General features: G+C 37.4%; 2 protein-coding genes across 2 annotated transcripts; both read right to left on the bottom strand.

The window, feature by feature from the left end:
- Positions 1 to 53642: 53642 nt before the first annotated feature.
- On the bottom strand, positions 53643 to 99992 carry TPO (thyroid peroxidase). Its single transcript, XM_056343901.1, has 13 exons — positions 99899 to 99992; positions 97406 to 97487; positions 92286 to 92455; positions 87578 to 87710; positions 82588 to 82717; positions 79758 to 79964; positions 72927 to 73442; positions 65666 to 65924; positions 64977 to 65147; positions 63229 to 63466; positions 57794 to 58002; positions 57107 to 57277; positions 53643 to 53821 (listed from the first exon to the last, which is right to left on the bottom strand). Exons 1-13 carry the CDS (start codon positions 99990 to 99992, stop codon positions 53661 to 53663), a joined length of 2541 nt encoding a protein of 846 aa, XP_056199876.1. The 3' UTR covers positions 53643 to 53660.
- A 26389-nt stretch (positions 99993 to 126381) lies between these two features.
- On the bottom strand, positions 126382 to 394871 carry SNTG2 (syntrophin gamma 2). The gene is made up of 17 exons (XM_056343881.1): positions 394800 to 394871; positions 286786 to 286923; positions 268693 to 268749; positions 268545 to 268602; positions 252951 to 252994; positions 252798 to 252839; positions 232711 to 232798; positions 226729 to 226820; positions 210617 to 210744; positions 195135 to 195264; positions 187192 to 187230; positions 172465 to 172581; positions 163850 to 163921; positions 159069 to 159311; positions 142334 to 142426; positions 137822 to 137932; positions 126382 to 126513 (listed from the first exon to the last, which is right to left on the bottom strand). The coding sequence occupies exons 1-17, from the start codon at positions 394869 to 394871 to the stop codon at positions 126382 to 126384; spliced, it is 1656 nt and encodes a 551-aa protein (XP_056199856.1).
- Between the last annotated feature and the right edge of the window lie 181845 nt (positions 394872 to 576716).

Genomic DNA, 576716 nt, shown 5'->3' with positions numbered 1-576716 from the left:
TATGAAGGAAACTTTCTAAAACATGTGTGCCTCTGTGGGCAATATTCAATTGCATTTGTGCATAGGAGTCCAATTACAGATATCACGCAGGTATCATGGAAGATGATATATATGATGAAGCGAATGGGTGGAGTGAATAGAGAAATACACACTGAAACACATGGAAAATGTCACTGAGCAAATGCATAATGCTTTTTTGTGGCTCTTTTGTAGGCAAAATGCTATGTGAACAACTACGGGGGGTATATTATAGACCTGAGTGCATTGAAATCTCAGCTTGTTTTGAAGATCATCTGGTTTCCAACTACAGACATCAGATTGCATTAGTATGTTTCTGTAATTTTGTTCTATTGAAAACAGCAAAGAAATATCTCTCAGATCTCATGAAAACAGGCAGGAAAAATACAGTTTAGAAACTATCAATGGTTCGAATATAAAATGCACCACGGATTAATTGAATAATTTTCAGAAGATATTGCTTTGATTGGGATGAACCACAGGTAGTGTCTTTTCTTTCTAATAAAGAAGTAGATTAATTTCTTGAAATAAAAATATCACAGTGGATTTAGCTAAATACAACCAAAAAGACCAAACCTATAAAATACTTAGTGCTAATAGAAATGGCATAGTAAATCACAATGAGCACCTGAATTGAATGGAACTTTATGGCCTTTTCTAAAGGAAATTGAAAACAGTATAACTAGGGACACTACCAGAGCCAGAATTTGAGTGTTGGACCTCATGCCATTTTAAAAATTCAGTGACTGAAAAAAATTTCTGGTTTTGCAAGACATCAATCACAGAGATTGAAACTCTGTGTCTCCTGAAATTTGGGCTCATTAAAATACTTGTTAAACATGTTTTTAATCTCTGCGTTTAGTATCTTTTAATTGCTTATTATTTTTTTAGTGGAAAGAAAATTGATTCATGTTTAAGTCTGCTAAAACTTTTTCTAAGATTTTACTACAACAGTTATTTTCCATTTTTGTCTGAAACGGGCTTTCAGGAAATAAATTTCTTTAGAGGCAAGATAATCAAGCAAAATTTCACTCTTTTCAGGTACACACTGTAGCATACATTCTCATACATTTTATCTTTTTCACATTATTTGCAATCATGTAACCTTACATGATCAATAATTGCATTTGTGCAATATGTCATGAATGGACAGCTGTACTTGATAACTAAAAACAGTGTTTGTGATTGATGTTTGTGATTTGGATTAGATACACTGAGAGACTGTACATAGTAAAATATCGGTAAAAATTAAAGGGGTAACTTGAAAACATAATCAGTAAAGCAAATGCATTTTTTATGAGATATATGTCAAAGTTAAGATATGTTTTATACTACAGATCAACTTTTTAATAAGTCGTCCTCTTTAGAGATGTTAATTATAGTTTCCTCCCACTTGTCGAGGTTTGACAAGTTTCATTCCTGCTCTGCTATTAACAGCATGGGAAATGTGTTTATAGGCACTTTGTCAGGCCCTGTTAGAAGAGTCAGCAAAACCTACTCATTCATGTTTCTCATGAGCCTTTCCCTTCTCTTTCCCCCTCCTCTCCAACTGTCTCAAACAAAAAGCTGGCTCTGTATTTGCAGCGTACTGTGAACTGTTTCATTGCTGGTGATTAAAAACAAAGCAAGTCAAACCTTTGTGGGAATTTATGGAGTGGCAATAAATCCCGTACATGTCATCCACGTACTTTTCAAACCTCTTCATATACACTGGGATTTTTTTGTTCTGGGATAAAGAACATGGACTTTGATAAATACAACTACTTGAAAGAAGGAAAATGTCATGTACTGTGGCCAACTCCTCCCCGCCCCCAATCCTAACTTTATAACAGGAGATTAGGGGGTGGGAGGGTAGCTCACCAAAGCAACCTAACTCTGTAAAAGCTGGAGACTATAGATGACAAAAAGCTAATCTTTGCTATTGTCAGACATAACAATAAGCTAAGGAAAGGCCTGATTGAAAGGAACTAAGGCAGAGCGTAGTTACACAGAAGCGTACAGAAGTTAGAATTTAATCCATTGTGAATACAGAGTCAAGAGTACTTACACTATTGTATCACTGAAGTAAAATAGAATTGCATGAAGTCTACATCATTGTAACTGACAGCAATGTTTGGCCAAAGTCTGGCTTAATCAGAGCAGAAGGCAAAGGAACGATGTTTGCGGTCAGTGTTGTGCTCGTGATAACTTGGAGAAAATGTAAAACTCCCTTTATGCTTCAGGACTCTCCTTTGGCATTGCAGAGAGAACTAAAATTGACTCTGTGTCACCAGTTGAGGGCTTCCCCATTTGAAGAGAGTTATAACATGCACGCTTGGAGGACGACTTGGGCTTGGCAGGGAGGAGCGGGAGGGAGCTGACCCAGTCTGAGCTGTGCTCCAGCAGCCATCAGCTGGCACCTCCTCAGGGACCTCCTGCCAGCTCACATAGGCCAGGCCAAGGGGGCTGAGGGGTCATATGTGCTCTGGAGACTCGAAAAGGAAAAAGAAGCTCAGGCTTACTAGCTACTGATTATGTGTAACACTTGGTAAAACATTTAGTATTTATATATATATATATATATATAAAATATATATATTTAGTATCTTTTGCGTCTTTATCATATGTACTGTATGCACAATTCTGTAACACAATGAGTGTTGTAACTATAAGCAGCAGAGAAAGTGCTAGCTAAAAGCATCATCCTTTCTAATTTGAGAATTTTGATAGAAGGCTCAAGTCCTGAAGCTGAACACTTTTCATCAGAGAACATAGCTGAACTGGGAAGGCAAGCAGCAAATAGTCTTTGTTTCCGTCCTCCAAACCAGGCACCAAGGAATGAGAAAGGTGGACTTTGTGCTTTGGATGACATACTTGATTGTCCAGCACAGCAAAGGAACTTGGTGACATCCCATAGGATTAAAATTGCATTTTTCCAGGAACTGTCCTTTCCCTTCTTCCCTCTTTCATTCATTGTGTGTCTTCTCTGTTCCGAAAGCCATAAGGCAGAAGTCCTACTGATAGCAAAGCCATAATTTTTTAAAAAAATCTTAAATTGGTTTGGTTTGGTGTTTTTCTTTTGTTTTGTTTTGGTGGTGGTGTTGTGTTTTGTTTTGGTTTTTTTTTCTCTCTCCTTTCTTTTTTATTTTTTACTTTGGAATAAAGAAAAAGATTTTAATCTTTCCAAACAGCCCTTCTGGCCTGTGCACATTCATTCATCAGTTCCACAACACAGCTTTCACTCTGTTCTCATTTCCTTTTCAAGCCCCACTTGAACTCAGTGATTAATTGATAGCAGTAATAAGTTGCTATCATCTCCGCAATAGCCGTGAAAGGGAATTGAGATGGCTTGCCAACAGGCTTCAGCAGTGCTATTTTGGAAGGAGTGAAGTGCCAGAACGCTAACACTGAACAGCACAGATAGCCGCTGGGCGGAACCATTCCAATACATGCTATTTTTGATCATACCAGCACAAAATCAACTCTGGCTTTCACAGTTACTTGCTGCCACGGGAACTGTTGATGTTCAGAAATGAGGATCTGTGTGTCAATTTTAAGGGAGACTGCGCTTTACTGGATATCAACATGTCAGGCCACCTCTTTTCCTGAGGGGAAGCCTTTTTGCTGATGTCCCCACCACCATGATTGTGTCAAAGCCCCTCTGTCCTCCCTGCTCCTAGGTCAGGTGTTCCCCTCATGCATCCCGTTTCCAGATTTTTGCTCAGTCAGTCTGTTTTTTTCTCCCCAAGCCTTTTATCCACTCTAATTTCTTCCTACTGCAGCTCTCAGCTCCAATCTCCCCAGCCCTAGTGACACTTGCCGACTCCCACCATGCTCTCCTGTCCCAATCAGCCTTCCCTGATTATTTGTCCTAAAGGAGCTCTTCAGTCCTCTGCCCCACTGCCCCACTCACTTTCCTTTCCAGACACAGAACTGCCCTGCAAACACTCCCCACTTACAAACCTTACCCCATGCACTTCCTTTTGGCCTTTCCTTCCCTGTCCTTCCCCTCAGTCTTTTCCAAAAGTCTTTATGCTTTCTGAGCATCCTCTTCCCCCTTCCTTCGAAACTGACTTAGATGATGCCTCTAACTTTCCCGTATGCTTTTTTTCCCCTTATTTCTCCAGCACCAACTTCTCCTTCTACCTCATTTCCTATACTTGGCTCCTCACCATTAGCCCCTACAACACGGCTGCTCCAGGAACTCGAGTTGCCCATGACTAAGCTCTGCTTCTGCAGCTCACACAAAGTACTGTTTAGAAAACTTCCTTGTGTGTATTCCCATATTTGTTGCCAGTGAGAGCAGTGTCTGGAAGCTGCAGCTGGAGTAGAAACAGAGGGGTGGTGCTGGGGAGCTTAGGAGATTTGGAATGGCTTCAAACTTCCTTCAATGAAGCATAGGGAGGCAATTAATGGGGAACCTGGCACAGTGCCCATCTGCAGAGTCTGCCTGTGCTGTACAGCTGGCCTTACTCATTTGAACATTTTCTTTGGTTCAATTCACCACATGGCTTTACTTCACTAGGATTAGCCCTTCAGTTGTTGTAAACTTACGCAGCCTTATTGAAAGTAATGTAGAGAAGCTAGTTTACAGCAAATAAGGATACAGTCCCTTTTTTCGGGGACCTTTGAATACAACATGTCAAACCCCCAAGTTAGACATAATTTCAGCGTAAAACCTCAAAGTGCTCTGGGTGAATATGAAAAGGCTCATGAAGTTTAAGGAATCTTTAAATGGGCTTGATTTCAGCTCTGTAAATGCAATTATCTCATGTGGTTCCCAGTGTCGGGTTTCACTGCAAAAATTTTGCATTAATTTAATTAATCTCCACCTGGAAGAAAAGTACAGACTTAAGTATCTGTTCAACCTTATTCCGGGTCCTGCATTTTTAGCAATCTGAAATGCTCAGTCTCACAGACTTCTTAGACATTAAAGGACAGATCCTCAGTGGGAGCTTAGGTTAGAGCCAAAAAAGGATTTAGGGATCTTGAAAACAGGCAGTGTAGCATCTGTATTTTAAGCGCTTTTCCCTGAATGCAATCCAGAATTGAAAGTTACAGTCCTCAGAGCATAGGAAGGATTGTATAATTCAAAATGGTAGTACCAAACCTCTGTGCACTGAGAGAGGCTAGCCAACAGACCTTGCCAAAGATGGATTATAACAAAAATGTTTCTACTGCCTTGAGTTTAAGTGCAGAGTCAAGGCTCCAGGCAGGCATATTGACTAATTAAAATATGTTTTAGGGTTGCCTTAATTATCTAAGAGTAATTGAGACCTCTTTCTAAGTCATGTTAAGAAATGGATTCCCACGATGCTCAAGCACTGATTGTAGCTGGTTCTGTGCAACCTTCAGGCATTAGTGTGTTTAGCAATTTGGGCCAGATTTCAGTGATTACATGTTCTGTGTTTATGTTTGATTGGCAAAAGAAGTATAACACTTTTGAATGAAGACTATGGAAATGGATTATATAGGTAGAGTAAAATGCCAATCTTTTCTATAACTGTCTTGTTTATTAAAACACTAACCCGGGGAATGGAGTCATTTAGGGTTGGTTTGGCTTATTTACTGCCTCATCTAAAGGAGAAATGTAAGCCTCAAATTCTTTCCTTGTTGAAAAACAGCTCAGATTTGAGATTGACATAAAATAGGATGCATTGCCATTGCCTCAGTCAAGGTTGGCCGATGAAGGAAACAATGCAAGAAGTAACCAGAGTGGGGCAGCCTGGCTTGGTATCTTGGTCATTAGAAATCCTTGTGGAAGGAGAAGAATCCTGAGCTCCTGCAGGTGAATTCCTACACCATTAAATTCAACAGTGCATGTATGGAATAAAAGGTAAGTAATACTGTGTAGTTCTTGGTATGCAAGTCTTCACACTACTTATGGCCAAAAAGGTATCAAGAGAAAATCCTCAGGCAGCTGACAGAAACTGTGAAGCTGAGATTTGCATGTTGTCATCATCTTAATGTGGAAGTGCACTTGGCATGAGTACGTGGCAGGCAATGTGAGTAACTCACTTTCACGTATTATTAAAAAAAAAAAAAAAAAAAAGAAAGAAAAGAGAAATCATGAGATCCACAGATTCAGAGGCTAAAGAAATCGGTACAGACAGCAATCTATGCTCTTCCCAACACAGAAACAAAGGCCATAAAAAAACCTGAGTTAGCTATCATTTAGAATATTACTTTCCCTATTTGCTTTTTCTTCTCCTGTAAATATGATCACACATTAATTGTAGTAGAATGGAGCAATATTCAATGCTTTATCTTTAATTCCCTTTTTTTATAAGAAATTTCTTGTTCCTTCAATAAAGCATTTTTTTCCTCCCTGTGTATAAAATTAAATCTCTTTCCCAGACTGTTTATTCAAAAAATGAAAAAAAAAAATCTACAGAGAAAATGGTTTAAAAAGTAGTTATGTAGGGATTGCAAAGAGCTTCAGAAAAACATACGGTAAGTATGTTAATTATTTTCTTCTCTAACCTTTCCTTAATGTGGTTCAAGGGAAAAGCAAAACCAAACCAACTGCTAAAGATTTTAATATAAAGCATCATATTTAAAAAAAATAATAATCCATTTGCCTTTTCTTAGATTAAGGCAGAATCCTCAGTTTTGATGGGAGTGTCAGCTGCCTGCAGTCAAATTATTCCTGCATTTTTTGTTGATTTTCTACATTTCTATGCTTTTATCTAAAGTAATGATATTCAGAGCAGGTCATTACTTACACTAGATAATTTTATCCTAGGAATCAGTCCATTTCATAGCTTGAAGTAAAAATGTTTCCTCTGAGATGAGCTTAAATGTATTTCTCTCACATGATTGCAGACGCATCAGTAATGTTCCCAGACCACCAAGCTTCCTGAAGAAAGCACTCAGTGCCAAAGTCTGCTTCCATTTACTTGAATGTTAAATTCTGCTATTATATGTGCCAGTGGCCAAAGAACCAGGCTGTAAAAAAGTAATTAAGAACATCATTTCCCCAGTGTGAATTACACGTGTGTTTTTGAAGGCAGATTCTGGCTGTTCTACCATTGGCTTTCAAAAGTTTGTTTCCCAGGAGTTGCACTCATTCAATGTATATCAGGACTATTTCTGGCTGCGTCAAAGATTTTTAAAGGAATTTTAGTATACACAGTCTGATGCTGTTTGTTCCCATATTTTCAGTGAAGTGAAAATCTTAACATCTGATATCTTCTCTCATTTTAGATACTTCTCTGATTAAAGGAGAAATGTGATGCTTCAGAACAATCAAATATTTAAATAATTTTTTTAGCAGGTTTACTGTCCTTATATAGCAAGAAAAAAGGAGTGATCTAAAGCTGTCAATCTTTGCATCTATAAAACACCTTTCTCTTAGTAATGTCTTGCTTATAATAGTAATAGTCTTTGGAGTGATGGAACAAGCTCCACAGGGGTGTGGTAGAGTGTCCATCACTGGAGGTTTTCAAGATGGGATTGGTCAGGGTGCTAAATAATCTCAAGTCTTCCTTTCTCATGAAAGGTTGGACCAGATGATCTTTCAAGGTCCCTTCCAGCCTGAGGTGTTCTATGATTCTATGAGATTTGTGTCTTCAGACACCACTTCTGACCTAATGGTTATACTGCATAACACCAGCATACCGATCCAACCTATAAAGCACCAGTTGCAACACTTCGATGAGCACTGAGCAACTACAAAGGTGACCCTTTACTTCTCAAGTGTAAAGCTGTTCCCAATTAATGATGTTTCAGGTGTTTTGATGGAGATAATTTTTGGTGGATAAGGAACACCAGCCATGCTGTGATGCTCAGTTATTCAGTTCTCTCTCTTTTCAAAATAAATTTAAGATGGGACAAACTTACTGTCTTAATGACCACAGTGATATATGGAATTCTCTGTTCCATTTCTTGGTGTGGCTGGGAGAAGCAGTTTCAGTGCATTGCTGGCTTTTGTCCTTGCACTTCAAGAGCACTATAGCAGGTAGTGCTTCTTTGGTAAGGACACATAGCTAGGGGATCCAATTCTTAAACTTATTTCATGGTTAATCTATCTAGATATTTAGTGATAGTCTCTTTAGTGATGAACACGGGGTTTTAATCTACATAAAAGAAAGATCTGGCATTCCACAACCCGCTTTAACTACCCATCTCTGCCACACATCTAGGCATACAGGTCATCAGCTCAACTAAAGCTCCAGTGTGAACTGCTGAGCACACTCAGAAACATGTTAGTCGTCCATCTAACTGAGAAGATCCTACACCTCTAACCACATAAAGGTGATTCCTCTTTGTCCCAGTTCTTGGGTTCTTAAGATAAAACTACTGTCTAGGCAATTCTGAGTAAAGGTATCTACAAAAAGATGTTTTAATCCCACAAGTTGAAGAGGGTGCAGTCATTTCACCTTTTAACTAAGATGAAGGCAAGCATAAATTGTACTGCTCTTTGCATGAAATGGCATGACATTTTAGTCCTTTTGAAAATAAAACTGCTTCAGTTTGTTCTGAAGCAAAAATACTATATGACATAGTAATATCACCACCTTGTGGGGAAGAAATGTGTCCCAGCATGTACAAGCATTGTCATTATGAGTATCCCTGGAGCACCTGTGTTCAACACGGATATAAACCAATATATAGTCAATGTTGCTGAAATTAGAAATTAAACAATTATTCTAATAGAAGTTAATTTGTATTTTTTAAAAAAAGGTATTGCAATGGATGCATTTATCTTCTGATTTGGCTTAACACATCAGCTTGGTAAACTCTGCCCAGCTTGTGCAGTTAATTACAACCATTGTGATTTAATCCCTTGATTTATAAAGATATATTTCAAATTGATATATTTTAATGTGTTTATAAATGTGTTATAAAATAATGTATATTTACCTATAAAAATAATAGATTAATATATTTAAGTGCCACTTTGCACAGCGTTTCCAGCAATTCTGCTTTCTCCATCTCTCATTTTCATAGAAAACATTGAAATAAGGCTCTTCTGAGAAGCCGGACATCTGGCAGAGGCTGAAATACACCCAGCCTGCACTCAACCAACTGACAAACAAGACCATCCTTTCTCCTCCTTAAGTCCTCATTTTTTTGTTTTCTATATAACTTCCAAACTCTATCAAACATAAGGCAGCGTTTGTACAGACAACGATTTCATTCAGTACAGGCCTAACAGTCTGTCCTGTGTACTGAATGATGCAGTATCCTGTGGAAAAGATAGTATATGCTTATGTTATTAAAGGCTGTAGTATAAAAATAATACTTAAGATTTAGCACAAGAATTGGAAACTTAACTCTAGAATTTCCTAATACTTTTGGATTATTTTCAATCTTAATAACAGCCAAAGGAAAAGTTTTTGTGTTTATAAGCACAGATACTAATTTAAACAGAAAGGTTAAAACATATTCCCTTATCTATTACTATAACACCACTGAAGTACTTTAGGTCTTAAAAAAGTAAAAGAAAGTTTTCTTTATTGGGAAGTATGAAACACCTTCTGAAGTATATACCAGTGAAGACGTTTTGTACTGTTGAACAAGGAAATTCTGTTTTACTACCAGAAGTGATCTCCATCCCCACCCCCCACCCCCTTTGTTCAGTATCTTTGTAGCAATAAAGGAGTGCATGCATAGCAGAATACTATCAGGATAAAATACATTCAAAATACATTCTAGCAGAACTAAATTTGAGCTTTTAAAGAAGACATTATGACTTTAACTTTATGTAGGTGAATTTTTCTCTTGTCCTGCACTGGAACAAAACATGCAGAAGTCCTACACTTTTCAAAGATAAAAGAAAGCTTACGCTGCCCACTTGACACATTTAACTTGGATGCTTCAGGGTTTAAAAAGTGGTCTCCAGGCTTTCATTAACTGATTCAGGCAACCTAACCTGGTCCTAGGTTCCCTATCGGGCCATGGAGGTCTCCAGACTTTGATTTCAGAGCTCCTTGCTTAGGAACTCACCTCTCCATTACCTGAAAGTCCCCGATGGGTGAATGATTAGGTGACCAATTTAGGATTCATAGCAGGCACTTCTGACAGCTTAATATCCACACACTGGCTACTCTTTTGGGAGCAGGCACTTACTGCAGAAGGAGATAGGAGAAGGCGGCTTATTTCACACAATAATACAGCAGTTGCCAAGAAATCAGGAAAAGGCTCTAGATTTACACTAGCTTGAGGATGTTTGCACTACAATTTCTACTACTATGTAGCCAAAAAGCTGTCAGAAAAGTCAGGGCTAATTCTCTTTTGAGTTTTTTCTGTTGAACCTGGACCTTTTACAGCACAAACTGCAAACAAAGCAAGAAAATAAGCTAAAGCAAGCTTAGCCTCTATGAGAAGATTTTGCTGAGAAAGGTTTCTAGTTTTCCTGCTCATGGTGTTTTGTTTACTGCCAATGACTCTTAAATGCACAAGCATCCCCTGGTTGTGGTTCCTACAGATACATTTTCTCAAGGCAGTTTCCCGTTCAGGCAACAGATCCCCTCCCCTTCCCCGCCCCCCCCCCCCTTTTTTTTTTTTTTTTTTTTTTGTATTCCCCTGATGATGTAGATCTTCTGAGATCCTGAACAGGATCACCAAGTATTTTTTCCCATCTGATTTGTTTATTGTCTAACTTTCAAACATGGAGTTCTTTCAAAAAATACTATCAGCTTCAGATCCACAGTCAAGAAGAGCAATTTGTAAATCTGAACTCCAGAACATGTAATTAACATCTGCATATGGCACTACAAAGTTGCCCCGGCATGCAAATGTACAAAGAAACCATTTTAGTTTCTGCCTCATCTATGTTATGATTCAGAGCTGAGACAAAGACCTGAATAAAGCCCTGGGGAAAGCGAGATCTGTTAGGTGTGATCTTGGTGTACGACTTACCACACAGTATGCACAGAGTTCAGTAGACAGCAAAGCAACCACAGATGGTATCTATCATCTGAGAAGGGGCGGTAGTGCACCACTTGTGCAGAACAGACTAAGAGCTAGGGCACTCCCTTGGGAGAGGAGAATGGATGTCCTAAGTAGGGTGTTTATTCTCCAGATTATTTCTGGGGTTTTGTTTTAGTCTCAAAGTGAATACAATGAAGAATGTGTAATTGATCTGGGGAAAGCATGCACAAGTCCTTACTCATCAAACTGTCAAGATCACTAGGTGACAGTGTTACACTTTGTATTTGATCTCAGTCTGCTTTCATGGTTCTGACACTTATGGCTTCCTAAAAATTTTCAACAGAGCTGAAGGTGTGCTTATTCTATCAACCACTAAGGCATTCACAAAGGAAGTGGAGAATGTAGGTTTGAACATGCAGAGGAGAGAGGCCCATGCCTGTGTTAGTAAGGACAGGTGAGAACTTGATGGTCTGTATGGTTAACTTTTTTCCTGTATATGCCTATGGCCCAGCCTGTCCTGTACTTTTCCAAATAATTTGGGGTTCAAACCAGCTGTTTGCCTTGGTCAGTTGATGAACCCCCTGTCACATGCTTCGTTGCCCACATTCTTCCTCAATTGCTGCATCTAAATTTCAGCAACTGGTTCCCAAGTGTGGGATGCCAGTCTGCACCCTGTGTGAATAAAGTGGGCTAAAGAAACACACCTTCTATATGGAGCCAACACTTTGTTATTAGTCTAAAGTCGGCAATATTATTAAGCCAGCTACGCTGATACTAACATTTACATTCAGGCTATCAAATTGTTACAGCTCTTTCCCAATAGTGATGAAGTTAGCACAGATACATACATATTTTCTAGTATCTCACCCTTTCTTCCATTAAGCTCACCTTTCTGTATTTCCCAGGGTCCTAAAATCAATGGCACCCATCTGTTTTGGTGTTTAAGAACATTTGAGAGAATGGATTTGTCCAGACTCTGCCAATTTAGTGCTTGTGCGTTTAGCAGTATGCTACTTTAGATGCAGTGTTCCTCATGAGTGCTTTAATCAGCAGACTAGACTGCAGACTTGCTCACAGTAATCAAGCATTTATCACTAGGAGGGCACTAAGTGAAAGGCAGAAGTGATGAATCACAGAATTATTTAGATTGGAAGAGATTACCAAGACTCATACAATCCAACCTCCTTCTCCAAGCAACATTGCTTTCCAAGTTAGTTCTGGTTAATCATGGCCTTGTCCAGTCAATTTCTGAAAATCTCCAGTGATGGAGATACCACAAGATCTCTGGAAATCTGTGCTTAATCGCTTTTGTGGGGAGTTTTTAAATGTGAATAAAAATTGAAGTTTCCCTTGCTGCAACTTGTAACTGTTGCTTCTTGACCCTTTGTTGAGCACCTCTGAGAAGAGCCTGGCTCAGTCTTGCTTATAGTCTTGTATATCACATTATCTCTCTCCCCTTCTGGGACATCTGCAAAAAGAGATTTTTTAAGGTATCTCATTTCAGGAATATAAAAATTAAGTACCTAGTTTCAAATTCCCTTTCAAACTTTTTATTACTGCTTGCAACCAATCCACTAAATCTCTTAAAAAATCAAACAGATAAAATGATTGCAGTTGGGCAATGATACCCACCCCCACCCCACCCCCCCCCAAAAGCTAACAAGCCCAAGTAATTAAAAACTGGATGTGGGAATGGACTGTCCCAAACTGCCTGTGAGGCTCTTGCCTGCAGACCAGTGCTGCTGTGGAGGAAGATGACCAGCAGCCAGGTTAAACAGTAACCAGCTATTTGCCTGTGGATTTTTCAGTCATAAAAAGAGTCAGCTGGGATAGAAGTGTAAAAGACACCTTGAATCTTTTTTACCTGGGAGACCGAGATGTAGGAAAACCACATGAGGCAAAGCCTGGTGTGGCACTGCCAGGAGCTGCCCTGCAGCGTTGCAACCTTCTCGCTGGCTCCTGTGAGTCTCCTGTGCCCAGCCTGGGGAGGGGGAGGCACAGATAGGGACCTGTGCTTCAGGAACCCTGAAGGGAGTTTGCACCAGCCCCAGCCCCAGCAGGCTGTGGGGAGCTGCAGGGGCACATGCAGTGCTGGAGCACCCGCAATACCAGTGGGAGATGAAAATGTATAGTGTGCAAAGGGGGGAACCCCCAGATTCAGGACAGGGGGTGCACATGTAACCCTGCAGGGCCACAGAGAGGGCATGCATGTGCACGTCACTCTGTGTGTGTATGCACCTGCGTGCATGTGTGTTGGGGTAGGATTAGAACTTCTTGGCATTTTTTATAAAAGAGTGTTCAGAAATTCACAGGTACCTATTGACACTTTGTGTCTAGCATTGCAGTTTTTCTATTTTATTGTTGATAGTGATCTCAAATTGCTGCTTGCCAGTAATTTCTGTGTCATTAACAAATCAATAAACCACCTTGATTCTGATTTTATTCGGACCACAGGAACTGAGCAGTTTTCCTTGCACTACTCGTGTTAATACATGCCTTTCACCTCCTGCGGCCTGAGACCCAGTGAGAGTCCCAGCTGCTATTTCAGGATCAAGCTTCCTAGCACAGAGGTGCTGCTCTGACATCAGATTCCTCACCAGGAGAACATCTCACTAGAGCTGGACATTGCTTTACAAGAGTCTCAGTTTGAATGAATCACCATTTTCAAATGAATAAGTTCAGCCAAAGAACTCAATCTGCTTGACATTTTGTTTAGTTCTCAGACATCAACTGTAATGTCACTGCTTTTAAAAAGTAACTGGATATGTCTTTTTTAGCAAACCAGTATTATATGAAATATTTTAGGCTTTTTCTGTGTAAGTGGAATAAACCAGGCAATGAATTAGATCTTTTTACAAGACTATGCTTTTATGTATGTTCTGTGTGGCATCACTGAAGGCTCCCTCAGGATTTGTTCTCATTGCAGACCTCATGCTAATGTCACAAGCTCATCTCCCTCACTCTTTGTTACAGATATAGAATCAGAGGTGCAAGATATGGAAATTAATTGATATAAAAGATGTAGAGCTGAAAACAGTGGTTATGACCTGAGGGTTTTGTCAACTCTTTGTACTTATCAGGAGTTGCGCTGGATTTACACCTGTGCTACAAGCGAGCATGAAGTCCTGCATGATGACAGCAAGCAATAAAATGTCACCTCCGTGAAACATCACATTATGAATGGTAATTAAATACTAAATTTGCTTGAGTTTTCACATGCATACTTTATAAAACTTCTTCATATACCTCAATTTCAGTACTAACCCCTAGAGGATTTTTCTAACAGCAGTATAAATTAATTGAAAGATACCTCACTTTCTCAATAAAGTCATCCAGCTATCTAATAGACATTGAATAAAATTAATGAAATAACTTTTACAGCTTGTCTGACAGGTGCCTTTCAAACACTGCAGCACTGCTTTCCTCTGCTGTATGAACTTCAGTGCTTTTATCGTCTGAGGAGACAAATGTCTTACACAGAGTGGGCCAATGTCAGCATTGATCTGATTCTTAATCAATATTAATAACTGAAAATTTTTCTTTTCTAGTCCACATACGCCTTTTTATTTTTTCCACACTGTCATGACAGAGTTCTGTTAGTGTAACAGAACAGGGACAAAAAGTCCAAGTCTTTCCCCTGCAGGTGAGAGTTGCATTCCCTTCTGTCTGCTCTCCATGTCTCACCATTTTTCACTCCTATGCTTCTGGCTCAACTGCTATAAAATAAAAGAAATTAAGGCATTTCTTTGGAAAATCGGGCTGAGACCCTGAAAGGAGAGTTTCACACCCAGCTGTCCTGTGCTGACCACTTTGCTATATCCTTTAAAAGAGACCATCAGCTCAGGTTGCCAGTGGCTGTAAGCATTTTCAATTAAGTCAGTAAGGGAAGTAAGCACCTTAGTGTAATTTTACTTTATAGCTCTCCAAAAGCCTTCAAAGTTATAGCTCTTTCTCTGCTGACCACAGAAGGATGCAAGCATGTCCCTTCAGAAAAGTAGCTTGTGTTTCCCCACTGGTGCTGTGCCCATTATTCAGATACAATTTGCACCATAATTAGGTGCCTCATTTAGTCACATTGGTTCTGTGCTATGCTTTCTACCTTTGTATCATGAGTATATTTCATTAGCATCTCTCTTATGTGAAAATGAATGTGTGACCTTCCTGTCCACTGTGAATGAGGAGTCTGGTAATTTGCTAATGCAAATTAAAGCTTCAGGGCTGCTCTCTTGAACTGACAAGTCACAGCTTTCAAGATCCGTTCTTTTGTCCAGGACCATTGGAGTGGATTATATTGCAACTACCTCCTGGGAATTTGCAAGCAAAATCTTCTGGTAATGTTCTACACAATTCCTGCCCACAAAGGAATATTGAGGCCATGTGGCTGACAGCAAGAACTCCAAAGTTCTGCTTAAATTTCCTGCCCAGAAGTATGTGTGACTGTGCTATCTATAGCATATCAGTGAGTCAAACATGTCCAGGAAACATGAAACATACTCTATGTGTACAGCACAATTTTTTTAATCTACAGTAACTCCAACATGTCCAGACATTTTGATGTGTCATATGTTTGGTAGATCAGGATCATATCTGTAAGACTGGACATTTTGATCTGGTGATGACAATCTGAGCTTTTAGAGTGGGCATATTTGACCTACAGACATTATGGCCAGAGCTCCTGCTGTGCTGAGAGATATCTAGAAATCCTGGGCAAATATTTCACTCTGGCAAGATTTCCAGGAACAAAAAAGGACTCTCCTTGCAAAATTCAAATTCTTGTTGACTTGGTCAGACTGGATAACCCTACTCTCTACACTTCCAGTCATCTGCAGCTCATCTTAACCATATTCCTCCAAATCGTACCTCCTTTTTACATTGTTTGTTAATGAAATTAGGCTGGTATAAAAATATTCATTAAAGCAGTTGACCTATCTTGACATGACTTCCACTTCCTGTATTTTCTATCTATATTTTTGCAATTCTCATGAAATTGTTGATGCATGATGCTTCAGAAAGGATTAAAGGGATGTAACCTAATTAATACCACTCAGCATTTTTATATAACTGTTAGACCATCCCAGCTAAACCAAATTTTTATTGTAAGATTATGGATTTGACTTATGAAGGGTTTGATGGAATATGTTTAGACTACTGGAAGTCATTTGATGTACATTGCATAGTATTTCTCTCCATCAACAATCCTGGCAAACTGCAGAGGTCCCAGAAGACCAGAGGTTAGACAATGTAACACCCATTTACAAGAAGGGCAGGAAGGAGACCCTGAAAGAGAAGAGTTTCACACCCAGCTGTCCTGTGCTGACCACTTTGCTATATCCTTTAAAAGAGACCATCATGAGGCAGGAACGAGGATCCAGGGAACTACAGGATTGTCAGCCTGACCTCAGTGCCAGGGAAGGTTACGGAGCAGATCAACCTGAACGCCATCACACGGCACATGCAGGACAACCAGGGGATCAGGCCCAGCCAGCATGGGTTCATGAGAGGCAGGTCCTGCTTGACAAAACTGATCTCCTCCTACATCAAGATGACCCACCTAGTGGATGAGGGAAAGAATGTGGATGTTGTCTACCTGGACCTTAGAAAAGCCTTTGACACCATCTCCTCCAGCATTCTCTTGGGGAAACTGGCTGCTCATGGCTTGGACAGATGTACTCTGTCCCAGGTTAAAGCTGGCTGGAAGGCTGAGCCCAAAGAGTGGTGGTGAATGGAGCTGCATCCAGCTGGTGGCTAGTCAAAAGTGGTGATCTCCAGGGCTCAGTATTAGGGCCAGTTGTGCTTAATATAACAACAGTCTGGACAAGGGCATTGAGCACACCATCAGTAAATTTGCAGATGATGCCAAGCTGGGTGGGAGTGTTGATCTGCTTGCATGTAGGAAGGCTCTGCAGGGGAGTCTGGACAGGCTGAACCGATGGCATGAGGCCCATTGTATGAGGTTCAACAAGGAGAAGTGCCGGGCCCTGCACTTGGGTCACAACAACCCCAGGCAATGCTATAGGCTTGGGGAAGAGCGGCTGGAAAGTGCCTGGTGGGAAAGGGCCTGACGGTGCTGGTTGACAATTGGCTGAACATGAGCCAGCAGTGTGTCCAGGTGGCCAAGAAGGTCAACAGCATCCTGGCTCATATCAGAAACAGTGTGGCCAGCAGGACTAGGGAAGTGACTGTCCCCCTGTGCTCAGCACCAGTGAGGCCGCACCTCAAATCCTGTGTTCAGCTTTGGGTCCCTCACTTCAAGAGGGACTTGGAGGTGCCGGAGCGTGTCCAGAGAAGGGCAACAGGGCTGGTGAAGGGTCTGGAGCACAAGTCTGATGAGGAGCAGCTGAGGGAACTGGGGTTGTTTAGCCTGGAGGAGACTCAGCAGGGATTTTATCCCTCTCTACAACTACCTGACAGGAGGCTGTAGGCAGGTGGATATCAGTCTCTTCTCCCAGGTAAAAAGTGACAGGACAAGGGGAAATGGCCTCAGGCTGCACCAGGGGAGGTTTTGATTGGATATGAGGAAAAAGTTCTTCACAGAAAGGGTGGTCAAGCATTGGAAGAGGCTGCCTGTAGAGGAATTAAGGCAGTGGGTTGATTAGTATTGACAGTGTGTGTGTGTGTGTGTGTGTTTGTGTGTATGTGTGTGTGTCAGACAGAGGAGAAGCAGTGTGGTCTGATCTCTGGAGGAAGGTGATATAGCACAGACAGTAGAATCTGACCAATGGTAAAGCTTTGTTGCAGTCTACTAGTTTGATTGTTCTGCAACAGCTGCCCATGAGATAGTGGAATCACTATCCATGGAGGTATTTAAAAAATACGTAGATATTCTGCTTAGGGACATGGTTTATGGATGGACTTGGCAGTGCTACATTAATGGTTGGACTTGATGATCTCAAAGGACTTTTCCAACCTAAATGATTCTATGATTCCATTTTGATAGAAAGTTGAATGCTACAATTTCAAATCTACACTAAAATAATTTTCTTACAGATACTTGAAAGGTAAGTGTTAATAGTTAATCATTATTCAGTAGGTACATTTCAAGTGGGATTCTTCAAGAATATGTTATTGGTCTCTTACTATCCTGAGGAAAATTTTGGCAATATAAAACCCTGCTGGCATACCTGTATATAATGCAAAAAAATGCCAGAGTAAAAAATAACAATAAAGGAAATGAGTTTTCAAGAAAAAAACTTGTTTGGGCAGCCAACTGAGCTCATTTGAATGATATGTATTAATGCATCAAATCTGAGGCTATATTCTAGAGGCTAAGGATTTTACTTACACGTTGGGGAATATGTTCTGGTCATCACTGACTCAGAAAGAGAATTAGCCTGATCATGGTGGATAACAAACTGGACATGAACTTACAATGTACAGCAATATTAAGACAGCTGATATCAATCATTAATCTAAGCCTGGGAAGTAACTGAATCAAAGTCTGTAAGTACCTACACAGGAAAGCGATTTCTGAGAGTATATGGATCATTAATCTTGCAAGCAAAGGCATAAAAATGTCCAGTGACTGCCAGCTAAAACTAAACAATTTTGGAATAAAATAAGATATAAACACTGTAGAGGGAATGCAATATATTTACACATCTTGCAAAGTAAAAGTGAGCTCTCCTCTATCTGACCTCAAGTTTAGAAGTCAAACTAATCTTAGCAGTCTATCCAACACTGTTGCTCAGCAGAAGTTAGGGTCCATGCAGGAAACACTGAGCTGTTTTTGTGAAAATCCAGATTTATGAGAGGAAATATTATGCCAGTAATACTGAGATATGTCTTCAAATATACCAAAATAATACTTCATTATAAAGATGAGTTGTTATATGTTAGGATGAGGCAGTTAACCATAACTGTCTTGAAAGACAATGAGGAATACTGTTCTATTTGATTATATAGGTATATATAACTATACCTGAAACTACCTGAAGCGCATACCTTGATTTCATCATGGACCAATCTGACTAACAGCTTGTCCCACCATCTGGCTATAACGCCCCCTCCCAGTAACAGAAACTGGGGGAAGCATTGTGGCAGACTTTGAAGTCATTGTGGAAGCAGAGGACCTGAGGTGGGCTGTCTGTGTTGGAGCTGTGCTGGTGTCCGGAGGCCAGCGCTGAGCCCGCTGGGGCGAGTGCCACATGTCCCTAGCACTGCGTGCCGACTCACTTGACTGGTAACTCCACATGTGTCTGTGCATGTGTTTGTGTCCAGGCAAAGCTTTGTCTGACACAGCTCATGCCTTGCTTGGACCACTTAATAAACTGAGATTAGCCTGGTTTAGCCTGCTGATGCCTGTTGTTTCCTCCCATGAGAAAGCTCCGTTTTTAGCACAGAAGGTCGTTTATAGGGAAATGTACAGATGGCATCCCATAATACATAACAGAAGTAACATTAAAATGTTCATCATTAAAATGGGGTCACAAAACACGTCACACCTTTCCAAGTCCTTTCCACATGGTGTGAAACTGAGGGCACTGGTTAAGGGATGGAGTAGCAGCAACCGGCACTCAACACAGCAGAGCAGGGGCAGGTCACAGGCTTCCAACACAGCCAAGCCTGCCACGTGCTATCAGGGAACAGTAGAAATTCATGGCACTAGCCCGAAAATGAGGTAATACCCCCCTACATTTAGGGCACTGTAAGGCTAAAGCCATCTGCACAAGCCATGCTGGAGTATAATATTTGCAACAGTCTTTGAAAAATGAGCTGCTGCCACCGCGTTGCTGTGATTTTCAGTTGTTCTCTGGCCTGTGTTAAAGGAAGTACAGAGCGATCAGTCACCCCTATTTTCCTGGCTCATCAAAACATTCAGCAAAATTTAATTGCTGAAAAATAATTAAACACTGAAAGAAAAAAAAAAAAAGGCTGCCCTTCACTTGCTTTCCTACTTCAGCAAGTCTGTACCCCAAGTGGTAGGACAGCTGAGGTTGGTCTCTACAGTTGTGGTGTCATTGCCCTTTCCACATTGCTCACAGACTTGCTCCATTTCTCTTGCCTTAATCTCTTATCAGCAGTATCTGTGCTTATTTGTCTTTGAAACCTCATCTCCATCATATCAATCTGTCATTTTTGTCAACAGTGGAGAAGCCACCGAGGAAAAGGAAAACTTTAGGACACATGTACAGAGAATCAACATGTTTACATAAACATCTGAGAGAAAACAAACCAAATATGCCTTTCTACCCTGAAATAATCATTCACCACTGATTTCAAGTTCTTACAATTGATCATGTAACATCTGAACTAAGACTTCTGAAAAACTCAGGAGTGTTTTGCCTTATTTTTGTCTCTAAGTGCATGACTATGACTATAACTCAATTCTTTTGTACAACCATGAACACACATGCATACACTTAGACCCCTGCCCCAACCCCAAAATGCGCTTGGTTAGGGAAGTCTAAATCCTTTTCTTGGAAGGATATCTTCACATATTTATTTTTGCATGTTGGTCAGTGAAATGAACTTTTGATGATAAAAATAATCATTCATCTTTGAACTCAATTATGAAACCATTAGAAGGAGAAAATAAGGCATAACAGAATCAGGCAGGATGTTGCCAGCATTTCTTACCACACATCATCTCTGTGTTTTGAGAAGTGACCTATGCTATCCATACATTTTTCATCACCAAGGCCACTGGCAGCCTTCAAAAAAATTGATACTGTCCTTCTCAGGAACAGTTGTTTGTTTTTGTTGTTGACAATTTTGGCTTAAATCTAAAAAAAAAAAATAATATTTTTGTGTATGTCTTAATTTCATTTCCAAAGGACCACTGAATCATGAACTGGCTGTGTCCAAAACTGTCATGCTGATCTAACCTATGATATGGATACTAGTGAACACGTTCTGCTGGGGAAGGCTGGGAGGAGGTGATGAAAGCAGTAATTTCCTCAACTAAATACAGTACTTCACAACATAGTGAGAAGCACTATGAATGATGCCACAGCAGATCAGGTAGAAGAATATCGAAACAACAAAATGTGTCCATGGACTCTGTGCACTTACTAAACCAAAACAAGAATACAGCTTTGCCATATGCTGGAAGGTTGTGTTCGAAGTCTGAAACAATTGCCTTTTGGAATTACAAGAACATGTTAAAGGGTGTATATATTTATGGCTGGTAATATTTAATCGTTACAACAATGAATAGTGATGAAAAGGAGTTGCAAGCACCTGCATGACATGGGTAAGTCAATTTATTTTGCTGCAAATTACAAGTCATGATTCCAAACCCTCAGAAGTCAACGCACAAACTCTGGCTCATCACTCATCAAAGGAACTAGGCTGATTTTGTAGGATGAGTAGGTTGTTTATGTAGAATGAAGACCACAAGCCTATAGAGCAAGAATTGGCACTCGGGTATATTTTCCATGGCATGAAAGTATCTGGGCCAGGGCCAGCATCCAGAGGATATTGGAAGAAATCCCACAGCTATGACTTTTCAGCAACCAGTTTCCTCTGAGTTCCACATTCCATAACAGCCACTGGTCTCATGCCTCTCTGGAGATATGAGCCCAGACTTCCTATAGCTGATGGAGCAGAAAGAAAGGTGTATCACAATTAAACTCTGTATGATGATTTTTTTTCATTCAAAATTATGACATTATTTTAAAGGTAAAAAGCCCCAATATGCAGTCTGTTCCTAACAAAGAAATGATTCCGTTCAGGAAAACAGTATCTCAGAAAGGTCTTGAGGAGAAGTAATTCAACAGCAGCTTTACAGATACTACTGTTTCAAAAATAGCTGAAGTGATCCTGAGCTAAAATTTAATAGGAGAACAGTGAGTAGCAGAAGTGAAATTACTTGTATCTATAGTCAGCACATCCAGTGTTTTAAAAAACCTTGAAAAAATTGGAGATGTGCAAAGAGTCACAGGATTCAACTGAGGAGTAGAGAAAATACTTTGTGAAAGTTAAAAAATCCAGTTTAATTAAGTAAAAAAAAGTAGTCTGAAACATAATTTTTCTACAGAATCTTAATATTCCCATGAAGAGGAAACGTGCACCAGAGAAAGGCAACAAGAAGTAGCAAGTGAAACCTGAAGCCAGAAAACATGCATTCATACATACCAAGGCAGAGTACCATCAACAGCTGGAGCTGACTACCCACAAAGTGATGGGTACTTCCCTCCCACCGTTTCCAAATCATGACTAATTCCCAGACAGGGAGGAACAATCATGTTACAAATGAGGTATTAAATGGAATTAAAGCTAAAGTGACATCTCACCCCCATTTAGAGGCAGGGGAAGAACCTGAGGCACCATATGTAAGAAAGTGGCAGCAACCCTAAAGTGTAGAAACAGAAAGAGCATCACCATCCCCAGATTAGGACAGACAAGTGGCTTAATCCAGTTGCACACATAGTCCTTGCTGTTTTCTAATGTGATGTTCAGCTATGAAAAGATCAGAAACCTTGCTTAAATTTGGCTTAATTATTCCATTAATTAAGCGTAAATTATGGGATTTATTATAAATCATAGAATCTAATGCAAGGGTAACTGTAGAAAAATGAATGGTGTGTCAGGCTTGGAAAATCAGACCAGTCTAATGCTTTAATTGTCTCAAACATTATATCTTTAATTTAATAGGCTATGTCTAATAAAGTCTTACTCTCAGTCTACAAAAGGCCACCATTTCTTTAGATCTGGTAGAGATATAAAGATGCAATAGCACTCTGGGGAAGACTTTATGATTGAGAAAAGTATTGAAACTGACTCAGCACTTGTTAAAAAAAACCACAGAAAAAGTGAAATAAATGCCACATCTGGTCACTTGAAATTATAAATTACAGACAATTTGAATTTTTAGCTGTCTCTGCTGCCCTGCCCAGTTTACAGGAAGTGTTAGCTGGCTTCTCAGTTCATGAACCCTTGAGCTTTCTGCTGTGGTTATTGTGAAAAAGGAGCAAACTGTGGAGCAGCTGCTTTATCGTTTCAGATGTGTGTTACATTACACATACCTTCAGGAATTATTCCGCCTATGAATCCGCATTAGGCCACCGGTACTGCTCTTACAGCTTCTCATTAGCTCTGCCAATACTTTTCTGACACTCAGGAGGTAAAGTTATTAACTGTGAAGTCTGCTTGCAAGGAGCCATTATTCCAGCTTACAACGGAGTATTTCCATACATAGTTTGTCTCTTAAATTAAATTAGATTGTAATTCTATTTCCACCTGTTTCTTAGGGCAAACTCCTGTGCTGTCACAGGAGAAAGTATGAGGTGAATCACCTAAGACTATTCTAAATTGTCAGAAGAAAAATAATTTGCTAAAACTGTTCAGGAAAATTTGGTGCAGGTGTTTTACTGTGGGAGGCTAGGGAGAAGCGTACAAACTCCTGCCCTGGGATTTCCCATACCTCCTGCCCCTCCTTGTCCTACATTTTGCTTCACCTGCAACAATTCTTCCTTTGAGCAGTAGGATTAAAGGACTAATAAAAGTACAGAAAAAAACCCACAAACCACTTTATCTCAGGCTGTCCAGTGGCCAGTCTGATTTTTGCAAGTGCTAGGTTTTCTACCACTTAGATAGTAAGCAATAAAGTTTTTCAGGTTTAGAATGAATTTATTTTGTTCACCTAATACAATTTTAAAGTTTGGAACATTTGGGAGGGAAAAGTAGATTCTCTGGATCCCACAGTGCAAATTGGTATAAGGCAGTGATAAAAAAATTTCCAACATTTAGAGACATTTTTTGTTGTACTTTTTTAGAAAAATAAAAATAAAATAAAAGATTATAAGGAAAGGGGAATTAAAAATGTCTTATTAAACTACAGACAATGCCAGCAGTGTTTGCACATTTAGCAGAAATTCTAAATTTAACTGTATAGAACGAGGAATAATGATGTTGTATAAGTACAAGGACATGAGGGGAGGGACAATAACTATAGTCAACCAGACTGAAAGATATTTTGTATGATAGTGCCCTCTAGAGATAAGATAGTTCAAAAAACTTGGATGGTATGGAAGAAACACATGATTTTTTTTGTTCTCCTCAAAACAATAAGCAAGCAAAAGCATGAGGGGATTGTGTTCATATGAAGCTCCTCAGTTCCTTCAAATGAGAACTTGGGAGTCAAAGAACTTATATGTAGATGACCAGTGGACCAGGATCCAGGCACAGTGGGGCAGCCAATCCATCTAGCAACAAATACCTACCTGTTGTGACAAAGGGAGGAAGCGGGGAGACCTGGGCTTGAAAGATAACATGTGACGTAACTCAGGACATAAGTTGCAGATCTGTTTTATTTGTAACATCTGATATAATCTAAATACTTATGATTTTTTATATAATTAGAAGGAGTTATGACAGACTGCAGTATAATAAAAATTAAAAGTACAAAATCTAACCTATAAAATATAAATAAAGAACAAAAGACAAGAAAGCAAAGGTTATCATCCATTAATCATAAAATAAACAGTTTCAGTGTTGCAAACTGGAAATAACATATGAAATCCACAGACTTCTTATGAAGAAATTCAAGCCTACTCTGAGATTTAACGTCTGATAAAATGCAAGCTTTACCACACGATATTTCAGTCCTTACTGTAGATGGTGCTGTAGTATAAATTATGCATTGCACCCTGACCGCTGATTTTAACCTGTCTCCCTATGACTGACATGCAAGCTACTGTGTGTGCACAGGATTAATCCACAGATTATTGTGAGGGGTCATGTAAACATGTTGCAATTTATGTGTGGTTTATATGTGAGCATAGGATTGTTAAAAAAAATATTTTAAAAAATGTTGAATTAATTTTTGTAATACTAATATGCTGGTTGTTATTATTATGTAATACTAATAATGGACTATGCTAGGCCATAGCTAGGTTTAGAAAGGTCTCTGGAATATATTCACCGAGAAGGATAAGTGTCTCATTTGGTTTGGTTTGGTTGCTCTGCCTGGGGCATAGCAAGGTGAGACGATTTCACCCTCCTATTTTTTTTTCTGAGAGAAAATCCCAGGTATTTCCAGCCACCTTTGCTTTATACTGACTTCTTCCTTCATTGGGAATCTCTATGCAGGGTAAATACAGAGCAATGGTAAAAATCAAGTTCAATGCATGTGGCACAAGCAATTCTTATTCCAGAGAAGTTTCAAAGGACATCCAGTTATGATGCCCTGCTTCAATCCGAAAGATAAACAGCATTTGCAGAGGAGAAATGGGCATCTCACTGAGACAGCTGCACGCCTCAAGCTAGAGCCAGCTGCAGGTACAAGAGGGACCCCAGGCAAGGGGTTAGTGCAGAGGAGAGCAAAGCACTGTCCTGTCCCTGCCCATTCTGTGGCACCAGCCCCCTCCTCTCACAGGTGCTTGGGACTTTCATATTTTTTATTGCAGGCTGTCTGTGCTGCCTGTTTTGGAATTAAAACACTTTGCTTGTCTCTTTTCTTCTGGCAAATGCTGATTCTTGTAGTGCACTGTAGGAGAAAACCCAGCCTCCAGCTTCCTCCTCCTCTCCTTCGTCTCATTAGTAACTCCATCACAGTAAGCACCATCCTGGAAAGCTGCCTGTTAGCTAACTGCTGCTCCCTCTCCTGATGGCAGCAGAAGCCATGCTATTTATCTACAAAATGTGAGAGGCTCCCTGTGCCGCCAGTAGCAGCGATCTGGATGACTCCCGCAAGTGGACTGGGCCACAAGCCCTTTCATGAACCCCAGAGCTGGTTCTGCAGCTGCCACAGGTCACCCTGTCTCCCTGCAGAAGCTGCTCGCCCTCAGCAGCAAGCTTCTCCGGTTACCAGAGGTGACGCATCATCTTCCACAAATGCAGAATGAGCAGCATGAGATTTCTGTCAATCCACTGCTTAGCATTTCTGCTGAGAGTGCTAGGAAAGTCCCACTTTTCTGCCCTGTAGACAAATATTTATCAATGGACATGAAACAATTTTTTCTTGAAAATTAGTGGATCTGTGTCAACATACGGCAATATAGGGTAAGTCCACCAAACACAATAATTGTTGGGTAAAGGCAGCAATGAAAACTAAGCAAATAAATTAATTTGCCTTGGCAAAAGCAGGTGATATTGCTCAATGCTGCCAAAATTTAAATAAATGTAACTGAACATGGAATAGTCAAAGAGCACTCTTTGGATTTTTATTCAGGATTTTGTTCAGCATCAGAACACACTGATATAAACAGATGATAACTTGAGTTTTATGCGAGTCTTGCGTGCTCCTTTGATGCAAAATATAACATGTTTACTTCAGTGGAATGCTAGGACTGAGAAAAATTCAGAAAGTTCTGTTCTTATCCAGATACAGGTGCCTAAATCCAGACATCCTTTCTTTTCTTTCTTACAAGCTAACTAGTATTATAGCAGCGAAGGGAAGCTTTCAGCTCCCTGTCACACTCGGAGGCGTTGGGTGGCCTGCTGTCAGATGGAGCCTGCAGCTCCACCACCCAGACCTGGGCTGGGCAGATGCTTGTCTGATGCCAGACAAGTGCTTAACAGGCTACCTGCAGGGTGCATGGGGCAAGGAGCTCGCTAGCCTGGCCAGCAACAAGTGCACAGAGGGTGGGTCTTCAACCACACCCCAAAACCAATCTGGCTTTTCATTTCATACTGCTTCATACTCAAATTATCTCCAGTATAGTGAGATTTCAAGTTATCAGGCCAAGAACTTCTCTAAGTAATTTTCTTGTACACCTTTGACTAATCCTTTTGTTTTTAGAGAGGAGACCCAGTCTTGCTTAACTTCTCTTAGTGTCAGGTTTCCGGGAAAAAAAGGCTTTCACTGCACTGTAGTGTTTATAGCACAATATCTGCTAATTGTTTTATTGGAAGCAGCAGTTGTCCCTTGGGCCTCCCAGACTAGCCTGCAGTCCATTTTAGCAAGCTCTTCTGCATTATTGTATGCTCTATTCCTCCCCTTCTAGCCGCAGAGACACCACTAGTCCTGCTGTGCAACACAGACTGCATTCTAAGCCAAGGAAGAAATATGCCAAAAGGGGAAACGAGGGAAGAGATGCAGAGAAAGAGAAAACACTGTATAAGCAGCCTCACATTAAAATGAATTCTCTGTTAAAATACCATTTGAGTTTATCATCAGCTTATACCTGTTGTCCAGATATGTTTTTCCCCTACTTTTCTATGAATTGTCAGTCACAGCTCTTAAATTATTTGCTCAGGGATTTTTCTGGGTGATACTGGAAGAAGCAGAGCAGGGGCAGTTGCAGAAGAGTGTGTGCATCTTTGATCCCAACCCATTTTACCTTCATGGACACAGGGAACCAGAAACAGAGTCCAACCGTACTTCTGTGCACTGCTTTGAGAAAGATGCTCAGGCATGTGCCTCCTCTGGCTCTAATCTGTCACATGGGGACAGAAGAGGTTAAAAGCAGTGATACGATGGCCTAAAACCAGATAGTCTAAGTAGGAGTTTGGTAGTATGGCTGACAAGCAGTGAGAGGCTACCTCTGCTACAATGATGCCCTAAGCAAAAGCATCAAATAACAGCATGACCCCCAGGCTGAGTCACATGGCTGGGCAATGCGAGGGAATCTGGTCCGAAAAAGCTGCAGGGCCAAGAGAAGAGACTGGAGTAGCGAGCTTTGGTCAGCCGGTGAGCACTTTTCACTGAAGAGGGCAGGACTGGGTCTTGTCTTTGCTGCCCCTGGAGCTCTCTGCCTGCCAGGGGGACAGGCAGGCTGAGTGCCAAGAGGAGGGACAAACCGTGGGGGCGCCTGCCAAGCACTTTAACCAAGCCTCTAATTTAAAAGCTAAGAGGTCAGCTCGGTTTTCTGCCCTCTGCTTTTTGCTTTCTGAGCCTAGCTGCAGTCTCCTGCAGCCCCCTCCTTCCCTGCAGTGTTTTACAGGACAGAGCTGAGCAGCAAACGTAAAATGTGCCACTTCCAGTCAGACGCTGGAATAGCAGTGGGCTGCATCATCGTAAACTTCATTAAGATTCACATTTGGTAGCAGAAGTTGTCAGTTCTGGTATCTCCTGGAAGTTATTTCACAAAACTGTTTATCACTGATGAAGTGCTTGTGTCAATAAAAAAACCCAAACCATAATGGTAAAAATGAGCTAGGCGTAATCTATTCCTAATAAATAATTGATGTGCCTTTTTTGCTCCTAAGTTTACAGTCAGATTTCTGTTGTCTTAGATCTATGTACAATAGCAAACACATATCAAGGATAATAACATATTTTAAAAAAACCCAACAACCCAACCCCAAAAAAGCAGTACTTTGAGCGACCACTGAAAAGGAAACAAGACTCATCAATTTCTAAGGGAATTCTTTTTCCCAATTGTGTCACTGATGTGGTACCATTATTTTGCCAGTGGCTATGTCTGCTTTACTATAATTTTTTTCCCTGACACATGTTTACAGTAGCTTGAGCACTCCAATACTTTTCTAAAGGTTCAATATATTGATGTAAGCAACTGATTCAATTATATGCAGTTCATCTCAATGACCAAATTTAAATAAGGAAATAGCTCACACTATGGCTAAGCACTGAGATGATAGTTTTGAACACTGAATTATTGGTTCTTGATATTTTTAAGATCCCACTGAGTACTGTCTGCATTATTAAGTTTTAAATGCTTGTACACATCTGGTTGGTTGTTAAATTTCTTATTCCCCTTGGCCTTTCTATTCAGCCATTCCTCTTCTAAACGATTTTGTCTTCTAAAAGTGAATTTGAATTCCACTCATAACCTTGAATAAATGGAGATCCCTGGAGTATTCTATCTTTTGAACCATGGGCCAGATCTGTGGCTAAGGTAGGTCAAAGTAGTTGTGCTGTCCTCAATGCCAACACACTGTATTTGGGGATCTGATATTTTAATGGCCACCTGTTTAATGTAACTAATAAATCAAGTATAATGTAATTTCCAGCACACCAAATATAGTCCTGAGAAATGCAGTTATGTCATTTCTCCCATATGTTCAGATAAATTCACAGTGTTTTCATTAGCATGCTTTCCTACAACTGCATGAAAAAGCAAAGAATATTTTCTACTACAGGACACTTGAATACAAATTAGCATCATTACCATAAAAGAACTGTGCAGTATTTTTAGCAGATCATTAATTAAGACAAAAATTAATACATAAAGGATAGTTGATTTAAATAGTTCCTACCTCTGATAAGGTAACTTATCTACTTCATAATATAACATTAGTCTGTTCTCTATATTTTTAGCTGTAACAGAAGTATGAGTGTTGTAATTAAACTGGATGATATGAAGTTAGCTTAAGTATATCTGTCCAGAGCAGCGCTACAGTAGAATTTTAATGCAAAAGTGAAATTCTGTTGAATTTTCCCAGTTTGAATTTCCAGTCATTAATTTCATTGCTATTTATATCTTATTGCGAGATTTGTCATCTTAATGTGTATTTATATGACGTGTATTTTTATCTGAATTATATTTAAAACAGTAGTACTTGGTTTAATAGGGCTCCTATACTCATAGCTTACAATATGAAACAAAATACAAGTCTTTCCAAAAGGTTTGAAGGAAGAAAATGTCTGTGCTGGCTTCAGGGACTTTCTCTCAGTTCCACTTGACAGATGCAGTCATATTTTCGGGCAGAGCTCAGCAACAGAGCATCTCAATTGCATGCAGTAACATTTCCCCTAACAGCCTGTTCAGTTAGAGTGGCTCCCATGACGTGCAATGCCATCCATGTTATATTCACTTAGTTTTCAAATGTAACAGAACTTGCAATAGCATTTGCATTCATTTGCATTTCAGTGTTGTCATGAAAAATATTGGAACTAGTTATGAAAGAACAGATATATTTGGCCATTTACCATTTTATGACTAAGGAGCCCCAAGGAGGGGCTGAAGTGATTGACAGCTTCTGATAGTTACTTAAAAAAGATTAAGTTGCTTTGGTTTAGGCCAATTTATGCCAACTGCAGGCAATCAAAACTCCCATTAAATGATTAGGACCAGCAAAGAAGTTTACTTTACTCACATTTGCCTCAAAACCTACAACTCCCAGTTGTGTCTTTACACTTACCACAACCTGTTCTCAGCAAGAGGAGAGCTGCTCCTTGCTCTTCCAGTGCTCTCTGACAGTGCATTAAACATTGATTCTCATATCTACAACTCAAGCAGTAAAACATGTATCACTCTCTAGATGGGAGACTACCAGCTGGGTGAGAATCTGGCTGAGTTGTTGAGCCCATGCAGTAGCAGACAATGTGTTGTGCTCTACCTGAATGCCTGAAGCGGGTGAAGCACCTCAGGACACTGTCCTGGGACCTGCTCTGTATAAGATCTTTATTACTGAAGAGGAGGAGGAGGCAGAATAAACTCTCATGAAGTTTGTGGGAAGTGAGCTGAGCTTGAGGCAGCAGTGAGCCCTGGCACCAGCACCAGCCAACAGCATCCTAATGGGCTGTGCTAATAGGGAGGGGATCGTTCTTTACTCAGCACTTGTCAGACAGCTTCTGGTATGCTCTGTCCAGGAGGGACTCCAAGATAAACCAAAGTTCCGTGTAGGAAGTAAGTGAAGTAAGTTCAGTGAAGGGAATCAACAGGCTTAAGGGGCTGAAGCACTTGCCCTGATAGGAGAAGATGAGGGAGCTGGGCCTGTGCAGCCTGGAGCAGAGATGACCTTGGGGAAATCTGACAGCAGCCTTGCAACACCTGCATGGAAGTTATGGAGATGGAGCCAGGCTTTCTACTGAGGTGCGCAGCAGGAGGAAAAAAGATCAGGATGCAAAATTGGAACATGTTGCCTGGAGAGATTTCAAAACCCCTGTCCTCGCAGGTTTTACAGCCCTGCCTGGACAAAGCCCCCAGAAACCTGAACTTGGTGTAGACCCTGTTTTGAGAAGGTTGCAGAAGAGGCATTGTGAGTATCCTTCCAGCCTGAATGATTGTATGACATTGTGATGCTGCAGAGCTGAATTAATTATTACAGTGGTAGGTAAGATTTGCTTTGAAAATTAAGCAGAAATGCTCTATAGATGAACATGCCTGCGTCAACTTATTTCCAACAATGCTAGCAATCTTTTTTGCATGAATTACTTTGCTTCCTTTCCCACTTGATGTGCCCTTCATTTAAAGTCAAAGAATTTGCTTCTGCTTTTTATTCCAATATTGCTACAACTTGTGACAATATAAATTTCTTTTATAACGTCCTCCCTCCCCTCAGTCTTTCCCAGGTACTCCTCCTTCTTCTCCCCTCTCTTTTTTATCTTCAGCATTTTCAACTGCTGTGACATGATCGAGCTCATTCATAAAAACATCTGGCCTCTAAATCACTCTCTCTCTCTCTCATGGTTCAGTGCAGACTTTACGTGGCATGTGTTGGAAATCACTGGGAGCAGTTGAAAGCCTCCTCATTCTTTCTCTTTTTCAGCATGTCTCTAAAGCTTTCACAGTTCCTTACAGACCCTTTCACAACAGCAGTCCTAAATATCAGCTTTGTTTCTGTCTTAAGTACCTGTATGTTCTTACGCTCAGTATTTCTCCTTTGATGAAGGAACCGTTGTCTCTGTACCTTGCTAAGGAAAATGGTATAAAATGATGGTGGTGATTACTTTTCCTGACTAGTATTCATTAAGAAAATATAATTATTTATGTAAATATTTACAAATGTCTTCCATGCAGCTACCCCAGGATGTTGTCCAAATCGATGGCAATTGATTCCCAAGCTATCAGATTAGAAATTCACACAGCGTAGGCAGGATCAATGTAGACAAATTATAATGGAGCTCCACACACACCAATTAGTCTGCCAGCAGTCACAAACCGATGATTTCTCACTCAAGCTGACTTCGGTCAGAAAGTTTCATTTCCAGCTCTGGGCCCTACTCCAATGTTATGTGGCTATAAGCCAGGCCAGATTAAATCTGTGTGTCTGCTGATTAAATGTGTGCAGGGAGGGCCAAGGATGGTTCATGACAGAAACCTGTTTTATGTGTCATGGCAATGTAGACTAATTTCTGCCAAGGAAATGCTTTGTAAATATCCATGATAAACAATGTTGGCTTAATAAACAAGTATTAAAAACACCTTTGCACAACCAGTGTAAGACCTTTTTACAGTGTGTGCTCATGTGATGCAGAGAATTGAAAATTCTGTGACTACTTAAATGATCTTTTAGAAAACTATAATGGGTTGATTATGGAAAGGGTTATTAGATTTAGCATGCCAGCCTGTTTTATTTAATCAGGAGGATATCTCAGTCTCACTGAGACCAAGAGCAGAATTTCCAGTGGGTACAAAGCTTTTTAAACATTAAATTCACACTTTTGTTTTTCAAGAGACCAGGGATCTAACTACTGCAATGTTGATATTGTCAAAGCTAGAGAGGCTGGTAAGGAGTTAGGGATAGAAGGTAGTTGTGAATTTCATAAATGTGGATTTCACCATCAACAATGTATGTATGACACCCTGATTCATACACAAATGTGGGAGGAAGGGAAGGCGCTGCTCACGCAGGAAATAGAAAAAACAAGTGGAACCAATTCAGTCCAGGACAGGACTGCAATGTGAAGGCATGCTCCGGATCTTCTTGTTTCAGTCTTTAAGAAAACTTCATAATGCTGGATACGGTCTAACTCTTGGAAGCTAATTTCCTGTTTCTGGGGGATTTTCTTTTGTTAATTTCATATCCTTTCATCCCAAAGATCTGCAGCAGGGATGTACAAGGAAACCAGGCCAGAATAAGAAAAAGGAAGAGGTTTGTTACATAAAAAACCCCCTTAATTAAGACTGCAAATTCAAATAAGGATACCAGTTTGAAGACTGTCTGTGATACTTCAGTCTCTTGTGTTTGTGATTCACTTCCTTAGCTATATGCTTGCATATTATCTTCTTTTCCACAGAAACCAGCACAGCTAATTTTGTGAACAGCATAGATATGCTCCTTAATGTTTTCTTGTCTTGTTCAGTATGTGGCCCTATGCCATACTTACTGCACACTATTTAAATTCAGCTCTCAATCAGAATTATCCATTTCTTTGTGGATTTCATGCTAAGATCTACATCTCAGGAGTCAGGCTTAGAGTAATCTATCTCACAGTGGGTGTTGGAAACAGTGCTCAAAGAGCCAGCATTACACAGAGAATGTTACCTGATATGGGTGAATAATCCACATGGATGATTGTGAGAGAAGGATCTACTCCAAGCCTAGGCCTTATTTAATATAAACGTAGCCTGTATACAAAGCTGAAATGTTTTTTTATCCTGACCAGTCTTTTCCATAGCAGTCCTGGAGCTGCAACTGCTTGTTAGCTTTCTACAGGTTTGAGATGGTACTTGTTCTGTTGCAGGTAATAACACCTGAATTTTTAGCTTACCAAACCTGTTCTGTGACTGACTTGTGTGTTTGGGAAGAGTTAAGAATGTGGCTAAGTTTGGGTATATTTAAAAAAAAAATCCTCTTACAATATGCATTCTATGTAATTTTTATATCTGTGCCCCAAACTGTGGGTAGTTTCAAAAAACTATCAGCATTTCTTTATTTACATGGGAAAAGAAAAAAAATTTACCTTAGTTTCCCTTTTGAAAAAACCAACTCTCTTAGGTGAAAAATGTGAAACCCAAGACAAAGCCTACAGTGGCAATGCCTGGTTCATAATGGGGCAAGACAATTGGGAAGCATGAACCATGGTAATGTGGGGAAATCTCAGTAATGGGTGGTGGTACCAGACCTGCTTAGAGTTTAAACTAGGTAGCTCCATAGCCATGTTAACACAAGACCGTAGAATCATAGATAAGTTAATTGGAAGAGAGGTTTGGTGGCCATCTGGGCAAGCTTCCTACTCAAAGCAAAACTATTGCTGTCAGAAGAATAGGTCTGTCAGGGCATTGTTAGAGGAATTTTGAAGACCTTCAAGGATGAGATCCATGACCTACCTGGCTCACCTGTTCAAATGATGAGCTATTCATTCTCCTAGGAAAAAAGAGTTTCCCTAAATCCAATAAAATTGGATAAAAATCCAATAAAACCTTCCAAGATGCAGGTTGTACCCATCAGTCCTTGTTGTCTGGCAAGAGACTTTGGCTCCCTTGTCTTTGTAACTCTCCTTCAAAGAGTTGTGTCTTTGTTAGGAGATCACATCTTTACTCTCTCTTGGTCAAACTAAACAAGTTCTGTTCTCCCAGACCTCTCCTTGTAAGGCAAGGGCCCTTGTCCTCTTGGGAGACCTCAGTTGGATCTTCTCTAGCTTCTCCACACCCCTCTTGACACGGGGGCCCAAAACAAGGCACAGGACTTCAGATGCAGCTTCATCAGTGTCAAGTAAAGAGGAATAATAACTTTTCCAACATAGCCCACTATGTGGCTTGCAGTAATTGTGGTGAGGGTGCAGCATTTGTTCATCTCTCACTAGGCACCCACCGTACTCCCTAAGCTTATGGTCCTTCAGCAGGGCTGCTGGTCAGCTAGCTGTCCCACAGCCTGTGCCTACACAGGAGGTTATTGCACCCTTGGATGTAGGACTTCACACTCCTTGTTGAATGTCAGGAATTTTCTGTTGGTTTAGTCCTCAGATTTATTAAGGTCCTTCTGGGCCAAGCTCTGCCTTTTATTTTACCATTCCTAATTTGATATCTGCACATTTGCTGAAGGTGTACTTTGTGTGATCCCTGTTGCTGATAATGAACAATATCAGCTCTGGTATTGACTTTTGGCTTTTGTGGGTAATGTGAAGTAGCTGTCAATTTGTCAATCTTGTAGCAAACTCACCAAACAAGTAGAAGCTTACAGGCATATCTGTAACATACTATGCAGCTTTTGGTGGAAAAAAACCAAAGCTGGTTCCTATTTGATATATCCAGGAGCACTAGCCACCATCTCTATGTTCTGCTGTGTAGAAATACCAACTTATTTGGAATTAAACTGAGATTTTTTTGTGGTTCTGTGTTAAAAAAAGTAGACTATGGAACGTGTAACAGATTCTTCTTACTGCTAGAGACAAGAGTTCAAGACCAATTGAATTTTCTTTATTTTTTTTTTTTAATATTATAGTAAGAGTTTAATATTTTCTCTCCCTGTGGTGTAGGTTAATTTTTCATTTCAAAGTGATAAACGTATCTCATTATAAGTTCCCCATTATTTTATAATGCCTTACAGTAAATCTGTATTGCACCACAGTACATTGCTGTTCTGCCTTACAGTGCAGAAGCAGGGCATTGTTCAACAACCCCTTTGCAAATGCAGTGTGAATTTGAAGACAGAAATCACGGAAAAACTCTGAAGGCACAGTTTGGAAAATCTCAGTGCTACTACTTTAAATAGGCTTTTGATACCCATTGGCAGTGACAATATAGTTTGTCAATCTTTGTGACCAAATCCTTGCTGAATCTGTAGTCTAGGTAGCATTACAGGCTTTTATTTTTCTTCTTTTTTTTTTCCTTTTTTTTTTCTGCTTTGTGCTTTCTTTCATGTTTTAAACTAAATGTTATCCTTAGGAAAAATATTTTTTCCTTCCTTATCTTTTTTTCTAATTGCTGCATTCACAAGAGAAAACTAGATTTTTATGTATGCATTTACAGATTTGTTGACCATCTTCTACAGGTATTAAATACAAAACCATTTTAAGCTACTTTTTTTTATTTTCTCATGTCCTCTTTCAAATGAGAAATTAATGTGAGAAAAACACATATTCTATTGGTGCCTGAAAATTCAGAAAGAAGCTCAGGAAAGAGTAGTAGCAAAAGAAGACAAAATTTTATTAGAAGGCAGTAGGACCATGTTTAAAATTAGCTCACCCAACAGCAATAAAAATGAACTCTCTTTTCTGAAAATGCAGTCAAATTTATCATAAATGTAGAAAACCTCATAGACATTTTTATAGGTAGTTATGCACATGGGAAAGTTAAAAAGTCACCTTCAAACCTGCATAAAAAGATAGCTGGCATCAAGACACAGTGTGTTAACTATGAGTCATGTGCACATATCATTGCGCATATATATATCAGCAAAAATGACAATCTGAAAAATTGCTATACAGTTGTGTAAATGCAATTGTCTTGTTTTAATCTGCATTTCTTAGTATATACATCTATCTTGCCTATATTCCTAATTTGGTTTATGGACAAAGATTGCCAAACCCAAAATCTCTAAAGATTTTAAATGGCTAGCATGTAAAAGCAGTAATTTGGATGAATACAGAGCAAGGAACTATGTTTCAAGTGGGCATGCTAGCGGCTGAGAATGAAGCATTTATGTGAATGAAATGCAAGTAAATGAAATTGAGGGAGGATTTCATTTCATGGCATTTTTTATTTGGTTTGGCATTTTTCTATTTTCTCTTTACAGAAGATTACTCTGGAGCTAGATAAAGAATAGAACTGTTTACCTTTGTTTACAAAGACAATAAAAGGACATCTTGCACCTTCCAGATTAAATATTGTACTGCTCTTTAATTACTTCAGAACACTGGAAGAGCACATAGATTAAAATGTAATATACTTTAAATTATGATATTAATGGTGATATAGGAAACTATGTCTAAAAAGTGTAAAGTAAGATGATATTAACTATGGAAGCTCTTTGCTAAAAGATGTTCTAACGTGGCTGGATACTGAATGCTCTTAAAATAGTGATTGTTTTTCTGCATTTTTCCATTGTCTTCTAAGATGTTCTAAGACTTTTACAAGCACAGTAAATTATGATGGAATTAAAGACAAGGAAAAGAATAAATAAATTTTGCAGCTAAAGCTTTGCCTGAATTCCATGCACATGTAGAAAATGTTCTGCTGATTTGGATCCCAAGTATCTAATTTTAGAGAGCTGAGGCTGATGAATGGCTGCACTAACAAAATTGTTTTATGACTCACAGCTCAGAAAAGGATTTTCATATTTTACAGCCTCATCAGACAATGGTGATGCTCAGTGCTAAATGCTTTGGATGCCTTAGCCTTTGTGCTGCTGAGACCCTCCTGTTTGCAGGTGTACAGCCTGCCTTCCCCCAGCAGTGGGGGATGCCCATCACCCCAGCTACTTGGGCAGGGTCTCCCAGGGCCCTGGGACAGGATTTTCCCCTCCATGATTTCATGGTCTTGCTTTCAGGCTGTTCTTGTGGCCTTGTGCTGGCAAAGCTGGTAATGTGGCTGTGGTGGGTTCCAGAGGAAGCAGCTGTGGCAGACAGCAGAAACACTCAATCTTTGCCCCCTTTCCCTTGGCTGAAGCTTTGGGGGACATTAGAGATCCAATAATACACTTCCCTGTAGTGTAGCAGTCAGTAAGGATGCAGCCCCAGCCCCAGCCAGCATGTGCCAGTCAGAGATAAAAGCATCATAAGCAGGAACCACCAGCAGGAGTTTGAGCAGGTCCTGGTGAAACCTGTGTCCTTTCTGCAGGAAAGTGTTATGGGGGGAGCTGGAGGGGAGCCCTGGGGTGCTTGGTCACCTGGGGACCCCCACCACTTCTCTTTCCATTGGCCACTAAGGAAAGTTTTCCCTTTACTTTTCTCTCGTGTTGATTTTATTTTTTCCCAAGGTAACTTTCACTGTTAGCTTTGATATGTGCCTTGAACTATGAGCTCTGCTTGTAAATTTTTGTGCACTTATTTCAGCATCCACTGTGCAACAATGCCTCTTTCTGCAACTCACTAATATGTTCCTGTGCCCACTTATCTTTTCTTGCCTTGATTTTTACAAAATATTTTTTGCATCCCAAATCCATGTTCCTTGATTTATGCAGAGTATAGTTGCCACCTACCCTTCCGTATATGTGTTAAAAGCCACGTCATCACCTAAATCCTATCTAACACTGTCACTGTAATTTTTCTGCTTTTCATATCCCTCCAACTGACTTATGTTGCCAAAGAGCACGTGTACACACAGACAAACACACACAAATTATCTTTAACACTTTGCAGTCATTCTTCTTTTCAAAGTAATTTACTGCAAAACAATAAAAAATTAGAACTGGTAAACATAGCTTTCATTATTATTGACATTTAATTAGTTCATACAGGGTCAAATCAAAATTTCTTCTCAGTAGCTATTTAGGGGAAAAAAAAGAAAAAAGAAAAAAGAAGAGTTTAAATTCTGTTCACAAGTCTGTACCTACAGTGGCAAAGCGATTATTAAAAATAAAAAATATGGTGGCAATGTTATTTGTCTTCATGCAGTGTGAATTTAGGGCAGGGATCTAACATAATATTATCAGAGAATGCTGACAGGCCATTGTTAATTCATCATCTGTACAATTCTCCTGCAGCAGGCTGGCTATTAAACCTGCTGCTCATAGAAGTGGGTCAAACATGCAAATTATCTCAGTACAGGTGTTACATTGTTCCTCTCCTCCCGACTCACCTAATGGAGATACACTCTGTACTCCATACAGGGCCATCTAAAGATTTAATTCCATATTATCATCACTTTTTTTTTTTTTTTTTTAAAGGGAGGAGAATGCAATAAACCCTATCAGGCATAGCATGCTTATGGGAAAATGATAAAAGGATACTTCCAAAAGAGATGCCACATAAGCAATTAATTTAATTTATTAATCAGAATGAAAATCATACACACAATTAAGGCCTCCTTACACTGTTCACTGAGGTTCACTGGATATCAGCGCTCCATTGCACAACTGTAACAGTATCAAACCTGGTCCCCTGATTAGTGCAATCACCTGGGATATGCTGGATGTAGCTGTGAGTCCCTTTAAAGCCTTTTTTCCTCCAACCTGTAAGCTATTATGGGGTAAGGGTTTATTTGCAAAGGAAAAAGCATGTCCCACCCTTTTTTTTTTTTCAAGAAAACTCACATCAGGGATAGAATCTAGCTTTTGGATCTTGGGTGCAAAATGCATTTGCCTTCAGCCGGGAACTAAGGTTTCAGGGTTGCCTAGGCATACTTCATGGTCAGTATTTCTGAACTGCCTAATTTTAGACAGTTCTCTCTGTGTGTCATTGTGCGTGTGTATTTGGTGAGGGGAGCTGAATGTCGTTCTGATGCAACTCATTCACTATAAAGGAAACCTAGCTGCTCATTTGCTGTACTTGATCTAGCCCTTGGGCTCCTATGTACTTTTATAAACATTGTCTGAAGAAAATAAACCAAGTGTTTCTGTAAAAATGATCAATAGTAAATATATCTTCACTATGGGATAAGCACAGGAAATTCCAAAAGGTTGCATAAATTTCTGTTTTGTATGAAAGGCAAATTAGGAGATCAAATTTTATTGAACAAGTGATTTAACCATGAATGAGTTTTGCTAGAAATCAGTTCCAAAACAAAGGTGTGTTTTTTTGGTTTTTTTTTCTCTTTTGGACAGTACTTGAAGGAATGCTGCAGACAACATATTTGAGAGAAGGAGGGCAGACAGGTGAGAAAAAACCACTGGATTCAGGACAGGAAAGTAAAGAAGAAAGGTAAATCCAGGCTGTAGCTAGCATTAAGTTGCTGTTCCAGTCATCTTTCTGTTGTGCCTTATCAATACTACTAAATTTCTAGGTATGATTTAAGAAACTGGAGTTGCTGCAGTGACCAGAAAGCTGTTTGATATACAGATACATGTCTGATTTGTTTTGTTGCTTTCTTCATGGATATCAGAATAGCATCCTCATGAATATTAAGTGATTTCGCAAACAAGAATTGGGATGTGTGCAAAAATGTGGGAATACAATTCAGTCTGTGATGGATATGAGGAATAAAGTATAGATGTGATATTGCTGGAGGCAGGAGATCAGTTTGGGTGTCAAAAGCAGGGAAACAGAGCCAGATTTCCACATGTTCAACAGTCCCAGGTACGTAGGTGAACTGGATGGCATTGAAGGATTATATTTCACATGTTTAATAAACTTTCAGCTTCCTCATCACAAATTGTTATTAACAATGTAGATTTGTCGCAGGAATACTTTTCAAAGTATTAAGCCCATTGCTGCTCCTAAATTTCCAGTTTACTGAAAATCTAATTCCTCCCTACTGTTAAAACTGTAGAAGATGTATTTTTCCCTTTTCTAAAAAACCCAAAATATCTCATTCATAGCTCTTCTAGTGAAGAAAGACTACTGTAATTATGAACAGAACGACTTAAGAGTTCTACTACTAGTTCAGACTGTGCTAGCAGTCTCCAAAGTGTTTCCAGAGCCTGCAAAAGAATACTTTGTAGATATATAATTAATCATTGTTCATTATGCATTTTGTTAAATAAATTCCAGTCTTGCCTATTAGGTTTTTGTAGGGACAGGTTAATTAAATAACCAATTCTCTTAAATAGAATTTTCTACCTATTCAAGATGCAGCAGAAATTAACTTCAGCTGCAAACAGTTTTCACAGGAGGTGTCTCAGCTGTTAAATGTCATGCAGTCTGTATTTTAACAGCGAGAAAACTCAGGTTGAAAAGATAAATAGGTTTCCATAAAGTTAACCACAAAGTCCATATTTGTTCTGGAAAAAAACCCCACATTGATAGGGCTCTGGCATTTGCATGCATTTTGAAACTGCTTTTGCTTGAGATCTGCTTTTAAGCTGGGGCTCCTCTGCTTAAAAGCAGATCTCAATCCTCCTGAGCTCTGCTGCAGATGCTACCAGCAATGCCCATGGCAGACCATGTCCACTGTTGATGTGGAACATGAACCCTACCTGCAGGCCCATTGGCCAGCCCAGCCTTGTCCCATCCCTTCCCCAGGGTGGTGCCCAAAGCCCCAGGGCCCTGCCTTCTTGCCCTGGGAAGCCTCCATCCACCCACTGCAAACAGCCTCAAGGAGACTCCAGCCCACACCATGCCCTGGCATTGTTCATTAAGCTGAATACAGATATTTGTTTTTTCTATGTCTACATTTGCGATGCTGTGAGCTTATGGAGTATTAATTTCATCCTCATGTAGACCCTAAAGTAAGTCAGAAGAAGTGTGTTAGAATAGCTGTACCCCAAAAGAGCCCATTTTCCCCAGAAGCCCATAAAAGAAGCCTAACCTCAGCTGTAGGCAGAGATCTAAAATCAAGTGGTGTAAATCCCATTCTCCACGTTTATCTGGTTTGTGGAATAGCAGCATGTAGTAAAGTATATCACAGCTTGCAAAATCACACTGCCAGAATGCACCCCTGTGAATTAAGCAAACCGACAGATCAGATTCATGGAAAGGTAACTGTACAACCTGAGTATTTTAAATCTTAAAGGTTACATACATATACACATGTATATGTGGAAGTTTTGGTTCTAGTATTTTAATCCAAATTTGGAAGAAGAGTAGATGTCACACCATTTGTGAAAAACATGACAGCATCTTTTATGACTGATGAAAACCTCAGCTTCATGTGTCTCCTTTTTTGTTATTTATCTTAATCTGAATTTCTTATGATTTTGGGTTTATGTGGTGTACCTTCAACTGCAAGAAATCAAGGACCATGTGTGCTGCAGGAGGATTTGTAAAGTTTCTGTGGAGACAGGGGCATACCTTGTATGAGTCACTTAAATTTGTTCTTCCTGTTGTTGCCAGGCTTCTTTCGCTGAAGGTATACATAATCATTTGAGTTTGTTTAACATAAAGAGAATTGACACCAGAGTTTGCAGTAATCCAAGAACAAGTGTAAAAATACCACAAGAGAAAAACACAAGATCACTCTGTATAATATGCTCACTTGAATACTCCCATGACACTTAACTAAACACACAGGTACTCTTTATTTTAAAAGTGTAATAGATGCCAGATGGAAGCCAGATATCACCAGCCTCAGAGACAGGTCAAAGAGAACAGTGCTGCTTTAAATGGTAACAGCCCAAAGGCAGAATTTCTGTCCCATGGAAGAAAATGGCAGAATTTTACAGTGTGAGGACTTGTTGTCATTCCATGAGAAATAACTTCATTTAATGAGTTTATTTGAATAATATGTCAGAGGGATATAATGGGAAAATTCATTCAGAAACAGTCAAAAATAGGTCAGAGCTGATTATGAATAACATCATTCTAAACCATAACAATTATTTAAATTCCTTCTGGTAAAATCTTATGTAACTGTCATTGTCACTTTGTCATATTTCTTATATTTTAATTGAAATGAAGATATATATTTTAATTTATAGTATAGAAGTACGCATCAGCAATTATTCAGTTATAGCCAACAGGCTCTTTGTAGCCAGCAGCAGCTTGGCTATCTTACCATCAACTCTGCCTTAAAAGCTTCCACACTTTTGGGGTGGTCAGCAGTATACACAGCTGGTGGTCAGAGACCATTTGTGGCAGATCAGAATCCCCAACGTAAATTTTGACATGTTAAAAACCTAAGGATACCACTAGAGCTATTCTAGCTGGAAAATAACCTAAGGCCACTGAGAGCTTTCTCTTTTTCCTAAAATTAATAATGGAAGGCAGAAAAATCCTGCAAATTTGCTCACAGAATGGAAAATGGTAAAAAAAAAAAAAACAACCTTATGACTGCTGGTACTTTGTTTTTGTCAAAGAAGTTAGTGTTCTTTAAATACTTTCCAGCTGACACTTTGGTTACTTGCCATCTTAGTGAAAAATGTCAGAAATTCCCTGGAGCACCATGGAATACATAAACTTTGAACCATAGCTCTAAATCTCTCCATTCACACAAAGGATCATGGGGTTTTAATGACCCAAATGGGTCAGTACCTTTGATTTATAGCTCACTAATGGTTCAGCCCGTGCTTGTTTACGTTTGCTGTTATTTGGCTATACAGAGTGTGGTAATGTCTGCTATTCTTCATTGTAGGAGCTCAAAAAGGGAAGGAAATACAAGACTTTTATTTCAGTCACACCAGCAATTACTGAAGATGTGAAACTGAGCACTTGTAATGTGTAGTGCTCAACCAAACTGAACTGCAGATAAATGCTGGGAAAGAATAATAGGGAAAACTGCAGTTCATTTTGAGCATTGGCTGAAGTGTCTCTTGCCACCTTTACTGGGATGGATCCAATATTAACATTCCTTGTGTTCATCAAAAGATAATGCTCATCCTTTCCATTGTGGCCAAATCCCATTCAGCAATCAAAGCAGTGAAGTGATAAGTAACTATAATTAATATAATAACCCCAAGAAACCATGAGTGGAAATAAAGGATAAGCACTCTATTTTTATGATAAAAAGCAGAGAAAAAGCACGGAGGCCATGTATATCATAAGAAAGTAGGTGCATGAAACACCCAAAAGGAGGATGGGAAGGACATGAAAATCCTGTTGGAACGCTGGCTGCCTACCCCTTTTCAAGCACTGCACAGGCAGCTTGACAGCATCGCTCTGCAAAGACATGGTGTCTAAAATCATAGCTCTTACTCTGTGCCATGTGATAGATTGCAAACATCATGCTGGGAAAACAGTCAGCACGCACACCTTTGGCTTTTCACTGGCCTATAAGCATAAATTCGGCCCTGTGGTTTGGGCTTGTTTCCCTTGAAGTGCTTGCCTCTGAGTTAACCCTGGGTTAACAAGGTCTGCTTGGAGGTTGGCTGGCTATGCTGTATTCAGAGGCTTGGGATTCACATTTACATAGGCTCCAGCATGTAGGCTGACAGGTATTCCAGAAGCCCATCACAAAAAATCTGTTCTGCCGTGTCAAGTGCCACAGTATTTTTTTACCTTTTTCACTCTACCATGCTGTCTTTCTGATGCAAACAGAAGTATGATCAAGTACAAAGCAGCACGTGGTGATAAAGCAACAAAGTTTTCCTATAGGATTGAATTTGTGCCCCTGTGGTGATGGGTATGAAATGCATCTTCAGCTGCCATCTGTATCCTAGCAAAATTGGTTTGCTGTCCTGGGAGTGGGCAGACATCCATCAGCTTGGCAGATGTGTGTGCTTCCAGTGCCACACAGCACCACACAAAATAAAGGTGACCTTCCAGCCTAGGAAGTCTGATTGTCAGTTCATCTTGAATTTCAGTATTCAAAGGATGTAATCATGTGATTGACAGACTTCTGAGGAGAGGTACACCATGTTCATTTGCAGCTTGTGAGACAGGATGGGAAGAATAACAGTGAGAATGTTAATTCCTCATCAGCTTTCCACCAAAAGCCCTACAGAAGACTTAAAAAAATGATGACACTGCCAACTTAGCTTTGTTGTTGTCAATGCTCTTAACTTACTATAAATGTACAAAACTTTTCTTATGTATGTTGAAATGCCAAAAGCAATTGCCATGAATAGCCATAGAAATCAGAATATAGTTTCAGTATTTTTCCTTGAAACAGTCTAATAGAAGGGGACATATCAGAGAAGAATACAGTAGCTGCTATGCATTGTAAAAAACATCTCCTATTCTGCTTTAATTCAAGCACTTAATTTTGCTTTTACAAAATCTCAGTCATTAGTGGAATAAAACAGAGGTTTGAGTTTTGTACACAGTTAATTTGCAGTGCTGCAGTTTTTTGCTGCAATCTACTTTCTTTAACTTCCCCTGAATACAGCTCAGTATTTATCTCAGTTTCTCAGTTAAATATTTATAAGGACATGAATCCATCCACTGGAAAATAAAAAATTCATAATATCAAAAGATTATTTTTTAAGAATACCTGAATAGCACGGGGTCCACGGCTCCCATAGCAAAATTTTCTTAAATAAAAGCAGCGTTTTCCTTATAGTTTTGACAAGTGTCAAAAGTCATGTTTTTTGTCACCTCAAACCAGCTGTTCTTCTCACCCCTGCAGGGTGCAGTGCCGAGTACCGAGTGACTGCAGACTAAAGCACCTGCTGTGATGAGTCACTACTTACAGCGTTCTGCGTTTTGCAGCACAGCAAAGAAAGTTTGTCCAATATTATAATTCCAGCAAAGTTTAAAGAAGTGTCATTTTCAGGATTTATGTTCCTTAAACGTAGCACTAAAAGCACAAAGAAAGTAAGAACATTTATCCAAAGGTTACAATCTGACACTGTCATAAAATTCAGAACAAAAATTAAAGCCAATTAAAATTAGTTGAACGACCGTGAGGAATCCTGAGACTAGATTCTTTTGTGCTGGGGTAAGATGCATTTTAAAATATAGGTCTTTCTGATAATATTTACAGAGAACTACATACTGAAAACAGGAATTCACGTAGGCTAAAATGTATACTCAGTAGAACTATATTAAATACTAACATTTGCACCAAAATTAAATTCTCACATACTTTTATTTTCCCTCACTATAGAGATTGGCTTTGAAAAGCAGAGCTCATAGTTTCCAAGTTCCCATTGGAAAAATGCACAATAAATTCAAAAGTTCTGGTGAAGAGTAGTTAGACAATGTAGTCCGGACTTGTACAGATAACTGCTACTTCATGAGAGATGATGCAGTGTTACAAATGTTATTGCCATGGTTATTCCTCCTGAGCTGTGACTGGTACCCCCTGCTCATGATCCCTCGTATTATGGTTAGCATAAAGAATGCCATTTTATTGGAAAATGACTATTCTCTGTGACTGAGCTGACCATGTATCAGTCCCCCTTCCCTGCCTCATCAGGCCCTGTAGGTCCTGTGCACCAGGCAGATTTCTTCTCCCCCTCCCTATATACCTCCTGGGTGCCGGGCCAACTTCTTCCCTCCTTACCAGCCTTTAGGGTCCCAGGCCCCTGGCCAACCAGGCTGTGATGACCCCATCACAGAACAGGGATGTGTAACAGCACACAGAACACTGTCTATAAAGTTTGGCATTTACAACTCCTAAGTGGAACTTGGGCTGGAACTGCTGCTGGACAGCAAAACCTGTAAACCCCTGGTGTCAGGGATGCCTCCACCACTGCCTGTTTCCTCTGAGGACTGAGTGACTCATATTCTTGTACCTATTTTTGAATCTAGATTATGATTCTTACATTGATACAGCAAGCCAAGTATTAAGATTTGATCCGGTGTGCAGATTAGGAACCACAAAACCAAGTTGTGCTATAAAATTCTGTGCTATACTATTAATAATACTGTGCTACACCAATTCTGCTTATAAAAATCCTGTGGTACCCTGATCATAAAATTCTATGCTATGCTAATCATAATGGTCTGTAAAACAATAAGGGTATCACTGTAACTACAACTTAGTGCCATCACCACTCTGCCAAGGAAGTCCAAACAAATGTCTGTCCCTGTAGTGTCAAGTGACCTGATCTTATCTACAGACCTCAGTAACTTCATTCTTTTACATTGAAATGGGTCAGAAAGAAACTGGTAAAACATGGTCTGAGAGGGATACCGGAGGGGGATAATGGGTATCTAATCCATTGAATCCAAAATTTATATTCTGTTAGCATTTCTTAGGTAGAAGTGTAAAAAACAGCAATGAGTGGACAGAATCTAATTCAAAAATACATATCAAAAGAAACTTTCTCTTTCTTGAACTCAAAAACTTCACTGTATGTTTTCAATGCCATTTCAGTTTAATTCAGTACATTCAATGAAAATTGAAAATATGTTGAATGCTGTCTGCTGCATTCTACAATAAGCAAATATAAATCTTTAGAAAGTCTAATCATTGCACTCCAAAAAGAAGAAATACTTTAAAAGGTCAAAAGTTGAGAACTTTACCTCTGCTACTAATTGACTGTGCAGATAAAATAATCAAGGGTAGAAATTCTACACAGAAGAAATTAAATGTTTGCATATTTATCTAAAGAAGATAAAAAGTTGGTTAAATTTACTCATAACTGGTATAGTACTTTCCAACTCAGTATTGTACAAAAAAAAATAATTAAAAAAAAATCATGATGACCCCTAAAATGATGGATTCTAAAGAGTCTTTAGGAAGTAGCCCAGCATCTGTAACAGCTAAAAGTATGTCATATATACAGCAACACACAGTAACTATACTGCCTATACAATAATTTCAAATTTGAAAATAAAAGTTTATTGTGTTTCCTTAGAAAGGTCAAAAAAGCCTGAGTACTATGGAAGCAGATCACAATTGTCTCACTATTATTTTGTAATTCTTCCCATAATTTGTTATATCCACACCTTTTCCTTTATCTTCTGTCTAAACTGTAAGGTCTCTACAGAATTAATTGAATGAGAAACTAGTGCAGATCCTGCTTTAATTGGACAGGGGTCTCTTGTCGCCATCCCAGTGCAAATCAGTAGTAGATACAGAAATTATCTCCTCTGAATGAATAATTTTATAACAATTGAGATAACAGGTTCTGCCTTGGACACACACGGGTGGAAGAACAAGAAAAAAACTCAAAGCCCACGTAGACACTGATGCTCAGTAGTGCCCTCAGATTGGGCTAGTGACAAAATTTGCTGCCTCTTTAAATTACTTTTTGGCAAAAACAGCTATTGGGTTTGCATGCCCCATATCAGAGAGCATTCTTGCTGAAGGACCATGAGGTGTGGCCAGATTTCTGCTGCCTTTGCCCATTCCATCCATGTTTGTGGTAACATCAAACAAGGAAAGAAAAGAGAAATTCCAGCTTCAAGGCAAAGCTTACAGCAAGGTGGTTAAAGTTTATAGGAAGCCTAAACTCAAGTTTGCATGGAATGTGCAGAAATAAAAGCACACATTCCTGGTAGCAGGCTTTGGGAGTGTAATTTCAGGTGGGTTACAGTGCAGCCATAGTCTGTCACTTTAGAAGAAACTTTCTGCTGTGTCTGGTTTGCTTGGGCAAACAAAACCCACAACGGAGCCTGGACTCAAAGGAGCCTGGACTGCTAGTAGGGCAAGGAAGGCAGAGTGTTGTCACAGGTACATGAGCCCTTATTCAGGTTTTATTCAGTGCAGAAAGCGAACTTCTTATGGTTTCAGGACTTTACTCCTTACAATGAGGCTATATAGTGATGAAATACCATTTTAAAGCTGTTTGTCTGCTGGGTTTCATTATATACTGCTGTCCTAAGATATATATTTAGAGTGAGAAATGAGAGGCGAGAGCATGCACACCGATATACTACCACTTTTTTTGACAATGTGATCACAGATTTCAAATAGACTAGGTAAATAAGCATCAGCTGATTGAAAGTATCTGTGAGCATCTTTTCCAGAACAAACAATTTGCAATACATATTCACAAGAAACCGTAAAGTTCATACCCAGAACAACAGACGACAGGGTCTCACCATCACTTTTTTTTTTTTTCCATTTTAACCATATGAATCAAAATGTCTCATTTTTGTTCTGATTTACACAGAAATATTTTATGCGAAACAACATTGTTATTTCTTGGCAGCTAGATCTTATTTTAGTAGTAGACATGGAACTACCTCTTAATTTTCAGTTTGGTCTTTCAGAGACCTATTATTGGAGTATTACAGATAAACTTGAAATGTCACCTCTGGCTCTGCATCTTCTCTCATGTTATTTTGCCTTTGGGATTAACATTTAATGAGCAGCTCTTGTCTTCTGATCAATTCAATGGGAGCTAAATTGTTTGGGTTTTTTTCATTGATACCATACAAACTGGTTAAACTGGCTATGGAAATGATTCATGATCAGTTCTCAAGTTACAATATTAAAAAGCCATCAATCAAATTTAAGCATAATCTGAAGTAAAAATCACGTAAGAGTATAATCTCAAAGCTATAAAGTTGAAGGCACAAAAGGAGATGTATGAAGTAAAACCAGTAAGTACAGTATCATCAGTGGACTAGTTATTAACAACAGCTGAATAAAACTGAATGGGAGGAAACCCAAGTTTTTCCGGAGCAAGGTTTCCAGCATATTGAGACTAATGGGCGTCAGAAAAAAATGGAAAATTTACAAGTGAACTAACTTTACTTCCTAGTGAGTTTGACTTCATATCCTTAAAGAGTAAGAGAGGGACTAGATATGTATGAATATTTATGTTGAAAGAGACAGGTAATTGTTAGCACTGTGGGAAACAGCATGGTAAAATTAATCACTTTCTTTCCCAGTTTGAAACTGCATTTGCTGCAGTATGGTGTTGAAGGTAACATTAATCAGCTCACCAAGAATACAGAAACGACGATGAGACTTCTTCATGCTTACTTGTACTGATCTTCAATTTTAAACCTATTCACTTGTTCCTGTTAATTCCTTTGGACATTCCTTGTGACAACTTTAATGACAGGATTAAATCTTTACTCCATTTATCAGGTAAGCCCCCAATATTGTTCATTTTGTGCCCACAACATGGACAGGAAGAAGAAGGAGGGCCCTCACACAGTAGGCTTTTATCCCTTTAAAGCATAATGTATTCTCGTAGTGGCGCTCAGAGGCCCCATTAAAGTTTCAGAAATTTAACATACTGGATAGATTTTTCATGGATTTATCATGCGATTTAAAGTCCAAAGTGTATTACTTATTGAATTAGACAGAAGTTTCCCATCAGCACTTTAGATTACCCTCATCCATCAATCACATAAACACATGCTAGTTTACTGGTTGAAAGTATTTTTAATACAGCTTTTTCAAGTTTTTAATGTATATTTGTCATACTTTTTTTAAAAAAGGTACTAAATACAGCTAGATTCCTATTTAATTTGAGATCATATCAAAGAAAATAGGAGTTTATAAAAGTAAGCTTATTTCCATTGTCCTGAGGGTAAGAGCACATAATTATTTAATCATATGACACACTTCAATCTAAAAAGTTTCTGCCCATTGGCTAAGCCTTCATAAATGATTAGTTTTAGCCTACTTCATCTGGGAGGCAAAACATACACATTTTAATGTCTTCACTGTGGGTCAACATGACAGCCTTTTTCCTCATGATTGGAGTATGCATAGATGCAAAGCTAGGACTTTTCTGTTGATAATTTTTTTTCAATTATTTGTAACTTCTAAAAATTACACAAATGATGGGCCAAAGTAGTAAGGGCCAAGCAGCTTTGATTTGAGACGACTCAGTTAATTAACTTCCTGAATAAAGTTACCCTATACAAGTTTCCGTGTGAGTCAAAAACATTACCCAACCTTAGAAAAGAGACTTGAACCCACTGATGAATTCCATCAATAAAAGCAGGATTGAAGGTTATATAGATTTGCAATATTGAATAGTATTACTAGAGCTCTTCAAAATTTTAAGAGCACTTTAGTTTTGAAGATTGAAATGCTCATAATGATGTGAAGTGCTCTCATAATTCTAAATCATTCTATGCTGCAGATCCTCACATTCTTATTACTGCTAAATTTCAGCTGCTCTTTTATTATAATCAACATGTTGGTTTAGAAAAGTATTGCATTGCCTTTTTTACCAAGGCTCAAAACCTCATTCTAAATATACATTGAAATTAGCTGGGCCTTATGAATGATGTTCTTAAAAATGCAAAACAACAGACCAGCAAACCAAGACACCCAACAGCCTTGATAAAAACTTACTATATCAGCTGAAGTAAAACCACAGAAAAGTAGTTTTATTTAAGTTTGTTAGAACTTTTTTTTTTGTTTTAATATGGAAACTAAACAAACTAAACACAGTTGACTGTTGGTAACAGTCTCCTTTCACTTTTTAATACAAATATTTTTAGGAGCAAGTTACTGTCAAGTACCTAACTACTTCTTTCTCAATGGAAACAGTATGAGAAATTACATGAGTGAGACATGCACACAGCCATGTAAAAAACACAGTTTACAGAGAAACTATGTAGAACACTGCTAGATACCTATTTCTTTTCTCCATACCTAATCACAGAATCAAAGAATCGTTCATATTGGAAGGGACCTTTTGAGATCAACTAGCCAAACCTCCCTGTTTAAGCAGGATCAGCTACAGCAGGTTTCCCAGGACTGTATCCAGCCAAGTTTTTAATATCTCCAAGAATGAAGACTCCACAATCTCTCTGGGAAAACTGTTCCCATATTTGACCACCTTCACAGTAAAGAAGTATTTTTTGTTTTTCATGTTTTTTACTTTGTGCCTATTGGCTCTTTTCCTGTCAGTGGGCACTTCCAAGAAGAATCTGTCTGTCTCATCTTAATTTTCTTTCAGCAGGCATTTATACACAATGACAAGACCACACTGAGACTTCTTTTCTCCAGGCGGAGCAGTCGCAGCGCTCTGAAGGTCTCCTTATATGAAAGAAGCTCTAGTTCCTTCTTTGTTTTCATCATCCTTCACTGGACTCAGATCAGTAATTCCATATCTTTCTTGTACTAGAGAACCCAGAACTGGACAGAGCACTCCCGGTGATGCCTCACCAGTGCTGAGGGGAGGGGAAAGATCACCTTGATTGACCTGCTGGCCACGCTTTTCCTAATGCAGCCTAAGGAGCTTTTGGCTTTGTTAATCACAAGTGTGCATTGCTGGGTTATGTTCAACTGGGTGTCCACCAGGACCTACAGGTCCATTTCTGCCAAGCTGCTTTCCAGCTGGTCAGCCCCCAGCCTATACAAGCTTGGGTTGTTCCTCTTCAGGTGCAGGACTTTGCACTTGTCCTGGTTGAACTTTGTTAGGTGCCTGTCAGCCCATTTATGCAGCCTGCTGAGGTCCCTTTGGATGGAAACTCGGCTCTCTGGTGTATCAGACTTTGTTCCAGTTTTGCGTCATCTGCAAACTTTCTGAGAGTAAACTCTGCCCCATCTTCCAGATTGTTAACGAAGATGCTAAACAGGACTGAACCCACTATTGGCCCCCGGGGTACACTGCTAGCTTCCTGCTGTTATCTCACCAAAAGTGCAACATGCTGCCCCGTCACTTTCCCAATGTGTCCTTCCTAAAAAGCCTGTATCCATCCATTGCAGCAATCCAGCTGTGTGAGATATCTCACCATGTTTCTGTGATCCCAGCAAGGTCATAGCCTTGTAACTGTGCACAGACTTCTCATCATTCCTCCTGGTTGCTCCCGAGGAATGCATATCTGGGTTACAGTTCACATAATGATAACACTGAAATGGGCATAGCTTTAATTCTTCAGTACGTATGCCTTAGACACCACTTTTTTAGAAGGTTTCACCTTCAAACATTGCCTCTTACTGATGGTACTTGGCTAGGAGCTTCTAGTAAGAAGGTAAAGAGATAAGGAGGTAAAGAATAGCTGCAGCTGCATCCTTGAGTCTAAGAAAGGGGATGGTGTCTTTTAAAGATTTGTCAATATAAATTATAACTAGTATGTAATGACTGATACTCTGCAGTGGCTTAGTTGGCCAATTAATGTCACAATTTCAAATTGACCAGTCAGTTTAAACCACAGTCCTGGCAGAGATACGGTAAAATAAGTCTCATTATTTCTATTAAAGAATGCTAGGGAGACTCAGGTAATCACTTGCCAAATTTAGCCAGTCATTTGTCAGTGAACATTTTCTTCCATAGTTTTAAGCTGTAAGAGAAAGCAATGTATGTCACATTAGCAGAAATTCTTATGATTGATTCCAGAGATTCAACAAACCTAACCTTTAGCATAATGTGCAAGGATGGGCCCACGGAGATGACTAACTCCCCTAGCCCCTGGGGTCTAAAGGAAGACACTAACCTTGTTTGCTAGACACGCAGCAGTGGACTGGGTGGCTGTACCTGCACCCATTTTCTCGAGCTGTCAGAAAGCCAATGAAGCTCTGAAACGCACAATTGACTTGATTTGGGGTAACGATCACTTGGCAAGCAGCACTGACTGTAAGGACTTTCTGTTTCCTCCCTTGAAATATAAAATTTACCTTACATTTGGAGCTGTTTTACGTTCATGCCAGTGCAGTGTCCTCATATAATCTGTCTTTGTTGCACTCAACACCAGTGAGCTAATCTCTTTAAGCTAATCTGAAAGCAGGTTTTTGTCTCTGGATTTAGAGTGGTAAATAAATGTAACCATGGTTGAATGGGTAAAGGAATAAACTGTAAATAAAGATAAGAAACACCTACAAAAAAGGCAGGGGTTTTTTCCCTATTTTTTATGATGTTAAAATATGAAACTCTGAATGACTAGCACCATTCTTTTTTAGTTTTATCCCAGAAAGAGTTGACCCTGAGGATTTGCATTTGCATTTGCTACAGCAAGAGAGAGCTAGATCCTTCTGGCAGCATTCATTGTTGGGAAGGTACTTTCGCTGGTGTGTCTGCCCAGAGGGATGCCAAGTGCTGCTGAGTTAGAACAGTCTCCCGCTATCATCCTTCACTCCTGGGTGTTTGATGTTCTCACACGGCCTCTCTTAACATTTCATTTCAGGGATGAGATCTCACTTGAGGGACGTGCTTAAGTGGTCCAGAACCACAGCTGGAAAACTGACTGGATGCACATCATATCATTGAAAACATCCGTTTGTTTGCAAGAAGGTAATTCCTCCTCCCCCACCCACTACCTCCTCCGCAGAATTATTATCATTCTGTGTTTTCCTTGTGCAATTAATAATAAGGGACAGTGTGATCCCACCTGTCATAACCAAGGTATTTGCTGAAACGGGAAACAAGGAATGTGCCATCAGTGAGATTCAGTCTACTTAGGACTGTGTCATATACAGCACTCAATATGCAAGATTTGAGCACTCTAGACTTTCTGTGCTTCCTTTGGGCACTTTGGTAAAGTAGATATCCATCCACTTGAGTTTGGATTGCAGGTTTTCATGGAGCTTTTGACAGATCTAAGCACTATTTCCCCAGAGCAGGTATTGCTCTGCATCAGTGGGTGACTACACTTGTACTCCCCATCTAAAACTTAAAACACTACACAGCTTCCACACATGCTGAAAAGCTGAAAAAAACAAGAAAATGCATAATTTATGCTAGGTCACATAGATGGAACTTAGTTAAGATTCAGATGCTGAGTTTAGACACTAACTAGGTAAAACTCAGGTAGGTTTGATCCCCCCTGCACATGCATTGTCAGGAAATAGTGGCTTATATATGGTAGGAGTGGAAAATGAAAAGCTTACTTCTGTGTCTGTATTATTTATTCAATACCTTAATTTACTTTACAGAATCTGACTGTATCTTTATGCCCATGACTGCGTAGACATTTTTTTATGTCTGTTAACAGTTCTTTAATAAATGACAATTTTGTGATTTTTACAGCAGTGTAAAACAGAACAGAGAAAGTTTTAAAAGACAGTAGGTTTGCAGGCATTACCAATGCATGTTCTTCCATCTTCTGCCAGCTGGTAAGGGTCAGTATGGAGACATTTATAGCTGCCTTTAGTGTTAATGCATTTAGCAGAGGGAGAGCATGCTGGATTAATTTCATCTTCGCATTCATTGATGTCTGCAAAATGAATACACACGGATCAATAATCGTGACAAATTACAGAGGTATTACTGCCTTCTCATACACACCTTCTAGAAGTATTCATAAACGAAAGGTATTGTACACTTTCAGTGACACACAGATACTGCCCAAGATCCACATTGTTACTGTTTAAAGCACAGAACTGGATTGGTTTGTTTTTTTGTTTTTTGTTGTGGGTTGTTTTGTTTTTGGTTTTTTTTTGCTTTGTTTTGTTTTGATTTGGGGGGGGGGGGGATGTTGTTTGTTTGTAAGCTGGAAATGATGAAAAAAGAAAATTTCATTTTGGTAATCTACCAAAAGCTACAAATGCAATTAGCTGAATTTCAAAAATGCAAACTGTGAATCTGAGAGCTCTTCTTGCATGTGCTTATGTCTTAAGACTGAGTTCCTCTAGAAACTTTCTCCATACTGCGCTCTACAGAGATAGTGAAAATAATAATGCTGACAGTTCTATACGCTTCTAGGCATGATTTTGAGGAGTCAAGGATTCAGGTTAGCTTTGGTTATAAAATTTATAACAGTAATATGTGATATCACTGCAAAGATGGTTGTTTCTAGATGTTATATAAATTCTGTGAAATGACAGTATCCTGACAGAATGGTGAGCAGTTGAACAATTATCTATTGAAAAATGTACATAAAATACATTGTTCCTGAGGCCATTCAAGACCTTTCATATTCTGATCATGTGAGGAAATGGGAGACAGTGTGGAGTGCAGAAAAGAAAGAACTCAATGAGGGGAAGAATAGAGTCTTTTTCATATTTCTGCATCTTTCTTCTTTCTGTGCAATATTTACTTGCAGGTCTGGATTTAGTTGCCTAAAGATAGGTGCCCAGCACTGTTCTAGATAGTTTTCCATTGGTCCCGTGTAATATTTGCCAGCTTGTTCAATATCTCTGACCCATGGTCCTGCGAAGCACTGCGAGCCTGTATGTGGGCAGGCAGCTGAGCCTTCAGTGTCTTCTTTTTTTGGTTATATACCTTATTTTTGGTTTGCTACTTCAGGCTAAGCAGCTTTTTTGGATCAGTACTAGAAACTGACCGCGTAGGAATGATTTACTGACTTCATTTAGTATTGTCTCTCAGACCACTTAGGAAATACCATCTTTGGAAATAGGATCAAACCTGATCCTCTCTTAAATTTTAATACAAAGCAGTAGCTGTGTCCAAAGCTAGCCATCAACTGAGACAATCAACAATTAATAATGCAATGCAAGGAATAATCTTAAAATTCAGAACCTTAAGAAATGCTAACCTTCATAACACCTCTCTGAAGCAGGAAAATAATCTGTTATACAGGATGAAGATAAGTATTACTCCCATCAAGAGTACATTTTGGGTTAACTCCCACTGGCTTCGTCATCATCTGGGAAGGAAAACCTGCACAGGCTTTGCCTGCACTGTAATTCAAATGTGCTATTTCAGCTCTTGTAGATACATAGCCATGCTATCTGTTAACTAGCTAACTTTTCTTTCCATCACTAAATAGTGCATGTCAGATCTTTCCAGCCTACTCTACTATACCAAGAGCGCCATACTTTATTAAAGCACAGTAAACAGAGTTATCTATCAAGAGTAAGATAACACTTAATATAAAGGAAGGTAGAGTAGTCTAGCACTAAATGACTTCCTGAATCAATAGAAATGATTTCTGTCAAAGCCAAAGTTAGTAAGCAGGAATTAACAGCTCTCAGATTCCTATGCTTTTGCCAGCAGGCTGTTCTGTCTTTTCCAGAGCAGCATATAATTTTGAAACCATCTGCAGAAATGCTAAGCTCTATCCTCCTCATTATATTGCTTGACATTCCTAATTTGCTGAACATTTAAAAGAATGGGAACACATTGCAGAGACATGCATGGAACAAAGTGCTTTCTACTGTAAAACTCAAGTAGCATCTGTGTAAGTGGGTTTTGATGGTTTTCTTTTAATAAAGGCGTTGCTTATTTAATATATGCAGCAGCTTGTTTTCCTATAGCAGATATACAGTCTTTTGTTTACATTACTGAACATATTAAAAGAAACTAGGACAAGGAATGATTCATTCATATAAATTATTTATTCAGTTTGCTGCCAGAACATTAATCTATCGAAAAGATTTTATTGTAATTCATTTAACAGCTTTATTTCTTTATATGGTATTTATGTGGGTGGAATTCAATGGATAAATAGGATTTGAATAAAGGAAAGAGCTGCAAATTTCATTTGACTTTTTCCATACCAGGTATACAATTAGAATGAATAGTTTTCTATTCTGCTGTCACAGAAATACTGATAAGCAGACTTTATTGCAGATCAGCTGCAGCACTTGCATTCAAATTAATTTACCACCATCCATATTATAGTCCCAAATATGGCCTTTTCAGGTTTCATTTTCTCTCATGTTATAAAGCTGAGAAGTTTGAGTATGTGTGTGTGTGTATATATATATATATTTATATAAAAATATATACACACACCATTATAAACACACCCAGTTGAAATGTGAACAGCGAATTCATCCTTCATAACTGCAAAGAGTGAAGGTCTTGTAATGAAATACTTGCCACATTCTCTTTCTTCCTATCTATTCTATTCAACAGTAAAAATAAGGCAAAAGGAAGAGAGAAGATAAAAGAGCAATTAAAATTACAGAAAAATATTTCTCTGAAAATGTGCATTAAATATTGAAAGACAGAATCTCTTTGCTGATTTTCACCTGCTCTACTTTTCTACCTGAAGAAGGAATTACTTTGGGAAAATCTTTTCACAGATATTTGGAAGAGGGTGGTTGGAACTGAGGTGATAATTAATTTGATTAATTTCACTTACTCACTTCAGAATTTTTTTTCTTTGTCACTTAACTCATTAAGTTGATACATGAACTACTGGTGCCGAGCTCATTCTGTACCTAGAGCATTCATTGAAACAAGGCTAGAAAAATGAAAACTGTCTGTCTTGTTATGTTGAATTTAGGAGGGAGCAATGTATAATTCTGATTTGCTGCTTTTTTTTTCCTACTGGCTGTTAATAGACTCAATTTTTACTTAATTAAGTAATTTTTAGTGACATTTTCCTATAATCAACTTGATTGCTGAATCAGGATGGGTAGAGATTGAGATAGCAATTCTGGAGCAATGAGAGTTTCACGTTGCCATGTTATTGTACCTATAAACCCAGAAGGTTGACTACAAGAGAACATATGAGGGAGTTCACTTCTGATTACTGTGCTGGACTTTAGCTTCTAGAAAATTCAGAAACAACAACAACAAAAAAAGATACCTATACAAATAGGAGCCTCAAAGTTCCATCCTTTACTTGTGCAGGTTAATTTCTCTTCTCCTTGTAATTGGAATCCGTATTGACACAAGTAAATCACTGTAGATTTTCCAAATTCTGAACAGTAAACAAAATCACCATTTTCCACACTCTTTGGTGTTCCACATATTTCCTCTACAAATAAAAAGACTGTATTACAAGCTTTTAAAAACTTAAGAACTTACCTTCACAAATGGACATTATTCTCCCTTACTGCCATAAATTAACTTCAGTGAAATTACTCACGTTTTAAGGTGATCAAGAATTTAATTGTTCATTTTTGGACAAGATTTTGTATGGAATACCTCCAGATTGAATAATACTTGTAAAATTAGTGTTATCTTCTAACATTATGTTCTGCAGAGGACTTAATTAATATTTTCTAAGAATTCCTGCCCCAATTGCCATAAAGTCTGGATATCTCATAAACGTTTTATGTTACCAAAGTGAAGTTAGCAAAAACTACCTTTTTTTTTACAGAGGAAGTTGAGAAAAAAAGAGAGAAAGACCTAGATAGCATGTGTAAGTGGTGGAAATACTGAAGTTCTGCATCAGACCAGTAACCCAAGACCTGTCAGAACCAAGGTCAATCCTCGAACTGCTGATTACTCTCCCCTCCCATCAGAAAAAGACTGGTAACTACCAGATTACCTTCCTGATAAAATTCTTTCCAAGCCTCTAAATTCATCCCAGGTATATTGTCACAATGCTTAAAATCCTGTGGAAACTTTCCAAGTCGAAAGGCATCTGCTGGCACTTCAGAAATCCCTGTGTTATCACAAATTACGCGGGACAATGAGTGTTTTTTTAGTTCGTGTTTTTGAGCTTCTGTGAAAACGTTATCATCTTCCCACCAAAATCTGGAAAGAGTGATAGAAACATTTGGGAAAGTTCAAATTTGAAGTGCTGATTACTCTTACTTTCACAGTACCCTATGTAAAAAAAACCAAAACTAAGAATTACAGAAAAATGTAGGCGGATACAACAATACTAAAAGTAAACACCATGATCTGCAGACTTATATACCCAGCTTGAAAGCCCCAAAAAGGCTGTGTGTCTGATGTACTAGTCAACTCAGATGATGTGTTAAAGTCAGCTGGTTAAAACTATTCATTATTCACAATTGCAGAATTGCTTTTCATTGATGATACAGGGCCACAAAAAAAGTTAACAATCCTGAGAGGAAAACTTGGAACTAATATGTTTGAACTAGGTGCTTAATCCTATGCACACCAGTATTCACTGTGCACTCATAGACTGTTTTAAGTATAAATTACAGAGTTAAATCTGTAGCCATACCATAGCCGTAGCCAGATCAGGAGTAGCCATAATAGATTTCCCCATACCATAGATTTTTTAGTTCTGCTTGTCATTACTGAATGGTTGCTATGAAAACAGGTATTGTTGAATGCTCCTCTGTTTAATATGGACTTCTTAATTTGCTAAGAAAGCTTTTGATATGCAGATTAATTATAGCAGGAAATTGTAAGACTAATTATGCTTTTGACCATAAAAAAAAGGTAAGATAAGAGGACTGGCTGGAACAGACAGGAGCTGCTTCTTCCAGTTTGTCAGATCAGGAGTATGGTGCCTGAACAGAAGAACTAGCTGGTGCTATAAAGGTGTATCTGTTAAATGAAATTTGTTATACATAATATATATGTGTGCATGCACACATACATATGTGTTCAAAGATTAAAAGAAAGGGAAAGAAAATGCTGGAGAAAAAAAGATGAGGTAAATATATTGTACATAAAGACATGTCATGAAAGGCAAAAATATTTCTGGAGAGTTTGATAGCACATTTGCATTTGTGCATTAAACAGTGTTAAGCACTGCTAAACTGCTAAGACAGCTCCCTATGGTGCTCAGGCCAATGAGGATTTTTCCAAATGCTAGGAGGGATTTGTGGGAACATATCCTAAGACTATTAGCAGTAAAGTATGGATGTGATCACACTTACAAATTGACCTCAGTTTTAACACTTAGATGTCCATAGTACTGAAGGAACAAGGCTGAGGTTTTGAGAAAAGTCTGTGGAATTTGTGTTTAAACTTTTCTGATTGGAACAGCAACGTTGGCTGCAAACCCTGTGCAAACCTGGCATATGTGCAGCATCTTAGGGTTTTTGTGAGCTGCCTGCAACAGTACCATGCAAATGAGATGTCTGATAGTCCAGTGTGCATTCTTGGGACCAGGAGGGCTGCTAGTGTGCCCCAGGGAGGGGGTTTTCAGGGCAAATTAGACCCTGCTGCCAACAGGAGTGTACCAGTTAAGTAAGGTAAGTGCATGTGAAATTTTGGAAAATGGGCTTTATTTGTAAACAGATAGTTACCTACAGCAGGACAATTTGGGGAGAATTCTGTCCTGTTTTGCCTATACTGGAGGAGGAAGCAATCCACAGGACCAGGGACAGAGTGAATGTTTCACACCTCAGCAGCACTGTGACAAGAAATTTAGGAGAGATGGAGGGACTGGAGAGAGAAAAAAAGAAAGATGCCTTCCTCCTACCCCTCACCTGCATACTGTTCCCAAACTTCTCAGAGCATCCTGAATCCTCAATGACCATTCCCAGGCCCTTTCCCATAATCAAAGCCATCAAAGGTTTTGCTCCACTCATCCCTCCTACACCTATAATTTCCCCTTTCACATACATTAAAACCTATTTCACTTTCATCACAAAATTCAGTTTTATCTACACTGCTGAAAAGGCTTCAGCAGAAAATTAGTTGTTAATCTATCCAGCAGAGAGGTATTTACTCTAACAAAGGTTGCTCTAATTGATCTGTCTCAGGTGACCAAAATTTTACAGGTGAATTTTACAGTGTTAGAGTAAAAAAAAAAAGAAAGAAAAAAGGAAAATAAAAAGGTGCAAGCCCCCCCTATGTAAAGAATGACTAAGTCAGCTTCAGTATTTTTCCCAACTATTACAAATTCTGATATCACAAAAAGATTCAGAGTAGGAAGAGACAGAAAGTCAAGGCTGATGGAACAGAAACAATTTGTTTCAGGTGATTAGGCTGAGGTTAAGACAGTGCTTCAGTTAAGTACATTGAAAAAAAAGAAATCCCTTCATGCTTTGTCAGATGACTGACAACAGATTTTAAGACTATGAGCCTTAAAAGGCATGAGCCCACTTCTCAAGCCTGTCAAGGTCCCTCTGGATAGCATCCCCTCCCTCCAGCATGTCAACTGCACCACACAGCTTGGTATTGTCAGCAAACATGCTGAGGGTGTATTCGATCCCAGTGTCCATGTTGCTGACACAAATGTTGAAGAGCACTGGTCCCAGTACAGACCCCTGAAGAATACTACTTGTCAGTGGTCTCCACTTGGACATCGAGCTGTTGACTGCAACTCTTTGAGTGTGACCATCCAGACAATTCCTTAACCACTGAGTGGCCTGCCTATCAAATACATCTCTCCAGTTTAGAGACAATGACGTTGTGCTGGACAGTGTCAAATGCTTTGCACTCCAGGTAGATGAGGTCTGTGGCTCTTCCCTTACCCACCAACTCTGTAACCCCATCACAGAAGGCCACCAAATTGGTCAGGCACGATTTGCCCTTAGTGAAGCCTGTAGAGGAATGAAGCTGGGTTAATTAACATTGATAATATACAACTGTGGGTTGGCTTCAGGGTCGGCGGGTTGGCTGATATAGATAAGGTGCAGCTGTGGCTGGTTCTGGTAAGGGGTAGAGAGCAGCCAAGGAAGAGGTAGAGAGGAAGAAGCAGGAGAAGAGAGAACACATGCCCTGGATGAGGTGAGATGAGGAGAAGGCAGCAGAGGGACTGTATGAAGAATATGCTGGTATGTGATGGTAAAAGACCTTGTTGCAGCTTGATGGTTTTTGTGTTGTGACAGGAAGCCCTGTTGTCTGTCACCAACCACCTCCTTATTTTCCATGTGCCTTAGTATAGTTTCCAGGAGGATCTGCTCCATGATCCTGCCAGGCACAGAGATGAGATTGATCAGCCTGTAGTTCCCCAGGTCTTCCTTTTTATCCCTTGTTAAAAATGGGGGTTATGTTTCCCCTTTTCCACTCAATGGGAACTTCACCAGAGTGCTGGGACTTCTCAAACATGATGGACAGTGGCTTTAGCCACTTCATCCACCAGTTCCCTCATGACCTGTGGATGCATCTCCTCAGGTCCCATGGACTTGTTCAACTTCAGGCGTTCTTCATTCTCCCAGTCCATGCCTTTGCCTTCTGCAGCTTAGGCAGTGTGGCTGGAGCACTTGTTGGTGAAGACAGGCGAAAAAGTCATTGAGCACCTCAGCCTTTTCCATGTTCCAGGTGAACATGTGTCTGCCTCCTTCTGTAGAGGGCCCACATTTTCCTTAGTCTTTATATTATCATCGATGTACCTATAGAAGCTTTTCTTGTTGTGCTTGATTTCTCTAGCCAGAATTAATTCTATCAGGGCTGCAGTTTTCCTAACTTGATGCCTGGCTGCTTGGACAATTTCTCTTTATTTCTCCCAGGGTATCTGTCCTTTCTCCCACCCTCTACAGGCTTCTTTTTTTGTGTTTGAGTTTGTTCAGAAGCTCCTTGTTCATCCATGCAGGCCTTCTGGTGTTTTTGTAGTGCTAGCAGTGCAGATGGAAATTACACCCAACACTTTCTTTGACAAGGCACTGCAATGAATGTTAGACTTTTCCATTTACTTACTGTGTGACAACTATAACACATTGTTACATACCTAACATTTCTTTAGATAGTTCCTTTAGTATTAATGACAGAATACTGTTCCACATTTAAGTCAGCTGGCACAAGATTTGTGGCAGAAACTCCTGGAATTCTTCCATTACTAGGTCTCTCTTCTTCTCAATTTAGAGTTAACAAATTATGCTTAAGTTTGTTTAATAATAGTAGTATTATAAGACACTGAATAATAAGTAGTATTGTGAGGCACTGATGCATGGAAACAAGGCTGCAAGGACCTCAATAGATTTTCCTTCCCCAGAAAGGGTCAAGTATGCCTGTACAATTCGGAGGAGTTTCAACCACATTTTTAACACAGCTGAATGGAACGTTTGTTGTCTATACAGTTTATGCTAATAAGATACCACCTTTATGATTAGCATTGCTTTTTCCTGTAAGCTAATTAATTAACATTTTTTAAAGTTCAGATTTAAATTTTGCCTCAGATGCTTATTTACATAATGGTTTCTTTCCACAACAGTGACTTATGAGAGCAGCTTAAAGGTGAGCGTAAGGACCAGATGTACTTAAAACACCACTGCTAGCATGGTGTGAGCAGTTTAAAATTAGTCTTCTCATGAGATTTGAAGTTACTGCCACAAATACATGATGAAAATAAGAAAAAGGTTGGTTTTATAATTACTTCAGTAGCTGAAGCAAGGTATAAACTGCATCTTGCATCCCTTTGTGACCTGAAGCTGCATTTCTGCTGCCTTGCTGGTGTGGAGGGTTCTACTGGCACAAGATCCTGGTGACAGCTGTGCAGGGTTGGGTGATGGGACATCCTATGCTGTGTCCAATGAAGCAATTCTGGGAGCAGTCTGCAGTTCCAGTTCATCTAAGACCAGGTACATGGGTTTTTTTTATCAGCTCTAGGAAGCCTAAATTATAGTCCTTTGCCTATCCCTTCTGACTTTGCTGTGGTTGCCATGGAAAATGGTGAGGTTCTTCCAGTTCCTGAGCTCAGTCCAGCCCTCAGGGATGGGATAGCTAAAGCCTGCACAGTACTACATCCATCCACACAGAGATTAGCTGACCCTGCCACAATTAACTGCTGGTGGCACCTTGCATTTCCACCAGGAGTACAAAGTTGGACATCTCAGTACCACAGAAACAATACCCATGACATCTGGAATTCACGCTATATACAGACCAAAAAAGAATAAGAAAAAGCTCACCCAACAAAACTAAAAGAGGTAAGATAGAAACATGGAAGTGGCAGGGAAAATTATTCAACTTAAATTATGTTTAAAACATATTTGAGCCATATTCTTTTATGTCCTGGGAAGTATCCTCACATATCTCTAAAATATCCATTGCTTGTTTTTGTTTTTGTTTTTTTTTTTAACTCAAATGTTTTGACAGCATGAATAAACTCACCGGTCACCATCCCTTAGTGCTTTCATTTGCTTTCCAATTATACATGCAAACAGGGGACCAGTTCTAGCATCTGGAAGAAAGTCTTCTACCAGGCCACCAAGCCAAACATCAATATTGTTAGGATTATGGTACAGTTCCATTATTTTTTCAGTGATGTTATGGTTGGTGATTACTGTATTCAGCTCAGTGTGAGTTTCCAGTTTTGGTAAGCCACAGAATTCTCGCCAGTCATTATAACCTGTATATATTATGTTAAAAGAAAGATTAGACTTGACTGGAAAGCATGGTATATGAAATTAATAGATTTATAAGCACTACATTCTGACAACATTAATCATAGTCATAGACAGTTATGTCTCAGAATAGGCTTATTGGTTAAATTGATCAGGGAAATGATGTCAGGATCTGAAAATACAGGCTATGCAACTGCACATGATTTTCATGAAGGAAAACAAAAGTTTAAAATAATTCTCCCATATTTAAGCAATGAAAACATGATAATAGATAATAGTAGCATTCACTGTCTTGAGATTTCCAGACTGGGAACACAAGAGTTAGATGAAGAGTGGGCAAGAAGTAACCTGAATGAAGTCAGTAACTGAAGCACTTTACTAAGGAAAGTATCCTAGGGCACATGTCTAGCTCTCTGGAAAATAGATTTCTTTTACATCATTGGATTTAAACTCTCCTGCTCCCAAAAATCTTTAATTTCTGGTCTGGGAGATCAAACCTCCATTTCCACTCTTGGGTAGCTGAGAGCTTTAAAGTCCAGGACAGAGTCAGGCTTCATTTCTGCTGTCCAGAGCCAAGACTTGAGCATTCCTGGCTGCGGAGTCATGCAGGAGAAATGGAGAGAGTTGTCACCCAGAGACATAACGCTATGTGACAGTCAGTCGGGCCTGCCTCCATGGGTGAGGACACGGGGCTCAGAGTGCAGAAGGGCAGCCATGGTTGTTGCTAAGTCATGCAGACAAGTGGTCTGTTCAGGCAGGGGGTCAGGGCACAGTTTTAGAAACTAAAAATAAAGAGGCCCTGTCTGCTATGCTGAGGATTGCTTCCCCTGGTCTCAGAAGCTGTGGCATGTTTGGGAGAGGTATTTACACAGAACTGGGAACCTACTGTATTTTTTAACAGCTGATGCTATCAAATTGAACCAAGCTCAAGCAGTCTTCCCCTAAGCTGGTGCACCCATGGCCCCATGGGCTAATGCGCCTTGACTCAGTCTCACCCTAGGCTGACTAGAGTAAGAGATCTAGTGCAACAAGCAAGCACAAACATGTACTGTTTCTCAAAATTAGGTGTACACCTAATTAAGCCATCTACACCACTTCTGGAGACCTCTCAACACCTCCTACGGTCAGTAGAGCTGATGAGGTTGTCTAAGTTGACCTGATCCACAGGCTGGGGGCAGCCTGCCGGTGGCAAGTAGCTGCTGCAGGCAGAAACTCCACTTCTCTGAAGCTGGTTCCAGCAAGAATGAGCCTCAGGTACCTACACTGAGCACACCCAGATCCACTCGCTACTACTGTCCTTCTCGATGCCAGACTTCATGGACTATTTCAATTTCAAGTGCTGTGGAACATTTTGTTTCCATCAAAGTTAGAACTATTAGCAGTTTACATTTTAAAAGACTTAAGTTACTTTTCTGATCACCAAAGCTATTAATTAACAGTTTACAATTACAGCCCAAATATAAAAGGTTATTGTTAGTTACCAGTTGGAAGAAAATTCAAGGAAAATCAATAGACCTGGGAGTCCGTGATCACGGCCACGCTGTAAATTTAATGATGCTAAATCAAGTGAACCGTTATTGGACAACACAAACAGTTTTTCTGTTAACTCCTCATTCAGCAGTTGATCTTGCACCTGCAGTTTTGCTGAATGTGCTAGAAGACCCCTTAGTAAAGGATCCAAGCCTCCTTTAAACACAAAAATAATATGTTACAGCATATATAAACCATTATAACTTTCTTCACAATGTGAATGCATGTATGCTTCTATGTTTTTTAAATGTTGACCGCATAGGTTTTCTACATTCAAATGCATGCAAAAATCTCCTTCAGGTTAAAATAGAATAACAGCGCTATGAAAAGGCTCCACCTTCTTCTTTAGGTGTAAGAAAATATGCAACCTGATAATACATTCATCCACATTTAAAAAAAAAAAAAAGAAAAAGAAATATCTTCATCATCATTCAACAGTCATCAGTCTACTCTCAGTCTGCCAGAGTGGTTTAATCTAGAGAGTAGCTTTTGTCAGACTCGGACAACTATTTAATTCATAATAATTTTCTAGTTCATGTTAGCGTTCTGGAATTTGTTCAACAACTTAAATCAGTGATGCAATCAAATAAATGTTCCTGTTCCTAATTCAAAATAAGTAAGTGCAAAAAAAGTTGCAATATTCCAGAAAAAAGCCAGTTTAAGTAAAACCATACCTTCTTTAATGAGCCTCCAAGGACTAAAGAAAGCTTCATGCAAATGGAGATTTGGGAGTTCTGGATCATATAAATACTGTGCATTCAATCGCCTTACTATTGGTTGGATTGTTGCATGACCAAAACGAAAAGCAGCTGTTGAAAATACATTAGAAACTGTAGGATTGACTGTGGGATCATAACCTGTATAAAGGCCAATATACAGTTTAAAAGCATCTGGACCAATGATTTTGGGAATGTAATCTCTTAAAGTAATAATCTGAAAGAAAAGAAAAAGAAACATTTATCATTCTGTGTTTTTGTAGACAAATAGTAATGATTCCCAGGTGCTAAAATGCCTTTTTCTTCACTCATCCATGCCCAAGCATTTGGCATGACTAAAAGCAGTATTAGCCAGTAAAAAATATTGGACTTATTTTTGCAGTAAGGAGACAAATGGCTACAGAGAATCAGTGGCACAGCTCAGTGCAGTGCAACAGTCAGGCCCCTGTTAGCTCCTACCATAAATGCTAGACCAAAGCCTCCTGAGCAGAGATTACCAGTATTGCTCACTTACAATCCATGGATTAATCCAGCTCATGGGAGGTGTGCTAAGATTTAAAGCCTTGATTGTGATGGTGTAAATTATAATGCCCTTAAAAATGGCAATGAAAGCATGAATTACTATAGAATCTTTCAAGAATGGCTGTTGATATGAAGAAATTCTATTTTCAGACATATATTTGTGACACAAATTCTCTTTACTAAATATTTGACATGACCAGGCTTTAAAATACTGCTGCCCACAATCCCCTGGTAGACATTTTATGCTAAACTCAAGCCAATTTATAGACTCCTAAAAAACACACTTCAAAAATGAAAATGCTGATAAATAGCTTCTGTCAAATGCTTTTATAATGTAATAGCATTACAGCTGCACGAAAAAAGCGTATGAGTAATCATGACCAAAAAAAAGGGGGAAAATAAATAAAATGAAAGTGCATTATAGATTAAAGATGCTGAACTCAATAAAGTATAATGGGATGAATACAAAGCATAATGAACTCAGTAAAATACCTTATAGATTCAATATTTTGTGCAATAAAATATACAGACAAATGTACTATGAGCTTGATATAGTGCATATTGAAAAGCCAGTTGGCATCAAATGACCTTATGAAAAACCTGTCTTTATTTTAGGCACAGCACAGAGACAAGGAAACCTCTCCAGAATTTGCTCACTTTTCTCAAAAGGGAGAGGTAACAACCTCTTTGTGTTTTCAGGTTAGGTCATGCAGTGAATGAAATATTTGAAAGACAATAGATTAGATTTTTTTTTTTTTACAGCTTTTAAAATTTTTAAAATTTTTTAATGTAGCATATGAGGAAAATGAAATAATTGCTAGAAATTAACACTGACACTGTCATTGTGACGTTAACCTTTTGCTACATTCACAAAGGTTTTGCAAAGCAACAGTTCTTTCTAATTTTAGATTCAGAGGTAGTTTTTACAAGCAAAGACTTTAAATAGGACTAGGTTCGCCATGGACTCAAACATCCTGATATGGCCATAATTTTTTTGGCTCATTGTAAACGAAATCCCAAGCTAAGCTGCTCATAAAGGCCAAATTCCCTGAAGGAGCAGACAATTCAGATTTTTCATTTGCTACAGAGGCAAGTTCTTAATTTCTTGGTGTGGGAAGAGGAATTGCAGTTTCAAAACATGAAAATTAAAAGACTAAGGGTATAGAGGGGCCTTATGCCTGCCTTGAGCTAGGAGAGGCATCTCTGTGATGGAAACTTCCAATGGCTAAATAAGGTTCCATCACGTAGAGGTGTTTTTTAAACAATACTGACTAAGGTGATACTGCCAGAAAGAATCTGGAGTCTGACAAAGAACGACATCTAAAGCAGCATCCCGTATTTGCATGGTCTCTGAATGTATCTTGCCTGAATTTCTCTGTGTGAAGTCAAGGAGAAGCTTGATTCAAGTTCTCGTAACTGACACATACATGTGTTCTAAAGAAGGTGAAAACAGTTGAGAAACATCAACATTATTTTTGTTAAAATTCTTTTGCATGCACTCCTTTTCATATTTGACATAGATAAGCACAATATTTTATTTCAATAAAGTGTTCCTTCAACAACTGAGATTCTCCTATGGAAACAAAGGAACGTGCTTGTCCAAAAATATGTCAGTAAACTCAGAGCCACAAAGGGGCTATATGGAAAGGAATCACAAATAAGTACAATGAACTGCTATACCATTTACTACTTACTTTGAGTCTATTTATGAATAATAAGTTAACTTTCAGGTGTTTGCAGCAGCAAAAGGGACTTATGAGGATGTAAAGAGTCTGAACCTGGAAGGTACTGTGTGGTCTTAACTCCTTGTGACATTTATGAGATCAGTGGTAATTCAAGCTCCTCTTAGGATACATTCAGCACCTCACAGCATTGACTCCAAGCTCTATAGAAGCCTCATGAAGAAATTAGTTTTAATCAATAATGTTGATATTCCTACTGCCTCATGTCATGGCCGTCATTGTTTCAACAGTATAGTTCATGAAAAATTATGACAAATGGGCACTGTCTTTTAAACAGAAGCTCATATGCTCAATGTTTAAATGACTTTAGTAGTCTCTATCACCGAATAGTAACAGAGCAGTTAAGAGTATTTAGATGTTATTCATTTAGTCATATCAGAGAAAATAATATTGATTTCCTAGCAATTAAATCAATTGGTCAGTATCTAGACAGAGAATCTGATGAATAACAAGACTGTCAGAAAAGGCTTTGTACAGTTTTTACATCATATCAGGAATCACACATGTGTTGTTTGTAGAAAAGTAACTGAATCCTGACCTGAAAACACAATAATACTCCAAGTTAAACAGGCTGTTAGCATGAAAGGCATCCCTCTTATCCAGAAGGCAGAATTACAACAGGGGTTCCCAACTGTCCTTACGAACTTAGCGAGCATCCTGGCGAGGTTTGCCTCCAGACTGGGCCATGTCCAGCAAATGTCAGCCATATGTGAGGTATTTTGAAACAGGTCACATAATTTCAGATTATTTTTGAGAAATTTTTGTTCATGTTAAAATCTATTTCAAATTAGGTGCAAAAGATACAGGAATTCATATCACTTCTCATAAGGTTCAGCAGACTTTCCTTGCCAAAACCTCTCCAGTATTTTCCAAAGTAGTTGTGACTGGGGCACAATGGATGGAAAAGGAAAATGAAGAAAAAGGCTGGAAGGGAGAGTAAAAATGTGTGAGCTGTCATAAGTAAGGCCAAGAGTGCAACTTGCCTTTGGCACTGGCAAAGGAATAGTATCTCACTGAGTTAGTGAAGAGGCAACTAAATGAAGCTCCTGTACTTGGGAGAGATTGCAGAAATAATAGAGAACAACCAAACATCTTTAATTCATTAAAGTGCTATGCACAGTTGGTTTGAAGTTCTCACTGCAAATATTAAAGGATTTACAGCTGATGTAGAAGTCCTAAATTTTTATGTAAAGGATGATGGTATGTGAGTTCAATTTTTAATTAAAAATGAACACATCATTATGGTTCTGTTAATAGTCTGAACTATGCTCTTTATAAACATGAGTTATGACACTGTGCAACACATACTTTTTAATAATACCTATTATCTATTTCTTCTTTATAATTTCATAGTTTAAACTCTGAGAGGAGTTATCTAATCATCTAATTTCACAAACAAGTTTCATCCAAGTTGGCCATGTTGAACCAAATAACTGTAGTTAATGTATGTCAGCCTCAGAAGAAATCCACTTTCAACCCATGCCTTGGATCATGGCAGAGAGGTAGGGATGCAAGATGTTCAGAGAAGAAGATATGAAAGGAAGTGGAAAACCACCTATATACATGCTGAAAACTAAAGGCGGTTGTCAGCTACAATTGGGATCAACTGGTGGTATCACCATGAATTCAAAGATGATTCTCTGGTACTGTAATAAATCAAAGAGAATTTGATTCAGATTGATCTGCAAAACTCCCGCTTCACTCTGACTAGAGGCCATCACCCAGCTTTCACAACTTAAAATGGCACATCAGGGGAAACAGTCTCTGGAAGACACATCACGTGTGCGTGCAATTTCATTCTGCAAACCATGTATGTACAAAACAGTAATATGAAGATTGCAACAGTTTCATAATTGAGCATTTTTTCCTGTTTTGTCTACACTATTTGTTTAAAATTTTAGCTATTTTCTTTTGAATACCTTAAAAGGAGGAATTCCAATTTTCTTTATCCTGTTTTCTCATGTCAAAACAGTAATAAGCAAAAAAAAAAAAAAGCAAAAAAAAAAGTAATAAGCAAAACAAGCAGAGAGTTTCATTTCAGTTGATGTCTTTTTGCACAAAATACTAAGTAAATCAGGGCATGTATTTTTATCACTGATTACTGTAGTGTTAATACTTTATTGTTAAGCATGTGACACTCCCATAAAATACAAGGGGAGAGGTAACCACTGTCATGGCTTATATAACCTACTGTTCATCAGTGAAACATGTCTACAATATAACCAAAAAAATCTGGGTTTTCCAGGATATCAACAGGCAATTGCTATGTTGGATAACTTTGTCAAGTTTCTGTTCTTGAATGCTTGTCACTAGAGATACTTATGGTGCCAAAAAAGCATCCAGGAGGAGAACTATGCTCTAGAGGTATATTTTTTTCATTCTCCTTATTCTAGAAAGAAGGGAAGGCTTTTTGTTCAATTCCCTACAATTATACACCCACAGGCAAAAATTATGCAAGAAAGTATTAATTCCAAAAAGAGAGAATTTTAGCAATGTATAGCAACTGAAACAAAATTTTATAGTGGAAATCGCAAGGTAACTTCAACTAGAGCCGTCATTAATGTGCTGGTTAGCATACCACATTAATAGAGATACTCCAATTATCTCTCTTGAATTAATGTCTCTAAACCAGCTAGATATAACTCAAACGCATTTCTAATGAGCCATAAGCAAATCTCATTAGTCTGTGATACTGGCAGAGATAATGAGTATCCCAGATTCATGCAGTGTATTGCCTTGCACAAAGTGTTTTCTTTCAGGCCCCAGCATTAGAGATGTAAATCAGAAGTGTATGAACACACAGAGGCCTAATTTTGGATTTGCACTTTTCTTCTAACAAATATTAACAACCTTTCTGACTTGTCAATGTCATCATTTTAATGCAAACAGCACATTTACAGCAGAGGAGCCGATACAGTTAATGTAAACAAAGTATATAAATAAATAAAAAAAAAAAAAAGAAGCCAGACTTTGCAAAAGGACTTACTGAATACAGTTAAATAAAGTATGTTACTTTTCTGAAGTTATCTGGCTTTAAGTGCAAATAACAACAGGCCAGAGAACACAGGTGGTCTCTTAAAGGAAATGTTATGCATATTCTGCTGACTAAAATTGTGGCAGAAGAAAGAAAAAATGTTCTATCTGAATAGTGAAATTTTCCTCCCTCCTCCCCCAATTTAACTTCAAAAAAAGTCGTCTCTTGGCACTAAAAAAGTCTGCTTGTAAGAATCTGAAAGCATAGGAAAGTCCCCTAGCCTTCAGTTTCTTCTGGTCCTTGATATTGCTTACCCAGTATTATGGATTATAATGGACAGACTGAATAGCCGTGTCTCAGGTTGTCTGACTAAAGGTGAATCTCCACATATGCAAGTGCCTTTGTGAAGCTTCAAAGAGCAGTGTCAGCTAGAGCAACGTGAGTAACCAAAGCATTGAAAAGGGGCTCACAGGATCCTCCATTCCCCAAGGCCACCAGAGAGAGTGGCCAGACCCCAAGCCCAGGCGTGAAACCTGCCAAGAGCTAACGAAAGGAACTGTCTCCCTGACATCACACAAGCTAAAGGGGTGATTGCCTGCAGGGGTAGGAGCCATGGGGTGCAGGGAGGGGGTGATCTGAGGGGACTGTATAGGAACTTCATTCATGAGAATGTGTGAAACACTACAGGGTACTCAGGGAAAGGACTGAAGGTGGGAAAAAGGAGAGCTCAAGGTGGACTGGGGACAAACGAGCATGGGAAAACAGAGGGAAAAGGGGATAAAAGGGGTTGTTTGAGTGTGAAGAGTTCTCACTCAGCCCTGTGCTTGATCTCTGAAGTTTAAGCTATATTCTTCTGAAATCCTATTTCCAGTTACCCCTTTATGGATGTACTCTCTATTCTGAGTGTGTGTGTGTCATCACTAGTGAGTTTCCAGCCAGATCAGAGAAGATGAGCAGCATAAGAAATGTGAGGACCTGTAAAGAGAGTGAGTGGGATCCTGAGCCTCGGGCTTGTGGAGTCAGACCCGCTCTGGTGCCAGCCCCTGCGCAAGGCTGTCCAGAAGAGCTCCACATTGCCTGTGCATGTACTTCACTAATGGGCTTCCAGCTGAGCAGCCACCGAGAACACGGGCCAGGCTATGTGTGCCATTTGTGTTCATGTGAGTGCCAGCAAAGCTGCTGCTTTTGGTGTGTGGTGGTTGGTTTGGCCTGGGGTGGGTGTGTGTGTGTGTGTGTCTGCGTGTGTGTGTGTCTGGGTGTCCCCACACTGAATACCAGAACTGTGAGGAAAAAAGTACTTAAGGCCTGCATAGCTATTATAGGAGGAAAAGGGAAAAAAAAAAAAAAGAAAAAAAAAAAAAGAAAGAGAAAGGAAAATGCAGACTAGAAACAGGTTTTCATGTTCTCAGTCTAATACAAATACTCTTACAGACTCCTTCCCCCACTCCCTGACCCACCCCACCCCACCCTTCCCATATTTATTTTTCTTGCCAACACCTGTCAAGAATAGCCTTGAATTTTATGCATTAAATCTTCATTGAGAACTTCATAGGCATTTTTACACCGGGAAGTTAATTTATATTATACCTACAAGAAAGTATTTTGAACACTATGTAAATATAGAGACTAATTGTTTCCTTTACCAAAAAAAAAATCTACAAAGAAATGCATCTGAAAAGGCCCCTGCAATAGACTAAAAAAACACTGGAGAAGCCCATGGAAAGATGTACCAGAGTAGAAACTGCCATGAAAATCAAGAGCACTGAAGGGTCTGGACAAGATACGGACCAGGACATTGCATTCAGAAAAGTGGAAAATGGAACAAACTTCAAACATGTCAAATTTGAAGTGCAGAAACAGGTGGCAAAGAAAAGATAACATGATCTTAAAAGCCACTCAGAGAAGCATAATTGAAGTTTTGTGATCACTTCTGTTCTAAGATATTCACTGCAACGTGTAGATAAGCAAATAAGAAGCCAACCTGATGCAGAGCACCAACAATCTTTCGTGCTTCTTGGTAGACTGTCTCAGCGCTCCAGTGGCTGTTGATGCTTTTGAGGGCTCTGGCCAGACGATTGTGCTCTCTCAGCCACAGCGTGTGCATAGCTGCCAGAGACGTGACCTCGCTGGATCGGCTGTCCCCAGCCATAAAGCATTCAATCCTTTCACCTTCGCTTGTGTTCAAGTCTTGTGCACAAGGTGATGGGATCTGGTCTGTAAAAGGCAGGTATTCCCGATGGTTATCGTAATATTTAATATTTACTCTAAGAAGGCCTTCTTTGCTTGTTAAGTTCCTCAGTTTGTTTTCAACCGCAGGGGTACTGCCATAGACAGTAGAAGCATCAAGGAAAGAAGTCAAGCCATTGATTTGTTGTCTTGAATTTAGTGCTGTTAGATTTCCAAAAAGAATATCATGATCACCAGTGATGCACGCAGGAGATGAGCGGTAGAAGGGCAGGCAGTCCAACCCTGTAGATAATCTATCATTGGTGGTCACCTGCATTAAAAAAAATATGGGTATTTTCTGAAGTGAAGATAACAGTTGTGGATGTTGAATTAAGGCTTGTGTAAATATTTCCATCCTCTGTCTCCATTTTCAGTTGTTCATATCTCAACTACTGGAGCGACCTAACCTAAACCTGTAGAGATTGTTTTCCTTCAGATTTAAGCAAAGAGGTGATTCAACAATAGTTAAGCAAAACCAGAAATAAACCCCAAAACCTTTACTCTGTCATAAAAGCACGCTACAGATGTTAACTCTTTTTTCACAGACCTACACCTAAATTAGCCTGGCTTCACAATCAAAATTTATCATGAAATGTATCACAGTGAAGGCATGAACATCTGGTCAAATTATGTTCTACTGGAAACCAAATTAAATGGCAGGTTACACGTATACATAAAAAGGCAATGAAGAGTTTCAATGTCTGCAGCAGTATGCTGTAAAAACTTTGTTTCAATACTTAATTCTAATCCAGTTTCCTAATTAAAAAAAGTCATATTGTAATTATTCACTCTGCTTTCTGCCAGCCCCCCACAATACTTCCCCCAGATCACTGTACAGCAAGTGTCTTACAAGTATGAAGTTCTGACTATCTTTATAAAAAGCAAAGGCTTCTCACAACCTTTGCCAAATGAAAGACTTCCCAGTCCTTGATCAGTTTCATTTGCACACAGCTGAGAGACCAAGGTCAAATACTAACCCAGCATGTGTGTGCTAGTCAGCAAGGATATAGGCTGAACCAGCCTGGCATTTGGTCAGCTATTCCAAACATAGGTAATGGGCATGAGAGAGACATGTGGGAATCATCAAATGAGATCCTGGGATACAGGTAAGAGTATTAGGAGAGAATAAAGCCCAAACCAGACAGGTAGAACGTTTCTCACAGGAGAGCACTGAGAATAATTCCGGAATAACTTTGGATGTGGGGAGGGCAGCAGACTTGTTGAAGGAGGAAAAAAAGGAAGAGGAAGAAAGGTTTTATTTGCCTTTTAGGATATCCAAGGGAAAAGCTCAGACCATCAAGTCTATTTCAAAGAATGGAGTTCATCACTAAAACAAAAACTGTCTTCTTTAAAAATTATTAAAATCTCTCTGTGTTGTCTAATGCACATTTGGCTTTATGAACATTCTTTTTCTGAAAAGCACATTATTTCTGAATTTGAACAGTACTGCATTGTGCACCAACAATGAGACATAACAGTCTGTCGGTTCAAAGAGTTTAAAAAAGATTGACCTCAACTAGAAGTGTTATAACAATCATGGAGTATGAGTTTGAGGGAATATAAATCTAGGGTGTTCTTATCAATTGACCAACATGAAGTAGCTACAGATAACACTTACTAAAGCTGCTGAAATATCCCAGAAAAAAATAATCTTCAAACATCTCTCTAAGAGAAAATAAATGTTTTGTGTAGACACCTGAGCTAACCCTTCTTATTTGTGTTCTATCTGTTTGCCTTACATGTTTCAGAAGTCTGGCAGAAGACAGGGAACACTGCATATATTATACAAAATGATGAAATTTCTTCGTTCATCTATTAATATAGGATCAGTCTGTGAAGACAGAATAGTCATTAAGTCGGGGTTGAAAGAAACAAGGCAACTTCGGAATGGAATTCAAGAGCATCCTAAAAAAAATCGTTACCTCATTTATTATACCAAGTAAAATATTCTTACTTCTGATACCTAATGACAATAGGGATGGATACCAATGAAGCGTTTAGGTTAAGAAAGGGTATAATTTGTTTTTCAAGTTTAGTTTGGTAAAGAAATTCTACCAATATTTCTTCACTGCCTAAGTTTTAGCAAGTCAGAGTAGGTTATTTTTGAAGGAAATATGTAATTTCATTTTCTTTTTCTTTCTTTCACTGATTTCTGAAATCAGTAATTTCTCTGTCTGGTGTTTTCTCTTTAGTATTTGTCTCTATTATTAAGTGTTTTGCTATTTGTGTGGCTTCTTTTTCCCTTTAGCTGATAATGTAAGCAGGAAGCTCATCTCATGCTACAAATACCTGCACTTGACAGCCACAGCACTGTATGTGTTTGAGTGCCTCCTGCTTCTAGTTATCAGCAAAACCTGGAATAATTCAGGTATCACTGGGAAAAAAAAAATATATGAGACACCATTAGGTTGTTAAACAGCAAGGCTTACAACAAAACATATCAACAGTGAATGAAGTTCATACAGAATAATCTTTAGTTAACTGTCTCTGCAATTTCAATTCAAACCATTCTGTGCCCCTGTGGAGAAAAACAGCCATAATGAGCATTAAGGGACTGGTGGAACTGCATAATGCAGTCCTTTCCCTTTTCATGGGATAAGTAGTGTGCAGCCAGCAGCTGAATATGCAAATGAGAGGTTCCTTACACTATTCAAATGACATAAAAAATAATCTGAGAAGAAAAAAAAAAAAGACTCTTTTCTGCTGAAAGGCGTACAGAATCATATTTTTTTTTCCAAAACTAATGAATAATATTTATATGATTTTTTTCTCTGCCTTCCATAATTCTAGAGGGAAAAAACTCAGAACAAAACCCTGTCTGGCCACAGTAGTTTTCCCAGTATATCTGCACATTGATTTGAACTGTTATTATATATGCACAGTCAAACCTGTTTATGGTGAAATTCTTTTATGTGTAGGAAAATGAAAGGCACTGATTGTTTCAGTGTACCACAATGTCTAAACTGCTACTTCAGCTAAAGAGAAATCTTTCTTATTGTGAACCCCTTCTGTGGGAAATGACCTTGTAAAAGGATTTTTGCTGTAGACTTAAAAGAAAACCTAACTTATGGTCTACGAAAGTTTGCCAATATGGAGAACATGAATGCTTATTTGTGGACATGAATCTCAGAGGAGAGTCAATGACTCCATCTGACAGTGAGATGCTGCCTCTGAAGCACAGAAGAAAAAGGCAGGGGCTCACTTTTCTGGTTGTTGGGAGCACACTGACTGATCCATTTGTAGCTGAGACAGTAGCCCGTCATGTTACATGTCACCTTTTGCAAATCACCTCACTTTTCTCCAGCTCTGTTTCTTTGCCAACTTTTTTGTACCTGAACTAACCATCTGAAAGCTTTTCAGGATTGTATCTTACTATGTGTATGCACCGTGCCTAATTATTGTCAGCAATGTAGTTAATACTGAATAAAGTCAGTAGTTCTATGAAAGTCTTTCTAATGCCTCATTATGTCTCATCTCTAACCTGAAATAATCATCTGAGGAATGACAAGTTATCTCTGCAACCCTGTTTCATGTGTCAGGTCGCTGTAAAAGAAGTATAAACTAAAGCTGGTGATTTTTAGTTGGGTCTTTTTTTCCACATTATTTGATTCTGAAAAGATACAGAAAAAGAATGTTCAGGCTCTACAGGCTTAATGTGAGAATCACTGGGTGAAATTCTATAGCCTTGATGATGAAAATGTCCAGAAAAGAAAATTGTAACAGTTTCTGCTAACCTATGAATCATTGACCTACACTTGTGATTAATATTAATGCGCTACTGCAGTTTTCAATCCTTCATTGAATTGCACTGACTCAGAACATTTTCCAGACAGCTTCTTTAATCTGCACAGCCAGAAGCTTCCTCTCCCTGGTGAAACCCCCAGAGAGGCCATGTGTCTGTAAGTGCAGCTGTCCTTTACCGTGGGTGGATTCTCCCTTGGGTGCCACTGTTCTAGGAACACAGCAAGAGTGGAAACTGCAGCCTCTCTGTTTACCTTGTTGGATAATATGCTATTGATTTCACTGTCTTTGGAAACCAGCCACAGTTTCTTCATATACAAAATGAACATATAAAACTAACTGTGGCAGTTTTCCAAATATTTAATAGGTGAATAGCTTTAATTAAGATTTCAGGAAGAAGATCAGTTGTAGGGGGTAATAGCTTTTTGTCCCAGTGTTCAAGAAATAGTTCCTCTGGTCACACTAATAACTACAACTCCCCTCTTTTTTTTTTTTTTTTTTTTTTTTTTTTTTTTAAATATAGTGTCTATTCTTTGCCTTTGACAAAACCAGTCACAAAATACTAGATATATAATACAAACAAACAACCATCTTCATATCTGTCCCTCTAAGCTGTGAACAACAGAATAATAACAAAATGGAGCTGAAAAATTCATGGGACTGTGATCACATCATGAATCCACAAGCTGGGAAACTTACCTAATACTTACAGAGTTGTGTCTGAATATCTTTTTAAGTCCCCCAGCCTCGGCCATTCTGAGTATCAGGCACTAACTCCCAAAGGTGGCCATGGGTATGACTTGATCCCATTCCCCTGCTAGGCTACATTCAGTGCTAGATTTAGTACACGTACACATAAATTGCCTTCAAGAGCATTCCTTTGTGATGAATCTTTTCACAGCTCCAGGGTGGGATTTTTTAGAGCACTGAAAGATGCACTTGTGGGTCTATGCCATGGTAATCTGTGCAGCTTCATTCTCTCTGCACTGTAATGCTGCCACCACATGAATAATAGTCTTGGAGTCCTTTTTTGAAGATCCCTTAAATTACCTCTATTTTAAGCAGATGGGATTTCCGGGCTTGAACTAGGAAGGGTTCAGTTAGACCTCTATGGTCTCTGTGATCCACATTTGATTCAAATTATGGGCAACAGTATGAGTCTCTTCTCAATTTAAAAATCTATTTAGTAATAAAAAATGTGGGGGTTTTGCACTTAAGATCAATACTAATTGTGCTGTCATAAACACAAAACATGAACTTTTGAAAACGTTTTGGTTTATATCTACAGCAAACTACTTTTTAAAAATGGGAGTCAATACATAGCTACATTGTCTCATATGGCGGAGACACACTCCACGTCCTTCATCACATCATATGAAGCACTGCTGGTTAGGGACTGGACTTCCGCCCTGATGTCTCCTTTGGGAGGTAAGGCTTTGAGAATGGGAACATTTCTATGGCTATTCCTTAACAGCATAAACAGAATAAACAATTTCTTACCCCAGATGGAAATTTGAGGCACAGTAAACTAGGCATTTTTGTCAGAACTATGGAAGGCTCATTGTAACTGGGGTTGTTGTGGCTAAACCAAGTTAGTCAGTCGCCCAGTGTCCCGAGAGTATGATTCTTTATGAAATATGTGCTATTTCTGAGTACTCTCAAGCTATGCTTGCAAACTTTCAAAACCCCATATCTCCAAATATGAGAGAGACTAGATTTACTTGCCTGTGGTAAAATTGCAGGCAGTCATTAATTTTGTTTAGTCTTCCCTGTGTTGCAGATTCTCTCATCAAATGGAAGATGAGCCATCTTTCAGCACAGGACCTGATACAGTCCCATTTACAGTCAGCCAAATATTTTCCTTTCTGTTTAATGGAACTGTGATGAGGCAAAATGCAAAAGGACACTATGTCCTAGATATCAAATATGGTTTGTAAAGGGGAAAAGAGTATTTCTACGCAGATGGAACTTACTCCCTACATTGGCTTCAGTGCATAGTGAAGGTGGTCAGTAATCAAGCTCCAACCTTAAGGAAAGTAATTTAGGTTGCTCTGCATAGAGATGGGGGCAACAGTCCAAGGTCAGTAATGGCCATGGGGCTCCCCTGAAGCATGAGATGGACAGGCTGTGCTTTGAGAAACAAAAAATTGGTTTGACTTCGCTACTTAAGTTTTTGAGCAAAATAATGACTATACTTCTAAATTAACCAGACAAGAATATAGCATCCTATATTTCTACCAATTTATGCTTCTTTCTGCCCTCTAACAAGCTTTGAATCCGTGTTTTGCACCTACTCAAAGCAAAGAGGTGATGCAAGTTTCAGCAAATCCCTGAAGATCATTTTATACATACATTGAAAAGATAGCTCTCTTCAAAAGTTTGCATTAGCTGCTGGAAATATCTTTGCTTTCACTGAGTAGAGTTAAGATCCTTTCACTTTATCTGACTGGCAGTTTAAAAACAGAATTATTTATGACTACTTCCCTATTTTCCCCAATGGAACTCAAAACCTTGAAGCATAAGAACAATAACAAGGGACACACACACACACACACGTAAGGTTTCTCTGCAACTAAAATCTGAAAGGAAGAAAAATTTGGTATTTATACTAAGTACCTTAGCTGTAGTTTTGTTATCTTTACAAAATAATTTCAATATCTACAGGTTTCATGTAATAGTTGCATTAGTTTTCAATTTTTCTATCACTGTCTGCTCTGATATTTCTGGATTATCTGTCAATTTGCTTTATAATTATTTCAGTATAGGTGTATCACTGATGTGTTTTACTTTACTCACCTGTTTAGAACCTGGAATTTCTCTTGAAGAAGTTAATTTAGAATCTTACCTTTATTGGAAAACATGGATTTTGTTTTTCACATGTCATCTGGCACTCCATTCCATTTAGGAAGGTTGTTTTGCTTGTGCTCTGTGGTGTAAATGCAATGTCATGGTCTATGTACTGTCCCCACACCGTAATAATATCAGAATACAGGTTGTCTTCAGTAACAGCCTCATTAGATGCATGAATAATTTTTCTTGTCACTTCACGAACCTGGGAAAAGAGCTAATTTACCTTCAGTGCCAAGTAGTATTTACTTATCACAAAATGATAGAACACTAAAAAGTAAGTGGAACAGCGATAAAGCTCCCCCCTCCCCAACACCAGTTGTACAGTACTTGTAATGGTTTGTCTAAAAAAAACCCCAAAAAACCCCAATCTCTGACAGACTCTTATTTCTCTTCAGGAGCTGAGATACTGGTGCCACAAGCAGATTCAAAGATGTTTCAGCTGAGTTTTTCTATACATTTGCCAAATGAACAGTGTACCTTTGATCTGTTCCTTTCCAGAGCATTTTGAAAACCACACATTTCTTTTAGACTGTCTAAAAGTTTTATTTATATTTATGGTGTTTTATGTTCTTTTAACAGATGGATTCTGTTTGCTGGGCAACCTCAAATCACTGTGGATACACCGAGGCTCTGGGCTGCTCCATACATAAACAGAACAGCTTACGCGGCCCAGGAGACAAGATGAGTTGCAAACACATGGTAGCTGAAAACTGTGTCTCACTTTCTCAGGCAGGTAGAAGCCCAGACATATTTCTGAGGCACTTTGGTGAAAGCTGCATAGATATACAGATGCTCTGATGGGGAACGCATGGAGATATCTATGCTACATGTCCGGCCTATACTATATAACCAAGCAAAATCATCAAACTCAGCAGTCAGTGATTATTAGGTTATTGCTATTATTCAGATTCCTTGATCATGCTGCAAAATATTCCCTCACATACAGCAGCTGCCTTAGAAGTCAAGCAACTGAAAGGGCAGCACATTAAATAAAGTCACAGTCTGTAATAAATATAAGGGCTATATAATGAAGGGAAATGCAGTTAAACAGAACTGGTAAGGACCAGAGGCAACACAGGACTTTTTAGGAGCAACGGGCTTTATATTGAAATAGTCAAGACCAGAGATACATAGAGATCATCATGAATCCAAGCCTTGCTATAATATTTTAATAGCTTTGGTGACCACAAAGCACAAAATTTTTCTTGCAGTTGGCAAGATTTTCTTATCACTGTTAACTTGCACACCTACACTGTGTTTTAATATTAGTTTATAGTAACCCTCACACTTACCTCTCACCTTCACAGTATTTGCATGCTGCTTTTTAAAGGAAATAGTTGGAAAACGAAAAGTATAAAAAAAAAGATAATTATGTAAATGAGGAAAAAACATCTATGGAACTAGTTTTATCCTATCTTACTTCAAAATAAAGCAGAGGACCTTTCAGATGGTTAGATATGACCAGCTTTGGTGCAGTTACGTAGTTTTGTTTTATGTTTTGTTTGTGTTTTACTTCACAAGCATGTACTCTAATAAATCCAGAAAAAGGCAGTTTGTACCATCTACTGGAAATTTACCTGTGTAAATGTCAGGTTTTCATCTTTAAGCACTAAATTTTGCAGCTTACTAAGATGAGTTGCAGGTGACATTAACACAAAATTCTCTTCCTCATCCTTAATCAAACATACAGTGGTTAAAATAACAAGACTTTGAGTCCATTAAAAGTCAGGTTTCAAAGCAATGGTGACAAACCAGAAATAGTAAATCCAGCCCAAATCATTGCACACTGCACTGGGGAATTTTTCACCCAGTCCTCTATGCAAATATTTTTTCTTCAAACTTCCCTCTATAGCAGCTCTGCTATTTTTTAACTATATGAGCTGCTAAAATCCATAAATATGGCAATGCTTTCTTAGCTGAGTAACCTGGGCTAGCTAAAAAATGAAGTTATGATCTGACAGTAATACTTGTTCTGTTAAGGTATGCTAACCTAGGAGAAATGGTATACGTGCGTACACACATGCGCATGCTAGCATGACCATGTGCTTTATATTTATTTAGTTAACACCCAACCCTGTTTTACCCCTTCTCCTTCCCTGAACAAAGGCACCATTATTGAAACAAAGAATCATAAAACCACTGGAAAGTCTAGGCTGGAAGGAAACTCTGGAGACCACACGATGCAGCTTTCTATTGAGAGCAGGGGTCAGGTTATTCAGAGCCCATCAAGTCAGCTCTTGGGTATTTCCCATGAAGGATATTCCAGCAGTTGTCTAGGCAGCCTATTCCAACATGTAATTGCTCTCACAACAAATTGTTTTTCCTTGTATCAAACCAAAATTTCCCCTGGAGCAACTTATGACCGTTGCCTCTTGCCATGTCAGCGTGCATCATTGTGAAGACCTCTCTCTTCTCTCTAACAGCCTTTTCAGCATGAGGGGGCTTGATTAGATTCACCCTGCACCACGCTTCCTTAGGCGGAGCAGTCACCACCAGCAGTCTGCTGAGTGCCCTGCATCTGGAACAAGCCAGGCCAGGCACACAGCTGGCTTATGCCCTGCCTGCACTCCACCACGGTCCCTTTTGGCAAAGCTGCCCCCCAGGGTGGTCAGTGTCCCCCTGCACTGCTCCATAGGCTTACCCCAGCCCAGGTGCAGGGCACCTCTCACTATCTGGCTGGCTTAACTTGTGCTTTAAGAAAGCTAGTAGCTTCTTAACTGAGCTCAAGAGATTGCTATTTACTGATGCAAATGGAAGTCTGTGGTGGCAGGTACGGTTATAGCCAAATGTAAATGTTTCAAGAGATTTCGCAGCACACTTCTAACCAAGGGTAGCTGGACTCCATTGTATCTGATGCTGGGATCCCATCCTCGAGGCTGGCTGAATCCATCTTCATAGGCTGCTGGAAGCCACCTAGCCAAGGCGGTGTTGGATGCTCCCCATCTAGGATGTTCCCTGGGAAAAGAAAAAAAAAAGAAAACCCAAAAGAACAATAACAGCAAACCCCCAAAATTCTTGCACCTTAGAATATCTTATAAATATATTTTTTATATATTTTACAATATACTTACAATACCTTTATCTTCTGAAAAATAATCTAAACATAAAATAATACAAAATAATCATCAGTCACAGAGAAATATGCCACTGCAATAAAACATTCATGTAACAGTCCTTGAAAAGGCATCCAATACTGGTCTTCATGTATGCCAACATCAGTTTGACTTGAAAGGAAAATAAAGAAGGACTAAATTACTAATGAAATGTTACTATCTTAATTACGTGTATAATGTAAGTTGGTTACCTTTTGACATCTTCGAAATACTTGCCCCGACAGTGTTTTCCTTATAGTGACCACATTCCCCATAAGGTCAGGCATACACTTAACTGCCTTTGCTGGCATCTTTTAAAAGATGTTTGCTTAGAGCAATAGCTAGAAAATCAAGATTTAAGAAAACAGAAAGAAGTCCTAGAATAAAGGTGAAGAAAGCTTAAAAGGGAAATGGATACTACTCCTACAGAAGTAATCATTTAGCAAGATCCAAAGAGAAAGGACTGAGGGAAGGGGAATGATGGCGGTGTTGCTGAATTCAGCAGCAATGCTCCCTCTGGTTACATCTATACTAATTACTTGGGTGCAGCTTTGGGAGGGCCTGTGCACAAGCCCAAGCACCGGTATGCACTGAACTATGCTTTTAAGTTGCAAACACTAACTGCAGTGTGTTTTTGGCTCACACTGACTCACATTTCTCTGAACACCTGGCCGGGCACACCTTGGGATTAGTGCGTGCCAGTTTGTCATCCTGAAGCCAGCCTGCCTGAAAGATGGAAAGGCAGTGAAAAGGTTTAGATAAAAGTCTAAGAGGTGGCAAGAATCAAGTCATACTTCTTTTGAGGGCCAGTAAATGATTCCTGGTGATTTTTATTAGTATAGTTGGTGAGTCTTGGGCTTGACCCAATTAATTTTCCTTTTGCCATGAACATTTCTAGTGCATTTTTCGTAAGAGGACATTTTAGTTCTTCTTGTTTGGTTGGTTGGTTGTTTTTTTAACACGGCCTGTTCAACATATTTCATAATTGTTAAATATATACATTTTCGCAATGTACCCATTAACCATAATTGTAAAGTAAGCCAAAAAGAACAAGAAATATTCCCAGACAGTTAATAGAACTACATGGCGTTAAAACATACATTTATATGTCTATTGGGACGCTAAAGAGGGAACAATTATTTTATTAATACTTCATTGATCTCCAGCACACTGAAGTGGCTCAATTTGCCAAGCTATACGGTACAGTAATATACTTAATTATTCACAATAATTCACACTTGAAGGTTGAAGTATGCTTTAATAAAGCATTCAAATTAGTTACAGTTGATTTGCCTTTATTGAAATTGCATAAAATACTGCACATAGTGTAGTGCTATTTCACTCAATTAAAAATAATGAAATGTTAATTTAACTGCTTAACTAGTGATTTTTCTCCTGATTGCTTTTATATTTTAGCAGATTACTGGAATGCTACTTTAGTAAAACCCTTCTCGCATGTCTTTTTATTATTACATTAAGCATGTTAATGTCTTGGAATCTTGCTTGAGTTGAAAAGATTTTTATCCAGGGCAGCTGAAATAATGAGATTTTGGTACCATACAGTTTTATCGAGCAGTCAAATCTGATTACTATACATTCTGTTTAAGGGAAGTGCGACTTGTCATTTACTTGTGGAATACTGGAATTGCACGGTTTGGATTTTGTTTTGGCTCCCTTAGAAGGAATGTGGAGTTTTAAGATGCAGTTCACTGTGCAGATTTATGGCTTTTGATTGTTACTTGAATGTCCTGCCTAAGTTTTGAGTAGAAAGAATGAATGCCATATGGCAATTTGATAATTGGATTTTGTCATGTTTTACATGGCTCTGAGTTACCATGGACATAACTTCAGGCAAACATGGAAAACTTCTGTGAAAAATGAGCCTGCCACTGAACTGAACACTTAGCTTGTATTGAAGCGAAGCAGCTATCTTAAAAGAAACACCTCAATTCCTCCTAATAAGTCGTATAGTCTTATATGGATTCAGTCAGGACTGCTCATTCTTTCCACTAGGTGAGCCATATTCATATCTCTAACTCTGACAGTATTAGAGCTTCAGACTAAGCATTAGGTCCTTACCTGATGGAACAGTTAATGACACAGCAATGAAACAGAAATGCTGCAGATAAAATTCCTCCTAGCTTCCAAATATTAGGCATACAACATGTAATCTAGTCATCTAAGCATCTGTCCATCAAGCAAGAGACAGACAGTCCTGAGTGCCATCCTGTTATCTCATCCTATCTCTCACTATTGGGAACAGCCAAATTTGCAGCCTTGCAGTAGAGATCTAACTACTTTGGAGAGCTAAGATTAGGTGGGATTAATTGCACTGTGAGATGCCATTCCTTTAGTACCTGTAATTCCTTCACCTTTGAATCCCTTTCACGCACTAGGCACTAAGAACTACACAGATCAATGCTAGTTAGTTGGAAAAAAAAAAAAAAAAAAAAAAAAAAAAAAAAAAAAAAAGGAGGGCGGACTAGCTATTTGGATATACTTTGTCTCCCTTATTCTTAATTTTTGACTCATGTTGTACATTTATTTTGCTTATTACCCACACCTATGCCTTCAGGCAGAAAGAAAAGTAAACTCTGTTGATATCTGTTACTAGTAAATATGGATAATGACACTGCTGGGAATGTTTGATGTTATGTTGATATTGTCAATAGAAGGCCATGTTTGTACTATTCTGCTCTGCCTTTATTCTAGGGAGTTCACACTCAAACAAGTAACCTCAGTGCTGTGGAATAAATACTTTGTAATCTATCTGATATTTCCCAAGTATGTGAACTGATGAAGTAAAACATATGTAAAGAAATTCCATGTACACTTTTAAATAGATTTAAATAGATTTTTGTTGTAGGTAGGTAAACAATTAACTCCACTGTGAAATTTGTTTAATTTTCACCTGTGAAATGCAGCATCTACTGATCTACAGCACAGCTGCACATTCCAACTGGGTGACTAAAATTGCAAATACAACACAGATCCTGATATATTTTCTGCCTGGAAGTGGCAGCTGTAAAGCAAGGAAAAGTATAGACTGGTACTTTGTTTAACATTTGAAGTCTTTGAAGCTGGCTTATATTACAGAATATGCTGTTTACATTATAGTATAATGGGCTTTTAAAGCCGATATATTTCAGTAAAACTTGAGGTATTTCAAGGGTCTTACAGAGTTTTATACTAATTTAAGATCTGATTCGCTAGTTTCAAAGTCTTTGTGTTTTTGGTTTTTTGGTGTGTGGTTGGTGGGGTTTTTTTGGTTGTTGTTGCCTTGCACCTTTTAGAGATGCTTAGAGCAAAAAGTCTAAAATACCACCAAATACAAGTGATGAGTTTAAACAATGATTTGGTGCAAGCATACAACTATACAAAGTAGAACATAGTAATTACAGATTAATCAGACTCAATAGATTGTACTTACTCTATCCAGGTTTAGAAACCAGACTGAAATGCCTATACACATCCTAGTATTACCAAAGTCACTGAAGAGAAAAAGATGTTTTACCTTACCCACAGCAGAGTATGTTTCCCTCCGTCTCTGGAGAGAAAGACTACAGCAGCCATGCCTGCAAATTAAGAGCTTTAGCCATGTGCCTATGTTCAGCTGCGTGTACCTTGGCCAATGCATTCAAGCCCTGATGGAGTTGTCAGTGCAAATATTATACTAGCTGTTAGTTCAGATTCCAAGCAACTCTGCAAGTGCCTGCAGGAAATTATGGATACCCACACAGTTAGATTTATAACATCAATGCATATCAGGTTGTGTCCTTTCAACAAAGAGACTATCAGGCACATTCTTTGCAAATTACTTGTGATGTAGCAAAACAGATTCATCTCATAAAACCAGACTGATTGAATAATAAAACTGCAGATTTTTACTGCTGTTCATTCACCATGTTGCAGAATGCCTTAACCTATGCAACGCTAATGGCCTTTCATTTACAGCTCTGTAGCCCCTCACTTGTAATATTACAGTCTGCCTTTCAGTTTGTGACCTTATGCCTATGTATCCAAAGGCTGCCGAGTATAAATATCATTTACCCTTGTACTCAAAGCAACTCTCATTCTCAGTTTTACACCCTCATTGCATTGAAGGAGTCTGAAAATACAGTCACATCTGTTATGTTGGGTTTTGCAGGAAACAATTGCTGCATGTATTAGGTAACAAGCAGGTAACAGTAGTAAATAACAGTCATTCAGATAGCCAATAAGCATATATTTATATAAATAAATATATCACCCATAATTTTTAGATGCATGTTTGTTAAATGTTAAGGTTGTGGGAAAACACAAAAAATGAGAATTTACTTGATTTTGCTACTGCTTCTCGTGAAGTAACTATATTTTCCTGCTCAATATCATTTTATCCAATTCTGTCAAAAATTAATGTTGAGTTAGAATTTAGTCTTTTTAATTTATATAGAAAATAGCATCTACTGAATCAGTCCTCTCTAAGTTTAAAGTTCTTTATATAATCTGAGAAGCCTTCGTAGGGAGGGCATGTCTGCAAAAATTAGTGTACCAAAGCTTAGATGAAGAGATTCTTCCCGTGGGAGCTTTCAGAGGCACCTCATTTAGACACACGTTGATGACAAATTTAGCTGATTGAGGATACCCTCTGCCCCCAGTTTTTCTAAGAAAAAGTATACAGAGCTTCTTGAGTTTAAGAATAAGAAAGAAGGATTTTTAAGAGAACAATTCTAATCATACATACCTGTTATTGCAGGCACCAGTGATGAGTCGATATTTATTAGCTAAGCAATTGTTTGGGCATTTTGGTGGCAACGTGTAAGGTAGACATCCAGAAATATTAGCAATCATAGTGAGCCTATCAGCTGATAAGAGATCTGAAAGGAAGAACCCAAACAAGTAATTTGCTTTACTGCTATACAGGAGAAAAGACATTATTGTCAGCTACGACTACAGCATCTCCTCTCTTCCTGGGAAAGAGTGCTTAGTGAGAAGTGCTGCAGGAGGCAGTCTTAGGGACTTAGAGGAGATAGAGGGTTAAAGGGAACAGCTCATTTTATTATCTGATATGTAGAGAATGAGAAGGAAGTAGTCCAGCCATAGCTGAGAACTGAGGTCGACCTGCTCCTTTTTCTCCTTCTTTAACTTGCTCTCTGCTGCCTTCTTTGCCTGCATTGTAGTCACATTTCTTGGCCAGTCCCTGTGCTTACAACAAAGCTGTAAAAAATACCATTCAAGAATGGAATTACATAGCAAGGAGGAAAAATGTGGGACTGGAAAGATGCAGAAATTTAAAGACACTGCATCAGACTATATGATTAAGTACGGAATGGAGGAGGCTCAGAATTATGAGCTGGAATTTGGAAGCTAGGTAAAATCAGGGAGCTGTATACAAGTAGAACATGATATTAATATCTTTGTAATGTGATCCCAGATGGGTTTCCCAGTGAGCATTCTGCTGATGAGGGACAAACTCACATTCTTGTCTAAGCTCCAGAAAGCTGGCACCCTCTCTTACCCACACATGTATGTAAGCACATGTATGGCCGGTTGAAGGTAGAAGTAGCAATATCCTTCCCGAACTCAGAGAAGTCTTGCCATTCAAACTGAGTGTAACCATCACATACTGAAACAAAATGGTAAAGGCAGCATCTAACTCTTGCCTTTGTCTCCCCACTGGGTAGTGCAGGCCATGCAGTCCCACCATCTATCACTTCTGCCCATCCAACTCCGAACTAAGCTGCATTATTCCATTAAGCAAGTCAAAAAAAGTAAGCCAGAAAAACAAACCAAAAAAGGCACAAGAGCCAAATCAGCTCAAAAAACCCAAAATGTTCTGCTGAGCTGCTAGAACCTGTGCAAGGTAGGCGTGAGACCAGAGAAAAAACGGGCTGTTAGAGTGGCTATGTAACCTTGTCATTATATACTAGCTACTCATACCAAACCTGTGGATATGGCTGTATTTTCATGTTACTTCAGGTTCAAAGATATCCTCAGAGATCAGTTCCCTAGTTTCTGTGCTGCCTAGCTATTCATTGAGTCGTAGAATCATAGAATTATTTAGGTTGGAAAAGTCCTTTGAGATCACCAAGTCCAACCATTAACGTAGCACTGCCAAGTCCATCCATAAACCATGTCCCTAAGCAGAATATCTACACATTTTTTAAATACCTCCATGGATAGTGATTCCACCACCCCCTTGGGCAGCCTCTTCCAATGCTTGACCACCCTTTCTGTGAAGATGTTTTTCCTAATATCCAATCTAAACATACCCTGGTGCGACTTGAGGCTGTTTACTCTTGTCCTGTCCCTTGTTACCTTGGATAAGAGACCGATCCCCACCTGCCTACAGTGTCCTGTCAGGTAGTTGTAGAGAGCAATAATCCCCCCCCTCCCCCCCTTGAATCTCCTCCTCTCCAGGCTAAACAACCCCATTCCCTCAGCTGCTCCTCATCAGACTTGTGCTCCAGACCCTTCACCAGCCCTGTTGCCCTTCTCTGGACACGCTCCGGCACCTCCAAGTCCCTCTTGCAGTGAGGGGCCCAAAGCTGAACACAGGATTTGAGGTGCGGCCTCACTGGTGCTGAGCACAGGGGGACAGTCACTTCCCTAGTCCTGCTGGCCACACTGTTTCTGATATGAGAAGGTTGGCCTTCTTGGCCACCTGGACACACTGCTGGCTCATGTTCAGCCAATTGTCAACCAGCACCGTCAGGCCCTTTCCCACCAGGCACATTCCAGCTGCTCTTCCCCAAGCCTGTAATGTTGCCTGGGGTTGCTGTGACTCAGGTGCAGGACCTGGCACTTCTCCTGGTTGAACCTCATACAACTGGCCTCGGCCCATTGGTCCAGCCTGTCCAGATCCCTTAGTAGAGCCTTCCTGCCATCAAGCAGATTAACGCTCCACCCCAGCTCAGTATCATCTGCAGACTTACTGAGGGTGCTTTCTATCCCCTCATCCAGAGTGTTGATAAAAATTTTAAGGAGCACTGGCCCCAATACTGAGCCCTGGGGAACACCACGTGTGACCAGCCACCAGCTGGATGTAACTCCATTCACCACCACTCTTTGGACTCAGCCATCCAGCCAGCTTTTAACCTGGCATAGAGCACACCCGTCCGAGCCATGAGCAGCCAGTTTCTGCAGAAGAATCCTGGGGGAGATGGTATCAAAGGCTTTTCTAAGGTCCAGGTAGACAACAGCCACAGCCTTTCTCTCATCCACTAGGTGGGTCATCTTGCCGTAGAAGGAGATCAGTTTTGTCAAGCAGGACCTGCTTTTCATAAACCCATGCTGGCTGGGCCTGATCCCCTGGTTGTCCTGCATGTGCCATGTGATGGCAGTCAGGATGATCTGCTCCATAACCTTTCCTGGCACCGAGATCAGGCTGACAGGCCTGTAGTTCCCCAGATCCACCTTCCTGCCCTTCTTGTAGATGGGGTCACATTGGCTAACCTCCAGTCTTCTGGGATGTCCCTGGTTAGCCACGAATGTTGACAAATGATGGAGAGCAGCTTGGTGAGCTCCTCCACCAGCTCCCTCAGTACCCTTCGGTGGATCCCATCTGGCCCCATAGACTTGTGTGTGTCCAAGTGGAGCTGCAAGTCACTAACCGTTTCCTCCTGGACTGTGGGGACTGCATTCTGCTCCTCCTCATCCCCGTCTTCCAGCTCAGGGGGCTGAGTACCCAGAGGGAAGCCGGTCTTGCTATCAAAGACTGAAGCAAAGAAAGCATTGAGTACCTCAGCCTTTTCCTCATCCCTTGTGGCAATGTTCCCAGCCACATCCAATAAAGGATGTAGATTACCCTTGGCCCTCCTTTAGTTTCTAATGCATTTTAAAAAAATTTTTTTTATATATTTTTACAGCAGTGGCCAGCCTGACTTCTAGCTGGGCTTTGATCTCTCTAATCTTTGCCCTGCATAACCTTATGACATCCTTATAGCCATCCAGAGCTGCCTGCCCCTTCTTCCAAAGCTGGTAAACTGTCCTTTTTCCCCTGAGCTCCAGCCAAAGCTCTCTGTTCAGCCAGCTTGGTCTGCTTCCCCATCAGCTCATCTTTTGGCACGTGGGGACAGCCTGCTCCTGTGCCTTTAAGATTTTCTTCCTGAAGAATGCCAGGCCTGCGTGGACCCCTTGGCTCTTCAGGACTATATCCCAAGAGACTCTGTCACCCAGGGTCTTACTGGCACACCTTTCCCTTAAAGTCAAATTAGTTCTTTAATTCACATAAAACTCTTTGTCATGCCACATAGGCTGTATAACATCTATTCACCTTCTGTTAATGTTGTTTCAGTTTTGAAAATTAACAAGAGTTTTGTGCACTTTTTTTATGCTTTAGAAATTTGATTTCTTTGGAAACTACTCCACCTGAAAAATAATTGTATCTCTGTGTGTGAGTGTTTATGTATATATAAATATATGCATGCACACACACACATATAGATACAGATATACTTTTATTTCTAGAAATGTCCCATTAGTTTAGTAAGTGAGATGTTTTCGCAAGGACAAACAACCTGAAAACATAACTGTGGATCTTTATGTTTTTCTACAACACTCTAATGTTTCCATATCTTGAAAAATAATGTCACATTATAATACTAAGACAGAGAATACAAATTATAATTTTCCAGTTCATGCTGCTCTAATTGACAGAATTAAATTACAGGGAAAAATGTCAATGTTTCTGAATTCTGACAGAATTAAATTACAGGGAAAAAAGTCAATGTTTCTGAATTTTTGAGCCTTCCAGACACCAGACAGATATTTTGAAATTCATATCCAATTAATGGCAACAAGAATTTTGCTTTACTTAGACAATTATATACCATTGAACTTTCTGGACTATCTCTCTTTCTTTCTCCATTTAACATAAAAGAACATCTAAAAGAGAAACAAAGTGGAAATAAATGTGTAACAGCAATGCATTATAAAATTAGTTTTGGAAATAAAAAAGTATTTTCTTAAAAGAGGGATATTACTAAGGTCATCAATGTCCAGAGGAAGTGTATTTGAAAACGCCAGTGCAATAGAGCGACAGAAACTGTATCATTTTATCTATAGATTCTAGTCCCCAGAAGCACTAAACCCAAAGTGCTGGGGAAGATAAGTATTTCACTGTAAACAAGCTTGCAACACTGTCGATACGCAAGCTGATTTATTGGCAATACAAATATACAGTCATGAGTTCACAGGATGCCAATAGCATAGTGCTACTGTCCTCAACTGTAGGAACACAGCCCACACTCCAGCAAAGAAAAACGTAAAACAGTGAGTATGTGAGGTGCTTTTAAAAACAAAAGAGAGGGCATCCTGGCCACAGGGTGCAGACAAGATATGTACTCCTGCCAAAGGTAAAATAAAAGTGAAGCTAACCCAACTTTAATATAAAAGACAATATTCAAGATATCCAACAGGGTTCTTTGCCAATGTCAATATAGTATATTTACCAGTTGGATGCAATGAACGTTTGTGCTTCTGGCAAAGTTTTTGTTTTAGCACTTGAATTGACATTTCCATTCGTTCAGCTGCTTCGGAAATATCTTGGCTTTCTTGTTCAGGAAATTTTGAGAAAGCTAGCAGCAAGGTGGGAGTTGTTATTCCTTTTCCTTCGATATTTCTATAATTGAGATAAAACACAGAAGGGTTTTTTTTTTTAACATATAACCTTTCAGAACTTACTCATAGCTCTATTTGTGATGTTGGATATGTTCCTAGTTTAAGGTATATTTTGTCTGAAGGGCCTGCTGAGAAAGCAGAGAGGAAGACTACTTTTTGGCCTTGTTCTGCAAGGAAAATTTGGGAAAGAAAGGGAAGGTGCTTTTTCATGGGACATACACAACAGAGTTAAGCTTATGAGAAGCCTTTAGGATCAGATAGAAACTATTCAGATAGACAGAGCTGGCAGCAGAAAGTGTCTGGGAAGACCTTATGCAGGATAGTCACAATATGGGACTGTCACTATAGACACATCTAAGTGAGTAGGCTTTGCTTTCATGTAACATTTAATATCAAAGGCCATCTCAATCATTGCAGGTGGATTCACAAATGCCTTAGTACCTAGGAGTCATGTAACTGGCCCGCTGTCCTAGATGGTGTCCACATCCCTCTCAACTGTTCTGCAATTCACTGCAAGATGTATTTTTTTCACTTAGCAAGGGCTGTATCACCACTGTCCTTTTATTGGCAGAGCAGCCTTGGGAAAAGTGCATCAGGGAAGATCCAAGTCCTAAACTGACTCCTGCAACTTTGTAAAAATCACTCCAGCCTATTTCATTTCTAGACATGGTCATAGGTCACAGACATCCCCAAAGGCTGCTCTGAAGCACAGATTTATTTTGATATGCAATTTTCCTGAAAACATTGTGTTGTCTTATTCACTCAGGCTTGTTTAAAGCACAAGAAAAAATTAAAATGGAAACAACCGTTCTGATTTGGGTAAAACAAACAGTTAAATTTTGAGAAATTAGAAACATGCTTACATAAAAAGCATTAAGAAAATACAACTCCAAGGGCTTTTCTTGATGCCAGGTTTGTTCTTAGTTGACTGAAAAGAGCCTTAACCTGTTCTTTTGTTCTTTATACAGAAACTATTCCTTTCCTTTCAAAAGCTGAGCTCAAGAACACTTGGAACTATGAAAAATAGCTATTTTGCTCCTCAGCATCCTGTTTTTCAGTTTTCCATACACAATTAGGAAGTTGATGGGCAATCTGAAGTATTAAAAGTCCTAAACTGTGTCCCAGTTTAAAAGACAAGAAAGATGTTATAACTAAATGCAAGAAGTCAGGTTTAATATTTTAACATCACATGAGGATAATATCAGTCATGTATCATTTAAAAATACCCCAACTTATATGAACAGGCAAACATGTCTGTACAAATGATTAAATAAAGACATTTGCAAAAATTAGCTAGAAGCTAAGAACTGAAAGTAATCCACACTCCCAGAAAACCTCCAAAATTGAACCACCATAATCCTTAAGGAAAAGACATATTCCATTCTGAGGCATTTTCTGTCTTTTGTCTAATCTCACAGATACTGTAAGATTATCACAGCTGTTACTCCTCTGCCACATTTGCTGTTTGACCCACACCCTGCTCTTCACTCCATGCATGCATGCTAGTCCCTTCTAGTTCTTACACACACTCCTGAAGCTGAACAGTGTCAGTTACAAACTGTCTCAATATTTAGTAATACAGAAATAGCCCCATAAAGCTAATAGAATGACCTGTGATTGTATCATTATTAGGAACATGAAATCAGACATGAAGTGTCTTCCATACATGTTTAAGAATATATGGAAGTGACCTAGTGCAGACCATGGTATTTTGACGGAATGTTCTTTATGCTTGCCAGACTCTCAGTTACTGAATCTCATTACAGATCATAATTAGAAATATATGTATATAACACTCCCCAAACCCTTAAAGAAATTCTCCACAGCATAAGACACACTTTCTCTTTCAGCTTCAGATATTTTGAGTCTAATATTTCTTTCTGTATTAAATTAATATATTTATTGAATACCTTTTTTAGAGATTTCTAACCTGAGTTAATGTCATAGATATTTGTCACCATTCAGGAGATCTCTCAAAACAGTGACATTGTGCAGAACATAAAGTGATAGAGTTATAAAACTATGAAGAACACTATTTATTCTTTCCTGTAATGTGTATGTACATGGCCAGTCTGCTTTAAGACCAGATTGGCACTGACTAATAATCATGCTTAGTGAATTTCTGCAACTATAACTTTTATCTGGAACACTGGAAATTATTTTCCACTTCCCTTTGCATACAGATGATCCCATGACGGTCACTTCTGCAGATGGTCCTTTCAAGTTGGCATAGATAGGAGCCAACAGAAATAGTATCTTAAATTGTGGGGTTTGCAATTTAGATTCTTTAAAAACATGCAAAAAATGAGTTCAAATGTAGTATACACAAAATAAAAGTAATTTTACAAGAACGAAGATAATGAGAAATATCTTTAATCTGCTCTTAAGGCTTGAAGTATTTTCAGGGTTGTCATCTATACTTTTTAATCTAAGAACACTGTGCCTTCAGCTAAAATATATGTTAAAATATGCTTAGAAATGTCAATGTTTTCTGACTTTAAATAGATTGAGGAAATCTTTTGTGTTTGTATTAGAGTTGTACTTACCTTCAACATATTAGGGTAATTGGAAACCGGAGTCTAAAATTATATATCTAAAATGCTAAAACCAAATAATCTAGCACCATTTAACCCACCAACATAATTCACATCTCTCTTATACACAACTAGTTCCTCAGTCTTTTTGAGTTAATTACAAAGTTCTATCAGGAGAAATAATGACCATTTGCAGCTGTGTGCAGCACAGGCCTACGAGACTATCACTTTGCACAGCTTGCTCATTCTGGAGTTACCTTTAGTATCTTCCACACCTTAAAACCCATAAAAAGCAGAGACTCAGCAGAATATAAAAAGAATGGACAGCTGGAATCATGGCCCCTCCCAGTAGTTCTGAAACTCATTAGTTAAAGCTAGTACAAGTTTAATAATTTGTACTGGTTGTTATTATAACAAGATTTACTGTAACTAAAGTTAACTCCTGCAAGCCAGTATTACTTTCAAAATTTGTTTTATAGTGCACCTGGTAGTAAACTATCAATGTATTTGCACGTAGCACTGGATGACAGTCATAACCTCCCAGGTGACATATGGCTCTGAGTCTCCTATCCAAACTGCCTAGATTCCCATTGGCATTGTAACACAAATAATTCATTTTAATGATGATAATGCCATTGTGTTCCATCTATGCTATATTAATAATATTATGACTGAATATATTACAATAAAAACCATGAACATCTGCTCTTAAAGACTCGCAAACCCAGAAGCCAATTGGAATAACAGGTACTAGCAAACAGTCATGAGAAGCACTTTGTAAGGGGAGACATGAACAGCACACAGGACTGTACTGGGACCTATGTGACCTTAAAACGTGGGATGTCATTTCTACCACAACTAGTAAATTCTAACACAAATTTCTAAAGCACAAACAATAAGTCAAAAATTCAAGTAATGATATTAGACAGCTGAGGTGAAGAAATGTACTTCTCTATTTTAATGAAAATTCAAGGTCAGACTGAGGTCTCAGGAGAAATCCAGTTATTTTGACTCAGTTTGCAGTTCAAACACCTAGATCATGAATTCAGCAAACATCAGGTTGGACTATTGTGCATGAAACAGCTAAGAGTTTTCCTACTCTAGCCTGAAAAAGGAGCTGCCTTTTCAACTCAGAACTAGCTTTTCAGTCTCAAAGACAGCATTGACCTCATCCATATTGCACTGTAGTTTCCTTCAGTTACTTATAAGCCAAAATAAAATGAGTTTTCACAGTACTGTGACCTCCACAACTTCCAGAAGCTCAAATATGCAGTCACATACATTCTTTTCTTGTTTTTAACCTATGTGCTGACCAAAGCTTTCATTGAAGTATACAGTATTCTTAAACTTACAAAGGAAAGAAGCCTTAGTAACTTTAGACTGACATAAAAAGTATTCAACTAAACACATTCACTCCTCAATACAATGATCAGATTAGATGTCAGTTCAGTCCTCTGTATTTGCAAATGACCAGGACTAATATCTAAGAGGCAGGTGCAGAGTGCATTTACAAGCCTTTATTAAAACAAGAAGAGTTTTCTTAATGATATTTACAATTCTCACTGCCCCACTTAGCTGGGCCACAATAAATTGAAGTCTATAAAAGCGCACAGTAGAAATATCATTTTCACTTCTGGTAATGATAATTTGTAACTTGAAAGACCAAGTATTTCATGCTGGTTAACGTTAAAACAAGCGATAGTCTCATGAGACTGAAACTCTTAATGCAGGTGTCAGACACTTGTGGCTCTGATTCCACAAGACAGGAAAGCATGTGCCACAGCTGCGAGATTAATGCACATCTTTTGATGCCCTGCTGAAAGCGCGAGCCTTTGGCTGCTTACAGGATTAACCCCAGACTTATGCAAAAGACATAACCAGTTCTCAGAGTGCTGTTACTAGCAGTGTTCTGCCTATGAAAAATTCAAAGGTTAACAACAGTATCCATCAGATCAAGTACTTTAATTTTTTTAAGTTTTAAATCAGTGATTTAATTTTCAGCTGCTGCGGTTAAAAGAGGAAAGAAAGGGAAAAAGAAAAATAATGTTAAAAAATACATAATATCCATAAAATTACAATTTTTTGAGCCACATGTTAATGGAATGTGATGTGTTACTTAGATCAGAAAAATATTCTTAATTATTTTCATATTTCTTATTTTTATCACATTTTAAGAGAGCGAATTATGTGGCGATAATGCACAAGGTTACGTTGGTTCAGATGATCATAAACATGGTATTTAGGGGCATGGTTTAATGGTGTAATTGGCAGTTGTGGGTTAACAGCTGGACTTGATCTTAAAGGTCTTTCACAACCTAAATGATTCTATGATTCTGTTTTCTTGAAGAAACACTGATCTCAAACTTCTCTGTTATGAAAGCTTTTTGCTAATAGATCTGTCACTATTTTTTTTTTACCTTTTCAGTGTATAATGTGCAGCATAATCCACCAGACTAGAGCCCTTTTCAATAGCCTCAGTAATGCAGTTATCTTCAGTTTCTTCTCAACAGGGGAAAAAAAACCAAAAAGAAAGACAGACAAATATGTTATTCAACAAAATACTTGATAAAATAACTACATTTACAAAATATAGAGGTTAATAACACTATGTATAACTTCTCCCCATTAAAATGATCTCCATATTTTAGTGTTCCTGAAACTAATGATGTGGCTTCTCACCTTTCTGAAAGATAAGGAAGGGCTAGTAAATAAATTCTTCCCTAATTTATAAGGCTTGAAGAACTATATTTTCCTTCTATTTCTTCCAGTATAAATCCAGCTGTGCATGTTAAGTAGTACCAAATGTTAACAGGTCCAGCTGCAATGTGTTGTGTTCTGTGTATGCAATCACGCTCATACGTATTTTTCATTAAACTGTTCTTGGATTGATAGGACAAAGCAGTCTCCCTCACAGGTAATATGAGCTGGCCTGAGCCACGTGAAGAATTTATGCCCATATTCATGCATAATTAACAAACTCCAAGATCTTCTGGGATCTGACCAATGCATGAAAGCCCTATTCACATTTCTCCACCTATGTTTGATGGAAGGATAAATGTGAACCTAAGAATACTTCAGCTGTGCTATTTTGTGTAGTGCTATCATAGAACATATATTATTCTTCTTTTGTGTACATCTAGATTTATATTAAGTGAATCAGTCATATTTAAAGTCCAGTGGTCTAATTCCCATCTGTATTTTGTGTGATCATCCATTTTTTCTTAGAAAATGCATCATAAACAATAATAGATTGCTAGCAACCATTTATGTGCAATTGCTCATCATTTATGTAGAGTGTAATTTTAGGTGATATATTTTATCTGTGGTCCATGTTGTGCTATTTCTGTGATCTTTTTTTTTGAGTACAGCACTCAGCTCAAGGAAAAGTAATACGCGATGGGAAGTAATCTTTCCTGTCAAAATTCTACTCCACTTTACTAAAGATGTTCTCAGCATCTGAGTAGAACAGTAGTTATTTCTCTTTTTCACCTATGCATGATGAAATATTCAGAAGATTCATTTATGGTTATCATTCAGATTTCTGTTACATCTGAAAATTTTTTTGAGTCTATTAAAAAAAAAAGACTGATCTTCATAGGCCATATAACAGCTAATTATTTTAGAATTCTATATTGCATGATTTTTAATTACTTTTAGGAGTTTCACCTCCAAGAAATATATTATGCTCAAAGTATTGCTCATCATGTGGTATTGATTCAGCCTCTGATCTAAAAGATAAGATACACTTGCTATACTTGAATTCCATTGTCTCTGTTCCTTTTCTACTGAGAAGTATGATTTCAGTATCAATGCAGTATTTCAAAAAATGCATTAATAAACATTATTTGGTGTTGTTCCCATCAGACAAAAGAAAACTTACTATAAAAAAGAATCATCCATCTATTCCATTTATTACAGTCCATATATATTCATTTTGTATTAATTAACATACAACACAGCCTCATTTTAGACCATGTCTTTCCAAACAATTAATATGGAAGCTCCAAGCAGAGAATCCACTATGGAAAATAGATCTGATCTCCTGTTTCACAGTCATGGTCCAAAAACGATTTCCCATTGGAAGTAATGGCTTGGAGATTATTTTTTTGTTTAATTTATTTTGGATAAAATTTTCTTTTATTTGTGATTCTACACTAACTTCAGGTGAAAACCTTCCCAAGGAATCATATTACCATCCCTTATGAATCATATCTACAGCTACATAACTTAATAGAATGTAATGATTGAAATCCTGTTTCTTCATCATCTCTGCCCTACTTTAATGTAAAATTGGTCTCTGCCCAATTCTCTTAAAATTCAATCCAGTATCTGTTATATTTCTAGTCTGCTAGATCTAACTGATTTAGGTTGAACAGAAACAAAATAACTCTGGTGTTTTAAATGGCAAGATTACATTGTCTGAGTATAGGCATCACTGCAATCTCAGATGCTCTAAAATCTCCCTAGTATGCAAAGGTTGCCAGCAGAAAATGGTGCCACAGGAGATGTACACCCTTATGGGCCAGCAGCAGGATGCCGGGTGGGACATCCTATGGCAACTGACCAGCCCAGGATGACAAAATGTAGTGATTGGAAGTCTGGGAAAAAAATCCAGCAATCATGCTTGTAAACATGTCATCTGATATATGAATGTTGCTAAGAAAGTAAAATCACTCCTAGTCAAAGAATAGATAATTAAGATACATTACACACACAAAGTTTTCCTTTGTGAATTTATGGTGTTGCATTGAAAAAAAACCACATGGAATAATTCTCACAGAAGCCCGATAGTGGATTTTGCACATAAATAGAGATTAATCTAAACTGCCATTGCAGTGCCAGCGTATTTTCAGCTTAATACTAATTGTCGACAAAAAAATATAACATGTATTTTTTTTTCTGTTACTTACCAAAGAGGGTATCTTTGCCTATCTGAAGGAAAGAAAAGAAAACAGCTGTGAAGGCTATGGCTGCTGAAAATCTCAAAATAATGAGCACTTTCATCTACAAGAAAGAGGAGATAACTGTTGACAAAATATATACCTTCATCTTCTAATTATAAACCATACTATAAATAATTTCCCCCATATGGTAAATTTTATTTTAAAATTAGATCTGTAGCCACGTGTTTGGCTAAGTTTTTGAAGTTAAAAATAATAATTTTTAGAAATAACTCTAATCCATTCTCTCTCTTTTCCTTCCTTCCTTAGTATTTTTAAACCATTTTGAGAAACTTCTAGGACAAGGAAAGACATAATTTTATTTTATAACATAGTATGTTCTGACAATATTTACAACACTTTGCCTACATATTAGAAATTCAGCAATATTTTACCATTCATTTTGAACTTCTCTGTGCACTGACATGACTGATTGTAAATCAGTCATTGCACATAAGATAGTGAAACTGGCCAAAGTAATAATAACAGGGATCTGACCCTGTTATACTCCTGTCCATGTATAACTGTGGTGTGAAATCAGAACAATGAATATGCTGAGCTAGCCAATGTGAGCTAAATTCTCTATCTTCGTACACTGGTTTTCTGGTACTTCTTGCAGCACTGCAAATATATAAGCTACCCAAGAGGTAACATTTTTCACATGCATTATGTTGATTGGAGATAGAACGATGTAAAATATTTTTAGCTCTATATTCTATCAACATCAAAATTATTAGCTAATACATCAACTAAAAATTCAGGGAAGCAATACTGGCAATAGAAACTCAATGTGAAAACACCCCTTCTTTTCATATTCCACAAGTTAACATGATGAATTTCTTCTGAAAAATGACAAAAGAAAGTTTTATAATCTGACCTTTTTTCTGCTGAGATGATCCTCCACAGTTCTGTACTTTATCGATGGCAGTAACCGTTCTGAAATATGAAAGTGAAGTGATTTCCAGGGGCCCATCTTACCCTGTATCAGCTTTATGCACTGGTACTCACTCAAGCTTTAACAGTGCAAATGGTTTCAAAATCACTTTTGTCACAGTATGTTCCCACAAAGCAGAAACTGACGTTAATGCCTGACTTGTTTATTTTTGTCCTGCTAGGAACCAAGAGCTACCTGTGTAGTCAGTTCTGATAGCAGAGCTGTTTTCAGAGAAATATGAAGGACAAATGATTAGACAAAAAAAAAAAAAAAAAAAAAAAAAAATCGCCATGTTATGCACTAAACTCTGGGTACCCTTTTCACTAGTTCTCTTTATTAATATATTTTACGAATAAAGCAACTTTGTGTCCTATTTCTTGTGCTCTAGCACTGCTGCTTTACCAAAATGGCCATTTTAAAGTCAGAAGATAACCTCCAGATTGCCCACCGATTTCCTTACATCACTTTTTATTTTGTTCTCTTAGATAATGTATTTTATACTTCTGAGCCTATCTATTTTTATTTATTTACACTTTTCAACCCTATTGTTTCTCCTGACATCAGTATTTAGACCTAAAGAATCGAACTGGCTGGGTTTTTTCCACTTCCAATATAGGCAGGGAGGTCTAAATCAGTTGGAATCAGGATTGAGGATTGCCTCATTTCGTTTTTGCTGGTCTTGACAGGGAGATCACAAGGTGGAGCCAAAGATCAGTATTTTGATCTCTGCCATAGGTGATGTGTAAAGCAGGTGTTGGGTAGCAGGGAGCATCCTGGAGCTTGTGGCTGCGGTCTATGGTGGTGAAAGAAAACCTATCATCATGTGAACTGACCGGAGGAAAAACTCAAGGTTACTGCTACAGCAAACTTCAGTTCAGGAATATCATCCATGACCTGTTCACTGCAAAGGTGGGTGGACATGGGTGAAAAGTAAGCACAGGGTAAATGGAAACAGACCTCTCTTGGAAAAGTAGGTTTATGCTCCTTAGTTGGGTGCTTTAAGGATGCAGACAAGAAGTGAAACTTGCAATACCTCTTTAAGACCACTCCAGTTTATAAATCTTTTAAGGTTGTTTCCTTACCTAAGAAGATTGACTTCTTCCATGTCAGAGCAAAGCATCAAGAAAAGCATATCCATTCCAAACACCTAATAGAATAAGGAGCTTTCACCTGTATCCTTTCATATACTTTTCAAGTATCACAGGTTTCTTTTCTAAGAGTTGAGGGGCTTTCTTAAAGTGAAAAGCAGGTGTGATTTTCTTTATGGTTTCACAGTCAAAAATCAAAGCTTCCTCCTTTAATTCAAGAAGAGCTTTCCTACAGTAAGGTTTGTTTAAATAAACATCATTAACCTTTGCTCATTGGTTGAAGTTGAAGTATTTGTCAACAGTGGGCTTTAAGTGGTTACATGCAGTAAATTGATCTGTGATGAAAAATTTGGATGGCAGCATCTATTTTGTGCTTTTAATTTAAGAGTATAAATGTTTAGCTCCCCATTGAGTTGAGGGAGTCCCTCCCTCAAGCACAGTTTTAGTTAGAACATGTGAGAAATCTTAATTACACCGAACTGATACAAAGAGATGATGTTGTATTCCCATTCTTACTGGAGTTCATTCGTAGTCCTGCTACTGAAATCTGCTAGAAAAGAATTAAGAGGGCAAAGTTTAGTGGCTCAAGAACAACTTCAATTTTTTGCATCCAAGATTTATATATTGCCCTCATGTTGTCAGTGCAGACAATTTGGATTAATATGTTGCTGAATGTATCCCCCTTGTTCTGGCTTCTCATCTTAAGCCATTCTTTCTTCAGAAAGGGTGTCAGACCTTTCTGCCCAGCAATGAAACTTCACAGATCAATGACTGTCTAAACATGGAGTACAAGACAGGTATGAAACAGTTCTTATGCTAAACAGCAACCTTAAGAAAAGCTGCAGTGAACCTTAACAGTTAGTCATATTAATGCTACTATGCTTAAATTAACTCATTCAAATGATAATATTCCCCAGATTTGAATCTGCACATGAGGAATAGTAATGTATCTGTGTTCTTAAAAGTTAAAGACCTATAAAGTAAATCTTTGAGTTGTTGATTAAAAAGATAAATTCTGCTTAAGGAAATATCCAAAAGCAATAGAATTTCACATTATTCACACATCTGAATTTCTGCAGACCTACTATGATATTCAGAAAAAATATCTCATACTTAAAATATTATGTAATTGCAACTGATGTTTGATACAGAGAACAGACACATTTCTATAACCTCAGAACTTTTACATTTGCACTGTAACAGCCTGCAAGCCCTACCAGACTCCCGGAGACATCATCAGTTTTTAAAAGCACTGGATTAGAATGAGAGACCTCCAAGATAAATCTGTGCAGCTGTAGGAGCTGTTTTTGATAGCAGATTACACCATTTTGTAGTATTTAGTGGCAATCTTGGGCTCTAGCATAGCACGAAGGACACTTGGTTAATATGGATGTCTAATCTATAATAGAAAAATTAGTCTCTGATCTCTTCTGGCTATTAAAATTCCAAGACTACTCCTTTGCAAGAGAGCTAAAGAGCATATATAACTGCAAAATACTCCAACAGAAGCAATTTTGCTGAAGTTCCAGCTTACCATCATACAAACAACAGCAATTAGTCTTGTTCTAGTTACTTCAGAAAAATGTCACCAAGTCAAAAAATGCAAGAAAAAGGTGAAAGGAAAATAGTTTACTAGGAGAGATCAGTTTAGCTGGGTTTCATCAATACCACGACTGCTAGTCATTTTAAACACTTAGGTTTTTTTTCCTGGAATTAATTCCATTTTATTAGAAACATTTTTTGCTATTACTCTCTTTAATTAGGGAAGACCTTGCAGAGGTCTCTGAAGTCAGAAATGGGACGAAGAGGGTGAATAGGTAACAATCATTCTGTGTATTCCAGTATAGAACTAAGAGTCAGGTAGGTGGCAGGCTTCAAACAAACAAACAAACAAGCAAATAAACTAACAGCAATTATTTAGATAACACATAATAATACCACAAAACAACTTGTGTTAAGAAATTTTGGTAAAAAATTTCATATGAGTTCATAGAAATGTTATGACAATTTTGTGGAATAAAAATATATTGAGGCCTATGAAATAGAAGATTTGCATCAGGAATCCCCTGAATCACAAATTTACTATGGCTGGAATTTTTCTTGTCCTTTTTTGCCAGGCTTCTCTCGGCACTAACTGTTGCTTTTTGTGAAATGCAAAATATAAAGCTAAATGGAAGTTAGGAGTAATTTTTATGGTTTATGTGTAGACTTGTAGACTTGAAGCTTGCCTTAATTGGTATATGTAACTGTTAAATTAAAGGATAAATCACTTACATTGGTGGCTAAATATTTCTATAGCAATGGAATAGTTCAGATATTATTCTAGTCTTTTTACTGGATATTGGTGCATCCCATTCTGAAGAGCCTTATTCTCTCTCCACACTGTCCAAAAAGCTGGGGCTTCTCTAGGCTGGATGCCTTTCCCAAAATCAGGCATTACTGCTTTCAAGGTTGTGACAGGGAAGCCCCTCTGTGGGCACAAATGGTACAATGACTTGGAGAGCAGCGCTTGAATTCCTCCTCACACTTAAATGTTTTCTGCTGGTCTGCTTTAATGAATTGCCGGGTAGGTTGCATTTTCCCAAGTGTGGTATTGACTTTCCAAATTTATTATTTCATTTTAAATTTTTATTTTATTTTATTAATTCAAAGATAAAGGCAATGGTAGATATTAACACAGTAAGAAATCGTTTCAGAGGTGGAATTGTCAGTTTGGAGAAAGAGCTAATAAGGGGAAACAAACAGCCAGTGAAAAATTAGGCTTCTATTCATCAAATCAAGTAATAAAAGAATCTCTCAATGGCCACCAGCTCATTAGATGGATTGTTCACTAGACACATCTTACATTATAAACACATTTTGTTAATTGAAAAACACATTTTAAATCTAAGGAGATACTCTTGAACTGCTTTCATCCAAGTTCATATTCACTCAGGCAAATGAGTATGCTTCTGAATTAATCTCCAAATTTCCATTAGTCTGTCACAAATCAGGAAAGTAAATGATCTGAAGAAGTTAAATGAAACAGTTTTCATGAGCACTGATATTAAGTGGTCACACAGCACTACTCTCTGGGACATTTAGTGTTCAAGTGAGCCTTATGACTGACTAATACAAACATCTTGGCTATTTGACGTCATGTCAAGGTTCCACAAATCTTGAGCTGTTATTTTTAATGCCCTGATGAGTTTGTAGCATTCTGTAGCTAGATAAAGTATGCTTTAGAAAACTCTCAGACTGAAGGAAAAAGAGATGTTATAACTTTCTTATTTTTACATTGAAACATCCTGATGAAAAAGGCACATGAGAATTACTGAGCATGCAGCATTAAACAGTAACAAATGACAAGAATGAAACCCATCATATAGAAATTAGTATTAACAAGAATCAACACTTCATAAACGTCTAGGCAAAGATCACCAAGTACCTGAAGGACCAGGAAAGAAAGAGCGTGTGTGTGTGTATACATGGAATTACAACACACAAAAGAACTCATCTTTTGCTGAAATCTTCTTCATACAATCAAATATAAAGTGATGTCTTCAGAAATGAGTTGTGCAGACAATATACACGTGTTAAGAGAATCTTGAAAATCTGTGACTCGGAAGAAAAAAAAAGATAGAAAGAAATCATCACTGATTCTCAACAGACTTTTCAGGTTAATGCTCTGGCAAGAGAAAACAATGTGTGCCCCTGTGATTTAAAAGGATAATAATAACAATAATAATAACAACAATAATAATAGATATCGTGTCAATTTATGGAATCGATAGCACTACTACAAGTTCATCACATCCACTTCTGATGTCTGGAGACTGTGAGTAAGCTTTAACAATGTGAGGCTTAAAGCAAGAAAAATGCTTGGTTTGGTGAGAGTGCTGAGGATTGACACCTAATGCAGTTGAGTACACACACTTGGAAAAAAAACATAGGGAAGCTTTCAGTTCTTCAGGAAAAAAAGGTCTAAGATAATACAATACCTGTGGTCTATACTGGAGTTAAGCAACCTTGCCTACGAAATAAAACATAACATGCAACTAGCACAAAACCAATTAAACATTGAAAGATGTTACAAGGGTGTGTAATGAGGATGAAAAAGACGGAAAGCTTTCTGCATAGGCTCCTGGCCTTCTGGACATGCCTTAGTTCAGGGCTCTCACTGCAATTTCCTTGGGTATCTGTAACCAGTGCTGTAGCACCAGCTCTGTGCAAGAAGGAGCACACATCCAAGAACGGTCAGAAAGAATACCAGATTTCTGCCTCCCCCCATCTTCTCATCACTCCTCCCACAAACGTAGCTAACACCTCCGTGCTGCCCTTCCTGTCCTCCCCAGCCCACACTCCTGCCCTGCTTCCTGGCCTTGCTCTGCTGTGGGCACTGAGGAGCTCTGCCTGGGCAGTCCCCTGTTGATGACCACCTGGCTGGTTGATTTTTTAACCACCTCCTTAGTGCAGAGTATATAATTGTACGTAGGCAGTTAATTATGGGTAGTCTGTGTTGAGGTGTTGCCTGGCAGATCAGCTCATGTATATATTGCTGTAAACCACCTGGAAATTTTTTCATATTGCTATGGGTACCACAGTTAGAAAATATCCAAGTCTGTTTTTCCTACTAACGTACTCTTTATTTCTTCAGTTATACAGTTGATCCCTGATGTACAAGGTAGACCTTTCCTGGCTGACAGAAAGACAGATCTATCTACTAATCACATCACTGGTATTTGACAGCAGAATTGTTTGCCTTCTGAGAGAATCACGGTTCCCATCAAAAATAATGAAATCGGTATTAATGAGAAACATACACTTAGGAGAAATGTCCTTTGGTGGGAAGCAGCTTTTGTAGATGTTTTTTGGTAGCACACTGGCAACATGTGCTCCCAAAAGGAGCTCTAACCTTACTTTGTTGCATTGCTGAACATACACAAAATACATATTTATGTTACTGTAATATAAGTGCTGTAAGTCCATACCATGTCTTGTACTGTGTAATTTTACCTTAGGGATAATCTTAACTCAGATCCCCAATCTTTGCTGATATACTTTATTTTACTAGTATCGAAGTACTAAAAGAGTCTTCACTAGAGAAACAGTTTGATTAAAAAAGGGTGCTCATTGATCAGTTTTTCAAGTTGATTAAATGTGGCCAGCATGGAAGACAGAAACATTTCAAACTCTTCACTATGGGAAGGAATGGGCCCAATAACATGCCAAGGCTTTCCTGATGGACAGGCTCCTTTGTAGGACAAAATGAACTTCCTAGACCTCTATAACGGGAGAACATGGTTAATCAATTTTGTGTGGCTATTCATCCATAAATAAGGACACACTATATGACAGGACCAGTAGAAGCTCTGGGATATGACAAATGTAATGTGTTTGAAGAACCATGAATAAGAAATGACTCCTCTACCTTCAGAAATCATTAAGCAGTCTGAAGTCATGTGTATAACTCATACAGATGTGTTTATAATCATATATCATTTAAAACCAAATATTATTATGACACCAAGTAGCTTTTCTTAATATACATAAATCTGGGAATGATTTCCATATTCTCTTCCCCCTGAGGCACAGAGAAGTTCAGATCCTCAACTTGCTTTCAGTTGCTGCCTAAACTGCAATAGCACCTAAGTACCTGAATTTGCATTAATAAAAGTCATCACATTTGTGTGCCTGCACAATGGCATAACTGTCCAGCAGTGTAACACAGAGCCCAAACAGCCTGTGATATGGGGGAGGCAATGCTCATCCTCACAGTTTTCTTCTTCTCAAGTCTGTCTGTACAGATGAACCCAGTGGCCTACTGTCCCTTCTCAAGTATTTAGGCACAGGGGAGAGCTATTCACACACAGGGAAAAGCAGTGGGGAGGAAAGGAAGATGCTGATGAGTACAGATCTTGTATTAGAGATTTTTTCACCAAAGGAGTATGCCCTGAATGCTCTGAATTAACTGTCACCTCTTGAGATCTCAACAGAGACAAAGAAAAACAGCTTCATTTGCTGATGCAGTGAATACATCTGCCTTATCAGAAAGGTGACTTTTATGCAACCTTGCATAAAAGATTTAAATACTCCACTGCCATATCAACACTAGTTTAAGCAAAGTTGGTGGTGGCATAGGAAGCACGTCTTGGGTAATGTGATGTACTTTCACTGTCAGACAGAGATTAGCACAGGCTGGGAAAGGCAGATGCAAGCAGGTTAGAAGGAGGTAGGAGGTGCCAGAAAAAGCATGTGTATCCTTTAATGGGGGAACATGCAAAAAGTGGCAACAGTAATGGGCAGTAAAAGGCATAACTTTCCTGGAATTCTGCCTGTGCCAGTCACAGTAATTATATGGCAGGACAAAGCTGCCAGCAGCAATGTTTGTTTTCTGTGCAACAGCCAGGCTGTGGTATACATAATTAGCAAGCAGATGGCTATAGCCCCACAGGGACCATAGTTTGTGACAACTTTTGCACTCCACTGCTTGTGTCATAACATTCTTTTTAAAATAGTGCACGTGCCAAGTCTGGGTAATGGTTTAACAGATGCTTCATTTTGGTTTCAGGACAGTAGATGCAGAAAAGTTTTTCTGAGATCCAGAAAGGAGATGCTCTCAAAGCTACGGATGTTCTAGTACGTACAACCTCATACAGGCATACATATGATCCTTTAGCCCTAAATTCAGTGTGGGCGTTCAAGGAGGAGAAAGGTGCAGAAGACAGTGGGCTTGTCCCTTTGCATAAGAGCCCAGTACTTTATGGCTGACCCAATGTAGTGAACTGACTGGTTTGCTCTATTTTTGGACTGCAGAATTTGGATCTGAGATCTGTAGGCTAGACGTAGTTTTAGAAGATGCTGAAGGCTGAACAGGCATGGTCACAGGGTGCCTTAGTTACATGGGCCCTCTTACAGAAATGTAAAAGGTCCTCCATTAAAAGTATTATTAGTATTATCCTATGTCTACCAGTATTTTTTTGTATTTCAGAGCACCTCGTATTGACCGACTGAAATAGCTCTCAGGAATAAAAAGCTTGCTCAGAGAATGAAATAGGTAGGAATGAACTGGCAAAGTAGTTAGTCAAGAGGCTCTGGGTATGCTTAGATACAATACTTGTTCAAAAATAAAATTGTGGCCTCTCATTTAAATCTGCTTCATGTGTCAGTGTTAACATGACCTGTGTGGGTAAGCCATCACATTCAGCCAGCTCAGCTGTCTCCACACCCTTTACGGGCTGCTCTGACTCTTTTCCTCACTAGTTTCTTTTGAAAACTGCAATTACTTTCTCCTCTTTTCTTTCCAGCTGTATCTTACCTTGATCTTATTTATCTCCTAAAGTTTCACTTTTCCTCCATGTTCCCCACATTAGCCTAAGCTTTGAGGTATAAGGGTCTCACCCTTTCCTTAAAGTGCGTGCATCAATCTCTAAAGTGAGTTGTGATCTCTAAATCTCTAAAAGAGCACAAATTGCAACAAAATAGCTCTGAAAATAGATAAGATTTAAATACCCTGGGCAAGACATTAAAATACAAGGCACTCCCCTTCTGAGGTCCTTCCTTCCAGCCCTGATTTTCTCTAGCAATTTTTGGTAATTTTATGGTTCTAAGAAACTATCGACTCATCAGCATCACCTTACAACCCTGCTTTGATGCAGTGTTTTTTTTTGGATCCCGCTTCACCCCCCCACTGCAGCATGCTCAGTGTTAATGTCTCAAAGTGGGTGGCACCATGTGGATTCTCAGTCAAAGGTACAGGCATTTGCCACTTTTCCAGGCCAGGACACCTTCCCTCTATCCCTTCCCTCACATACCTTTACCTGTCTCACTGTCGTCATGCAGGTTCCCCTTGCTGATCCCACATTTCTATTTCCAGTTTTTCAACCCCTTCTCATGCCCCCACCTTCCCTGTGCTCTGCCTTTCTCCATCTCTCCCTCTCTGTTTTGCCTTTTAGGGTATTTTGTATCTAACGGGGAGGGTCTCACATGCTTTAAAAACCATAAACATGTAATACTTTATGTTAGTTAGACAAGTATCCTGTAAGTAAAATCTTTTGATTTTGTAGCTCTCCCTACCAGTCAGATTGGTGTAGGTCTGCAGGAAGGACCTAGGGTTGCTGGTTTGGGAACTACCTACTCTAAGAGCACAAGAAAAGACTGGTCTGCAAATCTGAGCTTGTTACAGCTTCTCAGGTAAGAAAACGTGGGGTCTTAGACCACTTACCTCTGTGCTGGGTAGGCAGTAAGTATTTCATGCAACGGGAGTTTCACAAATGGCAGAGATACTGACAAGTAGTCTTAAGCTCTTCTTGCTCTACTTTTGACACCATCAAGTTCCCCCTTCGGATGCACAAAAGCTGCACCTGAATCATTAAACAAGGCTGTGTATGAACAACCAAGTCCAGCTCTCAGAATAAAGAAAAGGAAGACGACCTTTCCCCTTCAGGTACTTAAAAAATAACCTACCATTTCTCTGTCAGGTGCCACGCTACCAGCCCTGAGTTCACAGGCTGCAGTGAAGGCTAAGTTGACCTAGTTTAATAAAAGTGACCTGTGAGGAAGAGCTCTCTTTTGTGGAAAAATTCAGGAAGTTAAAACTAACAGAAATCAGCATTTCAAACCATAAGAACAAAAGAAATTTTATTACTTTAAAATTAGCCACTGTCTAGAAGTTGGGGTTTTTCTGCAGTTGAAAAAGAGTATTTTTTTTCCTTATCAGCAGGAATTGTCTTCTTTTTTGAGCTACTTACTGCAGAGAATAATTTGGCTCTGTCATTCCAAGCATGAAGTAGAACAAACCTTCTGAAATAGTTAATATAATTTTGTGCAAAGCAATTATGTCCATTTCCACAAGAAGCACAATTTACTACCACAGGGAAGTGAAAAAGTCCAATATGTCATAGTAAAATGCACATAAATGAGACTGTAGTCACATCTCTGCATTTTTCCTCTTTGGAAAGGGGACCAGAGCTCAGGATTACACCTCCCCGCATGATTGCCCTGCCTGCTGGGTTACCAAAGCTTGCACCTTAATCTGTGCTTACTCTTTCTTTCCAGCACACCTGCCTCCTCCCCTTGATAGTAGCACAACCTCAGCAGGAGGCCAAAAAGCGCTGCCATTCACCCCAGCCTCTTGAGATGAAGAGGGCAGCTACAACAGAGCACCTAAAGGCTCTGGGCACACACTGAGGCACAGAGGAGTAGGTGATTAAAGAGCGTGCAGCCCCCCTGGCTGTCTGCCCTGCCCCTCCTGTCCTTCCTGCTGCTCAGAGGCTGGCATAGGAAACCAGACCTCTTCAGGGACTGCTGGAATTAAAATGCCAGACTGTGACCTACGGTGTAGGCACGTAGTCTCTGCAGCCTCTTCTCAGGGAGCAACCCTGAGCAGAGAGGGGAGACAGGAAACTATAGCATCTTAAACCCTAGCTGCTCTAAGAGTTCCCTTGAGAAAAGAATATTTCCCCCTTTGAATCCAGTGCTGTAATCACCAGGCAGTTAAATAATGGGGTCACTCTGCCTCTCCCCACCTGGAAGTACATATTTTAATAGAAACAGCAGCTGCTATGTCATTTAGTCATTTACCTTTTTTTAAAAAAAAAAAACTTTACCTTTTTAAAAACTGTTTTATTATTATTTTGCCATTTACCTTTTTCAGATTCTCCTCCCCACTCTACAAGTGGGGTGGGTGGAACGAGCGAGCAGCTGTGCAGTACTGATTTGCCAGCTGGGGTTAAACCTTGATAGAATTATGCCCAGCTCTGAAAGCTGTGAGCATTTAGCTGTTCCGCACCTTTCAGTTCAGGTATCAGCACTGATCTCTCACTGGAACAAATGCATATCATGGTCATTATGTCTCCCAATAAATCCCAACTGGCTGCATGCAAACCATGGGAAGTGGGAACACTTCCAATTCCTTATTCTAGATTATAGACAAAGACCAGACCCTGACTCTGTCTTGCCCTGTCTGAGGCTGAAAGCACATGTTATGTATCCCACTCTCCATACCTTGTTTTTCATGGCCAAAATTAATCTTCATGGCTGAAGGAAGCTGCTATAGCCAGGTCCCCTTGCTGGTTGACAACAAGAAGGACTGCAGGCTCCATCATGGATCACACCTAGCTTTTTCATAGCAACTAGATCAAGCCAACAACGATTTATTAAATGAGGGATGAAATGTGACTAAGTCCTTTACTGATCCAATTACAAAACTTTTATTTTCAAAAGAAACCCACCAAACCACAGATGATAAAATATAAACCTCAGATGACTGCTGCCAAATCTCTTATATTTATTTCATAAATGAGAAAAAAAACCACCAATGAGCAATAAATCATTTATTCAAAAACATCTATACAAAATAACACTCTTGGAGATAAACACTTTTACATTTTTAAAGTGCATCTCTTCATTGCTACAATATTTGGTTTACTAATTTACACTGTACATTTATAATTTATAAAAAAAATAATTGGTGAATTTTTTCCAGCTGGATGTTAGTGACTGTGACAGGGAGCACATATTCCATTATAGAAATCACTTTTGAAGTGTGTACATATACAAATTATTCATATCCAGATGTAGAGACAACACTGTGACAATAGCAAGAGTATCACTAGAAAGTGGAATTACAGTATACTGTATGATAATTGGTTCTCTTGTTATATAAAAGGTTATTTAAAAGTGCAAAGTATATACACTCTGCCTTTATATTACTTCCCAGTTTAATCTTTACTACTTATGAAAACCCCTTCTGACTTCCTGAACTGAACAAATGAAATTACAGTAATTTTACACTACATAAATCTACAATCATGCACATGTTGCAAGGCTGCATTTCCAACTAAAAAAAAAACCAAACAAAACCAAACAAAAGCAAAGCTACACACACAAAACATACTGCATTTCAGGTGCTTTTTTAAATTTGCCAACTGAAATACATACAATGTGTAACAAGATATATAATGAATAGCATTTAGATGTGAAACATTATGAGTATGAAAAATTACTGTTATATTTTCTAGTTTGTTAATTACAGAATTAATTGTAAGTATTTCCCTATACTACGATGATCACATTTACATCATCATTTTGTTGCACGATATTTTGGCCCCCGATACAACCTTCCACTAAAAGGGAAAGAAACCTGCAATACGCAAAAACTCATTAAAAAAAAAATAAAATCAACGAACATTTAATTGCCACATGGCCAAGATAAACAGCATTCAAACAGTTTCTATATGCCTGTATAGAATTCTGATATCTATTTAGCTTTTGCTCTATTATGAACTGCTGAAGTAATGCATTTTTAGGACAGAGCTAGTGGACTGTCAGGAAACATTTAATAAGATATAGCTACTGGTTGCAATAAAGTATACCAATTCAAATATTTTCCTTAAAAAAGAACTTCTGGGTTTATGTTGTGTAAAGCTTTAAAACTGAAAATATTGTGCTAATTACGTGCTGTAGCTCAATTTTTGATTTTTTTTTTTTTTCTGTGCCAGAGACTCCAATATACTTGATCGTTCAACATCTGTCAATTACTGAAGAAAAGATGATCTTTCTCTTTCAACAAAGAAAGATTTACAGGATGGAAATAAGAACAAATGGCAACTAGAAGGGAAAACCCGAGTGTTAATGTCACCACTGATGATCTAATCCTTGAACCCCTGTGTTCTTAGGGAACTCCACTGATGCCCACTGACTTTCAAAGGGGTGTCTGGAAGTGGTTTAAAACATTTCCTATAAAGTGTCTACTGGATATTCACATACCTTTTTCTTCTTTGGGTGAAAAAAAAGAAGACATTAAAAAAGATATCTGAAACATACATTTTATCCAATGAACAACAGTATGCAGCAATCGGCCTCATGCTGTATTGTGGGCTGCTGATCAGAATGTGAACTTACTCTAGACATCGGTATTGGTGACACTCATACACAGGGGAAAAACACTAATTTCATTACAAACCTCCATACTTCATGTCCATACTGTATTTTTACAAGTTTTCACCAAGAAGTGGCAATTGCCTTTTACTTTGCAAACAAGATTGCGTGAAGGAGGGGAGGAGAGGCAATGGCTGCATATTTCAAACTGATCATTTTGGGATGGAAATTCCCACAGCTTTAGCGCATGGCTCTTACTAATGTGTTTGACGTCCACAGTGGACAAATTTACTGTGGTATTTGAGACAGAAATTCCTGGAAATGTTGATCTAAAAAGCCGTATGTGGGTATGCTATTAATACAAATTTCAAGGACACATAACTACTTTCCTCAAATAAGGAGAAGTCAGTTTGCTTTCCCTTCTTTTTGCTTACACTTTCACAAAGAAGTATGTCTTGTCTCCATTTTTCTACAGCTAAGTGAAACCTGACCACATTCTGAGGACTTTAAATCCCCTTAATCTGAAATCATATATGATTTATGGAATGTTATCTCTACCACCCTAAGCCATTAGTCATATTTCTGTTGACACAGGACTAGTATTAGACTAAGATACTATGAAATATGCCAAAAATACTTACAATTTAACCTCCCCAATCTTACTGCATAACATTTCATTACTTTTCTTGGACTTTCCAGTGGCTCCAAAAATAAACACAGATTTGAGCATCTAACATCAGAAATTGTTATTCTTTTTTTAATAAATATGGCTTATATAACAAATACATCATCACATGCTGTATCACAAGTATTGTTTTCTTATAAAAAAATATGTAATCTTAAATGTTTGAAGTTAAATGGCAAGTCATTCCAGTACACTTGTCTCTTACTATGTACTTCAGATTTTTACCTATACAGTGAACAAGAGACAACTGCACAAATTTTAGGCAGCGAATTAACCCAAGATGTTTCACTCTAAGTCTTCTGCATGAGTAGGCACCATTTTCAAAGTGGAGAAACAGCAGTGGATGCTGTGATCAGTATGGTGATGAACAAGCTGAGCAAGCACAGCTACAATCATGGAACAATACAGAACCAAGATGATTAGGGAACACAAAGAGAAAGAGGAGAATCACACACCTTTCATTTTCAGTACTTCCTCACAACAAATTAGTTTCTGTCCTGATCTGCAGTATGGGAGTTTTTAATGAGAAGAGGGTATTTCTCCAGGCCTGGCTGGTCATCCTGAAAACTCTGCTGTTACTAAAATGGAAGAAGCTGGGAACACCTTTATAATCCTGGACTCATTTTCTGAAATGAAGCATGGTGGCAGGAAAACTGACAGACTGAGAATTCCCCACGTGCTGGATTCCAGAGCCTCAACTCTCTGCTGTCTGGACTTAGGCAGATCAATTGCTGGTTGGAAGGAATTGCCGGATGCACAACACTTGCAATGGGATGCACAGAAATCTACTTTGTTAATTCATCCCAGTAAGCACACTTCCAAATTAGACTTACAATTCATGTTAGAGTATCAGAAAACAATTGTTTGTGAAGGCAGATCATTCAACACAACAAAGGTATAAACAATCAAAAAAAGTACAAGAAAAACCATCAAATTAATGTATGCTTCCCTATCAGGATTCATCCTTCTTTTCCTTCTAACAGTTGAGAATCATACCTCTGTTTCGGAGATTTAAATACAATTCCTGCTTTCCCTCCTTTCTTATCTTGTGCTACCTCTCCAGCCATACTGTAATATGTTACTAATTCATGAATAACTTCAGAAATCAGACGCTATAGAAAAATACATCCAAGAAGGAGTCTCTCCTACAGAAGGTCTGTGCTTTAACGCTTCTTCTATTGTCAACAATATTTCTGCCCCTTGGCTACATGTTTGTGCTACATGAAGACACTGAATAGGTTATTGTATTGTGCCTTTCCTACATTAAATGATCTGTTAATCAAATCATTTTCTGCTTAGCTCAAACTCAGCTTTCCACTACTTACATTTGTGCAGGACAATTGAATTTGCCCTTTAAAGCTATTACAGTGACATGAAGTTTCCTATTCCTCACTGAATTTCACCAGAATGATATTTACTGAAAGTGATTCATTTTATGACAGAGAACAAGGGACCCAACAGTCTGCTGAACACGTTTCACTGCTGGGTGGTGAAAGGACTCTCTGTGTGTAGAGAACTGAGGCCACACTTGCTTGCTAGCACCTGGCTGATATAAACTGCTTGTAATCCTGTTTGACTACGGGAGGCTTGTGGGGTGTAGAAATGATTTAGGAATGCTGCACTACAGGAAGGGTAGGGTTTCCCCCCCCCCCTTAAAGACAGCTTTTCAGAATATTTGCCCTGTTTTGTTTCACTTCTAATTCAAGGAAGGAAAGCATTTTTTCTTCTGGGTCTCTACATAAAATTGTTCCTCACTCTTAGAAAAAAAATCTGAGACAAAATGCATATAAGAAATGGTGAATCTTTGCTTTCTGACTCAGCATAGGGCATATGTAGGATGTAGGGCCTCCAGGAGTAAGAGTGGTGATGGCTCTGGATAAGGCCGCAACTGTGTTAGGCATGCATTTATAGAAAGAAACATTAAGCAATGATGCAACTGAACAGGCAGGTGCTCTGAATGGCCTCTCACATTTGAAAATACTACAGCATTACAATTTAAAGTCTGACTTTCCTACTCTGTTTAAGCATGTTGCCATGAGTACAAAATAAATGGCTTAGTTTGATATGATTAGAAATTATTAGAATTTTAAAAAATAAAGATAGCTTTTAATAAAGTTTTCAAGTGCATCAAGTGTGCTTATTTTCTTCTTCTACTCAATAACGTAACGATTTCCCACTAAAATTATTTTGCAGAAATTTTTCTATATTCTCATTTTCATTTTAAGCCCACCACTGAAGTATGCATCTAGTGGGGCTAATCTATTTGACCTGAAACAGCGAAGGATAGATCACAGATAAATAACCAAACTATTACAGCTTAATGATTTCCACTCATCAGCAGAGGCACAGCAATCATCTATAGGCATACTCCCAAACGGCTGCAGATATTAAATGAAACATACTCAGGAAACAACTGCAAAGGTCTAGGAATTCAAAGTGAGTGCATGTAGTGAGTAGACAGTTGCATATCTAGCAGTTTTAATTATTAGGTCTGTTTTGGGGAATCTAAATGTAATGTAAATACATGTCATACTAGAACAGCTAGTTCTTTTTTCTCGCTGCACGATCTGTTCATAGCAAAGGGGGAGCTAGTTATGGATCTCCGTCTCCCGAGCTGTCTCTGAATGAACGCCTAAGGATATTTAAGAGCCTGGAGTCTGGCCTCTGACATTGTCACTAGCTAGAGTTCACAAAGGAACTACAATTTTATCCATACCTTACCCTGGTTCCTAGTTACGTATCCTTTTTGTAGGTGTTTTAAATACATCATTTGCTTGTTATTTGTTAGCTGGAGGCTGGTCTTTGTTGGGAAATCCTACAGGCAGTCTGCACACAGAATGCAAACAGTGCACAGAGACTGATGTGGGGTTATACTGTCAGATGCAAGAGTCCAGCTTTTAGAAATCTTGTATACGGTGCTTTAAAACGATGGGGACAAGAGGTCTGTCTACACAGGAGATTTTATAAGAGTAGAAGCAGTCTGGGAAACTCCTTCCTTAGTATTTGACACTGGTCCCTGGATTTTCTAGGTTATGTGACTTACCCAGACGCAAAACAGTAATTCTTATGTCCATATGGCTTGGATAACATCTTAATATAACAAATCCATGCCTGATACTGAGATACTCTCTCTTCCTTATGCTATAAAAATGTTCCAAGGGTGTTGTTGCAATATTTAATGGAACACCTGTTCCCTCAGTTTCAATTTTATTTGGAGTTCAGACATCTGCACACAGTTCTGGCAATTTCCAAACTCTGTGGTGTAGAATAGTGAAAACTGACCTGCCCTATGTAAATACTTAAAGGGTTAGTTTCTACAGTTTGAACTTCTAAAATTTTATTTTGGAGGGCATGTTTTCATGCCACAGAGATTTAATTTGTCCAATTTATCTTACAGAAAGTGTTGGGCGTGCTTTGAATGTCAAATTAAAAAAAAAAAAAAAGAAAAAAAAGAATTGTGGAAAAAGAAGAGTAGGATGGAGCATACTACTAAAAATTCCAAATCTTCATTTTTTTTTCTTTTCTTTTCTTTTTTTTTCTTGATAAAAAACAAAGGGAAGAAAAGTAAGAGAAACAAAACTAACAATGATGAAGCAAATTGTTGGAGAACAACTGCAGCTATTTTTTTTAGGCAGTTGAAATTTTTCAGACCAAGAGATGAGAATGTAACTATAAAAGAACAAATGTTGATTGATTTTTTTGAAAGAGCTATGACAAATGAACACAAAATACACTCTTTCAGAGAAATGACCTTGAAAAAACACGTGAAGTGGTATGATAAATCAAAGCGTTGTGTATATCACAGATAAGGATGCACCAACAAAATTGAAGCAGTTGATTAGCAAGCATTAGACAAAAATGGGACCTACTATTAGAATTTAACATACAGGCACTTTCAGCAAAAATACCTTTGCAAGTACTGTTGGAAAAGTTGTGCAGCTGTGGATAGTAGAGAAAATACTGTGCTTATTGAGAAGAAGATTGAAAATATATTTTGAAAAAAATAACACCTATACCTTGCCTACTTGTCTGTATTGTTATGAAACAAAATATCAGTCACATCAAACTAGGAGAACATTTTCTTTGAAGGCATGGGAACTAAGCAATTCTGAGTGTAAAGAACCACTTGGTGATGGTTGGCAAAGTTATTTAGATAGAGAATGAAAAAAAAATCCAAGGAAAACTACACGCCTCTTAGCTAGATTAAGTAAAATCATAAGAGAGCATGCCATATAAATGGATTTACAACTGATGAAAAGACATCTGTCGTTAAGGGATGTATACTAATTAGCAAGGGAAGAAACATACCAAACTGCTGTGCCTACTAGAATATACCAGACAAGAATGAAGTATGGTGCAAGTTTTTCCAAGAGGAAAATCAGTAAAAAAATCTTAATTATTAAAGCAGAGAAATCTTGTTTAGATCCTTTTCACATAAGCATTCAAAAACTATGGTTTTGGGGGTAATTTCCTAATTGCAATTGCAGATCTTTCTCTAAAGGATAAAAAACAGTGTCTGAGAAACTTAAAAGGAAATAAAAAAGATTGAGGGAGAAGAAATAGTTAATATGGGAACAAAAGGCATACTTGGCTTTATAGCATTAGGATGACAAAGACTGTAATGAAACAACATGTTTAAGAGTATTTTATGATCTTAGTAAAACTCTAAAAAATTAAAGTGCAAAACAAAGTAAGAAGCAAAATTACTCAGGGAACTTGAGAGCAGGACTGGGAAGAAGTTAACTCTGTGTAAGGTAAAATGACCATGCACTCAGAATTTGGTGCTGTCATAACAGCATTTTCACCTACCGTATGGAATGAGTTAATTGAAAGTCCTCGGTGCCTTGAACCAAATAAAGGTGAAGGGCAAATTAAATACCAGCTTGATTATGAACCTAATTCCTTTCCATTTAATCTGGCTATGAATAACCCAGTGATGGGGAGAAATAAATCTGTAATAATGTCAAAAACGCTGGTAAAAACATCATTAACTACCACAAAGAATTGAAGTCCAGAAATGTCTGACATTCAACCCTGCAGCTATTATTAGATGTATAATACTTAGTATTATACAAATGCTAAGTTTGCTACTTCTCTTTAACTGCATACATTTCCCCATTTGAGGTCTATGAAAGCACTAGCGTATCTTGAACACTAAGATGCAATATGTACCAGTAAGTGCTGGGACTTTTGTGGAAGCCACTGTGCTTTTAGTAGCAGGCAGGTGGGGAAAACTGCTACATTTACTCTGAAAATTCTTTATACTATTGAATATAGCTTGAGTACGAGACAAATGCAAATCATAGCACTTCTCCAAGTCTTGGTGTGAAATATTTAAGGAACAGGTTTTTTTCTGGTTTTACCCAACAATAAAATAATCTGACTAAATATACTGGCTCAGTAGAGGATTTCTACTTTAAAACACAGGGAAAGTTTTATCCCTAAACCCAATGAAATATTCATATTAACTCAGCTGGGGAATATTTCTCCAGCTTCTGTGCAAAAAGAAAACACTGAGCTGATTATGTACTCTGCTTATGGATGTTGTAGGACATTCACTTAGCTCAGTTCTGAATGTTAATTGAACAAAGTGCTTAAAGACACAGTAGAATGTCTCCAATATTTTTTTTTATGAGTAGCTTGATGCTCCAAGAGTCAGTGTATCCCCTGGGATATAGAACCAGTCTATGAATTAACACAATTTCTACTGCCTCACTTTAGAAATATTTTCTACTAAGCACTAGGCAGTAACTGCTAGCTGGAAAAAGAGGCTAAGGCTTTTTCTTCCACTCTGACTGTTTAAGGGGACGACAAGACTTCTGATTTACACTTCATTCACTTCAGGATTGTTTTATTTTATTCTCATAACCTCTCAACATTGCTCATGATTGCTACTTTTTATTGTATTGGTATACAAATTTGACACTAATGCTACCTATAGGAAACTGAGCAGTGAAAAAACCAATGTGATAGTATAGGAAAATCTAGGCTAGTTGACGGAGAAAGATGACTGCTTTCTCAGAACATGATTCAGTCCTCTGGTTTTAGGTATCTATTGCAGGACAGAGTAAAGCACTCCCTGGAACTGCCAGTCCTTTCCAACAATTATGGAGTTGAGACCAGCTGATTAATACAGACTGGACACCTCATTTCTACATTAAATCATTAATAAGCATTGAGAATGATATTTCAATCATAGTTGAGAATCTAGACGTGTAAAAGCCTGGCACCTAGTTAGCTTAGAAATATAACAGAAATAATGTTCCAAGAATAACTTGTAACCAGGAAAGAAAAATAAAGTTCTTCTTACATTTAACTTCCTTTCCCTGTTTGGTTGCCCGGCAATCCTACAGATCTATGCAGCTGAGACCTTTCTGCCACTCACAGCTCCTGATGTAGTGTAGACCTGCACAACAGATAGGGTTTTGCACTGGAGATTAAAAAAAAAAAAAAAAAAAAAAAGTCTGCAATACATCTGGACTAGAGGTCTGAATACCTACGTAACTGCAGCTCTTACAGGGCACCACGGCAGCATTTCCAAATAAAAGATTACAGGTTTCAATCCAAAGAGTTTGATTCCTTACTAAAAAGCCAGCAGCTTTTTCAGTAGGAATGAGTTCTTTTACTGACAATGTAGGCAGCCCTGCACCATGAGAATATGGGAATAGAAAAGAGTTTTTATTCCCCTGCGGATTATTTAAAATTGTATATTTTTCTGTCATTTTTCAGGTTAAGTCCCCTTTAAGTCACTGGGACTTAAAACACCAGTGGATTTTGGCTCATGTCCATGGAATTTAGTAACTTCAAATTTAATGAAAAGATTTTACTTGTGGAGTTTTTCTGGTTGAATGAGATTAAAATACATCTTCAATTTCATCTTGCATGCTACACAAATCCCTTTTGTACTTCCTAGTAAATTTTCTACAAGGTCTTTTACTTCACATAAGATAATCTCTCTACGTGCTTCAATAGAAAAGTACCTAAACGTTTCTGAAGCATAGGTTAAGAAACAGGAAACATGACCACATGATATATTTCAGATTATTTCCTTTGACATATTCTCATATTCAGCAGCCATAACTCAATGAATAGCAATTTAAAGGAAGAGAACTACACTGAAAGAAGAATTTCTCAATGAAATTCTAAGAGTCTTAGATTCTTTTAGCTTGCATGCCTAAGTAGAGGGGGTTTTTAAGATTGCATAGTCTATCTGTCTGTCCATCCCTCCCACTTCCATTTTTGCAGTGTTTTGATCCATTTCCCATGCACTGGAAAGAGGGACAGAAATCACCACTGACTTCAGCTCTCATGACAGCACAGAGGAACAGGTTTCCTTTCTGATATTCACTGTCTCTGCCCTCAAAAGCTTACTGCAGGACATGGGCAACCCGTGTTACGTGAAAAATCAATGACAGCAGTAAAGAAAAAGCAGAAAAATTGCATTGCCGTTACACCCCCACACCCACCACTTTGAACGCTGTGATAGAGGTGTTCCTGTATCACAATGCTTCTCTACCCACTCAGGTGGGTGGGGAGGTGTTACAAAATCCTGACAGTATTTTAGTAGAAGCATTTATGGGCATGTACTTAAAAAGAAATTCAAGCATTTTAAAACACTGCTTATGCCACTACAAAGATCAGACTCACATTAAAGGTTTTGTGGAAAAGGCATGCCTTGTCTGAAGTTACTTATGAATTAATGTATTTCAGATATAAGACAGGATTTTAGATTTATGGTTGTGAAGTTTGTCAGAGCTTATCACTCCCCCCACAAAAAATTCTTGTTTAAGCTTCAGGCCTACTGGCTCAAGGGTGGAAATCACTTTGAAATACTTTTTCAAAGATCCTAGTGTGAAAAGAATTAAGTCAGATTTCCAGAACTTGAGCTTTGGATCAGCACCCTCAATATTATCTTCTATGCTTTATGATTATAAGCAAAAATGAAATTAAATAATATAGGTCAGATACAGTAGGTGAGGCCCTGCCTTCACTGAAGTCAGTGAGACTCTGGCAACATCTAAATATGTAACTAAAATTATCAGGGGTTTCTATGTTTTCTGTCCCTGGGATTACCTGGCAGGGTCTGACCATGTCCCCCATGTTAAACGCTCTGGTGTTTTAAACAGGGTAGCACAACCAAGGCACTCACTGGGCATGGACCTGAGCTGACTCTAGCGTGACTGCACACAGGACTTTTTCTGCAGATTTTAATCACTGTAGACCAAAAATTAAGGAAATTATTTTTTTAAAAAATCAACAGTATCATTCAAGTCCAGTGCCCAAGTTCATGCCATACCACTCCTTAATTTGTGTCACTGATTAGCCTTGCTCTGATTTAAATAGATGGCACTACCCATCTGTCCAAAATCATGTTCATAAATGGTATTATTTTTAGCCTTTTAACCAAGTTTTAAGTTTAAATTAAAGACATAGGATAATTTCTATGTCAATATTATATCTGTTTCTATTCTGCTTCTAGTCATAAAGTGGTTGATTTTGTGATGGTAAACAATTTTCTAACTCTATGTTTGTATGCTTCTTTCCCCAGCCTGATGTTTATGGCTCTGCTGTAGCAAATGCCTCTCTCCTCCTACCCCTTCTTCAATACTGGTACCTCTTTGTCTCCCTAGAAAACACGAAGGACAACTATGCACAAATGAATAACGAAGTAGTAACACTAAAGCTTAATATATCACAAGTATGCAACAAAGCATATTAAAATTTGTTTCCTGTTTTGATTAGCAATTAAATAGTCTACATTCCTACTGCCCAGTCACCATAAAGCAACTATCCTCTGCCTAAGGGGTGACTGTGGAAGGTACCTACCTACCAGCAGATCTATTTACCGTTTGTGAATTCTACTGTTTTGAGGTCTTTGGTGAGCTGCAGTGGTGCAAATACTCAAGAACTTAGGGAAAAATATATGCATGTTATAAGAGACACACTCTAAAGGCAATGATAAAATAACAGGCTTTACTGACAATAAAAAAAATGTAACAAATGAACATAAGCAACCAAACAAATTGGAAGTGCAACATTTTCGCATAGGATGTGTGTGCAAAGATAATGACAAAGAAATGCAAGGTGCTACGGAAGTCCTATACAAACTATGTAACAGCTGAGTAATTAGCAGTCCATTAGCTTTTCACAGACTCTGGCAACTTCTTCAGAAGACTGGCCTTTAGTCCCTGCCTTGAGACTGTCACAGAATATGAAATGAAGGAAAGAGCAAGCGAGCTAACAAGGTTCTGCAGGTTTCTCATTAAACATATATTTTGAGTATTATTTCTAAAATACAGCCCTAAAATCCAGAGGGTGAATTTCTAAGAATTTTTTCTCTAATGTGCATTGAGATTGATTTGGATATATTGGATGAAAACCACTGTCTTGCAAAAATGGTAGAGAGTATAGTTCCCCAAAAGACTAAAAGTATTTAGAAATTCCATGGAACAAATAACAAAATTACTTATAAGCACCTTCATATAAAAAAACCTGAGTGTGTTTAATGAAAATGTATAATATCCAGCTGCTCTTGCAACAACAAAAGCTCATCTTGAAATGTAGAGCTTTTTGGTAGAAATTAAAGATTATTTAATAAACTAAGCTTAATATCTTTTAAGATTTACTTAAGGTATTTGGGGCCATATGCTGTGGTTTTAATCATATGATACTTAAAATATTAAGTCTAGAGGCTTGACCATAGTATCAGTTCAGTACTAGCTAGTAACTTTTCTACTGTTCCATATTAGTGTTGAATTTTGAATATGAGAAAATAGCAGACAAACAAAATCGAGAGAATTCCATCGTTATTCATCCTAGAGACACTGTCAGTTATAATTTTTCATGCTAATAACTGAGAATTGGTTGTAATAAAACTATTCTAATTTTGATGCTGTAATTTGTGAATGTTATAATACAGTAAATACAAAAAGATGAAAATAAAGTGGAAAGCTGAAAATTAAATGAAACATTTTGAATAAAGGCAAGTTTGAGAAAGATAATTTTTGATTGATTTTTTGGAAAAAGTGTAATATGATAGAGACTATTTTTGTTTAATATCATAATGGCTATAAATACTTATCTACAATTAATAAAAATATTTCTTACCTTTACTAAACTTATCTACAATCAATAAAAATATTTCTTACCTTTATTAAACATTGTTTCAACAGGAGTCAGCACTATGCCTCCTTGCAAACAACTTTAGAACCATAAACACCACTGGAATTGCAGAGTCCCTACTGCTTAAATGATTTTCTCTATGGATAACACTTAGCAACAGGTAATCCTTATAGTAGGATCAAATCGACTACTTTAGGCACTTTATTTATGCCTAATCTTTAGATGAACAGTTAAGCATCCATTTAAAGTAAGTGCCTGAGGTCTCATTACATTCTGCCAAGACAGCTAAGTACCTTAAGACCTGAGAAGAGCAGCTTCTCTGACTAAATTTAAGCACTGAAGTTAGGTAAAAACACTTCTCACCTGAGAGCTTTTAAAGGCAATTACCTCTTTTCCTTAAGATACAGTAACTTTAGGCTTTTACCTTAGCAGGATACTTTACTAGACCCCTAAAATTCAGGGAGGACTGATGAATTTGCTCCATAACCATTGTATCTATTTTGGATATTCTTCTTCCTTGATTTTGTAATTGTTTTATTTTCTTGAAAAAAAAAATAAAAAAAATGCCTGATGCTGCCTCAAAATTGCACTTGAAATCAACTGAGCCTTCTATTACAGAAACCTACAATATTTGGTATCACAGGAAGTATGCCCTAAGATTAAAATGTCTTCCTTTTATATAAATTTTTCAATACCAGGAAGTGTTATCTGTGCATATAAGATGATTTCAGAAGGAAAGTTAGGAATATTTCAAAAGTAGAGCCAATATTATTTCCTTAGCAAGGACAAAACACACGTTGCTTGTGTGTAAGTCAGGGTTAGAGCTATAGGGGAAAAAAAAAAAAGGTCGATGGCCCAGAAAAATCTGTTTTCTTGTGTTCACCATATACTGGGAGCATCCTCCTCCAAACAAAACAGTTATTAAAGAATCTGTTCTCAACCATACAGAGCATCACACCAAAGGACAGTGGCAAGGCAATCTATGAATGAATAAATGAATGATTCATGGAAGCTTTATGAACAGATAAGAAAACCCTATGGCAAGTTTTCTAAAACTGAGTGCCTATAGTTAGGCTTCTTAGCAGAGTCTAAAGCTCCTCAGTTGATCTACCACAGTATTTAAATAGATACTTAACATTACCTTGTGCATACACCGGGGCTACTTAATATGCTTAGAGTCAAGTGTGTGCTTAAGTCTTTTCCTTGATCTGAAATAGAGTACTTGGTGTTTTGCCAGAGCTAAACTCTCAGGCCTCAAAAGAACTGGACTGTGGAACTATAATTTTTCAAACATAGAAGCAAGATAAAAATTTGATTTCTATGGCAGTTGTCTTCAATAATTAATTCTTTTCTACAGTGAAGGCTGTAGAAATTGTCTGTGTGCCCAGCGCTTTTCAAAAGACACTTAGAGGCCCAATTTTAGACACACATTTTTCAAATGTTATTCCACCTTTCTGTTTAATAAGGGGGAGTATGGATGACCATGAGAGCAGAAATCAAAATGAATGACGACACAAATATTATTGAATGAATATTCACTTAGAATTTTAGATAAACGCTGAAGATGACAAACTGATTCAGTTTGACTTAGTATTTGTTAACTCAAAGATTCAAAATGTTTAACAGATTGTGAAAACTCTTATCATTACAGATAACACAACCATAGACTTCTTATAAAATCACGAAGTTGCAATACTGTACATGAGTTAACTACTTTCTTTAAGAAAATAATTTATTTTCCATAGTCACGACATATAATCTGGTATCAGTTACTGTACATATATTTTCTTGCAATACTCTGACTGTCTATGAAAACTGGATCCACAGATGCCACTTTTGCTGCTATAAAGGAGTGAATACAGTGTAAAACCGCCGTCAGATCCTGAAATTCAAGTTCCTGAAAGAGGAAGTAAGGGAAAAAAAAAAAAAAAAAAGAGAGAGAAGACAAATTATGAGCTCATATTCAGGTTTATAAACATTTTACATAAATACAGAACAGACTAGTCAGCAAACAACAATAAAATTTAAATGAAAATTTGAATCTTTACAGGGAACTGTAAGGTTAAAGGTGTTAAGAATAAAAGATGTATATCTATACCTCGTTCACTGGCCACGACACATGTCAATTTAATTTCACTCTGTGCTACTTTATTGCTTAGATTTTACTCAGCTCTGAAAATGAAAGTGTTCAACTTGCGAGAACATTCAAATATTGCAACATATTTTAAAGTATATGATAAATTAAGGATGTTTGGGGATGCTGCAGTGTCAGTCAACAGCTGGGTAGGGTGAGGAGGGCACATACTCTGGCAGTCTCTGGAGGAGAGTCAGAGAAGCAAGCTCGAAGGCCAGAGGCAGGGTGGATGCTAAGGTAAAGTCACATCACAACCCACATATAGAAATATGGCTGGGTATGAAACTAATATGCCCTAATTCACAAAAGGGCAGAGTTACTGAGTTATCAGATTCCCTTGGCTTTTTATAACATACTTCATCTTCTGTGCAGAAGTTAAATTTCTTTTTCTCATCTCCCCAGACAGAAATGCAGTGATATTCTGACACAATGAAAACAAATAAAATATAAGAAACATGTTAAATGTACGTGATACTACTATTTCTAAAGTCTGCAGCTGGTAAACAGATTGTGGGGATGTGGGACAGTGTTTGGTTTGAGGAGCAGATATTTCTTTCAATGTGTTGGCTACATAGTAGTTTATTGAGGCACACTGCATACACTTGCCTTTCAACAAAACACAAAGCACTGGACTACTACTTTTCCTATCTCAGTATTTTATGGTATCTTCTCAAAAAATTGCCTCAAACAGAGTATTTGGAATTCAAGATTACTGTTCTAGAAAAGCTCACCATCACACCATTTTGCTATAAAAGGCCATGTATTTACTAGGCAGGAGTGGGTTTTACTGCTAACTAATGTCTTAAATTATTTGCTAGTATTTGTGGGGCCCAACTTCGTGACCCTATATTGGGCATAACTGGGAATTATTTTTTTTTTTTTTGGTTGCTGCAGGGCCCCTGTGAGGAGCAGCCGGGGCTGCCTCAGGCCAGGAACAGCCGGTTCCAGCTGGTTCCAGCCTTCCCTGCAGGGCATGGCCGGGCCCAGCAGGCAAAACGGTGACAACTCTAGGAAAACATTTAAGAAAGGGCAGTAAGTTCCTCAAAAAGGCAACAAGGCCAGTGCAGTAGGAGGTGCTCCATGGCAGAGCCCCTAACACCCCTGACGGGACTGCAACCGATGGAGGAGTTGTGCTGTGGGAGAGGAAAGGAGTAAAGGAAGGAGCAGCCAAGGGAAAGAGAAACAAGGAGTGGCAGAAAGAAAAACATTACACCCTGACAATATTTGATAGCTTTACTTCATGACAATAAGATTCTACTCATTTTATTATTTTTTTAAAATTGAGTATGGTTTCTTTACAACCTCAGGCACCTATATTTTATTATCTCAGGGACTTTTTTTACCACTAAGCAAATTTATTATTCCCAGAAAAATGTAACTTTCTGTTACCATCTACTCTCTCCAGCACAAGGTGACAATAAGCAATATTACTGGACAATAAAAGTAAGAGAATGATATTCAACAAGCTCCCAATATATGGTCTTCCTGTGGTGTAACAGGCCTTACAAAAGCCTTTATCTTCTATAAAATATCCACAAAAACTAGAGGGAAAGACCTTCGCAGACACGGTAGCCTTGGAAGAGAGAAAGTTTTGGCAGCAAACTGTCCTCCTTATGGTGCTTACTCATTGCACACGGAGGCCTAAGGGAGCAATGCTTTCAGCCCCTGCGGCCTGCAAAGAATATGTAAGCAGAGATTTTTAGATGCATATAATAATTTGTCTTGGGTGTCAGACAAAAAAAAAATTAACTACTTCCAGAACCTGGAAACACAAGAAATTGTCAATTAAACAGCTTTGAGAATGTGTTAACATAAATGAAATAACTCTCGCCTCCCTTCAAATATTCTTCTCTGAAATTACTGACTGGTTTTCCTACAACTTTCCAAGCAAAAAACATCTGAATTCAGAAACAGAGCCTTTTTTTTTTTTTTATGCCAACAATTTTAAATAGATTATTACAACTCAATTATCTAATTACAATTGCAATAACAAATTACAAACTGACACTTCCAAGATTATAAAAAAGAAGAGCAAACACAAACCACTTCTATAAATAAAAACCAGGGGCATAAACCAATATAACTGATAAGCAGAATGTGCTGTTTATTGTCATTCATATCTAGTTAATTAAGGAGAAATTAAGGTAAGATTGAGGGAAGAGGCAAAACTCTCTCAACCTTCTCCTTTTGCATACTTTTCAGTCAACAGATTAAGGAATAATTATCCTAAAAGAAGAAAAATTGCTTCAGACCTTGTACCAAACTAAGCACTTAGTTAACTAGCATTTGGTTGCTGAAGTAATCATTGAGGTCTCAAAAAATAGATCTTGTTGTGAAAGTAAAATTAAGCATGAACGCTGGTTAAAATCCTTTGAGGAATTTAATACCATGTAATCATTTTTGGGGAGATAAAAGATCTGCTTTTTCTGTTTTTATTGATAGTTATGGAGCAAATATGAGAATACATTTCTTAAAATATGTTTTATTGACTGTAAATATTGTCATAAAATTAATATAAACACTTTCAGAAAAAAATAGTGCCATTATTTATTCTCATTGTCTAAGTTTTATAAAACTAAAATGAAGTACACTTTCATGATTATTAATGGAATACAACTCAATATGAAATAATACAGGCCTCAGTAGATAGTTCTCAGCTCAAGTAAAAGGTTTAAATCTGAATTACCACCACTAAAAATAATACATTCTGAAATATAAAATGACTCACATTAATCTTATATTTGCTTCAACACCAGCTGAAATCATCCAGCAATTTTACATCAGGTTCTGATATTCAATACACTCACCGAACGCAGCCAAACAGAGAGAAGAGCACAAGCTTTCTCTTTCTCTACTCTGCCTTTATGTGTGTCTAATCTATACAGGTTTATGAAGGTAAGCAGTGAGAGGTAAACTAACAGAGATTGTAGGCAAGATTTCAGACTGCTCTAAAAACGTTACGTGAAGATAAGAAAAGAACAAGGACAGGAATGTCTCATCACTGGGAGTCAGTCCTTCCCAATGCCCCTACTGCAGAGTCCTCTTTGTTTCTATCAGAGTAGGGATCAAGCTGCAGTAGTCCCTCCTGTGTATCTGAGAAAAGTTGTTTAATCTGTCGTGAATAACCTTTTGAATACTCATGATATGGTCGTATTTCTAGATAAGATAATCCACATACAGTTGAAAGAGGAGCAGTGTTGCTAAACCTATGTTTTATATGAAGACAACACTGTATTTTCTCCAGTTAATACTGCAGGTCCCTCAGTCTGGGTGATTATTTTCAAGAGTGGTGCTAGTTTTGAAAGTTGTTCCAGAGCTGGGTAGCCAAATAGATGGTGTGTAAGCACTCCTCATGCAGTCTACCAGCGGGTTCGCTTCTCTTGTCTCTCTCATGTCTTCACTATTTTTATGTTAGGTTATCTGTGGGGGTGAGCAATCATCTAAAAATCATAAAAGTGGACACTCTGGAGGTGTCCTCTTTCAGGGCTTGGTTAGATGTGGTCAGCTATGGTGGTATCAGAGAGGTGGGGTTCACCTGAGGCCTCGTGCACTGGGAGACCCCAGAAATGCATCTTATCACAGTAGTATTTGACCCGGGAGACCACAAATGGAGCTAAGGCTGTGGTGCTTTGTGTTTATAGGATGTTTGATGTCTGCACTTGTTGACTTCCTAATCCTGAAGCTGGCTAATCAAGTGCAGATGCTGAGGAACGGTCATGTATATCCGCAGCAGAAGGTTGGGGTACAAATTTGTGCAGGCACAGGTTACAGGTTACTTGGAGAGCTGGTGTTCTGATGGTGGATACAGCTTGCATCCAGAGTACAACAGGGAAGGGGAACAGGACTGGGGGTTAGTTTGGAAATATGGATTTGGTAAAAGATTGGGATGGCCTTCTGGCTTGGGGAAATGTAGATGCGGCATAGTCAGAGAACGTGGCCACAATATGTCTCTTAGCAAGAGACTATCTTGAATATGGTTTTAAAGGGCGGAAATTTGACCTTTTCAAGTTTAGAACGTAGTGTGAATTTTTTCCTAGAAAATAACACCAATGACACTTCTCTCAAACAAATGTATTGCTCTGATAATTATTATTTATTTTTTTTAAGTAACCTTTCCCTCCATACCCAGCCAGGCAGATGACTATTTTATTTGCTCTGTATCATCTAACACCACCCTTATGCTTGCTTGCTTGCCTTATCCGTGATTGCTGTTTTTTACTTTAATTAAGATTGTCAGTTTATTTTTTGTGTATTTAGAAGAATCTGTGCTTGTCATATTTCAATAACCAAAGCTATTTCAGTTTACTATATGCATTCTAATAAGTGGATTAGGTACAACAAAGGCACTAGAAGGAAGACAGCACGAGAAGAACCTAAAGACTGGATTAAAGCAGTTGGGAGGACAAGACTTCAAATTTGCCTGCTGGTATTGACAATAAGAAAAATATGCAATCGTATTGACCTTGATCACTATATGTGCAGAGTCAAATAGAAAAGAAAAAAAGTGGTTTTTCCCCCACCCACCTATGACAGTTGTATTTATTACATAACATAAAGAGCCTGACATGCCTGTTGCATCATTATCATGCACACAATTATATTCATTACTTCTGAGAGCTGGTGAATCAGTATTTGAACAAGGCATGAGCCTGTATCACATAAAAGGCAGATAATGCAGACACTGACAGGTAGTGTTATTGTGTCCTGTGCATTTCATGACTTCTTTAAGGACATCGGTAAGCCTCAGTGTCATTTGTTGACAAGAGCATGACTATTACTACTATATTCTTCAGTATATTATTTTAATCAGATTGAAAAGATAACCATATATTTTGTTAAAAAAGAACAGATAGAGATATCTAGGTTTTAGCTCCAGTCCACATGGAAGTCAAAATGGAAAAGGAAATTCTACATTCAGTTCTATGTCTCAGCAAGTATACCAGTGCTTGGGAGCCATATCGTGGTTGAGAAAAACAAATGTATTAGTATTTCACAACTTGTTAAGACTGTCATAAACACACAAAGATAAATTATCAGCTATGGTATGAAAGCTTCTTTAGCTACAAACTTTTACTTGGCCTCCTCTGTGACTGTTTGCACAAAGAGAAGAAGGATAAGCAAAAATGGTGCTCTTACCCTGCAAGCATAAGAACTATATCTATGATGCCAACATACAGTGCCAGATAACCAACTCTATCAATTGTACTTAAGTCTTTTAACAGTGTTCTACAGGGATCTGGAAGAGTCAGATGGCTTTTCACTTTTCTGCTTGACTGATTCCAAATGCCACTATTTACTGCTAAATCTGAAACAGTTTTAAATGTTGCACTGGCAGATGCAAACTTTGCTAATGCACAAGAAACTCATCCGAAAAATTGTTCTGGAGATGCTTGTCTAAGAGCAGCCAACTAAATTAATCCATTCCAGCAAATATTAAAATAAATTGCCAACAGCAATCAGATTGTCCAATACTGTCACACAGGCAAAATCTTACCTCTTATCTACCATCATCTTGCAAATGTTTTCCAGGACCCCAAGCTGTTCAGTAGTAAACTGCCAGACTTCAGCAACAAAAGACCCATGTTAAAAATACAGAAGGGCTTGAGTGCTAGATTATGGTTTATTGATGCTAGAGATTAATGTTTCTGTAAGAAGTGAGCTTTGCTTGCACTCTCCTTAATTTGCCATATCTCTCAACAGTACCAATATGGAATAAATACCCTCTCAGATGTATACAATAAATCAAAAGAAAGAAATACAGTTGCTGATCTGACCTTGATCACTCTCCTGAAGTTCTCCTGTTTTAAAGAGAATAGGATTTACTGCAAAACTGCTGCAGAATCTAATTGCAAAATCAGATCACATTGTACCACTGTACCACCCTGAAATTACAGAATAGTTTAGGCTTGAAGTCAGAGGAGAAAGCATAATGAACACAGTCAGATAAATATGCAGGGCTGTTAAGTTATACGCATAACAAACAAGAAGTTCATGAGACCAGCAACATTTAGTTGAGGCTTCAATATGTCTCACAATGGTCTAGTGACACTGATGTCTTGTCTTTCTTTCTTCAATGAAAAATTTAAGACCAGGTTAGTAAAAGAGCAATGCAGTGAAAAAAGATATATAAATTCTCTTTCTGTTACTAGGGTGAATTAATTGTTAAAATATAGCTCCATCTTCTCTTTACCACAGAGTATAAAAGGAATCAAAAAATAAGATGAGAAGAAAAGGGAAGTGCTCAATTAAAATATGCTTGCAAAAAAAGGTCTTACCTTCCAGGTAGCTACAGTTTAACTAAGGGACATAAAGCATTGATACAATCCTGATAGTGTTAATCCTTTTTTTTTTTTTTTTTTTTTTTTTAAGCAACCCTGGAAATTCAGGGTACATGTCATGTAGCTTAAGAATATCTACTATCATTAAGATTATTTGTAATTTCTCAGTACTGGATCCTGCGCTCAGATACATAAGCTATATACAACTTTGCCAAATGTAACCTGTTTCGGTTGATATTAACCATATGAGTTTTCTGCAACAGATTACTTTTCAAATGAAAATTTTAGCCAAATTGGTTTACTCACTCCTGAGACTCTGAAATTTGGCTGGAAGATGAGTTTTGCATCTGGGGGTTGCTTTTTACTATTCCTGTGAAATCTGCTCACATTTGTTCACTGGAAAATTTACTTGTAAAATTCATATTATATAAAGATACAATTTTCACTGACCATGCTCCAGCTTCAGACTTCTACCAGGCAGCAAATTAGAGAGGTGTGAATCTGAATCAGGCTTATTTGGATATGTTATATTTTTCCATTTTGCAAGCAAATGATGGAATCTACTTTCAGAGGGTTTTTTTCAATCACTGTTAACTTTTTTTACGGTAACTTAACATAGGTACTATTTACCAAAATTATTTATGAGAACATCATGTGGGACTATTTTTAAGCCTTAATAAAGTCAAGACAGATTACATGTGTTGTTTCCCTCCAGAGTAGACTGTCATAAAATAAAAATGAGGCAATGTTGATATAGTCTCTTCTCAAAAATTCACCTTGATATTTTCCTATCACTTTATTATTCTCTCTATAATTACAAATAATTTATGTAATAAACTTAATGTTTACTTATTAATCTTGTTATTTTTTTACTATCAAAGTTAGGCTGATTGGTCTGTAAGCCTCAAAGTCTCCCTTTGATCCCTATTCTTTTAAAAACAGAAAACCAAAGAAAACTGCTGTTTTCTTTCGTATTCTTACCCATCTATCTGTACTTCTCAAACATCACTTCCACTAGCTTCTGAAAACTGCAAAAGCTAAAATTTAAAAATATTTCGATGGCCTTCCTTCCATATTCTGGCTTGTGTTTACAACTCCTTGATCTTATTTGTAGTTGAGATGTAATTTGATTTTTTAATAACTGGAGCAAACAAACAAACATGTAACATATCCTTATTTGCTATTTGCTCAGTTTTCACAGTAAATGAATTATTACTTGCCTTCATCCCTCTCCTTCTAGTAAAGTATTCAGAAGCTTTTTTTTTTATTTTCCTGTCTTTTTTTTTTTTTTTTTTTTTTTTTTTTTAGTTTTCACCGTTAAGGAAAGACAAAAGCAAGCCTCTTTCTGTATATGAACTTTTTCTTCTTACGTGTAAGAGGTGCATAAGAGGTGCATGTGTAGTCAACATGTTCCATCTGGCTGAAGAGCACACAGGTTGAAGAGCTGCCCCCCCCCCCCCTCCCCCCAAGATACATGAAAAGGCATCTTAAGCTCAAAGAAATACAAACTGCTGATCCAAGGAAGAGTTGACCACAGCCCATACTAATTCCACATTAATGCCAAAATCCAGGAATCATAACCACTCTCCTCCCCCTTTCAAAATAGTCACAGAGCTACTCCTTCATACAGATCCATTTACATGCCATGTTGTAATTTCAGAATTTTTAAGTCTCTCCTAAAAAAAATCTGATTTCCTACAGAAGTGATCAAATCAAATATGTGTACATATGTGAAATTTTTGCCCTATTTGTCCAAGAGGAGGACACTTCAAAGGAGCTGAATCTCTAGAAGTGTGGCACAAGTTGTTGGCGGGGATTAGGAGGTCCTGTTACCACCCTTCAGGGAAGCTTAGGCAGGGAGAGCATCATCCTTTCCTGCCTTGATCAGCACCTAGGGCAGGGGTCCCTTGGCCACTCATTCATTACCCATGGGTTATCTAACCAGGTAATACACACATATCTACTAAGCAGCTGCAACAACTTTTACCCCATTGTCAGGCTCGATACAAATATGCTGGGACGTGGCAGTAATATGAGTGCATTGCAATGACTTTTGGGGGGTTTGGAGGAGTTGAAGTGGAGTTATTACTGAAAGGCAATGTAAGTTCAGGGAAGTACTGAAGTGGGAAACTATGAGGAGAAGCTGTAGGGAATATGAAGGACCTGAAGGAGAAAGAACTGACAGGTATTCAGGCCTTATTAGCTCCTTCAGAACAGAAAACTTTTAAAACGGAAAAATGTATTGTTCTTCACCTAAAACTGAAGTGCACAGGAAGAAGCACTTGGCCTAAAATTTACAGAAGAATAATAAAAAATCATCACTAGCTAGTAACCAGGATGCAAAAACAGAATTCCCAAATGTGATTTTTTTCCTCCAAGAATTTATAAGCATGTAAAATTAGACATAACCCAGAAAATCCTTTTGCAACCTTAACTCTACTGTTTATTGCCAAGTGAACATAAGTCACCTGTATCAAGCTTTATTTCACATGTAGTGGCTCATTTATTCAGGAAAAATGAGACTTCTGTTATTTGATGACATTTTCTGTTTCTCATTGTTGGCTGCATTTCACTATACAGCACCATCTGGCTCTGTGAAATCTCTTTCAGTACAATAAGCTGAGGCAGATACTGTACTATATTATGGGTATTAGTGTTGGTTATTTCCTGACTAGTTTTTAATTCTGAAGTCTAAGGAGTAATATGTAGGTGGTGGGTGTGCACCTGAATATATATACCACCTACCTGCAGCAGAGAGGCTGCACAGCTGTATCTCAGTTCCATTTAATGGGAAATCCTAGTAGATACACTGCACTGCGCAGAGGCAGTGGTAAAAGGTATAGCCACTGAAACTCTGATAAAATCTCAGCTACTCAGTATCAGCCTTTCCTGTGGCCTTCAATAAGATTTTCCTGGGCTCACATGTACACATATGTAAATTTAGGTACATACATACTTAGACTTCTGTATGAACAGATCATGTATCATCTTCCAGCTGGTAATTTCAAGGTACCTCAGAAATATTCATGAAAACTTTGTCAGTTACAAGGTGTTTTCATTAAAGTTGTGCAAAAGAATACTTTTCAATGTTTTAACAAATATGCCTCCTGGACAAAATTTGCTGTAAAATTATCATTAGGACTCATAGCATTATTTTACAGATAGTAAAATTTTCATAAAATGCTAAAATTTACAGTTTTTCTATCTGAAGAGTAAAAAAAAAGTAAAAGCAATTATAAACAATTGAAGTGAGCACAGAAATTAAAATAATTTTTAAAAAAATCAGATTGTTTACTACAACAGAGAGAAGAATGATACAGTATTAAAGCAATGGAATTCCACTGCAAGCAATGGAATTGGAGCCCTTGGCCATTCACACACATGGATTATCTGATGATTTAAAACACAGATTCAGATTATGTTTTTTTTTTTAACCAGTACAATCTTCCTGTCTGACCTGGAACATGTTACATGAGCTCTCTGCTACAGATGATCACGTATAAAATGATGAAAATAGTCCTTTTCTCTCTCCAAGGAGTACTGTGAGAAATGAAGTAGAAACAACCTGCTACTATAGTGAAGTTATTATAATATTGTACCTTTTGTAATAGTTATTATAATATCTTTTATGGTAGAGCCAACAGAGAACTCGGGTTAATGCTGAAATACTGAATAATTTACTAATATAGATGTACAAAGAAAGAGATATTGCATTTGTTCTAACTTCATGATAAAACCAGGGAGGTTAGAGATTTTCTACTTACAATTTTTTTAAAACTTTAGAAGGATAGGTAAAATATAACCTTTTTGCATGGTCACTACAGAAGAGTATCACTTTATAGGTGACTTTAACCTGTACAACTCCAGGTAAAAATATTTGAGAATTTTCACAGATATTCATATATTTTTCTGTTTTTTTCATTGGCTTTCGTACACCAAATCCCAATTGAACCTCACTCTTACTTTCCTCTTCTCTGTCATATCACATCAAACTTCTCCTCATTCTTTTTAAAACTGCATGATTGAAAAATTATCTTTTTATTTATTTATTCAGCATCAAACTTGGGATCACAGGGCAGAATCAGCACAGCCAAACCTCCAGATGATGACTCAAACTACAATCCTGAAGTAGAGACTGCTGAAGTTTAGTAGGGAATCTGAATTCAAAGTTTCACAATTTTATTTGATGATTTCTAGTGGGGAAAGAAGAGATACCAGTAATATCTCATCTCTAGTAGTGACTGTATGTCTCCACAGCTTAATTCCAGGTAATGCAGAGTACTGAGTGCTCTTAATTCACAGTAGAACCAATAGGTTTCACGAATTACTTGACCTTTTGCAAGAATATTCCCTTTTTTAAGCTAGCAAATGTTACACAATATTTTATCTTATCAGTGAATTTTAAGCACATATTTGCTTAAAATGTTAACTCTACTATATAGTAGCTTAAATATGTATTTAGCATTTAAATAGTTTTATTTTTCCTTTATTCATTTTAAAAGAAGTTTTTAGATATTCTATCTATTATAGCTTGACTAAACTTCACAGAAATCATCTTTCTGAAACAGTAAAACACCATCATAACACAACTCAGCAACAGCCTTGTACAAATACTGTAATAAATCTATAGATACTGTATCACTTCTGTTTATTGTGAAGCTTCTAAAGAACAGGAAAAAAACCCTAACTGTGAGGTTCACTATATGCATGTGCAGTAGTAAATGGAATTTTTGATGCCTTGATAGTAATTCCATGCCATTTTTTACTAACCTGAGAAAGAGAATGTTGCTTACCTTTGTGTCAATTTGTTTAGTGTCTAGATTCTGAAAAAGCAACTTTACTCTTGTTTTCCCATCATCTGAAGAACCTTTGAGCTGAGAGAATTTAAACCTCCACAGCACATTCTGAAGAAAAATAAATTTGGTTAAAGACTGTGTTACACACTCTTACCTAGAACTATAGATTGATGATCAATGTTTATGTATTGAGACAAAGCGTTAGAGCTGTAAACATTGTGCATGAAAGCAGGCTGGTTGCAGAACAAGTAAAATTAATAGCTCTGTAACATATGTGAAAGCAAAAGATGCAATATTAATATTATCTAATTAAAAATATTTCTAAATTCTCTGAAATGTAAAAGTTCCATTTGCCTGCATAATATAAAAAATGTGGCAAAATTTAATTCTAGAAATACCCATGAGGATATTTATATAGTTTCATTATGAACACAATTCTATACCATATCTCAACCTTTCATATTTCAGCTGGCTCATCTGTGTAATGTAGATAATAATGTCTTACACAGATGTTGCAAAGCTGAATTTACTGATGTGTTTAACGCAGTTTAAAATCCTCAGATTTTAGAATAGAAATGCAAAAATATTATCATAAAATCTAGTCTCGCAAACCACAAAAATATGTTCTACATTACATAGTCATTTGTAAAATGTGCAAGAAATCTAAGCTTCTTGGTCTTCTACAGGTTTAGACATGTCATCTTCTGTTGATAAATCCTAGATCAACAAGTATGTTTTAATAGTTATGGAGACACTTTTTAAAAACAAATTTTGGGAAATTATTTTGAAACCAATGCAATTTTCTGTACTTATTTGAATGTTTTTTATTGATTGCCTGAAAATGTGTAAGTTTAAAAAAAACACATGGTAACAACTTGCATCCAGACATCCCGCTGATGTTTCCTTGATGCCTATAATCTTAATGAAAATTCTACAGACAAGCTGAAATGTGATTCAGTCCCTGGACACTGCTGAGGAAAGACAGTTTAAATACTTTGAAGGCTATTTCAAAAACACACACAGAAAGAAGTTTGCTATGTTCCAATTTCCAATATACATCATTGCAAAATATTTTTTTCTTGTAGACCAGTGTTTCCAGTGGTCCTCAGAACCTTACTCATAGCTTGAAAGGGAATGGCCTATAAACAGAGAAGTGCTTACAGAAAGCACAAAAAGTCTGATTCCATCTCCTGGTTCCCTGCAGACAGAAATGTTATTGACTTAGACAAATATAACAGATGAAGAAAACCCCAACTATGCTACAGCACTGTGACAGTGCTTAAACAGCTTAAGTTCATGAAAAGATTTTAACTGTGTCCAGAGGGCCTAATTAGACCACCTGAAAAGTATTCAAAACTTAAATGAGTCTGGATTTAAATAGGACAGATGAATGTTTGCTATATAACTGCTAGAGTAGAGATGAAACAAGAACTTAGGAACAATTTAGCGATAATAGGCATTGCTGGAGTCATCACCTCTCTCAACAGTTGACACTAAGTGGAAAAGAAGTAGATGACTCTGGAAGCTGGAAGAAAATGCACACTTTGGGATCCCTTATCTTGGATGAGTGGCTGGAGGCACAGAATAAGGAAGATGAACCAAGCCAACAAGAAAAAAAGACTCTATGATCAGATATAAAGCAGCTGCAGGCCACAAGAGTATCTCTGTGATGGGACCAACCAAGTAAAAGCTGAATGAGTTAAGCCCATGATGACCCTGGAACAGAACACGTAGGAAATGAAGTAATTCTTTAAAATAAATTGAAGATCTCCCAAAACTGTTCTAGAGAAGAGTTTGCTAAAAGACACTTAAACTCCTTGTGTTGGGTTTCCATGGCAAGGTTTTGGTAGTTGGTGTGGAACAGCAGCCAGAGGGTTGAGAATATGTGAGAAAAACAGCCCTGCAGACACCCAGGTCAGTGCAGAAGGAGGGGCAGGAGGTGCTTCAGGTGCTGGAGCAGAGATTCCCCTGCAGGCCGTGGTGAAGACCATGGTGAGGCAGGCTGTGTCCCTGCAGCCATGGAGGTCAACAGTGGAGCAGATACCCACCTGCAGCCCATGGAGGACTCCATGCTAACGCAGGTGGATGTGCCCAAAGGGGGCTGTGACCCCATGGGGAGCCCATGCTGGAGCAGACTCCCAGCAGGACCTGTGGTCCCATGGAGACAGAGGAGCCCAGGCTGGAGCAGGTTTGCTGGCAGGGCTTGTGACCCTGCAGGGGACCCATGCTGGAGCAGCCTGTGCCTGAAGGACTAAACCCCATGGGAGAGACCCATGCTGGAGCAGTTTGTGAAGAACTGCAGCCTATGGGAAGGACTCACATTGGAGCAGTTCATGGAGGACTGTCTCCTGTGGGAGGGACCCCAGGCTGGGGCAGGGGCAGAGTGCGAGGACCCTTCCCCTGAGGGGGAAGGAGCAGCAGAGGCAGCCTGTGACGAACTGACTGCAGCCCCATTCCCCATCCCCCTGCGCGGCTGGGGGGAGGCGGCAGAGAAATCGGGAATGAAGTTGAGCCCAGGAAGAAGGGAGGGGTGGGGAGAAGGTGTTTTAAGATTTGGGGTTTATTTCTCATTACCCTACTCTGATTTGATTAGTAATAAATTAAACTAATTTTCCTGAGCTGAGTCATTTTTGCCTATGAAAGTAATTACTGAGTGATCTCCCTGTCCTCATCTTGACCCAGGAGCCTTTTGTTGTATTTTTCTCCCCTTGTTCAGCTGAGGAGGGGAGTGATAGAATGGCACTGGTGGGCACCTGGCATCCAGTCAGGGTCAACCCATCACACTCCCAAGCAGAAGTTCTTGCCCTTCTTATTTCATCATTCTTAATAAGAAGGCCCTTTTAATATAATTTTCCAGTCTGTAAAAAGGAACACTTTTTAAATGAATGCATGAGCTGGCTGCCCAAAATTTGACATCCAGGCTTAGATTTGTAGAGCAGGCAGGAGACTGGCCCTTAATAAGTCTGTATGAACACCTGCTGTGGTGTAAGAGCATTCTTTGCATCAACAGGTGACTTTAATTTGAAATTAATTATCTCAAAGAAAAAATGATTTTTTTCAGCAAAATTGTTCTGTCCCTAATGAACTTTTATTTATTTGACCATCTCAACAATCTGTTTATTCAGTGTTGGTAGGAAGTATTCTGAAAAAGCTGAGAAAGGGGCAGCAGTCAGCTCCAGGTGACAATTATGGGAAGTAAGATGAACTGCGTAAGCCACCCGTTACTGCTTCACTCAGGCTTGAGAATACAGAGGACATCTCTATCTCTCACACAGATGAACAATAAATGCACTTGAGCTCTCCAGAATTTTTAAGTTTAACAACAGAATTGATCTATCTGATGGTATTCTATTTCTCCTTAGGTAAGCAACAAAGGTCAATATAAACCGTGCTCATCATCAATACTGAAGGTAGACACTGTGGCTCAAAGTCCTATCAACAGAGAAGATTTTAAAAATGGGAATACACCCAATGAATCTCCACATTTAAAAGAAACATTTTCTATAGTCTAAACTAATGAGATTACTTCTTATAGTTAATTTGTGGCTAAACGCAATTAGCCTAGATTTTTCAAGTAACGATGATCTTGGCCATTATTTCTCTGCACAAAGATTTCAATAAACTTGTGTATTTTGGCCCCAAACCCCGAAAATGCTAACACAGACAAACTAGATCCTGTTTCAATATTTCAAAATGCAGTATGTTTCCTCTTAAGTCTGTCTGACTGAATTTCTTCAACATATATTAAAAAAAATCTTCCATTTTGGAGTTGAAGACCATATTTCAGAGAACAGACCTACTGTACAGCTCTATTAATGCAGAAACATATTTTATATGTATGTTTACTTCTACTGGAAAACAAATGTATATATCCATTTAGAATAATTTAAAGTATTGCTAAATTATATTTAAAATAGAAGAATTACAGACAGGGCATGGTAGTTTTATATATCATAAACCATCCCCTGTAGGCACTTTATATATAGCCACTGTTTTGCAAGAGAAGTGAATTTAATCTTACAGATTATGACTTTGAAATGAATTTGCCTTTGTTCTGTTTACTTTAGACATGGCCTAATTTTTTTATGATGGAAGAATAATTAATCCTATTTTATATCTGTAGTTTCAAAACAAATACAATCAGGTGACACTTCATTTTTTTCATGACTGGTAATCTTTTAAAAATCTTGAAGCTTCTTCATTATAAGAAAGCCAGTCCCTCTCCTAAATATAACTTTCCTTTGCTTTTATTACTTGAAAAGAAAATTACTTTTTTATATTTCTCCAGAATTTATCTTTACATGCTAAGACAGAAGTCTAACTGTCCCTTTCAACTCCCAAACTGACTATGTTTCAGTAGTGCTATATAAATAAAAAGTACAGTACATTTGAGGAAGAAATACACATCAACATAAAAAATTACCGTTACTGATCAACATAAAATATTATGGTTACTGATAACTTCAATAACAGTAAAATAAAACAGAGTTGTTTTCTTTTTCTGCTTACCTTTGTTTTACTGTCAAAACAGGTAAATCCCAGAGCAAAGTCAACTGTGAAACACAGGGTGTCCCCTTGCCAACTGCACATGTATGTTTTAGACTGGAAAAAAAAAAGTATGATTTTTGAAAGAACAATCACCATCATTTGTCATAGAAAACTGGTATTTTATGCAGTTTTTTGTGTGGGAAGACACTCAGCTGGCAACACAGATACTGCTTTATATTATTACATTTTTAAATTGTCAGGAACTTCTGACTGTAAGTCAGCATCAGATCTGTCAGCCTAGATATTAAACAGAGATCTACATTTGAAGTTGGTCTTCTACAAAATAAATACCATTTTCTTGGAAACCTTCCCTTACAAAATGCAACACAGAAAAAAAAAAAAAGCCAAATCTGAGTATTTGAAACATTTGGAAAACTGCTTAGACCTGACCTATTCATGACTTCTTGCAGAATTTCCAGCAAATGAGCAGGTAACAGTGCTTAAATGTTTAGTCACTGCAATCTAATTAAGATAAAGTCATCTACCTACTTGACCTCTCCATCTGATTTAAATTTTGTAGACAGTCTTCTTATTTTGCAACATTTTTTCATTTGTAAAATTGGGTGACATGCCCATGCAGCACTATGTTCATTAATGTAATTTAATAATAAGAACTAATAAATATCAACTGTTAGATAGCACTGATACTTGCTAGACAGTGCTATATATATACACAAATTTTTTGATCACTTTTTAGGTTAGAAAGAAAAAATCTGTTTTATTAACAAACCTAGAAGTTTTGTTTAAACTTCTGAATAAGGTTTACAGTAAAAAGTCAAGTAACATTCTTCTTTATATGTGCTTTAAGGCTAGCTAACTTGCGTATATGACAGATTCTGAAAGCATGTGAAAAATCTGCTGCTGCTGCTGCAATATGAAACAGCTTGGTGACATTCACCATTCACAGTTAAAGGCAAAAAGCCCATGGCCATCAGCATGAGTAGAGATGGGATCCTGTCTCCAGCCTTTCCTTGCCTCACCTTCCCAGCCACTTTTGAAATACCCTTCAGCCTTATGGAATCTTTGATTTTTATTTTTTTTTCTTCCAAGGGAGCATTATTTTGCTGTCATTTATTTTTCATAAAATGCAATGTTGCCTCATGCTTAGACATTTCTTTACATGAAATTTTGGTATGTAGAGAGTTTCTTTAAATTCCAAAAAATGGTTTTAACACAAGAATGGCCTAGAGGAGATTGAAAGCGTTAATAAACTGTCTTAATTTCAAAATAATCCCTTTGATTGTTTGGTTCAAGATTTTTAGTATAACCTCAAACTTCTGCATTTAGTAATGGTAGCAGTTTCCTCATTCCGCTATTAATAAAAATATTTAAGAGTTATAGTAAAAGAAGCATTTCTGAGTTACAGAAATGATTTTCAAAGGATTTTGAAAGGGCTGGGAATGATTTATTAATACAGATGAGTATTATAATCAGCTCAACAATGTCAGAGATATATATTATTTCTGAATATATTATTTTGCCCATTGGTGTTCAAAGATCATATTATTTGGCATTTAAAAAGATTTCCATGATGGATATTCAATTAAAATGACATTTAAATATCCCTACATTTTATTCAGTAATTATAAGGTGGCATTAAGCACCAGCCATAACATATTCTCCATTATTTTCCAATTAACAAGGTTATACTAGCTGAGCTCTGACTCAGCAAAGCAATTTTTAAAACTTATTAAATTAGATTCCCCCGATGGGTAAGCATCTAATTGCTCAGCCACAAATGGTGAATACTAAAATGAACTATGCACAAATAATTAGCCTGGAGTATTTTACAAATATTCAATATTTGCAAATAATGGAACTGGTTTAGAAACTATTTGCAAATACTAGAGGCAAACAGAATATGCTGCATTTTCACTGTGATAAACATTACAAATACATATGAAGGTTTACACTTACAAAATACACTAATAGTATCTTCTTTAAAACAGAATTAGTTTGGGTTTTGCCATATAAATTTAAAAGCCTGCCTATGGTATTTCCTCAATTACTTTGAACAGGTTCTCAGACAGGTCTGTGATAAGGACTCCCATTTTCACTCATTAACACTAGTACAGAGCACTGTATCTTTTCATTCTTGTCTTTGGAATAAGCGTCCCATACACTTGCAATTGTATTATCACCCTTGGAAGTTTAAGATAAAAAGTCCAGGCTTAGCTGTCTTTTAGTGAATTTTGAAGAAAATAAAATGGCAGTTCATATTACCCAGCCTGACAGCTCACAGTTTAAACAACAGAAAGGACTAGGTTGTTCAAAAAACCTTCCTTACCAATTGGAAATGAGATTTTTCTGGTCTTAGGTCTAATAATAGCTTATCACAAAATACTTGCGGATTGTAAGAGGTAGATGAGAATCTAGGCTGTCAACCTTAACATGCATTAAAATATTTTGCAATCATACAGATATACACTAATAGCCACATTAATTTACGTAGCTCATACATATATGAAAATTCAAAACATTAGCAAATGTGGTATAGTGACCATCTTTGGCTTGCACTGCTCCAGACAAGATGTAAAAGTCTTTCCAGCTCTAACCTCGTGATTCTGAACATTATGGGGACGTAGAGTGGGAGTTTAAGCCTGATGAGATTCTTTAGTCAAAGTATTAAGAGTTTAGCTGTTAAAAAGAGGGCCCCATGCCTGAACCACAACAGCTAAGAACATTGTAGTATACATCCTAGATCAATTATTTAATGTTTCCAAGCAATGGTATAATGATCTGTAGAAAAAATACTTGTAATAAAAGACAATGACAACAATGACAAAATCCTTATCTGTGTAATTGTTCAGGTATCAGTATCACAATGCATATACTTTTAACTCATGAAAATATCATTAAGTTGATAATATCTCTGTCCAAATAGCAGAATAACAGTGTATTTGACTCATTCACATAAGGAATTTCTTAGGTGTCCTGTCCCTAGTCAGATGGACGGCACTGGTCTGTCATTGGCACTGGTATCTGTCATGCCAGACCATGACAGGGCTTAATAGTTACAATGACTACACATATACACTCACTGTCTTTCCCACAGATATAGAGATTTCCCAGAAATAATTCAGCTTTTATCTATCTTCCTCATTTAGCAGACTGTCTCAGGATCCTGGTGTCCTGCCCTCCTGATGGCAGGTTCAGTTGGAGCTATTCTGCAGAATCAATGGATGTTCCAGCTGCAGAATTTGGACAGACTTACGGTGGCCAGTATGACACTATCATGCTAGCGTGGCACTGTAAATGTAGGCAGTATCAAGCAATACTTGTACCATTATGCACTAATTACCGCTATCTCACAAGCTGGCAATACCAGTTTTGAGCACTCCTGAGCACATGTACTCTGCCTATCTTGTCCATGCTACCACACTGTGTCCCTTTCACCAGCGCAGCTCTTGTGAAACTGAGCAAGCTTCTTTGCTCCAAAGGCAGAAGGGGAAAGCTGATAGCAGACCAAAGACTTTCTGTGGATAACTGGCTAGCTGAAAAGGGTCACATACACATAGTCCTGCTGGCTGGACAAAAATGCACATCGCTCTCAGCTTATCTGAAGTAAAGCAAAATACACTGTCCTTGGCTGTTCTTGTTACACAGTAACAGGAAGATCGCGGTGGGAAAAGAATGTTGCAGGTGGGAACAGGTAACTACAGAAGAGAAACTAGGGGCGGGCTTGGTATTTAGGCAACTAACCAATAATGAGCTTAACTTTTGTAATATGTATGAGCTAATTATAACAAGGCGTAAAAGGTGACCGTAAGGGACAATAAACGAAGTCTGCTGATCACTCATATTGAGTGACTGTGTCTTCCCTCCGTCGCGACAACTTTCCTTCCGGCAAATGAAATTTCTGCCTCTCCTCAGCAAATTGCTGATCAAAGCTGAACTCTTGCTTGGGCATGAACTGCAAGGGACTGAGTCCTGGAGGGGAGTAAGAATATATATTGTGAGGCTTGAGGAACTTGGTACTTTATTTTTGTTGTTGCTGTTATCCACATCAATTAATATCTTCCAAGACTACGCACGTATCTTGGAATGTGCAGAAGGTAATTAGCATTGAAGTTTTGGTTAATTACCTCTTAATGGAAAAAAACAGAAGGGCTTCTTTCATGCTTCGTGTCAGTACTCCAAAAAAAGACTGATGTAGTATTCTGTCTAACAATGAGAAGAGACTTTACATATATGCTAAATGACAGGCCAATTAATTTCATGCCAAGCTTTTATGATCATTAGTTACAATGACTCTTTCACTCACAGGGAGGGAATGTATTTGTGAACAGATCTGCCAACCTAACAAGAAGGGCTTTAAACTTGGTTCATGGGTGTGTAAGTAGCCAAGTCAAGAGATGAGTAAATGCTAAAACAGGAGAATCAATGCATGGGCAAAGACTACAACACGGACTTTCTTATTTCCACTGAGAGAGGAGGGCATAAATATGCCTCAAATATCTGTACAGTGAGAGACAGAGCCTGGGCAACAAACAGAAAGGGGGGCCACTTTACATGGAGTCACTGGCCTATTACTTGGTTGGAAGCACAAAAACTTTGGTGGATAATAAGCTCCATTGCGGCCCAGACACAGGCTGCTTAGGAAGCAAAGGCAAGGAGGAAAAAGAGCCGCCTCTTCTTGAGTTGCCTTCTATGTGTAGGTGTCCTAGGCCACACAGAGCCATAGCATGAAGCCAGAAGGAAGCAAGCATGCCCGCCAGATCAGGGGCCTTCTGGTTTCAGCAGAGACAGGTAGGTGTCCCGAGTAGGCTAAAGCCATAAGTAAGTTTGGTTGCTTCAGGGACTGTGCAGTCCAAATGCTTCTAAACATATCTGGACATGCAATACATTTTTGTGGTTACTGTGAGCTTATTAAAATACTTTAGCTGGAGGGCCTAAATTTGCTTAAGTTATGTCATAGGTTTCCAATGTAATATCTCTGGATTTGTTTCGCAGACATAAAATCTTTTAATGATACTCTGATGTGGGATTATATTCTGTCCAAGAAATAGGGGGTCCACTTGTTTATGTTTTCCAGTAAAATTATTTGAAATCATGATAACTAATAACGCCTGTCAGTTGAGGTGTTACATTCTGAAATCAACAAAGATTCATAGTAGAAAAATACCATTTTATATCATTTTTAAAGAATCAGGGTGGTCAGTCACTAACCTTTTAAGTCATTATTCCTTTTCCTAAGTTTTCCTTTATTTCCTTGGGAAATAAAGTTTCTAAGGAACAATTATGATTCAACGATGTTGCTCATGTAAGGGCAACACAGCAAAATGACACAGTGGATATTCCTTTTAATGGAGCTTACATTTATAACTCCAGTGCTGTTGTTCCTAATGCCTCATCAAGCTTACAGTTTCAAAAATTCAGCTGATGCCTGGCTACATTGTGGTTAATTATTGTCTTGCATGAAGAAAAATCTCACTTGCTTTAACTACAGCATTCATATGCAATACAGACATTCATTCTGGACTCAACTATGCTCTGTTGAGCAAGAATTCTAGTAGTTTTGATCAGCCAAAATACAGAAATAAATACCAGTCTTCTATTCTAAATGAATACAAATTTGGCACATACATGATTTTCCTTGTTTATTCTCCAAAAAGAAATTGGAAAGTAGACAATATCTTATACTTTACTGCTTAAACTACATTTCCCCTGCTACTATGTCACTGCTTCATAGATGTATACGTACATTTGCTCTAAGACAGGCTGTAAAGGTAAGTGGGAATACAGGCACTATTTCTCACTATACACGTCACAGAATTCAACACATTCTTTCTAAAAGTAAATGATTAAAATAACCAGACAGCAAAGCATTTTGACAAGAACCATATCCATATCCATACAGTATATACATTGCACACACTATTCTCATTATTAACTTAAAATATGTGCTATGCCTCTGTGTGGAAATACTATGCCATCAATATAATAAATGCTAAAATCTTAATAAAGCTTTGACTTTGCTTAGAGCAAGGGAGTATTTCTATTAAAATCAAATGAACATTATTTTATTAATATAATGAATATATTTCTGGAGTATTGTTTCCCAGCAACAAGTCATTCCTTTTACAAGTAAAATAACACAACTGATAAGAACAGTTTTATTTGTTCAGTAAAAGCAATGCCTACTTCGTATATTATAAACCAGCCATCAGTATCTGGTTCTGGTCTTTTTCCTTTTTTACAATTAACAACCAATGAATATAGACACAAGCCAAGAACAATAGTGCGTGCGTTTAGTATTTTTAACTTAGTGATGACCCCCAAATCCACTAAATTTAACAACAAAGCTCTTTTGAGCTATTCAAGATATGTCTGATGTTATTTAATGTAAAAAAAAAATAAATAAATTAAGCATAGCCATATACAGATCAAAATTAAGTGACTAAAAATCTCAAACAGAACAACTAGAAATACCCCAAACTGAGCACTTTTCCCTATTAAAGGAGTTGACTTTTCAACAAAGTCCATGATCGACTTAAGACAGTGAATGGTATACAGATGAGGGAGAGAGCAGGATTCTAATGGGCTACACGTAGATGAAGTGGTTATGTTTATCATTCTCTATTGAACTGCAGATTAACATTAAAAAAATGAATGTAATTGTAAGAGTTTTCCCTAAAAATCGATTACTGGTCAACTTCTCAATCATATTAACAGAAAACTCCAGGGCTGCCACTTTGAACTGATAAAGCTTAAATATTCAAATATCACTGAAACTTGTTTCTTCTTATTTCTGAGATCAAATCCCACCTCATATTATATTTAATATTTTAGTCTTTCTGTCGTTGTTGGCATCTGTTAAAAATGGGAGGAATTTTGTAGGACTTGTCAGAGGAACTTAAATGCCTGAAACAGAGAAGGACATAAATGACGTGATCTTTTATTATGCATTAGAAATAAGATAATGCACAACAGCATTTAAAATACAGTGACAGCAAGAAAAAAAATACAAACAGCAGACAGAGTTTGGAACACAGATCCTTGCATTAAAACTTTATACAGCAGCTTTTTACAAGATATTAAATCATACAGAGGTGACAGGAGTAAGGTTTCTTAATGCATTCAATGTATCTACCAAAACATAGGGTTTTATAAAAGCTTTAATATGGGACCGTCAAGGTCAAGAATGAACTTTTTCAACACTTGTAATACAAAAAAACTCCAAGTAAGATGTGGAGATGATGATAAGAACAAGCAGAATTGTTTTGGTTGTATAAGAAATATATCTCAGCCCACATACAGACAGTGTACTAGGAGGCATACAAAATTAAAGTCCTTAATTCTGAGGAGAGCCTGCAAAAATCTTCTTCAACAGTCTTTCTGTGTAGAATTACTTGTATTAAAAAGAAGTGCTTTTAAAACTCTTTGATATTCCAAAATAGTTGAATTAAAAATGCACATACCTTGGTTTTCTCATATTTAAAATTCTTATTGTTATTTTAGGATAAAATATTTTATATTATGTACCAACATTTTTTAAAGCACATTTTTCAGAAGCTATTTTTAAAGTACATTGAAAGCATTCTCATTCTGAATGCACCTTCATCTGAGAAAATGAAATGACAATGAAATCTGACATTCATCAGAACCATGAGGGATTTCAGAAATTTCATCCAGAACAGACTTCTGAAGCTCAGGTGTATTTCTGTTCCAGATAACTGTGCAAAAGGATCAGTGAAATAATTTCTGTGAGAGTGAGCAAATTAATACCTTAAAAAATGTGGCAGATCCACTCATTTGGCCATAACTTAAGAGAATTCACCATGTCACAATTAAAAGGTTACAGAACTGTGATAATTATGGTTAGATACAATTACACCCACTTCATTGAAACAAACCAGATCTGTTTAAAAAACTTGTACATTCCTTCAAGATCTGTGGTTGTTGCAAATAAAGGAATTGCACCTTAATGCCCTAAAATGACTCGGTTTACATACTTGACTGATTATTAGTATAAAAAAGCGCATTCTCTTGGAAAAGATGGTACTATAACGTGATGATTTGAAGACATAGTTGTTTTGTTTTAAACGTCGATGCACATCTGTGGTTCAGCATATATGTATGCAAGAGACACTCTGCCGCTAAATGTAAGATTTTCAAAGGACTCAAATAATGGCTCATTATACTGTCACTGAACTTCAAAGAAAGCTTCTATTGATTTCAGTAGAAGCAGTGCTAGCTCAGTGCTTAGTGCTTTAGAAAATAACACCTATGCTTAATATGTTCATGTTTTAAATGCTGTCTTTCTCAGGATACTGGTATGCTCGAAACTTTCGCCTTTAGGTCATCCATTACAATCTGAGCCACGCTCATACATAACATTCCTGTCACACAACAGCTGCTCTAACTGAAATAAATACCTATCCGATCTAATGTATTTGTAATTTGTAATGCTTGTGACATTATAGCAGCTAACTGCAAAAATGTTTTTCTTAGTAGAGCTCTCATTGGACAGACTGCCTTCTCAGAAAACTTCAGCGTAACTGGGATTAACCATTAAACCACTACCACAGAGAGACCAGGCTTGCTACATGCACATGCAGCCTGAAGCAAATGATCCTCTGCAGGGAACTGTGTTCCTATAGGAAGACTGATAGGTCAACTACCTCCTCCTCAACCATTTTAAGTTCAGCTGTTTTACTTGGCAAGACGAGCAGATAATGCAGTTACGGATGCCTACTCATGACCGTGGCATTCTCTCTGTAATATGAACCTACTGCTAATGTAAATGTGACAGAAGAAAGACTTGCTACCTCCTCTGCTGAACAGGCAGACTATGGCTTAAAATGGTTGTAGGAAAAGGTAGTGAGAGAAATGGAGGTAGGAGGACAAAATCGAAGGCCAGCAGCTTAGCAGTGGTCATCCTCTAGCAGTGAAAATTCAAAGTGCATTCTTTAGGTCAGGAACAGATCGTGCTTCCTCATCTCTGAGCAACAGCTTCGTGGTTTTGTAGCAATTTGTTTTTCCATAAATAAAAGCAAGATACTACAGTGACCTGAATGTTTAATAGTTTCCTACATGTAGATTGCCCCACGTGTATTTTCACATACCTGAAGCAGATTCTCAGCAGCAAGCATAGTAATCAGGATGGCACCATTCATCTCAGTGGAACTCCACTGGTTTACTGCAGCAAAGGCACTGACTTGGGTTTGATACAATTTGTTATTATATAATAAAGGTTTGGTTTTTGTTTTTGGTTTTTTTTTTTTTTTTTTTCTGTCTGGTGATCTATAAATTCTGGAATTTTGCAGTTGAAAAGGGATTTTAATTAGAAATATCAACAAGAGTTCAATTTGAGTACAAAATTCAGTTCTGAATTGATGCCTGAAGTGGGATTTTGTTTTTCTGTCTGGTTCTTATAAAGGAATTGTGGGTGGGGAATAATGGGGAACACCAAATTTTGAAACCATAAAATCAAGTATCAAAATTCTAAGGTATTACTCCCTAAATTTGAAATTCCATGATAGTAACTTCTTGACAGCTTTAATAGTTTCATCCTTATTCAAGTCTATAAGATCTTCTGGAAAATAAATAATAAAAAAAAACCTAGACTGATATGACCTAGTTGTTCTCTAAATCTTTGGATTTATACATAAATATAAATATATTAATATCTATAGTTAAGTCTTTGGATTTATCCTTTCAACATAAATAACTTGATATTTTAAGAATATATTACTATTTAGAAATATTGGTTTAGTATAATGAAAATCAACATTTTCTATTAATCATGTTAAAAATACAGAATACAGTAAACAAGATTTTGTTCAATACCCTTGTAAATTAGTACTTTCTCTTGCTTTTTTAAAAAAAATTATAGTAGGTGCACTGCTTGATTCTCACCTGCTTTCTGAATTGTTAATCAATTTTCAAATGTATTTACAATTAATCTCTATGGTTCTCAGCATCTTTGTTGGAGAATGGTGAGGTTTTTGCATCAATGTGAAAATGAATAAGAATCTAATAGCACTTCTAAGGATGACCAGTTAAATTGGAATTGTAATAAGCTTTCTATACACAATGAAAACAATCTAAAACTTGATTGTGTAATTAAACTGAGTGCTTCTGCTAGCAAATTGATAAGTATCATTTAATGACCCTATAAATCTAACCTAAACTAAATGCTATTTAATATCTCACCTGAATTTAAGGAGAATATCCCCTTTGCTTATTTGGTTGTTTCAGAAATTAGTTCTGAAATTAGCACATGGTGACATTTCCATTCTTAAAGGGACTCCTTATATAATTCTATTTCATGCTTGTTTCTTCATCATCACAGAATATAAAATTAAAAGAGAGTATTTCCAACTTTATTTAACATTTCTGCATTTTCAATATATTATTTGGAGCTCACAAGATTACACAGTGATCAACCAATTATCTTTTACCCATCCTCTCAGTTTACCATGAAGAATTAATAGATTCATAAGCTTGCAACGAAAATAAGTTCTTATTCAGACTGTCTAATTTCTCCTAGATTTTGGATTTTAGGTGGACTTCTTTTGCTCAGCCTTAAGAGGATGATTTAGACTATCGTTTCTCAAGCACCACTTAATTCCCAAAGATGCTTAGAAAAAATGAGTGTGTTTGTTTCGAGTGCAGTTACTGAGGCACCCAAAGTCTCCTGAGCATCTCAGAAATCAGGCAGTCATAAAAGCTAGGTTAGCTCTGACAGAACGATTAGTGGAAAGATATCTGGATCTGAACATCACAAACCCTTTACTTCAGTTTTCTCTAAATCCAAAATCTTCAATTGGAATTGTACCTTTCATGCTAAAAAGTAGTTTCAGATAGGGATAATTCCACACTCCCTTGCAACTGGGCCATCATGCAGTGGGAATGCAAGGAATACACATGACTGACCAGAGCACATCACTGTTCCATTTTTAGAAGCTTGTTATCACTCAACTTTAAGCATATATACAGGAATGTTGCTAAAATATCCATTGATGTTCAGTGGCAACAAAATTGTTTAGAATCCATTTGAACTTTTATGCAAAAGAATTCCTCCAACTGGCTCCTAATTTTGAAATCATTACTTTACTGTTATCTCCAGTGGATTAGAGAATGAAAGCCCAAATACATGAATAAATTTGGGTTCTTTGTGGATCTGCTCAAAATATGGGAGCTATTCATTCATTCAATTTGATGAAAATGCAGGTTTTTAAGATGTCAGTGCAGTTTCACGCGGTTCATTCTTTTTGATCTCTCATTGCTATAAGTGATTTTACACCTCATAAGGGCAAGTAGGTGATTTGAAATATTATTTTTCATGTTATATACCAATTATTGTTTTATATAATTGGTTATATACAGGTTAGGAAGTAGTATGTATGCATAAAGTCACTACTACACTGATATTTTATACAATATAGTCAAATGAATGCTTTTAAAGGGAAATTATGACAACATACTGCTTTCTTGGGAAGGTTACTGAAATCAGATGGAAGCAACCTATTCACTTCTGTATGTTTTCAGTTAGTTCTAGTGAATCCTTTCAGGGGATTTTTTACAGAAACACACATGTAAAATTAAGTAACAGTCCAGAAAGAACAGCAAGCAGTTGGAGGAATGAGGAGATTTCCTGAGCTGTGAAGGAGGGATGAGAGGGAAGCATTACATGGGCAAGTTTTATAAAGAAAACTTTAAAACCATAAATCTTTACTAGAAAAATGAAGTAAAAACCAAAAGCTGTCAAGAGTATGGATTCTGAAAGGATCTGTACAATAAACTATGTTTCACAGAAAGCAATTTCATCTTTCTCAATGAGAACACTATGTGTGGGTTAGAAATTATTTAAAACTGATGAACTGGTAAAATCTGTTGCAAGATATTACAAGGAAATCAACAAGATGAATAGAAGATATCAAACAGTAACCAGGACCAGACACTTCAGAGTCCATCAAACAAAAAGGGAAAGAGATACAAAGCTGAGGAAAGGATATTCTGTAAACTACTTCTTTAAAATAATTATGTTATTTTTGGTTTTGGGTTTTTTTATGTTATTGTTTTGTTTTAATCATCAATAAAATGGTTGTAGACTCCTCAGGCATTTCATATAGATCATCCCAAAGAACATACAGTGTATAGAGGGAAATGTTAAAGTCTGGAACAGGAAGATGGTGAACTAAGGATACTGCAAGGTATGCTATTCCCGTGTCTTCATCCTTTGTAAGTGTGGAACACTGCTTAAGCTCACAGATGAAAACAGAGATTGGCCACACAGACCAATATGGAAAAGGAATTAATTGTTGCTTACAAAACAACAACAAAAAATAATTCATTAACTACATCTGTTTTGACTATTGCTTTTTTTTTTCTTTTTGAAGGAGTTTTAATCATAGCATTTTAGCAGGACAATATTAGTGGAAAGAAAATTGAAATCTTCAAAGCTCCAGGTCTGCATGCACAATTATTCCCAGTAAATATTTTTGTGTTTATCCAGAAGAGACATAACCAGCAAGCAATTCTGTGCCACAATGAGCCAGTCTGGCTTACATGTTCAGAATCAAGAATCTCACTATAGAGAATTGTTTGGTTTTTAAAATACATAAAATTTAAGAATGCATACAAAAAGATAAAACATCCACAGAAGCAGACACATGTTAATGGAAAAAGAGAGGGAAAACATAGGATAATTGCATCTTACAATTAAGCTCATTATAAACTAGTTTTGGATTTCCACTAATGTTCACATGACATGCATTCAAGTGAAATATTATTACAACATTAATGATTATTTTTTAAAAATATGTGTATTCTTCACAGGAGAAATTTGTATAATTCCAGGAAAATGAATTTTACTGCTAACATTTCTTTTAGCACAATACATTCACGCACCTGTCCTCAACAAATATATATTTTTATTTCCAGGGTTTCTTTGTCTGTCAGGATTAGTCACTGAGTTACAGAACACAATGGAAGGAAATTCACTAAAGCACTCATTTTTAAGCACAGAAAATAACCATGCAGCAAAACTTCTTGATTATTCTGTTATGACTGAGTGGAGTCCAACATATGACCTATTTTAATTTTTGCAGTTACTCAAACTAAACAACTTTTAATTGTCCAAGAAAATGGTTTCATGAAACTAGGTTATTCAGCTGTATGAGAACTGGAAAGAGCTTGCAGCATCTCCATCACAGCTGGAAGCACAATGGGAAAACTTTTTTTTTTTTGTTTTGAAGTTGCTAGATAAATGAGAGCATGTAACCATGTCTCCTCACTATACACCAACTGCAGGTATTTTAGAGACACTGCAGTAGATTACTTTCCCACTGCATGTTGTTTTCAGTCTCCTGAGAGCTCTTCCATCTTGTGAAGCAGGTTCCTCTTCTCTGTCTTCTGCCTTCCATGTAACAAGTACAAAATTTGAAGATGCCAAAATAGTTAGTTCAACTTTTCTACAGCTGACAATGAAATGTGTTACCATTGTTTTTTCCTCTGTCTCCTGCCAAATACTATTCCAATATCCTCCTCTATTCTCCCGTTGAACAAGACTGAAGACCCCAAAGATCCAAATCATCTTATCAAGATGTTTCTGCATTAATTTAACAATCATATCCAACACTCAGATGAGTCAAGATAATTTGCTTTGGGAAGAATAGTTTGAGGAGAGGGAAGAATACTGAGAAAGCAACTTAAAACAGACAGGGTTGAAAAAACATGGAATAAAATCTCGTAGTACTGACAAGACTACCCAGAAGGGTCAAATAATCAGTAAGACATCTGGAAAAGGTGCTAACCTTTTATTTTTTAAGATTCTCTACACCTTAAAAAGCTTTTAAACAAAGAAAAAGAAAAATTACTTCATTTGAGCATGAATAATTGGTCTTACAACGTTTATGATGTTCCAGGTGAGGCAGAGAGTCTTGCTAGGATTTCTGTGAACTGACTGAACTTCTAGTTAAAATTGAGAGGCTTTCACTGCCTATCTTCCTCCATTGCAATGATGACTTTTATTACCAGCCTCATGCGAATACTTTTTAACAGCATTTTTTCTGCCATTCAAGCACCTTCCTGCCCTACTTCTATTGCATTTTTACTCCCCCATCTGCAACTACAGGATTTTTTTTTCTAGGAAGAAAATATAGGTATTTCTAGGACATGGATTTAACCTAAATTTGCTTGATATCATTGTTTGTAAACAGATTAATTTCATCCGGTCACTGAATTTCACAGTTTCTCGGCAGACTCCTTTTTCTAAGCAGTTGCAGCTTGAAATATGGCTTTAAAATAGCTCAAAGGGGAATGATACTGTGAGGGGGATATCCTCCTGCTTTATTGCGTTTTTTCTGTATCAAAAAAATCATGCAACATGGGCAGACAAAATTGAAAAGCATCTTTGAACATACCACTGCACATTAATAATTCTTTTCATAAACTGTATGGACAGAATCTTTGAAGAAATACACCTCTTCTTACGGTAACACCAAACACAAAGAACACATACAGGATAAGGTTAACAATCATCCTATCAAAGACAAAATGCGAATGACCGTCAACAGTAAACAGAACCACGCCACATTTCAACAAGAACGACTGAAATTACACATGCAAGCAAACAATTGCCATGAATCTTGCCCATTCATTTATGAATAAAAATAAATGTAAAACTTCAATTATGGTCTTTCTCCAAAAGGAAGAATTTCTATGGACAATCTACCCTATTGGTGACAATCTAATCTACCAGTTCTTTTTCTATGGCTTGAAATAATTATGTAATGTTAAGTTGCACCTCATTCATGCTGCTCTTGATATCATTCTGAAAAGAAGAGCATTCAAAGCAACATTTCTGTTTGGAAGGAAGAAAGAAAACAGTGGAGTGAAAAGAATTTTCACTGCTGGAGAGTGGCCACAGCACTTTGCATCCTAGTGACATAGTGGTTTACAACAAACTTGAATGTAAGCAACTGAGTGACAGAAAATTAAGATATGGGATCACACATAAGCAGACTAAAGCACTGTAATCAGGATTTTAATTGAATGCCTCTCCTGAAGGTTTCAGATAGTTTAAACCTCAGCTGGAAGAAATATTAATGGCTTTTGTGGGATATGGGTCTAAGAGGATTGTTGGATTAAAATGACAAAAGATCATTTCAAAAAGACTTGTTCCTTAATTTTAAGATTGTTACTATGTAAAAGAACAAGTTTTGAGGTTAACAATAAATACTTCAGAAACTGACTGGATACAGAACTAGCTAATCTCCACCCTCATTATACTTAATTTTAATTATATATTTTCTGCTTTTTATAGGAACAGCACATAGGACAATCAAATTGTTGGTCACACAGTTGTATCATAATTTCTTGCAGAAATTGTGAGAAAATACTTTACACACACTCAATATGTGTTATTAACATATTAATAACTCCCTCATACCCAGCATATTTTCAGGAAGATTTTTTTTTTTTTTTTTAAGAATTGCACTACTTCTCAAAAGTGCAGGAGCAACGGCATCACCATTGCAAAATCTTCTTTGTTACCTCATCAGTGCAAAGAGACAATTGGAAGGCTTCTAAGCAAGTGCCTGCAAACCTCGTTAGAATCCTACAGATCTGGAAACTTAGAAGAGCTGATCCAACACCTGTGCTAGGACTTCTGCTCCTTGCAAGGTGTGCTAATGCAATGTTGTGATTCAGTGCTCTCACTATTGCAAACATCTTTCAAAGGTCCCTGCAAATGCGAACATATCAGATCAATCTTGCATTTGTGCTAAACTGTGTAACTCTGTTTTTAATTGGAGGTCTATACTCTTAATCCATACTTTCCAGTACCACTGGTCTAGTTCACTTGGGAGTATGGATCCAGATGTTCAGCAAATAACTTGTTTATATAACCATATACAGGCGTTTGAAGTTGCAACTTAAATAAAAATAAATTTATCTTCTCTGTCGTCATACCGCAAAATATCTCCTTTAGAATAAAGTATCTGTTTCAGGACAAGCACAATCATTCTTTGGTCTCTACTGATTCTAATAGGAGCTTAGTCACCACAATGCTAAGACACCTACATTTACACAACTATACCAAGAATCTTGATCTTAAATTTCAAATGACCTAATGGGAAGTGCACCCTCAGATCTAAGGAAATAATTGACTTGAGAGAATTTTACTAGCCAGTAGAAAGTGATAATTTGCTGTTGAATTTTGAGAATTTAAGACTATCACAAACTTTCACTTTTACACTGTCTTCAGTCTCTTCCAGTGTTAACAAGTACAATCCCAACTTACAATTAACAATGTAAGAGCAAAATATTTCATCTTTGAAAACAGAACCATCCTGTAAAACATAACATATTTACCTTATATAAGTGGAACATAAACTTTCTGGAAGAAAATGTTCAAGGTGGAGTGAGTAATCTCCACAGAAATTTATCTTCCAGTGGTGAAATGTATTAATTTCCAGTTTTTTATAATCAAGGTTGACTTACACATTATTACTTTCAAGTTAATTTTCATAACATGCTCACAGACTGTTATTACATAGTTATTGACATACAAATATTGATGTGTTGATGAAGCTTTCAGACGCCTTCAGTGTATAAAAATGCACTCAGTTCCTTAGTCATGGAGCACATCAATCTGATGCAATTACTAAACACAGAAATTATCTAAAAATGTTATACTTATTTTACTGATGAAATTGCTCCAGGATTTAAATTATTTATTACTTACCCCTGTTCTCTGAACTTCCACGAAAATCGCTCTTTGAAATGATTTCTCCCACACTGCCAACTCACTGCCCAGCTCCACATTGAAATAATGACTCTTGCCGTGTCCAACCATAACACTGAAACAATACGGCCTCTGGTCTTCAAGATCGAAGTCCTGATGAATACCTAAATACAAGTTTGCTTGTAGGCAGCAATCATCAGCAAGCCAGAGCTGAAAGACATGTTTCAGTGTGTGATGCTTCATCTATCAAAAACAGTTAAAGCAACGTTGTATTCTGTAAGTTATGGGTACTTTGATACGTTATGTCATTATGTTAATAATTACCTTGAAGAAATGTTCTGAGAGTTAAAGAATAATTGCAAAGACAACTTCTCTCTTTGCTTCTTATTCACTTTAACCTGTATCACGTAATCCAGGCTACTTCTGCGCTTCCAAAACACTGTCATAGTTACCTAAGCAATACATACATAATTTAAAGAGTTTGTATCAATATATTGTTTACTGTGAAAAGGAAGGAAATCCCTGAATTGTTTGAGTACAATTCAAGAGCTGTGTACCAGCTTTACAGGAGAATATAACTACCCTGCTATGGTTAGGTTCCAATATGCTAACCACCAAGGAATGCAGAAAATTATCAAGCACTGAAGGGCTAAATCTGAAAATGACAGTGTGAGCTTTCAAATGTCCCCTAATAGCTGCCAGTGCTGCTAAGCAACTGCAATGGAAGTGAAGTGAGATGCTGCCATCACCTTCAAGATGAAGAGGAAGAAAATCTTCATATTGGTCTTTCAAAATAAAAAAAAAAATCCCTGTAACAGAATGTTTTGTAAATTAAAACAAATTCTTACAAGAAACTTACCTAATCTTTCAAGACTTCTTTGACTAGTATAAATACAGAGAAAAATAAAACTAAATAAAAAAGCTACTGCCTTTACATCTGGGTATGATGTGACTGAAATACAAAAATATGCATTTTTTATAAAATTCTATTTATCAGATAGGGCCCTTTCTTCATTTCTCTATAATAGCATGAGGCAGAAAATAGTGAAGAATTTGAAAAAAGAATGTTATTTCTTATTTTCTAGGCACTCACAAATAGAATTTTTTTTCCCTAGCACTCCAGGTTAGGTTTAGGAGACTTGACTCTAGTCAAGCAGATCTGAGGTAAAAGCAGTTATGTTTGACTGGACTTAGGTTCTTTGGAAAGGCTAGAATGCAACTTTGTAGGGGCACCAAAGTCCTAGAAACTTGTAGTCAGGATAAGATTTATAAAGATTTAGAATTTAGTTTTCCAGAACCTCTAATAGCCTATCATAGCCTCTTGAGGCTATAGTTGAAATTCCATGCACATGAAAACAGAAAAATAGCTGGAATCTGAACATCCAAATGTAATATAAAATATTATGATACATTAAAATAAATTCTTAAATGTTCAGAGTCTTGTGTCCCTACGATTCTAGATGTACAGGCAATCGCCCTCACAGTGCAGTAGTGAAGATTCACTTTTTAGTAATGAAAAGCAGAGGAAACAAATGCTCTGCTAGCACACCTTCCTCTGAGTACTGCTCTCCTATTCATAAACAGGATCAAAATACTCAGATGGGAACTGAAAACTTTGCTTGTGCTGGTGAATTACTGAATAAAGCTGGCAAATGTAACCTTACGCAATTTGATCGAGTCTAGTCTGTTAAGCTATGGATGTTTTGTGGGGCACCTCAGAAGCAGCACATAATGCCACCAGGGTACACAGCACTTTGCTGTCAAAAATGGCCCTTGCAGCTACCTGAGGAGAGAACAGTCTTAAGGAAGATCAAAGTTATTTTACAACACTCCTTTGGGCTGTTGAAAAGGAAGTTGAACAAAATTCCTGTATATAATCTGATGTTCAGCAGCTATGGAGTGACAGGTATTATATCTGTATCTGCTTCAAGACTCAATGCTGCACAACCTGGCCTGTAGACTACTTATTAATATTTCTTATTTTCTGTGTGAAAATGTACTGTTTGAAAATACCAGGCAATAAAAGAAAAGAAAATGTTTTTAAGACAGATTTTAAAAATGCAATTATTCTTGCCCCTGAAAAATACAGATTTCCAGTAACAGTTCCAGTAAATATGGAGTATAAGCCAAGATATAGGAAGAAACACATATGATAAAAGCAATTACATTTTCAATCATCTGGTTGTTACCACTAAATGTCCATGAATATGCAAGTGCATGATATATATATATATATATATATGAATTTTAATTCACATATTTGCATATGCAAGTGTGTATTTATATGTATGTATAAACACACACAAATTAAAATATAGCAAACATTTTTGTTTTCAAATGTAATTTCCATATTGGATTCTCATTTTCCATGTTTAACTCTTGTGTCATAATAAACACAGATGAGAAGCTTACAATTAGGTGAGTAACAAGTGCACCTCTCCTTAAAATCCATCTTTCATGAGAAGATACAATGCCACCTTCCACCAGAGCTCTGCACTAGCTCTAACCAGCTTCTGAAAGTCCTTTAGAATACTCCCCCTAAATGGCAGTTTTTAGAATAAACTCCGTCTTTCAGTCTGTGATGAAGAAACCTTAACCTCTTAAGATTTCTTCCTATCTTTTTGGATTTGCTGAGTTTGTGTCATTGTCATTTATACCAAGGAATCAACAGAAAAGAGGTTAAAGAGTTGAATTTGAGCTTTTGCACTTTAGATAATGTATTCATGAAGACTGGCAATTAAGCATGCATTTATTAAAATGTCAAGAACATTAAAGAGTTGAATCTTGGGTAGTTTATTTCCCACTTCTTTTTCTTAATGAAAAAGTATCACAGAATATGCTTTAAGGATACATTATCCTTGAAATTACCAGAACATTGGAGGAAGGACTGAATTTCAAATCAGTAGTAACATTTCAAGGGAAAAAAACCAAAACCAAAAGACAAAACACAGCAAAAACTTTTCAAAGGGCATAATGAGTATATATTTAATTGCTGCCTGACTTATTTTATCAGGAAAAAATATTACAAAAAAATTAAGGAACCAAATAATCTGGGACAGAACCTCTGCTCTTTGCTGCTGTCTCAGTGATGGGCAGGACCTGAAGTTTGCCATGTGCATCCATCTGGAGAAATGGTCACATTGAAATAATGCTATGCCTACAAGAATATGGCTGTGATCCTGCATCCTGCACTCCAGAGCTGAGCTCAAGCCCTGACTACAGGATTGTTATTATCTTCGCACGGCATTTGCCAAGACCTTTCCCTCTCCCCACTTTTGCCAGAGATGGGAACCTTCCCCGCCAGCTCAGTGTCAGCAGGCCTACAACAGAGAAAAAAACAGGCAGTGATGGGCTTCAAAACTGGCAGCTGACATGAGCAGAAGCTCTTTTAGAAGCCAGTTAATGGACTGACACTTCTGTTAAATACAGATGTTTTACTCATATTGGAGAGGTATTTTTTTAGATGTCTATCAAATTCAATGTGGTCCTTGCTCTGTCGTTTGTAACTTCATTATGTTTTCAGATTATCTTTTTTTTTTTTTTAATCACAGTCAACAAAATTGGTGTGGAAACATGCCCATGTTGTTGAAAGTCAGTGTGGGACAAGTAGTTTGAGTAGTCAGGAATGGAAACTCCCTGCCACCCCATTCTTTGAAGAATATGGTCATTTAGTGCAACAGATCATTTCCCTCTATGCCGAAAAGGGGAGTAAAGAGGAATGGAGTGTTGTCAGGTCTAAGATTATTTTTTTTCATTTTCACTTTTCCTTCTGTAAATTGTCCCGAATAACTGTGTTGTATCAGAAAAAAACATCCCACAACTAAACCAAAAAAACTTAAGCAGTTCTTTGGCACATGGTTAAATCAGGATCTGTAAAGGGAACTGAGGAACAACCTTCTCCACATTAGTACATGGTCAAAGGACAAACAGCAGAGAGAGGGGCTGATGAGAACTGAAGATGATCTGTAATTTTTCAGTGAAACAACACTTTATCTGAAAAGACTGATCACCCCCCCTGCTCCCAATAATATATTTGATTTTACTCTCTTAGGCTAGTAAGCTTTCATCTAGCCTTACCTCACCTGCAAAGTAGCTTTTGATTAGGTGGTAGAGAAATAAACTAATTTATCTGATGCAACTTATAAGAAAATATCTTCTGTAAGTCAATTATTTAAACAGACTGCCAAGGTTTTACCCAAAATCCTTGCTTGAGACAAGTTAAAAAGAAAAAATGACACTTTCTCTAGGTGGTGGGCAAAAACCATGAAGAATTCTATAGTACACAAATGCACCATATTGCCTTTTGTAAGGTAACACCTACTATAACATTTGCAAACTACACTTGACCTAAAAGGGACATAAATTTCTACTTCTATTTACTGAAAAGAAATAAAAGTATATTTATAGAGAACAGGAATTATAGCAAAAGCATTCTTTATTACATTCACTCAAAAATCTGACCCACGAAGAAAAAAGCAGTATTCAGCTTCATTATGCTTAGCTGTGTGTCTCACCTAGACTTCATACAACCAGCTTGAATACTGAAAATTTTCTTCAGTATGGAAGCATTTTCATAACTTGCTCGCTTAGAGCTTAATCCATTTTCCATGTATTTTTATACTTGCATAGCTAATGCACTAGCAATTACAAATAGTTTTTTTTACAACAGATGAATTATTTGAATGTTAGCTACTCCTAGTTAAGATTAACTTGAGCTTATTATTAACAGGAAAAGGCAAGCTTTCTTTACTACACAATATTATGATTGTTAGGAAACCTACCTTGTGAATTTTAAATAGAACCTCACAGAGGTTATAGATTTTTTCAGCTCGTACCCAGTCTAGTGTGCTTACCTATAATATCAAAAGAAATATTAAAAACACATTATTTATTCTAAAATCATGTACAGATGAAAAAAAAATTTAAGTTTCCACTCATCATTATCCTACTGGATGCTCTAAATATTGACATGTTTCTACATTTAATATCCATCATTAAGAAAAGACTGTGAAATAGCATTCAGTTTTACAGAAACAGCATCTACAGGAGTCTTACTATAACTAAAAACTATTAAATAATTTCATTGGTTTTTTCCCGTTATTACTACAGTATGATGGAAACCTCTTTGTAATATCTGTGGTGAGTTACATAAGCATATTTATTTTCCAATATGTTAACATAGACAACTTGTCTCAAACCCAGAGTAATTCAGCTTCATGTCTCCATTTTAAAAAAATCTTACAATGAACAGACCAAAATTTTTTCTTAAATTCAGGTTTGAGTTGGCATACAGTAATGCACCAATAACTTAAAATTTATACTAAAAAACGAAAGGGACCATGTGATTGCAATATTTGAAATTAAGAAGGGTGTCAACTGTGTGCTTAACAATGAATATGAAAAGACATTTTTGTTTCCTTTTGATTTCATCACTTAGTCCTGTGACATGACAGGCTGTTAAGGTTTGACAGTTAAAATGATGTTTGAAGTTTTCTCCTAAATTCTAGTTGATACAATGTGATAATCTGTTTTCTTTTAAAAACAGTACCTAGTCTATGTAGTTTAAGAAAAAAACAAAGAACCTATACATAGGAAAAATACAAGGGTAATATGCATCATTTTGCTTATATTTTAAAGCAAAATCTAGCTCTTGGTGAATGCACAGGGATGGCTGCATAGATATATGAAGAATTTGACTAAATTGTAAGTCTGAGGCTTTTAGCTCATGGAAATAAGTGTTTGGGTGTCTCTAATAGCAACATGGATACTTCAAAATAGCAGGGCAGATGCAGCTTTGCCCTGTTCTTGCCTCCCTCCCAAAAGGAAGAAAGGATAAAAATTAAATTAAATTATTTAGGTAAAGCAAAATATGGCTGCAAAACATCTGGCTTCTGTGGATGAAATGTAACTAGGAAAAAACTATGAAATTCAATAACAGATTATTTTTCTCTGTATTCACAGTAGCACATACTTCACCTATAATAAATAATGTTCCTGATGTTTTACATGAAGATCAACATGAGTTTTTTAAAATTTAAGTTTAATTTCCAGGTATTTATAAATTCTAAACCATTAAGAAAAATGGTAATAAAATGATGAAAATCCAAACCACTACAACACTTAGGAGCAGACTGATGTGACTTCTGGTTATTAAGTGTTATTTCAGAGAGCTGTTGTACGAGTCACGTGAACCTGGTGTTAGTGTCTTTCTAATCTTATATGCTTTTATGTCCACTCCAATTGAAATTAATGAACATTATTATCAAGTAGACCTCACAGCCACGTGTTTCAAAGCAGTGTGTTTCAGAATTTACCTGAATTCTTTCTTCTTTATGTGGAAAGCATCCCATTTAAGTCTATACATCAGAGGCATCTAATCTAACAACCTAATCTAATTCCTAATAATCTAATCTTAACTTCAACATATTGAGAAAGGAGAAAGAAAAAAAAAAGAACAAAAGACAGTGCTTTCTCCCAGTTGCTCTAACTTTAGATTAGATCTTGAACTTTGAGACGACTAAGTTTAGATGAGATAAATCACCTACTGCAAATGGGACTGAAGACTTCTAGAAGAGGAAGTTCTATCATCACGTCTTTTAAGGATATAAAGGGAGTCATATTCTAGGGTTCTCCATCTGACACTTTTTCTATTTTACCAGTGAAATGAAAAACATAATTTGAATGCAATGCATAAAGTAGAATATTTAAAAGCATGTTATATACCTCCTCATTCTGTTTTATTATGAGCATTTTCTCATAAACTCAAGATCAAAACATTACATACAGCTACCTTTAAAAGTATGTAATACTACTTTAAAGGAACTTTGTGAAATTTAAATCTAATGTTGGATGCTTTAGGAAATTAACTTTTAACCACTTTAGATATTCGACTTTTCCTGCTATCACTTCATAAAATGTAGCAATTTTTAGAGCCAAACATTTATAATTTTTAGATTTCTGTTACTCTTTTCCTTCTAGTAAGGTCCATTCAGTATATTATTTTTAGTTTTGCTTTTCAATTGTTGCTACAATGAAGAAATAACACAAGTTTAGAAAATTGAAACTGAAGAATTACAAAGCTGATTCATAAAGGAACATTATACATTCAAACATGCTCACATAAAGCAAGTACTGCACGTCTTTGCTCAATGTTATATACAGGGAAATATTTTTTACTTTGATCGCTGTTCTGAAAATAAAATAATTAAACAATACAGGTTTTGGCCCATTATTGTTGATCCTCAAAAGGGATCTTCATTTTGCCTTTCTGGCAAAATAAGGTTTACAGCCTAGAATGGTGGCAAGTTCATTACTTGGTCTTGAATTTCTTGAAGCGAAAGGTTCTTTTCAATCTCAGTTAAAAGCAGGAGAACCCTTCATTTCTGTTAGTGGCTAGACAAGATACAAAAGCATAAGCACCAACTTAACCTGCTGTTTATAAAACTGAACTTAGTGACATAGGTTATAACCTGAAAGCTGTTGAGACATAACTGAACTTTCATTTGCTCATATAATTTGTTTTGTTTCCTGAAGACTGGGGATTGATTCCTAAACTGCTGGGGTTCTTTGCTGCTATTAATGATGCTACCATGGACAACAGTGACACTTCTGTGCCATTAAATTCACTCTGAATACTTCAGCCTTCTCCCCATTATCCTGTGCTTCTCTTTCATCCTTTGACTCTCAGTAACCTCTTATGACTTTTTCAGCAGAGATAGCTAGTGACGATGGTAACTGTCAGCACCTATACAAGCCAAGATTTTCTTCTACTGTGTATGTCAGAGAAAGGTTACCATACTTAAAGTCAAGAGTGAAACAGTCTGACTATCATAGTGTGCAAGGTCATCAGGAGAACATGAATTATATGTTGATAATTATTTTAAGGAGAGGAAACAAACATAATACAAAGGGATACTGGAATCCAAAGAGACAGCTGAAATTAATTATAGTTTTCTTAGATCATAGCATGTCTACAATTAAAATGGTATCTCTACCATTTTATAATAAATGTATTTATTACCAACAGTACCTGAATGTTGTTATTATTATTATTGGAAGACCAACTCCTTAGCTAACTCAATGCATTATGTTATGTATTGAATACTTGGATTTGTAGATATTTGGTTATATTAACCCTTTCAGAAAGATTGTAAAATGAACACATTTGTAAATTCACAGAGAACACTGAGCTGATCACAGAGATAATAAAAATTAACAGAGAGAAAAACAGGAATCTGCAGTTACAATTTTAAGTCCATAATGAGAGACTGAAAGAAGTGTGTAGAGTTACCAAAGTGCCAAGTGTTGCAGAAGTGCTTTTTACTTCAGTGTGAGTTTCTGTAAGTTCCTCATGTTATAAGAACAGGCATTACATTGGATTTCTGGAAATAAGTAAACTAATAAAACATAGTTTTACTTAGACCAAGTGATCACAGCATCAGTTCAGGCTCATATTCCAAATATAATAAATTTCTGTGTTAATCATTGATTTTTCTTTAAAAAGTTATGATTTAAAATAAAGAGAAAACAGTTAAATTGATTTTGACACATACATGTAGTAAACAAACCAAAAAAGTTACTCCCTAGAAAAGAATTCTATTATAAAATAATTATAAAATAGGCATAAAAGAATTTCATGCCTATTCAGAGATCAGCATTAAAGGATTGACTAGACATGAGAAACAAATATAGGGTGCATGTAAAAGAGAATCACGCTTCAAAACTCACTGAAGTCAAAGGGAACATAACATACTCTGACTTTCTATGAACACTGAATCTGATTCTACAAATCTCCAGTGCCCCTCCAAATACTATAAAATTGAATACATATATAAAGAGTAAAGCTTAAGGAAAAGAAAGATCAAAGTATTTATGTTAATATATATATTATTATACTATTATATATTAATATAATATTAAATTATTATATAATAATATTAAATAAAAATTACTTATTATTGGAATACAGAGAATGTTGCACTATCTGACAATTAAGTAGAAGTATCCAACCCACCTAGAAGTACTAAAAAGCTCTAGGCAAAAGTTGAAATACTTTTACTTCAGGAGTAATTAATTTCACTTGTCTCTTCACTCTTCAGTGAAAAAAAATAAGCCAAGTATAACTTTAAAAAAGTATTAAAAGATACTAAAAAGTAAAAAAAAATAACATCAAGAAATCTTCTTGAGATGAACTATGATAGCAGTATAAGAAGCCTAAAGATGTTCAAACCAACTGAAACTCAATGGTATAAAAAGAGCAGTCGGATCCTAGCAAATATGTGAACAAAATAAATGAAGAACTGTGTGTAAAGTTGGAAAGTTCACCAAAAGCATTCATGGTCAAATATATGCCCTCCAACTCACTGTCATTTCTTTCCTAATATGTTACATTGACATTATGTATAATGTAAATTATAAATACAACTATCTAGAACTTACATAGCAGTACTCTAACACTCAAAGCAGTGCTCATGCTAATTATTTTACGCAAGCTTTCTTCTCTATAGAGTTTTTCAAAGGTGAAATTATTTCTGTTTCACATTATTCTTGTATTTATTCCTTTTCTTAAAACAGTGATTGCTTAGCTGCTTTCATGTAAACCACTTCAGTGTTATTTATTTAATCATGTTGAAAAAAGAGTTTTGTAATTAAGGGTCCATAAATAACATAACAGGTCCAAAGATGTGGCGACTTGAAGACTTGAATTTAAAAAACATACTGAACTATGAGGAAGACAGAAAATCAAACAGCACAATCCTCCCCTACATATAACCCATATTCCATACAAACAAAGCACTCAATTTCTCTGCAAATCTTTAATGACATAAAACCAGTTTCATTTTGAATGACTATTTTGAATATTGTCTCCCCAATTTCTCCTATGATATAGATCCAGAACCTTTTCAAGATCTGAATAGTGACAAAAATTTATCAGAGGCTTTTAGAATGTAATATACTGTTTGTATATTTATTAACACAAGAATAATTTCTATTTGTTCAATTGTGTTTTTTACATATGCAGTTTTCAGAAATGTGTCACAATTCTAATATAGCAATCTGCAAATGAAATCTAAATTCCTTAAATGCTATCAGATAAGCCACTTTAGGGATGCAGAAAGATCATTCTCTGCTAATCGCACTGTTCCTGATATTTACTTGTATGGTGAAGCTTCTACATTTTTGGAAACATCATCTGATATATTGTTGAAATGGAGTATAAATAGAATATTACTTGACATAGTGATGTATTTCATATTATAATAGCCACATTTTTTCCACATTTTTCTTTATTTTTGCCCACGGGTAACTATGTTTTCCATTCTTACAAAAGTTAGCAGCTGTATTTACATTCATATCATCTTTTCCACACAATTAAATAGAAAAAGAGTAGAAATTGTACCAGATCCTTTTACAAGCAGTTATAAAGTTATAGGTAAGGTCATTACAACTAAAGATAACTGTTTGACTTGTAGATCATCAAATCTGCGCACACTACATTGATATACACTACATTGATTCAGTATACAAACAGCAGTAACATTACAGAAACGTCTCTGAAATAAAATGTATTAAACTTATCTTCTAAAGATCAACCAAGTTAAAACATCTGTATTTTTGTGACTGGACAATCCATTTTTTAATGTTTCACTTAACACAGTAAATAAAAGTCAGTAGGAGTAATGGTAAGAGCCGTACTATTAAATATCTCTAAAAATAGCGAATCAGCTCTATGCATGGCTTTGTGTGGGGACTTGCTTTTCCAGCTACAGAACCGGGACATGTGACACAGAAGCAGTGTCCAGGCACAGTGTGGGTTGATAGCTCCCCAGGAGCCACAGGAGCTTGCCTCGGGTCTGGCAGGGCAGGGACATCCCATCGCCCTGTAGTGGGTTGACCTTGGTCAACAGCTAAGGACCTATACAGCCACTTGCTAACTCCCATCTCCCCACAGTGGGATACAGGAGAGAAAAGGAAGAGCAAAAGCAAGAAAACTTGTGGGTCAAGATAAAGACAGTTTCATAAGTGATGGAAGGAGGAAAAAAGAAGCAATGCAAAGGTGATTGCACCTGCCCGCCCCAAGCAGGTCAATGCCCAGCCAGTCTCCAAGCAATGGCTATTTTTGAAGACCAAATCCCCATTTTCTATTGCTGGGCATGATGTTTTATGGTATGTAATATCCCTTTTGGCCTATTTGGGTCAGCTGTCCTGGCCATGTCCCCTCCCAGCCTCTTGCTCACCCCTGGCCTACTCACTGGGTGGGCACTGTGAGAAACAGAAAGGCCGTGCAGGTGCTGCTCAGCATCAGCCAAACCCACTGGTGCGTTAGCACTGTTTTAGTCACAAATGAGAAATCCAGTGCCACATGGGATGCTACGAAGGAAGTTACCCTCATCTCAGCCAGGCTCAGTACATGTCCCAGCCAGGAGCAGGGCAGCCACAGGGACTGGGGGCAGCCCCAGTTCTGGGCACCAGGCACCTCCCTGGGGACAGGGATGGGCTGAGGCCGGGCCTGGAAGCAGGCCGACAGGTAGGCCTGGCTCGCTGGCACCTATGGCTGAGCAAAACATGGCTGTGGGCAGCTGGAGACCAGTCCTGCTGTGTGGCTGGGGCAGGGGCTGACACCCACACGGGGGCTGCAGTGGGGTCCTGCATTGTGGGAAGGGTGGGGGGAGCCCCAGGGAAGGGGTTCAGGGACAGTCAGGGCTGAGGGTGCCCTCAGGACTTTGATAACAGCTTCAAAGTGTTGCTTTAGATCCAGGTTAGAATTCTCCAGGGTGGTTGCTGGAAATTGCCAATTTCCTGTTTTTTTGGTGTTGTTCCCCGCCCCCAGCCCCCCTTCCCCGGTATAAAACATCTGTGGAACGATTAAATAGCAAGAAAACTAGTCAACAGGTTTTATAATTTACAGGCTTTGTCACATTTCCTGGTGTATCTGAGTACTTGGATTACATAACACATTGACCAAGGAGGTCGCCTTCATTCATTTTTTGAAAAGCCACTTTTTCTACAAAAAAATCGTGCAGAAACGCAATAGAGTGTAGTAGATACTGACAAGTAACATGGTGTGAATACTACCAAACATGCATCCTCACTTGTCTGTTCTCAGCAGAGTGCTGAACATGATAAATGAAGTAGTTTAGCCCTAATTAGTATCATGTAGATGGATAGTTTTAATTATATAAAAAATGTTTCCTCAAAGACAGGTCTGAAAGTGATAATTAAATTTTATAAAGGAAAAGCATTCATGTGGTGTGTTATTTATTTGTTTAATATTCTTGTATTGGTTTTGCATTTTAATTGGATTGTACTAATTGCTTCAAATTTTAGTTCCTTGACTTAACATATAGACAAATAATTTTTTAGAGAGGAAAAGAACTTTTCCCATATGTGTTGTCTCATTTTAAAAATAAAACTATTGGCCATTTAAAAATGCTTGAAGTTAATAGGAATCATTGGATCTAGAATTTCATTTTAGAGAGAGAGAAAATGTTACTGATTGCTTCTCATTGAGTTTCACAAATAAGTTTCTAAGAGTATGTTCTTCCCAAAGTACTGCACATGGTATGCATGTGAAGGATCAGATTTTCTTTGGATCATCTGAAGAAACAGGGAGACTGATCACCTTCTGGGCAAAACCAAAAGGAAGCTGTAGAATTGAAATTGCATTCTATTTACACATTTTATTCTTTTTTTTTTGGTTTGTTTAAAGCAAAGGCGCTCTGGAGAAAAAAGAAATGATAAAACAATACCATGTGGTAAGTATGGGTCACTTTTTAAGAGTTTAGAATTCTACAGCTCATTTATGTTTCATTCTTTTAAATTAACTTTATTAGGGTTATCTTAGAGAAGTATTAGGTAAGTCATCTATTGTGAAATATAATTCTTGTTACTAGCTATGAAAATTATCAAAGGAAGATAATTTCATTTGTTCAAACTCTACATTTAGCATTGGATACTCTGTAACATTTCATTCCTTTGCCTGTGTGCAAAATCAAGTATCTATTAGTAGTATGGATGGTGTATTTCATGACACACCTTGTCTTTAAGAAAACAGAGTAACTACAAACTCATTACATCTACAAAAATACCATAGAAAAAATAAGGTAGGAAATATTTGACCTAACCAAACAGAGAAAAAATCTGAACTACACACCTTTAAGAAGTAAAAGACTTACTCTCTGTTAGGAATTCTTGGTACTATCAGTACAGTAAGATTTTCAGAGGACCTTGAAAGAGTTTAAATATCTAAAGCTTATTAAACTTCAAAGCCAGCTATGGATTTAACTTCTTCTGAAATGTCAGCTGACAACCTCACTTGGTAAGGAAAAACAAATCCAGATGTAACAAACAGGTTTCTGTTTACAATGAAACAGTCAAAAAAATATTATTTTTTTACCGGTGGAGTGCTGAAAATGTAGAAGGATGAACCCTTCAGTGCCAGAAACTTGAACGTGTAGAGCTGAGATGAATCAGTTCCTTCAAGTTTCTCATTTACCCATCCCATATGTATGACCTGTAAAAGAAAATAATTGAAAATTAAAGCTCTATTTTTCAGTGTAGCATAAGATATAGCTGGACTGGTCAAGTCTTTCCACAAGGAAGAGTGGTAATATTAGAATTGGATGTATCATCCACTTCTTCTTGTTTAACTTCCCCCCTCCGGCTAATCTTGAAGTATATGGTATCAGGCCAGTGTGTCAGAAGTCCTTGAACAGACTTAAACTTGCATTACAGGTTGTGTGAGTCTTGTCTGAAATAATCACCATTTAAAAAAGCCACCTTTTTATGTCTCAGCAGAATCTCACTTGAGCCAGCAGAAAACCTGAGCCAGCAGTTTACAAAAAGCATGATCCTATGTTATCTACAGCACAGTCAAAACCTGGACATTCTGAAATTTCTTCTGATACATGTAACTCTAAAGAAAAACATCTGAACAAATCACTAGATTTATCTGAAATCAAATAACTTTCTATATGTTCATGTTTGCCACTGTTAACAAGTGTCTTTGTCATACTGGTTGTCTTTCAGAGTTTATATACATTTTTTTATATATACTTTATCTTATTACAATTTATTTCCTTATAGATTTAGAAGTTAAATTCAGTTCTTACACAACTTTGCTCTAACAGTATTACAATATGTGTCTTTATATTTCAGATAAATTAATTTTAAGAAAAATAAAACTCAGAAGTAAAACTGCATGCGTCCTTTTTGAACTAAATTCAAATTTATAAAGGAATAATGCCATAGCATAGTAGAATACCATTAATGTAGTTACCCACCAAAAATAACAAAAAACCCCCCACATTTTAGACATCATTTTGCATACATTAAGAGGAATATACTGCTGTTGCAACAGGTACTTTAATCTAGAGTGATCCACCAATCTGAATATATAGCTATCACTGATAAGCTTGCTCATTTTCAATTAAGGCTACACTTACGGAAAATATTGAGTTACACAGGGACAGAAATGTCATAGCACTTGTGAATATACTGAAGCCACAGAGCTTCACTGGATGTCATAGGAAACAGCATGGAGGCGGCATTCATTAAACTGAATGAAAACTTCAGTATTTGCTCTATTGATAGAATTGGGGAAAATGTGGTGATCTCAGTAATACTTTTCTACTGAAAGCCCAGTGTGCACACCTATTGTTACTAGCAACAGAGCACAATGGTGGAAATAATGGACAGGGAGTAGCTAATAGTACAGATGCATGATCATACTCACATAATAAAAATCTCACACATAGTTTTCTAATCTTTTTTATTTAATGTACCAATGATGTCTCTTACTACTCAATCTATTAAGAAATAAATAATAATATGTTGAGCTAGACAATCCTGCTCTGTGCTCTTCTACTGAGCTCCAACATTAACATTTCAAGAAGATCTAAGAAACAGCACAACAAATACAGTAATCCTTCCAGTTCTCAGTTTGCTACTCTGTAAATCCAACAACTTTCACCAAAACATTATTTCTATAGTAGTCTGCAAACGTGTAGAAACGGGACGTTCAGACACTTTATTACTTTAAGAAAATATACTACTACAACAAACTATATTACATATTGAGTTTATCAGTGTGGTATATAATATCAAATGATACATACAAAGAAAAATAATGTCCAAATCACAGGGCACAAACAATACCATATTCTCCTTTACGTTCATAAAGTCTTGTTTTCTGACTTGCATATGGACACCATTTATTAAAATTTAACAGTATTAAAATCCCTTCTTAAAAGGTAGTTTACTGATTAAATTGATAAACAGATAAGCAAAGGATATGGCTTTCTATTATGTTCTTTGTTCGTCATAATTATCATCACCATTTATTCTTACAGCACCAAATGATTTCGGAATTATCCACAATGTCAAATGGCATAACTAAGTCATAGATAAGGTCTGCAACTTGGCAAGGTTCATCAAACTTCATCTATTAAAGCAAACATGACATGTTCTGAGAAATATAGCCATATATCTTGTTGCAAACCAATGATGTTCATTTAATATACTAAAAGAAGGAAAACATGAAGTTCTTAGTTGAAACTTGGGGCAGGATGGTACTAGAAGACAGGAATTCTGCTTATCAAGATTGTATTTTCATTTCAAAACACACATGTAATTTCCTGTGATTGACAGAAAAACTTGATTTATCTCGCTGACAGAAACCACAGGTTGGCCTGTAAGCACTGGTCCTAAGTACCCACAGTAGTGCAGAAGACAATCACACTTCCTTTGAATAAGTCTAAACTTAGAAAAAGGGCGCTGAATTTCTCTCGCTGAAGTAAAATGAGATTCTTTTTTCTCAGTGAAAACGTGCTTTATGTTAAAGTTTTCCATCTGTAAAATGGGAAGGATTTCCTTTACTTATTTCATGGGATTTGTGTGAAGGCCCTATCGTTGTTCTACTCTTACCTATGGCTGCAAGATGTGATAGGAGCGCCAAATGTTGTAGCCTCAATTTAATGTAGCACTTAATCTGGATAATTTTTTTATGTTTTTATTAAAAAAAGTATCCAGAGTATGTTTTTAGCTACAAACAGTAGACTGCATTTTCTAACTGGCTGAAGACATATTTTTTTGGACATGTGTTCTAAGTGTTTGACTGAAATGGAACTGCATTATTACTATTTTTATTGCAGTCACACCATACTGCGACCAGTCTACCTGTGGTAGATCTGAACGAAGAGACCTGGTTTGAAGTATACCATTCTGCATACAACAAGCAGATTTTTATAATTATTAATAGCTACAATAATGTTAAGCTGTTCTGTATGTTGAAATCTCTTTCAACCTCAGTAAAAACAAACAAACAAACAAAAATAACATTCACTGGACTAGATTTTGGGGGAATGGTCTTTCTACTGACTGAATCATTAAAACATTGTAATATCACTCTTTATTTATATGGACTATGATAAGGTCACTTGTTCAATCCAAAGCCTACACAAAACCAAACAGCAATACTTCAGTTACATTTTGAATACATTACACTGAATATTACTCTGCTTGATTGAAATGATGAACAAAAACTCCAATTCCAGGAAACAAGAACTTCAATCAGGAAAAAACAAATAACAGATCATCAAAGCGAATATAAAGACTTAGAATCCTTACAAATATAAAGAGACCCTTTTTGTTTCTAGATTTGATTATAATTTCCAAGAGATATCAGAAGCTGATTAAAAGATTTTCAATTTTCATTTCCTTTAAAACCATTTGTGGAACAAGGAAACTATTATATACCTCACAGCAGAACTAAGAAAAAAATAGTCTGCTAATTAATACCTCACAAAATAAACATAAAAACTTATCTGGAAAAAACTAGGTAGTATATAATAGTTCAATGTAATAATAATAATAAAAAACCCCTGAACAACAAAAACCCAGCAAGTAATAACTTCCAAAACTCTTTATATCCCAAGATTATGGTTTGTGTGTTAGTACCATGAAAAATTTACCTATGTATTAAAGGTGCCAGTACAGAAAATGTTGAAGCATGTCCTGAACTTTTTTAAAGACACCTACAAAATAAATGCCTACATCAACTTGTTCCTTTTTTTTTTTTTTTAATGATGATGTGAAAAAATTCCACAATTAGCACATTTGTAGATTAATTTAAAATTTGGAGAGTATTTCTGCAGAATATTGGCAGAAGTTTCAGCACACACGCATCTAGGAAGAGAAATTTAGTACAGCTAGAAGACACACAAGTTTTATTTGTCCATTTGTTGCTAGAATTTTTGTATATTTAGGAGGAAAGCAAGGACTGAGTTGATTTAAATATGGATTGATTCACTAGATATGAAAGACTAAATGAGATACTTTTTTGGGGAAGAAGCAATAGTCAGGCTAGGTAGCTGAAGAAGGATTGCTACTGGAAGAAATGGTGAGCTCAGTGGGTACGGAGCTGTATTACCGTCATTTGCATGGGCTGCAGATAACAGGGTGGCAAGCTAAAAACCAAGTATTGATGAATATGAAAGGGAAAGGTGGAAAGACAAAGCAAAAGGCATTTAGGAAGAGAAAGAAATCAATTAGTAAAATCAAAAATAAACCAGAAGAAAATATGAAATTAAAAAATGAAAAGAACAAAAGGAAGAACACTATAGAAGTACATAAAGAGAGGAAAATCAATGAAAAAATATTTGAGAGGAAAGAACATAAAGAAAAGAGGATGCCAAATGTATACTTGCCTATAAAGACACAAAGTTCTTTAAAAAGTACAATAGAAGAATTTCCTTTATCACACAATTTTTAACTTGTGCATATATTGAAAAATAATAAAATTATGCATCTTATTAAAAAATCTAATGTATTCTTTACTTCTACACATCTTCTTTATTGACTAGTTTATTTTATGGTAATTTAGAACATAGAAATGGAGAAAGAATAATTATTAAATTCAACAAAGGCCGTACAGAAAAAAAGTTCCAAAACACTCAAGTGCTGGTATTCATAACAAGCTGTTTGTGGTTCTTAAGTAAGCTACTTAGATTCTCAGTACGTGGGTGGGTATATTAGTCCTGGGACAAAAACTCTTCTGTTATTTGGATTGAAACCTACCATTTGAAGTTCTAAGGGGTGCTTATAAAGCATAGTACTATAAACTATCCCATTCTCAGCATTGCTTTTGCCACTTTATTCCTATACTGCATAATCCATTTGAGACTGCTATTTGAAACTGTGTGGAAAATTACCCATACATCATCGATGTATTATTAAGTTTCTAACATGTTCTAATTTACTTTCCAAAAGCATTCATTATGAGGAAATAAAACAAGTCACTAACAAAATGTAATCCAATCATAGCAGATAAATGAAAGTTCTTATTTGCACTTAACTGTTTTCCTGTAGTAATAAAACATCTAGATGATGCAATGACTGGAAACTTAACGTGTGTTGCATTTAATAAAGTAATCAGTACATTATATATATAGTTCTTTTAATTTAATAGTTATAAAAAGTAAATGATGCAAATACACCAGAGGGAAATAAAGAAAGTAAATCAAATAGATATCTATGTATGACATGTCAGAACAGCTGGGTACACTTAATGTAATTAAAGTGGGATAAGAAACAATAACAGACATGACACCAGCTTAAACCACAAGTTAAAAAACAGCGCCATACCATGAAGCACAATGGAATAATACAAAATTAAGAAAGCAAAGCAAAGTACATCTTGAAGTAGCTTAAGTAATTCTTTTGCGGTCTTTTCCAAATCAAGTGGTAGACGGCATGTTTTGAAAAGTACCAATATTGGGCAGAGTGGGGGGGAAAGGAAGTGGGCCTTTCATGTACATAATGATTAAAAAAAAAAAAAAAGTGCTAGAAGTTTTATCATAAACTTATAGAAGCATAGAAACATTTGGGTTGGAAAAGACCTTTAAGAACATCAAGTCCAACCACTGAACCAGCACTGCCAAGACTATCACTAAACCATGTCCCTAAGCACCAAATCTATGTGTTTTTTAAACACCTCCAGGGATGGTGATTCCACCACCTCCCTGGGCAGCCTATTCCAATGCGTCACCACCCTTTCTGTGAAGAAATTTTTCCTCATATCCAATCTAAACCTCCCCTGGCGTAACTTGAGGCCATTTCCTCTTGTCCTGTCTCTGGTTACCGGGAAGAAGAGACCGACCCCCACCTGCCTACAGCCTCCTGTCGGGTAGTTGTAGAGAACAGTAAGATCCACTCCCTCCCCACCACCACCCCCCAAGCCTCCTTTTCTCCAGGCTAAACAACCCCAGTTCCCTCAGCGGCTCCTCATAGGACTTGTGCTCTAGACCCTTCCCCAGCCCCGTCGCCCTTCTCTGGACACGCTCCAGCACCTCAAAGTCCTTCCTGCAGTGAGGGGCCCAAAGCTGAACACAGGATTCAAGGTGTGGCCTCACCAGTGCACAGTACAGGGGGACAATTGCTGCTGGCCAGCTGGACAACTGTTAGATGTAGAAGTGTAGAGGAATGAAGCTGGGTTAATTAACATTGATAATATACAGCTACAGCTGTGGGCTTGCTTCAGGGGTGGTGGGTTGGCTGATGTGGATAATGTGCAGCTAAGGCTGGATCCTGCTAAGTAGTTAAATTGCTTTAAGGGGTACGGAAGAGGAACACTGGATGAAGAGAGACTTGGAAGAAGCAGAGGGAGGAGAGAGCGCATGCCCCAGATGTAGGAGAGACAAGAAGCAGGGTGGACTTGCCTGAAGAGGATGAAGAAACAGCACAGATAGTAGATGAACTTTTGAAACCTTGTGGGGGATTGGTGGCCATGCCAGGGCAAGGCACGTGAACTAAATGAAGTTAACCTGGTATGGGATGGTAAAAAGCCTTATTGCAGCCAGCTAGTTTTGATAGTGCTCAGACAGTTGGACAATCATTTGTTAGTCAATGACTCCAAAATTCAGTGGTTCTCTCTGTACAGTGTAGCAAAAAAAATGATTTACTGTATTTTCTAAATATTTTGGTCACATTTATGGTTCTACAATTTAAAAGCATTTTGATGTAGTTGTGAAGGCTCTGCTGCAATTTAGTTTACAATAAATAGTGTAAACTTATTAGGCGGTGTGGCTGGACTAGGAGAACATCAATTCATTGCGAGGCCTAATGTGGATATTAATGAAGTTTGGAAAGACAAATTTATCAACTGGAGACTGAAAAGTGAATGCAGTGTATTTTAAATGTATGAAATGCATACAGAGATTTGTATATATGTCTGAACTGTGTTTTCACGTATAGTGCAATATGACTGTTGCAGTAGTCTTTCAACTTCTGAACAAAGCAAGCATAACTTGTATATTTTAGTTCCCATTAACTCATCATGGATGTATTACAAACCAGTAGTCTACTCAGGACTATTCATTTTGAATCTTGCTGGTGCATCCAAGTATTATGTGATGAGAGATCTATGTAAATACCCTAATATTAAGGCATTACTTTCAAGGAAAGGTTTACATAAGTTACCATGGGTTTCATGCACATGTAAAAATCAGAACAAAATAAAGTCCAATGGAGAAGTGGTGCATAACTTATTTGGGAATGGGAAAAATATGGGAGGGAAAGGAATATAAGTTAAAACATATGAATGGGGTTTTTGGAGGTATCTGTTGATCATCCCTGTACCTGATTACCACAGACCAATGTAAAAATAAACCATAATAATAAATCATAACAATGAATCTCATGTTTTTCTTATTATCTCTATCTGACTGCTACAGACAGAGGTATCTGGGATGGTGTCCCCAGGTGCTAGCAAGGCAACAGATGGACCAAATCTTCCTAAAAGAATTTACCTTTCCCAGATACTTTTCAAGTAACAACTTCTGTAGCTGTTTTGCACAGCCTCTTACATATACTTAATTATTCTCGCCTATGTGCTGCACACTAATTGGCTTCCACTCTGTATTTCAGATCATTCTTCAATATGTCAATATCATTTTTATGTCTAATACTGTATTTTAAAGCTTTGTGTCTGCAAAACCAGTAGGCTTACTTTTGCTAATGCACTGTAAAGGAACTACTCAAGGGAACTGGATCCAGGACAGACCTCTTCAGGACTTCCACTCAATAAGTCAGCTTTGAAAGTGAACCATTTACACCTAGTATTGGATTATCCAAAAAAGTCTGCACAATCAAATCTGTATTATACTTGCTTAAAATATTGTAATGTCAAGAAATGTCATAGACCTTACTGGAATCAAGGTACACTGCAGCAACCACCTGTCACCCATCCACAAGAAGTTTTATACTATCACAGGAGAAAACCAGATTGGTAGATTGGTTGTAACTATTTATTATTGACAAATTCTTCAGGGTGATCACTCTTCTGTTATCTTGCAGCTGCATACAAATATTTTGTTTATTTATTTCAAATTTCTTTCTAGAGATTGAAGTCAAATTGACTAGTCTCTCCAACTTCTCTTTCTTTTTCCATAACAGCTTTGATGTTTGTCCTTTCCTAATCTTTTGATAGGACACCTGGCAGACACAAATTCTCTGAAATATCTTGATAATAGCTCTGAAATTACTTAAGACCGATTCTTCAAATATCACCAGGCATTAAAAGCATACATACCACCAAAACATCCCTTTGTATTGCAATCTGAGATTTCATTGGGTTTTGATAGTATTACTTGCAATAACTATCTTTTGCAGTCAACCTATTTAGTGAAGGCTGACCTATAATAAGCTGAGTAGCAGACTACCATTTTCATTTGTCTTGCTGTTAATGCACTTAGAGGGCAATGTTTTGTTACCCATCTAGCCCTAGCTGGTATCACATGCTATACTTTAACAGTCCTTGTCTCTAGATTTCATTTTTTGTATGGTTTCCTCTGGAAGTCAATGAAGAGGTCACTGTAAAAAATCAAAACAAACAAGGGAAGAGACATCCCAGGAAGTAGTGCAAATCAGTTTTACAGCATCACAAGAAAAAATAAACATAGTCAATTAATATCTGATCAACTTTTTTGTATTGTTACTGAGAAGAAACATATTTTTTTAGTGGAGGACAGGAAATTATCATATTAGTCTTAAAAACATAACACACACCCCACCCAGCAAACAATAAAAAAAACCCCTTGCAAGTAGTTTTTCTGTACACAGAGAGAATTTCCTGATTTGCAGTTTCATAAAAAATGTAGGGCAATCCAGCAATGTGTATCTTTTTGAAAACTGAGTCCCAAATCTGATAACACAATCAAGTGTTTTCAAGTCTCCAGAGCACTGTAATAAATTATATCAAGCAGAATAAAAAGTTACAATATTTGGAGAATGGTGGCTGTAAACATCCTCCACACTCAATAAAATAATGTAGAAACTGGCTCAATTCCCCTCTCTCTCCTTGTGGAGCACCAATATGTTCTAGAAGTATTCAGTGCATAGACTCCGTGTGCATGCTTCATCATCTACACAGGTTACATATAAACTTAGAGCCAGAGCTTCAATAGTGGTACTTATTTAATACCTTTCAAATTCATGTAATGCCTGCATATTTGTTAAAACCTTGTAGTCCTTGACAGGACTAACTAGCATGACACACCCTGGGATAACTAGAACTCTCCAAGTTATTCCCAAGGACAGTCTGGGATTTAAGCATTAGTGGGAGTCATTTCCAATAGGCAGTTCAAATGCTGACACCCCACTTTGGTGGGAGAAGAGAATTTAAAAGTGTAGAAGTCAACAAACAATCCCTGCTAGCTTCATGACCAGATACTGTTTACTTTAACAGTATAAATATATTCAGAATAACTACAGCTACTACTACCTTTCTTACTATCTCCTTCCAACTTTGGACCATAGACACAGGGCAAAGCACACACTCTTTGTTTGACATCTACTTTTGGCAAGCAGTCCCATAAATATAGCTAGTTTAGACCTGAGAATCATTATCTTTGTCCTTTCACTTTCTAATTTTCTTTAGTTATATGCCCACGGAATTCGTCCTGTTCTGGAGATTTAGTTTCCAGTAAAATCAGTCAGGGTCAGTATAAAAGACAAGAAAGAAAGCCACATTTAGCAAAGTAATCTTTTATGCTCTTGACCTGGAACCCCAGTTTCTTAATGACCTATGAAAGACAGAATCTGAAGGAAACCTATCCTGATCCAACCTCATTGTTTTATGAAAGATTAATTTGGACTCTGAAGTCAATGAAGAAAACTCATGGCAGGCAACACAACAATGAAACTCTAAGGACCTGTTTAATTCTTCAGCGATGTCCAGACTCAAAAGCAAAGATAAATTTGCAGCTATCAACAATTTTACTTCAAGGCAGCTCTTCATGTGACCTTCAATCTTTCAAGCTTATCCCTTCTCTAAATTTCAAATTGATTGCATTAACGAGAGCTATTCAGGTTTGTACAAACATCACGTAACTGACATTAATTGGATCCATTATCTAAGACAGATCAAGTTCTTTTCTGCTTTCAGTTATCATTGCCAAGTTTTATTTTATTTCTTTGTGAGATATATATTTAGAGAGATATATATATATATGAGATATTCACATTGTGGTTGCTTTTTAAAGCAAATTTTCACAAGTCATTAAAAAGTTTGTATTTTTCACATTTGTTCCCTTAATATTTTTATGTTTGCTGGTTTTATTTACTTGATCAACTCAAATCAATGATAAACTTTATTTTTTCCCACTTTTTGGCAGAGAACAATCCAATGTTTGTTGCTGTCAGTCCCATCTTAAATTTTCAGCTCCTGAAATTAAAGTCCTAATTTCATCTTCCCTTCTTTTAATACTTGGAATTGATAACGTGGCATAGATTTGTACTGCCTAACGTTAGGCACCTACTTTAGTTGATAAGCTAAGAGGCTATTCTTCATAGGACCTTAGTACAGTCAGGACAGAAAAAGAGGCTCCTATAAAGGATGATCTAAAGCGTTGGTATCACGTTCCACATTTCAGCAGCTCTCTGGAACACAATTTTCTGCACTGACTATCTAGGCAGTTTATGAAGACTAGCCCACTTATTTAGGAAATCAAATTAAGTAGTTAGAAGTAAGTTTTACGACTGTCCCCAATATAATTTTTAAATTGAGGAAGAATAGCTCTTCCTTTTTTCAACTAAACCCATCATGTGTGACCAAACTGATAAGAATAAACTTTGAATAGTTACTATAGTACTTGCAGGAGAGAGTTCAGAGAATCATAGAATGGTTTGCGTTGGAAGGGATCTTAAAGATAATCTAGTTCCAAGCCCCCTGACATGGGCAGGGACACCTTCCACTAGACCAGGTTGCTCAAAGCCCCATCCAGCCTGGCCTTGAACACTTCCAGGAAGGGAACAGGCACTTCTCTGGGCAACCTGTTCCAGTGTCTCACCACCCTCACAGTAAAGAATTTCTTCCTAATACGCAGTCTAAGTCCACCCTCTTTCAGTTTAAAGCCATTCCCCCTCGTCCTATCACTACATGTCCTTGTAAAAAGTCCCTGTCCAGCTTTCTTTTAGGCCCCCGTTAGGTACCGGAAGGCTGCTATAAGGTCCCCCCAGAGCCTTCTCATCTCCAGGCTGAACAGCCCCAACTCTCTCAGCCTGTCTTCATGGGAGAGGTGCTCCAGCCCATTGATCATCTTTGTGGCCCTGCTCTGGACTTGTTCCAATTGGTCCATGTCCTTCTTATCTTGGGGGTTTCAAGCTGAATGCAGTACTCCATGTGGGGTCGCACAAGAGTGGAGTAAAGAGGGAGAATCACCTTGCTTGACCTGCTGGTCACATTTCTTTTGATGCAGCCCAGGATAAAGTTGACTTTCTTGGCTGCAAGAACACACATTGCCAGGCCTTGCTGAGCTTCTCATCAACTAGCAGCCCCAAGTCCTTCTCCTCAGGGCTGTTCTCAATCCATTGTCAGCCCAGCCTGTATTGATACTGAGAGTTGCCCCAACACACATGCAGGACCCTGCCTTTGGCCTTGTTGAACTTCATGGGGTTTGCATGAGCCCACTTCTCAAGCCTCTCAAGGTCCCTTTGGATGGCATCTCTTCCCCCAGGCATGTTGACTGTACCATACAGCTTGGTGTCATCAGGAAACTTGCTGAGGGTGCACTCAATCCCAGTGGCCAGGTAGCCAACAGAGACATTAAGCAGTGCCACTCCCAATACCAACCGCTGAGGAACTGCTACACACCACTGGTCTCCACGTGGTCATCAAGTCATTGACTGCAATTCTTTGAGTGTGACCATCCAGACAATTCCTTAACCACTGAGTGGCCCGCCCATCAAATCCATCTCTCCAGTTTAGAGACAAGAATGCTGTGCTGGACAGCATCAAATGCTTTGCACAAGTCCAGGTAGACAAGGTCTGTTGCTCTTCCTTTACCCACTAACTCTGTAAACCCATCACAGAAGGCCACCAAATTGGTCAGGCACGATTTGCCCTTAGTGAAGCCCTGTTGTCTGTCACCAATCACCTCCCTTTTTGCCATGTGCCTCAGCATAGTTTCCAGGAGGATCTGCTCAACGATCCTGCCAGGCACAGAGATGAGATTGATCAGCCTGTAGTTCCCCAGGTCTTCCTTTTTTTCCCTTGTTAAAAATGGGGGTTATGTTTCCCCTTTTCCACTCAATGGGAACTTCACCAGAGTGCTGGGACTTCTCAAACATGATGGACAGTGGCTTTAGCCACTTCATCCACCGGTTCCCTTATGACCTGTGGATGCATCTCCTCAGGTCCCATGGATTTGTGCACCTTCAGGTTCCTTAAATGGTCTCAGACCTAATCTTCTCCTACCGCAGGAAGTTCTTCATTCTCCCAGTTCCTGCCTTTGCCTTCTGCAACTTGGGTGGTGTGGCTGGAGCACTTGCCATTGAAGACTGAAACAAAAAAGTCATTGAGCACCTCAGCCTTCTCCATGTCCTGGATGACCAGGTCTCCTGTGTCCTTCCAGAGTGGGTCACATTGTCCCCAGTCTTCATTTTATCACCAACATACCTATAGAAGCTTTTCTTGTTGCCCTTGATGCCCCTGGGCAGATTTCATCCTATCAGGACTTTAGCTGTCATAACCTGACCCCTGGATGCTTGGAAAATTTCTCTGTATTCCTCCCAGGCGACCTGTCCTTGCTTCCTCTCCCTGCGGGCTTCCTTTTTTTTTGTGTTTGAGTTTGTCCAGGAGCAATTAGTTCATCCATGCAGGCCTCCAGGTGTTTTTGCCTGACTTCCTCTTCGTTGTGACGCATTGCTCCTGAGCTTGGAGGGGATGATCCTTGAATATTAACCAGCTTTCTTTGGCTCCTCTTGCCTCCAGGGCCTTATCTCATGGTATTCTACTGAGAAGATCCCTGAAAAGGCCAAAGTCTGCTCTCCTGAAGTCTGGGGTAGTAAGTCAGCTGTTCACTCTCCTCTCTGCCCTAAGGATCTTGAACTCTACCATTTCATGTCCACTGCAGCGAAAGCTTCCCTTGAGCTTCACAGGCCGCACCTTGCTGGTGAGAACAAGGTCCAGCATAGCACCTCTCCTTATTGGCTTCTGTATTACTTGGAGAAAGAAGTTATCAACAACATATTTGAGGAAGCTCCTGGATTGCTTACGCCTTGCTGTGTAGTCCCTCCGACAGATATCGGGGCGGTTGAAATCTCTATGAGAGCCAGGGCTTGTGAATATGAGGTTCTCCTACCTGTCCATAGAGGGTCCTATCCATTTCATCTTCCTATTCAGGTGTCCTGTAGCAGACCCCCAGTACAATGTCACCTGTCCCTGCCTTCCCTTTAATCGTGACCCATAAGCTCTCATCCATCCCCAGGTGTAGCTCCATGCACTCCAGCTGGTCACTAACATAAAGGGCAACACCCCCTCCTCATCTCCCCTGCCTGTGCTTCCTAAAGAGCCTGTATTCTTCCATTCCAGTTAATTCAATAAAAAGATATCCAGATTCAATGCCTTCTTCCCTGGCATTCATAATCACTTGTTTTCAATATCAGTTTAATTAATAATTAAAAGTCAAAGCAAAAAAGGGTAATTAAACGCTCCCTTCTTATATAGAATAGGTAATTATTTAGGCTTTGAGGATAACTTCGTTTTCTGCTATACACAGAATTAGTCTGTAGTTGGTTTTGAGGCTTTTTCTTTTTCAAAATGCTGATCCAAATATAAAAAATGTTTCCTGTGTAAGAAATTATCAATGGTTAAATATTTTTAGTAACTTCTAGAAAAGACCATAGATGCCCAAGCACATTTTACAACTAAGATGATGAAATGGTGACATATGGATGAATATACAAGCTGTCAAACTAATAAATATTTATTTGATCCTAATATGAAGGTTTTTTTGACTTCTGTAATAAAATTCCACAATGGATTTCTGCAGTAAAATACTATAAAAGACAGTTTGCCGAATTTTCACTTTTATAATCTACAAATCCAGCATTTTTGGAAACAGCACGGATCGGGCTCTTTGTTCCTGAGTAATGATTCAATGCCAGATCGATGCAATGAAAGCACACAGAAGTGAAACTTAGTTTTATAATACAATTTCAAAGTACTTCCCAGAATTACAGAATAAGCCTGGAAAATGCTACTATTCTATTTTACAAAGTAAATGAAAAAAACTGTTTTCAATGCTAGAAGAAGAGTACTTCCCAATGCAGTAAATTCATCTGGGTCTTCAGGACATTTGGCTAGTTGGAGCAGAAGAAATATCTCATCAGGCTCCTGAGCCCCAGAAGTCCAAAACAGTTATGGCAAATGTAGTCTGCCCAGCATGACACATGTAAAACAGATTGGATTTGTAATAGACTCCCTGCCTATCTGTGCACTATATGTGATGTAAATACAGAGTTAACTTGTCAGAATCACTGCTGCAATATTACGCACAAACATACAGTATGCTTTCCAAGACCTGGCTGTGCGGTCCATTGCCCCACTCTCATTTATTTCATGGCTCCATCTAATCCACTTTTTAGGTCTACAGTGGAGGATTCTACTCATTACTGTGGATTACTAAGTATCTGCTGTATTAAAGGCCATTTTGGAATTTCTAACCCTAGAAAACTTGGGTTTAGAATTTTAAACCTGACTAAATTATGTATGTAAGTTCTACAAATTTTGCAACTTAATGCAACGACATGAATTAAAAAAAATTGGATAATATAAAGAAAGCCTTACCTGGTCTGAGGGAGAACAACATTTATTTGCCATTTTCATCTATGAAAGAGAGATGGAAGAATACACAGTTATTAATACGCTGAAGAGTTTCTGTGATGCAATCAGAATTGACTTCGTTATTGACTACTGTATTAATACTTCCAAATTATATTTATAAGAAATTAAATCATGCGGTGCTTAAATACTACATTTTCACTACTACACAAAATTTACAAAACCAAGGACTCAAAAGATGGGAAGGCTTTTATCAGAGTTTTTATTAAATCCTTCATAAAGATTTGCATTTATGAATTTGACTTTGTTACTCTGAGGGAAATATTATACTGTACTGTATAGACACCTCACTTAGGTCTCCGTTAAACAATTGCTTAAGCACATCTATAAATTAAGCTTGTGATTAAGTACTTGTGAAATTAAGGGCATAGAGTGCAAGATGTGTTTAAAGATGAAGGGAATATTGTTCACGTTTTCAATTTAGTTTGCTCTTCAAGATAAAGTTAGATATCTTTCTTTTTCCTCTCTGTTCACATAATGAAGAGTTTTGTTGACTATGGCTCTTCTTAGGCAGTCATAATTTTCATAGATGAGTGGTGGACAAACCTTGACAGATACTCAGTTCTTTAAAGTGAAACACTTCTTTGAAGCATAGCATTAGTATATGTAGTAATGGTATGGAATCTAGACAGAAAAATATTAGACTGGAAGACAGACTCTCCTATATGCAAGGCTATAAGCTGCAAACTGTCTTACAGTTTTTGAGTACTTCCAAAGGATCTTGTCATCAAGAAGCCTGTTTTGTAACAAAAGGTCTGTGATAGAAGAAGAAAAGCTATAGCTATGAACAGGAAAAACTACAATTGCCACAGGAAAAGAGCAGAAGAATCCCAGGGCTATTGCTTGTATCCTGGCCATACCAGATTTGTAAAATCAAATCTGTGGGTAATCTTTGGAAGCAGAGCATGTCTGCAGCCATGTAGCTCAGTAAAGACAGTGGTGCCATTGCCTGTTGTGGTGGGTTGACTCTGGTCAGCAGCTGAGCACTCCACACAGCTGCTCACTCCCTTCCCCCTCCCAGCAGGAAGGGTGAACAAATAGGAAGTGTAAAAGCAATAAAACTATGGGTCAGGATGAAGAGAGCTTAATAAGTGAAGGAAACAGGGAAAGAATAAGTCATACAAAGGCAATCACCTGCCTTCCACAAACGGACTGATGCCCCATCTCCTCTGTCGGCTACATCACTTTTATTGCTGAGCACAATGTTATATGGTATGGAATATCTCTTTGGACAATTTGGGTCAGCTGTCCCAGCAGCGTCCCTTCTCAATTCCTTGCCTGTACCTCACTGGGGATTGGGGTGAGGTGTGTCAGAGTAATAAGAAGTCAACACCTTGATGCTGTGCAAGATCTGTTCAGCAACAGTCAAAATGCTGGTTAATTATTAATGCTGTTTTAGCCATAGATACAAATCACAGCACCATATGGCTGCTATGAAGAAAGCTACCTCCATCCCAGCCTCACCCAGTGCACCTGTAGGAGGCCAAAAGGCCTCATTATGCTAATGACAAAGGCCTCAGGATGTGTCAGGGTTGGTGGTATATACTTATATAAAAGATATAGGTTTATGAAGTATATAAAGTATGTGTACATTCCCTCCCACACACCACACTCCCCCATACCCACCCACCCACATTCACCAAGTGATGGCAATGACAAGTCATTATTCTCCATAGAGTGAAAAACAAAATGACCCTAGGACAAAACACAATGTGGAGGAGTACAGGATGACAGCAGGAACCTTCACTGTATGGACACAGGATAATACCAAGGCTCACGGCTACAGGAGCTCACTAGTCAGTCCTAATGCACCATGGGCCGTCAGGGCTCCTTCTCCCCCATACGCTCATTTCTGAAGACCATTTGAATTGTATGGTCAAACAGTGCAGGTGTGCTGGTGGGTCAGACCGCTGGGAGTGACAGGCTCTGGGGACAAGCTAGCCAGACCTGCTGGGAGCCTGGGGCATCTTTTGAGGCCTGGCTGCCACCTTGGGTAGAGTGCAGGAGAGCCTGCCATCCCCTTGGAGGGGCCCCGCCATACTCCCTACTACAACCCTGTCACCCCAGAGGAGGAACAGGGACCACTGCATGTGCTGGCATCTACAGCACAGAACAGAGGAGGACTGATGATGATGGAGCTGCCATGCAGCTGCCAAGTAGGGGGGGGGGGGGGGGGGGGGGGGGCAGCAAGGTTCCTCGCAGCTCTCACACACAGCTCTGCCCAGAGCAGTCTGACCCCAGGCTGCGTGGCTGTGCTGTGCCAGGGGTGTCCTGGAGCGCTTTGGGAGGGGGAAGACATGGCAGAGCCTCTTGGTGCTCTCGGGGTCCTAACATTAACAAACCAGCAGGATCTCAAGAATCCCACTCTGTAGCTTGGATAAAACAAATTGGTGATATGCCCAGTGTTGCAGAAGGAAGTAGACCTCATCAGTTTGATTCGGTAATAGGCTTAATCCTGAGTGGTTGTGCAGGACATAACCGAGAGACACCTGGAATTCTTTAATGCCAATAACTATACAGAAGCCATGCTATACACACAGAAAATATCATTTCCTTGCAGGTGGCCAAAGACAGGCTGAAAAAAAAGATTGCTTTAGCATAAACCAGTACAAATAAACAGGGCTATCAAGGATCCTGTCTCCTTTCACTCTCCCTCTTGGTTCACTCAAACTATTTAAGTTCCCTATATGATATGAAAAAAAGTTATCCTACTTTTTATTTCATTTGCCTGGAAAAATGTGCATGAGACGGGCCATGCAGGTTTTCTGCAGAATGAGGGTAGAGTACTGTTAAGCACATTCTCATAACCAGTCCAGCTTCCCACTGGTAAGGAAAGAATACTTTGGACTACACAGCTATTCACTGCACAGCCGTAGCTCATTCCCTATTCAAAGCAGGGACAGCTGCAGCCCTGACATAACTATGAGGAGAGGAAAGATTTCCTTCTGCATCACATTATGTCCCTATGTCACAGGGCTGAGGACAGAGAAGTATGCACTCTCCACTTCACCTGGCACCACACATTCTCTACATGCCTCCACAGCTGATGCAGAGAGATAGGAATACAAATGGGATATGTTACACCTTTCTGGCAGCACATGAGCTTTCAGTACTGCAGTACAGTAATGGGAGTTGGAGACAGCAGGGGAACTAAACCTAAAAACCTGGATCTGCAGACTGCAGGCAACTTGGAAAAGGAACTATTAAAAAATTATAATTCCTATACTGTGTTCTAAATGAATACATACAGTGCAGGAATAGAATGGGGATGAAATGATTTAGAACCATATACCTAAATCTAAATACCTCCCTGGCTGGGATTTATCTCACTTAACTCTGACTTGCCAAAAAAGAAAGAGTTATACATCTAATTTACCTGTATTCTCTATCCTGACAGCAGAGAAAGATCTTGATATTTTTCTCCTGGCTATAAGAGGATCATGTAAAACCGCTTGTCCCTTTAAAATCTCAACAGTTTGAACTGTGGAACTTTCAAATGGAGATTTTTAACTTAAAAAAAAAAAAAAAAGCAGCAGCAGTAAAGAAATATTTTCATGTGTTTTCACTCTGGGAATAGAATTTTTGCATAATCATTGAGGCAGTCAAATTTGTATACTGCCTCCTACACACAAGGATTTTGTTTCCATCTACATGTAACCCACATTCTGCTGTGTAAAGAAAACAAAGTCTTCTCAATCTTCTTTTTTTTTTATATGCATGCCTCAAGCTCATATTTCCTAAGTCTCTCCCTATTCAAATAGAACTTTCACTCCACTGAGATACTGAGTATGACTTAGATATACATGTACGCAAAGTCATAAAAGGAAAGCTTTACACACTATGACATACACAATTAAAAAAGCTGTCAAAGGCATAAATATGATCCAGATTACTAACCCTGTTTTGAAGGCAAATGTTAAGTTTCTACCATCCACTACTGAAACTGCTGGAAGGATTTATATAAATTCATAAATAATGTTTAAAGTCGAACAACTTCATCTTAATGCGTTCTCTTATGAGCTACTCATTTGTAAATATTTTTTTATATATAACACCATTAGAATATAGTGGAGGGAAAAAAACCAACAAACACCTTGAGGAAGTTATAGATATAAGAAACAAGTGTCTTTAGGTGCTTCTACTGATTATGACTACATTAATGTTCAGTGTTATGTTTCAAATAAAATAATTAAGATGCATGAGAAAAGCTGCACGTATTTAATAGCTGGCTATCTGAATGGTGCAAAACAGAGAGAAATATATATTATTCCAAGAAACTCCGACCTAAAAAAAACATCTCCAGCACAGCATTGCAACTTCAGCCTACAAAGAACCCTCTAGCTGAACAAACAAAGAATAGGAGCAGTGAGAAGCACAGGCAGATCAACTTGTTTCTTGTGCTTATTGTTTCATAATGGAGTCTTCACTGCCAGTTTCTGTTCCCTTTCTCCCCTCAGTTTCTTCAACTGTACCTCCTTCTGCAAGAATAGAGGTGTATGAAGAAATAAATGTGAGGTGCTGATTAATCTCTGTTTATTTCTCACAAAGGTAAATGTGAAGAGCTTTGAGAACATTTTGAAGATTGGGAATAGAATCACAAAGGAAGATGATAGGGAAGTTTCACACTGGTAGAAAAGTATGTGAAAGACAAGAATATGAACCGTGGTGAATAATTTGGGGCTAGGGTCCTGAGAAGAAAAAGTAACCCATACTGCTTGTAAGACGGAATGCTACTAGTTTTTCAGAGCTAACCATACAAGGAGCATATCTGTAAGGAGGGCTGAAAAGATACCCTTACATTTTTCTCCATGTTGCAGTATTGTATTCCCCATGGTTCTCTGTCCTATAAGAACCAAATCTCTCCAGGCTAATACCGGAATCATTATATCTCATCTACCAAGTAACACTTCTGGATATGTTAACATCCACGGGTAGCATCCTTATGCAGTGAGGACTTCTCACATCTTCACTATTGAAAGATGACTCCCCCTTTACACTCGGTCCCCAGAGAGCTTGTCTTTGCATAGAAGTTAGATGTTTCAGTACTTCAAAAAACTAGCCTGACATTAGCACAAGTGTCACATTGTGTCAGAGGTATTTTTGTACTGCCTACATTAGGACTGTCTTCTGGCACCAGCAGGAGATCTGACAGAGCTGCCAGCTGCTGAACGAGACTGTATTAAGGTAAAATAGCAAAATAAAGTATATTAGGGTAAAGTGATACATGAAAGATAGGGTGCACTGTAAGAAAACAATTAATCTGTATCAGGAGCTCCTTAACCAACATTCTAAAATAAATTGTTCAAAATAGTATGCAAAGTTTTATGACAAAGGATGTATATAACAGTAGCACAAATAAGCACAGAAGAATGACTAAGGTGCAGGAAGAGTTGCTAAAGTCAAGAAACAAGTATCAGCACATACAAAATAAAAAAAAATATGCGGAAGTAAAAGGTGAACAATGGAAAGTATTGCTTAAATACTTAGTAACAGGTTGAGTAAGAATGTTAACATTCTTTATGCCAATGGTATCAGCAAGAAGGTCCACTGTGACCATACACCTAGCAATTAATTTATGTACAGAGATGATAGCATAGGACATAAAAATAGGAAGTGAATAGTTTAAATATTTGGAGAAGCAGTGGAATTTAGAATCAGTAAGGACTCATGAAAATAACCTATAAGTAGATAAGAGACTATCTGAAATAATCTCGGAATCAGTAGTGATTATCTTCAGGTACTTCTGGAGAATGGAGGAGACACTACAGAAATGGAGAAGTGCAGAAACAGGTATCTGAGGAATTACAGATCCATTCCCTAGCATCAATTTCATATGTATGATTAAAAAAGACTAATTTTGTGAAATGATACTATTAAGGTAATACAAAGCATTCAAAATGGATTTTCAGGAAGCCTAATCCAAAGGCCTTGCCCTAGGCACTGTGGGTGTCAAACAGTCTGTGTCCTCTGGCTGCCCAGAGGCAGGGAGCAATCTCCAGCCTTCCTTTTCTGACCATTTTAGTTGCAATCCAGCCTCACACTCCTAGTCTCGAAAAATGGTTTGCAGTAAAAGGGATTCTCACTATTACATCTCCTGTTCTGATGATCACTAATTAAAATAATTGGCCAGACCTTCCCAGTTGTAGCACAGGCTGAACACCTGACAAAACCTGTAAAGCATTAAGTCCAAGTAAAATGTATACTTACTTCTCATATGATCTGTATAGAGTTTACTCTGTATCTCACCAAGAACACAAAACATTAATTTATCATGGCTGTTGTTTCTCAGACCCTTCCCTCGAACAGCCACTTAGACAAACACCAGATGAACTACTTTGTTTACAGAATTCACTGTTGTGATAGATAACAGAGAAGAGCAATGCAAGTACTCAAGCGTATAACAAAATATTGTTGCAGACAGGTCACAACACAGTGAAGATACTATGTCAGGACACATGCTGCTGCAAATACTGTATTTGAAAAAAACAGACTAGAACCCTATGACTAATAAAACCTGCTTGCATTTATAGCCACTTTTTATTCTTATTCACCTATATCCCTGGAGTGGCTTTTATTGAGTGGATCTCTTTAGAAAGCAATAGATTTGGGCTTGGTAACTATGAACTGGAATTGCTCTAAAAATATTACCATACACTTCTTTTTCTATTCATGCAGAAGGAATTAGGAAATTACATGAATAATTTACATCACTTCCTCAGAATTATCAAATAGTAATACCCTGTAAATGATGTAAACCACTAGAGAATAGAGAATAATTATAAAGCATGCATCATAAGCAAAAAGTCTGATTTTTCCAGAGATTGCTTAAGCAACTGAGTATTTAAAAATAATTAACATAATAACATAATAAATGAACTATTCTGATCAAATGTGATTCCAAGTAACTTTTGAAGACCAGAAAAATAAATTCAATTTATAATCCGTTTTGACCAAAGATTTATATTTAAATCCAGTCCAAAATAATACACAATATAATCTGAAGAATTAAGCAACAATTAACCTAGAATACAAAGCATAAATCATAATTTATAAAAGAAGTTACAGCCTGAACACATCTAAAGAAAAAAAAGATTAGAAACCTGCACAGGCAATTCTTCAAGGGACAGCTCTGCTATTATGTTTTCATCATTGATTTCTATCATTTCAAAAGGACTGAAATATATTTTCAATATTGTACATTATCGAGCTCACTATATAACTCTATGATTCAGTTGTCCTTTCTTGGAATAATAATGTGCTGTCTAAGTAATAATTTTCTGTTTCTCCAGGGATTATTTAATACTTCTGTTTGCAATAGCAAATGCTACTTATGAATTTACAGGAATAACTTAAAACAGCATAAGCACTTTTATACACCTAGGGAGAATGAAGGAATATATGTACTTAAATATATCAACTCTTAGATAACTTAGAGAGGTAAAAATGCTGTGTTCCAATAAGCCTCTGTAAGTCACACTTTACTAACTACAACATTTCCACATGCCTACTTTAAAATCAACAAATACTAATCTCAAGCACATTTTAATTACAAATATGTAAAAAATAAATATATGGTCAAGTCTAAAGCTCTGTGAAATGACCAGAAAGGATAAATATTTTGTTTTAAAAAGTGTTTAAAAAAATAAATTCAATCTGATTTTCTACTACTTATTTTTTTTTTTTTATAACAACACTGCAAGTCTTGAAAAGTTCTTGATACTTTTGATTTACCAGACATTCTCTCCCTGCTCTTTCCTTTCTCCTTTTCCTCTCCGTACACATGCATTTTATATATTGTATCTTAAATGTGAACTGTTTTCTACCCTTGGAAAATTAGAAATAATTTTACAATATCAACGAAATATGAAAATATGCAGAAAGTAACATACATTTTGAAGTGTCAAATCACTGATGTTAGTTGATATTGCTCTCAGCCAGTCAGCACTCTCCTGGGCTGTATAAAACTGAAGTATCCCAGTACTAACTCCATCAAGTGCCAGCACTTCAAATGCATTAGATCTGCAGTAAGAAGAAATATATCCGTAAAGGAAGATACGTCAATATTCTGAAACTGCCCAATATTTCTCAGTGTTCAAGTGATTTTTACAGCTTTTGACATGTTTTGAGTCTTAATTTTACAAATCAAAAGAAAGGCAAAAAGGAGAATGATAATAATGGGCAGTACCAGGAGCAACACATACAATAAGTACTTTCTCTGTACCAGCATATATATGTGCTGATCATTTACTTCCATTGAGTATACATATTATGTTCATAATTACTGAACTTAAGGTAGTGTATTCAGAAAGTATGCATTAGACCTTCTTGAAAAAACAAATTTTTTATCTTTTAACCAAAATGACTGTTTTCTTTATTGCATTTTGGTTTCATTTACTAGGAATGTATTAAGTTGCAAAGAACTGCCTTCCCTAGCTTTAATTGCTTGGATTCCTGTACCTTTCTACATAATGTTCTAAGCAATGTTTCCTTTAAGTTATAACATTGAAATTTGAAAAACGTACTTAGAAATTTCTTTAAATATTTTTTTAATGTGGGGCCCTTTCTCAAAACAGCACTGACACACGCTAATGTGCAACTGCATTTTATTCATTTTTTATGTATCTTTTATATGTTCACAGCAGCATTATTCTGCAAATGCCAATGCTTTCCTTACTATCTGCAGTAAGTTAAGCACTGTGTATGCGCCTCTTAAATCCTCCACACTGGAATGCTGGTGTGATATGCTTTTTTAACTATGAGATGTTTCAATAGGAACAACAACAGCTCATTATGTAGTGGCGTGGAAGTACAATGGTCTAAACTTAAAACATGTGACATGCAATAGTTTCAGCAACTAAACTTCAGAAAGCTACATATATTACTCAACTGCACATGACTGTCACGAGAATTAGATTTTAGTCATATACTATTGTGAAAGACAATTATCTGAATGATTGTGCATATAGTTTGTATGTAATATGGAGAATATCACTGCCACCTCCTACATTCAATAATTAGATATTTATACTTATATGGTATATTGCTTTCTTTTCAGTACTAACCTAGAAGAAAGCAAAGTACTGAATCAAGAATACTGCTCCACAAAATTTCTGGGTTTTCCTGGGATTCTCTGATCTTAGGTAAAAGTCCTCTACTGCTTAATTTATGATATATGTCAACACAAGCATTCAAAATGACACAAAGTTGTTAATAGGCAGTTATTAATTCATGACTTACTGGAAAAGGTATTAACATTTCTCATTTGTAGGGAGTTTGATGGTGAACATGAATGCTAAACTCTATATACTTGCTAAAAAAGGTCATATAAACCACCCCTCACAATATTAAAAAGACAATGTATCCTAATAGATATATACACATTAACTCATATGCTTTACTTTTAAAAGAGTTGTAAAGCATTATACTTGCTGTTCACAAAAATAACATTCTTGGCCTGAAGACTTAAATATTTATCAGCTGATTCCCTTGTTTTCCTTTCATGATTGAATTATCATGGAACTAGTAAAACCTTGTGGCAATAGCACAATGCTGTGTCACTTTATTTCAGTAAATCTGTTTCACCTCTTCAGAAAGAAAGGTCAAAATAAATCCTTTTATTGTCTTCAAGTAAACTGAATGAAATAATCACCTCTGAAGCATACTGTTCCTTTTACCTCAGACTGACAAAGATCCCAACAGTGCTGTAATGGAATGACTTATGGCATGATCTCTTTGACATCCCACTGAGACAGTGAAGGTCTGTCATCCCCTATGCGTTGATACACAGCAGAGCATGGAAATAAACTTAATTTGGTGCCATGAAGAGAAACAATTCACAACACCTAACTTAGGTATCAAATTCGAATATCAAAGCTAGGATGCTAGAATCTTTACACAGACAGAAAGGACAATCCAGAGCATTTAACAGAGCCAAGAAACAGCACGTGCTTTCCACACCACAGGGTGCATAGATACTAAACTCAGCTTCAGTAGTAGATGCATAAAGGTATGCAGTGTGAAGGCCTTATCCGAGTGGTACAGAGTTATACACGAGGCTGATGAAACATCACAGAAGGGAAATCCTCAGCTAAAAGCTGATGCTACCAACACAGGAAATCAAGATTTAAAAATAATGTGGTTTATAACTATTAATTAATCTTTTATCATCTGAAACATGGTGCTGGCAATAGTGCAGTTTACGCTAAAATTCCTGTTGTCCTTTACCTTATTAAAATATGGCGATCAGTTATAAAAGACAGTTAACAAGAGTGAAACAAAAGCATCTAGAGATCGGAACGCTTCACAGACAGAATTATCTGCACAGAATCAAACCGGGTGTGAGGGATCCTCCAAGTCCAGCCTCTTTGCTAACTGGTTTAAAATACAAATCTCTTTTCCACAGGAAGACCAATACTGGACACAGTATTTTAGATGCAGGTATTTCAGATGTGGCCTCAGGAATGCAAAGTAGAGAATAACCACTTCCCCTGACCTGCTGACTACATTACTGCTAACACAGCCCCATATGCGGGGCTTCAGCACTGGAAGTGCATACAGCTGACATACTCAACGTGGTGTCCATCAAGATGCCCAAGCCTTTCCTGCAGAGCTGTTCCCTTGTCCCTGGAGACTGATTCCAGGGCACCCTTCCTTAGGAGCTCTGTCTGATTCAAGGCTTCTCATGTGCCAGAGGTCATCACAGTGCCTGGCACAGTGGACTGAGACCTTTGGGGAACCGCTGTCCCCACTGCGTTGACTCAGGGAGAAAGCCAGCTTCACCAGAAAGCAGCTCAGTGCATTAAATAAAGCAGGAAAAGAAAGAGCATGGGTGTTCAAAGTTTACAGATGTCAGCCACAAACTTTGTGTGATTAAGACAGTAATTTTGCTCTCAGCCTTACTCAACTTTACATTATTTCTTGCCTTCAGTAACAATCGTTCCCAGAACTCTACAGATCCTACAATATATTGCTATTGTTGCACGTATCACACTGTGGTCTGAAAAGCATAATATATAAAGCTACAAGTAAAAACAAGTATCCAAACTAAAAATAAAAGCTTAATAAAATGAATGCTGAAGCTTTTGTTTTGGTTTTAAACGAAACAATTAATGCAAGCACCAAGACAGCACTGGAATTCAGAAGAAAATAAATTCTAGAGGCTTAAATACCATGCCTTTCTCCATTTCCTCCAAACACAGAAAAGAAAAAAAAAATACAGAGGCACAACTAAGCACCTGTTGCTGTTAGCTGACAAGGACGAGTTTCCATTTAATACCAAATAGTAAATTTGAGAGGTCTCAAGATGCTATGAAGTTATCTTATCACCACAAAATAAGAATATGTTTTAGCTCTTTTTTTTTCTTTCTCTGAGGCTGCAAACTTATTTTAAAACACAGTTAGAGGAAATTCCCATCTCCTCTACTACTGCTTTTACTGTACTGACTGCTGCAACTAGAACCAGAAAAGAATGTTTGTTTTTCCTAAATTTGAGAAATTTGGGCCAAATTACACTCATATTTCTTATTATTTTCAGATTTTCACCCAATCTGTAACTTTGCTCTGTGCAAGCATTTCCACAAAGGAGCATGAGGCATTGTTTTCTGTACTCAGTCTCTTTCTATCTCACTTTCACATGGAAATGATGAATGGATCTGCATTGCTGGTGTCTTTGGGGTTTTGTTTATTGCATTAAATTCTTTTAATAAAATAAACACTGTCTTTATGAGAAAGACAGTAAGACTAACAGATGGGAATTGGTAGGTTTAAGTTCTCTTCCTGACATTGACACTTTTAAACAATTAAAATTAATTAATATTAATAGAGCATATTTTTGCCATACAAGCATTTAGCTACTATAGAAGTGTTAAATCCAAAGATTTTTCTAAGAGAAAATGTATTTTCAGTGACAGCTGAAATGGGAAAAGCTGAGATTTTACTTTATAGGAGCCTAAGAATTTCAGCAAAATATATTTTAAGATTTTCAGTATGTGTGGCATGTGAAACCATCTTTACATTAGGCTTATCTCAATGTTTTACTGTATTTCCTTAATAAAACCTTAGATTCTTGTCTGACAGTAGCTGTTTTACCTGAAGTTTACTACCATGCCGACAGACATATTTGCCTACCTTTGCATCTTTCCAGGTCCTAAATCAGTCTTCTTTCCTTCCTGTTCGCATCCTTTTTTGATGTCTGAGTTGACTTTTTATTGTTTTTCTTACAGCATTTTCCAGTGGCTTGTTTATAGTACTACATGGCCCTCTTGCTAGAATTTCTATTTAGCCTGAATTTTTGTGGACTGTGGGTGATCTGAATGGAAATTCCCAAAAGAGAATTATCTGAATTACTTAATCTCTTTGAAATTCTGTGTTAAAAATGGGATTTTGTATTCTAAATGACATATACCTCATATCTTAAAATATATTCAATTTGCTTGTATAATTGGACTGTTAACAGAAACTATGTTGCTTAAAAGATATTGAAGCATTAAACATAAACTTGGAATGCATTTTATATTTGGGGTTTTTTTGAACCTTTTTCTTCCAGTTTTGTAACTTTATTATTAAACTTGGAGTAATGAATTAAGATAACTGAAGTAACACAAACATGCTTCTACAGGTATTTCCTTAACTGATGCGAGTATAGAAGTAGCTGTATTCCATTAGATTTTTAATAACTTGTGCAGAAGAAAAGGATAGTGGGAGAGGGCACAGGTTTAGCATTCATGAGATTTCTTATCCTGTTTCCTGTGAAGTCATACAAATAGTAACACCAGCACTGAGGAGAAAGAACAAGCGAAATATCACCAGCTGAAAGAGAAAAGAGAGTAGGATACAGGTGTGAGGTATCTGGTTTTGCTGCAGACAGAAAAATCTGAGGACTTACATTCTCAGCATGCTTTATTGGTATGGAATAGGTGGAGGAGTCTTGCAGGGAAATAGGAGTAGCTTGAAAGACTGAAAGCTATACGCAGTATCAGTGTACTCCTGTCAAATCCTGAGTGCAGAATGTGTAGTAGGACTAGTCAGTGTGGTCAGCTGGAGAATGGAGTGTATATATACTTATCAAGTGTTTTATAATTCCAGCACAATTATTAGTGGTAATTCAAGAGATGGATTTCACCTCATTCAAGTATATGAAGATCTGTTGCCTAAGTATATGGATCACAGGCAGCAGACACAAGCTGGAACATGGCAAGCTAATTCGACATTAGATTTTTATTCTGGTTTTTTTCCCACTAAGGTGATCAAAAACTGGCACAGGATGCACAGCAAAGCTGTGGAATCTCCACCCTGGGAAGTGTTCAGGAATTGACAAGAGAGGGCCCTGAGCACCATGTTCTCATTAGACATACTCTGAGCAGTGAACTGGACTAGGTGACTTCCAGGATCCCTTCCAGCCTGAAATATTTGATGATTTCTATAAGTCATGCTAAACTCGTGAAACTTTTTTTTTTTTTTTTTTTTTTTTTTTTGTTATCATAAGCGAGTGCACAAGATAAGTGAACTGGATCATTCTATGGAGACCCTTATTCCTTTTCATTGACTCCAAGGTGAGTCCAGGGATTTCACACATTCATAGGTGAATGATTACTACTGTCAGGTGAGATGAATCTCATTCATTAAACTGCAGTCCTACAAAGATTTCAAGCACATGGGCGGTCCCACAGCATTTAGGTGAAATGTCATTTTGCCTCAAGTTATTGACATGAAGATGCCTTTTTTAGATTCAGAGCGCATCACATGTTAATTCTACTCAGAAAGAAAGTACAAGAAAATGTTAGTAAATATAAATTATCAAATCAAAAAAAGATTGGTTTCACCATCTTATTGAATGCATTGGCAAAATAATTATTATCAAAGCTAAACCCCCTTCAACTGTATTTTTAAAAAGTCTTAATGCAAGTGTTTACAATTTATTTTGATCACCAGGATAATAAACATTCAGGCCACTTTCTAATTGCTCCTTAAGCAAAATGGAAGTGTGTGGGAAAGGTTAAAATTTTAAATAATAAATCACTCAATTGTATTTCACAGTATTCATTGTAGGAAGACTGGATTTACCTTAATGATGTCTTCAGAGTTGATTTGATAATGTCAATGGCTTCAGTCTCCAATATAATACATAAGTGTCTCTGTGAATTTTTTTACATACTTGAGATGGCTAACAAAATCTGTATTTGGATAATAATTAACTGGACTGCCTGCAACTGCAATGCCAGCTGAGGTCCAGGTTTAAGCTCTGTAAGTCTTTTGGAATGAGGAGAGCATGTAGCTCATGACAACAAACCTGTGTCATGACTACAGAGATCATCAGTGACATTATGTCTAAATTACATGCAAAAGATTGCTTCTTCAGGATGTTCAATTCTCCACAGGATTTAAACATCCAATTTATACTTTCTATGAAATGCAGACACGTTTGTTAGGGAAAAATAGATGTCCATATGCTTGACTTACACTTAGTAATGTGCTGGATTTCTTTGAAATCTGAACACCTTCTGCTTTCAGAATTAAGAACAATATAGGCTGATCATGTAATTACTACTATTATTGATAACACCATGCAAATTGGTTTTTTCCCATAACTCTCCTCTGAAAATACGTATTTCTTGAACAAATAGGTATTTTGTAAAATAACAGCAATAAAGCTAAATAATGAGCATCACAAACTTCAACATATTCTGCTCACTGTAGAAGTTGGTTGGGTTTTTTTGGTGTCAAAGTTAGTGGGAAGCAAGCAGGTCTGCTGTGGAAACTCCAGGCTATTTATCTATCCTAAGGCATTTACTGAAGACATCTGGGGGTAGATTCCTTCTGAGCTAATCCTGGTGGATTAGAATTTAATATGTGGTCAGCAAGCAGAAGACAAAGTCAGTCTCAAATTCTCCAGAAACAAACAAAAAATAATAATTCTTTGAACTCAGTGGTAATATTAACAATTCCCCGAGAGTAATAATGTGTTTATCTTTTTTGGAGGACAGTATTTATTTTGCCTTTTCTTCTGCTTGCTGGCAATATGCCATGATGTAATCCACCATTCTGTCTTCTCAGGGATGCTATTTACCAGAAAAAACCAAGACTGAAGAGGTGTCACATGGATTTTCCAGAGCAACACATCATCTCTGGGGGAAAGCAGAAATGGTTCCTGAGTACACTCATCCTGAAAAGATTGGAAGTTCTTCATTTTTGCTTGTGCACTTAGTTGCAGTATAGATTTTAAAACTAGAAGCTAAATATCACAAGCGTGAAGATTCAAAAAACAAATCAGCTCACTCTCCTTATGTTGGCTTCATGCTACTGAACAGAATTAAAGGGATTTATTTAAGTATATGAATATATTGCCCTAGAGTGCAAAGAAACAGCAATTTCCTTAGTTTTCATGTCACTGATTTTTGATACATTTTTATACTGCATCCAAAAGTATGTCTAATGTCTGGCCAAAACATTTTACATCACTTCTTACACCGGGAACTGGTACTAAATCTCTAAGAAGCGATATTCAGTGCTGACCTTTTATTCTAACTGTGTGGCACTGCTCCTGTCTAGCTTTTTCTTCCTGCCTATACCTTGATTTTGTCTGATTTAGCAGCTTATTCTAGCCAAGGGTAAGTGACCAGAATTGTAGATAGATCTGCAGAATGGCTGGTCACTTATGAGCTACTTTTCTGTTTACAGTCTGTTGGGCAGATCTTATTCTGTTGCCTGCACATTCCTGATCCCTTGCAACTGATTTCCAGAACGTCCTGCTGCTTGAGCAGAATGTGACAAGTATACTGAAACACTTAATGATGCTTTTAAAGAAAAACACACATAGCAGTCTTCAGTCCTTAAAAAACTGTATATAGCACATTTTTTTAAAAAAAATCCACTGATTTCATGGCTTATTCTTTTTACACGTGACCTGAACAATGTAGTACAAAACCAATAAGTTGTCCTGTGCATCATATTCCTAAAGACATAACAAAGTGCTTGCTGGAGGGCTTCAAAGATGAAAAAATTCAGAACAGAAGTTACAGAATGGATTCCCATACAGGCAGATGCCAAGCTAGTTTTAGTACTTTCTAACTACAGTCAAAAAATCAACCCGCATGTAGAAATCAAAAAACATTGCCCACAGTGAAGTATATGTCTTTTATTTCAAGGCTATCAGGTCTAAATCCATTGAAAACAAATGTCACTTTCCAACTCTATGCATAATGGAAAAAAACCCCAACCCTAAAATTCCTTAAGTGCCAAAGGAAACCCCGGTTGTTAAATCCTAAAATACTACAGCTGAAAATAGGAACAGTGACAGTAAAATACCTTTTGAGAAAAGGCAAAACTTCTAATATAAAATTTTATGGTTTTATTTAAATAATCAGAATTGTACATAGGTTCTAGATGGGGCCTTAGTAGTTTAATGGTTTTAATGCTTCTGACTTCTGGAAAATGTTTCTCCTGCTATACTCTGAAATATCTGTTTCTCCTTTATAACTCTGCAGGGCAGTGCTTTTTCAGAGCTATTCGCTGTTTAACTACTGTACCCAATCTTTTCCTTCCTTTCCTGCCACGTAACAAAGGCTTCACCAGGCTCCTATGAAAACCTATTTCATAGGGTTTTTTTGTTGTAGTAACAATATCATCCCCCTGCATTTTGTACTATTATGTTGCATTCCATTTCCAATAGTTCTATCCTCTCATAAAGTATTGTGCTCCTTTTTCTGTACTGATGATGCTGATTCTGTGTCACCAATGACTTCAATTAGTGTACCATTTTCTGCATCATCAGTCAAATCGCCCTTGAGGCACACTATTAATAATAACCCTCCAAAACTGCACTTTCTTTTTCATCTTACCTTTTATCAGACATTAATCTCTCTGCCACTGTCTCTCACCCTATTGCTCTATATTAGTTTGATCGAGATATCTTTCAGGTACATACTTGTTCTTCTTACCCTGAAGTTCAATGTAACTGCAACTGTAAACAGTGAGCAAATACTCATTCAGGTTTTGTAACTCAGATTTTGTTTAATGCCTGTACCTTTCTCAAAATTGTTTATTTAATTTCTTACTTTCCAATTTATTTATCTAATTAAAGGCATTATGTTAAATCACTAAAATGTTAAAATGGAAAACAGAATCCTTCAGGAAGATTCTGTTAAGAAGCCAGTGAGCCAATTAAAAATAAATAAATATCCCAAACCCAAAACCACCCATGTAAAAAAACCTGGACAATACTCTGTAGTAATTGCAATGGCCAGAATACCAAGAAATAGAAAATAACACCTAAATCTAATTAAGTTGTTTTGTAATTGGGATCATAGCTACATGGGCTCATAGCTACTGGGCCTGAATTACTTCCACTCCACTCATTTCTTCAATCTAATTTCCATCTTCCAAAGAAGCAATTTTTTCCCCCCATCCCTAAACTCATAATGTTCAAGAGGTTATAGTGATTGTACATTCACTTAGTCAAAAGCTCCAGTCAATACAACAAATAAAAAGGATTATATAGTACTGCCACTGTCTGCTGAAAGGACTAAAAATACATGTCTATATTTTTTTTTTCCAAATACGGATCCAGACATTCCATAGGAGAGATGAAAGACTATAAATGAATGAACTATGTTCTTCATCGACTACTTATCTTTACTTTTCCATCTTAAAAACAAAACCACCCCAAACTATGCCATGAACTACAAATTCCTTTGGGTGAGGAAGATTTAACTGATCTTATCATTTCTCTGTTAAACTTCCATCACATTCAGTGACCAACTCTATTCTCAACACTCAAAAAATGTCTCCATTACCAGTTAGCAATTAAGAGTATTCACAGGAACAGTCCTCACTGTATAGATTACCTTACCTCTTACAGAGAAAAATTACATTGATGGACTGGTGAGAAGTTCAGAATGATAGAAGTAGCAGTGCTATATTACAAAAGCAAGTGAATAAAAGTTATTGAATTAATAAGTAATCAAAAAGACTGATCAGCACACTGCATAGAAATATTCTTTCAGAGTCCAATCATATCAACAGCATGAAATAAACTAATTAAAGGTGATTTCAGTAATTAATACAATATTTCTCTCCCAGTGAGAAGAGGCATGATATCTACTACATTTCTTATCTTTCCTTTAAAATATTCTGGGGAATTTTTTGGCCTGTAGGTAGTGGTGTTCCCCAAGAGTCAGTATTGCATCATCATGTTCAACTTATTCATCAACGACCTGGATGAAGGGACGGAGTGTCCCCTCAGCACGTTTGCTGGTGACACAGCACTGGGAGGAGTGGCTGAGACCCCAGCAGGCTGCGCTGCCATTCAGCGAGACCTGGGCAGGCTGGGGAGCTGGGCGGAGAGGGACCTCATGGAGTTCAGCAAAGGCAAGTGGAGGGTCCTGCCCCTGGGCAGGAATAACCCCCCGCACCACTACAGGCTGGGGCTGGCCTGCTGGGAGGCAGCTCTGCGGGGAAGGGCCTGGGAGCTCTGGTGGGCAGCAAGGTGCCCATGGGCCAGCAGTGTGCCCTGGTGGCCAAGGCCAGTGGGACCCTGGGGTGCATTAGGAGGATCATGGCCAGCAGGTGGAGGGAGGTGATCCTGCCCCTCTGCTCTGCTCTGGTGAGGCCACATCTGGGGTGCTGTGTCCAGTGCTGGGCTCCCCAGTTCTAGAGAGACTGGGAATTACTGGAGAGTGCCCAGCGGAGGGCTGCAAGGATGATGAGGGGACTGGAGCATCTCCTTTATGAGGGAAGGCTGAGAGAGCTGGGCCTGTTTAGTCTGGAGATGGAGAGCAGATCTTACCAATGCCTACAGATACCTTAAGAGCAGGTGTCAAGGGGCCGGGCTCTTTTCAGTGGTGCCCAGTGACAGGACAAGGCGTGACAGGCAGAAACTGCAACACAAGAAGTTCCATCTGAATATGAGGAAGAACTTCTTTCCTTTGAGGGTGCCAGAGCCCTGGAATAGGCTGCCAAGAGGGGCTGTGGAGTCTCCTTCTCTGGACACATTCAAAACCTGCCTGGACGTGATCCTGTGCAACCTGCTGTGGGTGAACCTACTTTAGCAGGGGGTTAGGCTAGATGGTCTCCAGAAGTGCCTTCCAACCCCGACCATTCTGTGATTCTGTAATTTCATTTTGTGATACAGACAAACATACTCCACAGTCCCATCTGCAGTATTTTCATTCACCCCTCTTTATGTATAATGAAGGAAAAAAATCTACCCCATACTCTCTTGTTTCATGTACGGTGCTGACAGAATCTGAAATATATGAAAATAGACTCTTGTGTCATTAAGTCACCAGTCTTCAGACTTTCTGGGAAAAATAAAAAGAAAATTCAAGTGAAAGGAAAAGTCAAGGGTAACTTCTTTCTCTTATAATGAAAAAAGAATAATAATCAAAGAGATACAGGTGTTCTTGGTCATCTCATGACACAAGAGCTAAAGGTTTGCCATTTTTTGCCAAAGTTACTAGAAAACTCAAATGAAGTACAGAGGAATTTAAACTGCATAGCTGGACCACAAAGGAAATAATATAGCCTAACTTGATTAGACTAGATTTGATCTAACCCACACTAAAAGTATACTACAGTCTGACAGACAACTCTAGCTGTGTAACATGCTCCTAATTGAAAAATGGTAAAAAATATTAAACAAGATGCTGACATTGTCATACTCTCTATTTATCCTTTTTAAATACAGCCAACAAAAACATGACCTTCAGTAACGTATAAGAATCTGTTTAGCCTTATGACAGACAATCTTTTTCTTGTTCCTAAGGTTATCTGAAAGTTGGAACTTATTTACAGTCCCAGAAAAAGACTGCTGAAAACATGAAACAATCTTGAACATGAAGGAGAAGGAAAGTGAATGAGGTCAGAGGGGCCATCCAGACTGGCTGACAGCAGCTTACCACATCAGAACAGCACGAGTAGTTGGACTTACGGATACTATATATAGAATATACAATACTATATATTAAAGAAATCACTCTGTGATTGATTTTAGTAACAGAAGTATGCTAAGTCTGCTGTAGCCAACTGCAAGAATTTCACAGGTGAAAAAAGCTGGTTTTCCGTCAGGGAAAAGAAGGATTGAAGAAAGCATAGTATGCATTACTTGTAAGTGGATCGACAGCAAAATAATACAGGCTTCAGCATCCTTTCACAAGCCATAAAATTTTGCATAGTTACAAGACAATGTCAAAAGCCAAAGGGATACAGATAATTTTGATGGAAAGAATGATATAGACCTCTCCAAATTTAATTCAGGTAGGAAGTAGAGGAAAAGACTTTTTATATAGCCCATCTAGCTGAAGAGAAGGCACACAGCTGTACATGTGGCACTACAGAAGATGCAATACTTCAATACTATACACTTAAAAAATAATCTGTCTGCTCTTGTGCCAGTGCACCTTCTCAGGGCCAATGGAGGTAACTTAAAGGATAAAATATAATGAAGCATTACAACAAAACAATGTTATGACGAACATAAGGCAGAAAAAAAGTTACAAGGATGACATACAGACTTATGGACTCATTTAATTCTGAAAAATCAGGCATGCTGTATAACAAGGTATGCAAATAGGCTCCAAGTAAATATTCTGAGAATGGCAAAATTAGCAAATTTGTCAGAAGAATCCATGATATATTTGGAGGAATTCTCATGAACATATTCAAATTACTTTAGACTGATGGCTGAAATGTGAAAGGGAGTGGAGATGGGTTGATACGGTTGAAAAGGAGGATTGTTATCTATACTGATGGTACCATTTATACTTGGAATTGCTTGTACGTTTTATTTCATGCAAAGCAGATGTGTGATTTCAGAGAGCAATTACTGAAGACAAATGTTGGAGTTTATGCTTATATGAACATGGGGAAATTTAAAGGAAAGGATACAAGTGGGATAGTAGTAAAAATATGTACATGTATTTCAGAAAAGGAGAGAATAGGATAAGAGCAGTCTGGTATCCCTCAGGCAAAAATAAACACCTTTAGCAAGAACATGGGAAACACCTCATCTGCGGTTAATCTCAAGGTGGCATTCCTCTAATGCTCATATAGATGTTCTTGTTGGTTTACTAAAATAAGCAAGGAGCATTTAGTAGAACTACAGTATCATGGGGTAGTGATAGGCTTTAATGGAATGCTTTCATCTTCCTTTAGAGTGATACAACAGAAAGGAGAAAAAAAAAAAAACCAAACAACAAAACACAAACCAACCAAAACCACCAGTAATAAAGGAGTGCTGTATATACTATATATATATATATGTGGGAATGCCATGCATCACAGGAGAATATATCTGTCTAATATTGAAAATGAAAGCACTAAGCTCCTCAATCCTTACAAGAAAAATAGATGTGTGATGGGTTGATTCTGGGCTGGCAGCTAAGCATCCACACTTCCACTCACTCCCCAACCCCTGTCCAGCAGAGAGAAGAAGAAAACTCATGGGTTGAAATAAAGATAGTTTAATAGGCAAAGGGAAGAGGTAGAAATCCAACACACCAACCCACAACAAAACAAGTGATGCAAAGGCAACCACTCACCTTCTCTTGTAAGTAGAATGATTCAGAGTCAGTCTCCAAGTAATGGATAGCCCCCCCCCAAACACTCTCTTCTCATTTTTTATTGCTGAGCATGATGTTACATGGCATGGAATATCCCTTTGGTCAGTTCAGGTCAGCGGCCCAGGTTATGCCCCCTCCTAACTTCTCACCCGCCCCTGGCCTACTCCTTGAGTAGAAGCAGAGTAGGAAAAAGGAAAGCCATGATGGTGTGTTATTAATATTGTCCTAGTCACAAACCAAAACACAGCACTATATGGGCTGCTATGAAGAAAATTAACTCCATCTCAGCCAGACCCAGTACAACATCAGAAGGTGGTTTACTTCAAAGAAGTCTCAAAATGCACATGCTACTGTTTTGGGAACTGGAATCCCTTTGGATTGCTCCATCTAATGTCTACAGTGCACAGAACAGGAGTGAAACTGCTTCAAACTATCACGGTGATAACTGAACTCAGAGGCCTAAATGTTCTATTTTCTTCCATTTTTAAATTTAAGAACATTGATGATAAGTTGCTGATGAGTTGATGACTAAATGTGCACACAGATTTGTTCACTTAATTCACAAGAGAACTTCTAAGCCTTGAATGGTTGGAGGCCTGTGATAGATTGGGAAGGGTTGGACCACATGAACTGGTCAGCTGAAGCAGGAAGGAAGTGGTGGAGGAAGTGATGAGAGACTAAATAAATGGAATTAAGAGTTCAAAGACTGTGGAAGAACCTAAAACCTTTCTGGACACCTGTGATGCTTTAACAAAGTCTGGGAGAGGAGTTGTTCAGTCATTTAGGAGACCGATTGTTGTAAGTTAAAGCAGCATAACTGTCCTACTAGAAAAAGAAAATGTTTTTCAGGTCATTTTCAGAAAACAGGTAATAAATCTGGTGTAGATCAAGAAAGGTATACACATGAATTTCTGGTACATCCTGGGAGCAGGTGACCTTTATAGTTGACTGTTCAAGAGAGATTCCAATTCTTTCATTAACAAGAATTAGAAGTAAATAAATATAGGGCAAAGAAAATGCAATAAAGAAAATGGAAAACACCAACAGTGAATGAAGTCCTGTTCTCATACATGTGGAGAACTGTGGACTACTTGGACCACAAGTACTGGAAAATTTGAGGCAGCTCTACCACATAGAATGGTTTGCAGAAGAAAGCTGATGCATGCTGTGATGTGTTAAACTTTTCTCAAGTACATTATTTATTGAAGCTTTATTAAACTTCACTTCTCCTTTCATCTTCCCTGAAGTACAGGAAAATCACCTCTGACATCCTATTCCACGGCTACTTTATAAACCATTACTTAGGTGTCTGAGATGGATAAAGATTTTACAATCAAAAATACAATATTTTGTACCACACGCTTTGCCAAAATCTCTTGTCAATATGAGTTTCTATATGACAATGATATGTAGCACAGTCATGATGATTGTACGCTATGTTATCATTTGTAAAGAAAAAGGAAAGTTAATTGACAACATTAGAATTTGGGAATACGTAACTATTCTATTAGGGATACGGAATGAAATGTAATACCTTAAAAATTAATTCAAGTAACACCAAGCTTAACTTCTGTTCTAGTTGCTGATACTAACCAAATTCCCAAGATACAAAAGATTACAGAAAGGAGCTATATTTATTGTCCTTTTTTACTTTATCTTTGGTAATCACCATGCATGCCATTGATCTCAAGAGAAGATGGACCGCATAGTTTTTAATAAGAAGACTTTCATATCTCCAGTCGAAGAATTCTTATAAAGTCCACAGAGTAATATTAGGTACAGCTAGCTAAAAGTCCTTCCCCTTTTAAATTACAAACCTTAATTTATCTGTTCCAGCTTTGTACCTCGAGATTCGAGCCATTGACAGAGGAACTGATAAGGTGTCTAGCCAGCGCTTCTCATATTTTGGTTCATTAGCTATGGGTGAAGAAGGTGATGATGGAGCCTGTGCAGAATAAATGAGAATCAGTAAGTACAGTTTATCAAACAACATAGAGAAAAAACCATGAATATGCATCTCTGGCTCTGCTTGTCTCAGAAATGAATAATCATAGCAATAAAACTATTCAAGAAACTCAAGTTTTAGTAAACAAATAAAAAGAAGCATTCATGTAGAAAGCTACCTATCTTGATATTAGGTTTGTGACTTAATTTCAGTATTAACATTACAAATATTTATATTTTTGTTAATATTTATAACTGACAACAGAAAGGAAATAATTTTCAGTCATAAATGTCCTGAATTTTATCTAAATGCATCATTAAATAATTTTTTGTTTATATTAATTTGATGTCTGTAACTCTTCTATATGCCTCAAACAATCAGAGAAAAAGACACAAATAATACACTAATATAAGGACTACATTAGAGAACAGTGGTTTCTTATTTGTGCATTGTGAATTTTATTCATAATGTTATTTAATAGTAGATTTAAAATTCTGATGTCAGTGTTATTCCTATCCATATTCGGACTGATTCATTTTGAAATTTGATCCTTGAAGTTTTCCTTCAAATGCTGCTACTAGAAGGGTAAGATTTTTGAAACAAGCTAAGCTGTAAAGGATGTCCAGATCCCAGAGTAGTGAAAAAAAAAAAATTTACAAGCTAATCATTTCATGTAACTATGGCATACAAAAGAAAATTACCTTAACATCAAATGTGTGCAAATGAAAATCAAGTTAGAGGAATTAGCCCCGATATATAGCAATTGACAAAAGGGTATACTTAAACCTAACCTAGAGCTTATACGCAGACTGTTCAGCCTGCTCATATAAGTAACATCTTACGTATTGCAACAAAAAAGCACATGAAGCGCATGAAAGCACCAAGAATGAAACATGCTAAGAAGAAAATATTTATGAAATTTTGAAAGTTGTCACAGAACCACTAGCACTAAAACATTCAAGAAACTGCAGAGAGGTGTACATCTTAGTAGATATACAATTGCAGAATATGCAGTTTGTTCCTTGTGAAACAATATCCAGAAGTTTACATCATTGTACCAGTGACCGGAAGTACAGAAGTATGCCCAAATTGTCAAAAAAAGATGGTAACTGGTTTTATTTGTAAATAACTTCAAAACAGTGGTTATAGGCAAAACTCAATTAAATTAGAAACAGATCAGAAAATGCTGGAAACTACTGTTCAGTATAGGAATTGAAATTTATGAGCATGATTATGAGCTTTAAAAATGCTTATTAAATAAACAATAGAATGAGCTAGGAGTTTCTTAAAGAATGCATAAAAATGATAAATTGAAAAGTTCTTATTGGTATTTATATCTCTGCACTACCATGACAGCTGAGCATTTCACTCTTCTCTAGCAATACTACTTACAGAGAGGCAGCTGAGGATTCACAAGCATAGATATTTAGGTCAAAGTCATACATTTGTGCTTGTCTCCAAACCAAAATTATTTGTCCCACATTGTACAGAGAACTTTGCGGTACATAACGGAGTTGAAAGTTGGTTATTTTTATACAAGCTGCAAATATGCACCAAGTAGTACTTGCAAAAGCAAATAAATCAGAATGACCCAACTTCAGCTCTGTATGCCCAGGTGTTTGTAAGCCATAATATTTACTCAAAATAAAGAGCATTCTGGGAATTGTTCTATTTCTTTTTCTTGCTCATAAGGATTTAGGATTAATATTCCCCCCGCCCCCCCCAAGCTCCTTCTTACAGTCAGCAAGGGCTGATCTTTCTATTTACTTGTTTAAATAAATCAAAATAGTGAGTTTCATATTCTAACAGGGCAACTGAGAGTTAGTGATTGAGAGACACTTTTCTAGTAAATGAAAAATTTGTAATGAAATTGCTAAGAGTTGGTAACACTAAAGAATCTTTTCAGACTGCAGTCTCTGTGGGGAAAGGAATTTCATTTAGAGTATTTTCAGTCCCTGGAACAATCCAGCTTTCATTTGATTGAGGTCTCCTGGTGTTGTTGCCATATGAATATTTCATAATGAAGTCCATAGACTAACTCTATTTCATAGAATTAGCCACAGAAGGCTAAGGTGTCTCCAAAGCTTAGTATGAATTTAATAGTATCATAGTGAAGAATCTGATGCATATTTCAGAATTCTGTGCAAATTAAAATAATTGACAGAACCATAGGCAATCTGGAGTTGAAAATTATCAACATAATCTAACCGTGCCTGTCTGCAAACTGAAATGTCTAAGAATAAAGCAGAAGGTAGCTTATTACAGTCAAACATAAATGCCTGAATATGATCACTGAATTTAAATAAAAGAATCAGAAAATAAAGGAATATAAAACTTCCTGCAGCACTTTTACCTATTGTTCCCATCTTCTAAACTTTCAAGATACAGAAAACATCCAGACCATTTAAATAAAAATGTATCTTCTTCTTGTGAACTATTAGCTGTACTTTTATCAGGCTGCTGAACAATATTCTGCAATATTCTAGGCAATTTAAGAGCATTTGACAGCAAAAAAATTGAGTGGGTCACTCTTGCAATTTGATGTTTCCATTTGGTCCCTTACACTTCATTAAATGCTTTAATAGGATACTAATGTAAAGAAAAAGATACCTTCATGTAAGTAAAGATCAGGATTTTAGAAAACCTACATCACAGCTATTCCTCAGATTCATGAATTGAAGGGGAAAAAATGGAATCTATTAACCCCAAAGTTCTGTTACTACAGTATAGAAATATTTCTACCAAAATGCTAAACTGTTTACAACTGATGTAAACTCCTGAAGAAAATGTGACTTCTCCAAACAGTATCAAAGTTTTGATATTTGAAAAACAGTAGAAACAGTAAATCCTGACACACACACACACATCAGTTCTGGACTACTTATATCTGCAAAAACCCTACTGCATTTGAATTTTAATGACCAAGAGCAGGGAAAGGATACAAAGGGGTCAAACTGGTCCAAGTTTCAAACGTCTGTTTCTTACTAAGCCATATTCTACTAGCCAGTTTATGCTAGAGCATAAGGTTGGATTGACCACTCTTTATCTTCTTAAAGGCAAAAGAGGGCATACATATGGCCGTAAGACCACTGTATAGAAACAAAATACTATTGTAGGACCAGCAGCTCGTGTTGTTCACTTTGCCTATAATCTATTAACACTTAATCTGAGACAGATCCTTTGACATATCCCCTTCAAAACACATGGATAAAAACAAACTGGGGAAGAAGCAAGTCAATAAAACTTTTGCAAACAGAAGTCATGCTTCACAAATCTTTTACAGCTGTCCAAAACTGTTAATTAATATGAGAAGCAATTACTAAGGTGTACTTGGGTTTCCAAACCCCTTTTGTCCCTCACAAAAGGTTCTTAACTAATTTGCTGTGAAAGAAGGCAAATGCTCACACGAATTAATAATTAGCTAAAATACAGCAAGCAAAACACAGCAGTTAAGAACCAGTTTTCCCTGTGGAGGGGCACTGTCAGTGGACTCCCACAGTTACACACGCTGCTCAGTATACTCATTAAAGATCTGGACAAGGTGCTGAACACCACACTGACCAAGTTTACTATGCACAAGTAATGAAGAACAACAAAAAGAAAACCAAACTGTAACCAGCTGCAGAAGAAGCTCATGATACTGAATGACTGAGAGACAAAAGGACTGCTAAAAATAGATAAATGCATAGTAACGCACATCAGGAAAGACAATATTAACTTCCTCCGTACTGTAATGCAACATGAACAGGCGACCAACACTCAAAACCAAGATCTTGCTGTTGTGGGAAAAGCAGAAGTTGGAAGGAAAGTAATCCTTTTTATGCAAATAACAATTAAGTCAACAAAGATTCATTAGTCTGGAAAAGAAGCAGCTGAGGGAATTTATGACAAAGGTATGTAAACCAGTAAGTAACAGACAAAGGGATTAGGCAACAGTGGTTCACTTGCCTTTTTCATATAAGAAGCAGGGATATTGATTAGGAGTAAAAGACAGCAGAATAAAAACAAAGAAAGAATGTATTTCTCTATGTAACAAACAGTGACTCAGGAAGCTGCTATGCCAGAAATCATTGGAGGTGCAGGAAATGTACCCTATAAATAACTGTACATATTTCCTCTGGTTTTGTATTCTCTTGAGGACATCTGCTGGGAACAGGTTATTTGGCTAGATGATCCTTTGGTCTGACAGGGTACTGAGCTGGCTGACCTTCAAGACTTCTGTCTACTAAACAGCTGCTGCTGCTGCTGGTGTTGAAAACTCTTCACGCTGTTTCACGAAAGCACTAAAAAATGTGGCTGTTTAGAGATCTCTGCAATCGTAGCTTTTATCCTCTGGTTCATTTCACACCTTTGGCTTTCTACTCAAACTGCCAGCAATGTTGCCAATTAATGCCAATTTGTTTGTAACACCTGTCCATTAAGAAATGGATTGAACACAAAAATCTCATTTTTGACACAACACTGAACAAGAATCTGGTTGTAATGACACATAATCACTACCCACCTGGGACAGCTGTGTACTATTGACCTAGAGGAGGGTCTGATTCGGTATCCCATTAGCAATCATTGACCTATGAAGGACAATGCAGACAAGTGCTTTGTTGCGTTTTTGAACAGCTATATAACTCATTATGGGGTAACCAGGAAGTCTCCCCAGAAGTAGAATGAGTCCAGAAAGTACTCCACTAACTGGGAGACCTAATCAGACATGTCTCTATAATTAAATTTCCACTAATAACATATGAAGGAAGGCAAAAGATCACAGCTGGCTGGGACTGTCAATTTTTCATCTTTTGGTGACAGAATTTGAAGAGCTTGGAAAACTGCTATTTTTCCTTACTTTTTTTTTTCAAAAAAAAACTGTCATAGATTCTAAATATCTGTAAGAAAAATGTCTTCAGAAGGAAGTGTTTCTGAATCCTTCCTGGTAATTTAATTTGCAATTTCTGTAAGGGCCGCACCTTGAAAGCAGCCACAGTGATATTGGAGGTTGACATACTGCTCTTTTGTTATACATAGGCTTCAGGCAGGTTGAAGCTGGGTTAATTCACTTTTGGAGTCAAAAATACTCAGGGCCGTATTACTCAGCATGATTAAGCTTGATTGCAAATATACCTTTAATCTCATATAACAAATACTATCTGGTTTTCAGAAAGGCAATTCTTGCAAAGTCTTCATAGTGGTTGCAGATGAAGGACTATATCTGGAGTGGCAACGTATCTATCACAAACGTTCTCGCACTACAATTAAGCAAAGAGGCAACAATAATTGGCACAGTTTATTTAGGAGACTAAATTAATTAGCAATAACAATTTCTTCCCTTCAAACAAGCTACTTTTATTCTCTGCTACCACGATTCCTTGTTTTTGTCACCAGCATTGAGAAATAAAGAGAAGACAGGAGAACTTCGTATGAATATCTCAGCTTTTACCTGTAAATGTAACCAGTGTAAACGATTTCACAAAAGACTTGTGTTCTTACTTGATCTTCTATCAAAAGTCCTTAATTTTTGCATTTGTTTGGCAAATTCCATGTCTGAGAGTTGCAAAAGACTGGTAAGATACAAACTTAACTTTCAATGAATTAATTTTCATTTATATCATAGGAGCAGAATCATTTATGTTGGAAAAGACCTTTGAGATCATCAGCACCAACCGCTAACCAAGTACTGCCAGGTCTATCACTAAACCATGTCCCTAAGCATTGCATCTACACATTTTTTTAAACACCTCTAGGGATGGTGATTCTACCACCTCCCTGGCAGCAAATATGAATTAATATATTTAATTGTTATTTTCATTACATTGAAAGGTAAAACAATCTAAAAGGAAATAAAAGGTTTGAAAATATGATACCCATCATGTTTTCCAGAAAGAGGATCTTGGGGAACTAAAGGCCTGTCAGTCTGACCTTGTGCCAGGGAACGTTATGGAGGAGACCATCTTGAGTTCATGTGGCATGTACAGGACAATCAGGGGATCAGGCCTAGCCAGCATGGGTTCATGAAAGGCAGGTCCTGCTTGACTGACATGATCTCCTTCTATGACAATCTGACCCACTTAGTGGCCGAGGGAAAGGCTTAGGATGTTGTCTACCTAGATTTTAGTAAAGCCTGTGACACTGCTTCCCAAAGCATTTTCCTACAGACACTGGCGCTCATGGCTTGGATGCATGTACTGTTTGCTGGGTAAAAACTGGCTGGACGGCTGAGACCAAAGAGTGGTGGTGAATGGAGTTACATCCAGTTGGAGGCCGGGTACAAGTAGTGTTCCCCAGGGCTCAGTATTGGGGCCAGTCCTCTCTAAAATTTTTATCAGTGATCTGGACGAGGGGATCAAGTGCACCCTCAGTTACTCTGAAGGTGACACCAAGCTGGGGGAGAGTGTTGATCTGCTTTATGGAAGGAAGGCTCTGAAGGGGGATCTGGACAGGCTGGAGTGATGGGCCGAGGCCAGTTGTATGAGGTTCAACAAGGCTCAATGCCAGGTCCTGCACTTGGGTCACAACAACCCCAGGCAATGCTGCAGGCTTGGGGAAGAGCGGCGGGAAAGTGCCTGGTGGGAAAGGACCTGGGGGTGCTGGTTGACATCCAGCTGAACATGAGCTCACATGTGCACAGGTGACCAAGAAGGCCAACAGCATCCTGGCTTGTATCTGAAACTGTGTGACCAGCAAGACTAGGGCAGTGTTTGGCCCCTGTACTCAGCCATAGTGAGGCTGCATCTCAAATCCTGTGTTCAGCTTTGGGTCCCTCACTGAAAGACAGACATAGATGCGCTGGAGTACATCCAGAGAAGGGCAATGACGTTGGTGAAAGGTCTAGAGAACAGGTCTTATGGGAAGCAGTTGTGGGAACTGGGATTGTTTAGCTTGGAGAAAAGGAGGCTCAGGGGAGACATTACCGCTTGCTACAACTACCTGAAAGAAGCTTGTAGAAGGTGGGTATCGGTCTCTTCTCACAAGTAAGAAGTGACAGAATCAGAGAAAATGGCCTCAAGTTACACCAGGGGAGGTTTAGATTGGACATAGGAAAAATTTCTTCCCTGAAAGGGTGGTCAAGCATTGGAACAGGCTACCCAGGGAAGTGATTGAGTCACCATCCCTGGAGGTATTTAAAAGATGGGTAGAGGTAGCACCTAGGGACATAGTTTAGTGGTGAACTTAGCAGTGTGATGTTAACATGAAGTTGGGCTCTGACAATCTTAAGGGTGTTTTTCAACCTAAATGATTCTATGATTCTATGATTCTACAAGTCTATGAAACAAGAATCAAGTGTGACACCCATTAGGAAAAAATACAATCTTTTACTGATCATTTGCAATTTTTCTTTTTTTTTTTTTTTTTTTTTTTTTTGCTTTAGAGGATTTATTAAAGTGTATCGTTAAAGTCTTGAGCTTGTTCGGTAAACTGGTATTTCTACCAAGCACATGTCTATATATGTAAGAGGAATAACTAATTCTAGATTACTGTCTTTATTGACACTGGGTCAAAAAGAGGTGATTATGATGATGCTGTTATTTATCTCTCGAGGTATTTTTTCTATGTCTGGTTTAGTGAACACCGATGAGAATTTCTGAGAAGAATATAAAGTATTTTTTTATAAAATATGTATGTGAAAATGCTAGCAACATTAATATATTTGATATCTATATACTGAAATATTTTCCTAGTAAAAAAACCTCTGAGATTGAAACGATAGAATCATACAGTATCTCAAGTTGGAAGGACCCATAAGGATCATCAAGTCCAAATCCCTGTTCCTTGCAGGACCTACCTGAAACTAAATCATATGACTAAGAACGTGATCCACATGGTCCTTAAACTTTGAAATGCTAAAACATGGCTTGGATAGCTTCATTTCCTTAAGCTATAACTGAAAACATTGGACAATAAAGTTTTAATGGAATTTGGTAAAAACTTTTAGATTAGTAAATATTAACTTTCTTGCATCTTTCTGGTGCAAACTGGAGTGCATCTTGTCAAAACCCCATTACTAAATATATTACAGCATACTCAAAAGAAAGCCCTCAGTATAATACATTTTTCAAAGTAGGCAGATTTGTCTTACAGTTATTCTGGAGGAAGACAGAGTTATGTAATTTCTTGCAACAGCACCAGCAACTATTCAACTCACAGTGGACAATGGATTGGATGAGCTCTATAGTTTTCAGTCAGGTCTGTGACTGAAATACATGTATATATTGTTTGTGCATACCTTATATATATATCTTTATATATATGTAGGAATAGTTTCAGTGGATCAATTAATTGATCTGATCAATGTATGGCTGAGCATTTGCTAACACTTATTTCAGGGGCAGACAGGAAACAGAAGCTATAGACTGGTTGGAGAAGAAAACCAGACCACTACATTTAGCAGTAAAAGACTCTTACATTAACTTACTTTAATCATTGAACACAATTAACAAGTGTTCAGCTGGGAGTAGAGACATGAGTGAAACTCTTGTGGTACCGAGCTAAAGAAACACATTATTGAGATCTCTACTGTAAATAGGAGTCAATTAGAGTGTTCGACTTGTCTCAGAACTCAGAGGGATTTAATGACAGTATCAAAACACCTTTGATTCAGCATCAATTCAGGAGAGGGTCCGTGTTTATTTATTTTTAATGGAATTCTTAGATGCAGGTGCATGATTCTCTGATGGCTTTAAAAAGACAGCAATTATCTGGTAAAGTATGCATCACCAAATCATTTAATAGATAAAGGCAATAAGGATACAGGAAACAAGCTCTTCCAGACAAAGTAACAATTTGGACAAGTAATTTGATGTCTTTAAAATTCAGTGAAAGCAGCAACTTTTAATTATACAGCTCTATTCTACATTATTTTAATTGACAAGAGGTTGTTTAATTAAATGGAGGAAGGTGAAAAACATGTGAAACAAGGATACTACCCCTCCCTTTCTATCACAGAAAAGAAACACTGTTTTAATTCTAATGCTGCATCACATGCATGCTTTGGAAATTTAATGACTGCCCTTGAAGACATTTAATGCTCTTTAATTAATAGATGGTTTTGCAGACACTGAGCATCTACCTATATGTGGTGTTTACATGGAGAGTCTGTATAGCAGTACATGTTAGGGACTTACAGTGCCATATTCATTGCAGTAACTATACATTTAAATCAATGGGATTACTATTCTACAAGTGAGGAAAAAATTATAAACCTTTCAGTTATGTAAGTTTCTCTAGAAGTGATTTACAATAGAAATATTAATGAATATTTCATTACAGCTGTGCTGCTAGGTGCTATTACATTATTATTTTTTTAATGAACCAATAAGGTACAAGCCTGAGTAAGATATTTTTAGAGAATACATATGGACTATTTGACAGAATCTGGCACCTCTTTCTTTAATTTCTTTCCCTCGGGCTAGTATGTAATTGGTTCCTGAGTCACCTCAACAACCTTGCCTGCAACATCTTTCCAGATATATTCTTCCTTTGGGGGTAGGGAACAGGGGCCAGAGTAGTTTATATTAAATCTCAGCACAGAAAGCAGGAACTAATTATGACTCCTCAAACTATAACAACAGTCAGAAATCAAAACCCAACATTAAAGGTACTTAAGAAAAAGAATAACAAAATACAACGTTGAGATCATTATTGTGTTACACTATAAATGCAAGTGTACCCAAATGTCAGCTGTTACAGACAGCTTTTGGCCGCCTTTCACAACCCAAAATGGGACATGCTGCCCTTGCTCAGAAAAATTAGCTCAAGGTTAGGGAAATTCTTTGAACTCCACACAGTCTGCACACTCCCAAAGACAAATCTGAGGCTTGCCTTGCTTATATCACTAAACTAGGAGCTCCATATACATCAATTTGTTGCAGAAACTTGACACTGGATGCAACTTAGTGAGAGAACTCGCCTCAGTTTTACTAACATTTTTCACTATAAGCCATTTATAGAATGTATGTGAATTGCTGGAGTTTATCTATGCTGACATCGAATCTAGAAACACGTCATCACTATATACCTGTTTCCATGCTGGTCATTACCAGAGCCTGGTATTTGGAACAGATACTGAATGCTAACTTGGGCCAACAGTAGATGGATCTTTCTAGTTAAAAAAAAAAAAAAAAAAAAAAAAAAAAAGCAGCTTGCTTTCACCTAACACTTTGCCTTCACATTTAGTCTTCAGCCTCTTGAATTGCTACCACATGCATTTCCCTCTTATCAATGCCTTGTGGTATTTCCTGCTAAAACACTTGAAAGATGGCTGTTCTTTCTGTTCACCATGTTGGCAACAGGTAAGAAATGGTTATAATTTCCTTTATTTATACAACAGAGTTTAAAATTTCTAACTTCTCTTTATAATCTAGCTCTGACCTGAAATGGTCTATTTTGCACCTTTGTAGTCATAGGCACGTGAACAGATACCAAGAGAAAAAAGAATATTCTGTCCACAAATCAAATGCAAGTTTAATTCCTCCACAGATCTCCTCCTGCACTTCTCAATATCATAGGCCAAACTGAAGAGCATCATTCATTAATAAATAACATCATTTCCCAAAAGTCCTTTTTCTACCCATGCAAATGAAAGGTACTCAATACACTCAGTGCAACCTACAGAGCAATACAACTCTCCCTAGAAGAAGATTCCTGGTGACTATTCAGATGAATTGCTCACTATAATCCATCAAGCAAAGGGACTCAAAATATTTTAATCACAAGTGTAATTAAAATAAAAGAGGAAATGCATAACAACAAAGAAAATGATCCAATTTCTGTCAGATGGGCTTTATCTCCTAAGCTATTATGTTTTTGCTGCTGCTGCAAACTCAGACGAACAAATTCATAAGAACTTAAGAAACAATGCATTCACATGAAAGAGCTGTGTACTGGAAAAATAGGTATAGTTAAAAAATATAAAAAATAACAGCAGGTTACTGTTTTCTATTTGGCTTCCCCTCCGCCTACACCCGTGTCACCTACGGCGCCTGCTACTGCTCCATCCACTGCCTTGGCACCCACCAGGACACGTGGTACAGGCAGGGCTGGGGAGGGAGGCACCCACTGGGACACCCCCTAGAGCAACTGGGGACCTCACTGGGACACCCAGTATGGGATGGGGGGATGCCCAGTACAGGGAATTGGGGGTGCACCTGGAGTGGGTGTGGGGGACACCCAGGGCAAGGATCGGGGCAGGGGGGCACCCACCGGGACACCTGGGTGTGTTCCATTGTAATCCTGCTGCATTGTTTTCTGAAAGACAAATAACAAGGCCATAATCGTTTATCTGACATTTCTTGGTCTTTGCCTTTTCCAGTTAAAACAGACTTGGATTTAGGCCAGCCCCACTTAAAAAAACTAAAGCCATCAAATTGAAACCATGTTCTTTGAAGGTGTGTGAATACCAGATCAGTTTTCAGTGTTTTAAGTGAATATTTTTTCAAATAGTATCAGATGTCATAAAGCAGCAAATATTGTTCAGTATTTATTTAGCAGCTAGTATAATTTGTATTTTCAATGCCATATTTCCTTTTACTAGTTTTTGGTGAGGCTCTCAGTTAAAAAAGTAGGTTCTAAACCCATATTTGACTTAAACTTTTCTGGGAAATTAAATAAGTATTTAATTTCTGTGCAGAAGAAATGACCAACCTGATCCATCAGATGTTAAAACCTAGGAGAAATAAGTCCACAGAAAGGATTAGCAGTGACAGTGGGGATCAATACAACTAAAAGATAAGACTTTTAAAGATACCTTTTATGCACTTCATTAACGTCATAGCGAAAGTCCCAATCAACTCTGTTCAGAAGTAGGAAAACACAGCACTTTTGAACAGCTAAATCTAAATTAAACAATTTCAATACTCAGTATCAGAAGCATTCCCTTAATAATTTGATAGTAGTGGAGTAGGAAGGTGGTATTTAATAGGCTTTTTCCAGCTTCTACTGCTATGATTTCTGAGGTGTAAACAGAAACAGAAAATTTGGATTATTTTTCCCTGTAGGTGGAAAGGCAACAGTCACTTCATAGTTTATTAAATGAGAAAAAGTAGCACACTTATTTGCAGTGTGTTTGTCTCACTTCATAAAAGTCCTGAGCACAGCAGCAGTCCACAATATTTAAATGTAGCTAGCATACATTAATCTATTTCAAGTTTCTCTTCAGCAAATAAACAGAAGGTACTGTGACAATTACTGTCATAAGAGTAACCAGCACTGTACCTCTGAGCTATTTTTTTGTATTTTTTACATTAATACATTTTATGGACATACATTAACAAATGATACACTGTGAATTGGAAGTTACATCGCTTTCCTATTCAGTGAGAAAATCATGGATGTTCAGATCAAGAATTGGCAGTCTATCAGTATCACATGCTAAACCATTCTAATACAAAAGTATTGATCTGAAATCCCAAAAGTTTCGTTCTTTAAAGTGAGCTACAGGATAATAAAAATGAAGAATAAATTAAAACTTAAGAATGATCAATAGTGTGTTTATACTACATTAGAAGACACTACAGGAACATTCAAAAAATAAAACGATTGAAGCTTTCAGATATAGGGCATCAGTTCAATCTCAATTCAATCATCTGGTCACACACTCCACTAAAGTATCCATCGTAAAAACCTTTACTCTCAGTAAGAGTGTGTCCACCTCCCTTTCTTGGATACTCTTCCCTTTTTGCCTTTACACATTTAGGATTGAATCATATGATTTTCTCACTCTGGAACCAGGACTGCCATAAACATTAAAAACTTAGCATCCTACTGGTCCCGCCAAGAGTGAGCACCTGTATTTTTTCTTTTTTAAAAACTGTACTTGGTGTTGAAGTTGAAAATGTATTTTTAAAGCAATTAAAAGAGACTTTAAAAAAGACTTTTTCATTTAACAGATGAAATAAAGCAACCCAGGAAAAATATTTTTAAGCAATTCAGAAAATGTTAAGTGCCTGTTTAGTTTCATTTAACCAACTAAACTAAAAATACACTATAAAAAATAAATCAGAATTCTTAAATTACATGAACACAGAAAATAACGACTTACTATGGTCTCACTTTACTAACTAGGACACCACATTTAGACAATTCAAGGAAGCTGGATTTTCAAACAAATGAAAACCTACTACATTCTCCCTTTGCATTGTAACTACCATATTCAGTGGTGTCTTAAACAGGAATTTGGTTTATTTCCAGTCTTTTGTTCTTTTCCTTCCCAAATTTCTCCAGAGAGCTAGGCTGGCCATCTGGGATATCTGGACATCTAGGTGAATATCTCTACAGTTTTTTCTCCATTGTTTTGTCATTAGATTCCTTCAGGTAAATAACCTGCAATCACTAGACTAGAGACCACCTCCTCTGAACATTCTATGTTCCCCTCTGAAATTTCACATTGTGTTTAACAAACCACTTATAAGATACAGATTAATGTATCTGCCACTACCAGGCTCTGTAACATCTGTCACAGTGCCCAAGCACAAAATAATTAGGTGTGAAGAGAGCACTTCAGCTCATTTCTCTGCGTTTCAGAGAACCCTTTTCAAGTGCTATCTTGCAAACTGCTCTGATATGATAGGGAGGATGTGTATAAATCTTGAAGATGATATCACATCACATATAACAGATGCTTCACAGCAGAGATGATGCAGATATAAAGATATGTCTAGCAGAGGCCAGCTAGCACCAGAACTGAAAATGGTATAATCATATTAGGCAGAAGCAGCTTGTTGTTAACATGGCTAAACTACTGTCTATAGAATACAAGCTAGCTCAAGTGTCTCAAACAGACATGCTGAATGACAGCTTGGTAAAACTGGCGTAATAGTAATTCCTTACCTTCCTGTCCTTCTTTTACATTGTGTGCTTTTTGAAGCAGAATTTCCACTCATAAATATAGGTGCATTGTCTAATATGGCATGGATCTGACTGTGGTAGGAAGATACATAGAACTGCAACACAAACTTACAAGATGCAATATTCAAAGTGAGTCAGATTTTCCTTACCAAGGTGACACTGAAAAACGGTTTTAAATAGCCTAGCCTCACAGGGCAGTATCATTATAGGAAATGCCAGTTCTGCTGTTTCTTTACTGTAAAAATGAATATATTTTTTAAAAGTACAAACACTCACTAGCTGGTAGTTGAAACACATTTATAACCACTTTTGAAGATCTGATCATGGCTCAGTTACACTCACAACTTACTTTAATAAAAGTTTGACCACATCCCTCCAGCAGACCATCTCAAAAGCCAGTCACTCCTGCTCAGAATACTTAGAACTTTGCTATTGCATTTCACCATAAGAATCTGGCAATTTTTCATTTTGCTTCCTATGAAGGGAGATCATGACTTTTTACTAGGCTAGATATAAGGTAAATAGTTTTGCTTTATTTCACTTCTAGGTCATAGTTTCTGGTGATACATAGGTCATGTGACTATATCAAGCTTCAGAAAAATCAAGTGCTGTATGAAAGAAAGCTAGTACTTTAGTATTCCCCTTTTTTCACTTTCTGTTTTTCCACATATATTTCAAAATTATGCACAGTCTTCTGCGTGCTACCTTGTCAACTAACTCTAAATTATTCTGTTACACGTCTACAAAACTCCAGCCACTTATTTATGTTTTTATAATGCATAGAATTCAAAGTGTGCAATTCCCACAGTACAATCATAATGATTACTGAAAGTAATTATGGCACACTCACTCTAGCACTTAGTAGTCGTTAATTTACTAAAACATGCTAATGCAATCACAGGCAATCATCTGACCATAGGCCTCTTATAATATAAGCTTTTTGCAGAAAAAGACTTTCTTTGTCTGCAGAGCACCTGGTAGACAGGCATTGCAAAATGCTGCACCCTGAGAACTGATCAAGGTTCTTTAGTAAGACAACACTACAAGGTAATTAAAGGTAATAATTATCTGACAATTAAAAAAAAATAAACATGAAGCCTTCTGTACCTGTGCTCTGTTTGGATCCCAAACATTAAGGTATAGGTATCAGCACAGAAAATCATATTTCTATATATTTATTTATCTTTTATGTATTTATATTATCATAAACATACATATTTTTATCACACAAAAGCAAGATTTAAGGGTTAGTTTAGAGAGACAGTGCTCAAAAAAGTGCAAAGCTTGGGAGAAGTACTGTAAGCAGCAGACACTGGCATCTCTGAGTAGGAAAGAAAAGGAAAAAGAGACAAGAGGAGAAGCTTTCATTCCATTCATTGGACACTTCTATAAAATTTAATACTCAACTGAAAGACTACAGGTGAAATTTATTAAAAGCTGAACAAGTTTTGAGCATGAAGGTCCATATCCTTGTATGGCTAGTATTTACATCATCAGTCTTCATTTTTAAAAGAGCAACACTCTCTCCTACTAAGATATCATATCTTTGGCTTTTGTGACTAGTATTTTTCCTGGGGAAAGGAATTCTACCACCACTACTGCAATTAATTCAATCATAGCTGTTCACCACAGAAGAAAGAACCGCTATCCTCTGGATTAAAGAGACTGACCTTTTTTTCCCCCCTAAGTCTGCCTTCCCATTTTATTTCTTTCTCTTTTTCTCCCTTTCTTTCCTATCACAAAAATTTGTTTCAATAATTCAACTTCATGTTGTTTTCTGAATTCCATGTAAATTTCAGCATCTCTAGCTGGACTAAATTCAATAGCACAACCCTACAAGTTATCAAAGAATGAAAAAAGTTCACATGAACTCATGCCTGAACAATGATTGAATCTTACTGTGCTCACTCCTACAAGCTTCCTAGTTGCCTCAGAGTAAGTAGTCCAGGGCCCCATGTTGACTACATTTTCAGTACAGAATTTTACAGTATATGCACTTAAAAATCTAATCAATCAAACAAAACAAGCAAGCAAGCAAACAACAACATAAAAATTAGGCTAGTCTTACAGTCCTACAGTAGCATTTTGAAGCTCAGAATAGGAAGACATCTTGCATAGCTTATACCAAGTTTTTATTATTCATTTGCTTACAGTGTTAGTTGAGTTTCCATTTAAATGTAAGCCACTGTCAAAGAGAGGTGATGAGGCTCCACTACTGTGATCACTGGATGGTCCAGGGGATCCTGGAAATCAGATGAAAAATAATTGCTTATGTTAAAAATACACATAATATATCAGGCAAAAATATATTCCAGCTGTAAAACACAGGAAGAATTTTTAATATAAATCACCAAACCAAGCCAGAAGTATTACTTGCATTTTAGAATGACAGTAATAAAATGTTTATATGCTATATTTCTTTCTAGAAAGAAAAAAGGTAGCTAGATGTCTTTTATAGAGGCTGTGCTCATGGGAACTACTTGTATGCTTAACTGTTTGCAGGACTGAGACTTTTTCACTGATACTGAGATATTGAAAACCAAGTAAGAAATTCAGTTACACAAATCCCATTAATCTAATAAATAAATTTCCTGTTGAGTCTTGAAAGTCTCACCTGAAGAGTGTAACCACAGACTGTATTTAGAAACAAAGCTAATAAACTCACAGGCAAGTACTAATTGTACACATGCATACACTTTATTAATAGATATATCTTTTACTTGAAATGCCATATACTTTCAAGAATGATGCACCTTCTCAAACTGGTAAGTTAAAAGCAGACAATCATCTTGAAGTGTTGATAATATGTTAATATGTTAAGATTACACAGTTACAACTTTCAAGATATTTCTTCCTTTAGCAGTTATGCATCATGATAGTGCTTTAGTAGTTCAAGTGACTCCAGGAAAGCTTAATACTTTTGTAACATACAATAATGGAAACAGCACAAAGTCACATCATTGTGGAATTTCTGCTTACAGGTAAAACTGCTTACTTACACGTTACGTTAACATATAGCACTGATAATATACAATTACTGTCAGACAACACTTGATTTTATCAATAAAGCACATAAAATCAATTTCACAGCATTATATTCATCATCACTGAAAACTCATTTTTCCATCTGAAGTTGTCACCTGAAATTGCCTGTAAATCACTTCACATTAATACGTCTGTCAAGTCTAACATCACAAGAGTCAAAAAGTCATTCTTAGTCATATATTTTTGTATCTATCTATTCCACATATCTAGAAGATTTAGAAAATGGAAATTAATTCAACAAAAGCTTATCTTCTCTGTAACAAATCTCTGTCAGTTTAGCGCTGAAGTCTCAGGATTATATCCTGAGTTCTGAAGTTTCAGCATGTTTTCATCTGGAGTCCTTTCTGTACAGTGTCAGATGATGTCAGCAGAAGGAACCATTACACTTTGCTTGTATGGGTCTAACCCAAGTGCCAAATTTAGTAGCTAGCTGCATTTTGTAGCTACTATATAGGTACAGTAGACCACAAAAAATCTATGTTGATACACATAGATGACCACAGCAATTTGCTGGAACAGAATATAATTTATTTATTTTTCTTTTCTAAAAATAAAAATACTGAAATAAAAACGTTGACATTAGATTCTCCACTGAATAGTCTGCCTGTGGGGGAATCCCACTGTCTTGGGCAGTAGACAACCATGACAGGTCCATGAGTCAATTGAATTCTTAAAGTGGAACTATCACACCTCTTCAGCAATTTCAGCATATCAAAACATTAAATTAGGTATTTTCAAATCTCTAATTCCAGGTTTTACCACAACATAAAATACTACATTAGAATATTTTTTTTCAGTAGAGAAAAACGTCTGTTGCATGGGAAAGCTAAGAATCAAAGGTTAAGGAACAAATTTCTCTCACCACACTGTGTCTGCAGATTTGCTTTTCAGTTCAGCAGCTTTCTTTGGTTTTCTGAGTCGCGACAAACTACAGAGCCTCCCTTAGGCTATATCACCTCCACCACTTGACTGCAAGCACATTCACAAGTCTTTTAGTCTGCTCCCTGCTTATTCTGCCTCACTCACTCATGGACTACTCCTTCATGGTCTTGGTAAGCATTTTAGAAGCTCCCAATGTATATGCTCAACTGCTTTCATGGAAGGTGCTGTGCTCTCATCTCTCCAAGGAGTGCTGTTTGCCTCTCCACATGGCAGCCCTAGAGCAATCAAGTAGTGTTCTTCCCTGTTCTTAGGACAAAACATAGTACACACACACAAGATATACATGATACAAAATAAACTAACACAAAGTAATCCTGTACTGTCAGCTACTGTAGCCCTTTCCCAAGAAGGTCAGACTCCAAATCGAGTGTTAGGTACCAGTCCAAACTCCGGAACATTAGTTTGAGAAAGACTATCAAAACAAAGTGTTTATGTAAAATAAAGCATCTGCTACAGGTGAGTCTTACTCCATGACCCCATGACCACAGTGCACTATCCTGATGGGTACTGATGCCAGAAAAAAGGTATTTGATATGTTGTGAGATTGCTAGCAATTATTATTGCCTAGATGTCCTCTTATCCCACCGAAATTGTAGTTAGACAGCAGCTTATGAGAAATGCAAACTACACTATGATAGACTTCATCTGTTTAATTTTCATTTTCAGCTGTGGCGTTTTTGTTCTTTTGAGAAGGCAGGGTCAAGAAGGATCCTGTGGGAGAGCAGAACATGCTTGCCTGATCTTTACCTGAGCAACAGCTGAGTATGCTCAGAAAAAAAACCAAACAAACAAGCAAAAAAAAATCCAAAACGGAGAGAGAGAGACAGAGAGAGATAGGTAGCAAGGATACAGGAATCTGCAGTTCACAAAAGAGACTGAGATGCCCCTGAAGGCAGGAGACAAAAGACAGGCAGAACTTCAAGGTGAGGGAAAGAAACTTTGTAAGAATCACAGGGGATACTGCAGAACTAGCACTAACTCAGGAAATCACCAGGCTAGGTGACCCTAAGCCTAAAGCATGAACTCACTTGAAGTGGTACAGGTAGGAGCTGTTTATAAACCTTTTTATATTCTTCTTGACAGAATCACTGAGATTTTTACATTTAAACAGTTAGGTATTCTAATACTTATTCTCATAAAGCCTGGATTTTATTTTTTGTTTTAAAAGCCTTATGCTTTCTAGATCTAGAAAACTATCTATTAAAGTTCTGGTCAACTCAGAGGTCCATCAACAGGTGGTTGTTTATTTCAGTCGGTGAATTAAACTAAATTTCTAAATAATAAACAACATCCCCCAAATGCAGGACAGCAGATTAATGTACAGGAAGTAGTAGGCAGACTTTATCCTTTACAACAATTTGTCTTATGATCAACATAGCTGAATGATAATGGAGATCTCTTGTATATAAATAAAATATCTTGTATTTAACTTGCTAATTAGGTCATAGACAGCCTCCAACAGACAAAAAGCTATTCCAGAACAACCACAAAACGAAATCAAAGGAAACACTCCTGGTGATTTTTAATTATGCTGTAAGCTTTGTACCATCAGAATATTCGGATAATCTGGTATAACTATCAAAAAAAAATTCTGAAGAGAGTCTGTTTTTTGTAAAATGTCCTGTAGAGTCTTCCCAGAAGCAGTGAATCTTATCTAAAAAGGTTCTACAAGCCCTGCTCGACTCTGCAATGGGCAATGGACTTAGCTCCAGAGAATCCTTAATGACAATATCCAAGAGCTGATGCCATAATTATTCTGTAACAGGCTAACAACTAACCCTCATAGCCACTAGTATCTTCCTGACCCAGCTCCAAAATCCAAAATTCCTTCCTTTGGTTTCCAGAAACACAAATCTATACTCTCTCTAGCTGACAGTGACCTTAGAGCAAACCACAGACAATGGGATAAGGAATCATCCCAGCCATGGAGCCAGACAACCCAATGAAGCAGACATTAATTGGGTAGCAAGTGGGCACCAATATTCCTAGGCCTGTGTGAACTACTTGTGAAGGCTGCCAGCTGTCTCACACAGAGTATAAACTGGGTGTAAGTGGCAAGGTTTTAGGGCACAGGGTGACTTCCAAGGCAGGAAATAGTCAGGGGCTGCCCATACCAGAAACAGCTGGCTCCATCTAGCTCCAATGGACCTGCTGCAGAGCACAGTGACGCCCCTCAGCCAAGCTGGGAAACTATTCAAAACAGGGCAAAATGCAGAACAGCAGAGAGAAGAGTGAGGAGAAAACTGTGAGGGGGGAAAAAAAATATATCAAAAGCCACACAAACCTCAAGGTCAGTGAAGAAGAGGAAGGAGGTGCCCCTGGCACCAGGGCAGAGATTCCCCTGCAGCCCATGGAAGACCATGTCACAGCACACACCCACACTGCAGTCCAGGGAGGACCCCATGCTGGAGCAGATGGATGAGCCCTGAAGGAAGATGCAGCCTGTGGGGGGGGACATGCTGGAGCAGATTTTTCCTGAAGAACTTCTGCCCATGGACAGGACTCATGCTAGAGCAGTTTGTAAAGGACTGCAGCTGGTGGGAAGGACCCACACCAATTCAGGGTAAAAGTGTGAGAAGGGAGGAGTGGCAGAGGGGACCGCTGTGTACTGACCCCAACCCCTCATTCTCCAGTCCCCTGCACCACTTGCAGGGGAGGCAGAGAAGTCAGGAATGAAGTCGAACCAGGGAAAAGGGGGGGGGGGGAAAGTGTTGTTTCAATATATTTTTCTTTGTTTCTCACTGCCTGAATCTATTTTAATAGGCAATACATTTAAGCTTCCCCAAGTCAAGTCTATTTATTTTGTCCGTGAGAGTAATTAATAAGTGATGTCCCTGTCTCTATCTTGACCCAGGTTACTTTTCACTCTATTTTCTCCCCATGTTCTGTTTGAGGAGGGGGAGTAAGGAGAGTGGCTGGGTGGGAGTTTGGCTCTCAGCTAGGGTTAAACAACCACAAGCACAAGTGTGTATGTGATGTCAATCAACAAGATAAAATTACTAGTAGGACTGCCATAACTACAAATGAGTATAGACAACAACACAGAAACTACTACTGAGACCCTGCTAATTTGCCAAAATCACATTTAAGCTTGGACACAGTTATCCAAAGCATTATAGACATTATTCTACAGTTGTCTGATGACCTCGCAGGAAGACAAAACCTGAAGTTTCCTTTTAAGGAACACTAACCAGACAAAGATCTCCATATGTAAACATAAGATTTCTTCAAATTTAGATTCCAGTTTGAAGTGGAAACAATAGGCAGTAAGAACTGAAATAAAGGTTTTAGCATGAAATGTATAATCCAGCTTAGTAGAGGCCTGTCAGTTTTGCTTTTAATAGGTGTAAGAATCTAGATGAAATGACAGACATTCTTCTAATGACAAGAGCTAGACCTCTGAGACCTATGATTCTGTTGAAATCAAGTGAAAACAAGTACAAAGTTGAGCACAACTTATATAAAACCCTGGAACGAGACAGATTTTAAATCTTTTTTTTTTAATTTGGAAAGATAATCATATCTAAAAAAAACTTGGTGCGAAGTTATTTGGTCTGATTAAGGTAGTTGATTTATTACGTACACTGTTCTACTTGCAACAATCGATTACAACTAAGTACTTGAATATTTGTATTTGCTAACCAGAAGAACCAAAACTTCACTCATCTATATTGTTCATAAACTACTATTGCTACTGTTAAAACTACTAAGTTGTCACATCATAATTCTGCTTTCTGACAAAAATGATCAAAATATCAAAGCAATGCATAAAATCTGCACAATTAATGTTATCCATTTGTTAGGTAAGTGTCCTGAACATACCTTTCTGTGTGAATATATGATTCAAAAGTTTTCAAATTCTATTTATTGTATTCAGGCAGATTCTGTAGAAAACCTTCCAGATATCACCCATGATTGTCTGTATTTTAATGAGTTTTTCAGTTTTATTTTGAATAAATTACACAGAAGCAGTCATGCAGTATGCATTAGATTCTTATATGTTAAGCAACAAAGCACACACACAATTTTCTATTTCTTCCTGTAAAACACTCAAGGATTGTATTCCTATTTCTGTCACTGTCATCTTATTATGAGAATACTGCAAAGTGGAAAACAAATTACTTCTGTCCATTAATTTCCTCTTACCTAATGGGAGCTTTAAAAACGATGGAGCTTCCCTGAGGTACTGAACAGTGATGGTAACTTCATCGCCAGCATTTCGCAGTAGGTGTACCTGTCAGTGTGACAAATAACAGCTACTTTAAACCGAAGAACCACCAGTCATGGAAAGCACATTATTTACAATGAAATCAACATCTCTGTTGATCTATAATAAACTCAGTATGAACATTGCTGACCGGGAATGAAGAATATCTTGAAGGTCAAGCCACACCAACAATGGATAAGAGTAGGCAAGACCTGAATAAATAATTTGGCGGGCAACCTGATTTCATATAGCAGCTGAACACAACTACAAACAAACTGATTTTATAAAAGTGCCATAGGGTAGTACGGAAATACGTGTTTGTAGATACAATACATTAACTGTGTGTGTATTTACATAAACAGGCATGTAAAGATATATTAATACATCATACATATCTGGATCTTAAGTATTTGGTTTGATTCATTTAGGTAATACATTAAGCACACTTCTCTGTTTCAAATACAGTCTTGATTTTTGGGACTGTCTTCATTATCTGTAAGCTTTTGCTAACCAGAAGGGAACACATACACACACATATATGTGTAGACACGTGTATTAAAACATCAGAATTTACCTAAAGGCATAGCACACTACTGAGTAAGGAGCTTTTTCAAACATAAAACTTCAAATAACATCTGTGAAGGAACTCAATTCCTATTACAAGGCAGAGGTATTCCCCAGTTTCATATCCATAACACAGGAAACAGGTATTGCATTTGGTTTGTCTGTGGCCCTGCATGCAGGGTTTGCAGCCCTCACCCCGTTTCTCAGAAATGGATGCTAAGGCTTGTGGCCTCTAGTCCGAGCACAACCAGAGCATGGATACATCAAGCAGAAACAACTAACTGCAACAACTAGCTCCTATAGATGGATTTACTGGTTTAATGTTGTACTTGGAGGAAGCTGGTGGCTGTGCTACTTCAGGCTACTATTTTAGCACAGTGCCACATTAGCCAACATCATGGGATGCAGGATTACCTCAAAAATTATAACTCTTCCTCTCACGCACCTGAAATAATGCTTACAACAGTGACTGATGTATTTGCCTACATGAAAACATCAAGCTTATGCCTCACAGAGATGTAAACCCAGAACAGGTGAAGAAATCAAGTAAGCAGACAGGCTAAAAATTTTAGGCTATAAAATTATTCTGGAAAAGAGTGATCAAGAGAACTGACCATAAATCCCCCAACACTTAACACCGAAAAAAAAAATTGTCTGAATGGGAACATGTTCTAATTTGGTTAATTAAGTGAGCAGACACGAACCACCCATATAAAGCACTGTTGCTCAAAGCTTACTGTTTGCTGTACCTGTAAAATCCATATGTCTAATAAAAACTTACAGTGTCTGCCTCCAACCTCCTCATCCATCTCTCAGTTCATCTGACTTCCATTGCTAACAACCTGCAGTAGCACTAGTGACCACAGATCAGTCCCTGGGAGGGAAGAGTAACATTTTGCACTCACTAAGTTAGGAAATCCAGCTCTGCAGGGGAGAAGCAAGAGCTCAATAATTTATTTTAGTGCCTGATTTGAAGAGTCTGAATTTCTAAATTATCTTTAATCATGAGTTCTAGATTATTTTTAACTGAAGTATTAAGTTCAGTCGTTTAAATTAAACCAGAATAGAATTTGAATATTTAAACAGAATCTTTGTTTTGTGGATTTAGACCAGCTACTTCACACAAAATGCTCAGATACCAATGAAACCTATGTCAACTCATGTAAACCTTTCCTTGAAAGTAATGTCTTAATATGTCCAGAGACGGGCAATGGGGCTGGTGAAGGGACCAGAGAACAAGTCTTACAAGGAGCGGCTGAGGGACCTGGGGTTGTTTAGCCTGGAGAAGAGGAGGCTCAGGGGGGATCTTGTCACTCTCTACAACTACCCGACAGGAGGCTGTAGGCAGGTGGGGGTCGGTCTCTTCTTCCCGGTAACCAGAGACAGGACAAGAGGAAATGGCCTCAAGTTACGCCAGGGGAGGTTTAGATTGGATATGAGGAAAAATTTCTTCACAGAAAGGGTGGTGACGCATTGGAATAGGCTGCCCAGGGAGGCGGTGGAATCACCATCCTTGGAGGTGATTAAAAAACACATAGATGCAGTGCTTAGGGACATGGTTTAGTGACGGACTTGGCAGTGCTGGGTTAATGGTTGGACCTGATGATCTCAAAGGTCTTTTTAAACCTAAATGATTCCATGATTCTATGATTAACAAAGCTTAATCAGAAATATTTTCCATGAGTTTATGTATGAAGTTAAAAAGAATTACTTTGTTCTCTTTTTTTATTTTAAAGAAAAAAAAAGTTATGAAATTACTTGTAAGCAGTTGAAACAGCAGATGTGCTTCACTTTGCAATCCTTGAAAAAATATCCACGCTCAGGCCAAGTACATATGCCTGAAAAAAATCCAACAAGTAAATATCCTGCAGGCAGCACAGCGACGGGTGCAGCATTCAAAGGGGTAACAAATGCCCTGATTTGAAATTAGGAGAGTGACACACGTTACCTGTATGTGTCTGGGCGCAGGTGCCCAGGCGCTGGCGGGGGCTGCAGGGCCCTGTGAGGAGCGGCCGGGGCTGCCCCGGGCCGGGCACAGCCGGTTCCCACCGGTTCCCGCCGGCTCCAGCCACCCTGAAGGGCATGGCCCAGGGGGGGAAGGGGAGGTAGAGGGGCTGGGAATAAAAGAGCAAAGCTGAGCCTGGGGAAAGGGGTGGGGGGAAGCTGTCGGTTCAGATTTTTGTCTCTGTTTCTCACTACCCAAATCTATTCTAACTGGCAATAAAATTAATTAATTTTCCCCAAGTCAAGCGTATCTTGCCCGTGATGGAAACTGGTAAGCGATCACCCTGTCCTTCTTGACCCACGAGCTTTTTCATCCTATTTTGTCTCCCTCTCCTGTGGAGGAGGGGGAGTGAGAGAGCAGCTGGGTGGGCATTTGGCTGCTGGCCAGGGCTGAACCACCGCCACAGGCTTGAAACAGTTTTAAAAAACAAACAAACAAATAAAAAAAACAAAGGAAGAAGTGCAGCAATGCTATCCACATAGTCTCAGTTCAGTGAATCCAGCCTGAGTGCAGCTATGCCAGAAAGGTAATATGGTAGGAAAAGAAAAGGACATCCAATTCATTCCCTTCCAAAGAAAAAATATCATAAAGTTAGTATCAGGGGAGTAGGAAAGCAGAGCTGGCAAAAAATAGATCCTGTCACTGAATGCTGCTCATCTTATGATACTATTTTACTTTTCATTGTGTGGTAAATATATGAGAAACGCTGACTTTAGCTTATAATAATTGTAGCAACATCAGTATTTTGTAAAATCCAATAGATATTTCCAAAAACGACTAATTGATAATACAGTCATAATACTGTACTGAAATATGTAATGGGAAGAAACATAAACCAAATAAAATTAATAAAATTAATAAAATTAATAAAATTAATACTGAGAACTCATTAACTTATTCAGAATGCAGTCCTCAGAAACATCACAAATGTGAACCATTTTAATTCTTCAATTTTGGAGTAACATGGAAAAAAAAATACTTCTTAATAAACATTTTGAAGAAAACTTTCAAATGCAGCATAACAATTGTGTTCCCTCTTTATTAAACAAAAAATGTTTGCACACAAGCATTTATATTTGTCAAGAGATGAGAGGAGACAGCATGACAGACATACTGCCTAACATATTTTTGGAAGATCTTAGCCAAATATTACGAAGATAAATCCAAAACCTGTATGGAACAAAACAAAACAGTAGACTAGAAACTGCTGCAGAGCATGAAATTTGGGTTTTATTTAAAATGATATTTTGAAAAGTAAAAAAATCTAATATTAATGCTTTGGTTTAAAATTACTAAGTAGTAATACCTTAAAAGACATGCAAACTGTATCATACTCTCCTGGAGCTACTTGGTATTCCTAGGTATTGTCTGAAGAGGTATTGAGTGTCTGAGAGGTCTGAAGTGTGTATTGAGCCACACACATACTAAGAAAAAAAAAATCAACCTCAGTGCTCACAAGAAGGTATTAACAGTACAGAAGGTCACTAAATAATGCACTGCTCTGTGGTGCTGAAACTTTTACACAAGTCCAGTAATGCCAAAAAGACAAATCCAGTAGCTTTGGAGTAACATTCACTGTTGCACTGTTGCCTTACTACAGTATTAATATTAAAGGAGAATTTGAAAAGTGAGGGGTTTGTTTGCTTGTTTGTTTGTTTTTAAACAGTTAATTAAATACATTTACTGCAGCTGTTTGTGTATGCACTGACTTGTGTGTTCATATCTATGAAGGAGAAAAGGTCATCAAGGGAAATACTTGCTTTTCAAGCTGGCTTTAATTTGTGGATTTTGCATATCTCTAAGTGCATTCATCAAGCCAGGGTTTATTACGCTTCTCTTTTTCACATGTATTTCTTAAGAACAGAACAGAGAGAATGTTAAAAATATAAATAGGAGCTTCTACATCTCAGTCAGCTAACTATAGTCCAGAGTCTGCAGAGAAAAATCTGAATTATATATTAAGAAAACAAAATTATCTTTGTTGCCTCATTTTTATTGTCAACATCCATTTTACTTAAATCCTATATACCTATAGGCACGCAACTCAATGCACAATTCATAGCTGATGTGCACCCTTTGTAAATTCTGGTGCCTTGTGTTTACCATGGCTTGTTCTAAACCTTCAAACATACCTGATATTCACACGGCTCAGAGATTTATACAGGGGTTTAACCGTTTGAATCAGGTTCTGTCTTACTGTAGATCAGAACTGTAACAGCAATTAAAATTCAAAAGGAGCATGTCTTTGATGAATGAATGCATCCATATGGCCCTTAGAGCAGAAGTCACATCATGTAACGCTGGCCATTTAAAAGATTCAGCTCTAAAGCAATTGTTAATATATTTTCTAAAAATCAGTAAAGATCTTAGGATAAAAAGGAATCAGCACCCACAGGTGTATATCTGTAAATAAGGAGACTCTAGATAATAACCTTACATTTAAACATCTGAAGTTAGATGAAACAAATCCTAACTCACATCTATAGACGAAAAATTAAGATTAAACACGTTACTCAAAGTCTGAAGCAAAAATTCTGAAATAAAAGGATGTGAATGTCCTGGTGAACGTCTGATCTTGAAGTACATGCATTTCACAGATAAAACACTTGAAATTCACATGAAGAGCAAGTCTTGGACTTAACAAGTACCTGGGTAGAAGATTATGTACAAGCCTGTAATGAAGCAGGTAAACAACCGAGAAGTCATAGTAAAATATTTGAAGAGAATTAGATCATAACATATAATAGTAAAAACCCCAATGAAATCTACAACACTAGAAGTTTTTAAAAATTCTTAAACCCTCAGAATTAAAAAGGAACAATAGTACTTAACACTTAAAATGCCTCCTAGACTAAAGCATGTTTGGAATTATTTTTGGAAACTTGGCAGTTTCAGCTCAACCCATTTGAGTATAATCTGATTATTATCTGATACTGTGGTTTTATGTCTATGAGTAGGCAAAGGAAATGCATGAAAAACAGAGACCTCACAGTACAAGTAGTCTTTAAAATAACGGTAAAAGTGAAGTGGCTTTAAAAAAAGTTTATAAAACCAAAATTGCATTGCAAACAGTATTGGAAAAGCATGAAGCAGAATTAAGTTACTTCAAAAAATAATGATTTCTTGACACTTGTCTCTTTTCCACTGGTCAATTATAAGTGGTTTCCAATAAACACTTCTGATTCTTATCTTCCTTAGCTTTGCAGTATGCAATGAGCAATAATACTCTCTCCTTAATGCTTAATTGGCTACTCCAAAACAAGCCTTTGTGTCTGAACAATTTATACCAATATGACAGGAAAATGACAGTCAATGCAGCTTATGGGAATTTTCACAGATTTAAACTAAACTGCAATTTGTCCTACTTCACTCAGCACTTTTATTTCTGCCTACAAATACAGTAAAAGATGTTTTAAATGACAAAGGACCCGTATTAATTTAAGTAAATTATGCTGCTCCTGAATGATATAATTACCAAGAATTATAGACAAAAAATGAAATTATTTAAAAGTTTTTTTAATTTTGTAAATTATTTTTTCTACTTGATTTCACACTTTAGTCCGTGATTCACTTCAAAACAATGCTTACACAAATATCTAGAATATGAAAGATGCTGATACATATTGTGCATTGGAAAATACATTTTGAGTCAAATCAGTTGTTTCCTGAAGCAATGGAAGTTTAAATTAATTCCCTTAAGGCTAACTATTACCTGAAACATGAAGACTCACCCCTGAGAAAGTTGCTTTGCAATCCTTCAAAAAATTCCAAGAATATCAGAGCATTACAGGGACTATATTATCTGGAAATCCAGGTCACTCTCAACTGTTATAAATGTGCTATAATTGAAAAGAGTTCAAAGCCACATAACTTGTAATTTTACAATAAGCAGCATGTTTTATTGCTCATCTACTGTTACACATCACTTGTAAAAAGAAAGAATTGTCTCAGGTATCAAAAAATTACTCAAGACAAGAAATGGCCGAATTACAAGAAAACAAACATAAGAGTTCTCAGATTGAAACTTGAAATCATTACTGACATACCTGGTATGTCAGCAACATTTACTATAGTCACCAAGTGCCACTTCCAGTTGAAATACACATACACATTATCTGACTGAGTGTGACCAGAAACGTGTATGTTCAAGTGAAATCAGAATCTACAGAAATGCAAACATTTCTATCCCAAATGCAGGCCTTTTCAAGCAAATTGGAGCAGTCTAACCCCACAGGCTCATATTCTTCAAATATATTTCAAAATCTTTCTATAGTTAAGTGGTTGTGTTTATACAAACTCGCAGATTGAGCTAAAAAGACTAAATGCAGGTTTTCATGTAGCCGTTAGTGTTCCAGTTTTCTTTGTTGGTTTTTGCTTTTATTCATAACATACCTGCAGAGTTCTCTCAAAAGGATTTTATCTGACTAGAAGTGTCTCTGAGGAGAGAGACATCTGTCAGAAAACTTGTGCCATCATCTACTGGCAACAGTATGAAATGATGATGAAAGCAATTTCAGTTGAGTGATGGGCAACATTTAATGAAGAATGTCTTGTGCCACTGAGTGCAAAAGCTAAACCTGAAGCTTTTAAAGTTATCAAACCCAGCAGATCATATGCTGCATTCTCTGATTTAGAAATCGTTGACAGTTTGGTACTGCTTCCTTTTCTTACAACAAACTTTTCCACAATCATCCTTTCGCGCTAAGTCTTCCTAGCCTAATAGGCATTTCACAGAAATCCAGAGTTAATATAGGACTAAACATAAGAAGCACCAGAAACTACTTTTGGTATCTACATGTTCACTGATGAAATACACGATAGAAGTTCTAGACCTATGGACTGATTAGCATGACAGACTACCCTTCACTTTGGATGAAGCATAGAATTTCTTTGTAATCATCCACATGTTCACCATTTCAGGCTTAAAAAACTTGGGCACCTAGAACATTAAAAAAAAAAATAATAATCCTCTTTTACACTGAAACCCTTACAGCATGTAGAAGAACATAACAGGATAACAGGAATACCTATGAACAAAATTTTGCAGTTTCATAGTAATATTACCCCTGTAAATCAGTCTTTAACGCTTTTCCTTCCACAACTCCCCAGGTGTATTGTCATAAAACAGCAAATCACCTGCAACAGTCAGCATACATCAGAAAGAAACTTGTGTTAGGCAAAGTCCCATATCCAAGTCTTCTGCATGCTATTTCAGGACCCCAGCCCATAATTCCTTGGAACTGTCTTACTGTACAGGCTAATATTTATTCAGCACAGGTCACCATAAAGTATATTCCTTTATTTGATACTAAACATTTCCATACTGGAAAAAATAATCCTAACTGATGAGGGGAACTCTTCCCCCAGAGTACTGATTACAGCTAGAGTCACAGTTGTTTAAATACAGGGCTGTACTTTTTTCTATTAGACTTTTTGCTAATACCACATTACACAAAAAATAACAGCAAAAAACCCCCTTTTTATTTCCTGATCCAGTTCTTTAATAGGTTTGATGCAATATACTTTATTTGCCCTCTGAAATGTATGAATACACTCCTGCTCTATGAGTGTTTTGTCTCTACAACAAGGAACAAGAGCAGGTGCCATTATCCAGCCTAAATGCAGTGGCTAAATAAATGTGCCTGAATAGTGACAGCTGTAATACCCATTCACATGTTTAGATCACACTCCCACTAAGTCAATGAATTTTTAAAAAGAAACAGTATTTATGTACAGCTTATACAGCAATCTCAAAGGAGTTAATCTTCCTTGTGAGCAGAAATAAAATAATTTTATTATTGAGTTAATTTTATGTGGATATAAGTCCTCTATATAACTTACATTTTCCTTTCCATTTCAGGAAATTTACAAAATGTAGAATAACTGAGTTTCACTTATGCAAACAGCGCAACAAACACATTTATTTAATTAATCTATTCGTTACCACAAGGGTGTACACTAACTCTTTATTAGCTTGCAGATTGATCCTCTTAATAAAATTGGGCTGGTGTACGTAGCACTCCATAACTCTTCACACCCTGATGACTCAGTATGGTCACAAAGTATTCGGCGCTCATGGCTTGGACAGGTGTACTCCACGCTGGGTTAAAGCTGGCTGGACAGCCCAAAGAGTGGCAGTAAACAGAGTTACATCCAGTTGGAGGCCGCGCACAAGTGGTGTTCCCCAGGGCTCAGTATTGGGGCCAGTCCTCTTTAAAGTTTTTATCAATGATCTGGACGAGGGGATCAAGTGCACCCTCAGTTACTCTGAAGGTGACACCAAGCTGGGGGAGAGTGTTGATCCACTTTAGGGAAGGAAGGCTCTGAAGGGGGATCTGGACAGGCCAGACCAATGGGCCAAGGCCAGTTGTATGAGGCTCAACAAGGAGAAGTGCCAGGTCCTGCCCTTGGGTCACAACAACCCCAGGCAATGCTGCAGGCTTGGGGAAGAGCGGCGGGAAAGTGCCTGGTGGGAAAGGACCTGGGGGTGCTGGTTGATGGCTGGCTGAACATGAGCCCACGTGTGCCCAGGTGGCCAAGAATGCCAACATCCTGGCTTGTATCAGAAACAGCATGGCCAGCATGCTGGCATTTTTTCGGCATTGATTTCGGCATTGAAAACGGCAGTGATTGTCCCCCTGTACTGGGCACTGGTGAGGCTGCACCTCGAATCCTGTGTTCAGCTTTGGGCCCCTCACTTCAACACAGACATAAAGGTGCTGGAGCGTGTCCAGAGGAGGGCAACAAAGCTGGTGAAGGGTCTAGAGAACAAGTCTTACAATGAGTCGTTGAGGGACCTGGGGTTGTTTAGCTTGGAGAAAAGGAGGCTCGGGGAGACCTTATCACTTCTCTACAACTGCCTGAAATGAAGTTATAGGCATGTGGTAGTAGGTCTCTTCTCCCAGGTAACTAGTGATAGGACAAGAGGAAATGGCCTCAAGTTACACCAGGGGAGGTTTAGATTGGATATGAGGAAAAATTTCTTCACTGGAAGGATGGTGATGCACTGGAACAGTCTGCGCAGGGAGATGGTTGAGTCACTACCCCTGGAGGTGGTTAAAAAACACATAGATGTGGTGCTTAGGGACATGGTTTAGTGGTGGACTTGGCAGTGCTGGGTTCACGGTTAGACTTGATGATCTCAAAGGTCTTTTCCAACTTAAACGATTCCATGATTCAATAAGTTATTGAATTAGATAAAAGAACAAAACATTGTCTGGATAGGAAGAGCAAGGTGGGGGAGGGAGAAACGAGAAGGAGAGGATAGCGCTTCAGAGAAACTAGCTGAACAACAGTGGAAACCCAGCAGAGTGACTGAAAATGAAGACATAAACTATTTTGTGCACAGTATGCAAGGATCAAAGGAAGCAAGAGTGGACAGGTCTTTCTAGTGATTTTCACGGGTAACAAGGGACATCATATAGCACTGTTCCTGAATCTATCAAGTCCTGTTTCAAAACCAGGTAATTTCTTTTCCTACCAGCACTTTCAAAGACCCTCCTGACTTATCCATGGATGGTTTACACCCTTTTGTTCTTTTTCCAGCATTCTCCTTTAGCTTAAACAGTTTGGCTCCCTACATGGTGTTCAGTTTTATAGAGGTGGGGAGATGGAAGAAAGGGCCCCTTTATTTATGACTAAAGACGTTAGTATAATTTGTTATAAATACTTTGTAGGTCTTTCAACGTTTATAAATGAAAAAAATATGAAATGAAAAGGGTAAAAAGAGACACAGGGTTTTTTTGGTGGGTTTTTTTTTTAATCTTAACTACTTTTAACCTTAGGAAGTACCGCTTAAAAACATAGATGTCCAGCTGCACTCTCTGTTGTGCTTTACCTAGAGAAATGGTGCATTTGGAATCCATAGTTAACAAAGATTTCAATTTTTCCTATAGCTCTTTAAGGCCAGGTAGCTGATTTCTTCCACCACTTTTAATTATAGTAATTCTTCATTTGTGCTCAAAGATTATGCACGTTGTAAACACTCATAATGCCAGAGTACTTGCTGCTTCTCTAACCCAGGGCATTAAGTGATTATGAAAAAGATGGGGGTAAAATATTACTAAAATATGAACTAGTTCATTGTGGATGCTGTCTTTAAAAAGATGCTTTTTTGAAAGAAAGTCGATTTCCACAAGTATGTTACAAAAATTGTGTAATATTTTTAAGTATATGTTTTACACAGGTACCACAATATGTTACTCCACTTTTTTAAAATCTGGTACTGAATTTTGCTATCCGTTACAAAAGCACAGTGAAGGTGCAAATCTAAAGGCCAAAAATGTGTTTTAAAGTATGTGGGTTTTATCAATTTGCATATAAAAGACACTGGAGACCAAAAGTATACTACAACTTCCTTCTTAATGAAGAATGCTGCCAGATGCATTCAATGATGAAATAAAAGCATTTCTTAGAGCATCTAGAAACAGTGTTGTACATCCCACAAAATTTTAAGGTTATACTATAATTTGCTCATTCTATGTAGCTTTATTTTTATGCAGTGCTGGCATGCAGAATACTTATGGCAAATTAGCACCTGGTGAAATTAAATTAAACTCAGATCTTTTTTATCTAAGCAAGGTGAAAACCACTTTTTATTTGTCTCACTGTCATGATAATGAACATGTTGTTCTATTACAACCAAATCCACAAGAAAATTCTATAGGGTAACTGAAAGAACAGGAAGACTACGAACCGCAGAGCTTCTCCCTGTACTCCAATGTCACAAATTAGTATTCTTGCTATTAATGTTTATTTCTTTCCCTCCTTCTGTTACCGCCCACCTACATAGCAGCAGCAAATTTTCTAAAACACATGGTCTTAACTAATGACAGCAACTACATTAAACTCGTTAATAAATGCTCTTCAATAAAAGAGTTCATTCACTTCTTTCACTTCCTCCTTCAGTTCTTTGATGCATGCAGCTGCACTAGGGCTATCTACTCAAGGTAACAGATATTTGCTGTCCACATAAAGCATTCTTTTAGGAATGACTGAGGCAATGACAAAGGAATTCTGAGAGAACCACCACAATGAAATTAAGAAACTAAAATCTTCAGAAGCTTGGGGGTTTTGGTTTTGTGGTTTTTTGTTGTTTTTTTTTTTTGGTGTGTGTGTGGTTTTGTTTGTTTTGTTTTGGGTTGGGGTTTTTTGTGTCTCTCTAGTCCTAAAAATATATTAGAACACTTTAACTAAACAGAAACTTATTGAATGTTCCAATGTTTCATGGTTAAAAAGTTTATTAATTAAAACATATTTATAGAAATGTTGCAGTTTCTTGTGCAGCTGTGTCTCAAAACTTCATTGTGTTTGAAAGTGATTTACAAATGTGTTCAAATCTACATGCCTGCTTTGGCTGATCCCAAATGTAGATCACCCAATAATGGGGAAAGCAAGTGGTAAGAGTCTGAGATCATTTCAGCAAGCTCCTTGTCAATAATATTTGGGTCTGATGTCATCTACCCATGTTGCTTCTGCTCATATGTTTGTGTGTATGTATTTACATAACTGAAGACAGCCTCAGCCTGGAGCACATAAGCCCCTTATGACTGTCAAGATATAACTCCCTTATTCCATGTCCCAAAATTAAAGCAATAACAGTAATGGCAATATATTGGGAAGACAATATGCCTAATCACAAACTAAATAAATCATATTTCATATATAGAATCTAGTCACAGAAAAGCTGATATGTAGAAACCTCTACATTTCTTTCCTAATAGCTCTCTTCCAATATCCAATGACAATGTAGGGCAGTGCTGGAAATCACCTAGAGTAAAAAAAGTACAATATGCTAAAGGTTTTGCCTTTGTTCTTTTCAAACACCTTTCCATTTTGAGGAAACAACTGTGAAACTAAGAAGAAAATTCAGAAAATGCTCAAACTATCTTCAAGACTAAAAGCATTTCACATAAAAATACTTTGAAAGCAATAAAGGGAGACCCACTGAGTATTCATAAGGATGGGTCCCCCTAAGCAGTTTCACAGCATAGCCCTGCCAAGTTGTTCTAGAGACATTTCCATCATTTTCGCCTTTCTCTCTCTTCAGCTCTCAGGAACAGAGAGGAACTGGAGAAGGGAAGTGGTAATGTAAAGGTTGTGAAAGTATGTACATTTAATTTATTTCCTCTACAAGTTTTCATTATTTAAGCTCTCTAAATATATATATATATATATATATAGGAGAGAAGGAAAACCACTTTAACTCTAGGTTAGTCAACTGCATATTTTAAGTTTTTACTTTTCTTTTAGATATTTATCTAATGGTTACTTGAGCGAGATCAGGGAAAGGAGCAGCTAAAGCCCTTTCAAGAAGTCCCTAGAACTGGAAGAGATTTTCCATGCTTTCCTACTGCTCTTCCTTTTCTCTTCTCTCTGCCATTTTCCTGAGACTTGTTTGTCACCTCTCTGGAAGCACAATGGCTGTTTTGTTTGATTATTCTATTTCATATTTCTTTAGGTTTCCCATGACAAAACATATGCCCTCACAGAAATGCACACACACTTCCTCTCTACGTGTTCAATATAATTTTTACAGAGATTGATTTCTTATTTCCACTCTACTGCATCTGAATTACTTGAACACATTGCAATTCCTGGAAGCAGAGTGTGATGTTGAGGTGATTTAAGACACTCCTGGTAAGTTTCTGTGCAACACCACGTACTTTTTTTTAACTTGCATTCATACAGTAAGATGTAATTCCAGTTAAACTTTGCAGTAATGTATATAGACTATTTCAGAAAGTGTGTACAATTTTATTGTCTCTTTTCTTCTTTTTGGTACCTTGATTTTTAAAGTGTGCTTTAGTAGCATCCACCTGTTCTCCTAGTGATGCTTTTGTTAGGGTGTGCGAGTAAGACAGCAAAGGGAAAGGGAATACAGAGGCAAAACTACCATTTATGGTATCGCTTTTAAACTCTCAACAGAAATAATGTACTAAAATGTATTGAAAAGTACCAAGAAAATGTGAGAGCTATGCAGCTGAAGAAAAGAAATCAAACAGTTCCATGATATTCAAAGGACTCGTACAATCTTCACATGATGTGAGAAAATCTGTTACTGGTTCTTCTGGATCAAGTAGAATTACCATTCTAATATTAGCAGAATACTTATTCTTTGTTCACAGAACAACAAAATTGAAGTACAAAGGACTAACTAATCAAGTGAACCATGCAGAGCATTGCCAAAAGTACTGGGAATATTTATCTTGGCAGCACTAGGACAGATCTCCAAGAAATGAAACACGCACAGTCTTTCTATGTAGAAAAATATTTGCCTTTTCCTTCATTTAACTGGTCAAATTCTCATTTTATACTTTTCATATTTAAATTACACTGTTCTTTTCAACTTCATAAGATTTTCTATGTGCATAAAAGAGCATGTTCAAACTGAAAATCTGCACACAAGAAAAACTGTAAAAGTTCAAGCAACAACCTGAAGTTAAGCATCAGCTTTGGGTCAGAAACGTGCCTATGTCTGTAAGGGTATCTATACATTTTAATGTAGCAACTGCCTGGGCAATCTAGTAAAACACTGACAATTTCTTTACATCTCTGACCTGTACTGCTGTTTATTTCTGGCAGGAATCTTAAGGTATTAAACCCTCTATGGATATTAAATGAAAACTTTATTTTTACTTTCTCCAAATGTCACAAGGTTGTTGCCTCAGTTATTACTGAATTATACATTCAAATGTTAACATGTAGTTAAACCTACAGAACATAATACTGCATTTTTATCATTGTAAATATGCATCTTAAATTGTTTAAATATTAATTATGTTAATAACAGCATAATTCAATAAAATCTACATATTAATGACTGAGATACTACTACACAGTAAAAATAGTAAATCACATGAATGTATTTTTGCCACTTCACAAGCATCTATCAATTTGACAAGTTATTTTATAAATTATTATTTAATTGATTTTATTAATTCATCACTATAACGTTTTTTACCTTCTAAAATTCTATATGATATACTTATTGTGCAGTTAAACACCACATACCTTTTTAGCTATGTATATTCCATCTTTTTTATTAGACCTTTTTCTTTCTGATATTATATAGATAAAATCCATAATCTGTGTTCCACCACTTGTAACTGAGTATCTCAAGGAAGATAAGCAATTTTCAGATTTATCCCTTGTATATCAATGAATCGGCCTACTGAAATGCAAGTTCATCACTCCCTGCCAGACATGACAATTAAATACTTTGCATGATGTTTAGCAACGTTAAGTGTAAAATGCAATCTAGTGTGACTTGAGACTACCCAAGCCTCATTGCTGAGTGTCTTTTGAACAGAATTGCTGGAATGCCTCTCAACCAATCTGACTTAGAAAATAGGGCACTCTTCACAGAGACAGGAGATGAAGGTATGATTTCCTAAAAGTTAGATGAGTCCTCCACCCTTAATCTTCAGCCTTCTGGACAAATAACCTTTATCACTACACTACTGTATTAACAGCTTAATACACTGTAACACTATCTTCTTCAGTGTGTTTCTAGGTGCCCAAACCTACTGCATTATATGTAAAACTCAAAGCTGATTGTTTATGTGGTCTCTGAACCCTAAATGGAACTTAGGGGTGGGAGTTCTTGTTTGGCATACCTTAAAAAACTTACATATGAAAGAAGCTTTTTTTTTTCAAGCAAACATTATTGCAGTTCTGGATCTGTGCCATACCAGAAGTCTAAACACATCCACTTTCAACAAACAAAAAGACATATGGATCCATGGACTTTCAAGTATGTAAGCTGAAGGCTTCATTTTTACAAATTAAATGGATCACTCAGACTTATTCCTTAGTTCAAAATAAATTTCACTTTAGATGTTTATGTGCAAGTGCATGCACTCTGGACTGCTGTAACCCAATAAAAATGAGATGAGAAATATTAACCTCCTGACAGGTAGCAGACCAGTGCATCATCATTGACATGTTCCATCTACAAGTAACAGCTACTGACTAACCACTGATTTCTACAAGCTAAAAGCTTACAGACATTAAATGAACCCTTCTTTTTGAAACGTTTTTTTTTTCCAATCGTAAACCCACCATATTCAAGAGATAATTTTTATTTTGGATGAGAAATCTCAACCATTATTTCATAAAAGTGCAGTGACATAATTTTAATAAAAACAAGAAATAAAACAACTTCCATTCTCTCAGGAACTTTGGTAATAGCCTACCTCATTTCATCTTATAGAATCAGCTCTTTCCTCTACCACCTGGCCCATTCATCTAACCCCACTCTGATTATGATAGCGGGTTGCGGTAGTAGAAATGTCTCTTTGCAGATGTGTCACCTAGGCCATTGAGATCTCACTTCCTTCACCCTATGGCCTACATTCGTTACAGGAAGTTTTGTTTAACGTTTCTATTGAGCTCCAGTGTACAGGGCAAAGAGCAACATTATGCATTTCTCTGTCATTCCTCACCAATGCTGCCATAGCTGTGTTACATGAACAGTTCTGGAGTGCTTCTAGGTACTGAAAAACAATCTTTAAGGAATGTAACAGCGTTTTGTGGGGAATAATGTTCAATAAATTTGTTTAGAGTCTGCATGTGCAGCAACAATATAAGCAGCAAGAAGTCAGTTCAACGCACAACAGACCTGACTCTGTGCTTTATGGAGACTGTGTAATTATTCTAGAGATTCAGCCTAGCCTGATGGTATTAATCAACACCAAGAAAGGGACTGCAAGATCATGCAGCTGCACTTTATCTTGACCTAGAAAGATCACCTCCAAGTAATAAAAGCAAGTTTAGTTCCTTTGCCCATGTATTTTCTACCTTGCTGATAAGACTGTCAAAGTCCATGTCAGTTATGGTTGCTACAGATGCTATTCTGAGATACGGTTGTCAGTGAATCGACTGGGAACTGCCAATAAATAGGCAACAGAGGGTAACATTTTTAATCTATACTGCCTTGCACTGCAGACCAGAAAATCACTGCAGATGGAGTGAATGTGAACTGGCTTTTCCCCATATAGTCAATCTGATAAATGAAATAAACGAGTTAAAAACTAACCACTATTCAATAAATTATTTTGTTCCAAGTTAGACCATATATTGTGGTAAACTGTATTTCAAACCCACATTAAATAACTGGAAGAGTAAAAGAGGGAAAAAACCCCAACACAACAACTGCTGCTTTTCTTTAAGTCAGTGAGAATGGCAAGGGCCCACTACATTTTCAAATGAAATCTAATAACATTTTCATAATTATAAGGCTAGGTAAGAATCCTTAGATTGCCTTGAAGCTGCTAAACTATAGGCCATTCATTACCAAATCATCATTTATCACTGCAGCAGAGGCAGCAGCCTGTGAAAGCTATACAGTATGGAATTGTTGGAAGAGATGTACAGAAGGATGGGACTGGGGTATCAGTGGTTCAGGTGAGAGTAGGCAGCACAAGGAACAGATGCTATGAAACATGTTATTGCTAGGAGTCATTTGGGTGCACCCACTCAAGAGCTGGTGATTTGTTTCAGTAGCTTCCAAAATTAACAGGTTCCAGCCATCTCCCATCCTCTGTGCTTTTCAATGGATTAGTCTGAGTGCTGGTGAGGAAGTGATTCTCTAACTGGGGTAGAGCATGAAGTGGAGGGGCAAGCGCAAGAAATTAATCTTAGGCCCACTGGAGAACATGTGATGATAAAAATATTTTGGAAATTTTGCCAGCAACTTCTGGCTTACCTCTTCTCTAAACTCTGATAGGTAATATAGAACAACAATTGATACATGCTTTTTTATTTGTGGTTTAGCTGCAAGCATCTAAGCACTGAAAATGCTACAGAACCAGCATTCTTTAGAAGAAGAAAGTAGTTCAGTATTATTTTTTTTTCCCCAAGATAATTCCTTGCCATCTTAATTCTATAAAGCAATGTAAAATACATTTTAATAATCTTCCTTTTAAGCAAATAAAAAACCTCACTGGAATACCTTGGTCTGTTCCTTGAACATTACCATGAAAATGAATGCACCAGTGATAGTTAGCATATTGTGCTAGAACTAGTCACCATAATTCCATTCTCCAGTCTCAAGATTCCTCTAAACAGAACATCACCAGATTCAAAAGCTATGCAGAAACTGTGACTGCAGTCCACAGGGTGCTGTACAATTCTGGGGCCTTTTCAGCGTGTCACAGCATTCCACACACCCCAGTTTTCCCATGAAAACCAAGACACAGAGGTGCATGCCTTAATCTCCTCCCAGCGTGAAGTTAAGATCTTTGTATGCTTTCTCTGTTCTTCTCTTTCTTGAATGTGGGTAGGGTCTTACAAGGTACAAGATCCCTTTATTATGGTTCTCTATTATCTATAGCTTTATAACCTCTGGCAGTACCAGCTAGGAATTAGGATGTGTCTAATATATGCACTCAGGCTAGAAGAGAGGAAGTGTATCTCATCCTATGGATACCATCAAAAAGAGCCAATGTTTAAGCACATTTCTTGCTTCCTAATAAAGACACTTCTAAAAAACCTGATAACTAGCATCTTAAAATGACTTACAGAATAAGATGAAATTTAAAAACGTGGAATGCCACTGTTTCTTGATTCCTCCCATTCTTTTTCCAGCATTTAGAAACAGTTTTAAGTGTAACATTGTATGCCATTATTATTACTATCTATACTTCTGTAACACTTGAGAATTCTTAATTGCCCTAGTGCAATGTACCACAGCCCACAACAGTAATGCATATCATACATAAACAGGGCACAACTGAAATTGTTACATCATTTCACCAAATAAAGTAACTGTGTCCCTTTATATATTTCACATCAGAAATGCCCATGTTCTCACACAACCTGTGATTTAACCTGGCGGGTAGTTAAACACCACACAGCCGCTCACTCCCCTGCTCCTGCTCCCAGTGGAATTGGGGAGAGAATTAGAAAAAAAGGAATAAAAAAGGTAAGATTAATGGGTTGAGATAAAGACCGTTTAATAGGACAGAAATGGAAGGGAAAATAAGAATGATAAAAAAGTTAGAATATACAAAACAAGCGACGCACAATGCAATTGCTCTCATCCATCAACTGATGCCCACTCAGTTCTTGAGCAAGCAGCTCCCAGACAGCTTTTCCCCTAGCTTATATACTGAGCATGACATCACACGATATGGAGTATCACTTTTGCCAGTTTGGGTTAGCTGTCCCAGCTATGTCTCCTCCTTGCTTCTCATGCTCCCCAGCCTACTTGCTGGTGGGTTGGTGTGAGAAGCTGAAAAGTCCTTGACTTAGCATAAGCACTGCTCAGCAATAACTAACACATCAGTGTGCTATCAACATGGTTCTCATCCTAAATCCAAACCACAGCACTGTACCAGCTACTAGGAAGAAAATTAACTCTATCCTAGCCAAAACTGGGAAACAAGTGCACTTTTAGAAATAGGTAGCAAAACATTAATTAGATTTTCTATTTTTCAGTGCATGCAGGGGTAAGATCTACAAAAGCCAAGTCCCTTTCAATTGCACTGAAGAGAATGTAAATCAAGAGCTTTTAAATACCTGACCAGGATCATGAAACTTCCCCCATATATTCTAATTTTTAAGGGGTGTTTTTACAGTAGGTTAAATCAGATTCTTTACTGAACTCACTCAATCCGTGTTTCTGCAATGCTAAGAAGATGAGAATTTTATTACCATTTAATTGTACTATCACAGCAGGTGAACCCTTTAGGAGCACCGGCAAACCCAGCGGATCAGGCTCTATACCAAAGGCATAATACATAAAGACTATATGTGTGGACACACAGCTATATATGTTATTTAGACATATATTATATATACATATATACTTCATTTATATATATATATATATAAAGACTATTCCATTTATTTGCAACTCTGAAAGACTAGTTGTGACCAACCAAAGGACATTTCAGTACCTATAGCAGCATCATAAAAAAGGTAAGCTATCTTTTTCATATTTTCACCATTCATTCATTCTTAAATAGTAAAGGCCTTTTTTATTTATTTGTATTCTATTGAGTTTTCATGGCAAGCAGCTCAGTGTACAGTTTACAGAGGAAAGAAAAGAAAATATCATGTTTTCATTGGTAAAACTGATACAGTTCCTATTCTGGGAAGAGCAGTTGCCTCTGCTGACAGCAAAGCTAACCTACCAGGATTTTGCATTTTTGCTTTAGTTTGTTCTTTGAAATACTTTATCTAAGGGATGTAAAAGTTATAATAAACAATGGTGGATACTCAGCTTTGGAACAGTACATCTGAAGAATAGTCACAGTAAGAGTGCAGAAGCTGTAACAAATCCTAACAGCCAAAATGAAGCTTTTAATAATCACATATATGACAAACCTGACTATAGCACTGTATCTTTATAGCAAAAAAAGAGTAAACTCATATAAAGCAAGGCTAGAGACAGAACAGTTTTAACACAGGATATTCTGTACACTATTAAAAAATCAAAGTGGAATGACTTACCACTTCTTCATGGGTAGCACTTTCTACATTTATACCATTAACCTAAAAACAGATACGATAGGGAGAAAATGATTTGCAATGCATAAGTTAGTTAATGAAATAAACATAAAGGCAAGTATGAAACAAATGGCTGTGGAAAAAGTGTTTACTGACCTGTATGATTGCATCTCCTATAAATAACATTCCTGTTTGGTCAGCTGTGGGATTACAGAAGGAGTACATTTTAGTTGATCTAGTATTGAAAAAAATTGCTATATTCTTTTCCAGAAATTAGTTTAGCATCCTGATGGTAACCTTCGTTTGAAACTGATTTCGTTGTGAAAATACCAACAGCATAGCAAACAGTATTCAATCTACAAAGGTAACAGATTCCTATCATTTTTAAACAAATTAAAAGTTACTTTCCATGCACAAATAACTTATTTAATAGGGAATACAAATGTCATTTCTCGCTAATGAAGGATTTCATTAAATTATGTGTGGAAGGTGTAATTCACACTTATCATTATTCTTCCACAAAAGAGAAATAGGCATTTCTGAAACTACTTAGCTGTTCACTTCCCCCTGAAAAAAATTGCGAGGACTACTATAATTAAAGATGTTGTCCCTAGAATGTAATACAACTTTTTAACATGAAGTTTTAGTTAGCTTTGTTCCTGAGAATAACAAAATATATTACTACAGTCTGTAATTTGCATGTTTCCTGCCTTACAGAGTTAAAGAGAATTATGTAGTAATTTTTCTATTTTTAGTAGAATATAAGAATATTTATTCTCTTGGAATGTATTACTTAATTGAAAGTAAGGCTCTGATCCTGCAAAGACTGATATGATTAAACAATGCAATAAGTTGTAACAATGGCAGTATTTTGAGAGATGGAAATAGAGGTGAAAAAGAAAGAAAAAACTGCACAGAGTATTCTCACCATTTCTGCAATACAGCTGTTGCCACTACAAATGTACCTTTGATACAAAATAGCTTTTTTCATATTAAATTTATATTTCTAATAGATTTTTCATAATTCTATTGGCAGATAAAATATAACAGCTCATTAGTCATACTTTTATCAGTTCTTAGGAAATATTTCACAATTTATTTTAAGTACAATGCTACAAGTTGCACTGAAAGTCTTTACACCACTTCTTATGCCACTTTAGTATTTAAAGATACATGCAGAATTTGTCATAGCCGGTACAGAAAAGAGAAGCTATGCACAGAAATGCAACTGAATAAAAGCAGTTCAAAAACATCACCAAGCATTGTGAAGTGGCCTATACTGGGTAGATACGTTGGTAGAGGTACTGAATATTAGCTTGGGCATCTCAATACTAAACTTCTTTTTAAGATCTTTACATATACCAATAGTGAAAAACATGTGAACCATTTTTAATTCAATGTTTATGTTAGGGCCACTGAGCTGCTTTAAGGAAATGGGAGCACACCTGAATTGGATAGAAGGAATAGGGTGTGTTTGAAATTTCAGTTGTGGGAAAGTATAAAAGAATATAGTCAAAGGGTGCATGCCTTGTCTACTGTTTGTGATTGACTCAGAACTGTATTAGCAAGTGATGAGGCACAACAGAGACAGATCAGTAATCAAAGAAGTTGGTGCTGAGGCTCCCTATGCTCACACTGTATGGGTTTCAGGGATTTTAATTCAGATCAGTTACACTGGTCTCCCAGTTGGATGCTTCCAGGTGATGTGAAGCTGCCCAAGGAAAGCTAGTGCACAAAACTTTCTGTTTTGCGGGCCCTTGAGCAGCCTGTCCTAAGGAACACCGGTTGTACACAGTGATGCACTCCTGCTGCCAGTAATAGCTACAAGAGGCCACAATACACAGAAGCGGATGTTCCTTGCAAGTAATACAATGGTCCCTACAACTTGAATCGATGCAGAGCCTGGACATCAGTTCAACTATGTATAATGCAGGGAAAGTGGTTTCTCAGCCTGCTTCAGGAGGACATCCCTGATACGCAAGTTCTGGGGAAGTATACTGACTCCGTGAGGGTTGCAGTAGGACTCACACTCCAACTCACTGCAGCCAGGCAGATGTGTTTATTTACACTTCAACAAGTACCAGTCAGTTCATCTTCAGGCCACAGATGTGATGAGGATGACACACGTGGGCAGCACGCTGTGTCATTTTCCTGAGGCCCTGTCTTGTTGGCTCTTCTGGGAGGCCAAAGCAGCTGTTGCCATTGGGAAGAACAATTGGAAACAACAATATTGAAAAAGAAGCACAATAAAAGCAAGAAGGGTGGAGATGCAAGAGATGGGCTTTGAAAGAATTTCTGTAAGACGTGAAAACAGGAAAATATAGCGCTAGTAAGAAATAAAAGCATATTGAGCCAGAAAATATTGGGGTGAAAGATGAGACCCTGATCAAAGAGCACGTCATGAAGATTTGCAGGCAGGTAAGTATCACTGTCCTCCTGGATGTTCAGCTATGCATGTCTCACTGCATAATGACACAAGCGCACAGTTGGGCAATCTTAAGTCTTCCAAGAAAACTGCTTGGTTCTAATAAAAGTTATAATAAAGTATCTAGACTAGTATCCATGCAAAACAGGAACGGCAAAATTCCAGCCACCGTTAAAATTCTTGAGATAGGGCTAGTTAACAGCTCAAGGCTTGAAGAGGAAAAGCACTGATGTGAAAAGGTATAAAATCTCAAGGAAGAAAAACAGGTAGCTGGAAGATGGTAGCTCAGCAGCACTGAAGACAAATCCCTTCCATGCAGCAATGGAGGCTGAATTTTTCCCACCTGACCATTGACTGCCGGATATGCAAAGACTCTTTGGTCATTTCACAGGTGTGATGAGTACTGCAATATCCCCAGCTACCTACTGTGTGTGTTAGCCCATAAATGTTATAGTTTAAGAGCACAAAGCAATTATATCCTGCTTGCAGAGTCTCTGCACACAATCAGAGCTGTCCAGGTAAGTAAATGAGAGAAGGAGCATTGTGTGGTCAATACCAAATGTTTTAAGAACTGAAACAAAGCACAGAAAATGGGTACAATCAGGGCATTTGCTCCAGAAGTGCATTACACTGCAAACTAACACAATAATGTAGACACCTCCACAGCTGCTGCCATCATGACCAGTGACAGTACTCTGGCAAACTAAGCTTGCAAGTCTGTGATGGTTTTAGCCAATTGTCTGTAATTTCAAATCAGTCATCATCTCTAATAAAAATATCTTCCACAAACCAAATTGTAGAGGACATGTCACTACGATGCAGAAGGTACAATACAGTTTACAACTATATTATTAATAAAGTGATAGGGAAAACTCTTTTGAAAGAGACAAAAAGGCAGTTTTGTGTCTCTAAGGCATATTTTAAATCTGAAGACATCTACTGATGTTTTCATTAAGTCATATGTTCTCTAAATGACAAAAATATTATCTCCAAGAAAAATGTTCCAGGCTATGCAGGACTTTTTCTCCCACTGGTAACATACCCATATACAGAGGTGTCTATGAAACGCTACTCTGTGATTATCAGTCACTATGTCTAAAATGAATCAGTATTAAAAATAAAACACTAAAGAGCGAGCTTCGGGATGTCAAGAAGCATATAAACTTATTCAGATAAGCAGTAAATATAACTCCTTTAGAACCCAGTAGGCCTCTTTAATCTTTACTCGCAGTAATATTTCAGTAGCAGTGAATTCAACATGCCCCCCCCAAAAAGACTGAAAAGAAAATAAGCAAAAATTAGTGATAAGCAGAAACGTACCAGATTGTAAAAAAGAATTAAATGTGTGCTACAACAATTACTCCTACATCGCCTCTACTCTGTATTTTAATTATTTTTAAAAAGGATTAATATTGATTAAATGCTGTATATTGATTAAATTCACAAGTGATACTGAAGTAGGAGGAAAGCATCAAAGAAACCCAAATGGGCTTATATTGAAGAAATTATATGAAAATAACCAGAAATAAATATCTTATTTTTGAGAATATTAGGCTTGAAAAACTTTCCCAAAAGCACCAGTAATTCTTTCTAGCTTTGCCTTGTATCCTTTTCCTATCCATTAGGGCTGAAGAAGGGCTGTATTAAATTTTACAAAATCTGCAAGATTGTGCATTAGTAAATTTACTGAACAGGTTTTCAGGAAATTCTTACTTGCTGCATAACTCTATGCAGATCTGATTCTGTAAATACTTTGATGCCCTTCTGTATTTCAAGATTGATCACCATATGTATTTTTACTCAATTTTTGTTGAATTCTGAATCACACAAAAAACATACCAGGTACTATGTCCTCTGACATTACTAGTGATGCACAAAACCATGCTGTTTAAAGCACACAACGAGCTGTACTGACTTAATGGACCTCTTCATTCATAAGCTTAACTTTGTATATATGCATAAATATTTCACTGCATAAAGAAAATCTAAAGGAAGAGTCAAGAAACTGGATTAAATAAAACAGACCGGAGAAACTGCTATGCAAAAAAACTTCTCAAAGTTATCCAGGTTGCATTTTTCCCTCCTCTCCCATGAACTGGATGTAACTACAGTCACGATCATAAAGATACACCCACTGCAATTATTTTTTTTTTTTTTTTTTAAGACAAGCAGTTTGACATTTTCAGTCAGTTTTAAAACACAAATATATTAACTCAAACATTGAAAACTACCTTGCTAGGGATTTTTTTAAAACTGAACATACTCTTTACAGGACTTGTTTAAACATCTGTCTTTGTTTAAATGAAAAAAAAACCTTTTTCATATTTGTATTTTTGACCATGGGGTTTCCTTATTTAGTTTCTTTCCTTTCTATATTTGTCCAGTTTATCATGTAAAGAAAAACTGTAAGTCACTCAATAATACAATGTGTTTCATCAAATACCCATGCCGTTATTCTAATGTGTCAGATTCCCCACGCTGAACTAAGTGGCGGATGGGGGAACTGGGACTTCTCTCTCCATTTTTTCTCAGTGCCTATGGAGCAAGTGTAAAGAGATCATTTCATGTCCCTGAAAGTACTGTATCTACCCGTCAAGAAGTCACTTCTAGATCTAAGCATATGTAAGCCTAAAGCACTGAAGCTCAACATTGTAAGAACCAATTCAATGTGAGAGATGCACATGATGAGAGGTGAGAAAGGTACTGGACGCAGGAGTATGCAAAGTCTGGATGTAGCTGGGAGCACAGGTTTGGAAAGATAATAATGGGCCTCATGTAAATTACTGAGTAGGATATTCAGCAGTGCTACAGACATTGCCATTGATCCTCAATACCCATGAATGCCTTAACAGCAGAAGCAATTCCTGCTGACTCACAGAAGATCCGTGAATAAAAATGCAACTCTGAAAATAGGTTATGGGACTGCTGAAACACTGAGGCCATCCTGCAGAACAGTATTTTAGCTGGCACTTTGCATAGCTGCATAGAATACAGCGTTGTATCTGCAAAGTTAACACAAGATAAAACTGGTTTGGCCTGGCAAGTCAAGACTTGTTTTCTCTTCAGCTTGGGCTACATGAAGAACAACATGAACTGTAATAATGCACAGGCACCACAAGCATAACCAAGAAAGCCTCCATCTTTCATCGAAGCATCTGAGCAAGAACCGATCACTGTACACAGTTCTCCTTACAGTTTGGCATATGGTAACATGTGCATGCAACTAATACCAAGAATTGTCTAGGACAATGTACATGCTAGCAGCTATAAATTGGTTCCAATTTTGTTCCTTAAAATAAATACTAACAGTCTTTTTCTGTTCTATCTGCTGCACCAGGTAGGGTCCTTTAGACAACACAGCACGGTGTTTCTTAGCGGGAAAGCTGGTGTGTGCATGATGTGGGGACAGAGACTGCAAAAACGCTGAAGTGATGGGCATTCACAAGAATATATACTTCCTACTTTAGTGTCGTATCTACTATTGTGCTGTAATTAATCATGTTTTTCTCTGTTCCATTATTGTTGTCTTTTTCCTTCTCTTCTACTTTATTTACCTGTATCCATTTACTTTTGTGATTTTCCATCTCTCAATTTTCAATGTGAGTGTCCTTTGTGGGCAGTTCTCTCACTCCATTCTCCACTCTAGTCTCAAAACGTCAGCAAATGCCTAATTATTTCTGGAATTATGACCACCTTCTGAGACATCTTTTTTTTTTTTTAAAAAAAAAATAGCTTAAACTGGAGAGTTCACAGTTATTAATAAAGCACATTGAAAAAAAGAAGACATCAAATGTTAAAACTTTTTTTTTTCCAAACAAAATGTTTTAATTATATAGAAATCAGAAAATACTGAACTGGAAAAAATATTAGAGTGCTGAATCTATTTTGAGTATATGTGTTTAATACTGGCTTTGCTCTTTCACTTTCTCCTTTTAAATGACCTCTGCAAAAAACAGGTTTTCAGAACACATTGCTCACTAGAATCTTCTACTGATAAGTCTTTTTCTGTTTATGGCTAATAGCATTGATTCCAAGTAGAAAGGCAAACGGCTGTAATAATAAATTTCGAATATTTTTCACTGCAGACTGCTAACAGGGTAAACTTAGCTTTATTACAAACAAATATTGCCTTGTATTTTATATATGCCAGAAAGTAAAATGAGGAGGATATGTAAGGGCAAGTAACAATCCCAAGAGCATACCCGTGGGCATTAAGGAACCTAAACCTTAAAAAACAAATCCTTTTATTCCCTACCATGACTTTTAGAAGGCAGATGATATTACAACTGTTTTCTGAGGCCAATTTCAAAATACCATTTTGTTACTATTGCCTAACAATTCAGAAAGCCTATGTTACAGCCAAAATTTGCCATTTTTTTACTGACCTAATATGGACAATGGCTGCACATATACTAAAATTTCTCTCACTAGAGTCTTGAAAAATCCTGTCCATGACACTATTTAACTAAAAGGGTTTTGAAAGAAAGTTTGAAAGTTCAGTTATATTCCTACTCGTGTAAGTCTTAGCAGTCACTAAATTAAAAATTATTAAAAGGCTTTTGGATGGTTTTCTGATTGCGAACAGGCTTGTGACACGAGGTGCATTGCCAGTTTATTACATGATCTGTAAAAGGCACCAGCATACACTGTGATTAAATAGACTTTAGACCTCTCGTAAATAGGCTTTAGGAAACAAGAGGACCGAAGTTCAGATGGTCTGCATTGCCTGCAGAAGTCCAGGTGTTTGTATATCTTGATGCAAGACTCTTAAGCCAAACTGAATGGCAATGTGATTTTTGTAGGTGCTTCCAAACAAGTAGCCTTACAGTATGAACACTCAGTGATGAAACCCTAGGCACACCAGGTTAGTTCTTTAATTAAAGAAAGAGGTTTAATGTAGCTCAGATTAGCTTGCAGGTGTTGCAGCACAGTGCCCACAGGAATGGTTATCATGATAAATTCTTACTAGAGAAAAATGCTTCCAGTTTTACATTCAGTTCATCATTTGGTTTTGCCTTTCTAGAAAAATATCAATTCTCAAAGTAAGGAAACAAAATTAGAACGTTAATGGTGTAAGTCCTTAAAATTTTGCCTTTTTAAGAGAAGCCATGACAATTAAGATGTGACTATAATAAAAGTAAAGCAGATTTTTTTTTAAATGTATCTTCAGGAAATTTGAAAGGGCTACATTAGTACTGTCATGTATTACCTGGGATACTTGCTTAACCACAGATAGTAAGTCCCTTGAGTTTGAAAAGGAAAGTAAAAATAGTCACACATATCACATGGACAGAATTCAGAAATAAGTAGCAATAGTTAAGAAGCAAAACCAATGGTTATAACTATAAATAAGTTATATTTTAGGGTTTTTTTAAGAAAGTTCTACTAGCCAAGCACAGCTAACACTCATTAAGAGTTAGTGAAAAGCTATTTACAATTGCAAAAATGTGATATTTCTAGGAATTGTTAGTAGCGTTAGAAGCTCTAGGTCCTCAGTAGTGTTAGAAGCTCTAGGTCCTCTGCATGTATAATCTAAACTTGATACTATTTTCTGAATTATTACAATATTTTTCAGTTAAAAATAGTCTTCATTTTAAAATTAATCACTATGTGAATAAATTGACAAAGGAATGTAGTACAATGTAAAGGCAGATTAATCTGATCACACAATTGCAATATTCAAAGGCATAAGGTTAGCTCTAAGACATATGATTAATATCACATGTAGAAGGCTTTCTGAGCTAAAGAATATAAAGTCATACAAGTTATGAATAGTTAACATTATATAAGGAAATTAATGATAATCTGGCATCGTCAATCTTTTCTTCCAAAATACATAACTAAGTTAATTAAATTTGATTATTGTATGCCAAAAAGTTTTAAATGCTGTAGAGGTGATACCTGGAAAACTAACTTGGAGACTAATGAGGGATGTCAAAAGTAGAAGAAATACATGCTTTAAAAGTGTTACAAGAAGAGAAGAGAAATAGTTGCTGAAAGAGCCTAAGTCGTCTTTCATTCTGAAACCAGTAAGGGAAAGACAAGAACAGTGAAAAGACAAGAAACAGAAATTTTCTGAAATTGCCAAAGGATGTTATTAAATTTCTCATATTATTTCATGTGATACTATCTCCGGTCAGATGGGTCATTATGTTTGCTCTTTCCGTGAAATATTCTGTGTGATTCTTCAGTGCTTCAGCCTCAAATAATCTGAGTTAGGTTTAATCTGTTTTTCATTTCTATCTTTCAATGCAATGGGAACCTTTGTTACAGTTAAAAGATGTTTTCTGTCTAGATGCTTGCTTCTTGTTTCTGTACCAAAGCACTGCAGAAAAAGCAAAAAGCTCCAAATCCAAAGTCCAAAAGACCATCCATCCTCAGAGGAACTTCAGGAAGTTCTCTCCTGAACATATTATATGAATGAATACATACTATAGAGTTCTCTAATTTCTTTGTAGAGAATAATTATCATTAACCTTTTTCTTCACCACTACTGGACTGCAGTGGTAACAAATTCAAATAGTAACTTTAAATGCTATTTCATTAGAATTCTGCATTTCATAAGGCGACTACATTGCTCAGAGGTAGGTGAATGGAAGGAAGAACAGAAACTGTACATGTCAGTAGCATCCTAAGGCCACATTTTATTCATCCAACTGCTACCTGGAACGCAACTAAAAACCAGATAATGTGTTTTTCATACCTCTCTCTAGTTTTGAGCATAAGAATGACAACTATAATATTACAGGTCCACTGAAATTACAAATAATGTTTTTTCAGATTTGTATATATTTTTGTTTCATAAACTGCTAAATGACCTTCCAAAGAGAATATTCATAAAACCTTACATAACTGTAACAGTTTCCAAAAACATTTTTTATTGACATAGCTGTTAAGCAAAACTAATTATCTTTTATTGAAAGCTGATCTTCACATTTATGAAGAAAAAGTATAATCTTTTAGTACAATTTTTATACACTTAACAGAAAAGCATTGTTCAGTATCAGAAACCTAATGCACACATTTCTAGACACACACACACACATATATATGGACACATACAAAGCCTACATAAGCATACATAAGTAAATGCCTAAATGGAGTCCTGGACAGCTAATACATGGCTTCTGATTTTTAGCCAAACCAAAGGAATGAAAACAAATTTCCAATTGAGCTACAAATGGGAATGCTTCTTTTTTTTCCTCTTTAAAAATGAGTCCTGTGTTCATCAAGCTCTTATATCCTATTAAAATACTTAACACAATTCCTAAAACAAACACAAATTTTAAGTGAAGCTTACAAATATTTCATCACAATTTTTTTTCTGTCCAGGAATTATTTATGAATACATGTAATGCATAAACCAATGTTTTCATAGTTACAATGAAATGCATTACCATCTTAAAAAAATTACTAGATCTGATTTTAATATATGCCTGTTCAGTTAAATAAACACTTAAAAATTAATTCTTTGCATCCTTCTACTCAAAGAATTCTTTAGATTTAAGTCAATAACGCAAGTCTCTTGCTTCAGCATTTAACCCTCAAAACAAATTCTAGTAGCATAAACTGTTCTAGAACCTCAACTCCAGAATTCATCTACCTATATGCTTCTCTCCAAATATACAATGACTGCTATTTGTATTATAGGACCTTAAGTACGTTACTAACTATTAAATTCAATAAAAATACTTCCCTAAATCGGGGATCAAGATACATTCCTTTTATTTGTTGACTAACATTTAGCAGTTCATCAAGTACCTTTATTAAAAGGTACTGCCTTTCATGGCCTGCCTAGTCTTGAGGAGGCAACAATAAAATAAGAAATTCAATACGCTAAGAATGTTCTATGCCTTCTGAAAATAAATCTAGAGCTGGAGGCCTAGGTCTGAGAGAGATCAGTGTGTAGATGCTATCTTCAGAGATCATTAGCTTTCCAGTAATAAAGAAAAATAACACTGGCAAAGATAATTAAAAATTGACAGAAAGTAAGTATAATCCTAATTGAAGAAATTTGTAAGTGATATTAGGATACACTGTATAAATACTCAATACCATCTAGCTCCAAATGTCTTATGTTCAAATAAGACCTTTCATACGTTCAGAGATGGTCTTGTGTTCAGCCTCGACATTCATTAGCATCAGGTATAATGCAAATTTGTGATCCATTCTGACTTCCTTATAAACACAAATACCTCCATTGGGCTTAACTTTAAAAACTAACTTATCATCAGTCTTGACCTTGCTGGCTCATGGAATGAATCTCCAAGGCTGATTAACACAAGAGTAGTACAGCTGTAGGGATGAAGAACATCAGCTACAAATACAACCATGCTGTGCAGCTTGACTGTAATCTCACATTGTGCCCACCAACTTTTTCAGACTAGGTTTGGTTACCCTAGTTGTACCACCCTTGTGGATGACTGGAGTCAACACAGAAAAAAAACCAAACCAAAACACAAACCACCTATGGGGGAAGTATCACATACGCTTCCACACTAAGCCATCTTTGCTTGCCATATAAGTGTAAGTGAAACTGTTAAAAGCCCTCATCAAACTGACACCATGTCCTCCAAACAGATGGTCCTGAATGCAGGCAGCCAGGATGTGATATTTGGACAGTCTGTGTTTGCAAAGCACTCTGTTTTAAGCCAAGAATGTTTCAGTGGCTGAATGTCCTGAGTTCGCTCCAATTTTGCCAGGGTATACAGCATCCCCAATCAGAAATGGGCTAAACATGTAAAATGAAAGGTTTTTCAGTACAGCAGAATGTGATTTATAAGCCACCTTTTATCACAGAAGGTGGGAAAATGCTTTCAAATTAAGGTTTTAATTAATTTTGTCTCTCAAGAGAGAACCATTTTTGAAACTGGCAAAATGCAAACTATCCCTATTCCACTGGGTTTTATTTAATTTTATTTAACTATTTTTATCACACCTCAGTGAGCTGAACCCACTGTTCTGTTTCATCTTTGCTGGTCATCTGACTCCACATGTTATATGAAATACGAGCAGAGCTCACAGCAGTAGCAAGATTATTACAGCAGGTCTCACGAAAATGGAAAGTTGCATCACGGTAAGAAAACGTGATTGCTAACTTGGTAATTGCAACACAGAATAGAAATTTGATTGCTTGATGTTCACACAATTAAAATTTCCAATACCATATGCAGTAAGTCACTCATATGTATCATGAGGTTCGATTTCAAAGTCCATTCCTTTTTACAGTCTTGACCCTTAAGATGCCAAAAGTTCATAAAGACTCTTTAGTAAATAAGAATGGGAACAACAGATAACAGAAAGACGTAAACACACAGAACCTTGTACACTTCAGCCATATATTGTGTTTAAGGATTCTTCGAAGTATATTTAATGGATCTAAGAAATTTTCTTATGGATTCACTGTACAACAATTAAGCCTAGCTGATCTGATTCCTTTCACAGCTCAGGATATTCATTTATACATCTCTGAGAATAGGACTTTTCATCTATTTGACTGTAAACTTACTGCAGTCTTTACCATAAATAAATTGTTATTATTAAGTTTAATGCATGTATTAAAATAATACACACATAGAAGCTATTAGCAAATCACCAACTATTGTAAAATGATTGTAAAACCATTGCAAAGTGGTAGAGTGCAATGTACTTTATCTTAAGCCAGTTTCAAAAGGAAAACACAAGGAAAGCAATACTGTATTAAAATACATATAACAAAAAAAACAACCAGAGAAAGCATGAATAACACTTAGAAAATCTTACTGAGAAGCTTCAACATCAGTAGTATCCTCACATAATCTTGGAGATTATTAGTAATGTTTCTAATATGGTGAATAGACTGGATTATTTGATATACATGTACAAGAAAAAAAAGCTTTGGAAGTGAAATAATTACCTATGTGATTAAAAGGACTCTGTAGCTAATTATATCACTTTTGAATTTATAAACGCATTTGCATTTACTTGTTCTCATTCTGTATGGCACAGGACTTTTGTCCCTCTGAAATTAACTTTAGCAAAAGCTTTGGTGGTATGAAACAAATGTAACCTTTGTTAGAACTGAAGGCTGAATCCACAGAAAAATGTTAAAGACCTAAATTCAGTGATGATTCACTGGCATTAGCAAAACTTGCTCTTGATACTGCTGAGGAGGGCATGTGCTCAGGAATAACTGAGGACATTCTTTACTGTGATTTGTAATACATTGGACATTAGTCTCCAGCACTGAATGACCACCTAATCTTGTCTTGTGGAAATGTAAAGTTATGCTCTTGAATTGAGTTTCTGTGTATATTTCAATGAACTTTTTCAGGAAAGTCTTATTGATTAGAGTGACCTAAGATAACTTAATTTGAAAGTTATAAATACAGCAATCACAGCTGAGAGGTCTCTATGCCAGTCAAAACTGTAAGAATAGCATTTATTACCACTGTTGCTAAAGAAGTGCTTGTACTAAATAATGAAATTAAACCCAATTGAAATGTTCACCGTACCTCAACAACTGAAGTGCAAATGCTTCAGCTGCCGCTTACATCAATACAAACAAAATCACCTATATTTGAAAAATTTAGAGTACAAAGACAGCTAACCAATTAGATTCTTTAGGAAGCGCAAAAGTTGTATAGATATAAAAAAGCAGCAACTACTTTATTCCATTATACTTTGAGCTTTGGAACTCTAAAATAGTACTGTATCCAAACAAAGTATGGTTGGAAATACAAATTTGCAGTGTTGTCATACAATAGGCATTAAATTGCACAAAAAGGATCAGAAATTATCAGACATTTGAGGAAATTAGTACTTTAGTCAGTAAGGAGAATTTTAGTCACATAAGTTCAGATATTTTATTTAAGGACCCAAAATAGTAAAATCCCTCATAACAAAATTCCTGGTAAGAAATCCAGGTAACTGAGGTATTTTCAAATGTTACTGCATGATAAAGCTTTTTTAAATTCAGTATATTTGCTTGAAGCAGCAACTAATCTCATTGCTCCACTCAAAGACAACTTTGAAGCTAGCCAATCAGTTTCATTGTTATTAGCACCTCGTATAACAAAAGTCCATTGATGATTTATTCACATTATGAACATACAGATGTTCAGTCCAGAATTTAGTTTGCGATAGACCTGCATGTCTCATCTCTCTGTGATATTTAACATTTCCTCTCATTATATCTACATTAATATTTTTCAAGATATCCTTTTATACATATATATAAGTATGCATACGCATATGTTCATATATATATATATGAGGAGAAAGAATGCACATATTTTTAGAACACTTGTTAATTTCCCTTAAATATTATTACCAGATTGTTTTGTCTAACATTAAAGCACTAGAATCTTAAACCAGAAATATCCCTTCAAGGTAATCTGTGAGTTAAATTTGGACATATTTGCTTCATTGCTATTAAATACCAATTAAATGCGATACTATCAAAGTAATGCTGTGAATAGCCTTTGTTACTATCTTTTTCCTATACTGAATAACAGCAACACTGAGAATTTTGAGGTTATATGCAAAGAGAAAGATATGCAGTATAAGAAGGTTCTGGATTTCCAGTTTTTTTTCTCAAAATCTTCTAATGCTTTTTAGAAATCTTTATTTTCCAGAATAAACAAACAAACAAAAAAATCCACAGTTTTCTGTTGCACAGACATTCAGTAGCCAGAATGGGAGTGCAGGAAGAAACATGCCACAAAAAAAAGCATTTATATCACATATTGCTGATCTTTAGCATCTGCAACGCTAAAGGAATCGCAGAATCACTCAGGCTGGAAGGGACCTCAGGAATTCACCTGACCCACCCCAACACATGCTGAAATTCTCTCCATCACACAAGTGCCCAACCGATACTATAGACTACTTTCTTCATACCTTGCCAGGTGTGTCACTGTCTTCATGACATGTACTGATTCAGCCAAGAACATTTCACATGGGTTCACTGTGATATAGCATTGCTTCTGCTTATAACCGTTACTCACTTTGGAGCTTCCTTGAGCAAAAGGTTACAAAATCTTAAAACAAATATCTTCTGAGGATAGATTTTCAAATTTGAGGTAAACAGCTGACCCCACAAAATTGTTCGTGCACTTGTTACTGTAAAAATAAATACAGTTGATTGAAAACTACCTACTATGTACAAAAATTTGCATATAAGTATTTTCTATGTAAACTCACTACTAACCTTGATTAAAAGTACTATGTCGTAAGAGGGCAGGAGGTAGCTCTCCTTGTTGGTAATAAATTTCCTGAACTACTTTACTTGACCTGAATGCTTATATTCATTATTATTATGTATTCATTTTCCTAGTATAGTTTACTATGCTGTGTATTCAAGAACCCTATTATTGTTCCATATACAATAACACAATTGACAATTCGTCACTGTGGAAACAATATCATAGAAAGAACCATCATGCTGAAATATATGTAAAGTACTGTACATAGGAAACTTGAAGCAGTCTTTCCAATGGGACACTGGCATAACCACCCCCTCAATATTCCCTAAGTATCAGCTCAGAATGGGTTACCAAGCTTGGGTATTACATTTCAAGCAAAGTAATGACCTCCTGAAGAAAATATAGAGGAGAAAAACAATCACAATCTGCAATCTAGTATGTGTCCCTTCGTTCACATTGCAAGGCACTGCCCACCCATGCGCAATGGCTCTACTTTTTCTTACCAAAGAACCCCCTTGTTTTCCAGAGCAGTTCTCCAACTTGGCAAGATCTATCCAAGATCTGACATGGTCCCCCCCAAAGGTTCCTTTTGCTAGATAAATATCAATGTAATGCTTAACTGGAAGAGACTATGCTGATTTAGATCTTGTGTTATCATCACCGTAATAAACACTACAAATCACTTTGCTTGCAACTGGGCACAGTTAATCATACCACATAGCAGTGAATTACTGTGTGTGGGGAAAAAAAAAATGTCTGATTTGTATTTTTTTATCCTCTAGGTTAAGTACATCAATAGATTCCCTATATCATAGCTTTTTTTTCACAAGTAACTTTAAATATGTTGTTTACAACACAGCTGTCTTACTGCAGCAAAAAATATGCTTCCTGAAAATATTAGTTACCAGTAAAATTTCATGTACAGGTCCTAAAGACCTGGAAAGATTACAGATTTTAAATTCAACCCAAAGGCACATGGATCATTTGGACATTTGTAGAAAGGCCTAGAGTTAATGTGGGGCTGAAAGAATGCACCATACATATGTTTTCATTCTCAGTTCAAAAAGCATTTAATTTTTTCTAAAAAAACCCCACACATACTACAGTACTATATAAGTAAATAACATAAATATAAGTTACCTGCTTGGTCTTTAAATATTTTTGATATGACGACAGGCACTTTGTGCTCAGCACCACCCTGTAAAAGATGCATATTAACCGTGAGATCTCAATTAAAACTGAAGTGAACTAGTCGTTCTGAAAATTAAAAGAGAGAATTTATCCATACCTTTATGCTTAAGCCCAAGCCGCCAACTGGTTGTCTACGAAGTGTAACAGTTCTGTGCTTTAAAAAATTGTAGAAAAAAATAAATTTAGGTGAAAACACAGTATCTGAATAAGCACCGAAGGTGTTTCTAAACTGCTTTTACTTTTAAAAAATTAATTCTCAAAGGTTGCCTAGAATCTCAGTGATCAAATTCAGTCCTGAAGCACCATTCAATGCTGCTTTATAGGCACTTATTTAATTCCTTACCATAGAGAGCAGAGCTTATGTGTCAGTTGTGCATTGTCATGTATGCATGCATTCTTTTAGTATGTTTTTCTATTGCTGAGATTGTATTCTTCCTAAAGTGAATTTTTTACATGTTTTCCCTTTGTTTTGATGTGAGAAAACTATAGGAAAATTTTTGAGAAGTGCACTGTCATAGCTATCATGTATGCACAATATTTATTCTCATTTTTCTATCACAAATACCAATGTTTTCTAATCCATATCTTCAGACCTATACCAATCTTTTGCAGCATATGTCAAAAGACTTTAGTGCTTCAAAAGGTTATTTTCTTGCATTTAATATTTAAATGCATAAAGAAGATAAATATTTATCAATATTTTTCTACAGCAACCTAACATTTGTTTAACAGTATGCTGAATTTGACATTTCATTAACGTGTAACTCTTGGTGCCTGACAACATAATAGCAGCACTTCATCTGTTGACAATAATTATATAGTTGAAGGGAACTATTTTGCAACATGCTGAACAGTACTGCATAGAATGCCATCTTTACAGGAATTCCTGATTTTTATTTTTTTTTTTTCTGTGCATCGGAAATTGTTTATGGGATTACTCCTGTATGTGCACTTCCTGATTAGGTAGTTTATGACTACACTGATTGAGATAAACATAATTTTTTATTTCAGTAGTCAAGCCCATAATCTTATATTATCAAGTTATTTTAAGCTTTTTTCCTAACACTCATCTTAGTAGACATATGTTCATATTGTCTCAGGGGACTGGGGAACAGAACACACAAATTTCAGTCTCATTTTAGGAGGGTAAAACCAATCCATATGGTAAAAAAAGTTAAGAATGCTCTCAAACATTTTAAAATTTTCTCTCTTCTGTTTCCATGCACATTATACTACGCTAGTCTGTGCAAAAAATGGAAAAATTATATAATGAAAATAGTACCTGATTTATGTGATTCAATTTTAGACAATATAATTCAGCTTTAATAAAATCTGTGCTAATTCAAATTGTTTCATAGGTTCTCTTCTTCATTTCGAACTGCATCAAAACTTTTGATCAACACTATCATATGCACTGATGAAGTTCAGATCCAATCTGAATTAGAATATGTCACTACCTTTAAGTTCAGTGACTCACTCCCGAGTCATTTCCTGACATATGTCCTGTCTGCTTATTTAACTCATGTTTCTCTCACCTATACATACACACTGTAAACAAATTATCCCAATACATCCCATCACATAGGATGATGGAATAAATGTTTTGACAGTTTAGATTACTTTAGCATTATTGGACAACAAATTCAAAAGCACTACATGGGTAACTTTAGCTGTGTTATAAAAGACAAGCAAGGTAATATTTATTGGCACCTTATACATTCAACTGCAATTAACATGTATTTTAATACAGTTTGCAAGTACATTTCAAATGATAATACTGATGACACAATTGAGTTTGTAGCCCTGTGAAGCAATCTATGTTATTGCAATAACCTTGATATTTATATTTTCATGGTTCCTATCAGTGCTTATTATAGAGCTTCAAATATTCCTATTGAAAGACACTCAGAGAAGATATTAAGTTTATACCTAAACATTTTCTACGTAACAGCTTTTTCTAATTAGAAGTACATTTAAAAAATGCAAAAAAACTTCCTTCTTTTAAAGATGTTCAAATTGCAAAGCAAAATGCCAAAAGCTGAACATTATCAAGTGTCATAATCAAGATCATTTATACAAATTTATTTCAACCCAGTGATTATACATCATATTCTTTGACTATAACTAGCAGCTATAGACGACCAAACATCACATTTCATTTTCTATAGATCCTGTAACCCCTCAACTCATCCCCTGCATATCTTCCAACACAAAAGACAACACAAAGCCAAGATTCAGTAGATGACAGCTACTACTAACATTTGACTTTGCAACTTTATTTTAAAGGAGGAAAATAAAATAACCTTTTGGGGTAATAAAACACAAATTCACATGGTTCACTAGGTTCCATTTAGTCCTTTATCTGGACCCTTAAATCCATAATATAGATGCTTAGCACTAGAGCCAAAAAAAAAAAAAAAAAAAAAAAAGAAAATTTGTGGTAAGATAGAGGTGAAAATTTGTGGGTAATTTAGAGGAGATTCAACATTAGATACCTGCTGAAAGCAAGACAGTACTGACTGAATTTGATTTCAGACTTTGTAGTGAAATGTGCTAAACCATAATTATTCTCTTTTATTTGATCTCTTCTTTCTGTTCCCCCTAACTTATCCTGTCGTGGTCCCTTCTCTTCTCGGGACCTTTGCAAGGTGGCACATTCCACTGGAATCCTGCTTAGCCCAAGAAGTGCTAGGCAGGTTTTCTTATCCTGTCGTGGTCCCTTCTCTTCTCGGGACCTTTGCAAGGTGGCACATTCCACTGGAATCCTGCTTAGCCCAAGAAGTGCTAGGCAGGTTTTGTCTGTATTTGTACCAAAAATGTAGGGAAAGACAAGAAGTAAGTCCTAGGTATGAAAATTAGGCAGAAAGAAAGGAAACTAGAGACCTGGAGTTCTAGCGTACGGTTCTCCAAAACTCCTCCAGTAGTCCATGTAAGGCTGGGGATACAGCCAAGGTTTTAATGCCTTCCTAAAGAGATGGCTCAAGGAAGATAGATTCTGGTTCATCAGAAACTGGGGGCATTTCTGAAACAAAGGGAGCCTGTACAGGAGGCACAGTCCTCATCTGAACTGTAAAGGAACCAAAGCTGCTGTACTTAAAATGCAGGAAGGCCACATGTAAAGCTTTAAACTGTTGGGATAGTTGACAGGTACAGAAGACAGAATAGTTATGGATGATGCTCCTATTATGGATATAAACAGAGATGTTCTGTATCCTGAAGTGAAGGACAGGTTAGGGAGGGAATAATAAAAATGGGAAATATAAAATAGTGTCAGGAACAAAACCAAAATTGCACTAAATATGAACTAAACAGAGGTATAAACACTCTGGAGAGGTGGAAAAAAACTAGTTCTGGGATGCAAACTATGTAAGAAAGGCAAAATAGATGAGATAAGCAGCAAGTAAATGCCTTGTGCTACAGAACTTAAGACTCAAAACTCGTAAGTCAACTACCTCAATAAGCAAAACTTATTTTTTTCCTAAACACAAGTGTCTTTACTAGTGACCATTCAACCAGGATGATAACAATGATTGAGATATGCAAAAGAGCCAACATGAATGAAAAATGTAACAGTCACAACAGACTTCACCTAACCTCCAGTAGATCAGACAGATACACATAAGGATATAATACAGTCAATAAAAAGCAGGTCTCTATCAGTCACTGCTTCATGGAGCTCACAAAAACAGACTCAGTACTTGCCCCGGTCTTGATTACAGCATGCAGGATCTAGTTAATTATTTTTTTTTTACAGCTGAATAGCTACCGGGTAATAGCAACTGCTATGTATTTTATGTTCAACATTTATGCAACTGCAATCCCAAGAAAAGAACTATGTAAAAGTGATGAAGCTTGTTGAAAGATAAAATAAAGGGGGCAGCTAAGAAAATGAAAACTTTATAGGCACTGTGAAGAGTACTTCGGAGTACCATACTGGAAGCAGAGCCAATGAATGCCATGTATTAGAAGTACTTAAATAAGAGGAAAAGAAAAACTACATGGCTAAAGAGGAGGTTAAGAGACGTTATTGCATGTAAAGAGTGATAGACACCATATTCATATGAAGACAAGAAAAAATAACATAAGCAAAAACTGAAAACCAAAATTATGTAGCAACAGAAAAGAATTCTAAAAACTGCCACAAAAAAAGAAAAATTAATAATAAATTTTCAAATCTGTGAGGAGCAACGAGGTCTGCCAGAGAAACGACAGGGTCAATTTATGATCAAGATGTAAAAGGCATACTCAGAGTAAATAAGGCTACTGAAGGGAGGATAATTGAACACTTTCCATTAGTATGAAAAAACCTAGAGATGTTCCTCCAACTTTCTTTGCAGCAGAAAAGATGTATGGATCTGTCTGAATCTGAAACCACTTCAGAAGCAAATTGACTAAATAACAGTAGCAATCACCAGGGTCAGATAGCATTCACCCTAGTCTTAAAGGAACACATGGATGAAACAAAACAGGAGCACTGGAAAGATGCTTCTAAATAAAGCCTTGATACATGAAAACTACAACATTTGAAATAAAATCCCATTTCTTCAGAAAAGAAGTTCCAGTTAAGTCTTAGGAAATGTAAGGCCTGCACTAAACAAAACAAAACTATAGGAGTAAAAAAAGAAAATCTATAGACGGCAACAGAAACTGTAACGAACAGAATTGGCAGATGCTTCGATGAGCTTGATCTGTCTTGGAAGAGCCAGTGTATTTTTTAAAAGAGAATTATGGAAATGTAGGAACTATGAGGTAAGAGACTTGCACAGATATATATTACTAAATAAAACTACCTGGAAACTAGATAAAAAACAAGGAGATGGATTAAATGAGCAGTTCCCTCTATGGAGGAAGGTCACTAGTGAAGTTCCACTGTTGTCTGTGTTGCAACCAGTATTAATCTAAAATACGCCTGAAGAATTAAAAAAAAAATATAAAGAGGGGATGAGCAATAAGATTACCTTTGCTGCTTACTGAGGTGGGAAACATAAGTGAACTGAAAATATTTACAGAACATCTTACAAAATATTAACCGGGAACAAAATAGCAGACAAAATACAATAGCAGATCAAAGCTAGCGAGAGATTATTTTTTCCCTACATACATTACTTATATAAGGAATTAGGACTGATTCTAAATCAGTCTTTTCTCTTAAGGAGTAAGACTTTGGGGTTAAAGTAGATGGTTCCATGATATCATCAGTGCAGTGTTCAGCAGTGGTCAAAAACACAAACCAAATTTTTGGAAGTCTTAGCAAAAGAACAGAGAAGAAGCAAAGAATATCATTATACCACTGTAGAAATCCAAACTTTACTCCATCTTGAAAACTGCATACCGTTTGGGTCCCTTTGTATCTGAAACTGCTAAAAAGGTTCAGAAGATGACAATAAGGATGATGGAAGCACAATACCACTCCTGTACAAGGAGTAACAGAATAGGCTGTACCTCTTCAGCCAGGAAAAGAGACAGACTGAGGATCAGGAGGCTCTTACAATAGTAAGTTGCACCGAGAACAATGAATAGGAACGAGTTTTTATAGCCTCTTCCATTACAAAAACTAGAAGGCATCAAATTATACAATTAGGAACTAGGATCAGAACAATCAAAACAGAGATGATTCTTTGACCAATGTATAGTATAGATTTTAGAGTCTGGTAAGAAAAAAAAATAAAATCTGGATGTTGAAAGTCTGCATGGGTTCAAGGGGATATTGGACTACTACAGCAGAAATAAATCTGTTAAGAGAAAACACAAAACTGCATTTTGCTCAGGAGGGCACTGAATAACTTGGGACAGGGAAAATGTTAACAGCACCATCGCATATTCTTGCACTGCTTGGCTTTTCTAGGGAAACATTAACAGCTACTGCTGGAAAAAGGACAGTGGGCTCAGTAGACTTTAGGTCTGACTCAGTTCTGAACTTCTTATATAATAACAAAATTTCATAACTACAAAATTTGGACAGAAAACCACGCTAGCTTTCCAAGCAACTACGAAAGAGAATTCTGCTCCAGAACTTCTTGCTAAAACTGAATCGCAATATTCTGGAAAAAAAAAAAAACACCTTTTTGTGACATTAATGATAATGTCATGCACATAAGTAGCTGAAACCCCAGTGCTTATGTCTCAGTCAAACATACAAACATCTTATTTCATTTTTTAGTTGCCTGCAGGCTAGATATAATTTTTCTTTGCAGACTAACTTATTTATGGTTTGGGGCTAGAGTGAGGCAGACCTCTGTATCACTCTTTAAAAAAACACATAAAAATAAAAATAGTTACAGTTGACTATGATAACTGTGTAATTTTATTTCATAACAGACAATGGGATTAGAAAGTGTTACTAATTATCTATCTGAACAGGAAAGCTGAAATAAATACATTTTCTGCTTTTTAAATAGCATTTTGTTTTGCTAACTATATTGTTTAGTAGTATTTACACTTTATTTAAACTCTTCATTCTGAAGGCTTCCAAAGTATTCAATGTGTATACTATAACAATCACTCATTCCAGTTGTGCTACAAAGCAGAAGTAATTATGTACACACACCACACACACACACACACCCCCAGCATACCACATAGCAAGCCTATTTAGTTTTGTTTTCTGTTTCTAGATTAGAGGAAGAGCAAGTGCCCTGCATGAAAGGTCAGGATACATTTGAGTACACAGAATGATAATTATTAAAACTGTAATTGGCCAGGATACCAACATGAAACATTCCTATCTTTCTGAGACCTATTATTGTTGCAAGTTGTCAAGGATTTTATTATCTGTTCCTCAATGCAATACTAGCTCTGTAATACCTACTGCTGTGTTTAAGAATTGGGGTAACAATTTCTCCATGACATTCTCTGGTGTCTAAGTTCTGAAAAACAAATGCATTGACCAGTGTCAAACATACCAGACAATGGAAAGAGAAAGCAGATTTACCCGCTAAGTGTTTGACAGACAATTTGATCTGCTTGTACGTCAAGCCGTTCTTTGAGCGAGCAGCCTGGCTGTTGCAGTCTACAGTGAAAGAATACATATTTTGGAAATGTATTTTCTTTTTAAAAAACAAACTGTAAACCTGAGAAGGCTACTAAAATTTTCACTTTTGTAATGCTTTAAGGGAATTCATATTGCCTAATTGCATGTGTCTGAGTGAAACCCTTGGCTTGTTCTGATGCATGAAAACACTGGAGCATAAAGGTTTTGACTGAAAAAGCTTGCGTATGTTCAAAGACAACCAAACAGCAATTAAGAAAGCAGCCTACTCTTTGTGAAAGACTGATTTACACGCTTAGCTGCTAGCTAGGTACAAACTCAAAAGCAATTTTTAGTGATGAAATTCTCATAGCCATTAGGGTTAGAAGCAATATTTAGGTGCGATCCATCTGTCTTCCTCTCAGTCACTATTGCCCTTGTGGAATAATACTTACTCTGCAGGAGGACCAGAGCATGACCAGTGGGTTTGTATCTCTTCAAAGTACATAGCCCAGAGATGGGCTTTATTTGAAAACAAAGTTATGTTCTGTGCACTGGGACAAACAACTGCACTGCACAATAAGCTGTTAAATAGGTGAACAAGCAGAAAAGATTTTGCCCCACTTAAGGTGCTGATAGCCATAGTCCACTGATGAAAGCACTGCAAGTAATGTATTCTTAAAATCACCGTGTATCTTTTGGTTAAATGTAGTTCCCAAGGGTGTGAGAAATCCAGGGAAAGCCAATTCCAGAAAAGCTCTGGACTGAAACAGCACATAGAACTATACAGATGGGGGGAGAAGGGCCTTCAAAGGTCTCAGTCATCAATATTGAAATATAGACCACTGAGGCAGAACTTTCAAGAACTCCAAGCATGATGCCAGGTAGGAATATATTGAAAAAACAGATCAATGTAATTTTAAAGACATATAAGAGACAGACACCACACAAAAGAACGCCATACCAACAACTGCTTGGTAACAGGAGGTATAATGCTGTTTATAACAGCTACCTAGAATGATATGGCTGAAAAAAACCAAACTTGTAAGTTTTAATAGTTTCAAAGTAAATGATACTTTCAAATGTAATTTGGAGAACTGTATGGTCAAATAACTGTCTTTTAGGTATGAGATAGCTCTTGACATAGAAAACTCTCTAGATTCTTGTAAAACATGACAATTCAACAAAACAGTTTATCTCTGGAAAGGTCTTTTATGACTTGGTATTTGTTCATATGAGGTGACATGATTGAGTTAATAGGCAACATGAGACGGCAATTACAATTCTTATTTCTGGTACTTTTATTTTTGGTAAGATTTTATATCCATCTGTCAGTCCTACCCATTATGGCATTATTACCAGGTTGTTAACACCTAGAACTGGCACTTGTGGTAAAGAATCTTTCATTAGGAAAAACATTATATCTATTTTAATGAACAATGTACTAAAGGGATTTCAGAAGGAAAGTCTGCTTGAAGCACTCCACTGATATAAATGTATATATTTGGAAGAGGATTCTATATATACCATATTTCATTTTTCTGTGCAGTCTGCATAAAAATATTAGTACATATGTTATTTCCAAACATCAAACTGAAAATGCTGGAACATTTGAAATAGGCCAGGCTTCCCAGATTTGTTGAAACGGTTCTTAGAAATGAGCCCATTCACAATGGCTATAACAGGTTGGAAAACAGAAGATTGCCAAAACCGATTAATTTTTATTCTTTTCCCTTCCACTTATCAGTGGAGACCATTGTGACGACTCTACCAGTGTCCCCCTCGGCTGCCATGTCCCCCTGCCACAGGGCAGGTAGATCATGTGGGGAACTGCTGTGCTGGTTTCTCTCCTGGATGGGCATCTCCCCCACTGTGGGACCCGGATGCTGAGTGACTTGTCAACATTAAGTATAGCCATGACCAAACATGCCTTGGTACGTGAGCCCATCCAGTCTGCTACAGACTACTACCTTAACAGGTATTCCTTAAGCAAGGTTGACTGGCTAAACAGAAAGATTGCAAAATGTGAACAAAGAAATCATTCATTGCTGCATTGTTCAGAGTTGTTCAGGTACTTTTCTGTTTTGTATAAATAAACTTTATTCTTACTACTACAGTTGCATCTATCACTTATTGGAAAGAATATTCTCAAAAGGCCTCCTTCCTTGTTGAAAGCAAGATGTCAAATTTACTACAGATACTACATGGCAGGTTGACAATAGAAAATGAAGGCCAGTCTTAGACAATGATAGCAATAACGGTAGCGCTTGCCACCAAGGCCCTTGGGAAATGTGTGGGGAAAAGGAAGAAGCAAACCAAGAAAGTTCTATATGAAGAGTTAAAAAAAGAAGCCTGCAACCTGTCCTGCATGGACCCAAGGGAAGAAACAGTCTGGTACCAGAAGGGATAAGAAGATAGGTACTTAACATACCAGCCATATCTTATCTTCCTTTTCTTCAGCAAGTCTTGAAGGAACAAGGAAATAAGGAATTTGCGAGATAAAAAAGCTTGAAGAAACAGATCCTGTAAGAATGTGAGACCCAATAAAATGTATCATAAAATGCAGACATCCTGCTAGTTATTACATATCCAAAAAGAACAAAAGAGTATGTAGTGAACAAAGATATATGAAAACCTTCAGGAAGCTTTCTCCTCGGGTTCCCAGGGAGTTCCCATGATAAAGATTTTCTCAGCTCACACCCTCCACCTCTCCAGCTGTAGAGCTTCCTCAGGAAATTGTCCATGTGTATTTAACATTCTGCCACATACAGAGATTTCCACTTCACCTCACACAACCCTCTCTTCTCATTGATCAGCAGTCAACTTCCACCTATGCAGTGCTGCAGGCTGTAGTCCACTTATTGGCTGACTCTTTATAGAAATATGGATTTTAAACTACAGTGGGGGCTGCTCTTGACAAAATTACTTCCAGATGGAATTCAGAAGAAAGACCGTACTTTGAAAAAAAGAGGGTGTGCAGCACTAATGAGAGATGGTGATGGGTTATGATTAATCACTGAGTGTAATAACATAGATGTCTACATGATAAGGCTAGAAAGACATAGCCTTATGGTGATACATAAAGATATCATACAACATCTCACACAGCACATCAGATGAACTGCAGAGCCATCACTTGGGACTGGGACACAGAGTTTCCTTCTTCCAGTAGGTGGCAATCCAGGGTCAAAGAATTCTAATTAGAATCCAGAAAGCACCGAGTTTAGATTGCTTCCTTACTCACTACTGTTACTACTTACATATGTCCCATAGCCTTTATTAAAAACCATGACTAAACACAAATCTTCATAAATTAGTGGAGCATGAGGGAAATGTAAGTGTCATACAGTTAGCCACTTCAGTCAGACTGAATTTGCCATGTCCGTGCGTTTCCACAAGTTGTTAATACTGCCCTCTCAGGAACTGTAACTATCAGCATCTTATAGTTACCAGGTAAACAATCAGAAATTAAAAACCATGTGATGGCTTTTCTGTAAAACTACTGTAAAACTTTTGGGTGTGGAGTGTCAATCAAAGAATTTTATTAAGAGGAGGATTTGCTATATTGTTGGTTATAACGTGTCTGGTTTTCAGTAAAACGTTTTTGCTCAAAGGGTGCCTAAATATACTTTAGCCCCAAGTCTCTATTATTTTTAGTAGGCTGTTTTATATTCTTAGAAATAGTTAAATTGGTTAAAACAAGACAGTGTAACTCCGGAAGTAGAACAAGTTATGGAGACAATGGAAATTCAAGAAACCTCAAGAAAGAGAGGGAAAGACATGAATTAGTCCTCCATGGCATCACATGATGCTTCTTTCTCCACTTCCATGAAGTGGAGACAAGCTGTAATAAGGAACAGGTAGATAGAAAGTAAAAGATTATTTTGAATGGGAAAGAGTTGAAACCTAACTTCTTGTCTTGCATAGGATCTCACCTTTTCCCAAACGGACAGGAAGAATGAAAGCTACGAAAATCAACTGAAGCACGTCAGTTGCTGTCAAGTTTTGTATAAAAACAAAGAAATTTCCACATGCTAGCAAAGATCTGGGACAGCTGCAGAAAATCCTTACTAAATATGGTAAAATAACATCTTTTTAGCAGTTTATTATAACTGTTTCTATTACTATAGAACAAAGGGGGTTTAAGGTTTTGTTTTTTTAAGAGGGTGGGGTAGTTGTTTTGTAAGCTGTGGGGTTTTTTTGTTTGCTTGTTTGTTTGGGGGGGGGGGGGGGTTTAGAGTAAAATGAAGTCATTCATTTTACTTTCAAAGCCTGCCAACCTAAAGATTTATACAAAAAACAGAACCAGATTGTTCTCACAGATGCAGAATGAAAAAGGATGAGAGGCAGCAGTCACAACTTGCAGCAAAGGAAAACCCAACTGAGCATAACAACAGGAAATAATTTCTCACTGTGAAAGTGGTTATGCATTAGAAGAGGCTGTCCAGAGAGCTGGTAGCTCCATTCTTGGAGATATTCTAAAAATGAATGGACAAAGCCCTCGGCAACTTGTTCAAACTTGGAAGCTACTCCCACTTTGAGCAGTGGGTTGAATTAGATGATCTTGAGAGGTCCCTTTCTACCTAAATTATTACATGATCTACTATTGTAAAGATGACTGTGACAAATCCTACAGTATGTTATTCTCCAGGGTCTGGGGATCATATTAAATGTGTCTGAATGAAACACATTCTGTCTTGCTATGACTTCACAAGAATCCTCAGGAACTCTTCCACGGAGCTGTAGGATACTTCATTTGGGACAGAAGCTTTCTATGGAAAGTGCTATGAGAGGACCTGGGACTCAGACTGTTCTCAAACTGACAATACAGATTAAGTCTATGCAGATTATCTACAAATACAGATTTCCAGAGTTACTAATAACATATATATAGGACCCTGTGTCAAAATATGATTATACTTCTTTCTTTTGCCATTAAATATAAGCTGATTTCTTTCAATTAAAAAGGCAACCTATAATATTGAATTATAGCTAAATCCTGTCAGAACCCAGCTGTTCTTTGAGTAATTTCATTTGCATTCACTTCGGACAGCATTCCACATGTCAGCTGGTGTGAAGACAAAGATGAACAGTAGAGGTTGCACCCATCAATATCACACATGCCACAAGTGGAAAGGCTCATACTTCCATTACTGTCAGATATTTTGCCCCTAACTACTGAAAATTTTAAACTGCTATGCAAGCTCGCACAATATATACAGCTGCAATTCACCAGCCCTTACAGTCTGTCATGGCTCCAAGTGTAATAGATTAATTGAAAATTTAATAAAGGACTTTTTTATTTGTATATATGCTTGGTTTGCCGATGTTGTGCTGCCTTTCTTCTGTCTTGTTGGTATGAGCGCTTACCCTCCGCTAGACATTTCCACATCTCAAGGGGAGGTTATTTTTCAGGGATATCCATAGTGTCCTTCACATTCCTCCGTTGCATTCATTAACCTTTTTACTTAAGCCACTTACTCTTTTTTTTAATCTTTAATAATGAAGATTTCTCATGCTGATGAATACTCATATCTATTATTTATTTTGTGATACAACCTTTTAACTGTTCTCAAAGTGTCAGCAACACAAGCTTATGATCTTTCATAATAAAGATCTTAAGGAGTTATTTGATAATCTTGAAAATATCTAGGTCAGCTTTCCAGAGCACTGAAAAAATAACAAATGGTTAAATAATGTATTTTCTTCATACAAGTGACGTTAGTTTCAAAAGGAAGAGTCTTTCTTAATCATCCACTTGATGTTTCCAGAAAGACAGAAAATGTGAATTATTATTTTTTAAAAAGTGATTTTTGACTAAAATACCTTACAAGCAATGGTAGAACATGCATTGGGCAAACAGTAACATTAGTAGTTAACTAGACAGAAATTTCCTCAGGTTAAAAAAAAATATATTTAACTTTGACTTTAATGCTGTTCCATTCCCCAGAGGTTTGCTAAAATAACATTCTTCCCTGTCCTCATTAGCATTGGAGTTATAATGAAAAAGCCATAGCAGTCTCATCAGGGATTTAAATAGTACTTTCAGGCTCTGTGTCTATTTTTTGAATCAACAAAACAACTAATCTTGCTATTTTTCTTCCCTATTCACCTACCTTGCTTCATTCTGATAAAGTCTAGCTACACCACAGCTTGTGAAGCTGGACAATTGGGTACCCAGAATTCAAAGGTTTTCATTATTCTAATTTGATTAGACTTACATAAGCCTCTGAGGAGTCCTCTCCCAACCAAGGTGCTAGAAGCCTGCATTAGAAATTTATCTGCCCCACCACTGACCAAGTAAGAAAAAATTCAGCTCTACGAGGACGGTTTTTGATAAAAAGCCAGATGTATTTCTTTTCTTTTTCTTACTCTGCAAGTGGAATTAGCAGGAAAAAAAGATACAGAAATATAATACAAAGTAATAGAAAAAAATGCTTATTAAAACAGCAGAGATGTAAAACTGTGGGCTGACAACAGGAGTATGATAGCAATATGCATGGAAGAAAAATAAAGAATATTAAGGGTGAGGCGCTGTATGTAAGAAATCAATTTTAGCATGTGGAACGACACAAAGTTAAAGCAGAATCATACCTTAATGAAGCATAAACTATTAAAATGAATGCCACCTTGTTTCTCCTTTAACTGAAAAAGGATCTGTCCCTGTCTGTCATACAATTAATTCCTTTCTGAGAATATTGTTAAACTTTAAATCTGGGGGAAAACAACAACAACATAAAATCTGTTAAAAATACTTAGATGATAGTGAAAAATATCTATTTATTTTCAATACACCATTTCTGTCAATACCTTTGTGCTTGGTTTCTATTGAGTGTGCACCACTTCTGATGTACCCATACATTCTTCTTTTTCCTGTGAATCTGAATACCCCAAACATAATACTAAAGTCATGAAGAATGATTGGATTTGCCAAGTCTGAAGTTCTGAAATACATCTTGATGGAATGATCGCATGTTTAATCACATAAATACAAAATTTTAAAATACTATATATAGTTATATATAGATTATTTTTATAATTGCAGTAGTATATAATGAAACACTGGCAAATATAATTTCAACAATGGTTCTACTTACAGAAGGATTTTTACAAACATTTAAAAGCCATCTTGTCTACTGTGAAAAATTTCAATATCAAGGAAAAGGAACAGTTACCTTTACATTATTTCTTCTATACACATCTTGAATTTCACAAATCCTGTTCTTCTCTCTTATTACTCTACATCAAAGTTCAAGATAGCAACAAGTGAAACAAGCTGAACTGCCATTCAATGACAGAAAGCCAGCTCTAATTTCTCATCAAAGGTGAAGCTTTCTCAGTACTTAGACGTAGCACTTAAATGAACAGTAGATGGCAAAATATAAACCAAGAATAGATCTACATGATGGTAGTGTAGGTATTTTATAGTGAGAGCCTTTTATCCTTGGGAATAATCTCTATTGTTGAAAGTCCAAAGCAGGACAGTAGCACTAGTGATCACTGATGTCTTTGCCAGTCCTCACTGTAGCATTCAGAACTGGATGGGACTAGCAGAGCTAGTTACACATGGCTGCAAACCTTATCCTCAGTATTCCTCAGGATCAATGAATCTGCCAGCAGAAGAGAGGCTGGAGGCAATGCATCCCACAAATGCTGTCCCACAAAACTGGCTGGAGAACAAGTTACTACCACAAGTAGGCACAGAACTTTCTTTCCAACATTTTCCCATTCACCTATCCCACCTAAAAAGAACTTAAAGGTTTCTCCCACACACACACGTTTGAGGTGACTGCAGAAAGAAGGCAAACAAGTTATTTTATTTTTATTGCAAATGAACATTACTAAATTTACATTTGGCAAATGGCCATGTATAAAATGAAGACTAACTATAAATAACTGAGAAAGAAGAAGTATAGAAAGAAGAATAATAAATCAGTAAGACAACACGATTGTTTATGACTGCTACAGAATTGACTTTCAGGTTACAATTTTCTATTAGTATTTTGAATCATACAGCACAGGGATGAAAATAATTTTCTTGAACCAATTGAAAAGTAAAGCATTTATCTCTGGAATTTATCTTGTGTAGCTGTAAATGCAAAATGTCAGAATCACCAAAACAGTGCTAGGGAATTACCAGCTATTTCACCTGGATTTCAAATACTGTTTTTGAGCTCCTATATACTAGCAATTTACATACTGTAAAAAAGACTGTATTCATCTTCATGTTACATATCATCAGCCTTAATATTAAATGCTAGTGTTCCAAAAGGTTTTACTCGGTTCAAAGTACAATATCGAAAATCAAATACTGCCATGAAGCCACAATTTAGTACATTTTTCTCATTAGAGTTTGACAACAGAAGCCCACGAGAATTGAAGATAGCACTTTCAAAAAGGGACATCTTGGGGAGATCTTGCAAGAGGCACAGGAAAATAACAGATCACATCCTTAAAATTTAGCTTTCAGAGTCTTCAGTGAGAAAACTCAAGGAAAATAAGGAGATAATATTAACAGTGTTTTCCAGGAAAGGTGAGCTTGGCAGGACTGCCCACACTATCTATTCAACAGTACGAGGTAGGAGAAATCCCTTCTGAATGGACTTCCTTCCTAAAGCAATGTAATAATTTGCAACTCAAACCTAATTTGACATCTGAATTATACTTTCAATTCCCTTACTTTTTACACATTAACACTGCTTTTATAACCTGGAAAAACTGTCTCCATTTGACATAGTCCCAGAATTCACTCCTTTCCAGGCTTACCTGCTGTGTGATCATTACAGTCATGAAATACAACCAAGGAACTTCAGCTTATTTTGTACACAGTGGCTGCATACCCCAGTTCTGCCTCCTCCACAGGGCCTCTTACTTTCCAGAATTTATTTCCAAAATCCAGCTCTTGAAGTGTTATCAGAGCTTGGTCTTCCTGTTCTGTCTTCCACCAGGAAATACTGTTTAGGGTACCCACAAAATGTAGGAGTAAAATGCATCAAAATCAACCCAAATCTTGATATTAAAAGGAAGAAGCAGACCTGGTTGGTTGTTTGGAGTGTTTTTCTGTACTGCTTTAGTTTTGGGTTGGGGTATGTGTTTGGCCTTTTGGGTGGTTCGGTGTTTTTTTCTTTGGTTTTGGGTGTGGTTTTTTGCTTTCTTGAGTGATCAGAGTGATGATCAATACTTACACAGATGTGATACAACATTTTCTCAGATGCAGCCAGCCTGTGCTGATTCAATCAAGACAAAATCTGGGACTAGGTAGCATAGAATTTCAATTGTTTTTCTATCAAAGTTTATACACATGGCATGTAAATGTTGTTGAGTTCAGAGCAATCATGCATACTTACATGCACAAACACCATATATCGCAGTCACACGATATTTTACTATGATTCTTGCAATCACAATTTGCACACAACTTCACATTACTAGCAATGTCTGTAGTTAAAAGCTGCATTTTTCATGCCTCTAAGTAGAAAATATATGCAAGCTGATGATTTTTGACTGAGGCTTATATTTATTTCAGCAAAGCAACCAGAGGTGGACATGCCTTTCACTTCACTGAGTGGCCTCCCACTAGCTGCCAACTGATGCAACCTTTTTGAACATTTTTAAGAGCAAGTCATATTCCACAGAGTTCCATGCCCAGGCTTTGAAACCAGTACATAATGTTTCTAACTACTAAAAGCTATTTCCAATTATTTTTGTGTGATATGAAACCATTTTATATTAATGTTTACGAGGAATTAAACATGTTTGTGTGTTACATGTGCAGACTCTCTCTCTCTCTGACATACTCACATATGTATATTTGGATACCCACTACATAATGTTTCGGCTCCTGATTCTTAAGAGAGTACCACAAACTCCCCTGATGTACCCTAGTGCCAAATTTTATGTTTACATGATATGCAATACAGCAAGCAGACAGAAAGGCTTCCCCTTGGCTGTCTCTGAGGAGGCTGCCATGAATTGTTCAGTCTAGCAAATATCAACAGAGTTCATTAAATTTATTTTACTCTATAAAATTTGGGCTATCTACACTTAATTTTAACAGGAACACTGTTTAGATGAGGAAATAAAATACACTATTTGGGGATGTCCATAGCCTAGACACCACTGCTGTACTGCTTATACAAAATGCCACCGGTATTTCTAGTGACATTAAATGGTGATACAGAAGATTCCTCTATAGCTTAAGGGCACCAAATGTTTTGAAAAAGCAGCATAAGAGAATTTTGGGGAAAAAAACCACCACTTACAGGCTGGCACTGCTTAAGCCCCATCTGTGCCTGAAAAAGAATTAAAGTGAAGTAAGTGCCTATCAAGTGTTCTCTCAGCCAGCTCCCCAAGATCAGAAAGCTCTTGCCTTTAATTTCCTGAAAACTAAAAGAAAAAAAAAATATTTCCAGTTCTCAGTGAAGCTTTAGGATGCTCGTGGCTTCATCCATTATAACTGAGTTTACACTCCCTAATGATGTGTAACGTTATGTGCTTTGTTACCGTAACGAGTACTTAAGCACAAACCAAGTTAAAATTGGGGAAAGTAAAATTAAGTATGCATTGATACAAATGGGGTATTATCTTCAGTCAGAAGGCATGTGTTCTACTAAAAGTATTTTTTCATGCAGTATCTGCCTTTCTCCATACAAGCTGCCCAGGGAGACCATTTAGTCATCACCCCTGGAGGTATTTGAAAGATGTGCAGATGTGGTGCTTAGGGACACCGATTAGTGGTGGACTTAGCAGTGCTGTGTTAACGGATGGACTCGATGATCTTAGAGGTCTTTTCCAACCTAAAGAACTCTATGATTCTGTTCTATGCCCCTGAACAGCTATCCTGTCAATACTTGATACACAAATGAAGAAAAATCTGGTGTATTAGTTTACTCTTAAAACACTTTCAGTGTGAAATACTTTTTTTTTTTTTCTTCATTGAGTGGCTTAACAATATTTGGCGGAAGAATGTTGTAATCTCAGTATTTATAGATTTTTTTCTCTTCTATTAAGGTTATAGATGTCAGAATAAAGGACATACAGTACTGGCCAAAAAAAAAAGTATGTATATGCAATAACGTAAGTATGCACAAAAACCCCAGCAACTGAATAGAACATGTATTTCTATTACCCAATAAAATCTCTTGCACTCCAATACCATAAACTGATCCCTGCAGAAGACATTAAAGTACACAGTCGAAAGCACAGAGATATAGAAGCACTTACATTTGCACTGTGATCACTTCCACTAACACAGACGACATCTTGTTTTTGAATTGTTAATACCTCTTTTGTAAGCTTCAGTCGAATGTCGTAAGCATTTTCGGATACTTCATCATACAACAAAGCAATACCAGTTTTAGTCTGTGAAGGCAAGACACAGAAAAAAAATTGAAGAATATGAACATTTTATAATGATAAATAGCAACCTCTATCCCATTTAATACATAAAATGCATATAAATGAGCACTGTTTACAGAAAGTGGAAAATTGGTCTCCTTTTCAGTCTTCAAATGGATTAGACATAAAAAAGCCTCTTCTGTACTGTAAAATACAGGCTAAATGGTCTTTGAAGTAGACATTAATATGTAAAGAAAACCAAAAATAATTACCCATTGTACTGTTCCACAAAGGAGGGTTGCCACTGAACTATGTTCTATTTGTTTCTAATTGTACGACTTATGAAACTGTATTAAAAGCAGATAGGTATGTAAAAATGCTTGTGAACACATTTTCCAGTTTCAGCAAGAAGTGGAGAAGTGCAATGTCATTCCTGACTTAGAGACATTCTTTCTACTGTGTCAGAAAAAGACTTGTACCCTTCACAATTGTTGCCTTTACGACAGAGAGTTCTATTATAGTAGATAGCTGCTTTCACATTGTAAAACACACAAATACAGGTGTTGGAGAATATCCATTTGTTTAGGTAAAGATGGACATACATTTCTGAAGTTACATCATGACTGGACTAATAACCAGTAAACTCTATAGGACAGTCAAATATTTAGTATAAAAATTGTTTTCTCCATCAGCAGTAGAAAAGAAATTCTATCTTAAGTTTTATTAACTTAGACTCAAATTTCCCACTAATATTCAGTCAGATAGTTCTTTAAACAACAACTGAGGAATTAGGACTGCTTATAGCTGTTTGTTAAAATAAGTAGACTAATGTAATTTCAGAGCTTTACAGTCTTTGTACAGAAGAGAAAAAGCAACACACAGGTTCCAAAATGGAGAATCATATTTAAAAGTAGTGTTTATTAATTTATAATGTATATAACAGTATCATTACAACACTGCGCTTTCCTCCATGTAAGTGAAGAATAATCAAGCATAACTTAAGGTTTAGTTGCAGCATTTGTTTTTAGAAGAGGATTTAAAATCAAGTTGTTCATCTATGTTTTGTTAAAATGTAGACTGTGTAAAGAAGAGTAAAGGAATTGAAGAAACATGTCCTGTGAACTGAATGAATGCTTGAAGGATTTTTTTTAAAAAAAAATAAACATGGAACATTATCTTCATAATAGTATTTCCATTTCTATGAAAATAGGGAGAAAAGTTTGTGGTGATTCTCAATAAAAACTTCTGGACTTTAAAGGCAAGATCAGTTTAAGCTCAAGCCACTTAAATTTTGATGTGATATAGCTCTATGAATGTCAAACCCTCCTTTACAGTAGAAATGGAAAATGCAGTCTAGAGAGCAATACAATTTACCCTGAAGTATATACACAGCAGTTGCTCAGCTTGATTGTTCATGTGCTTCTGCTGTCCCCGGGCTCAAAGCCCTTGTTCCCATGTAGGCCACTGCTGCTACTTAAGACACTTCAGGATATCCAAGGTCTCCACACATAAGGCTCACACAGGCTATTTTTAGGACATCCCAGGTCCTTCTCTAGTTAGAGGCAAGACCAGATTTCCACAATTATAATGGGATACAGACATCAGTCATGCCAGCAGACATACATACGCAGGTATCTTCAGCTTGAAATGGGTCTCGCCAAGGTTTAAAAATGCACATCTAGGGCAGCTCCTTACATTCTGTCAAGCCAGTGGTGAAGCATGATTTACCTGATCTTTTTTATACCTCTATCTAGAAGTGAACAAATTGCATCATAGCTCTCTACTTTGACTTAAAAAATAAATATAAATAGCAACTCCAATTGTCTAATTCTGGCAGATAAATCTTGTCCTTTGCTGGGAATGCCTAAAGGAAACAAAATTTCAGTGAGGGTGTAAAGCCTTATTCACTCTCACTTGTCTGGAAACCAACATTTCTTCACTTTCCCAAGGTTTTGAAACTTTTTAAATTTCTAGCATGTGTGGCTATTATCAATACAATTTTGTGAATGACAACACATGAAAAGCGTGCCAACATCATTGTTTAAAAGCCATGCTGCGTAATAGCAAGTATTTTCAAACAGTAGAACTGCCTTGCAAAACCGCTGTCCCCACGTTCTGCTGCTGTTCAGAGGTTGCGCATTGCTCTCCCATCCCTGGCAACTGCAGTTACTTTTGCTGATGTAGCAGAGGATGCTTTACAGAAACACTGAGAGAAAACAGCTCCAGAGAGCATTTTATACTGCCCAAACCTAGAACGTTTCTCTGGCTAGTAATTGTTAAATATGTTTAGAAGTAACGAAAGAAACCCTGAACTATCATTTATAACAGATGATCAAGTAACAAATTGACTATGTAGAGTGACTGATTAAATAGCTTAGCATTTTCCATCACACCGCTTGAACTAAAGTCTCACCAAAGCTCATTTACTCCTATTAAAATCCAGTATCTACCTCACACCCCATTTAACACCTGATGTGATCCAAGATGACATGCAGCAATACCTTATTTGCTTTCAGAATCAATAAGATGAATCTAGATTTCTCTCAGCTTTTCAAGTCTGCTTTTTTTAGACCATTACAAATGGCTTTGAATCAGAGTTCATTCCCTTGTTCTCCCTTTGTATTGAAGAGATGGCATACGTAACTCTAGAGGACAAATCCCAGTCCAGACAAAATACTTCTTCAAACAGGGATCTTTTAATGAGAACTTCATGTTTGCTTGTACACAAATATGCAGCACTTTAACTATGCTATGGTTGTCTTGATTTCTCATTTTATACAATAGTTCTTCTAGTAACTGGTACTAGAAAGTGAGGACTGAAAGTGGTAATAACTCCCCAAAATGATGTAGTAATATACCACATTAATATGTGTTTTATAATAAAAAAACCAGGCAGAAAGTACATTGGGAGTTGCATCTCAACAGGATTTAAGTGTGTACAATGAGAGGCAAGGGAATACAAATTTAAACTTACTTGGGCAGATGAGGAAATTAATGTTGATTTTCATATCTGTGGGAGTTTTCTAGACACTGGCTGCAGGAAGAGGGGTGCATGGTGTGCATGTGCACCTCCACATAGGTGGTGAGAGGAAAAGAAATGGAGATCTGTAGCACAGGCATCACAGTAGCTGTGACTTTTAAGAAAGCTTAGTCACTGCCCTGTTTTTGAAAGAAAACTAAAACCACACTGAAACCTACTTTCTCAAGCAAGCTCAAAAACTGTCACAGAGAAGAAAATATCACACTCTAGAGGAAGCTAGAATTGCAGATGAATCCTTTAATCAGTTTTATTGTTGAACACTTAAGGCTGACCCCTAGACAACATACTTAAAGTGGTCCCCACTCAGCACAGTGTTTTGGGACCCTACTCAAAGTACCGTAACTCTTTCAATGCACTGTTATCTGTAGCCTAAAGCTCACAGCTGCAAATTCTGTTTCAAAGTAGGTATCTCTAAGCCAAAGTTCAGTCCTTACTGGCATAAAATACTTGTCTTCACTGCTGTAAGTTTTATTTTGAAAAAATATGCAAAAAATGAGGCAGAGTTGGAGTGGTGTTAAGGTGTACTAGGTTTCCTATAGAAACTATTTACTTGCTTACATCCATTTGTTGCTCAAATGCATTAGAGTAGTGTTAGTTAGGTTTTCCACGCTAGTACCCATTTGAAAAGAGGCAGAAAACATTCAAGGCTTACACAGATGGTCAGAAGATTCAGATGATACTCATAATAAAATCATAATAAATTTTCATGCATTCAGAGCAGATGTCAAAGCACATGCAGTGCAGTGGTACTACATTGATTTAAACTGTGAAGTTCTCTGTAACTCCAAACCTATCTTCCATTCCCTTTGCCTAAGTACATTTTAGCAATTGTGATCACTACTATTGCAAACTAAACAGAGTATTAGTGTCTTAGACCCTTACAAAAATGGATCTCCTGTTGTTTCCCCTACTTTATCTAGAAAACCTTTTGCATTGTGTTATATTGGTCCTCCAGTAGAAATCACCATTTGCTGATCTCCACCCTTAACATATTATGTATCCACAGCTTCAATAGCATGGCAATTCAATTTTTAACTACTAAAATGCATTTATAAATGACCTTCCTTCATTTGTAAATACAAGTCTTTAAGCACTACATTTGAACTTTTTTTTTTCCAACTGAACTTCCACATTATATTTCCAGACAAATATTTTATCAGCAATATTTGCACCTCAAAGGTCTAGTGATAAAATTCTCTAAACCAATTTTGATTATTTTTTTAAAATGAAAACAACTCTGTTGAAATTCCGTATCTATGGTATAATGGTTGGATCACTTGCTGAAGACATGTGAGAACTGGAGTCACTGATTTTTATTCTACAGATATTTTTATTTTTCAGATAGACAGAAAGAAAACTTCAGGCGGTCCCACATAGCCTGGTGCTCTGACCACTAAAGTACAGCAGGCTTAAATTTACTCTGTCTTTTGTAAGTTGTTTGATATGTTTTCTACACCACATCTCCCATTGTTATCAAAAGACAAAGACAATTTCTCAGAGAAGGGCAGAATTAAATTTTTAAATAGCTTTGACTATCATAAAAAAAGATTTCTTTAACAGAAAAAAAGCAGTGCAAGGTGCTATATTCTAGGAAGAACAGCCACTTGCATGGAAGAAAAGGAGCTTTTCTTCACCCTTTCTTTAAGGAAAAGAAACAGGTAGGTAGCAGTGAAGATTGACAGCAAAATATTGGCATCAATACCTTGTTGTTGCAATAAAGGCAAACATATTTTGACTGCTTTCCTTTGAATTCTTTCCTACTGAATTGTTTTTTCTCACTCTCACAAGATGAGTAGTACAGAAGGTTCCTTAAACACTGATGAATGTGAGGGAGGAATAATTTCACGCCCATGAAGTAATTAATCACCAGTGTTGCATTTAATACATCCCAGTACGTTGTTCCCTTTTATACAGTATTATGTCAGCACTGATTCATGACTACACTACATAGACGAGGTAATGAACTGAAAAGGGTCATGAGAAATACAAAAAACAACTTAGAAGTGATCAGAGATCTGGAAAATAGGCCTATAAGTAACTCTGCACAAATTTGGGTTGTTTAGTTTACAGACAGAATACAAGAGGACATAATGACAGTTATAAGTACCTCAAAATCTGTTGCAAAGAAAAATGGAACAATCAGATAAGAAAATAATTCAGAAATCTCCTCTTTAACATATTCTAGCTACAAGGAAACTGAAGTCCTTGAACAGATTGCTGGGACAGATTACAGACATCCATTGCTAAGGGATTCTGAGAGAAAACTAAACAAACATCTGCCCAAATGGTACAAGTACTAATCTTCTCACAGGGCAAAATTCCAGAAAATGTGATTTATTTCAGATCTATCATGTGTCTTTCTACATATGACTGAACCTCCACATCCAGGAGAAAGTCTGACTTGCTTTAGAAGGACACCTGCACTGAAGAACTTGCAACTGTCATAGGAGAGATGAAAAATAACTACTAAGATCTGAAGAAATTTATAGTTTAGGGGCTTTAACAATGGATGAGTGACACTTACAATAAAATTTGTTAATAATTGTAATTTTATAGCACTTAATCTGAAGGAAGACTGTACCTTAAGAAGAGCTGTACCTTCGTCTTTCATGATAAGAAGGTAATTCCAGGCCTGAGGGGCCTTGAGTGAGAACAAAAATACAGGCTTTCCCACCCACAAGGGACAAATGGATAAGGACAGCACATACGTATGAGAGCAGTAACATAGCTGTGGAACGCAGAAAATTAATGATTCCATTAGCACCATAAGCTCACAAAGAACCATTCAGTAAAACTAAAAGCAGACAGAAGATAGACATTAATTATAACTTTCTGAAATAAGGTATATGGAGCTCCTTTACAGAGTATGTTTTTCCTGTAAGTACACATGGAGTTGTCCTCCTTCTGACCTTTAGCACACTATAGATTTTACACCTACTGACATTGTTTCTTAACTACCAAGACAAAAATCCCTAACCTTAATATGCTTTCCTTTAATAAATTCTGTATATAATGATAATGAAGCCCTTAAACAAATTATTCAGATTGGTACTAGGGAGGGTAAGGCATTCTACAAACAAGTCAGAAGAACCATCTGTAAAAATGTGATTCAGGACAAAATGGTATGGATTTGTCCCATATCTCAGAGTAGCTCAGGACTCCTATAGGTCAGGAAAGAAAACACCATTTTACCATTCCAAGTAGAAAGTGACCTTGATAGTTTTCAAGCCCAACCTCAAAGCAATGCAACTATGTGATCAGCCCAGGCTGAAAGCCTCTGAGGATGGAGGTTGCTCAATCTTGCTGGGCAGCCAGCTCCACTACTTGACTGTCCTCATGAGGAAAAGCTTTTACTTGTAACCAGTTTCAAGTTCTGCTTGTTGTCTCCTGCCTACTCATGCATCATTGCAAAGAACCTGGCTCCATCTTCTTGATATCCCCCTTGTTGATGTGGAAAGGCAGTTTATAGGTCCTGCTGCAGCCATCTTCCAAGCTGAACGAGCTCAGCTCCCTCACAGAGCAAGTACTCCCAGCCCAAATCAACTTGGTGGCTCTGTAATGAACTCACTCCAGGTTATCAATGTATTTTTTGTATTGGGGGAACCAAAACTGCATGCAAAACTAGATGGAAGTCTAGTCAATGTTGGGCAGAGAGGGATAAGCCCCTCCACTGATCTCCTGGTTGTGCTCCTCCTAAGACAGTCCAGGATGCTTTTGGCTTCCCTGCTGCAGGGCTCACTGCTGGATCAAGTACAACTCACCGCCCACCAGGACACCACGGCCTCTGCAGCAGAGCTGCTTGCCAGACAGGCAGGCCCCAGACTGAACCAATGCCTGGGGCTCTTCCTTCCCAGCTGCAGGACTCTGCATCTGACTTTGTTATATTTCATGAATTTAGTTTGTGAATTTCTTAAATTTCCTGGCAGTCAATGTCTTAGCCTGCCTAGGTCTCCGTTAACGGTGTACTGACTGCACCCTCCAATTTGGTGTCATCAGCAAACTTGATAACCAAGCTCTCTGTGACCTTCCTCAAGGTCACTGACAAAGATGTTAGAGGATGGGTCACATGATAGACCCCTGAAGATAACCACTTGCTGCAGGAATCCAGGTAGAGAACAACCCATTAACCACTAACCACTACCCTCAGCACCCAAGCAATTTTCCACCCACCTATCCAGACCACAGCTATAGCAACAGAGTAGCAAATGGGTCATTTACTTCCATATGTCCAAATAATAATAAATCAAATAATAATGTTACTAACAAAACTGACTATTTTTTTTTTGTTTAGTCTGAACTATGCACCTTGGAAATTCCTGTTTTCATAAAGATTGTTCTTATGGTTTTTTACCTCTGCATTTGTCAATGACAGTATTTTGAGTATTATGTAGATTGACATTTCACTACATACAGTTGCAAAAGGTATATTAGCATTAAAAGCTTCTAGAAGATCCTGGCTGCAGCATGACAATATCACTTTCTAGCAATTTGGAAGAGAGTTTTTCCTAAATTTTTAAGTGACATATATAAATCTACAAGGAAGACTTACCTCGAGGTGAGAGAAGTTTGAATAGATGCTCTCAAAATACAAAATCTGAAATTCTACTTTGTTGCTTACATCTGTTGGTGGACAGAGCCTGTCCACCAAAAGCTCTGTTAAAAATAGCCTTAGGGGTAGATTGTTGAGATTTTCTGTTAATGGCATTAGCCTTGCAAGAAAAGTGATTAACAGCTGGCTCTCAATCTGTCTGATCTTAATCATTAGAAAGTAAGCAGCAATGTCTTGCTTAATTACTGCAAGCTTAGTGTGTCATGAGCTAATTAGATATGATTGACTATTGTCATCTGCATGCACTACTCAAAACATCAGACAAAAATATTTGAATCCTGTAATGCATGTTTGGAAAATTAACTTTCAGAATGTCAAGCTCAATAAAAATTGCCTGCTTAAAAATTCTAATCAATCCTAAATAATAGTGCCACATAGTTGAATATGTTAGAATACAAACTCTATTCCAGAAAAGAACCAAGGCAAAAACTATTAGATGTTATTAGGTTTTATTTTGATTTAGATAACTTTAAGTAAACCGCTTGCTTATTACTGCACCTCATTTCTCAGACAACTGGACAGTGGCACAGAACTAAATAGCCTAAGAATATAAAGATGCCTCTACGCTTACACCACCAGGTTCATACCGGTTAAACAAGAAAGCATAAATTTCACACTTCAAACAAAACCACTTAGCAACAGGTGAAAAAGACCACAAGAACATTCTCTATGGAAATTATTTAAGAAACAGCTAAAAGATTATCAGAAAATTAATGTGCTAATTTCTATTACTTGTACCATGCAGCTTATCCTGGTAAGACTTCAGCTGATTAATAAATGTTCCTGTTGATACATTAAAAGATAAATTAAGAACTGGAAGTGTAATTAAAAACAAACACCACCCATTTTCTTAGTCTAGAATAACAAAGTATGGCCAATATAAAGGCATCATGTTTTTTTTAATAGAACAAAAGGTTTTGATTCATTCCACTCTTGCGGTCCTTCCCCTTTATACTGATAGAGCTCCACCACACGAATTCTTTTTCAAGCTTTTGCACAAAAATGTGTTTTTTCCCATTCTGTTAAACTCTGTTGTGTTGTTTTGCCAAAACTAAGCACAGCCATTCTAACTGCTTAATTTCTGAATAAGCTGGGTGTAAATATTTCTAGCTTCTTCCTAAATTTAATGTGGCAAAATTAAACTCTATAGTCTCATTACCCTAATGTGAATTCTGCAATGCCAATGACATTCAGAACACCATTATAGTAAGAACTTCTCATACTGTATCGGTTTCTACTGCTAGTGGGCATAGCAAGAGTTAGGCGAAGGTTAATCACAGGAATACAATAGGGTTTAAAATAGAGTTCCAAAGCTTTCAAATAAGTCTAGGAGGAAAAAAACCACCACCAACAACAACAACAAAAACCACACACAACTTTAACTTACATCTGTAGTTACTGGTTTTATAAGCCAGTTGCTCAGATAAACCTAGAGGTTGAAAGTGAAAATCTTTCTAGCCATGCATTTGGCAGCTAGCTTGGAACGAAATGGGACAGTCTGGTTTCATGCTTTATTCAAAGACTTAACAGCACGTTCAAGTTTAACCTCTGTTAAACCTTATTTTTCTAAGCCTTGGCTGCAATTCTCAAACATAACTGTGATGACTGTTAACTTCAATATTTTCTGCATTTAACAAACAGAACACTCCTGAAGTTCATCATACTGGCTGAAACACTGAATATGGGAATTAACATTGATAAGAAAACAACCATTTTAATTACTGAAATTAATAAAGAGAAACAGAATTTGGAGGCATTACAGAGGAGAAAAGCATAAGCTACACAACAAGATGAAAAGTAAAACTGAGTTAAATTTATGAGCCTCTACAAAAAGTAGTGAAATTTACAGAGAATGGCCAAGACAGGAGGCAGACAGGATGACGGTAAGTTTGCAAGAAGTTACACTTTAGAAGGCAATCTCATATTAAAAAGCCAAAATCAGAGCAGCAATTAGACAGCCATTATTAAAAGATAAAGAAGAGTCTCCTTTATAAACTGACCGCATGTCATGCTACTGAAAAAGATGAAACAGTCTGTTTACACCTAAATTTCAAAAACAGTGTCCTGTAACAAGAGTACCCTACTGACAAGCACCTACAGTTATATTCTTTTCTTAAGAGAGGTTCCTTAGGAATAATGCAAATAGAAAAAAATCAAGACTGTATACATGCATATACAGTTTTTATATAGTTCATTAGTATGTTATAAACTTTAAAAAGAATGGACTTTTTCAAATTGATACACAAGATTTCAAATAATAAGTTTCTGAGCTTGCTGGCACCGCTCCATGCTACTTACTGAATTTATTAAACCATCCTATCAGTTAGCGGTAAGCACAGAAAGATGGGTTAGCCTCAACTGAGTCTTCTGCTACAAGAAAGCCTTTATACAAGCTATTGTTATATTAAACTACTGTTAAATGTAAGTCACTGATAATCTTTTAGAATCAAGCCTGAAGTTCAAAGCAGTACTGAGAAAAATGCAGAAGCTTGAAAAATATCTGCAAATATCAGAGATGGAAAATAAAACTCAACTCTTAAAAAAAACCAAACCAAACCAAAAGTACTAAAGCTTACTGCTGGGGACAAAAAACTAAAAAGAAAAAAGAGGAAATATCCAGATTCAAGATCTTAAATAGGTATCCTTCAGAAACTCGAAGCCTATAAAGAAAATATCAGAAAAGAAACAGGAAATCTGGGAACAACTGAAAGTTTTCTGGTATACCAAGTAATTGAAGAAAAACTGCAAGTAATGTAAGTACTGAAAATTAAGTGATTTCTCTGAATTAGACTTCTTCAGGCAAAGATTTCTTAAGATGAAAAATATGTATTCTAAACCACTTTTCAAAGGCAATAAAAATGTAATCAGAGATTGCAAGTGGAGCTATAAGTTCATCCCTAATTAAAAAATTAAAAAAAATATATATTGGTCTGGGATGAATAAATGTTTGTCCAGAACTTGAAGAAGCTCTATTTTTAAAGCATACACAGCCTAGTCTCATTAGCATCAAGAAAAACAAGATTACTGCTACAACAAGAAAAAGTACTCTGCAACTAGTGGTAAGTCTGACTTCGGCAGTTGCATATAAAAATTATTTCATATCTTGCTAAACTTCGGCAATTTGATGATTGACAACCAGTGCAGGCAACTGACTGTGATACACAGGTACTGTAAACATCTGACTTATGCCTACGGAGGTGCATTTACACATCTAGACAAACACACCAAAGCACAAAAGCAGGGATACCAGGAAACAAACAATAAACAACTAACGCTGAGTACAAAAGAATTTGAAGGTAAACTGCTTTACAAAGCAGTTGGACATGTCAAGGCTTTTGACAAAATTCTGGGGAAAAAAAAAAAAAAAAAAGCTGTTTCAGAGCAATAAATTAGCAGCAGAAACCGTGTTTTTATCCATATCCATCCCTCCAGTGTCCTCTATCCCTTGCTGCTGTTAGTCACAGGGCACTGGACTGGCACAATGTGTGGTTGACATCACAGAAAATCCCTTCCTGCAGATCAGTGCTAAGATCACTGAGTTAGTTCTGACCAGATTGCTAAATCAGCACGGCACAGTAAAGGACTGGGCAGTCACTGCTGGGCTTGGGAGAGGTACATCAGCTTTACTAAACACATGTTGAAAGCGCAGCGAGTTAGGAACAGGGAGCTCCTGCACAAAGTAAATCAGCAATCAATACTTAGCAGGGTAGAGCATTAAACAAAAGTCAGCCAGATAAGTGGCACAGAATTTTAATTCAAGGATTTTAGGAAATCTTAAGTTAACTTTGCTGTCAGAGAAAGGCACTCACCAAGACAGTATGAGCAGGATGGGGGAACAAAGTCATTGACAGTTGGCAGGAAGAAAAGGAAGGGCCTGAGGGGATTTATTTTAAGTTCAGAACATGGTAGAAAGAACTAAAAGCATCAGATACAGACAAAACCCTACAGTTAGAAAGAGAGAAAGCCAATATTTCAACTGTTCCTTTCATGACATCATCAGCGGCATCACGAAGTCATACCCATACTGTAGTGGAACTACTGCCAGACTACCCTAATCACACTTCACAGCAGAAATGCCAAAGGAGAGAACGCCCATGTGTGCACAAGTATTTTGGTGATGCGACAAGCCTGAACACAAAATCCTGTGTTGTTTGAAGCGTATTTATGAAAGGTCTGTGCTGGATAAAGGTATATGATCTCAAACACACTATCACCAGTTTCACATTTTTACACAAGTATAAAAGTCTGATTTGGCCGGCAAGAAACAAGATTTATTGTATTTTATGAAGGAAAACAGGAAATTAGAGGTATGGATATGGAAATATAGGGTTCTTGGCATATCATAGCCTTGTTAGAGAAGAAGAAAAGACTTAACAGAAAAACAGTAAGAGGAATTTACAGTAATAACGGGGAAATATAAAAACGAAAGAAAAGGAATCTTGAGAAAAAATGAAAAAAGACAATTTTTAGGAATTACGTGCTTAAGAGTAGCTTCCCATCAACACATACATCTTTTGCAGGAATGATCACAATAGGTTACTAATAACTCTGTTCAGAGTATTAAAAATCTTTGTGAAAAATGGAAGCAGAATTTACAAAAGCTGTACTTGGCAAAAGTGCTATCCAGAACAACTAAAAGGGCAGCTAAATAACAAGCCCATGAAACACAGCTGGTGGTAAACAGGATCCTGCCTGAGGTTTACCACTGCTCCTCCCACTGTAGAAGGCTCATTGGGATGACCATTAATGTAAACTGTGCCATCACTTTCTACTACTTCCTTTTCACATGACAGCAGGCAGATAGGCAGGCCATCGTAAGAATCACCGTTACAGATGATCATTGATTATTTCACCCCATTTACCCCTGCTACAACTACACTATTTACATGTATGTTTTATATCCCTTTACATACTGTCATATTTTCTAGTACCCTTACTCTGCACAATACGAAAACAATGTACTTTTCTATACAAATGTCAGGAGGTATAACAGTGAGAATACTACTGTTTCAGTCTTTGTATAAATATCTGTTTCCATTTTGACTTACTGGTTTCAGGCCTGATATTCCTACAACTAAAAATTTAAGGTGGTTTTGGTTTTTTGCAACGCCTTTGCACATAAGGCATCGCATGTAAGGATTTTCTGGTTTGCATATAAAGATTTTCTAATTAGAAGGGGCAGTACAGGGCACCTGCCCTGTTTCTGTTAAGTTTTATTCATTTCCTAAATGTCAAAAACTTACTTTTGCTTTTGTTACCCTCTTTTATTTCTGTACTACAGGAATACACATTTATTTATTTTTTATTCAGATAATTCACACCGATGTTAATAAGCCATTAAAAATCCTGGGAGTATCTTAAATAATCTCTCTCCTTTCCTTGTACCTGAAACTAAACTATTGTTTTCCTCATAAAAAAAGAAACAGCATTCTAGCACAAATGCTCCAAATAATCCTAGGGATTTAATTTTAGTCCCAAAGAAACTGAAGTCAATTGAAAATTCTCAGTCAAGCCAGGCTTTCATTGTAAAAATAATTAGTTTAAATTTTGTCACAAATGTTGACATCTTTCCAAGTTGTAACATTTATAGCATAGTTATTCCCATAGCTATAAAAATTAATGCAGGAGGACATCTTTCAGGATTCTGCAAAATTTTTTAGATTAAATCCATCTGAACCACTTTGTCTGCTGATATCCAGACTCTACAATGTTGGTTTTCATATCTCACTAACAATTCCTTCAAGTTCCTAAACAAATAAAGGGTACATTACCAAATTATAAACATATGCAACTTTATCATTTAAAAATGAAAATGAAATTTTAAAAAAATCTAAGTCATGTCATTTTAAATTTTACTATTTTGAAGACAAATCTCAGAATACAAAAGGGCCAAAATAAATACTAAATGTTTCAGGTTAGAGCAACCGAAATATCTGCTATAAAAAAAGAATGAAGAAACAATAACACAAAAACACAGCTTTAGTAATTGTGTAAATAAAGGTGAAGACTGAACCTGAAAATGAAAACTATACCAGACAGTACAGGAACCTTTTAAGAAAGTTATAGTTGAGATATAGAATGAATGTCTTTGGAGATGTTCCAAACAAAGTTATGAAAGAGAAACAAGGAAAAAAAACCCAAAAAACTCTAAGCATACAGAGTAATTTGCTTTAAGATATGCAGAACATCCATGTCAGTAGTTTAATTGCTTTGTTTTCTGATTGTGCTACTTTCTTTGAGAATGATCAGTTAATAAACAAATGGTATGTGAATTTTTTTTTGCCTGAAATCTGATTATTAGAAGCACAGAAATGCTAATCATGTTCATTTTTCTGCTCTCACAAGTGTTGGTTTTTTGGTTTGTTTGAGACTGTAATCTTATTTATAAAAAATAACACCACCACCACCACAACCTTACAGGAAAACACTAGGGCAGAAACACAGAAGGGCTAAGTTTGGAAGGGGCTTCTGGAGATCATCTAGTCCAACCCCTCGCTTAAATCATGGTCAACTACAGCAGGTTGCTCAGGATCATGTGCAGTAAGGCTCTGCATATTTTCAAGGATGGAGACTCCACCACCTGTGACTTGTTCCAGTGTTTGACCACCCTCATTGTAAAAAAACAAACAAACAAAAAAACCCCAACAACAACAAAAAACAAACAACCCCCAAAACAAAAAACAGTCTGACTCCATTTTGTTTGTCCCCTTCCAGTCAGAGTTCACCTGTGCTGGTAAGACTCCCCTGGTTCTTCTCTTCTACAGGCTGAACAGTCACAGGTGTCTCTGCCTCTCCTCGTATGTCAAATGCTCCAGCTCCTTAATCTTTGTGGCCCTTTGCTGGACTTACTCCAGCATGTCCATACCTCTCTCTCAATGGGGAGCTGTGAACTGCAGACAAGACTCCAGATGCTGTCTCACTATGCAGCGCTGAGTGGAGGGGAAGGATCACCTAATGCAGCTCAGAAGGTCGTTGGCCTTAGCCACCAGGGTGCATTGCTGGCTCATGTTCAACTTGGTGTTCACCAATATACCCAGGCCCTTTTCTGTAAAGTTGCTTTTCACCCAGTCAGCCTCCAGCTTCTCTTGGTGCCTGGAGTTACTCCTCCCTAGGTGCAGGACTTTGCATTTCCCTTTCTTGAAATTCACGTCAGCCTGCCCTCCAGGCAATGCTGGTCCCTCTGAAAGACAGCCACAGCCATCTGGTGTTACCAGCCACTCCTCCCAGTTCTGTATCATCTGGAAACTTGTTGAACATTTTCTCTGTCCCATCATCCAGGTCATTAATGAAGATGGTAAACACTACTGGATCCATTATTCCCTCATTACACCACTAGTGACCAGTCTCAAACTCTATTTCACGCCACTGATAACAACTCTGAGCCTGGCCAGTCAGCCAGTTTTCAATCCACCTCTCCATTGAAGTCCATACTTCATCAATTTGTCTATGAGGTTATGAAGGGAGACAGCATCAGAAGCCTTGCTATAGTCAAGATGAACAACATACACTCTTAACCTCCATCCACCAAGCCAATGACTATGAGGTCAGTCAGGCAAAATTTCCCCTTCATAAATCAATGCTGAATACTCCAGATCACCTTCTTGTCCATCATATCTTTGGAAATGGATTCCAGGTGAATTTGTTCTATCACCTTTCCAAAGATCCTGCCAAGGATCCAAGGATTCAAGTTTCTTGCCCTTCTTGAAGAGAAACTTTCCTCCAGTCTACAAGAGCCTCTCCCAATTGCCATGACCTTTCAAAAATTATTTTATTTTTTAATTTAATTTAAATTTTATTATTGCAGTGCTCTCAGCACTTGTGAATACAACCAATGAGGTCCTGTGCACTTGTGTATGCCTAGTTTAAGTGCTCCATAACTTGATAATCCTCCACCACAGGAAGGTCTTCCTTGTTTCAGATTTTCCCACTGCTACTGGGCACCTGGCATTTCAAACGCATTAAAGACTGTTAAAGGTGAAGAAGGCATTGAGTACCTTGGCCTTTTCCATGTCCTTCATCAGATTTTTCCCCACTCAGCAGCAAAAGGATGCTGTAACTGGAGAATCCTTTCTTGTTGCCCTTTATGTCTCCATCAGATTTAACTCCAGGTTTGCTCTGGCTTTCATAACCCAATTCCTGCATGACCATACAGTGTCTCTACATTCCTCCCAGATCATTTGTCCCTGCTTCCACCTCGTGTCTGCTTCCTTTTTTTTATTTCAGTTCGGTGAGAAGCTCGTTGTTCACCTACGCAGGGCTTCTGCTGCCTTTGCTTGTTGGGATGGACTCTTCTTGAGCTTGGATGAGGTGATCCTTGAAAGTCAAGCCATAGAGTCTTTCAGGCTGATACCTGAACAGGTCAAAGTCTGTTTGCCAGAACCCTGAAGTTAGGATCCTACTTTTTGACTTTTTCTCTCCTGTGAGAAGCTTTAACTCCCACCATCTTGTGTTCAAGTAAGAGAAAATAGGAAATAAAGTGACTGAGTGTATCATCATCAACTATCTCCATGTTTCCTAAATGTTTCCATACAAATGTTTCCTAAAACTATCTTAAAGGTAAATGCTAATTCTTATCTGGAAACAGACAATTGATGAAGAATTGACAGAAGCTCTTGCATTTGGAAGAACTATGACCTTCTACCATTTTTAAACTTAAACTCATTTGAAGTTATTTATATTATTCACTGCTATGGCTGAAAACGTAGATCAAATGAAATTATGCAACTGAATTAACAAATTCAAAACAATCTATAAAATTGAAATAGCCACATGAAACGTTGTGAAAAAGTATTTATTCTTTTAGAAGTCTAGTAGGGTAATTTAAAGAATAGACAACATAACAGGGGTATGGAGATCATGCAAATATGTGGGCAATACAGTGAATAATGAAGTATAATGTTTTAAGGTCTGATCCCTTATTAACGCGTACTCCCACTTTGGAGGATAATCCTTCCCCCAAAAAATCTAGGCATACTGAAAGTCCTGGCTACAAAAAGAATAAGAGGGAAAAAAGATGTCTACATAGAATGAATTCCTCTCCCTGCTGAAGCCTCAAAGGAGTTCCTAACTACTTTGGATAAACCATAATTTTGAAATACCAGTATCTATAAAGTCAAAATAAGCACCAACTCTTGCCAGTCTCCTTTAGGAAATAAGCAATTAATATATTGATATGAATAGTCATACTGTTTCAATTATAGAGACTATAATATTTCCAATACATGCATACATATACACACGTGTGTATATTTTTTTCCACACACAAATTCACATATATGGGATACACATAGGGTAAAGTAGCTAAGCTTTATATGATCTTGTTAGGATGGTGGAAAAAAAAAAATATATTAGCTCTTGTAAGACAATAAATTGCACAAGCCATTTTACCCTGTTGGAAATTTTGTCCACTGACAGTCATACTGCTATGACTAGACTAGGTCAGTCATTTCAGCTCTTCATGTAGGGAACTTTGTCTAATTGCATAGGAGGACAGGAATTCCCATCTTTGAAGTAAGTCCTGCGGACTCCTGTGGATTTCTTTGTGTTATATTTCAGTTTCCATGTTCTTACAGAAAGACAATTCATACATTAGAGAATTTTAATAATTTTGAAATCACACAAAAACATGCAAAATATGGTATAGCTGTAAAAATGTTAATTTTCAATTTTATTTCTAAAATCCACTTCTAGGTTCATAAATTGCCTGCCAGTCTCTAAGTGAAAGGCAGGTTTTCCTCCAACTTATACTACTATATAATTGTGCAGAACTCTTGCGTTCTTCCAAGGGTCAAAAACTTGGCTCCCGTCATACAGGAGATAATATATATGATGGGTAATTGGCCCCCTCTGAACTGGCTCAGCCTATGGTCTTACGAGCTAAAGGACACCAAATGGCAAAGCAGGAGACTTAAGAGTCTTTTTTTACACTAAATAATAGTAAGTACTGTCAGGTAAAGTAAATGATACAGCAGTCGAAAATAAGATATTACTCTTATTTTACAAGTGTAGATTGGACCCGACAGTTAAATCCTAAAAGATCCTGGTGGAGTCTTGGTTTGCGCTAAGCAGCCTAACTCCTATTGACCATTTCCCTACTTTATCAGCAGGCAGACAGCACACTAGACTAGATGCAGATTCCTCATATAGAGTATGCAATTAAGTAAGCGAGTAAGAGGACTTTCAGGAGTCAGGTAATAGAAACTTGTTCAAGTTAACTAAGGATAAAATTCTGAAATAAGTCTGAGACTCAGACTGCCTAGTTGCAATGACGCACTAGCAAAAACTAGCAAGTTTACTCAGTTTTTCAACCAGGTGTCTCTATGCAAAGTGTGGGCACAGAACGTAAGGAAACAAGCCCTGTGGTGTAAGGGTATTCTCTCACCCATTAAAAATCAGGTTTTGGAAACTCAGGCTTGAGAGAGAACTTAGAACAGTTTGTTTACTGTTAGGCAGCAACTCTGAAACAGCTGACTGGTAAAACTGCAGGTTCCCAAGCTACAAAGAGGCACCAAAATGGCAATGTGTCAGTGGCTTCTACCGAATGAACTATTTTGTCCTTCTGACAGACTTTTATTTACATTTTTAAAAAGGGCTTTCAAGTATAAATGAATATTTGATTAAAGTTGGGAACTGTGATAAGAGTCAGAAATTATTCAAAATATCTAGGAACATTTTCCTAAGTATGTATCTTACAAAATTCAGTTCTTTAGCAAAACAAGACATTATTGAATTACAGTCACAAAATTATTTTTTCATTTTCCATTATATGTGTTCAACACAGCTTAGGACTGGAATAGTTAATTGTTTGTGAACTGCTTCAGTGCCTTTTACAGTCAAAAGCAATACAAAGAAACCTTTTGAAATTTATGGAGGTAGAAAAGGGATTACTAATTATCCTGCTAAGTGGATTTACTGACTGTATATTGTTTGCAGTAACTGGAACCTTAATTATGGACCAAAAGCCTTTGTTATGTCTGTGCAGAAGGTATTAAGATAACATAGTCCAAATTAATCACATCAAATTCTAGCTACTTTGCTGAAATCCCTAAGTTAAGAACATATTTACATTAAGCTCCCTGAGATTCCAGTGAACAAAGATAGTGATCTTCAAAGGACTCAAGGGAGCAACCACCCTCTGAAGGTGCCTGCCTCTCATTCAGCTGAAGAAAGATCCCAAAACAGTAACCCAACAGAGAAACACTGTAACAGAAGTTATGGGTAAACACATTCCAAACAGTAAAGATTTGAATTTTAGGGAAATTCTTCTTCCTTTTTTTTTTTAAATGAGCCCATTCAAAAATAAAACTTCAAAAATATCATTTGAAAATATACAGTTGTGAGGAAAACCAAAGTTGGCATTATGATCTGATGACAGGCAAAGGCCAGCTTCATTACCAAGCAAGAGGAAGCAGGTAAGGCAGCAACAGTGACTGAATAAAGCAAAAATTGTCTGTGTTTGACATGGTATAAAAAGGCAAGATCAGCAAAGAATAGAAAAGCAAAGAAGAAAGCAATGGCATCTCACAGCCTGTTCAGAAATCACCAGCCTCATTAGCTCAACCCCTTTGCGTCCTCTTCACATAGCATCCAGCTAACTTAGGTCTGTCATGGATGAGCATTCGTCATTGTGAAGATCAGGTAAAGAGGACAACAAATTATTTTTCCTTTCTTCAGATATGTTTAAGTCACACTTACTCCATAGGGGAATCTTCCCAGGGTAGAAGATGAGCTGTGAACCCTGTCGTAACTCCAGTTAAACCAATATAACTAAGCTAGTTCCACCAGCAGCACATTTTCTTCAAGCATACGTATTCAGTGATGACCTTCTCATCATTCAGAAAATATCAATGAAAAACTTTAGTTGGAGGCAGTGAAATGCAAGTGAAAGCTTAAAGATTCAGTACTGTCCCAGCTGTTGCAACCATGCCATCACCAGCATCATAAACGAAGTCCTAACAAATACAAAAATCCAATTTTTAAAACTCTGAAAATTAGTTAAGTAGACCAAAAATCTTCAGTAAATTACATACACATAATAAATAACCACTGGCTACCACAAATACAGCTTACATTTGTAGCTCTAAATGGTTACACTTAAAGGGCAGGTGTCCACAGAGTTTCTCAAAAACAAGCTACAAACTACTTTTGATACTAAACTTGCTTATACAACTTCCCAGCTTAATGATATCTAAAGATGTAAAAGTGATGGAATCAGATGCCATAAGCAGTCCTAAAGAAAGATGAGTATTTCCCAAAAGATAAATTGTCTGTTTTCTTTGGTTTATACTCAGAAAAGCAGCAAGTTTCCACCTTATCTCCAATAACATATTCTCTCCTCGTTTTCTCAACACTCAATACTCTACCAAAGCCTTTCTTTCATTTAAAAGAAGGTGTCGGCATAGCTACCAACACCTACTCCCATGCAAGTTGCCTCTGTCTGGGTTTTTGACAAAACATCACTGTCCTTGTGTAGGGTGAGTTTCCTTTTTTGGCAGGTTTCTTTCCACAGTCTGTAAAAGCAAAGTTGTTTAAGAAAAGATACAGTTATTTGCCTTTCAACATGCCAATATTTCTGACTTGGTCCTCCCCATGTTAAATTAGAGATCATTCATATTGCAGAAGTACAAAAAGTGCATGTTTTTTTAATCAGGACATTATTTTGGGGAACTGTGTTTTGTTTACACCTGAAAAGCATCCCAAGTTGTTATGTAGGCATAAATAAAGTGCGATCATTCTTCTGAATATTTAAATCTGTCTTGTATGAATTCAGAAACAAGTATTCCTATTACAGTTTGTGTTATTTATATAATTGGCACTGAATTCCAAAACAGGAGTGCCAAATCCGAATATAAGTAGACATACTACTAGTTTAGAGGTTTTTTTTCCCTACACTGTAATGATGAGATTCTGGCATCATTCTCTCTGCAGTACTCATACTGCCTCAAGATGTGTATTTTCTTACCAGTTTTGTTTGATACTTCCAGGGAAAACAATACCTTTCTGTGTGCTTGTTTGATATCTTTCCATAGCCTTGTCTTCATACATCTTGAGACAGGAAGTAGTTTGGCAAGAAGAAAGTAAGGAAAAAGAGACAGAGAAAACATTGTCACTATTGAAACACTAACACATCTTGCAACCAGGGGAGACTCACTTCTTCACAGACAAGGAACTGCCAGAATCTTTTTTGGAAGATACTGATGACAGAGCAAAGAGGTCTCCACTCTCAGAAAGAGGAACCCTTCTTAAGCTGGCAAATCCACCCCTGTGACACAGCCAAAGGGAAGTACAGATCATATCTGCTTGGAATCAGTAAGTTTAAGCTGATTCTTTTAAAGGTGTTTGTGTGACCGGAAATAATAAGATCATAATAAGCAACATGAACACAGACATGAATTGTGTTCTTTTAGACTACATTGATTTTGCATGTGAATTTCATTAGTGCCAAATCACTTCTTATATCTGAGACTGGAAAGAGTATGGATTTAGAATACTGAAAAATATTCTGTGCTCTATAGCCTCTTCTCAAATATTAAAAATGTTGTGCAATACCAGCAGTAAGATTTGGCCCTTTACATTTGTGTTAGTTTCACATTTTCTGTTCTAGGCCAACACTGCTTTCCAAAGTGAAAACATGAAGAACAGCATTTGATAAAATGAGTAGACAGGCTGCTTAACTTAATGACTTCTCAGACACATTATGCATGACACCTCATTCCCACCTGGTAGGATGGCCAACAGCAATCGAGAAACATGTAATACTAGCACCTGCAAGCACACAGCCAAAATTCAAGAAAATGAAGCTAACCAGTCTGCTAGTTTCACCTATTCAATTTTTTTTATCTGTTAAATTAGTTTTGCTTGTTAAATTGCAGTAGTGTCTATGGCAGAAACGCACAGGACTGAGGAACTGATTGTGACTATTATTCTTTAAGAACTACCTTTTGTTTTTATAATAAAATGTAAGTGTTCATTATTTAATATTAATCTTTCTAATCTAAAAGAAATTTATCATTATGCATACATTGAATTTTTTTTCCTCCCCATTTGCTATAGTTGAAAGTCTCTAAACCACAAAAGTTTCAGCAACCCTTTTTTAAATGCTCCCAGTCACCAACAGAGTTTACTTGAAGTATTTAAAATTATTCTAAAAGTTAATAATAAGGAAATATTTTATTACTAAAAAGGCATTACATATTATTCATTTCTTAAAGCATCAATATTCTATATCATGATGTGGTGGGATAGCCAAATTATTTACTAGGGAAAAAAGAAAAAAGTTTTTAGTCATTCTTGTACACAATGCAAATAAGAGATCAGTTTAATTCCTCTTTGCAATGTTCCAACATCACAAGACAAAAAAAACCCCACACTATCCTCATTATGTAAACATGACCAAGACTGTCTAGCATCTGTGACTGCTCGCTACCTAGTTAAAGGGATCCACCCTTCAGTGCTTCCTCTGTGCCTTCAAAATCACCAAGTATCGACAGCAAAGATTTCACGAGGCATTTAACAATGGTTAAAGGACCAACAGAGATTATCTAAGATGCCATAACTACTATATGAAACAAGGAATAGGTAGCATGGATAGAAATGTAGAAAATGCAATTAAAATGAAGGGTAGTTTCTAACATTTCAGTGTACCTTTATTTGGTTTCCACTTAGAGTGATGTGTAGAGAATTTGAATTACACTCCAACATGTAATTTCCATAGTTAGCCCCACTGTGGGCCAACACCTCCGTAACTACTTTTACATTGCATTTAGGTAGTCACTAAGTTAGGTAGTAGGATTAAGCTAAAAACGTAATTGTTCACACACTGCAATATTTTCTGGCAAAGCAGGAAAGATAGGATAGATTCTGCACATTAATTCACATACTGAAACAAAGTTTTAGAATGAGGAGAAGAAAGACAGCTCAACTACATGCTCCATCCTCAGTCTCTCCCCCATATACCCACTTCCACACAGTGTAAAGCACATTAGTGTAACTGATACCCCTGTACCACTGCTTCATTCCTGTGACAAAACTTCATAGACCTTCATCAGATACTGGATCAAAGCTCCAATCTGATGTGCAAAAAGAGTATGAAGACACAGCATACATGCTGCCTAAATTTCTGAATTTTGCAAAGCAATCTCACAGATTTATTTCAGTAGTTTAATTATAATAATGGTAACTTAGGGTCAGGGTGGGTCACACTGGACATTAGATTATGTGTTGACAAACTTATTTTAAATAATTTTAGGGGATTAATTTAAAAACAAAACAAGCATTACAAATTTCATGTAAAACTAACCATAGTAAAATCAGGTTTTACAGTCAAGTAGAAATCTTTCCATATTCAAAAGCAGGCAAATTTGTAAAATCACAGTAATTAATTCAGTTCTTATGGGGATACACAATGGCTAAAATGCAGAGCTGTCAGCGTCCTAAAAAATGCAACAATTTGAGTGTATTTACATCGAATGGGAAAATACAGAGAGCTTTAAAAACAGGTGATCTAATAAAATAGGTGGCCTTTCAGTTACTCAAAACTTGCTTAAGACTTAACTCAGCAAACCACTGTAGTATGCACTCAGGATTTAACAAGAGCACTGCTGAAGTCTATTCCTACTACTGAAATCAACAGGTCACTGCAGATGACCATGAGCCACCTGTGCCTGGCTGGTGTGCCACACATGGGGACCTCCACCTTGGTGTGCCTGCTGGACCTTGAGGGGACCTTTGCACCAGGAGAAGCCCCAGTGGCCTGTGGGGAGTGGTGGGGGTACACACAGAGCTGGAGCATCCACACTTCCAGCCAGAGATGTAAATAGGAGCTGTTCAGAAATTTGTGGGTGTCTCAACATTTTGGTAAGCGTCCACTGTTGTGGTTTATCTGCTGTATTGCTGATATTGATCCTGAACATGCAGTCTACCAATCATCAGTTAATTATGTATCATCAATAAACTGCTTCATTCTTCATTGGATTTAAACAATGTAAATGAGGTTCTCCTGCAACACCCGTCCAAGCTCAATCTACCAGCTCCTTGTTAGACAATACTGATACTGAAAAGGGAAGGGCAGCCAAAAAATGAGCAGACCTTGTTGCTTTGCTTAAACACTCAGAAGAAAACTATGCTGATGAAAGAACAAGCCTTATACTAGAGAACATAGACTCTAAAAATAGAATTGACTGTAAACTACTTCAAGGGTGTTCAGAGCTCCTGTTCTATAATTTTGCACTCCACTTGATGGATTTTTCATTTAAGCTAAAACCTAACAGAAGGAAAAAGAGTTGAATAGGACAGGGGAAGGACGCTGAAAGGAGCAGCAATGACAAAATGCAAATAGATGGCAAATCACCAGTCTAACAAGGGCAGATGTGAGACGTCAAGCAACCAAAAGAATGAAAGACCCCCAACATAAAGAAGAAAGTAAGATTAAAATCTACCTTCTCAAAGTAGCTATTAAGGATAAAAAAAAAATAAATCTAACAAATAGCAAAAACATTAGAAATTCGCAGAAATCAGGCTGTATAAGTTACAGAAATCTGAGAAAGAAAAATAAAACCATAATTAAAATAGGCTTTTAAAATTATGACAGTAGCCATCAGATAGCAGTACAGTACAACTCATGACACATCAGGACACTGAGGTTAATTAATAATTTGTTAATTATTTCTTAATTATTAACAAATCATGGAATAGCAGGAAAATTCTACATGACTATAAAAAGTAATGTCACCCCTAGATAAACAAGTAGGATAACTCAGTAACTATAAACTGATTACCTGATATTATATTCAGGTAAAATAATCATTGTCCTCTGATATTAACACATTGGAAAACAAAAAATGTCAGTCACCAAGGTTAAAGGAAGAACTTCTCAAAAATAACTTTATTTCTTAGACAACTTCACAAGTTAACTTGACAAAGGTGAGCACGTAATGGAATTTATTTACCTTCTGTATACTGGTATACCCAAAAATCTGCAGTGGCCTGGTGAAGCAAGTGGTTCCATGGGCAACTAAACTGATGTTATTTGGTTTTACATGCATTTCAATCCAATACCCTCACAAACAGCCCTTTTTTATGTCCCCAGTTCACACTGCTCTCCCTTCCCACTATCTCCCAGCACTCCTCACATCCCACTCCTTACTTTGGGCTGGGCAAGCAGCTGGGCATGAGTATATGCACCAGGATGTCCACAAGAGCAAGTGCCACCCAACCACAGCATCACAAATAACAGTCATGTAAAAGCACTTTACTTCCCCTAGTAAATATTTTAGCTTTCTCCAACAACTTAAGTTTTTACATGTTCTGTACTTGTTTGAAATTAACTATTAAACAGTCATGAAGCGAAACCAAAAGGAAAGGGTAAAGGTAGATCAAGGGACAACTAGATCAGTGGACTGAAAATTGGCAAGTGCACACACACCTAATATTTAGGTTAAAAATAAAAGCTTGGAAGAAACAAAATATAGTTTACTGAATGATCAATAAATAAAAAAATCATTGGGGAATTATAATTGAATAATAATTGGATAATACTATTTTTAATAAGTCTTGAGGATATATAAATTATATACCCAAGAACAGGTATAGCACAATTGAGAAGCTACTTCGGGAAGCAGCAAGTTACAATGGTTGTACAACTCAACATTAACATCCAATGCAACACACTTAAACTTTAATATAATGAGTGACAGCAAGTAACTAAATAGTATCTCTGCATAGCACCTATAAAGCCTAAAACACTCCATTAATTTATGGTATTAAGTGTTAAAAAAAATAAAATTAGAAGAAAGAAAACAGGAAAAAGCTATAAAAACTGCATTCCTTCGAGAACTCAAGAATGAGAAAAATGTAAGAAACCTTTGGAGTTTAATCTTCCTCTATTAATCAAAAGAAGCTTAGAGATCTTGACTATTTTGCATAAGTATCTTTAAAGGTGAGAGGAATAGCAAGACCAGTGGCTGGCATTTAAAAGTGAGTTAAAGAATGTTTGACAGTAACATAACTGGAATGTGCAAAGAGATTTTTCTTCCAGGGGTTGTCATGTAGCCAACCACAAAACAAGTACTGAGTTTAATACAGAGCTATGTGGGTAAATTTAAATGCTATGATAAATGTGAGATCAGAATTGGTGACTGACTGTTCTTTATACATTAAAGGCTAAGGAATTCCAAAAGTAACGAGCATATCCTATGTTAATTTTCTACTAGCAGTTTTAATGCAGAAAAACTATAGGGGAAAAAAAAAATATCACTATGCACTATAACATATTCATTTCTTTCCTTCTAACTCTTATAATTTAAATTAGAGAGAAGAGCAAGGAAAATATTAATTTAGGTAGGTCTTAATATCAAAATTGCATGTAGAATTAAACTTCTGATAAAAAGAGGACTTATTTATATGCTTAGCAATGTGATCAAGTGAACCTGACTCAGGTTTTTTAATACTATTATATACAAAATAGTATTTTTAACATACTATCAAAGTTTCGATTCAGATAGATACGATGAAACAGTGGTTATGGGAGTACATGCAGTACACCACTATAACGGAGTACATAAAGTACACCACTATAATTTACTGTTGTCCAGATTTATGGTGGCTCCTTGTAAAGCAGATTAATACAAACTTTCACTTTGATGCCACAATGTTCTTCTAATAACATCCTTAAGTCACCACACTGACACTTTTTCTTTTTAAAGCCATACTCTCTCAAGTGCAAGTCATTTTTCCAGCTTCAATTCCTATGTATAAAGCATCTTTCTGATTTGTTTATAGAGCTATCACATCAGCAATGTTGCTGCATTCCAGGACTCTCTAACCCCACCCTGGCTACGTGAAATACATAAAATAGAAGTTTGTGGGCTGCCTTCTTATGTATCTTAACTACTCCAACGCCACTGAAGATTCAATAATCAGTAACCACTAAAAATTCCTATTTGATAAACATGAGAGATGGTATTTCAGAAAACTATTCAGATATACTTCTGCTTTAACTTTATATATAATGCACTCTCTCTCATAAAATTCTTGGAAGATCAGTGGTTCAGCAATTCAAGTTCAAAGTCCCAGTAAGCCATACTCCCATAAGAGGCTGAGATAAGTAGCTAAGGCTTAACTTCCAAAATGGATGTGTCTTATTTTTTCAGTATTTATATGAAAACTTTATGGGTCCTTTCCTCATTTCTGGTGCTCAGCTGAAAAACATCAAACATCTAATTTCATGACCAGAATTTTTCCGGAATCTGCTGATTTATTTATTTTTTTACCTTTTGCATCTCTACTTCGCAAAGCTTTGCAAATTTTTCTCATCTAGCAATCCAAAACTGAACCAAGAAATGAAAGGTGCAGTTAAAAAAAGAAAAAGATGGATTCACCAAGAAAGAAAGATGACAAAAGTTCATAAATCTGTGGAAGAATGATGATGATGAAAGTGATTTCAGCATGAATGCAAAAAAAAAGTATATAGTGATCACCGTCCAACTGAAAGCACCAAGCAGAAACAGGTGCAATAAGCAGCAGCAACAGTATATTAAAAAAGAAACTTGATTACAATTTATAATAAACTTATGCAAGTTTATATTGCATCAAAGGACAACATTTTTGTAATCTTGTACACAAGATTATAAATATTAGGGATGACTGAATTTCACATAAAGCCCTCAAAAACTGTTGCATGAATCTTCCGCTTAATAAACCACTACATTAGTCATATTAAAAAGCAACCGAAGCAGTAAAAACTAAAATAAACTTGTATGCTTTGAAATTACTTTGCTTTACTTGTAGATGCACTGAAATTACAAAATTACTTGATCGATTGGTCATAACTGCCAAGATGTATAATTGGTCAAATTACCTAACCTTAATTAGTCCACTAGCAATAATCTTCCTTTTTAAAAGGCAATTCAGTGATTTTTTTAATTTTATTACCTCAAACCATCTGTTTCCAAAATAAACTGGTCAGACAAAAGGCTAGAAAACAAGTTGTACCTTGATTGTCTCACAGCACGTATTTGCTAGCACTATGTAAAGCTGTACAGTGTTATTAAGGATTAATTCAATTCGATTTCATGAGCTTAGTTCTCTCTATACATATTGCTGATAAAGCAGGATCATTATTTCCCCTCTTTCAAGCCCAATTTGGTTTTGCTTCAAAAGGTTTGTTAGCTCATCCATTGGGCTTACAGTGCTGTGACTGTAGACACCGGCTCTGAATCTTCAGAAACACCATCCTACTTTAATTGTATTTGAGATTGCAAATAGATACTCTTATGTACTGCAGGCTTGTCCTATTTAATAAGTACAGGGAAAGTAAAGGCCTTCTTTTAAGATTTAAACAATGCTGAACATTTAAAAGTGGAAACCCGCTGAATCAAGTTGGTACAGCAGCTGCCTCCTTTAGGAAATTTATCCTCGCCTCCTGAAGCACAGGCAGTGCGTTTGGGTTTTGTTTGTTTTTTTTAAAGACCTTATGTCAGCATTCTTTTAGATGACTGCACAGATGCAATGATATAAACTTGAGAAACAATACTAACATTAGATGAAAAGGACACCAGAGTTTAACAAAAAACAACCCACACATTCAGGAGTTCAGGAATATCCATGAATAAAAATCCTGAAAACTTAAGATTGTCAATATTTTGGCAATTATCCAATAAATATTCCTATGAAATGATTTACCATCACTATATATTCCAATTTTTTAATTCCTTAGAAAAACAGATCTTCATAATATATTCTGCCGCCTTTATTTTGTAATCTTAATCTCTTCCTTTTGTTTCAATTCATATGTATTGTTTACATAAAACCCAAAAAATAAATTGATGTTTGAAATAATAAAGTCAGTTAAATTTTATTCATTCTTATCTAACTCAGAAATAAAGACAAAGTTTTATTGGCAAATTTTCAAACTGAGTACATTTCCAATTTCAATAATAGCCCCCACCAGCAGGTGTCAATTCTAATATAAAGTAAACCTTGACAAGGTTGACAAATGCCATTTTCAGGAACAGGTATTTGAAGTGTATATTACTTGGACAAGGTGTTGAAAACTGTAAGCTTCAATTTTACAAACTAAATCTGGTACAAAGAAGGAATTTTTAAATTTTAAGTGATAGGTAAAGGGCAGTACTGCAGCCAAAGCACATATTCAGGAAGTGAAGTAGCAAGTGAATGGAACAGACACATACTTCCTAAAACACCTGCCTATTCGTTATTATTTGCAAGACAGATGGGAAACAAAAGATGGCTGTGCCATACTATTTAACATTATTAAGATCTCTTAGAAAATTATTAGTTTCCTTTAAATACAAATAAGCTTTAACTGAAGATGTTGCCTTAGGAAGAAGAAAAAAGTAAGAATACTGCTTTGTCAAAGAATCTTAAGTGTTATTAAGATTTATATAAATATATTTTTATGAAGTATGGAACAGAGCTGGAAAAATAATTCTTCACAGATATCAAATTTTTATAGCACAGCCAAAATATGCCAGAAGTTGCTCAAAAATCACATTGCACAGCCAGTCCTGTGCATTTCACGGAAGTTATGTTCATCTTGAAAGGTGCCATCTCAGTGAATATAAACTAAGGAACCCTAGAACTGAGCAGGACAGTAAAATACAAAAAAAAAATTAATCAGACACTTGGATGGATTGTATCCACTGCCTCTTGTAACAGGGCAGACAAGATATGCCATAGCGGAAGGATGGCTAATGTTAGCCTCTTCCATTATTTCAGTACCACAAACTGTACTATCCTATGACTGCAGGGAAAAAGAAACTCCTTTAACAAACAATTTTCTACTGTGCAGATAAAACATTGACATTAACCACTCAAGATCTTCAGGATGTCCTCATGAAGATGGCAAGAGTCCAAATACCCGAAGCCAAAATGAACAACTTGCCGTGAAAGAAAAAAAAGTCAAGGAACAAGCCCCTTTCTTACTCCCAAATCCCCCGAAAAGCCCTGCACCCGAATACTCAGGTTCTCATTTGTGCTTCAGTTGGCTGCTGACTGCTACTCCGGTCACTAGCCTTAAAAAAAAAAAGGGCTTTTCTTGTGGTGCCAGAGATCCTCTAAACAGAAGGAGCAAAAGGCAGGTAAGCCAAGGCGGTGTATCACCACTCCCTTTAGAGCTTTTAACATCTGCACAAGGACAGAAGGCACAGCAACCAGGGTTTATCTGCAGATGTCCCCAGTTCACATCCATTAGCTTCACAGGGCTTAAGCCTTGGAAAAGTTTTAGTGTTGAACGTGATAGTTAAGCATAATCTGAAATCCATTACTGGTCAGGCAAAAAAAACAAACAACCCAAAACCCAAAAAACCAAAACCAACAAGTGCATGCTTTGGACTTAATTCTATCATTTGTCTTTTTACACCTATCTCTGCTTTTTCAGTTTGTTGGTTTGGTTTTTTTTTATTCATGTGGTACTTGCTGGGTTAGCCAAGTAGGTTATGATAAATACACTTAGAATAGACAAAGCAAACAAATCTAGCTGTTACGAAAAGAAACAGTAGAGTGGCTTGTTGCATTGAAGGCATTTAAGCTGGAAAATTTTGCATTACAGCTTAATGCAGGATGTAGTTTGTTATATTTATAATGAACCATTACAAAAAAGAAGATAGCAATTCAGTATGCATTGAGGCAGTTTTCAGTTCTGCTTTACCTTTACACTAATATTTTAACACAATATCCCAGTATGAGAGCAATTAGAGATTAATAATAACATGGCCAAGAAAGAACTCTTGGTCTATAATGCAGTGGAACACGATTGGATTTCATATTTCTGTCACTTGATGAATTTGTGAAAGATCACACACACAAAAAATCACCCACAAAATATAATGAAGACATTACAGCATGAAAAAAGAGAAGTAATACTTCATTGACATTGCAGAAGCACTATAATTATCAGCACTCCTTATTAATCTTCCTCCTTCCAAAACAAAGCACTTTAATTCCCCTCTTTTATATCTATGGATGGTGACAGGTCCATAAAATCCTTCTGCCTGGCTGCCTGTATTTGCACAATCACTTGCCCTTTGCATAAAAACTGTATTAGTAACTTGTAATGGAGTTATTCAATAAAAATGTTACTGTTAGTTGTCACATCATTTGGGCACATCTCATCCTTCTGGTTGTTTTACTGCCTTTTCATACTGAATATCCCCAGTTTGATGGGGAAAATGGGGGAAACAGAAATCTGTTACCCATTAAGATTTTTCATGGATCAACATTTATTAGCCTTATGGTATTTGTACAACTGAAAACACTTTAAAGGGCAATACTTTTCCGTGATCCCCCATCTGACCAGATCAAAGTCTGGAAAGCACTACTGCAAACACTACAGCTGGAGCTTCCCCTGCAATGCTGCTCTGCAGCAGGACACCACTCTCCACAGCCCTTCACAAAACAGTCCTCCACTGTGCCGCTGCACAAAACGCCCTGCACGCTGTAAACCAGAAGAAGGCAGTGCAATTTAATTAGTGACACCATGACAGCCCAAGCAGATGGTGGTATTGTATTGGGTTTGTGTGGCAAGGTTTTGGTAGGGGCGGGAGGGGCTACGGGGGGGGGGCTCCTGTTAGACAGAAGCTGCCAGAAGTTTCCTCTATATAGAGCCAATGTCAGCCAGCTCCAAGATGGGCCTGCTGCTGGTCGCGGCTGAGCCCATCAGCGACAGTGGTAGCACTGCTGTGATAACATTTTAAGAAGGGAGGTGAGGAAACCTGCACAATTGCCACCAGAGAGGAGTGAGACTATGTGAGAGCAACAACCCTGCAGACACGCAGGTCAGTGCAGAAGGAGGGGCAGGAGGTGCTTCAGGTGCTGGAGCAGAGACTCCCCTGTAGCCTGTAATAAAGGAGCCATGGAGGTCCACGGTGCAGCAGATACCCACCTGCAGCCCATGGAGGACCCCACGCCAGAGCAGGTGGATGTGCCCAAAGGGGGCTGTGACCCCATGGGAAGCCCATGCTGGAGCAGACTCCCAACAGGACCTGTGGTCCCATGGAGACAGAGGAGCCCAGGCTGGAGCAGGTTTGCTGGCAGGGCTTGTGACCCTGCAGGGGACCCATGCTGGAGCAGCCTGTGCCTGAAGGACTAAACCCCATGGGGGACCCACACTGGAGCAGTTCATCAAGAGCTGCAGCCCGTGGGAAGGACTCACATTGGAGCAGTTCATGGAGGACTGTCTCCCGTGGGAGGGACCCCAGGCTGGGGCAGGGGCAGAGTGTGAGGAGCCTCCCCCTGAGGAGGAAGGAGCAGCAGAGACAGTGTGTGATGGACTGACCCAGCCGCACTCCCCATCCCCCTGCGCTGCTTGGGATTGGGGGGGGGGTAGAGGAATTGGGAGCAAAGTTATGACTGAGAACGGAGTTGTGGGGTTTTTTAAGTTTTGGGTTTATTTCTCATTATCCTACTCTGATTTCAATGGTAATAAATTTATTTCCCCAAGTCAAGTCTGTTTTGTCCGCGATTGTAATTGTTAGGTAACCCCTGTCCTTATCTCTACCTATGAGCTTTTCATTATTTTTCTCTCCACTGTCCATTTGAGGAGGGGAGTCCAACATAGGATTATCTTACATGTAAATAATGGTGCATTCTTCTAATCAAAGTGAGAAACTAATTACATTAGATTGTATCACACACTCTGCATTTTCAAAGAGTTTTACTATCTGAGGTTAAAAACCTAGCAACTCCATTAATAATACTGAAATCCAGTAATATAAAGCTGCACATACTAAAAATACAGCATAGTGTGATCACTACATGCCCTCCCAAAAAGCAAGATCGTTCCCTGTGTGTGTTTTACAGTAATGTCTGAAAAAGTTCAAGATTTTAATGTGTTACAGTTCACACAAATAAATATTTAACATATGTCCTGGAAAACATACTACTGCAACATTAAAGTTGTAAGAAAGAAAAATACAAAGCAACAACTAATTAATAAATTGCTTTCAAGAACATCTCCTAAATTATCCTACCCCTCCCAAACACATCACCATTTTCATTACTGGAATGTGGACATGCAAAATCTTTAATTTATTCACCCATATTACCCAATTAAAACCTACTGAATAAGAAAGCATAATTTAAATATACTGCAATCCTACCAAAACAATAGTAGGGTGAAAACAGCCACGGAGAGCCTAAGAAGCAAGAGAGACCTCAGCCACAGTCTTCAAAGTCTTGTTCCTTCGGGAATAAAGCATTAAACATTACAACTCATTGAAAAGTCTCACTCTGGTACCCCCCTTCAACTAACTCCACTGCTTTTTATTTCAATAGGGGGAAAAAAAAATACAATTGTCCCCTCCCAGTCATGACCTGAGAGCTGCTATTCTCAGCATGTGAAAACATACAAAAGTCTAGACAGGAGTCTACAGTTTAGCAGCTCCTCCACAGCAGTTCGCTCTCTGTGGTATACTACTACCCTCAAGTAAACAGAGACATATTAAGAAAAGAGGTAAGCCACCATACATACATTCATCACAGTGCAGAATGATGATGAGGCAAAGTTACTGTGGAATCACTCATCCATTTTAAATTCACAGTGTTTGCACCTTCAAGATACAACAAGAAAGTATATTTAACAGTAAACAACTGTTTGTATAATAAGAGATAATACTGCAGTAGCAAATAATAGTGAGCTGTATTTCTGAGCTTACCATCACATAGCAGAAACAATCAATGCTGCTAGTCTCAAATATTATTTGGGACTTTTATCATTCCAGCTGTAATTATGCTTTGCAAAGTACCAATGGCATAATAGGCACCGTTTTTAAATAATTTATTAACAAACCAGCTCTTTGTTTATATCTGACATCTCCGCAAACCATAATTAACAGACCTATTTTTGACATAGGTATGAATGCAGATGTACGCACTCTGTGAAGCCCCTCTCCCACACCACATGTTCATACAGCCTCCCAAAGCCTATATAACCCAAACAGAAATGTATTATTCAGCATTTGCTGGATTCACCAGCAAGTCATCTAATTTAGAACTAATAATGTGAGGCTGTCACCCTAATTAGCATCAGTGGGAAGCTGATTGACAGAAGAGAATGAAAGCAGCCACACAGCAGTCTGGCGAACTGTGGGAAATCAGCATGTTTCAAGGTTGAGACACCAGCTCAAGTCTGGAAGGGAGCATCTCCTACACATGCTGAAGTTGTAAAGAGGTTCTGCACTACTAATTTGTATAAAGCATTATAATGTCAAGTTTTAAGAATTACATTTGGTTGCACAATACAGTATAAAACATGCAGAGATTCTTCCAAATAAGCATGATCTAGCCCTGCTCTCCCTGTCTATACTCAAATGGACTAAAAAGTAGCTTTAATCTTACTTCTGGTAAATTAACTATTCCTGAGCCTCAAAGAAAAATGCCGTAATACAAATATGATGTTTCACTTCAAAGAACAATCTTAAAATGCTTCGTGTTACACTAGTCAACCAACAGGTCTTCACAATCCTTGAAGGAAATAATGCGCAGAAGTTTTGTGGAATTAGACCTATCCTGTATGGGGCAAGTAGTTTAGCTGTTCAAATTTATAGAAGTATTAGACTTGTTGAAATTAAAGGTATTGCAAAGGGAAATATGTAAAGGCTTGTAAAGGTTCCAGAAAACATTCAATGTAAACTGAATGGAAAAAAAAAAAATAATTGCTATGGTGGCTATAGATGGAGCCATCCAACACAACAAATGCCTATTCTGGCATTTCTGAATGAACCAGTAAGTACTCAAAATGTTACAAGGATTACCCAGTGTTAATGTATGTATCTATATTTATCTACACATTTATGTGTATATGCCTACACACCCCCAAAAAAGTATCTTTTTAAAGAAGTCAAAGTGAATTGATGAAAAAACTTTGACCAGAATGTCAATGTCCGCTTGGACATTGAGCCATGGCCTGTAACTCATTGGATATGGCCATCTAGCCAATACATTATCCATCTAACAGTCCATCCATAAAACCCATACCTGACCAATTTTGAGGTGAGAATGTTGTGCTGGGACCATATCAAAGGCCTTGCTGAAGTCCCAGTAGATGACATCTGTTGCTTTTTCCTTGTCCACTGATGCAGTCGCTCCATTGTAAAAGGCCACTAGAATAGTCAGGCACAATATGCTTTTAGTGAAGCCAAACTGGCTGTCCCTAATCACCTCCCTGTCTTTCATGTGTTTTGACATATCCTCCACGAGGATCTGGTCCATGATCTCACTGGGCACTGAGGTCAGGCTGAATGCTTGGTAGTTCTCAGGGTCCTCCTTTTTACCCTGGGAATTTCACCTGACTGCTAGGACTTTCCAAATATGATGTAGAGTGGCTTAGCAACTACAGCTGCCAAATCCCTCAGGACCCGGGGCTGCACCTCGTGAGGTCCCATGGACTTGCATATTTTCTAGCTCCTCAGGTGGTCTCAAACATGGTCTTCACTTACAATGGGATGGACTTTGATGCCCCAAGTCCCTGCCTTGAGGTTCAGGGACTTGGCAGATGTAGTGACTATCAGTAAAAACTGAAGCAAAAAAATTGTTGAGCCTTCATGTTGGTTGCCACCAGTTCTCCTGTCCTACTTATCCGGAAAAAGAAATAAACTCTCTTCTCCACTCCATCCTGTGCATGTAGAATAGTTCTTCCCATACAGTTCTTCACACGCGATAATGGCATGAAATTGAACAAGTGCCAGATTCTGCACATAGGACAGAGTAATGCCAGGCACAGGGAGTGGCTGGAGAGCAGCCCCGCAGAAAGGGATCTGGGGGTGCTGGTTCACAGCAGGCTCAGGACACGTCAGCAGCATGCCCTGGCAGCCAGAGGGCAAGCCCCATCCTGAGGTGCAACACACACAGTAAAACCAGCCAGTCAAAAGACGTGACTATCCTGCTGTATTTAGCATTGGTGCAGCCTCACCTTCAGTACTGTGTGCAGTTCTGGGACCCACAACTTAAGAAGGATGTTAGGAACTATTCTATTCTAATTCAGTGGGATTAGAAGAGAAGAACTGCTGTTCAAAGGACTGGCTGGTTAAAAGAACATGAAGAATGAGGTAATTATGATGGGTTTATAAGCACTTGGCAATACTGAGCATGCATAACAACTTTTCTTGCCATATCTCCCATAGCTCACAGAAAGAATAGTTTCTTGGGGATGATTAGATTGTAGTTTTCACAAACCAGGGATAAATGAATTTATGCATTTTCAACCTACCTCTCAGTTTCTGTCTTTTAACATCTTATCTTCTTTGGCCTTACATCCTACTCAGAACAACCCGAGGGCTCTCCTAACAAACATGAAATGTTGATCTGAAAACTAGGTCAGGACTTCCAGAGCACAGGACGAACAGTCTACCAAACTCCCACTGTACCAATACATTCAGCAGTGTCCCATTGTTACTGAAGTGAAGTAAGTAAAGGGGAAGAAAAAACATTCACAGAAGCAGCAGTTGGTGGTATTTCATAGATTTCATATTTTTCCCCAGCCAGCTTCCTTTGAAGCCTTTATAATAATTCCTCAGCTGGAAAGTGAAAATTATTCTGGGTTTTATCACACATGTACAGGGAACAAAGTCTGTGTGGCTAAAAAGGGAAAATAAAGTTTCCTAATCTCATAGTCCAACATGATTTTTGCTAAACATTTGAAGATTTTTCTCTATTCCAGACGATTTCCGAAGGGGGTAACATTGATATTCCCAAATACAATACAAAACCCAATTTCAATACTGTTATAACAATTGCAATACAAAGGTTAATGATTTGTTAAATAACGTGATGAACAGAACTTGTTTTGCAACTGTAATTATAATGCTATGAAAAACTTCTAGAGTGAGACCCAAATTTTTAATTTACATTAACATGAACATCAGAAAATAGATAATTAAGAGAAATACAATGGCATTATCAAAGTTTTTTAAGAGTCTACAAATGGTAGTCTAATGCATGTTTCACATTATATACAAATAGGTAATGTAGTTGAACATGAAATAAAATTTGCAGTTTAAAAACTTCACTAATAGCTTCCATGTGTGAATCTTAAATATTTACTAAAATAATTTCCTCAGTGCTTTAATTGAAGTCATTAGTGGTAAAAGAAACGGCTGCAATATTTTGTTTTCTTTCCCTTAGTAAGATATGTTATTATGTCATAGTTATGACAAGGTTAGAAAAAAGGTGATACATAACATCTGACTGCAAAAGAATTTAAAATGATTTGCTATCAAATACTTTTTCCTTAATATAATCAGCAAAACAATTCATTAGCTATTCAGTATATTGAATAAAATATTACTCTAAAAATAGGGAATTGTTTTTATAATAGTTTCATATGACTTGTCTAAACAAAATGAATTTCACCCCCCAGTCTGCCTGATTATCCTTTCTCTAAATTAAGTCTTTGACTTCAGATTTTGTACATATACATACACACACACAAATATACACACACAACTGAAGGCAGTAACCTCTGCTACAAACAAGCAGTCGAGAAACCTAAGATCATTTTTTTTCTGCAGCAGCTCAATACAAATACAAAATACAAGCAAAACACAAACAAGAACTTAGGGCTATCACAAGGCATCACCTTAAACTCAAATTACAAAGGAGAGGATCAACACAAAGGCACATTGGTGTTCTACACAGTAATTCGTGTGCTTCCCCTAATGACCATTATATAGCCTTATCAAAGAAATTCAAAACCTTTTTGTATAAAGACTGCTCTTCTAATGGTCTCAGCAGCCTCATACCAGATCCCTCTGTGACTATTTAATTATTGCACTTCTGAAACTCAGACGGTAATTATATTTTAATTAGTGAAGTAAGCTTAAACTAATCAAGTGCATCCCGGAGGCAACAAGTCTGGTTGTCTGCAACTCGCAAGGGATGAGGAGAAGACAAAAGGGGCTGGAGCATAATTAAACAACTCTAGGAACAAGTTAACCAAACTAACAGGACAGGCTCAAATGCACTTCGCAAAAAAAAGTATAAAGTTCTACATCAGCTGTTAATAAAAATGAATATATTAATTTAAAAAATCATCCCCTCATACAAAGCATCATACTTAACTAAAAGAATGGAAAAGTATGAACTGTTGCCCAGCTACGCCCATCTCCAGCATCCAGCCTCTAGTTTTATGGCAGTGCTGCCCAATGGGGCACTCCCATGTCTGTCTTTGTTTCCCTTATTAGTGACAATCTACTCAGTCCCATTTCAGCATCATGAACATGAAAGGTTTTATTGTCCTCTTTAGTCCTAGAACAAACCTAGAGAGGACAAGCTTTGCCAGCCTAGCTGGAGCAAGGCCAGGAGTATTCCCATATCTGTTACTTCTGCACTGTTTTCTCAGGCCCCTCAGTGTTTCCTGGATTGTAGCAGCCATATTCAATCCTACTCATAACTGCTTATTTCAAACACACCAACTCCAGCAGTCTCCTTGAAACCCTCACACAGAAACAAGCAGGATAATATCAACCATCTGGGCATTAAAAAAAAAAAGTGCACTGCTCTTCATAAATTCTTAGGGATGCAAAACAAGGCAATTGCATTCTAATTGGCCTTCTCTGAATAACACAGATCATACTATTTCATTCCAAAATACATTTAGGTGCATGTAGTTCTGTTTGAAAAGCAGTCTTTTATGAAATCACCAGCTTCTGAGCAATTTTTGAAGCACACTATATGAAGACAACTAAGCTCAATTTAAAAACACTCTAAGTTGTAACAGAGCAGGTTAGTCACTAACTACTTTGATACAAAACGGTGTAAAGAAACCATGTGCAACTTACTCTTTATTTAAATTCATTTACCTTCAGCATCTGTCATTTTAGTTAAGAAATGCAACATTCAAACTCTAATATTTTCTAGTCTGAAATGGACAGTTGATTAAATTGATTGGAACCAATAATTTCCCTTTGTAAAAGAACTGCAGTGGAACAGAAAATAAAAATCATTGCAATTAATGTTAAAGTAAATCACTAAAAAATTAACTGTTATATTAGTCATTGAGCAAGGAAAGATTTTGGGTTTTTGACCACTAATTCAATGTGTCGTTTTTTTGGAGTCCCTTGTTAATTCAAGTCATAGCCTGGACCTCAAGTTTGTACTGGTTCAGGAGTTCACAGGAATATTCTGTTTCCATTTATTCCTCCATGAGAAGTCGACTGGATATGTGGATACCTTCAGTTACCCACCATTTACACAGGATGTAAATACAGTAACAGGATCTGCTCCTTTTCCAAGTCTTCAACCCCTTTCCCTGAGGCTGGTACCTTGCAATTTGCCCCAGTCTTCTCATCCTTGCAGAAGAGAATTACGTTAACTCTTTATCCCCATTCACACCCCTTTGGAAAGAAGAGTACGGCCTGCACAAAGCAGAGTAAGTTGAAACATTATGCATACAGAGTATGTTGTCACCCACATTTAACTGAACCTCATTAGTTTTTTTTAATTAATGAAGACTTAATACACACCCTTCAAACAGTCTCATCAAGTAATTTGTCGTCCTTTATTGATAAGACAGATGAAGGGGATTAATACTCTGTATTAATATTTATAATTCTTATGAGCCCTAACCTCTGATTCCACTCTATTGAGGGGAGCCAGTAGAAAATACAAATCAATTCAAGATGCAGCTGAGGACACTACAGATGTAGTACACTTCTGAAGCCCAGCTCCATTTACTGTCTGTATATGAAGTTTGCCTCTAAAGTAGACAGTATGATAGGAACCATGGCAACTGCTCAACTATGGCAAAAGAGGCAAGAGCATGAACTATAAATATTAAAATTGCATGCAACTTATAATTTTACTTTTAAATATATGAAGAATAAAGAACTATTTAACTTCGTGCAATGTATGTTCTCCTGTAATTTCCACTAGTGCTAAAGCCTCAAAGTTTTCAAATGCTTCTGAGGCATACACAAGAGCCACAGTGCAATGAACAAAGTGGCTGTGAACTTATAAAAGCCTTAACCATGAGACATTATAGATCAGGTTCTTACCCTATGAACACCAGGCATAGCACAGCCTAGGACACCCCAATCAATAGCTAGCTAAGAAGCCAGAGCTTCTCCCCACCAGAGAGAAGGCAGGAGTTCAGCCCAAGAGTGCCCTTCTCCTCTGCCCAGCTCATTTGCTGTAGAAGCTGAAATCTTCCTCTGAATTTAACTGTATTTACCTGGCTTCTTCAGGTTCCTCAATTTCTAGAAATGAAGAACTTCTTTAAAACTAGTCTTTTGACTGCATTACTTAGAAATTGCATCTCAAAATACCCAACTGTGGGTCCACAACAGCTTAATGTATTTAAAGCAAGACATACCATTACTTTTTCTTTTCCACTTCCACCTCCGTATTTTGCCTCCTCCACACTAACACTACTGCTTTGGCATCAGACTGATGAAAGAACACTCACATGCTATTGTAGGTTTAATTTTCAACCAGATAAATTCCCTGGACTGGATCTCCAAGAAGTTGTAAAACTTTATTGCAATAGTGATCTCTGAAACTAGGGATTAGCTTCATTGAACGAGGTATAATATTCTCAGAATCTAGAATAAAGTTATAAAACTGTGAATTTTGTCTTTTAAATAACTTCAGTTGCTTTAAGAAATATAAACTAAGGAAAAAATTACACGCTTTATGCAGGTCAGCAAAGCACCCCATATCCTAATACCTGCAGCTGCTAACACAACCAATAAGAAATGAGACTCATTTTCCTATTGCAGGACAAGATGGCAGATCAGCTATTTTTTACAGATGGCAATTCATCTTTCAAAGGTATACCGGATGACTAGTTTATCTTTAGAAAAAAAAACCAAACCAACATTTAGGTGCCTAAATTAGGATTATTAAAAAATAAAAAAAATGGAGCAAAATGAGGTACTATTTTTCCTTGTTTAATCCCACACAGTTTTTCCAAAGGACACTGAATAGAAAGCTGGTACCTCTTTTTCATGCTTAGTGTGAATTTTCAATTCAAGAGGTAGCATCATGTTCAAATGAAACAATAAGAAAATTCTCAAAACACTGAGAACTATTTTAATGGATTATTTTTTGTGTTTTTAGTAACTGGCTATTTAAAGGAATTCTATCTTGAAAAAATTGTTCTTCAAATCTTCCAAGACTTAAAAAGTATATATATATTTGGCTTTGTTTCAAGGGAATACTGCCCAAAAATCTAACAATGGTCTTTCCTGGTTTTTAAAATCAAAATACTCAGCATCAGTAACTGTTCTCCTTTTTATTCATCTCCAAGTTGTGCTAAGTAAATAAATTGTTACAATTCCATAGAACACTTATGAAACTCATGGAAATAATTCTTCAACATAATGAAGGATTACAAGAAATCCTCCTTATCACTGTCAGACATGCAACACTTCTTCACTAGATATACACTTTAAGCAGGAATGGTTTACTATAACTAACCTATTTTAAAGTACAAATGCTGTGCCCTAAGAAGCTTTCAGCTTAAGTACACTTGCACAGAGATTCTAATAGACAAAAGAAGCACCACTGTATATACACTGATTTAACATCTAGCTCCTGTCCAGTGAATAGACATTTGTGTTAGTGTTTTATATAAACATCTGTGAGATAATTCAGTAAAAATGATGGCAAAACATACTTCTGAATATGCAAGTTTTATTTAAGCAGAGAGTATTTTTCCAATCCCAAATTCAGTACAGAATCAGTCCTACACCCTTAAAGCATCATACGCAGTTTAGACCTGTACACAAATGTGCACTGAAAGATAATCCATCACTTAATTCTTCACCTAAGAAGCCGTAGATACTTCAACACTCAAACTCTGTTCAATATTTAAGTTCAGTTACGAATGACCAACAAAATTGAAGCAGATTACCACAATCAATTCACCTCTTCATTCTGTTTATGACTAACTTTGATTTACAGTACATTTAATACAAAATATCCTGAGTCATGTTATTTCTAAGTGCCTACCTATTTCTTATTTCCCCCTTAACATTCCTATTCCATTTTACAGATTTCCTTATATGAATTATCAAACTCAGCTTTCACTCGCACTCTTAGAATAATCTACAACATTAGTTCTTGAACATTATTGTAAGGATATTCACCTGCTTTAATTTGACCACTAGCAATCCCCATTACATATCAGCCATATTATGTTCCTATGCAGGAGTCATGCAGTAAATCAATACATGATACACTTCTAAATTACTCATCTATAGCACAGGAACTTTAATGGCTGGCAGTTCAGCAGACTATCTAGTATCTTCTACTTGTGAACACAAATCAAACTTTTGTTAAAGGAAGCCAGTATTTCATGTTAAGTAATCATTACCCATGCTTCTGAATCAACATAAGTGACTATTCTATTGCTATGGAAGTGATAAAATAAATGGACTTTATTTCAAGATCATCATCATAATTGATGAAGCACTTGTTCTTCCAGACCTAGTGTTCCCTCTAATTAGACTCAAGACAATTAGGACCTTTCTGCATGCACAAAGGGTTGTTTTTCTGCTCATCTGCAGAGATGGCCAGACAGCAGCCAACCGTGGTTGAGAGGGTCATTTGGCCACTTAAGTGCCATACTCAGAGCCTTTCAGCTGACTGGAAACTGTTCTTTACTAATGAAAGTGTACTACCTGCACAATGAAACTGGACTCTCTTGCTGGCACAGACTACAGATAACAGCAACACACATTTATATCCATTTGCTAAATGTAACTTCATAAAATCATTGGCCTTGTGTTCACAGAGTAAGTGGTTTGGAGACTTTGATTTTAACTTGTGTCACCTTTTGCTTTCATTTATGTATTTTCCTAACAGTGTATTCTAATGGATCCCAACATGCAAACTCCCTCCTGACTCCATATTTGATTAGAATGTTCTAAATGAGAAAAAAGAATCAGATATGGAGCACACAATAAACAAAAGTCACAGCTTAGTTCAATACTGTAACCTGCTGAAGTAGCCAAAGTTAATTAGAAAGGAATTAAGCAAAAAAATATTTTTTTTCCAATACAGCATTTACTTTCACAGTACCTATTCATCACGGCAGACAAAGCCAGTAAGATCAAGACATAAAAGCACACTTCAGATGCAAATCTGACTTCTTTTATTTGAATGCTTCCTTCCTTGTACTTATGTAGGTAAAGCTTGTTTCTTATTGAGTTTATTCAGTTCTCTTCCTACACATGCTTCATCTTCCTGTTACATTCTCCAGTGAGACTCTGATCCTTAAGGAAGATGAACCGGGCAGTGGACAGAACAGCTGGGTGATGCTGATGCACAAGGTTTCTGTTTCTACTTAGCGCAACAAAATGTTCCTGAGTCTTGCAATATGTGTTTATCCATCCCTTTAATTTACTAAAGGCATAATCCTGGAGAATATTTTTCTTCAGAATAGTAAAAGGCTTCCCCCCCATCCACCCCCACTCCCCAGTAACTTTAAGAGGAGCTGAGGTCAAAAGAAAAAAAAAGGCAATTGCATTCAGATTATTTGTAACCATATTTTTATGCACCTCTATCTATACATGCATTTACACATGCACACAAATCAGTATGTATGTATGCATATATATATGGCAGTGCTAATAAGCAGAAGGACTGAGGTTCTTCTAGTAAACTAAGTACTATGTCAACAAATGTGAAATGAGCATCGAACTCTGTCAACTGCCTGTACTCCACCTGCACTTTAGCAAGGCTAGATAACTGATAATTAATGGTTCCTTTGACATGTAAGCTTGCATTGTTATGGGACATTTCAGTTATAAAAAGTAATTGCAAGCAACACATATTATGCTATCCCACAAATAATCTTATGTACTCTTTGCTTGTACAGACAGAGCTTAGCTGTTACAGGTAATCATGTAAGTTTATTTCCTTTATAGGAAGGTAATGGGCAAGGATAACATATTACTGCAACCTCACTGATCACGCAAGGAGACAATACAATTTATAAAAGTAATAATTAAAGCACAGGGTAAACTCAAAACATGATGAAACACATCATCATTATAACAACAACTACCTTATACAACTTGATTTGGTATCTACCCTGTCATTATAGATGAGAAGAATTTCATAGATCTAACCTTTCTAGCTGTCAGTAAAACAAGAAAATAGAAAGCAGGAGACAAGTAAAGGAAATAATGACACACTCTACTGAAGAGAAAAGGTAAGAAACTAGAGGGAGGGAAACTTAAGGAATTCCCCAAAGGATACTATTTTGTCCAAATGTACCTAATACTGCATTTGTAATTTATTGTAAGGGTCGGTTAAAAGAAAGTTGATAGTGACACAAGGGTAGGACATACCATCAGTACAAGAAAGGTTTAAAATATGAAGAGCAAGAACTATACTTCCTTAAGGAAATAGTTAAGATTTGATAGTATGGTTAAGGCTATGAATGTCAAGACTAGAAACATTAAGATCTCTAGAAACTTAAGACAAGGAATGCTGCACAGAGTTACTCTGAACCATCAATGTCATAGAACCACAGCACAAATGAATGTCACAGATACTTCAACTGGAGCACAAGATTCAAAATTGTGCTTTAATTCTAGTCACTTCTGTTCAAGGAGGGCTGAATTGAAGATAAGAACATTACAAGCAAATAATTTGCTTTGCATAGCAAGAAGAGGGGAGAGGAAAATAAGATTGCTGTCAAACACGGCTCAGGTAGAGAGAACACACAGGAGGTGAGAAATAGTCAAGCTGAAGGCAGCATTTTCATCAGAAAAGTGATACAGAAGCAAAATTAGGCAGCCAACTCTATTTCTAAATAACTCTATCCAAAGTTTAACACATCAGTAGCAGCAAAGAAGGACTCACCGACCAGGAAGCTTCCTTCTGTTTGATGTTCCTACCTATTCAAACATAAACATTTCTGTAATTGTCAACTTCCTTGCAATGTTTATAATCCCTAGCAGGGAACTGATCTTCCTTCAGTACACAGAAATATCTCACCAATTCACTAGCTGTCTGAGAGCTGCTCAGGGCACTGTCTCCAACTAACTGAAGGATTTGTTTAAGCTTTTACTCAATCTCACCAGTATTTTCCTCAAACGAAAAAACAAGAACTGATTTTAAATGAATAAAAATATATATTCCTACTTCCACCATCTTCTCTGACCTGAATGCAATCATACTGCAATATTAAGTTAATTAGTAACTTAAAAAAACCCCAACATCTGCAAATACACAGAAGTTTCATTTTTTGATACAAAGCATTTGATAGTGGCATTTTAATGAGCTAGTATATATGGACATCAAATAGATGTAACAGTATGCAACGCTGAATACACTGATTTTTAAAAAGAAGAAAACATTATACAGAAGAGTTGGAAACTACTTACCAGGAATTTATAAATCAAGTATAATTTATTAGTCTTTATTTTGAGCTTAAAGTAAGAAAAATAAAGAGAAAATCTATAAATACATATTCATGGCAGCTAGAGTTGACAAAATAAAGCAGAAACTACAAGCTTCACTCCTGGATTCTTCAAGCATTTCCTGACCATTAACATTCAAGTTTAGTTAACAATGTATCACCAGCTTGCTTGAATATTACTTCAATTCTTTACTTTCCATATATTATAGTACTTCAAACCATCTGACATTATACTATTATTGTTACTTCTTTTCCAAATAAACTCCCAAGAGCAAGGTATTTCACCTTCCCACTCTAAGAAAAGCACAAACTTACAGTAAAGTCCAGGAAATGTGATAAAAGAGCCACCTGACCTCAAGAAAACTAGTTTGTTTGGGTTTTTTTTCTGAAAACTAAGGTGGCTTTTAGAGCGATGCAACATTAAAACTTCTAAATTCACTTTTTCCCCTTACATTAAAGCACAACAACCTACTTCAATATATTAATAGCATAGAGTCACACTATTAAAGTAAACTTCAAAACACGAAATTAGGGTTTACTACTAATAACTAGAAAGAATAAAGCTCATTGTTCTACAAAAAGTAGTTTTACATTTCTCTTTTGCTTGGAGACATACTACTACTGAATTGATATGAAACAATAAAAACAAAAATTAAATTTGTTTTTTAAAATTTTTATTCTTGCTGTGGATTCCACACCGGAAATTATAGGACCACATGCTTGAAGCCGTATTAGAACACTAATAGAGAATAAAGTAGCTGCCATACAACCTGTGATTTAAAGGATCAACAAGCTTTTTTTAATAACTACTAAACTTGAAAGGACAGCAGATATTTACACCATTTCCTTCTCCAATAAAAACTGTATGTTTATTCTTTTTTTGGGGGAAAAGAAAAAAGTATTTTATTCATGCGAGTTATTAGCAATGAGAACAGTGACATTAAAGTCAACATCTAAAGCTTCCTGAGGGGTGTTATTTTTGAAAATTAAAGCTTAACTGACAAAAAAATAAAATAGAAACTGACTACAGGCTAAACCTGCTATGAAAGACCGAGACATTTTTAACTGTATGAAACCATGTACTGCCATTCTTTGTTTAGACTGAAGAAAATTAGCACTAACCGCCTCTGTCATGGTTTAACCCCTGCCAGCAACTAAGTACCACACAGCTGCTTGTTAGCATCCCCTGCCCCCAGGCAGAGGGATGGGGAGGAGATTCAGGAGAAAGGTGAAAGTGGGGGGTTGAGATAAGAACAACTTAGAAGTTAAAATAATAATAACAATTGTAATAAGAAGGAGAGGGAGAAAGTAATAAAATCCAAAAGGGAAACCCCGCTACAAGTGATGCACAGTACAGCTGCTCGCCACCCACTGACCGATGCCCAGCTAGCTCCCATGCAACAATTGGCAGGCCTCGGCCAGCACCCCCCAGTTTATATACTAAGCATGACATTCTATGGTATGGAAACTTCTGCTGGCCAGTTCGGGTCAGCTGTCCTGGCTGTGCCCCCTCCCCATTCCCTGTGCCCATCCAACCCTCTTGCTGGCAGGGCCTGAGAAACTGAAAAGTCCTTGACTTAGTATAAACATTACCCAGCAACAACTAAAAACATCCGTGTGCTGTCAACGTTATTCTCATCTTAAGTACAAAACAAAGCACTGCACCATTAACTCTATCCCAGTCAAAATCAGGACAGTCTCTCACAGGGTGAAAAAAGAATCCACTACTGAAGTTCTCCCAGACAGCTTCTGTTCCCTTTGTACTTCAGCAGTGTTTCTTAAACCTTGACAAGCATCTGGAGGACTGCGGGAGTCAGCATCAAGTGGCTCACAGACACCAATTTTTCCCCACTTTTCCAAGCAGCAAAGTGCTCAGACACAGCACAGCACAAATTAAAAGGATATGGAAAACAACTGAAAAAGCAGGCAAGAAAACAAGGCACCCCAGGACTTCATCAGGAGAGAGCGTTGGGCTTCTCAAGGAAGAAAAAAAACTAGACAGCGCTCCAAGTGTGGTTATCTAGGTAGACATATAACGTGTAACTTTACCGCACCACAGCAATCACAGTAGAATTAGAGTTGGAAGGGACCTCTGAAGATGTCCTCATTCAGCCTGCTCACAGCAGGATAAACTAGAGCAAGGCTGCACAATATCATGTCCAAGCAGCTTCTGAGTACCTCCAAGGACGGAGACTCCACAACCCCTCCGCATGACCTGTCCCAGGGTTTGACCAACTTCACAGTAAAACGCTTCTTAAACAGGATTTCCCGTGTTCCAGTTCCTGCCCATTGCCTGTCAGTGGGCACCACTGCACATCCACTGCCTGCCTCTGTCTTCTTTACTCCCTGACCAGTGATAGGACACGTGGGAATGGAATGAAGCTGTCAGGCAAAGTTCATATTAGACATCAGGAAAAGGATCTCCACTGAGAATGCGGTCAGTCACTGGAACAGGCTTCCCCTGGAAGGGGTCACAGCACCAAGCGTGTCAGAATTCAAGGCGTGTCACAGTCACATGATTTAGCTTTAGGTAGTCCTGCAAAGAGCAGGAGTTATGACTCCATATGATCACATGAGTTAGATTCAATGATCATTATGGGTCCCTTCCCATTTGAGATAGTCTATGATTCATCACATACTTATGCACATCCATAAGAAGTCCCCTCAGCAAATCCCCAGGCTGAACAGCCCCAGCTCTCTCAGTCTCCCCTCATAAGAGATGCTCCAGCCCTTTCAGCACCTCCATGGCCCTTTATTAGATTCTCTCCAGTATGTCCACATCTCCTGTACTGGGGAGCCCAGAGCAGGACTCCAGATGCAGCCTCATCAGGGCTGAATAGAGGGGAAGCATCGCCTCCCACAACCCCAGCAGCTGGCAATACTGCTCCTAATGCAGCCAACAATGCTGTTAGTGGTCTTTGCTGTGAAGGTGCATTGCTGGCTCATGTTTAACTTGCTGTCCACCGGGACCTCCAGGTCTTTTTCAGCAATTCTTCTTTCCAGCTGGTTAGCCCCCACCTTGTACTAGTACTGGGGTTATTCCTCCCCAGGTGCAGGACTTCACATTTCCCTTTCCTGAACTCCATGAGATTCTCCTCTTCCCATTTCTCCAGCCCTCTGAACAGTCATGCAGCCATCTGATGTTATCAGTCAGTCATTGTTTTAGATCTGTAAACTTGCTGAGGGCGTACTCTGTCCCATCACCTAGGTCATTGATGGTGTTACACAGTACTGGCTGCAGTATCAACCCCTGGTAACACCACTAGTAACCATTTTCCAGTTCCACTTCTTTCCAGTCATCACAACCATTTAAGCCCAGCAGTTCACCCACATTTTCATACAAACTCAATGTCCACTTATCTGATCCATATCCATCAGTTTGGGTATGACAATGTGATAGGAGTACATAAAGCCAAGATAAACAACACCAACTGCAACAGTCATGGCTATGAGGTTGGTAAGGCCAGACCAACCCAAGGACAGACCCTTCATAAATGAATGCTGCATAGTCCCAACCACCTTCCTGTCCTTTGTATATTTGGTAACAGTTACAGATTTTTTCACTCCTTCACCTTCCGAGGAAAGGATATGAACTTGACTGTTCTGTAGTTCCCCAGATTCACCTGCTTGACCTTCCTGGAGATGGGGGTGACATTTGCTTCTTCCAGGTCACCAGAACCTTTCCTACTAGCCCTGACCTTTCAAAGAAAGAGTGACCATAATGTCACACAAAGAAAGAGTGTCCATAATGACACTGTCCAGCTCCCTCATTGGAACTAGGTACACGCCCTCAGGTCCATTGTACTTGTGTACGCCCAGTTTTAAGTTTTTCCCTAACCTGATTCTCCTCAGTCAAGGGAAAGTTCTCCTTTCTCCAGACTGTCTCTCATCGCAGGGACCAGGGATTCCTGAAGGCCAGTCTTACCAGGGAGCAACCTGATGTAGTTTGAGATGTCAATGCTCTACTGCAGGGGGACTGGACTAGATGGCAGTTAAAGGCGTCTGCCAACCCAAACTATTCTATTATTCTATGTAGCTGCAGAAGTCATTCCTGTTGCCCTTCACAACCCTTTTTGGATTCAACCCCAAATGAGTTTTGACTTTCCTAACCCTGTCCCTACATATTCAGTGTTTCTGTACTCCTCTCAGGTCACCTGTCCCTACTCCTGCCTTTTGTACACTTCCTTTTAATGCTTGAGTTTAGTGAGAAGCTCCTCTTCCAGTGACCTCCTGCCATCTTTGCTTCATGTTCTGTTTGTCAGGACAGACCATTTTTGAGCTTGGAGAAGGTGATCCCTGAAAAGCAAGCAGCGTTCCTGGTCCCCTCATCTCTCCATGAATTGTATCCCATGGGATGAATCATCCCATGTTGATCCCTGACCTCAGCAGCAGGTCCCTGAGCAGGCACAAGGATCTGGTCTTCAAGAAAGCAGTCCAGGTCCTTTGTTACCTTACCACTTTTCACCTTTATTTCATCATCTGTCATTCTACTCAAGGTAAGAGATGATTTGGAGAAATACATGATTGCTCTCCCAGCTTTTCCCAAACAGCATGAAGAAGTTTTAAAAGTCTTCTTGCCTTCCCAGGAAGAGACAATTTTATTCTCCCTCCTTTACCAGTCACCAATCTTCTCTAATGCAGTAAAAGCTTTATCATCTTTTAGATCTCTTCCAGATTTCAAACTAGACACTGATATCCAGAACCCCTTGGGCAGAACAGGTAGAAGTAACAGAAAGAATAATATCAAGTGGAGAGATAAAGAATGGTAGAGCATTTTTCTTGTGAAAAATTGGGAGAAAACTTTGTCCAGAGAAGACAAAGAACAATAAAAAGCATTAAGGCAATTTTGCTAAATGGTAAATTTTACTGTACCATCAAAGTCTTACCTTGTTCAGAAAAGGGAAATTACAGACTTCTCCATTTATTAGAACTTCTCTTTTGAAGTTTTGTACCACATAAATTCAAATGCTTCAAATTTCAACTCCCATTTTTTATGGGAAAACTAAAACTCAATCACTGAAACATTATTGACAAATGTTTAACTATAAATTAAAGCCTTCTCACTTTAAAAAAAAATAAAAAACCAACACAGAAAGAAACTGATTTAAAGGGACATGCTGTGCAACTTGAACACAAAACCTGAATATTTTTGTCTACATAGAATACAATACTACAAGACTAAGTGTAAAAATATTTCCTAACTTGAAATGTAAGAAACACATTCAGTTTATTCTTCTAACAAGATAAAAGATGAAAGTAAAATTCTAAGTACTTTGGTCAGGCTGATATCAAAAATCTGTGTTTTAATATTCTATGTATTATTTATATCATTGCAACAGGTGCTTAACAGACTCATTTCAGTACACGAGAAAAAGGATAAAATTTTCCTCCTCTGCTCAGCCATAAGTAGATATATTTGTAGGCATGCATGCATATACATATAGGTATATATATACATACACACATTTTAAATATTCACAGCATGTTTGTTTATGATTTGAATATACATAATCAAATGACAGGGATGCTGGCAGAGAGATGTGTAAATGAAATAGCTGCTCCAAAATATGGAAGGAGATAGTACAGAGAGGTATCAATACACTGAAATCGCTATGCTTCTACTGTCTACTGCTGCCTACTGAGGCTACACCACAAGACAAAAAAACTCACCTCTTTAAGCTAATAAACATAGATGCAAACAACTGTTAAAGCTTTCCCTTGTAAGGATATTTTGGCGAGAAAAGGGGAAATACCCAAAATTCGAATTGTGGCTTCATATAAACAGGTTAATTTCCTGTAAGGTATTAAACCCTCTAAAAATAATTTTTTAAAAAAGCCAACCAAAGAATAAAAGAAAAAAGACATAATCAATCCAAATAAAGTACAATATATGATAGGTTGTAATTGTAATAGAAAAGACAAATATTTTGCCTCACAATTTCAAAAAAATTAGTTAGGTAAATTAATGCAATTAAACAATATGCCTTCTAATATTATTTGCACTGATATCATCCTTGAATATATCAGTTTTCTTAAAAAGTAAAGTGTTTCCAACTGTACTTCACTCCAAAGTAATTTAACTAAACATTACATATATATTGCCTCAAACCTTTAACACCTAAGTTGTTATCGAAATAAGCTTTTATTTTCTAGTGTAATAATTTCATGGCATTACAATGAAAAGTGTATTTCATGTCTTTACATTGACTTTTTCTGTCAAAATATGAAAGTTACAGGTATAAAACTACCATACATGAATGATTGCCTTCTAAAAAGTCCCTTAATCACTTCTGAATAGAAACTAATAAAATTAATTTTGCCAAAAAACATATTGGGTACTATAATTACTCCTTCAAGAAGTCATAGCTATTGAGCCCAGAATGAACTGATGCACCATCGAGACTGATTTTGGGTTTATTCTGAAATCAATGCATGTGAAAACAGTGTCTAATACATAATCTGAAATGCTGTATTACTCAAATACAGAAACAGTACTTCCGAATACCAAACATCATCCTCTGGGCCCTGCTTGCTAGGCATCTGTACCATAAGGCCAACAACAAACTACACCAGTCTTATTCTAGAACCTCTTTTCAACTTCTAATGGTAAAATTCAGTGCATCCATACCACAAGTCCTATGTGTAGTTCCAGTCTATGTCTGGGAAGACACAGCAGAGTTAAACTACAGAGCCAAGGGAGTGAAGCAACTGCCCTCCAATGAAATTAAGGAATTTGGAATTCTCAAAAGCCAGAGTCTGAGAGGAATACAAGCAACATTTATAAGATCATGAAAGCAGCGTGTAAGGTGAATACAAAAGTGCTTTTCACCAAGCCCTGTGCAATACCAGAACTCAGCATCAACTTGATCAGTTTTAAAAATAACAAAAACACCTCATTTGGACAGCATGTAATGAACTTGGAGAATCTGTCATCACAAGGGTTCTCCAGTCAGACAGCATTACCAGGTTGAAAACAGAAATTAGATGTGTTAAACACTTTCCGATGTTAGAAATATGGAACAGCATCTTGTATGGCCACTGCCAGAAACAGGCTGGTGGACTAAGACAGACTGCTGCTCTGACCTCAGTAAGAAGCTTCTGTTTCCATCCTCAACTTTTATTTTCTTATCTTACATTTGAAGAGTACCTATAGGTACACTTGAGCACACAAAAATCAGTTTTCCATCCTTGACTTCTGGCCTTCTTTGTAAGGAGGCAGCTAGAAGGGCCCTACAGGATTAATTTTATTACAATATTTAGTAAGTGAGCATCATGGTATGAAGGACTTTGTCCCACTATGCAGCCCACAGTAAAGAGAATGGCAGCTAACCTGTATCAATCTTGCCTGAGCCTGTTTAGCCTATTTACCACTACCAGTACTGTAGAAATGTTCTTCATGACCTCCAGACAAATTATTTTCTAACTTGCATTTAGAAGCAACTAACTGCAACTGTCAGTGTTGTTACACAAACTCATAGGAATCTTTCTCCTTTAAACAATTTTCACAGGGGTCATGTGACCAATGTGACCCTGTGCAAGAGAGGCTAAAGTCTGTAGGAAACTGATCTGTTTGTACACACATTCATATTATCTTTTGTTTATGTTACCTCACACAAATCTATGTATTAAATCTCAATCCTCAATCTATTCTCCAGACTGTTTTATCAGATTACTTTTTAGTCTCCAGAAAGTGTTCCCTTTAGGGTTTTATCTTAGGGCTTTACTGTTAAAGAAGATAGGAAGAATCCAATTCTTGTCCAAACCTCTGCAAAGATGAAGGCTTGAGAAAGCTCATGTAGTCACGACATTCTTGATTAATTCAAAAATTTAAGCTTATGACATCCAAAAGCCTCCTAACACTGAGTATGACTAATACCAATTTGGAATCCAACTTGTTTTGACCATATAATACTGCACAGAATCAAAACTACTTTTTAGTCAGTTACTATATGGCAGAAAACACATGATGGAAATTTAAAAATGATCAGTCAATACAGGTGTTATTTAAAGGTAACTATATATAACTGCTGCACAAGTTGTTTGAAATTCTCTAATACATTGGACTTTTACAAAAACTTGGACCAAAAAAATACATTTAAGAAAAGCTGAAACATTTTTGCATCAAATTTCTTTCATCATAAATGCCTTCTCATTTGCTAAGAATGTTTTTTCTCAGTCTCTGATAAAGGTGTCTAAAGGAATCTGAGGGAAAAAAAGGGGAGACTAGACGCAATACCATAAGAACTTTGCTAACAAGGCTCACCATAAGCTTTAGCCAATAGATAGGTAACACTTAAAAGTTATGAATACTTACTGAATACTTTTCATAAACGAATTATTTTTAATGTCACCACACAACTCAAAGGCAAAACAGGTAGATTATTAGCAAAGAACATGGTACTGTTGTGCTCTATACAAGTGCAAGGTGGTGAAAAAACAATGCAAATACATATTTAAAAGCACTCTTTTTAATTACTACAGTGGGACCATTGTCAGGTATACAGGACTTCATAATTATAAATTGTTTGGTGGCAAAGGCACTGTAAGAACTCAAACCAACCCTCCCATCCCTGAATTTGCAGCCTCTTCAGCTATTTCAACACAATTCTTCGTGGGGCCAGGCTGTAAATTAGATCAATAAAAAGAACTGGTCAGCAAGAACTCAATTTCACCTTAATGTCAAAGAAAACAATGAAAGAAACTACACTGTCAAGACCAGATTCTCCTTAATTTTTATATCTGGGCACATACCTACTCAGTTCTGCTGAAGTTAAGCCAAGACTGAGCTGCTGCCTTGGAATTTTGCTCAAGTATATCATTGCACAGCCACCTTTCCTAATCTTCTCTTTCTCCACAGAGAAAGAAATTAACTACAGCCAACTCTGAGCAAAACTGAGATCATGAAGTGCTGTAGATGAGAAAACAGAATCCTTTTTTCTTCTTTGGTCTGCAATTCCACGCAACATTTAACTTTACTATAATGGTATGCTTTACTAGATTTTCTATCCTGGATGCTTTTTTTTATTATTTTTTGAATTCCTAAAACCAAGTTTACTTTGTTCCACAGTTTCCGCTCCCTCCACGATCAGTAATTTAACATTGGTGAACTGTTTATAGCCCTGGGATCTGTGTATCATCCTCTGTACTCACAATTTAATTCCCTTGCTGTCATTCCATGCCTCTGCTCCTCTAAGCTATACCTGTCTCCTCTGGTCACAGACAGTTCATCCTACATGGAGTAGCAAAGTATTCTTACTACACTATTAATCATAGAAATGTATGAAATTCTCCGGAAAAGATGGCTTTTCACTACACAATCCTACAAAACTAAACTAAAACTGAAATAGATAAGGAAAAAATGTCCTAGTCATTATGCAATTGCTCTAACAGTTGGACAAGCTGTAGCTGAGGCCCAGGCAAGCCTAGGAAAAAATTAGGCAAAAGACAAGGCCTGTGAAGAAGCCAAGTGAGGTAAGAAAAGCCTGTAGTCTGTCATGGACAATGAAAATATTTCTTGTGAGTTTGCTACCCAGGCAGGGTTCCTGGCTTGGAACCAGCATCTGTGGGACTGTGAATGGCTATTCTGAAGGCAGTGCAAACACAGAAAATAACTCCATAGATTTTTGATAATCCTGCTTGGCCAACATCAGTCTTTACACACTCTTAATACTGAAGTACACTTACATGTCCCAGAGTTGTACTTAACTGGATGCATACCAATCCCTTGCCAATAGGTGCACATATAATTTTTCAGCCAATTAAAACTAAAATGTTCCAAGTTAGGTAGCTGTTCTACCTGAAGCAAAACCCCAGAGCACTCCTAGTAACTACATCCAACTTGAATCTCCAGTAGCAGCCAGAGTGACGAGTTACAAATCAGGTTCACTTTCTTATTTTAATGCTTAAAATGGGAATACTCCTATAATCAAGGTTCCCTGTGCCCTCTGTACCACCTCTGTCTTCCAAATTGATTCACCTTTCAGCCCAGTATTTGTTTGCGAGCAAACTAGCCACATTTGTTGATAAAATACTTCATACCAAACAGACAGAACATCACGTTTCCTTACTAATAGTACTAATTAATTCCCTATTCATATTGGAAAGGGCTGACAACCGAAAAGACTTCTGGAAAAGTTCAGTTATGGGAGATTAACATCTCTATTATTTGAAAGAATGTAATATAAGAATACCCACTTTTACCTTCAACCACGTACATAGGAAGAATTATTAAAATACATATTTTGCAACCAGCAGTAGACAAGGAAAATGGCACATTTCACATGAAGATAGACACCTACATATTCTTCTACATCCAGAAGTATCCAGAACTGGAATTTCCCCACACTGTCTCTGCTGAATACTAATAGTGGTTTGTCTTTTTTTTAATCATTCTAATAAAAGAGCAATGTACTTTATTTAAAAAAAAGGAGTACTCATTTGAACTAGAATAAGGGATCCATCAGAAAACTAGTTCTACACATAGCAAATCTCCCAAAAACTTACTAATTCGCTGACTGGTTGGTCTGCAAGGAATGCTAAATCAACTGTTTCTAAGAGATTACTGTTCCAAATCATTTCAATATCCATGCTCCATTTTTAAAGCAGTTAAGTTTTGTCTTCAAAGAAAAGCAAAGTAACAGAACTATTTAGTTCCATATACCTGATTATTTTTTTAAATTTTTCAAAAGACCCAGCTAATATACTTGCAAAACTAAAACATATGCATGTTTATAATCTTGTAATTTAAGCGATCAATTACTAGGTCAGTAATCACATGCATGAGCAGCTGCTAAATGGATCATATTCCCACATGAAGATACTGGTCAAGAAAATTTTTAAAGGGTGCTCTTATTACCGCAAGTTTTCACGAGGAAAATAACGTTTAAGTAATTTAATTTTATCTGTTAGAACCATGCATCTTGCCAAGGATTAAGTTCTTTCCTTCAGCATAAAATTAAATATATTTTACTGAATGCCTGAAGCCTTTCTATATTTATCTGTTATTCAGAGGAGTTACTGTTTAGTAGTCAGCAGTATGCACCATTGCATAGGTAAGACAAAAGTGGGTTCTGAGAAGGTGCAGAGTCCATGAATTTGGATGAGAAAAGTGTGTCTGAAAAAATTTACATTCTCTAGAGAAGCAAAGGTTTTCAGTATTAGAAATCTGTTCCTCCAGATGATCAATTGACCTCAAAACCTTCTCCCAAAGCACAGAAGACAGCCTTCCTGCTTTCAGTTCCCATGTCCAACATTACCCATGTCCAACATTAGAATAATCTCCATGAAAAAGGCACTTAGAGATGTTAAACTTGCTCAACATTTTTTGTTACTCCACAGGAAAGCAAAAATGCATTCTCTCCCAAGTGTCACCCTTCCCAGACTTCAAATCATTGAAAAACTAAATCCTCCTGAAACAAGCATCTTTCATCAGTATTTTAAAAGCAACTGTGAATGGGTGGCAGACAGTCTTAATTCTGTGGTATCTGTGTACAAGGACTGCATGTCAGTAGATTCTGATTCCACAAAAGCACATGCAGTTTCTCAGATTTCAAGACTAATTGAAACTGTTCCCCAAAACTAATTTCCTATTAAAAAATTTTTTTTTACCCAACTAGATTTACTTTTTCATCTTTTCTATGCTAATTCCTGATATAAACAGGAGCCATAATTTGACTGCACTGCTCATATACTGTCCAACCATAAAATAAACATGAGTCTTTCCCTGATGTGTTCTCTTTACCTGTCTTCCCTTTATGTCTATGTGCTACTGGTTAGGTAAATGGATTCTTGTGTACATGCAATTTTCTAAGCAAGGGAAGAATATTTTGCTCTAAATATGAATTGCCAATGACCAAGAGTCAAAACAGTTATATTTAAGAATGATGTTTATTTCCCCTGACGCGTAATTGCATCCTGTTTCCATGGGTGGCATTTGCCAATCAAAAAGTCTATTATTGCCTTACTACATTCCTGTCACTTCTTGGACATTAGCAACTAAGGGAAAGTCAAACCAGGTTACTAGTAAATTGAAAATAAATAGTTTTAAAACTTATTAAACATTGTATGCCTCTAGAGGTCAGGCTTGATATGGGAGGACCTGCAATTACATGGCTCAGGAGGAGAATGACCATGCTGGGTCCACTCCTTCCCATGGGAGCGACTGAGCAATAGGCTGATCTGAGTGACCGCATGGTTGGGGTCTGTGGCCCATCCAATTCAGAATTACGATACACAACCATGTCAACAGTAAAGACCTTTGGAGGTCTCCTGTCCAACCTTGAGCTTTAAGTGGGAGTATGTTCACCATGAAGCCACCAATTCAGCTGTTGCTTTGTTTAGCTAAGTCTCAAAAAACCTTCCTGGTAAGAGGTTTTATAGCATTTAAGAAACCTGCTATTAGTGCTGCACTGACCCATCCTCCAGAAGGAATTTTTTCCCCAGCCCTTATCACAACAAGGGCACAAATTGCAGCCTGGGTTGTTTACAGCACCTGTCAGTACTAAGGTGATTTTGGCTCCATCAGCTTTGTAATTGCCCCTCAAATACTTGTGCACAGCTGCTAGATCACCCTTTCGCTTTGCCTTCACTGATGTTTAAAAGTACAAAAGCAACACAACCAACATTTTCCGGGAACCTGAATTTAGACCCTTCAGAACCTTACGTGCATATCAGCCTGGTACAGAGCCTGGGAACCTACAAGTTCTTTATAAGGATTTGGAAACTTTTACATGGAGTCTAGTATCCAGAGTCATCAAAAAAAGGAAGGTATGTCTGTCTCATAGTCAGGCTGCACAGTCATGAAAATGGCTCTGGCACAGATCATCTGAAAACGTGAGGACAAACAGCAGAGTAACTGGAGTCTTTAAGTGAACCACGACAGCAGCTGGTTATACATACTGGGCAGTTGAGCTGATTAGACACCAAGTTACTAGAACAATTTTTTCCAGCCACAGAGGCTGTCTCTCAATTGGTGAGCCTTCTCGCCACGCTGGAGAAGCTTTTGCTGATTTTTCTGCTACCTTGCAATGAGTATCTCCTCTTTGCTGCTGGAGTGAGATCATACCTAACAACAACTGTAAAGCTTTTGGGCAGCCTTTTCCACCGGAGTCACTGGTAGCTTTTCTAACTTAAAAAGGGGTAAATAAGTAACTGAGATAAACTGTGTGCTTTTATGCTTTTCGGTAAGATTTTCTACAAAGTTTATAGCTATAGTTTTTTTAATGTCATATCTGTTTAAGTAGTAGTTGTAGCAGATGTATCTAAAGCTGAGCTGTAATTTCTGTTTGAGGGGGGAGGGCACTTCTGCCAAGGCGTAAACAAAAGACTCTGCACACGTGTTGTTATGCTGGCACATACTTCAGGGTCTTTGTCACAAGATGAGGTAGAATTAATTACTGTAATATAATTAACACTCCATAAACTCAGTGCCAAATTATTATTTCTGCTGAAAACATTTTAATTAAAGATAAAAATTGCAAATCTGAGCTGACTTTATGCAATTCAAATTAGTATGCGATCAACTATGTAGCATATACAAACAAGCTTGAGAAAAGGATTTTTCTTAAGTTTTATTTGGCAGTGGTTCTTTTTCATAACAACGTTGTTTACATGGCAAAAAATAGTTTGTATCTCAGTCCAGAAACACCAGATAAAATAGAGATCTGTTTAGCACAGACTGCAATGTTTGCTATTCTAAGACATTTTGTCACTCCTAGCTGGAGGGAGGTGTTCCTACAGACATTTCTACGGTAAGAAACTTTCTGAAGGAGTTGGGAAAGATAAGCTGGCAATTAGTTTTATTTGTTTTCACCTTCTGCATCCCCACCAGTCAATTCCCCTACACAAAATCAACATTGTTTTATTAAATTAGTATTCTTTCATGTCCCTCTTGCTGACCAGAAGTTTTCACATTATAGAAACAGAACCTGAATTCACAAGGAGAAATAAGATTAAGGTATTCTACTGAAACTAATCCCAGTTCATATATAAAGAAAAAAATAGATCAAAAGTTGATAATTATTACAGTACATGATTCACAGTACATAATTAGAAGCATAGTAAAGATTTGTTTTGTTCTTTTGTATTAGTGTATTTTTACTGACTAGCAGAAGGTATAAGTATGACAAGTTTGGGTCAATAACATCACAAGATGTGACATCTCTGAGAAAAAAAGACATATCAAATTATTTTTATGGAAAAAACCAAATTGGATAAATCCTCAAACAGTTTACCCATTTGAACTCACTGTCTGGATCTTGTTGCCAAACTGAACAACATTCATGTGATAAATGAGATTTCAGAGCATCATATGGGACACTTGCATACTGTTTACATCTGAAATGTGAAACTATATAGGCAAAATAATTGTCGTAACGATGTGCTACTCATCCCCTCTAGGAACAGGTATTTCAAGGTTTTGTTTTGCATTTTTCTAGTTTACCACAATGTTTTACATGTGGCTTACACCGATCAACAACACTAATCACTGCATTAATTATGGTAATTAACTGATACCGTTATTCAGTCAAAACCTCTCTAACCAAACATCACTTTTAAGATTAAAAAAAAAAATATGTATAACCAGCATGTTCTGGGTACTTTAATTTAGCTATTATTGATTCTTAATGCATTCAGCCATCTATGGAACTCAGAAGATAGAGAGCTGTTTATATTGAGTTAAGGATAATTCCAATACTACTACTACTTAAATATCATAATTCTCTTATGATTTCTATTACACAATATGCTTTGTGGAAGCAAATAAATAACTCAAGTCCAGAGATATTAGTGCTTCCTCAGAAAAATGGGGTAACGTCAGGACCAAGGCATTTTGGCATGAATGCAAACCCCCTGTGAGCACTAAGTCCCTCTAAAGTCGTCAAACCAAGACAAAAAGGGTAGATGTTTTTTTTCCCCCTGCTGCTGTGCTGTGGGATACCACAATAAATATGTCTGAAACAAAATTAAGATGCAAGTATTTTCTGTTTGAAACCAATAATTCTCTACCAGTTAATGTAATCCTCTAAACCTTTTAGACAAACTATCCTGGAGACAAAGGCTGGTGTCCAGGAGCCAGCAGCAAACTCAGGGTGGATACAACTTTTTCCTAATTGTTTTCTTCTGAAAAGAAATGCACCAGTCTTTCAAAGTGGCTTCTTAGATTTCTGGATATTAAATTGAGACTTTTAATATGATCAGAAACACATCACCCTTGTGTATCAACAAAAGTCTGCTTAGCACAGAAATAGGCTTTTAACACTCTGCAAATATTTTCAATAAACAATATGATTAAAGATCAATTCAGAACCTGCTGGGAAAATAAATATTATTTTAACAGTGTAATCACATTCTTTAGTTGGATAAAACACTTGTCAGAAACCAATAATGTAAGTTTGTATTGCTCTCCCATACACTCCCATATCACAACTCTTCTGCTCAGGAACACAAACAATGTAACAGTGGGAAAATTCTATTTCTGCTATACTATTAAGATTTTTTTATACTCATGGGGGATATCATACAAACCATAAAACAGGTTAAATATAAATACTACAGCACTGACATCTCCCTATAGCATAAAGAGTAAAAGAGCTATGACTCCTTAAGGAATGCCAACCAAGCGTTAGGTTATCTCTATACTAGTAAACTAAACCCTTCCAAGGGCCTTTCTCCGACCAAGGCACCAAAGGGCATGGCGCAGCAACAGCTGCTTCCTCAAAATACCTCAAGTCTCCAAAAAGGAAGAGGCACACCCAAAGTGTGTGTGCAGACAGCCTTTGGCCAACACCAGCTCCTAAACTCAGATCTGTGCCCAGTCTAAGCCCCAGCACTGTTCCATTTACCAGCATAATGTAGACTGTCACTGCACAATTGTACTGATAAGCAGGGATGCAAATATAGGACTTCAGTAAAATATGCATCTGCATTTAGGTCAGTTTTCATAACCATATGCACGTATACATGAATACAAATCTCCAAACTGAAAATAAAGGGGTTAACATCTCCAAAAGATCTAGATTAAGCCTCAAAGCTTCAGAATTTTTATTATAAACAAACTTTCAGAACATTCTGAATCTATTACCTTTTGGGTGGAAATTGCTCGATGTTTTAGTATGTCTAGAGGAAAGCTGTTCAGAAAACATGCCAGGTGTTAGAAGAACTTTACTTGTATTTACAGGGTACTTCAAATTGTTTTTCTTGCTTTCATAAGCCAATTCAAGTACTTAAACATGAGATAAACACTGAAATTTTATCTTTAAAAAAATTGCCATGTCCCTCCACTGAAATGATCTAGGGTTTTCTGAAACAGATCTTATAACATCTGATTTCATAGAAACATGTTTCAAAAGTGTGTTTGAAGAGAACATTTTATGAAGATGTTTAGATAAGCTGACCTCACTTTGGAATGAGTTAAGTGGTTGCCTCAAGCTCCTCACAGTTATTAAGACACAAACTAGATGCCAATTATCAAAATGTAGCATCAGCATGTGCTAGGAAAGAGACCTGACAGCATCAGGGATTAAGTAAGATGTTCCGGCATTACAAAATCTACAATCAATATCTGAGCATCACCAGTATCGTACAGCAATATGCTAAATCAGACAAACCTCTGTTAAGGAGGAACTAGCATTTAACAGACTTAAAAGAATGCAAACCTTTTCTGACAAACTGACTCAAAAAGGTGTCATTCAACTAAAAAGTCAGCTTCATTTGAGAAATTTCACTGTGCATTTTTGGTCATTTTAGCAACACATAAAAAGCTAGCTCAGAAAATTTAGATGTCCATACAAATTTCTTTCACCTCCAGAAATAGCCAGAAGCAATGTTAATCCATTATGTGTCTATGTCTCATACTACGTCAGATTTTCACACTATCCACACTAGCATCCTTACTCTGGAAGTTAACCAGATATTTCAGAGGAATATGCAAGAAAATTTAAGATTATATAATCCATATAGACCATTGCCTACTAATAATGCTGCAGTGGAGATCACAGAATAGAGCTTCGTCACCTTTAGAAGATTTTATTGTTAACCGAGGCTATGTATTTCCATTACCTTTTGAAATACGAGGTATGAGGCTCAAACTAGTCTGGTCAGGGGCAACAATGAAAAGAAATAGCTGTGCGTAATTACAAGCAATGATATTAACTGAAGTGAAGTTTGCCACACAGATCCCAAGTTCCAAGCTGGTAGTCAGAAATAACCTTTTCCACTAGTAACAGAAAACCAATGTGGAACTCCTTTTACGGTACACAAGAAATCATATCATCATTGTTTATACATTCTCTTTGTTTAACAGTGCAAGTCTCAGAGTTTAGGTATACTTACTTCCATATATTGAAACCTGTCAGATCATGTTCTTTAATTGAGACACCCCTGACAAAAAAGCACTAAGCCTTTTTGAACCCATTATCTGAAATAAACAAATATGGCTTGGCATTATTTTCATCCATGTTCCTCAATCTATTGACTTTAAGATCTCAAAGGCTCAGTGAAGCCCTAAGGGTGCTGTTTTCACAATTTTATTCAAGAAACACCCAAGAGAAAAACATTCAGCAACCAATTTCTACAGAGAACTGGTTTTCTACATGTCACATTTTTTCATATGCCCATCTAAGAGATACTACAGTGTAAAAGAACCACACATTAACATCAAACTGCATGACAGTGTCACGGAAGATCTTCTAATGTGTTGTACACCACCTACCACATTCTCTCTAATCCCTCTAAATGACCACTTTGTTATCCGTGCTTCCAATGCTTGTAAGTAGCCTCTGTATCCCAACACAAAACGGTAAAAGAAAAAAAAGAGATTCAAACTTCTTTTCACGTCTCAGGTTGTATGACCATAGGCAGAGAAGACAGTACGCATTTACGTGTTCTTTGTTCTCTTCCAGAAAAGCTACATACAGAAACACACATTTCTTCAAGAGGCACCAAAAATATCAGAAAGGAAAAGGCTACAATATGACTATTATCTTAATGAAGAGTAAACCAAAACATAATTAAAGAAAAAATCTGACTAGTTTAAAAATACCATGTGTGGAGCATGGAACATTATTAGCCTGCAATATTTTCTTCCATCATTTTTCATTTTAATTGGTAGCAGTAAGAACTTAGTTTCCAATAAGACCCAAAAGCTCCAGGACTTTGAACTTTCCCCCCAAACCAGAGGCTGTGGTCATGTAATGAACAGAATCTGCTGTAGATCTTACACTAGTGTTCACTGCACTAACTGGTTATTAAGAGACCCATAAATATGTAAAGCGAAGGAAAGATTCTTCTCTCCGATAAGGCACACTTTTTCCAGTGTCAAAACTATTTGTGGCAGGACAGCTACCTGTGAATTGCTCTTGTGCGACCAAAAAGTGAGACTTCACAATATGTATCAGACACTTAACAAATGAAATCACTGTCAAACAGTATTATTTTTACCAGTGTCTGGCACTATCTATGGCTTAAATCAATTTAAAAGAAATATAAAATTAAATCTCTGCATAAATACAACTTAATGAAATCTCTACAGAGATATGCAATTTATTATTAGATCCAAATATGCCACGCAGACCCCTTGAAGCTGTTTTGTTTGGGGTTTTTTTAATTTTTATTGACCTTTAATAAGCTTTAACGCAAACAGACTTTTAAAGCTCTAGCTCTGTAAAAAAATATACTCCAGCTAAACATATGCAGGCCTCAGACAGCCTTTGCTGCAGTGACCTTGAGATGGTTCATGACCTTGAAAGAACAGAAAAAAGTAGAGTTCATGATCTTGAAAGGAGGGGGAAAAAGCAAAATGCAGGGTGTTAACACTGGGCTTCAGGCAAGAAGACTTTGGCCTGCTCAGGGATCCCCTTGGAAGAATCCCAAGGACTGCATCCCAAGATACAGTCCTGGCAAAGAAAGATCAGGACAGGCGATTATTTTCAAGGATCACCTCCTCCAAGCTCAACAATGGAATGATCAATCCTGACAAGGGAGAAGTCAAACAAAGGCAGCAAGATGCCTGCATGGGTGAACTAGGTGCTTCTGACTGGACTGAGACAGGAAAAGGAAACATCCAGGAGGTGGAAGCAGGGACACATAGATGATCTAGGAGGAACTGTCCAAGCATGCAGAGATGGGGTTAGGAAGGTCAAAATCCACCTGAAGCTGAATCTGGTGAGGGGTGTGAAGAGCACCAAGGAGGGCTTATACAGGGCACACAACATTAAGACATGCTGAGAGAACTCAGACTGTCCAGCCTGGAAAGAAAAGGCTCAGAGGAACCTTATAAACATATATAAATATTGATGGGGACAATAAGGAAGGTGGTCCCTGACAGATCCAGAACAGACAAGAGGCAACAAGCCCAAGCTGAAATACCAGCAGCAAAAGGAAGATAAGGCAAGAACACTAATTAGAAAAGTAGACTAATTAGAAAAGTGAGGTGGACTGAAAAACAGCTGAACTGCTAAGCTCAAAGTGTGGTGATGAGCCGCGTGATGTCCAGCTGGAGTCCAGTCACTGGTGTAATACCTAGGAGGTAGATACTGGGACCAATACTGTTTAATACTAATTTATGACCCAGCAATGGGACAAAGCACACCTTCAGCAAGTTTGCAGACTACATACAGCAAGCAGGAAGGGCAACAGACAAGATGTTTGTGCACCATTCAGACGAACCTTGAGAGGCTACAGAAATAGGTCAACAGAATTTCATGAAGTCCAAAGGAAAGTGCAAAGTCTGCGCTTGGGAAGGAACAACGTCATGCACCAATTCAGGCTTGGGGCAACTGGTGCTGGAAAGCAACTTTTTAGAAAAAGATCTGGAGGTCATGGTGGACATCATGTTGAGCACGACCAGGGACCATGAGCCAGCAATATGCTGTTATGGTAAAAAAAGCTGGAAGCAGCCTGGGCTGCATAAGGAAGACTGTCCCCAGCAGGTCAAGGGAGGTGATGCTTTTCCTCTCAGCACTGGTGAGATGTCTGTAGTACTGGCTCTACTCTGGAGCTTCCCATACGACCGTAACATGGGCATAGTGAAGCAAGTGCAGGGAAGCGCACAAGACGACACAGACAGCTGGGACTGTCCAGCTCAGAGAAGAGAAGGCTCTGAGGAGATCTTCTCAATGTATATAAATACCTGAAGGTGACACTAAGGAAGACTGACCGAGACACATCCGGAACAGACAAGAGTCAATGAGCACAAACTGAGATACGGAAAACTGCATTTAAACAAAGAACTCATTTCATTGACAGGGTAGTTGAACGCTGGAACAGATCATGCTGGCAGGTTGTGGAGTCTCCAAACTCAGAGATACTCAAAACTCAACCAGACACAGCCCTGAACAGCCGCTGCTGTAGCTGATCCTGTTTTGAGCAGAAGGGTTTGATTATATGATCTTCAGAGGCCACTTCCAACATGAGGAGTCCTGTGATCTTTATCATTTTGTAGGTGTTTATTCCCTCTGTTACCATTTAATTATGCCTAAGCTAGAAGCTGTAGTTTCTTTGGATCTGGAAGCAAGATTTTTACTATAGTACCTACAGTATTTTGAGGTGGAACACATAACTTCTATATTCACTATGAACATTTAATGCATCTTTTATAAAAATTATTAAAATATTTTGCTGGCACTTTTAATCTATGCCTTTCTGAAAAAATCATGATGCCAGAAATGAACCCACCAATTACTGCTCTTGAAGTCCTCCGTTATATTGACCTTAAAAGATGTCAAGAGTTTTGTATCTGCTGGGGGAGTTTGTCCTTTTGCATATAATCATTTTTAAATGCAAATATGCTGGAAACAGTAAGGACAACAGATCTATAAACCAATTAAGTGAATGTCTGGTTATACTTTTCTTATCAGGCATCAGTACTCTAGTTATTTCAGTGTTGTTTATAGCTATCAGATCTTTCTCATGTTCAATATTGTTTACCTTGTACACTACTAGAGATCCAACATTTCAGTTGCAAAGAACAAGCCCACTGCAAACCCCTCCCCAAACAATTTTGACAGATTTGGGAATTCAAGAAAATATATGTTCTTAACATGCAATCTAATAACAGCAAGCATGTTCAAAGTGACAAAAAATTCAGTATGTTACAGAAGGCCTGTCATTTTAATGCACAAGGCTGTAGTATCAAACAATGATGAGAGGCTGAAACAATCAGCCAGATATATGCTCAAAGCAACGAAAAATTCTAAGAAAAATCTATTACTTTTCCCAAAGCATATCCATTCTAACAAATGAACCAGAGCTGGGACTTGGACAGAAACCACCTATATCAATTAAATATTAGCTTAGTCCTTGCTGCAGTTTGGTCTGTGCTAACTAGCATTTCTCAGCAAATGCCCCACCACAGTCAGGAGACAGCATCAGCCAAAGACTATGTCTAATGGGCAGTCAGTGTGGGGCAGAAAACACACTAGTTGCTTCTTGTCCTTGGGTAGCTTCCACACAAAATTATCCTCCATACCTTCCTCCCTGATTTTTTGGTCAGTGCATAGTCTCACTTGCACCTCGTAACCCTAGAAAGTTCTGCCACAAGTTGTATCAGCCCCAAGCATGACACAGAAAGTATTAAATGTACAGTCTTTAATTTTTAATAGTATTTGTAAGTTAAAAGTGTGCACTAGCCATTTAATAAATTGTAGAGTTATTTAATCCTTTTCCCATTTTTTTTATGGGCTGCTATTTAAAAGAAACCAGCTAGCATATGGATTCTAAAATAAAACCAGCTATGAAATGCTAGGAACATAGCCCTTCTATGAGGCTGTAATGGAAGTAAATTGGAATTATAATCTCTAGTACGATGTATAGCTCAATAAATATTTATATTTTAGCATTTACATTAAACATTAATATTATGCTCCTTATTTATAAAAAGGCTTTGTTAGACAACAATCACAGAGACTGTAAAATGTAATTGTGACATATTAAGAAATTATATCACGCTTAAACTATATAAAAGTGAACATAATGCTTTTGCTAAACAATTTTAAAGTATTACCATGAGCAATTAACCCAGAAGAGACATAGCAGGATCCAAAGTAAAAAAAAAATATTAAAAGAAATCAAGCAAAACAAACAGAATGCTAGGCAATAACAGAGTCCACTTGAATTTTTAATGGCTCCAAAAATTTTCTTCAAAAACCCAGTCCTTATTAATATATGCCAAATCTTCCAATATCACTATAGGTCTGGACTGCCAAACATTTTACATAATTAGCAAATGTGTTCTGCAAAACTGCAACTAAGAATCAGGCCAGAACAATGCATTCGCATCTGTTGGCTTCATTTGCAATTGATGTTTTATTAAGGACAACTCCAATCCCTATTTCCCATTTCATTTTAAAAGTGGTTTGTAAGCAAGGATTACTTTTTAATTCTCTGAGGGAGATGGGCATATTTTGACAAGGAAGGAATTCAGCTTGCCAAATAGCTGTGCAAAAGTTTAACTGCAGTGTCCCCTTGCCAATTAAGGCGTACATTCTGTCATCCTTTAGTCTGACTCTTGTGAAGGTTTTCAGTTTGTCCTTACAAAAAAAAAAATATATGTATTAACATCTCTTAATTAAGCCTATACATTTATCTTAAGAGTTGCTTAGTTCAAAGGAACTAAGAATTCCACACCTGTACCATGAACACCACAAAATACATTACAAATTCCCCTATGAGTCTTAGGCTTCCAAAATAATACCTTCAAATTACTAAAAAAGAAAAATAAAACCCATGGGATTTGCAATCTGAAGCAAAATATAGAAGTCTTCCTTTTCTACATAATCTAAGCAAGACAGCACAACATATGGCACAGGCATGATGTTTTCAAGATTAACGAAAATGTATGAAACAGATGATGCCTGCTGAAAAACAATGAATATAATGAAACATCCATTAGAACAAGATACATCCAAACCTCTTAATTTACTGTAATGCCACTCCTAATTAGCATCACATGTTTGTTTACATTTATTACAGATGCCTGGAAAGAGTTGCCATTGTAACATATCATTCTCCTATCACTATGTTATACCACCTAACTATAGTCTGTCATGTAATTCTATAGGACTCCTCCCTTTCCTATTATCACCTGCTCTGTCTTCCTTAATTTTCATCTCTGTGAAGAGAATGGAACTTGAAAGTCCTCTCCCAGTATCTCAAACCTACATTGTAAGTCCAGAAGATAGAAAAGCCTTATCACATTGCTGTGGGGATTATGAAACCCAGAAATATGTTATTTTTGTTGCTTGTACCAGACTCAGAAAATTATTTGGAAGCATATTCATAAAGCCTTCTCAGAATATCCTACAAATACTTCTAGTCTACATGATCTTAAAGAAAAGAATGTGTTACTAGAAGTAGTACTTAGTCAAGAAACAAGCTACACTCAGTGTAGTTTTATTGTGAATGGCTGACTAAAGTACAAAATAAATATGCAGCCCTCAAGGGGAAAAACTCCATCAGGCACACTTACATCTGTCTTGGGTGGCTGGCCAGGCTGGGCCAAGGGACATGAAGAATGATTCAACAAGTCAGAGCTGATCATCTGGGAGGAATGCCAACCTTTCCAGGCTCTCCTCCCAGTCTGTGCTGGTACCAGCTTCAATTTTGCTCCATCATCCATCCTCACTCTGCTGCATCGCCTCACAAGGTGTAGCCCTCGACATGCAAGAAAAGCAGATTATCACCTGCAGCTGAAGAACTCTGCCCTTCCCTGTTCAGACCTTATATTTATCATGCCCAACTCTTTTTCTTCCTTAGGCGGACTGAGTAACAGCTGACTTTAAAACTGCAGCTCACACTGTCAGCAGCCCAGTTTCTTCATGGAGATGCCATCAGAGGAGACCTAGGCAGGATTATGACATCAGAAAGGTGCCATAACATCTCTACCCCTGTCCTGAGAGGAAACAAGAGTTTTTAACCAGTGATGAGCAAACCCCAGGATAAGTTACATAGAAAAGGTGCCAAAAAGGACGGTGTTTCACTTCCCAGCTTGCTGACTGCTGCACAGCAGTGACCAGCGTACTCGCTCTGTTCATTCAGCAAGTAGGAGTTTGCTAGCTCCATTTTCACAGCAAAGTACTTTGCAAAGTAAAGAAAAGCACAGTCAGCTCTCATTCAGAGCAGGAGTGACTTTGCAAAAGTCTGTGCGTTCCTTAACTACTCTGCTGGCTGCTGCCCTGAGTATGGCTTCAGTCCAAGAACTGCGTCTAGACTCATGAACTAATTGTGCCAGGGCAGTTCTCTGGCCTGGAGCCCCGCTGACACAGCCTGTGTCCTTACTATTAAGCTCTCACTCTCTGTCCTGGTCACAGGGGCTTCACCTAAAGTCCTCTGGCTCTTGCTAACCTGTGACAGTGCCAGAGGAGGGTTTGGCTCTGTACTAGTTGGTTTGGGTCAAACACTGCTAGGCTTCATGATGACAGCATACCAGTGCAGACTATCAAGGTGCAATACCCTGGAATAGTTATCATTATGTTAACATGCTGCACCTTTGTATCCAAGGAAAGAGAAAGGCAAGATCTGGCAAGATATCATGATGCTGCCTCTGCATACACTATTATACTAAACAAAGCAAAAGTCTAAATGGACCTTACTTGAAAAAGTTCATAACTTACAGTTTTAATCTTGTCATTCTCTTTAGTGCTTTTTCCCTGAGTCAGTGTTAAAAATGAAAGTAAAATATACAAAAAGGCAACACTTTTCAAGGCCATATACAAGGCTTGAAACACATATGGGTTGGAAAGAAGATACTCCCTATCCAAGTATGGTGGCATCACCAGCTGAATAACTGTTTTCTGGCCCCAACCCACTGCAATGAAATCTCATCAGCTGTAAAGGACAAAACGATATCCTGACTGTGTGAGACCAATCAAGCAACTTTCAGCCTCCTGCACGAGAAAACATCCAGATAACAAGATACTGGGGCTTTCTGGGACAGCCCAGGAAACAGGCTTTTTTCTCTCCTTTAAAAGGTCACAGGGTCTACACTACACTAACCTGATAGTGCTGAGTCTCTACACTTCTAAGGGTTTGGATTTGTCTTGACCTGAGCTTATTTGAACTTGGTTTAGCTGTGCTTACCATCACCTAGCATTCAGGTGGTTACTGCTCCACTTGTCCAGGTTGACTTGGAATCGCCATTACAGCCAGGGTCTAACAAACTTGACTGTCAACCTTGGCAGTGGCCAGTCCCTGGGCAGGGTAATGAGTGAACATGGGTCCAGGGATCATCCCCAGAAGGCAGAGGTTACCAGCCCTGCTGCAGCCCCAGGGCCCAAGGGGTGCTCCAGGTACTTGTTTAGATGGTGACTGACACCAGTGCAGACACGCAGCCTAAGCAATCCCAAGAGCTTGTCCTGCCCTTCCTGCACATGCAAGGCTCCTTGCACAGGAGCATTTAAAATACAGTATCAGATTAATCCAAAAAGGAGTGGCTTGCTCCTAACCCCAGGTCTGTGTTTCAGGGAGTGTCATCCCTGGGTCCTGGCCTGCTCTGGAGCGGCAAGAGTGTCCTCCCTGCAGCCCCCAAATGTCTCTGCTGCATAATCTCCAATCTTCTAGCTCATATAAAAGCATCGCTGAAAGCCTCACTGCGAACTGCAGGGTTGAGAAGTACCTGGATTCACCACCCTGCCTTTAATAAATCTCAAATGCAAGCAATACCTGTGTATCTGAAAATTCTTTTTCCTAATGTGTTTGGCTGGCATATTTCTTTTTTGATGTTTTCTGTAACTCAAACCTAGTTTGCACACCAAGTTTCACAGAACTAACTAGTTTTAAAGAATTTTCTACTTAAATCACTTTGAATCACACAGACAAGTATATAAAAAAATCCAGGTAGGTACACTGAAAGAGCGGGAAGCAAAAACTACATTTCAGACTAAATACACACTATCTCAATTTGAGAATGCAAGATCAAAACAGCTTACATTTATCCAGAGTGGCCAGAATTTCATGTTACATTCACAGAACTGAGACTCACAGCAGCAGCCAACCTCATTAATTCTGGCAATGTAAACGTTGTCCATTGTTTGTGCAGAACAGTAATTAGTTGCAGTATTGGAAAATTTTGTTTTGGAAATAATAGTCCCTATATGAAACAGAATTCTTGAATCAGTCAGATTTTGCAATGTAGTACATTTTTTCATGGCAGCAATAAATACCAAATCTCAAAGGTACATGTGAAAAAATATTTTTGGCAAATAGGCAATAAAAAACAAAGTGCAAAACAGAATTTAAACAATGATGTAAAAACAAATCTTGTCTTTAGTAATGGAACTGAACAAACCTGCAAATAAAAATCTAACATTTTAAATCTGATTTTAAATACACTTTAATTTTTTTTAAATTTCTAATGAATTTCAGACAGTTATTTGTTAACAGGTGAAATATATCTGTATCTCTTTTCCTAAAAATGTTAGATAATTAAGTCAATCAAGATTTTAGAGCACAACAAGGAAGAAGAAATGATGTTCAATTCTTCCTGGGACATTAGTTTTTTTTTCCTGAAACAATGCATTTAAGAGACACAGAGAATTTATGCTGCTATTACAGGGGATATGACTTTCTGGCATAGTCAAGCTGTAAGTACCCATGGCTTATTCTGTACCATACTCAGTTAAAATTTGTTCCCTTCTTCAAATTTAGTTATGTCTTACTGCAAGTAGAAATTGTTGTGGTGATATGTTTTCCATATGCATTTGTGCAAATATGTGATTTCAGTTTGGGATCTTAGATGTCATTTCAAAATACATCACAATTTGATTTTTGAGCTAAGACATAGACATGGTTTGATGACCTGCAATGATTTACATTGTTTTGGAATACACAAAACTGGGCAACAGCTCTAATATATCACAAAGAACAATTAATTCATATTTTAGCTAAATACAATAAAAAAGTTGTAGTCATTGCTACAGAGTAGTTTTTTAAAGACCAAAATCATAACAACTAAAAACCAAAACACTAGTATAAAAGAAAATATACACCTAATGACACATTCTACAGACTAAAATATATCAAAGAAACTTTGGCCATATTTTTATCAACCTAAGCAGACATGCATTAGTCATCTCTTTTAAAACATCAGTATACCCTACAAAGGTGTGAACTCAACAAAAATGCATCCATCTGATACAGACAAGGTATTTGGATAGCTGTGTGAAAAAGAGAACAGCTCACAGTTGTGTTAGGATGTAAGGAGCAGAAGACAAATTAAACACTTCAGTAAAACTCAGCCGTCTTTTGCATTTTGTTTTTTTTTTTTTTTTTTCAGTTTTGAGATGAACTCAGAGAAACACTTTGCATCTAATTTTGCTATACATAGAAAAAAACCACTAAGCTGCAGTGACAGCAAAGCCCACTTATAGCTCTGCAGGGTAAGGTATTACTGCAAACGCGCTCATAAGCAAACGCTGCTGAGTATCTTCATAAAGATCAGAAAACATTTAAAACTCTACATGCCAGTTAAGTAGGATTTGTTTGATTTTGATTACTGCTCTTGTTGCAATACATCCCAGAGAATCAATTTAATTTCATAATTATGGAGAGTAAGATAACTGCTTAACTGAGAAAAAGCCTTCCACAATACACATTTTAAGCATCCAAGCTCTGATTTTGAACGTAGGCCCCTTAAAAACAGGTACTTGGTATTCCAGCCAAAAATGGTGCCTTTGAAGGAGCAAAAGTCAATGCTTAGGCTCTCAGTGGAAAAGGAGAGAGGTACTTGAGCTAGCTTGGCTCTGAGAAGCAGCATATTACAGTGGCTCAAAAATGGCTGAAGTACTACATTTCTCAGTAAGGATAATTAGTTGAAGGACACTAATTTATCTGTATTGGCTTGGGGGCTAAAATACCTGATTCAGCTAGACCAGGTATCTCTTCAGCAAATTACTTCCGAAGAATTTTTGATGGAGGGGAAGGCAGAGTCCAGACCGGCTTTGCTGAACTACACCAAGATGCTGGAAAACGTTGGTGTTTTAACATTTATTTGTACTTACGTTCAATTACACTGAATCTTTTGATCCCAAAAGAAGACAAAATAAAGCCTTTGGTCTATAACATATTGAACACACAGTTCTGAGTTGCTCGAAATAAGATTCTTAACCTTAAATACATGGATGTGCAAGACATGCTCACACAGATTCAGACCAAGAATTTAGATAAAACAATTTTTCTCCTGGAAGTAACAATTATAAATTTTGGTACACATTTTTTTGCTTAACAAGGCATAGCTCTATCTCCCCCCAGGCACATCTCTTATCTGCTTTTCCCTATCATTTTGCTTTCTCTCCACCACACTCTGATATCTTCATATTTTTATCAGATATCCAGATGAAAACTCAAATAACCACTTTCCTCAAAATCAGTGATGATAATCTTATCGAGGGAATTACTGACTTTTTGCTTACTGACAAGATTTTCTCTACCCTGCTTCTGCATATAGAGTGTGCTTATAACTTTAAAGTGTATTTTTAATCATTTCTTAAAACAAACCAATTCCAACAAGCAAAAAATCTTTCCACTTACAATGGTCGGCTCAAATCAGGTGTACCCAAATATAGTCTAGCTACTTTATTAGGACTAATGTATTGTAGAGTATTCCAGATAGAAAGAAAGATGTCCTGAAGTCACCAATTGCCTTATTTATCTACTCCCAAGCATGTAATACAAAGCTATGCATATTTTGTACTTGTTTAGTACTGCCATACTGAATGAGGACTTTAACCAGTCATTACTAAATGATGCATCTGATTATGGTGCATCATCATCTTTGTTTCAAATTTTATATGTGACTGAATTTATTTTTGAGATTTCTGGAAATGAGTATCCATCATTTATTGATTTTGTGTGGTATATAATTTGACACTTCTCCATATTTAAGTTTCCGTTTAGAATTTTTTAAAATGTATATTCTTGCGTATGTTTTCTAACATCTTTATATATAAAGAAGGGAATATATATATTTCAGTGCAAGAGAATACAAGTTCTGTTTTCAAAAAGTACAGCACAACAGCCTAACACCTTTTTTTGTAGCGTTCTCTTATTCTCTTTACATATTTATATCTATACTATTACACTCTCTACATTCTCCCTCTCTTATTAGCCATGGCTTCCTTTTAGGTACTACAGTACAAGAATAGTTGAAGGAATAGCACACTGCTTATTCAGTTTATTTAGAAATCCTAGACTATTAATAGAATAATTTTGCTTTTCTCTGCAGGTTTCACTGTTTTCAGAAGACAAATGCAAATGAAAACTAAATTTATATATTAAACAGGACATTTTTCATCAGCATTGCTTAAAAAGACTGGACACAGAGTAAGAATGCCAAGCTTAAGCATACAATGCAGTTTTCACCTGAAGATAAAAGTGGTGGGAGAAAATGACAGACTTCGTTACTGAGAACATCTTTTACAGAAAAAGCTAAAAATTACATCAGTCAAAAGACTGTAATTACTTTGGGCAATATCATTCATCAATTGACATAAATCTAAATTTCAATCATCTCATTCTTTCAAAGTCATGCTGAAATTATGTCTTAAACACAGACAGACAATCCTTAGAGATTAAGATTCAAATCCCAAGAACAAATCAAGAATGTATTCTCTTTGTGGTTGTGTTCAGTGTGACTTTGAGGCTGCTATCTCAGCTATTTCAATAGTGCATACATTCACAACTGTCCTACAGAATGCTGAAAGTTAAAATTGACAACATACAGATTTGTCCACCTCCACTAAGACCCTCTTAACACATAGGTTTTCCCTTGCTGCACGGGGGGAAAAAAAAAAAAAGGCTGTCATCTTATTCTAGTTTAAAAAAAAACAACTACCTGTATAGCTGAAACTCTGAGCGTATACAGAATAGCTGTACAAGCAAGGTTAGCTGAATTTCACAGACAGGTGTATTTCAACCTCCTGTCTGTTCAGGCAAGAGGCTTACAAGTAGGTACATAACAGGTATTCTCTTCCTTATACCACTTGCCTTTGTGATTAGCTGCTCTTTAAAAATAAGAGAGCTTTGAAAACAGATTGGTTTTGGAAGGTTCTTTACTGTGTGAAAGTTGTGAAATAAAATGTAAAGAACCACCACCCTGTCAAACACTTTCAATTTTCTTTCCTCTTGCAGAGAAGGGTAAGATTTTACAGGAGACACCAGGGATACGAACAATACTTGAACACACAGTGTAAGTTTTTGTCTCTTCCTCTTCTGTATGAGCTACAATAGTTACATACCAAGAACACCCCTTTTATTTTGTGAGGTTCTTGGCAGATAAACTCCTTCCCCACAAGCCTGTTAGAAACACTCAATTTAAAGGTTCTTGTTTTACTTTCATTCTGAATTCTAGGTAATATTAAAGCTTTCCAAACTTCTTTTTCATTGGAGAAGTATAAACATTTTGCCCTTATTCTTAACAATCCTTTTTTTTTTTTCCTCCACAAATGTAGCACTCAGACTTCTGTGCAGCCTCACTCTCTGATCTGCCCTGCCAGACCACTAGCAACAAGACCCTGTGCCCACACAAAGTGGTCTCCGTTACATTTTGCTATACTATTCACAAGTGTAAGAAGGTCTTTCTTGTACAAAGCTGTTCTCCTCCATTGACAACCAAGGTATTTGACTAGTTTCAGGTTACTGAAATCAAGTATGAGACCCCGAATTCACCTAAAACACTGTCATCCCCATAAGGATTTAAAAGGACCCCTACAGTAACACCAAGCAGTTCTAATGATACATGGAAGAGAAACAATCATTCCATTCAGGGGGGCAGGGAGAAAAAGCACCCAGCAGTGTAACAAATCACACCTTAGGCCAGGGGTCCTCAAACTACGGCCCCCCAGGGTCCTCAATCCGGCCCCTGGTATTTACAGACCCCCACCGGGGGTTGGGGGGGAACCAAGCAGCCGCAGATGACTGCCTGCCACTTCATCCGCGCGCCGGCCCCCTGGTTAAAAAGTTTGAGACCTCTACTTTAAACTACAAGTGGATACAGTAGTAAGGTGAAGATTTACTCTGTACAAGGTAAATAGCAAGTACGGTCATATATGGCTCTAGTCCTACTTTTGGACATACTGAGATGTACCATCAAGGTGTTTACTGTGCGGGTGGTCGAGCACTGGAGGAGGTTAACCAGAGAAGCTGTGGAGCATCCAGTCTTGCTGATATCCAAGACCTGACTGGACAGCCCTGAGCAACCTCCTCCAGCTAAGTCTGCTCTGAAAAAGGGGTTGGACTACAGGACACCCAGAAGTGCCTTTCCACACCAGTGGTTCTGCGACTCTAAGAAATGACACAACCTCAACCACAGCCTGCCTGAAAGACCTCAATGGGATGTCTCCCAGTTGACTCCAGTGGACTTCAGTTCAAATATCTACAATAAGCTCCTGATACACCTTTTTTTCTTTCTACAACACTTCTAATTCCTTAGACTTTATACCATCCTTTTCTCCTTTGACTTCTTAAAAGGTTTCGTTTACAGGCTACTAAGATTAAAAAAATAACTACTTCCATGATTGCATTACCAGCAATTTCCCTTTCCATACTAGAATTAAAGTTCTAAATTTCAAATATACCATTTTTAATGTAACTCAAATCAGAGATTTTTGTTTTGCATATGAAGAAAGAGAAAATTTAAACAAAAGTAGTGCTGAACAAGCAATAGGAAGACATTGCTCTATAACTCAAGTAATACAAGCAAATAAATAGCCAGGACTAAGCATTCATTATTTATCTGGATGCAAAAAGTTTTTTAATCAGAAGTCACTCAAACTTAAGTTTGGGGATCCCAGAAATCCAGCATACTTTCATTTCTAGAACAATTTATTTGTGCAATGTGCCTACATTTCAGTAACTCATATTTTACATTTCCCAATGCAATCTAAAATAGCTGCAGATTGACTTAAAAACTCTGAAAAACTGTAGAGTAGTATGTAAGAATTTACTTATTTTTAAGTTTTAATTTAATTAAATTTAATTACCTAATTTTATTTTTTTTTTTTAATTTTAATTACCTAAGATTATATTCTGCAGTCACATACAGGTGATGAACTATCTTACAAAATGTTGAAAAGCCAGCAACAGAAGACCTAAAGCAGAACAGTGTTGTGAAATCTTTTCATAGAAAGAATGAAGATGTTGAATTTTGTGTCTGAATTATAGGGTGGGCACATGACAAATGCAAATTAGCAAGTTACTGCAGCATGCATATATTTTTATCATTTAACAAACTAAAGGGAACACATGCTATTTCCCCAACACTGAAAAGAGACTGTTTTCCTGGTTGTGTTTTATTTCTTCCTGAATTTTAGATATGCTGAACTGGTATTGTAAAAAGTAAAACTATGAATAAAATTTGAGCACATCAGTTGCTCAGTTGCATATTGAGCATATTACTTCAGTATAATCTAGAAAAAAATCCCAACAGTTATATTTAGAGAATTTGATAAGAGTCACAAGGGTCTTTACATGTAATGTGCAATGATATATTAATGGTTTTATACAGGCCTCTGGAGATTTCATAGCAGTATACATTAATGAACTCTTCCTGAACTTTGATACACAAAAACACGTTCAAAGTTTGAATGTTCCAGTGGGTCTGATGCACAGAGTAGCCAAGTCTCCTACCCGAAACCCCAATGTCTTGCCAGATAGCCAATGTTCCTCCCTCTTCATGAAGTCAGAAACCATTTTGACAACATCTGTATATACCTATGCTTTCTGAAAATCTAAATTCAGTGGTTATTGGAGTCAACAGGAAGATTTACACTGATGTTATGCTGGATTTAGACTAAATCTGCAGTGTCAAGTTTGTTAAGCAGCAGCAGTTTCAGATACCTGATCCTAATGTTAAACGTCATGATTTGTGAGAACTAGAACATTTGGTGTTCCATCCTTTTTCCTTTGTACCTCATGATGCAGTAAGAGAGCTACTGGTTGATAGGAAGCAGGTAAAATAATAAGCATGTATTACAAGGGGAGTGGAAGAGTAAGAAGAAGAAAATGCTAACTTTGGTAATATTCATTCTTTTAAGTTGCCAGACAGAAATTCAAAATATTTCAAAGACTTAATCTAAATCTACAGAAAGCAGAACACAATGTGCACCAATGCTATGTTTTAATGGCTTTAAAATTAACTTTAAAAAAGCATTTTCCTTTAAAACAGACTGAATAATAAAACATTTGTCCTACTTTCGTAAAGCAAAAGCATTTTGCAAGTTTTGATTTATTTTTTTAAGTACAGCTCAGCACATCCAAACTGCCATTCTGAAATCAAATTCAGTGGTGTGTGTGAGCACCTTAGAAAAAATTGTTTTTCTCATAAAGCTGTAGTCTTAAAAAAAGAAAATATTTAAGTTGCAGAATGTTGCTAAACATGTTTTCCCTTTCTTCTATTAAAATAAAAAGTTTAATAGAAACTACATAAGTAAAACTAAACTCTCCTTTTTAGACACCTTTTAACAGGAGTGCTTTTGGAGTTGTCCAAGCTGAAATAAAACCAATACAAAAATCTGCCTTGGGAAAAAAAGATACTCCTTAACTTTCTTTTCATTAGAGACATTGAGTTACTAAAGTTATATATCAGTCACACAGAACAGAATAAAAATTCTTCCACACCTCTTCCAGTTCAAAGTTTAATATTTTGATGAAGTTTCCACGTGACTGTACACAGGAACTACACCTTGGCTAATTTTAATTCAGCATTAAAGAAACAAAATTTGATAACAGCCCTCCCTAAACTAACAAAGGCTTTCCTTTCCAGAAAGGAAAAGTAACAAAATTGACAAGAAATGACAGAACACAGTTGTTTGTCACATCATTCTCCCAAGAGAGCTGGACTTTTCAACACTAGACTTTCTCAAAAAAAAAAAGCTTGTGAAAAACTTAAAAACCTACTTGCTGGCATGAATTAAGTAGGTTTAGAAACAGAAAACTTGTGAAAGAACTGTTTTCTACACCAAAAATACCATGAGAATTTATTCCTGACGCTCAGGATGTGTTGTAAGGCAGTATTTTAGCGTGCATTAGTTGAGGAAATTCTCTGGCAAACAGCCAACAGCCGGAATAAAACACAAGACTTGATAATAGCTTCTTGACTTGTGCAAAATATGTCCATTTACAAACTTAACAGACCACAAATCCAACCCTTGATAGCGATTATAAGAAATTGGGAACACTGCACTGATTTTGCAGGATCATCCCCACTGGTGTGCTAATAAGGACGAAGAGCACTTACCACCATTGAAGGAACAATATTAACACCAGGGAAACTAAGATCACTCCTAGATATGAACTCACAGATGTATCAGTTTGTCTTTGTAACACATTAACTCTCTGTATATATTTTTTTCCCCTTTGTAGCTCTCGAGCAGCCATCCAGGATCTCTGTCAACTGGGAACTGAGAATGATTTCATACACTCTGCCTCTCTTCCATCTCTTTAAGAACTGTGTTGATGGAAAACTAGAAGAGCAATTAATTAGGCTATGCATCTTTTTAACAGCCTTTTTCAAAACCAAATTGTTATCAAATTATCCCAAAATATTTCTTTATGGAAAGCATTAGTAGCATGAATATATCTTTTTCTTCTCTAAAATGTGCATTTTCCTATTTTATCACTATTAAAGAATACAAAAGTTCTGTTTATTATAAGCATCTACAGTATAATTCATAAGTCTTTGAGATGCATATTAACTAAACAACAAATTTTACTAAGATTTTATTACTCTCTTCTCCCAAAAAGTATTGTGATGTTCTCTTTCAAAAGCTAATTTAAATATAAAAGAATGTATCTTTAAAGCATTCTTCACTACAGAGATTTTGGTATTTGTTTCTCATTGGAACAGAATGCTTTTTTATTGAAATAAAACAGAATATTTTCATAACTAACTTACTTTTAGTCATAATATGGCCTTAAAGTATTGCCAGAAGTATTGTACTTAATCATAACACATTAGCCTTTCATTGGATTAGCAAGAAAAGCATGAGTGACAGCCACAATAATACAGCATTACAGAAATCGAAACATTCATATTTTTCATCTTGGAAAAATAAGACTGACCTATCAAAAATTAATTTATTTTTTTCTGTTTTAAGCTGATTAAGACTTGTACCTGGAACACAGTTATTTTTTTGTCTATGCAACAGGAGAAAGACAGTTCCCTAATGATTTTTTTTTCTGATTAAAAGGATAAAAGAGACAGAAAAGTCATTAAGAAAGAAACCATCTTCCTTGAATAGGTGAAGAAAGTGCAAACACATTACATGTCAGCAATCCCTCGTGTAAGGTACTTTGTAAGCCCCTTTCACACAACATCTAATTGTTTTATATTCTTGAAAGCACTACACACAATAGGATTGTGAGGCAGAGCACTGTTTGCTGGCTCTGTAGGTACATAGCCAAGGAAGGAAAGGATGGGCATGGCTGCCGGCTACCGGGCAGTCAGACATGAGCTTTCCCTGCCTTGCTCCAGAAGGACCTACCACAAGCAAGCTCCAAGCATGAATGTGCAGATGTAGTTAACCTCAGAGCCGTTCCCAAATTTCAAAATAACCATGGTTTCAGTGCAAGCACTAGCACAGCCTTACATTGAAATTTACCTTTGTTAAGAAAAAAAAAACCCTGTGCTGAATAAAGCAGTTCACTCAGTTGTCTGAAGTACCCAAGCCATACTGTCATCAATGAGACACCACTCTCACTTCCTCGTAAGTGGAAAGACTCGTGAACATTGCAGAACTATTAGCCAACTTGATTTTTTTAAAGCTGTTTTGCATGATTTTCAGACACATAAGACTGGCAAGCAGTTGATTGATACATCTGTTCAGTGTGAGAAACTGGATGTGTATTACCCCAAATAACTTGATGGAAACTATATGCAAGGAATACTGGAATTTTCAACTGCACAAGAAACTTGCATGTTTTTATTCTCTTTTTACAAAAATCAGTTCACTCAATTCCACTTACATCAAGATTGCACAGATTGTGCATAAACTTTTCCCACTGCTCGTCTCTTTTAATCAGATATTCATGGGTACTGTATCTCCGTCACATGTTCTGATAAGACATACAAAATCCTGGAAAGGAGGGCACCAACGGTTAACTGTACAAATTTTATGATGTCTGAAATGGCAGCTAAAAATTTATTCTCCACATTAATCTTGATCATAAGTTCCAGAGGTCTATAAATCCAATTTTACAAGTAGAGATTTCTTAAGCAAAAAGATATGATGTTTGATGTTTGTTCTGTCTTTAATTTTCTTTGAAAAGTATTCTTTTACTGTCTTTCAGGTTAATATCACTGTAGAGAGGCTAATCCTAAAGGATGCCAAAAGTGCACATGAATGTTACAGTACATATCTCAGTATAGTGCACATCTACTAATCACTATTTTAGTGAAAGATGCAAGAAAAATGCTAAACCAAAATGCATCATTTTACAAGTCTCTCCCGTTACAGAAAGCATACATGCTCGTGGCAGTAAGGAATAAAAACCTCATGTTGTCCAGCCTGGCCATCACCCCAGGCTTCTTGTGCAGCTGCTTGCTCCTCACTACCTCTGCCATACACAAGCTGAATCCTAGCAAGCCTGGCACTCTGCTATACAAACTCTGTGCTAGTAAAGAAAACCATACCTAAGTGATACTGCCTTAAACACGCTGCATACATGTTGGTGGCAGGCCATTTCATGACACACAAGTTGCAGTAGACAACACAGATCCTGGCACCCACCCCATACATTTCTAAATTTTGGTCATTTCACAGCATAACAGTATCACAAAAATTATTTTTCACAGCATTAATATGAAAATGCACTATACCTGTATTCAGGACATTTTCTCAAAGTAATAAGAATTCATGTGAATTAACAGTTATTTCAGGGTTTCAGACAGCTAAAGACTTTTCTGGAGACATCTGCATCTTAGGTCCTTGTTGCTTCTTCCTGTCTATGCCTAACAAGACGACCAGGAGAATAGACTGTTCATGCAGCCATGAACAAGACCTCCCTGTGATGGTTACAATGAACTTCCGTACCTCACAGAAGCATCTTCAGATACCTAGTGCAACCACAGTCTACAGGACATTTCTTAAACAACAGGTGAAAAATGTTCAGCCAGACACAGTCAAGGTGAGAGGGAACAATGACAACAGTCCTAACGGCACATGAGGAGTGCTGTGAGGATATGAGGAAATAGCTGGCCAGGGAAGTTGTCAATAAGCACTGTTACCAGAGGAATACGTGGCAGGGAAATAGAGCCAGCCCACTGTGTATCACCTTGAGTCAAATAGAATTTTGTTGAAATTAGAATTACATGACTGAGAAAGGAATAAAGTGTCATAATTGTGTCTCAAGACATTTAAATAGAAAGTATATGTAGGGCTTATATAAATGTTACTTTAACAGATGTTATCTTTTTCATAAAAACTATTCTAATTTCTTTGTCTTAACACACACACCCCAAAGGGAAAAAAAGAGTACAGTTCCCAAATGACTATGCAAGTATCAACCCATTCCTATTTCATTATGAACAATAAAGTTAATCTATGGATATACATTTACTCAATTTAATCAAGTCGAACTCAGTGATGTGTATTATGAAATGAAAACAGCTCCCAGGAAACATAGCTTAAAAAAATGCCCTGCTTCTTTTAGATAGCAACTCACTAGGGATAGAAAACAAATAGAAAAAGGTTAAGTTCTGCTTCAGTTGCCTCAGTATTCCTAAGAAATTACTTATCAAGCTTTGTCTCTTTCAGTAGTTGTTACCTAATTGGGTTCGAACTTGCAACTATATTTTGTACTTATTTGCAGAGTAAGTACTGCAACCATCTCCTATGATACTTCTAATTTTTTAAGTGTTAACAACTATGTTGTACATGTTAAGGAGTCTTGCTCCAAAGACAGTCAGCTTTAATTGTTTATGTAGGGTTTTAGCCGCAAACTTTGAAGCTAGACAGCAAGTCTTTGATCTTTAAAAGCTTAAATGAGAGACTCAAGTGTATATCCTCAAACCTGCAGTTAATCTGAATTAAGACTCAAAATGAAAGATTGATGCACATTTCAACTGAATCGGGCATTTTAAGATGACACTGGCTAGCTGATTAGTCACCAAAATATGTCATCTTAAAGAGAAGTAAATCCTAAGAATCATTTATCCTGTAATTATTTTTTTTCTAACATTCTGATATAAGACATCAGTCTGTAACACCCAAAGGGAAGCAATTTCAATTCTTCCTGGACTCAATAGACACTATGAAGTATTCAACTATTCACATGGCAGAAGACCTTAAAACTTCAGATTTGCTCTTAGAATATAGCTAAAGGAGGAAGCATTTCAAAATTGCACCGGTCCATTTCACACCAGTGGAGAAAATTCCACTATAATTGAAAAGTAAAACATAAGACTGAAGTGATGTGTTTTTTTCTTCACATGATGGTAGTTTGATTTTCTTCACATTATTTCCAAAAGGGCAGAGGTTCCTTCACCTCCTTCCTCTTCCACTTCCATAATTATGTCCCAGCAATACCCGCAGCACACACATATTTAATTTATTAAACCAGCCACATCTAGGTTTGAAAAAAGATTAAAAGAGCTCTAGTACAATGATTCCTGATATTTCAGTAACATCGCATAATACTCTTGCTTCAAAAGGACAATACACTTGGAACAGATGTGCTAGTCTTTTAAAACATACGCTTGGTAGGCTCAAAGAAAGCAAGCACAGATACCTGGATTTACAAAGAGACTATGGTTAAGCCTGCAAACAACCTTACTACAAGAAAAGGTGAGCCTAAAGTGTCTTGCCATGACTCAACTATTGAATCTTGGGAACCCCACAACTCACATCAGTCCAAGACGACAAGTATGTTAGACTTTGCAAAGCACCTGCAAACTGGGCGTATGATATGGCTAAAAGCACCAAGAGAAACACTGAGGAACAAGGTCTGTTCAAGAGGATTGATGGATACACAGACACATGCACACACTAAGCTGAAACCACAAAGCTGCTGGCCTGCTCCCTGAGTCAGGAACTCGGGAAAAGCCTCTCCCCTCAATCAAATGAAGAGACCCTATCTACCGACTTATACTGAGCAACAGAAAAAATATAAAATCATTAATCTGATCTGAGTCTCAATATAGATAGTGGGATCATACAACACTATAAAAAAAAAGTATCAAATAGTTTGGAAGGAATGAGGGTAGGGGTCTACACAAACACCCAGCTCTGAATGTTTTCTCAGTCTTTCATTGCCTTCACTGGAGGAGTACCCCAGGACTTCTCTCAAATGCTTTTAATATACCTGCACCTACTTAACCATATTCCTTGTTGTGCCGTCTTTTTCACAAGCTACACGCAGGACAACAATCCTGAAGTCTTCAATTTAGTGTCATCACAGAGCCACCAGTTGACACTTACTTGAGCTATAGATGCCTTACGTGCTTAGTGCTGGCTGTAGTCTTCAGCTTTTAATCATATGGTGACTACAGAGACATGCTAACAGAAAGCGTAGCCTTCAAAAATGAGATATAATCCCTTTATTTGTCACTTACTTCAAGAGTCCTGAGGCATAGCTTCAAGTTTTTCTCTGTTATAACTACTTTCCTACTGTCTCGTCTTTAATATTAAAGTCTTATGAGCCTTACAAGAGGAAGACAGAAAAATGCTGCGGTTGAGTATTCAACCAAGTTTGGTTGGCCACAAGAGGTTATGAAAAACACTTGCAGGCTTAGCATAAAATGAAGATGTATTATCAATTACAGGTAACATTATTCATACTTACACATAACTCATTTAAAAAATATTAATTGTCTTTTAAATGAGAAGGAATCTAGCTCCACACAGAATAAAATAACAAATTATTTTATTATCCAGCAAGACTTTTTTGGGGACCTCCACACTGCCACCTGAGAGTCAGGCACTGCAATCCCATGGAATAATTGTGGCCTTAGATTCAAGAAATCCTCACTAAATCTGTTGCAGTGCTAAGGGACATTGTCAGTCCAGTGTAAATGTGGATGCTCTTTGAATCACAAGATAGACTTGAAGTCTGAAAAGAACACATAAGCACATAGCGTAGTCACTATTCATCTTGGTGGGAGGGTAGTTAATAATATGATGTCACTGACATTACTAGATTTCAGAACTAGTTTTCTGCTAAAAGTAGTAAGATTACACATTATAGCGCTGCCCTCAGTTGCAATGCCAACATTGGGCTCCCACAAAAACCAAACACTACCCTATACTTGCCCTAAACTTCCTCATCCACATTTTCTATTTCCCAACCTATTTCAGGAATTTTCAATTGAAAGTCTTATTGTCTACAGAAACGACTTGAAATGATCATAGAATCATTTAAGTTGGAAAAGTCTTTAAGATCACCAAGTCCAACCATTAACGCAGGATGCCAAGTCCACCGCTAAGCCATGTCCCAAACCACCACTTCTATGCATTTTTTAAACACCTCCAGGGATTGTGATTCCACCACCTCCCTGGGCAGCCTATTCCAATGCTTCACCACCCTTTCAGTGAAGAAGTTTTTCCTAATATCCAACTAAATATACTCTGGTGCAACTTGAGGCTATTTCCTCTCACCCTATTGCTTGTTCCCTGGGAGAAAAGACTTACCCTCACCTGCCTACAGTCTCCTTTCAGGTAGTTGTAGAGAGGCATAAGGTCCGCCCTGAGCCTCCTTTTCTTCAGGCTAAACAACCCCAGTTCCCTCAGCCGCTCCTTGTAAGACTTGTTCTTTAGACCCTTCACGAGCTTCACTGCCTTTCTCTGGACATGCTCCAGCACCTCAGCATTCCTCTTGAAGTGAGGGGCCCACAACTGAACACAATATTGAAGGTCTGGCCTCACCACACCAGTGCCGAGTACAGTACAGTTAAAACAGACAATGCTGTATTATTTGCAAATTTCAATGAATACCAATTTCCATTATTTAAATGAGAAAAAACCCATACAGGTTGCTTTCTCCTGGGTTTTGGTCAAGCTTCCTCAAGAATGGAGATGCGCAATCAGAAATACCACTTCTCCACGGAAACACAAAGATGAAATATTCCTTATTTTACTTGTTATCTCCAACTACTGTTGTCATTTTATCAGACCCTTTACCGGACACCATATACGCATTAGTAAATTCTGACTGTAGAGCTGACAACTATTTTATAACATACCATCACAGATTTGAATCATAATCAATTAATTCCATTTGTTCTTAATGACAGAACAAGAGGCAACACTTCAAGCTGCGTTAGGGTACATTAGCATCCCTACCAGAAGAAAAGATTGTAGTCACCAGATCATTAAACAAGCTGCCAAGTGAAGTTACAGACTCATTATCACTTGAAACATGACACCTATCAGAGCAGCCAGAAATAATAAATCTGTCTTGCCAAAACTGTAATGGGCTGTCCATAAATTCCAGAAGGCAGATTCCAAAACTGAAATTGTTTCATTACATTGCAGAAATTACTTGTTATTACAATCTGTATTATTTTGTTTAGTCGGTAATAACGAACATGAGAAGTGCTACAACAAGCAGCCTCCTGAAAGATTACTCAACTGGCAGTATACTTAATAAAGCTTTTCATTTTAAACTTTTGCTTTTTTCTTACTGTTTGAAATTCATAACTTTGGAGACTAAAATGCAATTTGGGGCAGAAAAAAAACATCCTTCAATTGTATTTTCTAGACATGCAAACAAAGACAATACCACTTGCTTACCATTTATCCCACTCTATACCTTACCTGAGGAAAAACCCCAGCTGGCACAGGACTAAGCACAGCCTTGGGCAACCATGGAAGCAGCGGCAGGTGCCACAGCCAACCTTTGCACGGCGGGCACTCAGTGTCAGGGAGGAGGAAGGGGTGCTCCTGGGGAAGAGGTGAGCCAGCAGCGAGGGTGGTGCTGGCCACAGACCACAAAACATCAGGCAAAGGTGCAAGCCAAGGCCAAGCCAAGATACCAACACATGTAGAGAGAAAAGCTGGCACCAGCTAGTCCCAGCATGGCTCAGGTGGAGCAGGGGGTGCAGGGCTGGGCTCACATGGTGCTTCTGGGCCTCAGGCAGGGACACTGCAGCAACGTGGTGTCCTCAGGTGCCTTCAGGCCTTGAAGTTCTATTTACAACAGCCCGCCAATTGTGAAAATTAAACTATTTCAGTACAACTAGGCTAACCTCTGACACAGAAGTCCAAAAGAAACAAAGTTAGAACTGTAAAAATAATAATTTTAGTGGCATGCATACTTTAGAGGGAAAGAAATTAGCAAGGGTAGTAACTAGTACTACAGCAGTGAAAAGCACCCCACTGCCTACTTCGCAAGCACCGCCTTTGAGCAAGTTTCCATGGTTTAGAAGAGGGATTATGAGGCCTGGTATTTAACCCTAAAACTCAACAATTTTATTATGGAGATCTCAAGCCACATGTGTTGAAGATTTGATGCATGTATTTTGATGTTTTGTCTGTGAAAGCCATATAACAAGTCCTCTCCCAAACAGAAATGTGATTGGCAGGCTGGCAAAGAATCATTCTTGGTCCAGTAGATCACCCATTTCAGTCTCAAGGACAGCCCAGAATAACATTTTGGAAAGACCATGAAAGGAAATATGTAGAAAAATTAAAATATAAATCTTTTGCATAGAAAACTGCTAGCTGTAAAGTAACAACCAAAGTTAGAAGGATTGACAGTTTAGCAAGGTTCTTCCTTCTTCTTAGATATTAAAGTTAATTAAAATTGGTGAAGTCATGGAGTCATTTGTGACCTATCTTAAATGTAATATAATCTCATCTGAAAAGCATGAAATTACTCTGCTTATATATATTACTTCAATTCTTAATAACTATTATAGTCATTCAATAATCCAGTTACTACAAATTACATTGCAAAAGTAGATCCATGCAATAGTCAAAAACAGAAAAGATTTGAGAAATTGTCTGCACAACATTAATGAACAAAAATCCCCAACTTATTAGGTAAAACAAACTAAAAACCACAAAACTTGCTTTGACCTCCCACTATATAACAGAGCATTTGACTTGCTGCAGAATAGGACACTATCAACAAATGTACAGTTACCATTTTCAATGCAAGAGTCAAAATGTATGTTGAATCTAGAATGTAATGCTAAGATTGGTTTTCAGTGTAGTTTGGATAGTGCTAAGTTTGACATTGGTAAATAGTCACTCTTGGACACCAGCCAAGCAAGCTTCCTAGAATGCAGGAACACCCCCATCCGTGTAAAGCTGCATTTTCTCCTAACCAACACAGAAGGACTTCATCTGATGCTTGAGTGTACAGAGCCACTGAGAGCCAAGCTTCGCATGCTAATCTCAAGCAGGGAACAGGTTCCCAGAGGAAGGGACAGTTAAAGTTAACAAACACTGCTGGTCACCGACTACCTCCAGTACTTCAAAATCTGTTTTCAGTTCAGAGCTTTTGAACATTAGTAAACACTTACCTTATGTTTATAAACACAAGGTATAGTTAATTTTGACTAGAGTCTAGGCCAAAAGTATGAATGAACATCTGGCATTTCAGTCTCAGATCAGGGATCAAAGCCAAAATTGCATGTATTATGGGAGAAAAGATGATAAACTCTTAAGAGTACAAGAGTGCAAAATGTTTGACTGCAAGGGTGAATGAAGTAGAGTAAATCAACAATTGTTTCATTTTCCAAACACTTTCAAATTTAAAAATGCTAATTATATTTAAAAAAAAACCAACCAAAACCAAAAAAAACCACTAGCTAGTGAATTTGTTAACTTGGATTGTAAGCCCACCTCAAACAGCAAGTTTAGAAAAAATCAGTAGCTGTTATAGAGGAATGCCAAATAGTAAGAAACATTTGTATATACCCTTGCTGTAAAACTTCAGGTTATGAGGATGCAGCTTGCAAATGAATGGGCCACCGAGCATGAGGCAAACCTACTGTCATTGCTGTCCTCAGCCAGTTGGGATCTTTGATATGATGGCTTACATCTACAATTAAAATTTCCAAAATCTTGTGTCCCCACACAAGCCTAGACAACACCATCTTTCTTCCTAATACAGAAAAACATACTAAAATTATCCTAAAAAACTTAAGACCATCCACATCTCCTTGTCGGCTAGGGTTTACAGAAGAGAAGCACTCTGTAAAACATTTAAAACAGTCTTGTGAAAAAGGAATGAGGTTTTTATTTATTTTGTTTACAGATTAATAGAATATAATGATCACACAAATAACTTTCCACTAAATATATTTCACTACATGGAACAAATGAATTTTGTAAAATCTGTATCCAAGAAAAGAAAACCTCCAAACACACTAGGCGTTAATTATCATCATTTGCAACAGTAAAAAAAAAGTATTTTTCCTTTTTGACGTTGAGTAATTTCAGGCAAAAATTTGAATTGCACAACTTTTTTTAAAAAGTAACTTTTCAGAATTTTTGGGGTATTATTTACTTCTATGTTTTGAACTCAACAGACCTGAAAATAAACTCTTCCCATACATTTCTTTAAGATACTTACAATCACCCTTCATATGCATCACAAATGAAATCTATGATTCATGGAACATGAAAGCATGTTCTCTGAAATTCTTCATAAATGCAAAGCACAATCTGGCTCTGTAAATCTCTAGAACTACTGAGGGGTAAGACTGGCAAGAAGCAAAACATGCATATGCACACTCATGCACAAGGGAAAATAAGACTCAGGTCTAACTTTGACAACTCAGTTCCAAAAATCCATACAGATTTATATACTGTGCACCTACATTGAAGTTAACGCATCCCACAGAAAATACATTTATATTAATGAGATGCAGTGGATCTAAAGTTACTGCATCTAAAGTTACTGCCACAGAAGAGGAACAATCCATATGGGGTGATTGGTAATATAAGGATGAAAAAAAAAGAAATACTTATGCTTTAGTTCTTAATGTCAGTTGTGAAATAACTGCAGATGTTATTTACTTGGATTTCCACACAGCATTTCATATAGAAAAGACATCTGCTTAGTGTTTTACTTCTTGAGATAAATAAAATATTGCAGTTATATCCAGAAAAATCAAGACAACCACAGCTGCAGAAGAAAAAAGTTTTGCTGAAAGTAATTAACATGTCTCACTTCTTGTTCTTTTCTGATATTTCACCACTGCATTTTGCTCAGTCCACTTCTTTCTTTTTATCTCTGCATGTTTTAGTTAGTCTTTTATCTTTTTAAATGCATATAATTTTTCTCCATGGTTACAAACCAGGTTTGTTGGTTTTATGTCCTGGTTGAGTTTCCAAGTTCTATTCAGCTGGTTCATCATTTCAGTACTTCTGTTATAATGAAAATCCTGAACAGCACAACACATTTATAGCACGTTCTTGGCTATTTTAGAAGATCTGATATTAAGCAATTAAAACTCTAACAGCAAAGCTGATTTTGAATTTGAACTGTACTTCTGTCTGTCCACATAACACAACTTAAATAAATTTAAGTAATTAAAAACTGTAATGGCAAAGCTGGGTTTGAATTTAAAATGTATTTCTGTCTGCCGACAATACTACATATTTAATAAATTTTGCCTACTTTAAATTCCTAATTTTTTGTTGTTTGCCAATGACACCAAGCTGTCAACACACTGGAGAGAAGGGATGATATCTAGAAGGACCTTGACAAGCTTGAGACGTGGGCCTGTAGCAAAGCTTCTGAAGCTTAACAAGGCCAAGTGCAAGGTCCTGTACCTGGGTCAGGGCAATTCCAAGCACAAATACAGGCTGGGCAGAGAATGAAATGAGAGCAGCCCTAAGGAGAAAGACTTGAGGAGCTCAACATGGCCTGGCAATGTGTGCTCGCAGCCCAGAAAGTCAACCATATCCTGGGCTGCATGAAAAGAAACATGACCAGCAGGTCGAGGCAGGTGATTCTCTCCCTTTACTCCACTGTCATGAGACCTCACATGCAGTACTGCATTCAGCTCTGGGGCCCCCAACATAAGAAAAGCATGAACCTGTTGGAGCGAGTCCAGCAGAGAAGACCCAAAGTCAATCAGGGGGCTGGAGCACCTCTCCCATGAAGACTTGGGGCTGTTCAGCCTGGAGAAGAGAAGGCTCCAGGCAGACCTTACAGCCACCTTCCAGTACCTACTACAGTACCTGTAGCCTTCCAGCAGGCCTACAAGAAAGCTGGAGAGGGACTTTTTACAACAGCATATAGTGACAGGATGAAGGGGAATGGCTTTAAACTGGAAGAGGGTAGATTTGGATTAGATGCAAGGAAAAAAATCTGCACTATGAGGGAGAAGCTGTGAATATTCCTTCCTTGGAAGTGTTCAAGGTCAGGCTGGATGTAGCTTTGAGCAACCTGGTCTAGTGGAAGGTGTCCCTGCACATGGCAGGGGACTTTGAACTAGATCATCTTTAAGGTCCCTTCCAACCCAAACCATTCTATGCTTCTGTGACATGAAAATAAAAATCCATTACTGAATGCTGGCATTCTCCAGGTTTTAATAAATGAATTGCTGCAGAGAGCATCATACATTTCACATAATAGAAAAGAAATTAAAAGTACAACATTAGCTTTCAGAACATAATTTCTCCATCTCACTGATACATATCCATAAAGTTAAATCTTTATATTGGAAAATAAAATATTCCTAGTTGTTGTTTAGTATCAGTGTCCATCTGATGTGTTATTTCTGGATTAATGGCCATTTCACTGTGCAGGTTTCCAATGTTTTGACGGGGAATTAGAATGCCTTCTGTCCTAATTTATTTATTTCCAGCTTCTTCAGAGGAACGAGAGCCTTAATGTCACATGACATTTTTTTTTTCACTGATAAAAATCAAACATTACTACACTAATTAGTAAATCACTTGAAAAGAAAGTACTCGAAACTAATACTGTAACTCCATCCAGGTTATCTTACTTATATTTCACTTCTTGGAAGCACCACAGAGATTCATTGAATCACAGTATGATTGAGGGTGGAAGGGACCTCTGGAGGTCTGTAGTGCAGTCTCCTGCTCAAAGCAGGGTCAGCTATGACAGGTAGGGTTTGACCCATAACCACTACCCCCAAAGTACAGCCATTCACTTTGTGTTCACCCATCCAGACCACAATGTACCTTTATCCCTGATACAAGAACATTGTGGAAGTTTCAGAAGTCTTACTAAAGTACAGGTAAGTAACACCTGCTGCTCTCCTCTCCCCCTTGTACACAAACCCTGTCATTTTATTATAAAAGGTGATCAGGTTGGGCAGGTGTGATCTACCCCTGCTAAGTCCACACCGGCTATTCACAGCTACCACCCTCCTCCTTCACACACCCATGAAAACTCCTTGACACATTCCAAGAAGCCTCATTCCACAATGTTGCGAGTGCCCAAAGTGAGGCTGCAAGCCTGTATTTCACCATACCTCCCTTTAGGCCTGTTTTTACATGGGGGCAACATCTACCTTTCTCTACTCATCCAGAAGCTCCCCTGATGTCTATGATCTTTCAAAGATGACAGAGAGCAGCCTTACAAGGACATCAGCCAGTGCTCTCAGCACCCTTGGATGCAGCCCACCAGGTCCCACGCAGTTCTTGCAGGGAAACTGTGCCTTGATCCTCACCCACTACACTACTGGTAGTTCTTTTCCTTAGACTATCCCAAAAAGCAGAGGCCTGGAACACCTGATGGCTGAAGATGAAGCAAAGGTGGCATCAAGCAGAATCATAGAAACATTTAGGGTGGAAAAGACCTCTAAATTTATCAAGTTCAACCGTAAATGTAACACTACCTAGACCAACGCTAAACCATGTCCCTAAGTGCCACATCCACCCATCTTTTAAATACCTCCAGGGATGGTAACTCAACCACGTCTCTGGGCAGCCTGTTCCCATGCTTGATAGCCCTTTCAATGAAGATTTTTTTTTTTTCCTAACATCCAACCTAAGCCTCCCCTGGCACAACTTGAGGCCATTTCCTCTTGTCCCAAAGCACCTCAGCTTTGTGTCCACTTTCACCTGCCCCATTCAGCAACAGTCCCACATTTCCCTCGTTCAGCCTTTTATTACTAATATAGTGATAGAAACTCTTCTTGTTGAGCTCATGTGTCCCTTGCAAATCTTAACTCCAGATAGGCATTGACTGTAGTGACACCATTCCCACATAACCATGCAACGTTTCTACATTCCTCCTCTGTAGTCCATCTTTGCTGTATTTTTGCACTGAAGCCTAGTCATGAGTTCCCTGTTTAACAAAGCTCTTACCTTGCCAAGTCTACTTGACATCTTAAGTATTGTGATGGACGTTCTTGCTTATGGAGGAGGTTTTTAGTCTGCCACTCCACTCTGGCTGGAGAGATGGTTAGACCTAATTAACTACAGACTTCACCACTACAGAACTAATTTCATGCAGCAAAGTCAGTCTTACAAAACAGAATACAATTCTTTTTGCTTGTTAGTATGAAGATACACTAAGATCTTCTATCAGTTAGATCCAGAAGTTTCCTTGATCAAGAAGATAAGTGTCATGGCCAAATCTTTATTTAATAGACTCTGAAAAATGTCTGTAATTGAGGCTTTCTTTATTCTCGTTCATAAAATAACTTTTATAATAATCAGAAAACTCTAGAGAAGACAGAGTAAAGAAAATTTTGTAATCCTCAAAACTGTACTCTTCTGCAGATTTTCTCCTTTAGAACAGAACACAGTGAGTAGTAAAACAATTCAACTTTGGAAGGGTGGCCAGTTGCAATCTGAGTTAAGATGGACAACAAATATTGCAATACACACATATTAATTAGTTGTCAACAGCTCACCTCTCATAGTGTCTGTTATGGGTTGTAGGTTCTCCCACTTGTCTCAGCTACATCTGGCACCAGTTGTTGTAGTTAGAGTCCAACTCAGTCAGCCTCACACAGGGCACCAATTGTTGCAGCACAAACAAACCAGTCGGCTGCAACAAGGCTTTTACCACACTGCTCCTCCTACATCCAACCCCCCTCCCATGATCCTCAGGGCTATTTAACTATTTAGCAGGAACGAGCTACACCTGCATATCATCCAGGTCAATCAACCACTGCCTTCCAGGCAAGGCCACAGCTGCATGTTATCAGTGCTAATCAACCCACTGCCTTCATTCCTCTGCTTGTGTTTCTTCATTTTCTTCTTTTTAGAAAGAATTATTAGAATTACAATTGAAATGCATGAAAAACACATTAACCATGAAACTGCATTGGAACAGATTGCTCAGATAACTTTGTGCCATCTCTAAGGACAAAGATTCCACCAAATCTAAACCTGAACCTTGAATATTGGAACCATGATCTCACATACCACCTAGGTATTTCAGATATCTTACTTTTAACAGGCAGATTCTCCCTGCACCATCTGAAACATAGCTCCAGCCTTGCAAAGCAGAAAAACATAATATACACACACATACATACATGTGGGTGTAAGAAAGATGCTACATGGCATAATGTTGCTGAAAGGTTTCTGATTCCTGAATCAGAAGTTTTGCAGTTTACTCTTCTGTAGAAAAATTAAGCAGCAATTTAAGCAGAGTAATTCTTTCATGCAATTCATTAAATAAACGGAACAGCAATTAATAGTTCTATTCTTTTCACATACACCAAGCAAATGAGTGGCAGTGTATCTGTGGACTTGGTTGGTGTGTATAGCTTTGAATATTCTTTATAGAACATGCTATACAGATATCACACAGGTAGCTCCAACTCAAACATTTAAACTGGTTATTACTGCTATAAGATACTGCTAATAAAAGGAATTAATGTTTAAATAAGTTTTTAAACTTCATCATGACCAACAAAGTTGTAAATCTGTTAACAATACCCAAAATATGCTGATTATCCACAGAACATTGTTCACTTTGCAATCATATAAAGTGATTATTTTTGTTATCAAAAAGGCTGCAAATCTGGATGCTAAAAAAGAACAGTCAAGCACACAAAGCCATTTCAACAGAAAGAAACAGCTACAAAAAGACTGGAAAGTTTTTCTTTTTCTGTTAAAAAACTAGAGGATTAGGGGAAATCACGAGCCAAACATAAGTCAATTGTCTATTTCATGCTCCAGGATGTGTAATTATGAGATACATCTAGAGTAATCCTGCTTGATTCAGCATATTGACCAAGCCACAGTTGGGAGTCCCATAAACAATTTTTACAGGCAGACATGGGCCAACTGAAAAAAGTCAATAGTAAAGAAAATGCATGATTCGAAGAGTCAGGGTGTTGGTACTGCTTATACTACAGAAGACAGAACGACAATCTTCAGATACACTGACAGCTGCTGTAAAAAGTATGCTACTGCAAAGACCAAACAAGGTAACAGCAGATGTCAACTGTAGGGGAAAAAAAAAAATAAAATAAAAAAAATAAAGCCAAAAGAGTGAAGAAATGCCAACAAATTAACTCAATATGATCCTGATCAACTTGGGTCTCCAGGTGCCAGGGAGCAGCAAGAGTGGGCTGCTCCACCAGGGGAGGTAAGCAGGAAGCTCAGGGCAGTCATGAGGCAGGCAGGGGCAGTATCCTTACCAAAGTGTGGTCCCACACAGTATGCGAGCAAGAAAAGTAGAGCAAAATACCAGCCAAAGTACAATCTCAAATCTGACAAAGTAGCAAGGAATGTTTATAAACACGAACAGGTAATGCCTGAAGAAGAGGCATGTATATTCTTTTTAAACTTGATCAAGGTACTAGCAAGACCTGGCAACCTGCAACACAAACTGAGAATAACCAGGAATTAATTCATTGGAGCACTGGGAACTGCAGTCACATTTATATATTGCTTTTCGTGGGCAGAAAGAGCCCTATATTACTGCTACATTGTGGGTGTTATATGTTATTCAAGGGTGCTTTAAAAGAGAATTAAAGCACCTGAAACATGAAATCAAATTTGCTAAGCCTACATCCAGACAGGCTAGTAATGCATTACAAGAAAAGTAGATCTGCAGAGTAAAACTGCTTTTGTCAAGGATGCAACACTCCTACCACGGGCATTTGGGGGAGGTTTTATTTTGGACTTGCTATAGGACTGTCCCCTGGACTCTACCCTCATTAGTACCTGCAATTAATTAGGTACATCTATGAAACATCTTTCAGTTTAGTTCCATCTGAAAGACATTCAGCTTAAATACTTCTGTACCAGCATTTTAGTTCACACTAGTAGCAGATTTTTGAAGCATATCTCCCCAAGTCATTCCCACCTCTTATGCCGTGGTCTGCATTGTAGCATGGTCTCAGAGCACACAAACTGGAGCCCAAACACTAACAGGCATTCAGTCCACAAGATCAGGCTAAAGCTAATCTGAAATAACACCCCAGAGAATGATACAGCGTGAATGTCCAGCCCCTCTGTCTTCCTCCACAAATCTACTCATATTCAGATGTGCTACTTAGCAACATAGGATGTACCTTTGGTGTACTCCAAACCACTTTACAGCACAGACTACAAGGCAGTAAATACGGACAATAATGAGATTCACCTGAAAATCATGTTCCTAATCCAAAGTAAAATATTAAAGCACAAGCTCTAGGATGAAATAAAGGCCCTTTGGAATGAACTCTTTTCTATCACCATTTCATGCTTTGTTCTGCAAGCCACAGAGTATATAAATATTTGGGGGTTTGGAAAAAAAAACCACATAGTCCTTTACTCAGCTCACTGGTGGTAAATTCCCCTAAATAAAAGGGTCAGCAAGTCTCAAACACTTCTGTGCACATCAAGTTAGTATCAATGACAAACAGGACAGCTACAGTGAGGAGGCCAAGTCTAAGTGGTAGCATCTATACCAGCAAATAAAGCAGCTGAGGGCCAGGAGTTCAGCTGTCACAGCTCTTATCCGTGAACTGAAGAGCCTTTGCCCTCCCTGAAGACATGAACCACAATTGTGCTGCCCACAGGAATGGTCCCAAGTCACAGTCTGGATATTATTTGGAAGACTGCTAATTAGTCTAGGAAAAAAATTGTGCTAAGGAAAATGCTAACAGTTTAACAGCATTGTCAAATGCCTTTTAGTTCTTGGAGCTATGCCATGGCCGCCTTAGTGTAGTTGGTAGCCAGTAATTCCCACCTACAGAAGGGGCATATCTTCAGAAGGGTACAGTCTGAATGGAGCATTTTTCTGCTTCTACAGCAGTTACTTCACCACATTCAACTACCAGACCTCGAGGTATGGCTGCACCTCTGAATTACAGGCTACCCTGTACCCCAGCAGAGAGACTGGAAGACTTATTATAGCTGGAAAAACTAAGACAAAGTGTTATGTTCCACTTAAATGAAACAGTCATACAAAATATCTGTAGAGCTCATTAGTGAAAACACCTTAATTTCACATAAGAACATGAAATTAGTTCCACAAGATATTTGATATGTAAATATCAAGCAAGCTGATGAGACTAGATTGCCATTTACAAGTAGCATATATAAAATTTTATTCTGTACAATAATGTTCAAGATGACAATTTTCCATTATATTTAAGAAAATACTTTTTCATATTTCTTGCAGATTATATATCGAGAACATAGACTACTGCTTGAATTGTTCTTTTAAGTCATGTCCAATTAAATAGAAGATACAGAATTAGCTCTCAGTGAGCAGAAGCCCTCCTAAAGAAATACCAACACCACAAATAAAAGCAGAGACTATAGTCAGACAAGTCGGTTACAGAGAAATGCCATTCTTAGCCCTAAATAACGTTTCCTCATCTTTTATTTTGGCAAATGATTTGATTACTTAATTTAAATAGAAAAGATCCCTTCTTCTCCCTAGGACAAGATTTTTCTAATTTATATTGATAACACTCTCTTGGCTGACCTCTGTTTGCCAATGTTTCACATAAATACTTGAAAAATAATGTTCTAAAAACCACTTATAAATTCCATCCAAAAGGAATTTATAGAACTGCATTACATTAATCTCAGACCATGGTGCCACAAATCACAGCAACAGGTTAGTGGGTTTGTTTTACTTTTATTGATCTGACTTCTGCTAGATATGCTGGGCTAAGTCACAACTTTTGCAAGGCAGCATAGTCTGGAGCTGATTTTCAAAATACAAAAATATTTTTATAGTTCTCCCAAAGCAGAGAGCCCTAACACTAATTACCTAAAAAATATACATGAAGCACTCTTTGCACTTCTTTCGTGGCACTTGGCAACGAATCACATACTGGACTAATAGACGGGAAATTTTATAAATTTTAAAAGATGAAGTCTTCATTTTATGCTATAAATTGATAAAGCAAGATGTTTTTGTGGAACAGAATTAGATTGACCCTGGTCAGATTAAAATGACACTAGAATTATAAGAATTACAGAGTCAACTCAAGCAGGTTTACTACATTTAATTATATTTAGCTATGAAAACTACAGCCAATAGACACGAAGTTAACCTTACTGACATTCATGAAAGTCTGTCAAACTGCTGAAATCTGAAAAGAAAAAACAGAGATAGCAGAGAATTAAGTATGGACTTTCCCTACTACACACAGATAGAAGTAACCCAGAAAAACGACCCAGTCCTCCCTGATGTCTAGGTAACACCCGTCTCCTTACTCACTCCACATCCATTCCCTGTAATGAATGCTTTATAATGTTTCTGTTCTTTTTTAAAAATAAATAAATAATAAAATCTTCTCTTTTCATTTTTGTTTACTTCTTGTCAACTGGTGTTATAAATTGATATGGAGCACCTACAAAGAGTACATGTTCAGCTAATGAGAAAGTCTGAAAAATCTTTATTTGTTTTTTGGGGTTTTTTTCTGGTTTGGTTTTCCTTTTTTTTTTTTTTTTTTTTTTTTTTTTTTTTTAAGTAAAGCCAAGATTGTAAAGAAGGAGCAGAAATGAGTGAAGTACACAGACAGGTACATAAGAGCACAATAGCACATAAGCACAAGTAAGTAGTCAGGCAATAAGCTACAAAAATAAAGAGGTGACAAAAAACAAATCAAATAAGATTTTTAACTGTGGTTGGTTTGGGGTTTTCCTAACTGAGAGTCAGTAAAAGATTACTCTTTCTTTCCACTTTCCTGACATGTGAAATAAATATTCCTGAGGGTATTAGTCACATATGGTTCCAACTGCTACAAGATGGCCCTTGGTAAGAATTACAAATCAAATTTTTGTTTTCTTACTCTAAGGGATCAATTACAGGTAGTAAAAGTCAGGAGAAGTAAGCATTCTTCCAAGCTACAATTTATATTGTCTGACTTCCATAAACAACAGAAAGCTTTCTGGGGCTGTGTATGCAAATCAGACCTAGCCAATTCAGTTCATTCATTCTCATCACTAGGCTGCTGTGGTAGATTTTGACAATTCAGACTTCAGGCTTGCTTCCTATACTCCCTACCTTTAGGAGTACTCACATATTCCTAAACTATGTATAAAGCAGACTGCTTTCTTGTTGGATTCAGTATGTTTCCTGAAAAGATCATGTTGCTTTTGAAAGTCCTTTGAAACCAAAACATCCTGCTACATCTCTAACCCTGATTGCTTAAACTAAGTTGTGATGGTGCCATGCCTTTGTTAATGTCCCATTTAACAAAAAAACACAGCTGGTGAAACTTCTGGAAGTCCAATTTCAGTAAAGAATTTTTTTTTTTTTTTTTTTTAAAAAGGAAGGTACACTGGAGAGATTTAAGCCTCATTTTATGAAAATTTGTAAGTAAAATGAGCGATACATACTGTATTTTACTTGATTGCAAGCAAAGATGTATAACTAATTGTTAACAGTGAATAAATTTGCCCATATCCAATCTCTGCCATCCTTCCCTTGAAGATGACGCTATGTAACAAATCAGTAATTCAACCTTAAAACTGGTGCCAGTTGGTAATTTTGGCTGTGGTGGATTCCAGTAATTCTCTAATGTAGAATGACTGTGAAGTTTTTCTTAAGTACACCAAGGAAACTGGAGATTTGTGTGGAGCTGAGGTACAACAGGTTGAAGTGTATCTGTTACCTATAGGTTCTCTCAAGACTAAGGTCTTCATTTAGTAGAGTTGTAGATCGTACAAACCATAACCTATTCTGCGATTATCACTTGGAAAAGGTATCATAACTAGCCCATATATAATAAAGTTCTTGTCAGAAAACAGAGTCTTCCCTCACCCTCTATTTTTCAAGTATTATGAGTACAGACACATACAGGTATGCACACTTGTTCTAGTAGGATCAAAGATTCCTTTCATGGTCACAAAATCCTGACTAACAGACTTGGAGATTTTAGTACAGTAAAGTTACTCTTCAAAGCACACTAAAAAGTCTAATACTTTTATGTAATGTCATTTTTCTCTTTATTATTTAAAAAAGACTATTCTGTTTAGCACATCCAGCATATGCACCATATGATGCACCAGATGCCTTAGTAATTAATTCATCTCTTAAATGAAAAGTACAATAAATAGTTGCATAAAACAGTGTGTTGATGCAACTGATAACTACACTGACAATTCAAAACTAGAAAAGGAAAAGATTTTATAAAAAGCAATAGCTACATCACAAAATGAGACTGTCAGACTTAACTGGCAACATATGCTTACTTACGCTTCAACTGTATTCTGGAAATGACTGTATATGCTTATATTGCCATGCCATCAGGCTCATGAAGGGTGGCAGAAGAATATCTAAATGCTCCATTTACAAAAATGCTGTGTAAGACAAGAGGATATGTTGAAAAAAACAGAGAGGAAAAGACACATCATATAAAATTAGACTGTAATGCCTGCTTGAAGAGAGTAGACTACTAGTACAGAAGGAACTTGAATTTTATTAACACAACACCACCTATGAGTAACTCCTTAAGCCTTTCTAAAAACATGACTTAATACTGTTAAGACAGGATTTGTATGGAAAGAAGTGCCTATGAATTTCCTTGCAGCACCTGCATCTTAGCTGCAGCCAGTGAAACAAATGCAAAATCTCTTTGCTTGTTGATTAAACAGGTTTGTTGGAGAGGAAGATGGCAAACATGCTTGTGACAAACAGTTTTCAAATATGCATGCATTCTCATGATATCCAATTTGAGATCAATTCTTCTGTCACTTTCTTCCAATAAACTTAATAATTTTACATACACTTAGTGGAAAAAGGCAGTTCCTATAGGGGAAACAAATATTCATTACTGTCTTCCGTATCATCTAGCACGGTTTTGAATGTGTATGCTTGTTTGTCTGGATTTTCCATGTTATATGTTATTATATAAAATACACAATATAATATATCCATATTCATGATGACTCTAAATATACTACTCCTTAGTTACATGAGGAGCAGAAGCAAGTACATTCATGCTTGTAAGTTAAATCATTGAGTATTCTTCACAGAACTCTGCATCTGTTATTGGATGGGACAGAATAGTGCATGATTTACTGAAGCAAAAACAAAAAAACCCAAAAAAAACCCACCACAAAATCCCACAAAATCTAATTGAGATACGGAAGCAAGCCTTGAAAAACATTTTCCACATAATTTTTTTTTTTTTGGGGGGGGGGGGCGGGGTTCATCACATAATCAGAAAATGCAGAGTACTGAAAGACAATTTACTCAATCCAAATTTACAAAAAAAAAACCAAAACCACCAGCTAAAAACCTTAACTCTTTCTTCACTACCAGCTCCACTGGTAAAGTTAGGAACAATAATGCTCACCCACTTCACAGCGTACTCCGAAACTAAGTATATACAGTGTACAGATAGCTGTTAACAACTTTTAGTAGTATCAACCGCCGTAATAGCACTGTGGAACCTCTGTCCACTAGCTGACATAATGTAGCCAACACTGTTTTCCCACTGGCTGTGTGAAAATAGCCCATTCACAAAACACAGGCTGAACTGCCCTGAGCCCCATTTGAACTCTACATTTCTTGTTAGGCCTCCCACAAAACTGGGCATAAAAGGGAATTCCCATCAAAAGGTACAACCACCAAACTGCCATTTTGTGGCAAGGAAGACTCATCAAGAGCTGATGATAAAGATTTGACACCAAAAGGCTTTGATTCCATCTCTCTCTGGACAAGACTGTTTCTGTGGTCCACAATGGGTTAATCAACCCCTCTCGGCTAGCAAGTAAAAATGTGGAACTCACTCAGTACTGCTTTACATTAAGGAAGTGCTATGAAACTTGGCTGCTCAGGCTCCAGAAAGTGTGTTTAGGGGAAAAGTTTCTCCTTAGTTTTTATTCATCCCTTGACTTAGAAATCTCATCTAAACTGCACAAAGGTAAAAATCCCAAAACAGCAGGTGTAAACCAGTCCTGCAAGTGTGGCAGGGTGGAGGCAAGTATTATAAGGCTAATGGTTTTACAGTAACATACAGTATGAGCATGTACTGCGTCTCCTTAAATACAGTACAAAACAACTGAGGTTTTCTATTGATTTTCCTGCCCAGAAATTCTCAAAATACTACAAATGCATTTTGTCCCTACTACAATCTGAACTTCACAAGGAGATGATAAATGTGATAATATTGATTAGATTGTGCTAACAGGTTCCAGCTCTTCAAGGTTATATCCTTTAGAGAGTTTGTAAATCTCATTACAGAAATCTGCCTGCTGATATACATAAATAAAGAGTGGCAGAAGGGTTCCAGCATGACAGCTCTCACTGGAGTCACACTGTTCTTCAGACAGAACGTTCAGACAAGCAGGTACAGAGAAGTTCAAAACGGTAGAATCAGCCTGCCTTTTTCAAAGAAAGGCCAAAAAAATGTAGATCGTGTATTAAATGAGTGTTACTGACAAAGGGTGTCTGGAGTGAAGCACAATCTTGGGCCTCCCTTGGCTTTAACTGTCAGCTTTGCCAGTAATATGAAGGATGAGAAAATCCACTAAATTGTTCCAAGCACTTTACTTTAACATGCACTTTTTATAGTAAATGAATCTTAACTTCACATGAAAGTGTCAGCCTTTCCCTGCTTTGGGGTGGGGGTGGGGGGGAAGAGTACATGAAACCACATGCAAAAAATCAAGTACAATGATCTTCTAAATTCCCCTCAAGTCATCCATTCATTTTTAACTAAAGGAGGAAAAGAAGAGGCACTTTTACTAGCTATCTGCTTTTTAAAAACTTAGGATTTCCCTCTGAGACAGCAGGGGGCAAGGGGGACGAGGAAGAGGATAACACTGAAATGGACCAGGGATCCTTCTGTCCTGGTGGACAGAAGGCTGTACAGACTCACCAGTGCATGCTGTCAGCCACGAAGGCTAACAGCATCATCAACAAGAGAGATGTGATCCAGGTAATCATTTCCCTTTACTTGGCACTCATTAGACTGCGTCCAGTTTTGGGCCCCACAATACAAAACACATTGAAAGTGGGAGCAAGTCCAATCAATGCCCACCAGAACAGTGCAGCCCCCTCTGGAGTGTGTAGCACTTAGGCTGTGAGGAGAGGCTGAGCAAACTGGGCTTGCTTGAACCTGAAGAAGTGGCTCTGGGGGAGAGCTAACAGCAGCCCCTGACTTCACCATGAAAACAACCCAGCAGGGAGCAGGTTCACCAGAGAGGCTGTGCAGTCTCCATCCTTGGAGGTTTCAAAGACGCAATGGGAAGAGACCTGAGCAACTCAGTCTGAATTCAGCAGTCACTGCTTTCAGAAGAAAGGTTAGGTTCACAGGCCTCCCAAGGTCTTTTTCAAGCTGAATGTGTCAGATTTGTGTTTGCTGTCTCTATTATCATGCTGCCACTGACAAGCAATCTTACGTGTCAGGGTTGTAGGAACACAGTCATGCCCTGTTCCTTCTGCTGAGTTCTGCTACCATTTCTATTCTCAGCAGTCTCGGTACTCCTGAAAGAAAGTGATTCTATTTATATTTGTTTCATAAAGTGTTTAAAACATCAGAAAAGAATTGCTTACATTATGAAACACAGATCTGAGGTGTAAAACAAATACCAAGGCTGTTCTTTTTCTGAGATCAGACATTGCTTTTCAAAGCAGGAGGTGAGCACAAGTCCTGTTTCCATTAACATGTTAAAGTCATAAGCTTGAATATATTTTTTTTACCAGCTTAGTAACCGTTTTCATGGAGATATGTACAAGCAGAAGCAGGATTAAGATTTGGTTTGTGACAGTAGGGAAGCCAAGTGGAAGAACATGAAACATTTGAATACTCTGATAGTAAGTGCTTGGTAAATTTCTTTATTAGTATCCTGAAACTATTAATTTCACAGATTTTTAGAGGGGAAAAAATCTTCCCAAATTAGTGGGAAGTCAACAACATTTACACTGGAAAGTATTCATTAGGCTTCACACAGTGGAATATATGGGCTCCCACTCCCTGTCAAGAAGCTGTGCCATCTGTGTTTCTGTGGTTTTACCCAAATCAGAAGACAAACTCTGTTCACAACAAAAGTTTCTGAAATCAGCTTTCTCCCAGCAAGGGATTTTAGCAGAAGATTAGTATGTGTGGGGAAAAGCTTCAATTAATAAGTATATCCTATCGATTTGCATTGTGGCATAGACCGATCTTGGAAATAATCTTGAAATCCATGCCACCTTAGTGCTGATACAAATTTTAATGAAAAACATAGGAAAGTTGAAGCTTCTTGCAATCACATACAGTACGACTGAATACGGTCCAAGCCTACAAAAATACCACCGTGGAATATTAATAGTGGTCACCTATTTTAGGAAAATGGCAAGATTAAATGTTGACCCCGAATAAACAGATAGGGAAAAGGCAAGAGACCGATGTCTGTGGTAACATGCCACCTAGTGTTCACCTTCAGGAAGCGTCTGTATTGGTGAGTGTCAAATTCTGAAAAAACATCAATGCCCCAGGACTTGCTTTCAAAAAAAAAGGGTAAATATATTAGCATCTCTATCCGAGTATCTATCCAAGTATCTACATTACATAGACATGGGGGCGGGGGGGGTGGGGGGGAACGTGGAGGAGAGGAACAGAAAACCTGCATGTGCTGGACTTCCTCCTGTTATTGAGTATACAGTTTGAGTAACTCCAGAGAAGAGCACTATCCAATAAAGTTCCATGTCATCTTTTCCTTTTGGTTTCTTCCGAAAAAAAGTCTACTGATAACTTCTTTGTGGTTGTGGATGGAAGTTATTAGAAAACTGGTTCTACCACATACAACATGCACAACAGAAGTTTAAGAGAATAGTCCCTATTCTAAAAAAAAATATCCAAACTAGTGACAAGGTTTATTTAAACATAGCAATGAGCTATACACTTTTATTTCTTCATTTGAAATCCTGACATACCGACAGTATGAGTGACTGTAAGGCTGTATCATTCCCTTCCATGCTTCCAGCAACACAATGAAAACCACAGTATCTAATGCATACTAGGTCGCTAAGACCATAAAACACACAAAATCATGGCACAGGCACTCTGACACAGTAACAATTCCTAAGGGATTTGACCTCCTGGGTATTTCAGAGGGTAAAGTGAGGGAAGAATTATATGAGAAATCAGAACAGAAAGTTCACTACAGATAAAGGAAACATATGCTGCTCTCTAAAATCAGCTCAATAAGAGTATGTGTCTCTCCCAAATGGACTAAGTAACAGAATTACACTAAGAGAAGCCTGGCAAACCATTACAGACAAGGTCTGACGTAAATTTCAGTTCCACAGAACAGAACATAAACAACTGCATTTCAGGAAGTGTACAGATATATTGCAAGAAACATTCTTAACAGAGCTTGTTTGTGTTAAAAACACAAGTGTACAAAATACATTAGTATTTCAAATCTAGCATGCTGTCTTTAATTTGAAAGTATGCTGAGTTACTTTCAAAGTAGTATTTAACTGTCATCCTTCTAAGGAGAAAAAAACCCTCAAATGTACCTTTAAGTATTAAGACTGCCTAGCTACCACAAAACAATGAATTGGACTCGGCATGCAATATTTAGGAGTTAAATGGTAACTACTCTTACTATATCTTATTTCAGAGAAAAATGTGCAGACACTGTCAATACACCGATATAAATTTTTCTTTTAGCAAGGCAGACAGACATAGATTCAAATACTGTTAAATAACTCAAGAAGATGCAAGTCAAGCACCTATCACACTGTTAATTATAAAATAAGTCTTTATATTGTAAGATATTTTGAGCATAACTCTCTGCAGAGGTTGAGTATGTGGCACCTCTGGGGAGCCAGGCAGTGATGAACTCACGTAAATAAATATCCTGCCATAAGATGTCCCTGTTGAACTTAAAGTCTATATGTCTTTCTTTTTTTAAGACTATATATACATGCCTTCTTTCAATCATACACCTATTCAAACTACTCTGGAAAGTGAGGCTAAGCTGTTTCATGTTTCCTGTAAAGAGCTTGCCAAAGCTTTAGTTTCAGGGCACTATTTCCTATTCAGGGTCCAGGTAAACTATATAGCCACAAGCTTTTAGCTCCTACCACTCCTGTCCAACAGGTCAGTTCACCATTAATTCAATATCTGGTTTGGCCCCAGACAAAAGTCCCATGAGTATCAGCACGACCAGCATGTCCTATTGGCCTTAAAGTATACATTTAACACAACGACAAGAAGCCAAGTCATAAATTTCACCTAACAATAGCGATTATCCCTCGCCTTTAACACTGAAATATTGTGAGCTGCCATACAACCTACTCAGCTGTTAACATTCTAGGTAATTGCTGAAGAGATTATTTTTGCAGTTCAGGAGCAGGTCTTACCAATCAAGAGATGTGGATCAGCTGTAGAAACACAGAGGATTCTACAGAACATTTAATTTGATTACTTCCTTTTGAATGACAGAAATTCTAAAAACTCAAAAGGTTAAATGTTTGCACCTCTTCACACACAGTGGACAGATGGAAATACACAGTGCAAAAGGACAAGACAAGTTTGTTTCCACAGTTGTACAGCTTATGATGCCAGGTATTCTCTACCCTTTGTTCCTACACTTGCATCTTCCAAATATTTATTCTCAGTCTTACGATTACAGAGGCTCAAAGCAGTTATAAATTCAACGTGAGGGGCAACACGTCCGTAAGTCATCCTTCACTCAGACACCTTCTAAACACCAATCTGGATAGAACAGGCGGAAAACAACACAGTTTTCCTTTAAAAATTGCAAGGCTGCGAAAAAAAAAAAAAAAAAAAAAAAAAAAAGGGTTGTTTATTTTAGCACCGGTAAACTTTCTTAGATAAATGCACCGAGTAACTTCTTAGACCGTGCCTGACCCAGCGATTACGCTGCAACAAGGCAGCGCCACAAGGAGCGGCACATTCAACAGCTGCCTGTAAGGGTTTCAAGAGGTGCGCAGGGCATACCTACTGCATGTTGCATGAACGAGGGACAGCTGAGAACCGCCGTCAGAGGGCATCATTCATAATGATCTTCCAAATACGCTCTAGTGAAGTAGCAAGTTATTTTCCAACTCCCTCACGGGCTTCTCCTAGAAGTGCGTGAGGTGCTAAACGCGTCGCGGTAGCCGATTTCCTTTGCTTGCAGCGGGGTTAGAAACCCAGCGGTTCATCGCTCTTCCCGGGAAACTCGACCCTCGGGCTGCCGCCTGTCACGGCGGGTCGAGAATCGCGATCGCAGCAGGTACAGCCCCCCCCGGCGCCGGGGACAAACCCCACCCGACCGCGCTCGGGCCGCCGCTGCCCGCCCGGCTCCTCGCCCCCGCGGCCGGCGCGGAGCTGGGGGCGCGACGCGCGGGAAGGCGGGCGCCCCGCTGAGGGGAGCCGCGCTGAGCGCCGGCAGCTGAGCACCGGAGCTGCCGCCTCGCCCCTCCGACAGCCCCTCGGCGTCGCGGGGTCCGCACCGCCCCGCTTCCCGCTCCCCTCATGCTGGCGCCTCCCTCCCGCCCTCCGGGCAGCGCTGCCAGCGGGACCCTCCCCACCCTCCGCCCCGCCGCGGGAGTCGGTACCGGGACGGGCCGAGGGGAGAGAGGGTACTTGCCCAGGTGGGGACGAGGAGGCTGCCGGGGCGCTCGAGCGGTCCTGAAGGAGGCTGCTTCCCCGCCACGCTCATCTCCTCCCATGCAGCTGGCGTAGTCCTCTCAGACGGGCGGCTCAGCGGGACGCGGCGCCTCCGGCACCGACTCCCAAACGCCCACCCCTACCGGCAGCGCCGGCGTCCCGGCTCCGGGGGGCAGGCTCGCACCGCGCCGCGCTCTGCCCCGCCGCCCGCGGCCCGGGCGGGGCGGCGGCACCGGCAGGGCGGGCGGGGGTGTGACGCGTGGGGCGCCCGTGGGCTCGGAGCCGGGAGAGGAGAGGAAGGCGGCGGCGGCGGCGCGCTGGCTATTTAACTTCGCCCTGCGCCGGGGGGAAGGCGCCGCCGCTCCCCTCCCCTCCGCGGCCACATCCCGTTCGCCCGGCTCTGGGTGCTGCTGCGAGGGCTGCCGCGCTCCTCCTCGGCACGGCTCGGTACGGCACGGCTCCGCTTGGCCCGCCCGCGCCGCTCCCGCCCGGCGCCGCTTCCCTGCGGGGCGGTGCCGGTTTGGGCTCCGGCCGCTGCACCCTTTCCCCGGGGACAGCTCTGGGGCCGCGGCCCTTCTGCCGGGGGAAGGTGGGCGAGGCGGCGGCAGGCGGCGGGGTGGCACCAAGCGGCAGCCCCCCACCCCCCCGGTCTGCGGGCCGGGCCGGGCCTGGCGCGGGGGCGATAACACGGACAGCTGCGCAGGGCCCGCACCGCAGTAAAGCATGAGGCGTTCGCTCCTGGAGCTCTGAGTCGCCACCAGGAGCGGTTTGACATCCCTCGAGATTTCTTGGTAATCTTGGGTAACACAGGGCAATCTGTCTGTCGGCAGGAAAAGTCCCCACCCCTGAACGCTGACATCCCGTTTTGCGCTTTCCTTGATATTTTGGCTTCTATCGAAGTCCCTAACCGTGGCCTGGGCCATCACTTTTGGGGGAACTTCTTCTAGGTCTGTGGTGGCAATGCTGAGGCTTGATCCTAAGGAGAAAAGGTTCAACCTGGTCCTTGACATAGTAGTAGACATATTTTTCTTCCCTGAGGGGAGAGGAGGGAAAGCTTCTTAACTTCTTCCATCAGTTTATATAAGAAGATCAGTGTTTCACGCACATACCCTTCTGTTTTCTTATCTAAGTGTAATTGCAAAGACGCCTCTGCTCCCTTTTGAAGCCTCTGCCTTGTGATGCAAGGATGAGATGCTATCGTACACAAGTACATAATGAGGAAAAAAAGGGGTGAGTGGAGCTGGCCAGACTTTTCCTAAAGTTAGTTACAAAGATATTTTTTCTACCCAATATTACTATTATTTTTGTAAAAGCAGCACAACAGTTAAGTAATAAAGGAGTGTGCATAATCTTCTACTTGGAGTTAACTGCATACAAAATACTGCCTGTCATTGCTGTCTTTCACCATAGTATGAACTCCTCTCTCCCCCGGTCTCCCTGTCCAAAAATAGACTTCTCCGTAACACCACATTTTACCACAAGCAAATGCTACTTGCCATCTCTCTACTGATTCATCTTTGCATGTACCAGAGCTCCACAGAAGCTGAGGAGAGGTGGACAAAAGGGCAGCTTGCTTTGCAGGGTTATGGGGTTTCTGTTGTTCTGCAGAGGTGCTTGCAGCCCTCCATCTGAGCCTGAGTTGTCACTGTGCCTAGAGGCTTGGAGTTTGCCATGCAGCAAGGAGTCAGTGCCATTCTCCTAAAGAGGTGGAGGTTGTACTCCAGCCAACCTGCCCATATCCATCCGGTGCACAAAAAAGCCATTTATCTCACTCCATGCCTATAGAAAAGTGTGTGACAGCATGCTGGCAGTGTGAAATGTTAGAGGAGAAGACTCTAGGCCACAACCTGACAAACAAACCTGGCGCATGCAGTGAGCTGGCACTGTAAGAGGTGTGAGTCTTTCTGCTCAAGGAAAGCAAAGCCACAGAGATGAGCTGCAACCTGTTAGAGGGTGGGTTGCCCCAGGCTCATTGGGCCAGGAGTTGCCAGGAACCAGCACATAACAGTGACTGTCCCAATAGATATTTGATAGTATGGATAATAATTTTGCTGTGATTACAATCTTGTTATCACATCCAGCTTTTCTTCTCATGATTCTTCTTCATGCTTTCCTTTCATAAATACGGTGCATAAGTGGGGACTAAAAAGTGGAGATGCAAGTTAGTGTAAATACAAAATATGTGGCATAGCAGTATGATAATATGCGGGGGATATATATGGGAAATGACTTACAGAGATGAGTAGAAAGCCCTTACTTTTCAGAATGTTTCTATTTATCTACAAGCTGTACTTTTTAAACTTAAAAATCTTTGATGATTGGATATAATAAGACTTGCACAAAATATATAACTTCCTGGGAAGTTTATCTTAACATTGACAATTACATAAATGATTCCATAAATGAAATTCACTGAAAACTGGGTAGCATCAGACAGCTAAGGAACTATTAATGCTTAGGGTTTTTTTGGTTTAATGAGTACACCTCACAGAATGGTATTTTCATATGGTCTTGCTGTACTGAAAGTAAGTGGGTATATATGATTTAGGGGAAGATTAGGGGAAAATAAATTCATTATTTTGTATGTAATTTGAGCTAAGCTAGTTTGTGATAGTCTAATAAATTTATTTCAGATAATCAGGTTTAATAGCTTAGGAAACTTATGAGCTTTTTAGGAGTTGGTGCCTTGTTCAGTTTGTTACTAGTGAAAAGCTTATGTGCATTTTTCCCTTCTTTTTCGTAAATTTGTTAGTTTCACTGCATCCCTGATCCTGCAAAAGGTTTTGCTTTTGCCATTCCTGAAATATAAAAAATAGAAGCTAGCTGTTAAGTAGCTGTTTCAGTGATGACTGTTTTTATATTTCTGGATTACTTTAAATCCTATAATTTGGAATAAGGCAGTTATTTGAAAATGGCTAACCCTTGAGATTTCATAAAAATCTACAAAATATCAAGAAAGTAACCATAAAAAGAGACAGTAAGTCAAGAGAATGCTGAATGTTTTCAATAATATACCATGATTTTAAGTCATACTCATGGTTTTGGGGTGCTAGGTTAGATAATGCCCAAGAAGTTTCATTAAGATCTGATGACAGCTGACAACAGGAAAATTGAAGATCATGTGAAAGACTTGAATAAAATCAGCATTCATGAAAACAGAGGCAAACTGCTGAATTTGGAAATTATTGTATTACAGACCTGTCTTTATTTTCTTCTAGTTTCATACACATGCTTGTATTCACACAAAGAAACACACACACAGATGATACTTGGCTTAGAGAATGGAAACAGAAGAATATTACTGCTAAAACAATAAATAATTTATTCTACTGAACCAAATAGATGTCAAGGTTAAAGGCTTTTTACAGAGAAGTGTATGAAAGAGTATAATTAGATTTTTCCAGGAAATGTAAGTATGTCTTATTCAGACATTACAAATATTTCTCTGCCTATAACAAAACATTCACACAGCTATTGAAGTCAAGTTGTTGTCTTTAAATATAAACTCCAAAATTTGCAGATGTTCCAGTTTTAGTTTTTATACGTTAATATTTGCTGTATTCATCAGGAAAAAGACCCTTTAGTAAAACTTAATTGCATTGTGAACGTCATTAAACTTAATATTTTACTACCAAAATAAATGCTCCTTCATTTAATTCTGTGTTGTGGGAAGAGATCAAAGCTATAGGGAAGTAAAGCATACTATTCTGAGGAGTAGAAGTTAGAAGTTTCTGACTTGGAAATCACATGTAAGGCAAAGTAAAACCACAACATGTCCCAGGGAAACTGCTGCCTGTCTTGATGAGGATGCTGCCATTTAGCCACCACTATCCCACGATTTAGGAGAAGGAGTAAGAAAGACACTGGTAAACTGACATCAGCATTAGACCGGTATCTCAATCTGCTCTCCCCTTGCCACTTTTATTGTGTATTAAGCTCATGAGTAAGGGGCAAATTACAGGGAATAACAACTTGACAGCCCATCAGAAGACAATAATGCACCAGAGGCTGCTTAAAATAAACAATGATAAATCGCTAAAATTTCACAAGTATGTTATTTTGCTTCTGAAGACATACGCTTCCTTGCTTTCTTGACTCTGTAATGTGTATCAAATACCCTGTAACTCACTGTCCCAGAAATTTCCTCAGTTCATTGCCTAGGGTAAGAAATTGTGACCGTACATACAGTAGTAGGAAAATGATAAGAAGCAGTAAAATTACCCATAACATCAAATGAAAGCAAGGGACTGCTGTACTTCAAACAAACAAAAACTTCCCTTGAACAGCTGTTCACTGAGAAAGGGTGATTGGAAAAAGCATCTCATGCTTTTAGGGCAGACAACTTTAACAGCAGCAGGTGGGAGAGATGGTAAGGTCCATCGTTCCCTAACCATCTCTCCCCACTCCTGACCTGCTTATTGAGGTGCAGGTACACCATACTAGGGCACCCTGCTGGCAATGTCCAAGATTTACTATGGCAAACCAATACTATTTCAGCTGTCACTACTGCAGGAATGAGTATTGACAGCATCAATCAGGAGTTCAGCATCCCAGGCTACTCAAGAAAGCAATTTGTCATTGCTGCCCTGCCCTGAGCTGGTTATTATGAAAGACAATCAAAAATGGATATCTGAACAACTGGACATCTGAAAGATGTATTCCCAGCACGTGTTTATAGAGGGATATTGGACTGATCAGTGTGTATTCTTCAAAATCAGACAACACTGATAACACTGAAAACATCAATGTAGACTTCCAGCACTCTTTGCCAGCTGAGAAAAGAAGCAAGTGACTAGATGACACTGGAACCAAGCGGGATTTTAGTATCATTTCTTGCAGCTGCTGATAAACTACTTATTTTTAAGCATGTTTTTTTTTTCACTTGCCTGTCCTTGAAGTCTGCCTTGTATTACCAAACTGAGGAGCTGATGTTCTGCAAACTGTAGTATTTTATGTGCGCTGGTTCCCTACAGACAGCAGCATGCCAGGACGTTCTGTGGAAGGTATGCCAATATGCAAGAGGGAATACAGTATTTTGTGGCCAAAGAAAGCACAAACAAGTGCTCAGCTTGTCAGAGGGGGAAGAGATGAATTCTGGAAACCTATTGCCACTACTTAGTTTTATCCAACAATTGCTTGGCACCAAAATAATTGCCAGTTCTGAGAACAGGCACTAGGATATAGAAATCCCTCCTTCTTGGGAAGTGCCTGTGTCACTGTGATAGCGTGTGATGCCCCTTTCGCTCTGGTTTCTGTTCATTGCATTTGGTAGCCAATGTATAAGCCTAATTGTGTGCTATTTGTCATACCATATAGTTTTTTTGCTTAGATTCATTTGAACTAAATCTATCTGATCCTATGAATGCGTGCAAGTAGCCAAGACTCATTTAATCAAGAAAGAAAATGTGTTTCACAAAGAAAGTAAACTTGATTGTAAGTCAAAGCACTGGTAAGTTATAATCAATGAACAGAGGCAATGTTATGTGGTTTGGGTCACCAATAAATACATCAGATAGAAACTTATAAGCATATAATTCATGGCCTACCTCTGCCAAAAAATCCATAGCCTTATGTGTGGAATAATTTCAGTACTGATGGACATGAATTTTATGGATTTTTTGATTAATTTGTGGGTAATTCATGAGAAGAATCAAGGTGCAATACATTTCTTGAATTGTTCAAGTAGCTTCATTACCACACCATACCGTACCATACCATACCGTACCGTACCATACCATACCATACGCTATGGTATTTTTTAATCAATTCTCAGCTCATTTTCAAAGCTGAGTGGCTGCAGCTTCATTTGAGAGGGGCATACTTTCTTAATAAGAAAGTAGAAGTGGACAATTAGAAGAAAGTAAGAATTTTACTGCTAGTTTTATTGCTTGAAAAATGCTAGGGGAGTCTATGTTTAATAGTCCCCATGCAAAATAGGATAGGAAATAAAAGAAAATGTTCATTGCAGTGGTAATATCCCTTTTCTGCTCATCTTTCTACAGCAGTGCAAAAATTTGCTGCATGTTCTGGCACCACAAAACATTCTTTATTTTTTAACCTAATATTTCTCTAGCTTTTAACCTCTGAGGTTTACAGTTATACTTGAATTCTAAGATACAGGAAAAAACATGCCAAATTTTCATACCAAATGACTTTTCCAAAGACATTTAGCTACCTTTATCAAGTTATTTGTAATTTTATTTTATATCTACATTATTCAGTCTTACTAACACAATGGACAAATACAGCACTGATTAAGCTTATTTCCTGTCATTACAGAGGAATTAAATACAAACATTAAGTGAATCTAAACAAAAGCAACTAGTATTTTTTTACACACCCTTGTGCTGCAAGCAGCTGACCACAGGCTTTCTAATAAACTTCACAAGTAACTTCAGGACTTTTCAGCAGTTGTCTTAGGCAATTACAAGTCTTTAACAGCAAAACGGCATAGGAGTTAGGAGGCTATTGCCAGCTTGGTTTTGCTTTAGCTTAACACTGAGTCTGGACTTGTATGGTCTAAGTGAGCACAGCAATGAAAAAGTCGTCGTTGCGTAAGTAACCTGAGGGGAATAAGAAGAGGCAGGGCAGTCAAACAGACCTGTATAAAAATAACCCTAAGCAGACCCAAAGCAGAGAGAAAAACAAGAGCAAACTCTTCCCAGCAGAGAACTCAGGTCACTGGTGACCCAGCACAAACCTTTCCTCTCCTCAAGTGAGGCTGGCAGTGTCAGTTTTAAGATCCTGAAGGTCACGGGAAGGGTAAGCATAACACTAGGAGATAGGGTTAGATTGCAGAAAGTCAGCATATAACTGAAAGAATAAAATTAATGAGGATTAGCAATAATTGAATAATTTGGAATACATGTGTTAGTATCATTGTAACTGGATTAATATATGTCTTTGTTGTATTAGGCTGCCAAGACGCTAATTAGACTACTAATAAATTCATGGCTCTGCATATGACGAGTGTTCTGTTAAGCTAAAAATAAATTGCTTGTGGTTTAATGCAACAAAGTGGTGGAGTATGAAGACAATATAGGCAAATCTTTAAGGACTTGCTGAAAAATTGGGAGGGAGAGAGAGCTGTGTGAGGTCTCTGCTTCATTGATGAGAAGGAGTAATCAGAGGAACCCCATTTAAATGTCCTTGAGTAAGGAGAAGAGTCTTCTTCTTCTTCCCTGGAGGAGAGCAGCTCTAAATGTGTAGAGGAGGCAACAAAGCTCGAAGACATAAGAAATTAAACCCTGTAGCTCTGCAGAGGGGTGAATAAAGCCCAAGGGGATAACCACCGTTTCTACTGTACAGAAGAGGAAATCCTGCTGGATTACTATTTCTGAGGAAGCTTCTAGGAGATTCACTCTGTCTCACACACATGCTCACACATGCACACGCAGGTGACCCAGTTCAGTCCTGATCTGGGGGGCGGAGAGGAGGCTTTTCTTCTGGAGAACAGGCTTTTTTTTTTAAAGTAAGGTTAAAACCAAAAAGCTGAGTGCCAATTGGAGGCGCTAAAATGCCTTGGACTAATAGTAATTGGAGATACATGTGTGCAGCTGCCAAAATAAATTTACGTGCAAGCAAGATGGCATCTGGTTTAGTTGCATTAAAATGCTCTGTGGCCCAGTATGGCCCAAATGATCTTTGTACCCCAGTGAAGGTAGTTATTCAACCAAAGCTACATAAAGTAGGAATAACTTTGATAGATTATCAGGGAAAGAAACAGCCTTTTCAAATTCAGAGTATTTTATATGAGATGATGTTCTCAGACTTTTACGATTTCAAGTGCAAGACCTGTATCTAATATGCTGTGACTACACAGATATCCTGTATGAGGAATGTAAAATCATATGGGTTTTCTAGATCCCAGGTGGGATTTAAATAGCAGAGGCAGGGCTTAGATACAATTTTGAGTGCATATCAGAACAGAAGTTCTAAATTTAATCAATATAAAGAACCATGCCTATAATCCTATTACTTGCTTCCCCCTCACCAACCTACCCCCCACCTTTCTGTGATTTCCTTTAGGAAACTGGCATATTCAATAACAGGTTTGTTCCATTCAGCTCCTTCAGATTTCTTAGCAATTTTGCTTTAATCTACTGAAAGACAATACATAAAACTAGCCACTGATTCAATTGCTACTCTTTCTGTCAGAGGTGTGCTGTTTACTCTGAATTCTTATTAACATTTATGTCCAAGGGAATTTGCAATGAGCTTCAGTGAGATGAAGATCCAGCTGTAAATGTCATACTTTGTGTAAAAATGCTGTTACTATTCTGATCAAGTCAGTGGCCTTTTCTCCGTATGCTCAGATACAGTTTTTCTTAAGCGAGAGATAATAATTTAGTTAAAATAACCTGCATATAATTATTACTTGATGCTTTAGATATACTTTAATTGATCACTTGTGACCTTGAATTCTTGTAATTCTTCTTGTAATCATCATCTACTTTTGTGGCCCCTTACCAATTGTTAGGTTCCTTCTGCTTTTGATACCAGTTGGGATTTATGGGTTTAGGTTGGTCTGAAATACCATCCAATTCTATACATATGGATAGGCTATACACTGTAAACAGGAAATCAGAGAGCTGAAGAACTCTTTACTCACCAAGGATATTTTATAAAAGCCATTGTTAATGTTTTATGCAAGAGGATAATTTGGACAAAAGGTAATTAATATAGATAAAATTCTTTTTGACATAGAATTTGTTTGCTGAAGAATGAAAGGGGATTGTATAGATTCCTGTTTGTATAGTAAGCACAAAAACTACTGCTGCAAAAATGTTAACAGCACTTTTTTGTTTGTTTACTTGCTTCTAGCATTCTTCATTCTATTTAATTTTGTTTCTTCTCCATTGAAAGTGAACTATTCTATTTTAGGTTCTATAAATTAAGGAACTGCTTTAATCTTCTATTGCAATATTTAAAAATGAATGCAGTTACATATTTACCTGCATTGTCATTGTAATGGAAATAGTGAATAGTGAAAATCAAATGTGATTTTGGCCCCAAAGACACTACTGTTAATTATGCCCAGAGAAAAACAGTGTCAAGAAAGAAGAATCTGAATTAAAAGGGAAGTATTATAATATTATTTTCAAGGAATCATAGAACTCTGGAAACAATCTGGATTACTAAACAGTTCAAGAAGATCTACCCAGAGACTCTAGCCATATATAGTTTGAACTTTTTCAACGTACCAAATAAAGTGAAGTTCAGTTCTATGCTCCTACAAAGAAGAACAAGAAAAGAGGCTCCAATGCAGGTAGTAATACACAGTAATAAAAGTGTAATCAAATTTGATAGGAAATTGACATTTTTTGTCTGTCATGTTTAAGACTTCAGTGTGTATCATTTCTCACCATAGACAGCAGTCAGTTACTGCAGGTTTCCCCTAAAGAAAAAAAAAACCAAAAAACTAAATACATAGTAAAGAAAAAAACCCAACAGCTTCTTTAAAAAAAAAATTAAACTCCAAACCAACCAAACGAAACCAACCAAACAAAAAAAGATACATGCAGTCACAACAAAGTATCTGATTTAATCTATGATGACATATTTAAACATGATTCTAAAATTCCAAGGGAAGGTTGAGGAAATAAAATGGCAATGCAAGTAGAGCTAAAGAAGAATAACAAAGAAATCTTCTCACTTAGAACCGTCATTAACTTCTTAAGTGTCAGTGGGTAAACCACTTATTATCTCGTATTTCCCAATTTTTACTCTGTACAATTAGGTTTGCTTTTTTATTGGAGGAGTATTATTGGACAAATAAACTAGGAATTTTGAGGAATAAAACTAACATCAGGATATAGTGAACTAAATTAGGTCAAGACACTTATTACATTAACTAGTACAGAAATTAATCTGCTCTGAGGCAGTGCCTGCAATTTTCATTTGTGGGAGAATAGGAAAAAAATCAATAATAGATTATGTAAAGAGAAAAGACATTAGCTTAGGCTGTTTAAAGGTGAGAAAGCCTTTTTAGTTTTAATAGCCATAATATATGAGTCCATAGTTCCACGATGAGAGCAATTTGGTGATAGCACTTGATTAAGAAACTTCCACATCCATCGTATGTGTGCTACCCCTTGGCTTGTGCCAAAGCAATTTTGTTTGTATTGCTGTAGACCACATTCCTGAACCAATCAACATTAAAAATTACCTAGTAAAATGGAATTTGCTGCTAGGGGAGCCGATACAACGGAGAATCTCAAAAGCCAATATTGCTAGCAAATCCCTCATAAATTGAAACTTGAGATAAATTATGTGAATATGTCCCAGGAAATGGAAGATTTAAAATGCTCTAAACAAAAAACCAAACAGTCAACCCCAAATAGCCCCTAATATTCCATCACTCATTGAATTTACCAGCTATGACTACACAAGCAGTAATGTAATTAGTATGGTCCAAAAATATGGTGCAGAAATAGAGAACAGGTGTGAAGACCTTATGCCTATACAATACATTTCAAGGAGAGTAATTTTTATCTGGTCTCCTGAGCTGAATGCTCCAGCAGTTGGAGAGCAGCTTTGAAATTTATTTCCAGCCAATGCATCGTCATCCTGGATGAATACCCAAAAGCAGTTTAAGCACTCTGAGACCACTCCACAGTGCTGACCCAAGCATAAGTCAGAAGATTCACTTCAGAAGTGAACCCAAACTAAAACTCTAATGTAGATCTATCTTTTTTTTCCCATCTCTCTCCTGAGAAGGTATCAAAAGACCTTGCTATTTGCTTAGGGCTTTCCTCTAAGGTATGAAGGAAGATCCACAAAGACAACTCTGTGTGGTGAACAGCACACCAGTGAGAACGGTTCGTGCTCAGTATCATCTCGGTACAAAGGCCTTTAATAAATATAAAATACATTATTAAAACTCTAAGCTTGTCTGAAAATGAATGATGACCTAAAAGCCAGATTTGTCCTCTCCTCCTGCCCAGGAAGAGAATTCCAGAACAGAGCGGGCTGCCTTCTGTCCTCTCACCATTATGGCATTTGACCATAGACCATCTCCAGTTTTGCAGTGTTGCATAGGAAGAGAGAGATGGACGGATTCTGTTATTTGAGGGTTATAAATAATGGGCAATTTAATGAAGATGCTGGAGAGCAAGTCAATGTGTTGGACTCTCACGTTTAACCACCCAATAGAACAAGATTTTGAACAGTCTTGCTACCCCGTTCTACGTTATCTGCAACCTGTTTTCTTATGTACCAGTTTAAAAATATTATACCACACTAAATGAAAAAGATATAATCACTTTAAAGAAATGGTAAGCCATCTTCTAAAGAACTATGTCTGTGAAGCTACTTCTCCATACATCTGTGCAGTAGCTATAGGGTACTGATTAGGCAACCTATATGTCCAGGTTACTTTAGCAGGAATTTACATGAACCATACGTTTATTTTAGTGAGTTGTGCACTTTTAAGAATATATTTGTGCAATGCAGTAATTCATCAACACTTTTCCTGTCACTGGGATTTTCCTAATTTATTTGTGTAACTGCTAACATCAAAGTTTACTCCTGAAATAAAAGGTTGTCCCATTTCATAGCAGAAAGAATTAAAACATCAAAGTTTGCTAGTGGTTCAGTAAATTTGTATGTTAATTTTTAGTGCCTGACAGAAATGCCTCACTCACTCAGAATTTTGAAGCTTTTCCAGTAAGGAACAGTTTGCCTTACAGAAATACAGAATAATTAGTGCTTTCATAATTAATCTATTAGGGAAATATTTTACCCAAAACAGTTGATGCCAACCTATGCCAAGTCATTTGATATGGTAAAAAAGCATTTGTTTAGTTTTAAAGTAAGGAAAATTTTGAAGTACTGAGTACATCTTTGATCTCAAAAGTGCATTCTTTATAGCATAAGAAAGGCTACAGTGTATCCTTAAAGAAAGTTCAAGACACAACATCGAGGCAGTTTTCTTTCAGAAAGGTCAGATGCTTTTGTTAAAAAAAAAAAAAAAAAAAACAAAAAAACCCCCCAAAAAACACAACCAAAAAAACCCCACAAAACCACTTTTCCTTTAATGAAAAGACATCTGACATACTCAAGCATATTTCTCCATTGTATCCTAGAATGACAGATCAGCGTAGTTCCAACGCATATAATATGGTAATCTGATTCATTATTTTTCCCCCTGCTTATATTTCAGGGTCATTTAAATCCAAGAGCTTCAAAGCAAACTACAACTAAAACTGTTTTCCTTAATTCACTTATTTGTATTTTAAGCTGTTCTCATGTGTCAAAGAATCCGACTTATGCCTCATTAAGAAATAAAAAATAAAAACTGAAGCAAATGATCAGCTGCTACTCTATTTAAAAAGTGTTGGGGAAATCTGCTATTTTCCATGAATATTAGAAACCAATAATATTAGACCATTCTAATAAAATTCATCAAGGTAGTCCACTATGATCAGGTTTTGAAATGGGCAAATTTTTCAAAAGTACCCTCTGATCTGCAAGTTTCATGTTCTGTGCCTGCCATAGATAGTATCTCTGTTTGAATCTGCAAATTGTTTTGTATTGTGAAGTCTTGTGCAATTTGTGCTATTACTAGTTTGTGTAAGTGCTAATGTTGGTCATAGCAAACTTTCTGGGAGCTGTGTTTGGAAACCCAGTGTAGGTATAATATTATAGGTAATGCATTTTGTACTAATATTAAAATTTCTTAGTATTTCTGTACTGTTTATCTTGAAATAGACCTTTCATGATAAAAAAAGTATGAACAGACTTCTTCTCCTTTGAAATTCCAATGTTATTTTTGAAAAATACTTTTGGGCCTCTGTGTCCATTTGCTAACATTGTCACAGTTCAGTGTGAATTACAATTTAGATTTAAAATGTAAAGACCAGTCATCGTTATTCCATTTTCCAGATTCTGCCTCAGCTGAAATAGTGTATTAATTTAAATAAACTGAAAATAATGTGCCTTACAAAAATTTTACAAATAGGCTGGTAAATTATGTAGGATTAGAACAACCTGGATATTATAAAAAAACCCACCATGATTTGTTATCATATTAGCTAGCATAGCTGAATAACTACGCTAACCAAGATTACTTTTGTGATTTAGGCAGGTATTTTGTAAGGAGATACTACCCCATTTAGCTCCTGTTGCCTGGCCAGGGGAGTTCACAGAGAGAATTGCAGCCCCTCCGGGGACTTTCTCCTTGCCATCCTTGGGGAATGCATGGCACCTTGACATACGCTTGTAGAATCATAACTATAATATTAGGTATGAGTAAAACTAGCAGTAAAAAAGAGAATGTATGTAAAATCTCTGAACCTTGTGATCTTTCACTGTGGCAGAATACCTTTTAAAAAATGCTGTCAGTTTTGTAGGGGCGAAAGGCACTGGAAAACAGCAGGGTTTGGGGTTTTTCTTTTTTTCCCTTTTACATGGGATGTTGCCGCTGCTGCTGCTGCTGCTGGTAATACTTCATCTTATTGGCAGCATAATAACATTTTTCTCAGTGTTGTTGCAAGTAGAGGTGCTTAATGATAAACATAATATCAGTCAGTGACAATAATTTTAGGCCTCTTATATCTGCAGAGTGCAGTCATTTTAAATGTCTCATTTGGTGGATTGTGGGTTTAGAATTAGTTAAAATCTTATAAAAGTGGCCACATAACTAAAAACATTTCTGTTTTTCTCTACTTTCTACCTGCTCTCTGGTGTAGCCAAAATATATATTTTTCTGTGTGAGAAAATCTGTAGAGAGTTTACTTTTCCTCTTTGGTACACAGAGGCTCAAGTAAACAGCATCTGTAATATCTGACCTTCTGTGCACAGATTCCCCAGTGTGCCCTGAATCAACCGAAAAATCCAACCCCTTTGTATTTAGAACCCTCAGCGTATAGGGATATGCTGTAAGTCAATCAAGATCAAAACATGTAAGCAAATTCTGATGATTTCAAAATGAAATAAAAGAAGTAAAATCCATGGATTTTCTTACACTTTCAGAATTCATAATGTGTTTCAGAAAGGTCTGCTGAAAACCAGTTTTTCATTGCAGAAAGCAGTAGCTGATATAGTCTCAAGGCACATATTTCAATTGCCCATCACTTTCCTAAGCTTCGAACTTTGAGGAACAGTTTCCTAAACCTAATCTCTTTCCACAGGCTTGTTATTTCTCTTTAAATATAAATTAAGCAATTTTTAGAACACTGTGAAAAAGGGGAAAGAAATATGTTTCCCTCACACTAAAACCAAAGCAAAATAAACAGAAACACTCCTGCTGCTGCTGGTATCAAGTGCTGAAACTTGGCATGGAAAGACCTCTTGCTGTGGAAAAGTGCCTCGGCATGTTCTAGTGAACATTTGCTTTGAGCTGACCAGACTGTGAGAGGTCACAAATCACATATTTGTTATGTACAATAGATTTGCTTTATACATTTTTGCTAAGTTTGTAATATAGGAAGGTTATCTCCTATGCTGGATAATGAAATGTATTCTGCAGGTGCACAAATCCAAGGAAAAGCTTCAGCAGGAGTCCTGCTGTTGGTAGCATTCATCAAAAAATGTTCATCAACTGTAATGCAGACTGTGAGGTCTGCAGCAACTGAGTCAAAAGCTCCCTTTTCTTCCCAAGAAACCTCAAAACTCAAGGAGCTGTTGTTCTGCTTCCTTCCCCTCTTGCGCAATGTGGGAGTCCTGTGAGTGAGAGCTGTTCTTGTGGCCCTTTGTGCAATGGGAATAGTTTCTGTCCTTACCATGCGGGTAGCTGGGCCCTCGCTAAAGATGCCTCCTGGTTTGACAGCTGTCTGCAAGGATGCCCACACAAGCCAAGGCTGGGCACCTGTTTCAGATAAATGGAATGAATCCAGGTATTCTTCCTCTGTTACATTAAGAAATTCACCTGAAGTCTCTACCTAAGCATGGGCTTCCTTCAAAGCTGCATGTATTCTGTGATATGAAGTGTGGCCCTGAGACAATATTCAAAATATATAGTAGTGACTTCTGATACAAAGACGGGGGCAGAAAATAACATAGATACCACAACACTGATGAATTTTTCATTAGTAAGTCTTCCTTTCAATAGTTTTATTTGACAAGATGTCTATTTCAAAACTTTTCATTCTTTGATGTATCTTAAGTGGAATTATTTTTTCGTGTACAACTGATGCTGTAAGACAATTGAAATATTTAAGCAAAAACATATAAACATTTCAAGTAGCTATTTGACTCTGTGACATGTTCAAGCTGCTTTAGATGTGCTCTTTTTACTCTTTCAAGGCCAGATAGTGTTTAAGGAATGAGGTCTGGAATGAATGAGAACATATGTGAATATATGAAGTGTATTAGAGAAGTGGAAGACTTTAAAAATGTGGAAGCCATTGACATCTTCTGTGATGAATACTCAATTAAATTTTTGCATGTCAGTTTTGAATAGTGTGTTGCTACTTAACTAAATTCTACGATGTCTCAGCATTCTAATTTTGGAAGTCCTGTTAGGGGCAATGCTTACAGTAAGGGAATGAATACTTCAGTCATTAAAAATGTAGGAGGACTTTAATGGAATTGCTGCTCTTGAAACTTAAACAAAAGGCAGACAGACTTGGAAGGAAAAGTCTTGGCAGACAGAACTTTCAGTAAGCTCCTAATTGACTTAGGATAAGAAGTCTATTAATAGTGAAAGGCTTATGCATTTTTGGAAATTACACAAGTGGCAATTTCTGTAAGGTTAAACAAAGAGATAAAAAATGTTGTGAAGTGTACCCAAGCCTTGTAACAGACATTAAAATGATTATTGGGTTGGAAAACTATTCATATAGTTCACATTTTATTTGAAAAGTCACTGTCAGTAAGCCAGATGTCTTTAATGTATTACAGACATGACATTAGCTAAAGTTAGATTCATGCTATCCTTATCTCCTTTTTTCTTGTCCATATGACCTATAAAAGTCACAGAGATCTTATGCAGAAGCTACAAGACTATTCCCAGATAATCCTTCAACATAAACTCAGCTGGGTTTATGGCAGCTTTGTACACCTGGAGTGGGAATAGAAAAAGCAGCCTTTATATACCTGACCTGTAATCCAACCCTGTAGCAAAGAAAGGTGACTGACTGCCAGTTAGTAACTTGTATGGGGCTCTTTCCATTTCTTTTTTCCTTCTGGAGGACAAATCAATGAGCCAAGGGTTCTTAATTTTCTTAGTATTGCTTCTTCTCAACACACATAACATACACATTTACATGAATCAGTTATCGACCTGAAGTGATTGCAAGCACTAACCTTTCCAGGCACCTGTGCTAATATACTGAGGGCTGGATCTCAGAGCAAACTGTCTAAAAAATTAGCTCTAACATGTTTGAGGCAAAGGTGAAACTCTTAAATCTTGGAGGCATCAGCTCTTCCCCATGTAAAATGCATCAGAGAGCTAACAAAATCATTTCTTAACAGATTAAGTAGTGTCTGTAACTTGTAAAACTCTAAAGCCTACTGTAATAGAATAGAAACTGGAGTAGATAAGGAGAATATTGTGATCTGAAACTAATATAAAATTTTATTTAAAGAAAGAGGTTTAAGTACAGGGGTTTTTTATTTTTAAAAAAGAAATTAAATTATTTCAATGTTTCATGTAAAGAAACATTTTCATGTAGGTATAATCATCATAGCGGAAACAGAGCAGCAAAGGCAATAAACAAATCCTAATAAACAAAATAACCTAAAAAGAATAATCATAAAGCACCATCAATATGAATTCATTTTAACCTCAGTGTCTCAGCAATGGGATGCCTTTATTCATGCTGGGATATGTGCCATGCAAGAGGTTATTGCTTTTTGTCACATTGGCTCAAACTCAGAGCCGGGGAGGCTATAGTAATGTTCAAAATACTACAAGATTTAAGGTTAAAAAAAAAATCAGGAAAGTGATATGAGCACTGTGAAAAACCTGCAATTTTTGGTTTTATAACAGTAATGGAGCAAGAAGAAGCATGCAATCTCCAGAGAATACACCAAGAGGAAAACAGAATGAATCAGGAAAGAAAGATGAGATGTAGGTACTGCAGCTCTGTGACCAGACTGTACTTGTGATCCCGTGAAAGCAAACAGGCTCGTGGGTGACCTTTGGGGAAAACAGGTAATGGAAATCACAAACAACAGACCAGAAAGTGTAAAGACTTTTAAGAATATTGAGATTATAAATTGATTCTTTTGCTGATAATTTGGACACAGTTGGGAAATTACAAATATTTTTGAGATGATCTGTTTAAATATTTGGAACTCAAGAACTCTTTAAATATAATGTAAAAACACACCCATCAGAGAGTACATTAACATTTTTGTCTGTTTATTTTTAAACGTGACTACTTTTCATGACTATTCTTAGGATGGCAACAGACCCATCAGTCATTGAACTTAACTCCTCTCTGCCATAGTTGATATAGTAAATAGAATGATGTATGCAGTTTCAAACAGTAAGTCTGACGATGACAGCAAGCTTGGTAGGCTTGAAAGAAATACACTAGCATTATCTCCCGGTTCCTTGCAAAATATTTAGCTGTCCTCTATCTACCAGCTTGCTCTAATCTCTTATTGGTCCTTATCCTGGAAAAAAATTTTCACAAGGTTAGTTTTTAGTATCAGATTAGAAGCACTGAGTAGTAAAATTCAACTGCTACTTAGTGCAAATGTGTATTATTAGACCCAAAAGAGAAGAAACAGAGTGAAGGTTTATAGTCCATGATTTACAGGTTGTCAAGCTATGCAATTTCATTACACCTTTTAACGTTATGTTCCACTGGAACTACTAAGAGATGCAAATTTCAATATCAGTGTGAAAAGTTTGAAGGTTCAAGGCATATTCAGTATTCGAAGGTGAGTATAACCCAATGTGAAAGTTTTACCTGATGTTATTGACTATGCTCATGGTTGTATAGTACCTCTTATTTGTCAAAAGAATTTCAAAAACCAGGGATGCATTTTTTAAAAATGTAACTGAAATGTTATTATTTACATTGATTAATTTGTTGAGGATTATATGCAACTAAGCAGTTTGGGGTGCTCAGGATTTCTAATTTTAGAGCATTAACTGTTTCACATATGACTTCCCTTTAACAAAACTTGTCCTTTGTTCTTCATCAGTGCACAGGGGAATACCAAAACATCTAAGATAAAGAAGTAATTTTTGGATGTAATTCTTATATGTGTGATATACATACATCTCCACTGTGAAGAAAGTAACCTCACTGAAAGAGTTATACATATTATTTTGACATCACTGTGGCAAGGTTTCATCGTGCTTCAGTCATCTGAAAGCTTGGTATCTATTCCAGACCTATCTAAGCCTTTTTGATAGTCAAAGGAGAAAAAGACACAAGAAATGCCAAAGGTATGAAACTCATTAGAAACTGATGTTTGGTATTTTAGAGACTCTAGGTGGTTGGTTTGAGATAGCTACAGGTAGGTTGGATGGACCATTGTAATCTCCCTTCTCTGATAGTGGATTGAGCGGGGGAAAACACAGATCACAACCACAATTTACTAGAATCCCCTTTATCCATTAAGCTGTTATTAGCAAAATCAAACTGCTTTTGTCAGTAGGCAGATACTCACACAGTGCATGTACTTCATCACTGATGCACTTCACTGGCACGTTTGCACACTTGCTCAGTTATTTGCTAACACACAACAGGGAGGACAGAATATTCAATATTCAGTATGTTTTCTCAGATCACACAGGTAAGTTATTCTGTAGCAGATAGCAGAAAATAGCCTTAGTAATGCAAAATTACCTCTCAATCATAAAGATACCTCTCATGAAAGAAAGATGGAAGCCTACACGTTTCTATTCATATATGCAGTGTATGCATGTACTACCATCTATTTGTTATCAAGACAAATGCCTTATCACAGCTAGATGTATGACAGTATCTTTCACAGTTAATATTATATAAATAGTGTGCAAGATTAATGATCCGACAGCCATACTCTGTATCAGCTGGCCCAAACTCATTTTTTCCTCCAAAATCTATGTAGCAGTTATAAAGCTTTTATGTAAGAGTACTTTGGAAGGGTTATAGGGTAAATGCAGGGTTCTGGGCACCAAGATTTTCCCTATGGATCTGCTTGTCACTAGTGCTAATATAGACAGAACCATTGTGCTGTGCTTAAAACCATTCTCTTTTACAAATACTTAAATTTTTAACAATCTAATTGTGATTTATTTCCTGCCATTATCAAAGTTCAAATCCATGTCTAGTAGATACCGATATTAAACATTGGCCTGCTTGTCCAACAGCTGCTTTTTCAGGTCCCTAAAACAAATTTATGTGAAAATGGGAATAGTAATCCAGAAGCAGGGTGTAATTGTTTGTTCAGCATAAAAAAAAACAAAACAAAACCAAAAACCTATGCAAAGCTTGCAGCATAGATCAGGCATTTCTTGAATGCATTTTCACAGAGACTTCATCTTTGTTATGGGCTTTAGCATGATCTCACTAACTTATTTGCTGTAGGATTTTGTTCCCTCTTTCTATTTTTAAGCTCTCTTTTTTATTTCCCTCTTTTTCTACTTTTTTTTATTTTCCTATTTCTATTTTTTATTTTGATTTCTTTCATTTAATTTACTTTGATTTAGTTTGTTCTCTTAAACTGCATTTTTGTTTTCTCTGTGTATGTCTTTTGTTTCTGTCTTCATGAGCTCTTGTGATGCCTGAGTTAGAATACATTTAACTGATGTTATACAACTTACCTGAGCTACATCTCAGTGATTCATGTGGACTTTTGCAGTTGATGCAAAGATGGAATGAAAGTAGTTTCAAAGGTGGAGTTAATCTCTTCTTAAAACAGGCATTTAGGATGAGTCAAATGAGTTATGTTTTTAAGATTAGCTATTTCTCCAACACTGACTGCCTGAGTAACTTGGGGGACCATCTCTGACATCTAGCAAGTATATGCTTAAAGTTAGATGAAATCTGTCCGGCCCTGAAAGTTTTCTGAACAAATTCTGTGAAGAAGTGCTGTTGATGCTGATGCATCTAAAATGATTCCTGGTGATCGGAATTTCCCTTGATTGCAGCTGCTGCCATCTTCATGCAGCTTGCCGCTGCTCTGAGCGGTGCTGCTTCCTCTCTGCAGAAAATTTGTGCTTTGCTCCTTTGTGTACTCTTCCAGTCTGAACATTTTAACAATCTTCCTTACAGCATTTCTATTTAAAGGCAGGACGCTGAAACGGTGTTTCATTCCACATCTACTGTATTAATTGTCTCTTGCTGAAAAGGCTAAGCTGTTAGTATTTTGTGCACTTACTGGAATAAATGGCTGTGTGGGAGCCTGATTTTCCGTTTTGCAGTGTACTCCTTTTTGCCTTGCCAGAATATACAATCGGAGCTGAGTGAATTGCTCTGGCTTCTAATTCACTACAGTATAGTGAACTAACATCAACCTCTACTAATGCCATCCTCTTAGTCTCAGGCTACCAACACCCATTAATATCTGACCCCAAGCAGGGCCTAAAGATTCATCATAACTGGATGTTTAACTGCAGAATACAAAAATCTGCTTTAAATATTTCAAATGCTTCTTACCTTTTCATGCTTTATGAAATCACAGTAGGATCTTTCAAAAGCTTTATTCTTGTTTGGAATGCAATGATCTGCAAACTTCTGTGGCACGGTCTGATAACTTGTTCTTCTTGACTTAATTGAACGTAGTTAAATGTCTCAGAGACAGCAATTTATTTAAAAATATATATTTATGCTATTGCTTTTTGCAACTCCTTTCACCTTCATGAAGACATCAGTGAGTAGGTTTTTTTCAGGCCTTTATTTCACCTGCATTCCCAGTACTGCATTTGAATTCTAAATTGCCTTCACATTGTATTTGCTTTTTCTTCTGTGCCAAAATTTCAAGATTCTTTCTTCTATTTCTGTCCTTTCCACTTTTGCTCTTCCATCACAGTTAGTGAGGTTTTTTGAGGTGTTTATGAATGAAAAAGGACTATAATGTACAAACAGTTAAGTTACCAACATGGATAGCAAGCTTTTAAAATGGAGAGACAAATAAGGTTGGTGGACCATGTCTTTTCATATTACATCTTGTGTAAACCAGGAAACTAATTTTAAGAGGCCATTCAAGCACTTTGGCTGTATATCGCTTCCTCAAGTCCCTGAAGCTGCTAAGCTTACTTTTCAAAAATCCATTATCCTTATTTTCTATGCGCTATTAAACAAAAATACCAATTGTTATATATCTATGCATTATAAATACTTGAGGGATTATTTCTTCAGCACAATGAAATGAAAATACTTTAATTTGGGATAATAAATTAGCTCTATGCTTTAAGCAGCTCCAATAATATTAAGCTATTCTATTTTACTCCAGAGGGACAACGTTCTGAGCTCACTAATGGTCTCGTATTCCTTTACCAGAAAATTAAAGTTGTAAGTATTGGTAAGCCTATTGCTGGTTTTGTTATTCCTTTATGTTTGTGTTGGAAATAATTAATTGGCTAAAGTACAATTAAAATAATATCTTTAAGAATCTGAACTTGATATGTGGGATATGTACTTACAGTGCTATAAAATTATCTGTGGAATTACTGTGCGTTACTTTGTTTTACTTTAGAGTTGTGTTCCTCTGGTTTCTAATCAACAGATATAGATTTTTTAATAAATCAGTAGAATGCTTTCAAGCCATATTTCAGGTTTTCTTACATTTACTTACTGGCTGTGTGTATTACAATCCCTATAACCTTAAAGAATCACAGCAGTTTAGGTGACATCTGAAATCTGCTATACTTCTGACAACACTCTTTATAGACCCTCTGGCTATATCTCTACTAGCAAATTAAATGTGCCAAATACCATTCTCTGGCACTGAGGCTCTTAGCAAGCAACAATTAAAAGTTCAGCCTCAGAACTGGGAGGTGGGATGAGCGAGGCACACTTCATTCAAATACTCATGAGTTCTTTGGAAGATGTTACCTGACCTGGCCCAAAACTCTGCCAAAGTTGGTAGTTCATTGTCTACTGACTCTATACAGAGAGCTAGTGACCTGGACTATTTTCTGATGCTGGTATAAATGTGCGCTCTGAATCGCAAATCAGGAATTAATTCTGCTGTAAGTAGGTTGGGCTTTTTTCTGGCTTTGAGGAAGTATTCACATCAAACTCTTCATTTCTGCTTAACCTCCTGCTTATGAGAACTGCCACATGGCTGTGCAGTATAGAAATTATTTTGCTGTGCCTGAATCTGGTATTTTCAGAGATTTTACATATCTTTCTAGACCTCCTCTGATCCTTGCTTTGACAGCTATAAGCTTTCTGAAGAAGCTATAGATGGCAGGATAGCATCTACTTTCAGAAATCTTTGCTATATGCAACAGTTGTATGTACATGCAATACTGGTTTAGCAGGAGAAAGTGTGAGCTCAGATGTTTCAATACCTCATGTAGTCACATGCTAAGATTTAAGTCATAAGCAAGTATTTAAAGCTCTAAAAATAGGGATTTAAACTGAAAGAGTGAAATAATTCTAATCACAGTGAAGCAAATACCACTGAAACTGTGGATCCAGCAGTTTTTAGCTGGTGGGGATTCCCACTAGGTGGTGAAATCTACTTCTGACAGTGTGTACATCTTGTCCTGGTGTGTCATGGTGCTGGGCTCAGGGCTGACATGTGCCATCCCTGCTTAGCAATGGGTAAAACCGAAACACAGTAAGATTTTATTGAGGGTTAGGAAGTTCCCATGGGGATGGACCCCACTGCTGTCCAGATTAGAACCACCCCCTGCATTTGAGTGAATGTCTAAAAAAACAGTCATGGACATTCCAATGAAATACATTTTCTAGTGACATAGACACCTAAACTTTACTTATGAAACAAAATAAAGCATACTTTTAGGGTAACTTTTTATTTCTGATGTAGCCTCCCTATTATTGATGATAATGAATTCTGGAAGTAGGGGAAAGTACTGAGGAAAACCTGTGGGAATTGCTTACATAACTTACATTACACTTTATTTCCCCACTTCAAGCACACTGTCATTGGATATATCTGTCTAACAGCTGAGGTCAGCCTGCATCCTAAAATGCCTGTGCTCTACCTATGACATAAAAATATTTGTATTTCATACATTGCAACTAATGTTAAATAGCAGTTTCACCTGGAATACCAGCTGTAGAACAAGCACCTAGTTTGAAACTACCCTAACTCCAAGACGCCTTAGAGAAATTGTTCTGAATAGACTCTCCAGGGACTGCTTCTGTCTAACATGTACGAGTCCAGTGGCAGGCTAAAAGCTTTGCTGTGAGATACTGTCAGTCCAATCCTTTATACACCACTTTTGAATTATATCTATATTTTAATATTATATATATGCACATAGATTTCAAATATATTTGATATATATACTTGATATATATGTATTTCAAATTCAGTGCATATGTTCCAAATATATACATATAAACCTATATATATATATATATATACATGTTTTTATATTTCTCACATAAGTAGCAACATTTATTTATTCAGCTTCTTGTATAATAGGTGTCTATTTCTTAAAAAGTCCCAACAGCTGGTCTCTTCAGAGGAGAAGCACTGTGATTAATGCTATTTATAGAAAAATATTAAACAGCAACTCCTTTCAGTTAATGCCCTTGGCTAATTTTTGCAAGCATCTCTGTTTTCAATAATGGGATTTTCTTTAAAAGAGCAACGTGAAAGCAGCATATTTTCAAACTGTAGAGCTCACAGCTGAACACTTAAACCTGAGGCAGCAGCTCAGAAATACAGGAGTAAGGAGGTGTAACTACCTACTGCTAGTTCTCTAAAAATAAAGCATACAAGAAATATCTATGAACACTTATTTTAAGCAGCAGAAATGGAAAAAAAAAGCAGAAAAAATGTAGAAAGACATAGGAAAACATTTCAATAGAAGCTGAAAAGAATGCTTTATTCCTTGAGTGATTGATAATCTTTCTGCCTCCAAGTCTGAGTCCAATGTCTTCTCCTCATTGTGTTTCATGTACTTCCTCACTTCTCCCACACTAGTCCCTGTGCTTTGTCCCTTCTTTTCCTTGCTGCAGACCACTGTCATTGCCATCCCACTCTATGCCTAGCTTGCATTTCTATTCAAATCACTGTTGTATGTCAAGCTGCCCCATTAAATTCAGATTGGTACCATGAATTTCATACAAAATGGTTTTTATGGTTTAACAATATTTTTCCCATGAAGTTTTTATTTTTATTTTTCTAAACTGTTGCAATATAATAAACCAAATACAACAACTGAAGGAGTTGAAATGAAACTTTTGATCACATTGTAAGACTGACATGTTCATGTTCCATAAGAGAAAATTCAATTGATAGGTGGGTTTGGTCACCATTTTAAAAGGAAGCCCGATTTTATTCTATTTGACTGTAATTTAATCCATAATTGTACACTATATGTGCCAATATTCCTTTGAGGATAAATAACTTCATATCTCATTGCTTATGGAATCCTCCTTTTCACCATGGCAAGAGATTTTTGTCATGGCAAAATGACTACAGCGTCTTAATTGAGGCAGGGATTAATTTGCTGCATCACTGCTTTGTGAAGCAGGATTGAGCAAAACTGAAGTCTGAATAAAAAAATCCTGAACAACAAATCAGGTTGCATAACTACCTTGTATTAATCAAAGCAGTCATCTAAGTTTCTTCTTGGAGCAGAAGATCTCATGTTCCTTTGGAACACTGTGGGATACGAGTCAGAAAGCACAATGGGCTTCATTCTCTACATTTGGTCTCAGATTCACAATAAGGAACGAAGACAGTCAGGGACAACTTCTCCTTTTCCACATAATTAATTCAGTGGCAGAAATTACTTACTTGACTCTTTTTTCCAAGATCACAGCAGCTTTTATCAGTTCTGGCCTTTCACAAACTTGCTGATTCGCTGGCTGACCTGTTAAACTATGCCAAAATAGGTTTTATTTCTTACAGAAAGAAGCAGTTCTCAAATATGTCACTGGCTGCAATAATAGTTAAATATAGTTGCATGGTCTGGAATTAATTAATTCACAAAACAAATCTGAACTTGGACCCATTTAGCTGCAGACTTGAAGAAGGACTTGGTTCTTAAACCTTATGGCCTTTCTTTTCTGTGGTGGACTGCAATCACAAGAACCCAATAACCAATTTAATGAAAAAATGTTTAAAATCCTATAATTTCAATTAAAAATGGCAAAATATATATTCCAAATGTTTTTACAAAGCATTCTTTTTGCCAGCCATCTCTTTTTAAGAATCTCAGGGGTTAGATATGTAAATAGTTACCTCTCTGATAATATAGACTGTGTGGTAAAAATAATCAAAGTTGCATTGTGTCTACAGAGACAATTGCTTTAATGTAAGCATCTATGGCATCATACTGCATATATGGTGTCATTTTTCCAGTGATCATTCAGTATAATATTTTTTTTTCAGTTTATATGTATTTTTAATAGATTTATTTTGATCTTGATGGGTCTTCTTGAGTAGTGTGATGATAAGATGATGGAGGGTTGCTAAGGCCCCGTAATAGCAAAGGAACCAAAAGGTCTGGGGAAATTAAGGCTTGACCTTGTCTCCTCCTTTCAGCATCCTTGAGGTGCTCAGTGAAACCCCTGCCTTGACCTGCTCAGCTACCATCAGGATGGCAGCAGTAAAGCCGTGCTGGAAAGAGCTGGTGCAGGAGAGGTCTTCACCCACTTCTGGAGCCTGAAACAGTTGTCTACACCACAGCCTATTCACACCAAGGGAATGGGCTTTTTGTCCGAGAGCCTCAGATGCCAACTTTTTATAATTTTGTCTGAATAATTATTATTTCATTGGGCAGTGCTGGAGTTGAAAGAGGAGATTCAGGGAATAAAGGTGATACTATCAATGCCAAGCTGGAGGAGAAAGGAGAAAGGAGAAAGGCTCGGCAAGGGTGGCTGCAGGTTACTGAGGTACCCAGTGCCCTTTTCCTCCCAAATTTCTTTCCTTCAGGGATCACTAGAAAGGGGTGAGCCGCCCCAGCAGTACTGTATGAGCCCTGATTGTGCTATCTGGAGTCCCCAAGCAAGGCTGTACCTCAGCTGCTCAGAGCAGGTAGGAAGGCCGTTGTGTCTCTGCTTTCTCCTCCAGTGAGCAGAGAGTAGCCTGAAGTGAGAGGACACACAGCTGCCAGCTGAGCCTCACTGTGGGTTTGCCACAAATTAATTCATTAGCTGGGATTCGTGGGTCTAGACATGGGTCTTGAGTGATTAGTAGTATAACAACTGCACTGCAACCACTCAGAAGGGGTTAGAAACCATATGGATTAAACAATCTTGAGCAAAATTGTTCTTACTCTGAGATCTAAGTTCTTCCACACAGAACTAGATAGACCCAGGCTAAAAAAAGAGAATTTTCTACTGTTGTTTTCATGACTCCACTTACCATGGAAAGTACCTAAAACGCAATGCTGTAATGATTCAGGTATCTGGGAAGCTCTTACTTGGACCAGCAGGAGACCAAGAAGAGTCAAATAAATTAAGCAAAACCATAATATAGCTGAGGAAAATTGGCTATTAAAGGTTATGTACTTAACACTGAAGGAGATAATCTTTGAAAGAGGATTTTGTTCATAATATTTTCTTGTCTCATACATTTAGTGCCTCCTGACTTTGCTGGTGTACCTATGCAGATGTATATGTCCATGTCAAGAATGTTCAAAAGTAACTGAGTGTTTATTCACTAGTGGAGCTATCCACAAGAAAAAAATTGAGGAATTGTCTACCAAACCCAGCAGTTTCAGCAAGACTGTTGTCTGTCTTTCAATCTTACCTATTTTTGGTTTCAATATAAGAGCAAAGTAAGTTACGTTTATAAAATATAACTTTTCATAAAACACTAGAATCATCATGGTTTAGGCAGGAAAGAATTTTAGAAATCATATCCTAGCAGGATGAAATCTGTGAGCCAAATCTGCCTGGGAATGCACTGAAAATAAGACTTTTTTTTTTTTTCCCCCCCATATGTTGTTCAAATTTTCATCAAATAGAATTAAACATTTCTGAGTCTTTGATGTGAATAAACATATAGCTGAAAGTTAACGTACTCCTGTATGCATGTCACTGGTGTGCTAACTCTGAAAACAAATGGTGGCAGATTCACTGCCAGTATTGTTTATGTATATAGTTTACTTTAGTCAAAACTGCATAATTACTAAATGTTGAGAATCATTTAAAAGCATAATTCAAGTTGATGAAATGGAACATACAAATCTGGTTTAAATGACTGTCATTTAATATTGATTTCTTTTGTCTTAAGCTTGATAGGATCACATTTTCTGATTTATTTGGGTAGAATAGTTTCAGAGTGTTTGAATTTTTTTAGGGCGTGATAGCTACAATTGGTAGTGGTTGTGAGCAAAGAGAAGAAATGGCTAGAACCGTGTCACTGAACATCTGCTGCAGATAACCATAGAAAGCAAGGGCAGAGGACATGAAAAGGGACTACCACAGCCACATGTCCTGAAAGAGCAAGCTTTATACAATCATGGTCATGCTTATATGTGTTTGCCTACATTTCTTCCTCAATTTTTTTAACATGTCACTCAATTTAAGATGAAAAAATAAAAACCAGATTTGGCAAGGAGTAAAGAAAAGAAACCATACTACTGGTGTTCAAAGTTAACCAGCAGGTACAACTCTAATGGAAACTAAACATTGCTGGTTCCAATGTTCTCGGCAATATATGTTTCTAATTTTAAGAAAAATGAGAAGAAAATAATTACTTTTATTAGGTCCTCTAAATACAAATTTAAACTATGTATCTGTGATACTGAAGTAAAATCTCTGTGGTTCAAGATTTCTCTGACTACATTCTCTAGCTGTATTTTCTAGCTACAGCCTTTGATCTGTACCTGTAGGTCAAATGTCCATACAGAATAACTCAAAATCCTACCTCAGATACTGGTCAGCAGCAGATATTTAGGGAAAGAGTATAAGCACTATATGATATCTAGAGGTCAGTAAAACTACCCATCTTTGAACAAGTTGTGTTTTAGTGAATTTACAACCCAGAGGTTTCTCTGGACCATCAGACTTCAGAGACATGACCGGGTCCCATCTTCTATGAATGTCCCGTTCCCTTTAAATGCATAAATACTTTTGGGTGATATTGTGTGGCTATGAGGTCTGCAGTTTAATCATGGACTATTTGAAAAAACAAAGCAACCAAACACAATGCCTACTGCAGCTTTTAAACCTACTGAATGACTTTTTCTGTAAGTGCCACCTACTCCTTGTGTTACGAAAAAATGAGTGTTCTCTTCATCTTTTATCTTCTCTATATTTTAATTGTATTACAGAATTATTAATTTCTTTTTTTCCAGGTGCAGATTTCTGCTTCACTGATGATCTTCTCCTGTATAGAGACTGTTCTGTAATGGTGACCACCCTTGCCAACATTATCTTTACAGAAGTAATTTCAGATTTTAGAAGTTAAATAATTTTCATTTGTCTGATATTGCCTATGTTAGGTAAAACCCTAATTCCTGATCGTTTAAACTCATGTAACTCCTGCTTACAACTAAGGAAGCTGCAAGGGATGTGTTAACAGTTGTATAGGTGAACTGAACAATGAAGGATGGTGGTTAAATATGTGAGTTCAAAGGAAATGCTGATGGGCCACCTGCCTCAGAACAGAAGCAAATGCAGAGGAACTGAAGTTTCTGCTTCTAAAATATATGCTTCCCCAGCTCGTTCAGCTGGACATAGGTGAGCTGCCACTGAGTACTTACATCTTCATACAGTCATTTGGCTAAGAGGAAGTCAGAATCCAGCTGTCATTACTGGCCGATGCCAAAAATAACACTTCCACTTCACCAATTTTACCCCATACTACAAAAGACAAACTTTCTACTTGAGATTACCTTTGCTCACCAACCAAAATAGTTAATAGTCAGCTCTTAATAGTTATAATCTTTTTAATTTTTTTGGTTTATCTGCTAGATTTTAATCCGGTTTGATTTTAAAAAAATATTATTGCCCACATGATTCTTGTGAATTCATAAGTTTTGTACAGTTATTTAAGTCACTGTAGTTGGTCAAGGTAATATTATCACTATCGAAGCACCAGTTATTTTGCATTCAATTGACAGTGGTACTATGTCCCAGAGGAGATCTTCCTACACTTATCAGCTGTGCTGGGATTTATGATTCTGGTGCACATCAGAAATACATAACAAGTCATATAAAAAGCAGCACTAAGTAATTAATTAAAAAAGAAGAAAACCTAAATACTTACAGCACTGCACAAGAGCCTTGAACAATACTTCAGTGACTTTAATTTGCAGTTGGCAGTGCAACCTCCCCTGTTAACTGAAGTTTTAGTCACCGTTAAACTTTCATTCTTGTACATCCTAAAAACCTCTGTATAAATTAAGTTACTGATGATTTGTTGATAATCTTCTGTTAGCTACTGATGGTAATTGCAAGACATGCCGCCTGAATGACATCTTCAGATCAATATATTTCATTTAAAATAGAATTTCAGGATGTGTAAAATCTATGCTATATTTATACAAGTATCATAATTCATTGTAGACTAACAGGGTATCAATAGAGAGGTCTTTATGATATGTTTATTAAAATAATAGGAATAACCTTTACTGTACTTTTTAACCACTAACAGCTTTATCATGGTAAGTGCCAGGGTGAGGCCCTTACAAAGTTATAACACATTTTAAACCGTGACATAACATTCACATATTTGCCAGAGTAGTCATTTAAATTAAAATCAAATTGTCAGATTGTGTGGCTTTTAGGAAAGCTGACTGAATCACAGACCAAACTTATTCATGGTGAAGGAAAAGGACTAAAAGTATTTCACAAAATCATTGAATAATTTTGTTTGCAAGGGACCTCTGGAGACCATCTAGCACAGCCTCCTGCTTGAAGCAGGGTCAGCTAGAGCATGTTGGTCAGGCCTTGTCCTGTTGAGCTTTGGTTATCTCCAAAGTTGGAGATCCCAGAAGATTTCTGGGCTGTCTGTGACAGTACTTAACCACTCTGTGGTGGGAAAAGAGCCTAGTCAAAACTTCCCATGTTGCAACTTGTGCCCATTGCTCCATGTTGCATTGCTGCGAACTTCTAAGAAGTACCCTCCTCTTTGCTCTTTATCCTCCCGTTAGATAGATGAGGACGAGAGTGAGATACCACTGACTGCATAGATATTTATTTACTGTTGTATCGCAATAGTTGCAACTGCCTTAATTTTTTTTATTTTATATTTGTAAAGTAGCTCCTTGGCCTTTGTCAGAATACGTGAGTCTCAGTCCCAGATACTATGCGATTTGCTGTTTAGACATCACGCTGCCTATAAATGATGAAGGCAAAATAGTCTTTGAAATTCCTTCTCAACAACCAAAGACTCTGGGATAGGAATCCCAGAGTAGTACATTTTCCCTTTTAGTCCATTTGCATCCAGCAAATCAAAAAGTAAAAAGTAGGATGCTCTGGAAGGCTACATCTAGAAAAAGTTAGACTGGAGGATAAGGAAGAAATATAGGAGACCTACATAACACTTAAAAATGAAATAGAGCCATGTCACCTCACCAAACATAGCTATTAGTCAGTCAGCCAGAGCCGGAAATTTCTCCTATTGATACACCTGAGGTGGAAAGTTCTAATAATGCTTTTTGAAGACATATATATAGCTAAGGACTTTGTTTAGATGTGACAACCTTCTATATAAAATACTAGTACTCAGTAGTGGTAGTGTATTAGCAACAATTCTGTTAGCAAAACATTCTCCTATCTTAAAAAAAACATACTTACAGCATGATAAAACAAACATATTCATTTTAAGACAAGTTTTATATATCCATGAATTGAAAGGTTTTCTCATTGAAAATAAGAAACCAAACAAACATAATATACAAAAATATATGTACATGTTGTACTATGAAAATAATATGATATTTGGAACTGTCCAAGCACTAGGCACACAGGTAGAGTGTACCATAATTCTTGTCCTTTTTCACATATCCTCAGGAGTGATTTTGCACATGAGACATCGCCTGCCCAGAAAAGAAGTTGCTACAGCTTTACAGCCTGTTCATCTCTGTCAGCTTGAGCCTGTTGCCAGTGTCTGAACATTCAATGATTTAGCAGGTATAGATAAAGCCCAGGGAATCAGGGGTGTCTAACCCAGGGTGTCTAACTGAAATAATGCAGATATAATGTCCACCAAAGATGGACAAAAATCTCAACTCCAAAATGCACTAAAAAAATTCAAATGCTATTAAATTTCCATTACCAACATCTTATTGGTAACAGGTATACTTCAGATGGATGCATGATTCATAAAAATGAGTAATTAATTATAAAGGACTGTCTCAAAATGCACTTAGCAGATGTCATCACAATTATTTAAGTGCCACTTTGAAGTGAGTAGTCTAATTATCCCGTGGAAAAAACTTTCTATGTTAATCTAAGAAGTACCTTGTATAAAACTTTATAGAGCCTGGCTGCTGGGTTGTAAGCATATTCTTCCATTAACCTTTAGACAGATCCTTGCGTAATGCTCCCAGATGCTACACGTAACGCTAAGAAATTGCATCTTGGAAATGTTTCCCAGGAGCAAAGAGAAGATGGGAAGTTTCTCAAAATTCAGTCTTTCTGAGTATGTGAAAAATATTGTGGTTCTCCAGTGTAGTACTTGTGCTGCCTTAATACAAGGAAATTGATGAAACAAAGAAATTATGCTTACAAATTTTAATATCTGTGTGATCACACTGATTAGACATCATAATACTGTTCTGCACCAGGGCAAGGGTGAGGAGAGAGAGAGATAGTGCAGGGTTCTTGCTGAATCTCAGTAAAAAAAGGCCTGACAACAAATGCCTTAATAACTGGTTTACTGAGTCAGAATAAGAAGAGAATATAGACAGCAAGTAGATCTTATGTCCCTTCAGGCACTAGGCACCCTGTGTTCATGCAGCATCAGATGGACCCCAGATGGATTTTCCCATGGCACACTGCAGATCCTGTCCATGGAGGGTGGTTTTTCCTTTATGGTCATTTGAGCTATTATATAATTTTCTTAGAAGAAAACAACTCTATTCATAAAAAATGTTCAGATGAGAACTTCTTGCTGCACTTCTAGATAAAGGCAAGACTGCGGAGGTGACATAATTGCTGACATACAGTGGGAGCTGCCCACAGACTCCTCTGTTACAAGGTGGTGGCTGCAGCCAAAGGACTTGTACAGCACAACACAACCTGAAGGCACAGCACAGACCTACTCAGTTTAACTGCTATGTAGATCACTAAATCAACCACGTACTATGGCCTTCTGATCAGGATCACTGCAATCATCTAAATGGGCTTTTGTTTTGTGCAGTAACACCAGAGGACAACTCTGGAACTGTGGTCTGGGTGTTGACATTGCTGTAATGTTGACTATTTCCTGCTTACTCACCAGAAGATTACCTAAGGACTTTTTGGGCCATGGAGCAAATGGTTGAAGGCTGGAGAACTGTCAGTGTTATAAAGTTAAATGCTTTTTCTCCTTATCTATGTCAACATTGTCTTGTGCTATCGACGTGCACAAGTGGAAGTGAACCATTTGGCTGGGCTGAACACCTTGTTAAGACTAATTTTTGGAGGCAGAGGGCTGTGTCAAATAGCTACTAAATAAGATCCAGAATATTCCGGTGTATTGGCTATTCCAGTAAACTCCAAGTCTATTAACGTCTTCCCAACAAATGGTAGAAAATGCACCTTAATGAACATTTTGACATTAGCATTCTGAAGAAAATAGATGACTGAAGCAGAAATAGATAGTAAAATTTGATTGAATTTTTAGGGTTGAGGAAACCACAGCTCATTTCACACTTTGTACTTTAATGTAATCTCAAAACTGTTTAGAAAGGTTTGATTTGTTTTCTTTCAACTGTTTTTCTGCAATATGTTATTTTTTTTGTAAAAACTGTCCACCACCAGGTTGTTCAGATAAAAAATAAACGTCCCTTTGTAAATACAGCTAGCTGTGTTCTAGTGTTCCTCGCATGTTTGCGTCCATTTAAATGGGTCTGCTTTTTGATTAATGACTTTATAGATTCAGCAATCTTGTTGTGAAGTCAGTCTTTGTTACCACATCTAGAACTCCAGAGAGATTATTTGGTTCAATGATCATAGTTCTTGTTTTTCAGAATTTTCTGTTTCTGAATATTCGAATTCTAAGCTGCCAGTTTCACAGTGGCATGCAGTATTTTGTCATCTTCACTTGAAAGCATAAATAGCAATGTAAGTATACAATGCATTTTTGAAAGACATTCAGAGAACTGTTTGAGAACTGCATATGAAGTGAATTATAGTGTGTGATGGCACAGTCCTTCAAAGGTAAATGAGAAGCTGGTCTCACAATCTGAACTAGCTAAAACCCAGAAACCACAGAATTGTATTTGTTTAGCCCTGTGACTGATACTAAGCTTCTGCAGTCAAAACTGGGCAATGGCAATGAATGAATGCTGCCACCCATTTTCTCGGTTACATTTCTCATTTGTGTATTTGTACAAGTTCTACCTAGACAGCACTTTGTTCTTTGCCTTTTCAAGGTGTTTTCTTCCCCTCTGTTGAATGCTTACTCTTTTGAAACTAAAGGGCCCAAAAGTTTTCACTGTGAATGTGCTGTTTTAACTGTATGTAGTCTCAGGTATCTTACCTCACCCATGATCTGACCAAGTCCGGAACTCAAGTGTAATGGCAGGTCTTCTGTGCTTGCTTATGAGAGTGTCTACTAGTACCTTCTCAGCTTGATTCTTATTTATTCCACCCGTTCTTCAAAACTGTCAAATAACCTGTGTTATTGCAAATTGCCTCCAAATCTACTGAAGTTATATAAAAAAGAACACAAGTAACAGATGTAAAACCAAAACTAGTACTATAGCATGTAATTTCCATGTTGGTGGCAATCTTGGGATGTCATGTGGATGTCCTGCAAAATGGGAAAATGTTCTGTTTGAGCTTGATACACCTGTGTCTGTCTACATGTATGTGGCAACAGGTACATGGAGTGCTTGACTCACCCTCATCAAAACTTCTAGTGCCACTTGAGGTGGCCTGGAATTTTCTGCTGGTGTGCAGCTCAAAAAGGCTCGCATCTACCCTAGTCCCTATGGATGTTGCCAACCACATGTAGGTGACTCAGATATTCTAGTGTCTAGCGTTACATCAAATGGCATGTGAAACTTCTGCCTACATACCCAAATCAATCCCTGTGCCTAAGAAATAGCAACCTATTTTAGTGAGTAGACTTCTAGTCAATCCAGTCAATGGAACCTTGAGAATAATTCAGCTTACTGTCTAAAGAAGGTACTTTGTGACTGGCCAGATTATTTGCTGTATAAACTCATTGCTCTGTACCAGCTTAACTCAGATGCTTAAATAGGGAGGTTCTATTCAGTTTCTTAAATGTATCCATCTGGTCCCACTTGGGATGCCCAGAAGTTGCCCATATGGCTTTCAGATGGAGTTTTAAAAGGTCAAGCATCTCCTGGAAGTTATGTGTAAGAGCTGCCAATGCCACAGAGCTATTTCCAGTACACCGGAGCATCTCAAATGACACCAGATGCCTACAGTTTGGCAGATGAAACTCAGCCTATGATATTCAGTAGGTAAAATAGGAGCTTAGATTCATGCTGCACACACAAACATTTATGTGCAAATGCTTAAATTTGGGTGTCATATTGTGGCCCACTCTGTCAGCACAGAAGAACTCAGCTAAACCACAAAGTATACTTGACTCATATTTTGATATGTCTTTAGGAACAAAACTCATGGTACTGAACTGAAGAATTAAAAGTGAACCAAAAAAAACAGGGCTGGAGAGTTTTGCCCAGTGTAAATGGCCCATCATTAAATAATGATCCTATTTCTTTTCTTGATTCTTTCATATGATTATCCACTATAAAGATTTTTTGAGGTAGTAACTTAAGACATTTTTACTCCATCAGGCTCACAGCATAATGCCAGGTGTAACTGCAAGTTCGGGTTTTTTTGTGCTGATTGTGAGCTCAGTTTATACATGGTGAAAGTTAAATTTTCCTACATGTAAATGAAATTCTACTAAAAATTTTAGGTCAAAAATTGAGCTTATACAATGCAATGAAGAAGAATTTATGCAGAAATATTGAGCAATTCAAGTGCACTGATTATGAGATATTAATTCTTAGTACATCCAAAGATTCTGCAACGTGTGGAAGATATTCAGAGAACTGTTTCTGACCCCATATTGCTTAAGAAAAAAATTGTAGGGTATGATGACATTGTTTTGATAGTATATGTGCACTAGCTTTGTCTGTATTCAAAGACAGGATCCAACTCTGAAATGACAAGTGTGGAGATGTGTTAGTAATGAATCCTAATCTAACCTGTTTCTCAGGGTGGGTTGATTATGCTCAGCCACTGACAAGCAGCTTCTCATTTTGAACTGAATCTTGACTTCAAAGCAAATGTCTATACCATCTAATGGTCCACTGTTTGTGAGGTGAGCTTTTCAACAACCTTTGAGCAAGGATGGATGTATGGTTTGAACAGGCTAATGAGACCTTAGTTATATCATCAGCAAGTCACCTCTTAAAGGCTGTATGAAGAAAAAGAGGGCCTACAAAAGGGCCCCCAAAAGGTACAAGGATGGGATGATAGCGATGGCCATGAAAGTGCAAGTACAGGATAACATCAGAGGCCCTAAAGGAATAAGTATAAGATGCAACTGATCAGTTACTGATCACTTCAAAAAACAAACCAAACCCAAACCTTTGAGGGCTGGGTAGGACCAGTTTTAGGTATTACTTGAACATATAGAATTGTGTAGGAACTAACTACTGCCTATGACTGGGAGCATAGGTAGAGCCATCTTTAGATTGACAGTAATGGAAGCCACTAATTGTGCAGGTGCCTTAACTCAGAACTGGGTATGCAAAACCGATCACCCTCATATCTAGTCTGCTATATATGTAAGTATTGTTATAATCATCAAATGGAAATACATATTCTATTGTTTAGTTTGGTTTAGACTTCAATTGGTTTTTGGTTTTTTTTTTTGGTTTTTTTTTTTTTTCTGATCTGACACTGTGCCCACAAGGCATGGTTGCGATTTTGATGCTATGATCTACAGATATACCCTTAAGTTTGACAGTGTGGGTGAAGTTAATGAACTATGAAGAAACAGCATTATGCTGAAGGTTGGAGAACACATTTACAGATGAAGGAGAATTTTTTTTTCAGTTCTAATAGGAGAATCATATGTAGCCATTATGAAAATAGCTGGTTAATATTCACATCACATGAAAATACAAGCTTATTTTTTTAATGGTGGATTTTGTCTTGCCGAAAAGTGAGAAAGCAAGAAGGAAGTGAGACCAAAGGACCTTGCTAGCACACTGTCCCTCAAACATCGGCATGCTGCCCCCAGACTTGTCTCTAGTGAGCCTGGTTTTATCCTATTCCCCCTTCAAATCTAGTTTAAAGCTCTTTCAATGAGCCCTGCTAACTCCTGTGCAAGGATCCTTTTCCCCTTTGAGACAGGTGTACCCCATCTGCTGCCAGCAGGCCTGGTGTCATGTAAACTGACCCATGATGAAAAAAACCAAAATTCTGCTGGTGACACCACTCAGAGACACATATTGATCTGCTGGCTCTTCTTTTGACTTCTTTTCATTGCTTAAGAAGTCAAACGTAAAGTTGCCATACTAAAATATATTGCAACAGATTTTTAATTATTATTTTTTTGTAAATATCTATTTTTACAGTCTGGAACAAAGAAGGTTATCTAGCTAAGTCATTGTGTCCTGAGTCCTGGTGGACAGCAAGTTGAACATAGTTGGCAGTGTGCCCTTGACACAAATAAGGCTAATGGTATCCTGGGCTGCATTAAGCAAAGTATTGCCCGCAGGTCAAGAGAGGTGATCCTTCCCTTTTATTCAACTCTGGTGAGGCCCCATCTGGAGTTCTGTGTTCAGTTATGGGCTCCCCAGTATAGCAGAGACATGGACATACTGGAGAGTCCAGTGAAGGGTCACGAAGATGATGAAAGGACGAGAGCATCTCTCCTATGAGGAAAGACAGAGAGCTGAGACTGTTCAGCCTAGAGAAGAGAAGGCTCAGGGAGACCTCATCAGTGTCTGTAAATACGTGAAGGGAGAAAGCTAGGCTTTTTTCAGTGGTTCTCAGCAACAGGACGAGAGTTGACAGGCACAAACTGAAACATAGGCAGTGTCATCTGAACATCAGGAAACACTTTGTTACTGTGAGCACTGGCACAGGACTTGGAGATATTCAAAAGCCATCTGGACAGGGTCCTGAGCAACTAGCTGTAGGTGGCCCTGCTCAAGGTTAGACTAGGTGACCTCTAGAGGTCCCTTCCAATCTCAACCATTCTGTGGTTCTGTGATTTTGTGTTTCTATGAGTTATGTGTCCACACTGAGACAAATTCCCTTGATTAATAAATTCAAATAGTTTTTTTCTTCAAGATCTTTCTTGATACTATGCTAATTTCGCAAAGATTTGCAATATAATTAATCACAGAAATACATTCTGTATGTAAAAATATGGAAGAATCATGAAACTCACGCGCTGAGTGATGTGAGCTTTCCACTGATGGCAGCAACCCTAATTCCAGACTGAAGGCTATTGTCTTTTTGAATTATTCATTTGTCTTTTTTCTTTTTTTTTTTTCTCCTAACTGGCCCAGTAGAGAATCCATGTGACTGAAGTAAGCTTAAGCATATAGCATCAGAAATCTTCTCTCACTAGTGATAATGCCAGAGGCAATTGCTCCTCTCTTGGAGGTGCAAACTTCCTGCAAAGGTCAGTGCTTTCCTGTCTACTAACTCAAGGAGGTGGGTATATGTGTTTTCTTTTCTCAGCTGTAGCTCTTAATTGCAGTGTGGTGCTAGAATACACTCTTCCTGTAGCAGGGCCCTTATTCTGATAAGAATTATATAGTACTACCACAATATGAATAATAATAAAAAGCAGTGAAGGATTATCACCTTTCTTTAAGTGACACCAAAATATGAATGGAAAACGGTTTCTGGATACCAGCTATTGGTTTTATGTGCCATAAATTTCCAAAAGAGATAATGCTTTTTGAATCGCTCAAAAGTTTGCAAGTCTACATTCCATCAATGCAGGAATAAACAAGCCAAATGCAACATTTCCTGTAGCAATTCCAGTAAAAAAGTAATATCCTGAAGGAAAAACTCAGCCAGCCTCATGTATGTCTCAAGAACAGATTCTCTATAAAAGCATAAGCAGTTGCAGACTCTAATCCTACCACAAAGTTTCAGAACATGTCCAAAGTTTGTACCTTTGCTGTGAAAATTTTCTCGAAGGAAAAATGATATTCCCTCAAAATCTGCTTCACAAGGAGAGTGGAATTGTTCAAATTTCCTTTTTCTTTTGAAATGCAGTGCAATTTCTAGAAGAAATTTGCAATTACAGACCTAAATTTGTGCTGGGATTTGTATAGGCCTTTAATTTCAGACGTGAAGTTAGTCTCAGTCAGTCAGTACATCCATGCATATACAGGAAGTCAGTAACTATATTTAACTGTTTTGCTGAATTGGGGTCACATGAGAGCAAACCAGGAGCCCAGCCTTTGGTAGGTCTTAACTAGGAGCTCTCTAGGAGTTGGTATCAGTGCTGCTGCAGCTGACAGAGATAACTTAGAAACTGAGAAATCATTGATGAAAGCTTAACATTTTTCTTTTAAATAAAATTGAACAAAAACCTGAGGGCAGATAACTGGAAACTTTCATGAAACAGGGAGAGTTGAAGACATGATTCTGTTTCATCACTGCGGACAGCATTAAAAGTATAAGCCTTATGCTGGCATGGCATAGCATAATATATTAAAAAGAATTCCAATGTCTTTTTCTCTTTCATCTTTTTTTCATATTTTCAAAGATAAACACTGGATAAGAGTAATATTAGAATGACAGGGACACTGAATTGGAAATTCATCAAGGGTTTAAAATACTATAATTCCAGATTTACTGAAGGGATGGGTAAAATAAAACGGGGAATGGCATATTTAGTACAGTAGAGTGGTAAGCTGCTACATTATATTAATTATTTGGGTTTATATTATATTATATTAATATGATATATTGCCATTTAGGTTGAAATAATAGGCAAAGCTAAATAGAAATTAATAGTAGAACAAAGGTCTACTAAAGGATCTTTTTAGTTATTTGTTTATTTTAGTGGTAATTCTAGGAATCTATATATCCCTAGAAAAATTAGAACAGTGGTAATAATTCAAAGTATTGGAAGAAAGCCTTTCAAAGATATCAGAAATTTAGATTGCCTTTGAATAGGCAAGTTTGGCTTTTTCCGTAGGTTGCAGTAGTTTGGTTTTGTGCATAGTTTCTTCAACAGTTTTCATAGGAATAACGTATTTAAGAAACAATCATAGAAATTAAAGGGAAGAACCAAGAATGGTAGAGGGAAGATGAATCATGGGGGCAGACAGAGGAACGTATACCTTACTGTATGTAACAGCTCTTGAAACTGTCTGTGTGGGAGGCGTAAGGATGAAATAATCTGAGCCTCACCCTGCTGTGTGTAGATAGTTAATTTTTTCATTCTAATGCCCATCAGAAAACAATCAGAAACTCTGAAGGTAACTCAGCTTACAAACATCTCACCTCCTGCTCATCATCATGAATAATTTATGGAATTCTGCCTGCCCTTACTGCTGACTTACATGGTCTACAATCCATATTTGTAAAAATATGCTCACATACATTCAAGAACTTTGTTAGTGGGGCTCTTTAAGGACAATATTTTGTAACTTGACCTTTGTAGGCTCTTAGATAGGAATTGTCTGAAGTCATGAACAGGCAACAAGAAAAATTAAATATGAAGTGAAAATAACTAATAAAAGCTGAATAGATATATATTTAATAATTATATTCTGAATGTATATATACATACATAAATTGGAATATATACACATATCAGTTTTGATACTGTTTGAACAAACAAATGCAATACTGAGGGGAACAAACTTTACTGCATTACCATATGCTACAATTCTTCAAATGTCATTAGCGCTTCTGGTTAAGTTATTCTCTGGAAACTGTTTCTTTGCTGAATTCAAGTCGTCTTTTTTGTTCCTGTTTGTAAATATTATGCAAAATTACCCTCTCTTTCTGGCTGAGGTATTCATTATTCACACAGACAAAATGAATGATTTCTCAAAAATTTTCCAGCTATGTATTCTTTGCAAACTATTTACATTGACTACTCAGTGAGTGTGATATGTCTCACAAATTATATTTTATTTTCCTTAATTGGATGACTGAAAGTTTTAAAAAATAGATAATAATAAATGGCAAATAGTGAAGGAAAACAAAACACAGCTAGAGTGAAGTTTTGGTACACCCTTGTTTGTGCTCAATTTTGTAATGCTTTGAGGATTTATGAATATTTTCATGAATAAATAACTAGTCATAAAGGACAAGTTATAGGAACTAGCGTATAACAGTACAATGTTTCTTCAGTATAATGTTAGCAAATTAGTTCTTTCTGCATTTGACCAATCCAATCTACACACAGAGAATGGAGCTAAAATATCCCAAACCCCTAGGCAAATCCTATTAAAATGGTTGTAACTGTGGCATCTAAAGAGAGTTTAGCATGATAAAAAAAGACTACTTTTTGTATTGCAGGTGTTTCTACTGTAATTTTTAACCTCTCAAAACTTCACATTCAAAGTTTAGAGCACATGAAGTCCTTCCCAAAATACCTAACTGGTACATCTGACCATCTTAAAATCCCCATTAAAAAGTTGACACAGAGGTAGCTTTGACACGTTTGCTGGTTTTTGTGTTTTGGGGTTGGGGGGTTTTTTTGTGTGTGTTTTTTTGTGGGGTTTTTTTGTTTTGTTCTGTTTTTCTTTGGGATGTGAATTGCTGAACTACATAGGGTAACTCACAGCTATTCTTGAATTGCTGGATCAAAAAATAGCACTGCTTCCAAAGGTGGAATAAAAGTAACAAAGAAGGCAAAGTGTATGTCTGTACAACGTGGTTCAAAGATTGAGTTCTCCATGGACCAGTCCCTCACAGCTTCAGAGATCACTGCTCTTCCCATTCAGCTATAGTGGCTGGTGCAGGTGGAGAGGTCAGCCAGTCCCAGGAGGCTTATGAGCTTCTGAGGACACAGCTCTCATTGTGGGCAGGAACCAATGCCCACTGATGCAGCAGATAAGAATCACTTAAATTTTAACATGCCCTATAATAAAAAACTTTTATTTCTTTTACTTATTTTCCTTTTATAACTCCCTGTCACAGTAATCCAGCTGTGTCTCCTTCAGAAGGGAGAAAAGAGGAGGAATGTAGTTAGATATGTTACTCTGCTCAAGTAGTAGGGGAACAGCTAAATACAGAGATTATAACAGCTATATGAACACTTACACAGATAAATAGGTGATACTTTAAAGTGCATGATAAAGAATGGAGGTTTTTTTTCCCCCTTCTAAGTGATTTTTTTCTCTTTAACAATAACACTACTGCACTTCCTTCTGAGAGTTATAGATTGAAAGGGTCAGCTTCAAATCTTGAATCCAGGTTAGCAGAGCTTTTTGACCTCAGGGTGAAATATTAATGTAAGGTGTTCAAACTACAAGCTGTCTGCTAAGTAGACATAAAAATGATCAGAAGAATACTAAAAGGGGAATCAGGGACACAAAAATACACTAATTGAATTGCAGAGTGCTTTTTAGCTAATAGTAAATTGTTCTTCAAATATATTTATGGGAGACTGAAGATAAAGGAAATTGCTCCACTGAAATTCTAGCTGGAAAGGGATAGGAGGGATAAAAGAACAGCAGATTTGCTGAACTGGTGCTTTACTTAGGTCTTGTAAGGGCAAAATTAGGATGGAGTGCAAAGACAGCAATCATATTTCTTGATATAGCCAAGAACAGAGGTATTGGATACAGTGTGGATACTAATAGAAAGAGATTTAGGTATAAGATAGATGACTGCAATTGCTAGTTTATTGCTTTTGTTTTTATACAGACACCATATTGTACATGTATTTTGTCTTTTTACTTGTCACTGTCCTTCAAAACCTTCACTAATTTAATTTGATGAATATTTACACCTGAAAGAACAGTTAAATAAAAGAGTTATAAGCAAACTACAAGGATTATATACATAAGAGATCCTAAAGAAATTTTGCAAAAATAAGAATAGTATGAGTAAAATTTCAGTTTTATTATTTGATAAAGTTTACATATAAATTGTATTTGCCAGAATCAAAGTAAGAAATGCATATGCATAAAGACAGTTCAGTGTAATGCAGTGCAATCCTGGATCCTTTGAAAGAATGATTTGTTGAATTTGAACTGTGTCTGATTTTGTGTGCAATGCTACTCAGCTTATTCTTATGATAGATAGTAAAAACATGGGTTTGCTATAAACTTGTAGAAAGAACGTGTAGAATTGAACAGGCGGTTGTATTTTCCTGCTAATCAGATAAATTAGGAAAATGCAGATTAGTCCTCTTAAAAGGAGTGCGTAAGCAGATACAGAACATAATCACTGTATAATTCTTTAAATATCTTTTTTCACTGTCTTTTCTCAGGTTATTTTTTTCTTTCTTCTCTGTTAAAATGAAACATGAAAAATATACTCTCAGTTGGGCAATAGTGTCCTAAATTTCAGCCTAGGCTTGCCAAAGAAGAATTACTACAAGTACACAAGCAAAAGATGTTTTCAACTCCCTCATTCTCAGAAAAAGGCTTAGAAAAGGATAAGTTATTTAGACCCAAACCAGAGCAACTTGCACAATGTAATCAGGTATATATCTACTTGTATTATACTTACTGATAACACAGCCTTTGATTTGTATCTGTTGCAGAATGACACCACTGACATAATAATATAGAACATTTTATGTATCAAGAGAATGAGAAGTGTCAAATAAGTATAGATAGCTTGAAAAAATATTTGCTTGAGTTGAACTTCTTTAACTTTTTTTTAATATTTATCTGAACCTGTAAGGTTCTTAAATGTGTCTTTAGAAATGTCAAGCACATGTCCAAGTGTTTGCTAAAACTTTGCTAAAATTTTTATTCTATCATTATAGCACACCTGTTATATGAACTTTGTATTAAAGTCAGTCTTAAACATTTTCTTTTGTTTTTTATAAACAGTTTTTGCTCATAAAGCATGAAAAGTAATCTGAACCCTATAGCAAGTATTAACATTTCTACAAAATATTTCTATAGAAAGAGAAATAAACCCCCTCTTGTATACAGCTGCAGAAACAGGGTTATTTCCAAAGTACTGTGTCATGATTTACATTCACATGCCGGTGATAAAAATCTGAAGAGGCACATATCTTTATGTGGGACTGCTTTAACATTCTGATGAATTTAACTAGAAGTCAGTTTTGTAATACAAATTACAAGGTGCAGTAAGGCAAAGAACTTTGTCTGGAAGGTGCACAGTGGTCTTTGCAAACTACAAGAATCTTACAACTTTCAAGATTCTGAACCTCTGTGTCTGAATAATAAAAGGGGTTTGAAAAGGATGTGCTAGGCTCCAGATTTGTTAGCAGATCCTGGCACAGGTTCATGATGTTGCTCACATGAAATCTGGATACCTTCTGTTTGAATATTTAACTTAGGGTACTCTTTGGTTCTACAAAAAGTATTGATAGTGAAAGTTTAAAACCATCAGAAGGCATTGTGTTATAAAAATAGCCCTTGGAATCATGGCTTTGTCCCTGTAATGCAATTTATCTCTTTTGTGTGTTCATGTTGGTATAGCGGTATCTATGGGGATGCTATATGGTTATGGATGCGGTTCTAAGTAGTGAGGGATCACCATGTAAATATCTAGGTGCATATGGATTAGTTGAAGAGCTGTTAGGGCTTGTTGGACATCAACAGGAATTTGAAGGGCAAGTGACAATGTAAAATAGATGCTTTTACACTGTTCTGGAGTTAAAAAGCCCAGAGTGTGGTCAGGAGCACTGACTTTGGAGTTTTACAAGGTGCTGTTCAGGGGGCATCTTTTAGATCAAGGGTAAGAAAACAGTTTTGCCAAATTATTAGCCAATATTTCATACTTCACAAAGATAAGAATCCTGGTTTACAACATTGCCTTTTTTTTCTAATTCACTGGAATTGAATAGTTGTTGTTTCACTTTTTATTTTCTAGGCTCTTGGAAATCAAAACCTACCAAGAGTAAACTATTGACAACTTAAAGACTCTAGTTAGATTAAATACAGAAAATTAATCTTTGATCTGCAAAAACAGAGCAAATGAATTTCTGTTGAGCATAATCTCAAAAGTTACTCAAAAAACACCCAGTACAATACTTCAGAATAGTTTATGGCTTGATGAATTTTATCTTTAAGAGGCACAATCATTAGATCTAGGCTGTAAAGGCAAATTTTGCGAGGAGGGGAAAAATACTTTCAGAAGCCTGTATATCATATCACCTCAACAGTAGATTAGTTCATGATGGAAACGTCTAGATTTCCTCTCTGCTTCTTGATTTTGAGCCTCCCACAGAGGATCACTGTCGCAGCACTCTCCAAACTAGCTGGCTGCAACAAGGTCTTTTACCATCTGATACCAGCATACTCTTCATACAGTCCCTCTGCTGCCTTCTCCTCGTCTCTCCTCACCCAGGGCCCACCCGCTCCCTCTCTCTTCCTTCTTCCTCCTCTCTCTCCCTCGGCTGCTCCCTCTTCATTAGCTGCCCAACCCCTTACCAGAACCAGCCACAGCTGCACCTTATCTACATCAGCCAACCCACCGCCCCTGAAGCCAGCCCACAATTGTATATTATCAATGTTAATTAACCCAGCTTGAATCCTCTACAATTCCCCTTTTTTTCTTTTTAACATTTCATACCTCATGTTTTTAATAATCATCACAACCTTTTTACAAATAAACCTTTCATACAGTCTGGACAACTTGTCCCTGAACTCTTTTTTTCCTTCTCTAACATTTCATGCCTTGTGTATTTAACAATCATCACAACTTTTTCACAAATAAACTTTTCATACAGCCCAGATAATTTGTCCCTGAACTCATACACATATCCCTTCTTCATCTTTATCTTGGGCTTTTCAGCTTCTGGAGGCTGATCACTTTTCATCTGCTTTCTTGACATCTAGGATTTTGTTTTCTTCAGAGTGGGTTTCTGATGAACTTATAGTACCTCATCCTTTCACCTCTTGGGACACACTGGACAGTAACCTGAATGAGCTTTCAATAGCAGCAGATCTAGAATACAGCACTAATATGTTACTCTCTGTTCCAACAAGCTTCTCAACATCCCTGTGGTTGCTCATTTCTGCTGTGACTGGAGACACCTTTAATGAGCACATAAACACCAGCAAGAATACCACGAGGCCCAGCAGCAGCAGCAACGGCAGGAGCCGCTCATGACACCATGCTGCTCCCGCACCTTCCCCCGGCACAGCCATCACAACTGTCAAGCCAGACCTGTTCTGGACCTGCCACCACTGCATGCTGCTGCCACAGCTGGCCATATACTCTGCCGCTATTGCTCGTTACCCTCAGCCTTTTAACTCCACGGCAATCAGGCTTCCTTCCCTTTGATCCCAATGGCTCACCTTTACCAGTGTCTGATCCAGATCCCCAGGCTCTGCCCGCCTATCTCAACATGATCTGGATCACAGGCTATCCCTGCCTGTCTCTGCTACATTGGGCACCACTGTCACTGTTCAAAACTTCAAACATCCCCCAGCACAGCCAACACCATTTTCACCGCTCATTACATTCAGTCTCATAATCTGAAGGTCCTCACACAGGGTACCGGTTACCACAGCACTCTCCAAACTAGCCAGCTGCAACAGGGTCATTTACCATCTCATACCAGCATACTCTTCATACAGTCCCTCTGCTGCCTTCTCCTAGTCCCTCCTCATCCAGGGCCCACTCTTGCTCTCTCTTCTCTCTACTTCTTCCTCCTCTCTCTTCCTTGGCTGCTCAGCCTCTTACCAGAACCAGCCACAGCTGCACCTTATCTACATCTGCCAACCTGCTGCCCCTGAAGCCAACCCACAGCTGTATATTATCAATGTTAATTAACCCAGCTTCATTCTTCTACACATCACCTGCTGTTGAGCTATGCCTTTCACAGATTCACAGAATGATTGAGGTTGGAAGGGAGCTCTTGGTGCTATCTAGTCCACTTAGCCCTGTCAAGCAGGATGAGGTACAGCAAGTTACACAGCACCACATTCAGTCAGGTTTTGAATAGCTCCAAGGTTGAAAACTACACAACCTTTTTACGCAACATTTCGTTGTTTGACCACCCTCAGAGTCTTCAGATGGAATTTCATGTGTTTTCATTTGTGCTTGTTGTCTCAGTGCCTCTTGTCTCAATGAGCTCTGTGAAGGCTCCATCTTCTTCATTCACTGCCATCATGTTTCCCCCCTGGGCCTTCCAGCTGAACAGTCCCAGATCTCTCAGACTCTCCTTACATGAAAGGTACTCCCACCCCTTCATCATCTTTTGTTGGAACTGTTCCAGTAAGTCTGTATCTTTCTTGCACTGGGGAGCTCAGAACCAGACACAGCACTCCAGATACAGCCCCACCACTGCTGAGCAGAGGGTCAGGATCTCTTCCCTTGATGTGCAGGCAGCTGTGTTCCTAATGCAGCCAGGAGGCAGTTGCCTTTTTTTGCCACAGAGGTGCATTGCTGGCTTATGGACAGCAATCCTGTTTTCACTACACAGACTTTTATTTTCCTACATATAACTTTCCCAGGGAAGGTGCAAAGGAGCTTGTAGGCTTCTCATTAGTCAGTACAGCATGCACCATACAGGTGTAACCATACCACAGGTCCCTATAGTTGGTGCTCTGCCTTTGAGCTGTAGTTTCAGAAGAGTGCAGACGATATTCCTCTTTATATGCCATCCACCTTCACCATCCTCTTGCCCTTTCTTTGGATCTGGTTCTTGATTTCATGTGCTACATTTGGACCTTGATATGCAAGTGAAAGCTGGGCCCATTATACAATTTAATTTCATAATATATTGGGAAATCCTATTTTATTGGGATAGACATGTGGATAAGGAGGAAGGTCCTATGCTGCTCTTCACCTTGTAAAACCACAGTTACACATTGGACTGCTGCATGGTGAGTTAAATTATGTTATACTTCTGTAAATAAACATTGAAAAAAAAAATGTTGTCCCTATGTGAATGTAGTTCTGTTCCAAATAGTTTTTACACCAGTAAAATCAAAGTAATTTCATGGAGTCGTTCCAGATTTATCTGTAGCTGAGGTCAGACAAAAGACTTGAAGTTATCTTACAGCTGCATAGCACAGAGACCAACGGTGTTGCAGTAGGATACCTGAGACAAATGTTGCAGAATGTTACCAGAAAGAATAATTTGTTTCACGTTCAAAGATTTTATGAATGTATAATATACAATGAAACATGAATAGTCATACAAGTTTCAAAGAGAAAAAGTGAGAAAAACTTTCAATAATGCTGAAGGCCCCTGAAGATCGTGTATAATGAGCGCTTAAAATTCTGGTTAGTTGTCCAGCTTACCTAAATTCTTAAAGTCTAAGACCTTGGGGAACATAGAGTAAAACAATTTTTCATGACTTCTCATTTCATATTTGCAGAAGAAATAGAATAAACTAGAAATAATCATGTTTTGTTGTGTTTTCTTGAGAACGTAAACTTATGGAATGGAAAGGATGAATCAGAGGTCTAAAACAATAGTTAGATTTACATTCAAACACTAACATTTACAGAGTAATAAAATGAACTTAGAATGCCCTGGATACCACTAAAGCTTACCCGCAGCTTACCCAATTTATAATACTTACAACAGCTTAGGTATGAACAAGGTATAAAGGTTATTCCTTTGCAAACTACTTGAATCTTCTGATGACAGCTATATTTTTTTTATAGGCAGGAAATTAAGATTAAAGAGCTGTGTCACTTTAGGTGTAACTGCATGGTGAAATTTTTTAGTAAATATTGACTTTCCAAATTATGTGCTTTATTTAGCTGAGAAAGAGCTTCTCAGTAAATGAAACATGAATCTCCTCATCTTTTATTCAAGTTGGTTTTAGTGCAAAGGAGGAAGGTATCTTTAAGAAAAAGGATCAAACTTTGTTATAAATTAAGCTCTGGCTTTAGGTGCAGAGTTATGGAGTTCTAGTGACTCGTCTCTTGATTTACTGTGACACTTTGAGAAAATACCTGATTTATGCATTTTCCATTCTGCTGGCAGCCTTTTAGTGGAGTTAGATTTAACCAGGATAGTGAGGATTTTCACACTGCTTTTCCCACAAATCCACTAATTCCTTCTATGGTTCTTCAGTGTTCAGCGTCCAGTATTTCGTATTGTCTCTAGCTTATAAAGCCTGCACAGCAGCTGTGAGGAGCCAGGGAAAACCTGCATGACTCTGTCGAGCTGAGGGAAGTGTGTTCCCCCCATCAGCACCTGCCTGTTAATACCAGCATTTGTCTGATTCTACATCATGACAGTCCTCTGTCCCAGAATTAAATTTCTAGACAAAGAATGTTTAGTCCTTTACAGGTACTGGGCTATACCTAACCTATATAAAGATTAATGATGGAGTCAACTGAATGCATCTAGTTTGGTCAGGGTTTTTTTTTTGTGTGTGTGTGAGGTTTTAAGATGAAATGGTAATCTTAGCATGCAGAGCCTAGATTCTTGAAGATAACCTATCCCAAACGAACAGGACCCTGAGCAACATGCTTTAGTTGACCCTGCTTTGAGCAGGAGTTTAGACTAGATGGGAGGTCTCTTCCAACTTCAATCATTCTGCGATACTGTGTAGCTATGCAAGTCTATGCAAGCAGACTTACATCCATTTGATGTATATTATACATGTATTGTGAAACCTGGTGTTATGAGCATTTTATTGTATCACTGCTGGAAAAAATAGTGATTATAGAAAATGGTAGAAGAAACATTTTACTGACAAGATTAATAGTGATCAGTTTCAAACACTGCAAGAAAATCCTTAGCCCATGCTGCTCTGTACCCAACAACTCTGTAAGCTTGAAGTAGGGCTTCCTTTGGCTCTTCCTCCTTCTGGGAACTTTATTGTACACAAATATACTCTGAGTACACTTTCTTCTTTCTATTTTTCTTGGTCATTTTTCCCAGCTGGTTAAAGAATAAAGAAAAGACATTTATTTTGCTGTTTGGTGAAAGCCTCTCCCTTTTGAATGCCTTTAAACTTTTGAGCTGCTTTTAGCCTATATCAGGTCTATTTATTGAGATTATTTTGGAGGACAGGGGGAAGTCAGAAGATTTGTCTTTAAATCTTTGATGGGACACCTAAAGGTGAAGATTCCAGTATGGTCCCATGGTGCTCAGAAGATCTTTTAGCTCTTTTATACCTGTATAAGTTATGATGGAAGAAGGTGCTATGGTCAACTCCAGGAAAAGTTTCATGGTGACAGTGATTTTTCTTTATCTTTACAGGTGTTCTCTGAAACTTTGGAGAAATGAGAGGTACCAAAAAAGATGCATTCTGTGGATCTGAGTTTCAGCAGTGAAGGGTAAAAAGACTTGGAATACCTTTGCCTTACCTACCCTACAGCATATATAAACCCCTGTTCTTTGCTTAGGTAAACTGGTCAGCCTAGGTAATGACTACTGCTTGTAACAACTTCATGGAACAGTTTCAAATGGAAAACAAGTAGCAGTTCTGGAAAGTGCTGTATATTAATCTGTCCAGGAGCAAATGGAGAGACTTGTTAACAAAAATAATTTAATGTATTTTTTGCATTTAAAATTCAAAGACTCCAAATAATAAGGTCTATGTATATTTTTTATATATAATATAATCATTACTAATGAAATAAGTAATATTTTAGTAATTTCATTAAATGCATAATTTCAAAGTTTGACCGAAGCATATACATGACACCTGACAGACACCTTGTATGGAACTAATTTTTACTGCTCGAAACTTTTCAAATAATTTTGAAAAATTTTGCAGATGTTTTTCTCCAATCAGAACACTTCACCAAGAATGATAATGTAGGAAATTGTCCTGAAGTTGATTCTCTAGAATTTAATCTCAAAGCTTTTCGCACAGTTTTCAAGAGACTTCCATCTAAATAAGTAGTCTAGATTGTTTTGAAAAAGTATTATGGTACCTAACCATTGTCATTGGGAATTATTTTTAATTATAAGTAGTACAATATCTTGTTAATGATATTTTCTAGTAATATGGCTGTAATCTCACATAATTGGATCACATCATTGCTGGATGATTCATTTTTTGTTATGACCTTTAAAGACAAAAGTCAAACAAACCTAATGGCAACTGCAATTATTCATATATATGAGCTTTTAAAGTGATTTAGTTTCTATGAATTATTTCAAGACATAGAGTGACTACATTAAAATATTTTAATTCTGAACTTTATTGCCAACAAAGGTACTACTTACATCTGATATGGGAGATGAACTATCCTTACATGATAATACACATGAAATAACATGAAAAAACATGACATACTTTTTCCTACATGACATATTATATAAACTTGAATATATTTTTGTCTAAAATGGTGAAACCAATTTTCTTTTTTTTATATCAAGCCTTGATTTAATTGCTAATAGTCTTTTATTTTTATAATAGCGTTTATTGTGTGTGAACAAAGTCTAATTAGGTTCAGTTCTGTTTCTATTTTTTTAAGGAAAAATAAACTTGAAGAAGAAAGATTAATGATAAAACATGTTTAAAGCAAAATTAATACTCCATCTCCAGAAGTTCTGTCTTTCTTTAATAACCAAATGTTATGGTATATTTGCAGAGAATAAATCACACAGCTTCTCAGTTCTGGAAAGTAATCTTTCATGACAGTACAACACTAATACTTTCAGAGAAAGACAGGAAAACTTATTTTTAACTTTCAGAAACATATAGTATGTTACACTCCCAGAAATATATTCTCATCATGAAGAAACAGGGAAATGCTATGTTTCTAATTCAGTTCAAAGAATTTTTTACTACTTTCATAACAAACAGGTGATACCTACTAATATAAATTCCAGCTTTCACATTGTGGATAGTGATAGTGCAGATGTGAGGAAAATGGATAAAAATGTCTAAATGGTTTCTATTCAGTGCAAATGTAAAAATCATTATATGAATTTTAGGAATGTCCAGTGTCCACTTTCATTTCAAATCCATTAGTATTTTGTCTTCAATGGGATAATTAAGGTAAGAGTTAATGAATAGGTATGTGCATGAAGATACCAGTATACTTATAAGATGGTGTGCATGACATTTCTTTTCACCACTTTTTTGAAGAAAAATTAATTAGCTGCTATTGAAAAAGGCAATGCAGACATCAAAATTAAATTCATTGTTACTGAAAAAATTTTAAAGGATTTTTTTTTCTGAAGATACGATTAAAAACTCTGTAATTACCAAATCTTAGCTGTTATTTTATTTTAATTGTTTTTTGGACTATGTTGAAAGAAGAGCAATTTCTTCAGATTCAATACTGCTAATGAGCAGAAATTTTCGGTCTCACCCTCCACAGACAACAACCGAAGACAAACTACGTAGTTATAATGTCTTTCTCATCACTTCCATGATGATTGCAATTACTGCCTGCAGTGAATATGAGACTAAATGGGGATTTTCTACCACTTAGATAATGCAGAATTTCAACATCTGAAATACCTGCTCTGTGTGAAGGGTAGAGTTTTGAGGCCTGTGGAGGCAATCTCACATGTGTTCCCTTTCCTGATCCACACATACCTCCTTGCCCCCAGGCACTTACTAGCTTTCCAAGCTCTCAGAGTTATTCTGTAGCCAAATGTTACTGAGGAGGACTCTCTTATGCTCAACTACTTTCAATACCTAGTGACATTAGGAATCAAGTGAAAAATAGAGGGGTAAATATTAAAAAAAAATTGGAAAAGGAAAAGGAGATTATAGACAACAAGGACTACAGTGACATATGGCTGCCTACACTTCCCGAAAGGCATTTACCCTGTGTTTGGCTAGGGCAAACTGAACAAGGAAACAATAAGTGTTTCTCTGGGAATCTTTTGTCTATTCTACTGCAATTCACTTCTGAAAATTTGGCTGGAAATGCTGCCTTGCAGAAATGGACCTGGGGGTGCTGGTTGACAGTCAGATGAACATGAGCCAGCAGTGTGCCCAGGTGGCCAAGGACACCAATAGCATACTGATTGTATCCAAAACAGTGTGGCCAGCAGGACCAGAGCAGTGATTGTCCCCCTGTGCTCAGCACTAGTGAGGCTGCACCTCCAATCCTGTGTTCAGCTTTGGGCCTCTCCCTGCAAGAGGGACATTGAGGTGCTGGAGCGTGTCCAGAGACGGGCAATGGAGCTGGTGATGGGTCTGGAGTACAAGTCTGATGAGGAGCAGCTGAGGGAAATGGGCTTGTTTAGTCTGGACAGGAGGAGGCTCAGGGGGGACCTTATCACTCTCTACAGCTGCCTGAGAGGAGGTTGTAGGTGGGTGGGGGTAGGTCTCTTCTCCCAGATAACTAGTGATAGGACAAGAGGAAGCAACCTCAAGTTATGCTGGGGAGGTTTAGGTTGGGTATTAGGAAAAAATTTCTTCACAGAAAGGGTGGTCAAACATTGGAACAGGCTGCCCAGGTAAGTGGTTGAATCGCCATCCCTGGAGGTTTTTAAAATACATGCAGATGTGGCGCTTTGTAACGTGGTTTAGTGATGGACTTGGCCGTGCTAGGTTTATGGTTGGACTTCATGGCTGGGGGAAGAATTTCTGAAGGTGGAGATATCATCTGAGGCTCTTTCATTACATATCTTTGCCCTAAGCCCTTGCAAAATATGCTGGATATGTTTTTTTGTCAGAACTTTGAACACCTCTGAGCGTATTCCTTCTCTATTGCCTTCCTTATATCGGGAATAGCAGGAAAAGGGGAGCTGTGCAGTGAAGGACTGACAAGAAAACTTGTGTAGGATGTTACTTGTGTAGGATGCAGAAAAGTTCTTTGGCAAAGTGAACAAGGGCAGTTGGGAAGTGGTAAAAAATGGGTGGAAGCAATGATATATTGTGCAGAAGCTAGTTTTGAAGATAGAACATTTGAAAACAATACAGCAGGTAAAAGAAAATCAGGGAGAATGACACACATAAATAAGGTGAGTTTGGCAGATTATGAGCTGGCAATGACAAGGCATTTGAGTAACAGTCAATTTTAGCATGGGGACAAACCTTATCAGACTAGGGAATACAAAAATATGGTACACGATAATGACTAGTTTTATCTAGAATGCCTGCATTCCCTTAATCCCTGTCTCAGCACATTAGTCTGTCCACTTTTAAAACAACTTATTTAAGACAATATTTCCTCAACCTTATTTGATCCTTCATTAAAAAAGCCACAGATTAAGTCCAATAGTTATCAAGGTGATAGATCTGTTCTTTGAATTGGGCACGGTTCTAGGAAATATCTGTCTTTTATGGAAAACTGAAAAATCAATGGGACAAATGCAAAGATGTCTGTGCCTTTAAGATAAGGTTCCTTTATGCTGTCTTATGCTAGTGTGCTGCTGTACAGAAATCAGATATGATTAACGGTTAGGTTCTAGAACAATAAAATGACAGTTTAGCTTGGAAAGGACAATTACTTTTAACCAATCTTGTTTCAAAGACGAAGAAAATTATTCAAGTAAATTAACTCTTTAGAGAGAATGATCATAAGTATGCTATAAACATGTACACCTCACATAGCAAATCTAATTTAGTTTGCATTCTGCTGAGGCATAACGGTCCATAGATGAATGCTCCAGAAGCAGAACAGACTTGGCCACCGATGAATGAAGGGTGGCATGCCATTCTGTTGTAAAGCGATAGGTGAGAGGGAGTAACAGATAACCAGTTGAACATGAAATCTCTGTATGATGCTAGATTGCACAGAAATGTTAGTTAAATAAATAGGAGAACACCAGGAATAAATAAGTAATGTTGCCTTTTGCAATTACATCAGTGCAACTGTTATTTCATCCAGTTCTGAATTCTAAAGTCAGAGAGATTGTGGAAAAATTGGAAAGGGTTCAAAACAGGTTGAAGAAAGAATATGGAAAAAAGGTGGGTGAGGGGGGAGAGAGAACGTTAAGATGTTAGGTTCAAAGTCCAATATGTAGGGGGTTTATGGAGAAAATAGTTCCATACAAAAAGGCCCTTTTGATAATAAATCATTAGGTCAATAAATAGTCAGGGTATCAAAATGTTTGAGCAGGAATCTAAAAATGGATGTTAGAGGAGTAAGACAGGAATAGACCACAGATACTGGGCAAGGTTCTCCCTAAGCACAGTATTCCCTATTTCCTCTGTCAGGGGCAGACTACTGAGCTAGAGGGACAGCTGGCATAAGGCAGTATGACATTTCTTGTGTTTACATGTTCTTTAATTTGAAAAAGGCCTTCCACAAGGGATAACAGTAGAATGATAAAACAAGGCATTACTGAAAAATATAAGGCATAGTTTCTAACACTGATGTTCATAAACACATCTTGACCTACATGGGAGAGATTACATAAAGATTCATTTTATAGCAATTACAAGTCATTAATGAATCTATGAAACTGTAACCTAGCAAACCCACAGCAAACCCAAAAGGTTACAATTGTCTGAAACCCCAGATGATTCTTTAAGATAACTATGACAAAAGTTGTATATTCTTTTAGGCTAGACAAATGAAAGGAAGTTGTTCTGTCTTGCTATGTTTATAATTAGAACTATAGTCTTTTTTTCTTTTATTAGATGAGGATAACTTTGATGGAGCACATAAGGAACTAATATTAGATTGGAAATGATAATAGAATGTGCTTGTTTTGGAAAAAAATTGCTTTCTCCTACTTTGTTTAACCCTTAGTGTCGAAGAAAGGAAAGTCTTTGTTTTGTTTTGCTTTTTAAATGTACTTTGTCTTTAAAGCTGTTTTCATTCAGCTCTGTAATGGTCTTTGTCTTCATGTCATGTATCTTTACCAATGAGGTGTCCTCAATGATTGATGCTCTAGCTGTTAAGTGTTGCAGTAAATCTGGGAAAGTACTGTTTTGTTTTGTGTTTTGTTCTGACAGTACATTTCAACTTTGTAATGTATTTTCATAAAATTGTGGGTTTAGTTCATATCTACCAATTACATCATTCAGCTAAATCACACCAGTCCCTGACAAACAAGGACTGTCCCCTTGTCTGACTCTGGGAGTTTTCACAGCTAATGCCATGAGCAGTTATCGTCAATTAGTTAAAGCCAAAGGAAAATAAAGTTGACTGTGAAGTAACTTCAGAGATCTACAGCTGTAGGAGTGAGATCCATTAATCTGCACAGTGTCTAAATACCATGCAAGCAAGGATTATAAAAGTTAATCTTGTTGACATAAATCTTTAATTTTTGGAGCAAACTGCTAGAATGCCTTTGCCATTTGATTAGTGTTTGTTATAAGTAAAGAGAATTTGTTGATGTGGAGTACATAAACTGGGCAATAATGTCAACAAGCAATGCCTTACAGGTTGAATAAATTACTGAGCTGTTGAATATGTGGTCTATTAAGACACTAAATGAGTTTCTAGAATTCTGCTAAGGTCAATGGAAAGAATCAATATATATAGAAAGAAGCCGATTAGTAGAACTTATGAAGGTGTCAATGAAATCAGCAGATACGTACTATGTCATGGGTCCAAAACACTATTTTATAATAGTGTCTTGTATTATTTTAAACTGTCTTATTCTATATCAACCATGTTATAGCACACGGATGTTATCAACAGACTGACAGGAATAAATTCATCAAAGTGTGTGTTTTGTAATGAACAATAATGTCAGACTTATTTATACAAATTGATGCACATGCAACATGGACAAAACATAGTGATGTGCCACTATGATGGTGACCCAGTTCCCAATGTTATGTTAAAAACCTGAACTTGTATATGCACAGAAAACCACCTTCACCTTCACACCTGGAGTGCTGTGTCAAGTTCTAGGCTCTGTGGTACAAGAAATATATGGACTTAATGAAGTGCATCCAGCGTAGAGCCACAAAGATGATGAAGGGAGTGTAGCATCTGTTGTCTGAGGAGAGGCTGAGAGCTGGGACTAGTTCTGTCTGAAGAGAAGAGTTGGGGAGAATCTCATCAAGGTATGTAAGTAGCTGATGGGAGGGAATAAAGAAGAAAACAGACTTTTCTCGGTGTGCCTGCTGGCAGGACAAGAGGCACTGAGCACAAATGAAGGCACATGAAATTCCATCTGAACACAAAAAAAACCTTTTGTAGTTGTGTGTGAGGATGTCAAACACTGGCACAGGTTGTGCAGAGAGCTTGTGGAGTCTCCATCCTTGGAGATATTCAAAACCTGACTGGACATGGTCAAATGGCGACCATTTGATTCAAACTTTTATTTAAAAGTTTATATAAACTGGAGCAGTTCCTATTCCCACTTGGAAATAGTTCTTATTTGAATGATGATTACAGTTTTATAGATCAGAATTTATGAAGTTTTGCATGTGTGCTGAACTATTTTCTTGTAGCCTTTTTTCTTCCTTAATATTAGGAATGTCTAACAGGCTTTCAATTGGATCAATATGTGAAGTTTTAATAATTTTAGTCAAATACTGTTTCTTAGAATTGTTTTATGCTTTATACTATTCAGTGTCTGCTGTTAATTTGCTTTACAATCCAGTGTGACAAAATAATCTTTTAAAAGTATAATTAAGCTTTTCCACAGTAAACAATTCAGTTTAGTTAATTAATGAAGAGCTGATCTACATACACTCCTCAACATGACTGAAAATCAAAAGCTGACGTGGCGCCACAGGCTTATTCACTTTACATCTGGCTTTCTGAAGCAGTGAGCATTATCAATTATATATCATATGAATGGAGGCTGTGGCTGCCCAGCAACACAAATAATCAATCTCAGCACTCTCAATATCAATATTGTAGTACACTATTTTCTTTATCATAAAACAAGGTACATAGAACAAATTATATGGACCAGTGGATTTTTGAATATGTTTTGTTTCTTTGAAAACCAAAAACCACCTTTGCTTTTAATCCATTATACCACAAACTATACTTGCTTTTGGGCCACTGTCAAAGACACTCTATTTGTAATGGTGACTGAAACAAAATCAGTTTTGAGTTACCTTGTCTTGTTCTGGTTTTATCTTGTTTGCGACTTGTCCTGTGCAAAGGGACAGGGCCATTGCTCTGCACGCGAAGGAGCATATTGTGTCACCAAGGGACTGAAACTAGCAGTGGGACAGCAGAAGGCATCCTATCCAAATGGTGATACCTTCAGGTGATGCCTTCTTGATACTCCATGAGGAGCTGTGGGCTGCAGTGATCAGCAGTCCAGTAGAGAATTAGAAAATTATCCCTGCAGCAGAATTGTACTGAGCAAAGCTGACTGAAAAACATCTAAGAGAAGTTTTGCCCTAGAAATGTCAGATGTCTTTGAGCCTTTGGGGTCTGACATGCTTCAGCTGAGAGGTAGATGGACTTCTGACAGAATTACTCTGACTCCCTGGCCGAATGCATGAAGATGAGGCACCCCAAAACCACCTTGGCCCTGCACTGGAAACAGTGCATCTGGTGATGGCACACCAGCATTTATGGCTCCGGGATAGGCTTGCCAGTGTGACTGTAAAGCTGGGAACTCAGAAAGTACAGCTGTGCCCCAGCTCCCAGCCTGCCTGCTGTGATGTCAGGGCTCCAGAGAGGCATCAGCTGGGCTGGATCAGGTGCTGGACCTACAGCATGGACCCCAGCTGCACTCTGTTTGTAAACAACATGAGCCTAGAATAGTAAATAAAAAGGGTCTTGCGCAGTTCCCTGATTGTGAAGGTTTATAGAATATAGTTATATGCTTTTATCCCCCAGAGCAGCAGACTCATCATGGACACCAGTTTACCATAACTTGAATCCTTGCCCTGGCACTGTGCAGAATACTAACGGAGATGTAGCTCACAAACGGGCTGCAGAGAGAGGATATTCTGGAGCCATAGCACCTGGGTAGAAACAACATAAGGGACGTTCCCAGCAGATTGCTAATAGTCTTTTAGGTCATAGCAGAAGGATGAGACTTTTAGCAGAGGTTTAGTACTTAGGAACTTGACATATTTTATGTCTTAACTTCATGGAAGTGTTCAGATTCATCTGTCACTTGAATTATCTCTAGGGAAAGTGGAAAAATTCATAATGCATAAAACATGTCTCTGTGTGTATTAGATGAATACAGAATAAGAAAGACATTTATTTATTGGTGAAATGCTGCCCTAAAAAGTGCATTTACACCTTCATTGTATAACAATCATTGTGGTCCATCAGTGGACAACCTCACATTAACAATTGTTGCGTTGTCTTAAATATATCTGTACATCTTAAATTAAGCAAGAGGTTTTCAAATGCCTTTCTGTTTTAAGGATGGTTTCAGCATGGTAACAAGGGTTACAGGTATGTGCTGTTTTTTAAGAATCCTTGCATTTTCTTTTGAATGACTATTAAATGCTCGTACAAAGTGAAGCTGCAACATTTCAAGCAATTCTATTTAAAGCAACTGTGATTATTGATCTTATTTTCAACAGTAGTAGAATTAATTGAGACTAAAAAAACCAAATTTTGTCTTATTTTGTGGATTGTTAAAGAAACAGACCTGCTTTTTATGAATATGTTTGTATTGAACATGTATTTACTGGAAGAAAACACAGATTAGATAATTTAAAGTTTCTCTACCTTTCTTTTGATCATTTGCTGTTTATTCTTAGTAATATTTCAAACAGTAGGCACAGGATATATTCTGCTTTTCAGTTAATGAATACATATTTTGTCAAAAGGAGACAAAAAAGTGAAAAAGCTATGACAAATGGCTTCCTGTGCACTTAAGTAAGACTAATCTGTTAAAAATGCATTAATTGATCAGTAGGGTTGTGCCAGTGTTCTTGTCACCTGGTCGTATACTACTCTGGAAATAAAATTATGTGTTCATAAACATTCTTAGATGATTGTTCTGTTAGTTGTGGGGGGTTTTTGTTGGTTTTGGTTGTTTTTGGTTGGTTTTTTTTTTATCAGTCCTAATTCAATTTGGAAATTATGTCTGGTTTCGTGTCTGGGTGGATTATTTCTTGATATTTGAAAAATTTCTGAACCTTGACTAAGAGTGAACAAAAACCTTCAGGTACCAACATGCAACAATCATTTATGAGATGTTCATACTTAGTATTATTTTACTTTAATAAATGTATAGGATAGAGACAAACACAAGTCTGTCAAATGTTATTAATCCTTGATGGGACATCCATAATGATTTAAATAACAGGATAATGCAAAGTTAAAACTGACATGATCTGCAAACCTGCAAAGTAATAAAAAGAAAATTTTTGAAAATTTTGAAAAATAACACAACTTACTCAATTGGTCAGTAAATGTACTTTTTTACTTTCTAAGACCATCAATATCCATTTTTCATTAATCTTTAGTTAAGTCTCCGGGCTATAGAAGATAGACAATCTGAAATTAAAACCCCGTTTTAGTACAAAAAACTGTCATTAACAGGACACTCCAGGAATGCACTGTGCGATTTCTTTAACAGAGTAACAGAATACTTATCAGTTTATACAGAATTGTTCACTTGTGACTGAATGCATGCTACATATGACTAATAGCAAATAACCAAAGCCCATGAACTGTCCCTGAAAAACATTCATCTGAACTTTTTAGTGAACACCCATGAATAATGGATACAATCAAAGACAATCAAACCTTGTGTAAGTGGTTTGCATATGATTTGCTAACCAAAGGAAAGAGGTAAATTGGTAACAAATAGAGCAATCACCTCTTAACAACTCAACCAGTCAAGATGTTATCCCTCCTTTCAGGAACTAGAAACAGAAAACTGTCAAGCTTGTATCCTAGTCTCTTGGCTTTCTTGTTTGCTTTCTACAAGAAACCCCTGTCTGCTTAATCAGGGTGAGTTTCCTTGAGGGAATGGACTTAGTCCACTGAGTAGAGAAATGGTGAAAATGCAAGCTTACAGTTCATTCCATGAAGTTCAGCCATTTTATTTCTGTTACACCTGTCCTTGAATACCTTGACTCTAAATCTGGTATGAAGAGCTTCCCTCATGATACTCCTAGTAAATGTTTAGCTGTCTGCCCCATAGGTTTAAAAACATTGTATTTTAGATTCTCCCTATCTTCCAGTTTATAGTCATTGCTTATCATGTAAACATAGCTTTAATTTCAATATAAACAGGACTAAATCTGAAATATTGTCCATTTCACATTATCCACATTTCTGTGGTATTTGTATAGGAAATTGGGAAATCTAAATGTAAATTAATTATGGTGATTTTATCTGTTGTGTTCTGAAATCAGTAAATTTTGAAATGTAGAATTCTGAAATTCAGATAGTAAAATTTTCAGGAAATTTTAGCTTTTCTAGAAGGCTAGATGTCTTATTTCAGTGTTCATATTTGGTCATAACAGAAAGCCTACATCTTATCACTAAAGTTTTTTTGGGTTTGTTTTGTTTTGTTGTTTTTGTTTTCTTTTTTCTGTCTGAGGTGGCTACATCCCTAAACATATATGGAAAAACTGCCAACCCTTTAGATATAGAGATGTAAACAAGTGATTGCATATGGTACTGTTAGAGAACACTAGGGCAATAGAATAGTATTCTAAGCTGGTGGGTTGGCTGGGGTTTGTTTAAGACACAGATGCCTAGGTAAGTATAAACAAGAATTACTCCAGGCCAATTATGGATTATTCACCATTTGTGATAGTAAAAACAAGACCACACTAATTATTGTGCCCCTTTAACTCTGAATTACTATTCATGATTCAAATATTTTTAAAAATATTGAAATATATGCTATTCACAAGAGAGCATGGAGGAAGTTGCATGCTTGCTTGGCAAAGAAATAAAATTATAAATTGGTAACTTGCCTAATATAAACTTGGTGTGCATAAACAGCATAATATCCCTTATCCTTGCTTCCACCTGAGTCAGTCTTGAATCTTCAGAGACTTAACAAATGGCTATTGGTATTGTAAAGGAAGATCGTGGCCATGCAACTCATTTTCAGTGGCACTGAGTTGCTTAAGATATTCTATAGGAGAGAGTCCGTAGGTTTTCACTAAAAGGCAGCTTGAGTACTGTGTTAGAATTTTAAAGTTTAACTCTTCCACCTTCGAGATGATAAAATGTTGACAACAATGTATTCAGGTAATAACATTACACCACCTGAAATATATTAACTTCCAATGTGTTTGAAAAAGTGTCTGCGACGTCCATGTGAAAAGCTGAGTGTGTGCAGTTGGAAGGTGGCATGGAGGTTATTAGAGAATTTAGCTTGGGATAAGAAAGGAAGTGGAGACATATATTCAGAACAGATAATTACAATCTTTTCACATTCAGGTCCTACAGATGTAAATCATTATTATAATGTGTGATTCTCAATGCTCTGTGGATATGTTTGCCAGTTCTTCAGACATAATTTATACAGTCTCCTTCTGCTTTTTACTTTTCTTCTCGTAGGATAAACTTTTTTTTTTTCAAAACGCAGTATGCAACAATTCAGACTCTGATGCCAAAGACAATTCACTGTTATAGCAGCATATACCTTTCACCATCAGTTGAATGTGCAGAATCCTCTGTATATAATTTGATGAGCCCCTCCGCCTCTGGGTCCCATGGAGTTTTCCTTAGCCAGTTGCTGATTAAAGCTATTCTGGCTGAATGAGGAAAAAACCCAACTTATTATAATAATATAAGAATTTTGGCTTTTAGGTTTTACAGGAACTGTTTGTAATACTTTCTTGGTTGTTAATGATCCTTAATAGAACAGATGGAATCTTCCAGTCTGAGCAGAAGCTACAGAAGTCTCTGAGGTGTATGATGTGTCGTTTGGTTCACACCTGGCAGAATAAGCTAGAATAAATCTAAAAAAGGAGGATGCTGAGGGTCTTTTATTGTGTTGCTGAGCTGCTCCCTATACAACGTGTGTTGTGCTGCTAATTTGCTGACTTGGAAACACCGGCAAAGAATTGTATTGGGAGTTTTAAATTTTTAGCATTACAATATTAAAGAGGTGGCATGCTGAGACATGAAACTTGAAAAAAAGACAAAAGACGTAGAAAATCTCCATCTAAATTGCAGCTTTAATGCACTCTAAGGACTAATACCCACAATCACTCCAAAAGCCAGCAGCCTGATTAAAATTGCTGGTACAGACCTTCGTAAATAGCTGAAATTGCTTTATATTAAAATAATATAATCGTAAACCTCATTTTGGCAAATTCAGACACTTCTGAAAATTATGACCTCTAATCCTTCATAGGTCATAATCCAGCACTGAATATAGACCCAGATTCTCAGTGTGCATCTGTCTGGTTGGGTACCTAGATGCTTGGATTCATTCAAATTGTAACCACTATGAACTGGTCCTTTTTAAAAACCGAGGCACCTAATTTCCCTGGGCAGCTGCTTTTCATTACCCAGTTCCACAAGCACACAATCTTTCTTGTGGGACCCCAGCAAAACCTTCTTGGAAATCTAGCCTTCAGATCATGAAGAGACATCCTCAAAATAGGTGTATCTACTCCATCTGGACAGACCCTGTAGGCAAGCTTACTACACACAAAAATGTGCATTTGATAATGGGGTCTTTTGTGTAATATTGAAGCTGATGGTCAAATCTTTGCTATATGAACCTGAATTAGGACTCCCATATTTGAATAAACCAGTCTCCTGGTGATGATGATATTGGCTATTAGTGCATCTTAGTACTTCCCTTTCAGCCACTCCCCAAACATGTCAGCAATTACAGATGTATTGAACCAAACAGAGAGCCCAAGACTCTTAGAACCTTTTTCAGTGTTTGACCAGCTTCAGAGTAAAAAAAATATTTGCTTGTCTTCAGATGGAACAACGTGTTTTCACAAATGTGTTTTCATTTGTCCCTGTTGCTTCTAGTCCTCCCAGTGGGCACCACTGAGAAGAGTCTGGTTTCCTCTTCTTCATTCCTTCCCATCAGGTTTTGACACACGTTGAGAAGATCCCCTTGACCCTTCTTGTCATGAGGCTGAGTGGTCCCAGCTGCCTCAGCCTTTCCTCATATGAGAGATGCTCCAGTCCCTTCACTAGCTTTGTGGCCTTATGCTGGACTTGCTTTAGTTAGTACATATACACAGCACTCCAGATACAACCTTGCCAGTGCTAAGTAGAGGGGAAGGATCACCTCCCTTGGCCTGCTGGCAACACTGCCTAATGCAGCCTAGAAGGCTGTGGGTTTGGGGTTTTTTTTTGACACAAGGGTGCATTGCTGCCTTATGGCCAGTTGTCCATTAGGCTTCCAATGTCTTCCACAGAGCTGCTTTCAAAATAGTCAGCCCCCAGCATGTATAGGTGCACAGGTTTATTCCTCACCAGGTGCAGGACTTTTCATTTGCCCTTGTTGAACCTCATGACATTACTCTCTTCCCAGTTCTCCAGCCTGTCCAGGACCCTTTCAAAGGCAGCACAACCATCTGGTGCTCCTCCTAGTTTTGCACCACCTGCAAAGGGTGTATTCTGTCCCATAGCACATGTCATTAACAAAGATATTAAACAGTATTGGATCCAGTATCAACCCCTTGGATAGACAGCTATCGACTTGCCTCTAACTGTACTTCGTACCACTGATCACAGCCCCCTGGATGTGATTGTTCAGCCAGTTTTAAATCCATCTCACTGTCCACTTATGTAACCCACACTTTCGCAGTTTGCCTGTGATGATTTTTAAGGGACACAGTGCCAAATGACTGGAGGCCATGTTAAAGACTTTATCAAACTCAAGGTAAACAATGTGCACTGCTCTCTCCCTTCATTCACCACTCTACTCAACTCATCATAGAAGGCTATCAGGTTGGGCAAGCATGATTTCCCCTTCATGAATCCATGCTCAACAAAGAGATGACTTAAGATTTATGAGGATTTAAAAAGGATGCCATCTCACAAGGAAATTTCTTGTGTATCTCTGATACTGAATGTTTGCAATGGTTTCCATCAGTGATGAAATAGAGAGTATAGAGCTCCACAATAGCATCTTCTCTGCCCTGTGTCAGAGGCAGGATCCTGCATCACATGAACATTTAGTCTAGCCTTTCTTGTATTCCTATAAATTTTAAGGGCCATTAAAATGTTTTCCTTATAGTATTCAAACTTATTTACACAGTCCAAGTTTATTTAGTTAGAAATTCTTAAAAATAATACTTTTATATTATGATCAAAAGTTTAGACATTTCACTGAACCTGAATCAGTGCATCTTGTTTTGGATAAAATACTTTTTCTCACCAATGAACCATTCAAAATTTCATAATAACACATTAAAATATATTCAAGGCTGAAAACCTGCTTTATTTTCAGACATACAGCTAGTAACAGCTGATATCATAGCCAAAGTAATAAAAGTTTATAATGGAAATGTTAATGAGCCCTGAACTATAGCAGAGCAAATTGAAGTGTCAGCTATTACAGAAAGTAAAATACCATACCTGAGTAAGCTTTATGTTTGTTGAATACCTCTCTGACAAGAGCCTTAAGTCACAAACACTTGCAGAAGAAAGGATTTTGAAAATGTTTGCTCTGTGCAAAAAGCTTGTGGTTTTGTTTTTTTAAAAAATTATTTTGTGGGAGATTGTACTGAAGTAATATATTGAACTTTAGAGGGCACTATAAATCTAACTCCAAGTTTTGAGATTAAAAACTTAAATTAAGTTATCTAGAGTAACCCTTTGTCTTACAGTACGGACCTGGCCCTGACAATGTGAATCCTGTTAGTTTTAAATCTTAGAAGGAAGGCATAGCTTGGAAAATCTAGACGTACCTGTTCCTGCCATACAAGTTTTGAAATGCAAGACCTGTAAGTGTGAATCTGTAAGCTTCCCATAGGAAGGCGGAGGTAAAAGAATAGCAGACTTTCACAATTCTGTTTAACATTAAACCATCCGAAAGCACAACGTGTTCACATGGCTCTTCTTCCTGCTCACTCTTCCCACAGATATTTCAGGTCTCTGCAGGGTCAGCTGGGGCAGAAAACAATTATTTATACCCATTCTCCAGTTCTGTGTCATTCAGTTACACTCTGTGTGTGTTATGTCTAAATTCATGTCATAAAGGAATTACCAAGTCCTGGTCACTTAGCTAGGTCTAGCAAACCTTCTCCAGAAAGTTCTTCTCTAGATTAAAAGTAACGATTACAATAATTATTAGGAACAGTTATTCCAAGTCATGTTGAAGGAAACTCAAAGCCATCATGAGTTAAGAAGTTTTCACATAATATTCAGTGAATCCAGGAGCTTAACTGCTCTGCAGACAAAGTGATTATCAACTATTTCTTCAACACAATGTACCTAACCAAGGGAGTTTCTTCAACCAACTAAAGACTAAAATTGCTGTTATTCAAAATATGATGAAAAATATTAATTGCATATGTTCTATTTCTCCTGAGCATGAAAACGTTGGAAAGGGAAGAATGTATTCTCAAAGGTGAGGAAATATGAAAAGCTGGTAAACTGATTTGCAGGAAGCATTGTCTAGTTTTACACTAAGATCAACAGCTTTCAGAAAAAAAACATTCTGGTATTATAAATCAAAAGAAGGGGGAGGAAAATGAGGGACACAGGAAGAACTGTGAAGCATTTTCCACTACTATGTAATTTATTTCTGAAATAATACAAATTATAATATAGACTATCAAAAGAAATATGCTTTCTTTTAAAATGTTGGCTAACTTTACTTACATATCTAGTAGCCTGATGTGTGGAACAACTTGTATGAAATACTAAAGTGAACATTTTAAAACATTAGTAGTTAGATATGACCTTTGATCTTGTAAATAAAAGTTGTTAATCTTTCAGAGCTTACTATCCTATATGGTTATATGTGATGTTTTAAAAATAACAAGTCTACTCTTTTCCCTACAATATTAAAAGAAATACAATGGCTTTTTTATTAAAATCCAGAACTGTTTCCTACACTAAGAGTATTTCCAAGCTAGAGAGGTGGTGTATCTGCATCTTCCAGGAAGAGTTAATAAAAATACTTGTGAGGTTAGCATGAGTAACACAGCAATCTACAAACACTTTTCCTGTTTTCCTATGTAGTCAATAAGAAATGGACAAATAGCATGTATGCAAGTAAAGTAAGCCTGGAAAAATGTTATTTCATTGACTATCTTCTGATGAAGCAAATAAACTTGAATAATGAGGCATACCATTGAGGGGAGCCAAGGCAAATAAACTCCTAGGCAATGCATTGGTGGTGTTGGGTAGGTGCTGGCAGGTGAGGAGGAGACAGCAGCAGCTGGGTGTGCTGTGCAGGGGCAGGAAGGAACAGTGCAGGAGGTCTACAGCGTGACAGTCCAGTGAAAAACAGTAGGAAAACAAGGTCTGCATGGAAGTAGAGCAGGATACAAGAAACCTCTCTCTGCCACTAACCTGCTGACTGGCCTCACGTACTCCAGGTCTCTGGAGACTCATCATCTCTGTCTAGCTTACCTCTAGGATAAATTCTGTAAATTTTCCAAGGCAGGTTCCGTAGCTGTTTTGTGCTCTGAGCACCTTAGTTCTCTGATCACAGAAGCAATTCTGATTTTACCCTGTTCTTCAGTGATTTAGGACAAATGACCTGGTTTACCTAGCATGTCTGTACCATCTATGCAAAAAAGAAGTAGTTTATTACTCTTCAGGAAGCAGAAGGGTAAAGTAATGAAATAGTCCAACACAATGAGAAAATACCTCTGTACACATAGATACGTAGATAGGAGAGACTTCTTTGCAGTAAATGCCAACAAGCCCGTACTCTAGAATAATGAAAAATTAAGTAAATCTGGCCTTTTTAGGATATTTTGTAATGTCTTTTTTTTTCATATTCTAAGTAAAATAAATAGCTTCAAAATCAAGTTTAAAACGTAGGACAGTGAGCTTTGGAAAAAAATATGTTCTCGTTTGTCAGAAGTAGTGGCATTGTATCTGAATAGGTTTTTCTTTGTGGCATAGTGCAGAGCTGTCTGATGGAAAAAAAAAAAAAAGGGTCGTATGAGAATCATTCATTGTAGTAGACATATGCTCACTTGCTCCGGTCATTTAAAATAAAAATAGTTTACAGCAATATTTGCAAATTGGTCAGTGAATAATAATGTTTTATATCTCTCTGTAAAAAGCCTCAAAAGACTTTGAACTTCATGACAGCTCCAAAGCTGGTATTTTGATATTCTTTTTGCTGATAGATAAATGGATCTCAGGGGTTTTCAAGCCCATCAATTTTAAGGTCTCAGTTGAGAAACGATGAAACATTTGCTTGTTTACATTTCTTCTTAAAGGGAAGTAAAGAGGAGAATTCTGATCTTTTACTATTCTTCTGCTTTGTTCATAAGCTATTTCCAGTCTACAGATGGCTCAAACCTTATTTTCAAAAAAAACCCAAACCAACAAAACAAAACCAAAAAATAACCCAAACAAAAAACCCTGCACCAAAAACAACAACCCACACCATATATTTAGAGTTTGCAGTGTTAAAAATAGCACATTGAAATTAGGAACCTCAAAAAGTTTTGCAAACTTTTTCAGAAATAATTGTCATTGTACTTTTTTTGGGGAAAAGTATGTAATGTCTTCAATGGAAAAAATGTTAGAAATTTAACAAAATATATATGTATACATATAATGAATAAAATTATTATAAAATTATTGTGTAAAAGTTTATATCTTATCCTTTTGCTAAAATAAAAAAAAAAGAAAACTTTCGTAAATTTGTCCAGAAAGAAGCAAGAGCAGACAAAATGTTTTGCAGTCAATAGAAACTATAACATGAATGTGAAGTACATAATGAATAATCTATTAAAGTATTGACAAAAGATGTATTCTGCCAAACCAGATATTAAGCTCTGGAAAATAATGTAGAAGTTCTCTGAAAAGTTCCTGCAAGGGCGGTATAATTTGTTCTTTTTGGCTTCCTTTGAACTTTATAGAATATAACAAATTCCTTTACAGGCGTGAGTGCCTGCTGTCAGTCCTGTAGCTGGCCCTGCTGTGAGGTATCTAGATATTTATAAGGGAAGTGAAAATGCATCTGCTTTTTGAAATGTGGTACTTGTATTTACAGTGCTCTGTTTTCTCACAGAACAAAGACACGCCTAGCATCCTTAAATATATATTAAAAATAACTAACTAAAAAAAAAAAAATCATTAGGCTGTGGATTTTGAGCATAAGAAATATGTCAGAATCCACACATGGTACATAGTTTCACTTCTGGGCAGCTTCTTATATAATCTTGTCCCAGCTCATTTTTTTCTATATAATTCTTCACTTAATACTTCTGTAACAGGCCTCTTATTTTTCTTTCCAAATGAAATAGTGTTGCTTTTGATATTTTTCGGTATTGCCCCCCTCTCTGGCTCTTACCATAACAAATAATTTGTCTCTTACCATTAGTAGTTAAGAATCACTATAGCAGAAAGAGGAGTTATTAACAATCATCTTGGACCCACAAGCCCTGCTGTAAATACACATAGAAAATGCTCTTTGTGGTGAGAAAGCAACAAATAGGAGTTTTCACATCACTGCTGCAATTGCCTTTCTCCAAGGGGAAAGATACAGCATCCACGCCTCATTGAACATGGATTCAATGTATTTCTATTACAAGGAACAAGCACTTCATTATTCCTACTACTATAAATTGATGAGACAAAACTCTGAATTTTTGAAATGATGCTTTCTAAAATGAACCCTTAGGTCATTATGAAATAAAACTCTCTGTCATTTTTTCTGCCAATCAGTGTCAGCAGGCTGTTAAATATAATTGTCTTGTTACTTTTTGTGTTGACATTTATTATTTCCCACCTGATAAAACAGGCTCCTTTCCTCTAGAGATTGATGGTCCTTCTGGAGTTTACATCAATGTAGCATTAAGGCAAATGATAATTTTTTCTTGTTTTCTGTATAAGAAATGTGCTATATTTTTGATACCACGATTAGATGATTCTCTTGAATAAATTCCTTCACACAAGAACTTTGAAACCCTGCATACATGAAATATTTTTTCCCTTGAAAACTATATTGTCAGCATTTCAGTTTCTCTTAAAAGGACATGATTCTTTTTGTATTGCCCTGTTATGGGTCTGATTTCACAAGAGTTATTCAAAGATGCCTGTATAACCTTCATTGAAAATCATTGTTATGATAGATCTTTTTAACAAGACACTATATAAATGTGTAATGATTACTTTGCTCACTACAGCATTTCCTGTCCAAAACACACTAAAAGATACAGGTAAAAAAAAAGACATTCACAGTTTTATATTTTTTTCCAATTAATCTGTCTATATTTATGGACCAACATTTAGTGACCTATTTATAATGGAAATTCTTTATGCCCAGAAAAAGCAGCTTTAAAAATTATTTTGCACGTATGATAAGGCAGCATGGAAGAGAAACAGTTCTGTGATTCAGGTTGCTGGTCCCTTGCCTGTTTGCTGTGTGACTTTGTACAAGCTCTTCATCTTTCTGACCCTCTGTTTCTCTGTGTTGTTCAGATCATAATCTCTGCCTCACAAGGGCTTTTTCTTGCTCTCTGTGTGTGTGTGAACTGAATGCCCAATACAATGGGGGACTGAGATGCTTTTCCATATCTACTCTACTGTAATAATTAATTGTAATTAGGCAGGAGTTAATGGTCTGAGATGTTTTTACAGCTTTTCCCTTGTAGGAAATATCTTGCTAATAAACAAAATCTTTTTATTAAAAGCAAATGATAATTCACTGTGACAGTGGCTTTCTTTTTTTGAGAGAGAGTCTTTAAAGTATCAAAGTCAGTAATACTGGTTCCAGTAGAAAACATGAAGTGATTTTTTTAGTATATGATACTTGCTTATGAATGTTTAGATTTAAATATATAAGTCACTTTCAATAGCTTTTATTTAACCTCTGTTAAAGAACGAAAGAAAATACAGTTTCAGCCATTTTTCTGGTGTCATGTAGATAATTTACTTTTCTTAAATTGCATTTTTCATCTGGTAGCTGATTTCAGGGATCTGAGGCTATAAATATTGTTCATGTTGTAGTTTCTTCATGCATGTTGGTGATAATGAAACAAAACTTGTCTGGATGTGGGGAACAGGACAGTTTCATTCTGCCCAACAAGTCTAAGAAACATCGATTTTGTAACGAAAAGCTGATAGTACATAAGCTAGAGATCACTTTCCTACTTTCTCTCAGAAAATGACACCAGTGTTTACACATCAGCTGTCTGTTCTGAGTGATTCAGGGAGGGACACCCACCCAGTTTTCTGTCATTTCCAGGATAGCTCTTTGCAGTGTTTAGAATGCCATTGCAGTAATCGCAAACATTTTCACCTGTAGCTGCCCAACCAAATTTCTGACAGACAGCTGCCCCTGTTCAGGACTGTCTAGCAAACTCCAGCAAACCAGTGATAAAGCCTTTCCTGATGTATGAAGCTTGAACTGACTATGGAAGGACTCTCATGTGGTTCTTCTGCTGCTTTTCTGTGTTTGACATCACCCAGCAGTGATGAACCTGGTGAGGGGAGATAAGCAGGGGTTATCAGTGACAAGTGAGGACACCAGGTGACTGGGAGCAGAAGTAACTGTATGAGAGGGGGGATGCTACTGGGAGAAGTGCAGAGGCAGGGTCTGGGGGCATTTAGAGAAAAAGAGGTTCAATACTCCAGTGACATGCCTGGGATGCTCTCCCCAGCCTACCCACAGCATGGGGCCACTCTATTGTCATGCATAGATCTGATCTCAAGTTCGTGCAATAGAAAGCTTTTGTTAGGTGTCTGCATCAAATTTTTATTCTGTCAGTTATCACGGCTCTACTGATGCCCATGGAACGATGCCAGTTTGTGTAACCTGTACCCTATCTTTCTTCAAAAGCATTCATCCTAAACAGTGCTGAGTGCCTCCCCTCCCACAGATGTCATTAGTGATCAAATGCTTAGAAGATCTAGCCTTCAAATATGCCCTGTGTTGCTGCTCCACCTCACTCACCTCATACAAGGGCAGTTCAAGGATCAGGAGCAAGACAGGCATACTGAACAGGCATAGTATTTAATACCCCTCTTCTACATCAGCTCTCACAGAATTTTCCTCTTACCACCTCCAAAGATGAAAAGTATTAAAACATATTAGGGAGCTGTCCTGGTTTCAGCTGGGATAGAGTTAATTTTCTTCTTAGTGGCAGGTGATGTTTTTGGTTGCTGCTGGGTAATGTTTGTACTAAGTCAAGGACTTTTCAGTTTCTCAGGCCCTGCCAGCAAAAGGGCTAGAGGGGCACAGGGAATGGGGAGGGGGCACTGCCAGGAAAGGTGACCCAAGCTAGCCAAAGGGGTATTCCATACCATATGATGACCTGCTGAGTATATAAGCTGAGGGAAGAAGAAGGAAGGGATGGGACATTTGGAGCGATTGTGTTTGTCTTCCCAAGCAACTGTTAGGTGTGATGCAGCCCTGCTTCCCTGGGGATGGCTGAACACCTGCCTGCTGGTGGGAAGTGGTGAATGAATTCCTTGTTTTGCTTTGCTTGCATGCACGCCTTTTTCTTTACCTATTAAACTGTCTTTATCTCAACCCACAAGTTTTCTCACTTTTAGTCTTTCGATCCTCTCCCCTATCCCACTGTGTGGGGAGTGAGTGAGCAGCTGTGTGGGGGTTGGGTGCTGGCCAGGCAGGGTTAAACCACAACAGGAGCTTTTAAATATTCATTCTTACAGCAATGCTAGTCAGAAAATATTGAACTTTTGCACTATGTTGAACTCCATTTAAAGCTTGTCAAGAGTTTTTTTACCAGCTAGTTTCTGTGATAAAAAGCCAGGCTGAAAAAAGGAAAGGTTTGGTTTTGGTTTGGTTTTTTTCCCCAAATGTGGTAGTTTCACTAGCAATAAAATACACAAAAATTTCTCAGGCTCAGGATAGATCTTTCTGGTTCAAATGGCAAAGGGTAGCACTCCAGTAATTACTAGCTTAATGATTAGCATCCAGCAAATGGGAGAGGCATATTCAAGATGAAAATAAGATAATGTCAATAACATTTAAGCACTGTCCCATTTTGGGTATGTTCTTTTGTATAACATTAAGAATAAGATAATAAGTAGCTCACAGAAGCTCACTCTGCCTCTGATAAAAATGATGGTATCTAAGGCTACATCCCCGTCTCCTTTTTATTTTTAACAGAGAACAGAGAAACTGCAGTGTGAGAGACTCTTGGTGATAACAGCCAGTACCTGATGATGCGTGCATCCCATCATCCTGCTAGGGAGTGACAGAAAGAGGATTTGATGTGGGGTCTTGCACATCCCAGAGGAATAACAAAAGCACAACTACTATGAGATGATTTTTTTCAGTAGTCCCAGGCATGGGAAAACTGCCCAGATCCATGGGATATTATATGCTACAAGGCCTTTAAATGTGTATTTTAATATACTAACAATTGGAAGGCTGCCCAAGCCTAACTGAACTGATTTATTTGCCATAGCAACAGATATGGTGTAGGTAAACCTAAGTTCTGACATTGAATGAGAAACAGAAACATGGACAGAGCAAGAAATTAAACTCCCAGCTCCCTTTGAGTGAAAGACTGTTTGCAGCAGCCATTTATAAGTTGTTTATAAGCCTTAAAATGTTTACTATTTCACATTTTGTGTTGACAAACTAGTCTGTCAGACATGATCAGTGAGGTGACAAAAACTAATCTTTTTTTCTTCCATTGGATACCCTCCCTCAAGCCAGAGTAGCTGAGAGAAGAGTTTTCTAATGAGAATTGGGTAGCATTTTCCTTGACAGTTGTTTTACTCTTCCTTTCAAGCCACTTATGATCCCCTTCCGATTTTCCTTTTTTATTCATACTCTTAACAACTGCATAGTTCTTTGAACTGAATCACTTAGCATATAAAGGATAACTTTTTCATTCAATGGAATTTTTAAGATTACTTATGCTGTGCCCTCTGGAAACAAGCCTGCTTTTGCAGCTTCTTCGCCTCAGAGCTCCAGCAGAGTGCGTGTTGCTTTGCTGACACTTCTGTATCAAGGTGATCTGTTTGTTCTGCACCTTCTTGGACAGATGTAATAGCTGGGGTTCAAAGGATATTTCTTTTGTCCTATTAATTTTAATGAGCACTTCATTAGAAAAAGAGATCTAAAGCCTTCTTTAGATCACTTAATGTTTTATTGTAGTGGTATGTGATTTTCTAATGCCATCTGAAACAACAGGCAACAGAGAAGCCAGGAATAAATAAGCTCATCCACCTTTTAGCTCTTTTCCTTAGTTATTCTAGTTCCTCCTTATGCTCTCTGAGTTTCGTAATGTTTTAATTTGAAAGTTAGGGAAGTTTTTTTAGGTCAAATACTGGAATAAACAAAATTGATAAAAACATTTAGTCACTTTTAAAATGTATTATTATTATTATTATTATTATTATTATTAATAATAATAATAATAATTCAGGAGATCCTAAATAGTTTGCAGTGTAACAAAAAGTTGTTGTTGTTTGGCGTTTTTTCTTGTTGTCGGTTTTTTTTTAATGTCTGTGTTTTTACATTTCTGTTCATGAAAAATCACTTTACCTACAAGGATTGATAAAGCTGGGATTTAAGGCAGCCACTGATGCATTTTATGTAGTTAATCCTGAGAGTACAAATTCCTAGAATTGTCAAAAGGTGTGAAGACGTGCAAAAAATATCCACAATGCACAAATTCCTTATTAAAAATCATTTATGGTCTCTGTAAAAGTCTTAAAGTAAGCCAGAAACTATCATTCTGGAAAGAGGTAAGCACAGAGATCAAATCTAATGCTCATTAAAGTTGAAAGGAAAGTAGCAATTATTGGACATAACAGGAGGGTACACCTTGAGAAACCCACAGGAAGGATAAAAGTTCTTGCCAAACTGGCAGTTTGTAACACATCAGCAAAGAATGAAGAACAAGGATGTTAATAGTGCTCTGCGTTACTGAAGCTGCACAATGTATGGTAAAGTGACCACAAAGCTGTAGTAATGCATGATAGAAAGACCTGGGAGACATTCTTGTAGACAGCAAGGATCCTGCTTTAGAGAAAGTAAGGAGAAGGTGCAAGCTGAAAAAAAGCTCCCCAAACTTTAGCTGCCTTAGAGGTTAAAGTGCTATGGGGTCAGAGTGCCACTGAGCGGACAGCAATCCATGTTAGTCCAAGTTTGGGGAAACCTGGAATCACTAGAAAGAAAACCAAAGGCTAAGGATAAGAGAAGATCACGTTTCTTGGTTTATTTTCCTTTTTTCTAATTTTCCGAATCTTATAAAACATGCAGAAACTTAACCTATTCCTTCTCAATCAAAACATATTTTAATCTTAACTAGCTTTTAAAATGAATCTGAAGAATCTAGGATTCTCCCTCATATGAAGGAAGCTATCTAAGTAAAGTGAACTGTGAAGGCAAACCCTTTTTAAAGTTTCAAGTGAAAACTTAGATCATCTCTGGGCTGGTTGTGCAACTGTCCATATTAATATGGATGAAATGGACCCTCAGAGAACGCACTAGGAAATATTAAAATCTTTAGTTGTTTTCATATTTAGTTATTTCAATACCTCAAATTTACAACATTATTGTCTTCTGTATTTTGTAAGAGTGGGATTTAACATTTAATTATATTCAAATTAGGATTTCATTATGACAAAATGATATTGCATGCGATGTCTATTCAGAAGAGTCTACTCAGATTTAATAGGTCCCTAAAAAACTGAATTTGATAAAACCAGATTATTAACATGAAATCTATAAATACAAAAAAACAGTTAAAAATTAAAATAACAACATAGAACGATGTATGCAATAAGAAATAAATTTCTAAAGTGTGCATTCATTGAGCTTAGTCTAATGAATTCCATAGTAAAATTCATATTGCCTATTACCAAATTATTTTTCTTTCCCTCAAAATCTTTTTTTATATACTGTTAGAATGAACACTACTGGGATGACCTTCAATTCAAAATCTTTATATTGACTTAACTTTCTATTTATCCACCTCCTTTGATTAGTCATCCAAGGTCTGCCTTAATTTATAAGTGTTTGCCACTGCTGAAGTAGGCCAATTACTGAAATTCAGCCTGAGCCTTGAGTATTGCATGCCTTGCTTACTCGTTCTCTTAACTACCTAAACTGTTCTTGAACAAATCTTCCAAAATATTCCCTCAAAGATCACCATGGTTTCTAATACTTTGGTTAATTATACTGTCTTTAAATATGCAGGGGTTTTTTATATATATAAGCAAATATATAAAAGCAAAAAATTATATATAAGCAATAAATAAGCAAACATTTAGCAATTTTCCCTACTATCTTAAGCTCAGGTTTTTTCTTCCTACTGTGTATTGTTATTGGTAATAGTAGTAGTAGTAGTAGTAGCAGCAGCAGTCCACCTATAATTCTTTGCTAAGTAGACAGGCTATTTTGAATAAAAAACTATTTATGGAACATGGCATAAGACAGTTTTACAGAATATTTATCTGTATCTATCTATAGCAACAGCTCCCTTGAAATGTCATGTATATTATCTATGCACATTTTCCTTTACCTTTTTCTGTAAAACTCATTTAAGAAACATATATGTGATCTTTAAAATAAAATACTGGAACAGTTCCATCTTCTCTGAAATATCAGTTCCTTTAAGAGATTTATTTTAGGTAACCTGTTCTGGAAGACTTTAATTCTCATAGTGTAGAATTATTCCACTTTTTGTTCAAACACTGAAAAGAGACTATTTTTCTGATATATCATGGAGCTTTTTATCATGTTTTATGGAAATAGTAAAAGTGGGGTCAGTGAACTATATTGAGTTTATATTTGTCACATCTGTTGCAAAGGTAGATTCATTACACTCAGTGAATGTCCTATGAAAAAGCTATTGTAACTTGCTTTTGTTCTAAATTTGTGTTACGATAAAAAGTACCTGATAAGCTTGATAAAAAGAACATTTTGAATTATAAATTCAGTACACTATTTCTCTTTTTATGATAGATCTAACATCAGTTTTGATGACCAGGATTTAAATGGGGAGCTCAAATTGGCATTTTTTGTATTTAATTTTCTCTCATCACGTAAGGCTACTCTATGACATGATTAATATGCTTCTCTTGCAGTGGAGAATGAAGATGACTTTTCTTTAAACCAGACATGTGAATGCACTACAAATGGTTCTTAGAAACATCAGACACTTCAGTTTCCATAATAAATGTTGTAGACAGTACCTCTTTAAAACATGTGGAAGAAGATGAGTCTGTTGTAGTTGTGACATTTAAAGTTGTGATTCTGTAAAACTTGTCACATTCTCTTTTTTTCCAAAACTGTTTTCAAAGAACTGTATATAATTTTTCAATTCAGCTAAAGCTATTTCTATAGGAAAAGTTTTAAAGAAAAAAACCCTGCTGATAAGGGATTTGTTAATGTACAGTTAATATATTAACCTCCTATCTTGTATTAAGAGCCCATGGAAATTACCAATTTTGTGGATTATAATTTCTGTGTAGACTGACGTCCTTTGCAAGATTTGGCCTAGAAAATAAATTATCTGTGGCTTTTTAGGGTATTCTTTTTAAGATACTGTTGCAAAGGTATACCTGTACAACTATTTTTTATGATTGTGGATCTTCAAGACCGTTTTGAAAGTTGGTCTAATAATTCAATTTGCATTGCAAGTATTTTAAGGGAACCAAAAGGTAACTTTTTTTTCTATTTTATCAAAATTATCAAGTTTGTTAGCAAACTCAGTGATTAAAAGATAAAAATTTCAGCTGATATTTTGAATTCTTCGAGAGTGAAGTTCACTCTATCATGCAATATTCTATGTTGTGACTATCAAGTTCATGGTCTTCATGACTCATCAGAGAAGTTGTAGTTGTCCCATCACTGGCAAACATTCAAGATCAGGTTGGACAGGGCTTTGAACAACCTGATCAAGTCGAAGATGTCTCTCCTTATTGCAGGGGGTTTGGATTAGCTGACCTTTAAAGGTCCCTTCCAACCCAAATCATTCTGTTATTCTACGGTGAATCTATGATAAATGAGTAAGCCACCATAGATGTTAATACACACAGTTTGCATGAAAATTAAGCAATAACAGTATAACAAGTGTAACAAAGACAATATTTTCTCATTAGGATGATATATCTTATTCAGTGGAAGTGAATAGTATATTAGTCTCGGCAGAAACCAGATTCAATGTAGATGAGAACATGAAATTTTACAATAGTAAAATGAGAATAATTAGACATTAGCATAAGTGAAATACTGGATAAAATGCTTGCATAAGTAAAAAACAGGCTATTGGAATATTTTCAGATAATAGCTAATATACTTTTAGTATTTGGCCCATAAATGTTTACCCCTTGCTAACTGATCTGCCTAGAGACATTGTTAATACTAATGAATATTTTATCAGTACAAATTCTGTATCTGGTTGGATACCTATTTGTTCTAATGAGATATTTATGCAAAGATTTTCACATACAGATTTTAATTGCTCTTTTTTAACATATCCTTTGAATTCAAACACACTGCGGAAAAAATGTGATACTAGCATTTGTTTGGAAAGCTTGTTGCAAGAACAGCATAAACTTTATGCATACACATAGAATCATATAAAATAAACCAGATTTTCAGGGAAGGTTTTGTCATCACTTTTTGTTGGGTTTGAGTACAAACTTCTCAGAAGGCAAGGGAAAGCAAAAAAAGGGAGGACAAAGGAAGGGAAAAAAATGGACCAAAAGATGAAAATGTGTATTAATGCTTAAAAATGCAAGATAAGAGTACGTAAGAGTAACACAACATACTGAACATGTAAAGTTGTCTTCAGAAAAAATTAAACCAGTGGCTGTCATTCTGAGATACTGGTTTTGGTTTGGAAGCCATTCACTTCGTCACAGAGGCTTACCTCCTTTAGCAGGAAGACCATCACTGGAGGTCTTTTTCTCCTTCCTATTCCCCTCCTGGGAGGAAAAGAGTAGAGGAGGAACCAAAATTAAATAGGTACAAAAAAGGAGGAGAAGAATTTGAGAGCAGAAGTAAACTAAAAGCCTGAACAGAAGTTGTTGCAGTTGTCATACTATGCTCGGGGCGAGACAGCCAAAAGATATAATGATATTTGTAATCATGACTGTACAAATGTATAGATATGGTTGTGGTTATTTTCTGGAAATATTTTGGAACTTCACTGTCATATGAACTTAATGGAGAGAGAAATTAAAGACCCCAAATTCATAGAAGAGAGAAATACAGAAAGTACTCTGAAGCTCACTTGGTAAACTGTTCTGGAAAGGCAGTAGGGGAAGGGGAAGTGTCTCCCACTCTTTTTGAAGGAAAATATTTTACTTCTGAGAAGTTGGTAGTGTACATGAAGTATAGTGCTTCTTATCTTGGACATGCCAGCATAAAAAAACTTAGTGAAGTTAACATACTGTGGCTGAAAAGCCTTTTTGACACCTAGGGGGTGCATTTTAACTACCATAAACTCATGCTATTTGATCCTATTATGGCTTAGAGTAAAGCAAACATGATATTTTCTGTTTAAGTACTTTTCATCTAAATAAATACAAACACTTCTATGTTTCAGTAGTAAAATTCAACCTGAGAAAGGTATAGCAGAGTAATAGTCTGTATTTCCTCTCTTGAGAGTTGCTCCACAGCATTAAAAGTTTCATATTCTCGTTCATAAAGAAAGCAGGTTTTTTATTAAAAATAAATAAAATAGATTGCTTAGCTGAACTTTTTGTCGTCAAATTAATGTTTTGTCATGAAATCAATAAACCTTGTTTTTCTGAGTCCTTTTTCCTATTTTAGCCCCAGAAGAATGGCTCACCTGAAATACTTGCCTCATTTTGAGCAAAGGAGATATAACTGACTCCAAAGGAAACAGTTCTTTGGGCAATGGCTCCACAAGTTGTGTGTGATAAAACGTAATCAATGGAGCTTTTGTTTGTTGGTTTGCTGGTTGTTTGTTTCCTGAAACTGAACTGGGGAGCTTACAGAACAATAATTTTCCCATTTCCCCCCTCTCTTTATTTTTATTTTACTCTAACTCTTCTGCCCAGAGTTTTCTTGGTTCCTCTCCCATCCGCTCACCTTGGCACCCCAGGCTAGCAGTACATTCTGCCTTTGTGCCCAGAGAGAGGTGCTTTGTGCACAGCCAGAATGCTAAACTCATTAACATTAAGGACAACAGTGCTATGCATCTTCTTGTTGTTGTAAGTTTGGGCTTTTTTGCTGAAGAGATGTCAGATCTGTCTCAGTGATATAGCTTTAAGTGGAGCAGCAAGTGTAAAATTGTTATTCTGGGTGAAAATATGGAACACGCAGCATTGTCTGAGAGAGCTATTAATGTTCTGTTTACTGGCTCCTGGGAGATGCAGTATCTCTATCCTTTCTGAAGATAGCTTAATGCAGAACATCTGACAGATAACTAGGAAAGACCAGGAAAAACCTGCAAATGAACATACAATAAGAAATGTAAGACAGAGAATAAAAATTAAATCAGCTGTGAAAAAGCAAACTGGAAAAGAAAATAAAAGGAGGAAGGAAGTCACCAGAAACATCAAGAAGTCAGATATGTGTTAATACTCATAGGTGTACAATATCCAGCTGAGTGACAGTAATACGATACATAATTTCATCCTTGTTTTCCATTCAGAGTTCTTTACTTAACAGGCATGTACTTTTGACTGTACAGTGTGAATGATATATTCACTGCTTGTTTCTTCTCTTATCTTCTGCAGCTTCTTTTTCTTTTGTCACTTAAAAGCACTATTTTTAGTATTTTGCAACAAACAACTAATGCTTCCTTTAGCTGCTATTTTGCCGAGGTACTCAGGGTGGGATGGACTTTACACCACAAACATGTACAGAGTTTCTGTCATAAGCAAGAGGGAAGGGGTAGCTTCCCACAAATCCCTTTGGCTATCACAAAAACAAAGGTCAGAAAGTTACAAGACCCTGTTCCAGCACTTTGCAACTGCTACATGTGATCAGTGTAGTTTTAGTGATGGCAGCATCAGTCTCCTGTGCTTGGCACAGCCTGTGATTTTTTGACATCGTAGTCTGACTTTGTTAGCCATATATCATCATGAGCTGATGATCTTATGTTAAAACTGTGAGCTTTAGAAAGAAATAATTTGTTGCAACAACTTGTAAAGAGCTAATATTTTATATCCATGGGTGGTTTTTTTCACAGGGTAGATAATAAAGTAAAAATCTTTTCCCTTCCACCAGCGAATAATGTGGAGGAATGTTTTTTCCTGCAGGTAGAACAGGATCACCCTGGTAGAGTGCAGCAATCAATAAAGAGCTAATCAATACACTGCAACTGCACTGAGATTCTTCCATTTAAATCTCCACACATATGACTTTCTTCCTTAACTTATACCTCTCTATGTAATACTTGTATCACGTGTACATACATATGTGTATACACCCACACATACACATAAACATAGGTGATTACTAAATTTAACCTTTGAAACTTTTTTTAAATACAGTTTCTGTAGCTTTAGCTCAATGCATATTCTGGTATCTATAAATGTCTGGTTTTCTAGCCATATGCTATCCCCAACAGTAATTGAAACAAGCTCTTTCTTTTTCTACATCTATAAATTTAAGCAAAGCAGAAAATATCCAGAAAGCCAAAACAAAATCTGGTTTGTAGTAAGCTTGGTAGCAGTATATAGCTAGATAGCTAGAAATTAAAATATAAATATGCATCCTTGCACTGAGTTCCCCTGGAAATGATAAATATACTAATGCAAACTTATTTTCAGTGAGATATGGGGAATGAATGTTAGAAAAATTGCATGTATTAATAAATGTGTTCTATTAAAATATGTTACTTTTTCATTATGGCTTATTGATATATAGCAATTATTTTACTAAGTTACTGTGTGCATTCAGAAGAAAACAGTAAACCAAAAGTAAATATTCATATCAATACAATGATTAATCTATTAAACATTTATATTTAAATTGAAAACTATCTTACCATTCGTCTTTATAAATGGTAACAGTAAAAAACCTCAACAGCACAATAAATTAAGAAACAAAAATGAAAGAGCCGATTAAAGTCATTCTTTAGAAAAGTTAAATAGAAGATTAAAAGAAAATTATATAGAAGATAATTTTCATTACAATTAGTCGTGAAATTATAGTTAATTCTTTAGACTATTCAAGGCACTTTGGTATCATGGTGATTAGTTAAGGAGTATGTTTTAAGATATTTATTATTTTCTTCAAGTGCTTTTAGGAAACCCATCAGCAGATATACTTAACCTATGTAGATAAGACAGGTCTGTCAGCACCAGTTTTGTGTGGTAACTTAAAGAAGATTTGACCACGTTAAGAATCCTTTGAGTCATGGCTAGATTGCCAGCATGCTTTGATTTATTAAAGAACTGAATTTTCAACTGGATATTTGAAGTTACAGAGGAGCAAAAGGAAAACCAAGTGAAAAGTCGTCTTTGGATACTTAGAAGTGAAACTAAAGCTGCATGGTATAAAAATTTCTGAATATATTCCATAATTATTTTAATATTTCAGTTCCTCTTTCTTTTCTCAAATTATAAACTGGAATTAGGACAAAAACATTAATGAGGGTTAATTAATTAAATAGGGCTATGGAATCAGTCAATTTGATTATACTGAAAAAAAGACCATCACCATCACAGTTCCTTTCCCAGAACAGAGGGTGTTCTGGGTCTGCATAGCACTGGTTCTGTGGCAGCATAGCATTTCAGGAATAGTAAAGACATTATCATTGCTTATTTTTACCACTGCTATATTTTATCATGCTTAGGAGTTACACACTGAGGTTTCATTTGGGTACGATGTGTATTCAGTAAGCAGGTTTTGAAATTACAGTTTAACTTTCAGCAGAGAAAGCAGTGTCAAGGGAACTTTCTGTCACATGTACTTCATAGCTGAAAATAAAAAGGAGGCTTCTAAAGAAATGTTAAATCTAACAAATGAAGGGTGGTGTCTAACACTAAAGTAACTTCTGTTGTGATCAAAATACATGAAGTTATAAACTAAGCTTCCTTGTGTTATGTGTTATTGAGCTAATGAATACTTAATGAATCCAGCCCTAGTCCCTTCTTGTCACAGTAGCATATACCTATTTGACCATAAAAGCCAGAGGCTTTTTTTGCCAGATTTTCCTCTCATGTTGTGAATTTTGTGGTTTTGCTCATGGCGTGGGTTAACCCCAGCCAGCTACTAAATACCATGCAGCCACTCGCACAGCCACCTCCTCAGTGGGATGGGGAGGAGGATCAGGAAAAAAATAAAACTCATGGGCTGGGGTAAGAACAATTTAATAATTAAAATATAATAATAATAATAACAACAGCAACAACAATAATAACAACAACCACCGATAACAATTGTAATAAAAAGGAGGGGGAATGGGAGAGGAATAAAATCCAAAGGGAAGGGAGGAAAATAATTAAGTGATGCACAATACGGTTGCTTGCCACCACTTACTGATGCCCAGCCAGTCCCTGAGTAGCGACCAACAGGACCCAGCACACCTGCCCAGTTTATATACTCAGCATGATGTTCAATGGTATGGAATATCCCTTTGGCTAGTTCAGGTCACCTGTCCTGGCCGTGTCCCTCCCAGTCTCTTGTGCCCATCCAGCACTCTTGCTGGCAGGGCCTGAGAAACTGAAAAGTCCTTGACTTAGTGTAAACATTACCCAGCACCCACTAAAACCATCTCTGTGTTATCAACATTATTCTCATACTAAATCCAAAATACAGCATTGTACCAGCTACTAAGAAGAAAATTAACTGTATCCTGGCTGAAACCAGGACAGCTCAGTTTCAACAGGAGAGATGCTGTGCCTTCTGCTTGACCTGACCTGTAAACCTGACACTTTCCTGGAATATGAAGCATGGGTTTAAAGATCACTTTGAAGACAACTTTTCCTTCTTGGTTAAGTGCTTTAGCTAATTCTATAGCAAAAGCTCAAAGCCAGCATTATCTCTTCTGGTCCTGTTTTTGAGCCAGCGTATATTGTACAGATCGGAAAGGTGTCAACATATTTCTATGTATACCCTGAGAACAGCTTCTGGAAGAGCTCTTTCAGGGAATTTGGGTGAAGGCATGTCACCTTTGTGTATACCAGACTTCTTAGGAGGCTACAGATATTACGCTTTGCCTGGGTGCTCCCCTAGCTGACTAATGGCACAGCAGTGCTCTGACTAGGGTACTCTTCAGCATGACTAGAAGCAGGCTTTGAGGTGCTTTGAAACCATGAGTGTTGAAAACAGGGACTCAGAGATCTCAAGAATCTCTCAAAGTAAGTTAGATTAAAAGGGAGTTTTGAGCTTAGTTCCCTAACTTGTTAGTTACATAAGCACCTACATGATATTTGGATCTCTACTTTTCAAGAATAATTCAGTGTAAATTCCCTGGATACTTTTTACTGCAGTATTTTATGTAGTAATAAAGCGCAAGACATACGATAGTATTTTTTAAACATGATCAGGATTATTTTTGTTCTTATTCTCTAACCTATAAATCTCATTTGACTTAATCTGATTAGTGCTTTTCCTGACACACCAAGTTAATTGCATACAATTTCAATAAACATGATACTTTACTTCACGACACTAGCATCCAGCTACCAAAGAGTAAGGAAGTCAAGGTCCTGGAGCCAAGTTCTTTTAAAATATCAATCTAATGAAAATAGTGTAGTAAAAATAAACAAAAGATTATTGATCTGTGGGCTTCTTACTTTGTATTCAAATATTTTAAACTCCTGGGTACCACAATTCAGACTCTAAGACACAGTAATGAGGTCTGACATAAGTAGACAGCTACACTGTAATGAGGAATAATTGGTTGTAATATATACTCAGTGCAAACTGCAATTGTACAGAGTAAAATGTATTTTGCATTCAACAGAGTATTAGACAGTGAAAAGTTTGTGATCTGTGAAATGACATATAGAGCCACAAGACACCATAAACAACATCAAAAAACTTTGCAACACTCATTACAAAGAAAAAACTTAAATAAGTTGGCAAGAATAAAAATAGTTACTATATTAAACCAGTACATAATACAACATCTATATGATTTATGAGTGCGGCTTTTTTGAAAATATGATCAAAGAAAAAAGATGGATTGTACTCTGCAATAAATCTCATATACATTTTTTAATATGACAGAAAAGGTTTAAAATGCAGTCAGTACTGTAAAGATACCAACATCCCTTTCTTACATTGGACTAGAATAACAGGATGTCTCAAGGTCATTGATGGTTTACAGTTCTGCTACTGCCAGTTCTATGCTGCATTCAGAGAAAGCTTGCCTGCCTCAGACCCTATTCAGTCATGTTGCTGAGGGTGAGATTCATCTGGCCAAATCTAGACATCTCCTTGTATATGTGGCTAGTGATCTAAAACTTTATAATCAAAGGATAGATTGACACCTCGAGGGTGTAATTCATCTCCTCCCAAAGTAGATGCTTAAAGTAGGTCATATGAATCATGCCCTGGAGTATCTATTTCTTTCTAGTAATTACGAAGGGATCATAGAGGGGAAGGTCACAAGTAGGTATCTCTGCAGTAGATATCTAAAGATAGGTTAGATGAAAAGCACCCAGATGCCCACCCACAGGAATAAATGATTATAGTAGATGACTATTTATCACTGTTTCCGGTGTGAGCAGATTTTCAGTGGTGCTGGTCCAGCCTTGACAAGCAACCTGCAGAAGTCCTTTGGTGTATTAAAGGATATGAAAATACTGATTAGAAACACGTGATAGTGCTTCTAACATCAGCAATTTGTTAACACAAGTACTGTTGTAATGAAAAAAGTTATATTGTCATTGTTATAGACATCTTTGAATGCCAACAACTAATGAATCCTTGGTCTTGACTCATCAAAACTTTGTGATAAAGAACAATAGTTCTGTAGCTCAAGTTGATCATTAAGTGTTCTGAAATTGCTATATTTTTATAGTATGAAACAATAAAATAGATTTGAATTGTATTGTAAAACTGTACTGCACCCTTTTAAACATAGAATTTAAGGCCTTTTCCCATATTCATACCCTCTAACAGCAGAAGAAATGCAAAGGCTTATTGAAAGATGCAAATACTTAAGTCAGTAATCTCTTTTATTCCCAGAATCCTTAGTAAAATGAACTGAGAAACTGTTTACTACTGTGCTGACAACTGTAGGTTGAAATTATAAGAAATTATGGATGATGAGAGAGTTTGTGTGTACTTTGGCAACAGCATGTGACTGTGGTGGAAAGGCTGGTATGTATTTCTGCCACATGCTCTCATCATTCACTGGGTGAACGATGCTAAGGAACACATGCAAATGTAAGGCCGTTATGCAGGAGAATGAACTCCTTGCACCCACATTATTTGGTTCTAAAGTTTTATACTGCAGTTTTCTCCCTATGTGTATTTTCAGGGAGCAGTGCAGTTTGGCAGATCCTCAAGGTCATTGTGCTGGGGGCAATGGAGGCTCCCCAGGGCAGCAGGGCAGGGACTGGCAGCCAGGGCACGACCCTGGGGAAATTGAGGGAGCCCCAGGCCCACGCCCTGGGCACATCCCTGGGGACAGTGATAGGCCTAGGCTGAGGCCAGGCCGGGTTGTTGGCCCGTGGGTGGGCCCAGCCCAGTAGGGCTTATGGCCAGGCAGGGCCAAGCTATGGGGAGCTGGAGACCCTCCTTGCTGCAGCATCGCTGGGGCAGGTGCTGGTGACCCTGGGAGCCGCAATGGGGGCCTGGGTTGTGGGCAGGGTGGGAGGACACTATGAAAGGGCATAAGGGATGGTCAGGGCTTGTGGTGCACTCAGGACCCTAATCTGTATATTTCGTGGTTACTTTGAATTAATTTTTTCAGTTACTGCACTAACTTTTTGTCTAAACTCACTTTTGTGTTTCTTGTACTTGATGAATCAGTTCTACAGCATGCTAAATTTTTTTGCCTATAATTATCTCAAATTAAATTTAATTGGCTTTTATAACCTTAATGAAATTAATTTATCTTCTTACCCTGCTTTCAGATTTTTCCACTTTTTTTTTTCTTTTCTGGTGGAGTTTGTACACATAAAGGCTGCAGTCACTGAAATGTACTGAATCAATGGTAATATTTATACCAAAGACAATCCCTACATGTTTTACAACACAAACATTTTTAGCTTTTGATGTTTACAAGAGAGTCCTATAATATTAATCTATCATTCCACAAGCAGCTTGAAGAAGCTCTGGGATGAGAAGAGAATCAAGTGCCAACCTTTGAAAACAGGCCTTTGCTGAAAGGACTAGTTCAGAAGGAGCCTTGGCTGGTTTCCATGTTATATTTGTGTAACCGATCTCTTCTACATTTAAAAAGTCATGAAATATTTTTTCCTAAAGTATACAATGTGTAATATTTTCTTTCATTTGCTTTACAACTAATATTTTCTTAAAACAACTTTTATCGTATTGATATCCAGCTGAAATCACACTTTGAGTAAAAATATTAATGTTAATTTTACATTTAATATCAACCTACCTATGTAGCTATTTAAAATTTAGTATTAAGAAATTATATTTCCATTATTGATATGTTTTTCTACATTTAATTTATGAATAGACTTCAAAATCAGACATCTAAGAAAACCAGAAAAGCTGCAGTATTAGAAAAGAAGAGGCATATGATGTCAAAGACAAAAAAAGGGTACAGAAAATGAGAAATTTAGTTCACTGCCAACAGGCCTAAAATTTCTGATAACACTATAAAAGTATCAGGATTTTGCAGGTAATGTGGTAGCTGTAAATAATGTATTAGCAGTCTATTATGGGTCTCAAACATGGAAGAAATTCAAAGCAGAGAAGGTTACACATTTACACTAATGGCATCTAGACTTTTTGAGTCTGTTGATTCTGTTATCTATCTATTTTTGTAACTTCCAACATATAAATAAAAACCTCATGAAATTATCTAATTTACTGCCTATCAAAACCTCATGTGACTCATCACTGTCAAATACTTTAAATGCTTCTTTTATTATCTGGTCAGTTACATCTTCAAATATTCATAAAATACTCTTGGCTTTTGTGCACATCGCCTCTATTCCATCATTCCTTGTCAGATCTGTTACTTAAACTTCCTAAAAGTCTTGCCTGCCCTTCTCTGAACTTTTCCCAAAACATAGTTTTCAGAAAGACAGATGCTATGAAAGAATAATTTTTTTGGGTGTATTATCTGTTGTACTTAAATGAATGTGTGCTGGTTTTGGCTAGGGTAGAGTAATTTTCTTCACAGTAGCCAACATGGGACTATGTTTTGATTTTGTGCTGAAAACAGTGTTGATAACTCAGGGATGTGTTCATTACTGCTGAGCAGCGCTTGCACAGAGCCAAGGACTTTTCTACTTCTCACCCCACCCCACCAATGAGCAGGCTGGGGGTGCACAAGGAGCTGGGAGGGGGCATAGCTGGGACAGCCGACCCCAGCTGACCCAAGGGATATCCTAGACCATATGACATCATGCTCAGCATATAGACCTGGGGGAAGTAGGAAGGGATGGGACACGTTTGGAGTGATAATGTTTTTCTTCCAAAGTAACCATTACACATGATGGAGCCCTGCTTTCCTGGGGGCAGCTGAACACCTGCCTGCCCGTGGGAAGTAGTTAATGAATTCCTTGTTTTGCTTTGCTTGCATGCGTGGCTTTTTCTTTACCTAATAAACTGTCTGTATCTGAACCTACGAGGTTTCTCAGTTTTACTCTTTTGATCCTCTTCCCCATCCCACTGTGCGGTGGGTGAGTTAGCGGCTATGTGGGGCTTAGTTGTTGGCCAGGGTTAATCTACAACAGGATGGTAAGAACATCCATTGTAAAGTCAGAATACAACAGAAGGCCAGGGGGTGTAGTGGAAAAACAGAAATTAAAAGTAAAAATGACCACTAGAAAAAGCTGGATAAAAAATGTAATCAAATCAACCTGAGTGACACTGTTAATCATTTTAATGCAATTTTTCTCATTGCCAAGTAGACTTTTTTGTTTGAGCTAGGTATGAAAGTCAATTCTATCATAAACCAATTCCGGAGAGAGAAAGCCTGATTCTTGGAGATTATCCTTCAGCACAGTGTCTTAGAATTCGATAAACATTTCTCAGTGACAATAACAAGAGCTGCATGTCTAAATCCCCATTTGCCATCTATTGTCATTAGTAAGCACTATCAATCACAAAGTATTTGTGTGTCTACGGCCCAGGCTATTCAGCCTGGAAACTACTTGTATTTAAATATTTTATTTATAGACTTGTATATAAACAAATGCATCTATTTTAAGCAAAATTCCCCTAAAACGACATTGAGAAATGTATTCAAAACAGATATTTGTGAAATTCTCATCACAGTTCAGTTTGAGCCTGGTAATTTAAAATGAAAAGAAATTGAGCTCATTTCACCAGGAAAACAGAAGTGGAGTTCCCCAAACATACTGCAGTAGCTATGCCAGCAGAAAGATTCACTTTGAGTGGAGGACAACTCTAGCATTCATTCATTAATTCTCTGTCTAGTTAACTCTCTGTGAGTATCATCAAGGCAGTTATAGTACTGCCCACCCTTCGTGCATTTCCTGGCCTCATGAGAAGGCAGCAGGCTTCAGTTTTGGCTTAGTAGATATCGTACACTTAGTTCCTCTTCAAGACTCCCTATATTACTTTTGAGTTTCTGATCAAACTCAGTTTGGTGGCTTCGTTGTGCTGCTTTCAAAGCACTAAAAGGTTTTGATGTGATAGTGCTATCTCAGAGTCTGGATTTTAGAAATTCCTTCTGAGACACATCTATGTTGGACAGCTCTCTTGTGCTATAGAAAATAAAGCTTCAAAGACAGTATTTAATATTCAGTATACACAGTGTTATTGGGATGCTGGCGAGATTAAAACTTTGGCATCTAAGTTAAGCATGTCGTCTAACTTAGAGATAAAAACTTTGGCATCTAAGTTAAGCATGTTGTCTAACTTAGAGATACTTAATCATACTTCCTACGTTCGCTTTAGAAATAGGTTCCTCTGGTGGGCAATTAATATCACACACACCCACCAAAAAAAAAAAAAAAAAAGTGTCTTTGTTCTTGAAAGACACCCCTCACAGCTTAGTTTAGGTTATGAGTGTGACTTCTAAATAGCTAAAGCCTATTTTAGGTGAGTTCTTTCAAGTGCTGCAAAAATTAAGATAACTGTGAGACAGAAAAGCTCAGGACTTTGCTTTTAGTTGCAAAAGCATCTGTTTCCAGAAAGTTAGGAAAAGTGACATTGCTCCTTTGCGAGCTCAGTGGTTTTATGAGATCTCTGAGAACTCGTAAGAGACCTGTTCTTTTCAAGAACATAAGATGCACGAGGCAGTCAACTGTAAAGCAAAAAGAAATAACACACCAGGGTGGTCTCTTGTTTATGAATGATCAAAAACTGTGGGAGAGGGAGGAAGGTATTTAGTACTTTTCCTTTGTTATTATTGTACTGCTATCCAAGAAATATGACTTTCAAAGCTGTGACTCTTTCAGTCTAGAAGGATAACACTGACCTATTGTGGGAGCCCATATCATCTGTTCTGGATGGGTGATTCAAGTTTAGGCTCCTGCACACACCAGAGTACATCAGTAAGACTTCAAAACCTGCAGATTAGAAAGATTAAAAAAATAAACAAAACAGGCAAAGCCAATGAAAACTGGTTGAAATTCATACTGTGCATCAGCAGGAAGATTAGGGATGGTGTGATGGCAAATATTCAGCTTAGGGTTGTGAAGCTGAAATTCATACATTTAGGTAATGCCTTAGAGAATCTGAGAATTTTCTTTACCAGTCATGTGAATATTAATATTTACAAGTAGAGAGATACTTCATATCTTTGCTTGGTGACTGACATAGAAAGTAAGGTCTCATTATCTCAAAAATATTAAAAATAGAAAAGACCCACAGGTTTCAAAGGACACTTTTTTTTTTTTTTTAAGGAAAATATATGTTCAGAATTATTTGTCTAAACAATATTTACTTAACTGTTTACTCAGCTTCACCCAGTGAGAATATTTTCTGACAAATTGTAAGAAATAGTGGAATTGAAGAGAAATCCAACATCTGCTAAGTGTAACTTGAGACTTCTTTAATTGTGGTAGCCGATCAACTTACTCTGAATTATTGATGAAGAGCTACTAGAATATTGAAATTCTGAAGGTAAAGGTCCCAGAAAAGATTTCACTTACCAAGAAGCAATATATCTACATATCCACATGCTGGAGTTTGGGTTTTTTTTTCTGTTGTATCTGACTCTGAGGGTTTTTTCTGTAAGAAAAACTTGCTCTTCTTACTGCTTTAATTATACCTACTTTCAGTATTAAGGGCTTCTTTTGGTGTTGCAAGTGTTCTTACTGTAAGAAAAAAAGAACATGAATATCTGCCTGAAAAAGTGTTTGAGTTTCATAAACTCAGAGCATCATACAAGAGTGGAAGGCAGAAACTGGAAGTAAATTCATTTCTCTATACCTTAGAGACCGACTTTGAACATCCCTTACAAGATCTGAAGTGAAGGCTGGCATACAGTCTTAAACAAGTATGCAAAATCATGCTTTGCAGTAATTTGGAACAGTCTCTTACTAAAATCTAAGTATGAAGTTTTGATATAATACATAAAAGCAGAGACAAATCTTTAGTGATGTGTGAAAGTTGTGTTTTGTACAGGAGCAATGAGGAATGTTCATATGAAATGAATCGCATGGGTGAATAGAGAACCTACTTGGTAATACTGACCTTGAGACCATCAAGGTCAACAGAAAGGTATTCCTTGGGTGACTTGCTATGAAGAATTTCTTTTAATTAATGCTCAGAGTAAAGACCAACACATAGTTCTCGTGATTTTAACTGAAAACATAAATATATACACAATGACACAGGGAGCAGCTCTTTATCCAGCTCTTTTCTAAGGTAGTTTATATTTGTAGGTTGGGAGAAGTAATTAAAACTTGCTTAAGAGACTTATTACTGGAAATTTACAGGTTCATGTATTTGGCTATTTGTTTTGGGGAAAAATATTTTGATTTATATGAAACAGAAACAAAAGCAGAAAAATTTTGAGTAAGGATTTGAAAAAAAAAGGGCATTGACAAAATATTATCAAATCAATTGATTACAGAAAGTATGAGTGTTCAGGAGTATTTTTGTAACCAATAATTGCCTCTTTCCTGCAGAACTAGGGAGGTAGGGTTGGTTTTAAGAGTATGGTAATTTTAGTGGGAACTGCGATAGTGCCACTATTTAAAAAAAAAAGAAAGACTTTGTCTTGTATTCTTAAGATGCTTTCATTCTCCAAAATCTTGTCATTTTAAATAGGCTAGCACATTCCTCTTGCTACCCATGGAATTAATAACTAAACAGGTAAGTATTTACAATATGCACCACTGCCAATAGTGATTCGTCTGAAACAGCTTCTTTTATGTTTGAGAAAAATAAGCAGATTTTTCACCTGAATAAATTTTTAATAGGAATAAGCATAAGTCCTTTTACTTTATAGCTTTCAATTGACCAGACCATTTATTTTCTTTTCAACTGCAGCCAACATGGTTTATCCCATAATACGTTTTGAATTATCTCCTCACTGTCCCCTTTCTCTTTTCTATGTCATCCAAAGGAGCCTGTAACATTCTGATCACAAATTTGCTGACAACCACTGTATCCCATCCCAGTTACACTGGGGTAAACTTAAAGCAGTTCTGTTTGAATTAGCATTAGTAAATTCACATACTCATTCAGACTTCTGCAGACCTTTTAATAGTCCCCTCTTCTTTATCCTTCCCACACATACCTTGCATTTGCTCTTCTACTACATTTTTATTTTGTATTTCAAATGTAAAACTTACATCTTTCAGGAAACCTTCTGTGAATGTTGTCTGCTTTGGCTTTTTGTATGGTATAAAAGAAGTAGGAAAGATCTATTAATATGGCTTAAAATCTGTGGCAGTAAGGATAAAGGGAGATTGCTGACTCTGTGGAATTTTGTTAGCTGAATACTGTGCAGTAGTGCTCTGAAGGATTATGGTGAATAGTTGGGGAGTTTAAGGAAATTGTGCTGGGCAACTGTTTCTTTTGACAACATCTGTGCTCTCCAGCAGGGAAAGGAGTCACAGAATATAAATTTGGGAATTCAGGGCAGGAAGATGGTTGCAGTAACATCTGTGTGTAGCCACACAGAGGAGGATGCACTTCCAGAGTTCAGTTTAGGGTAGAAGACCTCTTATGTTATGTGAATTGCCTTCTGGAGGAGCTCATTGCTCTCTGCTGATCACAGAGGGAGACTGGCCTTAAGCACAAAGACAGGCAGTGTGAATGCTCCTTAAGAGAACATGTGGACTGCTTTCTGTATCTATTGTGTCCTCCCTACAAGCACAGGTTATTAGTGGGTCTTGTGGATACCATGGCCTTCCTAGTTATTGACTCCTATTTTCATACTGCTGCTGTTTTGCTGGGTAAATTGGAGTAGCTCTGCTGGGTTCAATGGAGTTGTGCTAATTCATGTGAACTGCAGCTCTAGCCCACAGAGCACTGAGAGTACTTTTGGCTTTTCTGTGGGTGCTCCTTGTGCTCAGATATCTTTTCCTCAATCATCTGTAATGTTAGAACAAGGCTTGATCTGGTCACAGACTTGAAGGCACCTACATCTGTGCTGGCTAGCTGGTATCAGCCATTTGTCATTTATGTTGCTGCTGCAGGCAGCAGGCCGACACTTTGCCTTTTCAGAGATTCTCACAGCCTCTGTGGCATTTGTGTTCAAGTTGTTACATAGGAGAGTTTCCCTTAAAATAACAAATCTTAAAACATCTCATCACACTGATGTCTTTTAAAAACTGGAGGAACACAATTTAATTGAGGACACTTTCTTACTTGTAAACTCTTAAGAGTTACAATTGTGGCCTTGTTTTGAACCATCAGACATAACAGAAAAAGATATATAAGATTTTAAAAGCTGTCTAGGATCATTAAGACATCCAGTAGTGTCGCGACGGAGGGAAGACACAGTCACTCAATATGAGTGATCAGCAGACTTCGTTTATTGTCTCTTACAGTCACCTTTTATGCCTTCTTATAATTAGCTCATACATATTACAAAAGTTAAGCTCATTATTGGTTAGTTGCCTAAATATCAAGCCCGCCCCTAGTTTCTCTTCTGTAGTTATCTGTTCCCACCTGCAACATTCTTTTCCCACCGAAATCTTCCTGTTACTGTGTAACAAGAACAGCCAAGGACAGTGTATTTTTGCTTTACTTCAGATAAGCTGAGAGCGATGTGCATTTTTGTCCAGCCAGCTAGAGTATGTTTATGTGAACTTTTTCAGCTAGCCAGTTATCCACACAGTAGTCATTAAAATTAATAGTAGTTATGCCTCTATTACAGTAATTTCTAAAAATCACAACCATATGTACTGTTAGGTTTCACTACCCAGAACTGCTTCATGTTGTGGTCTGAATAAACATTTCTTCCCTGTTTCTGTCCCAGGTTACAGCCATAAATAATAGATGGATTGCTTTACTGTATATATTATTTGTGTATCAATCGACAGGTTCCAAGATTCACAAATTACTTTTACATAACTTGAGCCATCTGATGTATTCACATTCTTTTCAGAAACACCAGACATATTTCTATTCATCAGAGGATCAGAGCCTGCTGGAGAATTTGTATACTGCATATTTTCATATCTACTGATCCCTTTGCATTCTACCTTAGCTAATAATAAGAGGTATTGTATTTTATTGTATTTTATCTTTTAGTTTCTTTTTTTTTATATATGCCTCCCTCCACCTGTGGGTGGGGTTTTTTTGTGGGTTTTTCTGTTTTGTTTTGTTTTGTTTTGTTTTTGTCGTTTAACACAGTGGCTGATTTACATTTTAAAAGCAAGTTTTCTTTTGAAACTCTCTATCGGAACAGAGGAATTATTTTTGTACTTCTGAGTTGCATTCTCTTTACAGGCAAATAAATGGCAAATGTGGAGAAACTGGAAAAAGGAAAGGCAATGACTTTGATTTGGTTTGCAGTTTCTACATCCCAAAAAAAGGTTTTGATCTTTCTGTTCCAATAAAAAGGTTCAGTGCCTTTCAGTAAACACATTGGTACCTTAAGGGAAGGCATAACACTATACAACATTCATATTAGCTCTTTTTCTGAGTGCTCCAGAATGCTTTGCAAATATGCCATAGTATTATCAACAACCACAATATTTCCTATATGTTTACTTATGTTTTCTATCATTTGGGGTACAAGCTTTAAAAATTAATCCATTTAGGGCCAAATCTTGCAATTAGTTTGCAAAGACCACACATTCTGATTCTTAGAAATTACATCAGTTACTGTGTTAGGGACAACATGTAACGATCAGCTTTAGCTTTCTTGAAAGATTTGTAGCTCCTCCACTGATATCTTTTTCATTTGTGTTCACACATTGTCTCAGACTGTAAGCTCTTTAAGACATCAAGAGCAATCCAAAACAGCAGAGTAACTGCTCAGAGACCAATTTTGTCTTTAAGAGCAAAGGTATTTATTTTGTACAATGTTGGGGAGCTAGCTGATTTGCACCAGATGAACTAGCTCTCCAATGTTGCACTAAATAAATACCTTTGCTGCTTAAAGACAAAATGGGTCTCTGAGCAGTTACTCTGTGCCATTTTGGCATCAATTTGGTGACCCAGGCAGGAGAACTCTTGGCCGGTGCTAGAATCCAGGGGCCTGGGGACCCTCAGGACCCCCGACTGGAGACTCCCCTACTCCTTGGCTTCCCACACAGGTGGACATGGACTTCTGCACAACATAAAAGGTATTTATATTTATTCATTGTTTTGAATATTTGATTGTCTTAAGATTTAGGAAGCTAAAAACTTCCTTTAGGGTGTCTTAAGAGTTGATTTTAACCCATAAGATGAAAGACGGGATGCCATCTCACAGGGTTGAGAGAAGGGGTGCCTTCTGAAAAGGGTAATAGCTCTATTTGATTGTCTTAGGATTTGGGAAGCTGAAAAATTCCTTTAGGGTGTCTTAAGATTTGGTTTTGATTGTCTTAGGATTTGGGAAGCTGAAAACTTCCTTTAGGGTGTCTTAAGATTTGGTTTTGATTGTCTTAAGATTTCGGAAGCTAAAAACTTCCTTTAGGGTATCTTAAGATTTGGGGAATTCCTAGAACATAACAACTGAAATAGCGCTCTGTGTCTTGTTTGTTTTATGTGTTGTCTTGATATATGTTCAAAATTAGAGATATGAATCGTGTGGGGAAAAAAAAAAAAAATCTGGTAATTTTAGGCAAATAGCTGAAAACATGCTGCTTAGGCCCAGAAAAAAAAAAATAGAATTTGGTTTTTGGCAATTGTTCATTGAAATACATACTTTGTGTGATAATGCCAACTGTCAGCATTACTGGAGTTGTATGTAAGTGCACAGTACTGTGTAACACCCTGCCTGTGTGACTGAGGGCTGCCCGCAGAGTGCGGTGTGTGGGGGAGACGCAGTGTAACTGCGAAGTGAGTGGGGAGCCCTGATCTGCGTGTCTGTGTTCCCCGTGAGAGGGTCGGCCAGAGACAGACAAAGCAATTGAAAAATCAACATATTAAGTGTTGGAATGCATAATTAGAAATTAGAACAGGAAACTGAACAAAACATTAGAACTGAACAAAACATAATTTGGGAAAAACATGAACTAGCCTCTGCCCTTAGTGTCATAGGTGCTGCCTGTATATCAAGCAAAGCGTGGCAAGTGTCTAAAGATATATTATGTCCTTCCCCCATGTTGCAGAATGGCTGTGTGATCATGGCCATGACTCCCTTAAAGATCTTTGTGAAACAAAGTTAGCGTAGGTTAGCTGAAGCAGGCCTTGCAGCTGTGCTGAGGCATGCTGATAAGGAAGCTGAGAAAAACACTGACCTTGTGCCTAATTTGTAAATAACTTTGAGGAATTCGCGTAGACAAGAGAGGAAAAAAAAATATGTAGCTAGCTATCCACAGAAACCGCAAGTAGGAGGACGTATGAAAATGTAACCCTTTAGAGCTTAGCCAATCAGCAGATGACTAGTAGGCATAATTAACTGGAACTGTATATAAGACATAATCGCACCATAATAAGTCGAAGCTTGCTTTATCACTCATATTGAGTCGGCCGCGTGCTTCCCCTCGCTCGTCAAAGTGGCGCCTGAACAGGGACCCCCAATCCCTGTTCTTCACCGGACAGCGAGGACGGAGAAGCACTGGTAGCAGCGATCAGGGAGCAAAGATCGACTGATGCTGGCATCGTGCCCGATCCGTGCTTGAACCAACGTTAATGTTGTGTACTCCTGATAACCTTCTTTTCCTCCACATGCTCAGAGATTGCCTCCAGGATGAGCTGTTCCATCACCTTTCCAAGGATGGAGGTGAGGCTGACTGGCCTGTAGTTTCCTGGGTCCTCCTTCTTGAAGACTGGAGTGACATTGGATTTTCACCAGTCCTCAGGCACGTGTCCTCTTCTCCATGGCCTTTCAAAGATGATGGAGAGTGGCTAAGCTATTATATCTGCTGTGAAGTAGATGAAACTGTAGAAACAGACCACTTTTACAGGCTCATAGAGTAACTCAGGGTGATGATATCTCAAGAGGTTTCTAGGCCAGCCTCCTATTCAAATCAAGGTCAGCTGTGATCTCATAGTTTTTGAGGGTACGGCCTTATCCAGTATGGTCTTGGAGACTTCCAAGATGGAGAATGCATGTCTTCAAGCAACCTGTTTAGCTGCTGGACTGTTGTTATGGGAAAAAAGGTTCTTATATTCAATCTGAACCTCTCATTTCAATTTCTGCTCGTTGCCATCCATCCTTCCAGCACACACAACAGGCTTTGTGAAGACTCTAGCTCTATCTTCCTGATGAACTTGTAGATACCGGGGGGCTTCCCTCTAAAGCCAAGTTCTCTTCTCCAGGCTGAGTTGTTTAAAGAAGGCTTCATGCGCTTCCCCACACTGATCGGGTGGTTGGTAATACACTCCCTCCAAGACATTACCATCACAGGCTCTGATCTGACCCGCATCCTCTGATCTGACCCACAAGCTGTCACTGAGCTAGTCCCATACAAGAGGTCCACGAGTCTGAGCTTCTCCTTCACATAGAGGGCAACCACTGTCCCATATTTGTTTTCCCATCCTGTCCTTTCTCAAGAACTTGTATCCATCTATATTAGCATCATAGTACAGTGAGCTGTCCCATCTCATCCCAGGGGTACCTCTGGTTGCTTTGCTGTGGGAGCTGTGATCTTGCCTGCTGCTTATATACACCCCTGCCCAGCCACCCCTCACTGCAGTGGGTGAATGTGTGCTTGAGACTGCCTCATCAGCAGTCACCTGCAGACAGAGATTATAGACACCCCCTAATCAGTGTTGTTGATAGTATTAATAGTGATACTGCTCTGGAAGTACAGTCCAACAGTGGCTTGTTGAAGTAAGCAGCAAACGTATGGAACCAAATCTATTTTGACTTGTGATTGGTACTCAGTTTTCCAGGATCTAGGGGCCACTGTGCTAACCCCATGGGACGGATGCTTCTTAAAATGTATATTTCCATTTGCTTGTGTTAGTACAATCATGTCCTTAAAAAGACAATTCTTTTCCACATTGAATATGGTACATTGATGTAATTAAAGCCCAGCCAATGTTTTCCTTAGGCAACAGAGCTTTGGAATGTATATTTGTCAATAAGGCCATTAGACAGTGTCCCACTGTTTCATGGTGCTGTGTATTACAGGCGTGCCAGCAGATAGTTCCAGCTGTAACAGATAATATGTTACTTCCAGAATCAGACAGAAAAGATGCTGAAGCTTTGTAATCCCTGTTACCTATCTATAGGGAATAAGAATGTTTGTTTTTCCCAAGAAATTAAGATTTTTTCCTTATTGCTGGTTTATCATACTTCTTTGAACAAACAGGTAATAGTTTTGAATTTTAAAGTCATTGACTAAAATATTATACTTTATATTAAAGGGGAAAGAGCCTTCAAATCACATAGGAACAGAAAATTATACTGGAACAGACAGCAATCAAATTGTACCTTCAGCAATCTTAAGATATTTTAGTGCAAACTACCTTCATTAATTAGAAACTACATAGCACTTGTCCAAATGTTATTGAACTTTTTTTAAGCTTGCATTTGACTTGAATTGCAGAAAAGAGGGGTGTGATAATATCTCCAGAAACCAGGCAAATGTCTGCTTCTAATTTGCTTACAGATTTCAGAGAGGCAAAAGATTTTAAAAAACTAAGATCTACGTTGCTCAACTGCACCTCTGTAAATTCAAGATCGATGAAAGTAGTACATATATATAAAACCCTGTGCAACTTTTGAAGAGTAAGACCATGTAATGAAAACTAAGCAATTTATTATAGTCTGATGAAGACATAGTATTTGTACCTAGAAGGGCATTCCAAAAATAATGCTACCTCTCCATTTTTCCAGGAGTCAGATGTTTCCAATATGCTGTTATTGGGACTTTCAAATAAGGGAAGGAAAGATGTAGCTTAAGGAATAGTGACAACTTGATCTTCATAACAACACCATTTCAAGGGACATTATACACATCTTATTGGCCTTCGCTGATTTTTTTTAATGAGTTCAGTTTTCCATTTTAATCGAAAATACCTCTGACAGGCTGTGTGCAAGTGATGATAAATGTTGAACAGATACTTGAATGTGGGCTAGGACAAGTCATAAAACAGTGTTGGCTTGAATGCTTTTTAAGTACAGCTGTGAGGAAAAGGATTGTGCATGTACTATACAGAGAAAAGACTAGCCTGGGAAGCATTTTGACTCAGATATACAATGCTGAAACACAACTCCTTATTTTCTATTTTGTTGATTTACATTTAATGCTGGCAATAATTTTGTCTAGACTACAGTTTCTGATCAGGACCAGAATTCCTACTCAAACATTTGGTTCCTAGAAACTATGACACCTACAAAACTACTACATCCCCTCATTGGGACTAGTAACCCTTCATTCAGATTTGATAATGTATTCTTGACTGTTCCTTTTCAGTGGGGTAGAATAAAGGATTTTTTGCTGTGTTTTTGTTGCTTTTTTTTTTTTTCTTCTTTCTTTGCAGAGTGGAAGAAATGGTTAGTTTAATGTGGGCATGAAAAAACCCAACAACCCCCAAACCCCAAACCGTGTATGTCTCATTTCATGTAGCTCTTAAATCCTGATGGAAGTGAAATCAGAGATGATTTTATATCAACCAGTGTAGGGAGTATAGCTGGTGGTAGATAAAGGGTTCACCCATAACCTCCTGTTAACTCAAGGTAAAGTCAGCTGAAGCCCCATCTTTTCCTCACCTTCAGTGGCCTAGATGCTGGCACACAATTTTTCAGTTTCTTCACTTTGCAGCTTTTTCCTAAAAAACAGCTCCACACCAAGGAAGACATAAAAATGATTGAAACATTCTCACTTTTGTTCCGGAAAATACCTTATTTGGAAGTTACAATACTCCCCTGAACAGCACTTGGGTCCAGAGGGAGCGGGAAGCATCACTGTGATGCTGGTGCTGAGTGCTAATGCCTGAAACAGACTGTGTAGGCAGTAGGATAAGGAGTATCTATCCAGTAGGATAAAGAGTAGTAGGCTTTTGAAACCACTTGTGGTGAGGGAGTAATGACACAAAGGGCATGTTAGAGTCAGATTTTGACAGAAATTTGTGAATCACAGTGAAATTATTTTTTGTGGCTGTACTGTCTTTGATCAACAGATCGTGGCAAACTGCTTATTCATTGCAGGGTCTTACTCTTCTCAGCTGCACAAGGGTATGTACATAGTAGTTTCACTGATTTTGAATTTACACAACATTATTGTGCACCTCTGTGGTGCTATAACACAATGTCTCTTCCTACCTCGCTAACATATGTAAATGGGAATAACCTGCATAATTTGAGTCTATACTTGTAATATCTAGCAAAACAGGTTTGTGGACATCAATAAGTCTTTACTGTCTGGAAAATCTTCCTTATTTCAAATATTTCTACTGCCTCTGTAGCTCAGAAACTGTACTTGACTAACATCCATCAATTCTTACATATTTTGGTAGATAGGTGCATTTTACATTGGTGAGGTACATATAAAAAATGTTCAGGAAATAGATTATGGTGTTAGGAAGAGCTAATAGCGGACACTGAATTTTATGAATTGATACTTTCAGTATTAAAAAAAGTGCAAGTAAGATTTATAGAAGTAAGTCAATTCAGTAAGCCATATATTGAATTCAATCTTTTAAGTAGCTTTGTGCTAGTCTTTAGTTCTTTCACAAAAATCAAAAACATTTTATTGCTTTTTAGGCAGCAGTGAAGTTACAGTCACAGTAAGATACAAATTGATTTTCCTTTTTATATGGTGATACTTTTATCTGTTCTTCAGAAACATGGCCAGATAGTAGTACCAATTTTCAGTTAACATTAAAGAAAGATATTTAATTAAAGACACACCATCAACATTAATGTAAACCAGCATTTAAAAAATACAGCTTTCTCACTGCCTGTTTAAGGTATGACACTGGGGACTGCTCTACCACAAAAATACAACTTGGGGGTGAGAATGATCTTTCATTAAAATAGTTTCTTAAAATACTTCAGCATGAAGTAATCTAATTGCTAGTGTGCTATTTTATGAATACTTTATAAGATGAAAATATTTATGTGTGTGTTTTAATCCTGAACTTTGGTGCTTTACATTTCATATTAAATAAACAAAGAAATGTGATAAATTTGTTTCTTCCTCCTCATTTTGATTGCAAAAAATATTTTAATTAAAAAGTATTTTAATAATTAATTTTATTTACAATCTAACATGAGTCCATCTGTCTCTGTTAGTCATTTACTCCTTGATCTTGCACCATAGTCTGTGAAACTGTTCACATACCTGAAATAAAATTATGCTGAGCTATTTGAAGGCTATAAGAAGGCTATAAGAAATTATTTCCTATAGATACACAGGGATCTATCCAAACCTCTTTCACTTGAATCATATGTGTAAATCCTCTGTGCATTAATGAAAGAAGAGACTTTTTAACACAGAGCAATGGCTGTTCTCCTTAATATCTTTCAATAAAATCAACCTTATAACAAAGCAGTTGTGTCTTATTGACAATATGATTTGAAATTCCCAGAATTGTTGTTAAATGTGTTATGTTCTGAAAGAAAAAAATTGAGTAACATTAAGTCACTTTACTGTGAAATCAGTCAGCCCAGTTTAGTGTTGCTTTTTAGACAGGTCTATTATGCTCTCTTTTGATTAAGATTTTGTGCAGAAATTTTTAAATTTCTTCCTAGATGTTTGTTGCAGAAGGCATGTAATAAAGGCATAAAACTACCTTCTGTTCTTGGAAGGGGATATTCTTACTGATACACTCTGGAAATGTCTTTTACGTAGTCACTGAGAAACAAGTTTTCCATTTTTCTGATGCTAATATGATCTTGCAAGAAAAAAGACCCAGTTTATAATTTCCAAATGCAGAATTTGTTATGTATTCTAGAATCTCACTGAGCAAGTGCTTGAATGGATAGGACATGGAAGTTGAAGGCCTTATAAGAAAACAACTGCTGACCAGTAGAAGCAAGGGGGTTTGTTGCTTTCAGGTACTGGAAATGGTTCTTAGGAGACATAAGCTTCTGTTGAATGAAGAAAGGAAAGCAGAGAAGCTCCTGTAAAGGGAAAAATCTTGGGAAAGAGGTTTGGGAGGGGTAGGAAAAAATTCAGCAATGAACTTGGGTTTATTAACTTCTGCCTTTATAGAGCACGGTTGTATGCCCCCATCTCATACACACAATTAATAAGACCTGCTTTTACTTGGCAGAAAATACTTTGCACAGCTGTTATAAATCATATATGGAGGTCTTGACTGTTACATCAGTTGCTGTAAGTGTAAGAAGTTGCCTTATATATAATTGGAGAGCTGAAGGGCTCTCAGAATGTTACCTAATGCTAGATTTGGATCCTAATTCTGTTTCAGCACAGTACCAATGATACTACTTCTGGTAGATTTATTTCTGGAGATTCTGGAGGTCTCTAGGAATGGGAGAGGCAATCTTTTCCAGTGTTTCACCGTAAGCTATTTGTTGAAGTGGAATTATTCCACAGAGCTCCGGAGGCAATGAAATGGATCCATGTGAAAAACTTGGAGCTTAAATGTATGGCATCAAATTTGATTATGAAACACTTGTCTTTATGCCAGATGGATTATAGAAAACATGATAGAGTTTCAGGATAGAAAAAACATTTGTATCATGCCATCATACCATCTGGATTTGATTTACTAATCACACTTAGAATATCAATGTCTCTGGTCTCATTGAACATTACGTATGATACACTCTGACTACTATTTACTGCTCCTGTCAAAGTAACACCAGCAGGAGGTGGATTATTCACGAGTGAATTTCCTTGGGAATTTGCATGCAGTTTGTGAGAAGATCAGGATTCCATCACACCTTTTCAAAGTAGCTCCAAGCCTTTTAGAGCAAGGGATTCCATCCTATTATTCATTACTTCAAAATGAAATTTAAAAGACATCCTTTTCCTTCAACCCAGTAGCTGAACATTTTCTTTCTAGGCTAGACACATTCTAACAAAGGGCTGGGAGGAAGTGCTGCTGTGGTGCCATACAATTTCTCCCAACAGTGGTAACACAAAAATAAAATTAGTTTTGAAATCCCCTCCCCCTCCCTCCAAAAAGGTATTTGTTATTTTATCTTAGATTGATGTAGTTGAGATTAGAATATTATATTAGAACCACCACCAAACCACATAACACTATTTTTTTCAAACTATAACTGGAACATATAGAAAAAAAAAGGCAAATTCTTCTTTGAATTGGAAAATGACAGATGCACATTCAGGAAAATTCTGCTTTGTTTTGGGTTGTTTTTTTATGTATAATTTTTGTTTCTCTCAGTTTTAGGTGCAATGATATTACACTTCGTACTTTGGGATCAGTTACTGGTTTTAGAGCTGTATAATTTAGAAAGTTATTGTTCAATATGAGTGCAAACACCAATGCATGCAGTATTTTTGTAAGCTTTGTTCCTATTCCTACCTGGAGAAATCTATATACAAAAAATGTGCTGTGGCTGAAGTGTTGAAATACCTCTGAGCCAAGCCTGAAGTAACAAAAAGATGGAGTAACAGCTTCCAGCGCAGCAAGACGTGGGCTTTCACAGCAGTCAGCAGGAGCTGGAAGCCAGGAAGGGCTGCATTTTGAAGAGTCTATTTGACTCTGTGGGAGTCCAAGACTCCTGCTGAGTTTTGAACTTTATTACTGCCTTTCTGAGCTCTTACAGCTCCTGCTGAATTCCGAACAAACTGGGAATTGCTGTGTGGGAGTCATTCGCTTTGAAGAGGAAAGACGTTGAACTTGTTCCTGCAGGGAGGGATCCTGAGTAGAGCATTCACTTCTGAAAACGGTAAGGGCTGAATGCCCACCTTTTAAAAGGTGGTGGTTGGTGGTGGTGGTGGTGGGGGGAATAGCTGGGGAAGCAGTGGGGTGGGGGGGGTGGGAGGGATGGAGGTGGAAGGGGTGGGCTGGCCAGGAATAGTGTGTCTTCCACAACTCTCCATTAGGAACACAGGCTGCACATATTTACCAGAAATCCTTCTGTGCAGACCTGGATGGAGCCCTGATGTTCATGCCCAAACTGTGCAGCATTGTGAGCAGTGTCATTGTGTGACTATCAGTTACCAGCAATGCTAAAACAGGGACTGTCACCCTAATACACCCTCATCATAATCTTTCAGTTCCACAGTAAGCCTGTGCCTGGAACAAGTACATATTTTCACTTCATTAAAAAAAAAAAAAATGGCTTCTTCAATTTATCTTAGAACATGTAAGAAAGTTTTTAAATTAATCAGAATACATTACTCTTGATATGGAATGAAAGTATCTAAATGTGTGCTTTATACCTGTTGATTCCAACAATCATTTAAGGTTAAGGCACTTGAACCTAGATGAAATCAGACTCATATTAAAAAAGCTGGATAACTCTATAGCTGTCCCTGCCAATGGTTTTCTCTAATTTGTCACAACTGAGTGAGACAAGAAAGGAGACAGACATGCCAGTGGACAAGCTCTGGCTGGTGACTCTTGTGTGCATTTCTCAAATTAAAGCACAGCAATCCAGTACCTCAGCTCATTTAACTCACAACAGTGTACCTATCCTGGCAGTTGCTAATGTGATTGCCTCTAAGGCCAAATAATCTTTGCTCATCTGACATACTCTTGCTTTCAGGCATTCTGCCTTTTGCTTGGAATGTCCTCTCACTAGTCTGCCAACAGGGTAGTGGAATTTAGCTTGGCAAAGGTGATTGTAGAAAAGATGGCTAAGCTTCCTAGGGAGAGCACATCATCGATGCCTCTTCTTCACTTGCTGAATGGAGCCTGACGTACTTCTGGCATAGCGCTGTAAGGTTTCCTGGAGAAGGCTCCCACGGACACAGAGCTCTGGCCCTTCTGCAGTGCAGTTTAAGATGCTAGACCAAGATACGGGTTTTTCTTATTTCTTAATTCATTAGAAATAAAGCAAATCCTTGTCACACACATCCACATACAATTTAATGTCCAAGGGCCAAAATCAGACTGGAGTAAGATCAGTGGGAGGACCAATGACCATGCCATGTAAATGAGTAAGAACATGGCTGTCAGAATCTGTGGAAGACAATGTGAGTTCTGCCATGGATTCCAGTAGACTCGCGTGTAGCTTGGTGTGATCTCTGCAGATTTAAAGAACTATTCACAATTCAGGAGAGGATTCAGAAGAACCATCACACCAAAGGCAATTTATCTCTGAGTGTCAGTGGTAAAATTCTGCAAAACTGCACATTTTTTCTTCTCAAGAGAAAAAAAATACTTCCTTCTGGACAGATCTCACCTATGAACCTTCTGTTTATCATCTGTTGGCTCTGTAGGTAGTATTTTGTTGTAAAAAATTGATCTGAAAGCTGCTGCCTTGCAGCATGCTGGAAACCTTAGTTGTCAATACGGAACTTTTGGATATGTAGTGTCTCTAGGGGTCATTTGGACACAGCAGAGTTGGACCCAAAAACTCAATAGAGCACAACTTAAGTCTTATACTTTATAATTTATAATCATAGATTCTACGATGAGAAAGAGTTGTGTTTTCCTGCCTGTAACCATACTAGTGATCACTGAAGACAGATGAAAACCTAAATGAACTTAGTAAAGCAAAGTGTTGATATGTCATTAAGGTGAGAAATTTCTAAGAAATGTCATTAAGGTGAGAAATTTCTAAGAAAGGCAGTGTCAGCTAAACATTTTGGCTCCAATATTGACTTTCTTGACCTTTCCTTCCTTTGCTGGCTTATACAAGTTTTGACATAACTACTACAAGTGACTTTATCCTATTTCTGTAGTTCCAGCTAGAAATATGTCTCAGTCACAGTATGTTTGGAAAAACTGAAACTGGACTTTACCAGCCAAACTTAATTTTGTTTCCAAATACTTTTTGCATTAGAGGAACACTTGAACTGAGATGCTTCAAAATATGATCACACATTTTTTCACCTCTACTTTACCACTGAGTTGAAAAATGTATATTTACATAAATGTATAAAGTGTACAAGGAAAAAGATGAACTTTATTAATATGTTGGCTTTCATTTTTACACTGTCATTGGTAAATTGAAAAGGAATAAAGAGAATCTGAGGAAAGATGAGGATTTACAGAATATTTCAGCCTTAGTGCAAAAGGTCAAAACCACCTCTGGTTGGTATACATTAACATCTGTTTCTCTCTAGTCATAATAGTGTCATCTAGATGCAATCTGATTTGTAATATTATTGCATTTATGTCTGGACAAGATACTTAAAAAAAAAAAAACCCAAAACAAAAACAAGTCACTTATCATTTACATTATGAGAGAAAATTTCATGCTCAGAAAAATTATTCAACAGACATTGAAAAAGTCTGATTTTTCTCACTCATACAGGTGACCTTTTGAATTCAAGCATAGAGCAGGTTAAGACAGCAGATTTTCTACAATTCAGTTTCTTTGCTGTACTCCACTGTGGAGAGAAAATAACTTTTCTATGTAGGTCTATTTAATTTGTGCTAAATAACACTTTTCTTTTTTTTTTTAATGTTTAAAAATGTGATGGAAATCCATTTACATGCAGAAATCTTAAAAAACTCTTTGTATTTCTTGAGGGAATCTTCACTGCTCAGTTGAACCTTTAGCTGCATAACCACTGCATTTCCTGTCTACAGATTTTAGCTTTCATGTACCTCTAAGATTCAATATTTCAAAAATGTTTTTGTCTTCTTAATAGCCTTGAAAAATATCTTACCTTTTTTCGTGGTAAAATATGCAAAGCTTGTTACTTACAAAAAGAATATCTGTAATTAAATTTTTAAGATAGTTATGTTATATTCTAGGTATTAAAAAAAAGGGGGAGGATAAAAATAAAGTAGTAAAAGATGCTGTCATATGAGTGCATATTTTTTCTATTAAGAATGGAGACATTTTACACATGCATGTTTACAAATATTTAGTTGGTGGGGTGGAAGAGGAAAAAGAAATTATGCTTATATTGCTTGAAAACATACAATATTAATTTTCTATGGTTAAACTGTCTCCCTCTGGCATTAGTAATAACACTATGCAAACTTAGATATTTAATTTTCTTGTGATGCTTTTACTGTCTGTTGATATACAGAAGGTCTAACTGCAAAGCAATAATTTATCTGTCTTAATTTTAACTTTAGTATTTTTTATAAATGGGATTTTATGGATAGTGAAACTGAAACAGACAGCATTCAAGACCTCATAGCTTACAAAAAGCATGCAGATTAATGCTATCAAAATTTCAGGAAAGAATTGAAAAAAAAAAGTGTTAATCAGTCCCCTTATCTACACAGTATAAAATGCACAAATGCCTGTGTTTTGCCGTATCTTTCTTATACTGAAGACTATAATAGAAGTGTTTTTTTGAGGCACTGAGCATTTTTCAGTCATTCCCCAGGAAAGATTATTGGGTTTGAACCATTGACATAGTATGATTGCCCCATACCCAGGTATAATAGAAACTAGCACTGGCTGATTGGCATGCATTGGCAAACCACAAACACTCACCCTTACTTTTCCTTACATTCCTACCCAGACCTTGAGTTCTTCAGCTTGTAGATTGATGTGGGTACCATGTCTAGATCTCAGTCCCATAAAGACTGTGCGTGTGTGGAGCTTCACACTGCGTTTATGGAGAATTTAGGTAAAGCTTCTGTTAAAAATTCAGTGCTGTGTTGAAGTCTCAGTGCTTAGTTTACAAATCCCTGAGAAAAGTCATGGAACAAAGGGTTTACTTTCCTAATAATTCATATGTGGAATAAATCCTTTCAGGATTTGTTTTACAAAACTTAGAGAGATAGCAAAATACAAAAACATTGTATTTTGCATTAGTAGATAATATTTTTTATTTATTTCCAAAATGGAATAATATTTAAGCAGTAGTACATTTTTGTGAGTAAAATGGGCTCTGGATATAGCAGAACAGAGTTTATAGGGAAAAATGAGATTTTTTTTTGGTATTAAAAAGATGTATCTTCAAAATATTTTTTTTTCTTTATGTAACAGGTGGTTTGGCTACATCTGTAAGTAGATGTAATCCCCACTTACAAATGTCCTTTTTTTGTCTAACGCTGAGACTATTAAAGCTCTACTCAGCTCATTGAAATGATCAAAGTAACCAGGAGGGTAAATTGGTGTCACTCAGCTTAATATTTGTTGTTCTAGAAGTTCAGGCTGATGCCTTTCATGGTTGCTTCAACTGTCAAGTTTGGCACAATGAAGCTCACAGCTCTCTCTGGTTATGTGGGTGGTCTCTGAGCTACTCGAAGACAAAATTGTGATAAGCACTGAATTCACCACCAGGAAGCAGCTGGGGAACACACAGTACCAAGATGGTTATACATATTTTATCCTGCATTTAAATGGTAAATTGACCCAGTTAGAGATTTTGAGGTATTTCTAATGTAGCCATGAAGGATGACAACCAAGAATACTACCTGGATAAGGAAAATAAACTATCCCCCAAGAGATGGATATAATTAACAGAGAACTGCACTTTGACTATGCCCGTACCGTTTTCATTTATGCTTCTGGCAATTTTAAGGAATTCAGTTTTATTCTCAAGAATATCACAGAATCATAGGATAATTCAGGGTGGAAGTGACCTCAGGTCTCTAGTCCAGCTTCCTGCTCAAAGCAGGGTTAGATAACAGATCAGATTGGGTTGCTCAGGGCTTTATCCATTCTCATTTTGAAAACCTCCAAGGATGGTGACTGCACAACCGCTCTTAGCAACTTCCTCCACTGCTAGACCATCATAATGAAGAAAATGTTTCTCTTTATGACCTGCCAGAAACTCTCAGGACAATTTATGCTTGCTGCTATGCACCACCGTGAAGGGTCTGGCTCTGCCTTCCTGATAACCTCCTTGTAGGTACTGGGGGGCTGCTTTTTGCTTTCACCCAGAGCTCTCTCTTCTCCAGGCTGGATGCTCCTAATTCTCTCAGCCTCCTGTCACAGGGCAACTACTCTAGGATCTGACCATCTTGGTGGCCCTGTACTGAACTCTTTCCTTTTTATCAATGTTCTTCTTGTACTATGGGGACCAAACTGTATGTGGTATTATAGACATAGTTTTGAACTGCTGGTCATGCTTCGGTTAGCACAGCCCAGAATGCCATTGACCATCCCTGCTGCCAGGGTGTACTGCTGGCTCCCTGAGCAGGTAGGCCCCTTTCGGCACCATTGCCCACAGATCTTCCTTCTCCAATGAGAGTCCTTCCCACGGGCTGCGAATCTTCATGAACTGCTTCAGTGTGGGTCCCTTCCATGGTTTGTGGTTCTTCAGAAACAGACTGCTCCAGCCTGGGCTTCTCTCTCCATGGATCCACAGGTCCTGCCAGGAGCCTGCTCCAATGCAAGCTTCGCACGGGGTCACAGCCTCCTTCAGATGCATTCAAGTGCCCTGGCATAGGGTGTTCCACATGTCTGCAGGTGGATATTTGCTCCACCGTGGAACTTCATGGGCTGCAGGACACAGCCTGCCTCACCATGGTTTCACCACAGGCTGCAGGGGAATCTCTGCTCTGGTGCATGGAGCACCTCCTCCCCCTCCTTCTGTGTAGACTTAGGTGTCTGCAGAGCTGTTGCTCTCACACAGTCTCAACCCTCTCTTTTGTTGGCACAGATTATTATTTTTTCTTATTCTTTTTTCTTCATATGTCATCACAGAGGTGCTACCACCATCGCTAATTAGTTCAGCCTTGGACAACGGTGGGTCTGTCTTTGAAATGGGGGAAGTGATGGTAACTGCTGAGTGATCTCCCTGTCCTTATCTCGACCCATGAGCCTTCCATTATATTTTCTCTCCTCTGTCTGGTCAAGGAAGGGAGTGACAGAGCGGCTTTGGTGGGCACCTGGCACTCAGCCAGAGTGAAATCATTATAGTCAATCAATCCCTTCCCACTCCTTTTAATGAAGTGTTTTTAAAACACAGCAAAAGTTCCCTTTATTCTGTTCCTTTTTAGTAGGGAAACATTGTTTTAGAATACACTTGAATTTTAACTTGGAACCTTGGAAAAAAAACCCAACCAACAACTTTCAAAAACATCCATTATTTTATCCATTTAAATAAAATGCATCCAACCATATCTAAAACAGAGTAATATACTGTGAAAGAGATGAGTGATTGGGGGTTAGAATAGTAAAGGGTAGGCAAACTGAGAAAAGCTATTGATAAGAGGAAAATATAGGAAATGTGATGTTGAAATGAAAGACTGTTTGGCATTAGTATAAAACCTTTGCTAGAGAACAACTCAACTTTATCAGTCCGCCCACACTGAAAAAATAAAAGTGAAGTTGCAATACATGGTAAGTGCTTTGATAAAAGGCAGCAGGCCAACAATTATGCATGATTATGGAAGTGAACATTTAGAAATGGCTTTAAAAATATTTTAGAAAGGTAGCTTTACGGTAGAGATGGAAAAAGTTCTGCCTATACTGTAAGATTAAGATGCATTCTTTCATAGATCCTAACAGGTGAATTTCCAGAACTGCACTTGGGTATCTATTTATCATTTAAATTTCATTTAAATGAGTGAGTTTCATACACTCACTTATGTGCAGAGGATGAAATATTTATTGGTTTGGTTTTACTTTTCAAGGTTGATGACCTAAATATACATAATTCTGTAACGTGATAGACATAACTGATAGAAATAATTCCAGTATATTTTTCTGTCAAAAGTCTTCCTGAATGTCCAGTGCAATTCAAGTCCACATTTATTATTGTGAATGCAAAAACTAGGAGATGTGTACTATTAGGGCTGCATGCAGCTGACTAAGGCACTGACTAGTCTCTGGTCTAAGGTTAAGCTAACCGAACAGGACATAAGATACAATAAGGAATGACATGAAAAACTGCCTGACATGATAGAAAAACCATTACAGAAACTGACAGAAGCTACAGATAAAGCTGCGAGGGATACCTGAATCTGAAAGGTGGTTACAGGGGAGTTATGTGAGAAGCAGTTGTACTTCCCAAGTAGTTGAAGGGGGCCTACAGGGTAACAAACATTTGTGATGCTAATGCTGTTTAGATAACCAAAACAAGTAGTGCTTTTTACACATATAAAACCAAGATTATTTGTGTGAGTATATATAAAACCACCTAATTTTAGTAGATGTTACAGCACTCCCAAAACTATCAAGCTGCAACAAGGTCATTTACCATCACATACTAAGTTAACTTCAATAAGTAGTTAGCACACCTTGCCCCAGCATTGCCACCAATCCCCCACAAGGTCTCAACAGTCCATCTACTGTTCATGCCATTCTTCATACTTTTCTGGCCGGACCCTCTGCTTTTCACCTCTGCCTCCTTGTCTTTCCTCATGCAGGTCTCTCTTCATTCCCTGTTCTCTATTCTTTGACTATTTAACCACTTACCAGAACCAGCCACAGCTGCACCTTATCTACGTCAGCCAACCCACCGCCCCTGAAGCCAACCCACAGTTATATATTATCAATGTTAATTGACCCAGCTTCATTCCTCTACAGGTAGAGATATAGCAAAATTAGGACCATGGGGAAAAAGTACTTAGAGGGCAAACTGTTTATTTGAGAGGGGGCTGGGGTGGTGAAAGGGTGTTACAAATGGGCTGGAAAGAAGGATGAAGAAACGGGAAATGGCATGATAATGGGATGGGATGGGGCGCTTCCCTGCACAGCAAGAGAACTGCTGACATGGCAAGATCAAGCACCCTGGCATCACTGTGTCAGTGCCTGTTCCAAGCCTGGTGATGTTGACATCTGTTGTGGTTTGAGACAGAACTGACACTGGGAGAACTAGGTGGGCTCAGATACCAAAGGAGGTTTAGTCATGGATATGTTTAATATTGACGACGGACTCAACATCCAGGTCCCAGGGTGGGGAAGATGCCCACTCCAGGAGAGAAGCCAGCACAGGGTTTCCTGCACAACCTCCCTATCATGTGGAATGTGTACAGCACAGCCCAGGAGGAGTCAGCATAGGGGTCTGGGCCCACAGGCATGGCTGTGGCCTCCTTGCCTCCTCTGCCATGAGCCCTTGGAGATGGAGGCCACTTCCTGTGAGCTCTCTGATGGGTTCCCCCAGCAACCCCAGACCCTATCACTTATGGGATTGGGCAGAAAATACCCAGCCCCCAGGTTCTGATTGGCTGAAATTCCTGTGGCACTGGGTGATTGGCTGTTGCAATGGGGCATTCCCCACCTGCCCTCCAGAAGGTTCTCTGTAGCAACCACACTGCCACTAGCAGCTTAGTTATGGGGGAACCATTGGAGGGAAACCATGTGCAGCCCATCCTAGCCCTGCCTCAAAATACTACAACACATCCCCAGCTGCCTCCAAATACACGCTGTTCTTGCAGCTGACCTGGAAGCTATTGCCATGTTTGATTTAGAGCATGTCTCCCACAAGGTCTTAAAGTGGGGACACTGTTATAGGATTACAGGATAGGCGTTCCCTATTATTTTCAAGGTTAGCCGACTGACCATTTAGCTAGTGAGAACCCTTTACTTAAGAATGTATGTCCAATTAATTATAAGTACACGTTTTTTAATTTTTCAAATGCAATTCATAGAATCATAGAATGGTTTGGGTTGGAAGGGGCCTTAAAGATCATCTAGTTCCAACTCCACCTTCCAGGGAGGGCATCCACAACTTCCCTGGGACACTTGTTCCAGTGTGTCAGTACCCTCGCAGTAAAGAATTTCTTCCTAATATCTAATCTAAATCTACCCTTTTTTAGTTTAAGACCATTACCCCTTATCCTGCCACTACACACCCTTGTAAAAAATCCCTCTCCAGCTTTCTTGTAGGCCCATCTCAGGTACTGAGAAGCTGCTATAAGGTCTCCCTGCAGCCTTCTTTTCTCTAGGCTGAACAAACCCCAGCTGTCTCAGTCTGCTTTCATAGATGTGCTCTAGCCCTCTGATCATCTTTCGGACTCACTGTCCATGAGATGTTTCAAGAGACCATGAGTGGCTGCGGACAGAATGAGCTTCCTTCCCCAGTGCACATGGCTTTGAGTCTCCCAGATGATGATGTGATGGCAGCAGCGTAAGTCTTGGAGAGCTGGGCTCTACTACAGCAGCTTTGCCCTCCCCTGACATACAGGGCAGCTCAGATAGCAATGTTACTCCAGGGAGAGAGATTACTGCTACCTTTTTCCTCATGGTAACTATGCCCCTGAGCACTATGTATTAGGATTCTCTAGCAAGATTTTGCAGTGCTTATAATTGGGATGACATCACGATTTATCTGTCATAATTGTATTTTGGGCAGCTATACCTTGGCACTGCCTCCTTAGCTTGAATCCACAACTTCTGCTCCTTCTTCTGATTAGAGAGTACAAAGAGTCACGCTCACTTTAATTTCCTCAACTGCTTCTACTAATAAGGAAAATATATATAATTTTCTTAATTCTACGTTTCCTTTGTCTATTTTGATAACTGTCCAATGTTATTTTCTTACATATGTGGAATCTCATTGAAATCTCTCACTCCTGGAATCATATAATGATGTCATAATCTTGTTTCTCTGTTAAAAATATTAAGATAAAGCAAATTTCTCATTCCCTTGGGAATTCCCTGAAGAGCTTAAGATATTCTGAAGTGTCATATGACAAAACCAAACATTTTGCTTAAAATTAGCGTAACATCTGATATTTCAAGGAATGTCTCCCAATTTTCAAATGCTCAGTGTTGCCAATGTTGTAAATGTATGTTCAATCATACTGGCTAAAAACATAAAGCATTTTTAGAGCATTTTATGAGCTGTTAATCCCTAGAACAAATATTCGTTGACTGGTGTTTCAGTTCAGGCCACTAGCTGGAGAAGCAGGCATACGTCATCTCAGGTCATCATACATAGCTCAGGTCATGCCTGTAGGCTGGTTTTACAGCTTTTTCTGTGTGCGTGTGCGTGCATGTCTTCAAAGCAGATACTGTGATAGCAGCAATCAGTGAATATAAATGCTCCCCAGCTGAACTGTCAGAATCAGGATGTCCTTGCTTCAGGTATGTGATCCGCTTCTTCACAAAAGGAATGAGAGCTCATGCAATTGACAGAAAGTGTGGCATTTTGACAAGATATGAGACATGCCTACTTTCTGTATCTGAGCTACAGATGAATGCCTTATAAATAATGTGTGTGATAAACAACAAATAGCTTAAACTCTTGTTTCTAATCAGAGCTAGCTCAGATTCATCTAGCAGTATTGAAAAAAACCCACCACACCAAAACCCAAACAGATGGGACATTTTAGATTTGATTCTATCGTCATAAAAATTATGGCAAAAAGGGTAGAAAAATACACAACACATATCCCAGAGAATGAAAAAGGACAGAGATTTCCTTAGGTAAAATGGCTATTTTTAAAAGTACACAAATAGTGTAGAATGACTTTTTTTTTTTTTTTTTTTAAGGATTAGCTGATTTTTACAGTAGTTTTCCTTCGTAATTCCCCATCCCTGGCAGCTGGATGGGGCTTTGAGCAACCTGGTCTAGTGGAAGGTGTCCCTGCCCATGGCAGGGGGGTTGGAACTGGATGATCTTTAAGGGATGGGGCTTTGAGCAACCTGGTCTAGTGGAAGGTGTCCCTGCCCATGGCAGGGGGGTTGGAACTGGATGATCTTTAAGGTCCCTTCCAACCCAAACCATTCTGTGATTCTATAATTCTATAATGCTGGCATTGTAACCTATTTCTTCAGAGTACTTCATGACATGACAGATGGTGGCCAGTGCATTTGCCAGAGGTATTGCATAATTTTTAAGTGTTTAGCTCTGCGTCAGCTTGCTAAGTAATATGTCAAAATTAAAGCCTTAAAATAACTGACCTAATCATAAATGACCTAATATGCCATACATTCTAGTATAGAACACATCTGGTAGACAATATGGCTAAATTATTTAAAAAAAAAAACAAACAAAACTGGTAGGAATGACTAATTCCCAGTTGCCCCCATCCTTACTGAAAGTACATATGCCAAAGGCGTATTTTTTTCATTTTTGTAAGAATGTTGATAAAACAATACATCACACTGTTATTCAGTCTGAAATAAGTAGATTTTTCCCAAGCTTAACAAATTTATTTTTGCATTATTTACCATTTTCATTTCAATTACATGTAACATTTACTTGAAGAGCTATCTGTCTAGTACAGCAAACTAAATTTAAAAGGATTGTAAGAACGTAGTTTGAACACCAAAATGCTTTTGTTAGTCTTGCTCTATTATCAGAAGGCAGAAGCTCTGACTTTTCAACTCATTCCTATAATGCTATTTGTTTTCATTAAATTTGACAAAGCCATTGTAATAAACAGTCTCAGAACATGACTCCTTCCCTGCTTCTGCCACTGTGTTGAACAGGACTATCACCAGCCTCATGGTACACAGCAGCTTGCAGGCCTAGTCCCTAGACCAGGGGTCCTCAAACTTTTTAACCAGGGGGCCAGTGTGCGGATGAAGTGGCAGGCAGCCATCTGCGGCTGCTTGGTTCCCCCCCCAGCCCCGGGGAGGGGGGGGGGGGGGGGGGCTGTAAATACTGGGGGCTGGATTGAGGACCCTGGGGGCCTGTATCCGACCTGCGGGCCGTAGTTTGAGGACCCCTGCCCTAGAATGACAGCTACTTCCATAGTTAAAAGGAGGACAGCAGTCTTTTTTGGCTTACTTGAAGAAATCATACTACGTCCTTAAGTTTCCCATTCTATGCTTCATTAGAAAATGTTTTCAATTTTGCTGTTGACTGTTTTGTTGTTGGTTAAAAGAAATTATTCTTATAAAAGGCACTGTACTCATTACTATTCATACTTTTCTGTTCTCCTTTGGACCCTAAGTATGTATAGATTATTAAAATAGCTAAAAATACCTGTGTATTATCATGCATTCCCTTGACACCTATTACACAATGGAAACTGCTAAAATATGACTGACATTTTTCAGGAAGCCCTTCCCTCCACAAATATTAAATTACAATTTGTACTTAAAATTTCCACTAAGGACCAGAATTTCTTCCATATCTTTAACAGTCACCAAGTTTCTTCTGTTATTAGTAGGGAGATGGGCATATGCTGTCACTGACAATGAACATTTATTTCATGGCTGAAGTATCACGGTGTCTGGTTGTGCTACTCTTTACTGGATTGCTTTATAAGGGTACACACCTTATTTCTACAGGTCAGTGATCCTCTGGCCATGAGCAATAACACTGTGGAGGTGACAGCCCTTAGATGACATTGTGTTTTGATCAGACTTTACACCTGCTCAATGACACTAGTGTCAGGTTTATGGTTTTTTATGTCCTGTGGCTTGAGCAAACTCAGAATTTCACAGACATCTGCAAGCCAAGGTTAGAGTCATTGCGCTTCTGGGGTAAGGGAAAGACTTGCCTTTGTATCAGTTTGAACATATTTTTTTCATTTTTTGAAACATCAACCATGCAGTATAGTGTTTTCCATATCTAAAAGGGAATTTTTATTATCACTTACCTTAGTAAGTAGATGTGTGGATTGAATAGAGGAATCCAAATTTTTCAGAAATTTCACTTATGGAAATAGTCCCTTCTCAAACCTCAGTTATACAGTGACTTAGATTAGTATACTCATTCAAGTTGGCTTATTAGTTTTCCCCTTAGAGTTCCTCACTTAGAATTGTTTTCCAACCCAGTCTTTGGAAAAAATCTTTGGTTTCTCGTCAGAAGTATACTGCTATACACTACTGTGGACTGCTTTCAAGTTCTCCTTCTGTAACACTTCCTAAACTGCTGGAAACTGAACACCTGTGCTGCAGGGATCTAGCCAGCAGAGCACAGGACACTGGGATTTGGGAGACAATGAGAATAGAGTCTGGAATTGCAGATGCATTCTGATTCTGTTCTCACCCACTGTCTTCTATCTATATCCATTTTGTAGTGTGCATCTTTTTGTAATACCTACAGTGTCCACTACAGAATTTTAAAAATAAAGGAAAAGAACTTTTAATATTTTTTATTATTACACATAAATGAAAGTTAGGTTCCACATGGAAAATTAGAGAACACAGTTTAAGATAAGAGATAGGTACCTTGTCCATCCTCATTGTGACAGAATGGAACTTGATTCACTTGAGAATACATCTGTCAGATGTCTTGACTAGATTGCACTTGCATATCTAATGAAAGTTTCTAAATGATCTTCTGTTCACTTGTTTTGCTGCCTGATGCACTAATACAGAGATTTACATACACACACACTCCCCCGCCCTTGAAAATATGTAAGCTAAATGCAGCTGGCTATCTTTGTATCACTGTTTCTGTTACTGCAGTTCAGTAACAGAAGTATCTAAACCTTGTCACAGAATCCCTATATCACCCTTTTGTGCCTTTCTGGATAGTTATTTCCCCTCTTTTGTCTCTCTTCTTCCGTATTAAATATATTGGTTCTTCTCATGTTCCCTCACTGGCCTTACTTTCCAGATAATTTTATAGTACCCCTCACTCCAATTACAGTTCAGTCACACATATGCAGATCTTAGTTTCATAACCCTGAGCTAGAGAAGATGGAATATGCTTTTCCCCCCATAGGAAAAGGTAAAATAATTTAAAAGTCTTAAAAATATAAAAGTAAATGTATTGTGTTTCTCCAGAAAGATGAAAGCCCTTTTTTCTTGGTAATGGAACCTTATTCCACTTTACTAGCTAATAATCAGAGTGCTATTTGAAGTACGTAAAACTAACCAGGATCATGTGGTAGACATAACTTTATTCACCATCCCTGTGCAACAATAATCAGGCATCAGCAGCTTTGAACTCTAGGCATAGCTACATTCTTTTTCCATCTGCCAGCTGCTGGGATATAAGGTAATTAATATGATTTGAGTGGACTAAAAGTAAACAGCATTAAACAGAATGTGAGAACAAGAGTTAAGAAAAAAATCATAGCTGCTGAAGAGGATATATTTTATTGTTCACTATTTTTCAGCTCCTTATATTTCCATATTTTTCTTTCATATGACAGTAAAAGACTATATAAGAATAAATTAAAGGGTTTGAATTTTATAATCCACGTGTTTACCCTGGCATCTTTTTTTTTTCTTTTTTGTATTCTTATTTTAGTAAGACAGAAGTTCTGTTCTGTTCAGTAGTTCAGATAATTTAGGTGTCTCAGTACTGATGTGCAACTCAGTAGATTACACTTGAATTTTGTTTCCAGATGGTATGAGGAAGGGAAAGCCAATCTCCAGTAACAGTATAGTTCAAAATTTAGTTCTATTCGAGTTGCTTTTTAAGGTGGTCAGTTGCTGCTGTTAGAGAGAACTGATACATAGGTTTTACTGGCTCAAGTGAAATAGAAGATACTGATTAGATAAATTAGAATTTAATCTAAAAGTTTGTTTGTTTGCATTTTTTTAAAGTGCTGTCTGTATCTCATGCATACACATAAACATCCCACAATGCCTGAAAACATACCCTATGTCCTACAGTTTGTATGTAGTTCTAGGTATTACATATTAAACCCCCTGATTTAGAAATTTACATTTAATTCCTTAAAGTATTGAGGAACTGACTTCGATCCAGGGAAGATCCTATGGGTATGCTTATCCATACACAAACAATGCTAGTCAGACACTTAGGAGCAGTCATTTGCCTGTAATTTGAAGACTGCATACTAAGCCATAGTACCCTAGAAGAAAATAAAACTTTATTTTCATTTGAGAAAATGTTACGTAATTTTAAAAAATTACCATGATAAGCTAGATAAAGATAGCTTTCATGAAATATCACAGAGGACCAGGATTATATTTTTTAACCAGATTCTAAAAAACAGATGAATGGTTAATACATGGATGTGGGAATAAGAAAGCAGCGGTGGTACAAGGCCAGAATTTTAATTTTGGGGAAAATATTTCCCCCTCAAAATGGAAGTTACTCATGCAATCATAGTGTCTAAATGGACTCTAGTGGGACATAAAAGAATGTAAAATTCTGAAATAAAAGAATAACATGAACTCGTTTGATAATTTAATACAGTTCCTTCAAACTGTAAGACAAGAAATAAATTTTGTTCAGTTTATCTGCCATAAGTAGCATCAGCAATTTTCATTTTTATGTGAAATTAATTTGTATATAGTCTTAAATACAGCACAAAGAAGAAAAAATCTCGTTATTGAAAAAAAAAGTTTATTTTCATTTTTCTTATATTAACTTTTCTTTTGTTATTGGTTTTTATTATTTTAAGTACATGTGATTATGAAAAACCTTATGGAATATGTAAAAGTTTTTTGGTTTACATGGACATTAGAACATACAAAATAAATGCTTTTATTGCTGATTGTTTCTCTTTATTTGATTCAATCTTACTAGGGATGTATTTAAACAATAATTTTTTCATTGCTGCAGAAATGTCATTAACCTTGTTAATTATCAGGGTGAAGAAGTTTTATTATATAGTTCAACTCTACTGAAATGTTATTTCAGGTGATAATTACATGGACTGTGGACAGTGAGTTGAACATATCTCCTTTTAATTATAACTAGGAAAGCAATTAAGCTATTTTTCTATTTGAATTGAAGCTTCCCTTTCCTGGTATTTAAAGCTTTTTAGTACAGGTTACTTTCTATAGAAAAGTTTGTGCTACACCAGAGGATTACAGCAAAGTGGCCTAAAATGTGATTTTATCAAATGTTGTGTTGTTCGGGTTTTTTTCCCCCAAACTAGCAATTTTCTTGCTGATGTGCCCTATTATGATTTCTGTGTATTCACTTATAAACCCCCCCCTACATATTCTCCTTTCCAGATTTGAAGGAATTACTTAAGAGCTAGCGTTTATTTAGATGAGATTTAATATCAAATTCAAATTTAAAAAAAAATGCTGGGAACAAGTCATGCTATATTACAGCAGTGTAAGAGCATCTAGAGCATATATATATATCTGCTAGCAGGTGCTTCACAAATTAGTTTTGAAATAATTTACTGTAACTGCAAGAATAATTTTTGCAAGGGGCTAAGTCTGCTTTAAAATCTTCAAACAGTGTAAGAGAGCTTGTCATATTTGATACAAAATTAGTACGGGAAAATATATGTTATTCTATTCCATGAAATGACACCTTTTGAAGAATCTGGGTGTTTCTGAGCCATCATACACTTTGCTTTATTTGGTTCTCAGAACTTCAAAGTACTGAAAGCAGCATTTCATACAAGCCTGTATAAAATTGTGGCAGCCTGGGGCTAGAAATGCCATGCAATAAACAAATGCAGGGGTGATTCTATGCATTTTAGCCCCCATTAACACAGATCCAGAAAAGAAAGTTTATGTGCCTCATTTATTACAAATGAAGCTCAGGCGCCAGGTTTTGTCCTCATTTTTCGGAAAGCCTTAGGAAATGTTGCACATTGGCAATAGTTCTGTTTTGCTTAGCATATTACAGCTTTGTCATCCCATGAAGTCAGTGGTGCTCTAGGCAGAAGTAGATTTCCACCCACATGGAGTTTATGGAAGCAGCAGTGTGAATGCTGCAGTAATTCAGTATTACCTCCATGAATATATTGTCTCCTGGAGAGAGAAAGCAGCACTGAAGAGGCTAGGAGAAAGTAAGAAGAGAAAAAGGATTTCAAGGCAGCTTTGAAAATGTTTACAAGAAAGAAAGAAAGAAAGAAACAGAAAACTAAAATTAATTTTAGGGGGAACATAAAAACCCAACAAGGTTTTTACAGGTGCATAGCAATCCCTCAGAACCCACATCTGCCCCTCTTCATTTTATTATGTGAACATCGTTTTTTCCATTCAGGTATAGATCATATTAGACAGCAAGACAGCTGTCACATAAAGTGTGACAACCCAAAGTCAAACTTTTGATCTTATTTGGTTATTGCAAGGCAAGTTTTCTATTACAATGCTGAGGAAGGGGGAGGGGGGAAATGAATAAATAAAGCCACCCCGCAAAGCCGACACTGGAAAAGTCCGGGTTTTTTTCTGTGTTATCTGTTTGTTTATTTTGTCGATTTATCTTAAGTCATGAATTGCAAAAGGGGAGAGATTTGGTAAAACAAATATATCTTTTTCATTGTATTTTTCACATGTAAAAGCTAAAAATAACTGCTCCAGGTGTCTATAAATTGCAAGACATCTGTGTGAAGCTGAACTGATGTCCTTATCGGCGATGGTTTTGGTAGTTCAGCCATAGTCTAAATCCATAGTGTTCTTTTTGATAGTCAATGGCTTAAATAGTATTGCTGCCAGGGTTTTACAATGGCAAGGCATGGTTGGTTCAGAAATACTCATTTTTCATGTCATAATCCCACTGACTGAAATATTTTGGAATTCTTCCCATACAATGTAGAACTCTGGTATCTTTCTAAAAGATCTCTATGAGGGAATGCAGTGTTCCTTTTGAAAGGAATGAATTCTTTCTTTTCTCAAGAGTTCTACATTTCTGAGGGGAAAAAAGAGATATTTTCATAAAATTATATTCAGCACTGAAAAGCATTTTTAAAGTATTACTGTAGAACTATACATGCTTCACAATCCATTTCTAAATATCTCCAAAAATTTTGCTGCTTGGAAATGGGCATAATCAGTCTCTGAAATGGGAGAAGTAGTTTCTGGCTAAATTCTTGAGATAATGCAAATAGTTTGATTAAATATTGTTTAGTCATTTGTCATTGTATAAGGAACTATAAGGATAGATACCAAACTGTGTAAAGTTTCTGCATATTTATGATAAAATTTGTCACTGAATCACCAAAAAAAATAGTATGTTGATTATGGGCTAGCTTTGATTCCAAGTCTGAATGTATGTCTGCAGGGGAAGAAATGGCTTTATGATCCATCTATCTTCCTTTAACTTCCACAAAACGGCTCAGATTAATTCTTATTATATCACTTTTGGCCCCAAACCAGGTTCAAATTTATTGCCTTCTCCACCCAACCCTTCATTGCTGTAGCCAAGATGCAACTGTGATCCAGTCCTACTGCTTTCTCTGGGGTGCCTGCTGCTCCTTATGCCAATTATGCTATAGCCTTCACTGTATGTAATGCATGCCAATGATCTATGAGTGGGGAGTCACTTTTTATTCCAGGCTCCCTAGAAATCTATTTGCTATTTTCCTGCCAGCTTCTTCTAAGAGTGTTTTTTTACCGTGAGTCTAGAACAGTGACAGAGTCCTTCCAAGTAAAGACCTGATAGTATCTTCCCATCTGTCTGTGTAAAATAACATGCAGTGCCTTATGCAAGTGACACCTCCTTAATTTCTTTTCTTTCGTATTGAAAGGGCAACAAGCTCTTTAGCCACTGGCCATGCTCTTCTACAGTTTCTGTGAATGGAAGACCAGCTGTATGTTCCCAGCTCCCAAGTTCCATTCTTCTTACTTCATTGTATTAAATAATATTTTCTATCCCTCTGTTCTTAGTGTATTCCTAACTACTCTCCTACTAACTAACACCTACTCTTCCTGTTTGGATCTAAATGAACTTTGAAATTTCTACAGCAAAGATACAGTTTGAATGCTCCTTTTTCTATTCTAAATTACGGAACTGTAAATATTCTTCACTCCCAATACATCCATACTATGTACATTCTTTGCTTATTTTCTACCTGTATAGATACTTTTACATGTACTGCTTAGATAATTAGCAGTCCCCTAGGATGAAAATATAAGAAAAAAAATTATATAGTTTATTCTGAAAATATCTTTGTGTGAAACATTTAGTGCTCATACTGCACAAATGAAAATACAAAAATTCATTAAATAGCTCTTCTTAGTAGTGTTAGTCTTTGACAGTTCTTTGATCAAGAGTGCAGACAGAGATGGACAGCAACAGCAGATGAGGGGGATGTCGTAATTTCAAGGTGCATTTATTTACAAGAAGTTAACAAATTTCAAAAATTCTATAAACCTGCAGGCTTTATAGACTCATGATGATTTTTAAGCTTAAATTTTACCATGATAATTTTGGTATTACAGCCTCAAGATTTTTAGCAGAAGTTTCAATCTTTCCAAAAAATGTGTGTTATTTTTGAAAAAAATAAAAAATTGCTTTTCCTTGTGAGTGCAGTCCATTGTGTAGAACTGCGGATTTATGTTAAACTCCTAGGGACCAGGATCAAGCAATTAGATGGAATGTTAAGAACAGAATGCTGCTGGTAACGCCAGAGAGGCAAACTTGAAAATGTAACCTCCCAGTTTTTCCCAGTAGCAAAGTTTGTGATTTTCTCAGGCATGATTGGGTTTTGAACTCCTTTGAACTCTTTTTCTGAAGTCTTAGAGTTGGCAATACTGGATTCCCTCAGAAAAATTTGAAAAAAAAAAAAACAACCAAACCAAACTACACCGAAAACAGAAGTTGAAAGTAAAAAGTATTTTACAGAAACATCTTGAAACACTTTAGACTTTAAAACACAGGGAAAAGCATTTTCTGGAATTTGAAGATTCCTTTTTGAGCCTTACTTATTCCTACTCAGTAGGACTGAAATAAAATCACAGTTTAAATTTCAATGTTTTGTGAATACATCTCAGCAAAATTCATCTACACCCACAAAGCAGTGGAGATTTATGTCAGCATTATATAGGTTTGATGTTAAAATTATGAAACTTTAAATCCTAGTCACATGCCTTAATAGACTTAATAGTTAAAACCCTTTTAGAATGACACAAAGTGGCATCATGATTATACAGTTATATTATCAAAGTCTGAGGTTTTCTTCCTTTAAAAAAAGTTTACCTTTAAAAAAATTGTCTTTCCTTCAAAAAAAGGATCTTGCACTTTCAGGCAACATCTATATTTAAAAAAAATAATTCCAATAATTCCTATATTTACTGGATTAGTAACACATAAAACTACTACATATACTTATAGCCATTGTAAACTTTTGACATATATGCAATCTATTCTACATTTACATATGCATGCACTTGCATATACAATTTAAGTTGCTACCATGAAGTATGTTTTGTGTGTTTTAATATAAAATGTACATATGAATCCATACACATATCTGGAGTATTTATAAGAGATAAATTAAGTCCACAGTGACATTTTTGCAGCATAATTTGGCATTGCAGATTTTGCAAATGAAGTTATCACCGCACACTTTTTGATAAAACATAATTGCATTAACTCCACAAATTCATAAAGCTGTAAACTGCAAACAGGCATTTTTTTTACCTGATTAAGACTTGACAATGTTTTTAGTTACTAAAATCCATTTATATGCATTTTAAAAGGTCTTGATTGCATCGGGTAGAGCTGCCTGTATTATCTATCAATTGTGGTTTACTTCTATTTGCCTAAATATTTCCAGGTTTGCTAATCATATTTTTGAGAATATTTGTTTTCTTGTAGTTAAATTTGCTTCATCTTGGTGTTTATGCTATACCAGTACAGTATGCAGTACTTTCAAGTGTTCTGTTATTTAGGGCAAGCATCTCTAACAGTTGTGACTTAATTATCATACCTGTATGGACATAAAGTGGTGAGCCTCTAAAAGTTCATCATCCCTGATGGAATATTTATTGGATATGCTACTGCAATTGTGGTATTTTTCACATGTCTATGACATTTTCTTCTTTAGCCTTTTCTGTTAAGGGTAAAGTTGTTTCATAACCTATAAATACATGGCATATCAGACATAGTAAGATGAATCTCAGTATGCAATTTATATTAATAAATTAGAAATTTTTTCATGTCAAATGCAATGGACAGGATTTTTTATTAAATGACATCTTCAGTATTAAAACTTACTAAATTAAAACCAACACTCCACATAACAGCACAGTTCAGTCTTCTTCTTCGATCACTATCCTGTCTATAACAAAGTATATTATTATTTGCCTGCATTTTCAACATCTTATATGTTCTGTGCAAGTGACCACATCATATTTTAATTAGATGGAATGCAGATTAACTACTGGTTTAAAACTCTCAAATTTCAGATCTGCTAAATACAGGAACAGCTGTGTATCACTCTGAAGAAGACAAAACTGCTTTCAGTCTGTTAGGTTTTCATAATTTGTTTTCTAGATCCCTACCTGTGATGTATTCTGGTGATACCTCTCAGAAGAGTCTGATTTATAAACATCAAACCAACCCTGAATCTCAGCACAGTCTACAGCTATTCCCCAAGACAGAGCACAGCCTCGTTTGATTCAAGATTCTGGATGTCATATTGCTGCAGATGGCATAGGATATTGATAACTTTATGCCATGAAATACACTATTAGCAACAAGGTGATCACAACTTGGTATTTTAACAGATCAACTTTATTGCCTTATCACTTTCTTTATTCTGGCAAGGCAGGGATAATCTCTGGAATAAAGTAGTATCTTTCCTAGGGAGAGATGCATGATAGATCTTTTTTAGTTAACTTTTTAAAAGAACCAAATATGAATATACTGTTCCTGGAAATCCTGGAAAATGTTATCCTTACAAAGCTTTTATAAAGTTTCTGTCTAACATCAGCAATTACCCCTAGACATTCTGTAATGTTTATATCTGTTACTGAGAATGACTGAAGAGACTGGTATTGTGACAACCTTAGTAACAATCATTACTGGGAAGCACTTAAATACTTTTCCAACCTAAATGATTCTATGATTCTATACCATAGTAAGAAATTTGATATGAAACTTTAGCATGTTATTCAATATGTGTATGTCATGATAATAAGATGCAAAGAGATTTACAAGAAGGATTTGAAGATCTGTTAGTGTATGCAGATTTTAAGCAATTAACCCTATGAAGCATACTATGATGTTTATAGTTTAGATGAGTACTCAAAAGACTTCATAAATGGGTTCCAACTGACATCTATGAATAATCTCTGTTGCCATTGTAGTGGAATGAATCAAAGTAATCAGCATGGTAAATTCTCCCTATTTTTATCATTTCATTGTAATTTACTTCTCCCCACCCCAGTCTTGCTTTATCTTGATTATTTGTGGCAAAACTGAAACATGATATTCAGCCTCAGATGTCCCTACTGATTCGAAGAGTCGTCTTGGAGAATCACCATAAGAAAAAGGTTTTTTTCTTAAATGCATTTTCTTAACGGCATCGTTACTAAGAACAACTTTTGAGAACACCAAGGGATTTTCTCCTTAGGTGACACAAGGACACGTTTAATGTGTTTTCAATGTAGATGAATCATATTTTAACTTAGACCTAGGACATTTTGTTCTGATAGTGAACAAGATTCCTCATACCTCCTTTACACCACTTAGCCAACATTGAGGAGCTAGCATTCTCAGTCCACTGAGTGCACAAAGCTTCACTGCAAGTTACACATTTTGTCCCAGCATCAGGGAGTGATGAAAAATTCATCTTCATGGCTCTTCATTGCTCACTTCTTACTGTCTGACAAAATGCTAAAAGATTTCCTTACTGTAAATCAGATAAATAAGAAATATTTCCAACTCTCTCAAACAAAGCAATTAGAATTTGTCATTTTTATACCATTTAATAGATTTTGGAACTCACACTTTTTTTATATTTCACACCACTATTTTTGTATACAGAGAGAACTCTCATTTAGTGGGTATTGGTTTTGAATAGGGTATTTTCTAATACAGGCTATACTGAGCAGACAGTGTTTTGGTGCTTGCCATCTTACACAGGCTGTAGTAGCTGAGAAAAAAAAACAACAAACCACAACTGGAAAAAAAACCCAGTTTAAAGCAGCCAGAGGGACTTAATTATTGACTTCCTTCACTTCTAATAAAATTAATATGAAAGTTATTTTAATTAATTTCATTTTAAAGAATGGTTTCTCATGTACAAATTTAGTTTGGATGGAAAAAAACAAGTTTCACACATAAGATTAAAAAACCCAAAAGTAATTTAAAAATTACCCATCATAAATCACAACATAAAAGTCTATTATATTTTTTCACAGAAACACAGAATGATTGAGGTTGCAAAGAACCCCTGAAGATCACCTTGTCAAACCTCCTCATCAATCCAATTGTCCAAGACCATGTCAAGCCAGCTTTTGAATATCTCCAAGGATGGAGACTCCAAAACTGCTCTGGGTAACCCAAGTCAGCACTTGATCGGCCTTAAAATAAAAAGGTTTTTCTTTCATGCTGGCAGAACCTCCTATGTTCCTGTTTAAGAAGAATTCATACCTTTTTTTTCCCAGACATATTTATTTCCCTTAAAAGAAAACAAAAATGTGTTCTCCCAGCCAAACACATCACTAATCAGCCAGTTGTTTCATGCTGTACCCTTATGAGCAACTTTTTCATTTTATGTGTATAGCATTGTGTTGTGGTTTAACCCCGGCTGGCTACCAAGCAGCACACAGCTGCTCACTCACTCCCCCTCACCCAGAGGAATAGGGAGAAGAATCGGAAAGGAATATAAAACTCGAGGGCTGAGGTAAGATCAATTAAATAGGTAAAGCAAAAGCTGCAGATGCAAGCAAAGCAAAGGAAAATTAATTCACCACTTTCCACGGGCAGGCAGGTGTTCAACCATCCCCAGGAAAACAGGGCTCCATCACGTGTAACAGTTATTTGGGAAGAGAAATGCCATAATGACAGATGTCCCCACCTTCCTTCTTCTTCCCCCAGTTTATATACTCAGCATGATATGCAGTGGTATGGAATATCCCTTTGGATAGTTTGGGACAACTGTGCTGGCCGTGTCCCCTCCCCATCCCCATGCCCCTCCAGCCCTCTCGCTGGCAGGGCCCAAGAAACTGAAAAGTCCTTGACTTAGGATGAACATCACCCAGCAACAACGAAAACCATCCATGTGCTATCAACATTGTTCTCACACCAAAACCAGAAGAAAATTAACTATCCCAGATGAAACCAGGACACATTGCTGTGCTTTATGTTTTCGACGCGGATGGAACTGAAATAAGACATGTTCTGTTAGCAGAAAGACAAGTTGGTCCACGGTTTTGCCAGAAAGAACTTTGGGTTTATTTGCCTCTCCCAGGCTGAGTGCTGCCTGAACAGTAACTGGGGAGGATCAGGTCAGTGTTGCATGTAGATGAGTATAGTTCGACTAACATCAGTTATTTATGCTAGCTGAAGGTCTTGTTTAAGACATATTCCCCTAATTGTTTTTATTCTTTTGGGAAGGGAAGGCAAAATGTATGAAATGTAAGTAACTAGAAGGCAGTGCACTGATCTAGAACTGCAAAAGAATGGGAATAGGGATGAGACCATGAAAAGTGTGGGAATAAGGATATGAGGCTGGACGTATTCTCAGAGGATGAAACTATTTTCATTAGTAAGGCAATCAATACAGACCATGCATTCTGCCCATTTTTTTCAGCTCAATTTAATATACCAGACTGAAAAGACTTTTATAATTGAGGGAGTGTAAAATAAATTAACAAAATTGTACTGTCATGTCTGATTTCTTAATTAAGACAATTCTTTTAAACAGTCCCCACTGGGTTTTCAATTATTTTTAATGAGAGATTGTTTTATTCAGATTTACGTTATTAAACATGTTATGAATTACAGTAATAACATTAAAATATTTGAAAAGCTGTAGGAATTGTCCCATATGGTTAGAAAATTAATCCTTTTTTTTACAGTTATATGGAATTAGAAGACAGTTTTATGGAAAAATGAAAGTACATTGCAAAAAGCAATAACAAACAAAAGAAATACCAACATTATTGGAGAATTAAGTGTTAGTTCTGCAATCATTTAAACATATATTTGATTTTGAGCAGATAAGTAGTACTACAAAGGAATTTGGACAGCTGATATTCTGAAAATTAAGCTCAGGTGTAATTGTTTGCAAAGCCAAGACCTGTATTTTTTTTGCTTTTTTGGTGGTTTTTTTTGTTTGTTTGGCTTGGGTTTTTGCCCTGCTTTAATAATGCTAAAATAAATATTGTCCATCAAGGTAATTTTATGTCTAGCCATAAGTTAATAATGGACTGTGACATATTCAGATAAATGTTTGAAGTACTTAAGGACACATGCCAGTGGCTGTCATATTTAAATATAGAACACATTATATAAAAGGAATATAAAAGAAAGAAATCTTGGAGCAAAATCCAAAGAAATGATGTAAATATTTCCTTAATAGGAAATAGGTAAAAATACATATTAAATGAGAAACCTTTAGGCAGTAATATTACAGTGCCATCCCAGGAGCATCCCAAGCTTGCACTAGGACTATAACATGTAAGAGCGAACTTACATACAGTTACAGCAAGCATTGAAAATAACTCAGTTTGGAAAGCTGTATTAAGAAAACGGTTCCCTGTGACTTCAATGAGAGTTTGCCTAAGAGAACAGTATGAAGTAGGAAAAAATAAACATACTTCCTAACTATGTCTCATGTCCCACCTATAATCAGTGACAGAACTGGATGTAACTGAGCATCCTTGTGAGATACTCCTTTGAGCTGGTATAGCTGGAACAGACGGGTAGGAAAAAGTGATACCATGAGATACACATTAACCAATAAAGGCTGTCATGATAAGCAGCAGAGTGACAGTGAGGGTGGTACGTCTCTCAGAGTTCTCCAGTCCCCAGTGCAAACTCCAAATGTAGGCTGTTATGGGACTACAGAATGCAAGTTGACACCCCCACAATCCCTCCCAGTCTCTCAGTCCACATCCAGGGAGTCAGTCGCTCTTCCTATGCAATTTTTGCTTCATTTCATGTAGTTTTTTATTATTTCCTCGATCCAAAAGGGAAAGAATGCCAGCCACAACAGAACTCTATGGGATTTCCTTACTGTCAGCACAGAATTTTGAGGTAACAGTGGGATTTCAGTAGTGACTGAATTAAAGAGGGAGGGAGGAAATACACAGGCAGGCCTTTGAAGACCACAGTTGCAGGGGTGCTCTGGATGGTAAAGGAAGCTCCCCTAACCATATTTGGACTATTTTGCTTTTAATGTCCTTCAAACAACTTTGTTCCTCAGTAAAGCAGTTTCTGTCCTCTAGTAAGTGCAAATGATGGGACCCATTTTAGGCTCTACTCAGCGTGCTCTCTAGGGAAGAGAAATTTTTCACCCCATTCCTATCTGTCCTTATTTGTACTGCTGTTCTTTTGTCAGGGGCAATCTGACACTGAATCAGCAATTTGGTGGTATTGTTAGCTGTTTACACACTTTCAAAAGCCTGTATTGTGTCCTTCCTAGATCCCCTGCTATTTCCATCATTATTCACACCTACAAGGTATATAAGCTCAACACCTTTACACTACTTTCAACTACCAGCTCTAGTACAGACATAAAGTCTCTAAACTCTCTCTGTTCCACAGTTTTAAATTCATTTTGCAGAGAAATTCATTGTTACTTAGTCTCTGGGATTTGACCCTCTGTTTATTTGCGTGAATAATGAAGCAAGTAATTCTTTCAGGCTGTCAGCTACAGTAACTGTCGTTAACTTGCCACTCATCTCTTAATGCCTCAAATAATTCCTGACAGCTCTTGTTTTTTTATATATTTAAATAGATTTTAATGTTTTAGATTTAGTTCCCTTGCAACACTGTTTATTATTTTAATTCCCAGTTTTGCCATTCTGCATTTCTCTTGCATATCTGACCACAAAACCCATGAAAGAATCATGGACACACAGCCAGAGACCCAAAACCTTAAAATATTGAAAAAAGAAGAATGTGGTGCAGTAAACAATCAGGCAGATCAGAATCCCTGTCATTTAGCTAGGTCCTTAGGCATTACATGTTGACAGTAATAAATGAAGAACCAATTCAGGTAAAGTCCTCTTAAACCCTCGTATCTTTCAGCCTACTTTAGGTTAATTTATGGAGAAGCTTTCATAGTTTCTACAAAACCTTACAGAATCCCTTCTTCTGAGCTTGATTTCAGTTCAGGAACTTTCAGTAGGGTTTTTATTTGTTTTGCAACAGAATCTACAGAACTGATAGAGACTCTATAAGTCTCTAGGAACAGTGCTTACCTTTTCATCGTAAGGACTGACTTCATGTCAGCTTCCTGCCTTTCTGCTGTGCTTCACAGGCAGTCAGCACTTGGTCAGCAAGTTCCCTCCTAAGGAGGTATTACACCTGGTAGCCCTTCAGGAATTTCTTATACTTCATCCCAAGGAACAGTCAATCTCCTTGTATACATTCCACCTGCCCAGCATGCCCCAACCAAAATGCAGCAAACAGTCTTCCCTCTGTTCCTCAACCCCACATCTTTGCAGGAAGATGACATACAGCAGTCTACAAAAAAGGACAAAAAATATTGTCTGTGACAACAGTACCTGTGTAGATTTAGTGTAATTCAAAGTCTTCCAGTCTCTATGTATACTTGTGACTTTTATCTCTTAGGATAGAACTATTAAATAAATACTGAGGCCATGATATTTTTTAGAGTCCTCCTCCTTTTTCTGAGTTATTATCATATATTTCATATTACTTTTTGACAGAGCTACTATTGCCTTTTTATAAGCTGATACATATATTGAATAAGAAAGCTACAGAAAATAATATCTAATAATTTAGCTCTTACCTGATTTGCTTTGTGAATGCTACCCAGATGCAAAGTACAATTTATTTAAAACATTTCTAAAGCAGAATTTATAAATATAGTGCCATAGAGTAACTCAAGGAAGTTATTTTTACAAGACATGGGCATCCTACTGCTTTTCCCCTGAAGCCTGTGAAAGACAATGAAGGCCTATTAGGAACATTGCAGTTTGTTGTCACCTTTACTGGTGTGTATTTCCTTATGTTTCCATATAAATTTGATCAAGTTTAAATACTGATAGAAATGAAGCAAAAAAATAAATAAACAATAATAAAAAAAAAAAAATCAGAGGAAGAAGTGGTAAAAACTTCATTGAAAACCCCTGTATTTTTCAACTTTAGTTACAGATGGATTCAATTACAGGATTAAGTAACAAGCACAAATTGTTTTGGCACAAAGTAATAATTCTGAATTACTGCCAAAGCATTTCTGAGAATTGTAGCCTTGCCTCATGGATCCTTGCTCTCTTGGGGTTAGTCTTATGGTCAGAAATAACTCTCCTGTTACCTTCCTTTTAAATATTAAACTAGAAGTCATGGAAGACTTCACAGTGATGGAGGACTTCATTTATTAGGCTATTGTCCTGCTTTAAAGGAGAATTAGCCTGCAGGATTTTGCTTTTCAGCTGCAAGAGTATTATTATTATTTTTAAAATAAAGTTAAATATTTTCCTAAATATACAGGTTTTTTCTAAGTGTTTTGGCTGGGATACAGTTAATGTTCCTCTTAGTAGCTGGTACAGTGCTGTGCTTTGGTTTCAGGGTAAGAATAACATTAATAACGCATGGATGTTTTGGTTGTTGCTAAGTAGTACTTTAAATCAAGGACTTCTCAGTTTCCCATGCTCTGCCAGTGAGTGGGTGCACAAGAACCTTGGGAGGGAGCTTAGCCAGGACAGCTGACCTGAACTAGCCAAAGGGATATTCCATACCATAGTGCATCATGCCGAGTATATAAACTGGAGGGAGCTGGCCAGGGGCTGTGGACCAGTGCCTGGGGACTGGCTGGGCATTTGTCAGCAGGTAGTGAGCAAATGTACTGTGCATCACTTGTTTGGTTGTTTTTTTCTTTGGTTTTATTCCCTTCTCTTTCTCTCTTCATTACAGTTGTTGTGGTTTTTGTTACTATTATTATATTTTACTTTATTTCAATTATTAAATTGTTCTTATCACAACCCATGTGTTTTCCAGTTCTCCTCACCATCCCAATGGTGGCGGGGAGGTGAGTGAGCAGCTGTGTGGTACTTCATTGCTGGCTGGAGTTAAACCATGACAGTAAGTTCTAAAAAAAGATAGCTGTGAAAAAAAATGTTCAGTTAGTACTACCTGGGTATTTGCTCAATGCGTGGTAAAATATATTATTTTTTGCCTTATTTTATGTTCTTACTAGAAATGCTCCTCATGTCAGGTCATGAGTTTTTATTGAAATATTTGGTCTTAATAGAGTTCATGATTAGAAGAAATATAAACATAATAGCCAAGCATGATAAGGAAGCAAAAAAGAGTTTTCCTGAACCAAGAACTGCACCAATATCAACATGTGATGAGACAATGTAATTTCCATTGTAGACTCTGAACGTTATGATTATACAAACAATTGGGGTTTGGTTCTGAAATTTTCATGGCAGTCCCTCATTATACTGTCTCTCACAGTATTCTTCTGCATAAAATGCCCAGCACACAGCTAGACACATTCATAATATGGTGGTTGAGCAACCGGCTGATGGGTCAGGCTCGAAGAGATATAGTAAACGGGGTTACACCAGGCTGGCAGCCAGTCATCAGTGGGGTTCCCCAAGGCTCAGTTTCCAGGCCAGTGCTCTTTATTGTTTTTAGAAATTATCTGGATGCAGGAGTCAAATGTACATTAAGTTTACTGATGTGGACCCCCTCAAGAGTAGAGTTGTTGCATAGAGATCTGAATAGACTAGAGAGCTGGGCAACCACCAGCCATGTGAAATTTAATAAGAGCAAGTGCTGGATTCGCCAGCTGTGACAGGCTTGGGTTGATGGCAAGTTGAATATGAGTCAACTGTGTGCCCTGGAAGCCAAAAGAGCCAGCTGTGTCCTGGGGTGCATCAGGCACAGCACAGCTAGCTGGCTGAGGAAGGCGATTGTCCTGCTCTACACCTCACTGATGTGGCCCCACCTCGAGTACTGTGTGCAGTTTTGGGCACAATAAAGGATATCGAACTATTGGAGTGTGTGCAGAGGAGGACAATCAAGATGGTGAAAGGCCTTGAGGGCAAGACTTACACAAGGACCAGCTGAGTTGACTTGGTTTGTTCATCTTGGAGAAGAGAAGGCTGAGAGAGGGGTGACCTCATCACAGTCTACAGCTTCCTCAAAGGGGGACAGTGGAGGGGGAGGTGCTGATCTCCTCTCTCTGGGGACCAGCAATAGGACACAAGGAAATGGAATGAAGCTGTGTCAAAGGAAGTTCAGACTGGACATTAGGACAAGTTTCTTCACTGAGAAGGTTGCTGGCCAGTGGAACAGGCTCCCCAGGGAAGTGGTCATGACACCAAGTCTGTCAGAGTTCAAGGAATGTCTGGAGGATGCTCTTAGTCATATGGTTTAGTTTTAGTTAGTCCTGAAGGATCAGGGAGCTGGACTCTATGATCCTTATAGGTCCTTTCCAATTTGAGATATTCGATGATTCTACGATTATCACAAATAATATTTGTAGGTTCAGAGCAGGAACTGTCCCCTGCACTGGAATATTTGTACAGCCTCAAGAACAATAGATACATAGGATACTCTTTTTTTAAAATTAGCAGTGGAAGTAGGGAGTAAGTCTTCAAAACACTCAAATTGTCCTTTCCTGTTATTGAAATCTTACATATGTGACAACAAGTAGTTAAATACATTCCTCCTGTCTGCTGCTCAGAAATTTTAACATAAAAAAAGATGGAACCCAGATGCTTGAAAGATTTACTACTTGGAAAGAAACGTTCAAAAGAAGCAAAGCATTTCTTCACCAGCAGTGCATGATTTCAAACTGAGCTCCTCAGACTGCTTTACTATTCTTCAGATTTACTAGACTTGGATAATGGTCTGCTCAGCTTACAGCATCTTCATTGCTGTTGACATAAGTGTACAAGGTAGTTACTATTATAAGTTAAAATCAGTTTATCTTGCATAGGAAGTAATAATTCACCTTACTTTTGTCCTTAATGGTCATACTGGGGGCATCACAAACATCTGCTGTCATGTCCACTACTTTATCTATATAGTCCTATGCACTTTTCTCTTAGGAAATCATAAACTTGGAATTTGAACGCATTTAATCTTTGTAAAAGATCAGATTCCCTAGCATGCTACAGTTGCTTTTTTATCTGTCCTGGCAAAGGAAAATAATCTTAAAATTAATGTGGTGTGTTGGACTTAAACTGTAGTGATAAGTCTAGTTTGCAAGAGCACATATATACATTTGGCATATTTACAATATTCTGTTCAGGAGTATAAATCTAAATCTTCCAAAAATATAAATTGGGTACAGTAGATAAAAGGAGAAGGTGTGAAAAGATAGGTTGTGGTAGTGGTAGATAGGTAGAGTGAGGTCTTTGAACACTGGGATCAAGTGCACCCTCAGCAAATTTGTAGATCACACCAAGTTGAGTAGTACAGTTGACATGCCTGATGGACAGAATGCCATTCAGAGGGACCTCGATCAGTTTGAGAGGTGGGCCTGTGTGAACCTCATGAGATTCAAAGAGTCCAAGTGCAAGGTCCTGCAGCTGGGACAGGAGAATCCCCACTATCAATACAGGCTAGGGATGAAGGAATTGAGAGCAGCCTTGCAGAGGAGAGCTTGGGGGTACTGGTGGGTGAAAAGCTGGACATGAGGCAGCAATGTCTGGGTCAGAAAGTCAGCCATATTCTGGGCTGCTTCAATAGAAGTGTGGCCAAACCATCGAGGGAGATGATTCTGTTCTTGTAAGACCCCACCTAGAGTACTGCATTCAGTTCTGGAATCTTCAGTAAAAGAAAGACAAGGACCTGTTGGAGTGGGTCCAGAGGAGGGCCACAAAAGTGTGCAAGAGGGCTGAAGCACCTCTTCTATGAGGACAGGCTGAGAGAGTTGAGGTTCTTTAGCCTGGAAAAGAGAAGGCTCTGGGGAGACCTTATTGTGGTTTTTCAGTACTTAAAAGGGGGCTTACAAGAAAGATGGGACAGACATTTTAGCAGGGCCTGTTGGAATAGGACAAGGGGTAATGTTTTTTAACTAAAAGAGAGTAGGTTCAGACTAGATATAAGGAAAAAAAAATACAATAAGGGTGATGAGACACTGGAGAAGTTCCCCAGAGAGGTGTTAGATGTCCCATGCCTGGAAACATTCAAGGTCAAGTTGGATGGGACTTTAAGCAACGTGATCTAGTTGAAGATGTCCCTGCTTATTGTAAGGGGTTGGACTAGATGAACTTTAAAGGTCCCTTCCAACCCAAAACACTCCATTATTCTATCTGGTGCTATTTGATTTCTCTTAAATAAACCCACTGATGCCACAGAAAATATATAATATATATCAAATATTATGGTGAGGTCTGACACTTACAGGAAACAACCTGAACAGCTGCAAATGAATGTGTAGATTTTTTTTTAATATACAAAATATTTTTGGCTGCAAGTTGAAAAATAGTACTAGACATAATAATTTATTGACTGAAAACTGGTCTTGGAAGCCAGGCTGGACTGTGGCGGTTGAATAATCTGTACATTTTTAACACTGACTGCAATATATTCCTAAATGCTCTTTTACTATTTGCATTAGTTCCGCTAATTAGTTCATTATCTGGGCAAAGGAAAAATGCACATACATGAAAAATTATTTTGTGATTTAATCAGTATGTAAATCACATGCATTATCTAGCTCTTGTAGACATTCAAAAATGGGTGGGAACTGTTCAGTTCTATTCAGAGTTAGAGTAGTTTTGTGATATCACTTCAGACAGAGCATAGAAATAGAATATAATTATGTCTGGCAGGTTTTTTAAAGGTATTGAAGCATCTAAGTTAGGAGCCAAGTTACTAACCTCAGTTTTCTGTAGGTCCAAGGAAGGGAAAGAGGTGAATACCTCCCAGGAATACAAGCAATATTAGGTTCCCAGGTCAGATGGGATGAATTCAGAGACCAAATTAGAAGTATGTTGGTTTTACACATAACTTCCTTCTGCAGTTTGCTTTTACCATTTAGTGTACCTTAGCCAGCTTAGGTCAATCAATGCTTTACCAAGCAATTTGGATATCAGATACGTTGGATTAATCATCTGCTTTTTTTAGCACTATTATTGTACAGTTTGACAATCTCTGTTGCCCCAAAACACTCTTTGAAGATAACTCCTTTTTTGATGCCCTTGAGTGTACGTCCAACAGTAGATTATGTTCTAGCTTTTATGCTAGCAGTCTTTTCATTAGCTGCATGGGAGTCTGAGTACGATACCACCTTTGGATTTTAGACTATTCCTAATTTATATTCTCAGTGCTGTGTACTGAATCTTGTTCTTACATTTTAAATTCTTTAATGAGTTTCCTCTTTCTTATTTTTTTTTTCTTTTCTTGACACATACTTGTCAGGAACATATGAAAATCTCGTCCTAGCATCTGCTTTCAATAGTTTCGTTAGTATAAAGGCACACTAATAGGGTAAAAACATCCTATAAATATATTCCTATGTTTTTTCTTTATTTTCAGGAGTTTTCAACAAAGAAGCCCTTGCTTACAGAGATCTGGGTTTAATTTTAACTTTTATGTAAAAATGAGTTTTATCATGATACCTTACCAAATTAGTTTTTAACTTCCATCATAGCAATATTACATTGTTTGATCTAATGAGCAGTCTCTTGTTAACGGTATTTGGAAGTACCTTAGACTGTGATTTGTAAAGGAAGAGTGGCATGCATTGCAAGAAGTATACAGATGCAAATAGAATCAGTCTATATTACTACTCTGTAAATACACTAGTGTTTTTTCTACAGAGCTATTAAGTTAGGGAGAAACATGGAAAAAATGAAATAATGAAGAAAAATGAAACATTTTTTCATGTTATCATGATTATGTTTTATAGGAGCATGCTTTCTTCTTTGCTGACAATTAAAGGATATAATGAAGTTCTGTAAAATAGAAATCAGCCTAAAGAAGGATACATGCTGGAGAATTATTTTATTTTGAAGTTGGCTAGGTAATGTAGTGTAGAGAAAGGAAGAAAGAAATTATCTTGCCAACCCTTAGTTTCTAATTAATGTGCAATCTGTAGGGCAGGTTTGCTAACATATCATAAGCAACACAGACATTGAAATAGTCATCTCAACTTTAATTCCACTTATATGGGTATCCATAGTGGAGTTTCTAGAACTATTTAATTTGTGTCACTGTCTCCTAAAAGATCTGAAAGACCTGACATTAATAAAAGGGTAAAAGCAATACCAAAATGAAAAGTAAGAAAGATGAGAACTTTATTCTTTATAATACCAATTTGTTACAAAAAAGGAAACTGCAATAGTAAATTTCAGTATTTAAAAGAATCACTCTAGCCTTTGTTTAAAGTCAGCACAGAGAAACAGGCACTTAGAAGTAATTTTGTCTCCTAATAGGATAGAAACTTTATGCAGATAAGAATTAAATACATTTTAGCTAGTTAAAGTTCAGTGAAATTACTCATACTTACTGTTTGGGAAAATAATACTTTAATTGTGTTTCAGCTTTTTGATTTATTAAATGCGCCACATAGGCTAATTGAACACATTCTTAAAACAGTCTCTCACTTTAAAAGAAACAAGACTATTTAAAAGAGTATCTTCTCTTTGTATATAATATTTTATTTATCATCAGCTTCAATTGTAGACTTTGAACAACATTTTTAAAATTCTAGATTTAGTGTAATAATTTGTAAAACCTTTTAAATAAAGTGAGAAAAATATATGCATATACATGAAATCTGAGTTACTTATTAACGGTATTTAAGACAAGTTGTCTTCAACCATATGAACTTTGGGTAGTGCTTTCTATATTTTGAGGCTAGGAATTCCCCATTTCCAAGTGTGGGTGGTCTTAGCTACGTTGTACTAGTCAAGAAATAAAGTTTTATAAGCTGATTTGGTGCCTAGTGAAGTGCTTTGATGGCTGTCAGGATCAAATTTCAAATTTCAGCCATTCTAGAAGACCTGGATAACCAGCAGTTACAAACATAGTTCACGACCTCATTTTTACTTAGGAATTACTTGTCAGGCTTCTTGTAATTCATTAATAATTATTGCCCAAGAATAGAAGGCTGTGTCCCTATCCTCTGCCACATGTAATGACTCCACTTGTTCTCTGGAAACTCCAGACATGCTGCTGCATAATGCAAAATCTCAATTTTCAGACTTGAATTAAGCACCAAGCACTGAGTAAAATCCATGATGTTGAATCCCCTTTTTAAGAAAACTATGTTATATTAATGAAAGGACTGATGAGAACTCTCTAATAAATCTGTTCTTTAGTTCACCATTAAGAAATTATAACAGGCCATCACTGATTTTTATTGGGTTGGGGTTTTTTGGTTTTTTTTTTTACTTTGATCCCTTCATTAGTACTCTTGCACTAAGATAAGGAAGCCTTCATTATGGTATTGCTGAGAATACACTGGTGTCCAGTTTATGTATAAATTTGTTATTAATAAAGGAAACAGAAAAGTGGGAAAACTGGTATTGTATCTCTGACAATAGTAAATAATATTTTACAGCAACAAATATCTGAAATGTGTTGATGTTTAACTTGTTAAACTGAATACATTTAATTGCAATCTATTTAAATAAGATTTTTAATCAGTTCTGAGAAAACTAACACAAGTTTTCAATGGATCAGTTCAGGATAAAAAATAAAGAAAACCAAGGCAAATATTAGACAGAGGGGGAAACCAGTGGTGTGGCCTCAAAACAAAAGGCCCATGGCAGCTTAGAAAACCAGTCTGTATTTGCCAGGAGAAAGAAAAAATAAACTCTATGAAAGCAAAGAGAAGACTGACGGTCAGATATTTGCATTGATTAGTAGTCAGAAATACCCATATACATCAATGCAGATTTCTACTTAGAACAAAACAACATGATCTCACCACTGCTAGAATTGCTAAAACACAACTCTCACTGTGATGCTACTCCACAGAGTGACTTGCTCCTTGAAGTTACAGCTTGTTGACATGTGAGATCACTTGTTATTCCTATACTATGGCACATGTGACTGATAAGTATTGATAAGATCCCACTTGGGATATTTTCCATCTAATTTGGGCATCTTGCTACAAAATGAATATAAATAAAATGGAAAGATGCAAATAATAGTTTAAGTAAATATGTTTAAAATTTACAAATGTGGAAGATTTTATCTATGGTAAAGAATAAGCAGATAAATTGGACAAGAGTTTATTTCCATGAATAGGGAAAATCAAGTATTTCTACTACATATTCCCTTGAAGAAATGAGCAGAGAACTCAACTGGTGGAACTGAGAATTAAATCTTGCAAGAGAAGAAAAAATGTAGGAGAAAGAGACTGTGAGAAGTACAGATTTCAGTATACTACTGCTTCAGGGGGGACAGTTACAGCTATCAAGGTGATGGATTTGAGATGAATCAAGTAATTCATTAAAGCAAAAAGTAAATGGAAGTAGAATATTAGGGGGAAATATTCAGGTCCGTTTAGGTAAGGAGAAAAAAACACAAGGAAAAAGGGTAGTGAAGCAAAAGTGAAAACTCAGGGTCTTATCTCTTGCTAAATAGAAAACCCCATTTATATTAATGAGGACTCCTAGTTAAAAATTGATGGCATTGCCCACAGTAAGAACTGTTAAAGTACCATCAATAGCAAGGACCGAAAAGAGATAAGGCTACTCTAGATATGTTCTCTCAACCTTTTCTAATGACTAGTTTCAGAACCCCCTCACCATCAGGTCATAAAGAACTGGAATTATCATAAACTTCTGCAGATGGCTTTCATATTAAGAACTGTGCTTTTGACAACCTGCATCATTTATAAGCTTTACAGACGTGTGATCTGTGAGTTCCTTTCTTTCCATCCATCACTTTTGCAAAATCTCAGAATCACAGAATAATTCAGACTGGAAGGGGCCCCAAAAAACTATCAAGTTCAACCCCCTGTTCACTTTGTTATTTTTAACTTTGTACACAAAGTACCATTTCAAAATACAATGAAAGTCATCCAAAAATAGCCAATACTCTGTTAAGTCAAATGTCTTCAACACCATTGATATTACATATAAAGACATTAAAAAATCGTACTGTAATATGTAAAAGTACATGGCTTGAGACTCAGGTCAGTATAAAACTGATTCTAGTACTTGGTTGACTATACTAGAAAATTTGCATTGTTTCTGGACAGTCTAAATATGTATTTATTTATTTATGTAAATAGCCAGCACCCTTACATATCTGAACTAGGTTTGCAAGAATCAAAAAGCTTAACGTTTTTTTTTTTTTTACTGTCTATCCTTTAGACATATCTATCTTTACCCCTGTCCTTGGGGATAAGGAGATATTCCTTCTTATGTATTGCTGTGGTTTAACCCCAGCCAACAACTAAGTACCATGCAGCCACTTGCTCACTAACCCTGTCCCCCCAAGGGTAGGATGGAGAGGAGAATCAGAAAAAGGTACACCCCATGGGTTGCAATAACAACAGTTTAATAATATTTCTTAATATTAGTAACATATTTCCCACAGTAGGCACAGTAGGCAATACAGGAAGTTATGCCCACCTGAAGGAAGTTAGAGGTCTTGCTGGAAAATCAGAAGGTGAAGTTTCTATTTCTAGGAATTTGGAGGGAGTCATGGATCAGATTGTGAAAAAAAAGGGAACTATCTTTGTACTTCAGAAAACAAAACATTTTAGAGACTGTGGAATAGCTATTTGGATAAATTGGAAGAAAGTTAAAAAAATCAAATACCTTTGCAAATTCTATTTGCAATGCAAATGCAAATTCCAAATGCTCCAAATACCATTGCAGAGCAGAGAACTGTCCTAAGGCATCTATAGCAAAGGGTATTAATTTGTTTAAAATGTATTATAAGAAAATTAAGCTTAGGATAAAATTCCAGTAATGGATTTTTACTCTTCACAGAACATTTCTAGAAACTTTGATTTTTAAATAAAAACTATCATTTTTTAGCTACTCCAGCAGTTATTATTTTTTTAAGTGAGAACCAAAAAAAGAAGGGGAAAAAAAGACAAAAATCACAGCTCATGTCTTATCTATTCTGTCAATACTTTAGTGATTATGCAGTAATATCCAGTAATTTCACAGTATCTAACATACTTTCTTCTCAAACATATGGAGATAATTTCTTTATTTTTCACAATCAGATCCATCACTCCCTACATAATCTATAGTACTTTGTCAATATCATCAAATAAGAAAATGTTTGTTTCTAGGTTTCTGAGTCTAGGGCTAACATGGTAATTACAGGAACATCTTCTTCTCTTCTTCAGAGCTCTTTATTCTGGTCAACACTTTTTTTTTTTTTTTTTTTTTTTTTCCTGGAAAGATCATGGCCTGTTTAGAGTAAGTAAACTGAAAAACAACGTTCAACCAATCAAGCTTTTATAAAGGTGCTATATTTAATATTTTCAGACCAAATTACGTTCAAGAGTGGTAGATTGACCTCACCTGGCTGCCAGTTGCCCACCCACCCATTCTCACACTCCTCCTCAGCAAGACAGGGAAAAGAAATAAGACAAAAATGCTCAAGGGTGAAGATAAGACAGAGAGATTGCTCACAAATTACCATCACGGGCAAAACAAACTCAACATTGGGAACACTAATTTAATTTCTTGCCAATTAGAAATAGAGTAGGATAGTGAGGAGCTTTGCTAGGCAAAATTAAGAACACCTTCCCTCCACCTGCCTCTTCTTTCCAGGCTCATCTTTGCTCCCTCTTTCCCAACTGTCCTAACTCCTCCCACTGAGTAGCACAGGAGGATGGGGAATGGGGGTTGTGGTCAGTTTATAACACTTCATCTCTGCCATGGGCTCTTCAGAGGCACACCCGCCTCCTTCTGCATGGGGTCCTCCATGGGCTGCTGTGTGGATATCTGTTCTGACATGGTCCTTCATGGGCTGCAAAGGGCAGCCTTGTTCCCCATGGTCATCCCCATGCAGGGGAATATCTGCTTGAGAATCTGGAGCACCTCCACCCCTCCTTCTTCACCAAACTTGGCGTATGCAGAGTTGTTTCTCTCACTTCCCTCTTCCAGCTGCTGTGCTGCTTTCTTAAATATGTGTTCACAGATGTGCCACCAGCATTGCTGATGGGCTCAGCTTTGGGCAGAGGTGGGTCCATTTTGGAGCCAGCTGGAAGTGGCTGTGTCTGGCATGGGGCAGCCCCATGTCTCTTCTCACAGGGGCCACCTCTGCAGTCCCCCACTGCCAACACCTTGTCTCATAAATCCTGTGCAAGGAGCAACGTTGAACGCTAATGTTAGTGGCAAGTGCAAATGTCCAAGAGCCCTTAAAACGAGGCTCAAGATTTCCCTGGAATTTAACAAAGAAACTAAGCAAAGTGACAAACTTAATCGCCAACTGGTATTTACGGGTAGGTATGGTAAAATGATGCTGTTTAACGCCCTCTGAATTTAATATGCCTAAAATAAATGAAAAATATGCTTGTTTAGAGTTTCACTTCCTAGACTGCATATTTTTAATTCCTGCCACCCACAACACTGAAGTTGCCATTTTAATAGTTGCAAAATTACAGAATTTCTGTATTTTGCTTTAATTTCCCTGTTAGACAGCCAGGTGTCTCCTAATTTATTTAGAACTGATTGTGCTAGAAACTTTCCTTGGAGATTTGGCAACTGTATAGTAAAAATTTGATTTACGATTCAAGTCTGAGCTTATTAGAGTTACACTGTTAGAAATTTGCAAGACTGATTGCAAGTTCCTTGCGTGGCCTTCATCAATTTAACAAATATTAAAATTCCAGCAGAAGGAATCTGAAAAGATTTCTTAAAACAGCAAGTTCACTTCCTTGTGCTGGATAAAATATTGGACTGGCTGGCATGACATAAAAAGGTGGCATTTCTTATTAAACTTTCTTACAAGAATAACACATACATATATTAAATTCTGCCTTTCCGGAAATCCCCTGTTATTTCATCAATTTAGGTATAGTTGAAAGCATTGGTTATGAATAACAAAACTGTTTTGAAATTTGCTTTTGTTATAAAGCAAAAACACATAGCCTGTAAATGCAAATATATTTCTGAATGTTTTTCTTTTCTTTCACTGAAGCAATTTTGTAGCAAGTAAGTAAGAAGTTACGATTTTAATTGTCCCATATTATTGTAAGACAGTTTCCAATGAGGGAAAAAATCTGAATGGTTAACACACACATACTGAATATTCTTAGGAAGACAGTTATAAACTATTAGAAGATTTAATTTTTACATAAATTTGGTTTATGAGAGGATTTTAAAGTTTTCATAAAGTTCTTCATGAAGTTTACTGTTAGAGCTGACAGTTTCATTCAGTACTAAGTAATCAACAGTTAACATTTCAAAACACAAATGAACAAAACTCTCTCTGAATCACTCATGAATAAACCAGAGACCAAGAATTAGTTGCTAATTGTGTTCTAAAAAGTAACTTTGAAGAAGCAAAATGTAGAGAAGGCTTTAATATATAGGTAGACAATACAAATAAAGCAAAAATGGGAAGTCAATTGAATATTTTTGTTAATTAATTATTCACCTGACCCTACAGATTATATGGTCTAATACATGAAATCACAACCATTTGTAATATTGTAATATTATTAAATCATATAATCAAAGCAGATTTTCTTAAAAGATTTATTGTAGTGATATGTTGCAGGAAAATTGAAGTTACATCAGAAGAGACAGAATTTTCAGGCAAATAGAAAAGATAAACCAGCTATGCTCTATGCTTGTACTAGCATACGAACTACTCTATATTTTGTGTGTATTCACAACCTGTTAGCAAAAACTACATTTTCACATGGGATATTACCTTTTTAGAGAGAAAAGGGTGGGGTTTTTTGATTGGGGTTTGGGGTTTTTTTGGTTGGGGGTTTTTGTTTTTGGGGTTGTTTTTTGGTGGTGGGGGATAGGATTTTGTATAAATTTATATAAGAGATAAAGGAGGGATAAAACCAAACATGACACAGAAATAATGGAGTGACACTTACAGGACTCCAGTAACAAGAGGCGTCAGTGCTTCTCTTCTTCTGGATGACCATTCATTCAGGTATGTTGCTGGACAAAGCAAACGGGCAATAAAACTATAAATACTTTCTCCGGCAAAGTTAATTCTGCTGTAGTGTTGTCAGATTCCCTGCTTTGTCTTTCGCGCTACCTTTCATGCAGTAAAAGGCCTTCCCAAATTAGTCCACTATTTATTACTGCACTGAATGTCTCTTCTTTTTTTTGTGATACTTTTAGAACAAATCAGGTGCCCAGTTTAGTTCAATTGCTCATTCAGATGATAGCTTGTCAGAGGCAGACATTGTTATTTCTTATTTGATGGTAATTTTGATGTTTCAGAAATATCATTTGGTAGAACAGAGATAATTACCTTTATAACATTTCACTATGTCTATCACCTCTTTTTTTACTGGTAAGGAACTGAGGCACAAGGAGATTAAACACAAGGCACAAGTTGCCACGTTACGAATGAGGCAGGTTTAAGTGCATATTCAGAAGAGAATGATTCATATGGACTCATTCTTATGATCCATCCTGCTCATCCTGAAAATCACTAAACAGCTATATGCACCAAAGCATGTTCAGAAACATTTTCGTAGCACGCTGCTCAAGAGCACCAGGCATCTGCAAATCGCAGTTTGTGGATAGCACCAGTCTGGGGAGGAACGGGTGGTACACTGGGGGCTCAGATGGCCTAAACAATTGGAGGAATGTGCCAAGAGGAAAGTTGTGAAGTTCAAGTGTGAAGTCTTGCACTTGGGGTGTAGTAGCCCTTTACACCACTGCACACTGGGAACTTACTGACTGGGAAAAAGACCTGGGGGTTCTGGTGGACAAGGATTTGTACCTGCTGACATCAGTCAGTGATGTGCCCTTGCAGTGACGAAGGCCAAACTTCATTGCCATAAGCATAACTAGCAGGATAAGGCAAGGGATTATTCCCCTCTGTTCAACATCTATTAAGCTGCATTGAGATTCTTTGTCCAGTTTTAGTCTAGTAATGACAAAGTGGATAAGTCTAGCAAAAGGCCACTAAAATGATTAGGAAACTGGAGCAGATTACATGTGAACACTGAAGGAACTGGGTTTAACCTTGAGAAGATTAGGGGAAAAGGGGATTAAATTACTGTCTTTCAAGGCCTGAAAGGGGAAGTAATAGGAAAGACCAAGCTATACTTCCAGAGGTGCAACAGTCACAAGAAATCCAGTCCCCTGTATCAGGGAGTAAAATTCACCCCTCTCCATGATTCATTTACAACTAAAGTGTTGATAATTACAATAGCTTTTTACTACTCACAGCCCCCTGTTCTTAATCAAAGATGTCTATAATTAGTTTAGGAAGAGTTGGGTTCCTGTTTGAGGGCATCACATGAAAATTAGTTTGTTGTTACCATTCTAGCTTCTGGAAGTCGTAGATTGATACAAAAAAGCATTTCTATATCACTGAAAAGAAAATCAGGAAAGTTAAAATTTTGTAGTTTCCTTTATTTCTTGGTATGGAGAAAAAAAAAGGAAACAGAGTAAAGTCTATTACTTTAGTTTTCCTATTTTTTTCTTTACAGGAAAACAATAATATTGACACTGAAAGAATGAAATTAAAATTGTGAACTTAGTTTGCAGAAACAGGATCTGAAGGAGTTGCAAATTCATGCTGAAACTTGCTTTAACTCGTATTTGTGCAGAAACAAGACAGTGAAATGTAGATGAGGACAGGCGGCAACTAAAACTAGATGCACTCTCATTTTCATGTGCTGGTAATAAAATAACAGAAGACAATGCAGAAGAATAAAAAGAACAATAATAGCAGTCGAATGTATCAAAGTATTTCTACAGGCATTTCTCTGTCTGAATTATTCTATATTCTTCTTTTGTGTTGCCAGACTGATATGAATAATGAAACAGCTGAAACAGTAACTGCAGTGTAAATGGGCAAACAGATCAGAAAGGCTAAGGCTTCCATTTTTCTGTTATTTTGCCCATGGTGTACTCGGTGACTGACAGGAGAGTATCTAATGGCCAAAACAGAGGTATCAATCTGAACAAGGAGTTACACATACAATTCAGAGACATCAAAGGCAACAGGCTGGGGTCTGTCACTGCAAAACTTCAGTAATCCTATCTCACCATTATGTATAAATCCTACAGGTGTATAAAATGCATCCTTTGAAATGGATTTAGAAAGAAGGCTGGAGGTTTGTATGTCATTCACTGTGCAGAAACGGCTTGGTGATTATAAGAAGATGCAAATCTGGTAGGTATTTCATTATCAGAGAGCCAGTTTATGAATAAGATTTCACATGTTCCTGCACAGAATGGCCTGTAGTGTTGTTATTCTGAGCATTTTCAAATGAAGCCATTTATTTAAATACACAATGTACTACCTAACCTTCCCTTAGGGTGAAACTCACCCTCTGCAGAGGACTTGCACAAGGTTATGCATCACTGAAGTCATGTTAATGCTCTGTTTTTTTTAGTTGGAGTGGGAGCTAAATGGTGCTTGGACCTTTGCACTGTTCTGATGTAGAAGGAGAATTATACTCATCATCCAAATACTTCTCTGAAAACTGCTGGGATTTTTGTAAATATCTGCAGCATTCTTCAAATTAAAGGACTACAAATAAGCAAAGTTGCATTCAAAATCATTAACATTTCTACAGTTATTTATTCTTTTTTCATTTTTTCCTTTCTGTCTCTTTTATCACCTTTCTGTTAGATTAAATAATGAAGTATCCCCCCCCCCAACAATCCTCTCCTTGAAAGGATGTTGGGGGGGGAAGTTATGGAGTAAGAAAAGTTTATGTATTGCCTTTGCGTAGTAGTTAAGCAGTTAACCTGAAATACAGAATGAAATTACAAAGGGAGTTAAACTGCACGAACCTGCTGGGTACAGGCGGCTATCAGATAGGAAATGGTATCAAGGGAATGGAGTAGAAATTTCTGCTGAAAACTCAAGTATCTGGGCCACAGAACTGTTTAGTGATTTTTTTTAGGATATGTATTTGTCTATCAATACATTTTATAGATATTATAATATGTGTTGAATTCTCTCCTCACAGTAGTTTAATGACAGTGTTGTCTGCCATTTTATTATAACTATGACTGTGACTATGACTATTGTTATAGTTTGAATATACTATTATTATAATTATAATTAATTCTAACACATATATGAATTGAAGTAGACACATAATATAATTAATTATAATATATTACAATTAATATAAATAAGATATTAAGATAACTATTGTTATTTCAGCTTGCTATTATTATTATTATGTAGGTTTTAGTTTTAATTATTATTTAGTTTTATTATTATTGTTATGTAGTTTTAAAGCGGTACGACTTTGTGGCTTTCACACCAAACTTTGTAACACTGTACACTCTGAAAGCAAGTAATACTATTTTTAAAAGTATCACATTTTGAAAATATCTGGGTTAAACTATAAGTATGTTTTATTTGAGACTAGAAAATGGCAGAAGAGAGTGTAAACTCCCATCTCTGCTGTCTGATTTAACCAAGAAAAGAAGTGCTTGCAGGTGAACTTCAAGGAAGTTATAGATGAACAAAAAGCCATTCAAAGTAACTTCCAAATAATCAGTTTTCCCCATCATTATATTAAAGTCTTTTTAAAGAAAGCTTTCATTAAGCTATGCTGGTTACACAGCCACTCATTCATATGGAGGCAGCCCTGGAAAAGCAAATAGCGTCAGTAAATCCACCTTTTCTGCATTTACCATTCAAGGACTTGTGCAAAAGCTTTGGGGTTTTGCCGGGGCTCTTCTGTTTGGCTGATTTTTTTTATTGGTTTTCTGGGGTTTTTCCTTCTTTTCTTTCATTCCTGTTCTTTCCCCAATGCTTTCCTTTCTCCCTTAGGGAAGAGTGATGGTGATACTACTAGGAACCCTACTGAATCATTCTGTGCTCTGCCTTGCATGCTGCCAATAGTCTCACTCAACACGGCTATTGGTGCTACTGTCCTGGTTGTGTCTATGTGAATCTCTGCTTCAGCCATAGTTTTGCTGAGCAAGTTAATCCCAAAATGACTCCATCCTAGGGAAAGAGGCCATACTAACAGATCCAGGAGAAAATCCTTGCATGTGCAGCCAGTAGATACGTCAGCAGTCAAACCATCAAACTGGTTACATGTTTGAAAGTACAATCTGAAAATACTGTGATAGCTACTACATCCACCTTTGCAAACCCCTGCAATGACTAAATGTTCAGTGTTGGCAACAGCTCAATAAAACTCTGGAATTTATACAGCTGAAGCTAGCAAAGAGATTAGTGCCAGCCCCCCAAAATTATCCTTCATATTGAGGTGATCATCTATAAATCTTTCAGACAAGCTTCTAGGACCTTCTCTCTCATTTACTGTAACAACTTTTTCACTGGTCTTCTGCAGTTTTTCCCTCTATTGCAAAACCTCTCCACTCCCTCTCCATTCATGCTTCTACCAGTCCCCTTTTCTTCCAGAGATTAACTATTTGTCTTTGCTTTCTTTGTCCTTCATAGTTTACTCTACTCCTGGGCAAATCAACCTTCCAGTCATTACCTTAAATGATCATTTTCTACCCTTGGTCAGTATTTGATGCTAGCCTTTCCCAAACTCTTGTTCCACTTTCAAATGAGCTTCTTTGTCCTCTGTAAATCCTTCTAGATTGTCTGCAAAATTACTTCATTGTATTGCTTAAATCCTCCTCTGATGTGTTTTTGATAACTGAAACGTGATGGATAGTGGCCTTAGATACTTCATCTGCCATTTCCCTCATGACCCATGGATGCATCTCCTCAGGTCCCATGGACTTGTGCACCTTCATATTCCTCAGGTGGTCTCAGACATTGACTCAAAATATTGACTTGAGAAGTTGCAATGATTGCAATACTTAGCACTGCAGTAAGTCAACTAACTTCAATTTGTAGGTAAGGCTTGACTTTTTTTTTTTTTTTTAATATTGTACTATCCTCTATTTCCAGTCATTCTTACTATTAATTTATTTTATCCATCCCTTTGTTAATTTTCCTGATCTTCATTTCTGCTTTTTTCTGTCCTCCAACTTCAGTGTTTCCTGTTTTTTTCTCTAAAAAGAATCATTAACTCAGCCAAAGCTGTCAAATTGTGCAGTAAATTGTTGATTATATTCTGTAGTCTGGACATAAAGTTGCCATCAGAAAAATGCAAGAACTAAATTTCTGTTAATGGGCATAGAGACAGAGCCTGCAATGAAGCTGTGCTATGTGTTTGTGCATGAGAATCTAGCCCTGGAAAACCACAAATATTTAGTCTTGAAATAGCAAGTAGAGATACTAAATGAAATCACATCTAACATAACCCTTTCCCCACACCAAATAGTATCTTTCAGTCTGACAGAGTAGATTTTTTTGATAGGCCTTCATTAATCAATGCAGTAACTTTCCTTCAGAATGTATTTAAGTTTTATGAGACTGAGCATCAAATGCTGTATGAAAATCTATATAGATACAAGTTCTCCACATCTACCACACATTTGTTGCATATACATTGATTCATACCTGATTTTCTCTTTTTAGTAAATGGTGGCAATAGGGGTTATTTCACTTGCAGCATTTAAATTTTTATCAATGTCCAAATACTATGGTTAGGTACAAGACTTATGGAATGATGGTATTGAGTATTCATAACGCTGTTCACAATTAATTTTATTCAGGTATACCTTATAGGCATGCAGTCACTCATAAAGTGACTTCTAATTTTCACAAGAATTCCTAGTGAAATACCAGGCAACAGAGATATATAAAATAATCTTCCTGTGTCCTGTAGCCAATCCAATGCTTTAGAAATGTGGAAAGCAGACAGAGAAGGAAAAGGGTAGAGATTAATGAGATACCATGTTGTAACTTTAAAGAGGTCCCTTGTGCCATACAGTTTTGATTTCATATTTTGATCTTATGGATGTTTATTTTGCAACATTGTAACTCCAGTGACATGCTCATTCAAATTAGTGTAAATAACATTGAAAACACATTTCTTGTAATACCTGTTATTGTATTAATCTATGGTTCTATTTAGTACTTTTTCATTATCAGTTTTTTATGCTAGATTGAACACACCCATTGATTCTTTTTTAAATACATCTGAATTTTATCAGATCACAATGTATGTGTGCTCATTATAAATTTTTCCTGGGTAGTAAACACCTGTGTGGCAGGATGTGTTCTTTAACAGATGCTTAAGAACCAGCTGAATGCTCTCTTTGGAGTCCATGCTTTTCCCTTACTTATGCCAGAAACAAAAAATACCCAAAACACTCCCTACCTAATGACAAAAAAAGAGAGAGCAAAATATTAATTGAGGTACTGGAAATAATTTCTAACAAATTAATCTCACAGAATGCATTAAAAATCAATTTTAACCTTAATTATCCTAGTACCTCTGCAAAGATGGCTGTTTATTCAGAGGTGGTCCATAATGAATGACAACATTGATGTTTTCAAATGTTTTCTCATCCTGTATCACAAGCAAGTTCATGCTTTCTGTACCATGAATCTTGTCTGAATGGATTATGCAGTTAAAAGGAAAAGCACAAAACAGGAGTAAATAGCTGATGTACATAATTTTAATGCTTATTTTAATAGAAACAAGTTAGAAACTAAACAGAAGGAAAAGCACAAGCCAAGATAAAGTAACATGTGACTCTGCCTGTAAGCCCATACCAATAGTTTAAAACACCTCTTTGTAGCATAAAATCTGGTTTAACATACTGTTTTGTGTGGAAATATCTTAGATTCTGTTGGTTGGATGTGATCACCTTCTCAAATGCTAAAAAACATCCTAACCAAAAGAAAACATTTTTTTCAGCCAAAAGAGTCTTAGTTAGGTTTGCTAGTACTTTTGCCCAAAACAGGTGGGTGACAACAGGGGAACAGAATGAGGAAAATAGAAGGAATTATTCAAGCTTTCCAGGAAGATCCATCACAAATAGTTATCTCTCCTTTGAACAAACTAAATAGAGAAAAAATAGCCTCCAGCACTATGCCTTATTTCCTAGATACATAAGCAGATATGGCCTCTTATTTCAAAATGGGGAAAAAATGGTCTAACAAATTCCAGCACATGTAGCAGCTTTAAGCATTTGTCACTACTTTACCATATTTCAAAGCCAGAGAGCTTTTTCATCTGTTGCTAGTCATTCTGTTCAATCTGACAACCATAGGTCACTGTGTGACGTTGCTTTCTTTTTGTAGATTCAAGTCATAGCAGGGATACAAGTGGAATCTCAGAAAGTGTGTCCTATAAACCCTTTTTTTTTAATAGAAGAATAAATAGATTTCATATTTTTAGTGCACACTTCTGTTGGTCTTTCAAATATACCTGACCCAAAGTTTTTCACATAGCAATGAGTTGTAAGAATCCTTTTACATTTACATAGCAGGATTAGGATTTGAAGTAAAAGCTGTTTTCATCCAGCTGATCCCAGAATCAGTTATCATCTCTGTACTTAAATGTACTTAATTCACAGCACGAGATTGCTGGCATATATTGTAAGGTAATGATTTTTCTTGTTATACCTTTTATTCTTGAGGTAATACAGCACTTATCAAGGTATTCGATTTACTGATAGGGAAGCTAGTCCATTACACAGTTGATTTGAATGAAAAATACATTCCTTTCTGATTCATAGTGTTCTCAGAAAGAAGGCCCTGTTTCAAACCATTGATTTGATCACTGTGAATTACCCAGTTGTGTTGCCTGTCTCTCTTCACTGACTGCAGAGGGGGACTATATAACAATGTTCCTGTAACTGAGGTGTCTCACATAGGTCACTTAATTAGTGGAGTAAATCCACGTGAAAATGTTCTCCACCGCAGCTCTCTGAAGATGATTAATGCTTGTTTTGAGTAGCATTTCCAGGCTGACCCAAAGGTTTGATACTCATTTTGTTAAATGAACACACCAGAGGATCGCTATATTTCAAGCCTTACTATTGAGGAACACAAAGAGGTTAAGAAACAAAAATCGGAGGTTAATCCACATAGAGGGAGTCAATAGAATTCAAGTAGAGTATCCAAAGTTGCAGTCCTACTGCTTCCATTCAGCTGTCATTATCTCTGGAGACTCCTATAAGCTCTGAGTGCCCCCACTTTTTCAAAATAAATGGACATGTTACCATTTTGCTCCTAGACATGCACAGAAACATGTCAGGCTTGACATGGTTAAGCAATGCAGTGCTTACCTTTGCCTACCTCATTTGAGGACTTCAGTCAGGTAGCTGAACAAGGGTCTGCTGTGACACCCAGCTCACAAGGCAATGACAATCTTTACGCTATTCCTTGTACAATTAAGTACTGTAAAAACCTAAAGTGGCAGATGGTCCCACTGCATACTCTAAACAAAGCAGATAGAACATGGAAGAAGGAAGTAAAGTGAAGTTTGTTATACAGTAAATAGGTGAATTAAATGCTTTTAACATAGTATTTACTTTAACATAGCTGAAACAAGCAGGATAACGTCCAGTCAGGTTATAAAATGTGTTTGTGTTTCTTTGTGTTTTGTTTTTTTCTTTCTGAATAACAAGCTAACAAAAAAAACCCCAAAACTCACAACAAAACACAAACAAAGAAAAACAAACCAAAACCCAAAACCCCACCAAAACCTTCTATTTTATTTGCCTCTTCTTTGTGTTGTGTCTAATGAAATATTCATTATGGAAAATACACTCTTGGGAAGAGTTTGGTTATGTTTATTTTAACATTTGGGCGATAAAGCTTGCATATTGCAATACTCCCTTTGGGAGTTGTGTGATTCTACAGAAAGCTACTAGCACATCTTGTGTCTATTTTAATAACATTAAAAAGAGAAGAGAAGGAGAATATGCAGCTACCTCTTTAGTTTTTATAGATCTAGACAAACATTATACTAAACTAGCTGATGTGAATTCCATTTCCTGATCATTTCACAGCCTTACAACAAGATGTCCATCAGAAATTTTGAAGCAATAGCTGTCCCCTTCCTGTTGTGCTGAACTTAAAAACAGTACATGGTGATTCAGTACTAGACAATGAGTTGCAGTCAGGTTATAGAAGAACTAAGTGAGATTTTATAGCTGAAAGAAAGAAGGTCTAAGAATTGGATGAGGTTTGCCACTTAGTATTGTAGAATGCTTTGGGTTGGAAGTGATCTTCAAAGATCATCTAGTTCCAACCCCAAGATCATCTAGTTCCAACCCCCATGCCATGGGCAGGGACATCTTCCACTAGACTGGGTTGCTCAAAGCCCCATCCAACCTGGCCTTGAACACTGCCAGGGATGGGGCAGCCACAACTTCTCTGGGCAACCTGTTCCAGTGGCTCATCACCTTAATTATAAAGCATTGCTTCCTAATATTAAATTTAAATCTACCCTCTTCCACTTTAAAATTTGTACGTCCTGCCCTATCACTTCAGGCCTTAGTAAAAAGACCATCTCCATCTTTCTTATGAGCCCCCTTTAGATATTGAAAGGCCACAATGAGGTCTCTCTGGAGCCTTCTCTTCTCCAGAATAAACCACTCCAACTATCTCAGTCTTTCTACACAAGAGAGGTGTTCCAAACCTCTGAGGATTTTCCCAGCTCTCTCTGGACCTACTCTAAGAGGTTTGTGTCTTTCCCGTACTAAGGACCCCAGAGGTGGATGCAGTACTCCAGGTGGGGTCTCATGATAGCAGAGTAGAGGGGAAGCGGTGTAAAAGGGGAGTAGAGTAAAATCACCTCCCTCAGCCTGCTGGCCACACTTTCTGCAGCCCAGGACATGATTTGCTTTCTGGGACACAAGTGCATATTGCTGGCTTATATGCAATGTTTCACTTACTGGTATACTGAAGTCCTCTGCAGGGTTACTCTCAATCAATTCATCACCCAGTGATTAATCACTAGGGTGGGGGCAGCGTGGAAAAGTTTTGGTTCAAAATCATGAGAATAATCACAAAGATTTTTATTAATTTAAACTTAGCTTTGGAATAGACCTCATCTCTGGACGGTCTATGCCTCAATCTCTTCACTGGTAAATTCACTTTCATAATAAAGGTTTAATAATCTTTATATCAGTGCTGTTTAGAGCTGATCAAATTAAAACTGTATACAGAAACTTCCTACAGTCTCTACAGCTGAAAATCATAGTGGAAGACTAGAAACCTAAATTAGCAAAAAGAATTATTTTGGTCTGACATCTTGATTAGAAATACTTAGTAAATAAAGCATTTTGATTTGACAGATTAACATAAAACGACAGCAAATCCCAATTCAGAGAGGTTATAGAACAATCTAAGGCTCTAAGAACATCTGAAATCAAAAAGTAGTTAGAGGGTTGTTTTTTTATTTCCTCCACATGAGCTCAATGAGATGGATGTCAATTACAAAGGTAATGCTCTGATGTTTAAGGTTGAAAGGGTTTTTCTAATACATACTGCTCAAAGCATTATTCTCTAGGAAACAAATTCCTAGGTACCCATTGTGTATAACTCAATCAAGCAATCCCTGACAAGGTGCAAAGAGACAGTGTTTTGATGTTTCCTCTCCTGAAATATATTTTTTAATGATTTTTCCTCTGTTTCTGGTCTCTGGCTTTTTCCAGTTTGATGCTTTATTCTTTGTGAAAAGTTCCTGCATTTCAGATTTCTTTTAAATCCTATAGTTATGCCATAGGTTTGAGACATTTTCTTTTAATCCTTTTATTGTCAATCACACCATGTGGCTTTGATGTGGAAAATAACTCATAAGCCACTTAAAACATGGCCCAATTAGTATCTTCACTGACCATGTTTTTGTTTATATATGAACTATTTCTAGTTCCGTATATATGTTCAACCTTTCTTACCAAATACTTACCTTTCTTAACAATGTTACAAATTCCCCTAGCAATGCTGAGGTTTTTTCATCGCTGCGAAGTCTTGGTGACTGAAATATAATTTGAGAAATACATTTGTTTGCCAAAATAACAGCAGACACCTGAATGTGTCAAGGGGTAAGTAATAGAATACATGGAACTTTCAACTTTATGCCACTGCTTCAACCACCCTAGGTCAGCAGAGAACAATTTTAAGCCATTTTTTCATGTCCTAAATTTATGGTCTCAGTTAATGTCTTAGACCATGTGAGATAGCTTTGTGATACACTTACAAGTATGTTCAGCTGAAAAGAATTATGTCACCAATCATAGAAATAAGAACATGTTGTTCACCAGCATTGTACAAAGCCACATCTAGCAAATCATTTTGGTTTTGTACTTTGCACCTCAATAAAAAATATCTACTTTCTGTGTAAAAAGTTTGGTGTGGCAAAAAGCTCTCTTGCAACTCAGTGAAAACTTTACATGTACAGACAAATTGTAAAAAAGTAGCCACTAAAGGTTATGAAATATCATGAGTTTAAATATATACCTTAGCCTACACTTTAGAAATAATTAATACAGAGTTGTTCTGTGAAAGTAAGAGAAGGATTCTTCCTAGGAGAATTCATGGTCCATTTGAGTCCCGGTGTAAAGCACCCTAGAATGTTACTGAAGCCGAAGCCATTAACTATTTAAATCTGAAAGCACATACAATATTATTTTAATAAGATAGCAAATAAGAAAATTATTCTCTTGTGCACTGAAAACATATATTATGCTTGCAGAGTCAAAATGAAAATTCTGTTGTCCTAACATCCTATCATGAGAATTCCTGGTACTTTAGTTATTACTCTCTTTTCCTTCCAAAAAAATGAAGAGATTTACTCATCTGACTGTACATTATTTTGTTCTATGACAGTCTTTTCTACTGAATGTATAACAGATAGAAATAACCTCAGCTATTGTTAGGTATTCAAAAGTGAAACATCTGAATCTGTTAGGCACCCTTGGATCCCTTTGTGCTCTGAAGCATAATTGATGCTGCATGATCCAGGCACATGTTAGAATGACATGAATCACCCTATGAAAATGCCCATCTTTCTCTACTGACTGTAAAATCTTAATTGTCTAACATTTACATACATAAATTAGAAAAGATGCATCCACTCTAACTCCTTAGTATATGTTTTCTATTGCCATGTTGATAGCTTATTAGCAGATTTTGCATTGTGTTGCTTAATCTGCAGCTGAACAAACCAAAACAAATGGTGATATAACTGCACTGAATTTTGTAAGGTATCTGGTATTTCCATCTTCTGGATCTCTGTAAGTTGCATCTTTTTCTGTCCTCAGGTTTACTTTGTCTTCAGAGGGAAGAAAGCAAATGTTATTTGATGAGAGTGTTTAGGTATAGCAACCATTTAAAAGGCCATAAGAACAGTACTTCTAAGAAAGGAATATAATGTAGAGCAACTATCAGGCATTCCTTTTTTTCCTTTCCCCCACTTTCCCCTCAGGTTTTTCATTCAAAGTGCCCCTTCATAAATATTTCTCAGATATTTCCATATTCAAAGGAAAAATAATGCATTTTTAAGTGTCTAAAAATGACATACGGTGTTTTTTCCCCTCACTCTTCCTTCTGCCCTATATTTGTTACCAGTACAATGCTCTCTGAAATGATTGTCTGAAGAATAAATATTAGGTTAAAGTGAAAAGTTGTCTCTAACTATGTTGCAGTCCAAGATGTAATGAGATAAATTTGCATCATTGCCATCTTTATCTTACAATATATAAAATGAGCTTTGAAAGCGTGGGATTTACATTGTGAGAGACACAAGAGGCATTATGCTTTTGAAATGAATAGTTAATTTGTCCTTGTATATGATTATATGATTTTACACATTTACTTTTTGTTTCTTACAGGAAAAGCAACTGACTGCCTGAATTAGTGCATGCAGGCATACCCAGTGAAGCTCCTACTGAACTTTTTTGGGTTTTTGCTTGCAGAGACAGTGTATCCTACTCTCAAAATTCAAATGCTTCAGCATGTCTTTTGCCTAGAAGGACCTTCAGTTAACTCAAATGTTGAGTGGCAGAATCAGACCTTCGACTTTGCAAAATTACTGAAGCTGCAAGGTCTCATGCTCTGAGCATGCCTACAAATCCTGCTGTGATAGACCATCCTGGAAGCTAAAAGTATGTAAACAGTCCCTTCCTTCTAACTGTCTCCTTCTGCTTCAGGAAATATTCAAAGTGGCCAGTCTCTCAGCTTTGCTTCCAGAGGTCTGCAGGTTTTCTTTACATGTCTCTCTCTACTTATTTATATCTATGTTCTTCTCTGCCCATTCTATAGCCACGGGTAAAGACTTCCTCAAACTTCAGACAAACCACTAAGTTTTTAAAACAAGTGTAAAGTTGCTGTTTAGTTCATCATCACCAGCATTAATCTGGTGAAGAGAAAACATATAAACATGAATTACATCTTCCTAAATTTCCTAGCAAGCTTGAAGGAAAAAAAAAAAAGTATGCTTTCCTAAATCTGCTCATTATCTGTGTTCATTACATTTTGCACACAAAAATATCTACGTAATATTTACTGCTTAGTAAGTTACATCTTACAACACACTCAAAATACTCTGAGAATGCAGATCACCATCTAGCTCAAGCCTTAACATTATCCTTCCCACAAAAAAGTGTCACAGGAATGCTACTGTTTGAGCATATGTCTTCCAGTTGGGCAACTATATTCAACCTATTAATCAAGTGTTTAAACTATACTTTTATTACTGACTTCAATGGGATGCTGTCTATACTGCAATTGTTTACTTTGTTGTTTATGCCCTAGTATTTATTATGTTTCTTAGCTAGTAAGTATACAGTGTAAGGTTATACAGATGTTATTGCAGAGTGTTGAAATGCTACCATTTAAAAAATGCATCTTTCATGAAACTGGAAATGACACATTTTCATTAGTTTTAAAAAATGTTTATGTAAAAATCTCTACTGAGATTTATTTTATTACCTGACAACTTCACATATTCCTTCTCTATCCCCCTCTAATTTATACTTTCCTGCCATTTCCTATGTGTATTGGGTGACAGGTTATTTATTAACATCATATTCATATTACCAACCTCTTTCAACATTGATAATTTTCACCCAGAAATAATCTCTGTCATACAGCTCCCAACGTAGATATGTTTACATGTCAGCTAATTCTAAAAACTTGAGAAAGCTCACAATTACTCTATTATGAAGACACATATTTTATCCTTTTCAAATATATTGAAAAATAATAATAACACAATAAAACAAAACAGAAAATCCTGTACAAATGCAAGTTGTCACTATTTATGTACTGTAGTATACAGTGGCTTAAGAACAAATTACGATAAATGAGGTAAATATATGTATAAAAAAATCCCAAACAACCTAAAGATCTTAAAATCTGAACAGCTGATCTAGTGGTTCCTTCAAAAATAACTGTTATTTTCCTTGCTCAGAAACATAATCTAGGCACCTGTTTTAAAATATTTTTATAACTGACTTTTATTTTAGGCATCATGTATCCTTGGTATGACTAGACCATTTCAGAAAAATTTTAACTCTTAAAAAAATTTCCAAATATGTTTATGTTTTGGGGTTTTTTTGTGGGTTTTTTTTCTTTTGTTTGTTTTGTTTTGTTGTTTTTTGTGAAGCGAAAATTGCTTTAAATAATATTCACTCATCTAATTCTTGGTTTTACCCTTGTCCATTAAGCACCTCCAAGGTATCTTGAAAAGATGCATTCTTTTGAGGCAATGGTTAGAAGAGCTTAATGACATGGAAAATAGTTTGCCACCCTGATCTCTCTCATTCACAAAACAAAAGCAACAACAAGCGAACAAATAAGATTTCACAGGCTCAAATTGTGTTTTTCAAAATAATGAATCTTTCTTTCAGGAAATTAATGACAATTCCTGGAAAATTAGCTTCATATCTTGAGTCAGCATACCAGACCATGTAAGTCATTGAATGTTCTTTTGAAACCACAGGTTGCTTTATTCAAATTTCCAAAGTTTCTTTTGATTTAAATATGGCTGGTATTAATCATAGCTTACCTGACTTAGCAACACACAATATTTCTTTTCTGGAAAATAAAAACATCTCTGTGGGGACTTCTACATTTACTTTCCATGTAAATGACAACCATTTTATACAATAAAGTAGAGGCATACATATACTTCCAGTTTTGGTTCTCTATTCCCAATGTGGACAGTTCACAAAGGGGACAGTCAGTAATATTATTTACATTGGTGATTTTTTTATGACTCTCGGAAGAAAAGGAATTCAGTGTTAACACTACTGGGTTGCTCAGAATATTACTGGAAAGACTTGCGTAGCAAATAAATTATAAAGGTGTTACATTTCTTTATATTCCATTTTGTTTTTTCTCGCTACTCTATGTCATGTGTTATGCAGAGGATGCAAATCAGCACTGGGAGAACAATAACGGTAATTTCACTTGTTATTATATGTAATGTATTTACAGCAATATGTTTTGAATGTGGCTGTAATAGAATCTCAGATATAGTTAATTTCATACCAGAAGAACAGCACATGTTAAGGATTCTTTTTTTCTTCTTGTTGTGGTTTAACCCCAGCCAGCAGCTAAGCACCACACAGGCACTTGCTCTCTCCCTCCTGGTGGGATGGGGGAGAGAACTGGAAGGGTAAAAGTAATAAAACTTGTGGGTTGAGATGAAGACAGTTTAACAGGTAAAGGCAAAGCCGCACATGCAAGCAAAGCAAAACAAGGAATTCATTCACCACTTCTCATCAGCAGTCAGGTGTTCAGCCATCCCCAGGGAAGCAGGGCTCCATCACATGAAAGAGTGATTTGGGAAGACAGGCATCATCACTCTAAATGTTGTCCTCTTCCTTCTTCTTCCCCAAGATTTACATGCTGTGCATGATGTACAGTTGGGGTTAGCTGTTCCAGCCGTGCCCCCTCCTGGCTTCTTGTGCACCCCCAGCCCACTCGCTGTAAGAGTGGGATGATGAGCAGAAAAGGCCTTGGCTCTGTGTAAGCACTGCTGAGCAGTAACAAAAACATCCCTGAATTATCCACACTGTTTTCAGCACAAATCCAAAACATATCCCATACTAGCTATTGTGAATAAAATTAACTCTACCCCAGTCAAAACCAGCACATTTTCTCAAGGTAAAATCTTAATTACATTTACACTGTGAAGTTTGGGAGCTGTCTTACAGTGCTATAAAAGGAAAACTACCACTCTTTATTGTGAGTTACACTTCATGCAACCTTGATAGTGAAATCAGTGGAATATAGGCAGCGCTATTTTCCAGCAGCAAATGAGTGTTCTAGAATATGAAAGAGAGAGATAAGACTAACAAATGGAAGCCATAAAATTCAGTAAGATTTTGAATTCCCATTTCCCTGAAAATGTCTACATATTACATACACATGAATAAACATATTTTATTTGCTTTCAGAGGACTAACAGTCTGCCTCTGTCAGGCATTGTGATAAATCATCTAGATTTGAGTTTTTACACAACATTCTCTTAAAACATTTACAAGTGGACTCAGAGACTTAGACTCAATTCAACATATTCTACAAAGTCCTTTTAGATGGGAATGCTAAGAAGCATTTATCACATACTCTGCCATAGCTTCCTTGTGTGGAGAAGTAACTGGCACCTTTCTTAACTGTTTAGTTCTTTATATAGTAATTAAGACACTGATTGGCTATTTCACTCTACATTCTTATTTTAACTAAGCCAGTTTAACATGCTTCAGCTGGAAGTGAGAACACCTATACACTATATCAAAAATAATAAATATTGTTCTCTATATGTGGTTGTCTCATTTCCTTCTGTCAAAGGTAGACAATTTGCAAGTGTTCTGTGTTGCAGTCTGGCCATGAAGGTACCTAAGCAGAATGGATAAAACATCAATAAGCTCCTATCAGCAAAGAGGCGAGAAGACTCTGCTGGCCAAAGAGTCAATATATCAATGGAGAATTATCTGATGTTGTAGGATCACAAAATATGTAAAACAGTGCATTAAGCTCGTTCACCTCTCTCACCATCACTGCCTAAATGCTGTGCAAATTTTTTCTGGAGCTGTATTGCCTGGAGATATGACAGTTTTACATTGCATCAGTGTAATAGCCTTTACTTTATGCCTACATGCAGCAAGATAGAGATGTTGCCTGTCTGGGTTATCAGTCTAATTGTCCTCCACAGCAATAGCAACAGCAAAGAAACCTGTGCACCTAATCTCCTTTACATGAACAGCATGTGTTACAGAAACAACTCAATTCAACTATAGGCTTTGACTCTTCTGGCGTTTAAGCTGTTGCAAAGCAAAAAGGTGAGGGATGCATGAGCTCCCTTCAACCTCCCTCAGTGGTTTACAGAAATGTCAGGCACAGGAAATAGGCTTTATGGCCACCTAATGAAAGGAATGTGCCTTCTGAGGCTCTCCTTTCTCTGCTCTTCCTTCTGGAATAGAGGGAATCTTCAACATGTGTAATTCACCACTGGCACCTCCTATTGCACGTGCCTTTCAGGATACTAAAATGGCTAATGAAGCTCATTTGTAGGAATAATACTTCTTGTGCCTTTTACTGGGCAGATGTTTTGGGCACAGAATTAGGGTCAATGGATTTTTTTGTGCAATCTCTGAGCAGTTCAGTGTGAACAGTTCCACACTGACTGTTTTTCTAAGTCATTTCAGAGATTTTAAGACTGCCTCCAGTTTGACTTCTTTAAAGTTCTTGAATTTTACTGACAAAAAGTATCATGCAAATGATGATAAATGTAGTTTTTCTAATAGATCAATAGATATGGTAAAAGGTAAATTTGCTTTAGTGAAATCAAACAGAAAGGTATATCCTGGTGCTACAAAGGTCATGCTCAACACTGAGAGCCTGGTGATAGTGGCTGAAACACCTAGCTCCTCTCTGCCAGGGGCAGAACTTGAAATCTCTCAAAAGCTTTCAGTTTCTTCAGCAGCCCATCATGGAGAAGTTCACCAGTTTCTGGAAATCTACTACATTCTCCACATCACTGTGGGGCTGAGGAACTATGTTGGCAAGAGAAAGGGAATTAATCTAATATATAATTAGCATAGTCATTTAGGTTAATTGTTTGGATAAGTTGTAGTATTCTCATTAACAAATGTATGTGGATATTTTTAAATGTTATTTTGATAGCATTATGCTGGCATTGAAAACCTTAAATCTTCTTTGACTGAGTAAACACCTTGTGCCAGTATACCCAGTATGTAACTGTTACGCTGTAAGGTACAACTCTTCGGGAAAGTATATTTATGAATGCACCTTACTCTCACATAGAGAAGCATTTCCCCCCTGCTTTTATACTAAATTAAGAAGCAACCAACTGAATTTGTATTTAATCATAGCTGGAACAACAGGATCCTCTTCCCAAGGTACAGACCACTGTGGCAAAGTCTGAATGGAAGCTCAGCCATGTAGTTTGAAAAGTCTCCTCTGAGACTTTTTGCAATTGTGATGGCTTTGGCATTGTTTTGATTACAGCTGACTGTCTGAGTATATGTGGGATGAACCAGAAAGCAAGCTGACAGATAAGCAGTGTGAGTTTGGTCTTGAGAGAAATAAAGTTCCTTTAAGCACAAGACTGTTTGGAAAGACAGTTTTAATTTCTAAACAAGGAAACTTCTGCATTGTCTTTTTCCTTGAAAAATATGTCTTACAAGCTCCCTAAGAACTTCCCTACTCTTCTACACTAGAAAGCGATGCTAGAAAGCTTTTCTGCTTGTACTTGCTAGCAAAGACACTCCTTCCTCCTCAGCTTCTCTGTGAGTGGCTCTCTAAGCACCTCATTTGGTTAACTGGAAAGGCAGAGTTTCTCGTTAGATACCCTGAAAATAAACCATGTGGACCCTAGCCACTGAAAAAGTGTTCCAAAAGCCTACTTAGAACTAGATTATCACTTGTATGAAATGAAAGGCCCACTGGATATGTTTACCCATAGGTACTTTGTGATCACCTCTCTAGAAATTAGGTTAAAATGAAAACAAATGAAAGCATTTATTCACAAAATATGGGCTTTCAAGGACACAGATGATAAGGGAGAGTAACCATGCTTCATTTACATTACCAAAGGTCAGTTCTAAAAGGCCTTCACTCACCCCCACTTTCTGACAACTGGTAACAATATCCCAAGCATTCAACAGCTCAGGTCCTAGTTCATATGCTACATGCACGCTGCAGAGAACCTTCAACTAAGGAAAGCTGTTGTCTTGATGGTTACCACTCTCTTTTATTTTGTTCATTAAAATTCAACTTTTATTTTTCCCTGTTAGGTCTTAACTTACACAGGAGGCTTTTTAGATCATCTCTTTGTGGACTTCAGAAGTTCTAGTGACACATTGGGAGGCAGGTTAGGGTATTCAATGTGCTTATTTGAACTATTCCCAAACCACCAGACATAAAGAGAAAAATCATGGAAGAATAGGATGCCTTTTCCCAGTCAGTAAGATAAGTGTGTAAATAACAGTGTAAAGCCTTCAACATACAATTGTAAATTGAGAACCACAATTTCTACAAGTATAAAATGGGGTGACTTCCTGTGATCTTTACCTTCACTTTGGAGAGAGAATAGACTTACAGTGACTGATGAAATCTCCAAATTTACTTTAAGATCTGTCATAACTATTAGGAAAATAGGAATCTTCCAATAAATTCTATTTAAACAACTGTAATTGCACCAAATAAATATCTGACTCACGCTATTAGATTCTCTTGCTGTTAAAAATGATGTGGCAAAACCTTGAGCATGGTCCAAGCCCTTGGAGTGAAGGAACAGCGTGCCCTGGGTCTGCATTTATAGAGCATTCCTCTGTATTTAAAGAAATAAGAAAGAAACAGCATTAGTAAAGCAACTTAAAGGAATTTTAGTAAAGCTGGCTCGGAAAACACTGTGAAGACCAGATCAGGTGAGAGTTGGGTGGGCTGGCAACTGAAACATTCACTATGCTCTTTTTGTTTCAGTTAGGCACTATCTCCATGCTGTTCCAACCTACAACTACTTTTCAGCCAATTTACACCTCCAAGTCAAAGCCAAGTAAGTTTTTATTTAAACAGCAGATTACTTAGAGAAGAATTTTATACTCAAGTTAAGTGCTTTTAGATTTATAAGATACTTGAGTTTTACTTCAGGATTCTATAGCGGTTGAGCTACTTGCATAAGTGACATGATCTTTTAATTAGGTTTTCAGTAAAAGGCAACAGAAGACTCAGACATATTTCTGCTGCCTCATAAGAAATAAGAAAACATTTGTTAATTTTTGGACAGGGATCTTGTTGCAATCAGTTGCATCCAGATGGAAGACATGAAACAAAGAACTGTGAATTACTCCCAGTATGCAGTGCTCAGCATAAGAAGTTTCTGTAAGGCTCTCTGGCTGCATGCTGATTGCTTATGCTTTATGCTGCACAAACAGAAGACCAGAAACATCTGCCACTGTTTCAGACCTTTTACTGATGTATATATCAGTGATGTGGTTCATATTTATAACGTTTGCACAACTAATGGAAGGAGGCATCGCTCAGGTTCATAAATCAACTCATAAATCATAGATCAAAAGGGAAGATAGAATTTCAGGTTAGCTGTGATACTTGATAAGAGACATCAACTTAGTGAAATCTAAATTGTTGAAATAAATTCACTAACCATTTCTGTGTTTAGACTTAGTCATTGATTCATTCACCTGTTTGGTCTGTCTGTTTTCACTGTAAGGGCTTGAGACAAATGTATTCATTGTTTTCCAGATAGGATTCATCTTCACTAGTTTTAGCTTTATAAAACATAAATGGTTAGTTAAACATAATTGTTTAGGCCTCTGTTGTGAGTAGAGGAGACAGATAACTCTAGAGGGTGATTTAGTTGACTCCAAGTCCAAATTTCTCTTGTGATGAGGTGAAATTTCCTCAGAATATGTCTCTGTCTCTCCTTTCTAATCAAAGGTAGTATAGTTCATCAAATGGGTTGCCTAACATGAAGGAAGTACATCTGGATAAGATAAATGTCATCCTCTGTCTCTCTATGATCAATCACTATGGAACAGTCTCCCTGCTTATGTCCTGGTAGATCCATTCCGATTAGCAATTAGAGTGAAGGTGCGAGATCATGCTTCTTTTTTTTTTTCTTTCCTACTTGTTTCTTCTGACACTTTCTTCTTTCATCCAACATGTGATAAAAGTAGATGATTAGAGTGTTTCTTCCAGGAATGGAACTTCATATGTCATGTTAAGAAGGTAAGGATTATGTTTTTCCTTCCTCAAGTGCTAGAGGACCCAGTGAGGAGAGGTACTCTACAGGATCTTATTGTCACCAGTAAGGAGGGGTTGGTGTGAAGCTCAGTGGCAGCCTTGCCTACAATGAACATGAAATGGTAGAGTTCAAGATACTTAGGGAAGCAAGGAGGGTGAACAGCAGGCTTACTACCCTGGACATCAGGAGAGCAGGTGATTCTGCCTCTCTGCTCTGATGAGAACCCACTTGCAGTACTGCATTCAGCTCTGGGGCCCCCAACATAAGAAAAGCATGGACCTGTTGAAGCACGTCCAGGGAAGAGCCCCAAAGATGATCAGAGGACTGGAGCCCCTGTCCTATGAAGACAGGCTGAGAGAGTTGGGGTTGTTCAGTCTGGAGAAGAAAAGGCTCTAGGGAGAACTTATAGCAGTTTTTCAACACTTAAAGGGGACACATCTCTCGGAAGTGTTCAAGTCTGGGTTGGATGTGGCTTTGAGCAACCTGGTCTAGTGTCCCTGCCCATGGCAGCAGGGTCCCTCCCAGCCCAAATGATTTTACGATACTATGCTAGGCATGCAACATAACTATATATATAGGACACAAAAGAATAGGAAACTCTTTACTTCCACATAAATATTTTTTTTTAAAAAATGTCTGTTGTCCCTAAATCAAATGTCTGTTGTTCACCATTTCCTTGACAAACCAAAGGAATTAGCAGTAAGAGTAAGAAGTCAGAGGTTCTGCAATGCTAAATGTTTACATTATTCTAGCAAAAAGAAGTGTTAAAGCTTGAAACTTGTTTGTTCCCATTGCACAGTTACAGTGTTCAGTACATCTGTACATAAACACACACACACACAAGAAGGAATAATTAGTTTGTCTATCTCTTTTCTAATGATCCAGCTTTGGACTTGAAGGGGAGATGGGGAATGTTCACCTTGCCTGCTTACCTTTCGGCCATGACACCTTAGCAGAAATCGTAGTATGCAGTATGCTGTAACTCAAGGTACTGCGTGCTCTGCTTAGGTACTATTGAGTTTGGAGCTCTTGCAAATAAGGCAAGAAGGTTGGGCTGCCTCAGCTTTAGGAAAGGAAATATAAAGAAAATAATGCCCATGAGGATTCTGGGATTCATTATTCTGAGCTTACCATCAAAGTCTTAACCTCCCTCAGAGGAAATTAATTTGAGAAATGCTCATTTAGCTAAATCAAACTGCTGTGCCAGCTCACTGGGCATTTGCAGCCTGGACAGACTAAAAAGGTTAAGCAATGCTTGATGAAGATACTGAAGTCTTGCAGAGTCAGCTGTACTAATAAATATTTGATTGCAACATTGTCCTGTGTTAATCAAGCACCAAATCTCTCCATTATTGTTCCACAATAAACAGCTTGAGAATTTGAAGGATTCATAAATGCTGCTTTTAATGTAAAACTCTTGACAGAAGTAAATTAATTATATATTTGAAAACAATTTAAATTATGCTAAATAATGTCTTCAAGAAAAGGAAATAGTCATAACTGAAATGTGCTTTATCTATGCAGATATTTCTCCTATTTGCTGTAGTAGAACTGATATAGAATCATAGAATCATTTAGGTTGGAAAAGACCTTTAAAGATCATTTAGTCCAACCATTAACATTCCATTGACAAGTCCAACACTAAACCACGTCCCTAAGTACTGCATCTACATTCTTTAAACATGTCCAGGGCTGGTGACTCAACCACCTCCCTGGGCAGCCTCTTCCAGTGCTTGACCCCCTTTCAGGGAAGAAATTTTTCCTAATATCCAATATAAACCTCCCCTGGCATAACTTGAGGTTTCTTCCTCTTGTCCTGATGCTTGCTATCTGGGAGAAGAGACCGAGCCCCACCTGCCTACAGTCTCCTGTCAAGTGGCAATAATGTCCTCCCCAAGCCGCCTCCTCTCCAGGCTAAACAGCCCCAGTTACCTTAGCCACTCCTCATAAGACTTGGGCTCCAGACCCTTCACCAGCGCCGTTGCCCTTCTCTGGACATGCCTCTGCACCTCAACATCCCTCCTAAATTAAGGGGCCCAAAACAAGCACAGGATTTGAGGTGCAGGCTCATCAGTGCCTAGTACAGGGGTATAATCACTTCCCCAGTCCTGCTGGCCACATGGTTTTGGATACAAGCTAGGATGCTGTTGGCCTCCTTGGCCACCTGGGCACACTACTGGTTCGTGTTCATCATGTTCATCTGTCTGTCAACCAGCACCCCCAGGTCCTTTTCCGCCAGGTGGCTTTGCAGCCACTCTTCCCCAATCCTGTAAGGTTGCCTGGGGTTGTTGTGACCCATATGCAGGACCCAGCACTTCTCCTTGTTGAACCTCGTACAATTGGCCTTGGCCCATTGATCCATCTTGCCCAGATCCCTCTGCAGAGCCTTCCTGCTCTCAAGGAGATCAACACTCCCATCCAACTTGCTGTCATCTTCAAACTTTCTGAGGATGCACTCAATCCCCTCATTCACATCATTGACAAAAATGTTAAACAGAGCTGGCCCCAATACTGAGCCCTGGGGAACACCACTTGTGACCAGTAGCCAGCTGGATGTAACTCCAACCACCACCACTCTTTAGCCTCAGCCATCCAGCCTGTTTTTCACCCAGCACAGAATACATTTGCCCAAGCCATGAGCATCCAGTTTCTCCAGGAGAATGCTGTGGGAGATGGTGTCAAAAGCTTTACTAAAGTCCAGGTAGACAACACCAGCAGTCTTTCCCTCATCCACTAGGCGGGTCATCTTACCGTAGAAGGAAATCAGATTTGTCAAGACTTGTGTTTTGTAAACCCATGCTGGCTGGGCCTGTTCTCCCAGTTGTCTTATATGTGCCACATACATGGCACTCAGGATGACCTGCTCCATAACCTTTCCTGGCACCAAGGTCAAGCTGACAGGCCTGTAGTTTCCTGGATCCTCCTTCCTGCCCTTCTCGTAGCTGGGCATCACATTGGCTAACCTCCAGTCTTCTGGGATGTCCCTGGTTAGCCACGAATGTTGACAAATGATGGAGAGCAGCTTGGTGAGCTCCTCCACCAGCTCCCTCAGTACCCTCAGGTGGATCCCATCCAGCCCCATAGACTTGTGTGGGTCTAAGTGGAGCAGCAGGTCACTGACCATTTCTTCCTGGACTGTGGGGACTGCATTCTGCTCCTTGTCATGGTTTAACCCCAGCTGGCAACCAAACACCACACAGCTATTTGCTCACTCCCCCTCACCTGGAGGGTGGGGAGAAGAATGGGAAAGGAGTGTAAAACACTAGGGTTGAGATAAGAACAATGTAATAATTTAAACAGAATAAAAAGGAAAGAACAATAATAACAACAACAGCAATAATACCTCCAACAACAATTAAAATGGAAAGGCGGAGAAAAGGATAAAATCCAAAGGAAATGGAGAAAGGAAAACAAGTGATGCACAGTACAACTGCTCACCACCTGCTGACTGATGTCCAGCCAGTCCCCAAGCAATGATCCTCCCCTACCCCAGCTAACCGCCCAAGTTTATATACCAAGCATGACGTCCCATAGTATGGAATACCCCTTTGGCTGGTTCAGGTCACCTGTGCTGGCTGTGCCGCCTCCCCATTCCCATACCCCTCCAGCCCTCTCTCTGGCAGAGCCTGAGAAACTCAGAAGTCCTTGACTTAGTATAACTATTACCCCGCAACAACTAAAAACATGTGTCTTATCGGCATTGTTCTCACATCATAGCCAAAACACAGCACTGTACTAGCTACAAAGAAGAAAGTTAATTCCATCCCAGCCAAAACAAGTACATCCTCATCCCAGACTTCCAGCTCAGGGGCCTCAGTACCCTGAGGGTAACTAGTCTTTTTAAAGACTGAGGCAAAGGTGGCATTAAGTACCTCAACCTTTTCCCCATACTTTGTGGCAATGTTTGCCCTGGAAACCAATGAAGGATACAGATTACCCTTGGCCCTCCTTTTGTTTCTAATGTATTTGTAAAAACATATTTTGTTATCTTTTACAGCAGTGGCCAACCTGAGTTCTTTCTGGGTTTTCACCTCTCTAATCTTTGCCCTGCATAAACTTACAATATACTTATAGCCATGCAGAGTTGCCTGTTCCTTCTTCCAAAGGTGGTAAACTCTCCTGTTTTTCCCTGAGTTCCAGCCAAAGCTCTCTGTTCAGCCAGGCTGGTCTTCTCCCCTGCTGGCTCATCTTTGGGCACATGGGGACGGCCTGCTCCTGTGCCTGTAAGACTTCCTTCTTGGATAATGTCCAGCCTTCCTGGACCCCTTGGCCTTCCAGGACTGTCTTCTGAGGGACTCTGCCCCCAAGGCTCTTAAACATGCCAAAGTCGTCCCTCTGGAAGTTGAAGGCAGCAGTTCTGCTGATCCCCTTCCTTACTTCTCCAGGAATTAAAAACTCTGTCATCTCGCGATCGCTATGCCCAAGACTGTCTCTGACCACCACATCCCCCACCAGTCCTTCCCCATTTGTAAACAGCAGGTCCAGCAGAGCATCTCCCCAGCTGCCTCACTGACCAGCTGTGCCAGCAAGTTGTCTTCCACACACTGCAAGAACCTTTGTAGCTTTAGGATTTTCTTCTGAAATATGCTTATATGCTTTACAAAAATAGAAGAACAAACCCACACATTTTATCATTTGTTTTCTATTTAGTGATTGTTGAATTAACTATCTTCATAAAGCAATACAAAATATAAACCCATGCATGTGCTATATTCTCTAAGAATTCAGTTTATTTCAACATTTCAAAAGAACTGCAGATTCATATTAAGATATGAAATTAGCCTTTCTTTTTTTCCCTTTAGCTATGTTCAAATACATTAATCCTAGTAGATTTACTGAAAACAGCAAAGAAAAAAAAATTACTTGTTCCATCTATAAAGATTCCAGTGAAGCATCTTATGACACAGAAAGCTCCAAATGAAAATCGTGAAAATAATACTGCTATTACTTTAATTTTAAGCTTAAACAGACAGCTGTCAGTTGCAAATAACTGATTTTATCAAAACTGCTTATAAATATACAGGGAGCAGAGATCAAAACACTGAATTATTGATTAAATACTATCAAATTATTTTTGGAACAGATATTATTAAATTTGCTGCTACAATATGTGTTTAAATTAGTTACAAAACAAACTCATGCTTTATACTTGTGTATTTCCAGTCTTATGGGATGTTATATTAGGTTTGCTTAGAAACATCATAATGACAACACCAGATCATGTGTCTTACCAAACTCATAAACACTCTAGTCCTATAAATGGTCTTTTAGTACCTGACCTATATGAAAATGACTTGAAGTAAAAATGACCTTAAGAATTTATTTTCTGTAGTTTTCTTTTTATCTGAGAATAATAGTGGCTTTTAAGGTAAGCCAGAAGATATTAATAGGGAATTACTGTCCTTATGCCTGCTGAGGCTCCCTAAATTATGAAAGAAACAGCTAGTGACAGCAGGATATTAAAAAAAATTATATAAAATTGCTCCATTAACCATTAAAATGCTATATGAACAAGTAGAATTGCACTGTATCCTGATGGTACATACACACTCCTGGGGATTTCTTGCTGTGCCTTTGATCAGTATGAAAAGAGTAAAGAAACAGAGATATTTTGAATGAAAGACAAAGGAAATATTGTTAATTAGAAGTTCAGGCTGTCTTCATCTGACCTATGGCATTATATTTTATCACTCCTCACAGTTCAGATGTCACACTGCTGTGGAAAACCATAGTTCCAGTGGAATTATACCTTCTCACATGAGTGGCAAATTTTCTATAGGTATAACTCAGGTGGTAACCAGTGGCTAAGTAGTTATAAGGTGTTGAAATCATAATTTTTTTAACTTTGAGTGTTGACTCTGAAAATGAATTAGAGCAGCCAGAGGTTGTCATAAATTTCCTCTGCTGCCAAACTCAATGTAAAAAGACAAAAGTAAGCAATATGAATCTTTCTGGCCAGGAAAATTGTTATCAGCACTTTGAGGACAGCTTTAACATTCCTTTGTGTCTGAAAGCTGACGTATCAGGAAGAATAATGGCAATGCTACCATTGAAGTCACTGATTAAATGGTAAAAATACATGTGTGTCGTGGTTTAACCCTGGCCGGCCACCAAGCACCACGTAGCCGCTCGCTCACTCCCCCTCACCCAGAGGGATAAGGAGGAGGATCGGAAAGGAATGTAAAACTCAAGGGCTGAGATAAGAACAATTTAACACAGGGGGCCTCAAACTTTTTAACCAGGGGGCCGGCGTGCGGATGAAGTGGCAGGCAGTCATCTGCGGCTGCTTGGTTTCCCCCCCAACCCTGGTGGGGGGGTCTGTAAATACCGGGGGCCAGATTGAGGTCCCTGGGGGGCCGTATCCAGCCCGCAGGCCGTAGTTTGAGGAACCCTGATTTAACAGGTAAAGCAAAAGCCATGCACATAAGCAAAGCAAAACAAGGAATTAATTCTCTGCTTCCCACCGGCAGGCAGGTGTTCAGCAATCCCCAGGGAAGCAGGGCTCCATCACACCTAATGGTTACTCAGGAAGACAAACACCATAATGTTGGATATCCCCACCTTCCTCCTTCTTCCCCCAGTTTATATACTCAGTGTGATGTCATATGGTATGGAATATCCCTTTGGTTAGTTCGGGTCACCTGTCCTGGCCGTATTCTCTCTCAGCCTCCTGTGCCCCTCTAGCCCTCTCGCTGGCAGGGCCTGAGAGACTGAAAAGTCCTTGATTTAGTATAAACATTACCCAGCAACAACTAAAAACACCTGTGTGCTATCAGTAATGTTCTCCCATCAAATCCAAAACACAGCACTGCACAAGTTACTAAGAAGTTAACTTCATCCCCGCTGAAACCAGGACAAAGCGTTAAGAGTTTTACAAATATTGAAGATTTGAAATCCTGTGGGTTTGTTGTTTGTTTATATATATATACATATGATTGTACTTTAATCATCAATATATATACATAAACCTCTCAACAGATTACTTTTCTAGAATTGCCAGTTTGATCTTGCTCCTTCTTCTTCCCACCACAAAGTTAATTGTGAGGCTGGTTTAGATCATGCTGTTATAAAATTTCTTACTTGACATTTTCAAATTATATTAAAGAATTTAATGACAGTTTCATTATCTATACATAATGACTAATGGGGAATAAAACCTGAACAGAGCACTTCGTGCTCACCTCCGGTCTGGGAAGTCTGCACTGAAGATCATCTTGATTACAGAAGCAAAACCTAATTGAGGTAGAATTCTCTGTACCTTGTTATAAACCAGTGGAGTAACACAGGGTATGTACTCTCAAACAAGTGTGCACATATGTGCGCACACACACATCTATCAGATATCTATGCAACATATGAAGTGCATATACTTAATTAAGCTGTAGGAAAGGCAGTTTCACAAACTTGAAAACAACTAGGAGCACAACTAAGTAAAAAAAAAAAAGGTGTGAACAATAATGTGAATGTTATTTCTGGAAAGTGCATCTTCTTGGGGGATTCATGAATGCCAAAATCTTTTGACTACCTGGAAAGATTTTGGAAAGGCGCTATATACCTGCTGAAAATGTAGAAAAACAGACTCTACATTGAAATATTCTAGGACTTCTGTTCATTAAATTTATCAAAGAACTGTATATACAAGGCATGTTGATAAGAAATGGAAGAAGGAAAGCTGTAATGTGAACCAGTCACTGGGAAAATAAATAGAAAAATTAAGATGAGCAATAAGGAAGAATAAGAACTGCTTTTCATAGCAATTAGGGAAAACAGCCACTGAAAAAACTTCCATGAGTGTTAGTGGAATCACCTTCAGTGACAATTTTTAAACTTTGTTTAGAAATTTTCCTGAAGGCTATGTTGTACTTGAAATGGGAAATAATCCAAGAAATTAACTGTAACATATTTTACAGAAGAAATCAGTCTAGCTAGATCAGAGCTGCCCTTCTGATCTTCATTTTTTGTGAAGCTATAAAAATGATTAAATTACAAATATCCATTAATCATTTTCTTTTTTTAAATTTTTTGAGGCTCAAGACACATCTAAATGTCTTTAAAAATTACTTTCAAAAGAAATTGCAGTAACATTCCTAGTATATTAGGCACTGTTTTTTACTTTCTTTAGCACACATATAATGGTGATTTCTACAAGGTAACCACTATATTTATTACATGTTTTGTAGGATAGGATGCTGGATTTGGTAGGTGAGTACTCTGATTCAGAATGGCAAATCCAACGTTCTTAGATTCTTTCACTCTATTAAAGTGGTAACTAAACTGCTATGTAAAAAGAAACTCAGCAAATGTCCTCAGTGCAGAAATTAAATTCTTCAAACAGGATCAATGGGGCAGCACTGTGCAGGTAACATCAAAGGAGATTTTACAATAAAAGTGCTAGATAAGGGGTTTTTTTAGTTTTATTCACTTTTTTTTTTCCTTCTTGTTTACACAGACAATTTTGGTATCCGTTCTTAGTTGTAGAAAGGGAGAAGAACTACTTAAGATAAGAAAAAAGAGGTTGACTCAGCATTTCGTCCTTTTTTTTTCTTTTAATTTGAAATATTATAGTATAGCCTGTAGTAGCATTATGAGGCATGTTACTGTTAAGGGAATAGTATCTTATCTCCTACTTGTAAATCTCAGAGGGTTAAAAAATATTTCTCATGGCTGTTACTTATCAGGTATGGTTGTAGAAAGAATCCTTATGTCCCATGCCAAAACTACATATTTAGGCTGTAAACTAGAAAACTCACTTTGCTTTGCTAGTGCATTTGATGTTCCTTTTCATCTTACCTGATTTTTTCCTCAGGCATTACATTGAACACTAGACAGCACCTCATGAATTTCCTTTTATCCTCATGATCATAAATAATGAAAAAAATAATAATTGAAATAGAATAGGTTGGGGATCATAACCAAAATATTTTTATGGATCTTTGCCATTAAGTCTTGAAATAAATGTTTTAAGGGCTGATCAGTCCTGGTACTGGATCACCATAACAATTCCCAGAGTCTGCACTTTATAAAAGGCTCACCAAAAAAATACTCAAAAACCAGTCAAAACAGAGAAGGCTTAAAAGGGAAATCAAATTACTTCATTCAGATTATCAGAATGAAAAAGTGACCAGATTAAATAAAGTTATTTCACAAAGCAGAAATATCAAAAACTATAACGTCAATACTTTATTGATAAAATCTGTAATAAGAATATGGAAGACAGACAAATTTAAATAAAAAATAAGGTATTCATTCTAATGGTAATGAACCACTGAAACAAAGTACCAAGGGGAACTGGGGATTCATTACAGGTTGTTTACAGGTTGATTCCGAAACTCAGTTTCAGGATTTTTGGAGGATACTGTAATGCTTTTTGAAGCTGGAAGATGCCTATAGGGTCACCTATCTTGACCTTGTGCATAGTATGGGGTATCTTGCATTAATCTCTCTTTGGAATTGATCATAGTTCTACTTACAAAAAAATATTATTTTTTTTAAGTCTATGTTATTCAGATTTCTAATGATGTTGTCTAACGATGGTAAGTTGTTCCAGTGCATTCTCTCCTTCACAGCTGATTCCCAATACAGTGCTCTTTTGTTCCAACTGTTTGGATTTAAATATTTGTGGAAAGGATAGGGTGGTGGGGCTACTATTTGAAATAAATTACTGGCAAACATCAGATGCCCAATACATAAATTGTATCACACAAACAAGAGGAAAGATGTTTATTTAGAAAAAAATCCTACTCATTTGTCCCCATCATTAAACTCAAGATATACTTTTTGTAAGGGCAGAGAATGCTATTTGAGTTCCAAACCATAAAAATCCTAGAGGAAAAGAGAAAATTCTTATAAGTGTTTTTGTAATATTGAAAAAACAGGACCTTAGGTGGATACAGTTCTCCCCTTTGATTGGCATAAGAGACAATGCATGTCATTTTATCAGCTTCTAGTAGTTACCCTAAGAGGAACGTCTTCCAGACAAGATATTAACAAGGGTGGTAAAAGATCATGTGAAGTCTTCTGTGTGGAGGAAGGTTTAGGTGACACAGCACTTCACCAAAGGATCACCATTCTGAGTGAGACTGGGAGAGGTGTAGGACAGAAAGTCATCATACTGAGGAGCTGTCTTAAAAGCTATTACGCTGACAAGTGGTTTTGGCTGGAGGTTTTTCTCCCTCTCCTGCCACTTATCAGAGGAATGATCATTTGAGTATTACGAGTATGTGTTCCAAATCTTCTAAATTACTTAGAATAAGCTTTATTGTGAATGACTGCAGATTAGGACTGTTACTTGGAGGGAATGCTCATGAGAGTGTGTGGTCGTTTAGCCCCAGCTGGCACCCAAACCCCAGGCAGCCGCTCGCTTGCTCCCCCCACAGTTGGGAGGGGGCAAGGATCAGAACAGTAAAAGTGAGAAAACTTGTGGGCTGAGATAAATACAGTTTAACAGGTAAAGAAAAAGGCACTCACACAAGCAAAGCAAAACACGGAATTACTTCACCACTTCCCAACGGCAGGCAGGTGTTCAGCCGTCCCCAGGCAAGCAGGACTGCATCATGCCTAACAGTTATTTGGGAAGACAAATGCCATAATGCCGAATACTCCCAGTGCATATACTAAGCATGATGTCATATGGCACAGAATATCCCTTTGGCTAGTTTGGCTCAGCTGTCCTGGCTGTGTCCCCTCCCCATTCCCCGTGCCCCTCCAGCCCTTTTGCTGGCAGGGCCTGAGAAACTAAAAAGTCCTTGACTAAATATAAGCGTTACCTGGCAATAACCAAAACCATCTGTGTGCTATCAATATTGATCTCACACCAAACCCAAAACAGCACTACACCAGCTACTAGGAAGAAAATTAGCTCTATCCCAGCTGAAACCAGGACAGAGTGATTGATGGAGAAAAAAGCTGTGAAGCTTGTCTTGAGAATCAGATCTTTCCTATTATGTTTTCAATATACTTAATGTTTTGAAGTTATTTTAAAATGAATTTTTATTCCATTTTAAGTTGTACAGAATGGGTTCTTAGTCTGCTTTAGCATCCCTCATTCTCAGACTTTTACAACAGCTGGCAAAATGCTCTTGAAAGATTTGGCAATGATAATTTACAATTCTCTATTCAAAACCTTTTCAGTGATTTTATCCATGATTGATTCCAGCTATGGGAGTGCCACATTTAGCATATGAAAAACATGCACTGTTTTCTTTCCCACTATCAGAGCAAATATAAAGAGATCATCCTTTGTTGTTCCTAAGCTATCACTGATTTTAGTGCTCTGATAAAATTTTCCTTGTCTGTCAAAGAGGGTTTGATACAAATGCTTTGCCTGTTGACTGTAACTTTCTCTGCATTCAAAAAAAAAAAAAAGACTTCTATGATACTTAGATACTGTAAGGCTGTTTGAATACTTGCAGTGTGTGAATTGAAACTTAGACCATTCAGGTTGAAGTCCCAAAATATAAGCAGTTCTTTTCCCTCTGTACATTATAGATAAAGGTTTGAGTAACCAATATCCTGTACTGTAGTGTGATTTTGAGGTTTGTATCGATTATGTACTATCTTACACTTTATATGTTAGCATACAAAAATATTCAAGATGATTCCTTCAGAACTATCAGTGATTTGGAAACAGATAATGCCATATTTGACACAGAATCACTCTCCTAATCAGTTCTTTTTAGAGTTCATACCTATTGATTTTTAACATCAAGTCACACATCACATCTCCAAGTTCTAATACTATGTAATAAGTGATATCTGTGCTCCTAAGTGAGAAATTCCAGTGCAACTTATCTTTCATCCAGGATCATGGTTTCTAGCAAATAAACATTAAAATGTTTTTGTATAACTTTGTGCCCTTTGGTGTCTCCTAACTAATTTTGTTCTCAAACACTTTGAATCTGTGCTACGCATATGTTCATTTATTTGACATAAAACAAGTAATGGTTTGCTCAAAAACAAGTTACTGGCTGCATTAAAGGGGAAACAGCTGAAATTTAATGGTTTCAGTCGAATGTATAGCATCTAATGATCTCTTTCTATCATGGCCTCTGTAAGTAACTACTGTAACAGCTATCCATTTTCCATACAGAAAATTAATCCAATTTACCTTTACCTTTCAGCTCCTCACTGTAGTTTCCTTCTGTGCCTCAAGCAAGTTTTGCTTGGTAAGTTAGCTACAGTGGAAGCAGTTTGCTAAAATTTTTTGTGAGATTTTTGGGTTGGTTTAACCTTCTACTTTTCAGTCTGTGCTCTGAGTCCTCACTGAGAACTCCTATAGCTTGGATGTGGGTACACCAAGATTTTGAGAGTTCCATCTTTCATGAGAACATCCTCATTAAGACAGTGAGAAAAGAAATTCTGTGAGATGAAGACAGAGCTACAGCCAGCCATCTGACCTTGTGGATGAAGGATCAAGAAATCACAGCATAGGGATGAGGAGTCTGCTGCCTCTATTTCTATAAGATTTAAACCAGGAGAATTTGCTTCATGACTTTCAGGTATAATCTTCCATAGTAACTACTTTGTAAAAACTATTGCTCAGAAACTTACAAATACAGAAATTATAAAATTAATTTAGCTCTTAGCAGTTTAGCAATATACAGTAACTTAAGCTGTAATATTTATAATGAAATAAAACACTGGCAACACATACTCCCAATCCACTAACCCTCACAAAAATTTTTCTGAAAACCTCCATGACTTGTTTCAGAACCCTAATAAATAGGGGAGAGTAGTTAATTTCATCTTTGTGTTTGTTTACTGTGGAGACTAAGTACTACTAATATATATCACTTAATCAAAAATTCATCTTTTGAGCAAACAAGCTACTTTGAACTTCAGCATTTTTCTGTATTGACAGCACTGACCTTTATCAAATAAAGCAACTTCATTAAAATTAAATATTTGGGATGTTACACTCACAGCAAACAAAGCCTGACTTACCGAGTACAAAGCCCTTTTGATTTCAAGTCTTTGTTGGCAATGATAATTTTGTGCTGTTGATAAATTAAATGTAAGGTCTGAACAAACAGAGATGTCAGTACACTGGAGCAGGGAAGGCATATGGCTCTTCCCACCACTGGCGAACCATCCCTGGGTCAGATAAGGGAGGCAACAACCTGTGGCAAGGTCTACACAGCAGCAGTCAGGAACCTGTGCAGCATCGTGTTGCCTAGATCTTTCCCATGACAGTAAAATGAAGTGTGTCACTCATCAGCCTGTCTCCACTGCTGTGTTTGCCCGCTGTCAGACCTGACCTGGGGATCATACCCCCACCATGCTTGTAGCCCTGTGAATGCTGCACACCAGACCTCCTAGCTCAAGCACAGAGGCCACATGCAGAGAGCCTGTGGCTTTTCAGGATTTCTTTTGAAATGCTCTCCTGTCACCCAACCCCTGCCCTAATTGTCTACTCTGACAAGGGGCTGAGGGGAAGGGGGGTAGAAGCTAACAAGCGATGTTCAGGCTTATCCCAAGAAGCTGCTTGCCGGGGTGGTCAGTCACAAGCCAGAGCAACTCACTGATTCAAGGGGAGGGCAGATGAACTGCTGAAGTATTGCCTATTGAGGTCACACCTGTTATGTTTTAATGGGTCTGAGTATACCTGAGAGTAGGATGCCCAGAGTCACCTTGAAATCATTCATGCACAGACACAGTGGTGATCGCTGAAGGGCACTGAACCAGAGATCTGCAATGATGAACTAAGTGTGTGTGTGTGTGTGTCTGCACAGGTGGGAAGACAATTTCAGGGGGCAAAAGGTCATCTCCCTGGCCCTTTCCCAAAGCCTGAGTGAGTTCTGCAGGAACAGAAATATATGTTTGGAAATAAGTAATTTAGTGAGTTTCACCCAGGAAACATGAGTTCCTCTGGTCAAACTGTTATTTCCTAATGCTTTCTCTCTTTGCCTGCAGAGCTCTGGGCTTTGGGTATGAGAAGGGAGACTGAAATTGTTTGCAAGCACTTAGCACCAGGGGAGCTAAGAAGTACGAAAGGGCAGAAAAGGTGAAAGATACACAGTAGATTGCTATTTGCAAGCATTTTAATGCACTGTCTATAGACTGACTTATGTGAGTGCAACATAACCTGAAAATATTCTTGCTCAGGCCCAACACTGTAGATAATTTTAACATCCATGCAGTGTTTTACGCTGACCAAATATTCCCAGAGGGCCAGAGTTCAAGCATTAATCTAAGGCCTAAGTGAACTACAGACCATCTTTTTGTAGATGGAAAACATTTAGGACAGTTTCTGAAGTTCAAGAGCATAGACTCGGTAGATACAGTCAGAAGTCCATTAACACTGATTGCACACAAAGTGCTCTTTGAATTATACCCTGAGGCAGAACTACTCAGAAGAAGGCAAAGAAGCTAAACACAGGTCATGATCTTTGGTTCTTAAAAGTTAAGCAAAGTATGCTTATAGTGTCATTATGCATCCACAAAAATAAAGAAAACAAAAATGTAGATTACTGTTCCTTAATATCCTAGAAATCTGTGCTACTATAATGGCTTGGTTTTCTATAAGCAGAAAAAATAGCCACTGAAGTAATTATTGTGTTGTTTTTTTTTTTTTTAAAGAGAGAGTTCAACAAAATATATAAATGGGAATTCTTGTGTTGGTCCTTTCTCCTTCTTAGCAAGCACCTTTGCTCTCTGATCCACTAATCCTCCATTGGCTACTTCAAATGGTGCAGGTATTAAAAAGAATACACTGTGGACTTTTCACTCACACAAGCACATATCTGATTGGATTCTCAGGGCTTGGATTTAGTGGCTGCACCTGTAACAGGAGATTAAATATGCCAAAGTCTATCCTCTAAGCCTGTGACAGAATGGTCCAAGGTGAAATGATCACGTTCAAACAGCCTGTTTGAAAGTTTCCTGGATTTAACTCCTAAATGGCACTGAGCAACTGTTTGCTGCCATGTAAATCCAAGCCAGGCATAACCAACAGCGTAATAAGATAAAAGTCTGCATGCTACTGCTTGCTCTTTAATGTTGAATATAGGGGTAGAGGTGTGCTTTACAAGTCAGCTAACAGTCTAGTCTTTGTTGCCTCCTCTTGGCTGCTTGAAGGAGATACAGAGCTGAGGCTGGGACACCATGGACACCATGAGGGTTGTGTGCTGTGTGGATGATCCCTTTCAGCTGTGCAGCCTGGTACTAATGCATTGTGGACTTGAGTATCAATGTCTGGTTCATTCTGTTGCACTCAAATTTGCCTCTGAAACAAGTAGGCATTCATTTAAATCTAGTGCTTATTGTAATCTCCCACTTCTTAGTTTTTGTATAAATCATGAACTTTCAAGATCAGGACTCACCTTCTTGAATATATGAAAAGACATTTAGCACGTCAGGATGAAGCTTCCTTTCAGGTTACTCAAGAAATCCTGGCTGCTGGATAGAGAAGTGAATACTTACTTAGACATCCTTTCCTTTTTTGTTTCTTTAAATAAGCATAGCAAGCTTCAAAACCTCCTTCATTTCTGAACTGAAGAGTAATAGCTAATGAATGGCTTTCCCCACTAATTTTAGTTATGCTAAAGGTTGAAACAGAGTATTACCAGGAGGAAAACTAAGGAAGTAAATTAACAAATTTGTTTGAGCAGTGTTGAAAATGGTTTATGAATATGATTATCCTTATCTTTGGGATTAAAGTGTCAGCTTGTATTTTTCTTAATGTACAAATCTCTAAGTAGAAATTTTTGTACTATGATTTTCTATTCACTGTCCTCCACTTTTCTGGGACAGGAAAAGAAAGATTATTTAAAAAATAATTGAAATGTCTCAGCTGGCCAGAAGACCTTAATCAAAAAACTCACTCCTCCTCCCCCCTTAACACCAGAGATATTAATTTTTAATAGCTAAATATGTCACCACAGTGAAATGTTCAGTTCTGTCTCCCAGTACTGCTTCACTTAGAGATGATGCAGAAAACACTATGCCAGAAAATGTTCTGACAGGATAAAAATGTCTGAGTAAAAGAACCTCTTCAATTTTAAAAATGTATATAGTATCAACTTTTTATGCAGACTGGCAAAGGTGTGAAGTACAAAAAAATATATGTTACATGTCTATCTTGAAGATATCTACAACTGAAGTATGGATCTCAGAAGAATTTGCAGGACTGCTGGGGTGTGAATCATCTTTTTTGTTTTGTTTTTTTGACACCTAGCTTGTGTTTTCTTATGCTCCTAGTAAAGCAGGGGTCCTCAAACTTTTTAACCAGGGGGCCGGCGCACGGATGAAGTGGCAGGCAGTCATCTGTGGCTGCTTGGTTTCCCCCCCCCAGCCCCTGGCAGGGGGATTCTGTAAATACCAGAGGCTGGATTGAGATCCCTGG

This window comes from Falco biarmicus, chromosome 6, assembly GCF_023638135.1.
Source record: "Falco biarmicus isolate bFalBia1 chromosome 6, bFalBia1.pri, whole genome shotgun sequence".
Classification (NCBI taxonomy): domain Eukaryota; kingdom Metazoa; phylum Chordata; class Aves; order Falconiformes; family Falconidae; genus Falco; species Falco biarmicus.
Note: the sequence above shows the minus strand (reverse complement) of the source record. Positions and strands in the feature narration are given on the sequence as shown.

What these genes read in the sequence shown, in the direction of transcription:
- TPO (XM_056343901.1), bottom strand. Translation starts at nt 99,992, where the DNA reads ATGAAAGTGCTCATTATTTTGAGATTTTCAGCAGCCATAGCCTTCACA. An exon ending in ATCCATGTTTTCCAATAAAG is followed by an intron (nt 73,443 to 79,757) that starts GTAAGATTCTAA and finishes TTTTTAATGCAG; the next exon opens with GTGACCACCAATGATAGATT. An exon ending in TGAGGCTCCTATTTGTATAG is followed by an intron (nt 53,822 to 57,106) that starts GTATCTTTTTTT and finishes TTCATTTTGCAG; the next exon opens with ACATCAATGAATGCGAAGAT.
- SNTG2 (XM_056343881.1), bottom strand. Translation starts at nt 394,871, where the DNA reads ATGAGCGTGGCGGGGAAGCAGCCTCCTTCAGGACCGCTCGAGCGCCCC. An exon ending in GCTGGAACAGATAAATTAAG is followed by an intron (nt 195,265 to 210,616) that starts GTTTGTAATTTA and finishes TTCTTACTGCAG; the next exon opens with ATCTAATGCATTTGAAGTGC. An exon ending in ACATTTTCAGCACTCCACCG is followed by an intron (nt 163,922 to 172,464) that starts GTAAAAAAATAA and finishes TTGATATTATAG; the next exon opens with GTAAGCACACTAGACTGGGT.